Source organism: Doryrhamphus excisus, chromosome 15, assembly GCF_030265055.1.
Source record: "Doryrhamphus excisus isolate RoL2022-K1 chromosome 15, RoL_Dexc_1.0, whole genome shotgun sequence".
Classification (NCBI taxonomy): Eukaryota; Metazoa; Chordata; class Actinopteri; order Syngnathiformes; family Syngnathidae; genus Doryrhamphus; species Doryrhamphus excisus.
Window position 1 is genome coordinate 1,298,636 of NC_080480.1, and position 470,569 is coordinate 1,769,204.

The 470,569-nt window shown below is 42.5% G+C and overlaps 40 protein-coding genes, 1 long non-coding RNA gene and 2 other non-coding genes across 89 annotated transcripts; 26 read left to right on the forward strand and 17 right to left on the reverse strand.

Moving 5' to 3' along the window:
* The first annotated feature begins 413 nt into the window (after positions 1-413).
* LOC131103692 (aconitate hydratase, mitochondrial-like) lies at positions 414-9,352 on the forward strand. Its single transcript, XM_058050158.1, has 18 exons — positions 414-493; positions 1,439-1,581; positions 1,666-1,924; positions 2,830-2,922; positions 3,013-3,171; positions 3,247-3,397; positions 3,474-3,578; positions 3,660-3,751; positions 3,986-4,091; positions 4,393-4,550; positions 4,631-4,704; positions 4,789-4,900; positions 6,324-6,506; positions 6,616-6,711; positions 6,821-7,012; positions 7,101-7,233; positions 7,365-7,486; positions 7,770-9,352. The coding sequence occupies exons 1-18, from the start codon at positions 458-460 to the stop codon at positions 7,899-7,901; spliced, it is 2,346 nt and encodes a 781-aa protein (XP_057906141.1). The 5' UTR covers positions 414-457; the 3' UTR covers positions 7,902-9,352.
* A 501-nt stretch (positions 9,353-9,853) lies between these two features.
* On the forward strand, positions 9,854-14,052 carry polr3h (polymerase (RNA) III (DNA directed) polypeptide H). 2 transcript variants are annotated; one of them, XR_009119576.1, is made up of 7 exons: positions 9,854-10,167; positions 10,284-10,380; positions 10,532-10,618; positions 10,770-10,833; positions 10,906-11,143; positions 11,277-11,992; positions 13,914-14,052. XR_009119576.1 is itself a non-coding variant. In XM_058049323.1 (6 exons), exons 1-6 carry the CDS (start codon positions 10,057-10,059, stop codon positions 11,325-11,327), a joined length of 648 nt encoding a protein of 215 aa, XP_057905306.1. In that variant the 5' UTR covers positions 9,854-10,056; the 3' UTR covers positions 11,328-12,387. The 2 variants fall into 2 exon arrangements, 1 of the variants encoding a protein (XP_057905306.1); XM_058049323.1 differs by lacking the exon at positions 13,914-14,052 and having other exon boundaries at positions 11,277-12,387.
* On the forward strand, positions 12,739-17,255 carry csdc2b (cold shock domain containing C2, RNA binding b). Of its 2 annotated transcripts, none has more exons than XM_058049324.1 (4): positions 12,739-12,903; positions 13,914-14,231; positions 14,851-14,973; positions 15,583-17,254. In XM_058049324.1, the coding sequence occupies exons 2-4, from the start codon at positions 14,050-14,052 to the stop codon at positions 15,743-15,745; spliced, it is 468 nt and encodes a 155-aa protein (XP_057905307.1). In that variant the 5' UTR covers positions 12,739-12,903; positions 13,914-14,049; the 3' UTR covers positions 15,746-17,254. The 2 variants fall into 2 exon arrangements, with proteins under 2 accessions (XP_057905307.1, XP_057905308.1); XM_058049325.1 differs by having other exon boundaries at positions 12,747-12,903; positions 13,931-14,231; positions 15,583-17,255.
* Positions 17,256-17,294: 39 nt separating this feature from the next.
* On the reverse strand, positions 17,295-23,919 carry LOC131103221 (phosphomannomutase 1). Of its 2 annotated transcripts, none has more exons than XM_058049321.1 (8): positions 23,554-23,919; positions 22,438-22,555; positions 22,162-22,208; positions 21,323-21,414; positions 21,023-21,122; positions 20,657-20,732; positions 19,130-19,245; positions 17,295-18,693 (listed from the first exon to the last, which is right to left on the reverse strand). In XM_058049321.1, the coding sequence occupies exons 1-8, from the start codon at positions 23,629-23,631 to the stop codon at positions 18,571-18,573; spliced, it is 750 nt and encodes a 249-aa protein (XP_057905304.1). In that variant the 5' UTR covers positions 23,632-23,919; the 3' UTR covers positions 17,295-18,570. The 2 variants fall into 2 exon arrangements, with proteins under 2 accessions (XP_057905304.1, XP_057905303.1); XM_058049320.1 differs by having other exon boundaries at positions 17,297-18,693; positions 22,162-22,238; positions 23,554-23,917.
* On the forward strand, positions 18,294-38,631 carry gucy2ca (guanylate cyclase 2Ca). 4 transcript variants are annotated; one of them, XM_058049318.1, is made up of 29 exons: positions 18,294-18,712; positions 21,618-21,743; positions 29,297-29,412; positions 29,970-30,082; positions 30,813-30,880; positions 30,952-31,173; positions 31,258-31,376; positions 32,431-32,530; positions 32,620-32,731; positions 32,805-32,958; positions 33,364-33,449; positions 33,591-33,708; positions 33,835-33,916; positions 33,999-34,092; positions 34,175-34,237; positions 34,304-34,375; positions 34,524-34,628; positions 35,020-35,106; positions 35,531-35,663; positions 35,744-35,881; positions 35,955-36,043; positions 36,117-36,208; positions 36,301-36,459; positions 36,526-36,718; positions 36,779-36,953; positions 37,077-37,175; positions 37,253-37,347; positions 37,439-37,515; positions 37,783-38,631. In XM_058049318.1, exons 3-29 carry the CDS (start codon positions 29,304-29,306, stop codon positions 37,988-37,990), a joined length of 3,162 nt encoding a protein of 1,053 aa, XP_057905301.1. In that variant the 5' UTR covers positions 18,294-18,712; positions 21,618-21,743; positions 29,297-29,303; the 3' UTR covers positions 37,991-38,631. The 4 variants fall into 4 exon arrangements, with proteins under 4 accessions (XP_057905301.1, XP_057905299.1, XP_057905300.1 ...); XM_058049316.1 differs by lacking the exon at positions 18,294-18,712 and having other exon boundaries at positions 21,322-21,743; XM_058049317.1 differs by lacking the exons at positions 18,294-18,712; positions 21,618-21,743 and having other exon boundaries at positions 28,957-29,412.
* A 488-nt stretch (positions 38,632-39,119) lies between these two features.
* Positions 39,120-41,204, reverse strand: LOC131103216 (tumor necrosis factor receptor superfamily member 13C-like). The gene is made up of 3 exons (XM_058049306.1): positions 40,983-41,204; positions 40,735-40,911; positions 39,120-39,821 (listed from the first exon to the last, which is right to left on the reverse strand). Exons 1-3 carry the CDS (start codon positions 41,140-41,142, stop codon positions 39,544-39,546), a joined length of 615 nt encoding a protein of 204 aa, XP_057905289.1. The 5' UTR covers positions 41,143-41,204; the 3' UTR covers positions 39,120-39,543.
* A 164-nt stretch (positions 41,205-41,368) lies between these two features.
* On the reverse strand, positions 41,369-48,307 carry plbd1a (phospholipase B domain containing 1a). Its single transcript, XM_058049301.1, has 11 exons — positions 48,139-48,307; positions 46,602-46,824; positions 46,429-46,512; positions 46,208-46,349; positions 44,526-44,666; positions 44,207-44,351; positions 43,940-44,140; positions 43,298-43,438; positions 43,046-43,231; positions 42,863-42,969; positions 41,369-42,798 (listed from the first exon to the last, which is right to left on the reverse strand). Exons 1-11 carry the CDS (start codon positions 48,194-48,196, stop codon positions 42,622-42,624), a joined length of 1,605 nt encoding a protein of 534 aa, XP_057905284.1. The 5' UTR covers positions 48,197-48,307; the 3' UTR covers positions 41,369-42,621.
* Positions 47,314-55,012, forward strand: LOC131103217 (galectin-1-like). 4 transcript variants are annotated; one of them, XM_058049309.1, is made up of 6 exons: positions 47,314-47,472; positions 51,671-51,837; positions 53,421-53,451; positions 53,534-53,613; positions 53,681-53,852; positions 53,932-55,011. In XM_058049309.1, exons 3-6 carry the CDS (start codon positions 53,443-53,445, stop codon positions 54,076-54,078), a joined length of 408 nt encoding a protein of 135 aa, XP_057905292.1. In that variant the 5' UTR covers positions 47,314-47,472; positions 51,671-51,837; positions 53,421-53,442; the 3' UTR covers positions 54,079-55,011. The 4 variants fall into 4 exon arrangements, with proteins under 4 accessions (XP_057905292.1, XP_057905290.1, XP_057905291.1 ...); XM_058049307.1 differs by having other exon boundaries at positions 47,315-47,472; positions 53,395-53,451; positions 53,932-55,010; XM_058049308.1 differs by lacking the exon at positions 47,314-47,472 and having other exon boundaries at positions 51,453-51,837; positions 53,395-53,451; positions 53,932-55,010.
* On the reverse strand, positions 48,460-48,532 carry trnar-ccu (transfer RNA arginine (anticodon CCU)). The gene has a single exon. It is a non-coding gene; the product is annotated as a tRNA-Arg (tRNA).
* On the reverse strand, positions 48,639-52,914 carry pick1 (protein interacting with prkca 1). The gene is made up of 13 exons (XM_058049302.1): positions 52,743-52,914; positions 52,341-52,413; positions 52,147-52,258; positions 51,944-52,072; positions 51,420-51,486; positions 51,247-51,336; positions 51,120-51,173; positions 50,958-51,020; positions 50,738-50,871; positions 50,502-50,594; positions 50,372-50,422; positions 50,151-50,295; positions 48,639-49,781 (listed from the first exon to the last, which is right to left on the reverse strand). Exons 2-13 carry the CDS (start codon positions 52,379-52,381, stop codon positions 49,519-49,521), a joined length of 1,242 nt encoding a protein of 413 aa, XP_057905285.1. The 5' UTR covers positions 52,382-52,413; positions 52,743-52,914; the 3' UTR covers positions 48,639-49,518.
* On the reverse strand, positions 53,992-66,357 carry cdc42ep1b (CDC42 effector protein (Rho GTPase binding) 1b). Of its 2 annotated transcripts, none has more exons than XM_058049303.1 (5): positions 66,229-66,357; positions 62,720-62,842; positions 59,883-60,092; positions 58,857-59,406; positions 53,992-56,228 (listed from the first exon to the last, which is right to left on the reverse strand). In XM_058049303.1, the coding sequence occupies exons 4-5, from the start codon at positions 59,308-59,310 to the stop codon at positions 55,621-55,623; spliced, it is 1,062 nt and encodes a 353-aa protein (XP_057905286.1). In that variant the 5' UTR covers positions 59,311-59,406; positions 59,883-60,092; positions 62,720-62,842; positions 66,229-66,357; the 3' UTR covers positions 53,992-55,620. The 2 variants fall into 2 exon arrangements, with proteins under 2 accessions (XP_057905286.1, XP_057905287.1); XM_058049304.1 differs by having other exon boundaries at positions 62,720-62,839; positions 66,229-66,355.
* zmp:0000000896 (caspase recruitment domain-containing protein 10) lies at positions 57,498-81,219 on the forward strand. 5 transcript variants are annotated; one of them, XM_058049296.1, is made up of 25 exons: positions 57,498-57,693; positions 69,865-70,031; positions 71,621-71,863; positions 72,011-72,148; positions 72,227-72,413; positions 73,031-73,169; positions 73,460-73,675; positions 73,801-73,920; positions 73,996-74,121; positions 74,203-74,373; positions 74,568-74,672; positions 74,939-74,975; positions 75,075-75,112; positions 75,997-76,085; positions 76,153-76,199; positions 76,285-76,423; positions 77,053-77,230; positions 77,298-77,421; positions 77,494-77,734; positions 77,868-77,934; positions 78,014-78,116; positions 78,192-78,350; positions 78,961-79,073; positions 79,193-79,308; positions 80,110-81,219. In XM_058049296.1, the coding sequence occupies exons 2-25, from the start codon at positions 70,025-70,027 to the stop codon at positions 80,315-80,317; spliced, it is 3,111 nt and encodes a 1,036-aa protein (XP_057905279.1). In that variant the 5' UTR covers positions 57,498-57,693; positions 69,865-70,024; the 3' UTR covers positions 80,318-81,219. The 5 variants fall into 5 exon arrangements, with proteins under 5 accessions (XP_057905279.1, XP_057905281.1, XP_057905280.1 ...); XM_058049298.1 differs by having other exon boundaries at positions 69,963-70,031; XM_058049297.1 differs by having other exon boundaries at positions 57,498-57,688.
* A 294-nt stretch (positions 81,220-81,513) lies between these two features.
* LOC131103473 (trinucleotide repeat-containing gene 6B protein-like) lies at positions 81,514-95,244 on the forward strand. 2 transcript variants are annotated; one of them, XM_058049777.1, is made up of 21 exons: positions 81,515-81,850; positions 83,244-83,331; positions 83,460-83,481; positions 83,596-84,027; positions 84,110-86,788; positions 86,874-87,026; positions 87,371-87,555; positions 87,716-87,778; positions 88,026-88,184; positions 88,324-88,461; positions 88,681-88,860; positions 89,161-89,280; positions 89,569-89,761; positions 90,132-90,287; positions 90,505-90,579; positions 91,160-91,306; positions 91,693-91,785; positions 91,993-92,208; positions 92,287-92,357; positions 92,528-92,667; positions 93,277-95,243. In XM_058049777.1, exons 2-21 carry the CDS (start codon positions 83,275-83,277, stop codon positions 93,827-93,829), a joined length of 5,832 nt encoding a protein of 1,943 aa, XP_057905760.1. In that variant the 5' UTR covers positions 81,515-81,850; positions 83,244-83,274; the 3' UTR covers positions 93,830-95,243. The 2 variants fall into 2 exon arrangements, with proteins under 2 accessions (XP_057905761.1, XP_057905760.1); XM_058049778.1 differs by lacking the exon at positions 88,324-88,461 and having other exon boundaries at positions 81,514-81,850; positions 93,277-95,244.
* Positions 95,245-96,186: 942 nt separating this feature from the next.
* On the forward strand, positions 96,187-108,878 carry LOC131103429 (casein kinase I). Its single transcript, XM_058049717.1, has 11 exons — positions 96,187-96,468; positions 101,408-101,498; positions 101,589-101,699; positions 101,771-101,919; positions 103,357-103,585; positions 104,944-105,114; positions 105,207-105,355; positions 105,434-105,629; positions 105,715-105,854; positions 107,197-107,264; positions 107,345-108,878. Exons 2-10 carry the CDS (start codon positions 101,423-101,425, stop codon positions 107,227-107,229), a joined length of 1,254 nt encoding a protein of 417 aa, XP_057905700.1. The 5' UTR covers positions 96,187-96,468; positions 101,408-101,422; the 3' UTR covers positions 107,230-107,264; positions 107,345-108,878.
* A 200-nt stretch (positions 108,879-109,078) lies between these two features.
* On the forward strand, positions 109,079-117,442 carry LOC131103147 (transmembrane protein 184B-like). Of its 2 annotated transcripts, XM_058049159.1 has the most exons (10): positions 109,079-109,493; positions 110,699-110,929; positions 111,783-111,948; positions 113,483-113,573; positions 113,632-113,707; positions 113,790-113,881; positions 114,074-114,243; positions 114,321-114,515; positions 114,679-114,705; positions 115,482-117,442. In XM_058049159.1, exons 2-10 carry the CDS (start codon positions 110,699-110,701, stop codon positions 115,709-115,711), a joined length of 1,278 nt encoding a protein of 425 aa, XP_057905142.1. In that variant the 5' UTR covers positions 109,079-109,493; the 3' UTR covers positions 115,712-117,442. The 2 variants fall into 2 exon arrangements, with proteins under 2 accessions (XP_057905142.1, XP_057905143.1); XM_058049160.1 differs by lacking the exon at positions 114,679-114,705.
* Positions 117,443-118,053: 611 nt separating this feature from the next.
* On the forward strand, positions 118,054-125,666 carry LOC131103011 (probable ATP-dependent RNA helicase DDX17). The gene is made up of 13 exons (XM_058048832.1): positions 118,054-118,429; positions 118,514-118,673; positions 118,745-118,841; positions 118,917-119,050; positions 119,153-119,218; positions 119,780-119,921; positions 119,996-120,156; positions 120,226-120,398; positions 120,479-120,589; positions 120,665-120,726; positions 120,884-120,943; positions 124,104-124,337; positions 124,420-125,666. The coding sequence occupies exons 1-13, from the start codon at positions 118,380-118,382 to the stop codon at positions 124,905-124,907; spliced, it is 1,938 nt and encodes a 645-aa protein (XP_057904815.1). The 5' UTR covers positions 118,054-118,379; the 3' UTR covers positions 124,908-125,666.
* A 230-nt stretch (positions 125,667-125,896) lies between these two features.
* Positions 125,897-126,897, forward strand: LOC131103012 (leukocyte cell-derived chemotaxin-2-like). The gene is made up of 4 exons (XM_058048833.1): positions 125,897-126,114; positions 126,194-126,305; positions 126,390-126,541; positions 126,623-126,897. The coding sequence occupies exons 1-4, from the start codon at positions 126,069-126,071 to the stop codon at positions 126,787-126,789; spliced, it is 477 nt and encodes a 158-aa protein (XP_057904816.1). The 5' UTR covers positions 125,897-126,068; the 3' UTR covers positions 126,790-126,897.
* A 2,181-nt stretch (positions 126,898-129,078) lies between these two features.
* Positions 129,079-137,529, reverse strand: LOC131103010 (ADP-ribosylation factor-binding protein GGA1-like). Of its 2 annotated transcripts, none has more exons than XM_058048830.1 (17): positions 137,205-137,529; positions 136,463-136,547; positions 136,282-136,357; positions 135,195-135,293; positions 134,995-135,118; positions 134,614-134,714; positions 134,410-134,490; positions 133,666-133,803; positions 133,262-133,343; positions 133,064-133,180; positions 132,838-132,987; positions 132,265-132,338; positions 132,005-132,186; positions 131,426-131,655; positions 131,193-131,362; positions 130,988-131,098; positions 129,079-129,982 (listed from the first exon to the last, which is right to left on the reverse strand). In XM_058048830.1, exons 1-17 carry the CDS (start codon positions 137,245-137,247, stop codon positions 129,872-129,874), a joined length of 1,974 nt encoding a protein of 657 aa, XP_057904813.1. In that variant the 5' UTR covers positions 137,248-137,529; the 3' UTR covers positions 129,079-129,871. The 2 variants fall into 2 exon arrangements, with proteins under 2 accessions (XP_057904813.1, XP_057904812.1); XM_058048829.1 differs by having other exon boundaries at positions 132,838-132,990; positions 137,205-137,528.
* LOC131103013 (uncharacterized) lies at positions 129,715-136,077 on the forward strand. Its single transcript, XR_009119532.1, has 3 exons — positions 129,715-131,073; positions 131,158-131,350; positions 135,008-136,077. It is a non-coding gene; the product is annotated as an uncharacterized LOC131103013 (long non-coding RNA).
* LOC131103009 (MICAL-like protein 1) lies at positions 136,778-145,563 on the forward strand. Of its 2 annotated transcripts, XM_058048827.1 has the most exons (16): positions 136,781-138,365; positions 138,464-138,679; positions 138,936-138,984; positions 139,101-139,242; positions 140,675-140,721; positions 140,798-140,940; positions 141,036-141,499; positions 142,291-142,336; positions 142,475-142,847; positions 143,773-143,895; positions 143,969-144,095; positions 144,171-144,261; positions 144,649-144,722; positions 144,787-144,901; positions 144,981-145,027; positions 145,084-145,563. In XM_058048827.1, the coding sequence occupies exons 2-16, from the start codon at positions 138,510-138,512 to the stop codon at positions 145,206-145,208; spliced, it is 2,136 nt and encodes a 711-aa protein (XP_057904810.1). In that variant the 5' UTR covers positions 136,781-138,365; positions 138,464-138,509; the 3' UTR covers positions 145,209-145,563. The 2 variants fall into 2 exon arrangements, with proteins under 2 accessions (XP_057904811.1, XP_057904810.1); XM_058048828.1 differs by having other exon boundaries at positions 136,778-138,679; positions 140,678-140,721.
* Positions 145,564-145,751: 188 nt separating this feature from the next.
* Positions 145,752-147,950, forward strand: polr2f (RNA polymerase II, I and III subunit F). The gene is made up of 5 exons (XM_058049144.1): positions 145,752-145,921; positions 146,090-146,159; positions 146,237-146,367; positions 146,522-146,593; positions 147,536-147,950. Exons 1-5 carry the CDS (start codon positions 145,902-145,904, stop codon positions 147,624-147,626), a joined length of 384 nt encoding a protein of 127 aa, XP_057905127.1. The 5' UTR covers positions 145,752-145,901; the 3' UTR covers positions 147,627-147,950.
* A 4,459-nt stretch (positions 147,951-152,409) lies between these two features.
* sox10 (SRY-box transcription factor 10) lies at positions 152,410-159,374 on the reverse strand. 4 transcript variants are annotated; one of them, XM_058049143.1, is made up of 4 exons: positions 159,267-159,374; positions 155,984-156,792; positions 155,689-155,849; positions 152,410-155,499 (listed from the first exon to the last, which is right to left on the reverse strand). In XM_058049143.1, the coding sequence occupies exons 2-4, from the start codon at positions 156,409-156,411 to the stop codon at positions 154,724-154,726; spliced, it is 1,365 nt and encodes a 454-aa protein (XP_057905126.1). In that variant the 5' UTR covers positions 156,412-156,792; positions 159,267-159,374; the 3' UTR covers positions 152,410-154,723. The 4 variants fall into 4 exon arrangements, with proteins under 4 accessions (XP_057905126.1, XP_057905123.1, XP_057905125.1 ...); XM_058049140.1 differs by having other exon boundaries at positions 155,587-155,849; XM_058049142.1 differs by having other exon boundaries at positions 152,410-155,235; positions 155,323-155,849.
* An 8,605-nt stretch (positions 159,375-167,979) lies between these two features.
* On the reverse strand, positions 167,980-174,415 carry kcnj4 (potassium inwardly rectifying channel subfamily J member 4). 2 transcript variants are annotated; one of them, XM_058049901.1, is made up of 3 exons: positions 174,115-174,415; positions 172,243-172,377; positions 167,980-171,297 (listed from the first exon to the last, which is right to left on the reverse strand). In XM_058049901.1, exons 2-3 carry the CDS (start codon positions 172,263-172,265, stop codon positions 169,689-169,691), a joined length of 1,632 nt encoding a protein of 543 aa, XP_057905884.1. In that variant the 5' UTR covers positions 172,266-172,377; positions 174,115-174,415; the 3' UTR covers positions 167,980-169,688. The 2 variants fall into 2 exon arrangements, with proteins under 2 accessions (XP_057905884.1, XP_057905883.1); XM_058049900.1 differs by having other exon boundaries at positions 167,982-171,297; positions 172,256-172,377.
* LOC131103556 (ER lumen protein-retaining receptor 3-like) lies at positions 168,734-184,629 on the forward strand. 8 transcript variants are annotated; one of them, XM_058049917.1, is made up of 10 exons: positions 168,734-169,455; positions 169,539-170,990; positions 171,058-171,271; positions 171,591-171,703; positions 173,275-173,341; positions 174,146-174,229; positions 177,720-177,820; positions 178,140-178,298; positions 178,908-179,160; positions 179,246-181,233. In XM_058049917.1, the coding sequence occupies exons 6-10, from the start codon at positions 174,211-174,213 to the stop codon at positions 179,287-179,289; spliced, it is 576 nt and encodes a 191-aa protein (XP_057905900.1). In that variant the 5' UTR covers positions 168,734-169,455; positions 169,539-170,990; positions 171,058-171,271; positions 171,591-171,703; positions 173,275-173,341; positions 174,146-174,210; the 3' UTR covers positions 179,290-181,233. The 8 variants fall into 8 exon arrangements, 5 of the variants coding, with proteins under 5 accessions (XP_057905900.1, XP_057905899.1, XP_057905901.1 ...); XM_058049916.1 differs by having other exon boundaries at positions 169,539-171,271; XM_058049918.1 differs by lacking the exon at positions 173,275-173,341 and having other exon boundaries at positions 169,539-171,271.
* LOC131103555 (GTPase IMAP family member 7-like) lies at positions 179,565-183,371 on the reverse strand. Of its 3 annotated transcripts, none has more exons than XM_058049913.1 (2): positions 183,222-183,371; positions 179,565-182,041 (listed from the first exon to the last, which is right to left on the reverse strand). In XM_058049913.1, exon 2 carries the CDS (start codon positions 182,022-182,024, stop codon positions 181,068-181,070), a length of 957 nt encoding a protein of 318 aa, XP_057905896.1. In that variant the 5' UTR covers positions 182,025-182,041; positions 183,222-183,371; the 3' UTR covers positions 179,565-181,067. The 3 variants fall into 3 exon arrangements, with proteins under 3 accessions (XP_057905896.1, XP_057905895.1, XP_057905894.1); XM_058049912.1 differs by having other exon boundaries at positions 179,565-182,044; XM_058049911.1 differs by lacking the exon at positions 183,222-183,371 and adding an exon at positions 182,482-182,705 and having other exon boundaries at positions 179,565-182,044.
* On the reverse strand, positions 183,506-199,406 carry LOC131103551 (ankyrin repeat and fibronectin type-III domain-containing protein 1-like). Its single transcript, XM_058049896.1, has 19 exons — positions 199,241-199,406; positions 196,439-196,762; positions 196,025-196,301; positions 195,736-195,936; positions 194,282-194,395; positions 192,792-192,889; positions 192,505-192,595; positions 191,865-191,972; positions 190,773-190,872; positions 189,862-189,991; positions 188,487-188,606; positions 188,213-188,319; positions 187,686-187,800; positions 186,824-186,990; positions 186,560-186,737; positions 185,446-185,608; positions 185,023-185,189; positions 184,417-184,621; positions 183,506-184,313 (listed from the first exon to the last, which is right to left on the reverse strand). The coding sequence occupies exons 2-19, from the start codon at positions 196,598-196,600 to the stop codon at positions 183,613-183,615; spliced, it is 3,204 nt and encodes a 1,067-aa protein (XP_057905879.1). The 5' UTR covers positions 196,601-196,762; positions 199,241-199,406; the 3' UTR covers positions 183,506-183,612.
* Positions 184,749-222,863, forward strand: LOC131103552 (meiosis inhibitor protein 1-like). 3 transcript variants are annotated; one of them, XM_058049898.1, is made up of 28 exons: positions 184,749-184,808; positions 185,392-185,585; positions 187,680-187,824; positions 195,890-196,083; positions 196,162-196,632; positions 200,399-200,916; positions 201,107-201,276; positions 201,387-201,510; positions 202,217-202,267; positions 203,408-203,481; positions 204,640-204,745; positions 210,484-210,693; positions 211,245-211,411; positions 212,000-212,114; positions 212,222-212,341; positions 213,251-213,350; positions 214,064-214,198; positions 214,355-214,466; positions 214,964-215,064; positions 215,194-215,341; positions 215,579-215,690; positions 217,045-217,105; positions 218,392-218,489; positions 219,704-219,884; positions 221,318-221,468; positions 222,078-222,251; positions 222,330-222,460; positions 222,715-222,863. In XM_058049898.1, exons 7-27 carry the CDS (start codon positions 201,133-201,135, stop codon positions 222,450-222,452), a joined length of 2,607 nt encoding a protein of 868 aa, XP_057905881.1. In that variant the 5' UTR covers positions 184,749-184,808; positions 185,392-185,585; positions 187,680-187,824; positions 195,890-196,083; positions 196,162-196,632; positions 200,399-200,916; positions 201,107-201,132; the 3' UTR covers positions 222,453-222,460; positions 222,715-222,863. The 3 variants fall into 3 exon arrangements, 2 of the variants coding, with proteins under 2 accessions (XP_057905881.1, XP_057905882.1); XM_058049899.1 differs by lacking the exons at positions 221,318-221,468; positions 222,078-222,251; positions 222,330-222,460; positions 222,715-222,863 and adding an exon at positions 220,297-220,359; XR_009119623.1 differs by lacking the exons at positions 221,318-221,468; positions 222,078-222,251; positions 222,330-222,460; positions 222,715-222,863 and having other exon boundaries at positions 218,392-219,176; positions 219,704-219,773.
* Positions 222,853-247,339, forward strand: LOC131103554 (coiled-coil domain-containing protein 134-like). 7 transcript variants are annotated; one of them, XM_058049910.1, is made up of 14 exons: positions 228,835-228,884; positions 229,997-230,398; positions 232,684-232,854; positions 234,450-234,772; positions 235,434-235,506; positions 238,325-238,463; positions 238,546-238,667; positions 239,862-239,946; positions 240,034-240,215; positions 240,321-240,392; positions 241,650-241,846; positions 242,333-243,376; positions 243,465-243,530; positions 245,660-245,707. In XM_058049910.1, exons 6-11 carry the CDS (start codon positions 238,361-238,363, stop codon positions 241,773-241,775), a joined length of 690 nt encoding a protein of 229 aa, XP_057905893.1. In that variant the 5' UTR covers positions 228,835-228,884; positions 229,997-230,398; positions 232,684-232,854; positions 234,450-234,772; positions 235,434-235,506; positions 238,325-238,360; the 3' UTR covers positions 241,776-241,846; positions 242,333-243,376; positions 243,465-243,530; positions 245,660-245,707. The 7 variants fall into 7 exon arrangements, with proteins under 7 accessions (XP_057905891.1, XP_057905893.1, XP_057905892.1 ...); XM_058049909.1 differs by having other exon boundaries at positions 241,650-243,376; positions 245,660-245,702; XM_058049908.1 differs by lacking the exons at positions 238,325-238,463; positions 238,546-238,667; positions 239,862-239,946; ... (4 more) ...; positions 243,465-243,530; positions 245,660-245,707 and adding exons at positions 222,853-222,898; positions 223,261-224,807; positions 225,346-225,524; positions 225,786-225,870; positions 227,346-227,533 and having other exon boundaries at positions 228,803-228,884; positions 229,997-230,103; positions 230,267-230,398; positions 232,684-232,805; positions 233,212-234,772.
* A 490-nt stretch (positions 247,340-247,829) lies between these two features.
* On the forward strand, positions 247,830-263,370 carry srebf2 (sterol regulatory element binding transcription factor 2). The gene is made up of 19 exons (XM_058049895.1): positions 247,830-248,124; positions 251,151-251,491; positions 252,831-253,005; positions 253,083-253,243; positions 253,328-253,747; positions 253,827-253,941; positions 253,999-254,144; positions 254,315-254,519; positions 254,607-254,782; positions 255,574-255,823; positions 257,080-257,249; positions 257,330-257,504; positions 257,678-257,783; positions 257,875-257,984; positions 259,224-259,356; positions 259,604-259,775; positions 260,125-260,301; positions 261,643-261,754; positions 261,861-263,370. Exons 1-19 carry the CDS (start codon positions 248,031-248,033, stop codon positions 262,061-262,063), a joined length of 3,441 nt encoding a protein of 1,146 aa, XP_057905878.1. The 5' UTR covers positions 247,830-248,030; the 3' UTR covers positions 262,064-263,370.
* A 418-nt stretch (positions 263,371-263,788) lies between these two features.
* Positions 263,789-266,144, forward strand: nol12 (nucleolar protein 12). The gene is made up of 6 exons (XM_058049360.1): positions 263,789-263,973; positions 264,334-264,439; positions 264,521-264,569; positions 264,649-264,794; positions 264,918-265,009; positions 265,772-266,144. The coding sequence occupies exons 1-6, from the start codon at positions 263,864-263,866 to the stop codon at positions 265,971-265,973; spliced, it is 705 nt and encodes a 234-aa protein (XP_057905343.1). The 5' UTR covers positions 263,789-263,863; the 3' UTR covers positions 265,974-266,144.
* A 253-nt stretch (positions 266,145-266,397) lies between these two features.
* Positions 266,398-273,231, forward strand: LOC131103252 (serine/arginine repetitive matrix protein 2). The gene is made up of 7 exons (XM_058049359.1): positions 266,398-266,574; positions 267,997-268,270; positions 269,162-269,307; positions 270,395-270,558; positions 270,869-272,765; positions 272,854-272,974; positions 273,186-273,231. The coding sequence occupies exons 2-7, from the start codon at positions 268,046-268,048 to the stop codon at positions 273,207-273,209; spliced, it is 2,577 nt and encodes an 858-aa protein (XP_057905342.1). The 5' UTR covers positions 266,398-266,574; positions 267,997-268,045; the 3' UTR covers positions 273,210-273,231.
* A 1,592-nt stretch (positions 273,232-274,823) lies between these two features.
* triobpb (TRIO and F-actin binding protein b) lies at positions 274,824-282,813 on the forward strand. Of its 2 annotated transcripts, none has more exons than XM_058049465.1 (12): positions 274,824-275,192; positions 276,019-276,075; positions 277,056-277,124; positions 277,231-277,320; positions 277,418-277,527; positions 277,911-278,328; positions 278,629-278,872; positions 278,992-279,103; positions 279,472-279,631; positions 279,723-279,824; positions 281,186-281,272; positions 281,642-282,813. In XM_058049465.1, the coding sequence occupies exons 1-12, from the start codon at positions 275,187-275,189 to the stop codon at positions 281,801-281,803; spliced, it is 1,617 nt and encodes a 538-aa protein (XP_057905448.1). In that variant the 5' UTR covers positions 274,824-275,186; the 3' UTR covers positions 281,804-282,813. The 2 variants fall into 2 exon arrangements, with proteins under 2 accessions (XP_057905448.1, XP_057905449.1); XM_058049466.1 differs by having other exon boundaries at positions 274,825-275,192; positions 277,911-278,325.
* A 154-nt stretch (positions 282,814-282,967) lies between these two features.
* Positions 282,968-283,836, forward strand: ndufa6 (NADH:ubiquinone oxidoreductase subunit A6). The gene is made up of 3 exons (XM_058049469.1): positions 282,968-283,156; positions 283,473-283,588; positions 283,654-283,836. The coding sequence occupies exons 1-3, from the start codon at positions 283,018-283,020 to the stop codon at positions 283,783-283,785; spliced, it is 387 nt and encodes a 128-aa protein (XP_057905452.1). The 5' UTR covers positions 282,968-283,017; the 3' UTR covers positions 283,786-283,836.
* A 70-nt stretch (positions 283,837-283,906) lies between these two features.
* LOC131103316 (essential MCU regulator, mitochondrial-like) lies at positions 283,907-285,131 on the reverse strand. The gene is made up of 3 exons (XM_058049470.1): positions 284,925-285,131; positions 284,585-284,745; positions 283,907-284,449 (listed from the first exon to the last, which is right to left on the reverse strand). The coding sequence occupies exons 1-2, from the start codon at positions 285,066-285,068 to the stop codon at positions 284,608-284,610; spliced, it is 282 nt and encodes a 93-aa protein (XP_057905453.1). The 5' UTR covers positions 285,069-285,131; the 3' UTR covers positions 283,907-284,449; positions 284,585-284,607.
* Positions 285,132-285,336: 205 nt separating this feature from the next.
* On the reverse strand, positions 285,337-291,042 carry fam234b (family with sequence similarity 234 member B). Of its 2 annotated transcripts, XM_058049464.1 has the most exons (13): positions 290,569-291,041; positions 289,489-290,001; positions 289,310-289,423; positions 289,075-289,242; positions 288,866-288,981; positions 288,307-288,457; positions 288,080-288,221; positions 287,706-287,900; positions 287,558-287,636; positions 287,318-287,485; positions 286,265-286,385; positions 285,965-286,176; positions 285,337-285,872 (listed from the first exon to the last, which is right to left on the reverse strand). In XM_058049464.1, exons 1-13 carry the CDS (start codon positions 290,603-290,605, stop codon positions 285,870-285,872), a joined length of 2,019 nt encoding a protein of 672 aa, XP_057905447.1. In that variant the 5' UTR covers positions 290,606-291,041; the 3' UTR covers positions 285,337-285,869. The 2 variants fall into 2 exon arrangements, with proteins under 2 accessions (XP_057905447.1, XP_057905446.1); XM_058049463.1 differs by having other exon boundaries at positions 285,337-286,176; positions 290,569-291,042.
* On the reverse strand, positions 290,915-291,068 carry LOC131103877 (U12 minor spliceosomal RNA). Its single transcript, XR_009119713.1, has one exon. It is a non-coding gene; the product is annotated as a U12 minor spliceosomal RNA (small nuclear RNA).
* Positions 291,069-291,475: 407 nt separating this feature from the next.
* Positions 291,476-295,702, forward strand: poldip3 (polymerase (DNA-directed), delta interacting protein 3). Its single transcript, XM_058049468.1, has 10 exons — positions 291,476-291,603; positions 292,273-292,373; positions 292,447-292,868; positions 292,961-293,005; positions 293,113-293,190; positions 293,673-293,891; positions 294,057-294,134; positions 294,216-294,345; positions 294,454-294,520; positions 294,593-295,702. The coding sequence occupies exons 1-10, from the start codon at positions 291,509-291,511 to the stop codon at positions 294,804-294,806; spliced, it is 1,449 nt and encodes a 482-aa protein (XP_057905451.1). The 5' UTR covers positions 291,476-291,508; the 3' UTR covers positions 294,807-295,702.
* A 371-nt stretch (positions 295,703-296,073) lies between these two features.
* rrp7a (ribosomal RNA processing 7 homolog A) lies at positions 296,074-298,682 on the forward strand. Its single transcript, XM_058049390.1, has 7 exons — positions 296,074-296,203; positions 296,402-296,544; positions 296,703-296,825; positions 296,918-297,041; positions 297,120-297,217; positions 297,300-297,507; positions 298,366-298,682. The coding sequence occupies exons 1-7, from the start codon at positions 296,140-296,142 to the stop codon at positions 298,449-298,451; spliced, it is 846 nt and encodes a 281-aa protein (XP_057905373.1). The 5' UTR covers positions 296,074-296,139; the 3' UTR covers positions 298,452-298,682.
* Positions 298,683-298,719: 37 nt separating this feature from the next.
* Positions 298,720-303,497, reverse strand: LOC131103270 (zona pellucida sperm-binding protein 4-like). The gene is made up of 12 exons (XM_058049389.1): positions 303,180-303,497; positions 302,987-303,111; positions 302,764-302,881; positions 302,528-302,662; positions 302,288-302,460; positions 301,137-301,207; positions 300,935-301,068; positions 300,676-300,859; positions 300,470-300,608; positions 300,307-300,376; positions 299,039-299,170; positions 298,720-298,805 (listed from the first exon to the last, which is right to left on the reverse strand). The coding sequence occupies exons 1-12, from the start codon at positions 303,370-303,372 to the stop codon at positions 298,780-298,782; spliced, it is 1,500 nt and encodes a 499-aa protein (XP_057905372.1). The 5' UTR covers positions 303,373-303,497; the 3' UTR covers positions 298,720-298,779.
* A 331-nt stretch (positions 303,498-303,828) lies between these two features.
* On the forward strand, positions 303,829-307,866 carry wbp2nl (WBP2 N-terminal like). The gene is made up of 8 exons (XM_058050311.1): positions 303,829-303,985; positions 305,066-305,174; positions 305,251-305,389; positions 305,466-305,558; positions 305,643-305,840; positions 305,922-306,029; positions 306,710-306,792; positions 306,905-307,866. The coding sequence occupies exons 1-8, from the start codon at positions 303,927-303,929 to the stop codon at positions 306,959-306,961; spliced, it is 846 nt and encodes a 281-aa protein (XP_057906294.1). The 5' UTR covers positions 303,829-303,926; the 3' UTR covers positions 306,962-307,866.
* A 340-nt stretch (positions 307,867-308,206) lies between these two features.
* Positions 308,207-313,146, reverse strand: LOC131103781 (heme-binding protein 1-like). The gene is made up of 4 exons (XM_058050312.1): positions 312,852-313,146; positions 309,883-310,021; positions 309,533-309,713; positions 308,207-309,198 (listed from the first exon to the last, which is right to left on the reverse strand). Exons 1-4 carry the CDS (start codon positions 312,927-312,929, stop codon positions 309,021-309,023), a joined length of 576 nt encoding a protein of 191 aa, XP_057906295.1. The 5' UTR covers positions 312,930-313,146; the 3' UTR covers positions 308,207-309,020.
* A 1,995-nt stretch (positions 313,147-315,141) lies between these two features.
* LOC131103779 (glutamate receptor ionotropic, NMDA 2B-like) lies at positions 315,142-458,596 on the forward strand. Of its 6 annotated transcripts, XR_009119680.1 has the most exons (18): positions 319,436-320,209; positions 329,098-329,228; positions 332,421-332,528; positions 364,398-365,021; positions 400,170-400,313; positions 400,719-400,989; positions 405,240-405,432; positions 417,517-417,631; positions 422,698-422,906; positions 422,988-423,159; positions 429,121-429,274; positions 430,425-430,550; positions 434,837-435,066; positions 435,147-435,307; positions 436,888-437,075; positions 443,192-443,430; positions 449,182-457,117; positions 457,283-458,596. XR_009119680.1 is itself a non-coding variant. In XM_058050306.1 (17 exons), the coding sequence occupies exons 3-17, from the start codon at positions 332,502-332,504 to the stop codon at positions 451,429-451,431; spliced, it is 5,103 nt and encodes a 1,700-aa protein (XP_057906289.1). In that variant the 5' UTR covers positions 315,142-317,612; positions 329,098-329,228; positions 332,421-332,501; the 3' UTR covers positions 451,432-458,596. The 6 variants fall into 6 exon arrangements, 5 of the variants coding, with proteins under 5 accessions (XP_057906289.1, XP_057906293.1, XP_057906288.1 ...); XM_058050306.1 differs by lacking the exon at positions 319,436-320,209 and adding an exon at positions 315,142-317,612 and having other exon boundaries at positions 449,182-458,596; XM_058050305.1 differs by having other exon boundaries at positions 449,182-458,596.
* Positions 315,901-317,487, reverse strand: fmc1 (formation of mitochondrial complex V assembly factor 1 homolog). Its single transcript, XM_058050313.1, has 2 exons — positions 317,287-317,487; positions 315,901-316,370 (listed from the first exon to the last, which is right to left on the reverse strand). The coding sequence occupies exons 1-2, from the start codon at positions 317,416-317,418 to the stop codon at positions 316,167-316,169; spliced, it is 336 nt and encodes a 111-aa protein (XP_057906296.1). The 5' UTR covers positions 317,419-317,487; the 3' UTR covers positions 315,901-316,166.
* Positions 458,597-470,569: the final 11,973 nt, after the last annotated feature.

Genomic DNA, 470,569 nt, shown 5'->3' on the forward strand with positions numbered 1-470,569 from the left:
TTATTGCGCTGTAGTATCCAATCACAGCAGCCAACACGACATGCCTATTAATAGAGGATTGTGGGAAATGGTGTTCTTAAAAGAAATTAACGCTGTAGTCGTTGTAATAATGATTTTGTGACAGTTGTCGCATCTAATACCATATAAAAAGAAACTAAATAATGTATGCTTGGCAAAACTACACGATTTGTTTTGACCACTTCAAATTTGTGGCAATTTGTTTAGAATTTTTCATCTTGCATTATTGTATTGTGCGTGTGTATATATTATACATATATATTATATATATTTTTATACACAACAGCAACACTACTATGAATATCAGTAATTACAAATAATATAATGAAACGTAAATAATATAACAACGAAAGTAATATAAAACTTAAATCAACAACACTACTAGTAGAAATCCAATGACGTCATCTTATCGCGACACTCATCTTTGTCAGTGAACAAAATGGCGTCTTACTGTTTGACTGTCACCCGGTTACGGGTAAGAAACCGTTATTTTCTGTAAATAGAGAGTGGGCTGTCTTTCTAATGAGAATATATGTGACAATGAATGTGTTCTGCCGCGGGCTCCACTATTTGTAGCCCAAGGTTAAGTAATCGTGGATAAATACAGACGAGAGTGTGCGCCGAGACGTTGTCGGGCAGGTCACAGTAGCGTCCCTGGGTGACTCGAAGCTGTGACGCACATAACCGTTACAAGCCGAATATGACGTGGATTTAACGTTAGATTATGTCATTGTTTGTTCGCTGTCAGATGAGATCGACATATGCATTACATTGCCTACAATCAGTATGTTTGATTTGCAAGGTGACAGCAAGGTTAAAGTGTGTTATAAGCAATGATGCACATTCTCCCACGACTTTTTGCGTCACATGACAATCCTCGGTCTTTGCCACGCTATGAAATTTCTTAGAAATCTGGAAATCTCTCTAAGTAGAATATTTACCAAACATATGTTATCAGGAACTGAATTGCTCACTTTTAAAATAATATTTCTCTGATATAAGAACAAATTGAGGTTCAATATGATCATCATATTAATATGTTTTTCAATTTTTAATTAAAGTCTACTGATATTTATAAAAAAAATCTATTCAATATGTCATGTTTCTTACAAAACTTGCTACCTTGTTTTGTATTGCAACATCAACAAAGGTGACCTTTTTAAAGGGCAGAATCATTTAGTTCTATACTCTCACTGCTTTCATAGAGCAGACATTTGACACACATACATGTTTAAAATATAAAATGTTAAACAATAAGACATATTTTACTGCTCCATCACATGATTTGATTCTGTGCTCTCATTCATGTGTCATTTAACTGCCTCGCTTTCTTTTATTGCGTTACTGTGTAACTCCAAACTTTGCTCCCTTAAACTGAACAATAAAAGCCATGAAATCCTATTGTTTCCTCTTTGCTTAGCTGGCCCTTGGTACTGGTGCCAGGCGAATTCATGTGTCTGCAGCCCTCAGTGCCAAGGCCAAAGTGGCAATGAGCCGCTTTGAGCCTGGCTCCAGCATTAACTATGAACAAATGCACAAGAACATCAACATCGTGCGCAAGAGGTCAGTAAAAAAAAAATAAAAATCATATTTCATTGCACATGCTGTAAACTGCAACTTCCTAACATTTTGATCCCACCCCTTCAGGCTCAACAGACCACTCACTCTGTCTGAGAAGATCGTGTACGGTCATCTGGACGATCCGGCAGGGCAGGAGATTGAACGCGGTCGCACTTACCTGCGTCTGCGTCCGGACCGCGTGGCCATGCAGGATGCTACAGCGCAAATGGCCATGCTTCAGTTTATCAGCAGTGGTCTGCCCCAGGTAGCGGTGCCCTCCACCATCCACTGTGATCATCTGATTGAGGCCCAGATTGGAGGAGCTCAGGATCTGCAGAGAGCGAAGGTGAGGATAAATACAGGAATGTTTGACAATGAAAAGTTGGATGGAGGTAAGAAAAGCAAGAGAGCAACAGTATCATGTTTTCTTTTCATGGTTGGATTATTAAAAAATAAACAACATTTCCAGTGTAGTACCTTGTATGTTTTTGCGGCTGAGTTCACTTTAATGTACAGTAATACCACCTCCGTATACGCTCTATGGTTGTTTTGTTCCCTCAGAATTTCAGTGGGAACACAAGGCTCTTTTCTAGTCCAGCATGACTGTGTGCAAAATCAGGACCACAAAGGCATGTTTGTATTATTTTAGTGTGGATGAACGTTTATTTATGACACACCATATTTTATCCCTTGCAACATTGTGGTTTGAACACTTTATCCTATTTAAAAAAATGAATTCATTAATAAATGATCACAATTTTGTGGTTGAATACGACCTATTATTTGTCAAAACATATATGTTATGCATATGTTGAGTGCTAGTATGGCTAGCGGTGTGGAGAGCGTCAGAGACTGGTATGAGTTGTGGCTGACAGCAGCTCCTGTGTTAATGTTCACTGACCACTAGGTATCAGGAACGTTACATTGATGAGATAATAGCCGCCAAGTATGCTGCCAATGCTAACGTGCAAGTCCTATAATGTCATATTTATTGTTGTTTTTTTTCTGTTATTACTGTATGTTAACTATATCGGATAATACAGGTGTCTTATTTCATGTCTAGCGGGCTCTAATAATGGTAAAAACCATACTCTTAACTATAAAACTATTCCATTCATATAAATAAGGAATCCTACTTTGCGTGAATTCACTTATCACAGTCAGTACCGGAACCAATTAACCGCGATAAATGAGGGACGACTGTAATTCCTAAAGCAATGTACAATAACTCCTTACTATTTAAAAACACAGGAAGTGAACCAGGAAGTTTACAACTTCCTTGCAACCGCTGGAGCCAAATATGGAGTTGGCTTCTGGAAACCAGGCTCCGGGATCATCCATCAGGTAAAGTACACAGAAGCTGAATTAGGCCGGGAATGTCCTTTATTGTCACCTTCCTGTAACAGCACATGGGTCGTTGCTATCCTTGGACAGATCATCCTGGAGAACTACGCCTATCCGGGTGTGATGCTAATTGGTACAGATTCACACACTCCTAATGGCGGTGGTCTGGGGAGCATCTGTATCGGCGTGGGTGGAGCCGATGCTGTAGATGTCATGGCCGGAATCCCTTGGGAACTCAAGTGTCCCAAAGTGAGTTTCTACAATTATTTTGACGAGAAAAAGTGTGTCTTTCTCCGCTTTTGTTTACTTGTGTTTTTCTTTCAGGTGATTGGAGTGAAGCTGACGGGAACTTTGTCAGGCTGGACATCTCCAAAGGATGTCATCTTGAAGGTGGCTGGAATCCTCACTGTCAAGGGCGGCACGGGCGCCATTGTGGAGTATCACGGGCCTGGAGTTGACTCTATCAGTTGTACGGGTAAGGACAACATTCCCACCTTGTCTGCAACATTTGAGCTCATGAGTGCGTATTAAGTGATCGTTAAATTGTCCAGGAATGGCCACCATCTGCAACATGGGTGCGGAGATCGGAGCTACCACATCCATTTTCCCCTACAACCACCGTATGAAGACTTACCTTGACAAAACTGGTCGCGGTGGTGAGTTGCTAGCCAGCGCTTTGCTATGTTTGGTATTCTTTCCAGTACATGTCCCAAGCTTGTTTAACCCCCCCCCGATAGAGATTGCCGCTGTGGCTGATGAGTTCAAAGGTGACTTGGTCCCCGATGATGGCTGTGAATACGACCAGACCATTGAGATTAACCTGAGTGAGGTGGGATTTACCGTACACATTATTTTGTTTAAATAAATAGTTCTGCTGTTTAGGGAACTTTAAAGGGAAAATTATCAAATTTCATTCAGTTTATTTTTTCCCCAAAGTGTTTCCTAAATTCCGCTCAGTAGATTCCATTTTTATTGGCCATTTCCGTGATTCCATGCGGAAACCTTGGGCCCTACAGACATTCCCATTCTTCCATGATGATCCATTGTTTCACTCCGCTAACAGTTGAAGCCACACATCAACGGGCCTTTCACCCCCGACTTGGCCCACCCAGTGTCTGAAATTGGTGCCGTAGCTGCGAAGAGCGGGTGGCCTCTGGAGGTTAAAGTTGGTAAGCCTTTACGTATTACCTTACTTAGTTTTTTTTTTTGTTTATTTATAATGCTCTGCTCGGTGAAATGTGATATTTCTTTCTTTGTTGCCACTGGCCGTGTTATTGACCTGCTATGATCATATTACTGCTGAATCAGCGAGGCTCAAGCTTCTCTTTTCACCTCAGCAGAAAGAATATGGATGCAATAAAGGCTAGGGTTAGGGTTAGGGTTAGGGTTAGGGTTAGGGTTATTAATTCTCCATGACAGAATTAGTAATATTATAATGATGTAAACTTATCTTGAACGTGAATCCTTTAGGACTGATTGGGAGCTGCACCAACTCCAGCTACGAGGACATGGGAAGAGCCGCCTCTCTTGCCAAGCAGGCCTTGGATAAAGGCTTGAAGTGCAAAGCCCAGTTCACAGTCACTCCTGGATCCGAGCAGATCCGAGCCACCATCGAGAGGGACGGATACGTGAGTCAAAGCGTCACGCGGCATATTATTTCAAGGTCGAATCGGCGGAGTGAAGCAAATGAACGTCGACTCTCTTTCAGGCCAAGATCTTGAGTGACGTTGGGGGGGTCGTGCTCGCCAATGCTTGCGGCCCTTGTATTGGTCAGTGGGACAGGTATGCACCATGCCACCGAATTCAAAATCCAATCAAATCTTGTGTTCTCCATGCTAACATGCTGGGTTTGTTGACTGTCTGCAGGAGGGATGTGAAAAAAGGAGAGAAGAACACAATTGTCACTTCCTTTAACAGAAATTTCACCGCTAGAAACGATGCTAATCCAGCTACTCATGCTTTTGTCACCTCTCCTGAGGTAAGAATAACTTGGATAATCGATGTACCAAAAATGATACCTTGTAGAAGAGTATGTATTATAAATGGGGATGCAGATTTTTCAAATCGATATCAATATCTTTTTTACATGTTTTTTTAAATTTTATTTTTACTGTAGTTTGTGTACACCTGAAGGTAATAACGTCCTAAACACGGTTCTATTTGACTAACTACTTGTAGATTTGTCCTAACCAATTATAATGACATCACTACTATCAACAAAGCATTAAAACAGAAGCTCTTGGGCAGGGGTGGGCAAACTACGGCCCGGGGGCCACATCCGGCCCGCCAAGTGTTTGAATACGGCCCGCCCAATCTTTCCAAAGTATTTAATTTAAACTCAACATACAACCTGGCATCATGGCCTGAGCCGACCTTTTGATGGTTGTATCAATTTCGTTTTTTGACATGGTCGGTTGTTTACAAAGTGCTCCTGAAAAAAGGGACACAAGCACATAATAATAATAATAATTATTATTATTATTAGATTATTATAATTATTATTAGAACTATTATGATTATTATAATTATTATATTAATGCTAATTATTGTATTAATTATATATAATATTATTGCTATATTTGCATATTTTACATAATAATATAATAATTATTATTTTAATATTATTGTAATTATTATAATATTTTATTATTTTTAAAATATTTAAATATAAATAATAAATAATAATAGCAGATTGCATGACAACTTTACAGATACAATAATACCAGGTGGACTGTTACGTGTAAAATATATAGTCTGCCCCCCCCCCCCCCCCACCCCCCCCCCCCCCCCCCCCCGTAAATTTTGTCATATCAATGCGGCCCGCGAGTCAAAAAGTTTGCCCACCCCTGCTCTTGGGTCATATCTGGCAAACTGTTTGCACTTTTCAAACTCAGCGGCGATAGGAACAAGCCCTAGGCACATTAGCAAGGTGGCGTGTGTTGAAACTCTGTGTGTTTTTTTTTTTGTGGTGCATTTGGCCTAACTAGCACGGAAAATGTCATCCTCTGAAACAGTGAATGTTTGTTTACAAGTGAGCTCAAGGGGAGTTATGACAGGCCGCTAACGTCACAGGCAACAAAACAATCGTACTATTCACTCGTACTGCGTGACTGAGCCGCTGAACAGGACAGGTTCAAAAAAAAATAAAACAAACTAAATGTCACAGGCGGGGGAAGCGCTTGATTTGCTCATCAGCACAGTACGGGTAATCTCGCCTCCGGTTATCAGAACTATTTTTTAATGTCATTAGATTTGTCGGTATGATGTCACAATTGCTCATATCGGCCAGATAATTATCATGCACGCCTAATTATAAACACCTTTATGCCTTTGCGAACAATACATATATTCTTAGTTGTATTTTAGTGTTGTTTAAATGCTTCTTATGGAACTGAATGCAGATTGTCACAGCCTTGGCCCTCGCCGGGACGCTCGACTTCAACCCAGAAACGGACTACTTGACCGCCCCCAACGGAGAGAAGTTTAAGCTGAACCCCCCTTCGGGTGACGAGCTCCCCTCCAGAGACTTCGACCCGGGCCAGGACACGTACCAGCACCCCCCCGCTGAGAGCGGCTCCGTCAAGGTCAGAGCAGGATAGTAAAAGCGGGTTGTCACGGAGCCCTGGTAGGGAATGAGTGAGTGGAAAGTCGCTTTTAAGTTTACTAACTTCAGATGATTATCATGTTGTTAAGGTGGACGTAAACCCAGCCAGTAACCGTCTGCAGCTACTGGAGCCCTTTGACAAGTGGCATGGAAAAGACCTGGAAGACATGAAGGTCCTTATCAAGGTGAGATGAAGATCGTGCAGTTGACTTCATCTTAATTCATATAACGTGGAACCTGTTTATGTTGTTGCCCCCGGACTTTCGAATGTTCTGCTCCTGGTTGATGTTGTAGGTGAAGGGAAAGTGCACAACTGACCACATCAGTGCCGCTGGACCTTGGCTGAAGTTCCGTGGTCATCTCGACAACATCTCCAACAATCTGCTGATCGGGGCCGTGAACATCGAGAACGACGCCGTCAACAAAGTCAAAAACCAGCTGACCGGAGACTATGGCGGGGTGCCTGATGTGGCTCGCCACTACAAGGTACGCTTGATGGCGTTTGAAGTATTTCAAGTATTTCTCAGGTTCACCGTGGCTCTTCATCTGTTCGTTATTTCATTGTCTGATTTAGGCCAATGGAGTAAACTGGGTTGTTGTGGGCGATGAGAATTATGGTGAAGGCTCCAGCAGAGAGCATGCTGCCCTGGAACCTCGACACCTGGGGGGGCGTGCTATCATTGTCAAAAGCTTTGCAAGAATCCACGGTAAGGGTACTAAATTATATTATAGGAGTGTCCAAATAAGAACAGGACCATACCCAACCTCCAACTATGAAGTACAAAAAGAATAGTGATGTATATGAAATTTAGGTTGTGTGTTTTTGTATGCTTTACAGAGACTAACCTGAAGAAACAAGGCCTGCTGCCGCTGACTTTTGCTAACGCTAGTGACTACGACAAAATCCGTCCTGATGACCATATTTCAATCACCGGGCTTAAATCTTTTGCGCCCGGCAAGGTGAGCATTAACTTAGACTCAGTATTGTGTCGCAAAGACTATTTTTACATTCTGTCATTGTTAGCATTAGCCGATGTAACAGTGTGCTTAGCATGTGGTTGTTTACACTGAAACTGCTGCATCCTACTCATGCTAGTGTGTATTAGTAACCACTCTGAAGGTAATGCAGTGCAGTTCTGTGTGATTGCAAACTACAGCCACAATAATATTAAATAATAATAATAATTCCCTGATCCGTGTGACCGCAATCTGTGGTATTGATGCGATCCGTTTCCTCCTCCAGCCGCTGACGGCCGTGATCAAGCACAGTGATGGCAGCCAGGAGTCGGTCACCTTAAACCACACCTTCAACGACACACAGATCGGGTGGTTTAAAGCCGGCTCCGCCCTCAACAGAATGAAGGAGCTGCAGTAGTTGGTGGAAGGCAAGAAAGCGGCGGGGCTAGTAGTGGCCATCAAGGGACCTTGGCATGGGTGAAGAAGGGGGTGGCTGGGGGGGGTATTTTGTGCAAGACGTGAGCAGATTTGGTTGAGGCTTACCTGTAGTCATGCTCCTTTTAGGAAGGAAAACGCATTCAAACACACCAGGTCGCTGAACAGATGAAAAGCGCACATAGCCACATCGTGTACGTCCACAGACGGAATGAAGCATTAAACAAGATAATCACAGCCATCTTTGTGTGAGAAGCTTAGCGTAACATCCGTTTCTTGGCAGCACTCCCCTTAAAAGTCCATCATACTGTTTGCATGTCTTTCACCACCCTTCATTTCTTTTAAATCACAAATCATAAGTACGCTACTGTATTTCTGTGATATCACTCCGAGCTAAGCTGATTTAAAAGCAGGATGTGATTCAGACCGTTATCTTAAATGGTTATTGATCATTTGTGGTGTAATTATTGACTTAATTCAGCCATAGTCGGTGTTAATACTGCATACAAAACTCTTATTTCACTTGTTTATTTATTAATTACAAGAACATGGGCCTTCCGCTTTCTTGAATTCAGTCAGTTACATTTTACTGAGCACAATGAATATCTGTACTATGATCCATGTGGTCATCTCGCTTCCTGCAAACCAGATACATATTGCTGCTATTGGAAGCACGAGCCCTGCCGTTATGTCTCTTATGCTTGTGGACAAATGTATAAAGAAATGAGCGATGGTACGGTATGGGCGTCTGCAGTGACTTGTTTTTAGGTAAATAAGAGAAACATTTAACATACTCGTAACATACTGTTATCCAGACTTTCACCCATTGTGAGCATTTTCTTGCAGTACCTAATGCATAAAAAAAAGTGCAGGTGCCTGTGTGCTAGCATTTGTTTCTAAAAATACATTTATGTTGTGATTCTTTTGAAATGACATCAATCAGGAATCAATATCGCATTCATTATTCATACATGCACACTTTGCCATCCCATGTGTGCAGTAGAGTACGTGTGCATCACGATGCGGGTTTTGAACTCGACGTCATGACCTGCCATTCTATGTGCAGAATTAACACCACTTTTCATAATGATGAATGTCCAATAAATATGCTTTAAAAAGTCACAGTTTGGTGTATATTGTTTGCTAAATTTCGCTAAAATCCATTGATCCATGCTTCCCTTAGTGGTCTTTAGTTAAAAGTCTGATTCACCTCATTTGACTAATGCAGTATACTTGTTGCTGCCTTTGATAGTATACACAATTATATTTGGATTAGCTGTCATATTTTTATATTTCTTAATAATGTATCCAATCTGCTTTTGGACAAATGGTTACGCAATGTATGTTGGTTGTACTGTGAAGTAGGTGGGGTGCCACTTGACATACTTTACTGGTCTGTTACAGCAAATAAACACAAAAGTTACTTAAATTTAATTATACTCCATTCATCTTAACATTGGTGTCAAAAAGTGTTTGTCCCCTTCCTGATTTATTATTTTTTGTCACACTTAAATGTTTCAGCCTATAAGCATATTTAAATATTAGTCAATAACAACACAAAACACAGTTTTTAAATCAAACTTTTTATTATTAAAAAGTGTGTGGTTCTCTGGAGTCCCAAAGCTTTATGAATGGCTTGATGACCTTTTTCAGACTGATAGATGTCAATTAATCTCAGTTACGTAATGTTTACCACTCATCTGACCATACATGCACAGTAAAACTTAATATATCCAAAGATTTTGTCCACAAATCGCAACTTTTTTAACATTATGAAATCCATATCCGTTTATGGGCAATAAATATGATGCAGTAATAACTTATATTTCAAACCCAAAGTTGTACAGAACAATGTTTATGTGTTAAAAGCTCTGGAGTGTGACACCAGAAGCAAAATACGACACTGTACCTTTAAGTTGTCGTAAACTGGTCGTTTCTGCCGTAAAAATCACATGGCCGCCGTCAACAGCATGCTATTCTAACGACAGCTACGTTTTGTAGCTTTTCTTTGGTACACTAATGCCGGTGTCGATGTTAAGTAGCCGAATAAAGAAGAAGTAAACTCCTTCATGTAGCTGACACACTGCCACTGCCTTGTGTCTTAGCCTTTGTGGCTAGCGAGTGATAGAATCCGCACCATGTTTGTGTTGGTGGAGATGGTCGACACTGTCAGGATTTCTCCGTGGGACTTTCACAGGCAACTCTACGAGGCTGTGTCCGATGAGCTGAACAAAAAGTTGGCAAACAAGGTGAGTCTATATCTGTGAATGTTTAGTTTTGAGTTTGCAAATGTATTTACAATGAAAAAAAAACTAAAACTCACACGTATATCAGTATTCATGGTGACATTCTCTCATAATCTGAGGTGGTCTACAATGTCGGGCTCTGCATCTGCTTGTATGACATCACCAAACTGGAGGATTCCTACATATTCCCAGGGGATGGTGCCTCACACACCAAAGGTATGATCATGCTCATTTCATACATATTATTATATTTATTGGGTTTTTTTTTACCACAAAGCACTGTACAGACATAAATATAGACAGAAAAATACTTAAGCTGCATCTATAAATGTCTTAAAGTCACTTTATTGTTGGCCGTCTTCTTCAGTTCATTTCAGATATGTGGTTTTTCACCCATTTCTGGAGGAGATCCTGGTTGGCAAGATTAAATACTGCAGTCAGGAAGGAGTTCACGGTAATCGCACGTTTGTGTTACTTCCAGGCAGTTATTTATTCAAGATGTACATAGTAACAAATAATGTCATATTGGGCTGATAAAATGTCATCCGAAAAGTTTGACATGACCTTGTTCAGTGAACGCTGACCGTGACCTTTCCATTTTGCAGTGACCATGGGCTTCTTTGATGACATTCTCATCCCGCCAGAGTCTCTTCAGCAACCCACTAAATTGTATCCTCCTCTCAAAGATGTCATTTTTAAAGCAGTAGATTTGTTTTGAGTCTTCCTTGACCGCCGCTCAAGTGATGAAGCAGAGCAAGTGTGGCTGTGGGAGTACGAGACTGATGAGGGAGCGCACGACCTCTACATGGACCAGGGGGAGGAGATCCGTTTTCGAGTGTCAGATGAAATATTTGTCGATACGTCGCCGACCGGGCCGACTAAGGATGCGACACCCGCACTACCCGGGCAGTCGACGGCACCGCCGCCACCACCTGTGCAAGATAGCGGGGAGAAGAAAGAGGCACCGTACACGCTCATAGTAAGGTCATCTTCATTGCTGCAGCTGTGAACATTTGGATCTCATGACCTTGTGCAGATGCGCGAGTCCTTACTTGCGAGTTCTTGTCAAATGTAGAAGCACAGTAAGTAACCCGCTCCATGTCTCGTCTCAGGGGACCATTTGTGAGCCGGGCCTGGGGCTGCTGTCATGGTGGAACAATTAGCGGGAGGAAGAGGAGGTTATCTGGATGATGAGCAGTGAGAACTACTTGATGTCCTGTTTCTTCAGTACAGCGCAGGAGCAAAAAAACAATGGACATTTTCGGCACCAGAACAGACTGACGTGTCGTACTTATAGGAAGACTGAGGTGTACCAGCATCATGTTTATTACATCATACAAAATTATTATTATTATTGTAAATTCCCTTTTTAGTTGGTACAGTTTGCTTCCCTAATCACAGGAAAATATGATAAAATTATGTATGAGGATGCATAAAGGTAGTGAAACTGGGTTTGTGACCCTGATGGCAATAAGGTGAGCTTTGGTCACATTTTTAATTTGTGAAGTTCACACATTCAAGTTCAGCTGTTTGTCTTCATCAGCATGAACATTGCAAGTTATTTTGTGTAATTATAGGAAGTCACAAGGGATATGACATAAGCCTTTAAATCTTTCAGTTTGAATGACAGTCCCTGGCAATATAGCGGTTCCTTATATCCTTGCCTCACTACATTGCAGTATTTACTCTGGCCACTAGGCGGCAGTAGTGACACATTTGAGACATGATTGAAGTCATCAAGTCGACCATGGCGTGTTTGACATGATAAAGTGGGGAAAAAAAGTTATTCCAAATAAGGATAAGCGCTACAGAAATTGATGGATGGAAGGTAATTCTATTATGGGTGGAAGTGGTAAGTTTTTGGCGTAAGTTAACACGAACTAAATTCGAAGCTAACTAGTTAGCTAGCTAGCTTGTTAGCTTGCTCACATAAGAGGTGAATTTAAAGGTGACTATAGGCGTGATATTTCATGTCTACAGAACTTTAACAATGTTAAAATACGTACTGAGAAAGTCATAACCGGTTTTCTGTGCTCTTAACTATGAAAACGTCCCATCCTTTATCGAAATTAATTCATCACAATTGGGTCTTGGAACCAACTAAGCGCTGTAAAGGAGGGATTACTGAATGGTGTATATGTATACAGTCAATCATTTTCTATAAAAAAATAGATATACATCACAGTGTTACATGTAATGTCAGAGGATGCTTGTGTCTGACATGTACAAGGTTTGCAGTTGGAATTTATTTAGCTGAGTTTACCATCTAAAGACAGCTAAACCGCTCCAATATTCACCAATTGATATTTAACCGTTTTGGAACTTGTCAATGTAATGACAAAGTGCTATTTTTTTAAATAAAAGTCAATGCTCGGATGTTAGTATGACTAAAAACACATCGAAAGTTGTCTCTGAGCCATTTTTACGGATTGTTGAGGAAAAACAACCACCCAACATGACGAATCCGTATTAAAATAGTGCAATCGTGTCACGACATCCGCGTTTTCCGAGCCCGCCTCGAACACATCACATCCGCGAGAAGGGTGGAGGACACGCGCACGCGCACACCCGCATCACGCCATCGGAACCTCCGCCAGCTGCGCACGCTCACACGCAGTCACATCAAGCTTCTTTTTTTTTTATCCCGCTCTCCACTTATTTATTTCATTCATCCTTATATAATGCTACGCGTCGACTTAAAGCGCACACAGTGAAGACGGCGTCCATACATCAGCTGCTGTAAGTAACATTTGGACACATAATGCGTGGTGGACGTAGACGGCATGGAGGGCTTTGTTTTGGGATCGGGACAGGAAGTGAAAATGTATTTAAGGATGTGGATTTTAATAGCAGTTGTTGCCCTACATTTCTATATGGTGACTGGAAAAACGCTCATTTTTATCTTTATAAAGTGGCGTATTTGTATTTCTTACATACATAAACAGCTTTCACGCTCATGGCGAGTACTGTAATACCAGTGTCGGTGTAGTGTGTATTTAATGTGTGGGGACGCTGTATAAATAACGTGTTTACTGTATAGCACGGCCACTTGACAATGCTGACGTCACACGGTGGTGGCCTCCTGCAGCTGTTTTGACGTCACTGGTGCGATGCCAGCAGGAGCATGACACACAGGAGTGGGCGTGACACACACACACACACACACACACACACACTGCGGTATAGAGAATAACAATATTCTTTATATTTGTTTTCTATTCTATTGAGATTTTTCAGGTGTAATGAATGCTTTGGCTGTTATTGCTTACTCCAGTAAAATTTATTAATATATTGGATGCCTTCAAATGATTGTTATGGTTCACATAATCAATATACTAGAACTTTTTCCACTGGGGGCCGCATACAAAATAATCAAAGGATGGGATGGGCCATTTTTATTTACGCCATATGTATATTTGCATTTTTTGACTAATAATAGGCCGTATTCATACACAAAGCTGCAATAGATTACTGTAGTAAGATATTAGACCTTATGAGATGGCCAATTATGCAAATGATTCGATCAAGATGTCTGACTCAATACCACAGATAGATGGCGGTCTTGTGGGAAACGCTGCAATGAATAAGCAATCAGGTGAACACTCCGGATTAATATTCCCAATAGAAGCACGTTTCACTCCATATGCTGCGGCGGTATCCGGCTAAAACAAGCTCCTCTCAGCTCTTTTCTCCATCATCAGGTCTAAAACCGTGCGACAAGTCTCATCCTCTCCCTGTGCTCCTCACAGCATGTCCTCCCTGACAGACTTGAAGTGACAGTGCTGACCTGGATAAGTGCTGAGCCTGCGTCCAACACAGAGGGAGGCCTCACAAGAGACGGCTGGGTTTCGCAGCTTCCCGGCATTCTGCAGCATCTCACCAAGCATGGCGGACCCCGGCCTCACGTCACCCCCAGAGACTCCTCTCCGATCCCCGGACGCCCCGCTCACCGTGTCCTTTCCCTTCCTGAGGGAGGGGAGTCGGGTGTGGGAGGGAAGAGGGGAGCAGGCGCTGCCCAGGGAGCTCCCCAGCCCGCTGCCAACCAAACGCACTCGCACCTATTCAGCGTAAGTCGGAAAAAACAAAATGTCTTCAATATAAAGTGATCAGTGGATACTTTAAGGAGTCTCTGGAAGCGTGGTTGCTTGGATTTTCCAACAAATTAATCACCTGAAATAATGAAATAACGATCCAAGTAACATGTAACATTCTTAAGTGTCATACAGCTAACTTGTTGTTCTCTTATCACCCCTTTTTGAGGCTGATTCCTGATGACTCAATGAAGCTGATGTTATGAAAGACACTATTTGGAAGTTGTGCACATTAAGAACATGTCATCTTCCTCCTGGAAAATGTTGAGTGAATTGACTTGTGAGACAGCGCCCTCTGCTGGATTCATAGCTGCAGTACGCTTTCCCCCCTGCAGTTTGCACCATACAATACTAGCTACTGTATGTGATGCGTGCTTCCCAGTTTGCTGACTATGTTGTGACTATCATGAGTCATCGCTGACATTGAGGAAGAGCTGGTTAACTGAGATACTTTCATTTCCACTTTTCATCTTCTGTGGTTTGTTTATGTGATCGTACCACCAACCACGACTTGGTGTCTTTGCACAAAAATATGAACGATCAATAACATTTCAATTGCCCCCCCCCCCCCTCCTCTTTTTGTGTGTGAACGCAGCACGGTCCGAGCTCACTCAGGTCCGGTGTTCAAGGGCGTTTGTAAGAACTTCTCCAGGTCACAGGGACACGGGTTTATCCGGCCCAGCCACGGTGGCGAAGACATCTTTGTTCACATCTCAGAGTGAGTGGCGACACAGCATGAGGACGTTAGTCACACACACACGTGACGCTTACACAACCTGATCTGATACAAAACTTTTACCAATAGCTTATAAACCAAGTAGGAACTTATGACCTTCAGAAACGTTTTGGCTTTTGTTTGACAGGGGTTCAAAATGTAACTTTTATATTCTAGTTTTGGGACATTTATTGTGTTACCAGGTGGGAAATGACACATTGTCGGACTAGAGGCTTAAAATGTACGTATTTTGGGGAGGAAATGATCGCACATACCCAGTTGGATGTTGCTACCACCTGCTACAGTGAAATACCACAAACCATGTATAGTATATATTATAATGTAGTTTTACCTTGAAATAAACTTAGCAGCACTGTTGGGAAAAAAGCTGCCACTTGCAGAACTACGCCACCAGGTGGTTAGAAAGAGGCACAACATCAGGCACAGTGCAGTAGCCCTGAATGGATCAATATTAATAGTAATAATAGTATGCATTTTGGGATTTTTGGAATTATCGTACATTTACAATAATCATCCTACGTCTGGATGATGATTTCCTGCACACTCTGGTGACACAACAATGCCAGACTTGCCGTATTTCTTGTGTTTCAGCATCGACGGGGAGTATGTCCCAGTTGAAGGCGACGAGGTCACATACAAGGTGTGCAGAGTCCCTCCCAAGAACCTGAAGGTGCAAGCGGTGGAGGTGAAGATCATTCATCTGAACCCAGGCACAAAACACGAGACCTGGTCCGGCCAGATCATCAGTTCTTAGGTCGGAGCTCCGCCAGCTTGGACGCGGGCCACAGGTGATGGGGATGTCGTGGGACTGAAAACGTACATCATGCGCATGTTGTGTTCTTTTACGTTACAGTTTTACCCAGCCAGCATTGACGTCGCCACTTGACTTTGATGATACTGAGCATGAAAGTGTTAAGTGGCGAAGGAAGCAAGAGCAGTGCTTCCTTTCAGAAGATACTTAAGGTAGCAAATATGGCTCCAGGTGCCATTATGGTGGATTTCCTCATGTCCAAGGTACCACATGTTTTTTTTCCTGTTATTTGATGTACAGTGGAACCTCCAATGTCCAATAGTTCAACATGTCATGCACTCCACAGAAGGGCATGAGTGATAACGATAACCATAGAACCAGAAATGGATGATAACATGATATAGGAAATGGTTTAGCTGGATAGTACAACATTAGAAATGCAATTTCGGGTTGTTTGGTGGTTTGGGGTTTTCTCCAGGTACTCCGGCTTCATCCATGTTAGCTTCATTAGAGGCTCTAAATTGTCCATAGGTATGTGTGGAAGTGGTTATATACACATACTGTACACAAACTACACCAACGTGGAAGTCAAGCGGAAAACATTCTGTTGGACTTTGGAGGTTCCACCGTATACTCTCTTTCTCATACCTAAAGTAGCAAATAAGGTACTTGCAGTTTTCCTTTGCACTACAGTTTTACACCCCTCACATGGACTGTCCTTCTTATTCAAATTGTTGGTATTGAACTCTGTACTCCATTTTATAAGTGTCGGTGCAAATTTGAATGCAAAAAAAAAGTCAAAGAATGTTGAACATTGAAAGGTAAAAAGTAGGTGACATGAAACGGACTGCCGAGTTAAAAATAATCAGGGAAGGGAGAATCTTTTGTTTACAGAAGGAGGACATACACCATGCACTCGTGGAAGGTTTTACTCTTTAATGATGAAGCACTGCTAGTATTTTCTGGTATTCTCTGGTACGTGTTCGTTCCTTTTGATTATTTCACTACTGACGTGTCGTCACATCAAAAGCGAGGCAGCGCAGATGAAAGCCGCCCTCGCAAATGTTTGATAACATACAGTACTGTACGTGGAGCCACTGATTCAAATACTACTTGTGTGTGTTTTGTGTTTGTGTAATAGTAAAAAGGACACCACTTTATAGTTGCTTATTGTCACTGACCTGTTGTTAGTGCTGTAGGTTTCAGGTTCTAGATCATTGACATTGTCTTCTATCTAACTGTACCGCCGCCTCTTCTTAGCACTACTGTTTCACTGCCTGAAATGTCAATATGTCGGATTTTATTTCCGTCACCTGAAGGTATTATTTCCTTTAATGGTGGCTTCTAATGAGCCTTTAAACCATTAAACCGTTTGATGACTCAAGGTTTGTGTCTCTTGGTTAAATTGTGAGACGGCTATATCATATTTATGCATGAAAATATAGTCACAGACACACAAAACAGATCTTTATGCCCCATGTATGTAGCAATATGACGCAATGAAATCCCACCGTCACAAATTGAAGGAAAAGATGTAAGACTTTAATGTACATCGATCTTAGATTTAAATCAATTCATACTCTGGTCAACGTTTGAGTTAAAGTGATTTTTTATTTGGTGACTGTGTTGCAAATAAAAGGATACAATAAATGAAACACAGCAAATTTGACATTCGTAGGAGCAGAAAGAGGAAGTCCGTCAAGCACACTAAACTGACGTAAAATTCCCAAGACCAGGCAAGAGGAGACGCAACACTGCCCCCTAGTGACGACTGCACGTTAATACACCACTTATGCTGAAATATGGTGGAAACGGCGATTAAATATGATCAAACTTCCATAAACATTTACAAAAAACACTTAAATAGCCATCACGACTGGAAATCTGTTAAGATATTCATTTCAAATACTATTTTCATATTATTTTCCTTTCTAAAATGCTTAATTCCCCTTAAACAGAGCAAAGTTTACTTAAGAATGATGTGTATTGCTATGAAATTTAGCAATAAAATCTGGGATACGAATAATTTGACATATGCAGAAGCAAATATATCTGTTATGGTATTTTAATTAATTAATCACATGATGCTCCGTTTGTACAAACAATACATCTGAGCAATATGTGAAATATATACACTGATTTATGAGCTCATGCATTGTCAAAAATTCGTTTCAACCCATGATGGGTGGAAAAACATTAATTATTAATTAATCTTACAATTAGCAGTGTAGGCTACACACATCTTGTCGCTGACAAGTGAAATGTTCACAGTATTACACAGACACACAATAACATTTACTCTACGTCATTATTATAGCACATTATAGCATGCAGGACATGAAATGGCTTAATATACAAAGTTGTGAGTAAGTTTGCATAGTTCCATAGCTGAATGTGCTGCAATTTGAAATATAAATAAAGCGGACAAATGCTGCTTTAGTCGTTGCTCCAATTTTGCCGTACAAGTAAGCAAATTCCAGCATCTTTATAATATAAACGTGAAGTAACACCAATAAATAACATCCAGTTCTGAGACACTGGAATGTTTTTTACAATATTTGACTATGGACTCACATAACTAAATATAATAACTTCATTATTGTTTCAATTACAGTGAATAAAAACATCAGTGCAAAAAAAATGCGCTACTCTGGTGTACAGTAGTACTTGTACCTTTCATTCAAATATGAGTCCCGTATTTTCAATAATTCTATTAATACTATAGAGCGGAATCAGTAGTGGTGCATTCGAGGAGTTCGCAAACAACCAACCCCTTGTTGTCTTTCAGCAGGCATCATGACACAGTTCTCGGGAAAACAAACGCACCATCAGGACTCATGTGACGCATCGCTGAGGAAAAGTTCTCGACAAAGCCTGGCGGTATCTTCTGGAGAGTAAACGGTGAAGCCGATGGTCCGCGGGTCGTTGAAGATTTCATAATCGTTTCCACCCTGCGGAGTACAAACAAAGGTTAGGTTGTTTTTTGACTTAAAAAAAAAAAAAAAAAACATGCATATTTAAGCAAAATGTTCCATATTTGTGCCTAAATGAAGCATTTTAAAGCATGAAATTGGCAAAAATGAACTAAAATACAAATATAAACCATTCAGAAGAGGCTGTGATGTGGTGTAGTATTCGACACACAAGCACCAGACTTGATGGCCAGAACAACAGGCTTTTATTGCAGGTTTGAATGATCTCACAACCGGCATAATAATCCCTAAAACGGATACCTGTTGCGGTAGTAACGCACGCTGATCTAGTAAAACTCAACTTTGAAGCCCTGACGTCACTTCCTGTCTTTTCTTGTCGTGGTACATATAAGCTATCTAACTATTGCAACTGGACTTATTGGCTTATTGGTAGTTCCGGAACAAATAAACTTACATCAGACGTCTCATTGCCAAAGAAGTAAATGGCGTCCAGGCCTTCACTTTGGAGCAGATCTAGACATAGTCTCTTGTCCCAGCCTTCTGGAAACACATCAAAGCTGATGAGTCCACCTGAGGAGAACAGAAGGCGACTACGTTATGTCGGCATCGCACGCTCGCAAACACGGCCATGTTAAGACGACAAAAGCTCCCGAGTCAACGTGACAACGCATGACTATTAGCACCTTGCAATATGCTACTAAATGCACTCTTCTTTCTGCAAACAGCCCCCCCCCCCATCCCCCATTCCCCCCCGCTGTGTTCACCTTGGCAGAACAAATGTTATTTACCCCCAAAGCGGCAGCTGGGACTGATGGGGGCTCTTAACTTTTTATTCAGTAAACAGACCTGTTTTGTTTTCACACTTCAGCGAGTCTGTTGGCAGACCATCAAATCCTGCACCCTAACGACCGCGGGGGCCAAACACAACCACGGTCCTGGTTTGGAACCGCACACAGTGGTTGGTGGGAAAAAGGGTTCGCCCCCCCCCTTCCTGATTTCTTAGGTTTGTCACACTTAAATGTTTTAGAGCATAAAACTAATTTAAATATTAGTTAATGACACAAAATGCAGTTTTTAATTCCACTTTAGTATTAAGGGATTAAAAAATACACACACCTAGTACATGTAACGGTGTAAAAAAAGTCCTGGCCCCTGTTAAACATAGATTAACTGAGATTAACTGAGATCGATCAGGTGGAAAAGGTTATAAAGTCATTTCTAAAACTGGCCCAATTACGTAACTTGGGATTTTCTTCTCCCTTAATTACTAAAAACTTCATTAGTACTACACATACATCAGTTCAGTTGTGTTGCCATCCACTGATATTTCATTTGTTAGCTAGTTAGATATTTACTTCAAAAGTACGACCTCTCGAACCTAAATACTTTCTCCTTGCCTTGTTTCCCAGCTGGACGGTTTAAAGGTCCAGTGACAAAGGCACCGGCCAATCAGACGGCTGCTTTCCTCACCCCCCCCCCCCCCCCATCAAAAACATCTTCAAGCTGCGTTTAGCAGCTGCGACCGTGTTTCCTTGAGCAAGTATGATCTATACTATCGACCTCAGGTTACTACAGTAGTATGTGCCAGACCTGTGGACTCGAGCCAGACACTAAAGACCCCCAACCGGACTTGGGACTTTGGCATCTCTGAATGAAACGTAAACAACACATCCACAGCAAGTTAACGCCTCACATAAATCAACAACTAAGCTCTAAACATAAGACGTCCAAATGCCCGCAAGGCATGCTGGGTAGTCCAGCTGCAACAACAACATGAACTATGAGAAATAAAAGATTGGACATCAAGAGTATGTTAACTCCTCCAACCTAATCAATACATTCTGCAATCAACCCAGCATGCCTTGCGGCAGGAATATATGGGTGTGGTGACATATTGCGTTGTTTGGATGGCTGTTTAAGGCATGAAGATTATTATTATTATGTAATACACAGTGGCTACAAAAAGAACATTTAGTCCCACCTTTGGTGAACCTCAGTCCCTTCCCAGCAAATTCCTCTTTCAAAGCTGCAACAAATTTCTCCCGGATTTTTTCTTTCTGTCAAAAAAAAAAACAAAAAAAAAATGTGAGATATGAACAGATTTAAAAGCATGATGCATTTCAGTGTGAAATGATCTTGAGAAGAAACCTTGACTTTTGCACAACAGCCACCGCAATGCAATGATTGCTACATTGTACCTTTGCACAAAATACAATACTATCGCTTGTGCTATAATCCTACAAAAGGATCGCTCACAACCCGCAGAACATCTAATCTCATCAATGGCAAGTAGAACTCGACTGTTTTTACGTGACCTTTCTAATTATATTTAAACAGAGTACTCTACCTTATCAATCTCGGAGAATTCGATTCGCTCCTCCAAGGTGCAGCTCCGACCCACGGGGGAAATGTTGAGCATTCCATTCCTGAACTCAATAAAGGTCCCCCTGCAAGGATTCATTGGGAAAGAATGTTGCACAGGTGAAAAGTGCACACGGATATGTTCTTTCCTTATCCCATCTATTATTTCTGAGGCTTTATAAGAATGGAAGCATGTTCTTCAGTTGGTGCTTTAAGACATTTGTAGTGTTGTTTGCACACTAGGAATGCAGGTAAGTGTGTATGTGTGTGTGCTTCAGTGTCTCACCTTTTCCTTGGCAGTTTGATGAGCCCCATGTACCTCAGGCAGAAGTTGATCAGGTCCTGCAGCAGCTCCTCCCCAATGTGGTTCTGGATAGCCTGCCATGACACAAATTGCTTCCTGGTTGTCACACTTTAATGATTCGGATATCAAACATACGTAAATATTAATCACTGACAACAACAAAAAAGTCCCCCTAAAGCTAATAAGTGGTTTCCAACATGAAACGCCGATTTAAGCTCCTGCCACAGCATCTCAGTAGGACTTTGACTAAGTCTTCATTTTGGTTTTTGTTTTTCAGGTGGACTTGCTGGCGTGATTTGGATCATTGTCGGTCTCCTTCAGGACAGCAGAATTCCCGGTTCCATTTATCACAGCAAAGTCTGAAGCGGCCCAGACCATTACACTACCACCACCATATTTTACGGTATGGTAATCTTTTTCTAAAAAGTGGAATGGGACATACACTGTTTTTTCCCAAATGATCCTCGAGATGTTTTCTGGGAAATTTGATACGAGCCTTTTGTTCAGCGGTGGTTTTCTTATAGCAAGTCAGTTATTTGGTTGCGTAGTTTGGTGGGGTCTTTTGTGACCTCTTGAATGAGTAAATTTGGTAAGTGTATGGGGCATATTATTGGGATTAGAGTGTCAAAAACTGGCATTTTATAGGTGCGGTTGGCCCCAAAATCATTTCAATTTTCATTCATAATTATTTATTAATTTAATTGTCATAATTTTGGCCACCACGGGGCGAGGTTAGAGACCGTGTGGGACATTGGGACATACTGTACGCTACAGCGCGTGCCAGCTGCCCTTCAGGCATAACATGTCAAACATTCACTTACATGTTTTGAAAGGAGTTTTCCATCTTTGTACTGCACCGTGCCGTTCTCTGCAAACACGTAGTCAAACTTGCGTATGACTGCAAGAAAAGAAAGCTGAAATGTGGTCCAACACGTTTCTCCACTGACACAAGTAATTGGATTGCATTGGACTGCATTTAATCATCCATTGCTGTGCCCTGAGTATGAAGTCATCGTGAGTGAATGTTTTTGTTTGTTCAGTATGTTTGGAGGTTGTCAGCTTTGACTTTAAACATTTAAGATGTCTGTCACACTCACCATCGTCTCCTTCCCCGAGCTGCTCCGCTATCTTGGAATAGTCGGACCCTCCAACGATACCAATCTTGACTTTGCGTCGTAGACTTTGGAAGAAGTCATCCAGCCGTGGGTCTATTTTCTATGCATTGTACAGAAAATGCATTGCAACGTCTAAATAGGTTGTGGAGCAATGCATGCATGCATGCACAATTTCTCTGTGGCGACGTTCAACAAACAATGCATGTGGTAGCTCAATGCTAACGCTAACAATTAGTGACTTAGAATTTGTGACTTTACACGGTGATTTTCGACCACCTCCACATTTAACAATGAAACAGAGAACTAAGACCAGCTGATATAATAAGCATAAAAGAGGCAGGACTGTCACACTCTACTACCAAACGGTAAATAAAAGGCCAATATTGACCCAAAACATGTCTGTGTTCCACAAGAAAGCCGGCTGCGGGCCGCAAATGGGCCTTGTGAAAAAGAAAAAAACAACGGCCCCCAGGTTGCTGTTACAAAATCTCTATTTTTGGGGCCCTTGGAATTGTCCTAACTGCGCCCCCTCATAGTACCCCTGCATTCAACACAACAAAAAACACAAATATTTGCAATTGTAATCCCTCGTTTATCACGGTTGATTGGTTCCTTACACGACAGTGATAAGTGAATTTCAGCAAAGTAGGATATAAATGGAATATTTTCATAGAAAACCTGTTTTACGATCTTCTGCATATGGTTTTTAACATTATTAGCACCCTCTAGATATTAAATAAGATACTACTGTGTGTTACCAGAAACGTGGTCCTGAAAGAGAGGTGGACAGGAAGTGATGCTGGGGGTTTCAGAGTTGAGTTTCAGCTTTGCAGAGAAGTTTGTTTGTGTTTAAGAAAACAAACTCATAGCATACGTATGCTTAATATGCATATTTTTGACTAATAATACGGCATATTCGAGAACACAACAGCATGATTTATTAATTCATACATTTTTGAAAAAGAGTGAAACCGCAATGTGCGAATAAGGACCGTGTTATTAGCACATACATAGCATTATTACTGTTATTAGCATTCCAATGCTACTGTTATTACTGTAATTATTATTATTATTATTGTGCGTCCACAAGCAGCTCACCTCTCGGGGTGCTGTCAGAGTACCGTCCACGTCAAACAGGCACAGGGTGTTTCGGTCCACAGACACGACCTGCTGCATCTTCTTCTTTTCCTCTTCAGATGTCTTCTTCTTCTTCCAACTGCTGCACGTCCACCTTCATTCAATCTCACGTAGAAAAAAAACACACACATCCACGTAGGGATTCGTCCCCGTGTCTGCAGCTTGGTATAATAAAGCCGCCAATCAGCGAAGGCGCGAAATGCTCCGTTTTGACGCCGTTCTTCATGAGAAGATAATCCAACTTCTTCCCATCTTCGCGTCTGATGTTGAAATGTGGAAGTGGTGGAAAAAAGCGCTCTCACCTTTAAAAACACTACGTGAAGAACGTGTTGGGTTGCTTTTGCAACGCTCCAGCTCAGGCGACAGCCAATCACAGGCGAGCTGGTGACGTCACGGAGCAGGCGGGGTTTAGGATAGAATACTTGTCAACCCACCTCACCTTTGACCTCCGTGTTTAAATCAGGCGTGGAGGCAATGAAATGCAAAATAGGATTACAAACTATATATATGCTATATGTACTATAATATAATAAGGAATTAATGAGGAAAATGAGTAAAAATTGCATATACTGTGCATATATTATACTATATCATGGATATACTGCATATACAACAGCTAATGTACAGGATATACTGTATATATCAGTGCAAGTCAGAAATATCTGAAGTTTGTATTGAATTACATTTATTGTAATAATGTAATTAAAATATATAGTGTATGTATGATGGTATAATAATAAAAAAATAAAATCAAGTTATGATGGTACATGTGATTATAACGTGTAAAGAATAAATAGAAAGTGATTTGAATCTAAATTTTTAAGAATATATAACATATGATTTATATAGTGCATTATAATAGTCTAATATACAAATATAGTTTATATAAATATCCTCACGTTTAGGTTATTGAAATTTAAACAATATTTGAAACAGAATTTGGATGTATTGTCACGTGATATTGTCACGTGATATATTTAAATAGGTAAGCGTTTAAGTCCAAAATGATCAAATGAAAAAGCTGTTTTGTCTTCACTGCACCGTTTTGTCCACAAGAGGGCAGCATTACAGAGCGAACGTCATTCAAAAGGGCGGGCAACTCTCCAGCAAATCGGAAACTGGAGCAAATTGTGCGGAAGCTGAACGAACACACGCACGCGCATACCTATAATTTTCCACCTCTTGTCTATTTTTTTTTTCATTGCAAATGATGATGCAACATCATCTTGTCATCCACGCCACGCCATTGGCCACAATATTAGGTACACCAGCACATAAAAAAGAGCTGTACCAAAACAATGCATGACATTACATTTAGTGCATCCTGCATAGATGTGTTTTAATACTTATCTTGCAAAATATGTCAATCAAAATATTAGAAACATTGTCCAACGCTCCTGCTAAATAAACACCTCGCCCCAATCAAAACAGAGCCTTGCTATCTTTGTAAACATTGCTGTTTGTGAAACCGCTCTTGCGTCGGAACTCATTAGATTGTGCAAGTGGAACCATTCCAGCGTCTGCTGTGTATAAATCACTTGTGTGCGTTATCAGCCGTCATAAATCACCACTGAGTAAACGTATGATTGGAAGTAAGCGATGTGTGTGCGATGCGTGACCTTCTTGGTGCAGTCTCATAATGTAGCATCCTTTACATGTAACATCCCTGGCTGTATGTACAGTAATATAATATTGTGTATATAGTATAAAGTCTATGTGTTTGATAAATACTCTCACATGCAAGGCCGATTTCACCTCAGACAATCATTTGGGTGTCACAAAGTTCAGTCAGTTACTTATTTGCCTGATTTACTAATAGGCTGCCAATTGATATATCAAAAGGTATGAGGAGCCATAAAGGGTCTAATCATTAGCCTCTGAAATGATGATCGTGTCGGCTTATCTTTGTCTGACCTCAATATCGCCTCTTTCAGCTGCACAACTACAACCTTTCCTTAAAAAGATAACGGGATTTTATCCTTGGCTATTCCTAATAAATTGAACGAATCAATCCTGTCTGCACGGAACTATTTATTCATTCATTCATTCATTTTCTACCGCTTATCCTCATGAGGGTCGCGGGGGTGCTGGAGCCTATCCCAGCTGTCTTCGGGCGAGAGGCGGGGTACACCCTGGACTGGTCGCCAGCCAATCACAGGGCACATATAGACAAACAACCATTCACACTCACATTCATACCTATGGACAATTTGGAGTCGCTAATTAACCTAGCATGTTTTTGGAATGTGGGAGGAAACCGGAGTACCCGGAGAAAACCCACGCATGCACGGGGAGAACATGCAAACTCCACACAGAGATGGCCGAGGGTGGAATTGAACCCTGGTCTCCTAGCTGTGAGGTGTGCGCACTAACCACCGGAACTATTTAGTGGATGGAAAATGTCTCGTTTTGTTATTGCGCTCTGACGATGATTGACAGCAGATGGCATCGTGACTCTGCTTCTTAACACACCTCATACACACACCTGTTCTGCCAGAGAATAAGAAGACGTAGCAGGAGGGATCACTCTTCCCAATCTAGTGACAAATCCAGCAACTTTTTCTAGTCTTACTTTAACATGCAAGCATGTAAATATACCAACCGTGAAGCAGGATTCTTCATTTATAAACGGAATATTTTTGTAGTCAGAGCGTAAAAAACCTGCTTACGACCTCCTAAATATCAAAGTGGAAAAAGATTGAACAAGCCTGATTTACTAAATAAATGATATTGTGTATTTAAAGTCGTGTGTGTGTCACCATGCCCTGATCGCATCTGGTTACCACGACACAATAAAGCCGTCCCGTTCCTTTTACTGCGTCAGTGTTTCCTCTTCTTCTTGACAATGTGCCAGGAAGTGTTTGGGATGGAAGACCTCTTCACAAAAAAAGTAGCAATGGGTCTAAATGGCCGTTGGGGTCCTTGCCAACCCAAATATTCCCACGTCATGGGTGTTTGCTCAAGAGCTTTACGACACGTAAGGTGGCCGATAGACAGGAAGCTGAGGGGTTGATGTCGAAAAGCAGCAAAGCTTTCACTGGATATGTTGATGATTGACTGAACCGTGGTATGCGGACGATGTGATAATGTTGTTTTTGTGTTAATGGCGCAGTCGGATAAAGGAAGTTGGAAAGTCATTTAAGGGAACGTCAAAATGTGGCCTGGATTTGAATATCACTTCATGTAGACGCTTCTATCATGGGGTGATAAATGAGGGCTAGACATTTGACACATGGAAAACAATAATATAGAAATTTGGGATATCCGATATCAGCATGAAAACAGTCACACAAGTCCCCCCCTTTTCATAGCTGTCCAAGGCAATGCCCGTAACATTAAGTCACGACTTAACGACTTAAATTTACCACTCAAAATCTCTGATTATTTTAATACTCCATCACTGCGATGAAAAGGGGGGACTTTTGTGACCCTTGGACATGGGCAAATGTAATATTCCGACTTTTTTTCCCTACATTTCCAACTTTTACTTTTCATCTTGTAAATTCCTGCCTTTTTTTCCTTGAAATCTGAGATTATCTCAGATTATTGTTATTTTCTCAATGTGTCACTCATACTTTATCTGAATTTTTAGACAACAATGGTGGCTGTACACTGACTACTCTAAAGTACACGCATTTCTACCGTAATATACTGCATGTGTGCCAAATCATGCTAATGTCTCCCAAAGCCACAATTGATATTACAGTAAACCTTGGATATATCGGATTCAATTGTTCCCACTGGTTTTGTCCGGTATAAGCGAAATCCGTTATATGCGTATACCCGGAAAATGTCCGTTTTACGCATATATCGGATTTATATCCGGTATATGCGTAAATGGGATTTTATCCGTTATAAAAAGGCACTTCCTTGACTATGTTTCCAATGTATCTGGACGCGCAGGCAACGCTGCAAATGACGTCCTATAGCGGCCTGTCACGATTCGGCGAATCGGAGCGCCACGATGCGGCCATCCGATATATGCGAGGGAAATTTAATGGAAATGCATTGGAACGGGACTGGAGATTTTGTCCGAAATAGGCGAAATCCGTTATAAAAAATCCGATATATGCAATGAATTTTTATTGGAAATGCATTACAGAAAAATTGGTTCTTTTTTATCTGTCCGTTGTGAGCGAATTTCCGATATATCCGAGTCCGATATATCCGAGGTTTACTGTATTTATGGAATCATGGCCAAAAGAGGAAACGTACCATTTGGATTGTTTGTTTAAGTTATCACGGTATAGGTGTGTGTCCGTGTACTCGATCTAGGAAGACACTATCAAGGTGTATCATGTCTGCCGGTGAGAGGAGGAAAGCTGGAGTTGAAATAACGTATTTCCGTACACAATTTTTGCACATACAATATTTTTGTCGGTCAATAATCAAAGAACAGCTTTGATTTCCAAAGGGAGGCTGGGTGGGCCATTCGGGTATTTTTCACATACAGTGGAACCTCAGATAGCATCATTCAAGGTGCTAACACCAGCTTTGTGGTATTATTATTGTTATTATTACGTTGTTTTGCTATATTTTTACCCATTTTTTTAATGTCTGTTGAATTTATTCTACAAAGTGCGTCGGGCCAATAAAAACTTGCCACAAGCCGCACTTTGGCCAGGCCTGACGTAAGGATTGTTGGCCGTGACAGTTCTCTCATCATTCTATTCGTGTCATTGTGATACAATCCAGGATTAATTCCTTGATAAAAAATGAATACAAAAATCGACAAAATGACAACAAAAATCTACACCGAAATAAATATTTTTATTGGTAGGTTGCGGCTGTGTGATGGCTTTGCGGTTCGGGCATCTGCCTCACATACAGAAGACAAACGATATATAAAATAAATGTTTATGCGTTACGTGTTTATGTGGTACTGTAAGTCTTTTTAAAGTGGTGACGATGGTCCACAAGCAAGACTTTTACAGGCTTAATCCACCCTACTTTTATAGCATACGCTGTTTATCAGCTCCACACAAGCCCTCTCTTTTATAGCCTTCTGTCACCTTTGCCCCTCTCACCACCCGAGCTTGGAGGAAAAAGTCAAAACTGAAAAAAAAAATCAATCTCAAATCCCCTTATATGTTCACATTTTAGTCAAATATTATTTTGTGTTGTTCAAAAATAATATAACAAGGACAAAGCTGGGATTGATTGGCTTTTCTTTAAATTATTGATTATTATGATGATTATTCAGGCTTTTTTAGGCGAGAATAAATCAGTCCTGATCCCAGTGAGGTGAAACGTTGGTCCCATGTTAGAGTGGGAGTCTTCCTGCCTGCTTGGGCCTGCCTGCCTGCCTGCCTGCTGTTGTGACTGTCCAGTTGTTCATTAACACACAGGGAGCACTGATAGAGCAGCTTCACACCAAGCTGGAGGATTATTGCTCTCAGGCTTTCACTGGAGAAACAGCCTTCCGCATTGTCTTTACTGTAACTGTCAAGGCTACAAATCTTGGGGAAGGTCCAGCCTTTTTCACGTTTGGATGGTGAACGAAAGAATAAAGGTGGATTTGGACGGAATAAATCGGTGGAGATAGCTGGCCATCCATTTCTCGGGACATGTAGGAACGCCGGACAAGACGACAGTGACAAGGATCGAGGATGTGCGGCTGGAACAGTTTACCTTACCTCGGGGTGTTGGTGCTGGCGGTGTTGGGCAACAAGATGCTGGATGACTGTCTGTCCTCCAAACGCAGATACACCATGAATGTGGTGGTGCTGGAAGACAACACGTACGCGTGGAGTCGGCCCTTCGTGCAGACTGCGGTGGAGCAGGCCATAGAAGAGGACAGGAAGGAGAACATTAAGCATAGTATGGAATCGATCTTCATATGCTTTTCATTACACAAAAATATGACAACAGGTAGTTTTAGGAACTTGTAGTCATTTCCTTTGGCAATTAATATCTTATTTTGTTTTTGAAATTAGAGATTCTGTGAGTCGTAGAAAGCGTAACTCAGCCGGAGTCAGTAGTAGCTTCTGGAAAAGCCTCTAAAAGTAAATATAGTTTGTAAAAAATATATATTAAAATACTAGGGGGCTGCAATTAAAATTATTTTCTTAGTCGATTAATCAGAAGTGTGTTGTTTTGCTAAAAAAAAATTATGATGAATGGTATTTGGTTTACAAATGCATTATATCCACCCCAGATGACCAAACTGATGAGTCAAATAATATTAATAATTCAATATAACCTTTACTGCCATCACTTTGTTTTCAGGTATTGGTTTATTTTAGGTGTTTGAAATTCAGGAATTAAATAAAGACAGGAATTAAAGGCAAATAATGTCATGCTATCTGGGCTACCAAAAGACATAAATACATGTCATGCCTTCACATAACAATAACTGTTATCTTCCTTGATTCTAGATCTAACGTTCACTTTGACTGCCAATTTCCACGGCTTCAACACCACCGTCTACAACCGGCAGGGCTGCGGCAGCAGCACCTGTGAGGGCGTGGCCATACTTAAGATGCTGCATGTGAGTTTGGACGAAGAAATGTCTGTAAAAGCTTGTTTTCTAATTATTCTAGGTGCACTTTCTAGGTCCATTTTTAGTTAATATTGAAATATACGACGGACATCTCAAGTCATACCAAGACATTTTGCTATGTTTTTTTTGTGTGTATAATCGTGTCAGTCAAATGTCCCTTCAAGGCCACCGTACATAGCTAACCACCGTACCAAGCTAACCTAGCTTACATTTTTGACAGGCAGTGTAAAGAACAAATATACACGGTGAGTTATGTTTCGAATATAAATTATTATTATTATTATTACTATGTGGACATATAATTACAACTTAAAGTGTGTTAAGACGAGCTACATGAGTGCTAGCTAAGTAATGACTCAACTTCGAGAAGAACTTGGACATTGCGCTAGCTTAACAGCTAGCATTGTGTGATTTGTAGTATTATGTGGATTAAAATATATTGTCAGTTGAATTATATTGTATGAATGCATTATTTTTGTAGTTGTTGATTATATTGTTTAAGTATAGTGCATATTGCCCATTGAATTAATGTGCTTTCTTGTCAAATACAATAATATGTATGATTGTTATGTGCCAAAAGAGCACAGATTGGCTTTATTGAAGCTTTTTTAATGTGTAGTAGTTAGAAAAAGGTCAAAGTCAATAACCCATAAGAACTTTAAGGGTGTTTATTTGATAATCTGGTGTGCACCTTAACCCAACTCTGATCTTCCTTCAGACTAAAGATGAAGTAGGATGTGTCATGCTGGGGCCATCCTGCACATACGCCACCTTCCAGTTAGTGGAGTGAGTATGACGCCGTGCCACTTTACTAGTGACTCTCTTCTGACTCCACCATCCTCCATCCTGTGTTTCAGTGATGAAATCGGCCTGAGCCTGAGCATTCCCATCATCTCCGCCGGGAGCTTCGGCCTCTCTTGCGACTATAAGCCCAAACTCACTCGCATCTTGCCGCCGGCACGCAAGATCGCCGACATGTTTGCCAACTTTTCAGTGGAAGTGTTGCCATTCAAGGATGAGTGGAAGCATGTTTATGTCTATAAGAAGTCTGTCTATAATGCAACGGAGGACTGCTTTTGGTCAGTGACCCCGGCCTGCGGATTCACCTGCTCGATGCCATGAGTGACATCACAGTTTTGTTGCTCTTGCCTTTCGTCTCACAGGTACACCAATGCGCTGGAAGCACCTTCAGCCAACTTTGCCACAAAGATACGGAGAGAGATGCTACGTACGGAGGAGGAACTGAGGAAAGCCCTCGTTTCTGAGAAAAGACACAGTAACAGTGGGTGTCCTTTATCTCAATCTATTCATTCTTCTGCTGGGATTAGAAAAACCAAAATCATTTTATCAACATGAAAGGATTCCTGGCATGGAACAGATTGATACATAATGTTCAACGTATAAAAGAGAAAGATAATGTATTCACGGGGATAACTTACCAGGACTAGCAGAGAATGCCCATAAAAGTTAAAGATCTCCTCCAATTTCAGATCACACAGCTATGATGCGTTCAGGGACCCCTGAACAAGTGTGAAATCTCAGTGCTCAACAAAAAAAAAACAAAGACATAAATGTCAAAATTGCAGTCTTTCTAACGAAGTTACGTATATATGCTATATATTTTACATGTATTATCACCAGGAATGATATCGTTACCGCCCTGATATCAGCATAAAAATGTCATATTGGTTGATATTGGTATCAGATTTTTTTCCAGATCATGAAAACAATATTTAAAAATACTGTATAAAAACACATATGCAGTCATTCCACCACAGGAGATATTTCATGTTGCACATCGGTTTCGGTATCGGCTGATATTGATATCGGAAATTGAGAGTAGGACAATATCGCATATGGATTTTTTGGACATCCCTAATTATCATAAATGTATAAATTGTTACTGAATAAAGGTGAAGAAAATGGCCTATTTTTGGAGCAGAAATAAACTGAATATGTGGGGATGTATGAAAGGCATCTATTAAAATAATGAGTGTTTCTATTTTGTATACAACAGTTTTTCCCATGAGGAATGAATTGTTATCACGGGACAAGTTTGATCAAATATACTCACAAGCTGGGAAGTGGCGTGAGTGTGTCAAGAGGGGTTCTAAAATAAGCAAACACTAATTACAGCAAAAGGTGCCACAAACATCGGTAACTGATAACAAGTACGTTACACTTGACGAGAGAACGGAAAAAAAAGGCTTTGTTCACCTTTTTCACTGAAATGTCATGTTTTCTTGCTGTGTATTGTTTGTAGTTTCTTCAAAAACTGTAGTTTCCTGTGAAAAATGTTCCTTACTATGGCGGTGAAAGTGTTGTTTTCCTTCCAGTCTTCATCATTTGTGGCCGTCCCGACGACATTGTTTCAGTGAAGGCCAAAGTGGGTCTGATACACAGGGACATCATGTTCATACTTATTGACATTTACAAGTAAGATGGACAAAATTGTATACATTTTTTTCCACCGTGGAGCTCATCCGCAAATAGAATGAAGAAGAAAAGCCTTTTCTCTCCTCCAGCCCCGAGTACTACGTGAATGCCACGTCCAGTCAGGGCATGCAGAACGTCCTGGTGGTGACGCTCCCACAGAGGAACTACAGCTACGGATCCGGACCCCAGTATAACAACACGGTGAGCTTCCACTTCAGTGGATGTCGGCAAAGTGCTGTCATTTACGCTTTGTCTCCTCCGACGTCATGAACAGATCAACGATTATGTGGCTGGCTATCATGACGGCGCTCTGCTGTTTGGTAAGGTGCTCAGGGAAAGGATGCTCAGTCAGCAAAATAAGCATCATCACAGAGGCTCTGACGACATCCCGCTCAGCGACAACCCGTTTGGGAATGTCTCTTTCCACGGTAAGTCACCGACGTACACAGCCCCCTCGTGCGAGACCATAAACAGGGAGCAAAGTTACAGATCTGAGATCAGATATAGTTACTGTACGTTTGTAGATAAGCCAAATATGCTCTGCTTTGGTCGAAATATCTGCTGCTTACTTCAGCATGTCTTCATTTAACAACTACAATATAATGACGTTCTTTTTTCTTACACATGTTGCCATTCATTTGTATGTAATGTATGTAATGTATAATTCATTGCCTCAGCAAGAGCCTTTCCAATGAGTTAAATTTCTATGGTTATCATCACACATCACCAGTGCAGTTTTGCTGTTTGACTTTTGAGCTATTTTTTTCCCAAAATGTTGCACGATGTACTCATCCGCTGTGATGTCATCGACTAAGCGTGTTTGCGGCCTGCAGGTATGGCAGGACACTACGTGCTGGACGAGTATGGCGACCGAGACGTTAACTTCTCCATCATTTATACCTCCACGATAACCGGCAAGGTAAGATCAAATAAAAATTGCCATTATTATTTATTCATCTATTCTTTTGTATGTCTATCTTGCCTTGTTTAAGTGATTGACGTGATCTTGGAGATGAAGAACGTATCTCTGGTCAACTTATGTGTATTTGATGTCCTGCAGTATGAAACTCTGTTAGTGTTTGACACGTCAAAGAATAAAACCGTCGCGATGGCCCACAATCCTGCTCTGCCTTGGCAAGGAAACCGCCTTCCCAAAGATGTCCCGGAAGAGTTAGACGGTAATTTGACTACATTTTATTCAAATTTTAACCCGACGATGAATGAATCAGTTCATGACAATTGTGACAGTTCGTTTATTTACCCTTTAACTTGCATAACTAATCATAGAGCGTTTGTGCTTGCAGGCTTGAACATGCAGGACGTGATCGTGATCGTTCTGAGCCTCAGCGTGGTGGTGGTGACCGCCATCGCTCTCATCTTCTACAGGTAGGAAGCGGGCGCGTGTATGCGGGAGCTATCGCCACCTAACGGCCTCTTGAGCTCATTTTGTCGATCCGACTCACGATAGGCAGAACAGAAAAGAACGTCAAATGCAGAAGAAATGGTCTCACATCAATCCTCACCTGATTTGCCCGCTGGATGAGAAGGAGGTCTCCCTTAAGGTAAAAGTCCTCTTCATCTGAGATCGGAAGAGCATCGTGTCACCGAGCAATGTTGAGGTTGTTTCTTCGTTGCATGGAATAGATTGATGACGACAAGAGGAAGGACAGCACCTACTTCAGTCATCGAGGCCGCTATGACAAGAAGGTGCTGACAAAGCAAACATGACGTATGCAGCATAAACAATATAATCATATTTATTTGTGTCTTTAGCCTGTCATCTTAAAGGAGCTTAGACTCACTGATGGCGACTTCACAGAAGACCAGAAGATCGAGCTTAACACCGTAAGACTGTGGATAATCTCTGCGATCAAACATATTTATTTGTGCAGTAATGATTGACAATACATTATACATTAGATTGTACAGGTTATTGTGTATATACTTACAGTAATATATGATATTACTGAGGACTTTCTACTGTTTGTTTCAGCTGCTCCGTATCGATTACTACAACCTGACCAAGTTCTACGGCACAGTAAAGTTTGAGTACGGCGTGTTTGGCGTGTTCGAGCTGTGCCAGCGAGGCTCGCTCAGGGTGAGCGCATCGTTCCATACTTCCTGTATCCAACCGTCCATCTCCAGTATCGGGATCTCACTGGCTTTTCCAACTCCAGACCCAAACTGATCACTTGTTGCATGATTTCATTATTTATGACCGTCGTGCGGCCTCCTTTTTCGTATCACATGATCACTTTACTGTTCCTTTGATAAGTTATGCTCCACACACACAATAACACAGAAGGAGCGTTGTCAAGCTCTAACTGGGGGGAAATAATTCTAATCATTTCCTGGAGGCTAATGACGTCTGCTAGAATCATGCTAACCCAGTTGACCAAGTTGACCCAGTCACGCCTTTTTGGAGAATATTATATGCTCACTTCAGTTTCACGCTGATAATGACCTGGCTGTGTTATGATTTATTGCAGTACATCCTGAATGACAGAATCTCCTACCCAGATGAGACCTTCATGGACATGGAGTTTAAGATTTCGGTCATGTATGATATAGCAAAGGTATTGTATTATTCATATCAGCATTTTTTTTATTAATCTAAGTCACCAGATACAGTATTTTATATGTGTATCGTATTGATTTATTTTTAATTTAAAGCGTTTAAAGGAGACCTATTTTTGACCCTTTGTATTGATTGTGGTCTCCTATAGAGCAGCTACACACAATAACCTGATTTTGCAGAATCTGGATGTATCATTTCGTTCATATCGTTCATTTATTCCACCCACTGCGCTGTGATTGGCCACACGCCCACAGTGCTTCGCACCATATAAGGAAGTCCGCCCCTCTGTGACATCACAAAGGAACAGTTTTACAACGCCTTTTGAAACCCAGCGTTTTCAGTCATCCCAAACTTCTTTCAGGGCTCACTTCCAAATGCACAAACCTCATTATCTGAAACTATCTGGCACCCCCCCCCCACAGGGCATGTCATATCTCCACTCCAGCAACATTGAAGTCCACGGTCGCCTCAAGTCCACCAACTGTGTGGTTGACAACCGCATGGTGGTCAAGATCACGGACTTTGGCTGCCACACCATCCTGAAGCCAGGCAGAGGTGAGCCCCCAGTATCAGAGGACCATCATCGGATGCTGGCTGACAGCCCCCGTTTTTTTTTTGTTTTTTTTTACCGTCAGACGTATGGACGTCCCCCGAGCACCTGCGTCGAGATGGCGTATCTCAAAAAGGAGACGTCTACAGCTACGGCATCATCGCGCATGAAATAGTGCTGAGGCGGGTCCCGTTCTACACGCCATGTTGCTCCACCCGCGCAGGTACTGGAGGGGCCGGGTGTCTGTGGCCCCCCCAGGAAATGATGTCTGACCTTCACGTTGTCTAATCCGCCAGATAAGATCTACAGGGTGCAGTATCCCAACGGGATGGCCGTCTTTAGACCGGAACTGAACTTTGATGGCGTGTCCGAGAAAGACATGGAGGTAAGGGAAAGGAGAAAGATGAAGGCTGTCCAGAAGGGAGTCCCTTACGCTGTCCACGTGCGTGTTAATCCAGCTCTACATGCTGATAAAGAACTGTTGGGATGAAGATCCGGAACGAAGGCCAGACTTTAAGAAGATCGAGATGACTCTGGGTAAGCTTTTCAGGTACGTCACCGTTTGAATGTTCAGAAGAAGTCAAATACTGTATATCTTCACTTGTACTGTAACATGACACGGCGGTGTGTTTATGGACGCAGTAACTTGCATAATCAAGGCCCGGAGACGTACATGGACAACCTGATCCGTCGTCTCCAGATGTACTCCAAGACTTTGGAGCACCTGGTGAAGGCGAGAACCGCCCTGTACAAGGCTGAGAGGGACAGGGCGGACCGCCTCAACTTCATGCTTCTTCCTGGGTGCGTTTCATTTATTCCCCGGGTGGGAACCAAGAGTATTTGTGAGCCTTTTGTGTGCTTCCCCAGCCCAGTGGTGCGTTCACTGAAGGAGACGGGCAGAGTGGAGCCGGAGCTCTTCGAAGAGGTGACGGTGTATTTCAGCGACATTGTGGGGTTCACCACCCTGTGCCACTATAGCACCCCCATGGAGGTGGTGGACATGCTCAATGAGATCTACAAGAACTTTGACAGCATCCTGGACCACCATGATGTCTACAAGGTGCAGCCATGATCTTTCTCTTTCTTTGGGAATAAGGACTGATCACTCCCTTCTTTTCAGGTGGAGACCATCGGGGACGCCTACATGGTGGCATCGGGTTTGCCCAAACGCAACGGGGACAGGCACGCGGTGGACATCGCCCACATGGCCCTGGATATCTTGTCCTTTGTCGGGACGTTTGAGTTGCAGCATTTGCCCGGCATTCCTCTCTGGATACGGATTGGTGTCCACTCAGGTGAGCGTGACCAGGGATGTTTATGGGATGAACTCGTGAGATGTAGGCCCGCCCCCTTGGAGATGGAGATGCCGCCATCTTCCACACGCGTGGCACTAAGCGCCAGGCTTGTGGTGTGTTCAGGCCCCTGTGCGGCGGGAGTGGTGGGGAACAAGATGCCCCGCTACTGTCTTTTTGGAGATACGGTCAACACCGCGTCACGAATGGAGTCCACGGGCCTGCGTGAGGAACCGCACACACGCCGTCGTTGCCACGGATCAGATTGAAATGTTTTGATTGGTCTTTGTGTCCCTGTCCAGCTTTGAGGATCCACGTCAGCCAGTCCACCATTAAAATCCTGCAGAGGACAAACTGTCCGTTTGAGTACGAGCAGAGAGGAGAGACGTACCTGAAGGTGAGCGTTCATTTTCCTTCTGCTTCTTCTTCCTGACGGGAACACGCGGTATTCCCTCTTCTTTCACGGTGTCTTCTTGACTGGCCCGCAGGGTAAAGGCAAAGAGATGACGTACTGGCTAACTGGGGTAACTGGAGGCAAATACAACCTACCCACACCACCAACAGCGTGAGTAGTACTACTACTAGTAGTAGTAGTAGTAGTAGTCACCTCTCGCTTCAGTGCTGGAAGCTCCTTTCCTTCATAGGCCTGCAACATTACAATAATAATTCAACATTTTAACATTATTAGAGCCCTCTAGACATGAAATAACACCCCTACAGTCACCTTTACATTCATATTATCTGATATAGTAGACATAGCAACCAACGTGTATTTGAAACGAGTACTTCCTTTGTTCTTGGTTCGACGTTCCACACGAATCCCCTCCATCAGGGAGAACTTCCAGAGGTTGCAGCAAGACCTGGCAGAGATGATCGTGTCCAGCTTGGAGAAGCGAGGAGAAGGGAGAGAGGCCTTCGAGAAGAGGAAAACCTTGTCCGCCAAAATGCGACGGCGAGAAACCAACAGCAGCCTGCAAGGGGACGGCCCGCCAGAGTACTTCCACCTGGCTGTCGCCGATGACCCCAGCACTTATCTGTGAGGGAATGCTAGCTAGCAGCCGGAACACTGCTGGAATTCATTGGACGGAGCTGCAGCGACTCAGGCAGCCACTTGACACTTTGATGCGGCCAACGCAGTGAAAGACGAGCGCCCAGTAGAAACGGCATCGTTGAAAGAGTGCAAAGCTGGCTGCACTCGGGACTCTTAATGAGTCCGAAGAAAAGGAGGAAATTAAATGTCAACACAACACTAGCACTTGTTTTAACTATGTAGGCTTTTTTATTGTACTGTATTATATTATTATATATACTATATTAGGTCTGAAATGCAGCAGCAGCTTTTCACTTTTTACGGTACATTATTAACTACTTCATTTCAAGCAGTGCTGGTATTTGTTACCTGCTGTTGGTGTAATGCCGTCCAAATATTGCTCATGGGTATTTGGAGATTGCTATCATATGCTATGATGTATTAACCTATAGTATATTCCTCAATTCATTCATTTCTTCTGCATTTTGGGTTCAGTGAAAGTATTCCTTTTCTGGCCACTGAGTGTATATTGAAGTATATGAGGTGAGGAGTAAAATCAATAGTATCAGAGTATATTAAAAGCAGCTGTACATATAGTATAAGTGTACAATACAAAGGGCCTAAACGATGGTGCAACTGTCTCAGTTGGTCCTCTTAACCCGCTTTTTATATTAAAGTATTTTGCCGCTTATTATCTAATGCTGTGTTTCCCAACATTTATTGCGCCTAGCCACATATTTTATAGCAGGGAATCTCAGGACACTCCGCCTAATAAATACCACAGGTGGATAATGCACCTGTTAATTCAGGTTAATGGATAATGAGGTACCTTCTGCCATCTAGTGGAAGAACATTTAATTGTTCTGCCTTCGCAAAACCAACAAATTATTATTCACTACTGCTACACACCGGAAGCTAATAGCTAGTTAGTGAGAGTTGCGCTTCGCAAGTCACGAGCCCTCACTTTAAATCGTATATTAAAAAAATCGCTCAATGGAAAGCTCTTCGGAAAACACTGCTCCTAGCGGTTTGGCGAAGGATTGCATGAAACATCTCAACCGCCCCTTGACCCCAGTGAGGATAAGCCGCATAGAAGCTGGATGAATGGATGGATCTTTCAACCGCACAGACGCCACACAGCTAAGTCACAAGTTTTTTCCAATTTTTGTTGAAAAGTAACAAGTAACTAATTATTTGTATTTATTATAAACAGTAAAACTATTAGGAAACCCTGCCCACTAGCGTTGGAGTCGAGAATTGCAAGTCACAAGTCCTTTCTAATTTCGTGAAACATCTCATTTATTTATGTATTTATTTATGAAACAGTAACTTGGCCAACACTAGCCGGGACTAATTGAGTCCAGCTGACCTTAATAGCAACGTTGATTAATAATCAGCCCCAGCTGAGCTCATGTCGTCTCAATTAAAGTAAAATGGCCACTAACGCTACCAAAACAGGAAATAGAACATAGTAAATAAGAGTCCAAGGCAGAATACAGTTAGATACGGTTTGTGTGTGTTTCACCTCGGGACATTTTAATCCAGTCCAAGAGGTTGATCATTTTACACAGTTTTAGTTGTAACCAAGGCGGTGTCCCCCAGCTCGGTGGCCGGAAGTGGAAACCTGTGCTCTTCTACTTGTGTTCCCGTAACACTCGTTCCGCTTTGACATGTCAGGAGGCACGTGCAATGACTTAATCCATCGTCCCACTTTGAGATGGTGTGGGCCCCCTGGTGGTGGTAGTGGGTACAGCCAGAAGGTGCTGATACAGCTCCGGGCAGGAACGTTTCATTAAGGGGCTCTGTTTTCCGGGGAGGCTCCGCATCAGGCACATTTTCTTCTGTAATTAAAAAAAACACCTAAAGATGATGATATTCTTCCATCTCAATTCCGAATTCTATGCACCTTCTGAAAAAAAGCTATAGCTATACCTTCATTCATTCATTTTCTATACCACTTGATCGCCATTTTCGTCATTTTTACAGTCATTTTTTTCTGCAGTGACTTCCTGTTCGGTGCTTTTAATTTGTCGGTTTCCTGTTTGTATTGTATGCACTACCGTCACTCCGCTTAGAAAGAGCCGAGGAGCTCACTAGGGTTCTTTTATTTTATATTTATGACTTTTCTTGCTTGTTTACGGTTGCCAACTCCAACCTGAATTGTTAAATAATTAAATTTTAATTAATTTTTGACAAAATTAACAAAATAAAATAAATACCTGGGGATCAAACCTGGTCCTTAATGTTCATCTATTAGCACAAAGTCACATTTTAGTCACATTATTGTTATTCTGGTGGCTTCTAACATCATGTTAGGAACATTCTAGTCAGTTATATATTGGATATGCATTTGTTGAGAATGGGAAATGCCAAAAGCGCCATTATGCTGTGTCTTGTGTGGAAAAACAATGAAGCGTTTCAAGCTAACTGCTAATCTAATTTGTACATTCCGTCTTGGAGTAGAGACGGCTTTCTCCTACTGATAGGCAAGTGTCATTTTTATTTTGGAGGCCTCTTTTGGAGCATATTTTAAGGCGGTTTCTTTAAAATAAAAAAAAACTATAAATAAAATATGCAGAGACCTCATTTGACCTTCTGCCAAAACAGACCTGTCAGCTTAAAACCACAGCAGCAGCAGCAAAGAGGGGCGGACCCATGGGATTCCCGAGAGAAGAACCGAAACTGTTCAGTTTCTAGCGTCACCAACCTTTTGCACCTGCACCCCAACAGCCTGCGTTCGATGCCCACACTCACCCGAGCTTCTACGGCGCCTGCTCTGCCGTCTGCAAAGAAGACCCCAGACAGCCAAAGCCACCACTGACCCCGCTGTAGTCAACGCCACCACCGTCCACAGAACCGGACTCAGAGCCAATGCGGACTCGGAGCGGACGGCGGACGGTGTGCTTCTCTGGTAGAACACCGGGGTCAGCTCTATTGAGAAGGTACATAACCGTTTACTGAGAATACTACAGTAACTACGTATCGTTAGATATGATACTGACCTGTTGGAGGGTTGGATTGAGGTCTGGGTTCCGCCCTGCTGAGGATGCAGGCGTTGACAAGGTTGTCCCATTTGCTTCCGATGGGACACTTCTTCTTGCTCATGTCTGCAAGCAGCATCAGCATCAGCGATGAAATGTGACGCCTCCCGGATGGATGCATCCATTTATACGACTCCTCAGCCGCACTCCGACAGACGTTTCACTTCCTCCGTTTCACAGGAAGTGCATTACATAGCGGCGTCCTCTGGGAGAAACGGCTCACTCTGCTTCCGCTTCAACGCATCGCGGTTCCTGACCTCACGTTGTGGACTAAGTACCGCGTCTGGTTCAGGTTGGGTTGAGGATCTTCTTAGGATCTTCTCTCATTCATGACAGGACAGCACGAGTACCACCGTAAAAACTTTATTCGTAAAATGGAAGCCGGAAAGGAAACATAAGCTTGAGAGCCCTGAGAGTGACGGTCATGACAAACATGGCCGCTGCTTTCATCTTACATGCAGTAGAAACACACACACACAAAACAGTTGACTCATTTCACCCTGAGACACATGAATGCAAATGTTCGATCCCGCTAGCGTGTGAGACACCGTCATTAAAACAATCAAGTGGACGGGGGGGGGGCACAAAAACTGAAATCACGACCAATTTGCTTATCTCGAAGTCACGTGGACTACAGATCTGAGATACGTTAAAATATGTTGTTTTTTTTTGCTAGCATGCGTACAGCGGCATTGGTTAGCGTCATTCAGGCTGCAAGTCTCAAGTACAAACGTGGTTTTCTACAGCACATACTTGATCTACAAATACTAATACTTGTAGTATTAGTAGTAGGCGGCAGTAAGGACGTTAATGACACATTACCTTACATGACATTGGAAAAAAAACTGTTCCCCTCCCAGCCTGTGTGGAAGTGGTAAGCGGTAAGTAAGGAGTTTAGAAGAAAACAGCCTGTGATTGGCTGGCCGCCAGTCCAGGGTGCACCCCGCCTCTCGGGACAGCTGGGATAGGCTCCAGCACCTCCCGCGGCGACACTCGTGAGGATAAGCGGTAGAAAATGAACGAATGAATGGTTAGCTTGCTAACATGTTGGCTCACGAGCTAGTGGCCGTTCTCGAGAGCGACCATGTGGTGTAAGCATGGGATAATAGGAGTGTAAAGGTGACTATAGGGGTGCTATTTCTTGTATCCAGGGCTCTAATTATGGTTTAAAAACATATTTAGAAAGGAATAAACATATTGATGATTTATTAGCATTAGCGCTACAAACGAGGGATGACTGTATATTAATTTTCCCGAATGAACGTTCGATGCCTCCCAAACAGTCTGGCGCTAACTGAAATGTAAGCCACACCCCCTGGTTGTTTGTTCTCAAACCCGTTATTAATAATGTTAATAACCTGATGAATATGATGTTGTCATAATAACGGTCATCTGAGTTGAATACTTGGTATTGGGTACACGTTGTACTACACATACTCACTGCAAATATCAAGTATTTTCAAGTCATCAGGCTAAAGTCCGAGTCAAGTCCAGTCCAAAGTCCAAAGTCTAAAGTTTGGTAAAATCAATTAGCTAGGCTACGTTGTTGACGTCACCGGCGACCCCCCCCCCCCCCCCACTACCTTGCCTGCAGGAAGCGTTAAGGCCGGAAGAGGAGGGGCTCCATCCTGACGAAGGTGAAGTTGTAGTAGGCCGGCAGACCCTGATGGCTGACGTTGCTGAATTTCTCCCACACGAACGGCGGGAGTCCGCCCTGCGTGGTCGGCCCGTTCACGGCCTCCGTGCGGAACTCGGCCGCCATTTGGAAATCGGTCACCTGCTCACAATAATATATCGTATATAGCGTATTCGCTCAGGCGGAACCTTCCTGTGATACGTACCTTGGTGTCATAGCAACCGCCCGGAGATGGTTTTTCCGTCTTGAGGTCGTTACGGCAACAGATGGACTTGCAGGGGTCCCCTTTGGAGTATGGATCCTTCTTGTAGTCTGGGGGGGTGGGGGGGGCAATCATAAAACCATTCAAAGTGGACCCCAAAATGCAAGAACATGAAGCTCAACTCACCATTGAACCTCATGATGTGCTTCAAGGAGTCCAGGTCCTTGACGCCCCCCTGGTCACGGCGGAAGATCTTGGCTCTGGGGCAAAGGTCGTAGGAGAAGTCCTCTCCTAGTTCCTGCCACATCATCTCGTAGCCGCTCAGCTTGTAGATGTTCCGGTGGAAGGGGACGTTGTAGGACGGCCAGTAGCCTGCCGTGGGTCAAGTCAAAGCACCTTCCGGAATGAAGAGATCTTGGCGTGCGGGGCGGTTCTTACCGAGACGCAGCGCTTGGGTCTGGTCCGAGTACTCCACCAGTCCGGGGATCTGCTCCACGACAGTCAGAGCGCCGTCGCTAACGCTGTGGCCCAGCTTCACTTTGCTCCTGTCCAATACCATGTACTGATTGTTGTAGGTTCCTGCAGCGCATTCAGTATGACTGGGATTGTTTTATACACGCTGGGTGTATCACGGCATCAAACACTTCACACTTGTCCACTTGGACACCACGTCCAACGCCTTTTGGCCTAAGTTCAACTCAACTCATATGTTGGGGGAGACACACAAGCACCGGATTTGAACAGGATTTGATTACAAGTTGGAATGATCTCACATGGGCTACTGTTGCAGCTACATGCTAAGCTAAAACTCAACTCTGAACCCATGACATCATTTCCTGTCTGCTGCACCAGAGCACATTTTAGCATGAGTCTTGTTTATGTCTTAAATGGCCGATTTTTATCTCTTTATATTGGGGAAAACCAGTGTCAATGTGACTATAGGGGTGTTACTTCATGCCTGGAGGGCTCTAATAATGTTAAAATGCATTTAAATGATTTCACTGTGGAAATATTCCATTTATAAACATGCCAATGATCCCATGATAAACAAAGTATTACTGCATTCTCATATGTCCTCACCTGAGTTGTACTTTGAAAATATTTTGGCCCACTCCTCTCCGGTATGCGCCAGACTGTGAGCCAGTCGAACCCTCTGCCAGGCCAGCAGACTTTTGGGGGTGACGACGTCAAAAAGGGAGGAGTTGAAGACGTCGTTTGTGGTCTGGGTCATCATCAAACCGCTCCCTAGGAGGTAGAAGTCATCCAGGGACACCAGGAACCCTGAGGGAGGGAGGCATTCAGGACCCATCAGACCCGTACTGTACTCGAGGATTCCTGGTGCCTAACCTGGGTAGCTGCTGAAGGAGAGTTTCCCGGTGGCCGTGTGAGGTTCAGTGACGTGGAAATCCCAGTGTTTGTAGATACGCATGGTGGCGGCGTACGTGTACCAGCTGGAGTGGGCAAAGAGGAGGTTCTCAAAGCCTGGGAGCATCTGGGAAACAGGAAACACAACTTTGTCAAGTCTGAGGGAATGATGCGTCATTTAAGGTACATCAAACAGTTGAGGAGATACGGTACGCTTTGGGATTTGCATATCATGGAATACTAAATTTCATGGATCATAGATCAAATGTGGATGTGTTTCATTCCACTTGTGCCCTCTGACCTTTATGAGAGCAGAACAGTGTCCCATCCCTGGAAGTTTGGGGTGTTTAAGCGGCGTGGCAGAGCTTGGGACCAGAGCCGGGATGAGATCCAGCAGGTCTCCGACTGCGTTCAGGAACTGGACGGCAAACATGGACAGCGGCTGTGGGAGTGGCAGCACCGGTTAGCAACCAAAAGCGACCATCTGTTACCTTTTTGGTAGGACTACTAAATCGCTCGTAGCTGTTAAAGCACGCCAAGCGTTCGCCTCAAATTGATTTCTAAACTTACCACTTCCACACTGAACGGGAGGATAATTTTTTTCATTTGATCGTGTGGGAAGTGACACGGCCGCTAGCTAGCAAGCTAACAAGCTAACCAGTTCGCCTCAAATTGATTTCTTCTAAAGTTACCACTTCCACACAGAATGGGAGGAGAATTTGTTTTTACTTGATCAAGTGGGACGTGACATGGCCACTACCTAACAAGCTAACCAGTTCACCTCGAATTGATTTTTTCTAAATTTACCACTTCCACACTGAATAGGAAGAGACATTTTTTTCACTCGATCGTGTGGCCACTAGCTAGCAAGCTAACAAGCTAACCAGTTCACCTCAAATTGATTTCTTCTGAACTTACCACTTCCACACTGAATGGGAGGAGACATTTTTTTACTCGATCGTGTGGGAAGTGACACGGCCACTAGCTAGCAAGCTAACAAGCTAACCAGTTCACCTCGAATTGATTTCTTCTAAATTTACCACTTCCACACTGAATGGGAGGAGACATTTTTTTTTACTCGATCGTGTGGGAAGTGACACGGCCACTAGCTAGCAAGCAAGCTAACAAGCTAACCAGTTTGTCTTGAATTGATTTCTTCTAAACTTACCACTTCCACACTGAATGGGAGGAGATTTTTTTTTCACTCGATCGTATGGGATGTGACACGGCCACTAGCTAGCAAGCTAACAAGCTAACCAGTTTGTCTTGAATTGATTTCTTCTAAACTTACCACTTCCACACTGAATGGGAGGATAATTTTTTTCACTCAATTGTGTAGGATGTGACAAGCCACTAGCTAGCAAGCTAACAAGCTAACCAGTTTGCCTCAAATTGATTTCTTCTAAACTTACCACTTCCACACTGAATGGGAGGGGGAAAAAATTCACTTGATTGTGGGGGATATGCCATGCTGACGTCATGTAAGGTAATGTGTCATTACTGCCACCTAGTGACCAGAACACGTGTTGATTAATAATAGACCATAGTCGACCACAAAACTGAAACTTAATTTCTGAAAAACTGCGATATAGTGAGGGTGCTGACTTTTTCTATTTTGTTTAAAACAAAAAAAATATTTTTTTCTTTAATTTCAGCCGCAGGCCACACTTTGGGCCCATCTGGTCTCAAGGGTCTAAAACAGCAGACTAACACGTCTTCCAAAGCATTTTCACCAGCGCCCACACGGGGTCACCTAGTCCTGATTTTTTAACGTACAAAAGCAGTCGCTATACTTCCCACCTCCAACTGGAAGGCCACACTTTCACTTCAACAATTCTTGTTCCGGTAAACGATGGCTAACGGTTCCTCCTTCCAGAGAAGATCTGGTCATGTAAAACCTAAATCCAGTTACGTACTCGCTACAAGGCGCTGCTTGCTAGACAACGCCATTGTTGTCTCCTGTAACAATATAATGGCTACCACCTTTTTCCCTTGTCTCTTGGCCCATTCTGCAACTCCTGCTTGCAGGCCATCCATCTGGGCCACGATGAAGCCGGCGTGTTTCCACAGAGGATCAGAACTCTTGTTGTTTTTCACCTGCTCTCTGGTCCAAGAGTCCTGCTGCCTTGGAGAGCGAGAGTGGAAAAAGGTAAACAAGCACTGACTTGCCGTGCATTTATACAGGATGTGTGATGTAGACTGACTTCATGAAGGTCTGGAGCGGGCCCAGGATGGTGGGGTCACGGATGAGTTGAGGGTACATGTTGGTGTAGTGATCTATCATCTGGCTGCACAGGAACCATATTGATTGACAAGACACTGATGTCGTCACAGCCTGAACTCCACTGTGTCCAGGCGTCAGATAAGCAGCACTTACCGTGCAGTCAGAAAGCCTTCAAGGAAGCCCCCCAGGTAAAAAATGTCCTCATCCGACTCGGGGGTTTGTCCGTATCCGGCCCGGATCTCCAGGACACTCCATCCTGTCGTGGACAGGCTGTCGTTCAGGAAGCCGTACGCATCTCCGCCGACCTCCATTTGACCCTCCTTCAGCAGGACAGTCTTGTGTTGGGCATCCCAGTATACTGTGGCTGCTGTCAACTCTGGAAGGACAACCGGGTTTGGGACCGTTTATATTGGGAATACGCATATCGGGAATAAGCATTACGGGATGCATGCTCTTTCATATTTTAGATTTTGTACTCCACCTCGTAGATACCATATATGGATTTAAAAACACAGCCTGCACTGTGTCCGAGTGGTTAGGCCACACAGTTAGGAGACCCGGGTTCGATCCCCTGTTTTTACTCAACTCTATTTTTATTTATTTTTTCGGTTTTCTCTACTGTAAAGCATCTTTGAGTACTCGGAAAAGCGCTATACAAATAAAATATATTATTATTATTATTTATTATGTGCCCTGTGATTGGCTGTCCAGGCTTTGGACCCCGCCTCTCGCCCGAAGACAGCTGGGATAGGCTCCAGCATGCCCCCACCCTGGTGAGGATAAAGGTATAGAAAATGGATGAATGTCCTGCAACGATTATTGGATAATTGGAAGAATTATGCTTACGTCACCAACGTGCTTACGTCACCCACGCGGAGACGCGGGAAGATCGAAGCGGCTTGAAATGGTGGCGAATCAACGACAGACGAGGAGAAGTAAATGTGGCTAAACAGCAATTGGAACACTGTGACGTGGATCCGTTTTAACGCCGCTGCCGTTCGCTGGTGGATAAAACAACTCTGCGGTAAGACACACCTTTTTGGATTGCCACTCGTCGTATTTGAAGCCGTGTTGTGTGGAAAAGCGACGTGTTTGTTCATGTATTATTGCGTGACAACTTTTTGTTGTCTTACCTTCGCTTCGGCTATTTTCAAAATTTTTCAACTTTATTGATATTTTTTGTCATTTACAACATTTACATTTTCTTGAAGTTTGTGACTTTATTGCCATAATATTTGGACTTTATTCTCATAATATAACATGTTCCCAAGCTAATTTTCCCCAGAATTGCAACGTTATTATTTTAGTGTGTTTTATTTCACATAGTATGACGACTTTAGAAACATATTTTAAACTTCATGATATTTCAACTTAAAATGAATGCGATCCCATGCAAAATGTTCCATATGTTGAGTTTACCGTGTTTATTATTGTGGTCGTCACATGATACTGACAAATGGACTAAAAGATATATCTTACTATGTGTTTTTAGCTACCTAAAGTCACAATAACAATGTCAACAAACACCTTTCTGACAATATCAACCGAGTGTAATCAAGATGGCCAACAGTACGTGTCGTCCCATGAATTGTGTATTTGTTTATGAGTATAAAGAAAACAACAGCTGCCTTAAGTAGCAACATGTCTTGACCCAACTGTCACAGAGTAAGAGTTTGTATGACCTACTTACCGCCGGCTGTGGAGGCAGCATTGAATAACACAAAAACAAAGAAAGTTTTAAAAAGCATATTGTGACAAGACTTAGGAGGTGAGTCCAGTCACGCGCACACGGAAAATAAAAAAGCTAGGAAGTGAAGGGAAAGTCCAAGACCGCCGAGAGTGATTGTGGATCAAAGTGAGCCGCCTAGTGGTAAAGGCGGGAACAACATGTCGTTGATCCCGTGACCGTAAGGATGAGTCATGTGTTCACGAGACCCCGCGTGGAGGACGTCGATAGTCGGAAGACAATATAAGGGAATAAAAAGCATGCTAAAAACACAAAAATATATACCACCCCAGATGGGACTCGAACCCACAATCCCTGGCTTAGGAGGCCAGTGCCTTATCCATTAGGCCACTGGGGCTTGTGACATACCGCAATACGACTTATAAAATTTAAACCTACAACAATTCTGACGTCGTCATGACGACATAATGAATGTCTCAAATAAAAAAAAAAACATACACCAAATGCATCCCTTCGAATCCATTTATTTTGAAATAGCACACATGGACAAAATATACTTTCCTTTAAAAGACAAATGCCCAGTGAAGAACATGAAACCGCCTCGAAACAAAAACACAACAATGCATAAAATATTTCCAAAGAGATAGAACATAAATGACAAGACCTCAGTGACAGATAAATATATTTTAAGGAAGCAATTTTGGCAAGTGGAAATCAAGAATAAATAATAAAGTGGTATATTTTAAAATATTTAGCAGTATTTCCCTTTAGCTTTGTTATTTACAAGTAGTGTTTTCCTATATATTGTATTTCCTCACTCTAAATACTACCTGATGGCTGTATGCATAAAAAAACTAAACTAAAAATAAAGTTAGCACGAGATAGCAACTGATGGAATGACCTGGATTAAAGACTTTGGTTGTGAAGCTTTACCAGAGCTTCCTTGTCGTGCAGCGGAAAATGTATCAAGAAGAAAAACATTCCAAACTGAAAAAAGGAGAGGTGTAACAGATATGGCACCGCCTCTCGTTGGCCCAACTATTAGTAGCAAACTAAAAGATGCAACAATGTAAGAATCGCTGGTAAACGTCAGCGATCTGCAGTATGCCCACTGAACCACAGTCCCAACCCAACACGGCATAAAATGAGAAGAAGGCACAATGAATCACAAGAGCTTAGCCATACTTTCCAGCAGCAAAAAGCCTTTTCCTATTCTTTCATAGCGACTCCTCGTCAAACTGACCAATGGAGGAAAAAGCATGTTTAAAAAAAAAAAAGTACGCAACACAGAACACCAAAAGAGGTCTTAAAGCGCAACAGCAGCGTCTTTCAGTAGTCTTCACCGTCAAAGGTCCCTTCTGAAAATCTAAACCCCGACGGTCATCATTCGTCGTCGATCAGTTTCTCGCCGCCGTTCTCTGCCTGTACGCCTTCGCTGCTTTCTCCTTCCTTGGCTCCTCCCCCGCCGTCCTCGCCCTCTTCTTCATCGGTGTAGGTAAAGGACTGGCTGCTGTAGTTGATGGTGGTGCGGGAGAGGTCCACTTCGATGGGGAACACGTCCGCCTCCTTCAGCACGGCGTAGCACTCGTCGTAGTATCGGGACATGCCTGATACGAAGCGTTGGAGCTGGAAGACGATGTCCTGGACTAGAGGTTGGGGAAAAATAGACTATTTTACCGTAACTTCCAGATTATACTTTTATCACATGGATCTTAAACAATGCAGCTAATTTATGGATAAAGGTACTACACTTCCCATGATGCTTAAAGTGCCAAAACAGGAACTAGTGCATTTCTGCAATAGAAGCTAATACTGTGACTAATATTTTGAAGTAGCAATCATTTAATCTGACTTGGACTTCTTGGACTGTGGCAGCTGTTCAACTCCGATGATACCGGAGGGAACGAGTGACGCTGGGAACACGTATTGCAGGTAGGATTGCAAGGTTTACAGTCTGTGTTTAAAAAAAAAAAAATCAATTCGAAGTAATGGTGAATAAAAACACCCCAACAAACCATGTTTCTGATCCAGAAGCTCGATCTTCTCCAGAACGTCTTTCCTCATCTTAGCGAAGCGAGCACGAGCCTCCTGCCGACACCGCAGCACCAAGCGGTACTCGTAGTTTCCCGTGCACACCCGATACAGAGGTTCTCCCATGGCCTGTTGGAAGACATATTTAGTCGCATTGCTTCACGTATCGGACGACTCAAAACTCAAAAGTGGGTCAATCACTCACAATGCTGCTGTATTCTTCATCATCCATTTCCTTCACCTTTAAGCAGTAGGACTTAGGACAAAAAGAGAGAAATATGAAATGTGGGTACACAATATTAAACCATAATTTGCACAGAATGGCGCAAACCTACCAGATATTCAAACTTGACATCCAGGTACTTGCGGATAGTGAGCTTCGTGTCTGGTATGGCCTTGTGGAGGTAGGTGTTCAAATCGTGGAGCATCTGCACAGCACAAAACCACTGTTACATCGCTTAAGGCGGCTACTATTTTCACCGCTGACGGTTTTAAACGAAACCATGTGTCAAATGTCATCAGACCTGACTAATTCCAAGGACGATTAAAGATCAGCTTGACGTGTACTCACAGGCTTGATGGTCTTCAGCAACTGAATGCCGTATTTCTCAATGTTGCGATGGGCATCAGCAAACTTCACAAAGGCTTCACTAGCAGCAGCCTGGGGTTCTCGAACTCCGATGACAGAAAAAACATCTCCAAACGCTGCGAGTTGAATCAACATGTGAATTAGAGGCTGGAGGTGTTTTAAGGAAAAAGTAAACAAATGTCGGGCAACTGTGCTATTTCACCTCGGTGTGTTTGTGAGAGCTCAAAAAAGGCACGGAGCAGTCGCTTGGTGTGCTCCATCAGGCCTGGCAATATACGTTTAGTCACGTGATCAGCATTTTTAGAATCATACCTTGTAGATTTGTTATGGACTATAACTATAATTTATATTACAGATGTTCTACCTTTGTAAAGTTCTGCCGTTTTCTCCAACTCTTCCAGTCTTTTAACAAGTCCATCTGTACAATAAATGAATAATAAACTTCATTATATTTAGTTGCATTTAGTAAATCAATCATATGACAATCTCACCATTGCATAAAATAGCTCGACTGAGTCCAAGTGCATCCGCGGTGCCCGAGCTCATATTCTCCACCAGGCGATGTTTGACTTTTTTCAGCACTGAAATGCAAACATTGAATAAAATGTGTGATCATAGTTATACAGAGTGGAGTGGAGGAAAAAGCATCAGTTGGGGCTCAAACCTATGTCCAGGGACTTTCCCTGTTTTGGGTCTGCTTGCAATTTGTTGTATTGGATGACTGCTTCCGACTGAAAAATTAAATAATAATACAAAAATAGTTCAAATGGAAATGTAATTTGTTTACAAACAATGCTGTCATTCCGTCACGCAAGGATTTAATTCAACAAATAATTATAATACAGAATGGACCGTAACATGAAAAGCTAATCCTTTGATTCACATACTAAACCTCGCTTTTGTCATCCCGTGCAGGAAGTCATGACATTCCCTGGGCAATAACAATGGATGGCAAAAACAACACAGCCGCGCTGTGACCAATGCAATGACCTCCTGTGCTGAGCTGGTTTGCACCAGTCGAGCTCTTCTTCTCTTCAAGTCGTTTGGATTTGCTGGAACTGTTCTCATACTCCTCGCAAACTGTAAGTTCTGCTCATTTTATCCATTTGTGTTGCTTTTTTTGATATATTATTTATGTAAACATAAAAATATATAGGCACATTACTTCCCTTTATGGAAATATCGTACCTGTACAGCTTGAATCATCTTAGCCACTTCCACCTTTGTTTTTCCCTTGACCGGTTTGCCATTGACACCTGTGATTTCATCACCTGCAGCGAGCGTCCCATCCAAGGCTGCAGGCGTGTTGTCAAACACCTAAAAAGCAACAAGACATTTTTTATTAAAATAATTTTTATTAAAAAATGTCGATTAAATTGAACTGCACCGACCTGAACAATGTAGAGACAGGGACAGTACTGAGCCCCTCCACCAATGCTGATCCCAATAAGGTTATTAGCATCTTTTTTCAGACATACAGTCCCAGGTACTGTAGGTATCCCTCTGTAACGTAGTGTCACGTGTTGTGTCACATGTCATGTGATCCATTGTAATGTAGAAATAATAGGTAGACGGCATAACTCACAATTTATCCTCTTCCAATTCATACTCCATCTCTGTGAACATAGCAAGCAGCCTCACTTTGGTGTCCGGGAAACCTGTTAGTGATGATAACAATCAATAATTGTGTTTGGAAACTGTTAACCATTAATTGTCGCTGAATGGATAATCATTTTAAGACAGACAGTAGTACATTGTGTGCTTGAGAGCAAAACAAAGCTGCTTCGCTTCTACTTATCAGAATAGAATACCCCAATTAATTAATTGCAACTAATTACATTGCATATAAACTACCCGAGCTAGCCAAGTGTGTATAAATATACGTAGATTTCAGTCCAGTGACGTTGCCAAATTGCTAACCCCGCTAATTAGCTGCTAGCTAGCGCTCGTGCGGCAGGTGGAAACACACGTTTGTAAAACTACTTACTTTTACAGAAAATGACACCAGTTCCTTAAAAGCCAACCGATGTACCACCCCTGCTATACATACATCGCAAATGCGTCGTTTTCTATTGAGTTTAGGTGGAAATGGATAGAAATATGTTCCAATGACAGGAATACTGTTTACTTATTGACGTCATTTCCGGTGTGGAGCGGAAGTCTGGGGGAAGCCAGCGACGGTAATGCTGGATTTTAATGTGAAACACATTAAACTTTCGATAATGATGATTAATATTATGTAACAGGTATTAATATTAAACTTAATTATTAATAAAAATGAAAAATAATAATAGGGTAAGTTAGTTGTTACTATTGCAAGTACAGTAACTTGTTCATTGTAAACTTGTAACCGCTAGATGGCAGTATAGTGTGCTGAAGATGGGGCGCCACCAACAATTGATATGACATGATATGCATTAAATTAAAAAAAAACGAAACGTGTTGTCAGCTAGATTGTCTTTTTATACCTTTTTTTTTAAAAGTCCAACATACAAGGAACAGACTCACTGTAAACGGATTAAACCAGATTAGCTCCTCTTCATTAGTGTGACTGTGAGTTGATGTGATCAATGATCTTCTGACCCCAACAAAGATAGTCACTGATTGTGTTAATAATTACGGTGGTGTGTGCTTTTAAGTGCGACTTGACACATTTGTGCTGTAGAGGCGACGAGACAACATCCAAAATGAACATGGTGAGTTTCACACAGATTGGGTGTGTAATCTTGTCCACGTTCCAATTATTGTATAACTTTATCACTTTATATTTGCTGCCAGAAACTTGAAATGAGCAACGTCGGCCTAAAAGTTGGGGATCAGCTGAAGATAAAAGGAGAGATTCTGCCTGAAGCTGAGCGGTGAGCTGCACCGTGGACGCTAGAAACACTCAGACTGTTTGTGTTCATTGTACTTGAATCTTCCCAGATTCCAGATTGACCTTGGCTATGATGCAGAGGACCTGGCTCTGCACTTTAATCCCCGTTTCCATGATGACACGGACGGAGCCGTCGTGGTGTGCAACTCAAAGCTTGCCGGTGTGTGGGGGGATGAGAAAAGGGAAATGCACAACCCCCTGCAGAGAGGCACGCATGTTAGGGTGAGGCAACCACGGCAAAAACGTGCATTCTTTATAAAGGGAAGATTTAAAACCGAATACGGGAATGTTTTCCACTCAGATTGTGCTGAAGCTTGCCGGTGACATGTTCGAAGTGGAACTCCCTAATGGACATGAAATCCAGTTTCCCAACCGAGTCGATATGGACGTCATCAACTACTTCAGAATCACAGGAGACTTCAAACTTACCTGCTTAAAGATTTGCTAAGCTCCATCCAACCATAATGGCTGCATGTTGGTCCCAATTTACTTCCTAAATCTCAATGCAACATTTAAATACAATTCAAATATTCTGGTAATACCCCATTGACAATTATGTTTATTTCTCTGTAGTGCGCCTAAAACATGCAGTACAACTTAATACATTGTATGGCTCAGATTGGGGAGGGGGGGGGGGCACAATATACTGTTTGATTGACTGTTCTGGAAATGCATTAAATGTGAGAAACAGCCCAAAGCCGCTGACTGATTTTACTAGCTGCGTAAGTAAAATAATATAGCCTAATTAACAAACGAGCTAACGATGCAAGATATGCTAATAATTTATATATATAGCTGTATAAATAGAAATGATTATCCACACAATATCAGTATCAAAATGTGATATCGTTCAAGATTAATATCAGAATTTTTCCCGATCATGAAAATCGATATTTAAAAACAAAATGCAGTATACCGATACACATATCGGTATCGGAAATGGAGATTTGGGCAATGTCGGTGTATCGTTTTTCAGCATAAAAGCCAATATACCGTATTTTCCGGACTATAAGTCGCACTTTTTTTCATAGGTTGGCTGTTCCTGCGACTTATACTCCAGAGCGACTTATACATGAAAAAAGTGTTTATGTTATGTTATGTTTATTTTTTGTGTAGCTGAATAAGCATTGTGTTAGCATAGCTTACACCTATTCAGCCTGTTATATATTCGTTTATTATTGTTAGAACTTGCCTTCCAAGATGGTGTAATGTCTGTTTTGGTCAAGTAGTTGGTAAAATAAATTACCTGCAAAAAATGCGACTTGTATGTATGTTTTTTTTATACCTAATTATGCATTTTTGGCCTTGTGCGACTTATAGTCCAGAAAATACGGTATATAACTTGGTCTTTTTGTCCTTCATTTTTGCTGTTTTTTTCATTTACAATTTTGACTTTTTTCTTAAAGGGGACCTATTATGTTATTTCCACTTTTCTAAGTGGAATGTTGTTGTATTATTTTGTTAAACGACATTTCGGAAGCGAGCCCTGAAAGACGTTTGGGATGAACGCTTTTTTTCAGAGCATTTTTTTCCTATTACAACTCATATCTTACTTCCCGGGATAAATAACGGCCAAAACAATATTAGGGTGGGTATTAAATTAAACCATGTTCCATTATGAGAAAGTTTATTTAACCAGCCAACATGTTTAAAAACGTTCATGAATGTCCACGTTAATCTTATGATAGTATATCTACAGAATAGTTTTCCCATTTCAAATGATGTGTTCAGGCTCCACTTAACTGCAGAAGAAATCTGACTAACTCATGTACTGCATACTAACTCTATTCATGTATACTTTACTTGATTATGAGTACTGCACAATTCCAAGTGAGTATGTAGGATTAATGCAAAGTGATGTGCCTGCTGTGGTCTGCTTTAATTCCTTGACAATATTACAATATAATTATTATTACAATATCATCACATGACTTACATAATCTTAAATAAGGTGTACAAAATGGCGGCGGTAGATTTTCCTTGGCCTCGTCTACACTTTGATTTCTTCCTCCTCTTCCGAGAACGTGTACGACGTTTTGGAAAAACTCCGTGTGACCGAGCCCCCACCGTAATGCCGGGACAGCACATCAGCCGCCCTCTGGAAGCGCTCCGACTCCATGACGGCTTCCGCTCTGGGAGGAGACACGGGAGGAGATCGGGAAGGCGCCGCAGTCGACCTCCCGTCCTCTTCTGTCCAGCTGGTGCTGCAGGAATGCTCCTCACTGTTTGTGTTCCTTCTCCATGACCCGCTGCGCACCGAGGAGTTTGTGGAACTCACACCAGGGCTCACATAAGTCTCGGTTAGAGACCTGTCATCCTCCTCATCATCATCATCGGCATCCTCCTCCTCCTGCTCTTCCTGTTCCTCTTCCTTTGTGGTCTGGCTGGCCATCTGAAGGCCGCTACGGTTGTCAAACAAGCCCAGAACCTCAGTCATCAGAGAGGGGCCCAGGTCCAGGATGAAGGAGGTGAGGGAGTCGGAGCGGGTCCGAGGTTTGCTGTGGTTGTCTCGCATGGATCTTCTGTGGACGTCTTCATCGGGAAGCTGTCTGTCAAGGCGGGAGAAGCGCGGCAGAGTAACAAATCCAGACTGGAAACCTGCACGCACACAAAACACATTCGGGGTTACTCCATCAGCGAATGGCGAAGACCTGCGAGTCATTAAGCCACGCCCAGAAAAACATTGCATGACGCACGAATGGATGATGTAGCTAGCGCTTCCATCGGCAAAAACGTTTTTGCGTCAAGCTCAATGCTTTACGATATATATTATCGGATGAAATAGTCCTCTGGTGCTGGGGGAGCCGAGTAGGATGTCGGACAGGAAGTGATGTCTGGGGTTCAGAGTTGAGTTTCAGCTTGATGCGGGTTAGCAACAGTAGCCTGTTGTTCCGGTGGTCAATTCTGGTGCTTGTGTCTCACTGAATATTATTATTATTAGTAGTAGTATCTGAATATTACAGTAACATGACTGACACCTAGTGACCAGTGTTGAGTACTACATACACAGCGTCTTTGAATGCGTCTTCTGAATGCCTTAGATTGTATTTTATTTATTTAAGTAGCCTTTTCTATGCTTGAAAATGCTTACCGTAGGCATAAATATGTTGAAATATTCCATTTTTCATTCTTATATAGGCCACATTCAACAACAAAACAGCACGATTTATTAATTTATGTATTTTTGATGGAGTGTAGATGCAAAATTGTGATGAGGGATTACTGTAATGCCATTACTGTACGTTTTAATTTGACTCTTTCACCAGAAATTGGCAGAGTAATAATTTTTTCACAATTATCTGTACTTAGATAATTGTGAAAAAATTATCTACATTTTATCTAAATTATCTAAAATTATCTAAATTATCTAAATTATCTAAATTATCTAAATTATGTAATACTGGAGATAGCGATGTGAAATGTACTAGATAAACCAAGCATTTTAACGTCTGATTTTTCTTGGTAATGGCATTCCTGTTAGAAGGCTAAATGCTAGAAAAGTGAACCTTAAAAACCAATAAATAAATAAATAAAATAAAAAAGTGGACCTTAGATACTGTAAGTATTGTTGTAAAACCATATCATAACAAATGCATATAAAAAAGAGAAAAGAAAAGAACTCCAAAGTCCCCATGCCACATTCGTTAGCTTGCAAATTCCTTTGGAGTGGACCATTCTTCTTGAAAAAAAGGGGGATTTCCATTGGTGTATCTGCTACATGGAAATCTCTCAGGAGATAAAACACACACACACACATATGAATAAAGAGTGTCCTCCCCCAGCTGTGTGTGTTTCTAATTATCAACATAAGCGTCTGCAGGTGTTGCCCAGGTGATTTGAGACCCGTCACAAGAAGCTTGCCTGTTTGCCGGTTGTCCTGGAGGATTGTGGGAATGATGTTGAAAGAAGGCCAACAAAGTGCCCCACTGTGTGTGTGTGTGTGTGTGTGTACTGACATTTATTGTCCTGTTTTTTTTTGTTTTTTTTTGTCTGCAACCCTTCAAGCTGCGTGCACGGCTGCAGAGTGGCGAGCAGCAACCAATCCATCATGGCGTACTGTACGGTTAGGTTTCGATTTATTCTCATTCATTCATTCATTTAACACCGGAGCCTTAAGTGGGTCGGAGGTACTGACGAAAAAAATATGTCTTTCCAAATATAGTCATGTCCAAGATGATAACAACTGCATGTTTGTTATTGTGGTTGCAGTTTGAGTGGTTAGAACTGCACAGTGCAAAGAATAATGTATAATATTTGGACCAACAAAAATATACGTCAAAGTCAGGGGTCTCAAACACGCGGCCCGCGGGCCAAGTGTGGCCCGCAGGACACTACTTTGAGGCCCCCGCCTTGATATGAAAGTTTAATGTCAGTGCGGCCCCGCGCAAGTTTGATATGTATGCTGTATGGTATCACGTACCCAGATGTTCATGTTAAAGGTTAAATAACTGTTAATAGTTATCCTCTCTATCCGTGTGGAAGTGGTAAGTTTTTGACCTATTTAAGTTTTAAAGGAAATAACTTGAAGGCTACCGTTGAGGTGGCTAGCTCTCTAGTTTGCGAGTTAGCATGTGTCTCGAGACCCTGCAGTTGCGCAATATGTTGTAAATAAAAAAAAAGAGTATAAATGTGACTATAGTCGTGTTTTGTCATGTCTACAGGGCTCTAATAATGCTTTAATTTTAATCTGAAAAAAATAATTTGTCTACCCACCAACTATATGTGGTTTCTTAAGTTTTTATTATTTGCTGTTTTATTATTATTATTATTATTATATTTATTTATTACTGATTGATTGATTTTCTTTATTCTTGATTTGTTTATTTATTTTTCATCTTATTTTGTGTAGAAAAATAAAAAGTAAGATATTTGAGAACAGTGGAATGTTTTATCAGAGCTTTTATTGTAGAAAATCGAAACCAAAGCAAAGTTTATTAATTTTTCTGTTTTTAATAAATGCGTTTTTTTTTTTTTTGTAAAACCAGTCTCAACCAGACCCTAGCTCCAGTGGCCCCCCAAGTAAATTGAGTTTGAGACCCCTGCACTACACTATGGGTGTACATGTATGTCAAAAAAATCCCAACTATAATAATATAATAATTTATTGTGTTTATGACTTCCTTATGACTTATGAGTATTGAGAAAAGCTTTAGCCACGCCTATGATACCAAAACAGTACGGTTAGCAACCCCCCCCCCCCCCCCCCCCCCATCCCCATGGTCTCACCATACGTGCAGATGGAGCCATCTGTGGAGCTGATGGAGTTTGGGAGCACGGCTCTTTGCAGGCACCCGTTTGGGGAATCGATGTTGAGTTGAGGCAGAGAAATGGCGTTCTTGATGATGGGCGAGATGTCCGGCGGCGGCGGCGAGGAAAAGTCCCGGAGTTCACCCCGTGGTCCGGAATTCTTCCGTATGTGCCTGAAGGTGCGCGTGAAGAAGCCGGTTGACTTGGAGCTGTTGGCCGAGTCCGGGCTCCCTGGTTCCTTGGCTCCGCCTCCGTAGTTGCTGAGGAAGGAGGTGTCGCCAAACACGTCCCCGCCGCGCCCCACGTGCATGGTGTGGCGGAAGTCGCCCAGCGGCGGGCTGATCATGTCCACGGAGAGTTCACTCTTGAAGCGACGGCGGTCCTGAGAGCCGGACACGAGGGCTTTAATCCCGGGGAGTTTTCCTAGACTCATGGCAATGTCGGAATGTCGGAAGTTTATCTGACGTTTGAGTGGAAAATGTCCCAAGTCCGATTCGAAGATCCGTTCAATTCCAGCACTGTGACCCCACTGTGGAAAAAAGAGAGACCAAATATGACATCCATATATGTTGTGGTGGTTGCATAACAAAAGGTCTCGGAATGCTTGGAATGAGACGCTTCCTGTGGAATGAGACAATATTTGGGGGGGGGGGGGGGGGGGGGGGGTCAGGTTTTGGGGTGGGAATGTCAGGACAATGACATGCAAATTCTGAACATGGACGAAATAAGGGTTTGCATCCCTCCCCCAAAGACTGTCTCATTCCTTGGGAAGAAGTAAAGAAGTATTTTGGATTAAAGGTGAAACTCCAGTCCAGTCCAGTCCGAGTCAAGTCCAGTTGGCTCAAAGCCACCCTTTGGGATTACCGTGACGTGACCGTGAGTGAGAATCTCCACAGACATGTCTTAGCTTCTTTTCCAATTCTTTTAGTGTGGAACCGTTTTTGGTCTGTTTACCTTCTACAAGTGGTTATGAAAGCTACAAAGATAGAAAGAAGGAATTCTCACTGTCGCCAGATGTCACATGGCTCCCCGGCCGAGGTTCCTTTGTGTTGGAAGGATCTTGGCTTCCTGGGAGAATCTTGCGAGTCATTCAAAGTCCAGCAGAGTGGATCCGGCGTCACGCAACGTCTGCTACTGAAGAGGTTTATCCGTGTGTGGCATCACATCCTGTCACCATCTTGTTTTGCCGGAATTCTTTCACCCGAGAAGGCCACACTTTGGAGAAGACGTGAAAAGAAAAAAAAAAAAAGATGGTGGTGATACCGGGAAAAGGACAAAGCGGAAAAACGATGTAATCCAGTTCTGTCTGAGTCTCCCTGTCACAAAGATGAGGATTCTGTGGGACTGTCCGTGCTCTGGATTAGCTCTTAATCTCTTCTGTCTAACCCCCCCCCCCCACCTGTGACTTCCTCACTTGCTCTGTGCCTTCTTCAATCCCTTGACTTCTCTAGTTTCCAGGTCGGGGGGGCTGGTCTGTTTTCATTCAGCTCATTTAGGGACAACCAATAGAAAACAGACTCATATGTTATGCATATGGACGGGATCAATGCTGGGAAAGTTTTTGTCAGAGGATGCATCATGTCGGATCAAGTATTATTTTGTACCCCCCACCCCCCTCCCCTCCATGCGAAGTACTTTATTTTTGTCTCAATTTAAAACATACTGCATATATACACACACATTTTATGAAACAAGACTTTTATTTTGATAGGCTCCTTCTTGCTTGATATACTCGATACACGTATAAAAGTTTAGAACCCCACTTCCTGTCCACACCCCACTTAGCTCCCCTACCCCCGGAACACAAATTGTATGTTTTTTTTTTTGCCTACATTAATAATTTTAAGCATAAAAATGTCTAAATGTATTAAATATAACATATTTAAAGGACGTATTCAAAGGCAACGTGCTGATATGTAGTATTGTAATGTAATGTAATGGTGAGACACACAAGCACCAGACTTGATCGCCGCAACAACAGGCTTTAATTGCAGTTGCAGTTAATGATCCCTCAACAGGCACAATAATCCTAAACATGGGCTACCGTTGCGGCTGTATCCCACCCTAAGCCAAAACTCAACTCTGAACCTCTTACTCATGTCACTTCCTGACCCCCCCCCCAAAAAAAAAATCTCGATCACCAATCACCGCAACACAAATGAGCATGAGTCTTATTTTCACTTACTATGTCTTCTATATTGGGTAGTGCAAGTGTAAATGGGGGACTATAGGGGTGTTATGTCATGTCTATAGGGCTCTAATAATATTAATAATGTTCTCTACTCTCACTCACAAAATATTGATTTTCTAAATATGGAATCACAGTCGTGTCTAGTACCTAATAATAATAATAATAATAATAATAATAATAATAATAATTAATAATTAACATATACTTATGTTTATTGATGATGGCATAGGCCAGCGGTGTCCAACAGCTTGTTCCTGATTGGCCGCGACGCAAATGGAAAGTTGAAACGTTGGTCTTTCTGGGTACGCTATAAGAGTTGTAAGCTCCTGTCACGTGACCCCAACCCCCCAAGACCAGGAGTACGGGATTAATGCCACATAGAACTGAAGTCAGTGGCGATAAAGCTGCTGCAGTCCAAGCTGTGATTTAACACCTTGGGCAAGGTGCCACTCTTACTGGCCACTCGCTTGGCGCTTGGATTATCACCCTTAAATCTTTAAGTAATCCCAAATTCTGAAACAACTCCAAGCAAAAAGTGGAGCGACTATTAACTGTGACTGATATGAAGCAAGGGTAGGGATGTATGGAAATCCTAGCCTTTATCTGGATCTGCTCCAAAACGTAATAGTTTCTGGCAAAACGTCACCTGACATCAAAGTGACTAAAGAGCCTTTAAAATAAATACACACCTCAAAACAAACACGAGACTAAGCACCCTATTCCGCCTTTATGGTCTGTTTAACCTTTGTCATCATTCACTCATTTTGCAAACGTTTCTTTTCTCTGACGCTGCACGTCTGTCAACAGAAGTGAGGAGAAGCGAGGCCAAGCCACGGCCAACTGCAAACATCTCACAGCTTTTGAATAGCGCCGCGCGACAAAGAGCGCCTGAGGAAATGCCTACCTAGCAAACATAAACAGAGAGGAGCAGTTCATGAACGCTCAGGGGGCCGGGCACAGGAATGCGTCTGTTTGAAACGTCCATGCCCCCGCCGACCAACCTTTTTGGATGCAATTAGGGAGGAATCGTTTGAATCACTGCTAGGTTTGCAGTAACGATGCCTCCAAAATGACTGTACTAGGATGTACTAGGACAGGGGTGGGCAAACTATGGCCCGGGGGCCACATCCGGCCCGCCAAGTGTTTGAATACGGCCCGTCCGTTCTTTCCAAAGTATATTTTAAAATATTTAAATATAAAATATTTAAATATAAAATATTTAAATAAAAATATTTAAATATAAAATATTTAAATAAAAATATTTACATATAAAATATTTAAATAAAAATATAAAATAATAAATAATAATAGCAGATTGCATGACACTTTTACAGATACAATAATACCAGGTGGACTGTTACGTGTAAAATATATAGTCTGCCCCCCCCCCCCCCCCTTTTTTTGTTAAATCAATGCGGCCTGCAAGTCAAAAAGTTTGCCCACCCCTGTACTAGGATGTACTAGGATGTACTAGGATGTACTAGGATGTGTCTTTTTTTGTTGCATCCTGCAGAATTCATTCCTAGATAGTTTAGCTCACACTTGCATGCCAACTCGCATACATTGTGAGTACATTGCAAACAGAAATAAAAAAAAAAAAAACATCCAGTTAAGTAGTATAACAGGAAGTAGTCTCGCATGCATTGCTTACCTTAAGATACTGTAAAGTATAAGCATCCTCCACCCAAAGCATACTTTTTCTTCAGTTTGTGGTCTTTATTCCCGCGAGGACAGGAAGTTTGCATGAGTGCAGTGCAGCGGCACGCTGGCTCTGCTGGTGGCAAGTGGAATGGGGGGGATGGAAGTGGAAGAGTGGGAGGAGTAAGACAATGAGGGGAGGGATGAAATGATCAATTTTAAGATGAAAAAAAATCAGATACAATTGGTAGAGGGCTAAGCTATACGGCTAATGTGTTTCTCTACAAAGATTCTTCTTGACAAGTATGGTCTAATGCGGGAGTGTACATGGCCACCTTGATAGTTTGTTTACATATGCTAAAAGCTAGCAAGAAAAATAGCTTTTACAAATATATTTCCAATTTTAATAAATTTTATTTATTTTTTAAAGATATTTTTAGAATGTGCTGTCGGGTCCTCAATGGACCCTGGGCAGTAAGGACTTCGGATGCCTGAATAAAAATATTGTTAGACAAATACTTCTCTCACAGTAAGTTGTCCTCCCATTCTGTGTGGAAGTGGTAAAATTAAATTCAAGGTTAGCTTGCAAGCTGGTCAGCCCGACTCGAGTCCCTGCTGCATCAGAGTTGCGCAATGAGTTATAAAAAATGAATAATGGGCGTGTCAAGGTGACTATAGGTGTGCTATTCCATGTCTACAGGGCTCTAACTATGTTAAAAATCAAATTTAGAAAGTCATAAACAGGTTTTCTATGCTCTAAATGCAAAAATATTCCATTTACTAACTGTATTGATATTTTGAGGAATACTTGAGGAATACTTGACTTGACTTCACGACTGGAATAACATTTGTTGCGATTCTGGGAGGGCATTTAGTGGTTGCAACATCAGCCAGCATCTGCGAAGACCAGTCAATGTGCAGGAAGGGTGAAGACCACCAGATGAGAGGAGTGATAGGGATAGGGAGAGAGGGTGAAAAGTTGGCATCGACCTTGACAGTTGAGTGTTTCCTACGTTTTTGACTCCCATTTGGAAGGCAGCGACCATCCAACACTGATAAAAATGCCAGAAACTGAAGCTCAAGGAGGACATTAAGGGAGGCGGATGAAGAAGATGAGAGCTTTTCTTTACAGGAAAAGCATGAACTCTTCACCGACACCCAAAGTCATTTCGACAGCGCAGGAGGACTGATGAAGTTTACATTCATGTTCTCTTGAACTCCAGATGTCAATCTTCGGGACCACTATTCACAAAGTGAAACAGATCAGCGGTACGATGTGACCGCTTTTATTATGGCGGGGGGGGGGGGGGGTTGCTCTTCATGGAAGCTGAGAGTTGGCCCGGAGACAATTGAGCATTGTGGTGTTGGACCACAACGCTTTCTGGGTCACAGCAAAGCAATTAGAAATACTCAAACGCTTCATGCCGATGCTTGTTTGTTTGGATGCACAAATGAGGTGGGAAGTCAGGGTTGTTTTCTAAACACACCACCGGTATTCACATGCCTGGCTCGTTTGTAGTATTCGTAATGTAGTATTATATAATGTAGTATTCATTTCTCTTCATTGCAAACGTTTAAAAGAGTTTGGTAGAGTGCGTTGGTGATTACGCACACGATTATGAGATTGTTTGCTGAACCGTAATGTAAACCAGGGGTGGGCAAACTACGGCCCGGGGGCCACATGCGGCCCACCAAGCGTTTGAATCCGGCCCGCCAGATGGCTTTGAAGTGAAAAAAGGGACATGAGAAAAAAATAAAACTAATACAATAAATATAGAGGGCGGTCGAGTGGTTAGTGCGTAGACCTCACAGCTAGGAGACCAGGGTTCAATTCCACCCTCGGCCATCCCTGTGTGGAGTTTGCATGTTCTCCCCGTGCATGCGTGGGTTTTCTCCGGGTATTCCGGTTTCCTCCCACATTTCAAAAACATGCTAGGTTAATTGGCCACTCCAAATTGTCCATAGGTATGAGCTCTGACAAAGTGTGTCCGACAATGAGTGCTCCTCGCCGGCCACCAGTCCAGTTGCCTGAAGACAGCTGGGATAGGCTCCAGCACCCCTGCAACCCTCGTGAGGATAAGCGGTAGAAAATGAATGAATGAATGAAAATAAATATCAATTAAAAAACTACAATTAGACAAAGAATTCAAGGAAAATTCTAAGCATAAAATAGTTTGTGTTCTGGTCCCCCCATAATTTTGTTAACTCAATGCGGCCCACGAGTCAAAATATTTGCCCACCCCTGATGTAAACACACTACACTTGTTCTGCTTGTTTGTTACAGGAAAACAGAAATGCCCCAACTGATAAACTACACTCAATGACAGGCAGGTGAAGTGTATAATGGAGATTTTATTATCATTTTATGATCACATATTTATGTTACTGACTTACTAAGATGTATTATTTTGGAAAAGAATGGACTGACATACAGAAATATAACAAATATACTATTTTTTTTGTTTTTCAATTTTGCTAACAGCCTTGGTGGAGGTCAACAACAAATATAAGTACTGTATGAACAATTGTAGGAGTCTTTATTGTCATTTTTTGATGAATTTACATTTAAATTTCAAAATTTGTCTTGGTAAACAAGTACAAAAAAATTGAAATACATGTCAGAAAAAGAATGTAACAAATTGGAATAATCCCACATAACACGTCTGGTAGAGATTAAAGCAGTTGTTTATATTGTTTATTTTTTTAATATTGTACTGAGGGACTAATAAAGGCATATCTTATCTTATTTTATCTTATCTTATCAAGTATAGATTATCAATCCTCATTTGTTAACATTTATCCAGTGTGGCGTCCCACAGGGCTCATTCCTCTTGCCTGTTTTATTGTAAACTGTACATCATTCAAGCCATTTTTAAGCCATTTTTTCCCCATAAAAAATTAGCATAATTAAATCACTATGAATCCTACATGTAAATATCGTTTAAATGTATCGCATACAAGCAGTGTTCCATTTATTTACTCTGCGTAGCTAGCTCTGTTTCTGTTTGGGACCACTTTAAGCACATGGTTTGCATTTTTAAACTGTTTTTGTGTCTGGAAATGTATCTGCAGCGGTTGGTCTGCCGTTCTAACGTGTGGTGGAGTTCACATTTAGACAGCTCCACCCTGTAATTCCAACTTCATTTCAAACCCGGCTGTTGGGGCAGACCGGGGGAGAAAGGAAAGGCAGCACGGCGACGTGAATTCATATGAATGTAGTTATGATAATACGGGCAAAACAAAAGAGATGATACACTGTTTATGTTTGGTTTTATTGGTGCTTTGGTTGTTTGTTTGCATCGTATGTTGTTGAAATGACAATACATCTTTTTTTTATATTTGTCTGTCTGCCTGTCTTATTATTGTTCCATGCTTTCTTCCAGGAATAACAACTTTGCTCCATCCTGCAATGCTGCTAACATTTTCATCACTGTAACACTGCACACAGTCAAGTCAAGGCAAGACGTTTATCAGCATGACAACCCAATCGGAGAATGCAAATATCACGTATTAATGTCTTACTTCAAATTGCACAAAGTTCCAATTCCACCAGTCGGGCCAACAATGAACGCTCCTGTCTTCGAAAGAATCCTAAATCATGCGTCCATGTTTAAATCTGTCCCAATTACTCACGTCCCCATCCCTCTGTTGTCCAAAAGAAAGTCAAAAAAGACACTCATCGGGCGCACAAAGGGCCGATTATGTGCAGCCGGCGGGTTTGAGTCATAGATGGAACCGTGGGGGGTCAGCTGTGTGACGAGCTGGTTCGCAAGGCAGCGAACATAGAAATAAAACCAACAGATGCTTTTGAATTGTGAATAATAACATGCAAGGATATATTGCAGGATATTAACATCATTCATCGTTCATTCTTGTATTTGGTTGAAGAGTACATGCATGATGGTTGCTGGTTCCATCCCTTGTTAGTGAATGTACATATTTGGTCATAGTGTGGTCAACTCCCAGCCTGATGGTTGCTGGTTCCATCCTCTGTTAGTGAACATATTTGGTCATAGTGTGGTCATCTCTCAGCTTGATGGTTGCTGGTTCCATCCCTTGTTAGTGAATATATTTGGTGATAGCGTGGTCAACTCCCAGCATGATGATTGCTGGTTCCATCCTCTGTTCGTGAATGCATGTGGTCATAGTGTGGTCAACTCCCAGCCTGATGGTTGCTGGTTCCATCCCTTGTTAGTGAATGTATTTGTTCATAACGTGGTTGTATCCCAGCATGATGGTTGCTGGTTCCATCCCTTCTTAGTGAATATATTTGGTCATAGCATGGTTGTATCCCAGCATGATGGTTGCTGGTTCCATCCCTTGTTAGTGAATGTACATATTTGGTCATAGTGTGGTCAACTCCCAGCCTCATGGTTGCTGGTTCCATCCTCTGTTAGTGAATATATTTAGTCATAGCAGGGTAATCTCCCAGCATGATGGTTGCTGGTTCCATCCCTTGTTGTTGAATATATTTGATCATAGTGTGATCAACTCCCAGCCTGATGGTTGCTGGTTCCATCCTCTGTTAGTGAATATATTTGGTCATAGCAGGGTAATCTCCCAGCATGATGGTTGCTGGTTCCATCCCTTGTTAGTGAATGTACATATTTGGTCATAGTGTGGTCAGCTCCCAGCCTGATGGTTGCTGGTTCCATCTGCTAGTGAATGTATTTGGTCATAGTGTGGTCAACTCCCAGCCTGATGGTTGCTGGTTCCATCCTCTGTTAGTAAACCTATTTGGTCACAGCAGGGTCATCTCCCAGCATGATGGTTGCTGGTTCCATCCCTTGTTAGTGAATGCATTTGGTCATAGGGTGGTCATCTCCCAGCCTGATGGTTGCTGGTTCCATCCTCTGTTAGTAAATATATTTGGTCACAGGGTGGTCATCTCCCAGCCTGATGGTTGCTGGTTCCATCCCTTGTTAGTGACTATATTTGGTCATAGTGGGGTCGACTCCCAGCATGATGGTTGCTGGTTCTATCCCTTGTTAGTGAATATATTTGGTCATAGGGTGGTTATCTCCCAGTTTGGTGATTGCTGGTTCGATCCTCTGTTAGTGAATATATTTGTTTAATGCAGGGTCAGCTCCCATCCTGGTGATTGCTGGTTCGATCCTCTGTCAATGAATATATTTCAACACATTTTTGCAATATTTCTGCATTTTAACTTCAGCATTCCCAACTGAAATTGCTTCATCTGATTTAATAAGTGATCTATTTGGTCATGACACATTCTTTATTCTTTTCTTTCCCTGCGATAAGATTAAATAACCTCTGCTTCACCTTTTCAGGCATGTTGACTTGCGCAAGTGTGACCAGTCATGTTGTATTATTATATTGTCATTTTCTCAAGCATGTTCAAAATAAGCTAAACCATGACCATTACACTTGTGTGTTTAGGCCGTTTGTTTAAACTTGAGCAAAGATCGATAAAAGCTATACACAAACTTGAGGAATTCTGCTGGATTTATTTCTGTGTGAGTGAGTTGTTCACATTCCAGCTTGAACGGACTGTGGGGTCCAGAGCCGCTGTCAATAGTGCCTCTGTGTGTCTGTCACCTCAGAGACAACAGGAATGCTCAACCAATGCGGCCCTCCCTCCTCGCATCCAGCCATCAAAGGATGGACGAGTCTGAGGAAAGCGCCAAAAGCAAATGACGCTGGAAAATACTATAAAGTGGATTTAATCCAGATAAAGGAAGCATACATTTACCTTAGATTTGAATCTCAAACGCCATCTCCTGAGACTATATTGCAACAACATGGCCTGAACACATCTGTAAACCTTTTACCACTTTAGAAATGCTACATCAGCTCAATTGAAGATTTAATCCAACGCTGCTCTGATAATTATTATTATTATTATTATCTTGGATGCACAATAAAGAAACTGAGATCTGTTTTTGCAAATCAACTCCTCATTTATCCCCGCACAAACAACTCCCCGTGGATTCATCTTCAAGGCAGCTCGAGTGTCAATGTGGGTTTATAAGTACGGTGTCTCAGCGTCAGCACCAAGACCACAAACACTCACTGTTAAAAAAAAAAAAAAAAAATCAAGGGCAGCCTGACATTTTCTGTTCTTTTGCCAAGCATGAGAGAGACTCTTCACCCAGGAAGCCCCTTGGAGGCTTTTCCTCCACGCTTCTAACCACCCGTGTCATCCCACACTCCTAAATCACACCCGCTAGATATGACAGTCGTTTGTCATATCTAGCTGAATATGCAAATACACAAAGCAGAAAACGTTTGCACTATTTTGTGCAGGGGTGTCTAACGGAGTTTGTGGGGGTCGATTAGTTTTCTTGAAAGTAGCATAGCTGCAGGTATAAAGTTCAGGTAACTTGTGTTCTTCTTCAAATTGGTGCTGTAGTCATCCCTCGTTTATTGTTGTTCCATCAGTGAATTTCCTTAAAGTAGATTTTCATATTAATAAATTGAATATTTTCATAGTTAGAGCATAAAAAAACATGTTGATGACTTTCTAAATACAAGTTTTAACATTATTAGAGCTCTGCAGACATGAAATAACATCCCTTTTACACTCCTAGTACGCTTTGTTTACGTTTACGCAACCTACCAAGATAACTACCTCGTTAGTCTCTCCAATTAACTTATTCTAAACCAAGAGATTGTTTCAAACGGAGTGAAGAAAAAGGACCACTTCAACACTAAATGAGAGGAGAGCTTTTTTCCACTTTATATCAGCCCATAGCATGTCGGCTAATATTTTTTAGACTAATAATAGGCCATAGCCGACCACGATTATTTTAATAAAACGCATTATATTGGAATTGTAGATGAAACTGTGTGTCATTGTGATGATTAAGAGGAAAGTGTATGGCGGCTCCTTGAGGAACATAAAACCCCGTCTCAGCTAAGGGTGTCACATTATGGGTCACCTCGTGGGTGAGTCACTCTGACTCACTCCTTAAAGTGATATACACTCGTTTCTATGGCAACCTTTCCTTACAGAATTCCCATTAGCAAGATACTTGTTTTAATGACATTTGTGCTTGTGTACAGTTTTATTTATTGGCGGGAAGTTGATGGAAAGTGTTGTTCGGGTCAACGTTAACAAACAGCGTCATCTAGTGGGTCTGCATGCCAAAACAATCTTTCACATGAGTGGGTTTTTTTTTTCTTCTTTTCAACCAGAAGCTTTCCACGCGTGACTCATGAGGATTAATGACACACACACACACAGACACAGACAGGCCGACATGTGTGTTGTTTCTCTCCTGACTCACCTCCAGACTTCATCTTGATGTTGAGGAACTGAACGCGATCCGGACTTCAAAACAAAGAGGTCGCAGACATGAGCGGTAAGTCCACTTTTAGGATTTTAGGGCTGTTGTTTCACTTTGAACTGCGTTGTTAGCATTTACTTGCTAGTAAGGGATGATATTTACAACAACATTGTGGACACTCGAATTAAAAGGACATTGGAGAGTGTTTAAAGTATGTTGAGTATCCTTGTTATGATTTGATTCATTTTTGGATTGGAAATGTGTCTACGTTATGGCGGCTTCTTTTTGACAAATGAAGAAGTGATACTTTAGCCATGTGAAATGATGATGATGATCTTCGTGTTCCACGGTAACCTGATTTACAATCAATAATTTGTCAAGTAACTTTATTCCATGTTGTATCTTCAGCAATAACAGAAAACACTTCCGGTTTCAGTGTGTGTATTTTCAGTGGATTCCGTAAAATAAAATTCAAAAAAAATTCCAGCCATATAGATGCAGTCTAAATAGATATTTTGACTTTGTGTGGCGCCCATTAAACCAGGACAGGTTCACCGGTAGTGAGAAGAGATTCCACAGAATGCAGACAAGCCTCAGCCGGCCCGAAGTGTTGTCTGGCACAGATCACCTGAACACAACATTTCACCCTCCTTTTTCCCCCAATGAGTCACAACAGGCAGGCCCGTCAATGGACTTATTTTGATGGTTGAACTACCCCATAACCTGAGGGTCAGTCTGCATTTATATAACACATTTAACACGGTTATTTAACACATTTAGATATGCTAAGAAGTTACAGTGCTGGGCGATATATCCATATTTATTTGAAGCACAATATCAAAAACAAGGATATATTTCCTATCGATATAGACTGGATTCAATGAGGTTTCAAGATGGCGGCGCCCGAGTGCAAGCTAGTTAAGGTAGCTCAGTATCTTCTAAGGCGTTTTTAGTGTTTAATTGTGTGTTTTTTTTTTTTACTTTATTCTTGTTTTTGTTGCCATACCGACTCCTTAAGCAAGTGTTCAGCTATGTTCTTCAGTTTATTGATCCATTTTTATGCCTGGTGCAAATAAAGGTACAATTGTTTGGACAGATATAACGATGATAAATAAGTAAAATATTCAACTCCTATGAGCTATTTTTGTTGTCATCGATGTATTTATCCAAAAAAAGGTACCTTTCGTTGTGCCAGGCGTTAAAATGAACAAGAAACGGAAGAAACATGTTTGGTATAATCATTTTTTTAAATAAATGTAAGTGGGGAAAAAAGCATATTTGTATGAACTTTGCTTCCCCGTTTTGCTGTTGTTTTTGTTAACATAACATTAGAACTTGACCAAAAACAGCTGGGATAGGCTCCAGCACCCCCACGATTTAAACTTTGTTTTACTAAAGAAACATTATATTTCAATGTTATCTAATTATCTTAATATTTTGACTTTATTCTTGTAAAATTACTGCAAATTAACAATAACAACACAGCCTTGGGCCACAAATGGCCCCAGGGCTGCACTTTGGACACTCCTGTTTTAATGTATCTTATCGATAACTCATCTGTTTGTCTGTTTGGTTCGTATGAGTTCTATTCTAAGACTGCGAGAGGATCTTGTTTGATTGACAGTATCTTCAACTTCTGAAATGTCGTTTTTGGACTGATGCAGGCATCACAGTTTGGGCAGAGGATGGTGGCATGCCTCAGGAAGAGAGTAGACCCACCCCGTCCTGGTCAGAGGAACATTGTGAGGAGTTGTGGGATCGCGTGGAAGGAGTCCGACACAAGCTCACCCGCATCCTCAACCCGGCCAAGCTCACCCCGTATTTGCGGCAGTGCAAGGTCATTGATGAACAGGATGAAGACGAGGTGCTCAACTCCACTCAGTACCCTCTACGCATCAGTAAAGCCGGTGAGAAGAAGCAGACATTTTCATGGTTTCATTCTGTAGTGGCACAGCAATGTGCGAGGGCAGTGGTGCGTCATATCGACAGTGGGCGGTCAGGTCAGCCCCCACATTATTGCTGTTTTTCAGACTTTGTTATGCAATTTTATACAGGCCGTTTGCTGGACATTCTGCGTTGTCAGGGCCAACGAGGTCTTCAGGCTTTCATGGAGTCCCTGGAGTTTTACCATCCTGAGCAATACACACAGCTGACAGGAGAGCAGCCGACGCAGCGTTGCTCCCTCATACTGGGTAAAAAAAAAAAAACAACAACCACTGATGCACAGATTGCATTGCCTTCTCAAAATGCTAACCCCCTTTTGATCACAGACGAGGAAGGCCCAGAGGGTCTGACTCAGTTTCTGCTGCTGGAGGTCCGAAAATTAAGAGCGCAGCTTCGAAACAGCCGGATGTGCGAACGTCGTTTGTCTCAGCGCTGCCGGGTGGCTGAAGAGGAACGTGGCCGTGCCGAACGTAAAGCTCAGGAGTTGCGTCATGACAGATTGCAGCTCGAAAGGTTTGTCTCACTTCTTCTGAGTGCTTAGTGGAAAATATGCTACAAGCCTATTTGAGGTGTAGAGCACAGTCTACCACGAAACAGCGATCATTTATGAATTAATTAATCTCTATAACCGACCCGCAATATAAGATAAGATAAATTTGCATTGCACAGCAGCAAGTTTACAGAATCAGTTAAGCAGCACAAAATACACAATATAAAAAAATAAACAATATAAACAACCCAAGTATTAACAAAATCAACCAGAGTTATATACATTACAGTATGTAGATAATATGAAACGAGATGAGATATATGACCAGTCTATACACTGAGATCTTGCTAGTGAGTTAATATGAGGTATTATGGAAATACTGCACATAGAACTTAGTATATTGCATTTAGAGCCCTTAATATTGCACATGGAGGTTGATCAGATATTGCACAGTATAAAAGCAAGTATTACACAGATGTACATAGTGGTGTAGAAGTATAAATATACCAAGGATGCCTGTAGTACATGTACATACATAGCGCTAAATACTGGCCATGCCACCACAGCATAGCATTAGGAAAGGTGTCTTTGTTTTTTTTTTTTTGTGGTTGCAATTTTTTGTTCAATTTCTGATTTCCAGGCTTCGTCAAGACTGGGAGTCGGCCAGCCGAGAGCTGGGCAAACTGAAAGACAGACACCTGGAGCAGTCCCTGAAGTACTCCAGGACCCTGGAGGAGCAAAGCAAAGCCTCCATGCGAGAGAGAGAACTGCTCAAGCAGGTGAGTTGCCAACATGTTTTTTTTTTAAGTACGAAATACTGCAGCTCAGCAGGACGGCAAACTGTGAGTCCATATTATTTCGGAATGTACATTCTGTTAGTAAGTGTGTGTGGAAAATATCTCCATGTTAGATCCAGCAGAACATAATACATAATGAGGTGGGAAAACACAACCACAATAATAAAACATTTATATGCTAATAGATCAATAATATATCACTAATACATCACCACATTGCTCCAACCCAACAGCGTATGTTTCGATGACGCCTGTGCCGTGTCTCCATGAAGGTAGAGGAGCTGAAGTCCAGGTTGACGGAGGCAGAGACACACACCGTCAATGCTGAGGGAAGTTCGACTCCAAACAGAAAGAGCAGCTTGTTGTCCACTGGAGGCCATGGTTGTCCACCAGCTTTACCAGAAAAGCCGACGTATCGAATTCAGGATGCGAAAACGGAGAACACAGGAGCTCAGATGAAGGATCCAGTTCCCTCTTCTGGAGTTATAGTATGTTCACTGTGTTAGTTTTGTGACTATAATCAGTTCTCAATGAGCCTTTGTGACATTTAGGATATTTGGCAATGAACAGTTGGAGTTTTATGTAATAAAAATGTTGTTTATGTTTCCCGAAGGCACTGATGGATATCCTGCAGCAGGATCGCAGAGAGGCGACAGAGCAGAGACAGGAGCTGTGCAATATCATCACCAGACTGCAGGGGGAGATACAGAGCACCGAGGAGCACAGGGACAGGGTGACAATTGATTTGCTCTTTAATGCTGTTATTTAAACACGAAGGTGTTATCTTATGAATGAACTATGCTCGTAGCTCCAATCGCAGTGTGAGCAGCTCCAGCTGAAGGTGAGGACTCTCCAGCTGGACTGGGAGACAGAGCAGAAGAGGAGCATGTCCTACTTTAACCAGATGATGGAACTGGAAAAGGAGAGGGATCAGGTCAGTGATTCACGGTCCATTGCAAGTCTTCAGATAATTGGTGGATAATGGTGGTCTTGTGCTCCGTCTGTCTTCTTTCAGGCTCTGCGAAGTCGCGACAGCATGCAGCTGGAGTACACCGACTGTCTGCTGGACAAGAATCGTCTGCGTAAACGCATCGCAGAGCTGCAAGCCAACCTGGAGCAGCAACAGAGGGAGCTGGAGCGAGAGAGGGAAAAGCAAATAGAGCAGAGGAGTCCCTGTCTGCACTGTGTAAGTCAACCACTCCATGACATACAGTACATGTAGCTCAGCCTTGATAGTGTTAAACAGCAATCAAGAATTCCCCTATAGTGAAAAATAAAGCAAATCCATTCCAAATTATTATTATTATTATTATTGCAGCAAGTCCAGTCACAATAAGCATCAACATATAACATGATTATACTTCTTTGTATCTGCTCCAGTCCCACTTGTCTCTGTGCAGCGAAGACCAATGCTACGGCCCCTGCTGCTCCCTCGGTCTGGACCTGGGCCTCCCGGCTAATGGTACCCATCTTCAGTTACGGAAGGTCCAATTTTTCATATTAATATTATTATTATTATAGGAACTGTTTTTTACAGTTAAAATGTTATGTACCATAACAGACATCATGTTTTTTTGGAGGAGACATGTCGGGTTTGTAGATGTTATGTCTGGAATATAAATTTCAGTCTTCAGTGCCAACTCAGCCGATGATCCTAGACATTATATAATATTCTAATGCAACTCTTGGCATGCGAGTACATGAAGTCATTCTTTTGGTCGGAGCTCACACAGTTCTTCTCTGCGCCACAGGGGCCTCCCAGAAGCCAAGCCAACGACAACTCGGAGAGTAGGTTGTTTTCACTCACAAGCCTGAAGATGATGAGCAAGTTCGTGCAGGACAATTTGACTTAAATACTCCGTTTTCCGTCTGCTTGTTCCTTCTCAGATTCTCATTCCAACTCTGAGGAGAACCTGCTGTCATCAGTGCGTATCAAACCATGTATATATGCTAATAATCTATTTCAAGATAAAACTGCATCTCAGCTTGATATACTGGAGGTGAAAAAGCGTATAATAATAATATAATAATTATTATTATTATTGTTATAATTATTATTATGAATGCGACTTATACTCCAGTGCAACTTATGTATTTTTTTCTACCTAATTATGCATTTTTGGCCTTGTGCAGCTTATACTCCGGAGCGACTTATAGTCCAGAAAATACGGTATTTCTTCTAAAAATTTATTTATTTCTTCTAAAGTAAAGAAACAAAAATATTATTATTATTATGAGTGTGACTTATGTATGTTTTTTTTCTACCTAATTATGCATGTTTGGCCTTGTGCAACTTATACTCCGGAGTGACTTATAGTCCAGAAAATACGGTATTTCTTCTAAAAATTTATTTATTTCTTCTTAAGTAAAGAAACAAAAATATTATTATTATTATTATTATGAGTGTGACTTATGTATGTTTTTTTTCTACCTAATTATGCATGTTTGGCCTTGTGCAACTTATACTCCGGAGTGACTTATAGTCCAGAAAATACGGTATTTCTTCTAAAAATTTATTTATTTCTTCTAAAGTAAAGAAACAAAAATATTATTATTATTATTATTATGAGTGTGACTTATGTATGTTTTTTTTCTACCTAATTATGCATTTTTGGCCTTGTGCAACTTATACTCCGGAGCGACTTATAGTCCAGAAAATACGGTATTTCTTCTAAAAATTAATTTATTTCTTCTAAAATAAAAAAATTAAAATATATATATTATTATTGTTATATATTTCTTCCCCATTTTTCCCTCCAAATTTTCCAAATGTTTCAACAGGAGTGTCTATAATTTGTCTTTTTACCAGACAGAGGACAATGAGAAGGAAATCAATCGCCTGTCAACCTTCCCATTCCCTCCTTGCATGAACTCCATCAACAGAAGGTTCAACAACGAGTGAGTGTGATCAGCATCGGTTAACCCAACCATTGCAAGCCTTTTGTAACGTTCCCTTTTTATAAAGGTTCGACTTGGACTCTTGGGGTAGCGATGAGAACGACAACATTGCAAGTATGATTGATTCCGGCATGATTTGGACGCGACAAGCGGTGGAAGAACTTTAGAGAGCTTTAAGGTGATCTAAATTGTCTTTCAGGTGAACAAAGCGAACCTTCTCTCTGGGATTCCTGGAACTCCCTACACTCTCATCTCTTCCCGCCTGACCTGGTCAACCTGCCGGTGGTTCACTCACATGGACGCAGTCCCAGCAGTCCCGGCAGTCCCATCAGTCCCAGGTAGCTGCCACTGTCCAGGAAGCCAGTAAAGACCAAGCACTGCAGTCTCATAATGTAGGCGTGTTCAATGTGTGTCCCGGGTGCCGTTTTCAGACCACAACCTTTTTATTGGTCTTTGTATAGTACATAAAATTAACTATCAAGGTCCAAGTATCTCTTGATATTCTTCACAAGTGAGAGATAAGACTGGCGAATCAGCACAGCCTTTACTGTAATGTGGTCACTGTGCCGAACCGTGATGGCGAAGAGGCAGCTGAGGCTGGAAGGATCTTCGTTCCTACCCTAATGTATGGTCACAAGCTTTGGGTAGTGAACAAAAGAGCAAGATGGCGGATACAATTCGGAGCTCCGAGAAGGAAGGAACCAGTCGAGGTGGCCTCGATGCCCCCCTGGAACCCTCCTGAGTGAGATGTTCCGGCATGGCGAGCTGGAGACGCTGGAGGCATTATTTCACGCAGCTGCCTCCGTGTCCCTCTGGTGGAACTTGGATCAGGAAACCAGATCCCGGACCTGATTAGACTGTTTGATCTTTAACACAGAAACTGTATCAAAGTGGCCCCCACAAGCATGACCACATGGCCTAGCTGAGTGTACAAATTGAAATCATCCAAATGCATGATGTCTTTTAGGATGCCACTCGTCTCCCCAACCTCGAGTCCCCCCATCACGCCCAAGCACGGAAGAACCAGCCTGGCTGATGATATCACCATCATTGGTGGAAATCAAACCGGGATCTTTGTCAGCTATGTTAAAGCTGGCTCAGTAGCAGAACAATGTGGACTGAAGGAGGGGAGTGAGCTCCTTGAGGTATGGATCACCATTGTTGCCTTCCAGATACAGTAAATAGTACCTGATGTCATACTTCCACGTTTAGCTAGAGCGGGTTCTGTTTGGCGGTGGAAGCGTTGTATTCAGCCAGTGCACGGCCGAGGTGGCGCACTTTTCTCTCCAGTGGTGGACCGAACCTTCCACGCTCAAACACCACGGCAACCAAGCTGGTGAGTCCACACTGCGGTTCAAGCCGTATTTATGACTTTAGCTGAGGCTCTGCTGCTACTTCCTGTCGTCAGCGTACGCCAAGCTGTGCTCCCAGCTTTCCTTGCCGACTTTCACGGGCGCCGACTCCTTTTATGTTCGGGTCAATCTCAACATCGAGCCTCTTGGCGACCCGCCGTCTCTGGGTGTGTCATGTGACGACATTATACATGTCACGGACACGCGGTACAACGGGAAGTATCACTGGCGCTGCTCCCTGGTGGACGCTCGCACAGCCAGCCCGCTCCAGGCAGGAAACATGCCCAACTATAACAGGTGAGCCATGCACGTTTCATTCGTACACTGGAGTGGTACGGCTGTGGATGATGACCACTATGTATCCAACGGGGCACCCTCCCACTGTTTATGATATCAGCATTGTAATTTATAATATCATTACATTAATTAGGGCGCAGCAGCTCTTAATTGTCAAGTTACGGAAAATGTCCCTGAAGCAAAAGGACTTCAAAAAAAAGGTGAGCTTAGCATTTCTCATATTTCAAGAGTTTTAAGGATTGATATCCACTTATAATTTACTAATTTGTCTCCGTATAGTTCATGAAGAAATGCTCCGGTCGCGTTCGACTGGTAAAAGCCGTGGACCCCACCGGCCGTGGAATTGGGTCCACACAGCAGGTTCTTTACACACTAAACAAACGTAAGAACGCTAATTCTCTTTTTTTTTGTACATAATTTGTGCATTTTCTTCATTACGCTGCGTATGTTTTCCCAGGACACGAGGACCACCTGATCCCATACAGCTTAGTGCAGCCGGTGAAGGTTCACTCAAAGCGGCCTGTCATCTTCTCACCTTCTCTCCTCTCCCGCGGTCTCATTGAGAGACTTCTGCAGCCTGTAGAGTCTGGTTTGCAATACAACACCTGTGCGCCAGGTACGTGCCAAAGAGTCATACTGCACACAGTGGAACCTTGGTTGGCGTCATTGCTTTGTTCCAGAAGGTCCAGCTCCAACCAGAATGTACTCTATGGAGAAATAATGTCATACAAAACACGTTGTACATGCAGAGAACAATTCAAAGTGTATTTTGATATGCATGCAATATTAAAGGGGTAAATAAACATTTAGTTTACCTTAACTGAAGATGTGATTGTTGACAAAGTATACACACAAAGTAACACTTTGATTTGTTACTCACACGAAATTGGGTGATTTTGTATCATAATAGGCAATTTCTACCAAAAACATAAACTATCTATGTGAAAATGTACACTCAACAGCACCCCCGTGTTATCAGATTGGTACAATCTGGATAACAACGGCAAGGTTGATAGTCCAATCACAATATTCTAAGACACCCCTAACAGTGTTTCTCACATTCTGTATCAAAATGGCGGCACTTTCAACTGTCTGTTAATCCTCTGTTGGTTATTTTGCAAAATGTATGCAAAATTATCAATTAACTGCAAAACATGCCCCACTGCGCAGTACATTTTTACCTCGCGTACTGCAGTGTTCTCACTCCTCTCTAACACAAACTGTAGAGACGATACCCGCATCTGAGAAGAGAGACAAGAGAATATTTTTCTTGGACTCCTACGCTCAAGAGCCAGCGCTGGGTATACGGCTTCAATCCATCCAGGATGTCATCAGCCAGGTGATATAAAAAACACGCTCCCTCCATTTAGCGACATTTGGAATTAAAATGTAATTATATTAAATGTCACAGCTCATATAAAATGTGCATATATATATATATGTATATATCTGCTACAGGACAAACACTGTTTGCTAGAGTTGGGGCTTCCCTGTGTGGAGGGTTTGCTGAGACAAGGGATTTACCCCATCGTCATCCACATCCTCCCGAAGAGTAAAAAACACAAGAAGCTGAGGTAGGTGCAGTGAAATGACAAATACTCCTACCACTAAATATACACAGAATGTATATGCTGCATAACTGTAGTTAGTAACATACAGTAGTCTTATGTTTATCGTGTTTAATTGGTTCCAGATGAAAAATACAAACAGTGCCCATCTAAATTGACTCGAGCGTGGTCAGAGGCTTTTTGATGTACCCCCCAAGTACAGTAAACCTCGGATATATCGGACTCGGATATATCGGAAATTCGCTCACAACGGACAGATAAAAAAGAAACGATTTTTCTGTAATGCATTTCCAATAAAAAAATCATTGCATATATCGGATTTTTTATAACGGATTTCGCCTATTTCGGACAAAATCTCCAGTCCCGTTCCAATGCATTTCCATGAAATTTCCCTCGCATATATCGGATGGCCGCATCGTGGCGCTCCGATTCGCCGAATCGTGACAGGCCGCTATACGACGTCATTTGCAGCGTTTGCAGCGTTGCCTGCGCGTCCAGGTACATTGGAAACATAGTCAAGGAAGTGCCTTTTTATAACGGATAAAATCCCATTTACGCATATACCGGATATAAATCCGATATATGCGTAAAACGGACATTTTCCGGTATACGCATATAACGGATTTCGCTTATATCGGACAAAACCAGTGGGAACAATTGAATCCGATATATCCGAGGTTTACTGTAGTTGTGACCGAAACAACCACATAGAGAACTTATCGGGCGAGGAAACTATTCCATTTATGTACACCTCTACTATTATCTCCTATTCAACAATTTTCTCTCCGCTTTCCACCATGAAAACAGAAAGTTTTTCCCACGGTGTGGAGACGAATGTGCGATGGAGGAGATGTGCCAGACAGAGGAGTTGCAGCTGGAGACTCTGCCGCTGCTCTACTCCACCTTGGAGCCCAGCACCTGGAGCTGCACAGAAGAGCTGTTGGCGGCCATCCGCAATGTCATCAGCGGCCAGCAGATGTCAGTAGCATGGGTTGAACCGGACCGGCTGCAGTAGAGAGAGCAGAAGGAAAGTGTTATTTAACACAATGTGTCACAAAACCACAGCCAGAGTTGTACAATGCATTCCTGTTAAATTGACTTTTAATCCGCCTGGGTGTGACCAGCAATGCCAACATTCGGAATGGTTATGTGGTGCCAGAAGAATTTTTGGCACAAACATGGCTGGACTTGTTCTCTTATTCAAACGTGGCGGTGCTCGTATTTGACTTGTGAGAATACAGCAGCTCGTTTTCGGTGGATTTAAGATTCTTGTACTCAATGTTACCAGTATTACAACCAGCAAGGTGCACATTTCTAGTGGCTTAAGTCACTTGGTCATCAAGGGCGTACTCACACTAGGCCCCACTGTGCTGGACTTGGACACGGATCCCTGTCCCTCTCCTGGCCCCTGCTGGCTCTTGTCCCATCACTTCAATTCTGCTGGATTACAGCATTTTCTATGACATTGTGGGCTATTTCTAGTCTTATTACAAGTCGTTGTGATTATTAATTTTGCGTAAAGGTGGCAGCTGTCAGTCATTTGTAGTGAGAGAAGCCACCACATGAATGAAATGACAGATTTGTATTGTAGAGTAGTCATGAGTGAGCGGGCGTGCTGAGGCTTTCCCCTTGGTTTCTAATGCCAGTGTTGACTGGTATGGTTTTGGGTGTGATCTCGGCTCAGGCGCGGTACAATTGGTCGAGTGTGAGTACGCCCTTATATTTGCTGTGAGAGCACAAAGAGAGCATAGATTTTGGTGATCTGGTGTTCAAATAATTGACATATGAATATGTAGTTTTGATTAAGACATTGTCAAGTGTAGTGTTTTCATATCTGAATGTGCTGTTCTTACTGAATGTCAGCAGTGCTGCCTTTTTTTAACTGTATAATATGTTTATTTAAAAAAAATAAAATAATTTGTGCATAAATTTGCCTAGCTAATATTTATGAGCTACATAGAAAAGTAGAAAACATTCAGACATAAGTGTTGTTTGAATAATTATTGTCAGTTGTTGTATGATTTGAAAGAAAGACCATTTAGGTTAAATGTAAATAAAGTTGCACAAAATAGGCTTTATGAAACCTGTACATACTGTAAATACTGGCTGTACGCCGTAGCTACTTCCCCATGTTTTATTTAGACATCGCCCCTAGTGGACGGCGCCAGTACTGCACCGTGCTCCTCAAGCCCTGTGTGATCAACAAGCAGCCTAGTGAAATGTTACGCTGGTTGGCTAAACCGCCACACAGAAGCAAAATGGCCGATAGTAAACTAACAGATCACACAGCGTCTGTCAGTCACCTAGGGGTTGCCTGTGTCTTGTTTACAGCCTGAAAACCACAGTCGAGTGCAAAAGGATAGCAGGCTTTCAGCAATTCTCTTTACATTAACGTTTCGGCGATGTCATTTCTTATCCAACTTAGCCTTGAAAGCCTCGAAGAACAAGCTCGCTAAGCTAGCTACCTTGCTAGCCGAAGGTCTGCGAGCAGTTGTTTTTTTTTTTTTTTTTTGCACAGACGCACTTTATTTCCGATGTGATTCCCGAGGTAAGTCCATGTTTGCTTGAATATAATCGTAAGGTTCTAACGTTTTTGTGCTCTTTGTCGCGGGTACGCAAACAATTTGGCTTTGGCAGAATAGCTGCAACTGCGTTGCAACACCGGAGAGCGTCACATTAGTGTATGGTAAATATAGATAAGTTCTGAACATATGTGCGCATATATATGGCTTACATTTTCTTTGTAGTCGGTGTGCGTTTTGTGTATTCCACGTCTAAGTTCGGCAAAATGGGTGTGCTGCTTGTGAGTAACGGGTTTATGGACATGACGTGCGGGCTGGATCTGTCGAGTGCTGAACGGCAGGCACCTTGCTGTCTGACGGTCATGACCCCCTCAACACCCCCGGCTCTTCCGGTCATTGCATCCGAGCAGCAGACGCTCTTGGTCGGCTAGCCTCAGCTGTCGTGCTAGTGTCCTTAGCTTATTTTGATGGATGTTGGAATGGAATATGACTATATGACTGGTATATGACTGTAAAACGCGTATGGAAAACCAGAAGGCATGACAGCTGTTTTGCTAACGTTAGATGAGATACAGGTGTGGAAGTGGTAATGACACGTGACAGGTTACGTGAATACTGTATTCAAAACTACCCTTTATGTTTATAAACATGTACATTTACTGAATACCTGTTACATATTATTTTGAGGTATACGTTAGATCCTCACTGCTACGCATCACTCTGGCATTGTCCTTCGATTTCAGATCAACATTTGCAGTAAAACTGACTGTTATGCATTGATTGCGTCCGGACCTAATCTTTTTAATTGCTATTTCCACAAAGGAAGCTAAATACATAGATGTATAATCCCATTTTTTACATGCCTCACATTCTTATTAAAGGCATTTTAAATAATAAAATATATAAATACTCACCACTCGTGAATGATGATCATCAATAGGAGAACAGATTTACATTGTGGCTTTACTATCCGTGATAGTAACCTTGAAACATTTGTTTTATTAACATTTCAGTTTCTTTGCTTTTTGCTGTGTTTTTCATGTTTCATGTTTATTTAATTTCGACAATAAAAATGTCTGAGATGACATTTCTCCAAGGCTGCGACTACACAATCCACATTTCTCGCCTGTTGTTATTCCAGTAACGACTCACGATCATATATTAACTTGTGTTCACCTCGCTGTAAATTTACGTCTTACACTTCTTACACTTGTGTCTATAAATGAAACAGAGAAAAAGCACAAATGTGCATTTTTTCCACAAATAAGAAAAACAAAATGCACTAATTGCTGGGATAGGCTCCAGCATACCCTAGTGAGGGTAAGCGGCATCGAAAACGGATGGATGCATGGCACTAATTTGCTGGGATGGACTGAACATTGAGTCATTCAATTTGTCTGTGGTGTGCTTCCTTCACAGACAGGAGAATCAGGGAAGGGAACAGCAGTTAATGGAAGACAAAAAAAAGAAGAAAGACGATAAAAAGAAAAAGGAAACCTCTCAGAAGGTCAGCACAGACGTGGTACCGTGAACAGTAACACGTCTAATGCGCTAATTATTTACTGTTTGAGCCAAAAAGGTTTGATCATTTTGACAGCTGACCCATTTGCTTGCTGTTTTTTTTTTTTTTTTTAGGTGGCAGAGCAGAAAATCAACGGTAAATATAACCTTTTCCGAATGTATTTATCATTTTTCATTATTCCATGTCGTAATGTGGCGGATGCAAGTGTAAAAAATGACAATAAATAATTGACTCCTGTTAATTTTCCAGTGCCAGAATCAACCAAGCCGTCTGGTTCACAGCAACTCTCCACCCCAGCCTCAGCCTCCCCCAACCCTGGCCCTAGTGCCCCGTCCTCCCCCAGTCCCGGTGCCACTGGGCTTTCTGCACCTGTTCCTCCTGGTGGCGGGAACAATGCAAAGCAGCGGACTGCTGTGGCCAACGGACAGCCCTCCTCCCCGCCTGGAAACCAGAGCGCCCAGCAGCCGCGATACATGTCCAGAGAGGTTCCACCCAGATTTCGCTGCCAGCAGGACCATAAAGTGCTACTGAAGAGGGGGCAGCCGCCACTGTCCTCCATGCTGCTTGGCGGAGGCGGGGGAGACGATGGCACTGGTGGGGGCGGGGTCGGGGGTGGCTGGGGAGCCGCACCACCCTTTTCCGGCCAAGACACAGAAAACTCCAATGCAATCGCAGACGCGGGTACGTTCAAGTGCTAACATTAGCTTTGCTTGTACTGTAGCGCTAACATCTGCTAATCCACGTTATATTTGTCTTCGTTTAGAGTCAAACCTGGGTTCCTCCTCTCCTTCACCAACCGACACGTCATCCTCATGCGTGACCGGTCTCCTGTCGTCTTCATCTTCTACCACTTCAGCTTATGCAAATTCCACATGGGGGGCGGGATCTCTCAGCCTGCCCCCCTCTCAGGGTTGTGACAAGATCATCGTGGATGGGACTGATCTGGACAACTGGCCCAGCATCCGAGGCTCAGCCAAATTGAGTTCTGATGGATCCGAAGGCGGGACGCAGGAGCAAGACCACCCTGGTAACAAAAACAGTAGTGCCTCATGTAGTGAAAGAAACATCCAGCAGAGAGGAGGAGGAGCCGTCGGGGGGGCGGGGAAAGAGGACAGTCCCTCCCGACCGTGTTCTTCTCCTTCTTCCTCCTCTTCATCACAAAATGAATGTGTTCCGCCAGGAGGTGGCATATGGAGCTCTTCCACCACCTCTCAGGTGGAGGCAGGATTTGGGTCAGCAGCATTTTGTAATTCCAAAGTCTCCAGTCTGCTTCCCGGGCCTGAAGAGAGTCCCGCGGATAGCAGCAGCAGTCTCCCCGGTGCCATTTTAAACCCCAATGTGAACCCCTCCGCCTGGCCAGCGCTGGTACCGGGGGAGGCATCGACTTCGACAACTTGCAGCCGTCCTCCGCACTTGTCCTCGTTTCCCGTCGGCACCGCCTCACTCGCTCTTGAGCTCACAGAGACCGCAAAAGTCGCCGTGACCGGAGAACCGCAGGAGTCCTTGGAAAACCCAAGTTCAGGTGGAGGACCACAGGAAGCGGGACCAGGACCAAAAAAAGATGTCGACGAGAGGGATGCGGAGTCTAACATCAAAGGAGAAGGGAATGGGAATAACGCTGGCTCTTTGTCTTCCTCCGGTGCCTCTTCCTCATGGAGATCTTTACCTGCTGTGTCCTCTGCCCACAGAACAGGTGCCTCGGAGGAAGATCAGTGGGGAGGAGGAGAGACTCGAGCCCACGGGCAGGAAGGCAATCTGTGGGGCTTTGGTAACCAGGGTGACAATACAGGGTGCGGAAGAGGAAGAGGTGATGTTGGCTCCGACATCCAAACGGTATCTCAGGGAGTGTGGGAAGACAGGAGTTCGGAAACGGAGTGTGGCGACGTAGCCGAATGTGTAAGTTCAAGTAACTTAGCAATAGCAAGCGGACGAGGAGGAGGTGGCGGCGGCAACGGTGGCGGCAGTGGGGGTGGAGCCCGCGAAGGTGGCGGAGGCGGTGCTTTGCCGGACTCTGCTTCACCAAAGTTTGCAACTATGGAAAATGCTTGGGACAATCAGAAAGCGCTAGAAAGTGGCGACGGGGTAGAGCAACAAGAAGAAGGCCCTGGAGGCGAAGGACCTTCCTCCTCCAATGTAGATGGAGCTGAAAGTGGTGGCGAAGGGAGTGCTAGTGGGCGGGGCAAGACGGATGGAGTCCAGTCTGTGCTCCACCACTCGCAGCAGACCTCCAACGCTGAAGTGGCCTTACTCGGCATGCTCAATCGATCCGACCTGGATCCCAGGGTTCTGTCCAACACGGGATGGGGACAGACGCAGATTCGTCAGAATGTGGCCTGGGATCTGGCCACAGGAGCGGGAAACAGAAATGTAAAAAGTTCCTCTTCCGCGTTCTCATCAGGAACAATGAACACCGATAGTCGCAGTTCCGGGTACGTGTCCAATTCCAGGGCCGTTACTAATGACCAGTCTGCCAGCAGCCACACTGACAGCATGAGCTCTGGTCCTGCTTCGGGGAGGGACTCATGGGATGGCGGTTCTACACATGCCACTTGTAGTCCTCCCATGTCGGATGGCATGACACACAAGCCGGGAATGCCTGCTGTGGATGAGAGTAAAGGAAAGGCAGCTCGCGGTTGGGGTGATCTTCCACCTGACAATCAGGGCAAAGGATGGACTGAAGAACGCTGCTGGGGGGACCACAGGGGAGGGAACTGGAGGGATAATGTGGAACACAGCAGCGGGTGGACAGTCGGTCCGGAAGACAAAGGGACAGGTGGATGGAAGGGAGCCGAAAGAGGGACGGTCGGTGGTTGGGAAGGAGACTGGGTCCAGAATGATTGCAAACCCGGTGGTGGGTGGGGAGACGGGCGGAACAGACCTTCATGGGGTAACCTGGATGAAGGCGGATCTCAACGGGGAGGTTGGGGAGGCGGAGACTCATCCAAGTCCCACCAGGACTGGGGGAGTTCCAAGCACACAGCAGCGCAGACACCAAACAGCCAAGTGGCAACAATAAAAAACCCAAATCAGCAGCACCAATCACAGGGCCATCACCCGCCCGGGGGAAACGCCCAAGGAGGCTGGGAGAGCCGGTCTAATGTTGTAGGGGGTGGTCCACCATCCAAGACTCAAAACCAAAGTCCAGGCTGGATCTCTGGCCCGATTCCACAGATTTCTGGGGATGACTCCATAGAGCCCAGCGGCTGGGATGAGCCCACTACTCAGCCAATCGGTCGCAAAATGGAAATCGATGATGGAACTTCAGCCTGGGGAGATCCTACCCTTTACAGTGGCAAAAATGTCAACTTGTGGGACAAAAATAATGCTCCGCCCGGCGAAAGCCACAGTCCGCAGGCCCCGACGCTGTCCGTGCAGCAGCCGCCGCCGAGACGACAGCAGGCTTTCCAACACAGGGACGCCAACTCCGGAAGTGCAGCAGTTGGTAAGCATTAGTTGTTAGATTCCATTAAATACGCTTATGTTGAGCTGAATGACACCAGGTACCTTGTTAATTATGAAACCCGCAGGTCCGGGCATGTGGGGAGGGGCCACCCAATCTGTCGATAATGGCGCAGCTACTTGGAACCAAGCATCAGATCCAGCTGCAGGATGGGGAGACGCCGAGGACCCTGGCAAAAGATCCGGCTGGGGGAACCTGTCCCCCAGCCCTGGTAATCCAGGTAACTGTTGTGGCTTCTGATTATCCTTGCTGCGGTTACTTATCTTCATCTTTACAAAAACTGTTTATAGTTTTATAGCTTTTGGAGGAGTAACATCCACAAAATGTATTCATGGTGATGATGTTTTTTACGACACCACATTTGTAAACAAAAAACAATAACATTACTTCATGAAGATTTGTAAAACAAGATGTCACTTGTGTCTGCAATGTTTGGTTGATGACAACTTTACACATCTACTGCTAATATGAGGCACGGTAGTCTGTCCTGTTAATTATGCTAGTATTCTGCCAAGCAACTTTTTTTTTTTTTTTTTAACATTGTACCTGAACATTGTATCTAAGGCACCAAGTCGATGGAAACCTGGGGTGGAAAGGGAGAGGGCTCAATGGCAGCCTCCCGCCATCCCAGCTGGGAGGAGGAAGACGATAGTGGGCCCGGGGTCTGGAATAGCGCCGGCTCCCAAGGAAGTAGTTCCTCCTTCAACTCCGTGGGCTGGAGTCATGGAGGCAGGAGAGGCAACATCAAGGTCAGTCAAATTCCAACTTGTACAAAATAATAATAAATAAAACTGCACAATAATATAATTTTAATATAATTTTAGTAGTTTGTGGCCCTATTTTGTTTTGCAGGCATTGAAATGTTACTGACTATCACGCTGAAAGTAATGTTTACGTTTCTTCCCAAAGGGGGGAACTGGAGACAGCTGGATGAACCCGATGTCACGGCAGTTTTCAAACATGGGTCTTCTGGTAATGTTTTTATTGTTAAAAATCAGCAATCCATATATTTGAAGTAGATTTCATTTAATCTTCACCGGTGATTGATGCAGTTTACGCTCATAGCGAAGCATATTTGATGTTTATCTGATCTAATTGATGGCATTAAAACTGACACTATAAGTGATGCATGAACCAATATAGTAGTTTTATACGGTATTATAAAGTAGTCCCAATCTCAAGTAAATTTCTCCTCATTCTTGCTTTGCTTCATTTTTAGGGTGACGACCCGAGCTTAGATAAGAAGATGGACGGCGACAAGCGGGGGATGGCTGACTACAATGGGGAGATGAGGAGAGGCGGAAGAGGCGGAGGAGGTTACCGAATGCCTAATTCCAAAGACTTGAGTCCCGTTGACATGGGCGCCTATGGTGAAAAGGTGTGTTCCCCCATCCACGGTACCCGCTGCCGACCGCCAAATGGTCGTCATTCAGTGGAGACTTTACAACACAGAGATGCAAATCGGACCATAAAAGCCTAGCCATTGATGCGTGGTCTCCATTCTGCCTTGCCCTCAGATGGGTAGCCATGGAATGTATGTTGGCGGTGGTGGAGGGATGCCTCAGCCGCGAGGGATTCACCAGCCTAGCGTGCATCCTATGAACCCCTCTCAGGGGCTACGTGCTCAAGTGCCTCATCCATTCCTGTCTGCTCAGGTTCTACATGTTTAGTACTATATGTAGAGTATACTGTGTGTATAAACTATCTTATGGCCTGGCAGTTTACGGGTTTTTATATGAATTTCCTGTCTATTCTCTTTAGTTACGGCTTCTCAAATGAAGTCGGGAAGAGTATGCGGTATAAATGTTTCCCCATATTCAAGAGAAGCCACGTGATTCCTCAAACGCTCTTGTCTCTCTTGTTGTCACCTCCAGGTGCCGGGTCCAATGCTGAAGCAGATGCCGTCTCCTGGTGGCAGCATGGTTGGGGGAGTAGGAGGTCTCGCTTCTGTCGGGGGGGCCGGGGGTGTCGGCGGAGGAGTGTTCTCTCAGATTTCCCCGCAACAATTAGCGGTGCTCAGTAACCTCTACCCCCACGTGCAGCAGTTCCATCTGGTACGTGTCTAAATCTCAGATTTGGAAATGTTGTGACTCATTTATGAATCTAAATTTAGAAAACGGGGGCCTCATATGAGTCAGTCGGTTCACAGGCTGAATGCATAGACTCACAAATACAGTATACTGGTGCATTGATGGTAGATGTTGTCATGCACGGTGCTGACCAAACAAATCTTTCAATTACTTGGCACCCTCCCTCATGTTAAGCCATCTTGAATTCATTGCATCAATGTTTCCCGTACATAAAATATTTTTACCACAACCTATTTTTTTTTTTTGCCCCGTTTGCAAACACAGGCTTGTCAGCTCTTGCTACAACAACAACAGCAGCAACAGCAGCAGCAGCAGCAGCTACTGCAAAACCAGCGGAAGTTCCCCCAGCCACAGCCGCTACGACAACAGCCAGACCCACAGCAGGTAAGCATACCTCACTCTTATGTTTATAAAATCATAACCTGAAATCACCGTAGCAACACGGTCTCAGCCACAACACAATTATGATTGGCAAGGTTTACACACGATACTGTATTTTGAAATTGAAGTGCGAATGAGTTCCGTTCCTATGACCGCGCTGTAAGCTGGAACTGAGCAAGGGAGTAACGGGATTAATAATTACAGTATTAATAATAACCATTCGTAACATCAAGACTATTATTACTAAACATCCAATTCACGCTGATGGTGATTTCTCTGCTTGTTTCTTAGCTGGCAAGGATCGTGGCCATCCTGCAGCAGCAAAGACACCAACACGGTGGGGCAGCGGGAGGGACCTCAAAGTTGTCTCCCTCTCACCGTGGAGGAGGTCTGGCTAACCAGCCAATGGTTGACTCCTTTCCACATCCTGGAGTGGGTGGCCCCGTATCAGACCTTCATTCTAAAATGCAAGGGATGTACTCCGGTGAGTACAAAAATATTAGCTATTAAATGTATCATCTGTTTTTGTCTCTTTAATGAGGGCTGTCAAATGATCCAAGTCTTCAGTTTTCAAATTAATCTTGATTAATCACCTTTTCCACTGTGTGAGAAATGTGTAAATTTTTTATATTTATATATATTTTATGAAGAAAATGTATTTGCCTCACACTTGTCTCTTTAATAGCAGCACAATCACAGCCAGGAAGTGTTGCGTTCAAAGACACCACATGACTAATTTTTAATGATTATTAAGATGGCTTTAACATCGTTCCCCATCCCCAATAACAGAAGTACTCTGATATGCCAGTCCTCGTTGACCTGAACATTGGTGTTTGAATGGTCCGTCTTGTCAGGGTTAGCCCCAGGCGGTAACATGTCAGGGTTGGAACTCGGAGGTCCCATGATGGGGGGCATGAAGGACATGGGAGGACAGCAGTCCCGCTTCAAATGGATGATGGAGGGACATTCCCCGGCTCCATCTCCTCCCGACTCTAGCCTTCTCAAGAATGGTAGGTCAGCAGATGGTTTGTCACCGAATTTTGGTTTTTACCTGACCTTCGTGGACAGTGTATCGTAAAGAACCGGGTTTTGAATCACAGTCATATGAATGTACAGTATTTGCTATTATCTTTTGCTGACTGTTTCTAAGGTTTTGGTGCTGTAAAGGTGAGTGGAGGCTCCGGTTTGAGGTTCTGGGTTGTGATGTTTCGGTTTTTCTCTTTTTAGGCTCCACAGAAAACTGGCAGCGCACCCCCGGGAGTAAATTGGGGAACAAACCGTCCGCATCCAGCTGGCCGCCAGGTGATTGTTTCACAACTTCTAATCTCCATACAGTACAGATCAGAACCGGTGAAGGAGTGAAATGGGACCCATTTTAGCGTAGTTGCAATTAGAATGCGTGCATAGTCATTTCATTAACGAGATCTCTCCTTTTACAAGTCAATCCTGACAGCCAGCACTCAAAATAAGAGTGTAAATGATCCACAGAGTCAGAGAAATTGCAGTAATACGACACAGTACAAGGGATGGCACAATCAGGCCAGAGGAATCACGCTTGGAGTCCAACACAGCATGAATACGCCCTGAGACACCGTTTCAAATGCTGAGGAAGCGTTTGCAGTTAACGCGCTGATTCCGGTGAACGCCAGTAGTTTACAATATTGAACTTTTTCACAAAAGTACACACTTCCACTCATTTGTAAATGAACTACTGCAATAAATTATTAGTATGCAAAATATATAGATTTTTTTTTTTATTGGACACGATGCAGACTAGTTTACAGCATCACCTCTGTGGAAGCTAGTAGTTGTACCTTTTATAAAGTGATGTTTCTATTCATTTTTGTCAATGATATGTAATGTTTCTGTTCTTTGATGATAGAGTTCCAGCCGGGTGTGCCCTGGAACGGAATCCAGAATAGCGGCGATCCAGAATCTGACCCTTACATGACCCCCAGTGGTGTTCTCGGCTCCCCTGGACCTCCGACACTCACTGATTCCGACCATCAGTTATTACGAGACAACATAGGTACCGTATGTGACCGAGTACCTAGTAATTCTAAGAGCTCAGTAGGTCTTTGTTGCCAGGCATGCTAGATATATTCATGTTTTAATTCTGTAAAAAAGTAGATTAAAATGTCTTACATTTTTAATGCCATAAGTCACTAAAGCGTGGATGAAAGTCTTCACCTTTAATGGATGCTTTACACTAGAATCAGCCCTTCCCTACGATCAGTGAGGATTAGAGTTTTGTAAGAACTATATTTTCATCTTTCCCCTGCACACAATGGTGCCATTTATATCTTTGGAGAGGAATAAAATCAATTTCAGCCCCGCTATGTTGTTGTACTTTAACTTATCATGGAACGCCTGTAGATTTTATAATAACTATCCTCAAATCATTCCTTTAACCAGGGCCAAATCCTGCCCTCAACACCTCGCTGCCTTCACCCGGTGCCTGGCCCTACAGTGCCTCAGACAGCCCGCTCAGCAAAGCACACAGTACAGGTATCGCCTTCTGGCCTTCACAATATTAATATTGCTTCAGGGCCTTCATGTGTTTTTGGTCTGTAAAGTTATTATTGCTGTACAAGTTATGCGCTAAAAAGATGCCAAAGAATTGACTTTGGCTTCCTTTACTCGCACTTCTGTGGTTTGTTTATCAAAGCTTCATTTCCCCCCCGCTTTCCCCCCACCGACCCGTTTCCTCTCCAGGAAAGTACTCCGAATACAAGCCCAGTTGGCCCCCAGAGCCCATCGGACAAAACAAGTCGTGGAAGGCCAATCGCAACAGTTCACAGCTGCCACGCCCCCCTCCCGGCCTAACCAATCAGAAACAGGGCACACCTTCTCCTTGGGGAAGCGTAGGCCCGCGGATAGCCCGGGGATGGGGAGGGGGCGGAATGAATCAAGACTCCAGATTCGGGCCAGGTACTGTGTAATTTGACTCGGGGGCCCGTTTTTCGGTACCATGGAAGCCACTTGAACCGTGACATTCCGTCTTTGTAGGCACAGCTTGGAGCGATGGTATGGCATCAAGAGCCAGTTCCTGGTTGCTGCTAAGCAACCTGACACCTCAGGTAAGGAGAGAACACGCTTAGGGACCAAGTGACTGATAAGAGATGATACAATGGAACTGCTACCCAGACATATTAACCAGTACAAAGTCTTGTTTTTAGGTTCCAGATCATTTTTTTGGATTCTAATAACCCTTACTATGCGCTTGTATTCATTCTTCTCCCCCCTGCAGATTGATGGCTCTACACTTAAGACTATCTGCATGCAGCATGGTCCCCTGCTCACCTTCCACCTTGGCCTTACCCAGGGCAGCGCTCTGATTCGCTACAGTAGTCGTCACGAGGCAGCCAAGGCCCAGGGTGCACTGCACATGTATGTCAATCTACAACACCGACACAATCCCTGATCAATCCCTGATCCCTAAAAGATCTACGCTATTGCTTTGCCACTATGCACTTCCAATTTTAGTATGTATTTTAAAATATCGTGCTGTTTCGTGGTTGAATACGGACTATTATTAGTTTAAAAAATTAAGCATATTTTCAAAAATGTTACATATTTTTGCCTAAATGAAGCATTTTCAAGCATAACTGTCTAAATGAACTAAAATAGAAATATAAAGCTTTCCGAAGAATCATTCAAAAACCCTGTCAGGGGTCACTAGGTGTCATTATTGTTACTGTAATTTCCGGTGAGACACACAAGCACCAGACTTGATCGCAGGGTTTGAATTATCCCAAAACAAGCACAATAATCCCGAACACGGGTTACTGTTGCGGTCATAACCCACACCGAGCTAAAATTCAACTCTTTGTGTCTGCCCCCCCCCCCCATCATCATCATCAGAGAATATTCAGGCAATACCTGTTAAAAGCAGGTGAAGCTGCTAAGATTAGGATTAATGCCTTGCCAATCATGAAGAACCATGGTCATTTATGGCGTAGCAACTGATTTTCCATGTGGCTTCTCCTTTCCTTGAAGGTGCGTGCTGGGCAACACCACCATCTTGGCCGAGTTCCTGAGTGAGGAGGAAGTGGCTCACTATTTTGCACATTGCCAGGCCGCGGGTGCCGACGGGACGGGCGCGGGAAAGGCGGCATCCGCCGGCTCCTCCGGAACGGTCCCCGCTATGACCCAAAGCGGGGCCAGCTCTCCAAGAGGCGAGGGGGCGGCAGTGAGCACAACCTCGGGTGGAGACGGCGGCGGCGGCGGCGTCGAAAGCGGGACAGGGGGTCAGAGCGGCGTGATGCCCCCGGGCTCCGGCTGGCAGAGCCTCGACGGTACAGGTAGCTGTTCGGAAGCCTCCTCGGCCCAAGGACCCGGGCTGGGGATTTTTTCCCAGTGGAGCACTAATGGAGCAGGAGGAGTAGGGGGGGCAGAACCCGGGAGGTCTGGACTTTGGGGCGGCATGTCGGCGGGATACCACGGCAGCAGCCTGTGGGGGGCGCCGCAAATGGAGGAAAGGCAACAAATGGACAGCCCCGCTGCTTTGTTGCCAGGCGATTTGCTGGGCGGGGGGGCCGATTCCATCTAAAAGAGCCTTCTCCTTTTTGCAGGTGTGGACACACTGATACTGCATACACTGGGATTACACCTTGTACTCACTATAGCACACCGACACATTGACATGATATGCATATATTAATGTTCCACACACATAGACATTGTTTGCATATCATTGTGCTCACGCGTAAAGAAGAAATGTGAGACGTGCTTACACACATTCTTGTGGCCAGACTTAAGCTATTATATAACTAAACGCAGGGACTGTTAGATGTATACAGCCTTTTTTTTTTTTTTTTTTCCACAGATGAAGATTTCAACTGCTTAGACTTGAAACCTGAATGAGAATGAAAAAGTCGGGCGGGTCTGAAAGACTCGACTAGACCGCGATGTGCTTAGTAAATAAGACTTTTGCACAGATTTACATTCACACACCAAAAGCGGACAAGCCTTTTGACAGACGGGCACTGTACACAGCATTACCTTCATTGTGTAAGAATACCTAAAACTACTACATGTGACAAGTGCAGTTTGTATTCACGCACCCGGGACGAGTTGCGGGTGGGGTGGGGGGTTGGGGGTGGTCTGGGGGCAGTGACATTAATCCAAACACATGCAATCAGCTCTGATTAACAGAACTGCATCTTACTTACTGTGTATGTCAAATTTGTTTATTTTTTTTCCAGTTTCTATGTAAGGCTTTAATTTTTGAAACAGTGAAAAATAATGAAAATGTAATTTTTTTTTTTGTTTTCAAAATGCTGACCTCCTACTGTTTTATCTCGCGCACTCTTTGTTATTATCTCTTAAATATGTTTGTTACTGTTGCAGTGCTAAATGTTCAATTGAGGCGTTGTTGCATTTCTCCATGTGTGGGTACTGTGTCCAGTATCATTCACACTATATGGACATGTGTATGAGTGGGACTGAGACCAAGTACGTGGATTCAACCACCACTGTGTGCGTGTGCATGTTACTACCTGTCAGAAATGCAGGCCAGGCTGCTTACTATACAGAAGGTCTATACAAATTGTTTTGTGTGTTCATTATACCTGCTGAATATGTTAAGAATATGGCACTAATGCTTTTTTTTCCTCTTACTAGAAGTTGTTTGTTTTTGTAGTGGAGTTATCTTTTTATTGTCCAACTTGCAATAATTAAAAAAAAAAAAACAAGAACATTTTAATGACACAAGCGGATAAAGGCATAAGCGTTGGAAAACCTGGAAATGCCAAAATCTTATCAAACTGTGTTGGAGCGGGTGGGAGGGGTGGGCTGGGTTGTTTACAACTGCAGAAAAAGAGTTACCATATGTTTTTAATGTTCTGGTGTTGTGTATTGTTTTAAATTAAGACAGGCTTTCACACTCCTGTTCAGTGTTTTTGTTTTGAAAATTTTACAAAGGAAAATTTTATTTAAATGAGAACAAGATTAATAAAGATGAAAGTATTGGCTTGTAAATGTGCGTTGTAGTCATTTTTGGACCCGACCTTCTGTCCAAACTTTTTCCAGTGATACATGAATAATGCTAAAACCGATCCAATGCAAAGATGTATATCACAGGTGGCAGAAAATGTATTTCTAGCATGTCCACAGGGCCACTAAAAAACAAACTGTGGGCCATTTTGGCCCTTGGGCCGCACTTTGGTCCCCCCTGTTGAAATGATGTGCGCTACATAAAGCATGTCATAAACCCGTGTGTTTATCATGCCGGCGACATCACAGTGCGGGAAAGCCTTTATGCGATGTTCATGGATGAAGCAATCTCGCTCCATCTGTCGCTAGCTGGTCGCTATCCGTCACTAGCTAGTCAAACCAATCCTATTTAGCGCCTGCGTCATCCGTGTGTAAGCCACTGCTTACTTTATGACAAGTATTCACCCCTCTAATCAGTACATGGGAAATGTCGGATATATTTTCATAAACATTTTTAGCTAAGAACCACATACTTCAGAATGTAATGTTGCTATACTGAAGCTAACCAATAATAAATAAAATACTTCTTACCATGAGTGGTCAGCACCATCTCCTTTGTCAATAGAAAATGTATGGATGGGTTAAAATGCATTAAAAAGATTTATATTTTGAATGTTATTTTGACTTTTTTTAATGTTTGACTTTAAAATGTCAGTGAAAAAACAAAACAAAATCAACACGTTTTATCATGTTTAGAAATGTCTGAGAGCCACCTCTGGCTCCGGAGCCGCAGTTTCCCTACCCTTTGTCCTAAGGGATGGAATTTATTGATTACAGATGGAAATAATTTTTTGCGACATTTACAAAGAAACACATGCAAAGCACACGTGTAGGTTCACGTCGACACGACTGCAATTACGCAAAGCACAATTGATGTGAGTTGGTGTGTAAAGGGGTAAAATGTGTGCGTTGTTCCTTAAATACCAGTGCATTGACATCCGGAGAATGACATCATCGACGCTTAAGTAACGAGAGGGGGAGACAGACTCGTGGAGGACGGCCGTCAGTGCCACCGGAGCTTCTCAGGGACTATCAACACGGAGCGCAGCCGACGACAGAGCTAAGAGCTGGGGGAATGAGCGCCGCGAGAATCCGCTCCCATCCTCCTCTACCAAGGCTCCTATCCGCCTGACAACCATCGGAACAGAATCTTCACAGAACCAGCTCTCATACGAGTCCAATATCGGCTGTGAGGTGGGTTTTGGAACCGGGGAAACCAGGGGGGAAAGGGACCCGATTTGGCCGATACAGAGTGTACTATTCACGGCTTAGCAACATAGGGGGAGGGGACGAGCAGATAGCCAGGTCTATCAACATGGAATAGTCGAGCATAAGAATGGGTGCGGTTTTATGTAGAAAAACACACAATGTGGATTTATTACTGAATGTTTCGAACCTAAATATTATTTTTAATGTGGGAAATCGTAAAATAGTTGGTGTTCGGGTTTCGGCTAATCCACTTCTAGTAACGTTAGCTCAGTGTTCATAGCTAACAATGTAACACCGAGACTTGGTTTTTAACACGAATTAGCATCTAAATGTGTTATTTCCACTTTGTGGCCACGCCAAGGAAGTGGAAGATTTGACAAAACGTCAGCTTTTACGCTTGGTTGTTTCAACCCTTGACGAGCACAGCCGAGTTGCTCCTCCTAAAAATCGCAAACGCTGCAAAGTACGGAAGAAAATCGTGGCTCCGGTTTTGGAACGTCGATATGTTTGACCATGAATCCGCTGTTGTTGAAGTGCTCCGGGCTGTTGTCGAGTTGGGAAGCAAGTTGACGGAATGACAGCTGTGTGAGAGGCGTTGCGGTGCTGTTTTTCATTCGTGATTGTGAAATCCCCTGGCTTTGGGGCTGTGACACTTGCTTTTTGTTTTTTTTTTTTAATAAATTGTGCCTGCTTACTTAAGGATGTAGGAATGGACATGAAGAACTCCAACCTGGTTTGGAGCATCATCTGATCAGCCAGCCCACACTGAGTAGTAACCCTAGCCATTGTCCTGGTGATGACTTCCATGATAGCACATGATGCAGTCAATGTTCCACCCTTTATGCCGTCTCATAATGCCCTTATACAAACCCCAGTCATGTTCAGCTTTTCCAAGTGTTCTGTTTTTGTTAGTTTTCCTTGCCCATACCCTTCAACTACTACATGCAGTACTTAGTATTATGCAGTGCAATTCCACATCATTGCAAATGGTAATAATAAGAGGTACCACATACTTCACTACTAGTTTTCCTGATAATTCTGTTCCAAAAGTACCAAAAATGAGCAATTTTCTCCAAGGAAATCATGTAAATCCAATTACAGCAAGCTGTAGTTTATCTTGGTTAATTGCTATAATATTGATATTAGTATATTTTCCTATTTGGATCATGGAAAACTCATTTAACAACCTTCTAAATCTGTTTTTTAACATTAGAGCTCTGTAGATATGAAATAACACCCCTATAGTCACATTTACAAACCTGTTAACAACCTTCTAAATCTGTTTTTTTTAACATTAGAGCAAAGCAGATATGAAATAACACCCCTATAGTCACCTTTACACTTGCATTACCCAATATAGTGGACATAATAAGAAAAAGTAAGACATAATATAGACATAATGCGGTGGCTACTGTCTTCAGTGGAACTATACTGACCACTATAGAGTACTACGTATCATCTTTGAATGCATCTTCTGAATGCCTTACATTTATGTTTTATATCATTTTGACATTTTCATGCTTGAATACTTCATTTGGGCTTAAAATGTGTACATTTTTCTTACACGGCTATGGTTTATTAGCATATTTTGGAAAAGCAGTGATGGATTGAAACGGAACTTATTGAGGGGGTCATGTAATCTGTTCCAAGCACCAAAAAAAAAAACATTTTATAAAGATTAATTGAAGTTAATGAACATTTATTATTGGCAAAGACGATGAGGGCGGAGGCGAGGGAAGTGATGGACGGCGTCCAAACCAGCAACAACTTCTCAGTATCTTGGATCATTTCCCCTTTTTTTGCAATGTTAGCTTGCTAGCTTTGTCTTTTTTTTTCCACCAGGACGAAGCTTGTTGTTGTTTGAGTTAGAAACATGAATGTGTTGTGTTGTGTAAACTAAGTATGTGACGTTTATGGATAGGTGTGTGATCTAAGATGGCTGAACAATATTTTAAAATGCAACAATTTACTATGTGTAATTTTGTACGAGGACCGAGGCAAAATTTTGGTGTGATTTTTTTTTTTTTTTTTTTGCTGCAAACCGAGGTTTAGCGTCCTGCTGCTTGGTTATTATTGTTGTAGCATCATTACACAGGCATCATTTAGACTATATTGTGCTTGGCCAAGTGAGAGCCAAATTCAAATGAAAACCAGATGGATTTGATCTCAACCAGGCTGTCACTGATCCTGTACCAAGTAATTGGATTACGCCACTTATTGTGTCACTTGGTGAAAAATGTTCTTGCTAAATCAGATCCGTCGCTGCAGACCACGAAGACACCCTTTTGGTGTAATGAAACCTAACCTTTTATGAACCCTAATCTATCACCTCCACAAAGGCAGGTTGTTTTCCCTTTAGCAAGACAGGTGGGGGATGGGGGGGGGGGGGGATTGTGATTGTGGCTTCACTTTTTAAACATGTTGGGTCATCTGGTGTTTTTTTGGACCCTTTGTAATGTCAGATTTGGGCTTGAATGGTTTTTAATAAGGCACACGTGATTATATGAGTGGGTGTCACGAGACAAGATTGGAGATTCTAGCTTTACTTTTAATTTAAAAAAAATATGACAATATATTGCAGTCTAATATAATTTTCTACTATGTTACGCTTCTGCTCTCTGTGTGTATGGTACCGGTCCCGCCTCCACCCACTGAAACAAAGCGACTGTATGGCTGACAAAAAAGACTCACTCTGTCTCCGTTTTGCTTAACGATGATATATGCCCTTCCATAATGCGATACCCAATTAAGACGGTTTGCATTCATATGTAATGTGATATTATGACGTGTATTTAAATATCTAAAATCATACATCAATTGTACCGTTAGGGTTGTTACTGTACATGCATTACTCATGTGATCGTTTCGGTAGAGGCGTATCCTTTTCCCCACACGGTACACATTAAAGTGAGGGACGGGGGAGTGTGCCTCCCCGCCCCGCCTCGCCTCGCCGGGCGTCTACTTGGTAAACAAATCCTGTTCAGTCCAGGTGATTAGCAGGAGTCATGGCCATTGATGGCGCCGAGGAGAAACCAGAGCCTTTGCCTTCCTGGTTTAATAGGTAACTGGACTAATAGAAGGGATAACAGAGGTTGGGCACACACTTGCTTTCATAAAAAGAAACGCTGTACACTAAAGTGTGCCCATTTTTGTCCCTCTGTATGTTATAAAATAATTATTAATGAGATTTATTACATGTGACCTGTAACACACAGTGGGAATGTTTATCACAGTTTACAAAGATCAGGTACCAGGCAATATTAAGGACTCTAAATGCAATGTACTAAGTTCTATGTGAAGTACAGTAAACCTCGGATATATCGGTAATTCGCTCACAACGGACAGATAAAAAAGAACCGATTTTTCTGTAATGCATTTCCAATAAAAATTCATTGCATATATCGGATTTTTTATAACGGATTTCGCCTATTTCGGACAAAATCTCCAGTCCCGTTCCAATGCATTTCCATGAAATTTCCCTCGCATATATCGGATGGCCGCATTGTGGCGCTCCGATTCGCCGAATCGTGACAGGCCGCTATACGACGTCATTTGCAGCGTTTGCAGCGTTGCCTGCGCGTCCAGGTACATTGGAAACATAGTCAAGGAAGTGCCTTTTTATAACGGATAAAATCCCATTTACGCATATACCGGATATAAATCCCATATATGCGTAAAACGGACATTTTCCGGTATACGCATATAACGGATTTCGCTTATATCGGACAAAACCAGTGGGAACAATTGAATCCGATATATCCGAGGTTTACTGTATTTCCATAATGCCTCATATTAACTCACTAGCAAGACCTCAGTGTATAGACTGGTCATATATCTCATCTCGTTTCATATTATCTACATACTGTATTGTATATAACTCTGGGGAAAAACTGTTGATTTTGTTAATACTTGGGTTGTTTATATTTATTTTTCTATATTGTGTATTTTGTACTGCTATTCTGTACTCTTGCTGCTGTGCAATGCAAATTGAATAAGAGCACGCTGCATAATGCATCACAGGGAAGGGGGTGAAGATTTCGAACAATGTCAATTTGACATAAAACGGCCTTGCGCTGTTGTCCCGAAGTGGTCCAAAAGCCCCCCGTGCCTGACTGGAAGTGTATTTTTGAAGGTGCAGCAGTGCCACATTTGGACCAAGTCAACACACCCTCCCGTTTCTATATAAGGCACAGTTAGTTTCAGTCATGCAAAGCGTGGGGGGCGAGGAAGCAAATCTCCTTGATAAAGTCACGCTGTGTGCAGATAGACGCTCCCCCCGGCAGGGCTCTGGAGTTCATTGCACAGAATCGTGTAAAGGCCTTGACACTGATTAAGCCACAGTGGCTGCTGCCGCCCCTCTCTCGTTGGTACGGCGCTTAGTCTTGCTTTCACAGTGGCTGAGAAATGTGGCGTGGTGGAGCGCTGTGAATAAATGATGATCCCGCTCCGGCATCGCATGCCGTTAACGGAACCCACCACATTTCTTCTTGCGCCAAGTCTCCACAGTCCTACTCTCTTTTTTTTTTTTTTTTTTTTTTTTTTCTCCCTCCCTCTCAACGTCTCTTCCAAATGGCAATGCTGAATTCTGCCGAGCCCACATTTCTTTCCCTTTCCCCTCCCCTCCGTGTTTTTGCTGATCTCACTGCAACTAGCTACCCCCGCCTAGCGACCCTACAAATCTATTTGTGCATGACTGGAGGCCAGACAGCTGTTTGCCGATCAGCTAGCCCGGCTCCTTTTCCCCACACTAACCAACTCCGCTCTGATCAATGCGTCTGTCATTGAACGGGATGGCGAGCATCTGACTGACGCGTCCGTCCGCTTCGCTCCGCCACTTAATTATAGGGGAGCCTCGCTGTACTGACAACAGAAAGTTGGCCCGTTTGTTATGCTAATGTGTGTGTGTTGTGTCTGTAAACGATAGTGACTGCCTGCGATCATGGAGCTGAGAGTGGGGAACAAGTATCGGCTCGGGCGGAAGATAGGAAGTGGTTCCTTCGGAGACATTTACCTTGGTAAGTTGAATATTGTTCCAATATTTCATTTCAAATTTTTGTTTTTTAAGCCTCCCGTGGATTTTAATATTTTTTTAAAATTCTCTCCAGGTGCTAACATTGCCACTGGTGAAGAGGTAGCCATCAAGCTTGAATGCGTGAAGACCAAACACCCACAGTTACACATTGAGAGCAAGTTCTACAAGATGATGCAAGGAGGAGGTACTAACGACATATTTTAACAATAACACCCAAGCATAATATCATACAAAATGTGTATTTCCTCCCTCCAGTGGGCATTCCATCGATAAAGTGGTGCGGTGCAGAAGGAGACTACAACGTCATGGTGATGGAGCTTCTGGGCCCCAGTCTGGAGGATCTTTTCAACTTCTGCTCACGCAAGTTCAGCCTCAAGACCGTGCTGCTCCTGGCCGACCAAATGGTACCCCTTTCAAAAGAATACGCAGTATTTATGATTTATGATGTCACTGAGTCGTGTGCACGACTAGGCAGGCTACTTTTCTTCAGTTTGAGATCAGGGGTCTCAAACTCAATTTACTTGGGGGCCACTGGAGCTAGGGTCTGGGCGAGACCGGGCCGCATCAGGTTTTCAAAAAAAAACAAAAACGCATTTATTAAAAACAGAAAAATGAATAAACTTTGCTTTGGTTTTGATTTTCTACAAGAAAAGCTAAAATAAGATGAAAAATAAATAAACAAATCAAGAATAAAGAAAATCAATCAATCAGTAATAAATATAATAATAATAATAATAATAATAATAAAACGGCAAATAATAAAAACTTAAGAAACCACATATAGTTGGTGGGTAGACAAATTATTTTTTCAGATTAAAATTAACAAAACATTATTAGAGCCCTGTAGACATGACAAAACACGACTATAGTCACATTTATACTCTTTTTATTTACAACATATTGCGCAACTGCAGGGTCTTGAGACACATGCTAACTCGCAAACGAGAGAGCTAGCGACCTAAACGGTAGCCTTCAAGTTATTTCCTTTAAACTTAAATAGCCAAAAACTTACCACTTCCACACGGATAGGGAGGATAACTATTAACAGTTATTTAACCTTTAACATGAACATTAATCAAACGTAATAATTTTTTCTGGGTACATGATACCATACAGCATCCATATCAAACTTGCGCGGGCCGCAAGAACGTTAAACTTTCATATCAAGGCGGGGGCCTCAAACTAGTGTCCTGCGGGCCACATTTGCCCCGCGGGCCGCATGTTTGAGATCCCTGCTTTAAACCAACCCGAACAATACCGTACCTCTGTGTTTGATTGTTCTCTATTTATATAACGCTGCAGTTTTCCTGGCTTTCTTTCCCAAATGTTTCCAGGAACGCACATTTGAATGCACCACTTCCACACGGATAGGGAGGATAACTATTAACAGTTATTTAACCTTTAACATGAACATTAATCAAACGTAATAATTTTTTCTGGGTACATGATACCATACAGCATCCATGTCCATACTAACATTAAACCTTCATATCAAGGCGCGGGCCTCAAACTAGTGTCCTGCGGGCCACATATTTGAGACCCCTGCTTTAGATTGTGTTGCCAAATGTCCTGTTGACCTCCATTGATTACCTTCTTTATCTGATCGGTCAAGAGGATCCGGTATTGTTCAGTTGTAACAAATTAATCACTAATTTAAAGCCACAAAAGGCCAAAGAAAAAGCAAAATGCAGATACTGCTGTCTAATGAGGTACACTGTGGTTTTGAGCAATGTACTGAGATCTGCTACTGTATTTCAGTATAAAGTGAAGGATTTTTGTGATCATATACTCGAGTCACTACTTTAAATGTATTCGATTCCTTTGTCTCCGTCTTTTCGTAGATAAGTCGTATTGAGTACATCCACTCCAAGAATTTCATCCACCGCGATGTGAAGCCAGACAACTTCTTGATGGGGCTCGGCAAGAAGGGCAACCTCGTCTACATCATCGACTTTGGGCTGGCCAAAAAGTACCGTGACGCCCGCACACACCAGCACATCCCCTACAGGGAGAACAAGAACCTGACGGGCACGGCGCGATATGCGTCCATCAACACGCATCTCGGAATTGGTAAGGAAGGAGCGCACGGTGCTTAGGCCCTAACCTGATTTGGGGGTCATTTGCCGAGGACATTGTTTACTGAGGCCTAGCAGCGTGTGCTGCATAACTGTTAAAATGGTGGACGCCTGTTCGCTCATTTTTACTTGGCAGGCATACAAGTAGATTGTCTGTCAGTCATGGAGGCTGGTGTGTACTAGTATATCCTCGGGCTGTACAATTACTACAATAGATGTAATGAAACAGGCATCGTCTCCAGCCTTCAGAATTCCACTCTGTAATAATTATTCAGTAAAACACACTTGAAGGTATGGATGCGTTGCAGCGCAACCTTGATTTATGGCTTTAATCGCAGTTTAATCGCCAGCCAACTCGGTCATATTGGCATGCAAAGGGTTAATAACAAGACTTTTTATGCCTCTAACCTTCAAACAAGAACTTCAGGAATTTCTAGCTGCTGCTACCTTTTCCTGGTTTGGTGTCCATGTGGTGATGAAGTGGTGCAGTTTGCCGATCAAGTCAACGTGGAAGGGGGGGGGGGGGTGGTCTCATTATGGTTCCTGGTTATGAATTAACCATAGCAGCCACCTTGCATCAATGGGGGGGAAAAATAGAAAGACTTTAAATAAATCCGCAAAGTCAAAGCGTAAGGTCACCGCATTTTCTCACTGGCACATGCTATAATTAATATAACCCCCCCACCCCCACCACCACCACGCCCCTGCAAGTTGCACAATAAAACAAACAAATAAGCCACAGTCAGGTCGAAGCAGTGCAGTGTGGGTGTGTTCTTAGTTTACACCTTTTAGGTCAAACGTAACTCAAAAGTTCAACAACCACAACACAACTGTGGCTCTGTGCGGGCATCCCAACCCCCCCCCCCCCCCCCCCCCCTCATGGAAATGAATCTGGCCCACGTGTTTCCACGCCGTGCTAAAAGCTAACTAAAAGGAGCAGTTTTTACAAGCCTTAAAAGGAATTACCCATGCCACCGGTCTGCTGATGCTGTTGCCGTTGTTACATCATATCCTCAAAAGTGTTTATTTCTTTAACTTCTTGTGGCACAGTTCCAACTGTACTTGACTTGTCCATCCTTTTATGAAAATGCTACTTCCTGCTAGAATTGTACACGCCTACCTTGCAGTCCCAACTACCTTTGATGTCCCCAGTCAAATCCGCTTACCAACTGCGACAGAAAACAAATAGCAGTCATAAAACCTGACTTGGGCCCCGTCATTTATAAATGGATGATATACTATGTGGACATGCTTTTTTTTATTTTTTCCAAAGTAGTCTTCCATTGACCAAAATGGCCGTCACGTAAAGAGTCCCTTTCTATTGCAGCGCTAACCAGTTCTAACTGTTTACAGAACAGTCCAGACGTGATGACCTGGAGTCCCTTGGCTACGTCCTCATGTACTTCAACCTCGGGTCCTTACCCTGGCAAGGCCTCAAGGCTGCTACTAAGAGACAGAAGTACGAACGAATCAGCGAGAAGAAAATGTCCACACCCATTGAAGTTCTTTGCAAAGGATACCCTTGTGAGTGATGCTATTTTTGGTCATTATATTGTTTTTTTTTTTTTAAAGCTGCCCACATGACCTTTTTTTTTTTTTTCTTCATTCTTTTTCAGCCGAGTTCTCCACATACCTGAACTTCTGCCGATCACTGAGATTTGATGACAAGCCAGATTACTCCTACCTGCGACAGCTCTTCAGAAATCTCTTCCACCGGCAGGGCTTCTCCTACGATTATGTCTTTGACTGGAATATGCTCAAGTTTGTAAGTTGATCAAGTCTTTCTAATTGAAGTTCTAATTGAAATAGAATACTATTACAACATGCTAATGTTGTGCCACAGGGGGCCACTCGGACAACTGAAGATGGGGACCGGGAAAGGAGGACTGGAGATGAGAGGGAAGATCGGATCGGTGTTGCGCCCAGGGGTTCTGCAGCACGGGGCCTCCCCCCTGGTCCCAACCCCGGCCCTGCCAGCAGAGTCCGAAATGGACCAGAACAGGCGGTCTCTAACCCTGCCTCACGGGTCCAGCAATCTGGTAAGTTGGTCACCGAATGACAAATCATATCCAAGGTTTTTACATGCTGATATATCTTAATATATATCTTAATACGTGATTCCAGGAAACACATCACCTCGTGCCATCTCTCGTGCAGAGAGGGAGAGGAAGGTGAGCATGCGGCTCCACCGCGGGGCTCCCGCTAACGTCTCGTCCTCTGATCTCACAGCCCGTCACGACCAATCCAGGATTTCTACGTCACAGGTGGGAAAACGCTCACTATCACTTTGGCTTGCCAGGTCCCTTGCACCACCACGTACTTCGGAGGGAAATATAGTACTGTAACATAAGTACACCGCTGCTAGGTTTACTGTCCCCTAAAAATAACTCTTTACGCACCAGTTGAAGTCAAATAGCTGGCAACACCGGTGCCGACACTTGACAGTAAACTTGTCCAAATTGCAGCCGTAGTGTCAATATTTGGTGTGAGCACCGTTATTACATCACAGCACTAGGTCATGGAATTCATTGGAGTTGGCTTCCACTCCTCCATCGTATCACCGAGCTGCTGAAAGTACCGCTACCTTTCACTTGAGGATGTCCCCACTGGGGCTCAATTGGGGTGGGTTCTGGAGATAAACCTGCTTGGCGACCCAATCACCTTCAGCTGTACTATAATACACGTTGGACATCAATAGCGCTGTGTTAAGTCATTTTTAGTGGAGAGTGAACTGATACTTCTATACAAGTGGTACACTGACTACTCTAAATGAGTGGGTACAGGGATAATAATGTAAATACCCAAACTCAATTAAGGTACATGGAAAAACTGCATGTAATAACATATTCCAAAAACACCTGTCAAAGATCCTCTATGACATGACATGAGCACTGTGCTGTTTTTAAGAACCATTCTGCAAAAACACTAGTCAAAGATCCTCTTTATGACAGGAGAGCTTGGCTGATTTTTAGGATTGTACTAAAAAAAAATGCGATACATAGATTGTCTATAGACAAGAATGCTCTGCTATTTTTAAGTCCGACTGCAGAAAGGCTAGTCAAAGATCCTCTATATGACAGGAGTGCCCTGCTGTTTTTATGGGCCGTACTGTAAAGAAAATGTTTCTCAAAGATCCTCTATACAACAAGAGCGCTCTGTTGTGTTTTTTTTTAGTCAAATATCCTATATTTGACATAAGCACTGCTGTTTTTAAGAAACATTCTGCAAAAAAAACTAGTCAAAGATCCTCTATATGATAGGAGTGCTTGTGAATGCACCTTTGCCTGTTTCTTGCATGCCTTGTTTCTTGTTCAGCTGGAGCAGGAGGGGAAGGAACACCGTCCGTCTGACACAGATTCAGATATCTGCTGGAGATGAGCGAGATGTTGTGTTGCAAACAATCCCTTTTTAAATAGAAAAAAAAAAAGTTTGATTTTAAAGATTTCTGAAATGTGGGTCATCGTCTTGTTGTTGTTTCAGAACATGTACTGTACTGCAAATGACACCATTGTAAGGTGTATGCTGACTTTAGCGAAGTACTATTTATAGAAGTGGACATAGTAAACATTTAAAGTAAGAGTAAATATCTACTCTCTTGTCTTTCAGGTCAGCGTGCCATTCGAGCACATGGGGAAGTAGAAGTCTTTGGCTCGGCATGCACATGAAATTGACAGGTGAGTTTCCCCGCTTAATTGACATACTAATTACATAAGCACGCCGCCTATTACTGACTCGTGATACCTTATTGTTGCAGGGCTTCAAGGTGTTTTTGTCGCTCCGGGTTTCATTTTTACTTTTGCTTATGAAAAGATTGATGCCAACGGACACATGGGAGAGAAGTACAGCAAATCCCAAACGCATCCAGAGATTTTTATCGTACCCAGCATCCAGTCTTTTTAGGGACCCTCTCTGTGAATCCCTGGATCATCACTACATCGATGCAAAAAGCAAACCTCGCCCCCTCCTCCTAAAATATTCCCCCGACAAGGAATTAGGGGAACTGCTGGGTCAAAGGATGTGAACGTTCAAACATCAACTCCCTTTTTAAGTGTCGTCTTAGTAGAAATGTAGCCTCTCATTTAAACACAAACCTTTTTGGTAAATAACGGGAGAGGGTAGTGATTTGAAAGACGGATAAAATGTTTTATTTTTGATTTTTTTTTTTTTCCCTGGTGATTTGCATCCAGCCCTTCATCCACCGTGTGATTTACTGTCCCTTAAATTCCAGCCACCAAAACCAACCAGTACACATACATAGCTTTGCCTGTTCTGACTTGTTTGTTTATGTATGTGAGTGCTCTATTTTCTGTAACACAAGTTGTTAAGGTAGTTGTGTCAACAACACACTCCCAGGTCCTAAGGTCCTAAGGCGAGGTCCTCAGGAAAAACCACCATTGTACTGGACCAGACACCATGACACCCCAGTTGGACTATCAAAGAATGGCGGCAGTTTTGCTTTTTTAAATCTTAATGTTAAATGTTACTTTAAAAAAAAAAAAATCATAGGGGGGGGTTGGCTGACTCCATTAGGGATGACTTTTATGGGGAGGGGGGTCCTTTGTTTCTTTTTTTAAACGTTTACATCACTGTAAATATTTTTTTATTTTTTTGATGTAAAGCCAAAATGTGTGTTTTTGTTTTGAAGATGTAAAGTAGGAAAACACAAACTAATGACTTAAATTTGGGAGGGGTTCTGAATTTTAAATAAATGAAAGTACTACATTTTGGACATCAATGTTGCTCTGCCAACTGGGTCATAAAAGAGAGTGTGGGTGTGTGTGTGTGTGTGTAAGGATTTGGAGTGTGAGTGTAATCCCTGATAAGAGTGCAAGGTTCATTTTGTGTGTTTGGAGACCTCTCTCTCTCTCAGCTATTTAAGTGAAACTACTTTGATCCTATTTGTTATTTACCTTCCTGTCAGTCACCAGATGTAACTTCACTTTCCTTCAAATCCTCTCAACACAGGGCTTTGTACATCCCCCCCCCTGCAGAAATATGTCTACCCTTGGTGTCCCTTTTTTTAATTTAGTTTTTAACCTCCTGTGACCTTAATGATGTCATTCAGATCAACCTAACCGACTCAATTGCAGGGATGTGTAAATAGCTTGGTACTGCGTGTAATTACCTTTGTACAGGCCACCATGACCCAGTGGCATTGTAACTGTTGTATATGTGCGAGTGTGTTTGGGGGGTGGGGGGGTATTATATAGGTTAAGGTGACAGAATTTCACTTCATGTATTGTGTACTGATATCTTGTACAGTTCTTTAACACTTTATTTACAACAGTATTTGTGTATATTTTATGAAGTAATAAAACCGGATCTCACAATCTTGCTTTATTTATATTTTTTTACCTGATCACGTGTGGTTTACTGCACAATACATGATTAAAAATATATATATATTTCCAGTATGAAGACAACAGCATCACCTGCTGTAGTGTAATACGTGGCCTGAGTAAAAGCCAATGCGCATGCGCCAACATCAGCACTGCTTGCAGCTACTGGTGGTCCAGTCAACTGGGATGTGGACGAATAACGGCATCTGGCGTGTCCTCTTTCGAAAGGAAATCGCAAGATATTTTTCGTTTTATTTGTGATTTTACGCTTATTTTCAGTACGGGGCCTGTCGTAACCTGACTTCTTTAAACGATTCTGACTTAAATCTGTAAAAGCATCAAGCTAGCACAACAGGACTGAAAAGGCAAGCTAACGCTAGCTAGCCGTAGTTAGCCTCCAGCTACCTTCACCAAGGAGGAAAATGTGTTGTTAAAGTGGCAATACAGAGATTGGACTATGTCATATTAGCTACTTCTCTTCAAAACGAGTGTAACCGCCTGGAAATGAGCTAAATTGATGTTTGGAACCAAAACTGTGCCGCAGACCAGACAACTGCAGAGGAGGTGAGTACAATTTGACAATATTTTTAATATCTGCTATATTCGAGTCAATGCCCGCGAAGCCGTGTTTGTCGTCGTTACCATATGATTGACAGGTCAACATATGCCTGCAGGCGAGGGGGGCGGGCATTACAGTGTATGTCATAAAGGCTACCGATGGCAGCCAAACATCAATAAATGAGTCCTTTCTGGTCAGTGCACAGTAGGAGGAACCATTGTATGAGGCAGGGACATAATGGGCCTTACATTATGTACATTTTCATTCATATGGAACTCTACTCTTTACATACAATACAAATAATCATTCAAATGTTGCCCAGGCCTCACTACACAGTTTGTTTTTGTTGTCGATTCTAAAAATGACAAATTTCCCAACACTCTATTTGCTGTTTAACCTTAAAGGTGTTTGCAATGTTCTTAATATAGAATAGTGACTATTGCAATATGTGCCATATGCAGCGTGAGTCATGCTCAAAAACATGAAGAGAGGAAGGAGAAAGGATATTTCTCAGTCAGCGATGATATCATTTCAATCCCGGAATTCACACAGCTGGTACTTCATTCATACTGTGTAATCTAATGATTTTGTATTCATTATAAAATGTCATCGCAGTACTATGTTGTTTCACTAGAAATTGTAGTGCTGCATAGAATTGTTAAGAAATCAAATAATATAATTTCCAAGAAATCATGTAAATCCTATTAATTTGTTCCACACGCCTGAAATATTAAGAAAAATAATATTTATACACAATAATTGTAGTTTTACATGACAGAAACCAATGTGAAATCATCATAAATTATGAATTGAACGTATAATTGGATTATTGAAGCTTGTTGAACTTGACAGTCAACACTCATTGAGACGTTTGGTCGGCAAACAGCAGAAAATTGTGTGTGTTCACAGAAAGTCACGGCAAATGAAATGCTGCTCTTTAATAGCCAAGCATTTCAAGGAATGCTGCAAATGTTTGACAGACAGTACGATTCCACAATTTTACGGAATGAAAGATGACCTATGAAAGGAAGTGCTGTATTGTTGATAATAATAATATTGTTTTGGGACAGTTTGTCATATTTTTTTTCGTTGTACTTTTTGTTCAAATGAATGTTTTTTCAGACGGCAGAGGTTTTCCGGCATATTCTCACGCCACGAGTGCCATAAATATTTTTAATTCAAAGGTATCTTCCCTTCTGTCCCCATCTAGATGAGTCAGCTTTGGCGGGACGTTCCCCTGTCAAAGAGGCTGGTTAATGATTCTCCAGCAGGCCTTGCACCCAGGGGCCCTGCCACCATGGCCCCCCGGGGGTCCAACTCCTCCTGGATACCGGAAGCCCCCGTGGTCACGCCGGATCAGCCTATTTTCCTCATGACCTCCACTGCCCAAACCATATCAGGGTTTTTTGTTTGGACGGCGCTGCTCATCACCTGTCACCAGGTAATAAGACGTCCATCTTGTCTTGTAAGAGTGCTCACGCACTGATTGTGTCATGGTGTCCTGCACGGTGGATAAAGCGGGCCGCTCTCATGGAACCAAAACCATGCCGGTTTGAACATTAATCTTGGGTGTGTGAATGAACAAAGAATCGTCTCATGTTGCGTGTCAGCCATATTAGCTACACATTTGGTGGCACGTCGGTTCAGTGACAGCGACGCCGTGCGGGATCTCGTGTTACGCAAATGTTAAGTAACATTAACTTGGTTGTTTGCTGCTTCAGCTCATGTAGAGAGGATCTTCTTTCACTCGGGCAGCAGCTGGTGACCATGTTGACTAAGTGTGCATCTCAGCTCCTCTATCGGTCTTACAAGGGTGGGGTTGAGGCGCCATCTTTTTTTTTTTTTTTTTTTAAACCAAAGGTGTGTGTCTGTTTACAATCCGGGAAAGGTGATAGGTGGAACATTGTACCCTTTGAAAGGAGCCGGACGGCACAGACAGAGCGGGCCCACCCTGCTGTCTGCTACTTTTCAATAGAAGTGATGAAAGCCAAGTATCAGTTACCCAAAACACGCCCCCACCACCCGCACACACGCACAACCCTTGCAGAGAGGCAACTACTCTCATTGATCATTATGGAGGTGCTAATTTTGTCATTTGTACCCTTTAATTGCTTGTGCAAATGAGTGTTCTTTATTACGCTTGTAATGTGAGCGTGTGTGTTGCCACAAATTTGTATTGCAAACAGAGAAAACTACAAATAGTATCCTTGTCTGTCAAGTCAAATCTCGAAGGTAAATTCGCCCTTGTTGCTTTCAGCTGATATCATAACTTGCACAATTGCCATCAATTCCAGATCTACATGCACCTACGTTACTACAGCTCTCCAAATGAGCAGCGCCACATAGTGAGGATTCTCTTCATAGTCCCCATCTACGCCTTCGACTCCTGGCTCAGCCTTCTCTTCTTCACCAATGAGGAGTACTACGTGTACTTTGACACAGTTCGAGACTGTTACGAAGGTGAGTGGCTCGAGAAGCGGCGTGCCTTCACATGATAAACGACTCTATTTTGCTTCCGGGCGGGATTAGTATACGATGCCAATGCTCGCCGGTACCGCCGTGCAGAGACGTGCGAGTGTTGCGTTTCTGAGTGCATGTTTTTAGCTCCCCGTAGACAAACGGTGTGAGAACGAAAGCATGGCAGTGCCAAATGGCCTTTCACTGTGTACAGTTCATACGCAAAGGTTTCAGCCTTATTATCATTTCTTTGCAACGTTTTGCAGATTGCAGTTGAGGGCTAACTTGTTTCCTAGCAACCGCGTGAAACTCAGCAAATCCACAGGAAGACTGAAGGGGCTTCAAATTGTAAGCCTGCCGGTCAATAGCGCGGCTACGTTCTCAGGATTTGCTTTGCATACTTGTAGAATTTGAGAATGACGAGAGTTACGTAACACGCCGCTTATGTCATTGTCCGTCCTTTTCAACGTTCTATCATCAATTTGGATGCGTTTGCATCGGAACTCAACGAACGGGATGGACGATCACTGCCCCGTAAAGAGGAAGTCACCAAAACGCCAACTGCGGGGTCATGATAGTTAAGCTGCACCTCCCACTACGTCATAACTCTCCTGCCCGTGGGATTTATTTGTGCATGTGTGGATTTCATAACGCTGCCTGCATTCATGCATCAGTGGGCTTATACATTAAAGAGGGCCCGATGATAAGAGTTTGGTTATTTGAATCATTTACATACATTTTAGTGGGGTGTTTTGACTTATATATATAATTTATGTCAGCTTTACACTGCAAATGTTGAAGAACCTTGCTAGTACTACTAGTACTACTACTGTTTCCCACAGGACCGCAATCTATCTGTGGGGAATTGTGGCGTTTAAAAGCACACATTTGGGCCAGTCATCCCCACGTAAACATGGGTTTTTTGTTCTAAAAAACTGAGCTTTTGGAAAATTGTATGGAAATTTTCATTGATATTCTTGGTTTGTGTCGTAGGAAGTGTGCGGAATGTCAACGTGTGTGTTTTTTGTGCAGTGGGAGACGATTTTTACGACCATCTTAATATAGTTTTAACATTATTAGAGCCCTCTAGGCATGAAATAACACCCCTATAGTCACAGTCACACATTACCCAGTATAGTAAACACAGTACCAGGAACTTGGACATTTAAGGTATTAATATTTTTGAAAAATCGTGATGAAATGAAGCCGCAAAATTGGCAGAGGATGACTGTACATCGATAAACGGATACATTGTCATGCATGATCGAGTTGGGGTTGCTTTTTCAGGCTTCTGATTGGACAGAATCCTGATGATAGCCAATGAATGTTCGTATGTGGCAAACAAGTAGCGCCAAAGCTGCTGCAGTCCAAATGTATGTATGGCCGGGTGCCACGTATACATTATAATATGATAATAAACGTATAGGAGACGCTGGTACTAGTGTGGTGCTACCAGATGAAACATTTTGAGCTAACGTTTTTCTTGCTATTTGAAGTACACACGCCAGTAGTATGAATACTTACTTGTTCTCCACAGCCTTCGTCATCTACAACTTCCTCAGCCTGTGCTATGAATATCTGGGAGGCGAGAGCGCCATCATGGCTGAAATCAGAGGCAAACCCATCGAGTAAGTCCTGCCCGTCGCCGGCGTCAACACTTGTGTGTAACGCTGCACTTCCCTTCAGGTCCAGCTGTGTGTACGGGACATGCTGTCTGTGGGGGAAGACCTACTCCATTGGCTTCCTCAGGTTCTGCAAACAGGTACGCGTGTCTTTATATGTCCTCTAATGTATACATTTGATCGGAATGCACAAATCTAATTGCCGTCTTGCGTTTTCCTCAGGCCACTCTGCAGTTCTGTGTGGTCAAACCGCTGATGGCCGTCATCACCGTCATTCTTCAAGCCTTTGGGAAATACAAAGACGGCGATTTCAAGTATGTTTACACCACAACTAAGTCAAAGTCCGTCAGAGCAGACTAAAGCAACAGAGCCGAGGTTTTATCTTGATGGAACCGATGAAACGTCTTCTAGCAGTCCAGATTTAATCCATGAAATGCCCCGGATCAATGAGGCGAGCCACAGTTTACCAACCTTATCTGCTTCCTGTACGTGTGCTTCTCTTCCAGCGTGGCCAGCGGCTACCTGTACGTGACCATCATCTACAACATCTCCGTCAGCCTGTCGCTCTACGCCCTTTTCCTCTTCTACTTTGCCACAAGAGAGCTCCTCGTGCCCTACAGTCCCGTGCTCAAGTTCTTCATGGTCAAGTCTGTCATCTTCTTGTCGTTCTGGCAAGGTATGAAGGCCACAGTAGTAGATATTCAGCACTTCCTGTTACCGTTCTTCAATCTCCACTCGGCTTCTTCGATGCAGGAATGCTCTTGGCCATCCTGGAGATGTGCGGCGCCATTCCGCAGATAAACTCTGCCGACATTTCAGTGGGCGAGGGGACCGTTGCCGCTGGTTACCAGAACTTCATCATCTGCATCGAGATGTTCTTTGCTGCTGTGGCTCTACGCCACGCCTTCACCTACAAGGTCTACATGGACAAAAGACTGGATTCCTACGGTTGGTCCCGTGTGCATGCAAAGCTTGATCAGTCCTCCTGTCGTCCGTCTGCTTTCCTCCTTTTTTTACTATTTTTCTATTTTCCTCTTTGGCCTGTCCTTCGCTTTTTGAATTCAATATTCCACTTTTGTCTTTTCTCTTCCTTGCTGTGCTGCATTGAAAGGCTCGTTTCCAATCTATGGACAGTACGGTAGGTCCAATCTCTGCTTTGTTTTGTCTCTGTGTATGCTCACTTCCTGTTAAAGGTCCCCTATTCTGGAAATATGGCTTTTAATTATCATTAAAATCATTTTAATGTACCATTTTATGTGGACAGGAATTTAATCATTCATTTAAAAACATGTTCAAGTCTGAAAATATGAAAATCTATGACACTCACGCTTCATTCTGGCACGGTTTTTCAAAATATATTAATATGTTTTATGTTTGAATATGGACTATTATTAGTCTAAAAATATGCACATTTAAGCTAATTTGGCTAAATTAAGCCTAAATTAAGCATTATCAAGCATACGAATGGCTTTGATGATATGTAGTATTCTACACTAGTCACTAGGTGTCAGTAATGTTACTGTATTGTCCGGTGAGACACACAAGCACCAGACCTGATTGCTTCAACAACAAGCCTTTATTGCATCTTTGAACCATCTCACATCAGGGCCGGTAATCCCTAATCCCCCCCTCTCAGCATTGTTTTATTACACGAGTATAAACGCGACTATAGGGGTGTTATCTCATGTACAGAGGGCTCTAATAATGTAAACAAAACATATTTTGAAGACTATAAACTGTTTTTTTATGGCCAAATTATGAAAATATTCCATTTATAAATAAGGAAGCCTACTTAGCGGAAATTCATTTATCACTGTCCAGAACCAATTTCGATCGATGAGGGATTAATCCGTTTGTAGCGTTCACAAACGCTGTCCGTCACGTTGAAATTGTCCCCTCCCACTTTGCCTCCAGGCCGCTGTGCCCCAATGAAAAGCATCTCCAGCAGCCTGAAGGAGACCATGAATCCAGGCGACATGGTCCAGGACGCCATCCATAACTTCTCCCCCGCCTACCAGCAGTACACCCAGCAGTCCACCCTGGAGAGAGGCGGGGGGCCACCGCTCTCCCGCAGCCACAGTAACCTCAGCACCAGGGGGGACAACGAGAAGACGCTGCTGCTCAGCTCTGACGACGAGTTCTGAAACGTGAACCCTTCGCTCCGGTAGCCCTTATTTGATCAGCCATGGCAGACAAGTCACACGCTAACGTTGTTTAGCTGAGATTCTTATGTGATGGTGAGAGGTCAAATATACGGCATCTCATAAAAGTGAGTACACTGACATTTCAGCAGCCATTTTTATTACAGTATATCATCTCAAGGGATGATACTACAATAAAGTACAATAAAGTATATATGATTTGTGCTAAAATCAAGTATATCCTTGTTCCATTGCTTTAGTCTCGTACCTTGAGAAGATATAATAAAATGGTTGCTGAATGGTGAGGGCTTCACTGGCTTTTTAGAGGGTAGTGTAGTTCAGGGACGAGCTGAGATGTTTATATAATACGCTCATTAGGCGGTACAGTTGTGACTCGTATTAACGTCCTAGAGGCCTATCCGTATTGACATATTGTGTCCGATCCGCTATATGGCTCACGTATAGCTCCGCATTGCTGCACTTTAAACCTTCTGAGATAAAGCTAGATGATAAGTATACGTAGAGCCGGAGCGTCAGTGCCATCATCTTTTGACTTTTGGTGGCTTTGTCGATTCTATATTTGAACTTGTGCCGAAAACCTTGCCAAATAGTTTAGACCAGATTCCGATTCAAGTGAGTCGCGGCTTTATTTTAATATAAAATTTATGGTAATTGTTATAGGCTATTGGAATTACGTTGGAATGCCGTTGATGGTATTCTCGGCCATGTTTTGCAGTTGCCTTGTATGCAATATCCAGAGAAATAATAGCGTGACTCAATGACGTCTGCGGAGCGCCAAAGGGAACCGATTTGGGAGAGATTTGAGTGTGCCAGTAAGATTGATAGAAGGACAACGCCCACACGGCTTACCGAAGCTGCACGGCTGCCCAGCTGTGGTGCGCTCCCAACTGTAATCCCACAATTAAGGTCATTGCATGCAACCCACATCCAGCCTGCCTTGGCCCCCCCGTTTGCTAAGGTAGCGCCGCCACGGTCAGAAAAAGACAAGAGGTGGGTTCAGACAGACAAATCAGCTTATGCGAGGCATGGCAGAGAGTAAAGATGACTGAAAAAAAATCTTCTGTTAACAAGGTGATGTTCAATTTGTGTTTTACAGCAGCCGGTGTAGATGTCGCTTGTGGTTGTAATCTTACATGTTGGATGGTGGGAACGCTGCAGTCTACGCACCCGACGTCGTCGCCTCCTAATGAGCGTTAGTGTTGTGGGGAATGCAAGCTGTAATGCAATTGTAAAGCAAAGTCCAGTCCATGTACAGCGAGTATTGAATGTAGACCAAAAAAAAAAAAAAAAACAGATACAGATTCAGAACCGATGTGGACCCCGTGGGTGCAAACGTTTATTCCAATTCTGATCACAAATCCAAAAAAACATTTTCAAACCACCACCTGCCCATAATTTGTTATTCAAGCTTTTATAGCCTCTTTAGTGCTCTTTAACCATCTTTAAAAACTTAAGAAGTTAGATTCAGGTGGAATTGGATTTTTTTTTTTTTTTAATTGAAGAGATTGTTGTAAATACAGTTTAAGCACTGAAAAATATTCAAGACGACGACTTCAAATGGCATTGCTGCATATCGTGCTTTGTTTTAATATTTTCATTTTTATATATCCCTGCTGTTGTATACATTCTTATTTGGATATTTCTCATGTTATGTAATATGTTTATGCAGTTGGGTTCTGTTAGTGTTGAAAATGAAATAAAAGTCAAAGTATGGACAAAGTATGTTTTTCATATATTTTGACATGTAAACTACACCATGAAGACCTGTAGGGAACAAATATAATCTCTTTTTACTGCTGTAAATGTTATTTATGGTATTATAGTTTTATTTTCCCAGCGTGTTGTTTGGCATGTGGCAGAGACAGTCTATATCCAGCAGGTGGTGCTGTGGTGCCATGCAGTGGTTTTGTATTGGTGCTGTTAGTGCGTCATGACTGATGCGATCATTCTTCGACAATTAAATATGAAAACCGGCAACATTTACAATGGTAATCGACCTCCAAATAATACAGCCAATATCTGTACTGTAGTCGTGTGTAATATAGTCATATAGGGGTGGGGAGTTATGATGAACACCAGACGTGCGCGCAGATTATTATATTTATGACATACACCAAAACATGTATTATTTTTTAATATAATGCATTACAAGGTGCTGTTACAACGTGTAAAGTGCCAGCCTGTCAATAAAGCATTTAAAAGGTTTTGTATTTGTAAAAAAAATACTGCCAGTTGTGCATTTTGAAGCAACTGAAATGATCTGCACTTCATTTCAATACCAAAGGTGTCAATCTTATTCGAAGGCGGGGCCAATCGGCGCCCAGCCAACCAAAGTGACTTCCGCTCCCAGCCCTCTCGCTAAGCTAACAACATAGCTAGCTACACTGATTGATGTCAGGTAAACAGGATCATATACTTGTATTATATATATATAAACACACACATATATTAGACACATGACAGTTAGAGGCTTCGTGAATAATATGCAATGAAGTTTACACTGCTAGCATTGCACATTTTAACCGAACTGTAAGGCGAATCGGATAACATTATCTACTATTAACTAGTCACCGGTGTAGCTTTTAAAAGGCCCGAAACAGAAAGCGAAAGTAAGCTCCAACATCTTCGTCCCTCATAAAAAGTCTTCAAAATGAGAGGCTCTCACGGAGACAGAGACAGAGACCGTGGTCGCGACAGGGGGTAAGAAAACAAAACATGGCCGCCTCCATGTTTTTTTTTGAGTAGTAGCGATGTTATTAAAATAGTATTGCCATTATTTTATAGCAGCCCTCGGTTTGGATCCAGCAGAGGCGGCCCTCCATCGGTTAAAAGGTTTGGAAATCCTGGGGACCGTTTACGAAAGAAAAGGTGGGATCTGAATGAACTTCCCAAATTCGAGAAGAACTTTTACACTGAGCACCCGGAAGTGCAACAAATGAGTCAGGTATGCATGTTAGTTAACCAGAGGATCCCTTTTTTTGTACTTTTCACACACCAATGTTTATTTTTTTTCAGTATGACATTGAGGAGTACAGAAGGAGGAGAGAAATAACAGTTCGGGGTTCCGGCTCCCCGAAGCCCATCATCAGCTTCCATCAGGCACAGTTTCCTCGTAAGCACCTGCAAAGCGACACCACAACACCAAGAAATACTTCTTCATCCTCATTCAGTTGTCTTTTCCATTTAGAGTACGTGATGGATGTGCTGATGCAGCAACATTTCAAGGAACCGACAGCCATTCAGGCTCAAGGATTCCCGCTAGCTCTCAGTGGGAGAGACATGGTGGGCATCGCTCAGACCGGCTCAGGAAAGACTCTTTCGGTGAGACCTAGTCTTTCTTTCTGTTGGTTCTAAAAATAACAGTGTTATGATGCTGCTCACAGGAGTTCAATTGGTGCCATTTTCCTTTTTGTCTTGGCACAGTATCTCCTGCCCGCCATTGTGCACATTAATCATCAGCCCTACTTGGAGCGTGGAGACGGACCCATTGTATGTATAAAAATACCAAATACACTCATACCTCGCCACATCATACTTCATTCATAAATAGTGCACATTTGTTGCCTAAATTATGATTTTTCTATTATAAAAATGGCTGAATGAAACCAAATGAGGCATTCAGAGAATGCATTGGAGAATGTGATGCTATGTAGTATTCTACACTGGCCACTAGGTGTCAGTATTGTTCCTGTAATGGATCACAATCAGGCATACAAGCATCAGATTTGATTATGAGGCTTTTATTATTATTATTATTATTTATTATTATTATTGTTTGAATTATCTCACCACAAGCATAGGCTAATGTTGTGGTTGTAATCCATATTTATTGCACCAGACGCCATCTTTATTGCTTATTTTCTTTCATTTTGTCTACCATATTTGGTAATAGGAGTGTAAAGGTGAATGGGATGTAGTAATATGAACATTTAATATCAATTATTGTATCCTGCTTTGTAGAAATTCACTTATCAGGGTCGGGAACCGTATAACCACGATAAACGAGGGATTATTGTAGATTGTAATGTATTTATTATTGATTTTTTATAGTGCTTGGTCCTGGCGCCCACAAGAGAACTGGCACAGCAGGTCCAGCAGGTGGCGTATGATTATGGAAAGTCATCTCGCATTAAAAGCACCTGCGTGTATGGGGGTGCTCCCAAAGGACCCCAGATTCGAGATCTGGAGAGAGGTGTGCACCACTAGCCATTGAGCAAGGATGAAAAGGGAATTGAAAAGAAAGCGTTCTTGTTTGTTCTTTTTCAGGTGTTGAAATCTGCATCGCCACGCCGGGCCGTCTGATCGACTTCCTGGAGGCGGGAAAGACCAACCTGCAGCGCTGCACATATTTAGTTCTGGATGAAGCCGACCGCATGCTGGACATGGGATTCGAACCCCAGATTCGCAAAATTGTGGACCAGATCAGGGTGGGATCTTTAATGTCGTCACAAACTGAGAAGGTTGGAGTTCGTTAATCCGTAACGGTGCGTATCCAGCCGGACAGACAGACGCTGATGTGGAGCGCCACGTGGCCCAAGGAGGTGCGGCAGCTGGCGGAGGACTTCCTGAAGGACTACGTGCAGATCAACGTCGGAGCCCTGGAGCTCAGCGCCAACCACAACATCCTTCAGATAGTCGACGTGTGCGCGGATAGCGAAAAGGACAACAAGTAAGAAAGCGAACATGTCCGCCGATGAGCGCTCGTTTGCACTCTTTCACCTGCCATCTTCTCTTTTTTTAAACCCTCAGGTTGATCCAGCTGATGGAGGAGATCATGGCCGAAAAAGAGAACAAGACCATCATCTTTGTGGAGACCAAGAAGCGATGTGACGACCTCACACGTCGGATGAGACGAGACGGGTGAGCCGGCGAAGGTGATGAACCAGGAAGTAACCTGAGCAGTCAGCTGACCTTTGTTGCTGCTTTGACTCGTAGGTGGCCGGCGATGTGCATTCACGGGGACAAAAGCCAGCCGGAGAGAGACTGGGTGTTGTCAGGTACAAGAAAAAAATACTCACCAGCCAGGATATGCAGTGCAGTACCACAATTTGCCACTATACCACAATTTGGACATCTTCTAGCTTTACTCAATACAGTTTATGATTTCAAATAATTCCCAGTTTATCGTCGTTAATCCCTTTTTTTGTGTTTTAGAGTTCCGCAGCGGCAAAGCTCCGATCCTTATCGCTACGGATGTGGCGTCCCGGGGTTTGGGTATGTGCTCAAATGTCACCCGCACTCCGCACAAAACATTTCGATAGCAAGAATACGCCAGGCTGAGCCGCTGCTGCTGCTTTTATTGTGGAAGCTGTTAGCTGTTAGCTGTTAGCTGTTAGCTAGTCTGGCACGGAGGTCTCCTCCCTCACCGACGTGTGATGCTTTGCTTCTCAGATCATTGTGTATCTCCGAAGCAAATCATGTCGATAGCGAAGCTAACGAAGAGCTTGAAAGATGAATTTAAGGTGAGGCTGGTGATGCAGATCGACCTTTGACCTAATTCTGTCTTCATTTGTTTTCTTTTCATTTTCTTTTGTTTGTTTCAAAGTCTCTCTTCTGCCAACTAGAAGTACACAGGCCCTCGGGAGCCTGCAGCCGGACCTAGGCATGACTAATCGAAAGCCGACTTTGGGGAGAGAGAGAGAGAGAGAGAGAGAGACGGCTTGATTTATCAGTCCCACACAGCCATCTCCGCCGCAGAGCCCACAGTGCCCGCCAAGCCCTCTCCCCCTTGCCGGGACCCCGACTGCCTGGCTGATTGGGGACGGGGGACGGGGGGGACGGAAAGAGGGGCAAAAAAAAATTTGATCCGAAAGTCGGGCTGTCAGGGGGGGCTCACCTCCGCCCTGCCGTCATCACCCAAGCAGTAGGACCTCAATTGGCGTTAGAGACGCTGTGGGGCGTCACCAGAAGAGCGACGCGTCCACCCGGAGCTGGGGGGGGGGGGGGCGGATTGCGGCCAAAGCCCCGCCGCCGTGGACGGACGGTGCTGCAGCCTGCCCTCTGACACCCCGCCATCACTGGCTGTGGCGGCTGGCCTCTCCCTCTGCGGACGTCATGTCTGGTCCTGGCTGGCAGGAGTCCTGGCCTGGAGGAGTCACCACTCTCTAAATGTTTCCTCCTCCTCCTTCTCCTCCTCCTCCTTGACTTCCTGTTGCACACGTCATCACTTTTCCGTCATCCTAAGTCCAACTCCTCGACCCGTCATTGTCTTTCTATGTTTCTTTAAACCGTCTCCTGACAGCTACCCGTAGTCCCGCCCCCTCCGCTGCAGCCCCGTAGACCCCCCAAAGCCGTTGTCCTCCATGCCCATCAAACCAGACCACTGCCAACAAGTCCTGCTTGCCAACAAGTCGCCTGCACCTGCAGGACTCCACTGACCGGGGCCGTTCTCGGCTCCGCCCACCAGGCATCCCCTTAGCGTCTGTTTCTTGTTACTCGGGTTCTACCATTATACACTCGGGGGGGGAGTCGGGACTTACAAATCAACCTCTCTGCAGAGGGAGGTGGGACTGCTTTTGTCCTCCTACGCCTGCAGATCCCCCCCACCCGTGAGTGGCGAAGGGGTCGGGGGGGGGACAGAGGGGTAACTTTTAGAGGTCGTCACTAGATCTCTGATACACGGTAAGTACCGTCACCCCTCTTCCCCTTTTTCTCCTCCTCCAGCCTTCATCGTGACGCTCCCTCCAATCGGTCTTCTCGGCCCCTCCCCAACGGTAATGAGAAACAGACCTCAAACCAGCAACCCCCCCACAATTAATCATTCCGGGGAAGTAGCCCTTTAATGACTTTAGGAAGGAGGCATCCAAATGACAAAAGTCATGTACAGAATCTCACAAAAGGGGGTCCGCCCCCAAATATTCAACACGTATTTCATATTGGGGGGGGCTCAACAATTTAATTCATCTCCACTAGTATTGATATATATTTATTATATTTTATTGGGAATTGGAAATATCCTCTGGTTTTAGCCTCTCAAATGGGATTTAAAAAATATATTTCTACCGCTTATCCTCACGAGGGTCGCTGGAGCCTATCCCAGGGTACACCCTGGACTGGTGGCCAGCCAATCACAGGGCACATATAGACAAACAACCATTCACACTCACATTCATACCTATGGACAATTTGGAGTGGCTAATTAACCTAGCATGTTTTTGGAATGTGGGAGGAAACCGGAGAAAACCCACGTGCGCACGGGTAGAACATGCAAACTCCACACAGAAATGGCTGACAGTGGAATTGAACTCCGGTCTCCTAGCTGTGAGACCTGCGTGCTAACCACTTGACCACCGTGCAGCCATTAAAACTATATAATATTTACCGTATTTTCTGGACTATAAGTCGCTCCGGAGTATAAGTCGCAAAAATGCATAATTAGGTAGAAAAAAAACATACATAAGTCGCATTTTTTGCAGGTAATTAATTTTACCAAACTACTTGACCAAAACAGACATTACGTCATCTTGGAAGGCAAATTCTAACAATAATAAAAGAATAGCAAACATGCTAATAAGTGTAAGATATGCTAACATATTATTATTATTCAGCTACACAAAACAAACATGAACACAAAAGGTATTTATGGAACATAAAGAGTTTTTTCATTTATAAGTCGCTCTGGAGTATAAGTCGCAGGAACAGCCAACCTATGAAAAAAAGTGCGACTTATAGTCCAGAAAATACAATATATATAAATATATAATATAAAATCAGATATAGATGATAGGCTTGGCCGGTGTAGACTGCATTTAGAGCAGATGGTGACGGAAACAAGACTAAGTGACATCAGCAACAACGTGCAGAGGACAGGTTCGATCTCCTAATTTGATTTTTTTTTTTTTTAAATAGCGTGGCTACACCAGAGGATGCTAACCACTCATTAGCAAGAAGAATAGGGTGGAATTTAGAGATGGAATTGAGCCTCAAAAATCAATCAAAATATACAATACATATTGTTGTACAAGTCGTACACTGACTACTCTTAAGTACATAAAGAATGAATGAAGAATTGAGCCTTGAGAGTAAAGTGGGGGGGGACTTTTGTGAGATGCTGTATCTCGCTTTATGGCGATCCAGATGATACCAGCGTGATTCCAATGCAAAGTATTGATGAAATATTGATATGTATATATATATGTATATAACGTGCTAAGTGTAGTGGTGTCCTATAGTACTATGTTGTATTAAAGGTTGGCAGGTAAGTGATGGTTTCAGATTGTTTTTGCCAAAAGCACACTTTCAATATTTAATGCAATTATGACTTTGTTCTGACTATTATTTCCGTTTTTCATCCTTCTCCAACTTCTCCCACCATACTTACCCCCCCCCCCCCCATTCCACCCATTTGCACCGCTCCCAATGTCTGTCCAAAAAGACGTGGAGGATGTAAAGTTTGTGATCAACTACGACTATCCCAACTCGTCCGAGGACTACATCCATCGTATCGGCCGCACGGCAAGGAGCACCAACAAAGGCACGGCGTACACGTTCTTTACCCCGGGGAACCTCCGCCAGGCCCGGGAGCTGATCCGGGTTCTGGAGGAGGCCAGGCAGGCCATCAATCCCAAACTGCTGCAGCTGGTGGACACCGGACGTGGAGGGGGTGGCGGTGAGGGGGCGTCCATGATGATCAGGTTCTGTAAGATCTCCCGATGCCGTAACTGAACACCGATATCTGGTCCTCGCTCCAGGTGGACGTCCACGTTTCCGAGGCGGCTCCACCTCCAACAATCCCAACTTGATGTACCAAGACGAGTGTGACCGGCGAATGCGCTCCGTCGGGGGCGGCGGCGGTGATGTCAAGGACAGCCGCAGCAGCAGCAGCAGCTACGCCCGCGATAGTCGAGGCGGGGGCAGCCGAGACGGGGACCGCCTCACCTCCTCCTCATCCTCTTCCTCCTCTTACAGGGATCGCAGCAGCCAGGATCGAGGACGCAGCTACAGCTCCAGCTCGTACCAGAACAGCCGGAACAGCAGCGGCCAGTACAGCGGCCCCAGGGGGGGCGGCTCTGCACCGGCGGCAGGGGCGGCAGGGGCGGCGGGGACGGTCCCGCCCCCCTCGTCAGGCCCCCAGCCTCTAATGGCCCAGCAGTTCAACCCCACCCAGCCCATGATGGGCCTGATGGTTCACTCTGCGTTCCAGTTTGCTGCACCGCCGCCCCCACCGGGACGAAAGTAAATGGCACCCCATGCTTTCTCTCCACGTAGCGGCCGCTTTATTAGGTACACTTACACACTTTACACTTTTTTAGATGTTTCTTTTTTGTACCCGGTAGATGGTAACGTGGTGGTATTTACTATTTGTAGAGCAAATATGGCGTTCTTACTACTTCTCTTCCAGTAGTCGTAATGAGTAATTTTGGACAATGTACATATGTTTTTCTCTGACATCGCAGCCAAGGTAGGTGGAACCCCAAAAGTAGGTTGGATTTGAAGATAGAATACAAAGATAGAAAAAGCACACAAAAAGAACACAAATTTACCGAGTAAATAAGATGACCTTTTTTTTTTAACTACCAAGGTCAAAAGTGCTTAATAGACCCGTTAACAAGTTCTTTCATAAGCCGATGTTTACTAATCTCCGAAAAGCGAAATGAATTGTTAGTACGGTGAAAGCGTGACGTTGTACTGTACTCTTTCATTTTCATACTCAATAAAAACTCTTTGTTGTGACACCGTGGATTCTAAATGGATGGATGGATGGATTACATGTATCCCATGTGCAAATTATAATTGGCGCTCGGTTCCGGGTGACCTCATTTCCCAGGAAAACCAGGAACTCCCTTATAGTGCTGAACTCCTCTGCAGTGATGACGATTGACTGCAGATGATATTATTTTATTTGTCGGAATATAATGAAAACGAGGAAAAAGAACAGCTCATTTTTTTAAGTTTGTTGTTCTGTGACCTGAACGGTGGCGTAAGCGTATCAGATGACGTAGTGTAACACCTCTGTCGGTTTTTCATGGTGACCAAAAGACACTTCAAAGACACGCGTTCCTTGACAAACACACAAAGGTCATAGTGTCGTCCGGAGAGGTTCCAGGTACACGACTGATAAACGGACGTATTTTTGTGATAAGACTTTCCAGTCTTGCTCAACAAGACGACACGGACACACACACACACATCAGTCGGTACAAACGTGTTTAGCCAAAGTCAGAAACCGAAGCCACGTTCACTTTTCTGTTGTTGACCGTGTGTTTGACATCAGTTGGTGACTTGGGGACAAACTCCTGCCAAGGGGACTTTAGCGGTGTTGCAAAAAGGGGGCCGGCTGTTGACATAACTGTTGCCGTGTTGTGTTTAAAAGCAGACGGGAGGACGACGAGACAGACTGATGAAGATGACGTGCAAGAACATTGCTCTGCTCGCGGCTTTGCTGGGTGAGAACTTTGACCTCTGCTTCACTGGACTTGAGTGCTTCAGTCTTGAGTGTTGCTAAGTGTGTGTTTGTGTGTGTAGCTGTGGTGTGTGTGTGTGAAGGTGTGACGTTTGGCCAGCTCTGCCAGGGGAACCCCAACAACATGCGTAGGACGTCAGACATTTGGGGTCAAGGTCACTACGGGGCCCCAAGGTGAGATGGTACCGCCTGACCGCTGGAAGCAGACGAAACAGCTAATGTGTGTGTGTGTGTGTGTGTGTGCGCTGTGTCTTTCAGGGGGTCCAGGCAGCACAAAGGTCTGGACATTGAATGTGAAGACGGCTCCGTTGTCTACGCTCCGTTTGACGTCTCTCTCAACGGGAAGGTCATCGTCTACACCGACCCCGCCAAGGCCGCCATCAACGACGGAATCAACCTGCAGACCGACGGTCAGCTCGCACGCTTGCACCTCCTCTCCTCTCCTCTTTTCTCCTCTTTTTGATGCTGACATCGTTCCTTCTGTCCTGCAGATCTGTGCTTCAAGCTCTTCTACGTCAGGCCGGATCAGACTTCCGGAACTGTCACCAAGGGCCAGCGTCTCGGCGTCATGCTGCCCATGCAGCAAGTCTACCCAGGGATCAAATCTCACGTTCACGTGCAGATGTGCGATAAGAGCGACCCCACCGTGTACTTCTGATGGGTTCCACTTTGCCACCTTAAGACATTTGGAATGAAACCATTTCATTTAGTCCGGGTTATTGTTGTACACACACAGGTGTCAATCATAAAGAAATGCATCATCTTGTGTGGTGCTGTCATTGTTGTCATTATCACACAGTATTTAGTACGGGGAATCATCAGAGCCGCCCCATGGATGGGACCTTGGAGAGGTTTTTATATGGCACCCCCCCCCCCCCCCCCACCCCTCCTGTCTTTAATTTGTCAATTTACACGGTGAACAAATTACAAATAACTACAAACAAATCAGAAATACAATATAAATACCCCCCAAAATAGTGACTAAATAATAATAATAAATTCTAAATAATCATACAATATAAATAACCACTAGGTTGAACACATAATAAGGTATATGATGCATAAGCTCAAAATCAATACAATTTAGTGTAGAGTCTAGCCACGTGACTCCTTCAATGGGGACAACATAAGTTTCCTTGTGATACGCATGCGCAGTATCGCCGGGTATCCCAGGTGCCAGGACATTAATAATATGATGTTTTATTTAACTTATTTGATATATACGAATTAAATCAAATGTGAAGATGAATAATAAAGGGTACGACACTATTTTTTAGGATTTAGTTTAGTCCGCGGAGCTGACCCGGAAGTAATTTAAGTGGCCTTGCACGTGCAGGTAAACCTATGTAGAAAAAAACAGGAGAAGGACCGGGAAAAGACGACACAAAATGGAAAAAGGTTGGAGACTTTTGTTGACCTAAATATATATTGTGTATTTATAATATATAAATATATGCAGTAGAGTTAGCCGGCACCAACTTAGAACAAGCGACGTGGCCGTCTATCGTTTGGACTTTTCGGCTTTAGCATTAGCATCTCGTTTCCACGCAACAGGAAAGATTAGTGTAGTCGACAAAGGTTTGAAGCTCGCTACTGCCATCTACAGCATTCAAGTGGAAACGCAACGAGGACTCAAATAAGGCGATTTTGTTACTCCACAAAAATAAAGCAAATGAAGCTTAGTTACATCAGTTACATCCAACATTACCAATAAGTATATCACACTTTACTCCTACTGCAGATCTTCTTATTTCTTCTTATTATTTTTCTTTTTTCTTCTTTCTCTTTGGGCTTTTCCCTTCAGGGGCCGCCACGGCAAATCAACCGCCTCCATCCAACCCTGTCTTCTGCTTCTGTCCTCCTTCACGACATCCATAAACCTCCTCAGTCTGGCCTAAAGGACTTTATCTCCGAGGCCTCTAACATATAATGTCCCTCTGATGTACTCCTTCCTGATCCTATCCATCCTGGTCACTCCCAAGGAGAACCTCAGCATCCTCATCTCCGCTACCTCCAGTTCTGCTTCCTGTCTTTAGACCAAACAACATGGCTGATCTCATCACAGTTTTGTTTACCTTTCCTTTCATTGTAGCTGAAACTCTTCTATCACGCCTGGAACCTCACTCTTCCATTTGGGTCCCTCTCATTCTCTGTACTTCTCTATTAACATTCTTAAAGGAAATACTGCATCTGTAGTATTTTTTTGGCATGAAACTATACTTCTTCTCCCTTAGTCTAGCTCAGGGGTGGGCAAACTTTTTGACTCGCGGGCCGCATTGATTTAACAAAATTGACAGGGGGCCAGACTATATATTTTACGCATATAATTCTAACAGTCCACCTGGAATGATTGTATCTGTAAGTGTCATGCAACCTGCTATGTATATGTGCTTGTGTCCTTTTTTCAGGAGCACTTTGTAAACAGCAGATCACATCAAATAAACAAATTGATAAAAAAAAAAAAAAACTACCTAAACCATCAAAAGGTTGGCTAAAGCCATGATGTCAGGTTGTATGTTAAGTTTGGAAAGAACGTGCGGGCCATATTTAAACACTTGGCGGGCCGGATGTGGCCCCCGGGCCGTAGTTTGCCCACCCCTGGTCTAGCTTCAACTACTCTTTCCCATGACTTCCTGGTATGGTTCATTAGCTTTAACCCTTCAGCCCTTGTTCTTAAAAATGGGCACCAACACGCTTCTCCTCCGTTCCTGGGGCATCTTCTCCTCACCCAAGATCTTCTTGAACCATCCAGTCAGGAACTCTGCTACCTCTCCCAGACACTTCCATCCCTCCATCAGGACCAAGTGCCTTCCCATTTCCTCTTGACCAATCTTTGCTACTTCCTGGTCCACAGCAGATATTTCTTCTACACGCTAGATATTGGAGTGAATAACACAAACTTGCAACACAGTACCTTCAAATTCATCCCCTAACCCCCCCCCCCCCCAGAAAAACCTTTATTGTCACTTCTGCATATTTAATGGTCGTTATGCTCTTGCACAAGTCAAATGTACATTGGTATTTACAAAGAATGGGTTAGTAGAGCGAGAGAAGGAAGTGAGGATGGAGTGCTCAGCATGATGACAAACTCAATGCGGTTCATGAGATTCTTTTATACTTCAACTTAGAAATGGCGTGAATGTAACAATGAAGCTAATATGAAGCAGCTTTCATGAATGAAATGACAGAAATCAACAATTCAAACGTGTTATTGGGAAAAGAAATGACAAGAGGCACATATGGCAGAAAATACACAATGTCACAGTACTTTTTTTTTTTCCTCTCCGTTACACAAAAAAGGAAAATCCCAGATTGACGAAAGACAAAAAAAAAAGATGATTCAGCAGTTTTGGTTTGATAAACTATATGACCAGGTCATGTGTGTGTTTTCTTTTGGCGTGTTGACTTGCATGCAGAGGGTGAAGGTAAAATTGTACACAATCGAGACGTGCGCTCAAGACCCCGAGAACTTGAAGCACACCAAGTGAGCAGATATGCACATACAGTAGTTGTCAGTTCTTCGTTGGTAGCACGGTCTTTAAAAGAACCTTTGGGGGGGGGGGGAGAGAAGCAGCCACATAGCAGAGACCGGGCAAAGCAAAGTCAGTAAAAGCGTGTACGCACACAGCGTGAAGCAGGAAGCAGGAAATCCTAGCAGGTACAGAGCAATCAAGAAGCAAAAAGGAGGAGACCACGTTTAATAATCCGGGGATGGTAGAGTTCTGTGGGTGGTTTTAACGCTATAGATGCCCCCACGTGTCTGGGGCGGGAAACTGTTGGAGACTTCCATTCTCACTGTGCTCCTGCTCTCCTATTGTGAAGCTTAATCTGTACTGCAGCTCAACTTTCTCCTAAAATGGAAACACAAACAGAAACAATGTAGATCAGGGGTGCTCACACTTTTTCAGCATGCGAGCTACTTTTAAAATGACCGAGTCAAAATGATCTACCCACTACAAAAATGCAAAACATCTATTTATTTTCAAATGTATTGAGGATTATTTGTACGTACAATGTATGTTGATGTACCTTACATAACCAAATGAGCCAATATTGCAAAACACACATAATTAACTATTAACATTTTTTGTAATTACCTGAGTTTACTTTGATGACTTGCACTGAATTGAACCAGCCAGGGATGCATAGTCCGGACAGTAGCTGCTGATAGCCAGCCTCAAGCACACTTCCAAATGTTTATCAGTCATGGATAATATCCGTATCATAATATCCGTATAATATTCCATATCCGTATGGAAGTGATATGTTTTTTGCCTTTTTACTTGGTCCAGCTCCTTCACTCATTTTAGTGACCATAAACTTTAGCGAGGGCTTTAAAATCTCGCAATTCGCCGACTAGCTTAGCACTTTGCATCGTTGTTTACGCATGAGCGGTGACCTAAAGGTCAAAATTCAGTTGTCATCTGACTGGTTGTCCTGTATGTCAATCAAGTAACGGGGGATGGATGATAGGCTGACATCGTAAGTTCTGCTGCACTTAGAGACGTTGTTTGATTTGATTGGTCGCCCGAAGGCTCAGTTGTCATCTGAATGGCTGCCCTGTATATCAATCAAGTGACGGCATTGATGCTGGGATGATATTTTTTTCATGTCACGCCGCGATCGACCAGTACCACCTCCGCGATCGACCGGTAGCTCGCGATCGACTTAATGAACACCCCTGATGTAGATGATCCAGACAGGCAACCATTTTCAATATGTGTATGTATGTAAGATGTCCCTCGTTTATCACAGTTAATTGGCTGCAGACCCAACCGCAATAAGTGAAATAAGTGAAATGTTGCAATGTTATGATACAACAGCATTCACCAAATGTGTTTCTAAAATGGCCGCACCTTGTTTGGGTTTGCCAGGAGCATGATCTGTGTGACGGCAGCAGGAGGAAGAATGGGATTGAACGCAGGAAGTTCCGTTCCCGAAGGTGCCTGCAGCTTCACCGCCACTGACTGCAAGCGGTAAATGAAAAAAAAAAAAAAAAATGAAAGATGTCATCTTATGTACACAGCGGAGTCCAAAACGAGACAAGACGCCCGCGCAGACCTTCTGCGGCGAAATTAGGAAGTTGATGTTGGTGACGGGCACGGGAGCGGACGACAGCATGGAGATGATCACCACCAGCACGTCGGGGCGAGATGGAGGTGAATCGCGTGCAACGTGGAGGAGAACGCGTAGATTGTGTCCGTCAAAGACCGTGACAGGTAACAGACTACCTGAAAGAGTAATCATGTGGCACAATACAGGTCGATTCCAAAAAACAAAACATGTGGACTTACTGGGCTTAATGGATTCCAGAGGTACAAAAACATCAGCCAGGGAGACCTCGGCAGACGGAGTCTCCGTATGAGCGGGGGTCATGTCCAGCAACGTGGGGCCAAGGCCGGGTTCTGAGTGGAGGAGTAGTCTGGGATGGTCTGAGACAAAGGCTGGGATGGGGTTGGGGGTAATGTTGGACCCCAACTTGCTCTGTAAATCTCGCAGAGTTGGTTTGGACTGCTGTTTGTCCCTACAAGCAGACACAATTACTACTTATCTCACGCTCGTGTCCAAGAGGGTCACTAGCAAAAGTGCATCTTCATGACGGAAATGGGAAGAACAGTCACATGACCGCAGTCCATGCTACTGCTTCGTCCCTTCTTTAAAAGCCTGTTCCACGTTGGACCGTTTTGCAGTCTTTCAAGATGTCTTATGGACATTCCTTTAGTGACCGCTCACGGAACATGCAATGAGGCAAACGGAAGTGCCTTGTAAAGAAAAGGGAAGTTTATTCCCGTTTATAGATGGGGAAAACCAGGACCACATGTAAACGTAGAAGAGGCTTTAGTAGAAGAATATCAAGCAGAGGAGTTTTCTACCATTTAACCTGCAGGCCCTCAGGAGGGAGGGACTGCTGCAAGAGCGTCTTTCCCAACAAGTCCAGCTCATCAAGGGCCGAACCTCTGGGGGCCGAGCCCGGGGAGATGGGATGGGAGGGTGCTTCTGGACTCAGGAGGAGACTGGGTGCTGCTGGGATGTCTGCATCGATGCTGTCGGATGACTGGAAGTGGAAATTTGCGATAAAAATGAGGATAATAGAAAAATTTGATAGTTTATTTCGGCAATGCCTGCTTCCCACCTGGAAAGAATCCCAGGCTGTGGAGTCTTCCGGCTGTGAGGTCGGATTAGAGGTGTGTGTTCCTTCACTTAGACCTGGAGGGGACAACACAATATAAAATAGACTTATAGTCAGATGTGACTTATATAAGACGCTTCTGTCTGCCATTTTTTTTCCTGATGCGACTTTCATTCATTCATTCATTTTCTACCGCTTTTTCCTCACGAGGGTCGCGGGGGGTGCTGGAGCCTATCCCAGCTGTCTTCGGGCGAGAGGCGGGGTACACCCTGGACTGGTCGCCAGCCAATCACAGGGCACATATAGACAAACAACCATTCACACTCGCATTCATACCTATGGACAATTTGGAGTGGCTAATTAACCTAGCATGTTTTTTTTGGAATGTGGGAGGAAACCGGAGTACCCGGAGAAAACCCACGCATGCACGGGGAGAACATGCAAACTCCACACAGAGATGGCCGAGGGCGGGGACCGAACCCTGGTCTCCTACTGATGCGACTTATACTCAGGAAATATTGTAATTGTAGTTTTAAATTTGCTTATTCTAATGAGTTCCAAAAGCGATGTGGTTACCGAGCGACATGAGCTCATCATCAAGTAAAGAGATGCCAGTCTCCTGTGAGGTTGCATTGAGGCTGTCGGTTGGAGTCGGGAATTCCGGGAAGGAGGGAGGCGACTGGGGTGATGTGTCCAAGCCAGACAGATCCAGCAGTGCTGTCCCCCCTGCTGGGTTGAACATCGAAATGAAAAGATTTACCGCATCAGTTCACGAGTCACGGCTGATCGGCGTCTCCCCCACCTGGTGGTTGTTTCTGGGCGTTTAACGCATTGTTGCCGTTGACGACCTCCCCCTTCACCTGCTGTTTGTACAGGTTGATGACATGAGTCAGGCTGTCGTTGGCCTGCAGGATCTCCGCTGTGGAATGTTTAGAACAAAGTAAAAGCACGCATTAGTCCAATGGTTCAAGATGGCGGAGATGCTTTTGGGGAAACTCACCGAGAGCTTCGTCGTTATCTTCCGTATCACTTGCCAGTCTGAACAGTGTGGGTCTCATTTTTTCACAGCGCTGGTAAAGGTCCTTTTTAAAAGAAGCAAACAATCAGTTCTAATGAACTTAGTCTGAGTGACCTTTACCTGGCCAAGTTCAAACGGGAACGCTGCTGACCAGACCAGAAAATGCCTCTCTGCTGACGCTGGCGTTGCCCCTACCCGTGAAAGTGATTTTGTAACGGGGGCGAGCAATTTGCCCCCGAGGGCGTCCCTGACTTCATGCAGTCTTTGGCGCAATAATGAAAATACTCTTGTGGATGCTCGGCGAACCGTACCCAAGTACTCTCTGTCCAGGCCAGAGTCCCGACCTAATCTGACGTCGCAACTAAAAGAGATCGTTAAAGGCTCACCTGTATGAGCTCCAAGTTGCTCTGACTCGTAGCGGTGCTGTCGTAATCCTGCAGGAGCTGGGTCAGCAGGCTGACGCTCTCATTCACCTCCTGAATGGCGCTGACCCGCTTGGACACCTTCTCTGCTCGCTTCTGATCCTACCATTAAAAAAAAAAAAAAAAAAGGCTTTTAGGGTTATAATTTAGTGCACATTAAAGGTAAAGATGACGGCCAAATGACCAAAAATACTGTTTATACAGTAAACCTCGGATATATCGGACTCGGATATATCGGAAATTCGCTCACAACGGACAGATAAAAAAGAACCAATTTTTCTGTAATGCATTTCCAATAAAAATTCATTGCATATATCAGATTTTTTATAACGGATTTCGCCTATTTCGGACAAAATCTCCAGTCCCGTTCCAATGCATTTCCATTAAATTTCCCTGGTATATATCGGATGGCCGCATCGTGGTGCTCCGATTCGCCGAATCGTGACAGGCCGCTATACGACGTCGTTTGCAGCGTTGCCTGCGCGTCCAGGTACATTGGAAACATAGTCAAGGAAGTGCCTTTTTATAACGGATAAAATCCGATTTACGCATATACCGGATATAAATCCGATATATGCGTAAAACTGACATTTTCCGGTATACGCATATAACGGATTTCGCTTATATCGGACAAAACCAGTGGGAACAATTGAATCCGATATATCCGAGGTTTACTGTATATTTTTTAAAGCGAAAAAGGAGTGTTACCTCTTGGACCATGTCCTTGATGAGTTTGTTGGCAGCTTTCAAGTCCTCAGGATGCGAGCTGTTCAGCAGGCGTGACAACATCTGGTAAAGCCAAAAGCAGGATTAAAAAGGAGGCAAAAAAAAAAACAAGCGCTCATGACTAAAAGCAGCCCGGAATCCCAACCAATTCAAGTGTTATACATATTAGTACGCCATGGTTCTTACTTTGGACTTCTCTTCGTCCTCAAAGATAGCATTTTTGGGTCTGGGAGGAGGAGGAGTAGGTTGTAAATCAGGGGGCAACTGGGGGTCTTGTTTGAGAATACCTGCAAACGATAAGACTACACTTTAGGTGGCTTCTAAAGGATTTCATACATACATAATATGTGTGTAAAACTAAAAAAAAGTGTTTTCTGTTAATATTTTAGGCTTTCTGGAACAGATTAATCGGATTTAAATAACTTATTATAATAAAAATGCATTCAGTTAGAGTACGTTTCAGTTACAGACCACATTAATGATGCTAACCAAGGTTCCACCGTATGTGTAAAATACAACGATGTCTGGAAATCGACTGTACATTGCATCCAACTGAAAGACCCCTACCTTGCTTCTTTAGCATCTGATAGGCATCCAAGATCTTGGCCTCATCAGGCAGACCTAAAGTCCAGCTGTAGATCAACTCCAAGACCTTCTTCTTCACTGCCTCTGGTGACCGGGAACCCAGGTACTGTGTGTAAAGAATCGAAGTGTTAAACGTGTCAAGAGAAAGCCAAGCCATGCAAAGCCACAGATGATAACTTTACCTTCGGAGAAACTACTTTGATAAGTTCATTGAGAAAGCGGAACTTGCCCACTTCATTGTGGAACCTTTTCCCGCAGTTTTTCATACAGGTCTCCAAAACCTGGTGACGAAAAGGACACAAATGCCTGGATAGCAGGAAATGTTTGGGACATACAGTAAACCTCGGATATATCGGACTCGGATATATCGGAAATTCGCTCACAACGGACAGATAAAAAAGAACCGATTTTTCTGTAATGCATTTCCAATAAAAATTCATTGCATATATCGGATTTTTTATAACGGATTTCGCCTATTTCGGACAAAATCTCCAGTCCCGTTCCAATGCATTTCCATTCAATTTCCCTCGCATATATCGGATGGCCGCATCGTGGCGCTCCGATTCGCCGAATCGTGACAGGCCGCTATACGACGTCATTTGCAGCGTTGCCTGCACGATTTATATTCAGATTTAGGACAAATAAAATCCGATTTACGCATATACTGGATATAAATCCGATATATGCGTAAAACTGACATTTTCCGGTATACGCATATAACGGATTTCGCTTATATCGGACAAAACCAGTGGGAACAATTGAATCCGATATATGCGAGGTTTACTGTATTATGAATTTGTGTCAGCTACCCCTTCTACTCCTCTACTGCAACACAAAAAGGAGAGAAAATGTGTCTTGCCTGTGCTATTATTTTTCTTGACAAATACATACGACCCCAAAGTTTGACCCCCATTAAGTTGACTTACTCTGCAAAATACCGACTGTGACTTGAACTCGAAATTCGGCACACACCTTTAGGGGATTGACATGTACATGTCTGTACAATTTGAGCAACGCTGGTTGAAAGACGTGTTAGCTGCCAGCAACCAATGCATCTTAGCAACTAACTGCCCATGCGTATTTCGTAGTACGCTAACATGTCTTCCAAAGCATTTAACACGTGTGAAAAAAAAAAAACGTTGACTTGACTGAACTCCTAAGTGCACTTTAGCGACACTCGACATACCTGCACGATCTAAACAAGCAATACAATAAGGTTCTTGTCCAAGTGTACATAATGTACATAATGTGCCAAGCATGTATGTTTACCAGTAGAGCCTGCATGGCCTCCCACTCCTGTGGAGATTGTATCTTGTGGGCTAACAGCCTGGTGGCCAGCTGAGGTCTGCAAAAGGAGACAAAAAACAAGACTCTAATACTAATGTGTGTTTTTTACGTCATTCAGTCACCAGGTAGCAAATATTATTATCTTTACATGCACCAATCTTACCCCTCCAAATCATTGTTGAGCTGTTCACAGAAAGCGTTGATGCTGCTCCAGTCTGTATCTCTATTCAGAGGGTTGGTTGCTCTGTCTGAAATGGTAAACAGTCAGGCAACAGCTAGCAACACTTCTCACATTACACCATTGAGGATCCAATGTAAACAAACAGCCTGCATCTCTTCTTTGTGATAATAGTAGTAGTAGATTTATTAGTATTCACAATAGTTTTAATTTCATCTCTTTTTGGCTACATTTACGCCTTCCCTTGTTATTTTAGTGGTGTTTTTTCGATTGTGAGAATATAGCAACCATACCAGCTAAAAATGTACACACCTGCCTTAGCGTTAAGGTTAGCTAGCTTGGCGGTGAACTCGTGACTGTGTCTCTTTGTAATCTACAACTTTGTTATCGGTTCACGGCTTTAAAAACAATCAAAGCAAACCGCTTTGTTGATTACACCAAAAGTCCCATACGGGTGCCATGGCATACCAAAAAAAAAAAGATAAGAACCATCGAGCCCCGAAGCTAAAAGGACGCCCATTGTTGCCGTGTTGACAGCTGCCAGGTACAGGTAGCTCCGTAGCTACGTTAGCATCCTGGATGTCACGGAACCATCTTCAGCCTTCCTTGCCCTCTCGAGGGGCGTTTCGGTCAATTGACACCACGCACATGTGACTCAGAAATCATATTTTGGAAGTTATGCAGCCTCATGGCAACATGGCGACTCGATTTATGATGAAATACTCACTGATACGTGACTCCAAACTCTCCGTTTCTGGCGGAGCAGCCATCACTGCGAGATTTATGTCGCTCTTGCGTCCGCCTCCCCGAGAGCCACGCAAGAGCACGTAGAAGCGGTGTCAACGTAGAACTACACTGAATAGATATAATATTTCCGCTAAAATACCTGTCTGTTGTAGCAGTCACTTCAGAAACAATATATTCATTGAGTCGGAGGGAAAATTAAAGCTACAAATACATTGTAGTTGTCATTAAATCGTACTTTTGGACTCAAATTAAATGCAACAGGGATTCTAATGTAGTACTTCTACGAGCGTGGAACATACGCCCTAATACCGGAAGTCCGTCACATTTCAAATTAAAAGCCAGGGTGAGTTTGCTACACTACAATATAAACATTGGACACACCTGTCTTATTGTTAACGTTAGCTAGCTTGTGTCCTAAATGTTTGTTCCAATCATTTAGCCCCTAAGATGTGTCATAATAGTGTTATTAGATATATACCAAAACCAAATGTGTGTTTTAATGATGACCGATTGGATTACAAATCCTCATGTGATTCCTATTATGTGTTGTTCTGTACAGCAGTCACGTTGCAATTGTAACTTCAGTATTGAATAGTACTGGGAATTACATTTGTTTCTTTTTGTAGTTTTTCTGAACTTCTATATTTAGCCACGAATCAAACTAAGACTTTTTAAACCACACATTTCCTGCATCGTGGATGGTGTAAAATTACACAAATGTTTTCTTTTAAGACATTACAAGCGAACAGTAGGTTTGGGGATATTGCAAATTTGGTATCGATCTCATATCTAGTAAATATAAGCACAGTATTGCCAGAAACGATACATTTTACTTGAAACTGTACCACTGAATCGATTATTCGGCATTTGCTTCCATACGCCCAGCAGGAGTAAACAGTGCATTGTCTCCCTCTAGCGGCAGCTATTATAAGGTGCAGCGATTGCGGGAACACAGCATGACGGACGACAGCCACGAACTGGATTGTTTAATTTTGATAAACACTTTGTGGGCCTTCGAGAAGTGCAGATGTTTGGATATTCTGTAGCATTTCCGCCACATTTACGAGCAGTGCTGTGATATGTCGTGAAAAATGACTACTGTGAGTGGATTTCTGACGTGCGATAGAAACTCGGGGCTAATGTGAGTCTTTTTCTTTTTTTTTTGTGAAAACCATTGACGACTTCAGAAAGTCAAGGCCTGTCCCGTCACTGAAAATAATGCAGATTGCCTCCACTTAGGGAAACATAGTTGTGCGTGGATGTCAACTGAGTCCTGCCTCATGTGATGAAGGCTACAATCACACATGACATGATGGCATCATCGCACACTTTGCTGCAATGGTGCAGACAAACATGCGGCACTTACCCAAATGTGGAAATAAAGAATTTATCAAGCTCATTCAGAGACGGACTTGCATTCTGCGCCATCATCAGCAAGCACCGCCCAGACCTGATGTGAGTATTCTTTTCTGTGTTTATGTCAAGTTAGGTGCAAACCTCCATTGGTTTCTACTGGCTAATCTGGACCTGACAGTGTGGTGGGACTAATCTCTTAGTAGTCCCTAATCGTCCCCAATCTCTGCCAACACCTTTTTTTACGCTTAAATTGGATTACTTGTGGCTTGCTTTGACATAAATGCACACATTTATAAATACTTTCTGTGTTCAATTATTAAGTATTGTCATTATGCTGCCTTTGTTTTCCCCTCAGAGATTTCAGCTCCCTCTCCAGGGCAAACATTTATGAAAATAACCAACTGGTGAGTCACGCCCACACACGTCACAGAGGAAGCATGCATGCTCACAAAAGAATACTGGTCATATTCAATATGTTCATATTAGGCTCCATTAAAATAAATAAATCTCTGTTTTTTAGGCCTTCGGGGTCGCAGAGACAAAACTCGGCATCCCTGCTTTTCTCATCCCAAAAGACATGGTGGCCACCCAGGTGCCGGACTACTTGAGCGTCATCACTTACCTCTCCCGGTACTACCACTACTTCAGCAGAGTATCCAACGGTCGGTGATGTATAATCATGTCTTTATCGACATTTAGTAGAAATACCAAAAACTTATTTTCACTTTGTTTGCACGTTCAACAAGCAAAGGCAATATTGACATTTTATTTTCACGGTACTGTGACTTTCACATTTTGGTATTATATAGTAATACTAGTAATACAGTAATACAGTGGGCTATTATTAATTGAATTATTATATTTAAGCAATTTTACATTTATCTTTTCCCCAATTTAAACATGTTCAAGCATAAAAATAGCTAAAAAAAAAAACTAAAATGCAAATATAAGGCATTGGAAGACGCATTCAAAGATGTTGTATTATTCTACGCTGGTCACTAGGTGTCAGTAATGTCACTATAATGTTTGTTGACATGCACTAGCACCAGACTTGACTGCCTATGTATTATGAATTATGTATTATTGCAGATGTAAATGGTCTCACGACAGACACAATAATCCCTGACCTGGGCTACGTCCAAGCTAAAACTCAACTCTGAAACTCCGACATTTACACAGACACACACAAGCATTACATAAGTCTTATTTCTGTCTTAAATGGCTTATTTTCGCTTATTTTGTCTCTTATATTGAGTGAGTATGTGAGTGGTGACCGGTCATTCTAAATACAGTAAACCTCGGATATATCGGATTCAATTGTTCCCACTGGTTTTGCCCGATATAAGCGAAAATGTCCGTTTTACGCATATATGGGATTTATATCCGGTATATGCGTAAATGGGATTTTATCCGTTATAAAAAGGCACTTCCTTGACTATGTTTCCAATGTACCTGGACGCGCAGGCAACGCTGCAAACGCTGCAAATGACGTCGTATAGCGGCCTGTCACGATTCGGCGAATCGGAGCGCCACGATGCGGCCATCCGATATATGCGAGGGAAATTTCATGGAAATGCATTGGAACGGGACTGGAGATTTTGTCCGAAATAGGCGAAATCCGTTATAAAAAATCCGATATATGCAATGAATTTTTATTGGAAATGCATTACAGAAAAATCGGTTCTTTTTTTTATCTGTCCGTTGTGAGCGAATTTCCGATATATCCGAGGTTTACTGTATAATGTTAAAAATTGTATTTAGAAGGTTTTCCATGCTCCGACAGTATTCCGTTTCTAAATAAGGAATCCTACTTTGCGGAAATTCACTTATGACAACACGGTCTGTAACTAAATAACTGCGATAAACGAGGGATTGCTGAATAACAATTACCGTATTGACCTTAAATATAACACTATTTTTTTCTTTAAGATAAATTTGTATAGACGGCCCCCTTAAGTGAAAAAGTCGGAGCTGGGCTCTTTGATAGGAATAATTTAGGTGTGAATTCCGGCGTGCGCCTAAAGACGCAGTCAAAGCAAAACAACATGTTATCTTCAGAAGTGATGATTTGCATTTCCTCTCTTGACTTTGCAGCAGGTTCTTCCACTTTGAGGTCGTCACTCATCGCCCCATCAAACAAGGTGATAAACAGGAAATCTCCTAAATGCTTTTTTTTTTTTTCTGTAATCTTCTGGTGTTGTTTTTGTGCGTTTTCAGAGCTCCTGTGCTCTGCCATCCGGTAGAGATGAACACCGTCCTGGTAGAAGAGCACACACCATGTGCCATTTTTGTACCAAACCTGTCCACCTTGTTGAGAGACATGTGATCCAAGGAAAGATCTACCACCGTAGCTGTTTCAGGTCAGTCAACGATGACGTAATCGATCATCTGTGCGTTGATCATATTGGTGTTACGGTGACAAGAACCGAACCGGAGATGTTTCCACCTCTTCCAGATGCAAAGTGTGCCGCAGCACCCTAGTGGCGGGCTTTCACACGCCGGGAGAAGATACCTGCTCTGTTATTTGTTCCGATCATCCAGAAAACGACGCAAAGAGTCATCGTGACGAGACGCTGGAGCTGTGGCAAGGGTGCTTGTCTCTCGGCGGCTTGACTCTCATCAGCGTCCCTCAGGAAACGCAGTCACATGACCGACTGGTTTATAAACCGGTGGAGCAAACAGCGCAGCGCGAGTCGTCATCCGCCTCATCCGGCAGCATGTCTTCTCCACAACTTCTCCCGCCGGAGGTTGACGACGCAAAGAAAGTGGACGAAGAAAGCGGACAAAATGAATCTCCAGCCGTTCTTGCGGAAAACTCCGACGAAGAACCGCAAAGCGAGGCAGACTCCGAGCTTTGTTCACCTTGTTTACCAGAAACTAACCAAAGTAACAATCTGGCGACTCAACCTTCCTGCACAGGTACTATTACTCTTACTCTTACTATTACATATGTTAAGGAATCTCTGACAGCTTTGTAGATACTCAGTAATACTCAATAAATACTGCAAAGATGGCACCCGGGTAGACATGCAGATTCACTATCGGTACCCAAATAGATCCGAGGTTCCCAAAGTGGCTTCCCTACATTTTCATGGGGGTATGTGTAAAAGAAAAATTTAAAAAATTAATATCACCTCGTACTTCAGTACGAGGTACATTATTTAAAATAACAAAAAAAGAAACAAAAACAAAAAAAAACTTAAATTGTATTATGGAAAGCAGGAAGTGAACAAATGTAACAGTTACTGATTGTAAAAGTACCAGATGGAGGGGTAGGATTTAATAAGCTTTGCTTCTTCCTACTCCTTTTGGACATGTGGAACCGGGAACTAATTATGGGATGCACTCAATTGTATGTATCAGAATTATGAAATGCGCTTGAACGCCTCATCACGTGAAAAGCGCCTTAGGTGTTATTTTGTGTGCTTTTTTTTTTTTTTTTTAAAGCGTGTAGAAGTAGCATGTAGAAGTACATGGCTTCAAGTCAAATGTCCCGCGGTGGACGGGACTGGGAACAGTTTGGGAACTACTCAAATAGATACAGCAGTCCCTCGTTTATTGCGGTTCAGACGGGACAGTGATGAGTGAATTTCTTCTAAGTAGGATTCCTTATTCATAAATGGAATATTTTCATAGTTAATAAGATAATTAGGAAGGACGACTGTACTTACTGTAAGGTCATTTTCTGTTATCTTTATTTTCCTGTGCAGGAACTTCCTCTGTTCAAAGTCAGTCGCCAGTCATTCCATCTCACGGGTAAGTTAAAAATAAACCAAAAATGTCCATAATTGCAGCATAAACCCTCCATAGCAATACAATATCATGTTGTTCTGTCTGTGGTAGAACATTTAAAGACATTTCCATCTTATTGACCGATTTATTTCCCTCCTCCAGCCCCAAAAATCCAGTGAAAACCAACCATCCATGGTTGGGAATCATCCATCCTGGACCTTGGACACAACTGCCCCCTGTTGAAAGCCCAGGACCCTTCAGACATTGCAAGGGGGGTTTGACTTGGTACAGACCAAGAGTCCCTCCTCCTAATCCTTTCGGTGAAGACCTGCATGAAGATCCCGAAGAGAAGCACGGTCTCAAAGACGTCAATCCGCTTCCTTCCTCAAATTTGGAGGGAATGGGGAACGTCATGAGCGGTGATCACAATCCCGTTTTGCCAAGAAGTATTTCCGTCCCGGCTGTCAAATCGACATCTGGGCCCAATGACATGACCCACGATGATGATGATCCGGACTCTTCCTCACAAAGCCAGGTGGGGAAGACCATAGTTTTGGGAATATCACCATTTTCTTCTCCTTAAAGGCGCAGACTCACAGAGCTGCTGGAGTAAAGATCCTTTAGGAATGCTAACGCTTTGTAAACACGTGGAATGAAGCAGGTTTTTAAGTCTACATCTGTGGGTAAATGGATCCCAGTGGGCGGCACTGGTTAGCTAGATGATGCTGGGTTCAAATCTCCGCTTGGAGTTTGCAAGGTCTCCCCCGTGACTGGAGGAATCCCTCGTTTATTGCTTTTAATTCCAGATAATTCAGTGATAAATGAATTTCCTTCCTTATTTTTAATTAAAGCGGCTGGCGACCAGTCCAGGGTGGACCCCGCCTCTCGCCCAAAGACAGCTGGGATAGGCTCCAGCACCCCCCGCGACCCTCGTGAGGAAAAGCGGTAGAAAATGAATGAATTTTTAATTAAAGTATTTTCCTAGTTAAGATTAGATTAGATTAGAGCCCTCTAGACATGAAATAACACCCCTATAGTCACCTTTACGCACTATAGTACACATAGGAATAATATTTTTATTATTTTTTACTTTACTACGTCTTATCATTGTAACATTACTGACACCTACTGTACGGTGTATGTGACCAGTGTAGAGTACTAAATACTACACATCATTACATCTTTGAATGTGTCGTCTGAATGCCTTATATTTCTATTTTAGCTCATTTAGCAATTTTTAAGCTTGAAAATACTTAATTTTGCCAGAAATATGTATTTTTTCTTCATATTCAACCATGAAACAATGATGATGTATTAATGGATACATTTTTGGAAAACCATAATGGGGGGGTGGGGGGCACAGAATTCAAAGCACAGTCTTAAACCATTGGAGGATGCCCGATTGGATACATTTTTGGGGACATTTTTGTAGTATAAAAATGACTATTTTTTTTTTGCAGGTTTGCAAAGGGAAAAATAATTTGGATACAAACACGGAGATGCCGAAATCCAAGACATGTCAGGCCCTGACATCCGGACGGTGTCCTGCTCCCGGACACGGCTTCCCGCTCATTAAAAGGAAGGTGTGCTGATTTAAAGCTTTGTGTTTGTTTATGTACATTTCTGAGAAACGCTTACATATTTGTTGATTGACAGGTGCAGGCGCACCAGGATGCTTCTGCTGCAGACCTGCAGGTGGAGACAAGACAACTGAATAAGCAGCTGGAGGCACTGGAAGAACGAGGCATCGACATGGAGAGGAATCTCAGACAGTGCAAGAATGGTCATCATAACGTGTTTATTATTTTAATGTGTTGAATATTGATATGGCAATTTCTATATTTCTTTTTCATTTTAGATAAAGAGGAAGAAGAACTGCTGATGAAGTGGCTTTCTCTTATCCAGGAGAGGGACTCTCTGATGCGACGAGATACTGAGCTGGTTTATCTGTAAGTACTGCAAGGGTGGAACAGTATATAATAATATATACTATAGTATCATTCATAAATTCATTGTGGTTGACTGTGATGTATTATTAAGCCATATTTTTTTATTATTATGCTTACTATATTGGCAATAGGGGTGCTATTTCATGTCTAGAGGGCTCTAATAATGCTAATAACTGCATTTAGAAGGTTTTACGCAGGTTTCTTTTCATATTTGCTTTTATCTTGTTGTTGTCTTTGTCCTCCATGATGGACAAAGACTGTGAAATAACCATGCAGTTAACTGTGCAATAAAACTGTGATTATTTACCCTTGTTGGACTTTTTTTGTGGGAGTTTTCCTTTTCCTGTGTCACAGAAAATGTGACTTTTTTGTGCTTTTTTGTGGCAGGATAAAGCAACAGAAGCTGGAAGAGAGGCAGGCCGACGTGGAGTACGAGCTGAGACGTCTCCTCAATAAGCCGGGTGAGTGTGTTTCTGGCGCCGTCGTTTGCCATTTCCTTCACGATGTTCTGTTCCTTCCATTCAGAGAACGTCTGGAGCAAAGACGATAAGAGTCGAGAGCAAAGCCTGATGGCTGAGCTTGTTGTCGTCATCGAGCAAAGGAACCAGATCGTCGGCATTTTAGACCAAGACCGACAGAGGTGCGTTTTAAAATGTACAATCCCGACATCCTAGATTACGTGGTGCAAAGTAGTAACGCAATTCCGTGTTCCCCATTAGGGAGCGAAAAGAGGACGTGCTTTGGGAAGTGATGACGAAGAACGAAGGTGAGGGAAAAACATGCTGTTTTTGTGTTCATCTTCTGTTCATCATCTCTTCTCAGAATTCGAGAAAGAAGGACTCAGAGAGCTCAAGAAGTCAAAAGGAAAGTTCAAGCCCTCAAAGGTTTTTAAAAAGCTCAACCAGAAAGTAGAACATTCCAAGGAATGCGCAGACAAAAAGTCCTGAAGACCTGTCAAGACCGCAGAAGATTAAAAGCAAAGATTCTCACACCACAAACTGATCTATTCTTGTAAGTGATAACGTGCGATGGTCCTGCTTCACTCTTTACTCTTTGTAATTGACAGCAAGTTCATGGTGAGGAGATGGGAGAAAATGTCTACATTTGTATGTGTAATTAATGCATGTTTTATTACAGATGTATTTCTGTTGGTAAATAAAAGATATGTGTACATACACAATGTAAAAGTGCCGGGAAATTGGAATACTCTACCCTCATTTAAACATGCACCACATGCTTGAACAGGAAACTTGCAGGTATTGTCGCTAGATGGCGCCAGAGCTTTTAAACTGTCGGAACGCATAATTATTTATGCTAAATTGAACACATTGTTTTTTTTCAGTGCGTTTCTCTGAAGCTCAATTTTAACCCACAACCATACACCATGTAAATGTTCAAAATAAAAATCACATTTTATAACACTTAATTCTCGGATTAACTTCCTGTTTCGAAGTTAACGACGACAAAAGCGGAACCAACATTTCCGTATCTTTTCGACCCGGAATGTTTTCTAGGGCACACAAACCGGACGTGGGGCTCACGCGGCCATCGTCTCCGTGTATGTTTACAACAAAACGAACTAAAAAGACATAAATATAATAATATTTCGCTGGAGGTATTCTCAAAACCAGTGGTAGAGAATGTCGGACAACGAAGACAAGTGAGTAGTATACAAAAGTAACTTTGAAGCGTTGTAATGTGATAGTTTCACAGATATTTACAGTCGCCATCTTGCTAGCGGTATAATCGATTGTAAATGGAGTATTGGCGGGAATGCTGTATTCTTTATTCCTTTTAAAAAATGCTAACTTTGCTGTCATAATTTTAGCTTCGACGACGGAGATTTTGATGATGCCGAAGAGGACGAGGGATTAGATGATCTGGAAAACCCGGAAGACGTAAGTTCTCGAATAGGCTATTCGTGATTGAGAACGGCGTATGTGTGCTGCTATAATATATATTTGTTATTGAACAGGAGGATCAGGAGAATGTACAAATCCTACCAGCAGGGGAGGGCCAGCAAGCTAACCAGAAGAGGATAACAACACAATACATGACAAAATACGAGAGAGCCAGAGTTCTGGGAACTAGAGCTCTCCAGATAGCGTAAGTGTTGTATTGTAATTGTATGTGTGATTGACTCCATCAATCACTAGTCTTGTCTTAAATATTTGCTTTCATAAGTTGTGATAGTCATGTACTGAAAATGACCAAAATGGCTGACAAAGATGCCTGATTATGTTGTGTTTCTTTCCAACAGGATGTGTGCGCCAGTCATGGTGGAACTGGAAGGAGAAACGGATCCTTTACAAATCGCTATGAAGGAACTCAAGTAAGTCATACTGTGCATTCCATACCACACCGCTTTCCAATTTAGTCCCCTAAACCTCACAAATAATTGTCATGTTCATATGTGGAATAATAATACGCCAAATATACCCGCGAGATCTAAAATATCAACAACCAAAACATTTAAAGGCTTCCAATTCTATTCACATGGAAAGCGTACTTGCACATTCTCCATGCTTAGGCCCGTTTGCTTGTCTCATCACTTCCTTTCTGTGGTATTACGGCAATTTCCCTGACTTGTACGTTGTTTCCAGACCGATTATGCAATTTTTTCAACCCTTTGTATTGAGTTGTCGTCTCCTGTAGAGCAGCTACACACAATAACTCGCACAGAAAACTTTTTAAATTTTGCAGACTATGCACCTCTTCCTTTGATTCCATTTCCTTTGATTTGTGGTTCCTGCCCAAAACGGTCTGTTTTAATTTATTCCACTCAAGGCCCGCCTCTGGGCATGCCCACTTTGCTGTGATAGGTCACATGCCCAAAGCGCTTCCTGACTATGAACCTCTGTGCCCCTCTGTGAGGTCACAAAGGGGCAGTTTTACCGCTCCTTTTGAAGCCGAGCATTTTGAGCCATCCCAAACTTCTCTCCATGCGCAAACCTCATCATCTGAAACTTTGTCAGGGTTTAACACGACAATACAACATTCTAACCGTATTTATAGGTTTGAAAAGTGGAAAAATCATAATAGGGCCCCTTTTAAATAGTGAATATCAACCACCTTTTAATTTAAATTGTAATAAAGCATTTATACCGGGAACCATCGTCAAGACCACAAGCTGGTTTTGTGACTTTGAGACAACGTAGGAGTTCCTACGTTCCTACGACTTGGGGACCTTCTCCAACAAACGGACCTGGCGCAACAAATGTTTGGACCACGGCTGAGCGCATTCACAAGCCTGGTTGCTTGTCTCCTCCACCAGGTGTGGGAAGATCCCCATCATCATCCGCAGGTACCTTCCGGACGGAAGCTATGAAGACTGGGGCTGCGACGAGCTCATCATAAGCGATTAAGTAAGACGTAAAGCCGCTGTTGCGCGGCCAATGTTGTACCGACACACACACACACACACACACACACACACACACACTGCGAAGAAAGGTGTAGTCTTCATTCTTCAAAATCTGAACATTGAATCGAAAACCAACTTCACCCTTCTGTTGAGATGTTGCGCAGCAGCCGCATTACAAGACAACGCCACAAGAGGGCGATGTAACGTTAAGTGACCCTTTAACAAAACAAGCCTGTGTTTTTCCATTTGTTGTTTTGCTGGAGACATGTGATTATTGTAAAAGAAATGTTTTATTGTTTTGAATAAACTTTTGGATTAAATACCACTTTTTGTGTAGCGTACTAACACTGGGGCCGTTTGTAAGGAAGTCATTTGGTTTATTAAGTATGTAAAATGAATTTTAATTTCATTAACTTCATTCTGATCGTGAAAGATGTTCGCTGTTTTTGGACAACAGAACTAAAAAGGTGTCAGCTGGTTTCCCCAAACCATCAATAGGGCTTAGAATTTATAGTCATCACAGCGTAAAATGCTGTTTATAAGTTCATATTCAAAAACAAGGCTAGCTTGCATTGCACAATTTGGGACTTCAGTACAGGCGGGCCTCAGGTTACTCTCAAGTTTCGTTCCCATATATACGTTGAGTTTTGGTGTGAGTCGGATATTACACCGCAATTAACTCCTGAAAATGCAATAACTTAATGAACCTTAATTCCATAACTCCTTGCAGTCTCTTGTCGAGTATTAGGGAGCTGGTCGTTGTGATTCCTGAGCGTCTTTGAACGTGTCATGTTTGTTTGACTGCGTGAGGATGAGGAAAGTTGACGTTTTTATTTTAGCTTTAGTTCCTCGTCATCTCCACGTCAACCTCACAATGGCCGAGCAGACTTTAAAATATGATCTTTATCCTTCATAATTATGGCCGCTACAGTCCAACTAGCAGTTTGACTGCGCGTGAGCCGCACATTGTGTATTCTTCCGCGGAGCCTGTAACTAGTTCTCTCATGTTTACCGCCAAAATCAAGTAATTAATTAATTGAAAGGATCGCTTATGTAACCACGAAACTTGGAACAACATCAACAACATCATATTTTGGAGTGACCTTTTATTATAGCACACCTGTAGTCGTCATGCTCTCCATGATGCTCGTGATTTAGCTAGGGAGCAAAGACCAAAATGTCTCCTTTGTTTTTAAACCGGAAAGAAGGGCAAAATACGGGAGTTTCCCAGGGAAAAAGGGAGAGTTGACAAGTATGGTAACAACACTTGTAGTCCAAATGAAGCCACTTTGTTATAAAACCAGTTTCAAGCATTTTAACATAATGTAAACAATAAGCCAGTATATTGAATTCAGATTTTCACAGCCTTTGCATCCATGGATGAAATGGCTGAATTTAAATATTTGCCCGGTGTGCTGAAAACTTACACTTGTTGATCACATTTGTTTCTCTATGGTTTACTCAGGCGGCCAATGAAGTCTTGATGCTTTCCTCTCCGTGCAAACACATGCACAAGCTAGCACAAGCTAGCACAAGCGAGCACAAAAGCAGGCAAACACTGTTTGTGTTGTTGGCAGAAAATATGTTGATGGCCGGGCACTAACGAGGCCAGTGCATGTTGGGAATTACCGTCAATGCTGATTGGCTGCTTTGTTGCTGCTGCTTGGTGAGTTGGAATCGGAGATACGGTGTGTATGGAAGCCGCACGTCGGCGATGCTAAGAGATGCTAGGAAACGTTTTCCCAAACGTCTTCCAAAGAATCCAGTTTCTGCTGGTTGTGATGATTTCATATGGAAGTCTTTTCATAAGAGAAGACGCTGCCTGGGGGCCCCCGCTGTCATGGGGTGGGGCGGGGTGGTGTGTGTGTGTGTGTGTGTGTGTGTACGGTCCATGTGACAATCAGCTGCAACAACCGCAGTGAGGACACCACCAGGTTGCCTGCAGCTGAAGACTCTGCTATCTTTCTTTTTGTCTCCCCACTGAACGCCATTCCATTGCTTTCTGGCCAAATTAGTTATTAGTCATTTTTCCGTTAGTCATTCAGTCACACATTTTTCCTTTATCTCCAAAACAGTGATCTTTAGAACAGCCATGACACTGTCCTTTTCTGTTTCATCCCCTTTAATTGAACAACCACAGTCACATGCGTTTTTATGTTGCTGCTTAGTACCTCAAAAATGATTGAAATATACTATGTGTACTTATGTATAAGGTACACAAAATGACAGTAGTTAATGAGGAACGAACCCACCTAACTCTACTCGTTAGTTCTTCATTAGTTGTACAATAAGTACTTGGTAATTCTTCATCGGTTCCTCAGTAACTACTCTAACTGTTTATGCTTTCGTTCCTCAGTAACCACTCTACTCATTAGTTCCTCTAACTATTCTACTCGTTATTTCCTCACTTGTTCTTCATTAGTTGTACAATAAGTACTTGTTAATTCTTCATTTGTTCCTCAGTAACCACTCTAAATGTATGTGCCTTCGTTCCTCAGTAACTACTCTACTCATCAGTTCCTCATCCGTTCCTCGCCAACCAATAATTAGTTCCTCAGTAACTACTCTAAGTGAATGTTGTAGTTCCTCAGTAACTGCTCTAAATGCACGCCTTAGTTCCTCGGTAACTGCTCTAAATGCACGTCTTAGTTCCTCGGTAACTACTCTAAATGCACGTCTTAGTTCCTCGGTAACTACTCTAAATGCACGTCTTAGTTCCTCAGTAACTGTTCCACTCATTAGTTCCCCAGTAACTACTCCACTCGTTACTTCCTCAGTAACTACTCTCCTCTTTAGTTCCTCATTAGTTCTTCATTAGTTCCCCAGTAACTGCTCCACTCATTAGTTCCTCAGTAACTACTCTAAATGTATGTGCCTTACTTCCTCAGTAACTACTCTACTTGTTAGTTGCTCAGTAACTACTCTCCTCATTAGTTCCTCAGTAACTACTCTAAATGTATGTGCCTTACTTCCTCAGTAACTACTCTACTTGTTAGTTGCTCAGTAACTACTCTCCTCATTAGTTCCTCAGTAACTACTCTAAATGTATGTGCCTTACTTCCTCAGTAACTACTCTACTCGTTAGTTGCCCAGTAACTACTTTCCTCTTTAGTTCCTCATTAGTTCTTCATTAGTTCCTCAGTAACTACTCCACTCATTAGTTCCTCTGTAACTACTCTAAATGTATGTGCCTTACTTCCTCAGTAACTACTCTACTCATGAGTTCCTCATTAACTCCTCATTAGTTCCAGGGGTGGGCGACCGCCGAATGAGTGGAGTCTGTCAGAAGTATAAAAGTCCATTTGGTAGAGCACTGCATCGTCCAAACGAAGTACACAGTGTACATAGTATACATTTAGTATACATTTTGAGCAGAGCGTAGCATCAGCAAAGCGGGTGAACGGAGCTCACGATGACTGGATGTCAATCTGCCGTGTGTGAGGGGGGGTCCGTGTGCAGGGTCGGGTCCAGTAAAACCACTCTGTTGTTGCTTTCATACAAGGAGCGTGACGGAGCCCATGAGCACAGATCATGTAACTTTGATTGCTCATGTCTCCCAGCAAAGTTCCTCAGCAGATGTTATCAGATGACTGTTGTTGCACTTGGCAGAACTTAAAACTACTGTACAGATCTTTGTGTGAGGGACACTGTCTTGTGGACTGGACTGTAGTATGTGACTGGATTGGCTCTTCCACCTCTGATTTGTCAGATTGACACTTTTAGCCCAAAGACGCTTATTTATGTCTAATATCTGTAAACACGTTACATGCAGGAATGGTATTCATCTCGTTAGGGTGGCAGAATTTCATCAATGGATGGGGCGAACGCGGCGGATGAGATGAGGGCACAAGCGTGTTCTGGGTGGGGGGAGGAGGAGGGGGGGGAGTATGAGAGTCTCTTTGTATCCTGATGAAGCTGCAGGCCAGGCAGCTTTGGGCAAGGCCCCCTCTCGTTGCCTTGTTTCCCTCCTGCCCCCCCCCCCCATTCAATGGCCCTCTTTGTCTTTACCCAGCCCCATTAAACACTTACACAAATAAGCATATAGGATGAAAATCCAACCTGTTGCTGGGTTAGTTGTCATAATGTACAGTGGAACAATTCATTCTCAAAGGTCCGACTCTTAAGTCAATCAAATTTTACCACATGAAATAATAATATAAATCCAAGAAATCTGTTTGAGAAAGCCAAAATTATGATTTAATAGTTTTCCAATTGCAGTCTTACATGCTAAAAGGAAAAAAAAACATTTAAGGTTACTAAAGACGTGATTGATCGACTCGGACACCACCTTTGTGTTTTGCCATGAGTTATTTCTTGAATTCAGTATTGTTTTCCACATCAAGGGTATTCTTTCCGTTTGATCACGGAAGCCAAAATGGAGCCATAGAAAGTTGCAACTGCCAGTGTTTTGATAAAGAAGGTCCCCAAATTATTATTAAATTCAAGAAATAACTCATGGCAAAACAGGAAGGTGGTGTCCAGGGTGTCTCGCTGCCAGATTGTGTCTTCAGTGAAATGTTCATTCATCATTTATATGCAATTAGAAGTGTTTTATGGATGGAAAAAATGTAATTGTGAAGCTTTAAAAAAGCTTTTGAGAGTTGTGATATAACTCCAGTCAACTCCTTGATGACATCATAGATGGGCGACGGGGCTAACTTCCAGTCTCCTTGTATTAGCAAGATGCTAACAAGTTTTCTGAAAAGAAAAATACTTTGGCCCAAGAAGTTGGATCCACTGTATTGCAAAAAGAAAGCCGAAAAGAAGTTGAATCTTGGTAAAGAAAAGCTTTATTTCAAGTGAGCACAAGTCATCATCAATTCACAAAAAAACGTTTAAAACAGTGCTTCGCCGACAACCATCAAACATGTGAAACAGTCCCATGCAAAGAAAAAGTCACCAGCATTACCAGTATAAATACAATACCAGTGATTTCAACAGATTCCAATTTAAATAGCGGGGGCTGCATGCAAGGGAATGTAAAATATGATTATATTATATGTATATAACGTATGTGAAACAAAGCAATACAATGTTTTTTTCCAGCATTTTTAATGTAGAATAAGCTAAAGTAAATATATGTTTGGTGAGCTGGGGAAAGAGTACATGTCTCCATAGTGAAAGTACCGATTTCATGTCCATTCAGGGAGTACTGAAAGATAATTGAATATCTATCTCTGTTTAATGAGTAATAAGCAAAATAAAAGGAACGCTTCATAATATCGCCATATGTGTCCAATATGTCATCCCTAAATATGCTATATATTTAACTGTTCAGTATATGGGAAAACCTTGGCACAATCTTAAAGGAAAACTGCACTTTTTGGGATTTTTGCCCGTTATCCGCGATCCTTACGTGAAACATGAGCACACGTCTTTCTGTTTTCTATGCTTTCTAAGGAGAGAAAAACAGTTAGCATGAGGATGCTAACAATGCACGTCATGGGACACAGCCCTATAAAACAACATGCGGTGACCATTCATGATAATATGTAATACTTACATTATTTTTGCCATTTCACATAGATAGGAACTAGCGCACAACACATGATATCACAATCCAGTTCATCCAGCAGAGTATGAAGGAAACAAGATTGTGGGATAATATTTTACTGATTGTTTATTAATTGTTTTTGTTTCCTAGCCGGTCCAGATTGGTGTCCTATCACATTATTTTGGGGTGGCAGTGGCGTGAGGCGCTGCGTCACTACGCCAGAAAAATAGTCCTTTGCTGTAGCCGTTATGTAAATTGAACATTGTTGACGTTTTTTAGGGATTTCTAGTCCAAATTAGGTGTGTCCTTTACGTGCATTGTTAGCTTCAGAACGTACAGAAAAGACAAAGCGTGGTCATGTTTCACATCGGGATTGCGAATGATGGGCAGAATTCCAAAAAAAAGATGAGACATTTCACAGTAAATGCTGCGCTAGACTTTCAGTGGAGATAACAAAAGCAGAACATAGTGAAGAATACACAAAACAATTATTATGTGTTGATATTATAAATAGTCTTCTTTTGCCCGTGAAGGTTCATCACGGGTGTGAAAATGCAACTAAAATCATTCAGTCTCCTCAGTGCCGGTGTAAATAAAATAAGACATGTAAAATAAGAGTCTTTTTGCCATGAGCACATTGGAAGTCGTTACAAAAAGCTAGGCTAGGCTAAGCTAAGTCTAATTCAGCTAATAATCTAAGGTAGCTTGGAATGTCACATTGGGAGAAACTGCCATGGTAGCGGTTTCTTAGTTACATATTTATATATACGTTTTGGTGTCAAGTAAGTTTTGGTCGTTTTACAAATGGAATTTCAAGTACATGACATCAACTAATCTTATCAGTCGTTGTGGATTATTAGCATATTTATTTAGCTTATCTGTCCAAACTGATAAAACACTCCTAATTCAGCACGTTTGCCATCTTGGCTAAGTCGCAGAAAGGGAGGGACTAACTCAAGTGGTTGCGATTCACAATGAAATATAACCGGTAAGTGCGCAGTGACAGTGCTAGCGTGATGATTTCCTGAAAGCATTCCAAGAGTAACATCTGCTCCATCCTGAGATGTGGATGGACCAGCAAGACTTTGGCGCTCCATTCTTGTTGTAAATCCAACATAATCAACTTTAATATCATTAATTCTAGATTTAACATGTGATTATTCGTAGTGGAACCATGACAGCCTGATTCTGCTTCTTTCTTCAAGGGGGGGTTGGACTTTATTGTTCTTCTTCTATGTCTGGAATCGCCAACCGGAGAGGAACGTGATCCTTTTGGGTTGTTCGGAGCGTTCGGTAGACATTTGCTGCAAATCAAACCAGGACTGTTACTGTTACTTGGCGCCACCGAAGTATTGAACGGACTCCGAGACGGCGGACATCAACGTGCTTCCGAAGCACCATTCTCCAAACTCTTCCTTCACCCGTGACAGCGTTTCTGCATCTGGACGAGAGCGGAGCAGGGTCTCTTCCCAGCCGACTCCCCCTTTGCCGGCCCAATCCCCTCGGCCCAGACCACTTTCACCCCCAACGCTGCTGCAGGTGCTGCTTCTCGGGTCGGGCGTGGGGGCGGGACCCGCACCAGTGCTCTCTGGTTTCGTTATCTGTCATGGCCGCGACAGTGTAGTGTAGACGGGCTGCTCCCAGTGTGTGGGGCTGTGCGACTGAGGCACACCGGGTGGGTCGGCGATGGCGGTGTACAGGGGCCTCTGAGCGGGGCCCATGTATGAGAAGGCAGAGTATAACCCCGTTGCCTGGCTGGAGTGAGCGTAGTAGGACCCTGATGCTTGTTGGTCGGCGTAGTCGGCAAACTGAGCCCGTGCGGCCAGCGAGGGGAAGGCCGAGCTGTAGTGAGGAAGGCTCAGTGGGGTGTAGGTGACATGGGAACCGGCCGAAGTCGCCTCTGAAAAGTGAGCGCCCGCCCCTCCGGCCTCGCTCTTGATCTGGGCCTTGGAGGAGTCTGAGCTCGGAGGGGAGCTGTGATGTTGCGCCTGTTGCTTGGACATCCAGGCTGCAGAGTGTCCGCTGGCCGCTGCCAGAGCTGACGAGATTCCGTACGTGTATTGGGATGCGGTGGTCGCAGGCGTGGCCGCTCCCGACCCTGCAATCTGTCCGACTCCTGGGTGGCCATTGGGGGGAAGGTACTGGTCAAACTCGTTGACATCAAAAGGCTCCATTGTGGCCATCACATCGCTGCTCATCTCACCTATGTCCACATTGCCAAAGTCAATATGAGGCTTCCCACCTGAGCTACCTTCTGCTCCTACTGGGCCACGGGAGATCACCCCATTGCCAAAGGCCTCCCTCTTTCCGTCCGCGGCCTTCCCAGGCTGGGGCTCTGTCTTGGGTGTGGTTGGCGGTGTAGGAGGACTGTGGCTCTGACCTGAAGAACCAGAAGAAGAGGCTATGATTCGATGTTGTGATGAAAACAGCACACAAGTCGGGTGGGGTGAGGGAGCCGGTAGCCCACCTGCAGCATGCGTGCGGTGCCTATCTGCCGGAGGGGACCCGGCTCCCCCAGTGTGGGCCACATCCACATGGTGGCCATCATAGATGGATTGCTTGATCTCACCCTCCGAATGGCCGTCGGCATCACTTCCTGACCCGGAACCAAGCTTTCCGTTCTTGCGGCGTCGTGGTTGATATTTGTAGTCGGGATAGTCCTTCTTGTGCTGTTTTCTTAGCCTCTCCGCTTCCTCGATGAAGGGTCGTTTGTCGCTCTCATTGAGAAGCCTTGAACGACAAAGAAACGATTGTGGGAGTGGGCTCGGTCACTCATACTGTGTGTGCAATTATTGATATTATTTTCCTAGAGTGGGTTAGGTAATCTGCCCTTGCGCCCTTCAACGATCAAGACACCTTCTTACCTCCAAAGCTTCCCCAGGGTCTTGCTGAGCTCCGCGTTGTGCAAGTGCGGGTGCTGGTCGGCCAGTTTTCGGCGCGCCGCCTGCGCCCACACCATGAAGGCGTTCATGGGTCTCTTCACGTGCGGCTTGCTCTTGCTCCCGCTGTTGACACGCACGGGCATGGGCACCAGTGTCCAGTCGTAGCAGTTGAGCACCTGACTCACGGCCTCGCGGATACCCGCCGGGAAGCGCTCGTCCTCGTCGTCGGATTTACCGCCGCAATTCCCCGCTGCTCCGTCATCCAGACCCACCAGCAGCTGCTGCCTGTGCAGAGGCGACTCGTCCCCGCCGGTCGCTCCGGAAGAACGACCGGGTGATCGGGAACGGCTGTCGTCCGACACTCCCGGGCTGAGCTCAACATCTGACAAGCTGTGCTCCTCTCTGGACATCTTGACGCTCCCACAAGTGGTCCTAGACCTGTTCCTCCTGAAACCCTACTCTCGGATGCCTGCTGTTTGTGCCGACTGTGATGCGGTGTTGGGCTGACGGCTGTCGGTGTGTCTGATCTGTACGCTGGACCTCTGGTCAATTATAATATAAACTGCCAATCTGTCTCTACTCTCAGCCTCCTTTGCAAAACTCTATGAGGGTTGAACATCAAAGTTCTTTCCATCCGTGTGGTTGGTATCATAGGCGGCTCAGTGCGCACCTTGGACCCCAGTTTACCTGCTAAAGCACCGCTATGTGCACCAAACGCGCCCGCTTGTCTGAAGCCCGCCCCGTGTCTCTTTCCTCTGAGGGTCCCGCGATGCAAAATCGACTCGTCAGACCTGAAACAGCAAGAAATGCCTCTTAATTGTCGAGCTCTACTTCAAACAGTACTGCCTTTACAGCTCATTGGTAGTAATTAATGGCTAATTAATCAATCACACACTTTCCTTAGTGGATTTAGTCATTCCGGTTCATGGTGCCACCCCTAGTTTGCTATTCAAATAGTCATGTGGGCGCGGCTAGCATATACTAGTATTTATTCTGCCTAGCGACTAGCAGCTATGATTAGCCACATTGCTATCATTAGCTACCATGCAGTTCCTAACCATAACGGACAGCACCTTGGTGCCTATATCACTTTATACAAGCCGCTCCATGAAGTTGGGTCCATTTCCATGCATTAGTTTATGTGGCAGATCTGCCACATCCAATATGGCAGCCAACCCGCTCATGAGGCGCCCATGTATGCACGTCTCAGATCGGCATTATGTGTTCCTTTTGAAAGAATACACACACTCTGACTTGTTGGACTCTCAATTGAGAGGGATGGGGGCCACTAGGAGTCAAAAGGTCTGGAAAGTTGGCCCCCGACTCTCCAGGTCTGTGGATTAGAGGGCACCAGTATTTGTACCTCAAACAATAACGGGGAGGAATGTAATGGTTACCGTGTCCAGTAAATTCGCCAGAATGTACTCTCACTGTATCCCAGTTTTGTATTTCAAGGGGGGGGGTGACAGTTTAGTGGTCTGACCACCATTCCCAGCCACCCTGAGCTTATCCGGGTGCAACAAATAGTTTTTTAGTTGCAATGGACACTCGGTGACCAAACGTCTATAGTTGTCCCAGATGTTCAGTTTTAGGAAGTTAATTCCTTTTCAAACTAATAATGTAGATATTCTTTGTTTGTTAAAATAAAGTCATGATGTTTAGATTCCGGGCTGCACGGTGGAGTAGTGGTCCACATGGTGGCCCCATAGTTGGCCTTCTGGAAGTTCTCTATTTGCTTTTGAGTGTGAATGCTTGTTGATGGGCTCCATCGTACCCGAGTAAGAACAAGCGGTAATGAATCTGAGTCTTTACGTCATTACTCGGAAAGTTTGTGAGGAAAATATTTCATAATTTTTTTTCCAGTAAGACTATTTCTCACATTTTTGGAATACATAAAAGACATAATTTTTGTCAGTATTACATGCCAGGGATTAAAAGTTAGTTTTGCACCATTGAAACTCACCAACGAGGCAATAAAAGGTGTTGAGTTACCTCTGAGAAGCCCATAGAATAGAATATGGGGTAATATTTTGTAATATAACTATTGTATATCCATGTAGAGTAAAGTGGAATCTGTCATATGGTCATCACAACATTAGACTACAGGTAGTATACTGTGTACAATTAGTGTAGAAGTTACTTCCTGCATACAGACCCTCGCATCCCCACCCCACCCCAAGTCAATAAGCTAGTGCTGTTAAAGATTTGCCAGTTATTCCAAGCTCCCAGGAGAGAAGGTGTCGGAATGATGCGAGACCGCAGGAGCACAGACCTGGGATTTACACTCTTACTTCTTGGATAAACACGGCCGGGCTGTGGAAATATAAACCTCTCAATTCCACACGGTGCGCTTGTTGCACAGGCCCGCGTCTATTAGCGCCCGCAAAATGCGTCCTTGTTTTTGTCCGTTGAGTCAACACCCTGCCCCGACTTTACACACGCTAATGTGCCGTGAATCGGCAACACACAACCCAACGGTTTGTTTGCCAACCTCGGCCGGCTAAACGTTTTCGCTCTCGCCCAAGTGTGCTGACATTATGAAAGAGATTGGCAATTTGGTTCATGGTTTGAACGCATTCGCCCCACCCTTTAGTACTCAATTTCTACCTTACTAACCTTTCTGCATTGTGGTAATTGGTCACCAAATTTTGGTACCTTAGTATCTAACCTCGATCCACTGGTGGTATTTGGAACGTGAAAGTATGGCCATCCCTCCCAAATCCATTAAGAGTGACTTGTAATTGTAATCTGAATGCTTTCTTACACCTCTATTGTTGTTTGTTTACATTGTTATGAACTCCGGTAATGGGAACTCATTCATTCCGCTTGATGTGCCAATCATTTGCCCTTATTTTCCCCCTCCCTCCCCCCCATTTACAAGAATTCATATTTAATTGGATGCCACTCTCAGGCAGTCACAAGGTCAAATAACTTTAAGGGGGAAACTATTCAATTCACGTTCAAGTCACTCCCAAGAGTCTTGGGATTTCATAAAAGTTGTGAATTCAGCAGGCGTCACATTAAAAATCAAAGAAATCTTAAAATTTTTAGATAATAAGTCCTAAATCAAAAACCGAGCACCTTAAAGTTGTAACATTTCTGAAAAACGACATCAAGAATCTCGGAAAGCAATCATTTAGCACCGATAAGCTAAAATAAATACGGGCTACAAGTTCCGTTCAACTTCTAAATTCCACCAACAATCAACCGAAGCACGAGCAGGTACGGTATCGGCATTAGAGACAGGAAATTCAGAGCATCTTACTTCAGCAGGGAGCACACGTTTGGTGGTGGCTTGAGCAGGAGAAATCCTCCAGTTCCTTTCCACAGTGACACTGCAGGCTTCCCCAGCCCCCTCGCTCGCTGTGCCAGGCTATGAATGCTCGCTCTGTGTGGATGCAGCGGGCCTTAAAGGGCTCCTTGTATGAGGCCCACTCGGGGAAAAAAACAGAAAAGTCATACAGGGAGGTCAAATCTTAAAGGAACAGCAAACTCGGAGATGATTGGCTGCAGCAAAATAAGTTAGTGAAAAGTACTCCAACCAGGTACATATTCCCTATAAGCAATAATGCATATCTAATCAATGTTTTCTGTAACAATGTTTAAAAAAAACACATTTTTATCGACAAGTTGGCTTCTTTCGGAAAACGACGACATCACCGACCCATGACCAGAACTCAGCTTTTACGAGGAACCAACATAATATGGGAATATTTCGACTAGCATGACTCACTATTCGACATTTTCCTGATATTTTCTTGTCTCAAACTCCCAACGTTGACTCCCTGAAGTAATTCCACTTCATCTGCAGTCTAGACGGGCCTTAGAAAGCGAAATACGACGGACTTGTACACATGCGTTCTTTCTTGTTCTGTATTTTGGTCCGTCACTCGGGTCCGTTTGTGTCTGTTCCCAGCCTTGTGGATCCCATCGTCTTCACCCAGTGATCCGTTCCCATCCAAACTGTGATTGGAAAACTTTTGGCGTAACTGTGTTAGTTAGCAAAGATCTACACAGTCGACCACTGATGACGTCATAACTGATTTCCGGTTCCTGTTTCCGTGCAAGCTCATGGTACGCAAACATGTACATTGTGTGATAAGAACACAGTTGGACTCAAACAGTGTTTTCATACATATTGCATGCTAATTGGAAAATGTAATTTTTTTACGTTAAAGGAAAAACACTAACCGGGGCATACATTAACCAAGGTTCCACTGCATTAGCTTAGTGTTATAGGTGACAAAGTAAAGCCATGACTTTATTCATAATAAAGTCATGAATTAATGTTTCACTATGCCAAGATTAAATAAAAAAAATTCTATAAAATAACGATGCCGCTAATAATGATTTATCACAACTGCATGCAGTACTTGATGTCGCGTTTTGAGGACAATCAGGAAGGTGTTTGCTTCCACGTTCGCCAATACAACACGACCAATCAACACTGTCGTCTGTACTGGTATTGTACATGTTTTCTCTGATGCATCGTTAGCGTCTTTGGGCACGCGTGTTTAAGTAAACAGTGAGAGTGGAGAAAAAGGGAGAGGCGACATTTGGACACAAACACAAGCCCTGTTCTTGCCAACAATGCCCCCCCGTGTCCCCATGCCATTCCCTGAACTCAAAGACTCAAACGTTTTTAAAAAATCCTGGATTGTTGACTTTGATAATGAAATCCAAACCAAGAATCACGGTTTTGTTTTTCTTTAATTGTACCTGATCGCAGGTGAATTGTGGTCATGCGGTGCTTTAGATAACATTAGATAACATTCAGCATCGGAGGTGGAAAGCGGCTGGTTAGAAAGCAGTTTTTGCAAAGCCTCTACTTTTATAAAGTGATGCTAATTTGAAACATCACCATACTTCTAACATTTAAACAGGACTGTATATGTAAGAGCAATATAGCATTTTTATGGTGCGGTGTGAAGCTCAATCGAGCCTTGACCAAATGCACGTTGACCAAAGACAATTCCAACAGTAACATGACACATTTGAAGGAAAACACTCGGCTCTTCCTTCCTGCAAAGTCACGGCCAATGATGGTTTATTGCAGCATATGTCTTACATTGCTGTGTATACGTATGTCTTACATTGCTGTGTATACGTATGTCTTACATTGCTGTGTATACGTATGTCTTACATTGCTGTGTATATGTCTTACATTGCTGTGTATATGTCTTACATTGCTGTGTATATGTCTTACATTGCTGTGTATACGTATGTCTTACATTGCTGTGTATACGTATGTCTTACATTGCTGTGTATATGCATGCGGGATGTTACGAAAAAGCGACCGCTATTGTGTATTGTGGCCCGTTCGTTCATGAATCAACCTTTTTGTCACTTTTCTAGGTCAGACAAAACACTCTCAGGGTAATTCACGATGACTCACCAGAAGCGGAATGATCCTCTGATGTGGGAGTTTGGATTCGTCAAGGGTTTGAACAGACATGAAAACATAGGCGCACGAGATTTGACAAACAAACCCCCCCCCACCCCCACAAACCCCTCACCGCATTTTTATTTTTATACTGTTTTCCAACAGTCTGTCTACAAGTGTTCTTCTTCTGTGGAAGGACACAAAGTCGGGAGTTAGGTTTTCAAGTCTGGTGCTTGTGTGTCTCAGCAAACGTTATAGTAACATCACTGACACCAAGTGGCCAGAGGAGCATACTACATATCATATCATATCATATATCATCTTTGGATGCGCCTACTGCAGGGGTGGGCAAATATTTTAAACTGCATTGGGTCAACAAAATTGTCCGGGGGGGCCAGAACATATATTTAACACACACACACACACACACTAGTTTATGCTTATAATTTTCCTCAAATTATTTGTCTATTTTCAAACATCAGACCACAATTTTTTTATTTTTTTTTATTTTTATTTTTTTTTTTACTAAAGATGACATCCGACTTGAAAAGTTGAAATACTTAATAAGCAACTGGCGGGCCAGATTCAAACACTTGGTGTACCGCATGTGGCCCCCGGGCCGTAGTTTGCCCACCCCTGGTCTACTGAATATGGGATATGTACATTTTAATTAACGCATTTTCCCTCAGAAGTTTGGTTGAATTCCAAAGTGTAGCACTTTTGGGGGGGCGGCCGATCTTTTTGGGTGGGGGTGCTTTATAGGAGCCAGTGATGCCAGTGAGGCTGAGTGTGTGTGTATGTGTGTGTATGTGTGTGTATGTGTGTGTGTGTGTGTGTGTGTGTGTGTGTTGGTGCATCAATGAATAGCTCATTGTGCGTCCCGCTTCATATCTCCTCCGGCCCGCCGAAGGACAGAATCTAGTTACTTCAATTGTGCGAGGCGTAACATCTAAAGGAAATTGATACATGGGGGTCGAGATTGGGGCGTGGGGGGGGGGGGGGTGTGGCGTTGCTCGGCGATGGGGCTTATTGGGCAATCTTAAATTGTAGTCTGCGATCGGCCAGCCTCATGTTTCCTGTTGTTCACTCCGAGAGGGCAATGGAGTGGAGACAAATACGTGCAATGTTGCTTTGCAGTGCATCTATTAGGGTTACGTACGTATAAGTGGGAGTGGATTCCAGGTACAGTAGAAGCATATCCACAGTTTGGCGGGAATCCACCCTGCTGCCTGCTAGCTAGCAGTGACATTTCTGCAGCCGACTCATGCAACCTCGTGCTTTTCTTCCAACAAACACGGTGACAATAAGACTGAGCTCATCCTTTTTGTATACGTGCGTCCTCGGCTGGAGTCGTCGTTGTGTGAAGTGTCGCTCTTTGTTTTCCACAGATTGTTGTTATGGATGACTTAATTGCTTTTAGGTAACACCGTGTGAAGCTGACTCAAGGCGAAAAAAATGGCAACATAAACCCCCGAAACACGTTCAGTACATGAAAGAAGTACTGCAAGTTCGTGGAAGAAAACGGAAGTTAGCCAGGCTGCCAGGGGGCGCCGGACCCGAGATATATTTATCATACACAGTCAGGACTCATGTCACGTTCACAGACACTTGGAAATCACAAAACTCTTTACAAAAGCTTTATTGTCAAATTCCGGCAGCAGCTCTGTTACATCAGAATCCAAGTATTGGAATGAGGAGGATAACGAAACACAAAGCGGTCGTTTATTGGCCAATTTGCATATTTCATTAAATGTTACGGATTTATTGCTGAAATAATCATGAAAATGGCTGCATGAACTCAAAAACATATTCAGAAGACGCATTCTATGCTGCCATAACATGTAGTATTCTACACTGGTCACTAGGTGTCACTAATTATAGCATAGCCATGCTAGGAAGTACTGTCCATATTCATCCATTTTCTACCGCTTATCCTCATGAGGGGTGCTGGAGCCTATCCCAGCTGTCACTTTTCACATATCAAAAGTAAAAAAATGAACTCTCCTAATGCTGACGTGTGACTCTATATGATGTCTTATTTATATATTATATGTTTACTTCAGCACGGTGGTCAAGCGGTTAGCGCGTTGGCCCCACAGGTAGGAAACCCGAGTTCAAATCCACCAAATGTGTGGAGTTTGCATGTTCTCTCCGTGCATGCGTGGGTTTTCTCCGGGTACTCCGGTTTCCTCCCACATTCCAAAAACATGCTAGGTTAATTAGCGACTCCAAATTGTCCATAGGTATGAATGTGAGTGTGAATGGTTGTTTGTCTATATGTGCCCTGTGATTGGCTGGGACAGCTGGGATAGGCTCCAGCAAAATGAATGACTGTTTGCTTCAAGTACTACAAGTGTAAAGGTGACTATAGGGGTGTTATTTCATGTCTGGAGGGCTCTAATGTAAAAAAAAAAAAAAGTTTTTCAATGCTGGAGCGACAAAAATACTCAATTACGAGTACAGGGAAATTCACTCGGTCTCTAGCCAATCAACCACGCCTAACCAGGGGTTCCTGTATGCACAAAAGGAGGACAAGAACGTTGTCAAGGTGCCGCAGGTTGAAAACTCCTTTCCCATCCTCTGCTACTGCCCATTCTCTGATTCGGTCAGCGGATGTGAGACATGAATGAGTCCATGCCGCGGTTATCATAGTTGATACAAAGATGAGGACAGATGACCATTCAGCACGGCTTGCTTTCAGTGGCAATCATCTGGCGTTGATTACGTTTTGATGAATGCTTCATTAGCATGAAGACAGAGAAAAGCCTCAAACTATTTGGCATCACAGTTGCTGCTGTTCTGCAGCTGCAACAAGAAGCCGAGGAAGCGCGGGATGAATAAAAGATGCGTTCAGTGGCGCCTTGTCTATCGCTGGCAACGCCCCCATGCACTTCCCATAATTCTTATACGTCTGTCGCTTTGCATGTATGTGTATGTATACCCGTTGAAATGTGCACACGTGTGCGTCCAGAGCGGGCTCTTTTAAGGGTCCCGCCCACAATGGGTCATTGGGCGGAAGGACGCGGGGATTGAGTCGTTTTGCATGGACATGCAGAAAATGATGTGCAAGAATTTAGCTGGAAACAAGGACGTCCTTTGTCGGGACGTTTCTGCATCGTGTCTGACCCGTTGCTGTTTTGGACATCAGTATCACACACACACACACGCACACACACACACACACACACACACACACACGTTACATGATCGTGATGTCATGGAAACCGAATTTTGCATCCGGCTGCACGTCTTTGTGTCTGAGTGTGATGTGCGGTTCGGTTGGTTTAAGAGGAAAAAGACTTGAATTAGAAGAACCAATCAGGCATCCTGTTTTTACTGTGTTTTTTTTTTGGGGGGGGGTGATGCTTTCAAGGTGAAACATTTTAGCCAGAACAGGAAGACAACCATCCATGTTGGGACAAGCGATGAAAAAGAATTCCTATTAAAAAAAAAAAGTCACTTTCTAATCATGAGTTTTTCACAGAACATTGAATTAACCAGCCATGAAAGGGTGGGGGGGCCTCGGGGGGTCTGGGGGCGGCTGGCCGCAAAGATGCCTGAATGAAAGAGTTTGTTGTTGGATACTGGGAGAGGGAGATGAAAGCAGAGAAGGAGATGGTGAATTTGTCGGGCGATGCTCCCCTCTCCCATCGCCTTCTCAGCCTGCGGGCCGCCCCCCCGCCCCCCACCCGCCCCCCTTTGCCCATGTGAGCCAGAGTTCAAATGCAGGGCCCACAGCTGCTTGCCCAGACTGACATCAGCGCACACACACACACACACACACTGGTATTGTGAAGAAACCCCCTCGCCTTAATCCCAAACTCCTATTCTTACCTGGAAATAATAATTATTATTATTATTAAATAATAATAATTATTATTAATTATTATTATTAAATAATAATAATTATTATTAATTATTATTATTAAATAATAATAATAATTATTATTAAATAATAATAATTATTATTATTTAATAGTAATAAATTAAAATAATAATAATGATGGCATAAAGTAATTGAGCGCCACTGGGGTTGGGTTAAACTTGACTTGATGAGAGCATTATTATTATTATTATTATTATTAAATAATAATAATTAAATAAAAAAATATTGTTATATATTGTTTTTAATTTTAATTAATTTTTAATATTTTTTATTAATTAATACAATAATAACAATAATAATTATAATAATTAGTTTTAATTATTATCATCTAATAATAATAATAATCATCATCATCATAAACTGAAAACAAAGTGTTAATCCCCAAACTGCTCTCATCAAGTCAAGTTTAACCCAACCCTAGTGGCGCTCGATTATTTTATGCCAGCCCCCCCCCCCCCCCCTTGGGGGACAGACATTCACACCCCCTCCCCCGTTTTAAATAGTATCGATTTATTAATCTGTATTAATAAATGTTCAAGCATGAAAAAGAAACCTTACATAATTGGGTGGAAATATTACACCATACCTCTTCTCCTCTTAAACGTATTGGTTTCGGGCCTGGAATATTTTGGGAATCTGTAACGGGACACCCCTAATCCCGGTGAACAAGAAGCCCTGCTCCCAATGCAAAGGAGCGCTATTTCCTATCCAAGGCTTAATGATTGTGATGGAGGCTGTGAATTTCCCTTCTCTGTGGATCAATGAGGAATTGATCTTGCGGTGAAAGCGAAACGGATCCAATCATGGAAGAACAGGAAGCAGCTGATAATGAAACGTGACAGATGAAAAAGCACATAGATTGTGAATTAAGGGGGGGGGGGGTGGAAACCACAAGCCTGGAAGTACTTTGTCTTCCGACATAAACAAAGATGATTCCGCTTCACAATTGGCTGATGACAAAGAAGCGATAGAGGAAGAGGAATTGGAGGAGCGGAGGTCCCAGAGGAGAGATGGGGGGCATCTTGGAACACCTCCTCCTGTTTTACACACACACATCCCATAATTAGCATGCTAACAGGCAGTTAAATGTCCCACACAAAGACTCACTCTGTTGCTCGCTTCAGACAATGCACAATGGGGGGGGGGGGCCCTAATTCACCCTAACTGTCATGACCCAGTATGGCTTCTCCTGTTTGACCATTCCACCCAGTGCTCCCATTCACTCGTGACCCGCTAATGGACGCCCGTAGCCTGCAGGCCGCTTCCTGCACGGCTCGCCTTGCTCGCTCCTTTCGTTTGTCACCGGCAGACATGCACTTCCTGTCCTCCTGACGCTCGAGCGTCCATCTTGGCGATGGAACGGCATCATTACTTTGACACGCAGTCAGAAATACATTTGTTTTTGGTTGAATGCCGGCTATTATTATTTTAAAAAATCATATTTAACCAAATAGTATGTGTTATTGTCTTATACAAATATAATTAATTCAGGAGATGCGTTCAAAGACACTGATGACATGCAGTATTCTCCACTGATCACAAGGCGTCGGTGAGAAAATAAGACATTTAAGACGTAAGATTTTCCCCCTTATTATGTCTTCTGTAGGCTGCACGGTGGTTAAGTGGTTAGCATGTTGGCCACACACACTCAGTGGATCTGAAATGTTCCAATCTAACTCTAACTGGTCTAACTGGTCCACACCAGGCCTTCCCAGCATACCCCCGCGTCCCTTGTTAACATAAGTGGCATAGAAAAAGAGTAGATGTTGACGGTATTGGGTAATACGAGTGTAAATGTGACTATAGGGGTGCTATTTCATGTCTAGAGGGCTCTATTCATGTTTTTATAAGCTTGTAAAGTCTTTTTATGCTATGCTTCTGTGTCTTCTATTGTTGTTTGCGATACCGACCCCTTATTTATTTGGTATGGCACATCCATCCTACCGTATTCCGACATCGTATCGGCATTCAGTCTGCCGGGGTACGATGCTGAAGTTGGCCCTGGAGCCGTTAAGCTTGTGGGCGGGTCACGAGAAAAGAGCCCAGCTGCACCCCCAGTCAGCTCCCCTTGGGGAAAAGGATCACAGCGATCTGTTGTGTGCGTGTGTGTGTGTGTGTGTGTGTGTGCATCTCCATGGCGTCCATCACTTCCATGTTTGTTAGCACCGTGTTGTTACCATATATCGGTCCGGATCGGGAATGTACACTTCCCACCCAAGGAATACAGCAGCATCCGCCACTCTCATCCAACTCTGAACTCCATCACTCTTCACGCCCTCCGGATAGCCGATGAGGGGATTCAGTCAGTTGACTGAAGGCCGTGATGGTACGCTTATGCACATTTAGATTTACAGATAAGCAGTGAATAAAAATAATAACAAGCACGATGGATCACATCTTCACCTTCTAATCTTAGGATCATCTAAATTCCTCCCGAGCCGGATACGGTTTGTCTGTCTAAATAAAGTTTCCATTGAAAGACACTCAGGCATTGAAACAGGTCTTGATGTTTGCTGCTTTGTTTTCTTGCAGCTGAAGCCTTTGTATGTTTATTTGTTGAGGCCATCACAAGACTGTGGATCCATCCACTTATAGTATCAATATATAATTGTCAATATATAATATCAGACCCCCAAATAGACAGTATCTAGCCCTTACTGTGCTCTTTGACATATATTTGTAGTCACCATTATTAGCATTATATTTGTCGCTCCTCCATTGAAGCTCCTGCGTTGGCAATGGATGCAGCGACATCTAATGGCGAAAAATGGAACAGCAAACATAAACATCACTATTGATTTCGGATTAATACAAATGTTTATTGATAACACCAAAAGGTAAACATGGTACATTAAAGTGCTTTTGTCAACTTAGTTGATTGATAGAAGATAATGCCAGTGTGCAGTTGGAAAACAAAGCAGGAAGACTTAAATACTTTCTTACATAAAATATCATTTTGCCTTCACCACTAAAATAAAATAAAAATACAAATCCAGAGTACTTGAGGGCTTTGCAAATACAATAGCGTGTACAGTAGATCTGTGGAGAAATGCCCATAAAAATATTTTTTTTTCCTATGTGTGTGACCTGTATTACCATGTACTGTATTACCAGTATTTCAACAGTATACCAACTTAGGGTGAATGGCGACTGTGGGTGGGTGTGTGTGGGGGGCGGGGGCTGTATACTGCAGTCATTTTGGTGTTTGCCTTTTTGCTTGCAAAGCTGCATTTGACTACAAGACTACAAAAATAGATGATGGTAGTTTTAAAGCCTACAAAATGTTTGGTGTCCACAAACTGACAAATGAAAGGGTCACGTTGCTAGTTTGTATAATATGCTAATAACTTCTTGATACAGGTGAAAAAGCGAGGATGGACGAGATTTTTATTTTTTATTTTTTTTTACATTTTCTTGTAAAATTCTATTTGAACAATGTGCCATGGCCCATATTAAAAAAAAACAAAAAAAAAAAAAACAGGCGTGGACTGCAATTGGTCCCGTAGCCACACTTTGGACACCCCTGTTTCAGCATCTCATCCACAGCGACATCACAGACCCAAACAAGTTCAACAAAAATAAAAGAACTAAAGATATACCGTATTTTCTGGACTATAAGTCGATCCCGAGTATAAGTCGCACAAGGCCAAAAATGCATAATTATATCCATAATTAATGTTTTGCGGGTAATTTATTTGACTACTTGACCAAAACACACATTACATCCTTTTGGAAGGCAAGTTCTAACAATAATAAAATAATAATAACAGGCTGAATAGGTGTAAGCTATGCTAACACAATGCTTATTCAGCTACACAAAAAATAAACATAAACAGAAAAGGTGTTTTTTCATTTTTTTCCAGTCGCTCTGGAGTATAAGTGGCAGGAACAGCCAACCTATGAAAAAAAAGTGTGACTTATTGTCCTGAAAATACGGTACTTTCACCTACACAAGTGAAATAACTCAACGAGACACCAAAACCGTTTTAAATAACAAAATCCACAATAATTATGATGACTTTATGACTTAATGACTTGACTTTATCCTCCTCAAGTAGAACCTTATTGCACTTCTCCAGAGACTTTACTCCAGCATCTTCCCTTTGATTCCTGTAACCTGGATCTCCACAGCTGGATGCTGCGATCCAATGGAGTTCAACCATAATTATATAATGGAAAAATATGGTAAGTAATAAGTAATAAAACCACCCAGAACATTGAAGGAAGCATTTTTTTTGCATTTTTCATAATAATTTCCTCTGACAAAGGTACTTCAGAATGGATTAGTCAACTTTGGAAGCTGTACACGACTCCCAGGACCGCCACAGACTCAACACCGACAAGGCAGAAGGGATTTCCGATATTAAAGCCAAAACCGCACAGCTTACGGAAAATCTTCCTCTTCCTCCCTCAGCTCCTTACATCTCCGGCTCGCTCTTGTAGGTGACCGGATCGAGAGGTATGGCGGTCTGCAGGATGTCAAACTCCATCTGGTTGTTGTCCATGTCCAGAACGCACATGACGTTGTGACTCCCAGACGTCATGGTGGACGTGTCCTTCAACATATTGTGGAAGTCCACAGAAGTCCGTCTCTCCTCGACTCTCTCCTTCCCGGCCAGCTGAGAGGAGTCAAAGATGTCCTCCTCCTCCTCCCCGCAGCTCAGCGCTACCTCGTTCTCGTAGCAGAAGGTGCTGACGGAGCGAGGGATCAGGCTTTTCGAGGACACGCACGGCGAAGCGGGGGAAACCACGCAGGAGTTCCGCCCCGCCGCCTCGTCCAGCTCTTTGGCGCTGAGTTCGGGCGTTGACGGCACCTCGTACGTCTTGTGGAAGCGGGCGTAGTCCACCTTGTAGCAGTTGCGGTCCTCATAAATGACGGGCTCGAACCTGTGGCCCCAGAAGATCTCCCTGGAAAGATAGGAGCTCCGGAATTGCGTGGTCATAGCCGTGGCCTCCACCATCCCTTCCAGGATGACAACAATCTCAAATTCATCGGTCTCCAGGTCGGCTCGGCTTAAAGCGTACAAGGGGCTGTCTTTGTCGATCTCGTGGACGATGACCAGCGGGGACACCAGGAACAACCGGTCCGTGCCCTCGTCGTAGCCCACGTTGAGGTCCATCTGCTCCAAGGGGATGAATTCACCTTCCACCGTCACGTAGGAACGGATGAGCTGCGCCCGCACGTGAGCTTCCACGATGTGGCTCCTCCGCAGGTTCCCCACCCTCCACATCAGGCACAGTTTGCCGTCGCGGAGCGAAACCACCGCATTCTTGGAGAACACCAGGGTCTGGTTCCTCTTCTTCGGTCGCGCCATCTTGGCCATTATGGTGCCGATCATGAACGAGTCGATGATGCAGCCCACGATGGATTGAGCCACGACGGTGATGACGGCCACGGGACACTCCTCGGTCACGCAGCGCCAGCCGTAACCGATGGTGGTTTGGGTCTCCATGGAGAACAGGAGGGCACCGACAAAGCCCTGCACGTGGAGGATGCAGGGCATCCGTTTGGTCTGGTGTCCGGAGGGGGGTGCATACAGCCCCCCTGCTGCTAGTCCGCCGTTCTTCACCAGGACGGGCTCCTGGAAGTCCCCATGTGACAGAGACACGCCGTAGAAGATGATGGCGAAGAAAAGCCAGGAGATGATGAAGCTGGTGCAGAACATGAAGAGCAGGTATCTCCAGCGGATGTCCACGCAGGTGGTAAAAATGTCTGCCAGGTAGCGCCGCCTCTTCTCCTCCATGTTGGTGAAGACCACGTTACATTGTCCGTTTTTCTTCACAAAGCGGCTCCGGACCTGGCTGGAGCCCCTCGTCAGAACCCTCCCGTTGGAGTTGGTCATACCTCCTCGTCCCCTCGTGCCGGGCGCAGCAGCGGAGGCGCCCGACCTCCTCCTCCTCTTCCTGTTCTCTGGTTCTGTGGCGCAGTGTAAGGGGACGATGGAGGACCTGCGACCGTTGTGGAGATCCAAGCTGCAGATCTTCAGGCGCTCCTCCTCCGGTAAGTTGTTTGAGACGATGCTGTACCTGGAAGCAAAACGAGGATCAAGGCATCGGGATTGTTCAGCTCGTCAGTTCATGCTAGGCACTGGAATATGACTAGATAGGACAGCTCTAGTCTAGACTTGATGACACCAAGATGACACCTAGTCTAGGGGACAATGCTGTCCTTGGTTTCAGGCGTCCATGATCATCCTCACATCTGGAGGTCATCCTGCATCCTCAGACCAAGGCTGTCCTATCTAGTAACATTGGTGCACTTTGTATTATTATTTTGCCGTCCTGGCAAAAAGAATAAATAAATAATTCTAACTCCCCAGGGGGGGGTTATGCCGGAGCCTATCCCAGCCGACTTCAGGCGAGAGGCGGGGAACACCGTCATCGAGCATTCCGATTTCTCCAAACCAGTTTAAGTGGATTACCATTTGGGAAGGTGAGTTGAGTTTATCTGGATGAGAAGGACAGCTGTCATGGCAGATTAGCAGATTATTATTCTGAGTCAGTGACTCAGCCCATTTTGAGCTGGACCAGTATATCATATACAATAAATATTGTATGTATATATAATATACCATAAATAGTAACTATGCTGGATTTTGGGATTTTTGTGGGAACACTTAGGGAATGCCCTTTTCCGTGTCAGGCAGGCGTGGATGAGTTTGGGAATTTTGGGACTCGGACCTTTCGGTGTAGCGATGAAGCGTCCGTATGGTGCTAAGTAGTGTTATTCATCCATGAATCAGGAAGTGCCATATCTTCCAAGGAATGAGCCCACTTTGGTGGTCCTAAGAAGTCTGTGTAGGCCGGTACAGGATGGCCTTGGCCTTTGTCAGGATCTCAGGATCTGCTTGCTGCAAATATCCTTGAGCTGAACCTGACCCCCCTGGCCCCGCCCCCCATGGCTGAGGTGCCAGAGATGCCATTTGTCGGTGTCAACCCGTTTGTACTTTGTATCGATAGTCCCACCCTCACCTGTTGGACTTACTTGTTCCCATGGCAACAGTAATCCCTCATTTGAGGCTAGGGTGGGAGGCCAGACTCCGATCGCTGCCAAATCAGAATCAGGCGTCCACCTTGAGGGCAATATTTGGTCCTTTGAGAGCAACACTGCAAGGAAACACAAGGAAATGTTTGTGGTTTGTCCCGTTTGTGGTACTCGATTCCGACTAAACACGCTTGGGTCACCAGGAAGAATCACATCAGTCAAGATGTTTTAATTTCCTCATTAATCCTAATCTGATTTTGCACACGTTGTTTCGGTGCGCTAAAAAAATGTGGACTTGGACTTAATCCTGATTTGATTGTGTCATGTCTTACGACCAGCTGAGACGGGATTATCTCGTCACAGGGAGCGCTGCCCCCTCAAACAGATTGTGGAATTCTACCGTCTTCTTTAAACGGGACAGAAATCCCATAATGAAATCATCCATCATATGCTGGAGTAGTCCTTATTCATAAAGCAAAACATTTCATAGTTAGCATCTCTGAGGGGGTTCTCCCATTTTTTCCCACATTCCAAAAATATGCATGTTCGCATAATTAGGGACTCTTAAATTGATCATAGGTATGAATAGGGTGCTGGAGCCTATCCCAGCTGTTTTAGGTTCGAGAGGCGGGGTCCACTCTGGGGGTCCCATAACTATGGACAATTTGGAGTCGCTAATGAACCTAGCATGTTTTTGGAATGTGGCAGGAAACCGGAGTACCCGGGAAAAAAACCCACGCATGCACGGGGAGAACATGCAAACTCCACACAGAGATGGCCGTGGTTGGAATCGAACTCGGGTCTCCCAGCTGTGTGGCCTGTGTGATAACCACTCGTCCACAGTGCAGTAATTTTGATTATAATCTTTATAATGACTATAATATTATAATTGTAATGGTGGCATGGCTCATATAGTCAAATATTATTTGTGTTTGTTTTATACTGAGCTTATGAAAAAAGGCCTGTTATGACACATGACAGTCATTTGCCAATTTGTATATATGTTGTCTGAATCACAGGCCACCTCATTAGGCACACCTACACGCTCCAATGAGTCCAACTGGTACGAGTGCTCTTGTTGTTGCAGTGAGTGGCAACACACACACACACACACACATCACACACACACACCTACACCTCTCAGCTACAACCACAATAATAAACATATTGTTTCATCATTATGATTTTCAGCTTTAAGCGGCTATATTCATTCAGGCGTGGCAGTGCAAAAATAAGCCATTTGATAAGAATTATTTCAAAATACTCCAAAAAAAAATGATGTAATGGTTGAGAACGGGATGTCATTTTAGGAGAATTATGTTGTGATTTTATGAGGAGAAATAATGTGATTTTATCAGCATAAAGTTGAAATATTTAAGAAAAAATGTTAATCTTAGGAAGTTGTAATATTAAGAAAAGAAAAATGGGTTAGGTCAAAAATATAGAATAAAGTTGGAATAGTTGGGAAATTCCAAAAACAGAATAAAGTCAAAATATTAAGAGAAAAAAAGTCGGAAAAAAATGAAACTAATGAAATAAAATAATGTTATTTTAGAGGCATGTAGTTGAAATATTTGAAAAAAATATATATTTGTTTAATATTTCATTAAAAAAATAAAATAATATAAAAATTAATTAAAATAATATGTATGTATATATATTTTCTAAATTAAGAGAAACAAACAAAACATTTTTTTTGAATATTTGGTTGGGGAAAAAGCTATAATATTATGAGAATAAAATCTAAATATTATTGGAATAAAGTCATAATTTTCCCAAATTGTAAAATAATTGTGTCCCTCGCTGTTAAACCTTATGACACGCCCGTATTAATTAGTATTAATTAATGGGGTACTCACCCTTGTGTGCTTTTCTCTGTTTCAATTTCAGTTCCTTGTGACTCAGAACTTCACTTCTGAAAATCCCTCCGCCGGCGTCGGCAGCAGCATTCCGCCATGTTTCTAGACCTCTGCGGTGTGTGAGCTCGCCTTCCCTTCTTTCTCTGTTTTACTTTCATTTAGTGCTTTGCTCCTCATCACTCTTTCATCGTTCCTTCCTTTTAATCCTTCATTGTCCTCCTTTGCCGATAATGTAATCCCGGCCCGTGTTTGTGTGCTCTCCTGTGCGCATGCAGCCCAGGCTGAAACTGCTGTGTCAATATCCGCCTTGTGTGCGGCATGGGATGGGAATGGGGGGGGGATGTGAACTCCGAGAAAAGGAGCGTGTGTAGGTGTTGAAAATGACCTGATTCATGTGAATAGAATCAGGCTCTTGCTGCTACAGGTGGGTGACGGGCCAAATATGAGAGCGCTTTATTTTTTTATTTTTTTCAACATGTGCATTAGAAAAATGTTTTTTTTTTTCTTCCCTTTTTTTGAAGTTTTCAAGCGGTGCGGCGTGAGTTTTTCTGCGGCTTTTGTGCCGCTTTGGGCTCCCACTCACATTCGTGATTAGTCCACAATGGATGTCATGAAGGGGCCACATAATAGCACTTTGGCGTGAACATCATTAGCGGACTGTGAAGAGGTGATGTAATGGTTACACACAATACAGCACATGGGGGGGGGGTGAAAATAACATTACGGGTGCTCTTACACGTGCAAATGTAATCAACATGCAATACGTTATTTAGTGTAGTAATACTAGTGGCTGGTTTAACTCTATCAGGGTTTTTCAAAAATATACTAATAAATCATGCATGCCAGTTTGGGGTTGAATATGGCTTATTGTTAGTCAAAACATACATACAGTTTGCTTAAATGTGTATTTCTTTGCCATAATTAATCATTTTCAAGCATAAAAATGGCGAAATGTGGTCAAATCCAAATATAAGGCATTCAGAAGACTGATTCAATATGTAGTATTCGACTACACGTGTCAGTAATGTTGATGTTCAGCGAGACACACAAGCACCAGACCTGATCGCCGAAACAACAAGCTTTTATTGCGGGTTTGAATGATCTCAAACAGGCACAATAATCCATTTATACCAAAAGACAGGCTTATTTTCTCTTATTATGTCTACTATATTGGATAATTAAAATGTAAAGGTGACTATAGGGGTGTTATTTCAGGTCTGGAGCGTTCTAATAATGTTGGAAAGTAAATGATTTTTCTGTGCTTTAACTGCAAAAATATTTGATACTACTTTGTGAAAATACTGTTTGGGTATCAGATGCGTATCGCTAATACCAACCTGAATTTGACTCAGATCGGAAAGAAAATCAACAAAGTGGCACATCACTTGTTTTTTTGTCTTTTTAGTCAGAATGTATATAATAATTTATATAATTATGTACATTTAGACTAAGACTAAGATATGTGTTATTAGTTATTTGCATCAATATTTCACCTTCTCTTTACATAAAAAACATACAAAAAGAAACATATGGGGATTGCAAATGGTACACGGGCCACACTTTGGCCACCCCTGGTATCACCCAAAGCCCTTCTCAGTCTTCCCTCTTCCATTCCGTGTAGATTAGAATATTTGTCCTTTTTTACAAAACGCCTCCTCTGAGTGGAGATGGAGGTGGAAATCTGCCTCTTTGCCAAATTCTAAGAGGCGGAAGAAGAAGAAGGGGGGGGGGGTGGCAGGAGATGCAGGCCGCAAATAGCATCAACAGCGTGGTGAACAGTAAATAAACACGGCGATACAACACAACATGAATAGCCGTTTACATGACACTCGTACATCATATGAAGAATAGGAGCAGGATGGCGGGGGGGACACCCACCAGGTCTGGGTGTATATTAATAGAAGTTAATCAGGTCTGGGTGTCAGATTAATTCCCATAACCTTTAGCTTAGTCTTTGGGTCAGCTCGGTCCACACAAAGTCCTGTACAGTCAGTACATATGTGTATTTATTTTTTAGATCAATGAACCACATTAGCATGGCTAACATTTTACACTATGGTACACAAGATGACCTCCCGATGGAGCTGGAGGAGGGGGCCGGGGACCCCGGGGGGAGGCTGGGTTTCCCCATCCAGACTGCTGCAAAAACGAAAGACAGTTGAGTGGAACCATAAATGAATAAACTGTAAATTCAATAAGTCAAATGATAGTTGAGAAAACTATATAAAACTTTACCGGCTTTCTTCTCGATTGATATAACAGAACATCATCAGTACACAACAAAGTTCCTGTGTTGAGATGTACCTTCAAAATAAAACTACAACTCACTTTAAACAGAGCTGAAATGAACCACGCGGCCTTTTACGTTGACATCCGAACCGGAAACGCTATGTTTGCTAGCACGTGATAACACTCGATCGCGTGGCTGTGTTGTTGGCGCTGTCAGCCACGTCACCTCTTTTTTGACAACTTTCTTTTTAAAAAAAAAAACATTTAACTGCGCTTTGTGAGTACCCGTTTATTTTTTTAACATTTTAATGCAGTCAAGTTGTCTCCGTAGCATCCATTTTTCAATCATTCCCCCCCCCCACGTCAGCACTGCCGAAGAAGAAAGTGAAGAAGTGCGTTTCCTGCTCTTGTCGCCTCCATTAATTTAATTAACCGTGTCACCCATTGACCCGTCCAAGCGTCTGCTTTGAACGGAAACACAAACAACATGAACGCGTTTCGTCTGGGGGGCGACATGTCGCATCTGGTGGCTCTGCTCATCCTGCTATCAAAGATATGGAGGTCCAAGTCCTGTGCAGGTAGGCTTTCACTTGTGTTTGGACTTTGTTAGTTGTTAATAGTTGTTAAGATGGGTGACAGCCACAAAGTTTTGGACCCTAAGAAAAAATAGTTTATTTAACAAAAGGTGTCCAACATGTGGAAAAAGGCGAAAAACAAAAGACAAGTCCAACTGAGGAAACCTTGGACCGAGGTCGGCATCAGGAAGTGAGCCCTCTAAGAAGTTTGGATTGGCTCAAAATGCTCAGTTTCAGACAGCCTTGTAAAATCTTTCTTTTGTGATGTCACAGAGGGTGTTCTTCCTTATATGGGCGTGTAAGGAAGCCCGTCCTTCTGTGACATCACAAATGTACAGTGTGCCAAGACCCTCTGAAACCGAGCGTTTTGAACCATCCCAAACTTCTTAAAGGGCTCATTTCCAAATACTTAAAAGCTCATTATCTGAACTTTTAACTCCATTTATAGGTCAGAAAAGTGGAAAAAGCATCATTTAATTTTTTTAATTACACTAATTGTGTTGAAATACTTGAAATGTTAAATCCCACACTAATTTAAATGACGTTGTGCTAAAATGTGAGTGTCCCTATACTGTCATATCTAAAACTATATTATGCTAACTCTATTGTTACATGTCACTTGACTCATGAAACGTCACTAAAAGCATTTTTAATGCGACAGGACGTAGGAGTGGAAGCTGCAATGGTTGAATAACTCATGAATGAACGTCAACACGTCAACTTTGAATACAAAACTTGGCTCTTAAAAGAAAATGTCTGCTTCCACTTGACCTTGAAACAATTGTTTATTTTTTTTTGTAGGCATTTCCGGAAAGTCTCAGCTGCTGTTTGCACTTGTCTTCACCACCAGATATCTGGACTTATTCATCGTATTTATTTCTTATTACAACACAATCATGAAGGTAAGACACTAATATTTGCATTTTCCTGATTTCGGAGTTCGGTAGTATTTCAAATTGGGTGGGGCGCTTAAACATTTTGTCATCATATAAGAAGCTATCATATTTATTTATGTCTTAAACTACTTTTAATTGATGTTTCCATCAACTAAAAGCAAGCCCGACTCCAGAATTCTTCCATATTTGGGGGTTTGTATCTGACCCTAAAATAAACCCAATCTAGTCATGTTCCATGCGTCTTGGACAAACGTATGTTTCTTTTATGTTTTATGTATGTATTAATAAAACATGAGCTGTCTGTAACTTCCACCCTTTTGCTCAGGTGGTGTTTTTGGGTCTGTCATACGCCACCGTGTACCTGATCTACATTCGCTTCAGGAACTCTTACGACTCTGAGAACGACTCCTTCCGTGTGGACTTCCTGTTGGTGCCCGTCACCGCTCTGACCTTTTTGGAGAGTTATGAAATCACCCCAACGGAGGTAAACCGGCTTCAACGTTTAATCTATAGTCCAATCAGTGTAGATGGAGATATAGATGTAGTAAAAAAAAAGTGGATTTACTTACTGAAAGTACAAAATATACTAGAAAGACGAGTGAAGATGATTGTTTTTTGGCAAGATCGGAAGTGACGCTGCGATCAAAAACCGCCCTTTAGCCGCCTAGTTCACGCTTCAGGCCAAGCCAGATAGGAATTAGCACTGCATTAGCGGTCAGCAACATGGCATATCAGCAGAAGAAACGTACACTGACTTCCTGCCACCGTGCCACGGTCCAAACTTGTGGTTTTTGACATTTTATTGTGTGGGGCATTGGTCTTATGAAGTTTGCCGACAAAGGAACATGTTTACTTCCTTGTCCTTGGGCGTTCCAGCAAAGGCCTCCAACACAACGAGCGGGAATTACATAAACAAAATAAACAAGAGGAGGAGGAGCATGCATCAGAGAACGCATTGTTGTGATGCAGAAGGTCCGGGTAGCACGGTTCAGATCTTCACATCTGTTCAGAAGAAGCCACACATCTAACATATATACGTGTTATTTTACACGGCAAATAAAAAAATAAAATATGTGCACTTTGTCCTCCCCAGGTCCTTTGGACCTTCTCCATTTTCCTGGAGGCGGTGGCCATCATGCCGCAGCTCTTCATGATCACCAAGACGGGCAAGGCCGAGTCCATCACCACCCACTACTTGTTCTTCCTCGGCTTATACCGAGCCCTCTACATCGGGAACTGGGTGTGGCGCTACTACACGGAGTACACCTTGGACAAGGTGGCTGTGGTGTCTGGCGTGGTGCAGACCATTTTCTACTGTGACTTCTTCTACCTTTACGTAACAAACGGTGAGCTTCTGGAAGGGTCACAGTCGGGCCAATAAAAAAAAAAAGTATTTTGTATGAGACAATGTGTCTCTCTGTCTCTCTGCAGTGCTGCAAGGAAACGAGAAGATGAGCCTGCCGATACCCGTCTAGCAGCCGACAACTCCCACGTTTATTTGGCCTTACCCCGGGAGGTACATTACATTTAATCCGCCAAATGTAATTTCCTGTTGGTTGCTACGTCATATATTAATAATCATAATAATGCGCTGTTTTAACAACTTGAAGGCTTTCTTCCATGAACCAATATTGTACGTTTGCACTCTGGAATCTGCCACAAAGTGCCTCCTTCGGTGGTGGTGGTTCGTTTTATCGCGGTTAATTGGTTCCAGACCCGACGGTGACAAGGCAATTCCCGGGAAAGAGGATTCAAAATTTATAAATTTAATATTTTTATACTTGGAGCATAGATAGATAGATAGACTTTATTGTCATTGCACAATAACACAGCAGTGAAATTGCCAACGAAATGTCGTTGCCTGGCTCCTGTATAATAATAAATAATAATATGGAGAATAAATATATGACATCAAATATGAACAATGTACAGCGTAAACAGTAATTTGTACAAATAATTTAGAATAAATAATAATTATTTAAAGTCATATATTAATAGATCATAATAAAAAACTTATTATAATTATTAGAGCTCTACAGACATGAAATAACACCCCTACAGTCACCTATACACTCCTATTATTCTTTCCTACACCACATTGCCCAACTCTTATGCACAGGCTACGGTCACCGCTTTAGCATAGCATTCTAAGGAGCTAACTAGTTAGCTTCCAATTTATTTATTCTTAACCTACGAAAGGGTTTTTAAAAGGATTAGGGAAGAACAACATGACCTCTTCCACTCGGAGTGGGAAACTAACACTACATGCAGTGTTAAGGTAATGTAAGGTAATGTCTCATCTATGTATATACTACATATGAAATGTTTTTATGTATTTTTTTTTTACTAATAGGTCGTAGTAAACCGGGAAACAACAATAATTTTTAAATATTTGCCAAAGCGATGTTGGAACTGAAACGTAGCGAAAGTCTGTTATTGCTTTTGTATATTTACTTTTTCCTTTTGGGTGTAAAAGGGATAAATATTTTTCCATGAGCAGAAATAAAGCCAAAAATGAAAAATCTACTTCCATCAAGTCGCTGTATCGGGAACAGAAAAAGTTTTTTTCCATTTTAATAGCATACCAGTGATATGAGTGCATCAGCTGGATTCCACTAAAGAAATCCCTCGTTTATCACGGTTAATTGGTTCCAGACCCGTGAATTTATATTCCTTATTTAGAAATGGAATGTTCTCGTAATTAAATGTTTCTGAACTTTATTACAGCCCTCGAGACATTAAAAGAACACTCCTCGTCACCTTTATACTCTAGACATCGTAGACATTGTAAACGTAAATCGTTAACGTGTTCCCGCGGCGTGGACGGAGGCCAAGGTTCAGGATTATTGTTCCTGTTGTGACATAATCCGAAAATGTAATTAAAAAAAAAAAATTCTTCCGGAGGTAAAATCTGGTTCTTGTGTTTCACCAAACATTACAGTCACATCACTGACACCTATTGACCAGCGTAGAGTATTACATATTACCTAGTCCTTGAATGAGTCTTCAGAATGCCTTATAGTTGACTTCATTTAGCCATGTTCATGCATGGAATGTTATTATGTGGGCTGTCAAATATTAATTATGTTAAAATTCTTAGAATCGATTATGCATCACGGCTAGCCACATCTGGCGTCCGCAGACGGGCGCGGTAAAATGGATGACTAAAATAGCAATAGCATTGTACGAGCTTTTCTCTTCACTTCTGTGGATGTAGACTTCTCATCCTAACCACTCGGCAATCCGGCGTCTCCTAGTGTAGGAATGTTTTCCGGTGTTTGTAGAGCACCTTACTTCCTTCTCTCACAGCTCCTCCCACCGCTTTTGCCGCCGAGCTGATGGAGAAAGGCGAGGTGACGAGAGCCGCCGCCGCCTTCTCCACCACCTTCACCTTCTTGACGGCTTTCCCTTTTCCCTTGTCCGTGCCAGTGATCCCCGCCCCTTCCGCTGCCCCCTTTCCCAGCGCCGTCACCAGCTCGCACCAGAAGAGCCTCTCCGCTCTCCTCCTGGCGTCCTCCTCCTCCATCCTCGTTAACTCCCCCTCGTGGCGCTCCTTCTCATGCTCCATGTGGAACCACCTGTGTGCCCCACCTTCTAAGATCCTCTCTTGAGCATCTCTGATGGCATCCACGGCCTCCTGGAGCATGTCGCCGCTATAGCAACCGCCTCCGTTGTCTGCCACGATCTTGTCTATCTTCATCAGGAGATGTTCCACCTGTGGCGAGCTCGCTGTGGTCGTGCTGTTGTCCAAAACGTGAAATCCTCCACGGCAGCTGCCGAGGTACGCCGACAGCTCGTCATTCTCGGCCAGACAGTCTTCCACACGTTTGCCTCGTAGCTGATCTCCCCAAGTGAACAGCACCATCGTGAACGTCGCGGCTCCGGGTCCGAATGTTGCCTTGATCCACTCCAGACCGTCCTTCTCCTCCTGGGTGAACCTGCCAGGCTGCAGCGTCACCAGGATTACATGGGGGCCCGGCGGGGACAGGGCGACGCATCGCCCCACCTCTGTTACCACCTCCTGGGCGGACAGGTGCGTGTGGAAGAACCCTGGAGTGTCAATCACTGAGACGCGCCTTCCGGACACTGTCCCGGTCTGCTCCACGCACCGTGTGGTGACCGAGCAGGGGGAGACCTCCACTCTGAAGGCCGACCTACCCAGGATGGTGTTGCCTGAGGAGCTTCTCCCTGATCCCGTCCTTCCGACCATGACGATCCTCAGCTCGGCTTCTGAAGTGGGAAGAGATGCATTGGAAAAACACGGTAAAAGGCGCATGTTCAAACATTATGAATATAAAATACTACCAAGAAACATGGTACTAGATGACCACAACGTATTATATGTAAGTTATTAAGCACTGCCACTACAAAATATCAATACTTATGATGTAGGTGAAACGTTTACACATGAAACCAAATGGCAAGTCTAAAGAGTGAGTTGTGGGAAACACTGCCCCCTAGCGTTCAGGTTTACAACTGAAAGTCAGGAGCTCTCAGCTATCTTTATTTAACATGGTTGAAGGTTTTTCCCTGGTAAAGGAGTAGTCGCGTTACACAAGTTGAAGTATCACATTATTTTGTGCATATTTTAAGATCGTTTTCCGTACAATGATGGAATATGCCGCTCTAAACCGTCTAGAGACATAGACGATTCATGGATACTGTACCTTGTGGTGACGCAGCATTTTCGGATGACGACATGGTGACAGTGGCAGACATACTGCTTCCTGGATCATCCGTCATATTGACTAAAATGTTCTTTAAAATGAGGACGTCCTTCACTGTGCAGCGGTTATATGTGAAATGTGGTTTGCCTGCAGTGACTTACTAAGGCCACAAGGTGGGAGTATACAAATACCGTACAGCTTATATTGGGTTTATTGTTGTTGTTTATGAAATTAATATGAGTTCATAAAGTGGAAAATGGAAGAAAATTATATCGAGCTGGTCGTCTTATGCTATTATTATATTTCCCAATTGTTTGGCAAGACTTTAACATTTTTTTCAGGTTTTGTGAATTTACAATTGTTGGTCTTGGTTTCCGTTTTATTCTGGTGTTCGGATTTCTGTTTCCGTTTTCCGGTAAAGGTAGAGCCACCTGAGCCAGCTCTTTCTACTGTTTAATTTGTAGCATCCAGAACGACGGCGTCTGAGTATTTTCAGTATTTCCTAATGTATTAATTTTTTTAAATTATTTTTATTATTTTTTATTCTTCTCTATTCGTCTTTGCAGTGTACCATTAGCTCCCCGTTGCTAGCTTGTTGCCGCGTGTCTCAGGTAAGCTTTTTTCATTTATTAGCTTTGTAAACGGTTATTGCAATTACCCAATTAGTGATAAATGAATCTAAATACTTTTTATAACATTAATAGAGCCATCTAGACATGAAACAACGCCCATATACTCACCTTTACATCCTTATTAGCAAATATTGTCATCAGGGGAGCAGGACAGATGGCGGACAGGAAGTGGCGTTGGAGGTTCAGATTTGGGTTTTAGCTGTAGCCACAATGTACTTGTGGAGTCCTGGTGGTCCTATTTTTGTTCTTACATTGATTTATTTTTTTTGTTTTTTGGATATTTTTACTTTTATTAAACATTTGCTTCTTCCAGAGACTTCCACGTCTACCTCTGCTATTGAGGCTCAACCACTAACCAACCGTAATAACAATATGAAAATGAATCCGTGAAGTACAATATATGTATCATAGCACAAGTTTTATTGACTACAAACCCATTTGAATTCATAGTTTCTACATTGGAGTCGTTATGAGCTGTCCTGCAGCTGAACCATCAGGATCAGGATGAGCTGTTAAGTGATCTGTCCCACTCGGCCTGGTTCCTCACTGGAAGACACTGTCCCCCGTTGGGAACCTGCGGAGATGCATCCTTCGGAGCGTGTTCCATCTTGGAGTGTGAAGCAGACATGTCTTGTTCTACTGGAACTCTAATGTCCGTGTCTTTGTCGTTGTAGTTTGTCTGGATGGTGCTGCCAGTTCCATGCACCAAGTGTGTTTGCTCCGAGTCAAAGAAGCTGTCCTTTTCCCCGATACCAAGTCCAAAGCTTTGGAGCATATCCATCACCGACGGTGCTGAAGGATCACTGGGGGTCTCCTCTTCAATAAGACTGAGTGTGGGCAAAATATGCACCAACTCTGCCATCTCCATTGGCCGGATGACCTCGGTGATGCTCGAGGGGAAGTCCTGCGGCCCGCTATCAGACTCCGGTGCAGCCAACGCTGGGAAGCCCGCTTCCAACTGTGCAACAGCAGCAGGTTCGAGTCCAGACTCTATTAATAAAGTGCTCGCACATCCTAGTTCTGATTGTGCAATGCTTGTCAAATCCATAGTTGATTGGGTGCTGATGTCTACAGGGTACCCGCCCTTTGCAACGCCTTCCATTAATACCAGTGTGGCTTCCTCGGCAACGGCTACGCTTCCTGCTGGAGAGGACACCTCCGCTGTGACGACGTTAGCCGGAGGCATTCCAACTGAGCTGTCTGAAAATGAAGAAATATGAATGAAGCTTGGGGCGTCCACCCGAGACTCTAAATTGTCCACAGGTCCGCCACCAGTGACCCTGATCAGAGTGACGGTATTTACCTGTGGTGGTCCTCAGCGACTGCAGTCGATGGGGCCATGTCAGTCTGGCTGTCAAACTTTCTTCCTCTTCCTCCCCCTCGGGGCGGGGCGGCGGGTCTCCACCCATCACCAAGCCCAGAGGCACTGCCCCCACCCACTGCCTGGACCTAACGCACTGCAGACAGTCCATAATCCAGCGGGCATCCCTCCACACCACATCCAGACGCTGATGGAAAAAATGCAAGTATTGGTGATGACTGAGTCAGGAACCTTTCGGGAGGGGGGGGGGTTCTCAAATGGTCTCAACCCTTATTAACTTGTGACCCATTTTTATTTGTCTTTTTTTTTTACAGCCTGGCATGCCATACCCGACATGAGTGGAAAAAAATTCTCCTCCCTCCTGTGTGGAAGTGGTAAGTTTTTTTTTTTTTTTTAAGTTTACAAGAAATAAACTAAAGGTTGACTGACTGGTTAGCTCGCTACCCTCAGTTGCAATGTGGTGTAAACAATAATAGGAGTGTAAAGGTCGCTAGGGGTGCCATTCATGTCGACAGAAACATTTGTGTATAAATACTAGGCCCAAATACATTTAGCTATAGCATGCTGTACTTAAAGACCAAATCTTACATGAGAAAGATCAGTGACACGGTTCAGACGCTCGCGGGCCGCTTGCACTTCCTTTGCGTCCAGCGCCTCCCGCAGAGCCTGCTGGGCCAGGTGAGTATCCAGCTCCTGCCTCACCCAGGCCTGGCAGTACAGGGACAGGAAGTCCCGTTCGTACGTCCAGAGGTGAACTAAACGTGATGACAGTTGAAAGGAAATTGAAACGACCACAATAGAGGAGCCTCAGAAGTCATTAGCAGACTTAGGATCAAGGAGAAGTTAAGAGAAGTTAAAAGGAGGATTCATTTTATATTCAAATGAAGGTCAGAAGAAAAAGTGAGCTTTTGTGCTAATTGCACCATATTTCATCACTTTTCATTTGTTATATTTTAGGACTCGAAGATGCTGCATGGACTAAAGAGAGACAACGGCTACTTTCAAACCCACCCAGCTCGAAGATCTGCAGGGGCATGGTGAGGCCAGGCTCCTTGGTTCCTACCAGAGGCCAGTAGCTGGAGCTGAAGTCTTCACTGGGAGGAAGCAGCAGCAGCATGGACACTTTCTCTCCCAACTGCAGAAGCTCCCTGGTATACACCCCGTACTGATAGGCCTGTCAGGGAGACGTCACGGGACGGCTTATTAGGAATAGTCGTCATGACAACATTCATCAGTTCATGATTGACCAGCTGCTGCCTTTAGTAGAGCCCTCTAGACATGAACTAACACCCCTATATTCACCTTTATTATTATTATATTATTTATTTATATAACTTATATTAATATATTATAATATATTAATATTATTATAATATTATATATTATAATTATTGTAAAATTATTATATTTATTTATTATTAATTTATTATTTAAACTGTAGTAGACATAAGATAATTTACTTTTTACCTTTATTAGAGTATTTAATTTACCTTTACTAGAGCCCTCTAGACATTAACTAACACCCCTATATTTACCTTTATTATTATATTATTTATTTATATTACTTATAATAAAATTATTAATATTATATTATAATATATATTATAATTATTGTAAAATTAAATTATTTATTATTAATAATTTATTATTATCTAAACTGTAGTAGACATAAGATAATAAGTAATAATATAGACTCATGTGTTATCATTGGGCAAGTTTTTTTTTTTTTTTACTTTCAGTTCTTTGCAGTACTTTATTATCTCATGAAGGGAACATTACTGACATGTAGTGACCAGTATACAATACTACATGTCATCACAATGACTTTGAATTGATCTTCTGAATGCCTTATATTTCTATTTTAGTACATTTAGCCATTTGATGCTTGAAAATTCTTGAGGTCAAAAATATTAAATATAAAAAATATTTTTAAGATATATAAAAACTATTTCAACCACAAAACTGCAATAATTAGTTGTAGTACTCGAAAACATGCATTTAACTCAACTCAGGATCATTGTGCCTGGAACTCGTGGCTCCGCCCCTGTTTGTTATTATTTTTATCTTTATCACTGAGATGAAACCCGGTGAGACGTCTCCTTTCAAGGTGTCAAACTGTGTTTACCCTGTAGAGGGGGATGTTGAGCTTTGTCAGGAGATGTGAGACCGCCGCTCTGAGAGACCTGATAAACTCCACCAAGCTGCTATTTTCCATCAAGTAGTCATCCTTGCTGCTCAGGAAGTTCGGAACGGTGTCTCCGGATGTGGCATAGACGTTACTCTGGAGCCACGCCCACTCTTCTCTAGCACAAAATGACAACGCAATAAAACACCAAAAGAGCAGCGATTTTAAAAAGGAATATGTCAGCCGTGCTTTCATCCGTGTTACCTGCTGACGTGGGCATTATGTCTGACCCGTGTGTGGCAGAGTAGATTGGGCAGCCGTCGAGGCACCAGAACCCTTATCTGTTCCACCGAGCTCCATAACTTCAGGATGCCCACGTACAGACCCGGCTGGGCCCACTGATTGCTGTGTCTGTGGTAGGCCAGCTTCTCCTGCCGAGGAACGGGAGATTACATTCAAGGGGTGTCTCGCTCATTTGGGTTGGACCTTCTATCACTTCAAGACGGAAAAACATGGCTTGCTATTCCAATCAGCTCTATGGGTCAGAACAGTCTGTATAGCAGTAAAATGGGAGGAAATTCTATTTAAAATGTATACAGTCGTCCCTCGCTACTTTGTGCTTCACTTTATTGCAGTTTTTCAAAATATATTCATCAATTATGGCTGCCTTGTGGTTGACTACAGTATACTTTCAGTCCAAAAAGGCATATTTAAGCATATTTTACATGTTTTTGGCATAAATGGAAACTGTTCAAATGGCTAAATGAAGTAAAATACAAATGTAAGGCATTCAGAAAACACTGATATGTAGTATTCAACACTGGTCACTAGGTGTCAGTAATGTTACATTACTTACATTGATGAGGACCTGGAAAAACAAGACATTTTCCCCATGTTATACAAGTCTAAATGTGACTATAGGGGTGCTATTTTTAATGTCTAGAGGGCTCTTATAATAAAACCTGTTTATACAAGGCTTTCTATGCTCTAACTACAAAAATAATACATTCATAAATGGGGAATTCTATACTTTGTGACAATTTTAGTTATGGTTGGAAGCAATGAACTGTGATTACTGTACAAGAATATCATTTAATATTTTGATTTCAATCCAAATTAGGCTGACCCTGAGCTGTTCGTAGAGCATGTCCATGGCGGTGGGTTCAGGCAGCAGAGGAATTCTACTGCGGTTCTTCTCCAGGCGGGCCAAAGGCATCCACTGTAGAGGAGGCTCCGGGTGGCTTGGGGGCACAAAGGATGAAAACGTAAGCACACGGGAACAGACACTCATTCACACGATGCAAGAACGTTAGCATCTTCCATGCATGCTGTTGACCTTCTCATAGGTTTGTGTGTTTTTCGGTTAAAAACTTATTTCATGCCAAATTTTGCCTCGTTTTGCCTAAATTTTCCGGTTAGCATACAATGTGTCTCCCAAGTGGCGGCGCACTAAAGAAAAAGAAAGCAATCGCCATGGAAACCGTAGACTGTCACCACCATCATTAAGGATAAAGATGGTTGAATGCCATTGACTTCTAGAGGGGTCATGGAGTCTTAGCACTGTTACAAGGAGATTATCCTTGCAGATATTTTAAGGCGGTACAAATGCCTGCAAGACCACTAACATAAAGTAACAATGGAGTTTTTCCTCACTTGGGAAGGTCTGGGAACTCCTTCAGCGTCACGAGTAAAATGTTCCCCTGTCGGTCTTTGAGCGGCTCATAGTGAACCTGGCCGAGGTCCATTGTCCCCAACGATGACTGTAAACAAGAGCATGGATAAATATGGCTACCAGGGGTCCTGGGTGTGCATTTGCGTATCCCGATGTAGGCGGCACTTGGAGGTAACGTATTAATAAGCAATTAAAATAGCAATTAACCTCGGTTATTGCTTCCTGTGATGCGGCGTTAGCCGCTTAACGTCCTACCTGCAGCTGGGAGACGGCTCTTAAAATATTGTGTCTGTTCTGGAGGAGCGACGAGGGAGATGAATGAGCAGAGGCGAGCGCTTGCTGGAGCCGGGGCACTTCCTGCCACGCACAGGACAACTGTTGGGAAGTAGATAAAGCGCATTTGACACAGGGAATTACGTGCTGAATCATTGATGTACGTCCCGTGGAGGTTCTTAATGGCCGCCTTCCAGTGGACGCACGCTAAATTGTGGCCACTTATGCAATCTAATGAGATCCGGTACAAGAAAGCTCACTTTTTTTTTTAATTGACGGTCAACGTTCCATTAATATGGAGGCCCATTTATGAGTTCTATCTATGCAGTACAGTTCTACAGCACTGCAAACCACTATCACAATAAGAAGTTTGACAGCGTCAATCACATTTCAGTCTTAAAATGCAAATTTTATCAAACTATAAAATGTGTATATAGTCCCTAGTTAATAACGGTTAATAAGTCAGAATGCTATGAGAACCAAAACGCCATTTTTTGACATATGGATCAGGGTTCCTACGTAAAGGTTCCACAATGTCGAGCTTTGGGACCCGAAAACACTAAAGGCGTAGTACAACAATCAGTGTTAACTTGCTCATTGACACGGTCAGCAATTTTCTGCCAGCACCCCCCCCCCACACCTCCCTCCCTTTCCCTGACTCTATTGGCAGTGACCGGTGTTGTTTTTGGCAATGCTAATCTTTTAGAAGTCCTCATAACGCTCTATAATAATGACTTGCTCCTATTGTGGGATTTAAACCAGCGTCACAGTACCGTTTTACTCGGTTTGGGGAGATGCATCTCGAGCACAGAGTATTTAGAGCCACTTTCGCAGTACGTGGCTCTTGATGGTGCTACTCTTTTTTTTTTTGTGTGTGTGTTCTGTTGGTAAATCCAAACCCTTGTCGTTCAATCTTAGTTTTTCCCTTTTTTATGAGTTTTTCTTGTCACCTCCGGTCAAGAGACGAGATCGATATGAATTGAATGCAAGAACTTGTTTAGCATAGCATCTTGTCAAGTGAATACTATCAATACAAAATGGCTGTTTTTTTTTCTGGGTGGAATATTTAAGATGGCAGCAGCGTAGAACTCATTCATAATGAATTGATTTTATTGGCTGAGGGGCCGAAAACGGCCTCAGGCCACACTTGCGCCGTCTTGACATCCAGTATCGTTGTATAGCGGGGGGGGGGCAAATGTGTTTTATTGATGTTTCTCCACCTTGGTGAAGGTCTGTGCTCTACTACCTCCCAGCCTCACTATCTCCATCATGGCGGCTGTTGTTGTTGTACTCGGTCTCATTAGATCGTGCCATCGGTATATCAAAATGTTGCGGACATTTGATGTACGAGATTCACCTTTGCAAACCAAACAAAGTTGTGGATGAGCGAGGTTGAGCAGCACTGGATCTCCACCAGTGGGAGTTGATCTTCGGCCGTCACCAGGATGATTTCCTTGTGGTAGAAGACAGTTGCCAAGTACACGCCCCTGATGGCATTCATAGGAGAGCGAAAGGAAGATCAACTGGAGTTAAATCTAACTTTGCTGTGCCAAAAATAGCCAAAAATAGCCGACACAGTTCAAAAGGACTTTCATCACAAACAAAAAACATCCCATGGTTCCATCCAGAAAGAACTACAGTAATCTTGTTTATCTCCAGTGGATACGTGAATGTCCGCAAAGCAGGATTCCTTATGTAGAAATTGAATTTTTTTGTATTTAGAGCATATAAAAGATGTTTACAACCTTCTAAATATAGTCATAGAGCCCTCTAGACATGAAATAGCACCCCTATAGTCACCTTTACACTCATTACCTGATATAGTAGACATAATAAGCCACATAAATAAGACTTGTTTGTGTTGCTCTAAGTATGTTCTTGTGCCAGGGGAGGGAACTGAATGAGGGGCGGACAGGAAGTGACGTCGTGGGGTTCAGAGTTGAGTTTCAGCTCGCCGTGGGTTACAGCTGCAACATTAGCCATCTCATGTTTGGGATTATTGTCATGTTGTAAGATAATTTAAACCTGCAACAAAAGCCTGTTGTTTTGGCGATCAAATACGACGCTCGTATATTATTATAATCCCAGTCCACAGTCAATGACTTCCAGCAGTAAATGTTGCTGAAAGGAACTCCTCCCTAATCGCCACCGCCATCACCACGACCGCTTCTTCCAACAAAACAGCTAAGCCGCGCTTTACCGCCGTAATCACGTCACATGAAAAAGTGCCATCAGGCGGCTAACACGCTAACACAGACGGGGGCGTACCTCTGTAGGAGACGAACAAACTTGGTAGCAGACTGGAACAGATGTTTGATGCCCCGAGACACAGACAGACGCTTGCTGGGGGTCTGGGCTTTGGGGCGCTCTGCGGAGCAACACAGGGGCGATATCAGGCACATGTCACCACATGCTAAAAAGGGGCTGGCTTCTCCTCGTGCCGACAGATAAATAAATGGCTTTAATTGGCATTCTAAACTATTTCCACCGGGGGCCGCATGACTGGGAAATGAAAGGATGCAAGGGCCGCTAGACCAGTAAGATGCTTTGTGACAAATCGTATTATTAGTATGAATTTCCCACTTCTCCCATTTTTATACTTTTAATTGAAAGTTTCCTCCTCTTAAGTAATCTTTGTAAATACACTTCTTATATTTCAACTTTATTCCTGTAATATAACACATTTGGACCAAAAAATACAACAATGGCGTGCTGCAAATGGCCCCCGGGCCGCACTTTGCACACCCCTGTTCTACAGTGTCGAGGTCCACCCTTACTGTACCAGAATAGACGTGTTACTACTAGACTACTGTCTACTACTAGCAATGTTCCCATGTTGCAGTAACATTTAAAGTACTCTCATATTAGTACTTTTTCCACAACCTCATTTTCTATTTGTTGTTTTTATTTATTTATAAATATTCATTAGAAATAATTTCCCTCATAATATTATGAGTTTATTCTTGTAAAATTGCGGGTTTTATTCCATTTCTGTTGTTTTTTCTTTATTTTTCAGACTATTTCAACATCTTGTTGAAAACTCATAATCATGACTTTATTGTCATAATATTTTGACTTTATTTTCGTAATATTATAACATTTTCCGCAACCACATTTTCCACAAATATTTGTTATTTTTTAATGTATTTTTTATTATTTATTTTATATTTTATTTGGTAGTGCCAAAAGCATTTGTGGTGGCTCAAACTGAATAATTCATTATTATTATTATTATTACTATTATTTTTTTTTTTAATTATTATTATTACCAGCTAATTTCTAGACTTAGTGGACACTTTAGTGGACCCGTGTTCTACAGCGTGGAGGCCCACCCTCACTGTACCAGAATAGACGCGTTACCTCGACAGTATCCTCCTCGATGTGTCTCTCCGCCGTCCTCCAGGAGCTTCCTGACTAAAGCCTCGTGATTTCTGTATTGCGACTTGACACCGCTGCACTCCCTCCAGCCTGGGGATGGGAATCATTGAATAAAGGTCATTGGCGCTCAAATCGATTGAATGTGGGAATCATTGAATAAAGGTCATTGGCAGTCAAATCAATTGAATGTTCCACATCCATGACGGCATCAAACCAATTGGTCCCATTTAACTCATACGGCAACAAAGAGAAGGTGAATGATCTTTTCTTTTTGCCGTAATAATTGAATTCTTTCGGCCATCTTGCACGTCTTCAATGGTTTAGCCGCGGAGGGGGGGGGGGGGCGTTACGTGAAGGAATGAGCGGAGATGAAGCGCATGCATGAACGATTCCATCTTAATTCAAGCTCACAGCAAAACTGGCGCAAAGCCGGCTGAGTCACGGCGACATCTTTAAAACCTCCATATTTGAATCATTTGCCACTCATGTACCCGCTATGAGTGGATCCTGACACTTCCACATGCGGGCAGGAGCAGGTGTGAAAAACAAACATAACAAAAAAATAGAGGACATTAGCACCCTTTGAGAAAAAGCGTCCCCGAGGGTTTATGGTTGTACTTACTGGAGGGGGCGGCGCTGGCGGGAGTCGAGCATTGCGGCGGGCCCCATCCTTTCACGTTGTAGGCGCTCACCCTGACGTAGTAATGCTCTCCCTGCGTTCAAAAAAGGCCACAAATGATCATATAGTTGAGACGTGACGTACGTCTTATATTATATTACAGTCCTTGGTGATGGCAGAGGGATCTGCCATCACAATGGGGTGTGTGTCACCCATGTGTAGGTGTGTGTCACCCATGTGTAGGTGTGTGTCACCCATGTGTAGGTGTGTGTAGGTGCTACGTGTCTTACAGCTGTGAGTCCCCTGATGCTATAGGAAGGATTCTTGGTCTCTGCGACTTGAGCTGAGCCAAGGATGCGCTTGAAGCTAGCTGAGGTGCTCCATTCCACTGTGAAGGCACAACAATCTCACTGATGGATTATTCTCTTTCTGAGCTGCGACTTTCAAAGCCCTGGGTACATACGCTATACTCCGCTTGCATGTGGCGGCGTGGGGGGGTGGGGGGGATAGGGGGTGGGGGGCAGTCAGGCAACACCAGAGACAAGTTGCATAAGACGCATTCACTGGTAGCGGAGGAATGCACCCTGGGTTTGCTACTAGATGGCCGACCCGATCGTCATCATCAAAAATTAATTCAGTGGTTATTAATCATTTTCCCGCACGCCTCCCCTCGCCCCCTTTACAGGCATATTTAAAAGCCAAATCACGTGTTGACTACTAGTATTATTAGTATGAACTTCCCACTTTTTATTGAAAGTTTCCTCCTCTTAAGTAATATTTGGAAATACACTTCTTATATTTCAACTTTATTCCGGTAATATAACACATTTGTAGCAAAAAAATACAACAAAAGCGCGCTGCAAATGGCCCCCGGGCTGCACTTTGGACACCCCCGTTCTACAGCGTCGAGGCCCACCCTTGCTGTACCAGAATAGACGTGTTACTACTAGACTACTGTCTACTACTAGCAATGTTCCCATGCTGGCAGGTCTGCAGTAACATTGAAAGTACTCTCATATTAGTACTTTTTCCACAACCAAATTTTCTATTTGTTGTTTTTATTTATTTATAAATATACATTAGAAATAATTTTCCTCATATTATTGTGAGTTTATTCTCGTAAAATTGTGTGTTTTTTTCTTTATTTTTCAGACTATTTCAACATATTGTTGAAAACCTTCTTCTCATAATTATGACTTTATTGTCATAATATTTTTACTTTATTCTTGTAATATTATAACATTTTTTGCAACCAAATTTTCCACAAATGATAACTATATTTGTAATTTTTTCATGCATTTTTAATTATTTAAATGACTTTATTGTCATAATATTTTGACTTTATTTTTGTAATATTATAACATTTTTCGCAACCAAATTCTCGACAAATGATAACTATATTTCATGTATTTTTAATTATTTATTTTATTTTTTATTTGGTAGTGCCAAAAGCATTTGTGGTGGCTCAAACTGAATAATTCATGATTAATAAACCATTATTATTATTAGCTAATTTCCATAATCTTTCCACATTTAGTGGCCACTTTTGGAGACCTTGTTGAAGTCAGCTGTAATGTAAAAAATAATAACCGTATTGGCTCGGATCCTGCAAGCAGGGTGCCTGACCTCAACTTCCTTTTCAGTTAGTACGAAGCCGTGTTCAGAATTAGCATCAAACCTGATTGTTATTGTTGCAACCATGACAGCTCCGCTCCTAGACGTGCTAACCACACCGCCATGCTGCAAAGCATCAGGGTCGGGGTCGGTTAGCGTTACCTACCTTTGTAGCAGGTGATGAGTCCTCCACAGTCGCCGTCTGGCTCTTTGATTGCCACCAGGAGGGAAGACGTGCTGGTCACCAGTATGGATACGTGGCAGGGACATCCTGGCAGTTCTGGATTAAACGTACACAAAAGTCAATCGGGAGACTTAGAACTTGTTATTCGTGAGGCTTTTGGCCTACAGTGAAACTCCATTATTAATATGGCAACCTCAACCCCGCCGTAGAAAAGACTCAATTCTTGCCTTTCTTGCCTTTTTCCACACCTTGTTTGACCCACAGTGGGGCGATTAAAGAGGAGCTCTCAGACAAAGAAACATGGTGGCTTTTTCAATTTGTTCCTCAGGCTAGGGAATCTTCTATCAGGGCTGAGCTTGGTTTTACTGCATTCAAAAGGCTGAGCTGACATTTTCACCCTGACAATAACGACACGGCCGTAAAGTGTCAGCTAATTGCTTGTAAGAGGAAAGAAAGGAGGGCCGCATGCAGTAAAAGGCGTCCGTACAGAGCAGGGGTGTCCAAAGTGCGGCCCGGGGGCTGTTTGTGGCCATTTGTCATTATCCGCGGTACATTTTTAAATCCAAACTTTCATAAGAAAAATCAAAAAAGAAAAAAGTTAAAATATTAAGAGAAAAAAATTGTCATTTAAGGAGGAAAATGTCTTAATTTTACTAGAATAATATTGTAATATTATGAGGAAAAATACTGTCATTTAAGGAGAAAAAGTAATAATTTTATTAGAATAACATTGTAATATTATGAGGATAAATACTGTTATTTAAGGAGAAAAAGTCATAATTTTATTAGAATAACATTGTAATATTATGAGGATAAATACTGTTATTTAAGGAGAAAAAGTCATAATTTTATTAGAATAATATTGTAATATTATGATGAAAAATATTGTTATTTAAGGAGAAAAAGTCATAATTTTATTAGAATAACATTGTAATATTATGAGGAAAAATACTTTCATTTTAGTAGCATAAAGTTGAAATATTACAGGAAAAAAGACTTAAGTCATAATATGATTTTTTAAAATTTGGTTGTGGAGAAAGTCATGACAATAAAGTCAAAATATTACAATGAGTAAAATTGATAAGAAATAATTATATACTGTAGAAATACAAATACTATAATTGGAAAATTGTAGTTGAAAAAGTAAAAAATAAAAAAAAGTAGATGGAATGTTACCAGAATAAAAATGAGAATAATAGATAAATAAGAATAATAAATAATGTAATTTTTTGTATACAAATATGGTAATAAGGTACAAAAGTATTATGGAAATTAAGTGATAATACAAGAAAAGATTTTTGAAGATTATTTCTGAAGACCCACGTTCATACCTATAAAGGTTTGGACACTGACACCGAGCAAGAACCTCCTTCTTGAAGGACAAGATCATAAAAGTGTTCAATATTCTTGCCCGAAGGCCATCCCTGACCCCTGACCTGTTTTGTGGAAGTTCTCCTTCATCCGGCAGTACAGTTGCAGCCTGAGACTCCAAAGCCGGATCTGCCTTTGAACGTCAGCCTGCGCGTGAGACCCGGCCCCGGCCTTCCTCGGTAACTCCTGTTTCCTCTCCTCCACCCTTTTCTTCGCCAGCGCCACCAGATCGTCGAGCTTCAGCGCCCAGTCTGCCGGTCTGCACACTAACAGGAAGTCCACGCCATCAACCGCCACAGCCAATCACTGATCAGCTGATATCTTTGTCATGATATGCGTTCTTCCAAGACTCACAAACGGGGTTATGTCTGGCTCCCGCCTTTGTCAGCACGTGGAGCAGAGGGGAATTGTGGGTGAGTGCAGCCACATCCAGCGGGACCAGACCCTGCTCGCTCACCCTGTTAACCCCCTTCTCCCTTTCTTTCTCCCAGTCTCTGTCCTTCTTTTCTCCTCTCTCCCACAGGCCGCCACCTCCTCCACCTCCTCCTCTGCAGTTCTTGTGGTCTCTGGACAGCAGAGTTTGAACAGCCAGCGTGTCTTCATTCTCCACCGCGTCCCACAAGGTCTTGTACTAATAGGGTTACAAGAAGGTTGTCAGGTTGGGTCAGGGGAGTCCAAGGCAGGAGTTACATCATCATGGAAAGACACAAGCAATCCGCATGTGAGCATCAGCGTGACAGAGATGTAGCGTCGTGTGAAATATCTTACAGCATCTGCAGACTTGCCGAGGTGTTTGGGTGCGCCTGCTCCCCTGCCGACAGACGACTCCCCTCCCCTTAGCCGGCACGACAGATTTCTATAGATCCGCTTGGGCGAGACGGGACCCAAGGAGCGCCGGCGATGGGGTGGGTTCCTCGTGGATACGGACATGACAAAGCAGGACAGGAGAGAAGGAGCAGAAGGTGAGCAGAAGGAGCACAAAGAGAGAAGAGGGAGGTCGTTTTTAGCCCATAGGTGGAGGGATTAGGAGTCTGGCTTAAGAATGAGGAAGGGTACGTGAGAAAGCGGAGAAAAGACGAGTCATCAGAAGATCTAGTGTAAAAGTAAAAAGTGTGAAAGGAAAAGTAGAAATTGAAAGACAAATAATAGAATTAGAGTCAGATTTGTATTGAACATTTTAAATCAACTTATTCCTTAATCAATTTCACTTCAATAGTTCCCAAAATGATTACAGTGGAAGGCCAGTTAGACACCATACACTGCGTGAGTGCAAATTGAGTTTTTATGACAAAACGTCCTTGTTAGCCGCTTGCTAACACAATGAAACAGGAACCGGAAGTCGGCTTCTACGATGTCATCAGAGTCTGACCAACACAGTTACGCCAGACGTCTCACAAATGTTAACACACCGATTGATAGTTTTGCAGTTATAGATTTATTTTGTATAAAACAACAATTATCATTGAAGACGCCTTCACCTGCAGCTTATACAGAAATGCGGCTAATTTATGGCCGTGGTATCATGACTTCAGAACTACTACTCATCATTAAATGTTGTGTCGAGGGAAAAAGGGAGCTCTTTAACGTTTTCCCATAATATCATAATTTGTCCAAGCAAAGCATTTCATTGGGTTATGCATGCCGGGGTGCTGCAATGACGTCAGCCTCCCTCTGGGCTCCTCTTGTGGACAAAACGATGCATTATGGGAAAATGTTAAAACCATTATTTATTTATTTTTTTTTACTTGTATCAGTACTTGTGTATTTCTTAGCGACCGATTGCGTGTTAGTTTGCTGTGTGATGATCTTGGCGTTCTTTGTAAGAGCACACCGTGAGTCATGCTGTTAAATTGAGTAAGTAATTGAGTAATTGAGTAATCACCTGCTGTGATTTCCAAAGGGTTGATAAATTGGGAATCACTGGACTAGAATGTACTGATTCTGCGTAGGTGGATAAATGGATAGAAGTTCCAATACATGAAAAATGCCTTAAAGGGTGTTCTGTATTTTTTTTTTTTGTATGACAAATATTCTTTAAACGTAGTGAGCATGTGTGATTTGTAATAGTGTTGGTGATGTTTAACCGTCTTTCATTATTTCCTCCATTATTTCAACCCAATTTGCCAAGCAGCCAGTCATCCAGCAAGTCATACGTTATATTTGTCACCAGTTTCCGGCTTTCTAGCCTCCCTTTTCACAGACTTTAATTTGGAGTGATTTTCACATCGGTTCATCTTACCCTAATTTTCTCACAGAAAAAGAGGTCTTTTGTTTGCTCCTAAGTAGTCTACTGTCCTTTTGTAAAAGGATATATCCCCCGTTGGACGTAATATGAAGGTTTTAGCCCCCCGTGACGCCAACGCTGTCATTGATACACAACACTTGTGACCTCCCTGGCTTGGAGACTAGACCCGCACCTGCCAGGATGCGGGCATTTGGTACCGCGTAGGGGTGATAACAACCCCTGTTATTGGTTCAATTCTCTTCCGTTTGTTTATTATGTATTACGGCAGCTTTAAAGTGCTGAAGAGACAAGTGGGAGCGGGGATTAGCTCTTGAGGCATGGCAAAATAAGCACAGGCATAACATCTGGGAGAAGGACAAAAACAATATGCAAATGGTGTTTGTGTAATGATATATTAAAAGGGCCTACACGCTCAAGACTAGGACAAGTCCTGAGGTTTTTGTGGGTTTTACATGTGAAATTCCGCTACGTGTGCGCTTCAGTTCTCAGCTGCATGCGGCGGACTGCTGATGAAGCTGCACGGCCTGTCAAAATTGCACTTTGCTTTTAGCAATGACATGATAATGAAACTGTCCTCAAAGCTCCTCTAAATTAGCGCTTCATTAACGGGTTTCGATGAAGAGTGGCAACATCGAAATGTGGAAATGTTTCAACTCACGCTTCTCGTTATTTCAACGTGAGCTGCCGCGGTGAGACGCTATCTCTCGCTTTTTACGGCGTGCTCTTTTCCAGCAGATATCCGCAGCTGTGTCGCGATGTCCTTCCTCCCCCGCTCAAGTTTGAGAATAATAGCCATAAACACGCCACGCGCCTTGTGGCGGCGTAGCAAACAAATAGCAATGGCAAAAATCCGAGGTGCATTCACAGACATGGGGTCACTACATTCTTTTTTTGTTGCCCTGGCAAAAAAAAAAAGCCCACTTTTGAATTGCAACCCACCAGTTGAGAATCACTGCTTTAGACACAGTACCGTAACTATAGTAGTATTAGCTATACTGTATATTATCTATAGTGTATAATTTTTTACTTTTTTTTTTTTTCTTGGTTGCGTGTCATTTCTACTGTGTGTCCAGGCCAATTAAAAACAAGCAGCGGGCCGTAGTACGTTCGACCCCCCCTGACCTCCAGTTAATACACATTCCGTCCTTTTAACAGGCACTATAACAACATAAGACCACATATTATCCTACTACAAGGAGTATAGTGTTACATCGTAATGTAAGGTAACAGGAATTACAGTACTACTGTACTTTTTGGTCACTGGACTGTTAGACTGCAGGGATGTCAATTGAGTATATAATGAGATATTTTGCTGATATTCTTACCTTTGGATGACGATTTCTAGATTCTGAATCTTTGTTTCACTAGGGTCCGTTTTTGTGAAATAATCTTCATTTTAGATTAGATGTAATCCATTGGAACGACTTGAGAACTTTCCCCCTCTGTGGGTGAGTTGCACCTGAACACATTTTCAGTGAGGAGAGCACACCCTTATTCATCCTCCTCCTCCTCCTCCTCTATGGGCCCTCCTCCCGTGTAGTGAGGTCAACACAGCATCTCTAACAAGACGGCTTGAATTGTGTCGTCACATCCAACTTCCAAAAGATTAGTGTACAACAGAAAGTGTTAAAACTCTTAACCAAGTAGTGAAAACACACAACTTATTGACTTGCCATCAATAAGTATCAGTTTGCTAACGGGACTACCTGAGATGACTGGAAACTCACACGAATGCTGTTTTGTTTGCACACAGGAAGTGGCTCACACCAGGCAAACAAAAGCCATAGAAAAGCAAAGCCATTTGTTTGCATGCGTCCCCGTTTTATGTTTGGCCTCCAGCACAATCCATATGTCTCCATGCTTTGTCTCTTTCAGCGTGGCCGGTCCTGCACAAGCACTAATAATATCGTTTTTACAAATACGGACACCTTTTTTTTTTTTTTTTAATCTCTTGCTCGTCTTAGTCATCTAAACCAGCCTGTGGCCACGTACTTCCTGCACAGTAGCGTCTATTTGCTTGCATTTCTTCCACTGGAGGAGGGAGGTCACATATATTGTCAGATTAGATTTGCACTCTCCAATCCTCTGCACACAAGACTACTGTATGTGTTGTGCGTTTTTTTTTTATTATTGGGTTTGTTGTCAAGGAAATGGCACAATTGGGACCCTTAGAATAAAGCACATGCAAGTTTCTACTGTATGTCTTTGGAGTGTAACATCGGATATCGTTTTTAGTCTAAACTGTGATAACTTTATTTACTTTAGCAATTTCCAAATTGTAAAAAAGTGCTAATAAATATTGTGTGTGTTAAAGACAATGTGACACGGTATTTACTATGGCAGAGAAGTTGAAGCAATCTGGCCATTTTGTAATGATAAAGTACGTTCTTATAGTATTGCTTCTGGTACAGAAGTAATTTGTTATACTTAATGAGTGTCTGGGGGAGAAAGACTTGTAATTTGTTTCTTTTGTATCCCTTTAGGCTGCACACTTCATGTTATTGATCCGGCAAACAACATCCAAACCACTTGTTTTTATTTTTTTCCCTCCCTTAAACTATTCATTAAATGTACGGCTAAAGACAGAAAATCATTATAGTGCTGGGTATTTTTTGTGATATTTTCCCCTTATACAGTATATGCCATCGGATACTCATCCATTTGTTTTTTTTTTTTTAAATGTTGATATCAATAAAGTTTTCAGCTTCTAAATTGAGTTTGTTAGCTGTGGTGAGCGATAGTGCAAATTAGTATCAAATTGATACACTCCACGCTATAATCAGAGTAATACAGGACACTTACTTTAATAGCACTCTTATAGCGCTAGTATCATCCTATACCGATGCTACCCTCGGTATCAATGCTGTGGATATTTGGATCGTTTCTTTCGTCTCTAAAGTTGTAGCTGTTAGCTAGTTAGCTAGCAAATGAAAAAAAAAAGTTACCTAGCAATTGTTTCCAGACGTAGCTGTTCCTTAAAGGCCACCTAACTGCTGAAACGGTAATTTAATTTAGTACTCCGTCATTTTGAAAGAAAAAATGTTGTATATTAAGAACCAATGAACTCCTTTTCCAGAGAAGATACTTCGCTAGTTATCTATCCTAGCTCTCTCGGCGCCATTACAGCTAATTGATGTAGCACTATCCCATTTATTTAGATAATGGCCTCCTGAATTAGTTTTTTTTTGTAGTTTAGAATGTAACTTCACCAAAAAAAATGACAAGCGAGGAGATTATATACGACAAGATTCACTTCAGACACGACCCACGATGGAGTGGGCGTCTGGGCCCCGCAGAGGGAGGGGGCCTTCAGCTCTGCGTGGCTTGCGTGATTGAAATGTTGGAGAGTGATGACGTTTCGGTGAGTAACATTTCACCCTTTTACTGTCATTGAGCCTCAGGTACTGTAAATTTATTAGGTAAAAGCTTTCGGGTAATTGTCTTGCGCATTTATCTCTTTGTGTTCCACAGTCGGTCAGGAAGGCTTATGCCTTGTCGGCTGTCAGCGGGGTCCTCAAGTGTTCTCCAGGGGCCCTGCGGGACCTGCTCCAACAGGACCACCAAGTCTCCATGCAGTTTATAACTTCTCTACTGGGTATGAAACGTCACAGTTTTGACATGGAGCTTTAAATTGCTTGTTTTGATATTAATAAGAAATGTTAAGTGTTTTCTTATATGGACATAAACAATAACAATAATACCTGTCACCAATTGTGTTATGTTCAGCAATGGTTTTCTTGAGTGTAACCCCACCATGCGGAGACATGGCGGCAGGTTGAATCAATACAAACAATAAGGTCACTAAGCGTGGCGAAGAGTGCAAGTCTTTTAGGGGAAAAAATGAGTCAAAGGGGAAGAACAAACGACCGGGGAAGGGGTTTGAGGCAGACAGCAAGTGACTGCAGGAAAGCAGTTGAAAGTGGAGGGTAGTAATAATAAAAAAAAAAAAAGAATAGAAGCCCGGCCGCAGGAAATGGCAGCAGAAGGTGCAGTGGAGTGCACAGAAAGCTCAGCAATCCTCACGACACAAGCACAGTACAAACAATAATACCCCTGCAGCACCGTAAATAGCACCATAATTACAGATAACCACCAGGTGCGCCCCCCCCCCCCCAGCTCCCTCTAACAGGAGTCGAGGGGTGGAACTTGACACAACAGGATTGGAGCTAACAAAATAAAAGCACAAAACAGGATAAAAAATTAAAAATCAACTGAACTAAAGACATACCCTATCATGTTGGTTTATAAAGGACGCCATTTTTGTTCCCTTTTTAAATCCAGCCTGTCATTATCGTCTGCAGGGATGCTTCATCCTGCAGTGGATTCAGCCACTTTGGAAAAGGTGGACCAAGGTAAGGACATCTTCCAGCTCCCTCCATCCCAGTCGCTACTATTGTGTCCTTGTGCACATTATCACTAAAAGCTTTCTTATTTTCAAAATAATATTTAACACATCAGCGATGCTACCAGTGGTCAGGTTAGCGGAGTTTCAGGCGCCCTGCCCCAGCTTTTGATGCCCTCACTACTGAATTAAAGATATTCTTCAGGGCTTTCTCGCTGTGCAGCCCAAGCTTCTTTAAAGTCCTGCAAGTGACGAGTGGGAAAATCCTTGACAGCCAACCTCACTGGGATAGCATCCAGCCTCCGAGCCATTGCTATTGCCTTCACCTGCAAGCTCCTCGCACTTGGTCCATTATGCTTGCAGAAACATAAACAGAGCTTCTTGACCTGTAACACTAATTGAAACATCGTAGATGATTCGTGATTCCATTTTGTAACCTTAATATTCCCCCGGTGTGCTCTGAGGCTTATATCTCTTTGTCTCTTAATGATTAAATTAGGCTGCTGTGTGCAGCTTTATCTTTATCCTTCCTAAATGCTGACCCCTTGGTGAACTGGCAATTTTTAATGCTGAGCCAGAAGTTTGAATGCAAATGACAGAAAGATATTATGGCTGCCGTCTTGGAAGGCCTCAGGGGACCACTTTGCTGTAATACGCGGTGTACCGCATGCACTTAAAAGTCTGGCTCCTCGCCTCGGACTAAGAACGCACTGAGCTTTTGACACTCACCTGATTGTGGACCAGAAAAATAGCTACTTTATCTTTGTGTATTTTGCAAGATAAAGAAGAATGTATCCAGTTGTGCCTTTTAACTGCATCAGTCATGCACAGCTATTCTTCAAAGTTGATTAAATACATGGTTGTCAATCAATCAGGAAGTTCTAGAAACAAAGTACAGTGCAAAAACACTGCATCTAGCAAGATATAATTGGCATTTTATGGCATATTTTTCTGTCCTGTTGGCAGGTTATTTTGCTTCGTAAATAATATAGCTCTTTAGTACTTAATTTGCATTAAAATAAGTAAAATGGTCCAATATAGTGACCAATTAAAAACAACTTTGATTCAGATAATTTAGTCTGATGATTTTTCATTCAGTGTATCACATGTTTGATGAAAGCCTCTCTTTTGTGTGTGGATGTCTTGTCAGTCCTGGTTCTACTGCTTTTAGAGCTTCAGAGCGAGCTGCCGTTACTCTTTGTGTTGGATCAAATTGACAAAAAGGTAAGAAACCCCATGATGGGATAATGTGTTCATCTCCGCACGGATCACATGATCAGCACTCTAAAGCCCAACTCTCCAACTGGCAGCCCACCGGCCGAATCAAATTCAACATTAATGCAAATCTTTGGAGCAACTCACATTTTTTGCTGCAGATTCCTAAAACCAACAGAGAACTCCCGTCACGGAGAGGATCTTTGCCCGGTGGTTTTGCTTCACGGCGTTACACAAAGCACAACAAAGCATAACAAAGACTTGCTTATTACAGGAAGTTCTTAAAGACAACATAGCGCTCCTGGACAATGGAGCATCTCGGACTTGTTTTTATTCATGACTTTATGACTGTAGTGGCCATTTTGGTGAGGTATAGCAAAGCTTTGCGTTGACATCATATACAATATAAGCTAGTCGTAGATGAAGGGAAGAAGTCAAGCTTGTCGAGGGGTGGTCGGGCTTGCCTACGGAGGTCATGGTACTCTCTGACTTCTTCCTGGGGTTTCACCTGGGGACCTGATGTCCGTAGCTCTTTGCGAATTATTTATATCGAATGCAGGAAGTGAACAAACTAAGATTGAATAAGCTCTGCTTTGAGACATGTTGAATCGTGGAACTGTAAATAAAATATTTACTCTCACGCAACCTTGAAATAAACTAGACGAGAAAGGTAACCCCCTCCCCCCACCCAAAACCCCAGATGGAACGAGTTGAATCGTCCCGCTGCAAAGCATGCAGCAGCGCTTTCACCACCAACAACACATCCTCATCCTAGTTGTTTGGTAAACACGCATGCATGTCTCCCCCCTTGCTGCTGTTGTGTAACCTATGGGGGAGGCGATGGCGGTAAAAACGGCAACAGCCGAGACTGCAGGTGGAAAATAGTAAAGCTGATGACAGCCATAGAACAGCAGGTAGAGGTGCAGACAGATTACATTTACTGTATCAGCAAAGAGCAGGAAAAGAAGCGTGTAGAATGCATGGCCCTGGGAAAGGAGACACGGGTGTTTTCTGTTCTGTACAAATTATTATTATTAGAATTTAAAAAAAGCCCATTAGAATCATTTTGATGAACCTGCCTTTGTATTAGTTATGTTGCTCATTGCTGCTTACGGTCGATTTGTAACCTGAAATCCCCTTGGTCCTGGTTGTTCATGTGTCCTCCAGGTGATTGACCAGCTCAATGTGAAGGATTTCTTGCCAACATTCAACTTCCTAGGGAGTCTGGTGGAAGCCGTGCCCAGTGTGGCCCTTAGCCTGGTGACCCAGTATGGTAAGACCATGCCAGTAGATACTTTAAGACACCAGACCAAAAGGGCTGGTTTCCATGATTCTACTACTTCAGAGTTACTGGGTTTTTATTATTTGTTGTGTTGTTTAGGGATGTTTATTTTTCCCTTGTGAAAGCCGAATCGTCGTCGAGCACCCGTGAGTCAGGGAAACTTGTCTCCGTAAAGTACCCATGAGTCAGTGAAACTCGCGGCCTCTTTAAACATTTGTGAGTCAATGGAAATGGCGTCTTCGTCCCATACCTGTGAGTCAGTGAAAGTCAAGTCTTTGTCGAGTACCCGTGAGTCAGTGAAAGTCAAGTCTTTGTCGAGTGCTTGCGAGTCAGTGAAAGTCAAGTCTTTGTCGAGTACCCGTGAGTCAGTGAAAGTCAAGTCTTTGTCGAGTACCCGTGAGTCAGTGAAAGTCAAGTCTTTGTCGAGTGCCTGTGAGTCGGTGAAAGTCAAGTCTTTGTCGAGTACCCGTGAGTCAGTGAAAGTCAAGTCTTTGTCGAGTGCTCGCGAGTCAGTGAAAGTCAAGTCTTTGTCGAGTACCCGTGAGTCAGTGAAAGTCAGGTCTTTGTCGAGTACCCGTGAGTCAGTGAAAGTCAAGTCTTTGTCGAATGCCTGTGAGTCGGTGAAAGTCAAGTCTTTGTCTCATACCTGTGAGTCGGTGAAAGTCAAGTCTTTGTCGAGTGCTCGCGAGTCAGTGAAAGTCAAGTCTTTGTCGCGTACCCGTGAGTCAGTGAAAGTCAAGTCTTTGTCGAGTGCCCGTGAGTCAATGAAAGTCAAGTCTTTGTCTCATACCTGTGAGTCAGTGAAAGTCAAGTCTTTGTTGAGTACCCGTGAATCTGTGAAACTCAAGTCTTTGTCTATACCTGTGCGTCAGTGAAAGTCAAGTCTTTGTCGAGCACCTGTTTGTCATTGAAACGTGAGTCTGCGTTGAGCACCCGAGAGTAACTGAAACTCGAGTCTTTGTCTAGTATCCCGTGAGTCAGTTAACTTGAGTTGTGTCGAGTACCCGTGAATCCGTAAAAAACTCATGTTTTTATGAAATGCATGTGAGTCAGTGAAAGTCAAGTCTTTGTCTCATACCCGTGAGTCAGTGAAAGTCACCCTTGAGCACCTGGTTGTCATTGAAACGCGAGTCTGCGTTGAGCACCAGTGAGTCAGTCAACCCCGAGTCTTCGCCATGAACCATTGAATCAGTGAAACGGCTCCGTCAGGACGGGGAATGGAAAGGTGATCCGAGGCAATGAACCAGATCTGTTGCCTTTTTCCAGCAGAGGAGAGGAAGTGAAGGAGATAAGTGAGACCGAGACGAGCTTTTCACTGACTTTGCTTCAAATGCAAGTGAAAAAGGAGTTGCTGAGGTTTGATCTCGGGCTGCTCATCATGCTGCATTGCTCACAAAAACCGTGCAGTTCACTTTTTGGAACATGGAAGAAATATTTGTAAGGATATTTCTCCCCACTTGAAATGTCTCCTCACTCCCCATTTTTATGTTTTTATTTATCTTTTCAAAGTAACTCCCATTCCTTTCTCTCTGCACCTCAGCAATACGGGCAAAATATATTTCTCACGTCTTTTTCTTCCTGTGACTTCTATCAGTTCAATCTCCCCAACTGACCTTTTCAATTATGCTCCAGCTGCTCTGAGACAACCTTGTTGTGTCCACACTCCAAAACCTGCATTGTCAAACGCATGGCTGCGCTCGCCAAGACCGCAGAAGACCAGTCAAATTAAGTTAGAAATAAAACCTGGGAATATTGAATCCCAAAACACTTCCAAAAAAAACCAAATGCAACGTGGGAAAAAACAAAAAACGTTCTTTCTTTGCCACCTTGACGGGCATGTACACGAGCCTCGCAAGCTCCACCGGGCATCAGGTGGTAGTGATGCAATATGCAGGCTACCATTATTGACTGTGTGTATCTGTCTGCAGCCTGTCAATCAACACGTCTCTGTTGTGACTAACAACAGCCCCGCACTGACAGCACCGACGCCGAGTATACGCCACATTTCCGTCACTCGCTCACTTGCTGTCTGCCTTTCCTTGTCGCACATCTTTGCTCTTACGTGCCTGAATAATCCTTAATACCGCCATGAAGACGGGGAATAAGCGTACCATAAAAGGTAGAACCCAGACCAAAGTGCCACTAAGGGCTTGAAGGTGATGATGTGCAAGTCTCAACATAACTTTATTGCTGACCGTAATACACCAACGGTAGCGTTCAATTCCAACACTGCACACACGTTTCGCCGTAGCGCGGTCCACGACAACAAAACACTTCCTCGTTGATCATCAATGCATTCGCAGCCGAATGTCATATTATTGGTGAATTTGTGACTTAGTTATTCTAATAAAAACTTTGCCTTTGGTGATACAACTTGTTTATAATAATAATAATACATTTTATTTGTATAGCGCTTTTCAAAACACTCAAAGACACTTTGCAGAAGAATGGAGTTGAATAAAAGCAAGTAAACGGAGAAAAAGATAAATATTAAAATACAACATTCATTCGTTAATACACAGTTAAAACATGAGAAAAAGCGGGGCGGGGCACAGCAGTCAGGTATAATGAATTTAATGAAGACGTATTTATAATGGACTTTTTTGTGTCTAAAACGAAAATGTAGTTCATGGGGCAAAAAAACGAACGAGTTGAGAATTGGTACCCAAGTGTCCTTGAGTCTTCCCCATCCCTGACTCTTGCTCATCCAATCACCAGTCAGAATTCAGACAAGAGTCCTTCACAGACTTACACTTTCGTTCAGATATTTTTTATTCATTTAAAAAATGCGCATTTTCTCCACTTGGGTATTTGTGGTCTGCAAAGGGAACCATAACAAGGAGGCTAAGAACTACAAGCAAGAACTGGGCCCTTTTTATGAACCCTCCAAAGAGGCCATATGGGGCATAATACTAAAGACGGTTCTCATAATTTAGCCTGCATTTTGGGACAATAATTCCATATAATTCCATTTCCTTCTCCGTTCCACGTCATGACCGTTCCACAGTCATCATTCTGCTTTCTTACTCCGACTACCTTAGTCTCCTTTGTCCTATTTTGTGTGCTCCACGCATTTCCAACTTCTGTCTGTCTCTTATGTCTTATCAGCCTCCTCCCCTCGCTCCTCTTTCCCCCCCATCTTACTCTGCCTCGTCTTGGCCGCCTCGTATACTTTGGCTTAATCATCTGCGTCTGGAAGCCCTGCGTGGCTTTTGATGTGCTTCACAGAGCAGCTGGGCTGAAGCTTGACTCGCCGACATTGTCGACGCTTCCTGTCTCTCTTTTTCTCGCTCTCTCTCTCTCTCTCTCTCCACCCAATCTCTGCTCCTGAATCTCTCTTCAGCACCTGCAGCACTGCCCTGGACTTTAAACACCGTTTAGCCTCCTGTGCTCAGAATAAGTCCTTCAGATGTTTCCTTCCTTCACTCTCACTCACCGCCGCCGAAGCAGCCGATGGCTGTTGACGGTTGAAATGGTCAGACTTGACCTTTAAGGCTGGACAAGCTGCTTTTATCTGCTTAATTCTGCCTCCAACACAACTTGCATGTAATGTCACTTGGTTCCGCATTAACTCAACTACGCCATCTTATGATTAATCTTAGTGTTAAGTGTACTCTCCACTGAAGCCTTAATGAACTCAATAAAACTTCAATCGTTGATATCTTAAAAAAAGAAAAGCAGCCCTAAACGCAGCACTAAAGAAAGGGAAAAATTTTGTATCTTTTGGATTAAATGGGTGGGGGGGGTGTTATGTAATAGCCCAAAAACTTCTATTAATATCTCAAAAAAGAAAGCCGCACAAAGATTAATTTTAACTGCACAAAACAGCACAAGCGCAGCACTAAAGAAAGAGAAATTTTTTGTATCTTTTGGAGTAAACGGGGTGGTAGGGGGGGAAGGGGGGGGGGTTGATTATGTAATAGCCCAAAAACTTCAATTAATATCTCAAAAAAGAAAGCCGCATAAACATTAATTTGAACTGCACAAAACAGCACAAACGCAGCACCTAAAGAATGAGACTATTTTGGTTTCATTTGGAGCAAATGGGGCGGGGGGTGGGGGGGGGGTCTGGGTTGAACTTTGGTTGACTGCTAAAAGAAACTGTAATAACTCAAAAACGAAAGCAGCGCAAACATTCATTTTAACTGCACGAACCGGCACAAATGCGGCATAAACAAATAAGTTGGGGGGGGGGGGGCAACTTCACTCAGGTAAATGTGTGCTATGACTCTTTGTTAAACAGCCTGATTTCCACATGGACTCCAAGCCAAACCTAAATCTCATTATTCTAGAGATTTCCAAGAAGATGCTTCCTCGTATGTTTCTATTTCATTTTTCTATTCATCTCGTTCTCCAGCCGTCTCTCTCTTCTCTTCCAGCCAAGCGATGTGACAATCTACACAACACCCCCCCCCCTCCCCTGCATCTGTCTTATTCAGCCTTTGGCGATCTGCCTTTTTGCATTTTTCTCTTGAGCGCCACCCCTTTGCAATTCACACTGACACAATTTCTTGTCACACAGCTTCCCCGAGAAACTTAATCCTCAACTTATATCCTCCTCCAATGTATATATTCTTTCTTCCGCATGCTATTTTGTTGCCCTCTCCCCCAGTAAGCACAGCTGCTGCTGTTGTCTTAATGGCGGAATCAACCTGCTTTGTCCCTCATCTAACGTGGGTCACAGCCGGAGGGGCTCGTTCAAGTGGACCTGAACAGCAGTTCTCTGCCACTGACACACAGTCATAGCCTTTATTTCAATGTTATGGGTGGGAACACTTGGTTAAATACAACACTTAAGGTGCTGTGACCCCTTGGCTGCACCTTTCCCACCCAAAAAAATGTAAGAAATCCAATAGTGGATTCAGAGAATAGATTGTACAAAAGAAAATATGTTATTTGTTGCTGTGGCGTTAATGGCTGTGACTGCAGCCCACACTGTTTCTTAGTTTAAGGTAGAGCTTCACAATTCCTGCTTACAATTGAGATGGCGGTGATTTAGGGTGATTTTTTTTCATGCATGCACACACACACTACACTATTTAAATGAAATTACATTTTTTTATATTATCATTATCAGACTCCACAGCTAGGAGACCTGAGTTCAATTCCACCCTCGGCCATCTCTGTGTGGAGTTTGCATGTTCTCCCCGTGCATGCGTGGGTTTTCTCCGGGTACTCCGGTTTCCTCCCACATTCCAAAAACATGCTAGGTTAATTTGCAACTCCAAATTGTCCATATGTATGAATGTGAGTGTGAATGGTTGTTTGTCTATGTATGTGCCCTGTGATTGGCTGGCCACCAGTCCAGGGTGTACCCGAAGACAGCTGGGATAGGCTCCAGCACCCCCCTCGTGAGGATAAGCAATAGAAAATGAATGAATGAATGATTTATCAGACTCAACTTCCTGCCGTTGTTCAGTTGACAGCAGCAGTTTTTTATAGAAATGAATAAAAAGACTGAAAATAATCTATTAAATCAAAAACATGGTATGTATGTTTATGCCAAAAGAAGAGTCAATGAATGAATGCCATCCCGGATGAGTGATAACCAGCGAGCCCTGCTGGCCAGGGCAGCGGAGTCAGCGCTTCCTGGCCGGCGAAGCTTGCTGGAGGAGAAGTAAGTGTCTGTCGTCAACAACAAGAGTTTTTCATTTTTGTGCAACCCAACTATTTGATGTACATAATGCATCCTTTATCATAACGTCCTTACGCCCGTCCTTGTCCTCCAGTTCCCTTGCTCGACCGTCTGTGCTCGGTCTTCTTGTACCCGGATGAAGGGCTGAAGGCATCGGTGGTCTACGTGTGGCTCAAGATGTTGGGGGGCGCCGGGGGCTCGGCAGCCCACTCCCTGCCCATCACCCTCAGGGACAGGGTGTGCGTCCTGTTGGTACAGACCTTTGCCAATGCCAGCTCCGCCCAGCTTATCAACAATTGCATCGGTGAGAAAATGCTGTTGAATGTTCAAACTTGACATGAAAGCATGTTTTATGTAGGTATATATAAAAAATATGACTACCATAATACCAATAACTGTTATAACAAGCTCTCCCATGCTATTCTGCTTAGGTTATTAAAAATAGAAGCCTTTGGAGCAAGTTTTCTTTTCTTTTGTTATTAGAAATGTAGAATCAGGTTGGCATTTTTCTCTTGAGATGAGAGCATGTTTCTTATAATTAGGCTAGCCAAGTTATACGTCCCGAAAAAGTTGGGAAAAGTATGAAATTGGTCATTAAACTTAAGTTTACCGGGTTTTCATTTGGGGTATCGGAGTCATTTTCAAGGTTGATATAATCAACTTTGGAAGAGTTGAAAAAAATTGCATTATTCAACATTTTTTTAATGTTGTCGTCCTCTGTAAATATTGCTGTGGTGCCAAAACCGGAATATGATTCCAATAAAATTCAGCCTCACAGGGTCAGTGTACTACTTTTAATGTCCTGTATAATGTGTGTCATTGTCCTTCATTAACACCGTATCTTCCATCTCCCAGCTCTGTTGTGGCTCCTGGTGCAGTGGGGAGAGGCGGTGTCAGTTCTTATGAGTAACGCCGATGTTCACTTCATGAGCAGCCAGAAAGAGAACAGCCACATCAACAACAGCCAGCACCAAGAGCAACAGACTCCTGACCACTGCCATCTGCCTCTCATCCTCAAAAAGGTCTCTGTCCAAACATCCTGAGTTTGGCTACGGACAAGCTCTGATCCGGGATTAATGCGTCTTTACAACTCTGGAAAAATATTTTTGCTTCATGTCTGGGAAATCAATGAGTGGATGACGTCTGGTTAGATTAGCTCAGTGATGGGTCGCATGGCGGAACGGCCCGTGACATTAGTATCCTTTTGGAGACCGCAATTGTGTATTCACACAAGCAGATCTGAACATCCGCCATTCGTCTCATCTAATAGACCCAAAAAAGACGAAGCGACAGAGAAAGAAGTTGTAAGATTGAAAATGAAACTATTTTCTATTGGCAGTATTGAACCTCATCTGGTGCTGAGATGAGAAAGGTAGCCCAGTAAACATTCCTAATAAAGTCTTAATAAAGATAGCGGGCAAAATAAATGTCAGGCAGAAGAAATTCTCTTTCAGTTTTAACCCCAATGTTAAAAAATGAAGTTACTGTATAGTTCTGGACTATTCATGTCTTAGCACGGGATGGATTCACCGTATGACGACATGAAGGAGTGTTTCAGGGTGTCAGATGATGGACGACTTCTATACCAAAGCCATCCTTTGTCTTCCCAGTTGCTGCTGAGCGGCGACGAGGCCTTGCACGTGACCAGCGCAAAGTGCATGGCATCTATTCTGGTTCATTCTCCCAGTCTCTACAGCGCTCCTTTCATCAAAGCTGACGTACCAGGTGACATACACGTATCGTTTCCACTGCTCTCATTAATATCACTCTGGATCTTTATACTTCATCCCATCCGGACGCCTCCTTTTGTCTCAATTCATCTCTCCTTTTAGAGTTTCTATTTGACCGTCTGGCGAGTACAAGCAGTGAGGTGCTGCTGTGGGCCATCTACAGCTGCTTGGTGTTACTGGTTGAAGACCAACTGTTTTTCTCCCAGTGTCACTCAGTGTACGGTAAAGGAGCACTGCCTCAGCAGGTTTGCTTTTTTTTCTGTTTGCAGTTTTGCTGGAGGTAAATGCATTGACGGTAAACAAATATGTATCAATCACGCCGTCTCGTGGTTGTACACCGTCTATTATTAGACATAAATGAGCACATTTAAGCAAATGTTACATTTTTTTTTACCCAAATTGAGCATTTTCTAGTGTAAAAATGGCAAAATTAACTGAAATATAAAGAAATATAAGGTATTCAGCCATGTGAAAATATGGTCAGTAGGTGTCAGTATTGTTACTATAATGTTCACTGAGACACACAAGCACCAGACTTGATCGCCGGAACAGCAGGCGTTTATTGCAAGTTTGAATCCCTTGCCCTGGAGCACATTTAAAGCAAGTCGTATTTATGCGTTATTTTTTGTTATTATGCCTACGATATTGGCTAGGTGACTGTAGGTGTGTTACTTTCTGTGCAGAGGGCTCTAATAATTCAAAAAGATGATGATAAATTAATAATGTCCTAAACAGGTTTTTTGTGCTCTAACTACAGAAACAATTAATTAGCAAATAAGGAATTACTACTTTGTACAAATTCACTTATAGCGGTCGTGCCTGGAACCAATTAACCACATTGAACGAGGGATTAGTTTATACAGTATGTCCGTGGCATGGGCACATACAAAAGCAGTCACATGGAAGCTAAATAGCTAACAACAAACATAACTAGTGAGCGGTGTGTGTTACGTACTAGCTTACGTACCCACAGCAGGAAGAGGCGGGATTTAATGTTTGCATTACGTTGGCATGTCGGCGCCCTCCCTTCAAATTGGAAGCAGTCGGTGTGTCCTATCAAATTGATGTTGGAGGGAGGGGTACTGTCATGCATAGTCGTTGTGTGACACAGAATCTGCACATGTGTATTAGGTATAGAATCCCTGGTGCGCAGTCTGAAACAGGCCCTGCAGCTGGCCAACGTGGACGTGCTGAAACAAGGGCTTTTGCTCCTTACCGAGATCTTGGAAAGGTGAGACTGCGACCTACGACTGCTGGTTTTTCTTAAACGATGTATTGTACCTAAAAGCACCACATCCAACACCGTTACGGATGTCATCTCCCGATGTCGGTACATGTACTGAGCATCATGTTTAGCTTCAGCCCAAGCCAGCCAGATGAAGAACAGCCCTCTTGTAAAACGCTGATATACGGTGTGCTGGGAAGTTTAATTAGATTTGAATGAACTCGCCGCTGGCTCACGGGTGGTTGCATATCAGCAGCCAGTAAAACACTGTCAAGACTTTGGAACGTTGACATCATTTTAATTGGATGTTCCTCCCCGCCACAAATAGACAGATGTATCGGGAAGCTTTGTCCTTTACACTGTGTGGCACGGTGCAACGCAGCTTCCAAAATGCTGAACAAGCAAAATATGTAAGTGGAATAGGATCAAAGGACCTGCAGTCAGTGTGTGCTCGCACATAAATTGTCGCATAGGGAAGGAGTTATCACAGTTTTGGGGCTGTGTAACTAACTCCTGTGTATGCACTTCCATGTAGTAAAAGGTAGCCAGGCTGGAGATTTATTGCTACATCTTGGACCAGTGATAAAACACCTACCATATTTGTAATGTCAGAAGTTATTTGTTTATAGTGTGTGTGTGCACTCAAAGACAAATTACAGATGCTGTAGATGAACCGGTTTTGCCACTATTACCCTTTTTCTCTCCCCCCCCCCCCCCAGGCAGCCCCCAAATGTGCGTTTATTCCTCAGTCCACAGGCGTTTATGGCTGTATCACAGACCGTGGTCGCTGGACTGTCCTGCTCCTGCCTGCGAGTGGCCACACAGGCTGCAAACGCCGCCTCCGCCCTCTTTAGGTACAAACAAGTATGACAGATCCACACTGGATCGTGTGTGTACAGTCCCGTCTATCAACTGCACAGAATCTGAGACACAAGCCAAGTCGACTTTATTATATTTCCACCTGTAAATATTTAGTACATATGTTTCTGTCCATGTTAAAACCTGACCAGACTTCACCACCAATCCAGACCTGTCCAGTACCAGGAGTTACAAGAACTGGTAGGAGCCATCACTACCAGATTCAACGAGCTTCCCTTGTACTCTGGTCAACGTCGACGTATTGTGAGTTTCCTTTTTTTTCCGTTTTATTCCCAGGTTTAAGATATATGATATAACCAGTATGATGCCATTAATGTTTATGTAGCTCAACTAGCTGTGACATAGTCTACATGGAGGCCATAGTCGGGATACAGAACATGGACAATAAAATAAAACACAGTAACGACATGGATGGAGATCTTGTTCCTCTGAAGCCATTGTTCCAGACGCCTTCTGAAGGCTGAATGGCCAATATGTTAAAATATCTTACCATATGATTTTAATAGGACAGTTTCAAGGCAATTCAGAGTATGTCTTTAATACTGTATAGTAGGTATTTATCACTGATGAGCGTTAATAATAAAACCATCCTGATATGATTTAAATGCACAACCTAGGTGCTTTTTAAATAAGGTTCGAGAGACAAACCTGATGATTTTTTTCCCTTCTTACTTCACCTCCAGTCTACCTCACTCACCCTGCTTGAAGTATTTATTTTCCATCTTGTTCGATGTCTTCAGGGCAGTCAGAGGAAGTCAGACCACAGCAGCCTGGCCTCCAGGTCAGAAGGATTTCATCTGCAGTCCCTGCTCTGTTTTCAGACTGCTTGCAGGTCAGCCCGGCAAGTCGCATCTTTGTGGAGTCAAATGATTGCTCAGGCTTTGTGGTCTGTGCTTTTATTTATAGTCAGTACCCACGATCTCGAACATTTTTGTAAAGATCCAGCCTATACTAAGCGTGTCTGTGTTAGATTGGCTGAGGACTGTGCATCGGATCCTGTTCTGAAGGAGAACACGTTCACGGCTCCATCAACGCACAGCCGTGACCAGGACTCGCTGGAGTCTCTGTGCCAATGCCTGCTGCGCTGCTGTGACTCCGTCTGGATACCCGGCGTTGTTGTGAGCGCCGGCATACTCGCATAATGCACACATCTGTTTAATCACACTTTCATCGAAACCTCGCTGTCACAAACGCTTAGAGCAAAACACTTGTGAAAATAATACTTTCCCGCATCGTAGCTCGGCTCACTGGGTCTTGATAGGAAATTAATGACCACAGCCGCACATCTTTCCTGTCAACTTAATTATATTCCAGTGTTTACCGTTTTCATTTGGGGTATTTTCCTATTTATACAGAAGATGTGTGAATGTGCACCAAATCCTCAGATATTGCAGACCTTCTACTCAATCCTGTGCTCCCAGTTCACTCTCCTGCCATCTCTCATGCCGGTCTTTGCTACCAAGATGGGTAAGTGGTATTTTTCAGATAATATTCTTAAAGGGGAGAGGGCACTTTTGGGGGATTTTGCCCACCGTTCACAATCCTAAACGTGAAAATTGAAATAAATATGTGTTCATGGTTCACATAAAGATTGGGAATGATGGGCAAAATTCCAAATAATGTGTATTTAGGTCTATTTGTGAATACAAAAATTAAAATACAGCTGTTTGATATGTTTCTACACACCGATATGCGCCCAGGCGTCATGTCACAAATTAAAAGTGGCCTTTTTGGGAACATTGTAACATTTATTCAGCAGGTAAGCTTCATGGTATTTTATTTAAGAAATGACTATTTCAGGGCGGCACGGTGGTCTAGGGGTTAGCGCGCAGACCTCACAGCTAGGAGACCAGGGTTCAATCCCACCCTCGGGCATCTCTGTGTGGAGTTTGCATGTTCTCCCCAGGGTTCAATCCCACCCTCGGGCATCTCTGTGTGGAGTTTGCATGTTCTCCCCGTTCATGCGTGGGTTTTCTCCGGGTACTCCGGTTTCCTCCCACATTCCAAAAACATGCTAGGTTAATTGGCGACTCCAAATTGTCCATAGGTATGAATGTGAGTGTGAATGGTTGTTTGTCTATATGTGCCCTGTGATTGGCTGGCGACCAGTCCAGGGTGTACCCCGCCTTACGCCCGAAGACAGCTGGGATAGGCTCCAGCACCCCCGCGACCCTCGTGAGGAAAAGCGGTAGAAAATGAATGAATGAATGACTATTTCAGCCGCCATAGCTTTAATTTATCTCCTTGTTGGTTGAAACATTGCCTCCTCCTTCTGGCTTCCTCGTCTTCGCTTGTGTTTAGGAGCAGCACCATGGCTCTCCTTTAAAATAAAAAAAAAAAAAGATGATAGCTTGATCATAAATACCAGTAAATGCGACGCGTGCTCCTTGGAGTTTAGATGTTGTCAAATGACAATACAGGAAGGAACACACAACATATGTTCCGTGAAAAACACAAAGATTGTTTGGAGGCAGAATCATCTGGTTTCAGCCGGCATATGCGTTCCTGCTTCTGTTCTCCAACTTTCTTCATTTTACAAAGTACTTTTCTAAACAAACGACTTGTTCAACAGCGGCGACAGCTTTTATGCGCTCTTTTATTATTCATCAGATGTTAGCTGATTTAACATTCAAGACTGAAAAGACGCCGCTATTTTGTCTTAAGCGCGCCCCTCCACGTCTGTGACGGCAATTTGTTTTCTCATTCTGCAATTGGCTTGGGAAAGTATAATATAAATAGCAATGCCTTGCTCATCGTCACCCGTTCATTACTTGCTGCCTCGGGCCTTTTTAATTCTGTTCTTCATCTTTTTTCCTTCCAGCCTCTTCTGGTTTCTACAGGCTGGCTTTGGAACACAAAGGGGTTTTCTGCGTCGGAAGCAGGTACACAGTAACCGGATAACCTGAGGACATGAACATTTACGGAACAGTGGGCTGTCAAAATCTGTGTGTGTGTGATTGTGCTTTCTTTGCCCGTGTGTTATATCGTGGTGTCCTCAGAAAGTCGAGTTGTCCCTTTCCTTCTCTACACGGTGACATAACATTAAGACATAACGCATCTGTGGCTGTGTCTGTTAGCATCGTTCTTCTCAGCAGTGTGTCTGGGGCTGCCGGTTTAGAGCCGTGTGGGTCTGTATTGCAGGGTTTCTGTGGTCTTAAATGCAGTTGCTTTAAACCAGGGGTCTCAAACTCAATTTACTTGGGGGCCACTGGAGCTCGGGTCTGGGTGAGACTTAAAAAAATAAAAAAACGCATTTATTAAAAACAAAAAAATAAAAAAAAACTTCGCTTTGGTTCCAATTTTCTACAAGAAAAGCTCTGATAAAACATTCCACTGTTCTCAAATATCTTACTTTTTATTTTTCTACACAAAATAAGATGAAAAATAAATAAACAAATCAAGAATAAAGAAAACCAATCAATCAGTAATAAATAAATAAATATAATAATAATAATAAAACGGCAAATAATAAAAACTTAAGAAACCACATATAGTTGGTGGGTAGACAAATTATTTTTTTCAGATTATAATTAACAAAGCAATATTAGAGCCCTTGTAGACATGACAAAACACGACTATAGTCACATTTATACTCTTTTTATTTACAACATATTGCGCAACTGCAGGGTCTTGAGACACATGCTAACTCGCAAACTATAGAGCTAGCGACCTAAACGGCAGCCTTCATGTTATTTCCTTTAAACTTAAATAGCCAAAAACTTACCACTTCCACACGGATAGGGAGGATAACTATTAACAGTTATTTAACCTTTAACATAAACATGAATCAAACGTAATAATTTTTTTCTGGGTACATGATACCATACAGCATCCATATCAAACCCAAAAACTGACCACTTCCACACGGATAGGGAGGATAACTATTAACAGTTATTTAACCTTTAACATGAACATTAATCCATTTTTTTTCTGGGTACATGATACCATACAGCATCCATATCAAACTTGTGCGGGCCGCACTAACATTAAACTTTCATATGGCGCGGGCCTCAAACTAGTGCCCTGCGGGCCACATTTGGCCCGCGGGCCGCATGTTTGAGATCCCTGCTTTACACCAACCCGAACGATACCGTACCTCTGTGTTTGGTTGTTCTCTATTTATATAACCCCGCAGTTTTCCTGGCTTCCTTTCCCAAATGTTTTCCAGGAACGCACATTTGAATGCAGCTTGCTGTGATTTCCTCCTCAAAGTCAGCACGTGTCTGCTCTCCCAGTCAAGTCCCGTTTCTGATGCCTGCCAGCAGGGTATGCAGATGCGAGTACACGGTCGCAGCACACACGATGCTAAACGCGCCTCGCCAGAGATGTTATGATCAGTCGGGAGAATCTGTTCTTTGGAGAGCTGTCGCTATAAATCAGAGACTGGAGTTGTCCTTTATTTTGAAGGCCAAAATATATTCATCAATGTCTTAGCTCGTTGACAGTTATTTGATGAAAAGTTGCATCATAACTCCTCGGTTGTTTGCTCTGGCCGTGTTTACAATTCAGTACTGCAAGCATTCCATCCCGCCCTCTTCCTGCATTTTTTAATTTGCCTTTATTAGTCTTGCTTTAAAAACGGTTGGCTCGTGGCCTGGGCTTGTAAAGATTATTTCCCTTACCGCTTGTCTGTTGATTTTATTTGCGTCTTTATTTCTCAAGATCTTATCTTCGTTGAAATATCAACGTGATGTTACCGTCATCGCAGCCTAACATTTGTTGTTTACCCTCATTTGCATAGTAGGTGTCTTTATTGTGATGCTCGCGTCGTCCTCCCACCGAGTCGCTATTCTATTTTTACTACACGCCTCTTCCTGACTCTCACCTTAATGCATTTGGGCGATGGGTGAAAACGCTCAATCATCCGCAGTGAGCTGGTCATCAGACCGTCGCCGGTATGCTTCTGCCGTGCCACAAGCGGGAAGCTAAGGGAAGGGGATGAGGTGACGGAAGGTCAGCGGCAGCCATATTACCCAATTACTCATTATTTATTACTCCTGATCCACTAAGAACCCATTTCATTTTTAATAATCATAATTAATTGGATTCATGTCACGCCTTTCAAGATCCCCACAGCGCTTTACAGTTGTGGTTTTCAGTTCTCGATTCTTCCGGCTGCTTTGAAGATCCTGTAGCAATGAATAATGTACCTTATCATTGTTTGTAATCCCCTCGTGTATTAATGAGGGGTTTAATTACATTATTGAATTTCCCTTATTGTGTGCTATTTTTTACGTTTCTCCTCTGTCATGTCGCACATCATGTAGCTTTCTCACTACCCAAAAACCGAGGCAGCATCCGTCGAGGTTTCGGACATTACGGTTTTACATTAATTACATTTTACATTCCCTGCTAAATTCACAAAGATATGGGTGGGTCTCTCCCCCGGGTGCCGTGTTTGATTTATTTGCCTTGATCAGGAGCAGCATGTTGATTAGTCGCGTTCTTTGCATCTGCCTCTGTTGTAATTCAACCCCCAGATGCGGAGGAAGCGGAGAATCTCCTGCAGTGCAATCTCCCGTCTCTGTGCTGCGGCATCTCGGACTGGCCCGCTCTGCTGTGCCAGTCTCCCGGGCCCCTACTGTGTGATTATAAAGGACCAAGAGCCACGCAGTACTGCCTGGTCATAATACTGCACCTCGCCCTGCAGCAAGGAGACAGGTACATCCACTATATGGAGGGGCAAAGTACACATTATGAATAATGATAAATGCTAATAGTTCAGTACGCTATGATGTATATGTTTATTGAAATAAGCAATTTTTATAACCTTGTCTATCAAAGTGGCAAATCAGCAAGAAAGTCTATAAGCAGTTGAATAATTTCTTGGCTTTGAACTTGAAATTCCCTCGCAGAATAGCCTCAAGCAACGTGAGTGTAAATACAGAATGAATAGAACACGTTGTCCTGGCTTGGTATTTTTATAGGGAAAGAATTTATTATTGCATATTTCAGCAAGGTCTGAAATGTGGTTGGCAACCCCCACCCCCCCACCCCCGCCTCACAGAGTTTTGGAGTGCGAATCTCAGCCGAGACCTCTCTGGTGTTTGAATGTTTTTCTCCTCCTCGCCAGTTTCCTCCCACCAGTGACCGGCGGTGAGGTGCATGGCTGATTTCACACGTACGCCCCCTTCAGGTGTGGCAGGAGTATCACCTTATGACTGAGTTTGGACTAATGACACACACTTACAATAAAGACATTACCAAGCCACTGAAACTGGTTCTCAACCGGTTTGGCCCTCGCGTACTGGCCACAATGTAGAGGTGCGGTGCGCCTGGTTTTGAACATTTCCTGCCGGTAGCTTGTTATTTGTTCTTTGTAATGAGATTATTATTATTATTTGTCACCTATAAAGCAAAGCTTATGTAGCGTATAGTATAATATACTGACCTGCATTGGTATGGTTTTTGCATCTTTAATGTACACACGTTTTATTCGAGAGTTGTATTCATTGGAGGATCACCTTCCGGTAGATTGGAATTTGATTTTTATGCTTCATTTGAAATATCATAACAATCAATCATCCATAATAATAAAAAATAAATAGATTATTTGTGGAGAAAAATACCAAGGTACTGATCGGACCATACTGTAGGTGACCTGAACCGTTGCCCGCCAGTACTGTTATGTACTGCAGAATTATTTTTCCGTCAAGGACAAGAGGTTGATGTGCAGATACTCTTCATGTCACCCATAGCAACATGCAGTTGTCCTTGTAGAATGTCTTCTAATTGTACTGCAACCACGTTTAGTTGTACACAACAATTGACCCCAAGATACCTGAATTATCCTACCAGGGACAGCCATTCACTCCCAAGTTGTCTGTCTTAAAAGCTTAGCTACTGGCTGCAAAACACCCCGATACCCCGATGCTTATTTCATCACAACCTCAGCCAAGAATGGAGAAAAATCTGTTGTACCAATGATGCATGGAGTTTGTATTGTACGAAGGGATTTCACCTAGCCAAGGCTTTACTGTGGCACACAGTACAGCATTTCTCTTACTTTAGAAGTACAATCCAAGAATTACATTCATTTAGATGTTTCTGTGTGTGTGTATTGTGTGTGTGTATTGTGTGTGTGTGTGAACCAGGCTCCTCCCAGACCAGACGGTGTTTTCCAGTGTGGTGTGGCTTTTGCGTTCCGTGCAGGAGGATGGCAGCTCCACCATCCCGACCTGTGTTCTGCGGTCTGCCCTTTACCTGCTGTCGGTGACACAGGACAAGAGCGTCGCACTTGAGGGGGTAACTCGTTTGGCGTAACACACTAAAAACGTATCAAGTTATGGTCACTGTGCTTTAAAAACCGAGCCTTTTAAATTCAGCTTTACATCTTTGACTGAGTGCAGGGATTTTCGAACTGGGGTCCGTAAGATCGGTTCGGAGTTCTTGCAGTAAATTAAGTAATCAAGCTCTAATTGTGCAACCCACTTCATCAATGGATGCAAAGACCACAGCGGCTAAGTTATGCAATATGAGGACCGCTACAGTATATGGAATTTGGCCAAAATGTGTCTTCGGGTTCTTTCAGGTGCTTGACATCATTTTAACATTTGTAACAACATTGTTCTTGTGTTAAATTTGAGCCAATGAAATACGCTTTAAACTGCCGGTTCCAGTCCTTGGTCCCAAGACGTTTGAAAACCCCTGCTGAGCATCCGCCATTTTCTCTTTATAAATCTAGTTTGTATATCTACGTATATAACAGTTTCTTAGACTAAAAATGTCATTTCCCTTGAGGAATATAATGACTATACTACAAGAATGTCTTATGTTGGGAAGATTTCGAACCAGAAAGGTTTTAATGAAAGCCCACTCCTGTGTTTTTTTTTTTTTTTTGTCGACCTGTTCAAGGCTCCTTTGAAGTGCATCAGCACAGCACTCTCCTGTCAAAGCTTCTCATCCCTCTACATTCACCATCCCGCCTTCCTCCACTTCATTTCTTGCCATCCGCTGCTTGAAAAGAAATTTGGAGCCCCGACCTTGGAACTTTGGTTGACCAAACGGGCGCAGTCGACGCATCTGACCGTGGTGACAAAATGTTTTGTTTCGCTATAAAAACATTTACTGTTTTTATTTACTGTCATGTTTTTACGTCACAGACAGGCAGACACGCTAAGGACAAAAGACAAAGATGTGACGAGCAAGAGCAAGAACAAGAGCAAGAGCCAGACACAGAAATTGCGGAGCTCCTGTCTGTGGTGGAGAAGTACCCAGCTGTCGTCCTGACCCTCCTGGTGAGATAAAATACACTGGAACTCCTGAAATATGCAAAGCCATGCGTTGAACACAGAAATACGGCGGGTGATATTTCAAAGCAACAAAGAGCGTTTGCTTCACATCTCGGCAAACATGATGCGGTCAGGCTCGCCGCGCCGTGCCGCGCCGCAGCGTCTTAAGCACGGTCTGGAGACAGATGGAATTCTCACCGTTATTAGCTCCGACTGATCAAAGTTCAGGACATTCAACGTGATGAAGTTGTGTTCCGCAGGACGTGGTTTGCAGCGGGGAGGCTGCCCTCGCGGAGCGAGCACTGTCAGTTCTGACGCTTCTCTTGGATGGTCGCAGTGAATTTGAGGCGGACTTGTGTACCAGTTTGAAACCCGCCCTACTTCAGGCCCTGCAGAGACTCAGTGTGGAGAGGATGGGCCGTGGACTGAATCGCACTGAAGAAGGTAAAGAAGCAGAGGGTCATAACTTGGTGTTTGCTCATCAAAGCCTTATGGCTGACCAACAAAAAGTGTTAATTATTAATTATTGATACTATTAAATAACACCAATAAATACATTTACTTAGACCCATTTGCAAATTATATTGCTGGGATGTTTTTATGGGCTTCACTCCCTCTTATGTTGTATTTGTGATACAATTTTATGAAGAAAATGACAGATGTAGATCTTTTGAAGTACAAATGACTGGCAAAGAACATGAATGAGAACAATACAGTGTAATATTCATACAGTAATTATGCTGCACATTTCCTGGTAGCAACCATGAACAGTATCTGTTTTTTTTTTTGACCGCTTGCTTTTGCAGTGCATTCGCTCCCTCTGGTGCTGAGGCTGCTTTGCGTAACTCAGACCAGCAACCCGCCTTCCCCCCGCTGCAGCAAGATGGACGGAGTACACTTCAAGCTGCTCTACCACGGTAAGGTGGAAACGGCTCTGCTCCTCTCCTCTCCTCTCCTCAGCTCATCATTCAGTGTACACAATAACGATGACAAACACAACTTCTTTAACACCGAACAAAGTCATTTTATCTGAGTAAGCACACGCTGCATTCACCTGTATTCCCACCGGAGTGGAAATCTTGCGTCTCTTCAGTCGTGAACATAGAAGCTCCGACTGCTTGATGATGAAATATACTAAACCTTTACCTTTAGCGTCTTGATGTTGAAATCCCATCATCCCTCTGTGACTCATTATTGCCGTACTTGGATCTGGACCGTGTGCGTGCATTAGTGGAGCCTTATCCCTTTTCCAGCTTGTCAATTGTTGACATTAATTAATTCAGTCTTTACCATCCAGAGTACGACATGAGTTAGGCACATCACGCCATATACGTATAGACTGCAAATTGTGGATCGAGCCACAAAAACAATATTGTACTATGAAATACTTGGAAAATATTTGTGTAGTGACTCTTTTTTTCCCCACCACAGTGAGGGGGCGGCCCAGCGGGGGGCGCCATGTTGGCCACAAGTGTCTATGTTGTAACATGGTATATTAAACAATCTTTATAGAAAAATAGCCACTGAAAACTTTTTAAAATAAATATAGAAAAAGTTGAATATAATGTTGAATGCTACACTCAAGCTAGCCGGGTTAGCGCCGTTAGCACTTCCGTCTCACGTTCCTCATGACGACAGACGGTAAACATGATTGATGCCGTCTTTATCCAGCAACCTTTATACCGTGTTTTTCACGGGTTCACTCTCATTATGCAGCCTCTCCACCTCCTGAATGTAAACAGTTGAGCAAGCGGCACGCTACAAACGTAACAGGATGAACATCGCATTGCTTAAGGGGTCGGTGTGGCACAAAAACAATAAGGAAGTAATAAATAAAGTACTATTAAACACTAAAAACACCACAGGATACTCGGAGCTGCTACATCAAATCGAAATCGATATGCTTATTTTTGATATCGTGCTTAAAAGAAATATTGCCCAGCCCTAAATGATGCAGTCATCTAAATTTGCATAATCGTTTCTATGGCGACCAGTCAAGGGTGTACCCCGACACTCCCCTGAAGACAGCTGGGGCAGTGGAAAACATGGACGGCTTCTTTTTGTTGTTGTTTTTTTAATGTCACAAACAAGATGGAGTCTTCTGCGAATGTTTAGAGATGCGGTGAAGGGACACTTTCATTTTTACATGCTAATGTCTTAAGTTTGGCACCACAAAATGTCGTAGATCATAACCGCCAGGCCTGATTTTCCCAACGTGTGTGTGTGTGTGTGTGTGTGTGAGTGAGTAATATTACAGGCAGGCTGAGCCCATCCAACACGGAGAGTCTGCTGCCCGCCCTCGGCTACCTGTACTGCTGCCTGAGCCTCTCTCCTCCAGACTGCAACGACAGAGGTTTGACGCGCTCTCGCCCTCGGTGTGTGTGTGTGTGTGTGTGTGTGTGTGTGTGTGTACTTTCCAACACCGTTCAATATCTCATTGTGTGCCTCTCCATTTCAACCTCTTAACTGCGCTCTGTTTGCATTGCTTTGACTTTGTGACACGGTGGGTCTGACCAAGGGAGAACATGGATTATTGAGACTGAAAGGAAATAATAATCATACTATTTGACACTTCAATATTTAAACAGAGTGGACATCACTTGATATGTTGACTCTTGGGGCTACTTAGTCGGTTCTGTCAAACTACCGATGTCTATTCTAGGGCGTGCCTGGAATACAAAGCCAAAGAATTCGGATCACAACATATTCATTCATTTTTTGGTGAGAAATTTCTAAGTCAGTGATTTGTTGGGTTTTAGCACCCCCGCACAGGCCAACATGGAGGTGTGTTTTTTGGTGACGCTCTATGAAGTCACACACAAAGTGATAACACTGTGTTTGATCCACGCTCTTACTTGCTGACACGTGATCCAGCGCCTTCTCCTCCCCAGCTGTCTCCATGCTGCTCTCTAACTGTGGACTGATGGAGCAGCTTCAGACGGTTCTGTCCCCCCCGCCCCACGCCGGGCCGCGTGTCTCCTCTTCAGCTGCTCCTTCCTCCTCCTTGCTGTGTGTCAGTCATCTTCTCTCGTCCTCGCTCATCACTTTGCAGCATTTGCACGGCACTCAGGTAGACTCTTCACTCGTCGCCATTTTCTAGCCTTCAACTACGAAGGCCACGACACAAAGAACAAGGAAGTGCGACAATTGTAAAGGAAAAAAAAAAACATCATGTGAGGCTGCAGTCTTTAAAAATACACCTTCATCTTAGCTCTCAGCTTCCACTGCCGGGGATAATACAATATTACCAACAATAAGCATTTGGTCCAAAGCTCCTCTGATTCACCCCGCATTCTATTGTTTCCTTTCCGCTGTCTCTCCATTCTTTAAGGTTCACAAAAGCCTCAGCTGGAGCCTGGACGCAACTGTGCAGCGAATCCTTCTTCAGAAAAGGAACACAGACAATCTCTTGCTCGGTAACAAAGCCAATATTATGTATGACATTTACTGTTCAGAGGCAGACATAAATAATTAACATAGCAAGTGCCGGTTCTAGTAAGTCGATGCAATCATGACCCAAATTATTATTGTTATTACGCCAACTGTCCTGCTTTCATTTCTATTGCACTCGTTTCATTTGCAGGAAGTAAAAATTAAGTTTGTACTTTATTGATTGATTGTGGATTTTTAGAGCAGAGTTACTATTGATAAAGTGGGAGTGCTCGTTAGTGTTGGTGGGTTCACCTTGCTCATTAATAATTGTGCTAATTTCTACGTTACCTTGCATTCCTTCCTCACGAGGCTCCGCTTATTGGAAGTGTGTATGCTAGAGGCCCAACGACCCCCCCACAGAAGCAAAGCAACTGTAGTTCTGACAAGAGGTCTCACTCTGTTTGCTTGTGAAATGATCGAGTTGGTTTTCATTTATCGTGTGATTAATTCAGAGGTAGGGAACCTATGGCTCGGGAGCCAGGTAGGGCTCTTTTGATGACTGTATCTGGCTCTCAGGCATTTCTTACCACAATAAAAATGTATTTTTGCTAACATTTTAAAGTAAACCATCACAGAAATGACTGTTAAAAATAATATTCAAAATCAACAACTTTCTTATGCATTTTAATTCGTCCATCTATATTCTGCTGCAATACGGCCAACCATATCTATCTTTCCTGATGATATTTTCCAGGTCAAACACCAAAACTTGATTATTACTGGGTAATGCTGTAGTCTACCTCGGTCATTGAGATGTCAAAAAAACATGTAAATGTAAACTTTCCTCCTTTAGTCAAATAGTCAAAGCTGCAGAACCAAGCCTTCTGGTGAAGATGGCCAAAAGAATGAAATACGTGTACTGAATACGGTTCAAAACCATGCAGCAGCAGAAGTTGCATTAATGGCAGCAAGTATTTGATTTATTATTAGACACTGCGCTGCTCACGAAAGTGTGCTGGCCACACCCCATTGGCGTGGGGTAGTGTGCCTGGTCTACATAATTAGAGCCCATTATATCTAAAACTGTTGGTCTTACATAAAAATGCACACATTTTATTGCATTCAAAATGTATATGGCTCTCACAGATACACATTTTAAAATATCTGGCCTTCATGGCTCTCTTAGCCAAAAAGGTTCCCGACCCCTGGATTAATTTATTATCATATTTCATAGAAATATTGTCACATTTTAAATCTCACGAGATCTCCTGACACATCTATGCACCCTACATCAACTTAGCGTATCCTGGGCTGAATTGGGGATATTTTCATGACATGAAGTGTTCCTGCTGGTTATGTGTGTGGTATGTCAAGTTGACTGCGATCTGTCACTTCCCTCCTGCTGTCACGCCATCTCTCTCTGTTCTCGCCGTCTCCATTTTCACTCAATTTTCATCTTCCGTTTAGCCCAATTAATCCCGTTCCTATGAACTTTGTTGCCTTTTTTGCCTCTTCCCAGTCAGTTACCTGAGATTGCTGGAGGCCTTACTCAACGTTGACCTCACCTCGGCAGTGATGAGCGTGACCAGCGGTCCTGGCTTGGTTGGACCAACAACACCCTTGGAGGTTGAAGACGGGGAATTGTTCCCGCTCGGCTCCAGAGGGGCTCAGTGCCTCTCCATCGCTCTCAGTGGACTTATTTTACAGGTTGTTTGACCTTGGTGGAGAATCCAATATAAAAAAAAAACCCGTATACATTACCGTTTACTGGAACATTAACAATTTTAGCCCATAGTCTCATTGCGAATCAGGTTGCCGTGAGGCTGTGATAATTTTACCGGGCGAGAAGAAGGCTACACTCTGCAGTCGTAACGCTTCTTACCACAGTAGTGAAAAAAGCCAGTAGTGGAAAAATAAATATCTTGCTGGAGACACAGACACGACACCCCACTATGTGTTTGGCCACAGGCTCATTTCGAAGTAAATTGAATGCAAAGGTGGTGTTGTGGTGAATAAACCATGAATTCCCCTCATGTCCCGCTTAGCACCGGCGCTAAAAACATCTTTTCTTGTAATCTCTTGTTTTGTCCAGAGTGTCGTAAAGAGTAGTGATAACCTGAATGCACGACCGACCAGAGATGCATTATTAGTTTTTATATTTGATAACACAGTATTTAGAACATACTGTACTAATTTATCAGTCATTAATCCTCACATACAAAACCACATTGAACCGACATAACAAAACGATGTCTGTTATCCTTCAATAAAGTCAGATTTAGATTAGCGTACAGCTTTTAGCTTCCTCAGATTATTTTTCCTTGTAGTCGTTGAACAGTCAATTTCATAATGTCATCTGTTAATTAGCATATAATCCCATTGGGAAAATGTCCATAAGTAAAAGTTATGTTTTCTAGTGACATCTTATTCTCTATAGACGCTTAACATTCTTACTTCAACTAAATAGAATTAGCTTTTGGAGCTACAGAAATAGAACGCTGACATCATCTGCCCAGACCTTGGCCCCCACACTCGTAGGTCATCCCTTACAAATTCCCTTTTTTGTCTCTGTGTCTTGTCTTGATGCATCATCTCCGCTTTCATTAGTCCTATGTTCTACCTTTACCCTCTTCACCTCACCAATGCGCTTCCCCTCCCGCTCTTGCTCCCGACTACTTTCTTGTCTTCTCCGCTTGAAGATTAGAGTAGAAGTCAACTGTCTTTGATATATGCGCCTGGCCTACTTCAGGATTTGGGCTGAGAACCGCTACAACACGAAAGACATGCACGATTAAATCCTCATTACGGTCTGGTTGCATCCTTGCCCTCCACGTCACAGTCATGCTTTCTGACGCTTTAGTATATCGTGTGTACTTTTTGAGCAAGTCACGTCACCTGACATTTTAACTAATCTACAATAGTTTGGTTATTTTTACTTTGTATTATACTGACTTAGGCTCTTGTATTTCTTTTTAGAAGCATGAACTACTACTGAGAGCCTCAGTCAACTGCCTGAGTGCCTTGCTTGGCTTCCTGCAGAGGAAGAGTCCCAAGACAGGTAACATTTTTAGTCACGATATATGTCATGTCAGTTCTGCCCTTGTCGGGTTTTAAACTAGCCTGTTGGAAGTAAGAGCTTAAAAAAGTAGTTATCGTTATTTATGTCATTCATTACTCTTGCAGCACTGTTGCCATGCACCGATATTTAATACCGTTTATCCGTTGGCCGGCGCTCAGCCAGTGCACGGGACTGCAGCTGATGTCCTATTTTGATGGGGGGGGGGGGGGCCTAAACGTTGAGTACAATGCCAGTACAGTAACGCAATCCCTGGTAACTAATTACTAGGGGTGCAACGGTACAGGGAAATTACCGAGTATTTATTCATTCATTCATTTTCTACCGCTTTTTCCTCACAAGGGTTGCGGGGGGGTGCTGGAGCCTATCCCAGCTGTCTTTGGGCGAGAGGCGGGGTACACCCTGGACAGGTCGCCAGCCAATCACAGGGCACATATTTATTTAGTATTTATTCAATACAAAAAATGCAATGCCTTTTATAAATTCTATTTTATTGAACTCATCAACAAACTTGTATAAAAATGTATCATTTTTAACTGTACCGTTTTCCTCCCGGCCGTTGGGAATTCCGAGACATCCCAAGTGTATGCCACCAAGGTGAAGGGGGGTCACTGTACGCAGTCTTCCGCCTGTTGTAGGTCTAAAAAGAAACTAAGCTGACAACAGCAACAAGGGACAAAAAAAATGGCCGAAAACGCTAAAAGCTATACAGCATCAAAACTGACAAGACTTTTGACAAAGAGTGAAAGCAATTTCCGAGCCTGACAACGTTGACCGGTCGCTCCCATTAACCAGGAAGTGCCGACAGAGAATGTATTTCCGCCTTTGGAAAGCCAGCTGTCAGCGACTTTCATCACAAGCGATAGCTCCAGATGTTCACGTCGAGATCGTGTGTCTCGAGCCGCTTCCTCCAGGCCACCCGTGTGATTTACCTGTCACGGGGAAGCTTGCTCCCATGTGGGGGGGCTGTCAGTCAGACCGCCCTGATACCCTGACCGCCATTTTTTTGTGTAGCATGTTACTGATTATAACAACTTAGGTTGCAAATACATTAACTTGATCTTATTTGTCTTTGCTTGTGTGTTCTTTCTCAGCCACGTATGTAGTTTGTCAACCGTGGAGTCGATTCCTCCTCTTCTGCCTGCACAGCTCGGGAGAGAACTGCCTGCTGCACCCCGCCATTCTCAGAGTTATCACACTTGTGAGACGTGATGCGCCGCACACTTTCAAATGAAGCATCATTCATAGAGAAATCATAGAAATCATGTGTGATTAAAAGCACGGAAGGACTTGGATTATGTTGCGTAAGAAGAAGGGGATTTGGGAGTACCGCTGTGTGTGTGTTTGTGTGTGTTCTTTCCCAGCTGGTGCGGCACGGCAACATGGCGGTGCTGTGGGAGCCTGACCTGCTCCAGGTGATGGATGCGGTAGAGAGGAAAGGGGTAAAGACTCTCAGCCAGGAAGCATCACAAGCCCTCAGGCTACTTCTCATACAGGTACACAAGCCGTGCGGTGAGCGTGTATTTTTGTCTCGGTAGGAATAAAGACTCGCAACCACAGGTGACATTGAATGCTTCCTTGAGGAGCTTTCCTTCTCATGTCTGTCGAGGCAGGTGTTAGCAAAAAAAAAGTCAAAGAAAAAGCAAAACACGTTGGATAGGTAGATACAGATCGGAGAAATGTCGGAGAAAGCTTGACATGAAACATTCATCAAGACATTCATTCATTCATTCATTTTCTACCGCTTTTTCCTCACGAGGGTCGCAGGGGTGCTGGAGCCCATCCCAGCTGTCTTCGGGCGTAAGGCAGGGTACACCCTAGACTGGTCGCCAGCCAATCACAGGGCACATATAGACAAACAACCATTCACACTCACATTCATACCTATGGACAATTTGGAGTGGCTAATTAACCTAGCATGTTTTTGGAATGTGGGAGGAAACCGGAGTACCCACGCATGCACGAACATGCAAACTCCACACAGAGATGCCCGAGGGTGGGATTGAACCCTGGTCTCCTAGCTGTGAGGTCTGCGAGCTAACCCCTAGACCACCGTGCCGCCCTCATCAAGACATTAAAAAAAGAAATCTGTGGAATGTTTCAGGAAAGCAGCCTTGACTTTGGGGGGGGGGGCACCTTTACCGACCCCCCCCCCTTTTGTTACCTTTGCAAGCCACACAGCATACGAACATTATCATTGCCGTTCTTTATGAATTATTGAATATCACTAAGGATGGCTGCGGAGATTACACATACCAGTACTCTTTTATCAAAAATGCGAGAAATATTTTTCCATTTGTGCTGAATAATTGATGAAAGCCAGTGTTTAACTGTGATGTTAGCGCCGCTCAGTAGTGATTTACGGACCAAAACAAATCAAAGCTTCTCATTGTTTGGTTCCCAATGATTCACTCCGTTGCCGTGTTGTTTATTTACGTCTCTTATCTGGCGTCAAAATGGGTTTGCTTCCTGTCAAAGACAGATTCCCAGTGAACTCTTAATGATCATTGTCATTTGCTGCAGTGGTCGGCATCACATCAACCATGTCCGATACACCAATGCGTACTTAGTATGCGGAGAGTAGCTCAGAACCAGAGGAGCGGCAGAATGATGGCCCTGCCGGTGGAGTTGATGTCGGGGAATCATGAACTACGCCAACACAAGCGCCTGCCTGTGTTTGCATGAGAAAGCGAGACGAGACGAGACGAGACGAGACGGGCTTCGGTGTGACACGCACACTTGATACGACTCGTGTTCCGTCATCTCGTTGGCTTCCATTCACACACGCAGACGCGCGTGCAGATGTTGTTGTTATGAGTGTGTTCGAAAGCCACATCTCATTTTGTGAGGAAATCAGTACACTCGTCAGTGAACTGGTGTCAAATAGAAATGTTTGGAGAGCGAACTTGATTTATTTTATTATTTGTTTATTTATAATTTATAATGTTATTTATAATATTTATAATATTATATTATTATATTAATATTATATCTGAGGAGTGAGGATAAGCGGTAGAAAATGAATGAGAAATGTTTTGCCTCATGTCCTTGGAGAGCAAACTTGATTTATTATATTATTTGTTTATTTATAATATTATTTATAATATTTATATTTATAATATTTATAATATGTATATAATATTATTATATTTATATTAATTATTATATTATTATTATATGAATATTATATTTGAGAGGATAAGTGGTAGAAAATGAATGAATATTTATATTTACAATATTATTTATTATATTATTATATATGAGTGAGGATAAGCAAACTTTATTTATTATTTGTTTATAATATTATTTATAATATTTATAATATGTATATAATATTATTTATAATATTTATATTATTATATTATTATATTAATATTATATTTGAGAGGATAAGTGGTAGAAAATGAATGAATATTTATATTTACAATATTTATTATATTATTATATATGAGTGAGAATAAGCGGTAGAAAATGAACGAATGTCGTAATTTTTTTTAATTGTACTTTTATTGTACTTGTACTTGTACTTTTATTGTACAAAAGTCCATTTTCTTCACGTTCTTGTGGACCCCATCTTGCACATCGTCTCGTCTCGTGAACTGATTAATCAGGTAATCGATTCGATCGTTGCAGCTCAGCCTGTCCATCATAATTCAAATACGTGCCTTTTCATGTTTGGTTCCTTTCTGTAATTGTATTTTTGCCTTGTTGACTCCATCAGCTCTTTTGGTTTTCTGTTCAGTGAAACAACTGAAGTGCCACTTTTCTTTCTCTCACTCAGATCCAAAGTGCCGTCTTGCAGCCTCCGCCCACAGAGGAACACAAGCAGCGAGTGAGGCGTGTGATGGAGTCCCTGGTCTCGGCGCCCCCCACGGAGAGCCTCGCTTTGCCCAGCAACATCCTGTATCCCAAACCTTGAATGAAACTCCACTCCAATCCAAAGAAAAACCAAGTAAATACACAAACTATGGCTCGCATCCTGCAACAGTACGGAATATATATCGGTCAGGGTCTCGCTTGTGTTGCTGCCCACACTCGTACTCCACTTCAAACAGCAGCGGTCCACTCCTATTGATTTCCTCTGACTGGTACTGATGTAGTTTTTACTCCAGTGCTGTACAGCACACTTGTTACCATTTTCTAGTCGGGTCAGTGATGTACTGTACTTAACGGGCCCTTTTATTACACACACACACACACACCTACAAACAGGAAATGGTAGAGTGGATTAGTCAGTACAATATGCTTGCTAAAAGCAGCAACATTTGACGTTTTATTTTTGGCTTTTTTCCTTAAATCTTTTCTTCAGACGTGTTCCTGGCGTGTCCATATGTCTGTCTGACTTTGCCGTGATCATAGACTGACGGAAAGTATTCAGTCGAATACTCGAATGTTCTTTATGTTCCACAAAGCAGTGTTTACCAAGAGGTGGAAACAACAACACTTTTTGTTCACTGAAAGCATCGTTTCGACACCTCGTTCCATCCATCACTTTGTATCAACAGTAGATTTATTACTTCGAACATTTAAAAAAGATTTTTTTTTTTTTTACTAAACTATTACTTCCATTTGTAAGACAGCCAAGACCTTCTACGTCCTATCAGGCTTCAAGGATATGAAATGTTTTGTGTGGTTTAGATATTTGGATTCTACCTCAGATAATAACTGTTTTACATTTCGGAGTTTCCAAGGTCAAATCCATTACTTGTGCATGCATTAATTACATTATAGTCATTTTTTTCACATTCTGCTAAATTAAATGGATGCTTTCTTACCGTCACAAGGAATGTGACTTTACAAAAGAACACATCGCTTAAATGGATGCATCATGGCTGAGGTTACTGCGCACGACCTTCACTTTGTAACCAGGCAGCGGTTCGCCACACGATGCGGGCCTGTTTAATTATGTTGACACGTGCGACGAATGTCGGGGGAGCCAATACTCTCATGTGGAAAACAAAATAGCCATTTAAATGTATCTTGAGCCCGACTTCTGCTTCTCATGCAGCTCTGATTGTGCTATGTGAGTGTGTGCCCTCGGATGCTTAGACTTACAATATTAATATTAATATCTAACATATGATATTGTAGAAAAGTAATAAGCTTGTTAGCCACTTCAGAGTGCAGGTTGGAATTCATAGAACCACATCTCCCCCCATGCCGGCAGCACTCATGCACACCCAGACATTGACACTACCGCCAACACGCTTGACTCATTACTGTATATATTTAACAAATGACAATAGTTTCAGTGGACAATATATCTATACTGCAATACAAGCTGTACAACTACTACTCTAAAGTGTATTCAAATATCAATGCCATAGCAATGTCTCTTAAGATAATACAATAGTTTGGGACATGAATGTTAAAAATATTGGGCGACATCTTGATTTTAAATTGGACATTCCAACGTATTAAGTTACCAATACAGTTGACTATACACATTAGCAAATTACAAACGATAAACTGTAAAAAAAAAACTGTAACTTAACATAAAAAAATAATTACTTCCTCAAATAGCTGCGCATCTTTTTTTTTCATTAGCGGAAACGGAACGTACCCCCGGTTAGTGTCTCCCTCTAAACGCTCCGTGTGGAAACCACCCCCCCTCGAGCCGAGCGGCCGCTCGCTGTCATTCGTCGGAGGGAAGGGAAGCCTACCGGTGCCATCGTGGTCGTGGCGCTGGCGGAGTGGAGCAGCGAGAGCCGCATGTCAGCGAACCACTGCACCGCCGTGTGCGTTTGTGTCACCTGAGGATTTCCACCAGGATATAAAAAAAAAACAAAAAAAACTCGTCGGCGTGCCGAGATCGAAGATTCCAGTGCTGGAAGTGAGAGGTTAAACAAGACTACTTTGACTTGAACACGGTGAGTAGTTTCATTTCATAACGATGTTGTCGCCTTTTGAAATATTCCTTCCTGCGATTCCACGTGTTCAAACGCATTACATGAAATATTGCGTGGAATAAGTCAAGAAACTGACGACGGAGCTGGATGAAGGTCAGTATTGAATACGTCTACACTTGGTGGTCCCCCCCTTTTGCTAGCCTCTCTGTGATCAGCCTTGGAACGGTGACCGTGTTGCACATCCACGCGGGGAAAGAAGTGATTTTTCAGTTCCCGGAGATGAAACTTTTCCTCAGAAGGCTTCCAGAATCCCTGGGGGACTGTCTTCGCTCCTTGTCCGGTTGTCTGATGAGCATTGGCGCTTGTCCCACGATGAGATGCTCACACCTCCAGGCTTAGTTGTGTCTCTTTAAATGGATGTGGAGTGTTTGGCTTCTCCAAGCTGCATCCCACTCTTCTTTTTTTTTTATACCAAAGGGATTAGAGCGGTTGCAGATAGTGAGTGGTAGGCATCTTTGTATACTCTGCATGTTTTCATATCGCAAGGATTTCAAACAGAATACGGAAACAAGTGTTAATTTCACTCTACGCTGTTTGGACACGGAAGTTTTATTTTTATAACAAGGCTGGAAATCCTAAATCCTTGGCACATGACATCAAACTTTAATCTTCTGCACCACAGGAGATTGTCATCGCCTGTCAAGACTTGGAGCTGAACACGTCGGATTGGAGAAGCTGAGGACAAATCCATCTAGGTAAGGATTTAGGTCTGGGCTCTGGTTGGGTGATTTGTTGTTACAGAAATTTGCTTAGCCTTTATGGAGGAATTTTTGTGAAACAGAATTAGAGCAATTAAATCCTGCAGCAATTAGCACAGCAGCTAAATAATATGATTTTATAAGGCGGTATGTTTCCAATTAGGAAGAATCCTTTTTTTGGACCGTCCCGGAGCGCACCTACGTAAGCGCGGAGAACATGTAAATTGCCACGGAAAGGCTTGAGTCATGACAGATGCGAAATGGCGTGTACGTGCGAACTGCGAGTATTGACACATTTTCCAGGTTCAAACGTATAATCCCACACGTCTAAACCTCGTGGCTTCACACTCGGGCTCTTAAACGTAAGCATCTTTTTTACAGATGCAATGATTGCCTTAAATGGTGCCCGGTGGCGCTAACCCTCGTGCCCATAACCATCTGTCGTATTGCTGCATGATCCTTCTGCTTGGAGTTACCCAGGAACATCAAATAATGCAGCCAGCTGCTGTATCCTGGATAGAGATAGCCCCCCCCCCCCCCCCCCCCCCCCCCCCCCCCCACGGCCACCCACCCCGGCAGTTATATGGTAATACTCATGCTCTGAAGCACCACTTGGGGATATTTAGTGCAGTATGTGTCAGAAAGCTTGAGGACGGGAGCCAACTGATGAAGTCACGTTGTCGAATGTCGTTTGGTCTGCTTCGCCGTCGCTGATGCGTTTTCAATTCAGTACAGAACCCTGAAAAGAACCGACAGTGGAGTCTACACAAATATTAACGGTAACACTGAATCCATACAAGTACAATGCAAGACGTCTAACCTGCAATGAAAGCCTGTTTTGGCAACCAAGTCTGGTGCTTGTGTGTCATAATGGCACATTACTGACACCTACTGACCAGTGTATGATACTAGATATTGCAGTTTTGTATTCATTCATTCATTCATTTTCTACTGCTTTTCCTCACGGGGGTGCTGGAGCCTATCCCAGCTGTCTTCGGGCGAGAGGCGGGGTACATCCTGGACTGGTGGCCAGCCAATCACAGGGCACATATAGACAAACAACCATTCACACTCACATTCATACCTATGGACAATTTGGAGTCGCCAATTAACCTAGCATGTTTTTGGAAACCGGAGTAGCCGTAGAAAACCCACGCATGCACGGGGAGAACATGCAAACTCCACACAGAGATGCCCGAGGGTGGAATTGAACCCTGGTCTCCTAGCTGTGAGGTCTGCGCGCTAACCACTAGACCGCCGTGCCGCTGCAGTTTTGTATATTTTGCCATTTTTCATGTTATTGTAGGCAAAAAAAAACACCTTTTAGAATTTGCACTATTTAATCCTACTTTGTAGAAATTCACTTATCGAGTTCGAGTCTGGAACCACTTCACCACAATAAGCGAGGGACTCTAGTAGCTTCGACGGCTATGATGACTCGCTAAATATAGACCAGCTGCGTTAATAATAATAATAATAATAATACATTTTATTTGTCGCGTTTTTCAGAGTACTCAAATACGCTTTACCGTGAAGAAAAAAGTAATAAAAAAATAGAGTTGAGTAAAAAAAAACAGTAAAAGATGTATTAAAATACAACATCCATACATTCATTCAGAGCTAAAAACAAGGCTAAAAGCGGGGCGGGGCGTTAAAGTGTTTCTCAGCAAGTACAAACCGGTATCTCCAAATTTATCTGTAGCGGTCCAATTTTATTTGTGGCGGTCCACAAATTTTGTGGGATATTTTCATCAGAGTTGTAACGGTGCTGCAACAAGACAACATTTCAGTGTAAACTGCGCACAGGTGAGCAGTGTTTTCCGCGGCGCCCTACACTCGACTTGAGTCGCCATCAATATTCAAGATGAGACGCACTTCCTGGAATATCCCGATGCCGTTTTCCCATGCGCTTCGGCATGTTACGTCTCATCTGGTTTGCTCATCTTGCTTAGTTTTCATGGAATAAGCGTGATCCCTTTTCCTCAAGGCCCGATCCACGTTACCTTAATCCTCTCCTCCCCGATCACCCTGGCGCACCTCCCTCTCACCTCCTCATAAGACGGCGCCCTCGTTACATAATGCATGTTTTAGGTGAATTATTGTCCCGCCTCTTCCTCTCCTCCACGTTGTTCTCTATTCTGCTCTTGTTTTCTTCTGGATTTGGCCTTCATAAAATCTTGATTTGATGAGGCTCTATTTTTAGTTATTTATCTCCATGCCCCCCCTTGCAGAAAGCCTTTGAGGGAGAGAAGGTAGCAGCCGAACATAAAAATCAACTGCTGAGGAAGGCGAGACAATGGGACGAGGAGAGAGAGAGAGAGAGAAGCGAGGGCAGGAGGAGGGAAGGAGTGCGGTACTTAAAAAATCTTCTCCGGGGATTAGGCAAGTGCCAGGCATCAGATGTTGCCATTAAGAGCGACATAAGGAGCCCTCCTTGTAATGCAGGCTCCCCTCTAGTGTTCCACAGACCGACCACCTTTTCCACTGCACGTCTCTCTGCTTCTCACGTTCCGGGAGTGCCACACATGGAGGGAACTCATTTGAAAACGATGAAAAAGCCTTCATTGATAGCTGATTGTTTGTTACTGAGCAATATTACACAGAATTTACATTCACACTTTGTTTTTTTGGTGCAGATTCAAGTGTTTTTCCCGACTTTTTCCAAGTATTTTCCCACTAATTTATTCCTCGATACATAATGCATGAGGCTTAACATATGCAGGTCCAATTTGGTTAATTGATACAAATTAGGATACTTTGACTGCCATTCTACAGTACAAAAACCGGTGGCTGTGCTTTCTGTTCTTTCATTCAGTTCGGCTGAGCAGATCTCTGCCACCCCCTAGCGGCCATGTGGAGTTTGTGCATGGTGGTGCTGGCGCTTGCCCCAGCCGTCCTCGGCTCGGGAGACGGCGACACCCTGCGGCCGAGACAAGACTCAAACCTGGAGATATGTATCCTTTCCTTTCTTGGTGTGTGTGTGTGTGTGTGTGTGCGCGTGCGTGTGCTGTTGTCGTCCTGATGTCCCGGCACCAGATAAGCGTCTGTTTGAGACCAAGAGGAAAGACCAGCTCAATGCGCTCAAAAACCTGGTGGAACTCAACGACATCAACCAGCAGTATAAGATAATAGACATCATGCTCAAAGGCCTCTTCAAGGTAGTGTGTGTGTGTGTGTGTGTGTGTGTGTGTGTGTGTATTTGAGTATAATAACAATTATACAATTGACACATTTCCATAAAAAACGAGTTATGAGCACACTCCTAGAAATTATAAGCTTAATTTTTGTCTGTAAATCTGAAGAACTAGTTACGGCGACGAATACGAACCACGTGTTACGTCTCTCAAGTGGCTGTGCGCCATAGAAAAGGAAAGCTGTCACCGTGGAAGTGAAAATGAGCATCATTAAAAGTTCATAGAGAAGACAAGCCCACCATTGGCTGCTATTGTGGTCTCTGCTGGACAGTCCCGACCATCATGAAGGATATTTAGGAGTGGTCATGGATTCTGTGCGCTGTTACCGGGAGATCTGGAAGGAGACGAGGAGGTTCTCCTTTAGACTAAGAAGTTCCTCTTTAATTTCATTGTCGTATTTACTCCTGGACGATTGGGGTTCATTTAGGTCCAAGTTCCGGCTTGCACTAAAACCTTATATACATCAGTCTTCCGAACCTGAGGACCACCTGTAGAAGATAGTTATCTGAAGACGCCTCACACTGTTCCTCTCAGATGAGATGAAATCGATTCCCAAGGAACGTCCATGGCTGCCACAAACTTGTTTACTCGGATTATTGTTTCCAAACTGGCAGGGATAAGTAAATTTCCGCAAAGTATGATTCTTTTTTTAGAAATATATTCATAAATACAGCACAGAAAACCTATTTTTTCATTTTATTAGAGCCCTCTGGGTATGAAATAGCACCCCTATAGTCACCTTTACACTTGCATTACCCAATATAGTTGAATAATAAGAGAATATACGCCATTTAAGACATAAATAAGGCTATTTCTGGTTTTCCGGTGCTTGGCGTGGTGGGGTTCGGGGTGTGGACAGCCAGTGACACCGAGGGCTCAGGGTTGAGCTCCAGCTTGTGGCTTACACTCTGCAACATATTAATGTTAATGAGAAAAACGACATGTAAAATAAATATGTTGAGATAATTAAAACCTGCAATAAAAGCCTGGTGCTTGTCTGTCTCACTGAAGACTGACACCTAGTGGCCAGTGTGGAAAACTGCAGATCCTCACAACGTCTTGGATGCGTCATTTACACATTTGTACGTTTTAGAATGCGACTTTGGTTGTCAGATCTGTAGCTTTAATGTGTAATCTGTTCTGATGTTCCTTCTCAAGGTCTTGGAGGACTCCAGACAGATCCTGGTTTCAGCCAACATGCAGCCCAATGACCCATTCCCTCTGGATGATAAAATCAAAGAAGGTCCAACCTGCATTCCGAGACTGTGTCTGTATTTCAGAGACCGGTGTCATTTCTTCCGTTTGATCCCCATCCAATAAATCTCCACAGCTTATTCCCACGTGGTGGAAAACACCGCCTTTTTTGGCGATGTGGCGTTGCGCTTCCCACGGATTGTCCACCACTACTACGACAGGAACGCCGACTGGGGAGGTCTGCTGCGCTGGGGGCTGAATTTTTGCAACCAGACCGGAGTGTTCACGGGAGGAGCCCACCAACATGTCCTCACGCTGGTAAGACCCCCGCATCACAACAATCGGTGTCCATTGGTGTCCATCATATTCTTGCCACTAATGCACCCATTCCCCCTTTCGTCGTCTGATCCCGTCATGGAGAAGATGTCACAAGAGTTGGGAATCACGGCCAAATCTGCAGACTTCATCAACCCTTACCGGACAGAACGGGATGATGTAAGTACGTTCAAATACGCTTGATGTGGCCTCGCCAAACAGGCAGCCGCTCTGGAGTCCGCACAGACCAGCCGACCCCAGTAGGGTGTCCCACTTGGGCCCAGTAAGGAGTTGCTTTGGGGCGGACATGCTACATTTTAATGATGTACTAAGAACTAATGTACCGTACATTCCGCAGTATTGAGCGCACCTGAATGTAGGCCACACCCACCAAGTTTCAAAATAAAAACTGCTTTATACATATGTAATAGGATATTTACACATTATAATCCGTATAAACCTTGCAATCCTACCGATGCCGTGTGTTTCCCAGCATCATTCGTCAAATGAGTTCAATGGCCGACAAGCAGAAAATGCAGTAACTCTACACTTGATCAAACTTACTTCAGATTTGTCAGATCAAAATCGCTTCATCAGCTTTCAAACGTTCGACATTAGCGTCTATTATGGAAATGCACAACTTATGTTACCATGGTAATGAATTAGCCACATTGCCTTTAAGATGCAGGGTGGAATCCATTCCAGACACATAAAAAATGAACAAAAAAATAAATTTTCTAGAGAATACGAATATTTTTAGATGTAGAAAACGATGTGTTTACATGTAGGAAGCAAGTGTTTGTCATCTTATCCATTTCCTGGCACTGGCAACCTGGCGCCATGGCAGGTATGGAGCCGTCACTCAATCAAAAATGCAGACAGTGAGTCGGCGACATGGTTTGTCACGTGAAATATGGAAAAATTGCGGTCTTTTTTTTTTTTTAAGAATTGATCTGAAACCTGTGGCGTACAAAAACTATGGTTTGACCGTACCTATGTACTGTAACCCCTCGTTTATCACTGTTAATTGGTTCCGGATCCGACCGCGTTAATTGAATTCCCACAAAAGAGGACCCAATATTAAAAAATTTAATATTTTTGTAGTTATGGCATAGAAAAATATCTTCTAGATATGCTATTTTACATTATTTAAACCCTGAAGACATGAAATAACACCCATATACACACAATATAGTAGGCATACCCATATAGACACAATATGGTAGATATATAAATATTTAAAATAATAGGCAAAAAATAATAATACATTAAAATTATTTAAATTGATTTATTTATTAAATTATTTATTTTGATAATTATTTATTTAATTTAAATTATTAAAATTAAAAAAGGGCTGCATTCAACCACGAAACGGCGATAATTTATGAATTGATGAAAAAGCGCTTCATCACAGTCGTCTCTTTCCTCCTCCCTCAGGTGCTCCACACAGCCGAGGCCTTCCAGAAGATCCTGAGGGAGGAGGAGAAGAGGAGGAGGAAGGAGGAGAAGCGGAAAGAAATCAGGAAAGGCCCTCGCATCTCTCGCTCCCGCAGCGAGCTATAGCAGCACACCTCCACGACGCCGGCGGGAATGGGGAAGGAAGAGAAGGAAGAGGAGGAAGCGGATCCGCCAAGGTTTGCCTTGTAGACTCTGATGACAAAGCGGGAAATGAAGGCGGTCGTGGCTTTGTCCTCGCAAACACTGGTGCTTTGTGGGAAATCCAAACAGAACATCTTTAAGATGCTTAAAAAAAACTAAAAAAGTAGTGAATGTTTGTGTTTGTGACAAAAGGTCAGACTTGCTGTTCTTCCGGCAATCATTAGGGGAAAATAAAGGGAAACGGCAAGTTGAAATAACTATATTTTGGAATTAGGTTTATTTATGTACAAATATATAATATTACTTTCCAAAGGAGTTTGGTGAGGTGCAGATCATTTTTATTGGTTTTGGCAAATTCTAAAAATAGAATCAATTGATTATAAAGGGGATGAATTCTTTGAAATGACTCATTTTTGCTTTGTCATCTATAACACGAAGCTAGGATGTTTTCTTCTAGCTTTGCATATCCTGTTTTGGCCTACATTGGATTGGGTGGAGCTTATTTCATGTCCAAAATGCAGTTTGGACTCACCTGATCTTGGAAGACAGGCTACGGGTTGCACCAAGTACTGATGAGGTGAGCTCAGAGGGTCAATATCGAGGTAGGGGATTTGAACTTTTAACTTTCGTTTCTGGTCCACCTTGAGTGTTTGCCAAGAAATACTTGTCTCTTGTACCCTTGTCTCTTTGTTCTGCGTGTGTCGTCGTTGGTTGAAATCTTGTTTCAAATGGACTCAGCAACCACAACGTTGCTTACAATTGCAGCGTCTTACTTATGCTGTCTTGGCAGGAATTTTAGCTCTTCAACGCCCCCTGTCTGTGGGAACCAAAACTACAGAACGACCTTCCTGTGTGATGCAATGCAGGTTTTTATCACCGCTATTATTCTCACAGGAACGTCTTTTGGCAGTGTTTATTTTCTTTCCTTATTGTTGACCTCCATCACAATATAATAGTGAAGCTCATGCTGAGATCACAAAATTAATTTGGTAAGAAACGAGATGAAATAAAAGGGGCCTGATGGGTAGAAAGACAAAAACTTGTGTGTGTGTGTGTGTGTAAATATATCTTCTGGACATGTCCCAAACATCTCAGTCTGGCCTAAAGGACTTAATCTCCAAGGCCTCTAACATGTAATGTCCCTCTGATGTACTTCTTCCTGATCCTATCCATCCTGGTCACTCCCAAGGAGAACCTCAGCATCCTCATCTCCGCTATGTCCAGTTCTGCTTCCTGTCTCTAGACAAAAACAACATGGCTGGTGTCACCCCAGCCTTTCCTTTCATTGTAGCTGAAACTCTTCTACCACGCCCGACGCTTTTCTCCACCCGTTCCAACCTGCCTGCACACGCTTCTTCACCTCCTTTTCACACGCTTCTTCACCTCCTTTTCGCAATCTTTTGACCCCGTCGACACAAGATGTAGTCCACCTGTGTACTTCTACCTCCACTCTTATAGGTCAGCCTATGTTCCTCTCCGATCTGGAAGAAATTCACTCCAGCCATCTCCATCCTTTTGGCAAAGTCAACCAGCATTTATTGACACGTCACGTTACAAGGCAGGAAGTAAGTTCATAATAACCTTATTGAGGCTGTGGCTACATCTCCTGGTCATATTTGGTATTGCAGTGTAACTCTTTACTTGTGTATCAAGACGGGGTTCCGCCTGGCTGATCTCAGAGCCCCCAAAATATTCACGTCAACCTGGAAATGAAGTACGGTGTGTTAAATGTCTTGCTTACTTGATTTCTGCGTTCTAGCGTAGTGATACATGTTTTATTCGCTTTGATTATAGCTACGAATATTGTACTACAATACTAAAAATAGTTCCTCACAAAAAAACAAGAAATGATATGTATACTGGTTGGCATGGGTACATAAAGGAGAGAGATGTTAACTTTTACTTTCGTTTTACCGAAAACAATCATTCAAATGAAACGAAGAAATATTTATACTGGTTGGCATGGGTACATAAAGGAGAGCGATGTTAACTTTTACTTTCGTTTCATGGAAAACAATCATTAACACATTATATCGACAATATCGATAACCGAATCATCCAGCCTGGTAATGGTACAGGTATGTGGACCAGCCAGGTCCTGGATGAAGTTGATTTTTTTTTAAGCATTTCAAACACTGATCCTGACTTCCTGGTGGGATTTTGACTCGTTAGCATCACAATTCCCATGCTAGTATTGCTAGTATCCCATTGCTAAAGGACCCAAATATGGAGCCAAACGACCAACTAAAGAGAACACTATAGTTTTGAGTTTGTCAAGTTCTTTTGGACTTGATCCTCCCTGAACCGGAAAAGGCCGAGAAGACGGATGACTTGAATTAAAAAGGCAAAACGAGCCACTTTGTTATCTTGATTAATGTTCTCCTTCACTTCTTTAATTGCGTCCAGCAGTCACTGTCAAACTGAAAGTGAAACTACTCTCAAACAAGACAAGAAAAACAAGGCCTGTCATGATAACACATTTTTCTGCATGACAATTGTCCTTGCCGACAAATGATATTGTTGTCAACATTGTTTAAAAATATTACCAAGCTAGCATCTAACTTGTTAGCCTCCTATTATATATTGACTGGATTCTAAACTTCAGAAAACCTTTAAAGCAGAGTGGGGAAGCAGCAAAAAATGACCACTTCCACATGGAATGTGAGTATATGATATATAATAATCATATCGTCATGCTAATATATGACCAAGTTTAGTTTGCGTCAAACACATGGGAATGTGCCAGTGAAGCTCATGTTTTAGAATAAAGTTCAACATTGTTTACAAATATTAGCAAGCTAGCAATCTTAAGTAGTTAGCCACCTGTTATTTATTGACAGGATTCTAAACTTCAGAAAGGGTTTAAAGCGGAGTGGGGAAGCAGCAAAAAATGACCACTTCCACATGGAATGTGAGTATATGATATATAATAATCATGTCGTCATGCTAATATATGACCAAGTTTAGTTTCATAAAACACATGGGAATGTGCCAGTGAAGCTCATGTTGTAGAATAAAGTTATTTTCTTTGGAAATGGAATTCAATAAATGGAAGACAAATTATTGTATTTGAGTGTAAATATCAATATAAAAGCAATATAAAGTATACAAATAAGAGAATTGGAAAATCTATCATTGTGATATCGATAAAAATCGACGGTTGAATCCCCCCCTCCCGCTTGTTTGTACTCGCTAAGAGCGGAGACACGCAAGGAGCTGGAACACAAGCAACTCGGTGGCGGTACAGGTAAGTGGACCACCCCGGACGTGGGCACCGTGGGTTTAAAACCCTCGAAGGGACATTCGTTAATGGCGCTGCCCAGCAGCAGCATCGATGAAGATGCTTTGACTTCCTTTCAGTTGCTGTTGTTGTTCCGGTTTTATATGCGTTCGAGAAAAGGACTCTTTACGAAGATAATGCTCGGTTTCTATCGATAACCGGGAGTTAAAAAAAATAATGCTCGGTTTTTATCGATAACCGTGAGTTTAAGGGTAATGCTCGTTTTTTATTGATAATTGGGAGTTTAAAGATAATGCTCGGTTTTTATCGATAACCGGGAGTTTAGTTAGGGTCAGGCAGGATAAAATCAAATAAAGTATAATGTATATTATTTGAAAGTCTTAAGGTACTGTATAGTAATGTACAGTGTTTGTTGGATGGACTCCAGAGGTGTTTTATGATCTTTAATCATGTAACCTTTGACCCATGCTCTCCAGTGGTAAATAAACGACTTATAATGAGGAAGTCTTTAAATAAAAAAGCCGCAAACCCTGCCTTGTACCCCTACTTCCATCTACCGTGTTTGTGTTTATTCGCTGTAATCCCAACCAGAAATTGTGTGTTGCAGACGTCATCCATCCATCACTGAGTCCGAGTCCAACAGTCCGAGTCCAACATGACCAAGAGGAACAAAGAAACCACCATGCCTGAAGAACTCAGACTGGTCCTGGTGGGAAATACCGGATCGGGCAAGAGTGCGTCCGGCAACACCATCCTGGGCGGCAAACACTTCCTGTCAAGGACCAGCTGCTCCTCGGTGACGCGCACGTGTGAGCAGCAAAGCACTGAGCTGGTACTGGATGGTGGGCGGAGACGACTGAGAGTGGGCGTGTCTGACCTACCAGGCTTTGGGGACACTCACCTCCCTGAGAAGATGATTCTTACAGAGATAGCTAAATGTGTGGCGTCGTCTGCCCCGGGCCCCCACGCGTTCCTCTTGGTGGTGCCCATCGGGTCCCGTTACACAGACGAGCAGCACCAGGCTGGGTGCCATTTGGCCAGGATATTCGGAGAGAAAGCAGTGAAACATCACACAATCATTCTCTTCACCAGAGGCGATGACCTTGAGGGAACGAGCGTCCAAGAGTACCTGAGGGACGCGCCAGCTAAGCTTAGAGCTCTGATCGCCGAGTGCGGCAACAGATACCATGTGTTCAACAACAAAGACCGCGGCAATGTGGCGCAGGTTGAAGACCTCATGATGAAAGTGATGGAGATGGTGAAGCAGACTGAAAGCGGCTTTTATAGCAACGCTATGTTTGAAGAGGCGGAGGCAATCCTTCGGGAGGAGGAGAGGAAGATGAAGCAGAAGGAGGGCGACGTGACCAATGGCAGATCTCCGTCTCCGTCTCCGTCCTCGGCCAGGAAAAGAGCTCTGTTGTCTCCTGAATTGATGGAAAGGATTAAAATATGTGTGATTTCCGGCTCTGTGGGCGCGGCATTGGGCGTGGCGTTTGGCCTGGCTGTGCCCTTAGCAGCCGCAGGCACGGCGTACCTCATGGGGTCAGCCGCCATCGCCGCGGCCGCAACAGGAGCGACTGCGTTAACCGTCGGGGGGGTGATAGGCGGATTTGTGGGTGGCGCTATGGGAGGCGTTTGCGGCTGCGATGCCGCCAGCCCGATGGAGGGCGCTAAGGAGGCCGCGCAACAGGTTAGCAAAGTGGGATGCGTGGCTGTAGCAGCTGGCGCGTACGTGGGGGCTGCCTTGGGGGTGGGGGCGGCAATACATGGCGCTCTTCAGGTTCCGGCAGCTACCACAAACGCAGCAGTTGCGTCGGGAGGTGTGTCCAGTGCTCCCGTCGCTCAAACGGGTGTGGTACCGGTAGTCCAGCGTGTGGCGGGGCTAGCTGCGGCCGGGGCGGTGGGGGCGGCCTTGAGTTGTAAACTGGTGGTGAAAGTGAAAAAAGAAAAAACAAAAGACTCGGAAAAAACTGATTTTGAGATGCATTGGGAAAAAAACAAATAATGAGATGCAGAGCCAATCATGCCTTAAATTACATATTTTACATATTACATATTTTACCTACAGATAATCAATTGTTTGATTATTATTTTCAATGTAAACTGTCACATGCAGATCATGTGAAAATGTTTAATTGATGTTTGAATACCTTTCAATATTATTTTGAAAGAGAACATTATTACATTTTCATTTATAAATTGACTGTATGTTGCACAAAATTATATTGTTTCTACCTGGCACAAACTTTTTTTTTATGAATTATGCATTTCCATCAAATGGAATATAAGCACCAAATAAATCATTCTTAAGACTTTTGGTTTTGTGTTCAGTATCGTAACCGTGAAGGCACCACTTCATGTTTACTACAAAATACCGGAAACCACAATGGGCAGCACCGTGATGATGACCACTTCAGGGGCAAACTGATATTCCAGTGTTCAGACAAAAAAAGCGAAAAAAAGCAACGAAATGAACAAATGTTTATATTAGTTAGCATTGGTACATTCCAATAAACCACAGAAGTTTTGTGAGATGAAGATTAATATTTTCAGTCATCGGGTGTTACATTTGTGTACTGCGTTTTACAGTACACTAATTGTCGCCGACACTGGGGGCGCGGTTTATTCAAATGACTGGAGCTTCTGATGGATGACGTACTATCAGGCCACGAAGAATACGGCTTTTTCATTGGTCAGTGACAACTGGTCTGCTGACAACAACACATCGCTTTGGACCAATCAGACGGCGCTTTACACCACCGAATCTGTTTGGCAATGACGTAACTACCGTGAAACAATATGGCGTCCTCAGAATGAAACATGATTGCAAATGAGTTTAAGTGGATGGACCGCTGCCTCTTTTGAGGCACTGGTGTTGTCCGACGCAACGTTTTCGGTAGAAAAGGTAAATGTTGTAGGCGTTGCCGAGCAAGGACGTTTGGTTTAGCCCAGCGGCGAAGTCGGCGACGGCGGTCAAGATGGACAGTGGCGAGTACATCTCCCCGATGGAGAACGTGGAGCCGACTTTAGCCGAGTTAGTAGGAGATGAATTCACCATAGGGGACATCGATGGTGAGTTCACTGTCACTGCCGTCTGTGGCAAGTTTATTTATAGAACTAAATTCGTACAACGGCTAATTCAAAGTGCTTTGGTGAAAAGAAGGGTACAATCACGTCATAGAATCATTCTATAAAACATAAAAGCGTTCTAAAACTATTGCATAACTGTGCTAAAATTTGTCATAGCTGTTCTGTTGTGCCTGAGTTTGACAAATAAACATTTGCATCCACACACTGACCTGTCAATCAGCAGTCAGTGACACATTGATCTGATCTGAGTGTCTTCACATTTGGAGTAGGACACATGACAGGTTGTTTAGCTGGCTTTAAGGACGCATGTACAGATTGAACAATAAGGGTCCCAGGATTGACCCCTGGGGATCCCCAAAACGATTAAAGTTGGAATTTTCAGAAATTACATTGCGGGAAAAGTTTAAATATTACGAGAATAAAGTCACAATTTACAAGAAGCAAGTTGAAAGGCTTTTTGGGGGAAAAAAATGTCAAGAAATTGAAAATATAGCTGAAATTTAGCGAGAATATTTTTCATTATTTGCCGCAGTTGTGCTTTCATGAGGGAGTCCATCCACCCATCCCATCCTGAGGCCACACCGAGTCGTCTAATCCCACTTAATCATCTTGTCAAAGAGAGGAATGTACCGACTGTGAGACAGACTTGTGATGGATGATTGGGCTGCGGGGGAAAAAAAAAATCCACGCTAACAATCACATTTCGGAAAAAAAAAATAGTCCCAGAGAATTCCAATATGAATTCCAAGCAACAGAAGCGTAATTGACTGCTTGATGCACGAGTTGCAGCATGGACAACCATTACATACTTCATACTTCATAATGAGTGTTTGCCTGGCCGGCGACTCATGGAATATATCGTTTTCCAGTTACCTGTGGAAAAATGTATCCCGTATAGACACCATGAGGTCAACATACTGTACTCCTTTCAGCCGGGGTATGGAATGTTGACGCTTCCTGTTAAATAAACCACATTTAAACATTTATTATATTCATGCAAGCTTTAAATCACTCTCTTTGCGACTGTACAGTAGTTACATCATCATTTGTCTTTTCTTTGAGAATGCGCCATTGTGTCAAAGGGGAGGGGGGTCCGAGCTGCTTTGTCCGGTCTGTTTGTTTAACAGTCTGAGACATTCCATGTGAATAATTTCCAGGAATGGCGGAACGTGTTGAAGAGCAGCTCTGTGAACTGGCATCGACATGCCTTTTAATACTTTTTAATACGCCCTCCACCGTCATTGCTTTATTTGTTGATAAAAACTTAATTTTGGAGATTATTACTAAACTCTTTCTACATGGAAATTGCTGTTTTATTAAACTTTTTCAATATGGAAATAGTTCTAAAGTAATGAAAATGCCTTTGAGTGTTTGTATTGCTGTTGACGTTTTGTTTAAAAATATATAAAAATAAATAAAAATAAAGTATAAAAAAAAAAAGAAAATGCCTTTGAGGTCATCTACACAACAGTGCCATATTTTCTTAAAAGGTGGTTGAATCCATCGCCAGGTTTTTCGTGTATGAAATAAATGGCAACAGTCACAGCTGGACTACCCAGCATGACTTGTGGGCACTTTTGTAAATGTGTTAGACGAGTCGTCGTTCCCCGCATAGAATGCTAGTTCATCGCTGTTGTGTGTTAACTAAAGAATAAAAAATAACTAAAGAACTATCCAACTATACTGAAAAATATTCTAGCTAAATTCCAGCTATGTTTTCAATTTCTGACATTTTTTTCCCCCAAAAGCCTTTCAACTTGCTTCTTGTAAATTGTGACTTTATTCTCGTAATATTTAAACTTTTCCCGCAATGTAATTTCTGAAAATTCCCAACTTTATTCATTTTGGCTATAACCAGTGGGGATCCCCAGGGGTCAATCCTGGGACCCTTATTGTTCAATCTGTACATGCGTCCTTAAAGCCACCTTAACAACCTGTCATGTGTCCTACTCCAAATGTGAAGACACTCAGATCAGATCTATGTGTCATTGACGGCTGATTGACAGGTTGACAGGCAAATGTTTATTTAGTTCATCGCTGTTGTGTGTTTTGTGTGTACTGAAGTCGAGCAATGTGAAAGTAAAACTTGCCTTCTTCTATTTTCGGTAGTGTATGTTGTGTAGTTATGTTGTGAGTCACTCACGTTCAAGTCCATGAGTTGCAACAACGTCAAGTTCCTCAGATGTCATCTATTTCATTATTTATAAAACATGTTTATTCAACAGTCCTTTAATTGCCCCCCCATTACCGCCAAAATATACATCAGTCCGTCATCATAAAGATTCCACTTGCCATTGTTGCTATTTTGTTTGTGATAAATGATGCAGGTTGCTTTGGTTCTTTCAAGTTCAAGCTACAAAATATCCAAAAATATCAATCTGGTTTCAAATTTACCAACGTTTGAAATTACAGTTTTACAACCCTTTCTTGTCAGTCGGTAAAAAAATGAGCACATGAATTTTTCAAGGCCACAAACCCAGACGCTGTCTTAAGTTTATGTTCTACTTCAAGGCCAGTATGCTAAACTTGCTGGGGTTTCTTGGCTTATCTTCGGTCGTAAAAGAGCCTCCGTGCTCCTCGGTTATATCGAAAGGGACACACTTACCTCCTCCTGATTGGTCAGAGATTTTCCCTTTTATTCAAGGACGTTGAGTAATTGCTGATTTTGAGCGTCATTGCGGGCGTTTGCCAAGTTTTAGGCCTTCCAGGAACAGCGTTATTTTTAGCCGTCAATAATTAAACATGTAAACAGAGCTAAAAATATTTTTGGTTGTGTTGTTGCCGTATTATTTTAATTGTTCGGTGTTGGAGTGGGATTGGTGGGCAAAGTTAGAGCCCACAGAGCAAACCCAGATATGATCCCAAACCAAAAACACCAGACAACACATGGAAATCTTTATTAAAGTTATCCCTTTTCCCATGAAAAAGTTTTTATATTCACATTGGAATGAATATTACATTTTTATTACGACACAAAAACTCCTTTCCGTCTCCCCCCGTTCCCTCAGAGATGCTCCAGTACGTCACCAACCAGGCGGGAGACTTCCCAGACCTCTTCGAGGAGCAGATGACCTCCACGGGCTCTCTCATCAACGCCCCTCGACCCGCCAATCAAACTCCCCAGACCCTCCAAACATCAACCCCCGTTGCCCCCCATTACCCCAACGTCGACCTCTCTGGGAGACGGTCTGCGCCCCTCCCACCTTCTCTCTCTCCTGCTCAGACCCCCTCCCCGACCGCAGCGTCCACGGGGCAGCAACAGGTGACCCGCAGCCCCCCGCCGCTCCAGCCGCGACCTCAAGTGGTCCAACCCATCCAACCACAACCGATGGCCCAGCCCACCATTCAGGTTTGACTATTTTTTAAATAAATACTAATTAATAAATTACACAGTTTAGTCTATTATTAGTCACATTTTATGTATTTTTTGGGTTAATTGGAAAAATGAAATATAAGGCATTGATAAGGCTCATTCAAAGACATTATGATGACATGTAGTATGGGGCACTGGTCACTAGGGGTCAGTAATCTGCCTGTGCAGTCTTGGCATCTTCAGTGAAGACACACAAGCACCAGACTTTATTGCGGGAACAACAGGCTTTTATTGCAGTGTTTGAATGATCACAACACAACAGGCACAATAATGCCTAGCACGAGCTAAAGCTAACATTACATGCGTGGGTTTTCTCCGGGTACTCCGGTTTCCTCCCACATTCCAAAAACATGCTAGGTTAATTAGCGACTCCAAATTGTCCATAGGTATGAATGTGAGTGTGAATCGCCCGAAGAAGACAGCTGGGATAGGCTCCAGCACCCCCCGCAACCCTCGTGAGGACAAGCGGTAGAAAATGAATGAATGAATGAGTTCTCCTCCCATTTTGTGTGGAAGTGGTAACTTTTTGGCTTCTAATTTTGTCTTTCCCCACCCTCGGTCATTTCTGTATGGAGTTTGCATGTTCTCCCCGTGCATGCGTGGGTTTTCTCCGGGTACTCCGGTTTTCTCCCACATTCCAAAAACATGCTAGGTTAGTTAGCGACTCCAAATTGTCCATAGGTATGAATGTGAGTGTGAATGGTTGTTTGTCTATATGTGCCCTGTGATTGGCTGGCCACCAGTCCAGGGTGGACCCCGCCTCTCGCCCGAAGAAGACAGCTGGGATAGGCTCCAGCACCCCCCGCAACCCTCGTGAGGATAAGCGGTAGAAAATGAATGAATGAGTTCTCCTCCTATTTTGTGTGGAAGTGGTAACTTTTTGGCTTCTAATTTTGTCTTTCCCCACCCTCGATCATTTCTGTATGGAGTTTGCATGTTTTCCCCGGGTACTCTGGTTTCCTCCCACATTCCAAAAACATGCTAGGTTAATTAGCGACTCCAAATTGTCCATAGGTATGAATGTGAGTGTGAATGGTTGTTTGTCTATATGTGCCCTGTGATTGGCTGGCCACCAGTCCAGGGTGTACCCAGGGTGTCGCCCGAAGAAGACAGCTGGGATAGGCTCCAGCACCCCCCCGTGACCCTCGTGAGGATAAGCGGTAGAAAATGAATGAATGAATGAGTTCTCCTCCTATTTTGTGTGGAAGTGGTAACTTTTTGGCTTCTAATTTTGTCTTTCCCCACCCTCGATCATTTCTGTATGGAGTTTGCATGTTTTCCCTGGGTACTCCGATTATTGTTCCTGTTCATGCAGATGCAGACCCAGGGCATCCCAATGCAGACCCAGCGATTCCCAGTTCACACGCTGGTTCCGACACCCATCCCGACACAGGGGACCCAAACTGTGATGATTGCGTCCAACAACGGGCAGTCCCGTTTTCTCCAAAACCCGGTCATCTGCCACCAGAGTCCGGCTCCCGGTTTCCCAGGTCTCAACAGAAGTGGAATTTTCTTTTGTTCAGATCTTCACTCCTCGTTTGTCTTTCCTCCTTCTCCTCCTTCCCAGTGCTGCAACCGCAGGTACCGAGCATCATGACGTCGTCGCAGCTCCAACCGGTGACAATTCAGCACCAGCGCCTTCTGACGCCGAGCGGTCAAACCATCCAGACGTTCTCCACGGCGCCCACGACGGTCCACGCTGTGCCTCAGCAGGTGCAGCAAGTCCCCGTGAGTCTCCAACGTTCCTGTTGATGTTTGGGTTTTGATATCACAGCAGATCATTGACCTCCGTTCGGGTGCTTCCTTTGCCAGGTTTTGGTTCCGCAGCCTCAGATCCTGAAGACCGATTCCCTGGTTGTGACCACACTTAAACCAGAATGTACCCAGGTTCTCACAACCATGCAGAACGCGGCGGGGATCACCACCCTGACCACGCCCCTCCAGAACACCACCCTGCAAGTCCCGTTGTACGGCTACCAGTACCCTCAAAAGACCACCATTCCTTTCGTGGTGGGCGGTGGAGATAAGCTCACCATCAAGCAGCTTCAGTCGGGCTCTCCCCAAAACGCGAATGCCAACAGATCCAGCGGCGAGCAGAGCCCGGGGACCGGCGGCGTGGTGAAGGAGGGCGAGAGGAGAACCACGCACAACATAGTTGAAAAACGGTACCGCTCATCCATCAACGACAAGATCGTGGAGCTCAAAGACTTGGTCATGGGCAGCGACGTCAAGGTCGGTGCTTTTGGATTTAGCGAACCATAGCGAGCGCCGATTCGCCTGCTTTTTTCACGTAGCGTCCGTTTACGTTCAGATGCACAAGTCGGGAGTCTTGAGCAAAGCCATCGACTGCATCAAGTACCTGAAGCAGGTCAACCACAAACTCCGACAGGAGAACTTGACCCTCAGGATGGCCAACCAGAGGAACAGTAAGTGTGATCTTTATTAAAGCTAATTGGTTTCATCAGCAACCGTCGTTATCTCAGAACCTGAGATCCTGTCTGAGGACATGGAACCCAAAGAGGACATGGGAATGATATCGCCGCCCGCCTCCGACTCGGGTTCCCCGCGCCAATACTCTCCATACAGTCTGGACTCGGAGCCTGGCAGCCCCTTGCTCGACCACGATCTGGTTAGTTATCTTCTCAATGTAGCATCTACTTACGTTAAATCATCATAATGACTCCTAATAATATATATAATTAACAAATCGTACGTTGGGTAATGTTACAGCTGCAGGAAGTACTGTCCATAACAGGAAGTGCCATTGTATTATTCCCTAATTACGTTGTGTTCTTTCAGATGAAGTGCGAACCGGACTCTCCTTCCTCTGTCGGCGTGATGGATCGTTCCCGTCTGCTCCTCTGCGCGCTGACCTTCTTCTGCCTGTCTCTGAATCCGCTCCCCTCCCTGCTGGGCGCCGAGTCTTCATCCAGCCAAAGTGTCCCCACGGGTCACGGTCCTTCGAGAACACTCGTCTGGCTCCCGAGTCCCACACAGGACTTTGGTGAGTAAAGCTTTGGAATTCTGATTGGCCGCTGCTAAAGAGTCTTAAGTTATTATTATTATTTTTTTTTTTAATCCGTAACTGCAGCGACGTGGCTGCGCTGTCTGTTGCCGTGGGTGATGGTTTGGGTCGTCAGTGGCCTGGGGGCGGTGTGGGGTTGTGTTCGGGTGCTGTACCTTTGGGAACCCGTCACGCCCCTTCACTCGCCGAAGTCGGTGTCCTTCTGGAGGCACCGCAAGCAAGCTGATGTGCACCTGAAGAGCGTGAGTACACTTCAATATCCTGTTGTTATTCACAAATAACAATAAAAATGAGTTTCTTGATTAGTAATTTTTGAATATAATTGTTAATGATATAGCTAGGAGGACCAGGGTTCGATTCCACCCTCGGCCATCTCTGTGTGGAGTTTGCATGTTCTCCCCGTGCATGCGTGGGTTTTCTCCGGGTACTCCGGTTTCCTCCCACATTCCAAAAACATGCTAGGTTAATTGGCCACTCCAAATTGTCCATAGGTATGAATGTGAGTGTGAATGGTTGTTTGTCTATATGTGCCCTGTGATTGGCTGGCGACCAGTCTAGGGTGTACCCCGCCTTACGCCCGAAGACAGCTGGGATAGGCTCCAGCGCCCCCCGCGACCCTCGTGGGGAAAAGCGGTAGAAAATGAATGAATGAATGAATGTTAATGATATATTTTTATATATTTATTTCCGGACTGTTAAGTCACTCTGAAGTTGCATCAGACATAAAATGAACATATATGAGATGCTAAATAGGCTAAATTACTACAAAAAGACTGCAAGTCCAATAATTAAGTGTACAGTAAGTAAATTCACCGAGCTCCCGATCTCTCAATTCCTCATCCTTTGTGATGCTGGCGTAGAACGCCCACCCTCGGATGTCGACATTGCAGTTTTCTCTCCTCGGTTCATGTCAGTCAGTATGAATGAACACTTAAAGCCATGCTAAATTATATCTATTATGAAATATGAGTGACAGGACCAGGTCACATGCTGGACCAGTCATGCTGGACTCTTTTCCTTCCTTCTCTCACAGGGGGATTATGCAGCGGCCTTGACCCGTTTGGAGACCTGCCTGTCCATCTTGACCAGAGCGCTGCCCTCCACCAAACTGGATCTGGTCTGCTCCTTGTCCTGGAATGTGATTCGCTATTGTTTGCATCGCCCAACCCCGCTCGGATGGCTGGTTCACCAAGTCGGGGGGAAACACGAGGGGGACGAGGCTAGGACAAGCGCGAAGGACGCGGCTCTGGTTTACCATCGTCTGAGTCAGCTGCAACTCACCGGTACGCCGTGGGAGATGATGCGGGAATTGAGTGTTAGTCCGCCCCAAAGTCTTGGAATTCTTTGGTTGTGTCAATGGGATGGGCACAGTAACTAACTCATTCATTCATTTTCTACCGCTTTTCCAGCCAATCACAGGGCACATATAGACAAACAACCATTCACACTCACATTCATACCTATGGACAATTTGGAGTCGCTAATTAACCTAGCATGTTTTTGGAATGTGGGAGGAAACCGGAGTACCCGGAGAAAACTCACACATGCACGGGGAGAACATGCAAACTCCACACAGAGATGGCAGAGGGTGGGGAAAGACAAAATAAGAAGCCAAAAAGTTACCACTTCCACACAAAATAGGAGGACAACTCATTCATTAATTCATTTTCTACCGCTTATCCTCACGAGGGTCGCGGGGGTGCTGGAGCCTATCCCAGCTGTCTTCCAGCGAGAGGCCAGGGTACACCCTGGACTGGTGGCTGAGCCAATCACAGGGCACATATAGACAAACAACCATTCACACTCACATTCATACCTATGGACAATTTGGAGTCGCTAATTAACCTAGCATGTTTTTTTTTGGAATGTGGGAGGAAACCGGAGTACCTGGAGAAAACCCACGCATGCGCGGGGAGAACATGCAAACTCCACACAGAGATGACCGAGGGTGGGGAAAGACAAAATAAGAAGCCAAAAAGTTACCACTTCCACACAAAATAGGAGGACAACTCATTCATTCATTCATTTTCTACCGCTTATCCTCACGAGGGTTGCGGGGGGGGGGTGCTGGAGCCTATCCCAGCTGTCTTCTTCGGGCGAGAAGCGGGGTACACCCTGGACTGGTGGCTGAGCCAATCACAGGGCACATATAGACAAACAACCATTCACACTCACATTCATACCTATGGACAATTTGGAGTCGTTAATTAACCTAGCATGTTTTTGGAATGTGGGAGGAAACCGGAGTACCCGGAGAAAACCCACGCATGCACGGGGAGAACATGCAAACTCCACACAGAGATGGCCGAGGGTGGAATTGAACCCTGGTCTCCTAGCTGTGAGGTCTGCTAGGTAACCACTCGTCCACCGTACCGCCTGAAAAAAACTAATTAAAAAATTTAAAAAAACACGGCAAAAATGGGACCAAAAGTGGAGATGCATTTTTTTCTTCTCTTGAAATATATCTAAGTTTCTTAGCATGTGTTGGTTGACAACTGACCCTAAAATAAAGTCCATATTTTGTGTATTTTCCCTTCAGGAAATCTTCCCGAGCGTAGTGGCTTGTGGGCCCTGTCTCTCTCTCTGAGCGCCGTGAACCTCAGCGAGAGCGCCCAAGGAAAGATGGCTCCGGCCCAGCTCACCCAGATCTACGTGACTGCCGCCGCCGCCCTGCGTACTGTACTGGGGCTGCACGTCTCCTTCCTGCCCGTACGTGTCCTACATCCTTACGTTATCCACGGAATAACGACACGTGGGAGTGTGCCACCATTTGTCTTTGTGTCTCCCAGGGTTACCTACTGAGCCGTGCTGAGAGCATCGCCGGTCAATCGGACGCAAAGCAGATCCCACAATGCCTGCGATGGCTTTTCACGCCATTGGGAAGGCGGTTCTTCCTGAGCTGTGATTGGTCGTTGAAGTCAGGAAGCGGTGATGTGGTGTTTACGTCGCAGAGAGAAGACCCAGGTGACCCAAATTTAAAAAAAGATAGTGATGGCGTCTTGCCAGAAAACGTACTACAGTATATATATATATATATATATATATATATATATATATATATATATATATATATATATATATATATATATGTATGTACATTGTGTAACCGCTACTTTGTTTACTATGGATTTCTCCAGCTGACCCGATCGCCCAGTTGCACCGCTGTTTCTGCAGAAAGCTTCTGGAGAGAGCCGTACACGCCCTCATCCAGCCGCAGAGCGACTCCGAAGCAGGCAAACGCGGGTGAGGCGGAGTCACTGCTTCATCGGAGGGTTCGGCGTCTTTCAATCAACGTCACCCAACTTGTACATTTCCTGTTTCCTTCTTCTTCTAGGGAGTTTTCCAGCGCCCTGGACTTCCTGGAGCAGCTGAATAGCTGTACGGATGACTCCGCCTCCTCTTTCCCTCCATTCTCTGCCCCGCCCAGTCACACCATCACGCCAGGTATGACGGAACAGGAAATCAAACCTTCAACAGATCTTAGTCATGTAGTCAAACACTTGTTGCCACGCGTAACGAAGACCTGCATAATAACTACACGGCATTTCCTGGTTGCATTTTTTTTTCCCCTTTTCGGAACTTCACAGAGAGGCTGCACGGCGGTCGTGTGGTTAGCGCGCAGACCTCACAGCTAGGGGACTCGGGTTCAATTCCACCCTTGGCCATCTCTGTGTGGAGTTTCCTCCCACATTCCAAAAACAGAAGGAAAGACGTGTAATTGGACAAATAATAATTATTAAGTTAGTTAGTCATTCATTGAGGAATATGTTTATTATTGTAGTTTACAGTGGTGTAGAACTGCATATAATACTACGTAAATTAAATTAAATAGTAAAAAAAAAAAAATCCAAACATTGTTACAACTATAATGATGGAAATGGTAATATTAATGATGATTATAATACTGGTGATAATAATAACAGTAATAATGGTAATAATGATAAAGATTATAACCTATCTCCTCCTATTTTGTGTGGAAGTGGTCACTTTTTGGCTTCTTATTTTGTCTTTTCCCCACCCTCGATCATTTCTGTGTGGAGTTTGCATGTTCTCCGGTTTCCTCCCACATTCCATAAACATGCTAGGTTAATTAGCGACTGTAATTAGCGATGTGAATGTGAATGGTTGTTTGTCTATATGTGCCCTGTGATTGGCTGGCCACCAGTCCAGGGTGTACCCCGCCTCTCGCCTGAAGAAGACAGCTGGGATAGGCTCCAGCACCCCCCCTTCGACCCTTGTGAGGATAAGCAGTAGAAAATGAATGAATGAATGAGTTCTCCTCCTATTTTGTGTGGAAGTGGTCACTTTTTGACTTCTTATTTTGTCTTTCCCCACCCTCGGCTATCTCTGTGTGGAGTTTTCTCCGGGTACTCCGGTTTCCTCCCACATTCCAAAAACATGCTAGGTTAATTAGCGACTCCAAATTGTCCATAGGTATGAATGTGAGTGTGAATGGTTGTTTGTCTATATGTGCCCTGTGATTGGCTGGCCACCAGTCCGGGGTGTTCCCCGCCTCTCGCCTGAAGAAGACAGCTGGGATAGGCTCCAGCACCCCCCTCGACCCTCGTGAGGATAAGCGGTAGAAAATGAATGAATGAATGAACTTCAGAGACAAACGTGATGAAAAAAACCACCACTGCTTTTTTCCTCCAAGTGTCTTATTTCCACATCTTTGTTTGCCAGTGAGAGATCCGGTGAGCCGTTGGTGGGCGTTGGTGCTAAAGGCCGCCGTCAACTGGCTCCAGGGAGAAGACGCCACCGTGAGGTCACTGCTGGCAGATGCAGAGAGAATGCCCAGGGCTCTGCAGACGCAGGAGTAAGTGCCATGTCTGCTCGTCATCGAGTCATAAAATGGCCCCCTCGGGAGTGTGCAGTGTGTCGCAAATGTGACCTTTCACCTTTTCAGCAAACATTAGCATCTTTTAATGCAGAGAGGTTTCACCCGTTTATCTTAGATATCATCAATATCGATGATGCAACCGCGCTGCACCTCGCTGCGGGGTTCACTCCAAGCACGGCCGTAATCGCTTTCACATCCTATAATATCCTCTTTTCTGTTCCAGACACCCTCTGCCCAACGCCGTGCTGCTGTTGTGCAAGGCAGTTCAGAAGAGCCTATCGCCTCTGAAGGGAGACAACACGCTAGCCTGCCTGTCCCGGTGCGACCAAGCCAGCAACTTCCTGCGCTCCAGCATCTCTCTGCACCTCGGCCAGCCTGGGAATTGCCTGCATAAGGTAGAAATCAAACAATTTGTCCTTAAACCCGAGCTTGTGTTGGGTTTATAGTCGGGCTGTACTAAGATTCATGATGGCCCACACTTCCTTGTCACTCCCCCCCCCCCTCGTTCCTTGGTGCGCCCTGGCCGGCGAGGCACACTTACTGTTCTTACACTTCCAGGAGGCGGCTGTGGTGCATTGTAGTTGCATTGCATGATCTTCCAGCCCACTGCAATGTTTCTGCAGTGCATTACAGAGGTCTCCTAAAGCTGCTCCAGAGAAGAAAAAAAAATCCTAACTACACTTAAATTATCTCTAATATTCTGCAAATCTTATTTTGTAAATTTTTTTTATTTTACTTCCCAAGGCGATGGAGCTGCTGGTTTGTGACCTGCTCCTGACCTTGAGGACCAGCTTATGGCAGCGTGGAAGCAGCACCAATGGAGTACCTGGTCCGGCACCCGCGTCCCAATTGGCCGGTTTTCAGAAGGACCTGAGTGCACTGAGAAAGCTCACACAGTGCTCCAGACAGACGCAACATAAGGTAAACGCGGGACAACACCTCAGATTGTTGACATATAGCAGGGGTCAGCAACCTGCGGCTCCGCAAGGGCCGCATGTGGCTCTTTAGCCTCTTTTGTTGTGGTTCCCTTTGCAATGCTTGAATATTTTTAACACCCAAGTTGGGGAAAATGCATGTCTTTGTAATGAGTTTTAAAAAATCCAACTTTTGTGTGAGATCATGAATGCATCCTGAGTTCTGACTGGTGATTGGATGAGCAGACAGGATGATAAACATGAAGGAAAATAAGTCATACTTTCCCAGAGATATTTAACAATTCTAAAAAATAAATTAGAGCTCATTTAAAAACAGCGCGCAGACCTCACAGCTAGGAGACCAGCGTTCAATTCCCCCCTCGGCCATCTCTGTGTGGAGTTTGCATGTTCTCCCCGTGCATGCGTGGCTTTTCTCCGGGTACTCCGGTTTCCTCCCACATTCCAAAAACATGCTAGGTTAATTAGCAACTCCAAATTGTCCATAGGTATGAATGTGAGTGTGAATGGTTGTTTGTCTATATGTGCCCTGTGATTGGCTGGCCACCGGTCCAGGGTGGACCCCGCCTCTCGCCCCGAAGAAGACAGCTGGCATAGGCTCCAGCACCCCCGCGACCCTCGTGTGGATAAGCGGTAGAAAATGAATGAATGAATGAGTTCTCCTCCTATTTTGTGTGGAAGTGGTAACTTTTTGGCTTCTTATTTTGTCTTTCCCCACCCTCGGCCATCTCTGTGTGGAGTTTGCATGTTCTCCCCGTGCATGCGTGGGTTTTCTCCGGGTACTCCGGTTTCCTCCCACATTCCAAAAAAACATGCTAGGTTAATTAGCAACTCCAAATTGTCCATAGGTATAAATGTGAGTGTGAATGGTTGTTTGTCTATATGTGCCCTGTGATTGGCTGGCCACCGGTCCAGGGTGGACCCCGCCTCTCGCCCCGAAGAAGACAGCTGGGATAGGCTCCAGCACCCCCCGCGACCCTCGTGAGGATAAACGGTAGAAAATGAATTAATGAATGAGTTATCCTCCTATTTTGTGTGGAAGTGGTAACTTTTTGGCTTCTTATTTTGTCTTTCCCCACCCTATCCAATACTAGCAAGAGTACTCCAACTCGTCTTTTCTTATCTGAACTACTTTGATACCCCCAAATTCCCTCCAATGTTTTAAACATACCATGTTTTGTGGCTCCAAGCTAATTTTTTTTAGTGTGCGAGGGGGTAAAATGGCTCTTTTTATAGTAAAGGTTGCCGACCCCTGACCTATAGTCTCAACGTTATATGTATATTCTCCATCATATTGAGCTGAGGCTCACTTGCATGTGTTCCTCTGTAGGTGTTCCTCCACGAGACCACAGTGAGGCTGATGGCAGGAGCCTGTCCCACCAGGACGCATCAGCTGCTGGATCACAACCTGCGACGTCGGACCCACGGCTCCTACACCGCAGGTAAAGAATGCAATACACCCCCGCTTCACTTTACACATGGTGGCCACGCAGCCGTAAAAATTATCCAGTCAACACTTTTCCCGTTTCCCTTCCTGTTTGTCGCCAGAGGGCGAGAGGGAGCGGGCGCACGCCATCCTGCTGGCCTGCCGCCACCTGCCCATGCCCCTGCTAACCACGCCCGGGCACCGTGCCCACCTGGTGGCTGAAGCCAAACGCATCCTGGAGCGCGTGGGCGATCGGCGATCCCTGCAGGATTGTCAGCAGATCCTGTTGCGGCTCAGCGGGGGCACGGCCATCGCTGCGTCCTGAACACACATACACACACACACATGTACACACACAAGCTGCTGTTGATGAAACTCATTAACTTGCAGTATCTAAATGACAAATCATGTGCACCCATCTCCATTTGCGCTTCTATTACTCTGCTCTACCACAATTTCACCACCTTTTGGCCATTCATGGTACAGAATCAACTGACTGCATCATTTTTAATAATATATAATAAAGAATATGAGGTGAAATAGATGATTTCCTAAGGAAAAAAGGGATACGATTCGCTATTGATAGGAAGCTGCACAGTCATCAGTTAGCAAGCTTTCCTTTGTAAGGGCTGCACAGCGCTCAGACACAAAGACACACTCTTTTACCTAAGTAGTGTCGCCTCCTATCTACCTCACATGCAGTACAAAAATACTCAAAATACCGTGGGGCAAAATCACATTTTGAAGAAAATCACACTTAATCACACTTAAAAGATGGCTGGATTGTTAACTAATGCCTACTTAACACATACACGCATACAGGACATGTACAATTTACTGAATGTTTATAGTCCAACTGTATATAGCTTGTAAATGCCACCATGCTATCTTTTCACGTAGGGGGACCCGCATTAAGCATCCAAGTTGATCCAGCGTCCCAAAAATTCTCATTCAAACGCCCGACAAAAATAAAAACGTGTCATAAAAGGTCTATGATCGCTTATAAATAATAATAAAAAATATTTCTTACCCCCATTAAACCTCAAACTGGTTAATAATTGAAAGATTTTCAATGTGGGAACCCAACTTTTTTATTGTAATATAAAATGTTTCACATTCGATGTACGTTTTTGAAGCAAAATACCCAGAATTTGAAACAAAAAATATTTTATGCTGTTTTTATTTTTTTTTTTTCCTCACCCATCACATGGCACTTGTATCATTCCTGTTTTGGTGTTCTTATTGAATGTGTTTTATGGATAAAGTATAGTGATGAGAAGGAGAAGACGTCTTATATGTTGAAGGCTTTTCGCACACATTTTAAAACAATTACAATGGTAGGTTAGGGTTGCCTTTTCTTTTGGAGACTGCACATTATTACATCTCTTTTTTTTTTTTAGAATAGAAAACAGGTCAAACCATGTCGAGCGTTGGATTTCTTGATTTTTGACAAAGAAATAAGCGAGCAATGCTCTGTTAGCCACAGATAGGCCGGTTTATTATCATTCTTCTGTTGTAACAACTTTTTAAACGTTTGTCCTTTCTACTTTTAAGTGGTTTACTTTCTGTGTTTATTTTGATGGTGTTTTTTAATGTGTATATACAGTATAATAAAAAAACGTGCTGGTGGGAGATCTTGGTCTTTCTACAATAAAATATGTTTGCTGAATATATAGATTCAAGAAGTTTAGGTGCCTTAATGACTAATGAATGTCTTGTGGGATCATAAAGCACATATAATCCTGTCTAAACAGCCCTGTTCAGAACAGCTACACTTATATATTATACATATGTCACATTTAAATAATAATTTTAAGACATTTAAACGTAATTAGCGTAAAATAAAGGTATATGTGTCTTCAGTTTTTTTTATCGAACAACGGGGCTTAGCTGGTTTACGGCAAAACTGTGAAATATGAGACAAATGGGCTGTATTATCTTTTTAAACTTTAAATGTTTCGTTAAATAATTAAAAACCATTAGTCATCGTCAGTGTTCTTTATACCACTCCATTGAAATTTGGATAAGCGGAACCAAACAGGCTGTCCGTTCCCAGTCGAGCCCATTTAGCTAACGTGCATTCCGGAAGTAGAGCGACAACTCACGTGCAGCGTTGCATAGAGCAATGAAAAACAGAAAAAAGAACAATAATGTCTCCAACAATGCCAAATTTAAACCTGGATCCAAAAAGAGAGAAAACAAATGCGTCGTCATGTTTGACGACAAAGAGAGACAGTAAGTGTACCTTTTAAATTATATTATACTTTTTATTACTAGTTCGTAACTATGGACCGCATAGCCGGCTGAAGATTAGCCCATGATTAGTTTCAAACATTTGTCTGTGTATTATAAGTTTAGACACATTTACTCATGTTGTTGAATGAGAACGTTTATCCAAACTCTTCATTCTCCCAGCTGGGTGATCTTATTTCTCTGGCAGGCCAGGTGTCAACAAGCAGGGTTACACACACGGTCCCATTATAATGTGTTTATGAATGAGAGTAACCAGATAGTACCATATCTATTTGTGGGGGCCCAAATGAATGTAATAATAGTCACTTGTAACCAAACTAGTCATTTTGTACTTGTCATCAGGGAGTATCTCACTGGTTTCCATAAGAGGAAAGTTGAACGGAGGAAAGTGGCAATAGCAGAAATCCGCAAAAAGATCAAGGATGAGCAGAACAGAGTTCGGGAAGAGGTACGTCAGTGCTTGGAAAATAGATGCAAACACAAAACTACACAAAACTACACAAACTTGGTTTGTGTTTTTGTTTTTCAGAGGCATAAAGAATACATGAAATTGCTAAAGGAGCGCCAAGAAGCGCTCGGTGAGTGTCGGCTTAAGGCTTTCGTTTTTTCCCCTGAACTCACTCTGGGAACGTTATGCTAGTTTGATCTTCTCTCCAGATGAAAGTGAGGACAATCTGGAGGACGTCATCACCAGTACGACGGAGTCCGTTCAGGTGGATCACCCAAATCACACGGTCACCGTGACGACCATCAGCGATCTGGACCTCACCTCCAATCATCTACTTGAACGAGTAACGAATAAGGTGAAGACGTGAACTTTTCATCACTTCTCCTCATCCTGCTTTCCTTGACCACAACAGTAAAGTCATCCAAGACCTGCTGTTTATTGTATTATATAACACTTTGCCCATTTCTCTGCCTTCCAGGTGAGCAGGGAGACTGAAGAGGAGGAAAACAGCGAGGATAAGGAGATGACGACAATGCCCAGAAAAGCTGGAGATCCGATCATAAACAAAAAGTAAGCTTTTACGATGCAGATTGCTATTTATTGTGTACTATTAGTACTATTAAGTGTATCATTGGATGTGTTTCTTAAGCTGCTGCAAATTTAAACTTTGAATAATACATCTTAAAGCTGGTACCGCAGAACTTTTATAGCCCAAAAATAATAATTCTGATATGCTGGCAGACTTTTTGAAACCAATTTTTTAAGAAATACACATGGACGGTCCATGTGTTTATCGCTGTTATTTGGTTCAAGACCCAACTGTGATAAATGAATTTGTGCCAGGTAGTATCCCTTATTTATCAATGGAATATTTTTGTGGTTAGACAATAGAAAACCTGTTTACGACATTCTAAATACAGTTTTTTTTAACATTATTAGAGACCTCCAGACATGAAATAACACCCCTATAGTCACATTTACATTTGTTTGACCTAATATAATGTACATAAGATTAAATAAGACTTGTGCTTGAGTGTGTGTTGATGTGAATTCAAACCTGCAATGAAATCCTGTTGTTCTGCGATCAAATCTGACATCTAGTGACCAGTGTGGAATACTGCATATCATCACAGTGTTTTTCAATGCATCTTCTGAATGCCTTATATTTGTATTTTAGTTCATTTAATTGATTTTGATGCTTGAAAATGATTAATTTTAGCATTCAAAACATTAGCATTGCAGCAATTATGCTTGTGTTATGACAGCCTGACTTCAGATCCGGGTTCGACCCCCGCACGGCTTCACATCTGTTCACATCCCTTTACTGTGCAGGATCCGCTCGCTAACGGCGTCGCTCGGCGCTTACACCAGCAAAGGGAAGAAGAAGAGGAAAGGGAAGCAGGAAGGCCGAGGAGGACGAGGCCGGCAAACGGACAAGAAGGCCGTAGTTGGCGAGAGTAAAATCAGCGCCAGGAAGACCAGCAAGTCGCAGAGACGGCGAATGACGGGGAAGAAGCAGCATCAGGAAGACTGAAGGATGACCTTTTGTGGAACGTTTAAGCTATTTTGGGACGGACCACATTCGGAGCATCCAGTACGGAATTTGGACCGCGGTTCCGCACCGTCGGGGACGTAGTGATTGGACACTGAGGTGTTTGTGTAGGGTCCATCACCGCTTCAATAATTGTGATTATGTAGTGTTTTTCTATAGTAAATGTATACATTAAACTTTATTCTTACCCTAAGTCACATGATGCTACCCGATGTGCTAACGGTGTTCCCAGCTTTACCGTACCGAGACGTCAACATGGAAACAGGTACATGAGTCGTTTTAATGTACACGTAGCCCCCTCCTCACTTGTGTTTATTTATTTACGCTAACCCGAGCCAGCGTGTGCCATCTGCCTCCACAGCAAGCGTTTGATTTCGCTTTCTAAAGCCGTGATATACAATACAAGGAAGGGGCTTGCAGGCTAGCGCCGGCATTGGACCCTGAGTGTTTGCAGTGGATGCTTCTGTTTCACTCATTGTCTCCTCAGCCAATAGGACGCAAGGGTGGAGGTACGGCCGGGGAGGACGCCGCCGCATGAGGAAGGTCCATGCTCCTGCTGGGGGTCGAAGCTTTTTTTTGTAAGGTAATACGCTTCATCGTTTTTAAAGATATTATCTGCTATTTCTACTTCCTGGATTCTTGTTTGATTTGCGTGACGTGAAGGACTTGTGTTTGCTTCTACTCCTACTTTGTGTGGTCTTCTGACTGGATTGTGTTTCACTTTTGCTCGTGTGCAGTCGTCAACCGACAGGTCAGTTTGGAACAATTTATCGACTTTTAGGGGGGCAGATACGCCCGGGAAAATGTTTGTTTTCAGCACACGTCTCGCTACTACCCTTACATACCACTTTGATTTCTGATCAACATTTGCAATAAGCGTGACTGTTGTAATTATTCTAAAAACATTCAGTTCCAGAACCTTCTTCCCCTTGTCTCGTCAATTGCCATTGTTCACCATCGATAATATGCTAAATTCTAAATACACAATCTAGGATTAATGTCACACTTACTAAATGTGTTTGAATCAAAAGGTACTCATCAATAATGACTCTCACAGCATCCGTGGTGCGTTCAAGGACTGCCAAAATACAAGATGTCAAGGCTTGATGAAAAAACGTGTTCATTCATTCATTTTTTACCGCTTTTTCCTCATGAGGGTCGCGGGGGGTGCTGGAGCCTATCCCAGCTGTCTTCGGGCGAGAGGCGGGGTACACCCTGGACTGGTGGCCAGCCAATCACAGGGCACATATAGACAAACAACCATTCACACTCACATTCATACCTATGGACAATTTGGAGTCGCTAATTAACCTAGCATGTTTTTGGAATGTGGGAGGAAACCGGAGTACCCGGAGAAAACCCACGCATGCACGGGGAGAACATGCAAACTCCACACAGAGATGGCCGAGGGTGGGGAAAGACAAAATAAGAAGCCAAAAAGTTACCACTTCCACACAAAATAGGAGGAGAACTCATTCATTCATTCATTTTCTACCGCTTATCCTCACGAGGGTCACGGGGGGTGCTGGAGCCTATCCCAGCTGTCTTCGGGCGAGAGGCGGGGTACACCCTGGACTGGTGGCTGAGCCAATCACAGGGCACATATAGACAAACAACCATTCACACTCACATTCATACCTATGGACAATTTGGAGTCGCTAATTAACCTAGCATGTTTTTGGAATGTGGGAGGAAACCGGAGTACCCGGGGGAGAACATGCAAACTCCACACAGATGGCCGAGGGTGGAATTGAACCCTGGTCTCCTAGCTGTGAGGTCTGCGCGCTAACCACTTGACCACCGTGCCGCCAAAACGTGATCAATGCCATAATATAATCATAAAAACTGTGTATTATGTACATTTTACGTGTATTATCATGTAGTTTTACCTACTTATAGTGAAAGAAGTATTTATTATTATTTAAATAATTTATGATTTTGTCTTTGTCTCATCCTTAAACGTTTTTAACTCCCCTCCTCACCAGCCTGCTCGTCTGTTTGCCAGCGTTCTTTAAGTGTATGATGCCACCGTCCGTCGGGCCTTCACAGCCGTCATGCCGCTCCCTGACGATGAGCCCGCGTGCCCCCAGTTCCAGCCCAACATCTTTGACCCCTCCCGCTGCCACGACTGCCTGCGCCAGAGACGCCTCCATGACGGGGCAGGGGACCGTACGGAGGCGAAAGCCACCCCAAAGGCCATCGGCGGGGCTAAAATGGGGACGGGAATGCTGACGCCGATCCCGTCCCAGGCGGAGGACAGAGACACCAGCAGCAGCAAGGTGAGGAAGATGAGAGGGGCGGACAGGAAGTAGATGAAGACCATGTGATGAGTGATGGGATTAGGTGGATTGGTGAGGTTTGTGTATAATCTGTACTACATGAGCAGAGTACAGATTGATTATGAAGAATAATAGCGATATCATGCGATACGGGTTATAGACAGCAACTCATATCATGTTATGCAATTGTGCATAATTGTGCAAAATAGCACAAATACTGCAATATGTAATACAAGTTCCACAATACAACATTATGTATTATTACACCTCTACTGTAGATTTAGTCTTAATAGCTTAATAGCTTCCTGACACACACTCACATAGCACAATAAAAGTTGTTTAACACGTATGTACATACGACGGGTAACGACCAGGGGACACGTATACAAACTTAACCTCTGACTGGGGGCGGGGGGCATGGCAATTGCTGTATATACATGTGTAATTTTTATTATTTTAGTTTTATTTACTTTTTTTTTTTTTTACTTCCTGGTGATGATGAGTCAATTTTATAATAATCACCTAAGTCACATCAAAGTATCTCGCTGGGCCAGGACTATTAAAGAAGAGCAGTTTATGGTAAGAAAAACGTAAATAATTCACGCCGTAGGCCGTCCCCCCCGGCTCAGGTTACCCTCGCTGTAACCCTAATCGAACGGCAGACTGCACATGTGAGTGTCGGAGGTGAGAGACCGTTGACGGATATGCCGCGTGGCGCGTTTTTTATTTTATTATGCGCGTGCATTCCATTATCGAATAACGCTGTCATTTAATCCAGGCTACACCTTTTGAATGCCCCCCCCTCCTCATTTGAATTTCCCGTTCGAGCTCTTTGCCGCCATCTCTGCGGCTGCGAGGTCCTGACTGGTGCTTGTGGATCATCCCCCATAGGAGGATTGGGAGCGTCTGTCTGTGGGGAGCAGCTACTGTGATGTCAGCGGGGGCTGGCCGGGTCACGAGGAGAGGGCTCTGTGCATCCTCAGCCCAGACTGTGAGCTCTACGTTTGTGACGGCGACGACGACAACAGCACCGACAGGTAGGGAAGCTAACGGGATGACCAAAGCGTTGACTAAAACTGGAACCATGACTCTTAATAATTAGTATTATCATCGTTAGAAGTAATAGTCATAATCCTCATCATAATCAGTAGTGTTTTTTTGGTGTTACCAATAAATTAACAGTAAATAATTAATCTACTAATTAGGATGCTAGACTTGGTAATGGTTTAATTTCATTTGAACATGCATCAGATTCCAATTGAATGCATCCCATAATAAGTTCCCAGTTCCACATGTCCAAAAGGAGTAGGAAGAAGCAAAGCTTATTAAATCCTACCCCTCCATCTGGTACTTTTACAATCAGTAATTGTTACATTTGTTCACTTCCTGCTTTCCTAATATTATTTTATTTTATTTTTTTAATTATTTTTTTTCATTAAAAAAAAAAATTAAAATTTTTTAAATAGTTTTATTTAATTTGAACATGCATCAGATTACAATTGAATGCATCCCATAATCAGTTCCCAGTTCCACATGTCCAAAAGGAGTAGGAAGAAGCAAAGCTTATTAAATCCTACCCCTCCGTCTGGTACTTTTACAGTCAGTAACTGTTACATTTGTTCACTTCCTGCCTTTCTAATATAATTTTATTTTATTTTTTTAATTTAAAAAATGTGTTTTTAATTAAAAAAATTTTTTTTTAATTTTTAAATGGTTTTATTTCATTTGAACATGCATCAGATTACAATTGAATGCACCACATAATCAGTTCCCAGTTCCACATGTCCAAAAAGAGTAGGAAGAAGCAAAGCTTATTAAATCCTACCCCTCCATCTGGTACTTTTACAATCAGTAACTGTTACATTTGTTCACTTCCTGCTTTCCTAATATGTTTTTTTTTTTTTAAAGTTTTTTTTGTCACGTATCGAAGTACGAGGTGATATACAATGACATAATGGGTAGACTTACGTACATTGAAGTAGTTTTGGGATGAATTTAATTAAGTCAGTGAATCTCCCATTCATTTAATTCTTGTCAATCTTCATAATTCCCACGGAATGATGTTGAAGTTCCTAAAAGTGAGTCCTCCTTTCCTGCGTCTTTCATCGTTATTGTTGCAAGTAGCTGTCTGGACCAGAGTGACTACCGAGATCCAAGCGGCTCCGGGAGTGCAGAGGATGAATCCCTACCACTGAGAATGACTCGACTTGACCCGGCCCCTCGCCGACCCACCCGTCACGCCTGGATGGACGAGCCGCGGAGCAGAAACGACTCGAGCAGACGCTCAGGTGCTTGTTTTGTTGATTTTTGTTCATACTGTCAAGTACTGGGAGGTTCAGAGTACGAGTCCCATACATCCGAGCCCCTTCTGTGAAGCCGTGACTTAGTGCCCTTTGCCTTTCTACGGTGGATCCAGTTACAGCCAAGGGTGTTCTTTACCTGGCAGTACTTGCGATGCTAGCACCTGAGGCGTCCCCTAGCAATCACGAGTAACGTAATATACCGTCGCTCGGTTCGTGTGTGGAAACGTGTTTTTTTTTTGTCTTCGTGTTACTCGTCGATTCTATTTTGGTCGTTTTGACTCCTCTTTTCTTCCAGGCTTGAAAGAAGACAAAGAGAAGCGTGAAAGTGGCTACTTCTCCCTGGGGAGGGCGGCTGGCAGCCATTCCCTCCGTGATAACAAGCCGCCCGAACCGTTCCGCCATTTTGAGAGAGGGCACCCGGTGTTTAGTAGCAAAACCATCGAGCCTAAAGATACCATCCCTTTCAGAAATCCGAATCTCGGTGTGGCGTCCGAGAGGCAAGTACCGGAGCTTTTGGATAAGGATCTACCCGTGGAGATCCCTCCTCCTGATCCCTACGACATCGCTGTTGAGGTGGAAGCACAGGTCGGTCCTCGTTCGCCGAGCCCGACTCCATTTAAGATAGCCGAGTCGCTAGCCTCGACCGGTCGGAAGAGTTTTATCAGTTCTTACGACAGAGGAAACGCTTCCCATCAACAGCTCGGGCGATTTGGTTCGCTACCGTCTCGCTCCTCTTCGCCCGCCCGCGGAAACTCTCCACTGAGGGGTGGGGACGTTTTTTCCCGTACCTTTGATGGTACAGATTCGGGATCACGAGGCTCCTTACAACGGATACAATCTGGGACTCTGCCCAGAAACTTTCAGTCGTTGGCTGGTTCGGTCAAATCCCAATCCAGGACAGTCGCTGATTTTAGGAGTGCCTTACGGAAAACAGACTTAAATGGTCGAGGTCGCGAAAGCCGAAGTTCTTCTCCTGGCAGAACGTCGCTCCGCAAAACTGAAACCGGCAGCGGTTCTTTACTAAGACTCGACAGTCGTGCGAGCTCCCCGTCTCGGAGAACTTATGAAAGTCGTTATGACTCTCGTGGTTCTTCGCCGCCAAGAAGAGCTTATAGTTCATTCAGCCAATCTGTTCTTCGGAAATCGGAATCGGTGACGTCACTGGATGGACGAAGTCATCATGGACGCTGCGGGTCCCCGATAAGAGAAGGTTACGATATTGAGAGTCAGGCTGTACTTCGAAACCTCGCAGCAGGAAATGCACTTCACGGTCAAGACGACGAAAACTCGACTTGTTCTCCAACCAGACATCAATCGAGATTTCAGAAGACTGAATTCAATACAGCCGGTCGCTGTCAAGAAGGTCCTGAACGAAGGTCCTTCAAAACTACTTCCGAGTATCCGCTCAGAAAAAACGATAGCAGTGCTTCGTTTAACGGTCGTCAAAGTCGAAACGCATCTCCTTCAAGGAGAAGTTATGAACCTCCCACTCAGTCTATACTGCGCAGATCCGAAGCGAGCGTTCGTGGCGGCCATGACTCCTTATCGAGCAAGCAACGCTACGGCGCTCCTCGCCAAACCGCATTCGGTAAAAGCGAACTTAGCGACTCTCCAAAGAGAAGAAACGCTTCCCCGTCTGGAAACGCCACCAGTGACCCCCCGGGGTACTCCATCCTCAGACGTGCCACCAATGGAGAGGCCGGTCGTTTAATGCACAGAAAAAACTTTGACTCAAAATCGGACCTCAACCACTCGCCACGCTCATGGCGCCAATCGGCACCTTCTCCACGTAGCTCATCCTTATCTCGTTCTGCTTCTCCTGTCGGGAAGAACAACCCGACAGGCATCAACTTCCAACCTCAGAGAAGCCCTGGGAGTACTCGATCCCGCGTCAGGAGACGCAGTCTTGAAAACCGATCCCCCGTTGACGCAGGACTTTGTCATCGTGCTCGAAGCCCTTCGCCTTCACGTCAGATCAAAGTGCAAAGTCATACCTTCTCACAGAGCTCCGTGGATTCCTCAGAGTCAGGCCGGCTCTCGGGGGGGTCCACGGGTAGAAACAAGGAAGAATACGCCACCATTGCCGACCTGCCGAAAGTAAAAATGATCCATCAGAGGGAGGACCAGAAGCGTATGGAGACGCCTCACAATCGCCAGCGTTCCCGGAGACAGGAACTCTTCAAACCAGCCAGGTTAGACTTGATGGGACTTAAGTAGCACAGTGATGGAGAACATGCTATCGGACGATGGCTACATTTCACTTCATCTACGTATCTCCAGCCACTCCCTGAGCAAGCATCCCTTCAGAGCGTGGGAGGACAACGGGGAGACCGACAAGGACCGCTGGTACGATGGCGGCAGCGGGTATCTGTCGCGGGCTCACTCCTCGACCTCATTGCAGGTACGAAGGGATTATTATTATTATTATTATCTTATTGATTATTTTATTCAATGTCATCTCAGTGGTTGAGAAAATTTGATTTTTTTTGTCATGTAAAAACCTGCTTTTCTCTGAAGCGTTCATATACTCAACAATTTACGTCAACACAAATTCAACATCTCGATTCTTGAGAAAATTCCGCCGTTCAGATGAAGTTTGTTCTGTTTCAGAGGTCTTGCAGTCCCACCGCGGATGAGGGCGGTTTTTGGAAAGACCAGCATCATCACAAATCGACACCAATGCAGGTAAAGCCGCTTTGCTTCCATGACGCGTGTCTATGCACAACACAACAACTCATGCTCCTTCTGGTGCCGCAACGTTAATATTGATTAATTAAATCAACAGCGGGTGAGCTAATTTAAGCTAATTTTGCATATTTGTACTTACATTGAGCGTTCTCAAGCATAAAAATTGCTAAATTAACTAAAAATACAAATATAAGGCATTGAGAAGACGTATTCAAAGTTGTTGTGATGATATGATGGCGTGACATGTCCACACTGGTCACTAGGGGTCAGTATTGTTACATTCATGAGAAAATAACCACTGTTTTGAGTCAAGATTATGTCTTATTTTCAATTATTATTTATACTATATTGGATAATATGAGTGTAAAGGGTAACTATAGGGGTGTTATTTCATGTCCAGAGGGCTCTAGTATTCTTAATCCTATTTAGAAGGTTGTAAAAAATGTTTTCTAACCATGAAATTATTCTATTTCTAAGTACTTTGCTGAAATGCATGTATCACAGTTGGGCCTGAAATCAAAGAACTGTGATAAAAGAAGTATTACTGTACTGTACTGTACTGTACTGTACTGTGAGTATTTAGTTATTCAAGGGAGACAGAAAAGGTCAGGAACCTGAAATGACTTTTAAACTCCAAAACATTTCAGCACCGGCGGGCTAGTGGTTAGCGCACAGGGGACACAGCTTGGAGACCCGAGTTCGATTCCACCCTCTGTGTGGAGTTTGCATGTTCTCCCCGGTTTCCTCCCATATTCCAAAAACATGCTAGGTTAATTAGCGACTCCAAATTGTCCATAGGTATGAATGTGAGTGTGAATGGTTGTTTGTCTATATGTGCCCTGTGATTGGCTGGCCAGGGTGGACCCCTGCCTCTCGTCCCCGAAGACAGCTGGGATAGGCTCCAGCAACCCCTGTGACCCTCTTGAGGATAAGCGGTAGAAAATGAATAATGATACATTGACGCCGTTGTATGTACGAGTGCTCCGTAGCAAGAAAGTGTACTCGTGTACAGTAATAAACATTATCTTTCTGTAATACATTTGCCAGGCGTAATGACGGGTGTTTATGATCCAACTTTTATGGACGCTGCACCTCAACCTGCTGGCAGGGCCGCTTTTTGTGTGAAACTCTTTCCCTGCAGGCATTTGTTCAGACTGAGCTTTGTCGCTTGTGGTGTGCTTGGGCATGTGTGGAAATTCCTGGGCCGCACCAAGTGAAACCAACAGTTACTAAGCCCAGTGACCCGGATGTAGGTGGCGGGAGACGGGAGAGGTGGGCGATACTATAAATGTTGATATCGATCCGAAAGATACAGAGTTGGTAGTCGTATGATTTTTGACATTAACGATCTTTGAATGAGTTTGTGATTCCTGACTAAATCATGAGTTTAATTAAAATAATAATACATTTTATGAATGATTTATAAATTATTTGTAAAACACATTAGTGGAAATACACTACAAAACATTTCAAAATATCGATCTCACCGCACCTGCATCGATCCAATACCGATATTTTCCTGATATCGCTATTCGAATCGACCCGCCCACCTCCAGCAGACAGAGCAGCTCCAGTCCGGGTTGTGTTTTGTTTAAGATCTGAGCGGAGCCGCCCAGGAAGTGGAGCACAAGACGGGACAGGATAGATGCGATGCCCCCCCACCTAAGACACCATTTACGTAGAAAACATCAGCCTTGAGCGGAGACCATTCACTTCCTGTTGCGAATGTTGACGCTTCGCCTGATGGGAGTGTGAATGGCGGGGTTTTATCGCATGTCGCCTCGCTTCGGTGTCGTACAGGAAAGTGGTATTGACGGATAAAATTGAATAATTAATCCCGGTAGAGATAGACTTGTTGTTTTTCATGACGTGACGGTACTTTTCGCTTTCCTTTTTTTCTTTAAATCTAACCGGATCCTGTTATCATGACGGTAAGTAGTTCTCAAAGCTTTGGCTTCTTCCTGTATCAAAGATAAATATGTTTTTAATATGTATATGTGGCACAATTAATCAATTAACTCATCTCGGTAATGGTAATTATTTGTGTATTTTATGTTAGCATTTACATGACGACGGGACGTATGCTACACTTCAACTTGATAGCTTCATGCTATTCGAGCTTTGAACATTCAAAACTGAGCAAACTTGTTGTTTTCTTCCTCTAAAACTGCGATATTCCGTATTTTTGTATTATTATAATCAAAACTTTTCTGTCTACTGTGGTTTGTTTACTGTACAAGAAGATTAGCCGAGTTGGTTTTTGTGTGCGTCAGTTATGAGTTCGGTGACATAAGCTCGCTGTTAGCAAGCAACCATAATCATAACCATAATCATAACCATAATCCAAAATAATCACCACCCACATACGTTGGCTAGTCTCCACCGTGGTTAAGACTGTAGGGACAGAAATAACTGAATAATCAATAGAAAATGACATTTACCAAACTATTTATCGTTCAACTATACGATGTTAGCAAGCTTTTTGAAACTCTGTGGTAAAATAGTACAGCGTTTTCTCTCTTAGTTTTTTTTATCCATACTACTTTACTAGAATACTTCATTTATATGATCTGAACTGAATATGGATTACCGTAATGCAAAGACACAACAATCTCCATTAGCAATGAATGACAAAATACAGAGACTGAGAGACCAAAAGCATCCTTCCTCTCCTCCCTTCTTTGTATTTGTATCATTTGTGTCTATTCTGTACAATATAATCGACATTAACATTGTGATCCATTCTCTGCCCCACAGCCTGACCTCCTAAACTTCAAGAAGGGATGGATGTCAAAACTCGACGAAAGTGGCGAGGTAACGTACCACAGAAAGCGAATTAAACCCAAAAAAAAAGAGGAAGCTAACACGGTACAGTGCTACGTTGACATCTGTAAACATGAGATGGACGGTTTTTGGTGCCTGACTATTGTGTAACATTCGCACAACGCCACCACGTCTTAACCAGGATGTTGTATTCTATTTTGAAATGGTTACTCGGAGGTCAAATGGAAAATTCTTGATTGTAATTGTCAAATTATTGCAGTATACTGTTTATAAAAAGAATCTAGGTCTTTTCCTGATTACGGAAGGGACACCGATTATATTAACTGTACTGTAATGGCATCCTGGATATGTATTTGTAGTGGATATGATTATTGAAGTGTTGTTTGCAAAGTACACACATTTTCTACCGCGCAGATAACATTGACCAGGTACAGGAAGTCTGGAAATCCAATAACAGTCATTACTTTTCGTGTCTGCCGCCATCGTGTTGATCAATTAGCTTGGGAAGCGCCTTGAAGGCCTTCTGTGTCGCTTCTAATACACACCAGCTGCAAAGCAAGAAGCTAGGCTATAGTTTTGTATTGATATCTAAAAATCATGTGGCGTCCAATCATCATGAATGTTATTATTTTGTGCAGTGCAACGTTTGAGTGCACTTATCACTCCCCTGTCAGGTATTTAGTCAGCAGATGGGGAGAACATGTTATGTAATTTTTTTTTTTAATGGTTTGTTTTAGAGCTGCAATCTATTAGGTAGTTAATCGACTATTAATATTGGTATTTGATTTGTTTATTTATGTAAAAATGTAAATACCCTAATGTCAGTCTCTTAGTCATCCATGAAAGCAGTCCTATCTTTGTGTTTATGATTACTCGATTAATCCAAACTATTAATTTTTTTGGTGTTTCTGCTGCATTTTTCAACCAATCAGGCTTCATTGTCAGATGATGTTGCTGTTTCCAATGTTAATTGCATTGTTTGACATTTCTTATCTTCATCACAAATTCAGTGGAAGAAGCACTGGTTTGTTTTGACCGACGCGGGACTGAAGTACTACAGAGACTCCAGCGCAGAAGAGGTATGTTTTGTTTTTGTCGTATTTTGTATGTGTTCTGAACAAATACGCTTCTCCCAAAAAACTAAGTGTGATATTAACTAAAAATATGTTTGGATTTTCTGTACAGAAAGATGACCTGGATGGTGAAATTGATTTAAAATCTTGCGTGAAGGTGTCAGAGTATGATGTGGAGAAGAACTATGGGTTTCAGATACAGGCCAGTATTTCTGTCATATTGTTTTACATCTTTGTAATACTTTTTTCCTAAAGGCGTATAATTAAAGATTTGTCTGATTCTCCTCTTACTTATCCAGACGAGGGATTCCTCGTTTACGCTTTCTGCCATGACTGCAGGAATCAGGAGGAACTGGATTGAAGTTTTAAAGAAGTGCATCCGGCCCAGCAGCACGCCAGACCTCACACAGTAATTACACACGCAGATTTATCAAGCAATAGTGGGAGTAGATGAGGGTCTTTTATCGGGTCTTGTCAGGTGGGACCTGGGACACGATGACACTGACCTTGGTCCTGATCAGCATCCTCCATAAGAACATTTCTTGCTACAGTTGTGATGCAAGGATGTGGCATCATATTGAAAGACTGCATAAGCTACATGAGTATTAATCAATGGATGTGAATGCTAATGCACATGTGATTTATTAGTATTTTTTTAACTACTTGTCAAACTTTTTCATATTTTTATGCAGTATTGTGTGTAGAGGTTAGCTTGCGTTTATGACACGGCTTTGCTTTCGCTTACTTTTGCTATAAAACCACAAATTTTGTTTCTTCTCAAATAATCCTCAGGCTGCCCGATAGCGGAAGTGACAAAGAAAACTCCCACACGCACATTCAGCTGACTTCCCGGCGCCTGCCATTGCATCACGCCGATGTTCCGTCGGAAGCTCCTCCTACACAACGCCGCTTTGACTACGTTGAGCTGTCGCCCGTTCCATCCTCCTCCGGCCTTCTGTCAGCCAATCAGAGACAGACTGGGGAGGGCCAGCGCAGGGAGGCGAGGACCCCGGACGCCACGAGTAGCCAGTGGGAGGCCGTGCTGTCTCGGAAAGGCACCGGCGGAGGAGGGAATCAGAGGCTACGCATGGAGGACGAGATAGAGAAGAAGTGGGCGGAGTTTGAACGCATGCCTTTGAAGGAGAACCCGACGACGGCGGCGTCGCGGCATTCCGGCCAGTCGGCCAATGAGGCGCTGCAGAGGGAGGTAGTGCGTGGAGTTGATTTTCTAATTTGCAAACAAAATGAAGATGCAAATTAATCCTTCATCTCTTTTAGATGAAGTTTTCACTTTCTGCTTTTTAACACAACGTATCGCCATCCTCCTCCCGGCCTGCTTTTGCTTTAGCGGTCTTCCCCAAGACCTTCAATTCTCTATCAGTCAATTGGGAAACATCAGGAATAGGAATTGGGGAAGACTGTTACACTTCCTGTTTGTTTAAGTTTCTGAAGTGCTTCTTTGGATGCTCCGCTTCCACGCGGCTTTACCTCCGACTCTGTCTCCCCTCAGGTGGCGTCACTGAGGCAGCAGCTCGAGCAACTGCGACAGGGAGGAGGAGGAGGAGGGGGAGGGGGGAAAGGGATGCGGGGCGGCTGCGGCCCCGACGGCCCCTGCAGCCGCAGCCTAGCCGCCATGGACCGCGCTCATCGGCAGGCCATGGAGGAGCTGCAGAGGCAGCACGACCGCCGGGTGGCAGACTTGGAGGCGGAGAAGAAAATGCTGTTGCTGGAGGAAATTCAGGATACCGCACGAGGTAAACCTGATCCAGTGCTCGAAGTGCGTGAAAACGCGATGTCTTATGAAACATAAGGTTGTCGTAAACGGTCACAGACGGCACTAAAACAAGAATATCACATGGCTGTTCTGTTTTAGTGATGGAGGCACTGAAGAAGAAACACAAAGAGGAGCTGGAGAGTGAGGCGGAAAAGGTCAAGAGACTAAGCAGCGGATCCGTCGACCCACAGACTTTACGAGACCAACAACAGTAAGATACTACATTGTTGCCCCGGTCATACAATATTCTTTAAAACCATGTCTGTTTTGATTGTGTTGTATTGCGGGATCGAGCGCTCAAACAAAGCATCCCACATGTGAGTGCATTTTTGATTGCGTGCGACTGCTAAATAACCTGCCATGGGGCCAAAGAAAGTTACAATTGTCAGGAATTTGATACCAAAGGGGAGGAACAGGAGGTTTTGAAGCACATGGTATGACCACAGTTACCAGAAGGAATTTGGCTGCGGTTGCTTCGGGAGGCGTCATTTTCTTCCGTTGGACTTCTTCTGAAGCTTAGTTTGCAAAAAAGCAAACCACAAGATGGCGAGCACGGTGCCATGTGCTTTGTCTCCGCAGGGCAGAGAGTGCGGCCTTGCAGAGGGAGCTGGCGGGACTGTCGGAGCGCTACTCTCAGAAGTGTCTGGAGCTAAACCGGGCTGAGGAGTGTCGCGCTGAAAGAGAGCGGGAACGCGGCCAGAAGGAGCGAGAGCTGGAGCAACTCAGGAAAGAGAACCAAGTGAGAGAGAGTCATTCCTGAATAAACCAAAGTCTTATCCATAAACGGTTAGTGCCGTATTTATCTCCTTGACGTGAAATATTCCCTTCAGAACTTAAAGGAGCGTTTGGCAGACGAGATCTGCCGCATGCGATACAGCAACGCAGATCTGGGGTCAAAGGACAACAGAGATGTGACATCCTGTGAATTGGAGGTAAGGATGCCGTGGTCTGGTACACAACGGTATCCGGTCCTACCTCAACCACACCGGATACTACATCAGCCCACCCATTCTGTAATAATAATATAGTAAATTTAAAACAAAAAACAGAAACATATACAAACTTTTTCAGTGCTTTGGTTCCGATTTTCTACAATAAAAGCTCTGATAAAACATTCCACTGTTCTCAAATATCTTAATTTTTATTTTTCTGCACAAAATAAGATGAAAAATAAATAAACAAATCAAGAATAAAGAAAATCAATCAATCAGTAATAAATAAATATAATAATAATAATAATAATAAAACAGCAAATAATAAAAACTTAAGAAACCACATATAGTTGGTGGGTAGACAAATTATTTTTTTCCGATTAAAATGAACAAAGCATTATTAGAGCCCTGTAGACATGACAAAACACGACTATAGTCACATTTATACTCTTTTTATTTACAACATATTGCGCAACTGCAGGGTCTTGCTAACACATGCTAACTCGCAAACTAGAGCGCTAGCCACCTAAACGGTAGCCTTCAAGTTATTTCCTTAAAACTTAAATAGCCAAAAACTTACCACTTCCACACGGATAGGGAGGATAACTATTAAGAGTTATTTAACCTTTAACATGAACATGAATCAAACGTAATAATTTTTTCCGGGTACATGATACCATACAGCATCCATATCAAACCTGCGCGGGGCCGCACTAACATTAAACTTTTATATCAAGGCGGGGGCCTCAAACTAGTGTCCTGCGGGCCACATTTGGCCCGCGGGCCGCATGTTTGAGACCCCTGGTTTAACGGAATCCACAGTCTGTGGCGCTCTCAGATGGTCGGGAAGAGCATTCCACAGACTGGGAGCAGCCGAGCAGAAGGCTTGAGGAGGTCTGGGGGAGGAGGAGTTCCTTTGGGTAGGCTGGAGCGTCACCGTGTACACACTGGTGGGTGAGGAAGTGAATCCTCAGTTCCACAGGGAGCCAGTGCAGTGATTCCGGGATGGGGGGTGATACGATCATATTTCCGCACCCTCATCAGGATCCTAGCAGGCCTGTTCTGGATGTATCGGAGCTTGTGTAGGCTCTTGCTAGGGATCCCGATGAGGAGCGCATTACAATAATCCAGCCCGGAGGAGACAAAGGCGTGTACCAGTTTTTCAGTGTAATGGAAAAAGTCGTTATTGTCGATGACCTCAAAGCTGCTGCACCTCCTTCTCACCCTGACTCGCCCGCTGCTGCAATATCCCTCGCACTTCTGCAAAATATGCGCGCCCTGTGTGTGTGTGTGTGTGTGTGTGTGTGTGTGTCACGACTTTCTGTCAGGAAATGAAAACCACACTGTCGTTTGTCTTGCAGGTACTTGTCAGGGTGAAAGAGAACGAGATCGAGTACTTGTACAAGGAGATCAGCTGTCTACGGAATGAACTGCAGTTCCTGAACACGGTACTGCGTGCGTCGTGACGTGTGAATCCTCGTACCGTTTTGACACTCTTAACACGAACCAAATGGAGGTCATCAAAACAAAATGTCTCTCTCGCTCACTGTGCATTTGTAAAGCAACATAAGTGGGACATATGATGTAAATACTCCACAAATAAACACCCACACTCTACTATACATGCCAAAAAAATACTACTTTATACTAATGTATAACCCACAAGGCATGCTAGGTAAGTGTTTTGGCTTCCCAGCATGCCTTGCAGGTTACAAATGAATCTAAAACTTTGTGTGTTGTTGTATAGCGAGGCTGTAAACGTCAAGCGGCTTCACTCAACTTCATGTCCTTAAATAAACACCCGTATTTGATTCCAGGAGAAGCGTCTGGCCAGCGTGCGATACGCAGAAGTCAACGAGGAACTGAGCGGGATTAAAGGTCGGAGCGAGAGGGAGATCCAGAGTCTAAAGGAGCACTTGAGGCTGGCCATGGCCGCCCTGCAGGAGGGCCAGAGGCTGGGGAACAGCATGGACCACTGAGAGAGGTCTACTGATGCTTCTGAGGTTCGTGTTTACGCCATCAAAGGTTAGGACTGATGCTGGGGAGACACTCAAGTCAACAGCAAGATGGTTAGGAATTGAACCGTGCACATGAAAATGTGCGTCCGCTCTCAAGTGACTGAATGGAAGAAAGCGATACAGGAAAAGTACGGTCATACTTGCATTCTTCGGGACCGTACGCGTGAAAGTGCCTTTCGTTTCAACGCTCGTGCCAATCATCAGCGTGGACAAGCTGTAAAGCGGCTTCATTACACTGGACAACATGTGATGCATCAACTCAACTTTCCCTTCCTTATTCATGCTTCTGGCTCTCGTCAGCGCACGCAAGTATGAGTGTAGTGTGCCTTTTTGTTTTTTTACTGGAATATTTGTCAAATGTGTTGTTTGTAGTTTAAAGCATTTCAGGTTATTTTCAAACGACTTTTACCAGTCAGCCGAGATTCTTCTGTGTCTTTTAGCACCTTTTAGGCTTCAGAATGACACACAGCTGATGTCATCCCAGTTTTTGTTGTTTTTTTTTGTTCTTTGAAAATGACATTCTTACCATTTTTCTTGTTTTTCTTTTAACCCGGATGGTTAGCATAGTTGCCTCACAGCCAAGCAGCTCAGCTCTGTGTAGTTTTACAGTAATAGCTTTTCTCTGGGTACTCCGGTTACCTCCTTTAAAGAACATGCACGTCTGAATTAATGCTTATTTGTCCGTATGTGCTCTGTAGTTGGAGACCAGTCCAGCATGTACTGCACCTCAGTTAAAAATGAATGTTTTTTTAACCGGGACTTTTTTCCCCCCCTTCTTATTGCTGGCATAATTGTGCTGTCAGTTCAACATTTGACAGGTGTTGCATAAATGAGCCAATTTGTTATTGATAAAGTGGTAACATCACTTACCTACCTGCCTTTTGAAAAAGAATTAATATACTGTATTTTCCTGTATAATGTAAATTATACACATTTTTGCTATCAATAAAGTTTTAACTGAAGCACCTATATTTAACTGCGTTTATCTAAATTAATAAAGTATTAATTTATATCAATCTAAATACACATGAAGAAATTTGCTATAAATAATAGCCTTGAAGCGGAAGTGGGTGACCTAAACGCTTCTGTCCTCTAGATGGCGTCACGCGGGTTGTCAACATAAAAATAAATTTCGAAGAAGAAACACCGGAAACGGCGGGATAACAGCAGCAGTCATGGCGTCCACAGCGGCGGCTCGAGCTGCGACTGGAGCATCGAAAGTCGTCAAGCCCATTTTTAGCCGGGATTTTGACGAAGCTAAACGCAGGGTCCGTGAGCTCTACCGGGCCTGGTACCGAGAAGTCCCGAACGCAGGTATAGCGGTTATAACCTTGTTTGTTTTTAAGGCAGAAGCTGTCAAGGTCGTATCTTTTTAGCTTATCGACAAGCTAGCAGTTAGCAATGTTGGACTATCCAAATACGCTACAACCGTTCTTAAAACAGATAAATGTGGTTTTATTATGTATGTAAACAGTTTGGAGTCATTCTGTGGTCATGATAGGCAATATATTCAATGATAGCTAGTAGCTAAACTTTGCCAAATCGGCATCATTAGCTGCTAGCAAACATAACTAATGTGCCTGTGTATGATGTGACACGGTTTTGTCATTGTTCATCTTCATCTCCACAGTGGCAATGTTCCAGCTGGATATCACGGTACAACAAGGGCGAGACAAAGTGAGGGAAATGTTCAACAAAAACAAACATGTCACCGACCCCCGTCTCATGGACATGTTGGTCATCAAGGTACCTTTTTTAATATACACCACGCATTTAGCGGGTTGCACATTTAAACATTTTCTGTCCTGCAGGGGAAAATGGAGCTCCAGGAGACGATCCACGTGTGGAAACAGAAGACGCACATTATGCGATATTTCTCCGAGTCCGAGGAACCGCGTGCTGCTGATTTCCTGTCTAAATTCTACCGAGGTCATGAACCCTGAACCCTGATGTTCCCTTTGACTGTAAATACACATATAACATTTACACACTCATTTTTGCCTCTGTTATTAACAGTCAAACAGGCTTTATTGGGTTATTATTATTATTACTTGAAATTGAATTAGAAATAAATTTAGTATTGTAATTGAAGTCAATCAGGTCACACTTCCATAAATGACATAGTGTCGACCTAATTAACTAAACTAAAAGTTAGTTTTGACCAAAGTGTTTGGTATGTAAAAGTACATAATTAAGTAATCCTAAGTACTTTAAGGAAGGACGTCTTCGCTCCTCCTGCTCTCCCGATGGCAGTGTGGCAAAGAAAAGGAAAGCTACTCAACACTCCAACTCTGCAACCACCCTTGATGGTATCCTTGAACATGTTAAAGGATCTGCTCAGTGACAGCTTGATTTTTTTTTAATGACAGTTTAATTTATTTCTATTGTGTGTCCGTCATGTGATCTGTTTACAGTGTGAGTGACTTCGGTGTTCATTCCACGCAAGGTGTGGTAGGACTTCCTATGTATGGACCGCTTGCTTTTAGTACCGCATGCAAATTCACAATAATACAAGCTGCATCGAAGACAGTGAAAGTCCTTAATCTTGTCCAAACGGGGGCAAAGGAAGTCCGGCGAAGAATTCACCAGATTTGTCAACAAAACAATCTGTGAAGGAAACAATGAAGATATAAATATATACACATATATGGCATTACTAATGTAAACTTATTTGGTAAGCCTTGAATGTGAAGACATGGATATTTCCCAGCTACCATTGAACGCAGCGTCGGCATATAGTACCTGTTGTCACGGGCGATGGTCCCTCAGTCGTCGTCGTCGTCGTCCACAGGGACGAAGATGTCGTGTTCCTCCAGGAGAGCAGCAAAGTTCTTGCTGATCTGAGTCCCCACATACAAGAAGGGAACCACTACCACCGCAATCCGCAAAAGGCCGAAGGTGGTCTGCTCCCCGGCGTCCCACGCCCCGCCATAGAAACAACTCGGTTAGTTCATGTCGGGAAAATAAGGAAACTAAGTGGAAAAACTCGTTCCTTCCTGTCATGTCGTCTTTGGGGGAAATCTTCAGTACGGCAGTTGGGGGGGGGGGGGTGCTTCCGCAGCTGCCGTAAATGAGCACTCACCTTCTTGGGTTTGGGCAGAATAGCCCCGGAGGAGGAGCCCACAGCAGTCCTGCACGCTGTCACGGTCTTGGAGGGGGTCAGCCGAGAGGAGAGGACCTTTGTGAACGCCGAAACCCGGTGAAGACGACCGACCGCCGACGCCATGACGGCAGCGTTTGATGCGGCGTGACAGCAATGCGGAACAACCAGGAATAGACCGGGAAACAGCGACACCCAGCGGCGACAAAGTAATAAGGTCGGTACATGCTTCAACAGCTTTGGGGCGTGGGCGGAAGTGAAGACACCTAATTATGTACACATTTACAGTTTTATGAAAAATACTCATTTATATTTATTTTTTTGTTTTTTTATTTTTATTTTTGACATTTACAGTATATATTATAAAAAAAGAAAATACTTTAGAGTTTGAGAATATTGTCTGCCTAGTTTATTTATTTATATTAACTTACTCCCCGGGCCTCTGCAAAATGTGATTATTTACAACAAAAACAATCCATACTGTAGAAATAATATAGTGTGACGTCTGTGGCAGATAAAGTTGCCCTATACTGTACTTGAGTGCGGCCATGTGAGGAAAAAAATAAGATACGACGTACATCCAATCAATAAATACTGTACAACAACGGATATTTACAGATGACACTCGTCAGTGGCTCCTAATCATGTGACCTGACCACACGGGCCATGGAAGCATTCTATGAGCCAAGTAAACTCATTTCCAACAAAGTGCTGCCAGCATGTCCAGGCTGTCGTTAAACATTCAATAACATCTTAAAACGTCACTTAAATAAATACAAATATTGGTCAAATTAATATAAATAACGTCACAATATTAAAAAAAATCCCAGATAAGCGGTGTTTAAATACTGATTCATTCCACTAATGAGATGTAAACATCTTCAGTGCAGCGCAGTCCGTCGTAGCTCCTGTGCTTGGGAGAGCATCTTACTAAAAAAAACAAAAACAAAACAGTTTTTTGTACACACTGTAGACCCGGAATCCGTGTCGAGCTTCTTCGGACCGCTTTATGTGCCCCCCACCTGATGCTTGAAGAACAAGCGTCTGAAGAACGTGTTGATCTCAAGCGCCGTCCCGCTCCTGCTCTCCTCCCCGAGTGTGACCGTTTGTCCTTTAGCGATGGCGGCGCGCAGGCTCATGCTCTTCACCATCCGAGCGGCGGGCTCAGAGTCTGGCGTCGGCCGTGAGGATACGCTGATGTAGGACGCGTCTTTCAGACGGCCCTCGTAACTCACTGTGCGGAGAGGATATGCAGCATTTAGATATTTCTAGATATTTCTATTCCTTCCTCGTGCGGCGCCGTGTAGATTCAGACGCGTTACCTGCTGCGGCGACCACGGTGTCGGTGGTGCTGGAGAGCTCCAGCAGGATTCTGGGATGTGTCGGGTGCAGGAGGAAGAGCTTTCTGATCACGGGCTCCGCCGCGGTAACACCAGGAGCCATCTACAGTATGTGATTGATGTTGACAGTTAAAAACAATTACACAAAAATATGCTCCAAAAGTTAGCAGAGACAGTCAGAGAGCCCTCTGGATAAAAACTAACAGCCCTATAGTCACCTTTTAGATGTGTTAGCCGTGTTAGACCCACTTTGGACACCCCAGACAGGGAGCTTTATGTATATTGTTACATGATATTGTTACATGATGTAACAGACATGATATTGTTTTGTGATATTGTTACATGATGTAACAGACATGATTAACAGACATGATATTGTTACATTATATTTTTACACGATGTAACAGACATGACATTGTTACATGATGTAACAGACATGGTGTAAAAAACATGATGTAACAGGCATGATATTGTTACATGATGTAACAGGCATGATATTGTTACATGATGCAACAGACATGATGTAACAGACATTGTTACATGATGTAACAGACATGATACTGTTACATGATGTAACAGACATGATACTGTTACATGATGTAACAGACATGATATTGTTACATATTGTAACATGATGTAACAGACATGATATTGTTACATGATGTAACAGACATGATGTAACAGCCATGATATTGTTACATGATGTAACAGACATGATATTGTTACATGAAGTAACAGCCATGATGTAACAGACATGATACTGTTACATGATGTAACAGACATGATATTGTTACATATTGTAACATGATGTAACAGACATGATATTGTTGCATGATGTAGTAGACATGATATCGTTGCATGATGTAATAGATATGATATTGTTGCATGATGTAACACACATGATATTGTCGCATGATGTAACAGACATGATATTGCAACATGATATTGTTACATGATGTAACAGAGATGATAATGTTACATGATGTAAAGGCTCCTGAGATGGTGTAGGTGTGCGAGTAGAGTCGGCAGACTCACAGTTGCCTTGGTGATATTCTTCTGTGCTCCGATTGGCTCGCTGGCCCAGAAGACAAAAGCGGATAGGCCGGTCGTCGTGGAGACCGCTGCCGCTTCCAGAACGAGACGAGGGCACACAAACTGCGCCGTCCAGAGAGGGCGCCCGTTTGCGCCGTCAATAACCAGCGCCTAAGCGAGTAGATAAGATGACGTGGAGTCCACCATGAAGACGCACGAGAGAGGAGATGGCGTTTGCATTACCGTCATGGTTCCATTTGCCGAGTGCTGAATGAAAACATCAAGGATTCCGTCCTCGTTAAAGTGTCCCGGTGTTGGTTGGCTGTCAGACATTAAAAGAAGACATCTTAAACGTCGGACTGTAAATCTGTCAATTTTGACAGCTCGCTACCTGTGGATGGGGGCGGAGTTAAAGGTCCACTGTTTTCGAACATCCCTCTGTCTGAGCATGGAGATTTTGCTGAAGCCGTACACCAACAGCCAGTCGCTCTTGCTGGCGTTCCGGTTGGAAACCGTGTCCAGGTTGTTGGAGCAGGTGCCGAAACCGGCCACAAGGGGGAGCATGAAGTCCACACGCTCGGATCCCCTTGATAGACAAAGACAGCAGGTTTGGGCTGGCTTTGTTTTTCATTTGATAGCATTGTGACATTAAATATGTTAAATTGTTCCTTTATCATATAATTGATCATGATCAATACTAAGACATCTTACCCCAATATACCGATGCTATCTACAAAACTACACGTGTTTATTTGCGTGACCTACCTGAAAATGTGTACGAAGGAAGAGGAGTTTGTTTTCTTGAGCCCCTCCCACCCCGGATCCTTCCGTCTAAGTGTCTGAGCCATTGGTAACTTGCTGGTTGCACGGATGTAGAGATCCCGCAGCGAGATGGCCACAACATTCCCTAAGGAAGCAGACCAGACATAGCGTTCCTGTTCAACCAGTGGAATTCATCATCAGGAGCGGCTTGAACGTCTCCATCTTTTTACCCAGGCCGAACAGCACGTACGCCGCCCTTTGTTGCGTCTCGTGCAGAAGCGGTCCGATTAGTTTTCCTTGTCCGGTGAGGTTAAAAGACACGGATTGTCCCAGCGTCGCTCCGGTCAACCCCGAGATTAAAGTCAGGGAGAGATCCAGAGTCTGGAAGGGAACACCAGGAGAGATTGTTGACGTGAATTAGACCATCCATTGGAACGGGGGGGCCACTAACCCAAACACTCACCTCACTCATGGTGCAATAATAAACAATAATAATAAACAATAAGAAGATTATCACATATGGAAGACGCCGTCCAACCTGATTTGTGCACCACAACCAAATCAAAATAGACAGTGACGCACTAACATGCATGCAAAATGACACCTTCTGCAAACCGCAATGCATGCTGGGTAACCTGCTGTACACGCTCCCAACACGATGCACAATATTTAGCAATTAATCACAAACTAGCATGAAATTTAGCAATGTAATAATGGTGGGTGAAGGTTTTTTTATGATATTATGATATAATTATTATTATGATATAATAATGTATGATACCGATGCACCTCATCTGCAGGCAGGGTGGCTATGAGCAGGTCCGGGATCGAGTCTCCTTGGAGGTCTGGGAGTAACACCGCCTGGGATTCGATGTTCTTCAGGAGTGCAGACCACAGGTTCTTCCCTTATTTTGTACATAAGCGTGGAACAAATATGAAGATATGGAGTTCTTATGGAATGTTTTTTTTTTTTTTTTTTTTTTTTTTAGTCTTTGAACCTGTGGTGCCGTTTACGGCCATGACGATGGACTTCCCAATGAGGAGACACACAGGCGACGGCTGGGCGCTGAGCTGCAGGCCGCACTGGATGTACATGACCGACTCCCAGGTGATTTTCCTCCACAGCACCTGGCCGGTGGCGCCGGACAGGACCACGGCACTGTGAACTGGTACGATGACATCACGGGTCATTGAGAAGAAGACACGGGTCAAAAGTATCAGGATTCGGCCTACTTTTGTTTCCTTGAGTGAGATGCGTGTCATTGGTGCACTCGGTGACACTGAGCAACACGTCGTCCACTGAGTCACCATCGACATCCCATAATGCCAGAGCAGGTGGAGTCACGCCTAAATGGAAACATGACCGACATAGTAACATATGCAGTAGAAATACTCACAAAGTATTTTCTTACCTGCTGCATCTCCTGTTGCTCTCTCCCATTGCGGCCTCTTTGCTAGCGCCCCCTTCTGACAGGGAATGAGGAAAGCACAGAGCAGCACCAGCATCATGGCGCACACCAGAGGCACCAGGAAAAAGGAAGCCCGCACCGCATTCTTCCTCCTCCTCCTCTTCACTTCCTCGTCCGTGCCATGCACTCTCAGTCCGGATCCTCCCGGTTGGCCTCTGTCCTCCCTGGACGGGCTCCAGTACTGCCCGCCCTTCACATCGCCTCTATCCTGTTGGGATTTGCTGGGGAGCCGCTCTCTCCATTCGTCCTCTTCCTCCTGCGCCTCATCTTCGGCCGCCACGAGTCGCCCGGAGCGTCCTCCGCGCAGCTTCGTGGAGCCGCCGCCGCCGCCGAGGTGTGTGTCCCGGCCCAGACCGTTACGGGGGTAATTGAGGACGAGGTCGTCCTCTTCGCTGTCGTCCTCGCTGTCGGCTTGGGTGAGCGGGTCATACTCGCCCAGCTCGGAGCCTTTCTTCCCTGCACACACACATGGAGCATGAAGTAGCTTGAATTACTGCTCTGTCATCATCAGCTCTCTGACACATTTTCACAACTCACAATTTCAACATTTTTTTTGTTTTAAAATGTATTTCTATTCAAAAATATTCAAGAATTCTTCACTTTGTAAATAAATCCCCCTAGATTCAATGTTTACATAAGTCAGTCCCAACGATTGCTTTATTCCAGATTGACACTGCTAGGTCTGTCAGAGATGCTATATTTAAAATGATGCTCACTCCTGCTAGTAGAGGGGGTGCATTAGCTAGCAGCCTGCTAGCAGGCAGCAGACACGTTTACAATGAGACACATTAGCGAGCGTTTCCACGCAGATATAAAATACGTTTCTCTGTCTTTAATACGTCGCCTCATTTCTGACAAACAATGCTAACACATCCACAATGCGCATCTACGAACGATCCATCAAAAAGGCTTCATAAGCATGTATTAATATGAGATGCGACAGTTTGGTCACATTGTCCTGAATTATCATCATCACTGCGTCTTTTTCACTGAATCACTGAATTATTTCGTGTGGAATTTTACCTGGTAGTTTGAGGGCGCGGGACAAGGCTGCTGCCATTTCTCTTGTAAACGACGATGCAAGGCAGCGGTGATGTGCTTGCTCTAGTCCGGTACCGACCCTGCTTGGGTCTGAGTATGACGTGGTGCATTATGGGAGTTGTGGTTCCTTGCGTACATGTGTGGTGGTGGCCATTCTCCGACAGATTTTGTGTGAAGAGATGCTGCTGCCCTCTGCTGGTGGAATATCATAATACATCCTTGGTGGTAATTCACTGCACGAACCGGTGACAATGTTCTTTGAATCGGTTTTCGTGGTCATTAGACTTTAGGAGGACATTTTGAATTGATTTGAACAAATCAAGGGGTCAGGGAAGATCCTATTCCTGCGAAGCATCTCGCAAAGTAGGCGAGTCACTCCAGCGGGCGGACCTATCCCCTTTCAAAAATTCATCTCGTAATTTGAACGAGGACACGGGCGTCACCCCGAGTCGTTATTTTCCTTACTCATCAGTTTAAGGCATACCTTGCTGAGCGTCGAGCGCGGATATCACAATAGCGAGTGTACCACCTCGGTCAGGGGTGGAAAATGTGACAATCACGACACACCGCAACAACATATTGAGGAAATGTGTTTTTAACAAAACAGAGTTTAATCACCCATAATACTTTATAAATTGTGTTTTATCACTACGTGAATGACGTGAATTATTCGTGAATTACTGATACTACGCGCAAAGGCTCATGGGTAGCAGGACATCGAAACGATTCAAGAACAACAGATTATAATTTGCTTATGTGTTAACCTTGTTTGCTTTGAGCTAATTTGAACAACGTTTAATATGTAGGCGATTAATATTTATTAACCGGGACACAATTATTAATATCATAGAAAGCGACCAGAACATCTTAATCGACCTTCTTATTTGACCCAACAGGGCGTCCGTAGTAAAGTCAAACACGCATGCGCAGTCAGGGAGCGACAGAGAAAATGGCAGACGTCTCTTTGGATGAAGTGATACGGCAACGCGGAATTAACGTTAAGGTGCCTGCGAAAAGGTAATAAGATGGCTACATTACGATACAAGTAATTGTTCCACAGTTGTAGACATACATATTGTAGTAAAATATTAATGGAATAAAGAGGCGATGTTGAGCGCTTACTGGTTAATATGAGCTTTTTGGAGCCTGCACTACAAACTTACTAGCATTAGCTTAATGTTAGGCCTTCACGTTCGTATGTTGTTCAGGCTAGTTCCGAATATAATTCGTTTACTTTTCCAGTAAAACACGATATACCTTAGAAGTTACAATTATTTTAACTACGACAAATATACATTGTTTGGAAGTGTTAACCTGTAGGTTGCAAGTTTTGTCGTGCGTCGGAATGGCTAATTTTAGCATCTAGCTCTCACAGAACTTCGCCTTGTTTTATGTGCGCAGTCGGATTCGAATTGAATGAAATGATGCCGTAATTTACTTAAGATATTACCAAAGTAGACTACACAATAAGATGAATTTAAGAACGTCGACAAAGTTTGTACAGTTAGCTCGGCACATACCCGGCTAACTTTTCTTTATTAATTCATGTTTATGCTGCTAGAATGTAAACACCACTGCCGCCATTTGTTAACATTTAACCGTCTGTATGCTTTTGTTGTATTTTGGACATTACTTTATTTACTTATTCCTTTCGCCTTCCTTGTAACTATTCTGACTTAACCTCAGAACCATGTTTGGACGGGGTGCGGGGGGAATTGGCAAGACTTTCGATGCTCGTCAAAGGATTGGCAACAATGATGTCCGACAGCGACTTGGCGGAGGAACAGGTAAGAATATCCAGGTTATTGTACCCATACGACGTTTTCATTCATTCAGGCTGACATTACTGTCTTCTTTCAGGTTTTCCAGTGAAAGATGCCAGAGAAATGCTGGCTCAGAAAGATGCTCGCTTTAAAATCCGCGGCAGGGGCGGCGCCGGAGGCGTCCAGGACGCCCGTCAGATGATCAACTCGCGTAAACAAGGCCAGAGCGTGTTTACGGTCCCTTTACAGACGGCTCAAAAGACCGCAGTCACCCACCAACTCCAGAGCCACACACTTGTGCCGCAGATCAAGATTCAGGCTAACAACAACTTTGCAGGTGTGAACGCAAGGCTGTTTGCGTCGAACATACAAGGACTGAGCGGGAGAAATGGCGCAATGGGCCATCTTAACAACAGAGTGACAGACGCTCGCGATAGGCTGAGCCTGAAGAGGAGCATTGGTGGGACCCAAGCCCCGCCGACGGCTATGTTGCCTCTTAAAATAACCAAGACTATCCAGGTGAGAAGCGAATACGACAAACACCAAATTAATATGTTTTTTAAAGTAACCATGTTAAATGAAAGAACTAAAAATATATATATTTTTTGCAGCAAACTCCGGGTGGAGTTCTTGGTAGAATGCGTCTCCCCTCACAGGTTGATGGATTTTCCTCTGTTCTAATTCTTTCATTTTATTTACTGATGCAATTTTCCATATTTCATTGGGTGTATTGTATCCAAAAGTTATTTTTTGTCTCTCACAGCCTGTCCCAAATGATCAGGATTGCCCCCCCAGTAAACAACTCAAACTGACTACTTCTAACAATATGCTACAATCACGGGTAAGGCTTGCAGAGCGAGTTCAGAAACTCACCTTGTCGTTCAATCGCGGTGCATTTTTTTTCCACTTGTACTTGGCACTAATTAACTTGCAGTTAATTAGTTCCAGACCTGACCATAAGCGATTTTCTGCGAAGTAGGATTCCTTATTTATAAATGGAATATTTTTGTAGTTAAAGCTTAGAATACATGTTTAGGATGTTCTCGGTGCAATTTTCTTTTTACATTATTAGAGCCCTCTGGACATGATATAGCACCCCTATAGTCACATATATACTCTTGTTACCTAATAGTGAAAACATCATAACAAAAAATAACCACTGAAGATAAGTGCTCATGTTAGCTGTAAATGTGTTCCAGTGCGAGGGAAGCTGAGTGCGGGGCGGACAGGAAGTGGCCACAAAACATTAAAACAAACATGTTTTCTCATTTTGTCTCGCATCCATTTAAATAAACTTGGTTTTCCATGTTGTTTGTTTTACAGGATGGTACAACAGTTCCACCGTTTTCCATGTCGGGCCCGATAACCAAGGTGGTTAAAAACGATGCCTACTCGGCCCCTCGCCCGCCCGTCCCGGTTGCTCCCACCCGGCCCACCACTGGCTCAGCCGCCCCTCGGCCCTCCGCCGGAGCCCTGAGGCCTGTCTCTCGGGCTCTCCAGCAAAGCTCAGCCGAGCCCAGCGCCGCACCTGCAGCCCCTCAGGTAAAACGTCGCTGTCCCGGCATCACACGTGGGAGAATTTGGCTAATATTGACGTAAAAATTATATTGGTATCACATTTTTTTTTGCCCAAAGCTTTACATGTTCTACTGCAGTTTTTATATATAAACATAAGCCTTACTAATTACACACATTGTATATTTCTAGCCTGTTTTCAGCCCTTTGGAGGGAACAAAAATAACCGTGAACAACCTGCATCCCCGCGTGACCGAGGAAGACATCGTGGTGAGTAGCCCACGCTAATCCTCGTGTTTGATATCGGGGCGGTCCTCTGTTGGACATGCGCTGACTCACTTGTCGTCTCAGGAGCTGTTCTGTGTGTGCGGTGCCTTGAAGCGAGCGCGCCTGGTGAAGGTGGGCGTCGCCGAAGTGGTGTTTGTCCGCAAAGAGGACGCCGTGAGCGCGTACAGGAAGTATAACAACCGCTGCTTGGATGGTGAGTGTTTGTGACAAGCGTGTGGTTTTATTAAGGGGAACCGTTTTGGGTGGCTTTCTCGGGCTATGATCCCATTGTTGCGTTTGTGTGTCTTGTCCACACACGCAGGTCAGCCCATGAAGTGTAACCTCCATATTCAGGGAAACGTCATCACTTCGGATCAGCCCATTCTCTTGTAAGTCAGCACAGTGAACGTCATTCTTTAAATGGCTGATATTACTCACGTGATATGCCCTCGTGCTTCCAGGCGGCTCAGTGACACCCCGGGCGCAGGCAGCGGGGCGAAGAAGGACGGCCTCCCGCCCTCCTTGTCCCGCTCCGCCAGTCAGCGAACGTCTCAGCCAACTCCTGAAGTCGATCCTCAGACCATCCTCAAAGCCCTGTTCAAGTCCACGGCGCAGTCCACCTCCACCACCGAGCCCGCCAGCTCGCAGGCCACCGCCTTCCGCATCAAAATCTAAGCCGCGTCTCGTACCAGTCAGTTGTGCTTAACTGTAATACTGCATCCTCCGTGGTTTTCATCTCAACTGTGCTTGCGGCATACGCTCATAGTGAAATGATTTGACATATTCAACGTTTATACTCTGAGAGTGCGAATGCGTGGATATGCCATATCCTGTTTTGGTTGTCGTGCTGTCATTCATTCAATGTTAGTTTGCAAACTGGACCAGTAGAAACCAACTCAAAATGTTTTTTGCCGCTATTTTTCCGCAAGCCGTCTAATTTGGTTGTATTGAGTGTTTTTAATACGATAGATTGGCAGGCGTGTCTCTACCGTCTGTGACTCGATAAAAGCGATGCGGAGGTCATAGAGTGTACACAATAATCCAAACTATTTCATTATTACAAGAAATGTAGGATTCGCCTTCCTAACTCTAAACCCGACGGGGATTCTTTCAAGATAAATGAAGTCAGCCCAGGGACGGTCTGAATCCTACGTGTACTGTTGACGTGAAGCAGTTACCAGGCAGTCATGATGTTATTTTAATCCTTGATTGTGTGGCATTCATTATCTTCATTGTGGCTTCAATTAGTTCTCCATCTTTGTCATACGTTACTCAACTTTTGTTTTATACTGTAAATTACTTTTTGTTCCTTTTGATTAGTCGGAACAGACTAGAGAGGTCAGATCTGTCCTTCAAAATGTCATCATTAAAATTGAGCTTTGTAGAAGTTGTCTAAAGCTTATTTTTCCCTGGAAATTACAGTATATACAACTTATTAAAGAGTACATCAGTAGATGGAAACGATAATCGCTCTGATTAAACAAACCAGCGTTATGAGTAAAAATAGCAGGGCTGTCAAATGAATGCATTTTTACAATGAATTAATTGTGATTAATCACAACTTGAAATTATATGTGAAATATGCCAATTTTTACTGTATCTTATGAAGAGAAATATCCATGACAGGACATGAAGACATATATGAACGCCTCCAAATAAACTGAACATTTAAATCTGAAAGACCTTTGGTTATGAGCAATATGGGGTTGCATTCAAAGACACCACGTAATTTAAGTCAACCTTCCCGGACGTTTTCACAAAGTGGCAGGAATGAATGAGTCCCGTAAGTCTTATATTAATGTACCAATATCGGAACTCTTAAGTAGACAATGCAGATACAGAATCTTTAATGTAAGCTGCTGGAAAAAAATATGATGATATAATGATGTTCATGTTACATTTATAATCGAAAACTAATTGTATTTTGCTACTATACTAAAGACGGTAGACATTTACTTCCGCACTCGGTTTTTGAGTTTACTTCCGGTGTGAAAGGTCACAAAGCAAGATGGCGCCGACCAAGTCTCGCCGTGCTAACAGCAAGGCGTGTGTTATTCCAGAAGGTTTCACAGGTATTTTCACACTGAAATTCGTCATTATCTTATGATTTATGTACATTGTCAACTTAAATTGATCTCCATATCCTGTATGGCCTACATTTGTAAATATTTAATCTTTTACCGAGCGAGTCCACCACTCGGACTCGGAACCTACGCCACTAATGCTTTGACTGTGGATTTTAAATGTGTCTCGAATTGTTATTGTTGCAGTGTTGCCCTTGAAATTTTACTCTGACACGAAAGCCCAACACAGCTTGTACGTGAAAGAGCACAAAGTTCGGGTAGAGAAAAGTTCCCACAGACCGCTGGACAAGACGTTGTTTGTCCTCAACATCCCCCCGTACTGCTCCGAGGTACATTTTATACCCATTATGTGTTTTTATCTTTAAATTGCTTCAACCACGTCGCTTACCGAGATTCTTTACAATGTTTTTTTAATTTAATGTGAATATATTTTGCATAAATAACAGTTGCTGATTTGTAAATTAAAGTAGTTCATTATGTCTTCCAGGATGTGGTCAAGCAGCTCTTCTCCCAGTTTGGTCCTGTGAAGTCTGTGGAGTTGGGCGAGCACCCTGGCGCGTTCCACTCTGGTCCCAAACTGTCCAAACACTTCACCCCAGCCCAGAAGCAGGTAGAACGTCATTCTACTGTGTATTGTGAACTTTACTTGTAAACGACTTCTCATTCTTCCTTTCCGTTCCGTTTTTTTTTTTGTCTTTTCAGTGTTTCAAAGTTGGTTACATCGTGTTCCTTAACAGCTCCAGCATCGCTGCAGCTAAATGTCACCCCAGTAACGTGCCTTTGGTTGTCTGCTCGACACAACACACCGTGAAGACCGGAGTCCACAGTGAGTCGACTGATTACTACCTCGTATTTTGGCTATCTCATATTTTCTTTTTTAATTGACATTTTTCTGACACGGCAGAATGGATTCAGCAGTTCAAGGACTCCTTCGTTCAGCCAGACAAGCTACAGCAAATAGTCGATGACTTCATGAAGAGCTTTGACAAAAGCAAAGCAAGAGTAAGTAAATTTCCTCGTTATTATAAAGCCTTTATTAGTGCTCCACTGCTTGGCCTCATTGTGTTCTCTTCATCTCTACCAGGAAGAGGAGCGACAGAGAAAAGAGTTGGAGCAACAAAAAGAGGACGAGGACGGCTGGGTGAAAGTCACCAGGGGTCCCAAGGGCAACAAGGCCCGCCCCCATAGCGAGGCCGCTAACAGTCGGACGCTACGGAAGGAGATGAGGAAGAAGAAGAGGAAGGAGCTCCTGAACTTTTATTCTTGGCAGCATAAGAACACCCAGAAAGAACGTAAGTTGGCTTTTGGGAATATTGTTTACAGTACATCCCTGGTATGAATACCATAAATGGGTACACTAACATACATATACAAACATACGACAATACGAGACGGTATGTGTAAGCAAATTATTCATTGTATAGGAACAGATTAATTCGTAGTAACAGTCCAGTTTTAGGCCTGGTCATCAGGTTAGCTCTACATTCGTGCTTCTGTCTCCCGTGGCGCCATCGCCCAGTTGGTCCTCCATGGTCCAGATAATCCACACTGCTTGCCTCTTGTAATTCCATTCAGGATGGATTATTGATTTTATATCGTTTACTGTGCTGCAAGTTTTGTTGAAGGCTAGTGCTGCTAGCCTCACGGGGTTCCGCCCTCTTAAGGCTTTATGCTTCAGCGTTGCTAGTGGCCAGCTCCTCCCCCTTCAAAAACTTCTGGCATAGCTTGATGTGCACTCCAAAAAATGTCTAACCTTATTTTAACAGCAATTAAGAGAAAAAAAAAACATAATTTCCAGCTTCTCCCTCCAGCAGAAGCACAATTTTAATCTGCCAAAAATAAATAACGGAGCAAATTGAGGAGCATCTTAGCTAAGAAATTCACAAATAAGAGCACTTGCATGATTCCTCACCCCATGACAAGGGTTGCCAGATGTGAGAAATAACCAAAAATATAGTACTAAGTCACGTGCTCATCCCCCTCTGAAATGATTGTACAACAGAGTTAACGATGCAGCCAAGATGGCCGTCATAGTGACTAATGCTGGAGCGTAAAGCCTTTACACCTACGTCTAGTCGTTGGTTATACATTCTTTAATATCATAATTATGTATCTGTCTTCTGACTTACTGTTCAATCTTCCTATTTCAGATATTGCGGAGCTGAGGAAAAAGTTTGAGGAGGACAAACAGAGAATAGCGCTCCTGAGGGCCCAAAGAAAATTCAGACCTTATTAAGATCATCGTCTGGATTCTCGTGCTCATTCTGGTCACATGACAGGACAGAATCTTGCAATGAGTTTGTCATCTGCTCTGCAAGGCTTCATGCTGCATTCAGGACTGCTGGGAAGTATTCCACTTGGAATTCCAAGTTCTTGTCGCTAAAGCATTCCAGTGGAAAGTACGCCATCATAGCATCATATGTACTCTATCAGTTGATGTTACAGAGAAAAATATAAAAGTGTGGATTTTTACATTGGTACTGGTGTATTTGTGTATTGTTCTGGTATTGTTGTGCTTATTCAAGGTTGATTCCGAACGATCCCTTAGCCCGTAGCTCAGCGTGCTAAGACTCGAACCCTAAACCAAAACCTGCATGAAGTGAAATATTTATTAGGATATTGCATCTTCATCTCGTGCATTACAATGACGTGCTGCGTCTGGCTTGTGGCACTTCCTGTTCCTCAGACACATCAGCAGCATCACCATCATCAGAGCAGCAGCAGCCACGGTGCCAGACAGGATAAACGTCACCTGAAACACTTAAAAAAAAAAAAAAAAAAAAATCCCACAGTGGACTGAATTATGGCTTCAGCGAGACTTACCGCTCTTCTGAATCCGTGGATTCTCCTCAGGTGCTGTGTTATTCTGACCCAGCAGCAGTGGACCTATGGAGGTCAGCTGGAAGGCTTGTGATTTAAATAAAGCCTCTCTTCTTCGTCTCCCCCCTTCCTGTGCTGGGGGGTACATTATCTGTTAGTACGGACGACCGCAACTTGTAGCTTTTACAGTCCAAAAACATGTTATATAGTATTTAAAAAAAAGGAGTAGTCAAGGACTAATACCACCCGCAAGCTCGTCGATTGGCTGCAGTGTCTTGCTAACGTGATTGACAGCGGCGACAACCAATCAGTGAGCGCCTATAGTGTTGCGTTTCCTGAGATGGACTTAGTTCGGCTTTTTCAATAATCAATCTTCAATAATTGTTAATATTTTCACAGGCTATCGATCGTAATAACTGTGTGTATTTATAATTAGCATTAGTATTACTCAATAGGCATGTACTAAGCATTCATTTATTCATTTTCTACCGCTTTTTCCTCACGAGGGTCGCATTGTCAAACTTAAAAAGGTAAGCTAGTAATATGTAGTATTATACACCGGTCGCTAGGTGGCGGTAATGTTCCATTGATGACTTAATTCGACTTTTTCAATAATCAATCTTCAATAATTGTTAATATTTTCACAGGCTATCGATCGTAATAACTGTGTGTAATTATAATTGGTATTAGTATTACTCAATAGCCCTGTACTAAGCATTCATTTATTAATTTTCTACCGCTTTTTCCTCACGAGGGTCGCATTGTCAAACTTAAAAAGTTAAGCTAGTAATATGTAGTATTATACACCGGTCGCTAGGTGGCGGTAATGTTCCATTGAATACTTAGTTCGACTTTTTCAATAATTGTTAATATTTTCACAGGCAATCGATTGTAAGAACTGTCTGTAATTATAATTAGTATTAGTATTACTCAATAGGCATGTACTAAGCATTCATTTATTAATTTTCTACCGCTTTTTCCTCACGAGGGTCGCATTGTCAAACTTAAAAAGGTAAGCTAGTAATATGTAGTATTATAAACCAGTCACTAGGTGGCGGTAATGTTCCATTTGTGAGCTAATAGGCACCACTGATAATGCGATTCTCCCAATGATAATAAATCTCAGTCATTTTCTATAAATATACGTCTTACATATTGGGCAATACAAGTGTCAAAGGTGACAATAGGTGTCATTTTCATGATTTAGAAGGTTAAGTTTTAAAGTATTAAATTTACAGCGATAAACGAGGGCTTTGATGTACAGTACTCACAAGTGATGGCACACGGTTGTGCACAGTCAACCTCTTCTGTGCAGATTTCCACCCAGCAATAGAAATATACCTGAGAAGTTACACCATGAACGCATCAGAGATATCAAAAATAAATTTTTAATCGTGTCACCCCCCCCCCCCAATATTTGAAGCAGCAGCTTACTTCCTCCACACTTGGCTCCCCTTGCTCCAAGAAGGCGAAGGTCTTGACATCAAATCTCCTGACTTGGGAGCGGGATTGTGTTTTTCCTTGCTTGTCCACAGGAACAGAACTTCTGGAGTCATCCAACGGGTTGGGGCATCTATCCAGGAAGAAGTCAAGACGCCGGCTCCGGTGCACCAAATCATCCCCAAACCTCACGGCCTTACCCGTTGTAGAGAAGCGTCCACACGGAATGTCGGGATGCTGGGTAAGCGAAGCAGTCGCGTACGTGCAGGGAAAGCGTGGGGTCCGGGGACGGCTGGGCGATGGAGACCTCCACATATGCGGCCTTACGCAGTGGCATCATGAGTGGCAGCTGGTCCTCAGGAAAGAAAAACTTAAAAGACGCATCTAGGAGGAGCAAATGATCCCAAATATAGTCTCAGGGTTTTTAACTGACCAGCAGATCTCACTACGTTTTATTACCGGTGGCCATTCTCATCTGCACTCTGATGGATCCCAGAGCAACCACGGGCGGCGGGTTGGTCACCGTGTGCCGGGAGGGGAAATTGACAGCACGTCTCACGTTGGAAGCTTTGGATTCACACTCGATCTGGACACTAGAAAACGAATCCAATTGGTCACGAGGTCGTATTCAGCAGAAAGCGAAGAACGCAACGTCAATTACCGAAATGGAGTGCGGTTGTTGTCTGCACGGTCCTCCATCTCCAACTCGTAGATGACGACATCTCCGTCCACCTAAGAGGCAAAATGGGGAGTCATGTGATATCAAACACAAGCATTCATTCCTGTGGGAATTATACTACGACAAGGAATATCGGACCCAACAGAGGTGTTCCTGTTTCAGTGGGATTAGCTTCCAAGCTAATTAATACACCCATGATAATGTCTGGATACTTTTTTTTTATGTGTATGTGTGGATGTAAACACACAATGTTTACCATCATGTCAATAATAAAATATATATTACAGTATATGATCTAGGGCTGCACGGTGGTCGAGTGGTTCGTGCGTATACCTCACAGCTAGGAGACCCGAGTATATGAGAGTCAAGACTGTGTCTTATTTTCAATTATTATTTATACTATATTGGATAATATGAGTGTAAAAGGTAACTATAGGGGTGCTATTTCATGTCTAGAGGGCTCTAATAATGCTAATCCTATTTAGAAGTTTAGTACTGTTTGTCAATAAACGTTTTTTTTATTTAGGAACCTGAAATGACTTTTAAACTTCAAAATGTTTCAGCACCGGCGGGCTGTGGTTAGCAGCTAGGAGGACCACAGTTCGATTCCACCCTCGGCAATCTCTGTGTGGAGTTTGCGTGGGTTTTCTCCGGGTACTCCGGTTTCCTCCCACATTCCAAAAACATGCTAGGTTAATTAGCGACTCCAAATTGTCCATAGGTATGAATGTGAGTGTGAATGGTTGTTTGTTTATATATGTTTGACCCCGCCTCTCGCCCTGAAGACAGCTGGGATAGGCTCCAGCACCCCTGCGACACTAGAAAATGAATGCGTACATGATCTATGATAGACATAGCGGAGCTTCAAATCCTCCTTGCTAGCTTCATGTTCTCTGGCAATTTCAGATCAGCATTTGCAATAATACAGACTGTTGTAATTATCGTAATTCAGCTCCCGTCTTGGTATTAAAAAGATTATGGAATTAGGGTCTTACTGCCGTTTCCCTTTCATGGCAACATATCAGCGTATCAGCGACTGTGCATGGGCGTCCACCATAATGGACGTTCCGACTCTTAATGCAATTGAACGCCATGACAGATTTACGGAATGAGAGTCAGCGTGTGTGCACGACCTTTGCTGTAACCCCGCAGTCCGTGACGGGAATCTTAAAGACGGCGATGTCCGCGGTGGCCATGGCAGGGATGCACCGTGGATGATCCTTGACGACGAGGCTTCTCGGGTCCGTGGGGGGGTCTGCGTCTGTTGCTTTCACCGAGAACACCAAGTGTCCATCCAGGGAGCAGGCTGGACACAGAACATCAACCAATGAAGGTGACGTCTTTTGACATAAATTTCCACTTAGGAATCTTACCGTGGAGTTTGTAGAAGCAGGTTGAGTCGTTTGGATCGAAACAGCAACCCAGATTGGCGCAAGAATCCCTCGACGTTCTGCGTTGGCCACATTTCACCCGAAGTTCTTGGCGCACCGCGCAGTTTCCAGGAGATGCTAGAAGAAGATGGTTTTAGTTCTCCAGTCCACATGCGACTGTCAATCAAAGGAACGGCTTCATGCGAAACTGATTCATGACCCAAATGGCCCGCACTCACGTGGAGGTGCGAGGCGTGTCCTCTGCCGGGATGACCTTAGAGGACAGCTGATATTTATCCCGAACCATCCATCTTCTCCTGTCAGCTGCACTTGCAGAGGGACGACCACTTTGCTTCCCTGGAGGTTAAAAAAAAACAAAAAAAAAAACACAATTTCTGAAATAACCATAGTGGTGTAATGCTACAGCTGCTACCTTTAAGAAATACAATCTTAGTGCTTTACCTTGACTTGAGCGTAGCAGCTGTCATATCGGCTGAAGAACACCAGGCTCTGGTTGTTCCGTCGACCCGCCTGGACTCCGCAGGAGCCCTCAGACCGAGGAACCGCGAATGCGGACCCGGCCACGTCTGCCGTGACAGCAACAAACACATCATTTCCGTGTACAGAAATCGAACCTGTTGACCTTTAGTCGCACCTTTGACTCTGGGATTACTTTTGACCCTGGACCTGAACACGGCTTTCATTCCTCGGTGAGAGCAGGTGACTCTCGGCAGGACCAGTTTTTGCCTCCGGGACGGTGGCGAGATCTTCTTTGAACACGGACAGTGTGGAACGTTCAGTATCAAAATAAGAGAAATTAAAGAAAATTGAGCAAAATTGCAATTCATCTCCTTGTAGATTGGATGTTTTTACTCTGTCGACTCACGACGGGGCCTTCAAGTTGAAGCAGGCGGGTGTCACGTGACAGATTAATTAGCGTTAATTGGTTGGAAGCCTGCTGCAGACCACTTAGGATTAACACTGGCGCTCAGAGGCCATAGTTTTACAAATGAAGTTGGCCTAAAAGTGGCCTAGTGTGACTACGCCTTTAATTGGGTGGAAATGAGTAAAAGGATACACGTTTAGAACTTACTTAGACGTAAACACTAGCAAACAAATCACTTTTAAATTTCCACAAATGCTTTATAGCAGTCATTTCATTTGTTTTCAGCCTTGCGGCTCATATATAAAAAAACGCTAAATCATATGTGGCATTTTCACTTCTTGGAATAATGGAAATGTCAATCAAAACGACGTTTTATGTAAGTTGTTTACAGCTTTTATTTTGTACAGGAAGTGACGAGGCAGCCCAGCTGCTGCCGTGACGTCACGCTTGTGACGCCCCGGAGCGTTCCTGTCAGTTGCGCACGAGCAGAGCCCAACGCAGGACGCTTCCGGAGCCATGGCGTTTAACAGAAATCACTCTCACAACGGCGGGGTTCTGATTAACAACGGAGAAAGGTAGGTGGCTGGTACTTGGAGCGGAATCGAACAAATCCGCGGACCGTTGCCTCGCCCGTCGGGCTTTGTGTACTTTCCAGTGCCATGTCAACAGGCTTGCTAGCTTAGTGGCCTACTTTAGCGTTAGCTTGGCAAACGCCACTGTGCCGCGGGCAGTGTTCATGTGATTCCGTTCTAAATGCTTCTTACCGAACTGGTGACCAAATTGAGCCGATTACAATGACCGACTCTGTTCCTTCTCCTGTAAATGCCCTTTTTACAGGTTGGTGGCTGCTAAGCTAACTTTCCAAACAGGAAGTAACTAGCTTGGCTGGATGTTGACATCGTCATCGACATGTCAACATGCTACGTCGTATACTTGTTAGAAGCTCATTAAAGTAACTCGTAGGATTAATAACGTAAAGCTTGCAACTAATAAATGTAATAAATGATTACTAACACTAACTCTAAAATTAAATGACGTAATGAAAGGATGCAAGGGCCACTTTGATATTTTCTCAGGGATGGTAGCAGTTAAAACGGCTATTATTAATATGAAGTCTTTGTTTGTGTTTTTATAGTTGTAATTTTTGGATAGTTAAGTTGGGAAAATTAACATTTTTTTGTGAATAAAGTCATAATATACTTTATTTATAAAATATGTAATTTTTTTCAATTATCCAAAAATGTGCTTGTTGCTCATAATGTTCTGACTCCTCATATTATTTTTGTAAAATTGCAACTGCATGTAAGAATACGCCCTTTCCTCTTAATATTTCGACTTTATTATTATTAAGTACAGCTATTTTTTCCATTCCATTCCAGTACAGAATATTTATTCCCAGGATATTATGACTTTATTATCATATAAACTTTACAGTAACTTTTTCAAAAATGACAACTTTATTTATTCTTTTGTTTGTGTCATAAAAAAACACTTTCAAATTTCAGCTTTATGCAACTAAAATTATTATGATCTGATATCATTCTAGTCGGACTGACAGCTGTGTTTATTATATACAAATAGCAACTGACTGCTAAGCTATGCTATGCTTATGCTATGCGTGATGTGAATGATTCCCATTTGTTTTTCCTTCTCAGTATTTTAAGGGAATGTAAGAACGTGGAGCTGTCATTCAGTGATGTCACCTGTAAGACGGACCTACTGAAGGGGACCAAGAAGGGCACCGTGTACCTGACGGCATACAGGGTACGGCCCACCATGTATCCTACAAATGTAACAATTGTACCTGGTTTCATGTCCTCTTTTTTTGGTGCTGGTTTAGATGGTGTTTGTGTCCAGTAGTACAAAGGATTGCCTGGGTTCTGCCATGTTCCCCTATTATCTGATGAAGGGCTGCAGCATTGAGCAGCCGGTCTTTGCTGCCAACTACATTAAAGGGACGGTGTCAGCCGAGCCGGGCGGTAGGTGGCCTGATTTCACGTTCACGACATAACGCAGCGAGCGATACGTTGGACCAACTTCTTCTTCTGTCATCAGGTGGCTGGGAGGGTCAGGCACACTTCAAGTTGTCGTTCCTGAACGGAGGAGCCATCGAGCTGGGCCAGCATCTCTTCAAACTGGCAACCAACGGTTTCGTATTTAGTTTCCGTTATTGCAGTGTTGGGTTTTGGCACAATTGATTGCAAAACGCGTCTTGCCTCACTTGGGTTGCAGCTTCGCGTGCGACGCCCACCCACAACGGCGCTTCTTCACATCACGGCTACCCTTCACCCGGAATGATGAACGGCTACGCTCCGCCTGCTCCGCAAGGCTATCCGTACGCGCCCCTCCCTCAGCAAAATGGGTACTACCCGCCCCCTCCGCCCCCTGCCGCCGGCAACATGGGCTACCCTTATCCAACAGCCGCCACAGGTACACAACGCAGTACTTTGTACAGTACCTCTTCCTGTCAATCACAACAAACTCAATACATTTTTTTTTTTAATTTTCCAGGAATGTACCCGTTAGGATATGACTACATGGCTCCCCCTCCCCCGTATCCCGGACCTCCCCAAAACTGGGCTCCACCCCCTCAGAACTGGACAGCTCCAGCACCTCCAGGTCTGCCCCCCTCTGCCTCTCGTTAGTTTTCCCTCATCCGTGTCTGCGTCACTGCACCCGTCAGATGTGATCCGTCTGTCCCAAAGTGAATCACTTTAAATCACGCCACCTAAAAAAAGAAGGAAAAAAAAAAAAGAGTGGCGCTTATGATTTCTCATATGCTGTAATAATTTGACTGTGCTGTATCAGTCGCTAGGCGTCTCTATTTTAGTGTTCATCCTAGGGCTGTGACAGATGGTGTTTACTTGGGGGGGGGGGTGGTATTGGAAGCGTTTGCCACAGGACTGTTATCTATTTGTGGCAATGGTGGGTGGAGTGACATCATAGCCTAATTAGCATAACCATTCCATGTGAAGTGGTATGTTTTTGCCTTTTTTTTTGCGTCGTCTCTTATGCCGTTGAAGTGATCCTGTAGCCTTCATGTTAGTGTTGCGCAATGTGAATGTTAACAGAGAATAATAGGAGTCTGAAGGTTACTATAGGGGTGTTATTTCATGTCTACAGGGCTCTAATAATGGTAAAAACTGCTCTAACTCCGAAAATGGAAAGGAATCCTTCACCTACTAAGCTCTTAACCGTGATAAACAACAGCCAGACCTGTTGATGAACATAATGTCATGTGTCATGTGATGGATGGCTGCGGACTGTTAATGGCTGCTCTGTATTCTATTTGACCGCAGGGCCGGGTAACGCCAAAGCAGCCGAGGCGGCAAACAGCGCGTACTACAATCCCAGCAACCCGCACAACGTGTACATGCCCACGGTAAGCCCACGGCACCTTCTTATTTGTTCCAAGCGTGTGGAAGTGTCATGTGACTTTGTCCCTTATTGCTGCCTAAATCACACGTTGTATCGTTTGTTTCATTCCCTCAAAGGAGCGGCCTCCTCCGTACGCACCTTATCCAAATTCTCCCGACAAGAAAGACAACTAAGGCTCAAAACACCGTGACACTTCCCCTCTGATCTTCTAAAGATGGTTACCTGATAGCAAAGTATAAGTATTATATATGCCATATATAAGGATTTCTTACCAAGCAGTCATATTGCTTCAGAAAATTTCCATTTTATGAAATGGCGTCTTGCAACTACATCCTGGAAGAAAAAAAAAAAACCCAAAAGTCCTCGGTGGCATAATTTGCTGGTCAGGGACGCTGTTTGGAACCGAAAGACGAGGGGGTGGGGAGGAATGTATTTTTTATGGCAGATATTTATCACTAAACACTTTAATGATTGAAGTTACAGTAGCTATTAATAACCCCGAATATGACCAATGTATTTTTGCAGTGTCATTTCAAGAACTGTACTGTTTCCTATACCGTTTCTGAGTGTGTGAGTGTGTGTGTGTGTATGAAAACTAGAGTGGTTTGAATTTTGGGATTCCCAATTCTTCTACTTTGGCGATTTAAAGCATTTAAAGCAACATTTGTGTGACCGAGACGATCCTGCTCTCATCACATTTTCCATTGCATCCATTACAATCGTCGTCACGTGTGCAATATTCCCATTTCATATTGGTTGTAGTGGAACAGCAGGGACGATCCCAGTGACCCCCGTGCTCTTAACCTTCTATTGTATTCATGTATGCAAAGGCAAGCTGAAACCAGAACACTCCTCTCCCTGTAATTAGGCCAGTGTGCAGTTACCGGGCTTTGTCATTTAGAAAACGGCCTCCTGTTAAAAAAAAGCTGAGCATTTATTTCCAATTAGCACCTATTTACACTTTTAGTTGGGAGTTATCTTTTGCTTCCATCGTCGAACGTCTGTGGATTCATAATACTTGGATGAATTTTGTTTCTTTACTGAAATCTAATAAATTTGACATTTATTGAATATAGTACTACCTGAGTTTTTGCAGTGATTTATTTAATTTTTGCATGCAACAAACGGCGGCGTGTTTTTGTTTTACGTGGTTTTCCGTGGCGCTCATCTGGCGAGATGATGTCATTGTCTAACTTGCATCATTGGCTGTGATTCATCTGGAATTTGTATAGATGCCGGGAGACAAAAAGTGAGCAAAAAAACATGAAAAGCAAAACAGAATACTACAGTCAGGGGTGTAAATACTACAGTCAGGGGTGTAAATACTACAGTCATGGGTGTATTTAGTCATTTGGTGATTGTTAGGGTCCTCCACATCCTTGTACTGGACTGACACGAGTTTTATAACTAAGGCATGGACGGAGTTGGAGCGACAAGCTACATTTGCAGACAGTCCCGTTATTATGTGTTTATTTACGAGGGTGACGATGTAGCGGCAAATTTTGAATGTTTAGGAACCATAAAGACATCATTCCATCACACATTTGGTACAAAGAAGTGAACACATTTAATGTTACTGTCCTATTTGACAACACGAGCAAAACATTTATTCTTTTATTTTGTGAAAGACGAGCCATTAAAGTACTCGGTCTTAGCACACAGTCACACTGTACACACGTATCACATACGAAGAAATAAAACTACATATGCACAAAAACAGACTTCACCACATGAAACGGTTACACTTTAACGTAGAATCACTAAGTGACATTTTTCAAATTCACGATACAAAGCGCTTGACAGCAAACTTCCTGTTGCAGCCGTTCCATTCTACTTTATGGCTTTTATTTGCAGTTCCTATTAGAACAAGAGCAGCTGTGCTATTTTTAGTACTTTAGGTGTCACATTGTCTACCTGTGTGTGTTGCTGAAACCTGAAATATATGCAAAACATTAATTAATCTAAATTAATTAATCTAACTCTAAGGGGAGTTAGCGTCTTTTCTACTCCACACCATGTTATATTTTTCACCTATCACTGGTCCCTTGGCCTAAGCCTACCACAGTAATATTTTTATTAGACTCACAAACATATTTAATACTACACTTGCCTTGTGCTTCAGCAATATGAGGAATTATGTTCCATTACCAAGAAAAAGCAGGAAGTGGCAGTACGGTCCCTTTCTCTCCAATCAAATCGAGCTGCGGGGAGTCAGAAGGAGCAAAACGGGTGCTACGGCTCGTCCTGTATAAACCACACCTCGTTGCGGCGTCCGTAAGGCTTGATTGGCGAGTCGTAGCTGCAGCAGAAGTACTGCTTGCGCTGGAAGGGGGCCGTCTCGCCGAGGGTGCGCGTCAAACGCAAGGCCTCTGCTCGGTACTCGCTCTCGCCCGCAAAGCCTCCGAACTGCCTAAAAAAGGTAGAAGAATACGGTCAGTCTAGCATGGATGCTAATATTTCAGACCGTGTAATAATTATACATATCTATTTCATCGCACGGATTACGACAGGAGACGGAAGGCTTGTCCGTAACCCCCGTTAAAAAGTCTTTTGTTAGCCCCCCTGCAGTGACTGCTAGTGACGGTGAGAAAGCTGTACATCAGGCATCCCAAACTCTCACAATTAAACACAACACAACTACTATAGCAGGCTTCCCAGCATGCTTTGTGGCACTTGTTGCCATGTGATTCCCGACTAAAACACTTCATCCACTACATCCAACGGTGTGAGACGCTGACACCTACAGGGTGTACACGGTCATGCCGGGCCGGTCGTCGATCTTGATGGCACTGTCTGTGGGCGTCGGGGGGCTTTGCTGGTAGACTGACGGGATACGGATGGCGACCACCAGACGGCGGGACAGAACGCCGTCGTTGCGAGGGTACACGGTGATGATGATGGGTGCCGCCGTGCCCATGGCTTCGCCTTGTTGACAGAAATGGAGGTGTCAGAAGGTCAGGGATTGCCTCCAACAGCATTATGTTAATAATAACAAGAAATATTAAACATCTCTAATACAATACTTATGATCAAACGCCCTAAAGCGGGTCCAAAACCCAAATAAATAGCACGATTGTGATCCACTATTCCTTACCTTGTTCATTGCTTCCGCCAATGTACATGAGCAGCTTCCTCACCAGCTCCCCCGTCGCCTGGTCAAACGTGCGTCCCTCAGAGGACACGACGGCGTATTTGGCAGCGTCATAGCGCCGTACCTCAAAGCCGACTCCATCCTGGGTGGGGCGGGAGCAAAACGGTCAAAATGGAAGTTTTGGGCATCGGTGAGCGGTTAACTGGCTTGTTGCGGGGGTCGTGCGTGCGCTTCAAGGTCTTCAGAGAGAGTGTGTTTGTCGGATATTTCGGTCTTCCGCACAATTGCGCACACATGGGTGTGTGTGAAAGGAGCGTGGCCCGGATCAAAAGGTTGAGATGAAAACATTTTTTTTTTTTTTTTTTTTAGCACTAATGTGATTTCATGTCTCCTCCTCCTGAGTTCAGTCAGGCTAACACATTATAATAGGCCGCAGATACACAACCTTACATAACGCAAGCTAACGCAACGCGCGACCCCCGGCTCACCATGTTGTCGTGATGCAACACGTGTGGAGTCGCAGCTACGCTACTGTGTGAGATGACCTTAATAGGTTTTGAGAGAATCTGGTCAGAAATGGTTAAGGCATGTCTTCACTGTGTGTGTTTACACGCTTACGGTACACAGTGACTCACTCTGTCTTTCTACAAGGTCGCCGGCGTCACATTTAAAGGTCAATCATTCTACTCCAGTGTCATCTCTACGTTGTCCTAGTATAAGGGAACCTTGGTTAGTGTCATTCATTTGTTCCAGCAGGACTCTAACCGAAACAGACACCAACTGAATCCATTTTTGCCATAAGAAATCATGTAAATCCAATTAGTCTGTTCCAGAATGTTAACACCAAAACATTTATATAGTTTTACAGGAATAAAACTATTCAAAATACATATAAATAAATGATGAATGGACATTTACCTTCATCAAAGACGTAATTGTTGCTATAAACACGACACGGACACCACCTTCCTGTTTTGCCATGAGTTATTTCTTGAATTCAGTCATGTTTCTCATCTGAAGTCTCTGCTTTTTTTTTTTTTTTATCACGGCTGCAAAACAACCGAAAACCGAGCCAAAGAAAGTTGATATTTTGATAAAGACGCCCAAGAAACACGACGAAATCCAATAAATAACTCATGGAAAAAACGGAATGTTGATCTATCTGCCACATCGTGTCTTTGGCAACTAAAGTATAGCTCAAATTATGTACCAAAATGCTGAAACTTTCAACTTTCTTTGGCTCCATTTGGGGTTATGTTGAGACTTAATGTGAGAAAACTATTGAATTCAAGTTATAACTCATGGCAAAACAAGAAGGTGGTTTCAGATTTTTCCCGATCATCTGAAAACATTGAATTACTTTTCACATTTGCCCGTGTGTGTGTGTGTGTGTGTGTGTGTGTGTGTGCGCACCGCCAGGTCGCTCTGTATTCCGTGTCAGTTTTAATTAAGAGTGTACCGTGTCAAGAGTCAGGTGGGGGCCCAGAGCATCGGGTGACAATCTCTGATTTCAGTGGCCACTGCAAGTCCGCTTTAGAGATTTGACGATCCCCCCCGCCTCCAGCTTTTGACTTTTCAACAGTCTTTAATGAGGATCACCCTAACGGACACGGCGCTGGCCTTGGAAACGTCTGCGGCTCGTCCCCGACCAGCGTACGTGCTGACAGAGGGAAGTTATCACATATTGTACGTCCGTTTCAGCACAGACGCTCACGGTCTAATTAAAGATTCAACACGCGTGCTGTGTTGTTGTGGCTGCGTCCCGCATGGAACAAAATCATGTAAAAAAAAACGGTCAGTATGGTACAGTGCAGCTATCGGTTTTGTATATGGAATTGCAATGAGTGCTTCCGGCTTCCCAGCATGCTTTGCCGCACTTGTTTTGATGGAGTTAGTTTAGTAGTATTTTCCCTGTGTGTGGTTACTTGCTCTCATTTTTGTGCGGGCAGCGTGGGCTTTCTTTCCTGCAGCTGTCAGACTCCATAACAAAAACGGATTAAAAAAAAAATCCTGTGCAATAAACCGTGCAATAAACTGTGTCTTGACCAACTTGTACATAGCTGTAAATAGTGTATAGAACCACTTGATTGGTATATTGGTATTACCTTGATTTGACACTTTTGCTACCGTAAACCTGGCCACAAAATATGGTCCTGCAATTTTGTGACCGCCCCCCCAACCCCCCCCCCTTACTTGATCACCGCCAAATGGAAAATGTCCTCCTGTTTTGTGTTTATTCCATCGTGTTTATCGATTTTCAATGGACGCTGCGCTACAGGGCGGTTACCACCAGTCACCGGCCAGCCAAGCGACGAGCGAAATGATTAATTACGTGGATTAATTATGTGGATTAATTACATAATTTACGTGGATATTCCGGTACTAGCCGGTACTAGCAAGAATACTTAACCAACACGGGCCAATTAAAACCGTATGTGACTTGTAGTTGGCTCTGGTTGTGAGCGCGTTGTTCATGGGGTTGCCGATGCGTTGGCGATGAGTTTCGCCAAATACGGTTGTTTTATTTATCGCTCCCCATTATTCTTGTTCTTATTGGACACTTTTGGAGACTGTGTGTAAATGTGACAGCCTGTGTCGTCTAGATGATGTCCACCAATAAACACAACCCCCCCCCCACAAATGCCTCCAATGCGTATTAGCAGCAATGCATTGTGGGTCAAAGGGGCAAATGTTGAGAAGCACATAGCTGGGGGGCATAGCTCGACTGGCTTCACTGCACTCTCTACAACGTATAAGACAGGAAACATAATAAGGAGTGGAGGAAAGGTCGTGCCCCCCTACCCCCCCAAGTGACGTCACTGCCCTCATCGGCATAAGGGTTGACCACAAGCACGTCTGACCCTAAGCTCAGGTAGCTCTCAGGGAACAAAATCCAGCCAAAGCGTTTTTTTTTAATGCTAGCGTCATTTGCGTATTAAAGTTAATTAAACACGTCCACATGATTGACGTACCTTGGTCTCCGTGCTCAGCAACTTATATTCCGTCTCCTCGGTGTTCCCGAAGAGCGAATTCTTGATCATGCCAAACATGTCGCTCTCTCTCTCTCTCTTCGCTTCTTTCCCCTTTTTGGAGTCTTATCGCCTCGGTCGCTACTCGCTCGGTCCTTCGGCTCTTCGGCTCTTCGGTCCTTCGGCTCTCACCCAAGAGTGGATGTGATGGCTGCTCCTCATCAACATATTGTACGGGCACAACTTGGGAGATGCTCACCACTCTCCTCCTCCTCCTCCTCCAAGTGAGGGAGGGAGGGAGGGACACGATGGATGCTGTGACTCCGCCTTCCTCTTCTTCCTTCGCCCTTGAACGGCACATAGTAGCGGTACTTGTAAAAGTACTACTTCAGAGCTTTGGGCCGGGCGATATCGATCTTTTTTTTTTTTTTAAGGAAGCCCGTTCCCGCCATTGAAAGAACAAAAATTAGAAGATAAAAGGTCGAAACTATGAGAGACAATTATGAGATAAGAGAGTCGTAATTATGAGGCTAAAAGGGCGAAATTACGAGATAAAAAAGTCATAATTACGAGATAAAGTCCAAATGATGAGATACGAACTGCGCATGTGCAGCCTGCCTCGCTGTCGCCTTCAGTCATATAGCAGTCGGCACATGCGCAGTTTGTATCTCACATTTCGACTTTAGCTCATAACTACTACAATTATGAAGTATATTTTGCTAATGCCGACACTGACAGCAATTATTTTGTACTCATTGAAGGAGTTTGTGATTAATAAACAAAACAACACAGGACAATTTTTTTTGGAATAAAAAAAAATATTTAAAAATCTTATTTGCCTCTTAGTTCAAGTTAAAGTTACTGTTCAGCATTTTCGAATAACCTGAAATACTCTTACTACTAATATATAGTATAGTAGTATAGTATTGTTAACATGTTTATATAGTCATCACATGACAATAATAATGAAAATTTTATTTAATTATTATGAATACAGTTCCAATTGAATGTAGACAATTAAAAAAAAATAATAATAAATGTAGACAATTTTATACTTACTGTATTATACATTTTGTATATTAATATGTATAAAATTAATTAAATCATTATTTACATAAAATGTATGTTCTAATTGTATTGCTAAAAACTCTTCCGACTGACTGAGGCAATATTTGGGAGGACAGACATTAGGACATGGTTCGAAGCCATCACTCCCCCAAATATTGCCTCATTCACGGCGAAGAGTGTCCACCGACAAGATTTTGAGGACGGTCGTTCACCAGCCGTGCATTTGAATCCAAATCTATGGAGGTAAACTCTTGCATAACCTGTTATATGATCATACGCCCGTGGTCCTGTTCGCCCCGTCGTCATGTTGGGAGTCTGCGCCTCCTTTAGTGTGCTATGACCGTGCTCCAGGAGGCGCACGCAACGTGGATGCTCGTGAATGGCGTTCTACCCTCCGCTTATTGTGCATTATTAATTGTGACACAAGCCTTTGGTTTGTCAGAATGCACTGGAAGGTTCCGTGTGTGTGTGTGTGTGTGTGTGTGTGTGTGTGTGAATGTGTGTGTGTGTGTGTGTGTGTGTGTGTGGAGAATGGGGCGACGCATGGGTGCTTGCTTGCCTTACTCCCGGTGTCACTGTGAGTTGCTTGGCTTTGGGGTTATTCTATTTAAATTCACACTGAGAGCAATGTTAGTCATCAGTGGGATGCAGGAGGCGGAGGAGGACGTGGAGGGGAAAAAGGGAGGGGAGATTTATGGAAAACATTGGGCTCCAAGACTGATGTAACTGTGGGCAAAGTGAGAAAGCAATGAATGCAGGAGAAATAAAAGGCGGTGCTGTTTTTCTTTTCCACAAGTCGGTCTGCTGTGGCTTGCAGGGACATCTTGACTGATTCATTTTTTTTTTTAAAGTACCGATGACTTGTGACTTCTTATAAAAATGTGTCTGAAATGTGATTTTCTCACACGTAGCATATCTTGCAGATGTCCTTCACAGCTTTAGTTACATTTCAGTGGAACACACACGAGCACCAACTGAACTAACCATTTGGTGTTTACTTGTGATTTGCATTTGACTACATTTCTTCATCTATGGCCATAAAATGACTGCTGTGATAAGCTAAGTTTTACTTAGCTTATCACAGCAGTCATTTTATTTCATTCTATAATCTTACTACAAAGATATTTAATCTTAAAGATTAAATATCTTTGTATAGAAAACCCGTTTTGGCCTTCCAAATATCGTATTTAACTATAGTCACCTCTATAGTCAAGTTTACAACTTTCTAAATAGTTTTAACATTATTAGAGCCCTCTAGACATGAAATAACACCCCTATAGTCACCGTGACACTCGTATTACTTCCACATAGTAGGATTCCCTATTTATAAATCAAATACTTTCATAGTTAGAGCATACAAAACATAATTTACAACTTTCTAAATACAGGTTTAACATTATTAGAGCCCTCCAGACATGAAATAACACCCCTATAGTCACCGTCACACTCGTATTACTTCCACATAGTAGGATTCCTTATTTATAAATCAAATACTTTCATAGTTAGAGTATACAAAATGTAGTTTACAACTTTCTAAATAAGGTTTTAACATTATTAGAGCCCTCTAGACATGAAATAACACCCCTATAGTCAGTCACACTCATATTACTCAATATAGTAGACCAATAAATAAACCATTTAAGACGTAATGTCAATGTGTTCCCTAGGGCAGCAGGGTGAGTGGCGAACAGGAAGTGGTTCTGGTTCGTGTGTGTCTCACCAAACATCACTGACACCTCGTGACCAGCGTAAAATACCAAATGTCACAGCATCCTTGAATGCATCTTCTGAATGCCTTATAAAAGGTATTCAGTTTATTTAGCCATTTTAGCCACTTAAAATGCTTAATTAGCCCTAAAAATATGCTAAATGTGCGTATGTTTTATTAATAAGTGACTTATTTCAAGTTAGAATTCTTAAAGATGAATTAAATCAGCATTTCTATGTTTTTCATTGAACTTTAAGAATGAAAACCATACACGATTCATTGTTTAATAGAGAATCGAATCAAACCCAAACAGTTCTTGTGAATGTCTGCTCCGGCTTTTCAACATATTCCAACATTTGCAGGACAAGAACAAAATGAGATATTTATAAACCGTGACGTAAATATATTTATCATGTATTTCTCCGTACATATATGTCTTCCGTGGGGGATAGCAGGTACAGTCCACAGCCGTTACTCTTTCACTCATCCCTTTGCTCAAAGTTCCCGAGGCATCCTTATCCCGTCGTCACGCCCCACAGAGGTCACTTCTCCCAGCCTTTGCCTCCAGGCTGAGTGGGCAACCTGAGCCCCACCAGGCCGGCCACCTCCTCCGGGCTGCGCTCTCCCTTCCCGTGGTAGAGGTCGTGCAGGGCCTGGTGGTTCCTTGTGGATGTCAGCAGACACAGGTACGTTTGGGAAGCATGGAGCGCCTCCTGCTGGGCACGGCAGTACCTCTCTCCTGTCACCTGTGCAGGAGGACAATTTATTATTTTTTTGGGGAAAAAATACAATTATAAATGTGTAATATTTCCAAGGTTTTCTGAGTCAACATTATTTTTCCATCCGATGTTGTCATTAAGAGATGGCCTATAGAGGCTCACATTTACATTATAATGTCCTCGGGTCTTTTCCGAGCTCGGACAAATCCACACTGACAGGCAAGAGTCCTCCGCTAGCTGTTTTGCATCAGTGCACATTCATCCAGCCAGCGTGGGGAACCTTGCTCTCTCAAGCGTTAACAATGGAGGCTTTAAGCATTATATGCTTAACAGTACAAATGCCGCTTTTCAACAGGCAGGAGGAAATAATGTCAAATCAATCATGCTTTGTCATACTTGTTATGCTAAATACTACAATGCTTTCTAAAAGGACTGTACGGCTGGCTGGAGGGCGTTAACTTTGGAAGCATTACACTCCGCCCTCTTCCTGTTTTGAGTAAGTAAGCCACGCCCACAGTTGCACGCGCATTACTTGCATGGAATATTTTTCACCCCCCTCACGTTTCCAAAGAACGGTTGTTATTAATTGATAAAAGTTTAATTGTTAAACGTTATTAATATTTGACAAAAATATAGCAACATTAAGCTGGTGTGTCTCATAAAGTGTCCAGTAAGTCTAACATGCTGCTGACTGTTAGCATGCCCGTCCGATTCCAAAGTCAAATGGCGTTGAGCTGAGTTTATAAATAACATCACATATCCACGTCATCGTGGACGCTTACAAACACCGCTTTTCAAATATTATTGAGCTATAAAACATTTGTACACATCTAGCAATGCCCCGTAAGAATAGCAAAGTATGTCCGCACATGTATCGATACAGTGAGTGTTTAGCTAATTTAGCTAGCGGAAGCAGAAAGGCAAAAAACTACGACATTATTACCTTATTTTTACGAAACTGGTCCTTGACATAAGAGTACGCCAGCGACTGCTTGTAATTGCGTCCTTGCATGGACCGCAGTTCTTTAAGTATTGCGCTGTAAACACGCAATGAAGACGACGACGACGCTGCCATCTTTGACAACAAGTCTTTCACCAAACCAGACCGACTCAATCGGTCTTCGCATCATCGATCAATCATCTCCGCCACATGGTGGCAATGTGTCACCTGTGTTAAATCACCTTCCTCCAGACGCTGGACGACGTTTCTTCTTTGTAAAAATGTTTAAACATGCCCACGGTCAAAGAAGCTCCATTTCTTCCTCTCTTGTGAGTATTATCGATGCATTTCACTCTTTTATAACAACAAACAGTTGATATTTGAACACTTTAGGAAGTTCATTTACGTTCATGTGACTTTTCGATGGCGTTTTGTGGCCTTGGCCAAGCTGAAATGTTTCGAGGCGTTATTAAAACACCAGCTTGCGATTTTATTTGCTGTCGAAAACTATATCACGAAGCCCCAAAAACTTGTAGGATTTCAACAAAACCAAATATGCTTTGTTTGCGGGAGAAAGTGAAAGTTGTAATGCGTCGTTGTGATGAAAGTACGTCGGTGTTCCTATGAAGAAAAGACTACAATCATGTCGGCTTTCAGATGAGGAAAAAAAATCTGTATTGTAATAGAAATGCATGTATTCCTATTAACGTTGCGTTCAATACATTCACTATATAGTAAATATTTGCTTCAATATATTCATTATAACGTAAATGAACTAAAATACAAATATAAGGCATTCAGAAGATGCATTCAAAGACTGATTCTATGGAGTATTCGGTGAGACACACATTTACAGTAACACACACTTATTATAAAATCTTATTTGTCTTAAATTGCTTATTTTCTTCTTAGGTCTACTATATTGGGTAATACGAGTGTGACTGTGACTATAGGGGTGTTATTTCATGTCTAGAGGGCTCTCATAATGTTAAAACTGTATTTCGAAAGTTGTAAATTAAGTTTTGTATGCCATAACTATGAAAATATTTGATTTATGAATAAGGAATCCTACTATGTGGAAGTAATACGAGTGTAACGGTGACTATGGGGGTGTTATTTCATGTCTAGAGGGCTCTAACACTGTTTAAACTGTATTTAGAAAGTTGTAAATTACGTTTTGTAGGCTGTAACTACGAAAGTATTTGATTTATGAATAAGGAATCCTACTATGTGGAAGTAATACGAGTGTGACGGTGACTATAGGGGTGTTATTCATATCTAGAGGGCTCTAATAATGTTAAAACTGTATTTAGAAAGTTGTAAACGGTTTTATATGTTCTAACTATGAAAGTATTTGATTTATAAATAAGGAATCCTACTATGTGGAAGTAATACGAGTGTGACGGTGACTATGGGGGTGTTATTTCATGTCTAGAGGGCTCTAATAATGTTAAAACTTTATTTAGAAAGTTATAAATTATGTTTTGTATGCTCTAACTATGAATGTATTTGATTTATAAATAAGGAATCCTACTTTGTGGAAATTGACTTATCTGGAACTGTGATAAATGAGCCTATACTGTATACGTATTTAGCTATACTTCCTGTCCATAAAAGTCCTCTTGGATTAAACCAAGCAAATGGATAGAAATGTGTGACGACATGTCATGTTTTTAAACCTTATTCACCAACGCAATTTCAGGTTATTGACTTAAATGTGTTGGTTTCATTTAAAAAAAACAAACATTTATGATGTGTCCTGTACTGATTTTAAACAAAGTACTCCATATTGTACATGGAATATCTCATTATACTGTAGGGTCAAGAGAAGTTGCAGCCGGAGTACCCAGCATGCCTTGTGGGCACCTTTAAAAGACCAGTTATGAATGGTATAGTCCGTTGTTGTCCCCTATTTGACTATTTGTTTGGTTGCTAGTTATTTCCGCTAGAGGGCGCCATTCCCTCATTTAGAAACAGCGCTGAGGTTCCTAGACATTTGTAGTGGCCCCCCTCCTCTCCTCGCCCCCCCCATCTCCGGCGTTCTCTCACACTCTTTCAATGAATACTAATGCAGCGAGTGGGCCCACCTCCCTTCCTCCCTCCCTTCCATCCGGGCGGGAGGGGAGGGGGGGGGGTGAGAGACGGAGCAATTCCAGCTTCATATCTTTCCCACACGAGGCAGGCAGTGCTTCACCAGCGGCGGCCCGGCCACCCCCTTCCCTGCCCACCCCCGCCGCAACAATGTCTTACCTGTGCGAGTGGCGCCACGCGTCCGAGCGGAGTTGAGAGCCGAGGGGAGGCGGAGAGGACGCGTGTTCCTGTTCCTGCTTCCGCTTCTCCTGGATGGGAAGGTTCTTTCGGGGCGCGAGAGAGCAGAGAGCAGCAGCAGCAGCAGAAGGCAGCCGGGGAAGGGGAACAACTGGCGCCAGCCGACCCCCCCTCCCGCATATAAACTGGAGACGACGGAGGCCACTGGAGTATTTGCTTTTATCTTTCGTTTTCTCTTCTTTTTTTTTCTCATCGCGCTGCTGGGAGGTGCGTTTTCCTTTCATTTGCTGGCGCTGTCCGTCCTCTGTCTGCTCATCTATTTTGCCATTTACCTGCTCAACAATTTTTTCTATTTATGAGCCACGCCGGGGGGGAGAGTGCGGCGGGGAGACGCAGGAAGCCACGCGGAGGAAGTGGATTTTTTGGCCTTTTTTAGGAAGAAAAAAATTCATTCATTGCTTTCCTTCCTTGTGCGGCCCACGCTGCCCCCTCCCTTCACCGCCTCCCGCCACTCGCCACCCAACTTTTTGACTCCACCGTTACGTTCCCAATCATGGAGACATTTTAATCGACTCCTTTCACTTTTGCATCTTTCCCCGTTTTCCTCCTCCGCCCGTCCTATGCATCGTTTTTGGGCCCTTCTTAAATCTAAGCATAGGTAGGTCTATTTCCTGTTAAGTCTCGTTTCCTTTTTTTTGTGTGCCACGCGCACACCTTTTGACTCCCGTGGACTATGCCTCCCGTGATGATTCCGTTTTTTGTCGATGGCGGCGTGTCACGGAGCGACCACCTCCTCCTCCTCATCCTGGCGGCGGCGTCGTCAAACCGCATTTGACGGCTTTGTTGCTTTTTTGTGTTGCATCACATCACTCCAAAAAAAAAAAAAAAAAGTCTCATCTTGTTCTTCATTAAAAATGTGTCCCACCGTCCGCCTCCCGTGTTCTGCCATAACCAACCACCCCCCCCCTCACATCACCCCCACCACATATTAGTTGAGTAGAGCCGTCGAGGCGTCCATCGAAATCGGTTTCACGGTGTTGAAGGTCATAAAATTTGCATGTATGGTCGGAGTCGAGCACGTGTGTGTGTGATCACTTTGGTTGCAGTCTGTGTTTCTTCAGCCCCCCCCCCCCCCCCCATCTCAACCCCCCCATTTCATCCCATATCTCAACCGTCGCCTGTTCTCGCAGACAGACTGACACAAGCTTTGAAGGGGAACGGATTAGAGACGGGGGGGAAAAAAAAAGAGGATTGATGACTTTTACTCTTTTTGGTGACTTTACGATATCGTTTCCATCACGTCACCATCTTGCATTAATCTTAATTCATATTTGCATTCATTTCATTTTTTTTGCATCACGACTTTATCATATTGGATGTTCATGAACTTAATGATTGTTTGAATAATAAGGCTGCATTTCCTAATATGCAGTGTGTATGATTGTGTGTGTGTGTGTGTATGATTGTGTGTATGATTGTGTGTATGATTGTGTGTGTGTGTGTGTGTCAGAGTAAAAGATAGATGCATAGAAAAGTGAAGCAAGTCTCTCATTTTGTCGTCCACATTAAGTCCCCCCCTCGGAAAAATGGCGCTTTAATGGCTCCTGAGTTGAGTACATGAAGATAATGACAAGTGGGACAGCCGTCACCCTCGGGATGGCACTCTGGATCTAGCCGTTTTCCTGTGGAATTATCCTTTTTTTAAAAAAAAATTTGATTCCGAATGAAAAAAAAAATAACACCAACGCCAACTTTTTTTTGGTAAGGAACTTGAAGCGGCTTCCGAGTGTTTGGTTTTTCTCTGTGGGATTTTACGAACCATCGACCGGATGGACGACTGAAGCAGTTGTCTAGTCGCTAATGTTTGTTTTTTTACAATCGAATTGTACATGTTACGGTTTCATAGGTGAGTACGCTGCTGGGATTCCACACATGCCCCATTTTGTTGCATGTTTTGGAAGATTAATTGATCTTCAAGCAGATTTGTGTGTGTGTGTGGGGGGGTACTTACTACTTGCATTTTTAGATACATTTTCCTCATACAGAACCTTTATTTTAGCCACAAAGCTGACTAAAATCCACTATAGCGCTGAAACATAATGGATTAATCGATTGTCCGATTAATCAACAACTATTTTTGGTAGTCAATTGACTTTACAAAGCAATGATTCTACACAGCCCACTAACTTTATCTGTTTGGTTCCTATTGATTTGGTCAGCCAAGGGCAGATCATTAACCCATCACTTAAACAGCAAACGAAGCAACAAACTTCGGATTAATCGACTAAGGAAATAATCACGAGCTGGAGTCCTAATCCATTTTAGCGGTTCATATGAGATGTAAAACCACATGTTTCTCTCCTCCACGTTCACATTTAAAGTAGTTTGTGAGACCTTGAATAAAATAGGAGCCAAATACACAGCAGTGATTCTCAACCGGTGGGTGGTGACCCACTTTTGCCAACGCGGTCTCGGTGAGTCCTGGGTCTTAATCTTGTGCTTTTTGCAACGGGATGTCCTGTTATGCCATTTGAAGACCGATGTTGGTTAGTGGTCTACTGCCATGAAGATGTTGGTTAGTGGTCTACTGCCATGAAGACGTTGGTTAGTGGTCTACTGCCATGAAGACGTTGGTTAGTGGTCTACTGCCATGAAGATGTTGGTTAGTGGTCTACTGCCATGAAGATGTCGGTTAGTGGTCTACTGCCATGAAGACGTCGGTTAGTGGTCTACTGCCATGAAGACGTTGGTACACCAGTCCTGTCTCTTGTTGACCTGTTGAGCCCTAGGAAGTTTTTTCCGATTATTACTGTATTCCGGACGACGTAAATATGTGATATCAGCTTTTCTACCGCTAATGATATTATTGTGATGATGACACAGCAACAAGTTTGCTATCTCAGTTAGCTTGAGCTCAGTTGTCTATGATGTGGAATTATGTTTCACGTTAGGATGGTAGCCACGAGGTTACTAGCGTCAAAAACATCAAAAAATCGATGAAATTCCCAATGAAATTGCTGGTTACATGAAAAGGAGGTAAATTAGTTCTAATTTTTTTTAATGGCCGACTGAACAAACAATCTATTTAATTGAAATCATCATGTTAAATGATGATAACACAGCAACAAGTTTGCTATCTCAGTTAGCATGTCCGTAATGTGGAATTATGTTTCACTTAGGATGGTAGCCACAAGGTTACTAGCTTCAAAAACATCGAAAAATCGATGAAATTCCCAATGAAAGTGCTTGTTAGACAAAGACGAGGTCAATTAGTCCTGATTTTTTTAATGACCGACTGAACAAACTGAATCTATTTAATTGAAATCATCTTAAATGATAACACAGCAACAAGTTTGCTATCTCAGTTAGCATGTCCATGATGTGGAATTATGTTTCACGTTAGGATGGTAGCCACGAGGTTACTAGCTTCAAAAACATCGAAAAATCAATGAAATTGCCAATGATTTTTTTTAATGGCCGACTGAACAAACTGAATCTATTTAACTGAAATCATCATGTTAAATGATGATAACGCAGCAACAGGTTTGCTATCTCAGTTAGCATGTCCATGATGTGGAATTATTTCTTTCACTTTAGGATGGTAGCCACGAGGTTACTAGTTTTAAAAACATCGAAAAATCGATGAAATTCCCAATGATTTTTTTTAATGGCCGACTGAACAGACTGAATCTATTTAACTGAAATCATCACGTTAAATCGCGAGCGCATCTATGGGATTTTCCATGTAAATTAGCATCGAGCTAGCTCATTTGTTTCAATGCATTCCCTTCCTGTGACGTATCGGAGATACTAAATGCTAATTTGTAATCAAAGAAGGCAACAAAACGTACATTTAAAAAAAAAATGTTCCTACCTTTTTATCGTTATTTAGAATTCGAATCCGTTGTCGGGATCGGCTGTTGGCGTTTATAAAAACGTGGAAATTCGTCTTCGCTATGGAATGACGGTCGCCCCAGCAGTCGAGAACTACTGCTCTTAACGTGGACGAGGACTCCATGAAATAGTTGCGTTGTCAGTTTCACGCACCCACATCACAGACGTCCATCAGATTCGGGTTCAGCGGCGATTGACCCCGTTTCTTTGATCCCGTTTCTTTGATCCCGTTTCCTGCTGCCGACATCGGCGTGTGTGTGTTTTGGCGTGTGAGGACAAGGTGAGGACTCTACCTGTGAAACCCACCTGGGATCTGCTCTCATAACGCGGGATCATTACAGATGGCGCACATGTGACCCCCCCCCTGTAGCCCCCCGTCTGCAGATGGGCACTTCCAAGCCGAGAGCCTGTCAGCGGCTGTGCTTCAAAATGGACGTCTGGAGTGCAAACGGCCGCGTGACTCCGACACATGGCTCGAGTGTAATAACCAAGGTTCGAGTCCCACTTTGGCAAGGCCTAACGCTGCATGGAAGATGCGGGATGGAACATTTGGAGGTGTGGAGTTCCTGGATTGGTGTTCATTTGACCAGTTGTGTGCTCCGGATGGTACAGTCCGAGGCCGGTTGAGCGGCCTTGGGAATGATGGATTTACAGCGGATGAGCATCACTTTGGTGCAAATGGAGCGGAGATTGGTTTGTCGGAACGGGGGCGGGATGGATTGCTTCTTGTCCGGGATTGGGATTGAGTACTGTGGTCCCACAACAGAAATACAAGCATTTCATTAGCTTGGTCTTTTATTGTTTAAATCCTGTTGGAATGGTGGAAGATACCATTTTGGAATCTGGTACCGGTTTTGAAATGATTTTTCAAGATGAGCCTAGTAGATTAGCTTGGTTCTACTTCCTGATCCCGAGTTACCCAGGGGGTGCAAGACCTTTTCTCTGACTACTCCATCAAAACGGTTACAGAAGGGGGACCTCTAAGTCCGGGCCGAGAGGAACCCACCAAAGTTTTAACAGCCCCGCTGCATCCGGACCACAGTCCACCAGAGTGACCACTGGTTGGACACCCTCTTCCTCTCTGAACGGGATAGTTGCTCTCGGTGAAGACCTGGGCTACTTTAGGAACCGTGCTAGCAAAGGTTAGCGGAACAACCTCAACCTCGATGTTCTTCAATAAGTGGTCCCGGTCTCATTTGGTCTGAGGTCAGCCATTCGGAGATCCCGACACTGTTCTGTGCTAGAAGGCTAGGTCTAGAGAGACGTCATGGACTTGATGTTGGTAGCTCAGAAACGGCAAGAGAATGATCTTGCTTCCTGGTGCTCCTGGTGCTCCTCATGCTCCTCATGCGCCTCCTTCCTACGGGAAGCCTCTCCAGCTAACGTCCACTTTGCCCGTCTTTGATGTCTGCAGCACACGTCCGTTTTGGCTATCAGGTGATGGAAGCAACGACCTCGGATGAACTTATCAGCTGAAATGAATGATGACATGGAATGCTGGTGTGTGTGTGTGCGTGTGTACATTGTGTGTACATTGTGTGTACATTGTGTGTGTGTGAATCTTGTCCAGCAATGGGAGCCTATGTGGGACACGGCACAACTTAAAAAGTAAATGAGGGATTTATTGGCAGGCGGAATATAGGCCATGATCTGGTATAAAAAGGCTGCTCAATAATTCATCCCAGCTCATTCAAAGACTGGTCTCGTAGTCCGCATGGATACGAGACCAGGAGACCAGGAGTCCAGGAGACCAGGAGACCAGGAGAAATGCAACCTTTAACACTCCTTTTGGATTTTACTCAAGCCTAGTGCTCATGTGATGAGTGTGTACCCATGATGTGTGTGTGTGTGTGTGTGTGTGTGTGTACCCTTGATGAGTGTACAAGTGATTTGTGTACCCCTGACAAGTGTGTACCCGTGATGTGTGTACAAGTGATTTGTGTGTACCTGTGACGATTGTGTACATGTGATGAGTGTACAAGTGATTTGTGTACCCCTGACGAGTGTGTACCTGTGACGATTGTGTACCCCTGATGTGTGTACATGTGATGAGTGTGTACCCGTGATGAGTGTACAAGTGATTTGTGTACCCCTGATGTGTGTACCTGTGACGATTGTGTACCTCTGATGAGTGTGTACCCGTGATGAGTGTGTACCCGTGATATGTGTGTGTGTGTGTGTAGCCCTGATGAGTGTGTACCCATGATGAGTGTGTACCTGTGACGATTGTGTACCCGTGATGTGTACAAGTGATTTGTGTGTGTGTACCCGTGATGTGTGTACAAGTGATTTGTGTGTACCTGTGATGATTGTGTACATGTGATGAGTGTGTACCCGTGATATGTGTGTGTGTGTGTAGCCCTGATGAGTGTGTACTTGTGACGATTGTGTACCCATGATGAGTGTGTACCTGTGACGATTGTGTACCTGTGATGTGTACAAGTGATTTGTGTGTGTGTACCCCTGATGAGTGTACAAGTGATTTGTGTACCCATGATGAGTGTGTACTTGTGACGATTGTGTACCCCTGATGAGTGTGTACCCGTGATGTGTGTACTTGTGACGATTGTGTACCCATGATGAGCGTGTACCGGTGGAGTGTGTCCATGTGATGAGTGTGTCCATGTGACGATTGTGTACCCGTTAGTGTGCGGGCCATGGATCTATGAAATATGAAGAGAACAATCTGTTACCCTGCAGACACGTGTTTATTATTCATTGACTTATGTAAATTAATCATTTCCTCACCTAAAAAGTGTCCTGAACTCTCTAACGATATTATTCAGAGTGTGTCCGCTTTTAACGCTTATTTTTTATTCAATATTCTGCAACCAAATATTGTATTTATTTTCATGATATACAGTTTAAAAACGAGTTATCAATCAATTTATTGCATCATTCATTCTACCTAAGAAAAGGCAGTGACCATAATAACGTCCATCTTCTCCTGCTGTCTTTCTACTTGTGTGATTTTAGCAAATCATTTTTAATTTGCTGCCTCATTGTGGAGGATCAAAGAGAAAGGAAAAGATAAGAAAAGCAAGAAAAACGCTGACTGCCGAGAACGGCAAGGCAAGATAACCGATAGGGAGAAGCCGCCAACTTTCAGCCAAATAATAAGGAAGCCGCACACGACGGAGGCTCCGGCGGCCTTTGGTCAGAACCCGACTTTTAAAAAGTTGGCCATGAGGGAGAAAATCCATCCAATGATGTCAACCATTGTTGGGATTGGTGTTTGGGTTTATTAAAAGTACAGTAAACCTCGGATATATCGGAAATTCGCTCACAACGGACAGATAAAAAAGAACCGATTTTTCTGTAATGCATTTCCGATAAAAATTCATTGCATATATCCGATTTTTTATAACGGATTTCGCCTATTTCGGACAAAATCTCCAGTCCCGTTCCAATGCATTTCCATTAAATTTCCCTCGCATATATCGGATGGCCGCATCGTGGCGCTCCGATTCGCTGACTCGTGACAGGCCGCTATACGACGTCATTTGCAGCGTTGCCTGCGCGTCCAGGTACATTGGAAACATAGTCAAGGAAGTGCCTTTTTATAACGGATAAAATCCCATTTACGCATATACCGGATATAAATCCCATATATGCGTAAAACGGACATTTTCCGGTATACGCATATAACGGATTTCGCTTATATCGGACAAAACCAGTGGGAACAATTGAATCCGATATATCCGAGGTTTACTGTATATCACCGTCTTTGGTATTGAATGGGTTAATTAGATATTGCACTAATTTGGTAATGGTTTAATTCCATTTGAACATGCATCAGATTCCAATTGAGTGCATCCCATAATAAGTTCCCAGTTCCACATGTCCAAAAGGAGTAGGAAGAAGCAAAGCTTATTAAATCCTACCCCTCCATCTGGTACTTTTACAATCAGTAACTGTTGCATTTGTTCACTTCCTGCTTTCCTAATATAGTTTAAGTATTTTTTAAATGATTTATTTATTTATTTTATTTTATTTTTTGTATTTTATTTTTGTCACGTATCGAAGTAAGAGGTAATTTGCTTTGTCACCTGTAACACAAAGCTAAGATATTAATATTTTGATCCGTTAGCTTGACAGATATTGTTGAATTTAGCATATTTCATGCACAAACTATCAGTGTTTTTCTGTATAAAACGTTCGGACACAAACTAATTACTTGATTAATCGAAACAACAAGCTTCAGATTAATTGAAAATATTGAAAATAATTATTAAGAAAATAATAGTGCTTCCTTCTCTGTTTAAGTAGCATTGTTAGCAAGGAAGCTAACAAGTTAATAGCATTTACAGTTGACGCTTAAAACGCTGAAATGTTGATATGAACTAATAATAACACAAAGATTTGTCTTTAAGTACACTATGGATCACATATTTTAGACATTTTTCCAAAATAAGAAACATAAACAACCCAACGGCATCCATTTTCAAGGTTAGCATATCTTTGTTAGCCACGCAACGGTAGCAGATTCTTGCATCATCACGCGTCGGTACCCGCTTGATTTTTTACATTTGGACTTCACACCTGCTCCCGACAACAAATAGTATGATGGAGGGGTCTGGGGTCTGGGGGGGGTAGTAGAAGTAGACGTGCTGCGTTCAGGGCAACTTAGACTGTTGATAATCACTCAGGGATTGGTGTACTATATTAAAATTCCACGGCAATGATCTACACCAGGGATTCAGACAGCTTACGCCCCCAGCAGGCGGCCATGGAGGTGTTGTCGTTGTCATTGAAGGGGGGGGGGGGGCGATCATATAGTATCATGTCAATATTTGGTTTTGAGACAATACAAAGTTCCTTAAAGTGTTCTCCGTAGTCCATTTCCTGAAATCCCTTTTCCGGGGCGGTCACGCTTCCGTGTTGTCGGGCGCACGCTTGCACGGCTAAGAAAAGGGACTTGAATAATATCCCCCAGCCTTCGCAGTCGCCGGCGTTTAGTCACAAGCTGTTAGAAAGCGCTCCCCTCCGCATGGAAATGAGGAAGCGTCCCCCCTGGTGGACTTCCACAGACTCGTGGAATGGATGTCAAAGGGAGTTCAAGCTTTCTTGGCAGCTCTTCATAAGATATACGATGTTGTCCTTTCATTTGTCAGCCGTGCATATGAACTATGCATAAGCACATTTGATAGAAGCCATTTATTAGCGTGGGGGGGGGGGGGGGCACGGGGGGGTTGTCAGGGCGATGGAAGCTCACACAATTTAATGCTACTGTACATCTGGAGCAAATGTATTATTTACCCGATTGGGCTGATTTTCAACTCCTTGAGTCGGCTCAGCACTTTTATCCGCTGCAAATCTGCATACACACACACACACAAATACACGCACACACACACACACACACACACACACACGGTGTACTACAGGGAGTTATGAGATGCAGTTAAGCAGATTAAGGATGGAGATTGTCTTTTTTTTCCCTTATTGAATAGATGCGGCCTTCACTCTAGATTGGTTTTCAAGCAATAAAGTGTGAAGCTCCACCCCCTCCACCCCCCCCCCCAAAAAAAAAATAACCATATTGACTTCCGTACTCCAAAGTCTTCCTATGACTAAAAGCTCTCTTAAGCGCCTGTGACCCCCTTCTGACCCCCTGTCCCCCCCCCCCCCCCTTGTTGCCCTTTACAACAGCCGCCTGGCAGACGTCGGCGATCCAAGCGACGGCAAGCGTGTCTTCTACGGAGTCGAGAGGAGAACAGAAAAGCTGCTGCTCCTGAGGAGTACGATTCCCTCCAAGTTGCTGCTTTTCCAAGAAAACTGCTGTGAGTCATCCGAGTTTTGCAAGGAAACACAAAAAAAAGTACCCCTGATGAGTGTGTACCCCTGATGAGTGTGTACCCCTGATGAGTGTGTACCCCTGATGAGTGTGTACCCCTGATGAGTGTGTACCCCTGATGAGTGTGTACCCCTGATGAGTGTGTACCCCTGATGTGTGTGTACCCCTGATGAGTGTGTACCCCTGATGAGTGTGTACCCCTGATGAGTGTACAAGGGATTTGTGTACCCGTGACGATTGTGTACCCGTGACGATTGTGTACCCGTGATGTGTGTGTACCATGACGATTGTGTACAAGTGACGAGTGTGTGTACCCGTGACGATTGTGTACCCGTGACGATTGTGTACAAGTGACGAGTGTGTGTACCCGTGACGATTGTGTACCCGTGACGATTGTGTACCTGTGATGTGTGTGTACCCGCGATGAGTGTACAAGGGATTTGTGTACAAGTGATGTGTGTACAAGTGATGTGTGTACAAGTGATGTGTGTGTGTACCCGTGACGAGTGTGTGTACCCGTGGCGAGTGTGTGTGTGTGTGTGTGTACCCGTGGCGTGTGTGTGTGTGTGTACCCGTGGCGCGTGTGTGTGTGTACCCCTGATGAGTGTACAAGGGATTTGTGTACCTGTGATGTGTGTGTACCCGTGACGATTGTGTACCCATAATGCGTGGACTCGTAATGTGTGTACCCGTGACGAGTGTGTGTACCCGTGACGAGTGTGTGCGTCTTCGTCACCTTTCCGTTGACTTGAACGTTAAAGCCTACCTAGCTAACGAGGTAGGGAGGCGTGGCTTAATGACAGGTGAAATCACGTTGATGTGATGAAGTGCTGATGCTTGCGTCTCCTGAACTGGAATATGCTTGGAAAACATTCCATGTTATCCATCCATTCATTGACTGATGATGTTGACAGACGGAATCTGTCAAGTTTATGGGACTCGTCTCTCCATTGAAACAATCCCATCACATATTCATTCATTAGCGTTATAATGTTATTATCATCATAGCGCTTTTTTTTACTGATTAATTAGCAGTTCTAGTAATGACCTCCTCTAGTGTAATTACTCTTGAGTGGTTATTATTTCATATACGGAACAAAAAAACTGACATTTTTCAATAAATACATGTCAGAATCTTCTGGTCATGTGACGCCTGGGTGCATCCTGGTGGGTAGAAGCCTACTTTAATACCGAAAGTCGTATTTGTTAACAAAGTATAATCACGTCTTTAGGCGATCATATGTGACCACAAAAGGAGTCGTTCATTGTCTTCTGCTGCCTCATTCTCGTCAGAGCGCACGCTACGTATTGTGGAAATGCCAGGGATGCCGCCAGGAATTCCGGGACCCCATAGAAGAAAAAACACTTTGGGCTTAGCCTTAGCGATTAGCGATTTTCTGGGTGGGCTGCACGGCGGTCTAATGGTTAGCGTGCAGACCTCACAGCTAGGAGACCCAAGTTCAATTCCACCCTCGTTCCCGTGCATGCGTGGGTTTTCTCCGGGTACTCCGGTTTCCTCCCACATTCCAAAAAACATGCTAGGTTAATTAGCGACTCCAAATTTAACATAGGTATGAATGTGAGTGTGAATGGTTGTTTGTCTATATGTGCCCTGTGCCCTGTGTAGCAGCTGGGATAAGCTCCAGCACCCCCCTGCAACCCTCGTGAGGAAAAGCGGTAGAAAATGAATGAATGAATGAATGTCTACTATATAGGGTAATAGGAATATAAATGTGACCATAGGGGTGTTATATCATGTGTAGAGAGCTCTAATAATATTAAAGATTATTTAGAACACGTGTGGACAGGTTTTTTGAGGGTTTAACTCACATTGGGTTTAAAAAAATTTGGTGGATGTGCTGTCTTATATCGAAGTGATCGTCGAACGGAGCGACACAGTTAACGACAGTTAACGAAACGAACACGCGACGACGCATCCACAGCAAGTTAACGCGCCACTACAAAGTGGGGGGATAAACGACAACTAAGCACAACTTAAAAACGGTGATTTGGAAATGTCCGCAAGGCATGCTGGGTAGTCCAGCTGCAACAAAAATACGAACTATGAAGAATAAAACAAACAAGACAGCCGGGATGGGCTCTCATGAGGAAAAGCGGGAGAAAACGAATGAATGAATGTCTACTATATAGAGTAATAGGAATATAAATGTGACCATAGGGGTGTTATATCATGTGTAGAGAGCTCTAATAATATTAAAGATTATTTAGAACACGTGTGGACAGGTTTTTTGAGGGTTTAACTCACATTGGGTTAAAAAAAAATTGGTGGATGTGCTGTCTTATATCGAAGTGATCGTCGAACGGAGCGATACAGTTGCTCACGGTGCAACGAAACGAACACGCGACACATCCGCAGCAAGTTAACGCGCCACTACAAAGTGGGGGGATAAACGACAACTAAGCACAACTTAAAAACGGTGATTTGGAAATGTCCGCAAGGCATGCTGGGTAGTCCAGCTGCAACAAAAATATGAACTATGAAGAATAAAACAAACAAGACAGCCGGGATGGGCTCTCATGAGGAAAAGCGGGAGAAAATGAATGAATGAATGTCTACTATATAGGGTAATAGGAATATAAATGTGACCATAGGGGTGTTATATCATGTGTAGAGAGCTCTAATAATATTAAAGATTATTTAGAACATGTGTGGACAGGTTTTTTTGAGGGTTTAACCCACATTGGGTTAAAAAAAATTTGGTGGATGTGCTGTCTTATATCGAAGTGGTCGTCGAACGGAGCGACACGGTTGCTCACGGTGCAACGAGGCGAACACGCGACGACGCATCCACAGCAAGTTAACGCACCACTAGAAAGTGGGGGATAAACAACAACTAAGCACAACTTAAAAACGGTGATTTGGAAATGTCCGCAAGGCATGCTGGGTAGTCCAGCTGCAACAAAAATATGAACTATGAAGAATAAAACAAACAAGACAGCCGGGATAGAGGAAAAGCGGGAGAAAATGAATGAATGGATGTCTACTATATAGAGTAATAGGAATATAAATGTGACCATAGGGGTGTTATATCATGTGTAGAGAGCTCTGTCCAGGGTGTCTTTGTAAATTGCTGATTTTGTATCATAGAGATGTTTTAAAATTCTTTGTGTATTGTACGCGTGCACCTCCATGACGGTCTCCTCTTGTGTTTTGCAGTGCAGCCTCCCTCAGTCTGAGGCTATGAGAGGACGAGAGGAGGTCCAGGCTGCACCATCATGCTACTTCTGAGACGCGGGGATGAGAGTTTGGCCGACAGAACACAAGGTAGGACCAAAAGTCACGCATCGCGTCTTATCTCCTTTAAAGCGCTTGATGGAGGCTTTCAAACATCCCGGCATCCTGCTCTCGTTGTTAGCGTCGTACCGTTTTCCTCACGGGGTAGCATCAGGGGTTCAAGGTGGAGCCTCCAGACCGGCGGTTTAATCCCGGCTTTTTAGTTGGATCAATGCCGACGTGGACGTTCACCTATCGACCATCACCAACCTCATTTGCATGGCGTTGAAAGGATTTGTTGCGTGTGCGTTTGCCAGCCATTTGTCGCCCGTGTTTGCGGCGTGATTCGTTGGCGTGTGTGGAAAAAAAAAAAAAAGGAAACATGTTTTGTGTGAAAAGATAAAAGAGGACATAATTCTTTTGTGTCCGGGACCAAATTGTGCAGATTGTATTTGCCACGGGAGCTAAAAAAGGGCCATTATCGCATCAGCACTTTGCTTTCCTCACACATTAATCTCCTCGCTCTTTGTCGCTACAGGTTTCGAAAAAATTGCTTTATTTTTTTTAAGCCGCAGCTTCCACCCGTTCTCTCTTCATCAGCTCTAACGTACAAGACATCGAGTCTTTGCAGGGTTGCCAGAGTCACCTTTTGGTGTGCCATTACATACGTCCTCCTTTAGCTTAGCTGGTCTGCTCGGTCGGGCCCCCGGAACTCCGGGACCCCCGGGCTGCAGGACTACAATACGGCGTAGTAACGACGTGCCCCCGCCTCGGCCTTCTGTCGTTAGCTGAAAGTCACGCATCTCCATCGGCTGACGCTGCACCTCCCCTCCTAGCGCCTTACGTCATGAAACATTAGCATACAGTCCAATTCTCTTATCTCATCAGCAGCTCCTCTGAGGGGGAAAAAAAAAGTCATCACTAATTGTAGGATTTTTTCGACGATTGTAGGATTTTTGGTCCGCTAATTGGGAACCAAAGATCATTATTAGCGGGAATCTGCGGGCTGCCTTTGCACCTTTTGACAGGAAATTGGGAACATGAATGTTGCTGCACTTGAGTAGATCGGGACGGGGGGGCAGACTTTCCACCGACACATATATGCCAAGAACCAAATCCTTATTTATAAATGGAATATTTTCATATTTGGAGCAACACGTTTAATAAATCATAAATAGAACTTAAACAGAAGAGAGAATTTCAGACGATTAAGACCAGCCCGGACCGGATTCTGTTTGGAGGTCTCCAAAAGTGGATGCGTCCTCATAAATCCCCGCGTCTGGTCACCTCTCGGCAGGACCCTTTTTAGTTAATGAAACGTGCAGCAATGACTCAAAAGGAAGCCAACATTCCGCATAGTTACTCACCACCCGCTGCTGACCATGGAGGTCCATGCGGGTGGAGCACTTTGCCCGATAAAGCACTTGACCTTTTGACCCCTGAAGGTCACGAAACCGTGCCGACATGCAAACTATAAAGATCTCACCCGCCCGCCTGCCTGTTGTATGTACTATCTTGGGGATACTACTCATATTTCACGCTTTATTAGTAGTACACTAATCCCTCGTTCATCATGGTTAATTACCTCCAGACCCGACCGTGATGAGTACAAGTAGGATTGATTATTTTTTATGGAATATTTTTGTAGTTGGATCATAGAAAACATGTTTACTACTTTCTAAATAGTTTATTTTTTTTAACACTAGAGCTCTCTAGACATGAAATAACAACCCTATAGTCACCTTTACACTCGTATTAACCAATGTAGCAGACTTGCGTATGCTTCAATATGCATTTGTGATTAATAATAGGCCACTGTTAATCACGAAACGGCATGATTTTTAAAAATTAATATATATTTTGATAGTGAAGCCTCGATATTCGACGCGCAAAGTGGCGGGGGGTTACTGTAATATGACTTTTCATATTATATATTCATATTGAAAGGGCATTTTCTGCCGGGAAATTAAATTTTGTGTCATCATTCATGCTCTATATAGCTAAAAATGTCATATTTTTGTCAAAAATGTCAGAATGTTTATAGTTTTTTTTTAACATAGAGCCCTCCAGACATGAAATAACAACCCTATAGTCACCTTTACACTCATATTACTCAATATAGCAGACATAATAAGTGGAAGTAAGCCATTGAAGACAATTCATGTGATTAATAATAAGCCACTTAACTATGAAACAGCAGTATTTAAAAAAATCAATATATATTTTCATATAATAATAGTAATATGATTTTCCATATTATATATTCATATTGGAAGGGCATTTTCTGCCTGAAAATTTAATTTAGTGTGTGCATTTGTCAATTTTGTCAAAAATGTCATGTTTATAGTTTTTTTTTTTAACACTAGAGCCCTCCAGACATGAAATAACAACCCTATAGTCACCTTTACACAATATAGCAGACATAATAAGTGGAAGTAAGCCATTGAAGACAATTCATGTGATTAATAATAGGCCACTATTAACTATGAAACAGCAGTATTTTTTTAAATTAATATATATTTTCATATAATAATAATAATATGATTTTTCATATTATATATTCATATTGGAAGGGCATTTTCTGTCTGAAAATTAAATTTAGCGTGTGCCATATTTTTGTCAAAAATGTCATGTTTTTTTTTTACACTAGAACTCTCCAGACATGAAATAACAACCCTATAGTCACCTTTACACAATATAGCAGACATAATAAGTGGAAGTAAGCCATTGAAGACAATTCATGTGATTAATAATAGGCCACTATTAACTATGAAACAGCAGTATTTTTTAAAATTAATATATATTTTCATATAATAATAATAGTAATATGATTTTTCATATTGGAAGGGCATTTTCTGCCTGAAAATTAAATTTAGTGTGTGCATTTGTCAATTTTGTCAAAAATGTCATGTTTATAGTTTATTTTTTTTAACACTAGAGCCCTCCAGACATGAAATAACAACCCTATAGTCACCTTTACACTCGTATTACTCAATGTAGCAGACATAATAAGTGGAAGTAAACCATTGAAGACATAAATAAGATTTAAAAATAAATCAATTCAGTGTCCTATATAGATAATAAAGTAAAAATGTCATATTTTTGTATCCATTTCCATGTGTAATTTTGTACAGTAATGCTGAATGTGCATGTTTTGTAGTTTTGTAGATGTACGAGGATGCGAGGGGTGGGGGGGGTGAGAACGTCCCGTGTGCATATGTCCCGCCGCAGCTGTTTTGTGTCCATGCGGCGCTTGGCATATCTCCTGAAATCAATATCTCCTATTGGAAGAAAGTTTGAGTCCCAGCCACCCGAGCCTGGCACACTGCTCCGTAATGCTCTCCAATCATATTGTTCAATCTGGGCTCCGCTGATGTTCAATTATCTTCTAATTGAATGAGCGTGTAAGACGCGACGGCGCGATCACAGGCCGACTAAATCTCCGCCGCTTGTTTATCGCCGAGTGACGTTATCACTCCGTATGAATTGAATTTGGACGGTAGCATGACGCGTTTGATCGGGGGAGGGGGGGGGGGATCTTTGTGTGCGTCATTGATTGTGCAGCAAAGCGGCCGATCGATACTTTCGCTCATCCTTGTCGCCAGCGGATGAGCGGCAAACGTCACCGGCATGGAAAACGCCATGCAGATCCAATCTCCAACGTGCGCTTTGGTGGCATCTGGCGGTCTCTGCACGTGCTCAGATGCGGTGCAGGGAGGAGGATTCAGTTCATCACTTGATTGATCAATGGTTTCAAGAGATCCGGCGGTTATGTCAGCCATTTTTCCAATCCAACACAAAGAGCTTTACAGTCCGTTTGTCTTTGGTAGGATTCCAAGTCTACTCGGTAGGCCGGGAGGACTTATGGAGTCGGGCCATTTTTAAGTACAGCATACAAAGTTGTGTTTTTATTTTATTATTATTTTTTTTTTACAGTTTTAATCATCAATTTGTGTATTCACACGACAACATTTAGTTTGAACAATAAAGAATATTCTAGCCCAATAAAATTAAAATTATCGCAGAATAAAATGATAAATTTGTTGATTTTTTGATTAATTTTCAAATAAGAATATTTATTTATTTTTTAATATACAAAGTATAATGGACATATTAATTTTTGTATTATTTTTAAAATCAATTTTGTAATTTTTAAATGTACATAGAATGCATAGTATATATTTTGATATATCTGCATAAAAATTTCAATATTTTAAAAATATACACAAAATATAAAATGTTTTTTTACAATGTTAATATTATAAAAATATACAAAAAATAAAATTATGATGGAACATTTTATTTTTAGCTTTTTATTTATTTAATTTAATTTCAAAATAAATTTTTAATACAATGTTAATATTATTTATTTATTATTATTTATTTTATTATTATTATTATTATTTATTTATTTTATTATCTAAAAAATAAATAAAATAAAATGATGGGGGAACATATTTATTTATTTTTAGCTTTTTATTTATTTAATTTAAATTCAAAATAAATTTATAAATATTTCTAAATACACAAAGTATACATATATTTTTTTATACTGTTTTCATAATTAACATTTACTTTTAACTCTAAAGAAAAAAAAATATATCGATATTTAAAGATGCATTTTGATTAATTCGTAAAACATTTTTCTGTTTGCAATTTGTATCGTCATACTCGACGTTTATTTTTAAGAGTAACTAATATCATAGTGGCGGCGAGTTCACGATAAAAAGTGTAAAAGTGTAAATCCTGGCGGAATGGAAACATATCCTGGATAATTTATGAATCATTCTAGTACGAATAAATACATAGAAAGATATGATATATACGTGTGTATATATATGATGAAATATAATGATGACTATTATTAGCGTAATTGTCGGTGGTGTTATACGTCATAAAAATATAAATCTCCCGTGCTGAGATTTATTGCGTGATTGAGAACGGCCAAACAAGAACATATCGGATCCAAACCCCAACGAAGGCGATGGAAGTGCAGCCATTGTGCTCCTTGACAGCAAACCTTGTTTCCTTCCCTCCACCCCCCTACCTCCGGAGATTGTGTTGTTCAAGTCAGGGGGGGGGATGATTTGTTTGGGTGCATATGCCACAGGTCAGCATCTTCACTCGGCTTCTATCGACAGGGGGAAAAAAAAAACAAGCCTGTTTTAGCGCTTAGAGGGCTAAGCATGCAGAAAAGCTGAGAGCTTTGCCGTGTAGGAGAGAGACAGGAAGGATGATTGTTGTGCTTTTATTCTCTTAATGTGCAGCGAGGAGATGTCAGGGCTTTATAAAGGTAGTCATTATAAACCCGCGGATCAGGATGATCACACGCTCCAGCAGTCAAATGCACGCAATACCAGGATACTTCTAGTAGTTGAAAACCCAGCATGAAACAGGAAATGGATATTATCGGCCATGCTGTTCAGATGTGGCAGCTAATGTTTACCCGTGTTACTGTCCAAAATACTATCTTAGGCTGGAGTTGTATTTAGTCTTTCATACTACGGTCGGAAAACCACCGTGCAGCCCAGTTTCCCAAGGGACTGGATCACGCTCTGCTTTTCCAAGTGGCGGCGCATGTTGGAATTCATATTTCCGGACCACCACGGCTTGAGTGTCGGCACGAAACCTTATCTTGGTTCTACTCATCTCAATATGTTGCTGGTACTTTATGTCTAAACAAAGTTATTAGAATTGAATCACAATAATCCGAAAAAAAAAATATGATTTAATTCACTGAAATTCGGTTTCAATTTATAATTCCATGATAATAGAAGTCAAACGTTAGAAAACTCACAATTTTTGTTTACGTCTTTATGCTTTACTGATACACTTTGAGCTCTCACACTTAGTTTGGCAGTCCTTGAACGCACCATAGTTGTTTTTAGCCAGTCAATCGGCCCACAAAACCTGCAACAACGTGACGAATATATCATAAATTATGAATATAAGCTGTAAATTTGAAAAAAATACTACAAGCTGTACATCTTGTAATCTGAAATATTCAGTATTTATATTGTGTTATGAATCGACAAGGGCAATTGAAGAGAGAAGTGGAGATGAATTTAATGTAATAATAACTTTTATATTGATTTTTAATCAACCAAGCGGTTAGCATATGTTAGCTTATTCAACAATGATGTTTTGATCTGACAAATCTTAAGTACGTTTGATCGAGTTGAACCGTGGCAGCTCTGGATGTCGACAACGTCCCTCTCTGACGTCTCAGTCATCGGATGCCGTTATTTGACGCACAATAATATGTAATATGATTTTTCATATTATATATTCATATTGAGAGCGCATTTTCTGCCGGAAAATTAAATTTAATGCCATCATTCATGCCCTATAATAGTAATAATAATAAGGTAAAATGTCATATTTTTGTCAAAAATATCATGTTTATAGGTTTTTAACACTAGAGCTCTCTAGACATGAAATAACAACCCTATAGTCACCTTTAAATTTGTATTACTCAATATAGCAGACTTTTAATAACATCATGCCTCTGCGTGGTGGACGAGCGGTTAGCATGTTAGCTTATTCAACGATGATGTTTTGATCTGACAAATCTTAAGAATATTTGTGTTTTTTTTAAATATACAAAGCATAACAGACATATTTATTTTTTAAATTATTTTTAAAATCATTTTTGTAATTTTTAAATGTACAAAGCATGCATATATATTTTGAATTTGATTTGTATAAAATTTTCAATATGTTAAAAATATACACAAAATATAAAATGTTTTTTTTACAATGTTAATAATGTTATAAAAATATATAATTATAAAAATATAAAAATAAAATAAAATCATGATGGGTTAACATTTATTTATTTATTTTTTTAGCTTTTTATTTATTTAATTTAATTTCAAAATATTCATTTTTAAATAATATTTTTAAATATTTCTAAATACACAAAGTATACATACATTATGCTTGTGCATCATAAGCCGCCCCCCAGGGAAGAAGAGAAGGCCGTTCATGACGTGGCGGAGGTGAACCGGTCAGGCACGGCCACTGAGCGCTCGCTCTTGCGTAAGTCGATCTCGAGACGGAGCCGGACGTCATGCAACGTCTACCGGAATTGTCACGGCTAATGCTCACTTCGCTCGGGTGGCGAACGCCGCGGCCTCGGCGGCCTCCTCTACGCCCGCTCGCAGCCTCTCAGCCGAAGACGTCGCTGGGACTCGGCCAGTACGTAATCCAAAAGTTATTGATTGGATTGCGTTGAGGAAAAAATGTCCGCCAGGAGTTTAAGTGAAGAACTCCCAGTAGGATGCTAATGCCTCCCTGAGGGTCTTCATCCATAAACTGTCAAAACCTGTAATATGCGGTCTCCGTGCTGCGGAGCGAGACGCCATGAAACAGCAGGAAACGCAAAGTCAAGTACTTATTTTTTGTCACATGCATCTAAAACGCTACGGCGCCGTTGCGTACTCGCCGGGAGAAACACAACACATTTCTCAAGCGCAATTGAGGATGATGGCGCTCTGATTTGACCGTTCCGCCGTCTCCGTGGGTCCAATCCATTGTTCCTCTTTGCATCCCGTATCGATTCCTGCAAACCACAAGTCTCACAAGTTAGGAAAATGCCTTAAATGCCCGACGCTTCGATTTAGGAAAACTCATGACCAGCATTACTTTGAAGCAAAATGGATGTCTGGCGTCAATTTGAACACACGGTTGTTTGTGCCGCGGTTCGCAGTGACATCGATTGCGTGAACGCATTTGACGTCGTTCCTAACCTACCAGCAAACGGCCAAAAACCTACCTAGTTAATATACTCTTGATATCCAATGTTTTATTCTTCATGGTTCATATTTTTGTTACAGCTGGACTACCCAGCATGCCTTGCGGACATTTCCAAATAACAGTTTTAAGTTGTGCATAGTTGTCGTTTATCCCCCACTTTGTAGTGGTGCGTTAACTTGCTGTGGATGTGTTGTGCGTTCGTCTCGTTGCACCGTGAGCAACCGTGTCGCCATGTTTGACGACCACCTCGATATAGACGGCACATCCACCATTTTTTTTTTTTTTACCCAATGTGGGTTAAACCCTCAAAAAACCTGTCAACCCCTTCTTTAATATTATTAGAGCTCTCTACACATGATATAACACCCCTATAGTCACATTTACATTCCTATTACCCTATATAGTAGACATTCATTCATTCATTTTCTACCGCTTTTCCTCACGAGGGTCACAGGGGGGTGCTGGAGCCTATCCCAGCTGGTACACCCTGGACTGGTGGCCAGCCAATCACAGGGCACATATAGACAAACAACCATTCACATTCACATTCATACCTATGGACAATTTGGAGTGGCTAATTAACCTAGCATGTTTTTGGAATGTGGGAGGAAACCGGAGTACCCGGAGAACATGCAAACTCCACACAGAGATGGCCGAGGGTGGAATTGAACCCTGGTCTCCCATCTGTGAGGTCTGCGCGCTAACCACTCGACCGCCATGCAGCCCTAATCTTGATAGCCAATGTTTTATTCTTCATGGTTCATGCGGTTGTTGCAGCTGGACTACCCAGCATGCCTTGCGGACATTTGCAAATATCAGTTGTGCTTAGTTGTTGTTTATCCCCCTACTCTGTAGTGGTGCGTTAACTTGCTGTGGACGTGTTGTGTGTTCGTCTCGTTAGTCTCACCGTGAGCAACTGTGGCGCTCTGTTTGACGACCACCAATGTGGGTTAAACCCTTAAAAACCTGTCCATCCCCGTTCTAACTACAGTCTTTAATATTATTAGAGCTCTCTACACATGATATAACACCCCTATAGTCACAAAATATAAACAAACAAACAAAAAAATATAGACAAACAACCATTCATACTCTCATTCATACCTATTGACAATTTGGAGTGGCTAATTAACCTAGCATGTTTTTGGAATGTGGGAGTACCCGGAGAAAACCCACGCATGCACGGGGAGAGGGTGAGGGCCGAGGGTGGAATTGAACCCTGGTCTCCTAGCTGTGAGGTCTGCACGCTCACCACTCGACCGCCGTGCCGCCCCTATAGTAGACCGAATAAGCTAAAAATATGCTACTTTGACACACCCCTTCTCTCTTCGATTGCCATTGCTTAGTTGCGACACAATGCAGGTTTAAGACCTATGCTAAATATGCTTCACACGCTTATTAAAGTATGGAATAATAATGATGGATAATAATGTAATGGTTGAAGAACAGAATGAATTGGAGTCACGGTGTAGCTTAGCTTAGCTTAGTTTAGCTTGTATTATAATGTTATAATAATATATATCAGTACTATATCAGGAAAAAATCACCTGTTTTCATGGAGAAAAAAAATGAAAGCAGACTTTTTGGTGGATCCCGAATGTGGATCAGCGTCCCGATTTGACCTCCAGATGACTTTGCTTTCTTCTGGCGTAGCGGCGCTTTCAAATCCTGCCGCTGTAACATGATGAACATTCCGACTCCCCGCGCTTTGCCTGTGTTGGAACGTTGATTGAGGCAAAACAAGGAGCGCTAATTATGCTTTTTATCGTTATACATCGTATAACGATAAATACATCGTTAAAACAGGAGTATTTTCTAATTGGACCGCGAGATAACAAACACGGCATCGAGCGGGCCGGGATGCTCCATTAAACACGTTTTAATACAATCATAATAGCCAATGGAGGGAAGAGAGGCGCTCGGCATGGCTAGTTGCTCTGTTACGTGTCATCTGCGACGCGGGTTAATGCGCCTCGAGGAGCGCCGAAATCAATTTGTGGCGCAGTTATTGATATTATTGATAGTGATTGACGCTGGACGAGCACTAATTGTCCAAGGCGGGCCGAAGAAACCAATGAAGATGAAGGTATGCCGTAATCCCTTGTCGCTTTGCCGCTTCCCTTTTATTGCACGTTTGAATGACACGCAGTCACCATGGTCTCGAACACGGGGTATCGTGGTACTCCAAACCCCTACCACCCACTCAGCTCCCCTATCACCGGAACACATTTATTATTATTATTATTATTATTATGGCTACAATATTGCGTAATACAAGTGTACGGGTGACTATAGGGCTGCTATTTCAAGTCTAGAGGGCTCTAATAATATTTAAAAAACAGGTGTTTTACACAACATATTTGTTGAGGAAAAAAATTGTCACTTTTGATGAATTTTTAAATAATTGTGTTTTTTAGTAGTATAATCGACATATTTTTTAATTATTTATAAAATATATATAAATAAATTAAATTAAAAATATACACAAATTAAATGTTTTTTTTACAATGTTAATAATCTTACAAAATATATAAATTAAAATTAATGAATATAATTTAAATTTAATATAATAAAAAAAATAAAAAAAGAAAATTATGATGAGGGAACATATTTATTTATTTATTTTTTTTAGCTTTTTATTTATTTAATTCAATTTCAAAATACATTTTTAAATAATGCAACACGTGTTTTAAGCTCAGAAAATATTTTGTTTATAAATAAGGAACCCTACTTGGCAGAGGCGCTGTCCGCTACGCTACTCCAAGGCTGAGCGGTCTGTGATGTCGTGACCTCAGGTTCGATCCCCTTCTTTCCGTCCGGTGTGTAATATAAAAAATAAAATAAAAAAGACTCAGGTTGTAGTTTTCTGTGTGAAACTTTTATTTCAACATGCCCTTAAAGGACTCACGTTGCAAGACCAGGACAGCTTTTATATTTCATTTGAAGCGCACTTGAATTCTAATAGGCGTCGCCATGATGACCTCGGCCGATATCAGAGTGCCTGATATCGTTTGGGAAGTAGGAGAAGCTTCAACAGGGACGTTAAGATACGGTGTCCTTCCATTCCTACAGGCAGTGTTAGTTTCGTTTTTATGTGTGTGGTGAGTTCATGTGCTCGCCAGTTTTTACTCGTGTTTTCACACGGCAGACTGAGTCATGTGTTAACTTCACGCTGCTGACAGCGTGGCGAGGAAAACGCTACGGCCGTCTGGGAAGCTTTTTTAAATTCCGGCAATTGAACATTTACTATAAAAAGTGGCGTTCATAAAGCTTCCTGTTCAATGGGATGTTGGCAGACGGTCTTACCAGACGCTCGTTTTTTTTGGGGGGTTTGATTAATGCTTTTGTTCGTTAGCCATTACACTATTAGAGAGAAACACACTGTTTCTGAATGGATTAGAGCGGAACCTTGGTTAGCGTATGTTTGGTTAGTGTACATTTTGTACACTACCTGCGTTCGACTGTGTTTGTAACTAGGCATGCTCCGATCCATATCGGCCGAATTCTGCGGGAAAATCATGTAATTGGCATACGCGAAAGTCGATCACTTCTGGCGGGTACTGTCGCGACCCCTATGTATAACATCTGTAACATCTGTCCTTCAACATGCAGGCGCGCCGACGCCAAAACAAACATGTCTGCCATCTGGAAGCTACCTGTCATTTGTGATATTTGGAATTGTCCTAACTTTTATGACTTCATTACCCCTTTTATAAAACACCCCCGGCCAATAGTTTTTCACCATACGTACATTTCACCCTTGTTGTGTTATTTGTACACTACCTGCGTTCGACTGTGTTTGTAACCAGACATGCTCCGATCCATCGTCCGCCGATCAATATCGGCCGATTTCTGCGGAAAAATCATGTAATTGGCATACGCGAAATTCGATCACTGTTGGCGGGTACTGTCGCGATCCCTATGTGTAACATCTGTAACATTAGCTGTAACATCTGCCCTTCACCGTGCAGGCGTGCCGACGCCAAAACAAACATGTCTGCCATCTGGAAGCTAACTGTCATTTGTGATATTCGGAATTGTTCCCGCCAGAAGTCGATCACTTCTGGCGGGTACTGTCGCGATTCACCATGAATTAACTCAAATATTTACAGTTAATCCATGAGATCGGTATCTGTATTAACCGATTTCTCTCATGGATGACAGTTATCGGAATCGGCAGTATAAAACCCGAATGGAGTGACATACTTTTATGCATGTTAGCATGGAAACCGAAACCGGAGGTCATTATCCCCCCCCCCCCCCCCCCCCCCCCCCCCGCGCTGCATCGTCCATCGATGACGCCATCAGGGCTTGACTTTGTAGTTCTTTACGAAATAACAGCAAGAAAGTTTTAAAATGCGAGAAACACGATTGAATTCGCGTACGTACGTATAACTCATGGCAAAACAGGAAGGTGGCGGCCATCAGTCATTCCCTTTTTATGCATCCTTAAATATGATCGTTGTGTTTTCTATTGGGATGATGGGTGAAATCAATCAGTGAGCGTGATGGAGAACGGCAGAACACACACACACACACACGCACACACACACACACACACACACACACTGAAGCAGGACAAAGAAGCGGAACGCCGCAGTGAGCCATTTAGAGTAAATGCAGACATTAGCAAAGTACACAATTCTTTTACTTGCTCTTTTCGTTTGCAGCCCCTTGCTGCCATTTTCTTTTCCATTTCCTGTACTCTCTCTCTCACACACACACACACACACACACACACACACACACACACACACACACACACACACCTTAAGCGATGTCCATGTTTTAATTATGTGAGGATTCCGTAATGGGAGGAGGAGCAGACATGAAGGTAACATTACAGCAAATTCCATCAGCTTAAGATAAATGTGCAGCGTTGGCCGTTTTTTTAAAAGGTGTAATATTCCAAAGTCAATATCTATACTGTACCCCCCCCCCAACCCCCCTGCGTCCCCCGCCAGCTTTTTCCCAGTGTCACAGGTCAAAGCCAGGCATCATAAAATGTTACTACCCATGAAGATGAAGCTTTCTGAGCTTTCCAACGTTCCGGATTCCTACATATTTTAGTCAGCTCTTGCAGAACGTGGAGGCTATCGGGAATTTTTTAACCATTCCCACATTTTCCATAATGCCGTATTTTCTGTTGATAATTTTTTCACATTGATAATGAACGGGGAACTTCAACGTCGCTCCCTATTGGTGGGAATCCATAATACATTGAACCAGACATGTTAGAGTGGTCCTCTCCTGACCTGATGGTTGCTAGTTCAATTCTCAGTTGGCGAATTTCTGTTCAGTTTCAGCATTTTAGTGTACGTATAAAAGTATGCATTTTTAGGGTTAGGGTTAAAGTATATGCATGTAGCATCCGTGCTAAATCGATACCATAATATCGGCCATGATGGTTTTAGCCGTCATCGAACGCAGACGGACCCCCCCCCCCCACGTGTTCGCGTGCACACTCTTGACACGCTCACGCTGAGTTAGCCGCCCACATTAGCGGCCACCTCGCTGCGAAAAAGACGAGAGACACTTCCCTTCCCAGTGAACGCCGGGGCGCCTCCTGCTCTCACGCCCCCCGCCCCTCGCCCCCCCCGCCCCTCTTACCCTTCCCAATCTCTGTGGCGGATGAGAGCCCGCGGTCGGGTCTTCATAAATCAAGATGTTACCACTGGCGCTATAAGGCTACTTTTTAATTAAAACTGTGAATCAGGAGGCGTTGATTATGAATTGTCCTCCGCTGCCACTGAATAAAATATACACTCCTCCTTTCTTACACCCCCACGCCCCCCCCCTCGCTTCATCTGCTTCTTGTTCGCCTTCGCTCTTCAATTTTATTTTCCAGCAAAAACGGAGAATGTCCGCAGCAGGCCTCGGCCCTGCACAGCTGCCGACGGTTTGGCAGCGAGGTTGCGAAATAGCGGAGGAGCTTAGCGGTTGCATAAATATAATAACTCAATATGCAGAGTGCGCCGCCACTGGGGTCAACACCATTATATCACATAAAACAGCCGGGAGGAACCCAACGCCTCACCACGCGCTACCACTCCTTTAATTACCGCCGCTGATGCTCATGTGATGTTGCTAGCTTACATCAGGGGCGCGCAGACTTTTTACACACTGAAATATGAAAGTATATATTCTATTTTGTAAAGCAATACTAGCCGATATGATGAGGATTCATATTTCCGGAAAAAAGAGCATCTCAGCTTTGTTGGGTCACTGCCCCTTTTTCCCATTTTTGCTGTGGTTGTGTTTTTGAATTTTCCAAATATTTCCACTAATAATCTTTGTACATTTTCTTCTCGGAATATTATGACTTAATTCCCAAGATATTTTGACTTTATTCCCACAATATTTCAAACTTAGATTAGTTTTTCTCATTCGTTTTTCTTTTTTTTAATTAATATTTTGATATTGATATTTTATTGTAAAAATTATTTAATTAAAATATATGATATGTAATAATATAGAATATTTAAATATATATTTTTTAATTTATTTTTAATGTCTTTTAAAAAGTCAAATATTTAAACTTCTCATAAGGCATTTCTGCAACCCAATTTCCCAAAATTATAATTTTGTTTTTTTTGTTTGTTCAGAATATTATGACTTAATTCCCAAGATATTTTGACTTTATTCCCACAATATTAGAAACTTACATTAGTTTTTCTCATACGCTTTCTTTTTATCTTTTTTTAATATTTTGATATTGATATTTTCTTGTATTTTTTATTTAAATATTATATTTAATATATATTTAAATATTAATTTTTTTAATTTATTTTTAATTTCTTAAAATAGTCAAATATTTCAACTTTCTGCAACCCAATTTCCCAAAATTATAATTATTTGTTTTTTTGTTTGTTTTATACTAACACACCTGCGTGCCGCAAACGGCCCCCGGGCCGCACTCTGGACACCCCCGGTGTCATCAAGTCTAAACTGAGTGGGTCACAGCGATGATGTCTTTTTTTGTCAATGCAAACATTTCCTTTTCCATTTGATCCAAGATGGCGGCAAGGTCAGCCGAGGTAAAAGAAGCGGCAGCTTTGCTTTTCCATTTTTTTTCCCTGACTGGAGGCAGAAACTCCGGCAGCGCTCCGCTGTCACATGCCATGAATAAAAGCACAATCTATGAATATATTTATGTGACAAACGGTGCGTCTTAAAAGCTTGTCTCGGGAGTCGGGACGCACATCTCCTTCCGTTATTCCTAATTGATGGCCTTTGTATGTCTGGCTAGTACAGCTAGCGGCGTCCTGGTTCGCTCCTCTAAAAGGGCAGGAATGGGCCAATCCGAGGTGTACTTAGACATCCTGTTAGCTAGCATATGTGCGTATGTATGTATATGTTTAGGGGGCGGGGCTACCTATAATTCCGCTGCTAATTGAAGGAACCGAAGCGGTTGACTACGCCGGCTGTGCTGCTGCAAATGGAGTCCTCGGTGTTGTCATAGCGACAGGCATATAGAGCGAGCTCCGGAGGAGTTCTGACCTGAGTTGGAGTCAGACATCTTCTCCCCATGCCCCCCCCCCCTCCCCTCCCCTACAATTTGCATGTATGACTATTCATAAGGATTTTTTTTTTCCACTTGTGTTGCTGATGAGTTGCTTCAAAAGCAGTTTTTTTTTGCATTTCAAACGTCAAATACGAATGACGAGGATCTGATCACAGATCAGATTATCATTCAGCACAGGCGCACCACTGTGGCGCCGGCTGAATTGAGACGCTAATTGCGTACAAAACGGTAATTATTTCCACAATAATAGGTCATGGATCCATATTTAAAGATGTGAAAAGACATCTGAAGGTATTGTGTGTGTGTGTGTGGGGGGGGGGGGGGGGGGTGGTGATAATGAGAGCACCACTTTTTTTCACAATTTCATATTTTCTGGGACAAATTATTTGGCTCCCAACTAAAATCATTTGCCGTTTAACATTCAACCCACCCATACGCTTCTGGATCCGGACCCCCCCCCCCCCCCCCCCCCCCCTTCAGCTGAGAACCAATGGTTCAAGCCACATTGGGTCAGCAGTCGTAACTCTGAAGGCCCTGGGCAGATTACACCTCCATGGCAACACATAGAAGCTGAAAGCTGATTGGATGGTGTTGATTCAATGAAACGTTGACGACTTTGTGGACTAATTTTGGGATTTAGCTTCTTTTTTTCTGCGGAGGATGTTGCCTTAGCTGTCGCCCGAGGAGAAACACTAACTTTTGTGAAGTTTATCGGTATTCTTGTGCCGCCCACTTTGGTATTTGAGGCCGTTTATCGGCCGAGGCGTCCACTTCCGTACCACTCCTGCCTGACTAACCGGAAAACTTCGCCGTCGGTTCTTGTCTGGATATAAGCGTTTTTTTTTTTTTCTCGGAGGTGTACATGCCTCTCGGGGCTGAGCGTCGGCTGGGATTAAATGCGGGGGACATCCAGTTGAGACCCGCTTAGATGTCATTATCCCTTCGGGGAGTCTCATCATCATCCAACCGCTGAGAGACTCTTGATGGCGCCCGGGAGGACGGCCGGCAAAGACAGCTGTGGCATCCTGACGTCAGCGAGAAAATTGTGATGATTATGCTCAAAAAAAAAAAAAAAAAAAAAAAAGAGCGTCAGGGGAAAAAGAATGGCGGTGGGCGTCGCCCAAAGCCCTGACAGTGAAGTCCGACCCCCTGCAGCTTCTAATCATAGCCTCGCTCAAGAATACCTGGGATTAATTGAAATGTGTAAAATTAGCAGCAGAATTGATAGCCCAAAATGAAAGTCATCAGTCAACATTCAGCCACGGGGCCAACCAGCAGATAGATTTCCTCCCATGCCCCCCCCCCCCCCCCCCCCTCGCTTGCTGTGAATATATGAGCGGTTATACATCAAAACGGCGCTGATGTACATAACTTTGTATTTTTTTTGTTTTTTTTCAGGTTTACTGCAAACCGTTTAGCATAATATTGCAAGCGTACCTAATTGTAGTTCATTAAGGCCGGTCCAATAAACCCGTTGTTGATGATAATCCCTCGTTTATGGCCGTTAATTGGTTCCACACCGACCAGGAAGTAGGATTCCTTATTTATGAATTAAATATTTTTGAAGTTGGAACATACAAAACCTGTTTAGGACCTTCTCAATACAGTTTTTTTTAATGTTAGAGCCCCGTAGACATGGAATAACACCCCTATAGTCACTTTTACATTCATATTACCCAATGTAGTAGACATCATAACAGTACATTGAAGTAACATTTTAACCGTATTAGGGATTATTGCGTGATAATTCAAAGCTGCAATAAAAGCCTGTTGTTCCGGTGATCAAGTTTGGTGCTTGTGCGTCTCACCAAACATTACAGTGACCTCGTTTATGGCCGTTAATTGGTTCCAGACCGACCAGGAAGTAGGATTCCTTATTTAGGAATGGAATATTTTTGAAGTTAGACCATAGAAAACATGTTTAGGACCTTCTCAATACAGTTTTTTTTTATGTTAGAGCCCCGTAGACATGGAATAACACCCCTATAGTCACTTTTACATTCATATTACCGAATGTAGTAGACATCATAACGGTACATTTAAGTCACATTTTAACCGTATTAGGGATTATTGCGTGATAATTCAAAGCTGCAATAAAATCCTGTTGTTCCGGTGATCAAGTCTGGTGCTTGTGTGTCTTACCAAACATTACAGTGACCTCGTTTATGGCTGTTAATTGGTTCCAGACCGACCAGGAAGTAGTATTCCTTATTTAGGAATGGAATATTTTAACCGTATTAGGGATTATTGCGTGATAATTCAAAGCTGCAATAAAAGTCTGTTGTTCCGGTGATCAAGTTTGGTGCTTGTGTGTCTCACCAAACATTACAGTGACATGACTGACAGTTTAAATGCATCTTTTGAATGCCTTATATTTGATCTCTTTTAAATATTTCTATGTCTGAAAATACTATTTACTATTATACTAATACTATTATTTAGATACAAATGAGCGGTATATCAAATATGCTTAAATATGTATATTTTTGGACCAATAATAATTATTTATAATTTATTAAAGAATATATTTTTGAGGTCGCAAAATTCAAAGCGCAAAGTGTTGATGAGTTAGTTTTTGTGTGGGGGAGGGGGAACGGTATCGTCCCATAAAAAGCCATTTCCTGTCTTTGTGCGGCGCGTATTGTGCCGTCAGACGTGTAGACAGCGTCGTAGCGGATTAGGCCGTGTTCCGGCCCCGGCTTGTGTCGTATCCAATCATTCCCAAAGAGATGCTGACTCGGACTCGGAAGAGCTCCCATTCCGCTCTTGTTCTTAAAGAAAACCCGCTTGAGCAGAACGTCGTCGCCGACAAACAAAACAAAACCCCGGCAACATAATGGAATAAATACCTCGCTGCGCGGCGAAAACACTTAGAAACCTACTAATCCAAAAAGACGGGATGGGAGTGCCAAAAATAGCAACTGGGAATGAGATGGATGGATGGAGGATAGATTATTGTGGTTCTAATCTGTGAAAAGCTGACAATAAAACACATTTAAAGTGATTACAACGCTTTTATTGTCACGGGGGTCACTCCATGCGTCGCTCTCTCTATCGTTCTCTCGCTGTCCCGAGCGTTACCTGCTAGCACGCTGCACGACTCCACGTGTGCGAGGCTCTTACACAACCATGCACGGGATGGTAGACAAAAGTACACGAAGGTGAGCAGGGGTGAGAAGACGAGCGCCGAGAAAAGGATTTGGGTGCTAAAACCACAAATCATTGACAAGATTAAGCGCCTCTTCAGGAGGAGGTGTTAAATAGAAACACGTCCCACAACTTATCTTCCTCGGTGGTGTCAAAACATTCCTCCGTCGGAAAAACCGGAATATATTTCGGCTCGCCAGAGACTTGATACGCAGAAAGGAACGTTCTCCGGTAGATGGTATAGATGCTACACGCCTCCCGAGACCAGAACAAACTGTTTTGATTCTGTTCTGACCCCCCCTGGCTGGAGTGAGGTGCGCGGACCAGGAAGTTGATCACACGTTACGCTCTCGTCGGAATCCCTCAGATGCGGAGCCAGCGTGTCGCCAAACAGCTGCGGGGCGCTTTCATCTGTTCAGCAGCTGCCGCGTCGGAAGAAGGAGTGAGAAATTGCTCCACGTTACGACGCCGTTCGCGCGCTTAAACGAGCCGCGGGACTGCCCCCCCCCCCCGCCCGCGTCCTTTGGGGACGATGTTGGACTGCAGGGGCGGGTACGCCGGGCGCCGCTCGGAACAATCCTGGTTGTTGCTCAGCTGGTGGTACATTCCATATCAGACGTCTGGTCTTGTATCGGTTGTGCGGTGCGGTCTTCAAACAAACAACCTCGCTTTGGCGGTTCGTGATGGCGACTTGGCGCGCACCCTCTACTCGAGTCGCCGATGATGCTAGCGTGCATGATTTTGGAATGTGAACGCACGCAGATTATTGGAAATGTTGATCCAAAATGGTAATGGTTTAATTTCATTTGAACATATATCAGATTACAATTGAGTACATCCCATAATAAGTTAACAGTTCCACATGTCCAAAAGGAGTAGGAAGAAGCAAAGCTTATTAAATCCTACCCCTCCATCTGGTACTTTTACAATCCATAACTGTTATATTTGTTCACTTCCTGCTTTCCTAATATAATTTTAATTTATTTTAATTTTATTTAATTTTCAATTTTTTTCTTTAATTTTTTTTTCATTTTTATTTTTTAGATAACGACCATCCAATGACATAATGGGCACCATAGTGTCAATATAGTAATATATATATATATATATATATAGCACATCATAACTGGTATTTATATTTATATATTATATATATATTATATATTTTATTATATATTTATTATAATATTTTTATTTTATTATATTTTACTATATTTTACTATATTTATAAAAAATATGAATATTTTTTTTAAAAATTAAGGAAAAAAATTTAAATTAAATTAAAAAAAAATATATATATATATCATGATTGGTGCATTGTTTGAGGTCCTTACTCAATCCATCCCATAGTTTGATTCCACATACTGAAATGCTACGGCTTTTTAACGTAGTCCTAGCATAGAAGTGTTCCAAATGTACTTCTTCCCTGAGATTAAATTTATCAAGTATTTTTCAAGTATTGGATGACATTTTTAGCTAATTGGTTATTTTTAGCCTTATGCATTATTTTCGCTGTTTGAAGATGAACTATATCAGCAAGTTGAAGTATTTGTGATTTTAGAAATAAGGAGTTAGTATGTTCTCTGTAGGCGGCATTATGAATTATCCTTACTGGCCTTTTTTGCATTGCATTTAGCCAGTGAAGATTGCTTTTATAGTTCAAAATCTGATGAGAACCTGCAGCAGCTTGTCCAGGGAGAGGAGTGAGACGTTTTTTTAATCTACTTTAATACCGAAGTTATCTTATCAATCTTTAAAAATGTCAAAAGCAAAGCTACAAGTATTGAATTAAACCAAAAAAAAAAAATCCAAATCCATGCATTAAAAGAGATACTTTTAGCAGGACAGTAATCTTGGAGTATGTATTTGAAGAAGCGCTGTCCTTGGTACTGAAGAGTACGTTAAAGCCGAGTCGTGTAAAGTATTATCAGGGCGTCGGATAGTTTAAGAAGTGCTGCTTTTTTATCTCGGGAAGGTCACAGCGGTGTGGAGCGGAGGGCGGTTTGATAAAGAAAATAGATTTAGCCGAGTGAATTAGTGGAGCCACGGAGGGAATTGTGCAGGTGACCTGCCGCTTAAGCTGGGCGCTTTCAACAGCTGTGGGAGGAAGTGGGGAGCCCATTAGTCTCTTGTTAAATGGCGGCTTTGAAATACTTGGGTGTACACCACCAATCCCTGCGTTGCTTGGGGACCCCGGAGTGACTTCACGGTCCGGAAGCCACAGGAAGCAGATTTCGGTTTCTTTGAGTGATCTTTCAAGGTACGCGGAATATTGTGTACTGTGTCTTTAAGAGCAAAGAAAGATTAGACTCCTGTCTTTTGTCAGGAAAAAAAACAGTTTTTTACCCTTTTTAGTTCTTTACTAATCAGCAGTACAACATGGGGAAGTTTCAGGAAAATATCGGTTGCCAACTAAAAGGTGAAGAAATTAGATTTTTGTGAAGATACATTAAAGATACAAATATTTTGTTTTGTGACAGCTCAAATGTCGACACAAGTACACCACAACGTAAACAACCTCATAATAATTTATTGACAAATATGAAACCTTTCCGATTATAATAACTACAAAGGTTTGTTGACGCTCATAAGTGATATTGAGGGGGTTTCTCTGACGAAAGAGTCAAGGTTTTTATCACCGATCTCCAGAGTACTAGAGTCTACAGACCCCCCTGCCCTCAGGAGTGGAGGAATACAAGCTAACCTCGCTAATATGCAGTTTTTTGGGGAATCAAACGTATGAATTCCGACTCCACGTCGCCCACATGAAGACACTTTGGGAAGACGACTTCATGACATTTAACGATTCGTCAAAATTCGTCTGATGGACAGACTGGACTACGACAATTGTTAGCGGGCGACATCCTCGCTCAGGGGTGGGCAAACTACGGCCCGGGGGCCACATCCAATAATTATTATTATTATTATTAGATTGTTAGATTATTATAATTATTATTAGAACTATTATGATTATTATAATTATTATATTAATGCTAATTATTATATTAATTATATATAATATTGTTATATTTGCATATTTTACATAATAAGAATATAATAATTATTATTTTAATTTTATTGTAATTATTGTAATATTTTATTATTTTTAAAATATTTAAATATAAATATAAAATAATAAATAATAATAGCAGATTGCATGACAATTTTACAGATACAATAATACTAGGTGGACTGTTACGTGTAAAATATATAGTCTGCCCCCCCCCCCCCCAAAAAAAAAGTTTGCCCACCCCTGTCCTAGCTCATATCCATTCATTCTTTGCAACATCATATTTAATTTTGTAGCTGAATATATACGACTTCCTGTTCCGCCAACAACGCTTCAGCGTATTAATTAAGTCTGACACGAGTGCGGAGGCGTAATTCTAGACCCCATCCAGCCCCCCCGCTGCTGATATAAGTATATACCACTGATGTATAGCCTATATATTATACACCTTTTATGGAACAAATACTAGACTACTGTATACAGCCCACCTGCAATTGCCAGTGTTTTAGTACTCGCCGCTGCCACGTGTCATGGAGGTCGTCCAGGTAACGCTGCAAGGCCGTTCCTGTCGGTGTTTGCTCCTGGGTCGCGGTGCGGTGCTTTTGGGTTTGACCTTTAGCGGGAATCTGGCGGTACACAGTCTGGATAAACATATCGGCACATGTAGGCATTATTAATGACGTGTGGATCCATACTGGAATATCGACACTTTATGCCGGAACATACAAATCAAAATATCTGTACTCTGATACTTGGGTTATTTGAGGGGAATGAATATTATTAACAGGAACAGAGTGGAAAGTAACAAAACGTGGAATATTTATGCCAGAAATGTGTGTACACTTTATTGGTTATCATAGACTACGGCCCGCGTCCTGTCATGTTATGACCCAGAAGTCGATGCCCGCCATTCTGGACCTTCTGGAATGGATTAACGATGCAAACCGAGGTTCCGCTCTTCGAAAAAGTTCCATATCCCTCGCCGCTTTTGCTGCTTTGACTATATATTTTACACGTATCTTCAGGAGCACTCTGTAAACAGCAGACCACATCAAATAACCCAAATTTACAAAATGGCGTCTTAAACCATCAAAAGGTTTGATGGTTATATGCTAAGTTTAAATTAAAATACTTTTGAAAGAACCGGCGGGCCGTATTCAAACATTTGGCGGGCCGGATGTGGCCCCCGGGCCGTAGTTTGCCCACAACTGACCTACTTAGTCCGTGTGAGTTCATATCATGTCATTTTTAGTAGTTAATACGAGTGCAAATGTGACCATAGGGGTGTTATTTTCTGTGTGGAGGGCTCTAAGGATTACTGTATTTATTTATTATAAAGTGTTTCCATTATAATTCAGAAACTGGACCTCATTCTACAGGTTTTATCGTGATGCTAGGTACGCTAGTCATTCTTTATTTCCTTTAAAGGTCCTTTTGTTGCCACGTCTCAACATAAACATCGAGATGGCGGCCATTGATATCGCGCATACAACTTGCGTTGTATACAAAATAATTTTTTTTTTTTTTTGCAGCTTGTTGCTGCGTGGGGCACGATGTCATCACCCACACGGCGATATCGTTATCGGCATTGAAACGATATCTCATTTTATTCTAATAACATCGGTCAATTTTAATGGGCATGCCTGGGTGGAAGCAAAGACCGATCAATTCGATTCGTCCTTCCATTTCTAACAAAGTGACCAAGTCGCCCTAAGAAGGGAATCAAACGTGTTTGACAGGAACATATTTCTTCCCTCAGCGCTCCCGATGCGCGTCCGCTTTTTAGCGTGACATTCTCCCGCGAATGAAAGGAGACACGAAGGCCGCTTAAGATAATGTACATGCGGCGTGGAAGCTTTTGAGGTCCTCCTCGGAGATGTACGCCGAGATAGCAACGCCGTCTTCTCTCGCCGTCCTCCGGAATATCAAACATGGCCGTAAATGTGGGAAAAAAAGCTGCGTCCTTCAGTTTTTTATGCAAATACCACCACGGACAGACCCGCCACTTAGCACGTAATGAGGAGAGGGTGATGAAAGCGTGCGAGTGCAGGGGGGAGATAAGTGGGAGAATTGAGAGGAAGCGTTGTTGAAGAAGACAAAATGATAAAATAGAGAGAGAGAAAGAGAGAGAGAGAGAACGGACTAAATGGAATTAAAAGGAGCCAATTGGGGAAAAAAAAGGAAGAGCGCCACGGTCGCTCCGGTGTAGCCTCTTGTCGCTAGCAGACGCTGTAATGGCAGCAGATTGGCGCTGGAGACTCGGAGAAGGCTGGCTGGCTGGTCTGCTTCCGTGTGGGGGCTGCTTGAGTGGCTCCTTTAGAACACCGTGAACACTTTCCACCCCCACAGACCGGCTGCGTGAATATTTAGCGGAATGCTTGATGATGACTTGACAGACGACAGCAGCGTTTCCTTCATATTTCCTTCATAGTTCCGTGCAGGTCCAATAAACCCGTTGTTGATGATAATCCCTCCTTTATGGCCGTTAATTGGTTCCACACCGACCAGGAAGTAGGATTCCTTATTTAGGAATGGAATATTTTTGAAGTTAGAACATAGAATACAGTTTTTTTATGTTAGAGCCCTGTAGACATGGAATAACACCCCTATAGTCACCTTTACATTGGTATTGCCCAATGTAGTAGATAATTCAAAAGCTGCAATAAAAGCCTGTTGTTCCAGTGATCAAGTCTGGTGCTTGTGTGTCTCACCAAACATTACAGTGACCTTGTTTATGCCCGTTAATTGGTTCCAGACCAACCAGGAAGTAGGATTCCTTATTTAGGAATGGAATATTTTTGTAGTTAGAACATAGAAAACCTGTTTAGGACCTTCTCAATACAGTTTTTTTTAATGTTAGAGCCCCGTAGGCATGGAATAACACCCCTATAGTCACCGTTACATTGGTATTATCCAAAGTAGTAGACATCATAACAGTACATAAGACATGTAAGTAACATTTTAATCGTATTAGGGATTATTGTGTGATAATTCAAAGCTGCAATAAAAGCCTGTTGTTCCGGTGATCAAGTCTGGTGCTTGTGTGTCTCACCAAACATTACAGTGACCTCGTTTATGGCCGTTAATTGGTTCCAGACCGACCAGGAAGTAGGATTCCTTATTTAGGAATGGAATATTTTTGAATTTAGGACCTTCTCAATACAGTTTTTTTTTCATGTTAGAGCCCCATAGACATGGAATAACACCCCTATAGTCAGTCACCTTTACATTCGTATTACCCAATGTAGTAGATTGGTTCCAGACCGACCAGGAAGTAGGATTCCTTATTTAGGAATGGAATATTTTAACCGTATTAGGGATTATTGCGTCATAATTCAAAGCTGCAATAAAAGCCTGTTGTTCCGGTGATCAAGTTTGGTGCTTGTGTGTCTCACCAAACATTACAGTGACCTGGTTTATGGTCGTTAATTGGCTCCAGACCGACCAGGAAGTAGGATTCCTTATTTAGGAATGGAACATTTTAACCGTATTAGGGATTATTGCGTGATAATTCAAAGCTGCAATAAAAGCCTGTTGTTTTGGTGATCAAGTTTGGTGCTTGTGTGTCTCACCAAACATTACAGTGACCTTGTTTATGGCCGTTAATTGGTTCCAGACCGACCAGGAGGTAGGAATCCTTATTTAGGAATGGAATATTTTAACTGTATTAGGGATTATTGCGTGATAATTCAAAGCTGCAATAAAAGCCTGTTGTTCCGGGTGATCAAGTCTGGTGCTTGTGTGTCTCACCAAACATTACAGTGACCTGGTTTATGGCCGTTAATTGGTTCCAGACCGACCAGGAAGTAGGATTCCTTATTTAGGAATGGAACATTTTAACCGTATTAGGGATTATTGCGTCATAATTCAAAGCTGCAATAAAAGCCTATTGTTCCGGGTGATCAAGTCTGGTGCTTGTGTGTCTCGCCAAACATTACAGTGACCTCGTTTATGGCCGTTAATTGGTTCCACACCGACCAGGAAGTAGGATTCATTATTTAGGAATGTAATATTTTAACCGTATTAGGGATTATTGCGTGATAATTCAAAGCTGCAATAAAAACCTGTTGTTTTGGTGATCAAGTCTGGTGCTTGTGTGTCTCACCAAAACTTCCGTCATATTCCCGTAGTTCCGTGCAGGTCCGGCAGCGTCCTTCCTCATCACTATGCGGTGCGCCGACCCGCTCTGTGGCCCCCGGTCGCACCCCCGGGGCAAGCACAGGTTCGCCTTCTCGTGTGCTCCCGGCCCGTTTAATCAATTCTGCATCCGAAGCGTCTCATCGTGGGGCTCGGATAAAAGCTTCGCGTTCTTTTTCCGGCTTCCATCGGAACAACAAGAATAAATGTCAATTCTCCAAACGCATTAGGGAGCCGCTGCTGCACGACGCCGCTCGCAACCTTTCAAAGCAAATTCATCAAGCGCACGCTAACGCACGCTAACGCACATACATGCAGTCCGCGAGTGAACGCGCTTTTCCGCAGCTTGTCCTGCGTTGGATTTATTGCGGCGAGAGCGGCGCGTGTTGCTATAGGAACAGAGTGCCGGCGACTCTCATGGATTACATTACACGCCGTCACCTGCTTCTTCACCTGAGAGAACCCACTCACAGATGGTGGCGTCTTCTCGTGGAGTGCGGCGGCGTCGTCGTGTGATTTATGACTGACAAGGAATCGGAGTCTTAGAGGCGGAGCCTATCACAGAGCTGCGGCCTCACCTTTCCTTTGTCGCCTTCCCGCCGCCCAAATATGAGCCACGTTAGCGTTGACATTCATTAATGACTGGCTTCATTGTTCATCGGGGGCCCACTTAGGGACCGGGTTTTGTCTGAGTAACGACCCGAGACTTTGTGTTCCCGCCTAATTGGCCGATGCCTCGTTGGGTCTGTACGGTTATAAAAATGGTGGATGGACTTTTTCTACCTTTTTCTACTTTCAAGGCGCACAAAACGCTGTTACCGCATTTACATTTTGATGATCGGGACCAACTCCAGCGTCTTGCCCAAGGGTACTTCCCCATTGGTCACAGGGTATAGGAGGATCGAACCAGCAACTTTCAGTTTGGGAAAAGATCGCTCTACCACCTTAGCCGTGCTGCTAAGGCGACGGGACCGCAGTAATACTAAAGAGATACATTCTCTTTTCCACTTTGGGATAGGCTCCAGCATACCCCCACCACCCCAGTTATGATAAGCGGCATAGAAAATGGATGGATGGTCGAGTACACAAGCTGTACACTGACTACTTTACATAGTATCAAAGTCATTCCTGTTTATTATTATGAATGACTATTATGATGGGTTTCCGGGATGTACTCACTTTTGTGAGGTACTGCATGTACAGTACTTCAGTACTTTTTGTACAGTACCTTTTGAGGACTAACTTAGTGGAAAATACTGCAATAATTCTACCATCCCACAAAAAAAACACAATGTAATGATTTTTAAACTATTTGGAGATATTAGTTTGTGGTGCATAAATGTGCACAAAATACTCAAAATAATCAAAATAATCAAAATAAATATATCAAAATAATATCAAAATATTATAATATATTAATAATAAAATAATATATATAATATAATATTATAATATAACAATAACAATGATTATTATAAATATCAAATTTGATAAGATATGTATCTTAAGATTCCAATATGAGTGTGTTATAATAATATTAATTATGATGATGATGATGATTATAATAATATTAATTATGATGATGATTATTATATAATTTATTATTATTAATATTATAAAAAATGTTTAAAATATCAAAATAATTTGCTAAGATATGTATGTTAAGATTCCAATATGAGTGTGTTATAATAATAATATTAATTATGATGATGATTATTATAATAATATTAATTATGATGATGATTATTATATAATTATTATTATTAATATTATAAAAATTGTTTAAAATATCAAAATAATTTGCTAAGATATGTATGTTAAGATTCCAATATGAGTGTGTTATAATAATAATATTAATTATGATGATGATTATTATAATAATATTAATTATGATGATGATTATTATATAATTATTATTATTAATATTATAAAAATTGTTTAAAATATCAAAATAATTTGCTAAGATATGTATGTTAAGATTCCAATATGAGTGTGTTATAATAATAATATTAATTATGATGATGATTATAATATTAATTATGATGATGATGATGATTATTATATAATTATTATTATTATTATTAAAAATTATTAAAAATATCAAAATAATTTGCTAAGATATGTATGTTAAGTTTCCAATATGAGTGTGTTATAATAATAATATTAATTATGATGATGATTATAATATTAATTATGATGATGATGATTATTATATAATTATTATTAATATTATTAAAAAATATTAAAAATATCAAAATAATTTGCTAAGATATGTATGTTAAGATTCCAATATGAGTGTGTGTTTGTGTTGGGCCCCGTGGGGGCTATGTCGTCCACCCGTGTGTAAGCGACTGGCTGCCATGTGCGCTGGTGTGGCTAATGGAGCAAATGGTGGGTGAGATGGGGGTGGGGGTGGAGGGGACGGGCGGCTGAGGGGGAAATGGGGTCATTTAGTGTCGTAACCTCGCCACACGTTCCTTCACGAGACACGCTTTGACCGACTGAAGGGCCCCATCGTTGTGATTGAGCCGTAGATTTGCGTATAATCCCGTGTGAACACGTCGGGGGCTCGTGTGGGGTGGGCGCCCACAGGCTGCTGGAAGTGTGTGTGTGTGTGTGTGTGTGTGTGTGTGTGTGGAGGGAAAGTGAGCTGCTGATTTTGGGTTGTGGGTAAATATGCGTGAAGTGGAGTGTGTGTCCCGCGTGTGTGTGCATAGATAATTCTTTGCTAATCTGCATGAAGTACATCCACTGCAGGGGGGAGGCGGGGCTCATTGGAACTTGTTTTTGGAACCCTTTTAGTAGATGAGCTAGACAAGGTGCATCCTGTAGGTTGAAGTACAAATACAAATACTCATAGAAGAGTTAGCAGTGCTAAGGATTGGATGTATTCATAAAAAGACTAATAATATTAAATATGACAAATAAATAACAATACTAAAAAAATTAAATTAAATTAATGTAAAAAAATTAAATAAATTTAAATACATTAAATATTAATATTAAATTGGTTTTGGATATTTGTAATTGAAACAAATTTTATCTTTTATATAAAAAAAACAATATAAGGAAAAAAGTCATTTTTAAATGAATAAAGTCATACAATGACAAATAAAAATTGATGCAATACAAAAATGTAAATAAATGTAATCAATTTCAATAACATAAATCCAATTTAAATAAATAAAATACTATACCATATATAACATAAATCCATTTTAAATAAATAAAATACTATAACATATATAGCATAAATCCAATTTAAATAGAAGAATACTATAACATAATCCAATATAAATAAATAAAATACTACAACATATATAATAACATAAATCCAATTTAAATATAAAAATACTACAACATATATAATAACATGAATCCAATTTAATAAATAAAATACTATAACATATATAATAACATAAATCCAATTTAAATAAATAAAATACTATAACATATATAACATAAATCCAATTAAAATAAATAAAATACTATAACATATATAATAACATAAATCCAATTTAAATAAATAAAATACTGTAACATATATAATAACATAAATCCAATTTCAAATAAATAAAATACTGTAACATATATAATAACATAAATCCAATTAAAATAAATAAAATACTATAACATATATAACATAAATCCAATTTAAATAAATAAAATACTATAACATATATAACATAAATCCAATTTAAATAAAATACTATAACATATTTAATGTATGTTCATGTCTGATATCATTCAACCACTCCAAACTCCTGGTGAGAGTACATTGGCGTGTACCGTGTACTGTGTACCGTGTACCGTGTACTGTGTACCGTATGTACCCCTGCGGTGAGTGTGTACTGTATGCGCGTTGTGTATCTTGTTGTCCATCAACTGTTCCCGTCAGCGAGCGCACGTAGGCCTCTTTTAATGGTTGCCATGGAAACAGAGTGCTGCCAGAGAAGTCCAGATTCAAAGGGGGGGGGGCATCTCTAGCGCCTTTGCTCCCTCTCTCTCTCTCTCTCTTTTCTAGTCTGTCTTGAGTCCTTCTCTTTCCTTTTCTTTCTTTCTTCTCGTGGCGTCTTCTCCTGCTTACTTTCATCTTTCCCGTGTCTCACCAAGGTCCTCCTCCTCTTTACGCCGCCCGTCTTTCCTCCCACTGCGCCCCCCCCACCCCCCTCCCTCTCCTGTCTCTTATCATCCCTCCATAATTCCTTCCCTCCCACCTCTCCGTCCTTCCCGGGGAGGCGTGCGCAGTGGACGATTAACGCAGGGACCTGTAATTAGAGCTGACGAACCCTCAGTAATTAGTTTTCCCTAAAGAAGTTGTTCTGTCATTTGTGTGTAAGTCCCTTTATCTCCGTCTTTATCTCCGTCTTCATCTCCGTCACCATCTCCGCCTTGTTTTTTCATCCTTTCTGTCAATTCCCGTCTCATTAGCTGTCACACTTTTTTGCTTGATGATTGTTTTGTTTTGTTTTTTTGCTTCTTTGTTGCGACCATCTGCTTTCCTAAGCGCACGTACAAAAAAAACACGGAGTGCTCACAAATGCACCGCGTTTATCAGAGGCGGCTACACTACCACCACCACCACCACCACCACCACAACTGGCCTGGATGACGACTTTGGCGTGGAGGAACTTGGACCTCCCTGGACCGCCCCCCTACCTCAATGGAAACCAGCCAGGGAGCGTTCAGGGCCCTCTGATATACTCATGTTGCAAAAATCCTGACCGATAGTCAAGTACTCAATCAAAGATTAATTAAGGCAGGTTGGACTAAATACATTCACCAATTAAAGCCAATTTGGGAAGCTAGCACTGGACCCGGGATGTCCTAACGTTTTCCATGGGGGGGGCCGCATATTATGACAAAACGTAAGGATGCAAGAACCACTTTGACACAGGTAGATGTGCTTAAAAGTGAAATATTAGTAGTAGTAGTAGGAACTACTAGTAGTTTTCTACTTTATTCCTGTAAATAATGTAAATAAATTAATATTAATAAATACATTGTAAATTAATATTAATATTTGCATTTTATTTGTATTAGTAATAATTATCTATTTATTTATTATTAATTAATTTAAATATAAACATTAATATAAACATAAATATAATATATATTTGATATTTTGTAAGGCAACACAGGTAGATGTGCTTAAAAGTGAAATATTATTATTATTAGTAGGAACTTAGTAGTAGTTTTCTTTATTCCTGTAAATAATATTAATAAATTAATATTAATAAATAAATTGTAAATTAATATTTGCATTTTATTTGTATTAGTAATAATTATCTATATTAATACAATTTTAATATAAATATAAACATAAATATAAATATAATATATATGATATTTTGTTCCTGTACATATTAATAAAATAATATTTATAAGTACATTGTAAATTAATATTAATATTATTTGCATTTTATTTGTATTAGTAATAATTAATTATCTATTTATTATTAATTATTTTTCAATATAAATGTAAACACATTTAATATAAATTAAATATAAATTAAATATAATTATAAATATTAGTGTTTGTTTGTATTTATATTAAAAACTAGCATAATTATAATGAGCATATTCATAAAAATATGCATTGAGACTGATTTAAGAGTCTAGTCTTGAGAAGACTAGAAAGAAATCCAAAAGTTGAGTTATGAATACTCGCGTTTTGTATGTACTGTAGTGAAATAATGTTAATAATAATAATAATAAATATTCCAAAACTCAGTCAAGAACTCTTTCAAGAAAAAGCCTGACCCGAGACCCCGAGTCGTACGTTTAAACATTTCCACGTCATCTATGTGATCGTTATGATATGATATCGGATGATCTGACTCATCGTCAGGATCGTATCAGGAGCATAAAACCATCGTTTGAAACCCAGCGATTCCGACGTTTAATCAGACTGGCATCCTTTTTTTTTTATTTTGCCAGCTGTGTTGCTTCTATAGTTTTCCTTTTTCACTTTTCCTTCTCCGCCATCTGTGCCGACTTTGCGTCTCTCCGAGTCCCCGTTGGATGAGCCAGAGATGAACCGGCGTATGGGAAGGAGTCGGAATGATGGACAGCCAAGAACTGTGTGATAAACTAGGCCACAAGGTTGATGGCGGTACGGGTGGGAGGCGCGGGGCGGAGGGTGTGGGGGGGGGGGATCATATCTAAGCGGCTGCTATGCTGTCAATCACTTCATGTCAATTTTAGCATCAGTCACTTTGTCTGCGTCTCAGCTCGTCACTGATCTCTTCCCCGGAAGTTTGTCACTCGGATTTGGCAATCTTTTATTCCCGCCCCCCCACCCCCCAAATGTACCGATTCACACCTCTTATTCTCTCCTCAGGTATTTCTCCCCCCCTCCTCCACCATGCCTGTCAGCGGCTGCCCCTCGCCCCTTCTCATCCACGCCGGGGTCTGCTCCTACGCCCCCTCCGTCGTCCAGGAGCAAGGGAGGCGTGTCCGACACCTCCACCCTCCCCCGCCTCCATCGCCCCATCACCGCCACACCACCGTCTCCCTGGGCGCCCTTCTCTTGTTTCTCTGCCTCCTTCACCTGCCCCCCGCCTGCCACTCCCGGAGAGAGAAAGGAGGCGGCGGCGTCCACTACATGCCCATCCCGCCGCCCCCGCCCCACCACTTGGCGCTCCCAAACATCCTGCGCGGCCTTAGCATCGCCGTTGTCCTGGTGGGCAACTCCAGCGAGATGGCGCTGGGGGGGGCTCGCGAGAAGGAGGATTTCCTGCACATGGCGCCCAACGTGGAGATCCTGACCATGAACGAGACGGACCCCAAAAGCATCATCAAGAGCATCTGCGACCTGATGACCGAGCACTGGCTGCAGGGCGTGGTCTTTGGGGACGACACCGACCAGGAGGCCATCGCACAGATCCTGGACTTCATTTCAGCCCAGACCCACATCCCCATCCTTGGAGTCCGGGGGGGTTCGTCCATGATCATGGCTGCCAAGGTAGGACTGTGTTGATGTTTGTGGGAGTACTTGGTTTACGTCTGCGTGGGTTCCAAATCATCCTGGACCGCTTCTTGTACGCTTGCCTCCATTCGCACTTAAAGTCAGCTGGGATAGGCTCCAGCATACATCAGCATACACCCTAATAATAAGGATGAATTGCATACAACATGGATGGATCTTTTTCACATTTTTTCGCTACATTAAAAAAAAAATATTTCTAAATATCAATAATCTTTGGAAATAATTTTCTCGTAATATTATGTATTTTTTCCCATTTTTTTGTTAATTTTTTTCAAATATTTCTAAATAATCTATAATCTTTGGAAATAATTTTCTCGTAATATTGTCTTTTTCCCATTTTTTCGTTAAAATTATTTTTTCAAATATTTCTAAATAATCAATAATCTTTGGAAATAATTTTCTCGTAATATTATGTATTTTTTCCCATTTTTTTGTTAATTTTTTTCAAATATTTCTAAATAATCTATAATCTTTGGAAATAATTTTCTCGTAATATTGTCTTTTTCCCATTTTTTCGTTAAAATTATTTTTTCAAATATTTCTAAATAATCAATAATCTTTGGAAATAATTTTCTCGTAATATTATGTTTTTTTCCCATTTTTTTGTTAATTTTTTTTTCCAAATATTTCTAAATAATCAATAATCTTTGGAAATAATTTTCTCGTAATATTGTCTTTTTCCCATTTTTTCGTTAAAATTATTTTTTCAAATATTTCTAAATAATCAATAATCTTTGGAAATAATTTTCTCGTAATATTATGTCTTTTTTTCCCATTTTTTTGTTAATTTTTTTTCCAAATATTTCTAAATAATCAATAATCTTTGGAAATAATTTTCTTGTAATATAAATACTTTATTGTCATAATATTTTGACTTTCTACCCATAGTATAACTTTTCCCCCAAGCACACTTTAGACATTACTAGTCCATTTTGTTTAGTTTCCCACAGTATGACTTTAAAATAATGACGTATTTTATATCATTTTATATGATTCTATATTATTCTATAGTATGTGAAGTTTATGTCTTTTTACCTATTGTGCTTTTTTCCACTTTTCTGATCTATAAATGTAGTTAGAATGTTGTATTCTGGTGTTAAACTATGTCAAAGTGTCAGATGATGAAGTTTGGGATGGCTCGGTTTGAAAAGGCGTGGTAAAAACCGTTCCTTTGTGATGTCACAGAGGGACGGACTTCCTTATATGATTCATAGTTTGATCACATGCTAGTGGTGGGCAGAACCGTTCATTTCAGTGAACCGGATCGTTCCGGTTCATTCAGTAAAAAGATCCGTTCATTTCGGTCAGACCCGGTCAGTTAGTTCACTCATGTTTACGTTTCTTCCGACTCAACTGTCGATCATGAATGAATGGCTGACAAGTGTCAGTCAATCTGTCGGTCTTTCAGTCAGCTAACCCCACCCACCCACAGAACGAGGCGCGACGATAGGATAAGACGCTGATAGTCCGGCCCTGCAAAAGGAACGGTGAACTGACTCTCCAGCCAATCAAAAAGAAAAAGCATTTGCAACTGAACGGGTATTTTAGGGGCGGTGACCTCATTCAATCTGTTCATTAGTTTTTTTTGACCCGTTCGTTCATGACTGACACACCACTATCACACGCCCTAAGTGCTTCCTATCACAGTGGAGTGTGTGTAGCGGGTTATTGTGTGTAGCTGCTCTATAGGAGACCACAACTCGATATAAAGGGTCCAAAAATCAGCATACTAGGTTCCCTTTCAAATGTTACTTTTGCAATATTATGACATCATTCTTGTAAAATTGTTCCTTTTTTGACTTCATCTTTGCGTGAATCTACAAGAAAACGGAACCCAACAATGTGCTAGACGCTCTTGGATTTGTACTTCCCGTTCATTCATCATTCCTCCCGTTTGTGTGCTGACCCTCGTGGTGCCACGGGGTCATCGTACCAGCACGGATGTGAGCTGTGGTGACAACGGCGGGTCGGAGGCTGCCTCCGAAGCTCTTCTTTCTGCTCCTTTTCATTAGCAAGTTATGGCCAGAAATGGCACGGCGCAGTCCGCTTTCATTCATCCGCAGGAAGGAAGGAAGGAAGGAAGGAAGGAAGGAAGGAAGGAAGGAAGGAGATTTCCCCAACGAGCATCAGACTCCACCCCTCATGAGGGTTTTTCCTCCTTGTGTTACCAAGACTCAGCAGAGTGAGGACATTAAGACTCCATCTCCAAAACGGATTTGTGTCCGACTATCTAATGGCCTGAGACACAATGCTGGGGGGTAATTACCATAAAAGAAGATTGACAGAAGGGGGGGGGGGGTGGCGTGGAATGCTGGAATTTAGAGAGTAAGGATGAGAAATAATGGAAGTGGTCATGCGGTGGCTTGAATGGAGACACAGGAAGACACTGACACTGGTTAGACTGGGATGCTCGGAATTGGATTGGAAGTGCAATGCGATCAAAGGAATACTTTGCTATGGAAATGAAACTTTTTATTACTAAGGAAGGGAAAAATCCAAACTTCCATGGTCCTGTGTTAAAACCCTGGTTGGGCCCCCCTTAGCAACAACTGCAATCAAGCGTTTTCTGTAACTTGCAATGAGTCTCTTGGAGGAAGTGCTGCTCTCATCTTTGCACAATTGTTGCCATTCAGACAATATTCCACAAGCGTTCCGGATTCAGTCAGGACTTGGACTAGTTCACTCCAAAGACTGGAGTGAACTGGACTTGCTGGTGGATCATAGTCCTGCTGCAGAACCCAAGTTGGTCTCAGCACGAGGTCTCCTTCGGGACTGTTTGGTAGATCACAGCAAGTCTTCCAGGTCCTGAAGCAGTAAAAGAGCCCCAGACCGTCACACTACCACCACCGTATTTTACCGTTGGTACCGTTTAGTTTTTTTTGCGGAAGATGTAGTTAGACACACAACTTCCAAAAGTTAAACTTTTCCCAAAGGTCTTGGGGGTCATCAAGATGTTTTGTGGCCAAGTTGAGACCAGCCGTCATGTTCATGTTGTTCAGTAAGTGGTCTTGGACTTGGGACTTGGGCTGTTTTCGCCCTTTGTCTTTCTTATGGTGGAGTCATGAACTCTGACCTTAACTGAGGCAAGTCCGGTCAGCAGTTCTTTGGATGGATGTTGTTGTGGGGTCTTTTGTGACCTCTTGGATGAGTCGCCGCTACACCCTTGGGGTCATGTTAGTTGGCCGGGCCACTGCTTGGAAGGTTAACTACAGTTCCATCCATCCATCCATCCATCCATTTTCCTCCGCTTATCCGGGTCCGGGTCACGGGGGCAGCAGTCTTGGTAGGGAAGTCCAGACTTCCCGGTCCCCGGCCACCTCCTCCAGCTCCACCGGGAGGACACCAATGCGTTCCTCGGTGAGACATAATCCCTCCAGTGTGTCCTAGGTCTACCCCCGGGGCCTTTTTCCCGGCTGGGCATGCCCAGAACACCTCACCAGGGAGACGTCCGGGAGGCATCCGGACTAGATGCCCGAGCCACCTCAACTGACTCCTCTTGATGTGAAGGAGAACTTCAGTTCCATGTTTTCACCATTTAGTAATAATGTCTCTCTCTGTGGTTTGCTGGGGTCCCAAAGCTTTAGAAATGCCTTTGTAACTTTTTCCAGACTGACGAATCTCAATGAATTCTATTTCTATTTATGTTTTAATCACTTTTTCACACATGGTTTTACTTAAAAACTGTATTTTGTGTTCAGTTGTGTTGTCATTGACAAATATTTCAATTTGTTTGATGATCGGAAACAAAAAAAAGAGAATAAGAGTGTGCTGCATTCTCCCAGGGAGAAACAAAATGAAGGGCAGACCTCGCCGAAGCTATTCTTTCTGCTCCTTTTCATTAGCAAGTTATGGCCAGAAATCCAAGTTGTTGTTCAGTAAGGGAAGGAAGGAAGGAAGGATCCACCAGCAAGTTGTTGTTCAGTAAGGGAAGGAATGAAGGAAGGAAGGATCCACCAGCAAGTTGTTGTTCAGTAAGGGGAGGAAGGAAGGATCCACCAGCAAGTTGTTGTTCAGGGAGGGAGGGAGGGAGGGAGGGAGGGAGGCAGGGAGGAAGGAAGGAAGGAAGGAAGGAAGGAAGGAAGGAAGGAAGGAAGGAAGGAAGGAAGGAAGGAAGGAAGGAAGGAAGGAAGGAAGGAAGGAAGGAAGGAAGGAAGGAAGGAAGGATCCACCAGCAAGTTGTTGTTCAGTAAGGGAAGGAAGGAAGGATCCACCAGCAAGTTGTTGTTCAGTAAGGGAAGGAAGGAAGGAAGGATCCACCAGCAAGTTGTTGTTCAGTAAGGGAAGGAAGGAAGGAAGGAAGGATCCACCAGCAAGTTGTTGTTCAGTAAGGGAAGGAAGGAAGGAAGGAAGGAAGGAAGGATCCACCAGCAAGTTGTTGTTCAGTAAGGGAAGGAAGGAAGGAAGGAAGGAACGAAGGAAGGAAGGAAGGAGCGAAGGAAGGAGCGAAGGTTCAGGGAAATACTTTTGGCTTCGGTTCGGTTTTGACGTCAAGCGACGGCGAACTCGAGGAGGAACGATGGCTAATCATCAGATCCGACACCGTAAAGGAGGAGTCCGAGAGCGGGAAGCGATCCAACATTTGAAGCGCTTGTGTGTCCTTGTGCGTTTATTGCTAATTGTGCGTTACCTTGCCAACATGGCTCCAGCTGTGCCAGCCTTTTTCCAGCAAACCCGTCGGCGTGTTGTTTCTCTCGAACGGCGTCCAGTGCAGATGCAGATATGGCGTCAATAACCATCGGCGTGGAAAAGCTTCTGGCGAATGATCGTATCATCCAGACATTTCCCCGTGCTTGTTGTACAACGTATGGCTTTGTAGCGCTACAAAACGGCCGTAGTTTGTCGCTGATCACCCCCGGGGCCGCTACATCGTATGAAGAGCCGGCTCGTCTACGAGACGCCGTTGCTGGAGGAGAGCGATAACATCCGCCCCTTCATACGCTTTCAACGCTAGATTGGCAGCAATTAAGGAAAAAGAGATAACGCAGCCAACCTTGATGACCTGGAGGAAATTGTAATGTAATATGAATAATAACAAACGTAGGCATGCTAATATATGCAAGCAGACATGAGATCAGCACTGGCACACACACAGACACACACACACACACACACACACACTCACACACGCATCCCATGAATATACAGTAAAGCATGTGTTAGCAGGCTAATTAATGTATGAATTTGAATTGACTGGCTTGATAATGGAAGGCAGGAAACACGAATTACACTCGCCTTTTTTTTTTTTTTACTCCAGGCCTCATCGCAAATCAAACACGCACATTTGCATCTTTTGTGCATCTTTTTGTGCATCGGAGGGAACAACACGGCAGGATGGGATCAATTAACTTTTGCCCGAATATCGTTTGTTTTTCTGTAAGTGCAACATTTGGGAAGTTTGTGAATGACTGATGGAGAATTTAAACCCGCAAATAATATTCAATAATACCTCTTTTATTGCGGGGATTTTCCACAAAGTATGATTCCTGATTGATAAATTAAATATTTGTATATATTAGAATATAATTATAATTGGATATTTAAATATTTAGAGCATTCTAAACCTGTTTTGAACCTTCTAAATATGTTTTTCAACACTATTAGAGCCCTCTCGACATGGAATAGCACCCCTATAATCACTTCTACATGCGTATTACACAATATAGTGGACATAATAAGAGAAAATAATTATATATATTTATGTATATTATAAATATATATCAAATAAATATAATATGTATAATAAATATGATATATATAATATATACAAATAAATATATATTAAATATATATATATATATATATATATATATATATATATATATATATATATATATTATAAATATATATCAAATAAATATAATATGTATAATAAATATGATATATATAATATATACAAATAAATATATATTAAATATAAATATAAATAAATAAATAAATACATATATATATATATATATATATATATTTAATACATAAAAAAGACTCTGGTGCTTGTGTTTCACCGAACATTTCAGAAACATTGCTGACACCTAGTGATGATTCTAGAATACTACATACCGTCCTAACGTCTTTTAATACGTCTTCTGAATGCCTTATATTTCTATTTTAGTCAATGTAGTCGTTGTTATGCTTCCTTTATGCAAAAAATATGTAAAATTTGGTTCAATATGCATATATATATATTTTTTTTTGTACTTATAATAGACCATATTAATTTTTTTTTTAATCAGGCGAGAAAGTGGCCATAGTGATAAATCACTGCTTTTACTTTGAAAAGAAGAGCGAATCAACTGGTAATATATCCTGCTTGACACCGATGTTTGGACTGATCTTCTCCCGGTGACATCACGTCACGTCGTGTTGCATCCTGGGTAATTTGAGTGTGAATAGTAAGCGTCCTGGAACTTCTCGTATACTCAAAAATGGCGTACTGCCAGTGTACTCAAAGACGATGTCGTATGAGTACGAGTATGAGTAATAGATAAGTACGCGGTTTCGAACACGCCCATACTCACCTGGGCTGCCACCCCTTTTCAAAGCTACGTAGTCTCTCAAAATTAGTGCTGATTTACTGCCCACAGGCCACACTTTGGACACCCGTGCTGTAACCCTATTTGTTTGTTTACTCTCTCCAACGGCGTCCATTACAGTTGCATGCTCGTCCATCACGGCCATCATCACGGCCATCACGTCACGGAGTGAGTTGTGGTGACTTTCAGGCCAGAGTAATGTCCCCTTGAAGAACAAACGTCCCTCCGTCTTATCGTCCTGGTTTAGAAACCACGCCAGCCCCACTCGGTGCGTTCCCCTTTCCTGGGAGAGAAAGAGTGAGCAAGTCAGAGTCCTAAATATACGTGGCCTATTTTCTAACCCCGTTGGTCTCAATTTACTCCGCTCCTTTCCAACGTGGCCATTTTGTAACTCGCCCCATAACTTTTTTTTTTTTTTTTTTTTTTATCCCCGCTTTTCACTCAACGCCACCGCTTTCATCTTTTGTTCCTCTCTTATCTCTTTTATGTTGGAGAGAGGGATTGCGTCCGTTTGCGGTTGGACGCCGGCTGATGTGTTCTTTGGGAGATTAAAGCATGGGACAAAAAGGGACTAATGTACGGACATTTTTCCTCGGAACAAACGAGGCGCTTTACCCAATACCGGATCGTTCCGTGTTGGTAGCTCGCTGTCCGAAATAACTCTTACATACATAACCCTCCATGGGGCCAAGAAGGTGCCAGCAACGTGATAATGAAGAACCGTGATAGGTCAATTTCCCTTCATTATGGATTGAATATTTTTATAGTTCATTATTAGAGCCCTCCATACATGAAATAACACCCCTAAAGTCACCTTTAAACTGTTATCACCCAATATAGTAGCCAGTTTTCATACTTATGTGCCTGACTATAAATGTGTCCAGAGTTGGTGTGGGCTACAAATGCAACAGGATTACTGTACTGACGACATTTCACACGGTCTTTGAATGCATCTTCTGAACGCCTTATATTTGTGTTTAAAGTTCATGTAGCTGTTTTATGCTAGGAAATGCTCAATTCATGCATCAGTATGTGGAATTAGCTTCAATATGCATTTTTGTAGTTAAAGACCTTCATTATTAGAGACCTCCATACATGAAATAACACCCCTAGAGTCACCTTTAGACTGTTATCACCCAATATAGTAGCCAGTTAAGACATAAATTAGTCTCATATTTATGTGCGGGACTATACGCACACGGCTACGGCTGCATTTCACATGGTCTTTGAATGCATCTTTTTGAGGGCCTTATATTTGTGTTGTAGTTCATGTAGCTATTTTATGCTAGGAAATGCTTAATTTATGCATCAGTATGTAGAATTAGCTTCAATATGCATTTTTGTAGTTAAAGACCGTCATTTTTAGAGACCTCCATACATGAAATAACACCCCTAGAGTCACCTTTAGACTGTTATCACCCAATATAGTAGCCAGTTAAGACATAAATAAGTCTCATACTTATGTGCGTGACTATACGCACACGGCTACGGCTACGGCTACAACAGGATTACTGTGCCTACGACATTTCCCACGGTCTTTGAATGCATCTTCTGAGCGCCTTATATTTGTGTTGTAGTTCATGTACCTATTTTATGCTAGGAAATGCTCAATTCATGCATCAGTACGTAGAATTAGCTTCAATATGCATTTTTGTAGTTAAAGACCTTCATTATTAGAGACCTCCATACATGAAATAACACCCCTAGAGTCACCTTTAGACTGTTATCACCCAATATAGTAGCCAGTTAGGACATAAATAAGTCTCATATTTATGTGCGTGACGATATGCACACGGCTATGGCTGCATTTCACATGGTCTTTGAATGCATCTTCTGAGCGCCTTATATTTGTGTTTCAAGTTCATGTAGCTGTTTTATGCTAGGAAATGCTCAATTCATGCATCAGTACGTGGAATTAGCTTCAATATGCATTTTTGTAGTTAAAGACCTTCATTATTAGAGACCTCCATACATGAAATAACACCCCTAGAGTCACCTTTAGACTGTTATCACCCAATATAGTCGCCAGTTAAGACATAAATTAGTCTCATATTTATGTGCGTGACTATACGCACAAGGCTACGGCTACGGCTGCAATAGAATTACTGTGCCGATGACATTTCACACGGTCTTTGAATGCATCTTCTGAGCGCCTTGTATTTGTGTTTAAAGTTCATGAAGCTATTTTATGCTCGGAAATGCTTAATTCATGCATCAGTACGTAGAATTAGCTTCAATATGCATTTTTGTAGTTAAAGACCTTCATTATTAGAGACCTCCATACATGAAATAACACCCCTACAGTCACCTTTTAGACTGTTATCACCCAATATAGTCGCCAGTTAAGACATAAATAAGTATCATACTTATGTACGTGACTATAAATGTGTCCAGAGTTGGTGTGGGCTACAAATGTAACAGGATTACTGTGGCGACGACATTTCACACGGTCTTTGAATGCATCTTCTGAGCGCCTTGTATTTGTGTTGTAGTTCATGTAGCTGTTTTATGCTAGGAAATGCTCAATTCATGCATCAGTACGTGGAATTAGCTTCAATATGCATTTTTGTAGTTAAAGACCTTCATTATTAGAGACCTCCATACTTGAAATAACACCCCTACAGTCACCTTTTAGACTGTTATCACCCAATATAGTAGCCAGTTAAGACATAAATAAGTCTCATACTTATGTACGTGACTATACGCACACGGCTACGGCTACGGCTGCAACAGGATTACTGTGCCGACGACATTTCACACAGTCTTTGAATGCATCTTCTGAGCGCCCTATATTTGTGTTTAAAGTTCATGTAGCTGTTTTATGCTAGGAAATGCTTAATTCATGCATCAGTACGTGGAATTAGCTTCAATGTGCATATTTTCTGGGAATGGTAGTCCGTAATTGAAGCATGAAACAGCTTGGTTTATTAATGAATATATTTTTTGAGAAACCGTAAGAGCGAAGCCGCAAAAGTCAAAGTGGGTAATTGCAAGGGCGGCCCGTGTATTAATAAAATAAAGCCTTAAATTATTGGTACTGGCATCATTTTGTTCAGCTGTAGTATATTTGTGGGTGTGTACTTTTTACTTTTTTCAGGTACTTTCTTTTTTCATCTGTCATATTTTCATCGCAATTTCCAGAGTGGAACCTTTCCTTTGGGAAAAAGATCTACTTCCTGTCTTGGCAGCTCACAGAAGGGAGGCAGGACAAGTTCCAGCAGATGTGTTAATTCACTGTATTGCATTGCCATGGACAATAAAGTATAGTAGTAGTGGTAGTAGTACTAAATATATTTAGTTGGGAGTCTATTTTTCCCCCAAACAACAAACAAATCCTTCCCATCATTTTGCATCGCCTCCCTCGTCTTTTACTTCCATCATTCTTTCCCTCCATTCCCCTGGTAGCGGAGAAGCTGCACCCCCCCCCCCCCCCCCCCTCCACTCGTGTCCGCTCCGTCCCTTAAGACATGCACTTCCACCCCACTCCCCCCCCCAACACCCCCTTTTTCACCACATGAAAAGGTCACTCTGCTCACTCCTCCACCTCCACTTATCCCTCAAGAGGCCAATATATCTGTCGCTGCCTTTCCCACCTCCGTCTGCATCTGCTGCACTGCCCCCCCCCCCCCCCCCCCCCCCCCCGAACCCCCCCACTCACACACACAAAACCAACAGCGGCCATATCTACAAGCAGATTCTCTCCACTTTTTTTTCCTCCTTGAGGACCTGACACCACCAGCCTTTGCCAGGACCCTTATTAGCCTTATCGCTACCTGGTGTGTGCCCTGAGGCGGGGAGGGAGGGGGTAGGGGGGGGTGGGGGGGTAGACCTGTATCTGGAGGCGGAGTCTGTGCTGTACGATACACGGACAAGAAGCACGGGCTCACCGCTGCAACTTTTTCTATCGCGCTTCATCGGGAGTCGCGCTCTGGCTGAGGGGCGTTCAATGCCCACACGGGCAGGATGGCAACTTCATCCGTGGACAAATTTGGTACTCTAAGTAGCCCCCCCCCATCCCACCCAGTAGCCCCCCCCCATATCATTCTTCAAACCTCACTAATCGTCATAACAGGACGGACCATGAAGTCTTAGAAACCCTTGTTCGCAATTCGGAATTGCTCGCTCGTAGAATCGTAGAATGTGGGGTCGGGGGTGGGGGGGGTGGGGGGGCGGTCTGCCTCAAAATTGTAAACGTTAACTCTCCTCTGTGGTTCAGTTTATAATCTGCTATAATTGTTATAATCGGAACTTGTAGTAATCCCTTTTAAATGAGTAAAATGATTAATTAGTAAACCCCTAATTATTGCGATTAATTATCTCCGCAAAGTAGAAGTATTTATTAATAATTCCAATATTTTGTAGTTAGAGCATAGAAAACGAAAATGTTTACAACCTTCTAAATATGTGTTTTTAATATTATTAGAGCCCTCCAAGACATAAAATAACACCCCTATAATTATCTTTACACTCCTATTACCCAATAGAATCGATATAATTAGACAAAATACGCCAATTTAAGGCATTAATAAGACTCATTCTCATGTGTGGACAGGAAGTGACAGTGATGTTCTGGCAATCAAGTCTGGTGCTTGTGTCTCACCAAATATTTTTGTAACATTACTGACACCTAGTGACCAGTATAGAATACTACATTTTATCGCCATTTATACTACAATAGTAGTATAATGACACGCCTACCGTTCTGGTTTGGCGGTAAGACTCAATAGAGGATGGTAGAACCTCATCATGTGTGCAATAAAAACGTCTCTTCTTCCCTCCAAATGGACCTAACTCTCATTTATCTGCGAGTCGGGTGACAAAATGAGGAATGTTTTTACTTTATGAACCCGGTTTATGTTTTTATTAAGTCATCACCACAAAAAGTATTCCTGGTGAAAAAGCAGCCCAAAACAAACAACACAGAAAATAACTTTTGGCTCAACCCCATTCTGTCTCTCTACATCTCTCTTTTTTTTTTCTCTCTTTCCCCCTTTTTCTTCACATCATGTGAGTTGAGGCGAGGTGAGCTCCTGTGATGAATCTAAATGTTGTCCCTCCCATCACTTGTTCTCCTAATAAGCACAAACACCTCCTCCTCCTCTTCCTCCTCCTCGTCACTCCCTCTGTCTGTCTGCATTTGCCCACCACTCTGCACTCGACTAGTGGGCCTGCAGCTTCCGTGCAAAGCCATTTAGAGAAACACTCCACGTACGTATGAGTATGAATATGACTCAGACATAATGAAGAGGCTATTACGGCATGTGAGACCACAACCAGACCCCCGGCATGTTTGACGCCGCAGTTGTTGCCACAAAGGCCAGGACTGCTGAAATATTCTGCATATTTACAACATTATGTTAGTTTCATATCCATACCCAGAAATCCCTCCCTTTATTGTGATTAATTGTTTCCATAACCGACTGTGATTAGTGATTTTATGCCACAAATGGAATATGCATAGAAAACCATTATTAGAGCCCTCTAGACATGAGCTAACACCCCTATAGTCACATTTACACGCATATTACCCAATGAAGTAGACGTAAGCCATTTAATGCCAAGCTATTTTAACTTCACCTAATAATAAATTTTGTCCCCTCCGTCCACCAGAGGGAGCCACAGGGAGGCTGACGTCATTGCAGCACTCTGGCGGCAGTAACCAATGAAATTATTTATGGAATGAAGTTAAAATTTCTAATATTGCCTGGAATATTTGTCACATAGCGTTTGAGTATTAAGCTCCTGTGTGATGATTTTAGCGTTGTTTGTAAGAGTAATCACCTTACAAACCCTAATAGTCACATTTACACGCATATCACCCAATGAAGTAGACGTAAGCCATTTAATGCCAAGCTATTTTAACTTCACCTAATAATACATTTTATCCCCTCCGTCCACCAGAGGGAGCCACGGGGAGGCTGACGTCATTGCAGCACCCCGGCGGCAGTAACCAATGAAATTATTTATGGAATGAAGTTAAAATAGCTGTTGTTTTTAAATATTGCCTTGAATATTTGTCACATAGCGTTTGAGTATTAATCTCCTGTGTGATGATTTTAGCGTTCTTTGTAAGAGTAATTACCTTACAAACCCTAATAGTCACATTTACACGCATATTACCCAATGAAGTAGACGTAAGCCATTTAATGCCAAGCTATTTTAACTTCACCTAATAATAAATTTTCTCCCCTCCGTCCACCAGAGGGAGCCACGGGGAGGCTGACGTCATTGCAGCACCCCGGCAGCAGTAACCAATGAAATTATTTATGGAATGAAGTCAAAATAGCTGTTGTTTTTAAATATTGCCTTGAATATTTGTCACATAGCGTTTGGGTATTAAGCTCCTGTGTGATGATTTTAGCGTTCTTTGTAAGAGTAATCACCTTACAAACCCTAATAGTCACATTTACACGCATATTACCCGATGAAGTAGACGTAAGCCATTTAATGCCAAGCTATTTTAACTTCACCGAATAATAAATTTTCTCCCCTCCGTCCACCAGAGGGAGCCACGGGGAGGCTGACGTCATTGCAGCACCCCGGCAGCAGTAACCAATGAAATTATTTATGGAATGAAGTTAAAATAGCTGTTGTTTTTAAATATTGCCTTGAATATTTGTCACATAGCGTTTGAGTATTAAGCTCCTGTGTGATGATTTCAGCGTTCTTTGTAAGAGTACTCACCTTACAAACCCTAATAGTCACATTTACACGCATATTACCCAATGAAGTAGACGTAAGCCATTAAATGCCAAGCTATTTTAACTTCACCTAATAATAAATCTTCTCCCCTCCGTCCACCAGAGGGAGCCAGGGGGAGGCTGACGTCATTGCAGCACCCCGGCGGCAGTAACCAATGAAATTATTTATGGAATGAAGTTAAAATTTCCAATATTGCCTTGAATATTTGTCACATAGCGTTTGAGTATTAAGCTCCTGTGTGATGATTTTAGCGTTCTTTGTAAGAGTAATCACCTTACAAACCCTAATAGTCACATTTACACGCATATCACCCAATGAAGTAGACGTAAGCCATTTAATGCCAAGCTATTTTAACTTCATCTAATAATACATTTTCTCCCCTCCGTCCACCAGAGGGAGCCACAGGGAGGCTGACGTCATTGCAGCACCCCGGCGGCAGTAACCAATGAAATTATTTATGCAATGAAGTTAAAATTTCTAATATTGCCTGGAATATTTGTCACATAGCGTTTGAGTATTAAGCTCCTGTGTGATGATTTTAGCGTTCTTTGTAAGAGTAATCCCCTTACAAACCCTAATAGTCACATTTACGTGGGTGTGTGTTGCTATAAATGTGTTCCCCAGGATAGTTGAGTGGTGGGCTGCCAGACAGGAAGTGATGTCGATGGTTCAGAGTTGAGTTCACGACCGCAACAGAAGCTCAGGTTTTGATCTGGGAATATTGTGTGATGTAATTCCAACCTGCAATATAGGCCTGTTTTTGTGGCGATCGAGACTGGTGCTTGTGTGTCTCACTAAACGTTACAGTAACTTTACTGACACCTAGTGGCCAGTGTAGAATACTACATTTCAGTGTGTCTTTGAATGTGTCTTTTGAAGGCCTAATATTAGTATTTGACTTAATTTTGCTGTTTTTATGCTTGAAAACTCCTCATGTGTGTGTGTGTGTTGTATAGGAATACATTGTATCTATGCTTTTATTCATCCCTGATTTATTATTATTATGATTATTATTGTAGTGTAACCTTGTGGAACAATTGGGGGCTAGCAACTGCATGTTGGGCTAGAAAGTAATCACTTGCTTTGGATTCTGTGAGAGTCCAAGGTTATGAACAAAGTCTGTTTGGCTATCGGGCCCCGCAGTGGAAAACTGGGTTATTGTCGCTGATGCCCTCGAGCAAAGCAGCGAGCAAGCAACATGCCTGCTGCCTACAGTAATACCAACATGCTGTCTAGTATTCGGCCTTGGAGAGAGTACGCCTGCACATTACACAGATCATATTACAGTACTGCAAGTACTTCTCGAAGGTTTTCCAAACAGTAACTTACCTTTAAGTTCCAACTACCCAATATATAGTAGCTGTGCATTTGAATGCGTCTTCCGTATGCCTCATATTTTGTTTATTTTGATATTTTTATGCTAAAATTAGGCCAGAAATATGTGAGTTTTTTTTATATTACTTGGATTTATAGAAAATTGCTTTGGTTTTTGTCCATTTCTGACCTTTTGGAACAAATCAAGCCTGCTTTGGCACGCAGACAATCATTCATTTTCTACCGCTTATCCTCACAAGGGTCACAGGGGGGCGGTGCTGGAGCCTATCCCAGCAGTTAAGAAGCATCAATACATGACTTAAACATATCATCATGTTGTTTTTTGGGGCATGACATTGTTGAACAGTGTACACCAACTGGTGGGTGGGGACCCAAAAGTGGGTCACGGGCGGGATTTTTGGATCCCAGCTGTCTTCGGGCAAGCGGCGCGGGGTACACCCTGGACTGGTGGCCAGCCAATCACAGGGCACATATAGACAAACAACCATTCACACTCACATTCATACCTATAGACAATTTGGAGTCGCTAATTAGCCTAGCATGTTTTTGGAATGTGGGAGGAAACCGGAGTACCCGGAGAAAACCCACGCATGCACGGGGAGAACATGCAAACTCCACACAGAGATGGCCGAGGGTGGGGCAAGACAAAATAAGAAGCCAAAAAGTTACCACTTCCACATAAAATAGGAGGAGAACTCATTCATTCATTCATTTTCTACCACTTATCCTCATGAGGGTCATGCTGGAGCCTATCCCAGCTGTCTTCGGGCGAGAGGCGCGGGGTACACCCTGGACTGGTGGCCAGCCAATCACTGGGCACATATAGACAAACAACCATTCACACTCACATTCATACCTATGGACAATTTGGAGTCGCTAATTAACCTAGCATGTTTTTGGAATGTTTTGGAGGAAACCGGAGTACCCGGAGAAAACCCACGCATGCACGGGGAGAACATGCAAACTCCACACAGAGATGGCCGAGGGTGGAATTGAACTCTGGTTTCCTAGCTGTGAGGCCTGCGTGCTAACCACTCGTCCACTGTGCAGACATAATGTTGACAAATAAAGACTAGTTAGGTTCCTCCTGCTGTGGTTCCCACTCCCCTTACAGATGATGCAATAAGATTTTTCCCGTCTAGTACCCGTACGTGATCTTGCGCCATTGACTGTATCAACATGGAGACTCCTGTTTGTGCGAGGTCAGCAGAGACGTGCATCAAAGTGTCAAGCGTGTTGCCCGCTAGCACCTCCAGTCGTCGCTCCGTACGTGAAAGCAGTGAAAACAGCAGCAGGAGAACATTGAGGTTCTCCATACTTGTGTTGTATTCTACATTGCTGCTGATGTTTTGTGTCTCTATGAGCCGCACGTTGTGGAAGTGGAGCATCCTGTGCACCGAGTGCAATTTGATCACGCTGGAAATGTAGCAAATGCAAATGCGGGTGGCGGCTGTGTTTGTTTTCCATCTGCGTGCGTGCTTCATCCAAATGGCGAGTGGCATTCTCTTTTTTTTTTGTTCCCCACTAATGGCATCCTCAGCAGGGCTATTACCATTGAAACCACGTTGCCACGGAAACACAGCTTGTCCCTGTGAATTAGAAGTATTTCACTCCCTCTCTTATCCGCGTTCACCCTCGCTGGCGCTTTCTGTCAGTCTCCGAGCGTTCGCCGCTATCTCCGTATTCGCAATTCCTCTCTCGTTCTTTTCTTTTCCCTCTCTGTGTCAGCGCTCCACCTGTCCACAGCGGAACATGACAGGCTGGCAGCCGAGGACACCAAACGGCAGGAGCAACAGTAGAACATTTTGTGACGGGCGTCTAAAAGAGGGATGGATACAGTTGTCGAGGGGAATGCGGAGAATTTAAGGAGCTCATCGTGAGCTAAGAAAAAACAAGATCACAACTGATTACTCTTACAAAGAACACTAAAATCATCACACAGCAGCTTAATACTCAAACGCTATGTGACAAATATTCAAGGCAATATTATAAACAACAGCTATTGTAACTTCGTTCCATAGGTCCAGGTTGGAATTACGTCACACAATATTCCATTGATCAAAACCTGAGCTGCTGTTGCGGTCGTAAACTCAACTCTGAACCCTCGACATCACTTCCTGTCAGCCCGCCACGCAACTCTCCCGGGGAACACATTTATAGCGACACACATACACCCACGTAAATGTGACTATTAGGGTTTGTAAGGTGATTACTCTTACAAAGAACGCTAAAATCATCACACAGGAGCTTAACACTCAAACGCAATGTGACAAATATTCAAGGCAATATTTAAAAACAACAGCGATTGTAACTTCGTTCCATAGGTCCAGGTTGGAATTAGATCACACAATATTCCCTGAGCTTTTGTTGCGGTCGTAAACGCAACTCTGAACCCTCGACATCACTTCCTGTCAGCCCGCCACTCAACTCTCCTGGGGAACACACTTATAGCGACACACACACACCCACGTAAATGTGACTATTAGGGTTTGTAAGGTGATTACTCTTACAAAGAACGCTAAAATCATCACACAGGAGCTTAACACTCAAACGCTAAGTGACAAATATTCAAGGCAATATTTAAAAACAACAGCTATTTTGACTTCATTCCATAAATAATTTCATTGGTTACTGCTGCCGGGGTGCTGCAATGACGTCAGCCTCCCTCTGGCTCCCTCTGGTGGACGAAGGGGACAAAATTCATTATCAGGTGAAGTTAAAAATAGCTTGGCATTAAATGGCTTACGTCTACTTCATCGGGTAATATGCGTGTAAATGTGACTATAGGGGTGTTAGCTCATGTCTAGAGGGCTCTGACAATGGTTTTCTATGCATATTCCATTTGTGGCTGAAATTCACTTATCACAGTCGTTATGGAAACAATTCATCACGATAAAGGAGGGATTTAATACAACATAATCTTGTAAATATGCAGAATATTTTAGCAGTTCTGGCCTTTGTGGCAACAATAGCGGCATCAAACATGCTAATAAATAAAAAATAATTATTGGGAGAAGCTAAAATAGCTTTTTTTATTTTAAATTGGTATTGATACTTAGAGAGGTAAAAAAACGGATGGAATCAAGGAAGGGGGGGGGGTGGCAAGTTTTTCTTGCATCGTCACAAATGTCTTCCAGTGAAGTCTCAAGAATCCGATACTACTTGCCCCCCCCCCCCCCCCCCTCTCCAAACAAACCCCTGATTGTGCACATTATTGTCGTCCAATCAACACCAACCGCCATCAGACCGGAGCGCCGAGACGTTTGCAAGTGAGGAGCGAGGATAACGTATTCGCACGAGAAAAGGCTTGATTAGAGCAGAGTGACGAGATGGGGAATTAAAAGCGGCGAGAGTTCGAGTCCCGCTCCTCCATATTGATGGAATATAAAATAGGGTGAGAAAACAGAGAGAACGGCGAGGAGCTGAAAAAAGGGAGAGAGAAGGCGAGGGGAAGATTGATTATGTTCTCCTAAGTGCTTTCGGCATTATTGGAACCGTACTGTCCTCCCAAGCAGGCAATTTGAATTAACATTGCAGGGAGACTGATTGAGGAGGGGGGGGCGGGGGGGCACGGAGAAGCAGGACAGGAGGGTTAAGAGTGTGAAGGCTAGAGGGAAGGAGGCTGGGATTCGGCCACGGAGGGGCGGGTTGGCAGGCAGACAGAGAAGGAGAGTGAGGGTCTGGGGGCGGGGGGAGGACAGAGATAGAATAACCGGGTTCAAAAGTAGGACAGGGCGAGCGATAGCGAGAGACAAAGGCGGAGCGCCGGAGAAAGACTATTAAATGTTTTGAGAAAAAGGCCGAGACGAGCCAAATTGAAAAGATCAGCGCGCTAAACTCCGCTCCACTTTTATGAATCGGAGCCGTGCATAATAATCCATTTCAACCATATTAAGTTTGAAAATTCCACTTTCCGTATTCGCTCGGAATGCTGAGTCTTTAGAAGACAAATCCATCTGGGGGGGTGTTGGCGGGTTGGCGCTAATCCAATCAGGAACAGGAACCCGGTGAGACGCACGGTTGGGAGTCAAAGACAATTGACAGATGGATTTGGATCGGGTTCTGGTGAAGTCGGTGCGCCACAAACAAATGAGACGGACGGGACAGAAGAACCCTGAGGTTCTCGTCCATTGCGGTCATCGTGTATCATCGTCAAAACCTGTCCAACCAATACCGGACCAGGGATTGTACACTCCTGGTCAAATGTTCAAGACCAGTTGAAGAATTTGCAAGAATTTGGATCTCAAGTTGGATCTTAAGGAGCTTCCAAAACCCGGAACCCTCTGCTCCATTCTTGTTAATCACCTCCAAATGATTTTGGGCATGCTTGATGCCAGTTTTGGATCCAGGAGGATCCACATTCCAAAAACATGCTAGGCTAATTAGCGACTCCAAATTGTCCATAGGTATGAATGTGAGTGTGAATGGTTGTTTGTCTATATGTGCCCTGTGATTGGCTGGCCACCAGTCCAGGGTGTACCCCGCCTCTCGCACTGAAGACAGCTGGGATAGGCTCCAGCATGACCCTTGTGAGGATAAGCGGTAGAAAATGAATGAAAGAATGAGTTCTCCTATTTTGTGTGGAAGTGGTAACTTTCTGGCTTCTTATTTTGTCTTTCCCCACCCTCGGTCATCTCTGTGTGGAGTTTGCATGTTCTCCCCGTGCATGCGTGGGTTTTCTCCGGGTACTTTGGTTTCCTCCCACATTCCAAAAACATGCTAGGTTAATTAGCGACTCCAAATTGTCCATAGGTATGAATGTGAGTGTGAATGGTTGTTTGTCTATATGTGCCCTGTTGTGATTGGCTGGCCACCAGTCCAGGGTGTACCCCGCCTCTCGCCCGAAGAAGACAGCTGGGATAGGCTCCAGCACCCCCTGCGACCCTTGTGAGGATAAGCGGTAGAAAATGAATGAATGAATGAGTTCTCCTATTTTGTGTGGAAGTGGTAACTTTTTGGCTTCTTATTTTGTCTTTACCCACCCTCGGCCATCTCTGTGTGGAGTTTGCGTGTTCTTTTCTCGGGTACTCCGGTTTCCTCCCACATTCCAAAAAACATGCTAGGTTAATTAGCGACTCCAAATTGTCCATAGGTATGAATGTGAGTGTGAATGGTTGTTTGTCTATATGTGCCCTGTTGTGATTGGCTGGCCACCGGTCCAGGGTGTACCCCGCCTCTCGCCCGAAGAAGACAGCTGGGATAGGCTCCAGCACCCCCTGCGACCCTTGTGAGGATAAGCGGTAGAAAATGAATGAATGAATGAGTTCTCCTCCTATTTTGTGTGGAAGTGGTAACTTTTTTACTTCTTATTTTGTCTTTCCCCACCCTCGGCCATCTCTGTGTGGAGTTTGCGTGTTCTTTTCTCGGGTACTCCGGTTTCCTCCCACATTCCAAAAAACATGCTAGGCTAATTAGCGACTCCAAATTGTCCATAGGTATGAATGTGAGTGTGAAAGGTTGTTTGTCTATATGTGCCCTGTGATTGGCTGGCCACCGGTCCAGGGTGTACCCCGCCTCTCGCACCGAAGACAGCTGGGATAGGCTCCAGCATGACCCTTGTGAGGATAAGCGGTAGAAAATGAATGAATGAATGAGTTCTCCTCCTATTTTGTGTGGAAGTGGTAACTTTCTGGCTTCTTATTTTGTCTTTCCCCACCCTCGGTCATCTCTGTGTGGAGTTTGCATGTTCTCCCCGTGCATGCGTGGGTTTCCTCCCACATTCCAAAAACATGCTAGGCTAATTAGCGACTCCAAATAGTCCATAGGTATGAATGTGAGTGTGAGTGTCTCTGTCCTACTTAGTCGACTTTCAGCCAGACCGAACAAAGTGACCAAAAAAAAAAAAAAATGAAAGTAAATCTGCGATGAGAAGAAAGTGTCACATGACCCGACCTCCTCACCCGCTTCTCTGACTCGCTTCTCACGCCCCTTCTCCTCGTCTCCCACCTTGCGCCTGATTGAGGAGGAAGGTCCCCGGCCCCGCACGGGCCCACACAAAGCAAACATGGAGTCATGCTTCACGACGCATGTGGAGCACATTAGTCCGAAGAGGACGACGGCTTTGGAAATGAAATGGCGGTGATGGAGGACTCGCCTCTTTTAGTCTAATGAGAATCCTGAGCAGGTGATCATTTATCGTTGAGGAGAGCGTGTCAAGATGTTTCACATCAGGACCGCTTTTACCGTCATTTTCACCCCAGAGTCCCGGTGATTGCTAGATAATAGTCTTTTAACGCAAATGACATTTATTTATCATTTATTGATCAATGAAACCTTTATAAATAAATAGTATTTACAATGAATACTACGTATGTTTACATTAAAACCGTGTTCAGTGCCGGCTTTGTGGTGCGTGCGTCCATCAGGTCCCATCTGGTTTATTTCATTAAAAGCTGTAAATAGCGTGTGGTTTTTTTCCACCATTGCACCTGCAGCGTGGACACAGATGTGTTAGGCTCTTTGGAGCGCCGTGGTGCGCTTTGAAAAAAATCACAAATCAAAGCTTATATATATAGTCCTTAAAAAAAATGGCCTCAGATGCTAACTTAATTTACATCTTTATTACTGTTGTGGCTTTTGTTATGCTAGCTATTGTTTGTTTTTATTAATATCGTATATTAGACCATAGTTTTCTGCAATATAATTTGTAGATATGCAACATAAATGCATGTAATGATGTAGTAGGAATATACAATGGTGATGTTTGCCGAGACACACAAGCACCAGATTTGATTGCCAGGCTCTTATTGCCGTTTTATTGCAGGTTGTGATCGTGATCGTGATCTCACAACAGGACCCCGATGATCCTTAACACGGGCGACTTTAGCTAAAACGCAACTCTGAACCCTCACTTCCTGTCTGCGGCACCGGAACACACTCACAACAATTCACACGAGCCTCATTCCAGTCTTCAGTGTCTTAATTTCCTCTTATTATGTCTACTATATTGGGTAATAGGAGTGTAAAGGTGACTATAGGGGTGTTAGTTTTTGTGTGGAGGACTCTAATAATGTGACAGACTTATTTAGGCAATCATAAATGGGTTTAAGTCCAAATATTTGACTTATGAATAAAGAATCCTACCTTGCGGAACGGTCAAGTCTGGAACCAATTAACCATAATAAACGAGGGATTACTGTAGAGCTCATTTTAGTGCCACCAAATAGTACTATGAGTAGTACTATTCCATGATACATCTTTTATCTTCAAAGGCTTATTTTCTCTTATTATGTCTACTATATTGGGTAATAGGAGTGTAAAGGTGACTATAGGGGTGTTAGTTTCTGTCTGGAGGACTCTAATAATGTGACAGAAGATCATAAACGGGTTTAAGTCCAAATATTTGACTTATAAATAAGGAATCCTGCCTTGTGGAACGGTCAAGTCTGGAACCAATTAACCGTAATAAACGAGGGATTACTGTAGAGCTCATTTTAGTGCCACCAAATAGTACTATGAGTAGTACTATTCCATGATACATCTTTTATCTTTAATGGCTTATTTTCTCTTATTATGTCTACTATGTTGGGTAATAGGAGTGTAAAGGTGACTATAGGGGTGTTAGTTTATGTCTGGAGGACTCTAATAATGTGATAGACTTATTTAGGCAATCATAAAGGGTTCAAGTGCAAATATTTGACTTAAAAATGACGAATCTGACCTTGTGGAACGGTCAAGTCTGGAACCAATTAACCGTAATAAACGAGGGATTACTGTAGAGCTCATTTTAGTGCCACCCAATATATAGTACTATGAGTAGTACTATTCCATGATACATCTTTTATCTTCAATGGCTTATTTTCCTCTTATTATGTCTACTATGTTGGGTAATAGGAGTGTACAGGTGACTATAGGGGTGTTAGTTTATGTCTGGAGGACTCTAATAATGTGAAAGAAGATCATAAACGGGTTTAAGTCCAAATATTTGACTTATAAATAAGGAATCCTGCATTGTGGAACGGTCAAGTCTGGGACCAATTAACCGTAATAAACGAGGGATTACTGTAGAGCTCATTTTAGTTCCACCAAATACATAGTACTATAAGTAGTACTATTCCATTATACATATTTTATCTTTAATGGCTTATTTTCCTCTTATTATGTCTACTATATTGGGTAATAGGAGTGTAAAGGTGACTATAGGGGTGTTACTTTATGTCTGGAGGACTCTAATAATGTGACAGAAGTTCATAAACGGGTTTATGTCCAAATATTTGATTACTGTAGAGCTCATTTTAGTGCCACCAAATAGTACTATGAGTAGTACTATTCCATGATACCCATCTTTTATCTTGTTCCTCCTCTATCAAGAAAGTCCATCATCAATATTTGTAAAAGAAACACACGCATTATGTTTATGTTTATGTCTTGTATGTATGAAATGGTACATCGGAGCGACCCGATTTGCTGACGTGAGGGCTAGCGCACCCGCTCAGTGAATACGTCTGCTCCACCAGGCCCCGGCTATCGATTGTGGCTGCTGCCAGAGCTCATATCCTCAAATCGCTCTCAGAGGCGAAGTAGTAACTCATCACGCAAAGGCGCTGTAATTCAACGCACACACGCCTTCCAATGCAGCGGCGTAGCGCCATTACCTGCTGTAGCCGCCTGCCGCCTCCCATCTAAATCATGTGCTCGGGAAGGCGCCGCCGGGGGTTTACACTTTACATGTGTCCTTACTCCGGTGGAGGTTTGTGTGAAGTCGACGGGTTCACGCTTAAGTTGAGAAACAATGCGCCACTTATCGCCGGAACTCAACTTTTTTTTTTTTTTTTCACCCGCAAAGAATGCATTTTTTATACTTTTTATATTTGCTTGCGTTTCAAAAGCAGTTAGCACTTTTTTTTTTGGTAGTTATTTTTAGAATCCTTTCAAAACGAAGCCATTTTAATTAAGAATTCAGAGTCTTTGCCGTGATGAGACGTGAGAGAGATCAGAGCTATTGCATCTTCGCTAACGGGAGGAAGAAGAAGAAGAAGAGGAGGAGGAGGAAGTAGGAAGTAGGAAACCAGGGATGGCGACTTAAAAAGGGAGACCACGAACCCAAAAGGGTAGCAAAGGGAATACGGTCGACATGCTTGGGACGGCTTTATCGGGAAAACTGCCCGTTAACGGGGCCGATAATAATTGGAAATGACATTCAGGTTGCACACGTGTGTGTGTGTGTGTGTGTGTGTGTGTGTGTGTGTGTGTGTGTGTGTGGCCGCTTAGGATGCAGGATTTGGCTTCTGTCGGTTGACACGTTGTGCAGGGAGGTGAAGGGAGTGCGGATATGACTGCCAAAAGCTGGCATTAGTGTGACAGCTGTTGTTTTGTGTGTGTGTGTGTGTGTGTGTGTGTGTGTGTGTGTGTGTGTACACCCGCAACCGTTGTATGCTTGTGTAGTCCTGAACCCTTCGTTAATGCGTGTTTGCTCATGCAGGTGCATCGGGGGGGACGATAAAGGGGAAGCAAAGCAGGCTGACAAGGTGCGAAGCCATCAGCGCTTTTTTAGCTAATCATTATTATTAATACAAAGTTAATTACACTCAAAGGGTTAACGGCCAGGCAGGAGAAACTGGGATGCTTGGAAGGAGAAGGACTTCCGATATTTACTGTCATTTTGGAGTTTCTGTGCCAAAATGGATGGAGCTTTTTATTTGGCGACCCCCTCCTGACATGAAACTTACTGTAATACTGCTTATTTGCCAACTGCTGGTTGCTGGTTCCATCATCAAGCCAATGTAATTGGTCAACTTATTTCGTTTAGTCGGCATTTTTACTTTCCGACATCTCAAATTCCGACATTTTTATTCTGCGAAACAACCGATAGACAACTTAACTGTTGCTGGTTCGATCCACTTGAAGACAAAACTTGCATTGTTTTATTAGTACCGTCAAGCTACGTGAATGATGTTTTGTTCTGCGTTTTCAAATTCTGACATTTTTAGTCTGCTAGAAAACCGATGGACAACTCAACGTTGCTGGTTCGATCCCCTTGAAGACAAAACTCACATTGATTAGTACTGTCAAGCTAGGTGAATTATGCTTTGTTCTACGTTTTTACTTTCCGACATTTCAGAATCCGACATTTTTATTCTGCGAAACATCCGATAGACAACTTAACAGTTGCTGGTTCGATCCCCTTGAAGACAAAACTCACATTGTTTGATTGGCGCTGTCAAGCTAGGTGAATTATGTTTAGTCGGCATTTTTACTTTCCGACATCTCAAATTCCGACATTTTTATTCTGCGAAACAACCGATAGACAACTTAACTGTTGCTGGTTCAATCCCCTTGAAGACAAAACTCACATGGTTTGATTGGTACTGTCAAGCTACGTGAATGATGTTTTGTTCTGCATGTTTACTTTCCGAAATTTCAAATTCTGACATTTTTAGTCTGCTAGAAAACCGATGGACAACTCAACGGTTGCTGGTTCGATCCCCTTGAAGACAAAACTCACATTGATTAGTACTGTCAAGCTAGGTGAATTATGCTTTGTTCTACGTTTTTACTCTCCGACATTTCAGAATCCGACATTTTTATTCTGCGAAACATCCAATAGACAACTTAACAGTTGCTGGTTCGATCCCCTTGAAGACAAAACTCACATTGTTTGATTGGCGCTGTCAAGCTAGGTGAATTATGTTTTGTTCTGTATTTTTACTTTCTGACATTCCAAAATCCGACATTTTTATTCTGCTAAACAACCGATGGACAACTCAATGGTTGCTGGTTCTATCCCCTTCTTCTCCCTTGAAGACAAAACTCCTATTGTTTGATTAGTGTTGTCAAGCTAGGTGAATGATGTTTTGTTCTGCGTTTTTACTTGCCGACATTTCAAATGCCAACATTTTTAGTCTGCTAAACAACCGATGGACAACTCAACGGTTGCTGGTTCGATCCTTTTATTCTCTTTTCCCCTCTATTTCTGGAAAATACTCCATGTGTAATGTGCTGTACAGTATGGAGTGTCCTACACCGGTCAGTAGGGGTCAGTAATGTTACATAATGTTACGTTGATGAGACCGTAGCCACCGCAGGAAGGAACAAGGAACTCTCCCAATACTAACTGGCAATATTATGTCTTATTCTTTTGTTGTTTTTTGTTTACTATATTTGATAATAATAATAATAATGACTCTAGGGGTGTTACTTCATGCTTTGAGGGCTCTAATGATGCTAAAACCCGTATTTAGAAGGTTGTAAACATGTTTTTATTATGTACAGAAATATACATTTATAAATAAGGAATTCACTTATCACGGTCAGGTGTGTAGCCAATTCACAGTGATAAACGAGGGACGACTGTATTCTTATATTTTCTCAACACCCAAAGTACCGTAACCCGCTCTTGATGTAAAACACAATCATTAAACTCATGGTCATGGGAGTGCTGATCCCATGATGATGCGTTCAAGCGCACTGCGTAATGTAAATAACACGGTTAATATCAGGGCTGTTAGCACATCCAATAATGTGGCCTGTCATTTATATTTTTGATAATAAAATACAGTATCAGATGTAGTTACAAATGGTGATTAATCCTGATTAATTCATTTGAAAACTGCGTCGCTTATATCTGTTTCTCCATCACGTTCACCTTTGGGTTTTAACTCATCTGCTGCTCCTTCCGATCGCCCTCTGCTCCTTTTCATCTGGCCTCGATAAACGTTGCACTCTGGTGTGAAATCTGTCAATCGATGGCGACACCGACGCCGTAAGAGGTAAGCGTCGTGCGACCGTAGAGGTAAGCGGAGCAACAAGGTTACGAGTTTGTCCACATGACCGCGTGCACGTGCGGAAGAAGAGCCGAGCGGTCGGAACGGAAGGGATGAAACGGCGGCAATATAATAATGGATGTGTGGGCGTGTTGCTGTCAAGCGCATGACTGAAGGTTGCTTGTTGCCTGATGACTCGGATGGGCCGCTGTGTGCCATTTTCATATTGTTGGCTTTGAAAAGCTCAGGCAGCCACAGAGGCTGTCTGTCACGGCAGCACGCCACGTGGGGGTGGGGGGGTGGGTGGGATGCATCCTCGTCTCACTCCATGTGGAAGTGTAGCAGATAGAATAAGCTGGATGAGAGGAGGTGAGGTGAAAGAGGAAGACGGTAGTTTTTGGTCATCTTTCATCAAAATCTATTCTATTGTTTGCTAAATACAAGGATGAACCAGTCATGATGTGCTATATATATATCACTATATTGACAGTTACTATGGTACCCATTATGTCATTGGATGCTCATATCACCTCCTACTTCGATATGTGACCAAAAAAATTTAATAAAAAAATAATACAATAAAGTTAAAACAAAATAAAAAAAAACTAAAATTATATTAGGAAAGCAAGAAGACTCAGCTTTAACGTACTCTTCAGTACCAAGGACAGCACTTCTTCCAATCCACATTCTAAGATTACTGTCCTGCTAAAAGTATCTCTTTTAATGGATGGATTTGGATTTTTTTTTGGTTTAATTCAATACTCGTAGCTTTTGTCATTTTTAAAGATATTACTATTACTAGTACTATTACTTGGTTAACTTAGTTAACTTACTTAATTACTATTACTTACTATGGTACACATTATGGCATTGGATGCTTGGATGCTCATATCACCTCGTACTTTGGTACGGGACAAAAAACAAAAAAAATGTAAAAAATTTTAAAAACTAAAAAAAAATTAATAAAAATTAATAAAATAAATAAATAAATAAAATAAATTTGCTAAATACAAGAATGAAGAGTCTTGAACCAGTCATGATGTGCTATATATATATATCACTATATTGACACTTACTATGGTACACATTATGTCATTGGATGCTCATATCACCTCATACTTCGGTATATGACAAAAAATTACAAAATTTTAAAATTAAAAAAAAAAAAAAAAAAAACTGTATTATGGAAAGCAGGAAGTGAACAAATGTAACAGTTACTGATTGTAAAAGTACCAGATGGAGGGGTAGGATTTATAAGCTTTGCTTCTTCCTACTCCTTTTTGACATGTGGAACTGGGAACTTATTATGGGATGCACTCAATTGTAATCTGATGCATGTTCAAATGAAATAAAACCATTACCATTACCATTACCATTACCATTACCATTTCTTCCCAGTGAATGGAAGGAGGCCCCAGCGGGAAGGGACTGTATATGTATACAAGGTGGTCTGCACTTAGTACTTAAGCCCTCTTAGGTTTTCTCCCCTCCGTATAAAATACGCGGTAATTTATTTTCCGCATAATTCCTGTGAAAACATGAGTTTTATCTGTGGCGGTCCCGCTAGCGCCGTACGCCAGGTGTTGGGGATCAGAGGCTTTTTCCGCGCTTCCACTCGTCACCGAAGCAGCAAAACGCATAACATTTGAAATGTAGATGCGAAGAGCGTAGATATGGAGAGGCTCATCCGTGCCGTGGATGGGATGGAACGGGAGCGGCGAGGAGGAAGCCGGATAGGGTGGTCTGTCCGCTGACAGTGACGGAGAGCCTTTTATGGCGCTGGCGGGAAAAAAGCTCACACAAAGCGAGCTCTTCACTCCATTTCCCTTTTCCTCTCTCGCGGGATCGCTTGGGTCCACGCTTCGCCTTTTCCCAGGCCCTGCCGACTGTTGGGAGGTTAAACGACTGTCCAATAATTACCATTTTTAGTCAGATTAATTTATGTGATTGGCAGATGAATTAATTAATCACCATTTTCAAATTAATCAATCATGATTCATTGTAGGAGTAGTATAGCAAATATTTCTCTGTAGTTAAAAAAAAGTTCTCCTCACGTTGCGTGTGGAAGTGGTAACTATGTGACTTCTTACTGTGTCCTTCTTCCCCAGTCAGTTGCAAACCCTTTCTTAAGTTTAGAATAAATACTGTAAATTGGAGGCTAACTCCTTAGCTTGCTAGCTTGCTAAGTTTAAAAGGCGGCCGTCGAGTTTTTTTTTTTTTTTCATGTTACCGACTCACATTGTGTTTGAGGTACAACAACAAGGAACTCGCCCAATGCTAACATGTGAGTTATTATGTTATGTCTTCTATGTTGGGTAATACAAGTGTAACGGTGACTATAGGGTTGTTATTTCATGGCTACAGGGCTCTTATAATGTTAAAAGGTCATTAACCGTTTTTTTTGTGCTACAAAAACTTTAAAAAAAGTACAAAAATATTCAATTTATTAATATTGAATCCTACTTGATGGAAATTAGACTTATCACGGTCGGTTCTGGAACCAATTAATCACGATAAATATTACATTTAATAATATACATCATCAATAATTAATTTATTGTAGTATTTTTAGAGTAAGCAATGACCAATTAAAAAAAAAAACAAGCTGCAGGATGGAAACGGCGGCCATTGTACTTCGCTGGGACACTTAAACGATGGAGGAGGGTCTCTTATCGGAACTCGCACTCGGGTCTTTCACCCTGAAATGAACGCCTTGGCTTTTAGGCACACTCCCTGGGCTTGTGAGATGTCAGATGTGCACTTCCTGTCCCTGCGAAACCCTCTCTAATCGACAAATGTACACACATGTACACAACGAAACAAAGCGGGGGGTCCACCTGGAGCGTAATTAGGACCCCCTGCTACTCTTTTTGCGGAACATGTAAGAAGTTACCAAATGAGACGTAGTGTAAAAAGTAGGCGAGGATGGAGGGTTTTCTCTTGGGGGAGCGGAGGACGCGTCTCGGCCCCGTCACTTCACTTCGCCGAGCAATACATTTCCTGAAAAAGCCTCTCTCTCTGTGTGGCGTAACTGTACGACACACACACACACAATACACACACAATACACACAATACACACACAACTATTAGCATTGAACAAGAAGCAGGGGACAAACAGAAGGAAAAGCATCAGACTGCAGAGGCCCCTCGGTGGCTCATCTGCTAAACTTAGAGCAGAAATGGGCCATAGAGAAACAACTGTGTGTGTGTGTGTGCGTGCGTGTGCACGTGCACGTGCGCCGCCATACATTCCATTTAGACCCGACATATTTCCTTCTTCACGCCGCAATCTTGTCCCGTTACAATAGAAACCCATCATTTAAGGTCATCATTTAAATGACAGCCTGTGAGCCTGAAATGAGGGTTAAAAAAAAAAGTGCGTAAAATAGGGTCAGTGTTAATTAGTAGACGGCGTGATAAATGTGGCGGCTAATTAAGGCTGTGTGTGTTTGATTAAAGATAGGGAGGTTTTCCGTGATAAGAAGGAGGCGCCAGTGAGGTGCAAGGAGCGGGAAAAACGGCGAAGAACGAGGTGCCCCCCCCCCCGTCGGTCATCAATACGTAATTTTAAGCGAACACGTACACTTGAAAATCCAACGCGGCTCTGTAGAGTTCATATGCGAGTACGAGCGCGCCATAGCCCTTGGCAAGTCTCTATCTCCTGCTTACTGTCTTTTAAATTGACTATATTCAAGCCAAGGCCAGATGCCCCCCCCCCCCCCCCGCGCCCCCCCCGTACCAGCTTCTCCCACTTTTTTGCCTCCCACTCGGCTCGCTTTTTTTTTTTTTCCATCCAAGCCCTCCAACCAACCTCTCTCATTCTGTCTTCCTTCTCTCCCACTCGCCTTCTCCGACCGACTTCTCTTCCTCCATCAGACGGCGTCGATACCGACGCCACCACCAGCTCGCCAGCCCCCCCCAAACCCCCACCCACTTCAAGTTCAAAGGAGCCTTTATGGGTAGCACAGAAATATGCATCGCCAAAAAGCTCCCAGCAACAGACGCCATCATCTCGCCGACTTTGCCTCCACCCTTTTCCGGCTCGCGTTCTTCTGTCTTTCGCTTTCGCTTGCATATTTTTAAAGATATTACTATTACTCAGTTAACTTAATTAGTTAACTTAGTTAACTTAGTTACTATTACTTATTATGGTACACATTATGGCATTGGATGCTTGGATGCTCATATCACCTCGTACTTTGGTACGGGACAAAAAACAAAAAAATTGTAAAAAATTTTAAAAACTAAAAAAAAATTAATAGAAATTAATAAAATAAATAAATAAATAAAATAAATTTGCTAAATACAAGAATGAAGTAATAATGTGCTATATATATCACTATATGGATGACTCTAATAATGTTAAAACCTGGATTTAGGGACATTTACATTAGAAATAAACTTGCTGGTGGGCGGCATGGCGGACTAGTGGTTAGCGCGCAGACCTCACAGCTAGGAGACCAGGGTTCAATTCCACCCTCGGGCATCTCTGTGTGGAGTTTGCATGTTCTCCCCGTGCATGCGTGGGTTTTCTCCGGGTACTCCGGTTTCCTCCCACATTCCAAAAACATGCTAGGTTAATTAGCCACTCCAAATTGTCCATAGGTATGAATGTGAGTGTGAATGGTTGTTTGTCTATATGTGCCCTGTGATTGGCTGGCCACCAGTCCGGGGTGTACCCCGCCTCTCGCCCAAAAAGACAGCTGGGATAGGCTCCAGCATGCCCCCACCCTAGAGGGTGTCAAGTCATGTTAAGTCATGTGTTGACGCTTCTTAGCTAACCTTTAACACCTACGTATTTTTGATGATTTTTCACTGGGCTTTGTTTATATGTGCCCTGTGATTGGCTGGTCACCAGTCCGGGGTGGACCCCGCCTCTCGCCTGAAGACAGCTGGGATAGGCTCCAGCATTCCCCCACCCTAGAGGGTGTCAAGACATGTTAAGTCATGTGTTGACGCTTCTTAGCTAACCTTTAACACCTACGTATTTTTGATGATTTTTCACTGGGCTTTGTTTATATGTGCCCTGTGATTGGCTGGTCACCAGTCCGGGGTGTACCCCGCCTCTCGCCTGAAGACAGCTGGGATAGGCTCCAGCACCCCCTAAGCGGTTATCCACCGATAAGCCATACGCCACCGTGATAAATGAATTTCCGCTAAGTAGGATTCCTTATTTATAAACTGAATATTTTTGGAGTTAGAACCTTCTAAATTTGTGTTTTTTAACATTATTAGAACCCTCTAGACGTGATATAACACCCGTGTAGTCGCTTTTACACAAGTTCGGAACACTCTTGGTCGGGTCAACCACTGATGACATCATAAACGGACGATGGCGCCGACTTCCTGGTTCCCGTTTCCATGTATTAGCGTCCTAAACTGTGATAAAAAAAATATATGGTGCATTAATAACGTGATAAATGTATGCTATATTGTATGCTAATGTGAAAACGGATGCAAACCGAAGAGTACAATGCAGTTTTTGCTGGATGCCCTGATAGAAACCGTCCTCGGTGGATGGAACCGTTGTGTCTCGACTGACTCCTTACTAAACGCCTGGCTGAGACACACACACAGACACACACACACACACACACACACACACACACACACAGACCGACTACTGACCGCCGCCCCCCCAGCGCTCCATCCCGCCATGCTGGATCACAGCCGAGTGCCTGCTTGGCCTCCTCCTTTGTGTTTCCTCCATTGTCACATTGTCCTCCGCCTCCGTCCCTCCAGGGGGGGCGTCACACCTCATCTACCTCGGACCACCCTCCCCGGTTTTTGCTACAACTCCATCATCTTTCCTTGGCGCTTCTTTTAATTCCTTTCCTTTTTATCTCTTTTATCTCCTCTCGCATCTGTTTCCTCTTTTTCTACGCCGGCGTCTCCAGCGGCCATTCATCCCGCCATTGTGGCCGCCATTGTTTCCTTGCGCACGGCAGCCAGCGCCGACGTCACACGTTGGACGGCGAGCGGCTCGGGAAGCCAATTGGAGGCCTCCAAATTGGCCTGTTTCCCGAATCCGGCTGAGTGACTTGCCGGCCCCCCCCGCTCCCCCCTCCGGGAATTTTAATACTCGCTAATCGATCACGTTGTGCCAAGTGGAGGCGCTAATGTAGCCAGACTCTAATTATTGTTGCCGTAAATGAAGAGCGAGGTGTTTTGCGGCACTTCATTTTCCTCAAGGTTCCTTATCGCGGCAACATTCCGACATCAGCAATTTTTTTCCTGTTTTTCTTTGCCGCTTTTCTCACGCTCCGCCTTTCTGGGCTCCAGTATCTTTCCTAATGATGTATTTTTTTTAAAGGCTAATGGAAACTTGGCGTTGGACGGTACATTAATACCGCTCTTAAGAATAGTCCGATGGCGAGCGGAAGCCAGAGGAAACGGGAGGAATCCGGAGTGTGTATGTCTGGAAATTCAATTAAAACCGCGGCCTGGCAGCTATTCCGCTGGTATGAATGGGATAGGCCGGGAAAGCCACGGATTTATAAATGGACGCTAAAGAACGAGTTGGGTAGAAAGTTCAGGATTCCGGTTAGATTCCGGACGCAACACGAGCGTGCGCGTGATTATTATTTCATGATGGCGCCGCTTTGGCGATTGACACGACACAAGATAATGACGTGTTTGCTAGCACGTGTGCAACACACGGCATTGTTTGGCAACCGCGCCGCACTCCAGCGCCTCCCGCCTCGGCCCCGTCGTCCTGATCTCATTAATGCAGAAACAAGGTAGCGGATCAAGCCCGAGAGCGTCCCCGGGGAAAGGGGGGGGGGGGGGGGGGGCAGGTTAGCGTTTGATGTTGACTGAAGCGCTAAGACAGTCTTGAGAAGCCGCAGAGATCTCTAAAGCCCGTCTGCCTGCTTGTTACTCGCACCAAAGCGCCGCTTCGGCGCGGTGACCAGATTAGCGCTTTTCCCCCCCCGACATGGCCGCTTTTTCTTTTCAAATGTTTGATCACATGACTACAGGTGCACAAAAATGATTTTATTTTTAATATAATCCCAAAATGAGATACCTTATGCAGTGATGAAAGAAAACGAGAATAAATAAAAAATAAATAAGACATACAGAAAATAACAAAATCAATTAAAAACAAAAATAGGTCAATGAATAAATACACAGAATAAAAATAAATATGTCTAAAAAATCAATTCAGTAAATGATCAATCAAAAAAAAATCGAAATAATTTATATTTAAAAGTGAATAAGGGAGAAATAAAACTGAATTCATAAATTATTATTATTATTATAAATTGAGCATCATTCCAGGGAGATTATAGCATCATTACCTCGGTCTTATATAATATTTTTCCCGTATTTTCCGGACTATAATTCACACTTTTTTTCATAGGTTGGCCGTTCCTGCGACTTATACTCCAGAGCGACTTATAAATGAAAAAAACTGTTTATATTACATAAACACTGGACACCTTTTCTGTTTCTGTTTATTTTTTGTGTAGCTGAATATAAATACGGTGAATATATAAGTATATAACATAGATATAGAAGATATGCACCTTACTTATTCATTTTTTTGTTTTTTTTAAACATTTAATTCAACAATTTTTTTCCTCTTTTATTTCTCATTTTTATATATATATAATATATTGTTTATAAATAAACATAATAAATAACAATAAATACATAATAAAAATAATGTAATTTAATAATAATAAAAAATATTGAAAAATATAATTGTATATATATAAATATACTATATATATAATTATATTTTTTAATACAATATTAATAATATAATAATAATATATTAATAATAATTATTAATATTAATTATAATAATATTAATATTATTAATAATAAAATATAGAAAAATATAATTATATATATAATATATTCATATATATACAATTATATTTTTCAATATTTTATTATTATTAAATTACATAATAATAATAATAATAATAATGTAATAAATTACATTATTATATAATATATTATATATATACAATTATATTTTTCAATATTTTATTATTATTAAATTACATTATTTTTTCGATTTCCTTACACAGCATCCCTTCCTTCATTGTACACAACAAGTGACCAAAATATGAATGTTATCAAGCCCGATATTGTAGGTGTCTACATGTAAGCGATATGAATGAATTATTAGACACATAGTACATAGATATATATGTATATATACATACAGGTTACTGTGTCTATATGGTACATTGAATGTAAGACGGTGATGTTCCTTGGTGTACCTTGTACTAAATCCAACCATGTACTAGTACATGTACCTTGTACTAGAATCCTAGAGACTAAGAATCATTTACACCTAGTCTCCAATGACCTTAATGTGCATGTACTGTACTGTACTCTAATGTACTGTACCCCCCCCCCCCCCCCCCCTCCGCCTTCTGCAAACAAACGTGTGGTTGTCATTGCCTTGTTGTACCTGAGACGTGTTACCTCGTCCGGCGTCTGCGTTTATCCTCGCCGATTCTATGGCGCTATTCCAAATATAGCGCCGATATCCAAACAGCGGTTCCCCCCCACGGAGGTGTCATGGCATAAACTGTTGAGAATGATTGATGGGATTAGGTGCAGGCGATTAAAGCGGTCAGAATAAGGTTTAGACAGGCCGCGTACAAACTCATTAAAGGAGCCATAAAGGCAGCTAATGAAACTCACGAGCGCTATCGCTACGAGCCGCCAGTGTCCTCTGCCAGCAGGAGAAGAAAGGCGGCGCTTTTACTCTTGGCGCCGGCAACGCTACACGATATGCCTGATATGTTTCCGTGTAAAGTCAAGTCAATGAAAGCCGAGGTCGGGAATTGCACCGTCACCTCTTACAGCGATTCTTTTTGTCATTTGCAGGACGACAACTCCATGTTCTTTCAGTTTGGCCCCTCCATCGAGCAGCAGGCGTCCGTCATGCTCAACATCATGGAGGAATACGACTGGTACATCTTCTCCATCGTCACCACATACTACCCCGGGTACCAGGACTTTGTTACCAAGGTAACGATGCAAACGAGAGCTAGGTTCGTTTATGCAAATGGCCGTTCCCGCAATCAGCAGCCTGGCTCCGACGAGAATAAGGCGGTATGTTTTGGCCGCTAACCACACGACCGCCGTGCCACCACATTTCCTGTCATTTTATATTAGGAGATGATGCATGATGCAGGAGGCACATGGGGGTTGCTGGTTCGATCCCCGTTTTGAAACGAATCGACGGTTTCGATGGCGCCCCCTATTGAACATTCAATTTAAGGTTCTGCTTATTTTGTGCGCGGTGGCATGGCTCGGATCGTCGAGTTGCTTGTTCGATCCTCTCTCCGTGAATTGATCAGTTCATTCAACGGTTGGTAGTTGAATCCTGATCCATAACAAGCTGCTTCTTATTATTTTTCTGCCCCCGTCCAGATCCGCAGCACGATCGAGAACAGCTTCGTGGGCTGGGAACTGGAGGAAGTCCTGCTTCTGGACATGTCGGTCGACGACGGGGATTCCAAGATTCAGAACCAGCTGAAGAAGCTTCAGAGTCCCGTCATTCTTCTGTACTGCACCAAAGAGGAGGCCAACACCATCTTTGAGGTGGCCCATTCTGTCGGGATTACCGGTTATGGCTACACGTGGATCGTGCCCTCGCTCATCGCCGGAGACACCGACGTCGTGCCTGCAGAGTTCCCCACAGGTAGGCGCTATACGGGGACTCGATGTTTGCTTGCTTCCGGCTTCTCTGTTACGGAACGCCGTTGGTTCATCTTCCTACTTGGAAATTCATCAATTTAGATTTAGTCTCACGACAACAATACTTTGTAAAATGAGGTTTTGGTAATGCTAATGGTAATCGTAATTACCATTAGATTTTTTTTGTAAAAATGCTAATGCTAATGCTAATGCTAATGATAATGCTAATGGTAATCGTAATTACCATTAGATTTTTTTTGTAAAAATGCTAATGCTAATGCTAATGCTAATGATAATGCTAATGGTAATCGTAATTACCATTAGATTTTTTTTGTAAAAATGCTAATGCTAATGCTAATGCTAATGCTAATGCTAATGGTAATCGTAATTACCATTAGATTTTTTTTGTAAAAATGCTAATGGTATTGCTAATGGTAATGCTAATGCTAATGCTAATGGTAGTAGTAGTAGGCTAGTATTAGCCTGCTTATTGGCTTGCTTATTAGCCTCCTTTTGCCCTATTATATGAAATTTGGAAAAAAAACCAAAAATCAAAAAAAATATAAAAATCATTAAAAATATCAAATTATTTAGGGGTTGCTTAAGAACATTTAAGGGGGGCTGAAGTCCCCCTAAAATAGTCCGAAAGACGCCACTGGTGGTGATGGCGTTGACTGAGGGTAATTTACCCAATGCTGCACACTGTTAGGACCGTGTCGAGTGCCGCATCCATCCGGGTCGGTACCGACGCTCCCAAGTATGTCAAGTTCATTTTTCCCAAGTGTTTTTTTTTGTTGTAATGTTTGTTCCAGTAGTCAATAAAAGGCCAAAGCAAAGCTAGCACAGTGCTTCTCGTGCGGGGCTTAACGGTAACACTTGACACGCGTGTGTTATGACATATAAACACGCCCCGAGAGATATATATATAAATGATACGCACAGAGCTCCGTTTCCCAGATGCAGACACGGAATACACCACGCGGTTACATGCGTCAAACACTCAAACATGCTCGCTTTTCATTTCATGAAAAATACAAAGGAAGTCGTGGAGAGCGAGCGGGAGCGGATGTGTCAACGTCGTGGGGGGGGCTGTCAGTGCTGAGGTCCCACGAGGCAGGCGGTGTGCCGGGACGCCTGTCTTATTTCTGACCGTTGACATGCTAGTGAACCGGCTGACATGTTGGTCATACACTGTCACATGGATGCACACGATCTGATGGAGACGGACACGGATAGCCTGGTAAATTGTTTCGAAGGCCATGTGGTCATGTGACCTTGATCCAAAGGTGACTGGACAGGGACCCCCGAGTAAAAATGATCACTTAGTTTGCTGTTGGCTCCAAAGCGGATATTCATTCATTCATTCATTCATTTTCTACCGCTTTTTCCTCACGAGGGTCGCGGGGGGTGCTGGAGCCTATCCCAGCTGTCTTCGGGCGAGAGGCGGGGTACACCCTGGACTGGTCGCCAGCCAATCACAGGGCACATATAGACAAACAACCATTCACACTCGCATTCATACCTATGGACAATTTGGAGTGGCTAATTAACCTAGCATGTTTTTGGAATGTGGGAGGAAACCGGAGTACCCGGAGAAAACCCACGCATGCACGGGGAGAACATGCAAACTCCACACAGAGATGGCCGAGGGTGGGGAAAGACAAAATAAGAAGCCAAAAAGTTACCACTTCCACACAAAATAGGAGGAGAACTCATTCATTCATTCATTTTCTACCGCTTATGCTCACAAGGGTTGTGGGGGGTGCTGGAGCCTATCCCAACTGTCTTCGGGCGAGAGAGAGGCGGGGTACACCATGGACTGGTCGCCAGCCAATCACAGGGCACATATAGACAAACAACCATTCACACTCACATTCATACCTATGGACAATTTGGAGTCGCTAATTAACCTAGCATGTTTTTGGAATGTGGGAGGAAACCGGAGTACCCGGAGAAAACCCACGCATGCACGGGGAGAACATGCAAACTCCACACAGAGATGGCCGAGGGCGGGGACCGAACCCTGGTCTCCTAGCTGTGAGGTCTGCGCGCTAACCACCAGACCGCCGTGCCGCCCAAAACGGATATTCTTTAATAATAATAATAATAACACAAAATAGTTAGCTCTCGTCTACTTCCGCACGTAAAATTGTGTGCTGCGGTGAAACAAGCCAGTTATGCAAATTTGAGGATTGCATCATCACACCACACCAATGGGAAACACCGCAGACAAAACAAGGAAGCCAAAGACAAAGCAAAACACACATAGTGTTCTCACTTAGCTTAAGTCTCGCTAAATTTGTCGTTGTCCCGTGAGATTTCACAGTATCACGGTAAAAACTTCAAGGTCGAAGGTGGCGTTCAACTTTATAAATAAAGTTTTCTCATAAAAGAGTTGTCACTCGGACATGATAAATACCGAAGTGAAGCCGTTGTGTGTCGTCAATTAATGGCGACTATTTGTCACGAGTTAATCATCACGAGGTCAATAACGGCAGATTTCATCAATGGAGCTCATTATCAAAATGTCAAGTCCGTTCTAATTGATGGGGCTCGTTTTCAAAGCTAAATCAACTCGACACTTTGTGTGTTATTTTTCGCTTGTCGCCGATGACTGAACCAACACAAATAAACCACATCAAGCATATTTGGGTGGGAAGTGCTTGTTAATGCTAAAGCAGAAATATCGAATGAATATTGAAATCTGTTCACCGTCGAGGGATCGAATCAGGAACCATCCGATTGGGAGACGATACTCATATTTTCCATTGTTACGAACATAACGTATTTGATAAGCTGGGATAGGCTCCAGCACCCCCACAACCCTCGTGAGGATAAGCGGTAGAAAATGAATGAATGAGTACTCCTCCTATTTTGTGTGGAAGTGGTAACTTTTTGGCTTCTTATTTTGTCTTTCCCCACCCTCAGCCATCTCTGTGTGGAGTTTGCATGTTCTCCCCGTGCATGCGTTGGGTTTTCTCCGGGTACTCCGGTTTCCTCCCACATTCCAAAAAAAACATGCTAGGTTAATTAGCGACTCCAAATTGTCCATAGGTATGAATGTGAGTGTGAATGGTTGTTTGTCTATATGTGCCCTGTGATTGGCTGACCACCAGTCCGGGGTGGACCCCGCCTCTCTCTCGCCTGAAGACAGCTGGGATAGGCTCCAGCACCACCCTTGTGAGGATAAGCGGTAGAAAATGAATGAATGAGTACTCCTCCTATTTTGTGTGGAAGTGGTAACTTTTTGGCTTCTTATTTTGTCTTTCCCCACCCTCGGCCATCTCTGTGTGGAGTTTGCATGTTCTCCCCGTGCATGCGTGGGTTTTCTCCGGGTACTCCGGTTTCCTCCCACATTCCAAAAAAAACATGCTAGGTTAATTAGCGACTCCAAAGGTATGAATGTGAGTGTGAATGGTTGTTTGTCTATATGTGCCCTGTGATTGGCTGGCCACCGGTCCAGGGGTGGACCCCGCCTCTTGCTCCAATACAGCTGGGATAGACTCCAGCACCCCCGTGACCCTTGTAAGGAAAAAGCAGTAGAAAATGAATGAATGAATGAGGATCGAACCAGCAAACTTTGGGTTGCGGAACTACCTCCTGAATCACGTTGGAACAAGCAGAATATCCCAGTCATGGAAAATGGCGGATTTTCCAACAATAGGAGCTTCCAAATTAACTCATCATTTAATTAGTCTTTAACGTAGTTTTTGCACAAAGAGGTGATGATGTAACTCCACAATAAGAAGCGACATAAAATATAAAATGACAATAAATTTGCGTTTCAATGGAAACACCTTTAATGTATGATTTGTCGGCCATTTTAAGCAAAGGTCTGCAAATGAGTGTTTCCAAAGCAACAGCTTGTGCGGAGAGAACAGCATTCGGGATCAACGGGATAAACAAGCGCACAGACAACGCAAACGCTAACAAACGCTTCAGACTGACAGATGGACAAACAGAGCAAGGTGATTGGACGCTCTGCACGCCGTCTCTCTTGGAAGGTGCTCAAATCATGTCCTTTCCGATGATCAACAACCGTCTTCCCGCTCTGACTTCCTCCATCTGCGTCTCTTCCCTCTCCTTCCCTGGATGATCCGCGTCACCTCTCGGTATCATCTGGCTCTGTTTACCTTCCAGATTCCGACTTTTCCCTTAACTTTGTCTTGTTTATTCAAATCCTTCTGCCGCCGTCTGGATCTCTCCAGACGTCTCGCACGTTGGTGTCCTCTGATTGGTCCGTCCTCCGTCCAGGGCTGCTGTCGGTGTCGTACGACGAGTGGGACTACGGCCTGGAGGCCCGTGTTCGTGATGGCGTGGCTATCATCACCATGGCGACCTCCACCATGATGATGGACAGAGGACCTCACACCTTGCTCAAGTCTGAGTGCCACGGAGCCCCGGACAAGAAGACCCCCGTCTCAGGCAACCCTAATGAAGTACTCAGGTCAGTGATGGTGGGAATATCAATAGCAATACTATGTGTACTAAGTATGGGTATGTTATGTTATATATCATATATATATATATATATGTTATGCTATATTGATAGTGACGTGCTATCAAATGCTATATGGATAGTGACACGCTATCAAATGCTATATGGACAGTAACGTGCTATCAAATGCTATATGGACGGTGACGCGCTATCAAATGCTATATGGATAGTGACGTGCTATCAAATGCTATATGGATAGTGACGCGCTATCAAATGCTATATGGATAGTGAGGCGCTATCAAATGCCGTATGGATAGTGACGCGCTATCAAATGCTGTATGGATAGTGACGCGCTATCAAATGCTATATGGATAGTGACACGCTATCAAATGCTATATGGATAGTGAGGCGCTATCAAATGCTATATGGATAGTGAGGCGCTATCAAATGCTATGTGGATAGTGACGTGCTATCAAATGCTATATGGATAGTGACGCGCTATCAAATGCGAATTGGATAGTGACGTGCTATCAAATGCTATGTGGATAGTGACGCGCTATCAAATGCTATATGGATGGTGAGGCGCTATCAAATGCTCTATGGACAGTGACGTGCTATCAAATACTATTTGGATAGTGACACGCTATCAAATGCTGTATGGGCGCTATCAAATGCTATATGGATAGTGACACGCTATCAAATGCCATATGGATAGTGACACGCTATCAAATGCTGTATGGATAGTGACACGCTGTCAAATGCTGTATGGATAGTGAGGCGCTATCAAATGCTATATGGATAGTGAGGCGCTATCAAATGCTATATGGATAGTGAGGCGCTATCAAATGCTATATGGATAGTGATGTGCTATGAAATGCTATATGGATAGTGACGCGCTATCAAATGCTATATGGATGGTGACGTGCTATCAAATGCTGTATGGATAGAGACGTGCTATCAAATGCTGTATGGATAGAGACGTGCTATCAAATGCTATATGGATAGTGACACGCTATCAAATGCTATATGGATAGTGACACGCTATCAAATGCTATGTGGTTAGTGACGCGCTATCAAATGCTATATGGATGGTGATGCCCTATCAAATGCTATATGGATAGTGACGCGCTATCAAATGGCATATGGTTAGTGACGTGCTATCAAATGCTGTATGGACGCTGTCAAATGCTTTATGGATAGTGACACGCTATGAAATGCTTTATGGATAGTAACACGCTATCAAATACTGTATGGATAGTGACACGCTATCAAATACTGTATGGATAGTGACGCGCTATCAAATGCTATATGGATAGTGACGTGCTATCAAATGCTATGTGGATAGTGACGCGCTATCAAATGCTATATGAACACTATCAAATGCTATATGGATGGTGACGCGCTATCAAATGCTATATGGATAGTGACGTGCTATCAAATGCTATATGGTTAGTGACACGCTATCAAATGCTTTATGGATGGTGACACGCTATCAAATGCTGTATGGACACTATCAAATGCCGTATGGCTAGTGACGTGCTATCAAATGCCGTATGGCTAGTGACGTGCTATCAAATGCCGTATGGCTAGTGACGTGCTATCAAATGCCGTATGGCTAGTGACGTGCTATCAAATGGCGTATGGCTAGTGACGTGCTATCAAATGCCGTATGGCTAGTGACGTGCTATCAAATGCTGTATGGACGCTATCAAATGCTGTATGGCTAGTGACGTGCTATCAAATGCCGTATGGCTAGTGACGTGCTATCAAATGGCGTATGGCTAGTGACGTGCTATCAAATGCCGTATGGCTAGTGACGTGCTATCAAATGCTGTATGGACGCTATCAAATGCTGTATGGCTAGTGACGTGCTATCAAATGCTGTTGGATGGTACCAAGACCGCCAAGAACAAAGTGTTATCTACAACAGATGCCGGTGCACACACCTTCGTCCTGCCATGTAATAATGCCCCGCCCCCACACACAAAAACACGCCTTCTTACGCTCCTTGCTGAGAAAAAAATCCGCCCCCGCCCTTTCACCCGTCCGTCTCAGCGGCAGGCCTTTTGAACTGGCGGCGAAGCGCAGCACACGGCGCCACTTTACTCTGCACGCATCCTAATTGGTCCCAATGGCGTTTCAGTGGGCGGACGCCAACCCCTGTCATGCTGCGCCGCTCCAGAGCTCGGCACGGAATTATATTCAGCTGGGCAGGATCACCCCCCCAACCCCGATCCCCCACCCAGACCCTCGGTCATGTGTGTGTTTTCATTCTTGAAGGTCAGATGTGTATTTGTTGACAGTAGCGCTACGCTATGTGTGGCTACATGGGGGCAGATACCACATTACAGTCAATAAACACAACAGATACTTGCTCACGGTGCAACAAAGCGAAAACACGATACGTCCACAGCAAGTTTGGGCTACAATCACTACACATTGAACCCGCAAGGCATGCTGGGTAGTCCAGCAGCTACAACAATATAAACTATGAACAATTCAACATTGGGTATGAAGAGTCCTCCTTGACGACCTCCTCAACCAAGGACAAACACGGCAAAATGTTGTATCGCAAGCTACCCAGCATGCCTTGCGGCAGGAATATTTGGGTGTTTTTTTTAGCATGGGTGTTGTTTCGTAGGTGTGTATTTGTACGGCCACACGTGTGAGTTGACGTGTTGTGTCGTTTGGATGGCTTTTGGGCATCGGCTACAGATTATATCTGACTATTTTGGTGACACCGTGGGTGTCCAAAGTGTGGCACAGGGGCCATTTTCAGCCCACAGGTAGTTTTTTGTTGTTTTTTATGAAATATATTTTCCTATTGTTTGTCTTTTGGTGGTATGCACGGCGGTCGAGTGGTTAGCGCGCAGACCTCACAGCTAGGAGACCAGGGTTCAATTCCACCCTCGGTTTGCATGTTCTCCCCGTGCATGCGTGGGTTTTCTCCGGGTACTCCGGATTCCTCCCACATTCCACAAACATGCTAGGTTAATTAGCGACTCCAAATTGTCCATAGGTATGAATGTGAGTGTGAATGGTTGTTTGTCTATATGTGCCCTGTGATTGGCTGGCCACCAGTCCAGGGTGTACCCCTCCTCTCGCCCGAAGACAGCTGGGATAGGCTCCAGCACCCCCGCGACCCTCGTGAGGATAAGCGGTAGAAAATGAATGAATGAATGAATGGCTTCTCCTCCTATTTTGTGTGGAAGTGGTAACTTTTTGGCTTCTTATTTTGTCTTTCCCCACCCTTGGTCATTTCTGAGTGTGAATGGTTGTTTGTCTATATGTGCCCTGTGATTGGCTGGCCACCGGTCCAGGGTGGACCCCGCCTCTCGCCATGAAGTGTACATAAAGCCAAACCAAAAACTGAAGCTGGTCTAACAAGGTGAGCATTAAAAATCCCAATAATAAACATATTGCTCGTAATGAAGTGTCCAGAGAAGAGCTCTTCCCCCGTCTCCTTCTCCATCCTCTCCACGGCTCCGCACCGTCACCCCAGCCACTGTCTACGCTTTTCTAATCAACTTAGCCGTGTTGCTGATTAGATCAGCCGCGAGCACCGCCGAGATCTCTCGCCCCTCGCCGCCTTAACTAAATTTGTGCAGCGATAACCTTTGTCTTGGAGTGTTCAATCACGACATCATCAATCGGATAGAGTCTATGAAGTCCGAACTGAATGGCCGCTTTTCCTGCGTGGATGCCACGACGCCCCGTATGACGCTTCCAAGTGTGAGTTGATGGATAAAGGCGGCATGAGACGAGGAACAAGTCGGTGAAAGACGGGGTGTCGGCGTCCGCTGAACCTGAATACCACAGAGAGGAAATAAATGAGCGCAGACGCATAAAAATGGTTGAGTGCAGCACGGGAGGGTCGCTGAATGGCTTGATGAGCTCCAAGAAGATGTGAGTCATATGCTGGCCTTTTCAATCACCCCCTTTCAGCATAATTGAACGCTTCTGCAGGTTCTTGTATCGCTACTGACATCTTTACGCCACCGAATGGAGAGCCGTGGGGATCCGGATGACTGCTGTTTTTAGGTCAGGGCTCTGAAGTATTTTTCACTAAAAAAATGAATGGATGCAAGGTCCATATTTGGTAAAGAAACATATATGTACTGTAGATATGCTAAGAAGGCTTTTTCCCCCAACTACAGTAACTTTCATCTAGTAACTTCTCATAATATTATGACTTTATTCCCATAGTAGTTTGAATTTATTCCCATAATATTTTGACTTTATTGCTCTAATATTTTTCTTAAACTTTTTCTTGACTTAATTTTTCCAAAAAATACAACTCTAGTTTTTGTTTGTTTGTCATGAAATTGCCCCTTTTTTCTAAATATTTTGACTTTATTCTCATTAAATTACCGCTGTTTTTATACATTTCTGCTGACTTTTTTCCAACTACACTTACTTTTTTTGAGTAAATTTACTTACTACTAATATTATGACTTTATTCACATAATAGTTTGAATTTATTCACATAATATTTTGACTTTATCTCTATATTATTATCACTTTTTCTTGAACTAATTTTCAAAAAATTACACATTTAGTTTATTTCACGTTTTTTTTTTCTTTGTAAAATATGACTGTTTTATTAATATTTCGTATTTTATTCTCATAAATTACCACCACTTTAAATTTTCATCTTGTAATATTATGACTTTATTCCCATAATAGTTTGAATTTTTCCCATAATATTTAGACTTTATTTCTATAATATTATCACTTTTTCTTGACATAATTTTCAAAAAATTACACATTGATTTAGTTTATTTGTTTATCATTTAAATGTCTTTCTCTGTAAAATACTCTTTAGACTCTTTTATTAATATTTCATATTTTATTCTCATAAATTACCACCACTTTAAATTTTCATCTCGTAATATTATGACTTTATTCCCATAAAATTTTGACTTTATATCCAGAATATTACATAATTTTTTAAATGACCCCTTTATATTGTTTGTTTCTCATGCCAACATTTTGATCTGATTTTTCCCCCTCATATTATGTAATTCCCATGAAACATACAACTTTTTTTCCCTTAATATTTTGACTTTTGTCATGTGATTATTCATTTTTTCTTTGATAGTGATATTATAGAATCTGGCAATTAAAACAAAAAACACAGCCCCGTGCTGCAAATAGCCCCCGGGCCACCCTTTGGACTCCCCCGGTTTAGGTCCTCCTCCTAACTTTGTCTGGTCTTTTCCATGCGTATCTCCAGCAGACCACATGTATTAATACATCAGATAGTCATGACTAATTCTTCATTCTCCCAAAGTGTGCAAGAAATAAGTCTTGAAAGCGGGCGTGGAGAATTGATTGAGCCCAGCAGCTGAAAGGAAGACTAATCGGCAAACTATGGGAATTGGATTAGAAATTGTTCTGACTCTCAAAAACTAATTAGGAGTAGTTATTAATCTGTACGAATGGAATGAGCCTGATTTAAAAAAAAAAAAAAAAAGAAAAAAAAGCGGCCCGTCTATTTCCTGTTTTCTGTTTATTCCGAGCAGCCTGGTCTCATCCAAATTACCGTCCCCGTGCGATAAAAGCGCCTGCTCCGTCTACAGCTGAGCCAGGAAATGACATCACGTGGCGTTCTCTCATCACAAGGGAGCGTTGTGCAGGTCAACAAAATCTGTTCAATCGAGTTTTCAAGCTGGGACTCGGGTCTTTGAAGTGGCTTCTTTCACAATTGCAATTAAAGCTTTGCTGTTGGGACTCGTTTGTGTTCACCGTCAATTCAGATTTGGCTTTTTGGGTCCCGTTTAGCTTCGATTTGGAAGGAAGTACAGTTAAAAACATCAAAAATGGGCGTTAAAGGTTAGCTAAGAAACGTCAACACATGACTTAAAAATGATGTCATGTTGTTTTAGGGGCGTTGGATTGTCGGACGGTGTACACCACCTGTGGGTGGGGACCCAAAAGTATATATAATATAATATAATATAATATAATATAATATAATATAATATAATATAATATAATATAATATAATATAATATAATATAATATAATATTATATTATATTATATTATATTATATTATATTATATTATATTATATTATATTATATTATATTATATTATATTTTGGTGACTCAAGCCTTCCTTCTACAGTGCTGTAAATAATGAAGGTCACAGTACAGAACACGGGGGCAAACTGGTAAGTGAAGATACCAGAAAGAATGGTGGGGTGTGGGGGGGGGGGGGGGGGGGTAACAACAGAGTGAGGATCTTGGGTTTGACTTTAGGGCCTTTGACCTTGCTCGCCGTGGACAGGTTGTTAAATATCGTTTTTTATAATCGGGGGGGGGGGGGGTCAGATACCGATATCAACCGATAATTATTGGTACTGATTATCGGACATTACTGCTGCCTCGTGACCAGAATACTACATATTAATATAATAGTCTAATAGTAATGGTATATTTATTGATTTCTCAAATATGCGATATAGCGAGGGAGCGCTAATGGAACCGCCATACTGGGAGGGACGACTCCATCTTGGGTTAAAGCCTCGAATGTATTGTATTGTACCACTTCCACACAAAAGGGGATAACGTTGGACATGGCTGACTTCATGCGTTAAGGTAATGTCATGTAAGGTCATGTCTCATCAGTTTTTTGTGTCGTTACCAGGGATGGCCGATATTAGCTTTTTGGCCGATATTGTCCGATTTCTGATACCGATATCAGCCGATACCGACGGAATGAACACATATGTGTTGTATACAGCATTTTTAAAATATCGTTTTTTATAATCGGGTGAAAAAAATCAGATATCGATATCAACCGATAATTATTGGTACCGATTATCGGACATTACTGCCGCCTACATATTAATGTAATAGTCTAATAGCAATAGTAATAGTCTATTTATTGATTTCTCAAATATGCGATATAGCGAGGGAGCGCTAATGGAACCGCCATACTGGGAGGGACGACTCCATTTTGGGGTTAAAGCCTCGAATGTATTGTATTGTACCACTTCCACACAAAAGGGGATAACGTTGGACATGGCTGACTTCATGTGTTAAGGTAATGTCATGTAAGGTCATGTCTCATCAGTTTTTTGTGTCGTTACCAGGGATGGCCGATATTAGCTTTTTGGCCGATATTGTCCGATTTCTGATACCGATATCAGCCGATACCGACGGAATGAACACATATGTGTTGTATACAGAATTTTAAAAATATCGTTTTTTATAATCAGGGGGGAAAAAATCAGATACCGATATCAACCGATTATTGGTACCTATTATCGGACATGACTGCCGCCTACATATTAATGTAATAGTCTAATAGCAATAGTAATAGTCTATTTATTGATTTCTGAAATATGCGATATAGCGAGGGAGCGCTAATGGAACCGCCATACTGGGAGGGACGACTCCATCTTGGGTTAATGGCCCCCCGATGAAAGCTTCAATACGTTACCTATTCTCTCCAAAGAGCATTTAGTCACATGCTAGCATTTCCAGCTAATCCTATTAAAGGCTTGTTTTAATTAGGTCATGTCTAGCTTTTGTGACAAATTCAAGCGAAGCCACGTCGCGTATTTAGGGATGATTTTCGATGTCATCTCTCCTCTCCCGGTCTGCCTCGTCGTCGTCGCCACTAACGCAATATATTCCAGCGTTGGCACATTCGGCAGCCGGTGTCCAAATACACGCACACGTACCACAAATTGACACCTTTCCACAGTCACGCTGCATAACGTAAGTGTGCCTGCATCAAAGGTACAGTATGTTAGTGTTTTGATAATTGGGCCACATTATGATTTGGCGTATCGATGCCAATGGAAGGAGTACATTGCGCCCCAGTAATTGCTAAGGAGTGTAATGCATGACTAATTCATGTCAGGGTTCATTTATTAAAACGGACTTATCAATATTTCACACGCCTCCTCTATTATTCACATGAGAACATGCGCTGAAACGTATCTGTGTCAGGCCATGACGCTGGCGTGGCGAGGGGCTGTTTGTGTGTGTGTGTGTGTGTGTGTGTGTGTGCGTATGTGTTGTTGTTGTTTACCATTGGAAGTACAAATGTGTTGTTTTCCTCCTGTCGTTATGGGATGGTGTTCCACAGGTGACGCTGTTATGTTTGTTGTTATTATTATTATTATTATTATTATTATTGTTAGTAGTAGTAGTAGTAGTAGTAATATTAGTATTATTATGATTATTATTATTAGTAGTAGTGTTATTATTATTGTTAGTGTTATTAGTATTGCTATAATTGTATTATATTATTATTATTATTATTAGTAGTAGTAGTAGAGTAGTAGTAATATTAGTATTATTATTATTAGTAGTAGTAGTGTTATTATTATTGTTAGTGTTATTAGTATTGCTATTATTTTATTATATTATGAGTAGTATTATTATTGTTAGTATTATTTGTATTGCTGTTATTATTATATTATTTCTATAGTTATTATTGTTATTATTAGTAGTATTGATATTATTGTTGTTGTTATTGTTGTTAGTATTAATTGTATTGCTATTATTATTATATTATTATATTATTTTTATAGTTATTATTATTGTTATTATTAGTAGCCATGTTATTATTGTTGTTATTATTATTGTTAGTATTATTTGTATTGCTATTATTATGATATTGTTTTTATAGTTATTATTATTATTAGTAGTAGTAATAGTTATTATTATTATTATGTTATTTTTATAGTTATTATTATTATTAGTAGTAGTTGTAGTAATAGTTTTTATTATGTTATTTTTATAGTTATTATTGTTATTATTAGCAGTATTATTATTGTTGTTGTTATTATTGTTAGTATTATTTGTATTGCTATTGTTTTTATATTATTATATTATTTTTATAGTTATTATTAGTAGTAGTAGTATTGTTATTATTATTATGTTATTTTTATACTAAGAAAATATTTAGTTTATAAATAAGGAACTCTAACGTGATATGCACTCACCGGCCACAACAATTGGTACAAATACACATTCTCATAGCTTAGTGGCGTCAGTCACAAACGAGCATCTGAAAAAGCGGCGAAGAAGGACGCTGCCGACGCGGCGACGCCATGCAAGAGCAACAACAATTTGGAAAAGCGACGGAAGAAGACAATTGACTCCTGTAGCAACCCCCGTCCCCGTTCCTCCTCTTCTGTCTTTGAATCCCATCACACTCCCTCTGTCTCGTTGCCGCCCACCCTCCGAGAGATTACCGTTGCCATAGTGACGCAGCAGATTGGCTCGGAAGTCACAGTGGTTGTGGCTGCCATGGCAACGCTCGTATACTTATGTCTCACTCCCTTACCGCTGTCAGGGAGGTGTCGGGATGGCAGGCACGTATAAGAGCGCACAATGGCCCCCGCATCACGCCGTGTGTGTGTGTGTATGTGTGTGTTTTGTGTGTGTGTGTGTGTGTGTGTGTGTGCGGCGATGGCCGGATCCGCCAAGATGAAAGGTTGCCACGGCGTCAAGTCATTTTGTAAATGGCTTATGATTTATGCAGCACATTCTGCGCACTTTGCGTCGGTGCCAAAAGCGCCGTGGGACGGGGGGCGGGGGGGGGGGGGGGGGGGGGCGTTTGTGGGACACGTGGAGCCTGCTCGAGAGGGCCTCGTCGTCGCCCGTCGCAGTCTGTTGAAAATCCCGATATTTAAATACAGGAAATCGAATAAAGACGCTGGCGTTGGCGTGACTGGAGGGAGATATGTTCTCCCTTTTGTACATATGTTTCATCTCCATATCGATACAGTGTATATCTACTGTATATATATATATATATTTATATGGTAGCCATGGTTATGAAGTAGAATGTTGCCATGGAAACAGTCACAGAGAGGAGGGGATGGCTGGTTGAGAGATGGAGAGTAAAGAGTGAGGAGTGAAAGAATCAAGAAAGAGCTTCTATGTGTGTGTGTGTGTGTGTGTGTGTGTGTGTGTGGTACATGTTTATAACTCTCTGTGGACCACTTGGCGTTTGCGACCCGCCACTTGAGGACATTTTTGGTCATTTCTCATGTAAAGACTTGCCTTCAAATGACGTTTAGGACTTGAACTTGAGTGTAGGTGAGGCCAAGGGAAGGAACCCGATTGGGTCGGACACCAAGGTTGAAGTCACCGAGCGCCCTGGTGAGGATGGCGAGAGTGTGTGTGTGTGTGTGTGTGTGTGTGTGTGTGTGTGTGTGAGCGAGCGAGAGTGTGTGTGTGTGGGGGATGTGAAGTGATTTGAGTTCACCTGACATAAATATTCCCATGCACACACTCTTACACACTCCCACGCATGTTCACTATAATCGGCGTATGAGAGAAGTGTTTAAAGTGTGTGTGTGTGTGGGGAGGGGGGGGGCTGAAAAGAGGTGAAATGATTCCACCTGACAGCAACAATGCTGCTTTTTTTTTTTTTTGCTTTGTGTTGAGAAGCAGACACGAAGAAGCAATCACTGTAATTCATTCAGCATAAAGAGCATATTACTGTATGAAGAATGCCTAAATCAGGGGTCTCAAACACGCGGCCCGCGGGCCTTTCGGCAAGTTTGATACGGATGCTGTATGGTATCATGTACCCGGAAAAAATTATTACGTTTGATTAATGTTCATGTTAAAGGTTAAATAACTGTCAATAGTTATCCTCCCTATCTGTGTGGAAGTGGTAAGTTTTTGGGTTTGATATGGATGCTGTATGGTATCATGTACCCAGAAAAAAATTATTACGTTTGATTAATGTTCATGTTAAAGGTTAAATAACTGTTAATAGTTATCCTCCCTATCCGTGTGGAAGTGGTAAGTTTTTAAGCTATAGGTAAGCAAGTTCACCAAGCTCTCGATCTCCTTGGCCCATGCACACGCTGCATTAAAAACACTTAAAACATGTTTATTTACAGCAGGGGTCTCAAACACGCGGCCCGCGGGCCAAATGTGGTCCGCAGGACACGAGTTTGAGGCCCCCGCCTTGATATGAAAGTTTAATGTCAGTGCGGCCCCGCGCAAGTTTGATATGGATGCTGTATGGTATCATGTACCCGGAAAAAATTATTACGTTTGATTAATGTTCATGTTAAAGGTTAAATAACTCTTAATAGTTATCCTCCCTATCCGTGTGGAAGTGGTAAGTTTTTGGCCTATTTAAGTTTAAAGGAAATAACTTGAAGGCTACCGTTTAGGTCGCTAGCTCTCTAAGTTTGCGAGTTAGCATGTGTCTCAAGACCCTGCAGTTGCGCAATATGTTGTAAATAAAAAAAAAGTTTCATGTTTTGTCATGTCTACAGGGCTCTAATAATGCTTTGTTCATTTTAATCTGAAAAAAAATAATTTGTCTACCCACCAACTATATGTGGTTTCTTAAGTTTTTATTATTTGCCGTTTTTTTTTTTTATTATTATATATAGTCACATTTATACTTTTTTTAATTTACAACATATTGCGCAACTGCAGGGTCTTGAGACACACGCTAACTCGCAAACTGGAGAGCTAGCGACCTAAACGGTAGCCTTCAAGTTATTTCCTTTAAACTTAAATAGGCCAAAAACTTACCACTTCCACACGGATAGGGAGGATAACTATTAAGAGTTATTTAACCTTTAACATGAACATTAATCAAACGTAATATTTTTTTCTGGGTACATGATACCATACAGCATCCATATCAAACATTAAACTTTCATATCAAGGCGGGGGCCTCAAACTAGTGTCCTGCGGGCCACATTTGGCCCGCGGGCCGCATGTTTGAGACCCCTGTTTTAGTCCTATTTTATGCTCTTAGTGTTTAGCTTTTAACTCCAGTGTTTCCTCGGGGGGGGGGGGGGTCCTCTACACTGGGGGCTGTGTCAGGTCTGCTGAGGGGGTGCCATTCTTGGGTCCCTTCGACCCGGCCGGCTGGGGGATCCTCCCTTTGATGTGGGGGTCTGTTGGAGTCGGGGGGGCCCGGGTGCTGGTCCCCCCGATGGTGGGTGTAGGTGGGTGTGTCTAGTATGGAGGGTGGGTGGGGGAGGGGCTTTGTTTGTAATTGTTTTTCTTTTTAATTGTGGTTAATTGTTTTTAATTCTGTAAAGCATAAAGTGTTGTACAAATAAAGTTTGATTTGATTTGATTCAGGTACCTGATGAATGTGACGTTCGAGGGCCGTAATCTGTCGTTCAGCGAGGACGGCTACCAGATGCACCCCAAGCTGGTCATCATCCTGCTCAACAAAGACCGCCAGTGGGACCGGGTGAGTGTCCAACTTCCCGATTTCACCAAACGCCTCTTCTTAAGTCGCCGTCGCTTGTCGTCTTTGAAGGTTGTCACCGTATTCGGCGAGTTTGTTGCTTTGAGCCGCCCGATGGGGACGGCGATATGGTTTTGATATTTTCGGTTTTTAAGCCTTTTAAAGCCAACACTTTACAGACGCAGCTCTGATGAGATAGGATCAGATTGGGGAAGGTGCCTTTGAGCAGCGTGCTGCGGCACGGGCTCTGTAGTCGTGCTTCTGAGGGAACGTTTGCCAAAGCTGCTAATTATCACAAAGCAGCCATCAAAATGTTGGCAAGCCTATCAGGGTTTTTTTTTTTAATTATTAAATCAGGACATTTTTTTATTAAACATAAATATGCATGCTTAAGCATAAATTGTCATAATGGCTAAATGAAGTAAAATAGAAGATGCATTCAAAGACAGTGTGTAGTATTCTCCACTGGTCACTAATGTTACTGTAATGTTCCATGAGACACACAAGCACCAGAACCAGATTTGATCACCAAAACAACAGCTTTTTATTGCAGGTTTGAATAATCTCACACCAAGCATAATAATCTCTAACACAAGCTACTGTTTTGGCTGTATCCCACGCTAACGTTAATTACCCTTCAGTCCGCCTTCCCAATCGGCTCCTTTAGCACCGGAACTGGAACCGGAGCGACACGTGTGTCTATTTATGTCTTATTTTATTTTACTAAGTCAAAAATATTGGGTAATATGACTGTAAAGGTGACTATAGGGGTGTTATTTCATGTCTAGAGATCTCTAATAACATGAAAAACTGTGCTTTGAAGGTTGTAGGCAGGTTTTAGGTCACACAAAACATAAATATGCACACTTAATCAAAAATTGTAAAATAATAACAATGACTAAATGAAGTAAAATAGAAAAAGATGCATTCAAAGATGATGTGTAGTATTCTCCACTGGTCAGTAGGTGGCACTAATGTTACTGTAATGTTCCATGAGACACACAAGCACCAGATTTGATCACCAAAACAACAGCTTTTTATTGCAGGTTTGAATAATCTCACAACAAGCATAATCAGCTATAACACGGGCTACTGTTAACGGCCGTATCCCACGCTAATGTTAATTCCCACGCTAACGTTAGCACCGGAACTCATTCACAGCGACACATGGGTCTATTTATGTCTTATTTTATTTTATTAAGTCGACAATATTGGGTAATATGACTGTAAAGGTGACTATAGGGGTGCTATATTTCATGTCTAGAGATCTCTAATAACATGAAAAACAGTGCTTTGAAGGTTGTAAGCAGGTTTTAGGTCTATGCTCTAACTATGAAAATGGCTGGCCACAATATTAAGCACAATCTGAGTTAGGTGTCGCTAATGTTACTGTAATCTTTCATGAGACACACAAGCACCAGACTTGATCACCGAAACAACAGCTTTTTATTGCAGGTTTGATTAATCTCACACCAAGCATAATAATCTCTAACACGGGCTACTGTTAACGGCCGTATCCCACGCTAACGTTAATTACCCTTCAGTCCGCCTTCCCAATCGGCTCCTTCAGCACCGGAACTGGAACCGGAGCGACACGTGGGTCTATTTACGTCTTATTTTATTTTACTAAGTCGAAAATATTGGGTAATATGACTGTAAACGTGACTATAGGGGTGCTATTTCATGTCTAGAGATCTCTAATAACATGAAAAACTGTGCTTTGAAGGTTGTAAGCAGGTTTTAGGTCACACAAAACATAAATATGCACGCTTAATCAAAAATTGTAAAATAATAATGTCTAAATGAAGTAAAATAGAAAAAGATGCATTCAAAGATGATGTGTAGTATTCTCCACTGGTCAGTAGGTGGCACTAATGTTACTGTAATGTTCCATGAGACACACAAGCACCGGATTTGATCACCAAAACAACAGCTTTTTATTGCAGGTTTGAATAATCTCACACCAAGCACAATCATCTCTAACACTACTGTTAACGGCTGTATCCCACGCTAACGTTAATTCCCACGCTAACGTTAATCGGCTCCTTTAGCACCGGAACTCATTCACAGCGACACATGGGTTTATTTATGTCTTATTTTATTTTATTAAGTGGACAATATTGGGTAATATGACTGTAAATGTGACTATAGGGGTGCTATTTTATGTCTAGAGATCTCTAATAACATGAAAAACAGTGTTTTGAAGGTTGTAAGCAGGTTTTAGGTCTATGCTCTAACTAGGAAATGGCTGGCCACAATATTAAGCACAATCTGATGGGGGGGGGGTTAAGTGTGGGGGGGGGTCTACTTTGCCATGATGGCACGTTTTAGCAAACCCTCCAGTTGGAGAAGTTTCAAGGAGGACGGTGCCCCCTTTTTTTTTTTTTTTTTAAATTGAAGGCACCCCCCCCCCCCCAAACGTGGAACTTTTCCATTCCTGATTTTTCCCGAATCAACACGTCCTGAGCAAAGGGAGTCGTACAAACAACCCCACAAAGTCCAGATGTGAGAGGTCGGAGGTTAATAATCCATGAGCCACGTTGTCACGTCCCAAAATGAACGCCAAAAACACGCCGCCACCTGTAAAGCCACCTGCGTGACCCCCCCCCCCCCCCCCCCGCTGACTTCCGTGACTCTGCCTCTTTGCTCTTCTTTGTATATCTCCTTCTTCTCCCTCTCTAATCTATATTCTGTCCTCTGATCAGAGAACAAGGTGAGCGTCTCCCCTTCTGTCTCTCTGCCCCCCCCCACCCCCATTCTCCTTCTCACCCCACTCCCCCCCACCCCCTTGCTCCTGCTTTCACACTCATGTTTAATTCTCAGCTTGACTTCCATCTGAACCACTTTCCCTGGATCCTAATGAGGTCCGTCTCTTCCAAGCGTCCTTCCCGGCACCTTTTCAAGGAGTGTGAAGACTCTGGAGTGGAGTCCAGCCGTGTCGGTCTCGCCTTCCAGCCCCCCCCCCCCCCCCCCCCTTCCATGCCCCCATTCCTCCTTTCTCGCCAGCGGTGTCTCTATTACACCAGCTCGTGCGTGCTCAGAGAAGCGGACTGCGTGGTGCCCCCCCCCCCAGGGATACACGGCCTGAACTTGTCTACTCCGGGCAGCCTTGCCAAGATCCCTGCAGTGTGTGTGTGTGTGTGTGTGTGTGTGTGTGTGTGTACATATGCATATTTAACCATCTTGACTCGACACACTCAAGCCACCGCTCTGTCTCCGATTCCTACGTGCGTCCTCTCATCTGAGGATCCATCCCCATCCCACCCCCCGTAAGTGTCCTGAGTGGGCCGGCCACTCGAAGGGAAAGGGCGGTCTCCGCCGGTCTCCAAACGATGTCACGTGACCGGCGACCGGGGGAAAATTGACTAATTGATGACTCTCGCTTGGAGGAGAGCCACAAGGGCCGGCGAGTCCTCCAGACGTACGGCCGGACCGAGGAGGCGGGCGGCACTCTGCATCTGAATGAGCCCCGCATCGCCAGCTGGTCATGTGACTCTTCCTCCGCATTCCACCGTCCGCTTCTCGTCTCGTCTCCGCGGCGTTTATGCAATCCGTCTCTTTCCTCCTTATCGGCATTCTCCTCCTTTCTCTTTGTCAGACTCGTCCTCTAAGTTAACCTTCCTCTCCATGTGGCGTTCAGGGTCATTGAGTTTCTACCAACTCTTACTGGTTGTACAAGATGGATTCCGAAAGTACTACCTTAGCGGCCGACAAAGTAATGTCTTATATTTGTTGTTTAGCAACGCTACAAGTACAAATAAATCGTTTTTTGTCGTCCGTACATTCCAAAAGAACTTGAAGAAACCCACTAAACATTATTCTTATAGCCCCCGATGATTGGGTGGACGATTTTTGTGGGATTCGAACACATTGTTCGGTGGATTCTTTAGCCGTACAATAACCAAGACATATTTTTGGCAACAATTTCCCGCATCCTACGAAACGAATGCCTCACAGTTGAGTACAGACTTCGACCAAAAATATTAGTTGGTCCATCCGTCCGTGGGTTTTCATGGAGGCCTTCATCCGGATGTTCCCCAAACGCCCCCCCTTTCTACAGATTTCATGGAAAAGCCTGTTTGGATTTGTGTGTCATCCGGCTAACCGGATCTTTCCGGTTAGAAAACCGTTAGTAAACCTCGGTTTTTGTCGTCCGTACATTCCAAAAGAACTTGAAGAAACCCACTAAACATTATTCTTATAGCCCCCGATGATTGGGTGGACGATTTTTGTGGGATTCGAACAGATTGTTCGGTGATTCTTTAGCCGTACAATAATCAAGACATATTTTTGGCAACAATTTCCCGCATCCTACGAAACGAATGCCTCACAGTACAGACTTCGACCAAAAATATTAGTTGGTCCATCCGTCCGTGGGTTTTCAGGGAGGCCTTCATCCGGATGTTCCCCAAACGCCCCCCCCCCCCTTTCTACAGATTTCATGGAAAAGCCTGTTTGGATTTGTGTGTGATCCTGCTAACCGGATCTTTCCGGTTAAAAAAACGTTAGTAAACCTCGTTTTTTGTCGTCCGTACATTCCAAAAGAACTTGAAGAAACCCACTAAACATTATTCTTATAGCCCCCGATGATTGGGTGGACGATTTTTGTGGGATTCGAACAGATTGTTCGGTGGATTCATTAGCCGTACAATAACCAAGACATATTTTTGGCAACAATTTCCCGCATCCTACGAAACGAATGCCTCACAGTTGAGTACAGACTTCGACCAAAAATATTAGTTGGTCCATCCGTCCGTGGGTTTTCATGGAGGCCTTCATCCGGATGTTCCCCAAACGCCCCCCCTTTCTACAGATTTCATGGAAAAGCCTGTTTGGATTTGTGTGTCATCCGGCTAACCGGATCTTTCCGGTTAGAAAACCGTTACATGAACAAGACAAGAGGGTAATACGTTCTTTTCTGTTGACTCGTTCAAAACGGATCCTGTTCATTCTGGACTGGCAGACTAAATTAAACTAAAATAAAATAAAACTTCAATCCGAGTGATTGTTTGGGAACGGGGCTTTAGCTTTTCGGTTTTAACGCCATCCCTCTCTTCATCGTTCTCCAGGTGGGCAAATGGGAGAACGGGTCCCTCTCCATGAAGTACCACGTGTGGCCTCGGGACGAGCTTTACGGCGGGGCGGCCTCCAGGGAGGACGACCACCTGTCCATCGTGACGCTGGAGGAGGCTCCTTTCGTCATCGTGGAAGACGTGGACCCCCTCAGCGGGACCTGCATGAGGAACACCGTGCCCTGTCGCAAACAGATCAAAACCCTGTGAGACTCAAAGCTCGAGGTTGGCTAGCTAGCTGGGTTCAAGAGACCGTACTCTGAACTTCCTGTGTCCATATTACGCAGGAACCAGACCAAGGAGCCTGGGATCTACATCAAGCGTTGCTGTAAAGGTTTCTGCATCGACATCCTCAAGAAGATCGCCAAGTCGGTCAAGTTCACGTACGACTTGTACCTGGTTACCAATGGCAAACATGGCAAGAAGATCAACGGGACCTGGAATGGCATGGTGGGGGAGGTGAGGACCTTCTTCTTTCTTGGGGTTCCTACAAGCTAAAGCAGGCGGTTTTATGGTTTTATGGTTTTTATGTTATCCGGTCGCCTGGGGTGCTGGAGCCTATCCCAGCTGACTTCATACCTATGGACAATTTGGAGTCGCCAATTAACCTAGCATGTTTTTTTAATGGGGGGATAGACGTTAAAGGTTAGCTAAGAAGCGTCAACACTTGACATGTTGTTTTGGGGACATAAGATTGTTGAACAGTGTCCACCAACTGGTGGGTGGGGACCCAAAAGTGGGTCACGGGCTGGATTTTTGCAGATTAGAGGTAAATACCAGCAAGTTTATTTCAAAAGTAAATGTACTTATAGTGATGCAGCTGCCCTTTAGCCACCCTCGAGGGTGGGGGCATGCTGGAGCCTATCCCAGCTGTCTTCTGGGAGGCGGGGTACACCCTACAGCCCAGTGAAGATCATCAAAAATAGGCGTTAAAGGTTAGCTAAGAAGCGTCAACACTTGACTTAAACATAATGTCATGTTGTTTTGGGGGCATGAGATTGTTGAACAGTGTCCACCAACCGGTGGGTGGGGACCCAAAAGTGGGTCACGGGTGGAATTTTTGCAGATTAGAGGTAAATACCAGCAAGAGAAAACCCACGCATGCACGGGGAGAACATGCAAACTCCACACAGAGATGGCCGAGGGTGGGGAAAGACAAAATAAGAAGCCAAAAAGTTACCACTTCCACACAAAATAAGAGGAGGACTCATTCATTCATTCATTTTCTACCGCTTATCCTTACGAGGGTCGCGGGGGGTGCTGGAGCCTATCCCAGCTGTCTTCTTCAGGCGAGAGGCGGGGTACACCCTGGACTGGTGGCCAGCCAATCACAGGGCACATATAGACAAACAACCATTCACACTCACATTCATACCTATGGACAATTTGGAGTCGCTAATTAACCTAGCATGTTTTTGGAATGTGGGAGGAAACCCATGCATGCACGGGGAGAAACCCCCCACCGAGGGTGGAATCGAACCCGGGTCTCCTAGCTGTGAGGCCTGCGTGCTAACCACTCAATCACCGTGCAGCCGATGTTTTTTTTTTTTTGTATGAGAAAATTAAGGGGGTGTTTTATTTTGTAAAAATAAATAATGCGTTGCTCACTTCGGCTAGCTTAATTTTTGCCGAATTTTGGTCCGAACGAAATTGTACGCGGTTGGTATTTGGGCAAATAAATGGCACACTTGGGATCTCGCCTGATTTTAAAAAAATAATAAAATAAAATAAAAAATAAAAAAAAAATCTCAATAAAGTTTTGTATTTAAAGTTTAGAAAGTGAAATCGGCTTCAGCCTGTCGATTTTGGCTCATGTCTGAGTGTTGGTAGTATGAGCATGGAAGTATGTCGTACTTAGTATGCGGTTTCGAACACTGCGGTTTTGAGAAATCAGTCCAAATCAAACTCCAAAATGGCCGCTACTGAGACTAGGTTAATTTAACACGGCTAAATTATGCAAAAGGATGCTGGAGTTTGAAAGCCCGTGGTGTGAAGATGCTATATGGGTACCGCCAAGGTGCGGTTGAAGGTGAAAAAATATTTTAGCCCGTCCATCCGTCCCCCCCCCCCTTTCCCCGGGCCGTATGAACAGAGCTATATTTAGCCTCAGTGGAGGTGGCCCAAGGGTACATTTCCACGTTGAAATTTGCTTTCATGGCCTCATGATGAGCTTTTGTAGCCTTCCACGGCTCGGCTAGTGGACATTCTCTAATAGACGCAAGCCCGTTGTCACTTTTCATACGTCAACCTGCTTGCTGCCTGCTTGCTGCCTGCCTGCTGCTTTGCTAATGGAGTCAAAGGTAAGCCGATCGATAGCGGCCTCAAAGGGCACGGCTTGGAAACACGGCTCCGTCCATCTCTGGGAAGAGTCGGAATAACCTTCACCGCTTCGTGGGCGCCATGACGACATGCCCCCCCCCCCCTCTTTACTATTGGCTATTCATATTAAACGAAGCAATTTAATCTATTATATAAAGCAGTCGAAGTCACCCTGCAGGGCCAGCCGGGGCGCTGGAAGTGTGGTCACCTGTAATAAAGTCCATCACCGTCCCTGAAAGCGCCATAATGTGCCGTCTCGTCCTCCTCGCCGCCATCGATGAATCGCCATTGTCAAACTCGATCTTTTTCCACATACATATATGCATATGAAGCGAAGAAAGAATTATTATTAAAGATTTTTTTTTTTGGTCAAACTCGATCTTTTTCCACATACATATATGCATATGAACCGAAGAAAGAATTATTATTAAAGTTTTTTTTTTCGTCAAACTCGATCTTTTTCCACATACATATATGCATATGAAGCGAAGAAAGAATTATTATTAAAGATTTTTTTTTTTGGTCAAACTCGATCTTTTTCCATATACATATATGCATATGAACCGAAGAAAGAATTATTATTAAAGATTTTTTTTTCGTAAAACTCGATCTTTTTCCACATACATATATGCATATGAACCGAAGAAATGATTATTATTAAGGATTTTTTTTTTGTCAAACTCGATCTTTTTCCACATACATATATGCATATGAACCGAAGAAATTATTATTATTAAAGATTTTTTTTTTGTCAAACTCGATCTTTTTCCACATACATATATGCATATGAACCGAAGAAATTATTATTATTAAGGATTTTTTTTGGTCAAACTTGATCTTTTTCCACATACATATATGCATATGAACCAAAGAAAGAATTATTATTAAAGATTTTTTTTTTGTCAAACTCGATCTTTTTCCACATACATATATGCATATGAACCGAAGAAAGAATTATTATTAAAGATTTTTGTTTTTTTTTATCAAACTCGATCTTTTTCCACATACATATATGCATATGAACCGAAGAAAGAATTATTAAAGATTTTTTTTTGTCAAACTCGATCTTTTTCCACATACATATATGCATATGAACCGAAGAAATAATTATTATTAAAGATTTTTTTTTTTTGTCAAACTCGATCTTTTTCCACATACATATATGCATATGAACCAAAGAAAGAATTATTATTAAAGATTTTTGGTTTTTTTTGTCAAACTCGATCTTTTTCCACATACATATATGCATATGAACCGAAGAAAGAATTATTATTAAAGATTTTTTTTTGTCAAACTCGATCTTTTTCCACATACATATATGCATATGAAGCGAAGAAGGAATTATTATTAAAGATTTTTTTTTTTGGTCAAACTCGATCTTTTTCCACATACATATATGCATATGAACCGAAGAAAGAATTATTATTAATTTTTTTTTTTTTTTTGCACCAAAGTCAATCTCACACACACACACACACACACACACAGTTGTGTTATAGCCATCCTCGTGTGATGGAGACGAGCCGTGTCCTTCTCCACTTGGACAACATCCAAAATGGCAGTATATCTCAAACTCTTAATGGACTCAAATCTGGACTGATGCTGACACACACACACACACACACACATACACACCCACATACACACATGCACTCACAGTGGGGACGTGCCTCTGCACACTTTGGAACATTTTCCGTGATGACTTTAAGGCCGTTTTACACAATTCGAAAGATAGCGGCGACGGTTTGTTAAGTGTTTTCAACGATTCGATTGCCATTCATATTGTAATAATAACATTTACAGTTATGGTGCAGTACACTCACACACACACACACACACACACACACTCTCAGATCCTTGCCCAGTCATTCTCAATAACACCCACACGGGTCACTTTCATAACACGCAGAGAACATGTCGTAGGAGGGAGATGGATACAGCAAATGGAGAGAGCGAGAGAGAGGAAGTGAGTACACTGCTGCACGGTCTCGCCCCCCCCCCCCCCCCCAAAAAAAAAAAACCGTCCCCCGGAGGGATGGGGGGATGTTCACACATTTAGGCACTAACATGCACAGGTGGAACAAATAAGACGAATCCACTCCGGCGTAGTTTCGGGACGCGTGAGCGATGCCTGAAAACGTCCAACTTCACGGGTAGAGAACAAAGGTTCCGCTACTTCTTTTTATGACTCACTCGTCCCGACACACACAAACACACACACACACACACACACACATGATGGAGCTTTGACTCATGCACACTTTATTAACTCAACACTCTTAGCCTACTTTTGCCCCCAAAATTGGGGGCTAAATATAGTACACCCAGTGCAGGGGTACTGAGGATTGGAAGCGGAGCAGGTATTCGAACCGTGACCCACCGCGGTAACCTATTTTCCTCTCTCTCCGGTGTCCGGTCCATGAATGTATAATACCCTAAGAGTCGTGTCTCGGATCTAAACATAAATCATTATTCATCCAACGACAGCGAATGCGTCCGCGTGGTACCGTTTGGTACGATCCACAGTGGGGGAGAATTTTCCTTTTTATTTCAAAGCGACCCGTTATTGGTTACAGAGTGTTCCGCTGCTCGCTTTGACCTCTCGGCAAAAATATCGCCGCAAAGTGATGTCTAGACACTTTATTACGCTGCCATGGCGATGCTCCACGCTGAAGACCAATATTTACACATGATATACACAAAATATTGCAGTACGTTTTAGTTTTTTTTTTTCAGTATGGACTATTCGCTACGATGCGGCGGCCTACCGAGTTCCCACACGGTACACATTAAGTGATGGACAGGAAGTAGAATTGCCCTCCATGAACAAAAACAGTCTACTGTGAAGCTCACCTAGCATTAGCGCCAAGGAGAAGCCAGAGCTTGAAAACCCTCTCCCATCATTAAAGGACCTATTATGCTCATTTTGGAGCCTTTGTATTGAGTTGTGGTCTCCTGTAGAGCAGCTACACACAATAACCCGAAAAATATAACGTTTAGATTTTCCAGAATCTGCACCTAATCTGCACATTGTCTGTAAATGTGCAAAGACCTTTAATGATGGACAGGAAGTAGAATTACCCTTAACCGTGCATCTGCGTCATTAGCAAAAACAGTCTAGCATCCGGCTACTGGAGGCTCACCTAGCACTTAGCACTTAGCACTTAGCGCCAAGGAGAAACCAGAGCTTGAAAACCCTCTTCCATCATTAAAGGACCTATTATGCTAATTTTGGAGCCTTTGTATTGAGTTGTGGTCTCCTGTAGAGCAGCTACACACAATAACCCGAAAAATATAACGTTTAGATTTTCCAGAATCTGCACCTAATCTGCACATTGTCTGTAAATGTGCAAAGACCTTTAATGATGGACAGGAAGTAGAATTTCCCTTAGCCGTGTGTCTGCGTCATTAACAAAAACAGTCTAGCATCCGGCTACTGGAGGCTCACCTAGCACTTAGCACTTAGCGCCAAGGAGAAGCCAGAGCTTGAAAACCCTTTTGGAGCCTTTGTATTGAGTTGTGGTCTCCTGTAGAGCAGCTACACACAATAACCCGCTCATATAATATACAAAAAATATTAACAAAAACAGTCTAGCATCCGGCTACTTGGGAGGCTCACCTAGCATTAGCGCCAAGGAGAAACCAGAGCTTGAAAACCCTTTTGGAGCCTTTGTATTGAGTTGTGGTCTCCTGTAGAGCAGCTACACACAATAACCCGCTCATATAATATACAAAAAATATTAACATATTAACAAAAACAGTCTAGCATCCGGCTACTGGGAGGCTCACCTAGCATTAGCGCCAAGGAGAAACCAGAGCTTGAAAACCCTCTTCCATCATTCATCATTAAAGGACCTATTATGCTCATTTTGGAGCCTTTGTATTGAGTTGTGGTCTCCTGTAGAGCAGCTACACACAATAACCCGAAAAAAAATAACTTTTAGATTTTCCAGAATCTGCACCTAATCTGCACATTGTCGGTAAAGCAGCCTCGGTCAATGAACCCTCTGGACAAGGACACGCCTACTTCCTGGTTAATAAAATAGATCTAATAGAGCTAATTGTATGCAAGTGGCTAACGTATTAGCATTTCTCGTCCAGGTGGTGTTAAAAAAAGCCCACATGGCCGTCGGCTCCTTGACTATCAACGAGGAACGGTCGGAGGTCATCGACTTTTCCGTGCCCTTCATCGAGACCGGCATCAGCGTCATGGTGTCCCGCAGCAACGGCACCGTTTCTCCTTCAGCCTTCTTAGGTGAGCCACCCGGAATGATGTCAAAGTGTGTGGGGGGGGCACTTTGACGCATCTTGTACACTTAGATACTAAACTGGGGATGGATGTCCAAAGTGTGGCCCCGGGGACACTTTGTGGCACAAGGATGCTTTTTTTTTATTGGCCCATGGCACATTCCAAAATACAATTTAAAAAGAAAATTAAAATAAAATTAGAAAAAACAGCAAAAATTGATCATTCTACAGGAATAAAGTCAAAATATAAGGACAAAAAATATGACGAATAAAATTTTATTATGGGTGAAAATTATGTATTTTTCCTATCATAATACTATGACAAACAAGTTGTCATTTTTTGAAAATGGTGTTGCGGAAAAAGTTATAATAATAATACAAAAGTTGCAATAATGAAATAAAGTCATAATTATGAGAGGAAAATTTTAAAAAATTAAAAAAAACAACACAAATGGTAAAAAACAGCTGTAATTTTACAAGAATAAAGGCAAAATATTACAAGAAGAAAGTCTGGGTTGAGAAAAAGTTATAATATGGGAATAAGGTCATAATATTATACAAATAATATACAAATAATATACAAATAATATACAAAAAATATACAATATTTAAATACAATATTAAATATACAATATGCAATATGCAAAAATATGCAATATACAAAAAAATAAATATTATATATTTGTTTGCTAGGATCAATCCAGTGTATGTGAAGCTATCTAATCATATTAGCTTTGGGTCATAACCGAAATCAATGTAAAATCTAATAATAATCCTAATAATATCGAATAAATCCTAATAAACAGATGAGCTGCGGCCCAAAAATGGCCCCCGGGCCGCACTTTGGACAGTCAAAATGACTGGTTTTCATTTCTTCACCGTAAGTGAGAAGGAAAGATGATGAATTCCTGACAGAACACTTCCAGTCTTCTCCGTTCTATTCAAGAGTTTATTAATAGTTTGTCTATTTGCCCTTTGCTTCCCACTTAACTCCTTTCCTCTTCCTTTCTTTTTTTTTTGCGGCGCTCTCTTTATCACTCTATTCTTCACTTTTCCCCTCCCTTTGTCGCTCTTCTCGATGTTCCGCTTCCCTGCTCCCCTACCCCCGCCCCCCCCCTCGCTCCTCTCCCTCGTCTCTCTGCTGCCTTGCCCTCCAGAGCCCTTCAGTGCGGATGTGTGGGTGATGATGTTCGTGATGCTGCTGCTGGTGTCAGCAGTTGCCGTGTTCATTTTCGAGTACTTCAGCCCCGTGGGCTACAACCGCTGTCTGGCTGACGGCAAAGGTGAGTGGGGGGGGGGGGGTTGAGCGACACACTACACAAATGTACAAACAGGTAACACGGGTGGGGGGGGGGGGGGGGGGCTGACTAGGCAGCTGACAACAGCTTCTTGAGACAATGTGTGACGACTCGGAGGCCATGAAGGGCAGACTCGCATGCCCGTCACCCAAGGATACTTTAGACATACATTAAGGTGTATCTTATGTTAGTGCATAATCATAACTAATAAGAGTAACATCAAAAGGAAGAATGGACACGGATATTTCCTAAGTGCAATAACAATCCATATTTTCAGTGATAGTTGAAGATATAATTGGGATTTAGCAAGATATGAAGAGCTGTATATCAGCGATAGATGAAGATATAATAGTGACAGAAGATATAATAGCGATAGAAGATATGCAGTGCTATATATCAGTGATAGATGAAGCTATAACAGTGATAGAAGATATGAAGTGCTATATATATCAGTGATAGATGAAGATATAATAGCGATTGAAGATATGAAGTGCTATACATCAGTGATAGATGAAGATATAATAATGAAAGAAGATATAATGTGCAGTGATAGATGAATATATAATAGTGATAGAAGATATGAAGTGCTTTATATCAGTGATAGATGAAGCTATAACAGTGATAGAAGATATGCAGTGCTATATATCAGTGATAGATGAAGATATAATAGTGACAGAATATATAAAGTGCAGTGATAGATGAAGATATAACAGCGATAGAAGATATGAAGTGCTATATATCAGTGATAGATGAAGCTATAACAGTGATAGAAGATATGAAATGCTATATATCAGTGATAGATGAAGCTATAACAGTGATAGAAGATATACAGTGCTATATATATCAGTGATAGATGAAGATATAATAGTGACAGAAGATATAAAGTGCAGTGATAGATGAAGATATAACAGCGGTAGAAGATATGAAGTGCTATGTATCAGTGATAGATGAAGCTATAATCGTGGTAGAAGATATGAAGTGCTATGTATCAGTGATAGATGAAGCTATAATCGTGATAGAAGATATGAAGTGCTATATATCAGTGATAGATGAAGCTATAGCAGTGATAGAAGATATGAAGTGCTATATATCAGTGATAGATGAAGCTATAACAGTGATAGAAGATATGAAGTGCTATATATCAGTGATAGATGAAGCTATAGCAGTGATAGAAGATATGAAGTGCTATATATCAGTGATAGATGAAGCTATAACAGTGATAGAAGATATGAAGTGCTATATATCAGTGATAGATGAAGCTATAACAGTGATAGAAGATATGCAGTGCTATATATATCAGTGATAGATGAAGCTATAACAGTGATAGAAGATATGCAGTGCTATATATCAGTGATAGATGAAGCTATAACAGTGATAAAAGATATGCAGTGCTATATATATCAGTGATAGATGAAGCTATAACAGTGATAAAAGATATGCAGTGCTATATATATCAGTGATAGATGAAGCTATAGCAGTGATAGAAGATATGAAGTGCTATATATCAGTGATAGATGAAGCCATAGCAGTGATAGAAGATATGAAGTGCTATATATATCAGTGATAGATGAAGCTATAACAGTGATATAAGATATGCAGTGCTATTCACAGCTCTATGCATTCTTATATTCCGTTACGAATGAACACACAGCATGAAAAAACTTCTCCAATGAGGCTAGTGGATTCTATGCTTTGCATGAAGCAGCACAGCCGAGCGCGCACACTGTGGCCCGCCTCCACATATAGACCAGCCGTCCCGGCCGACTTCCTCCCCCATGCGATCCTTTTTCATGGTTCACAGGTGTGCTGCTTTTACTTCCCCTCCAACTTATTAGCATACATTTCCATATTGCCTCAAATCAGGTTGGCTCTGACAGGGAGGGCAGAGTTGTGTTCGATTTCCCGAGCCACAAGTCCATCGCTAATGTGGCTACTATATATAGACAATGTGTGACGTTCATCGTTTTCCAGCATCAGCATGCCGGGGAAAGGGTGTATACTCTCCATTAAGTGCCCCCGCCCTCTTTTTTTTTTTTTTTTTAGGCTTTATGCTCATGTTGGGGGGTGGGAATTTGGTATCACAAGTGCAGACACGACACTGTACCGTATCAATGGTGCCGCAGAATTCCCTCGCTTCATTCATGGGCTCTTGTGCTAACTTCACAAAGGAGAACATTTGGCTGGGTAATCACAATGCTAAGCCGCATGGAGGCCACGGGTACTGTCTGTCTCTCTGTCGCCTTCACACACACACACACACTCACACACACACACACTCACACGGACATCACTGTACAATCCAACTGCTACATCACAGGCGCCAGGAAGAGAAGGAGCCGTGACTCAGATGGATGGAGTGGTTCATTAAATTGTTGATTACATAACATAACGGTATGTCATGCTAATCGACGTGTACTTCAGACCAAAGTTAGTCATGCCTCCTCCAAATATTTTGTGTTTTTGTGAGGGTGGATCTTTTAGGTTGGAAAAATGACAGGAGAGAAAAAAATGGTTCTCAAAATGAATCATACCCTCTTTCCATACAGGTTGTTCAAAATGTAAAGTTGATTCAAATAATAATAATAATAATAATAATCTCATTATTATTAGTGATTGCTCTATCACTATATAGAGCATAGAAAAATCACTATGATTTCCTAAATGCGATTTTTAACATTATTAGAGCCCTCAAGACATGAAATAGCACCCCTATAATCACCATTACACACATATTCCTCAATGTAGTAGGTATATTCAGAGAAAATAAGCCATTTAAGACAAATATAAAGTTGATTCCAATAATAATGATGATAATAATAATAATAATAATAATAATAATAATAATAATAATCCCTTGTTTATCATGGTTAATTGGCTCCAGACCCCACCACGATAAACAAATTTCATAATTAGAGCATAGAAAAATCATTCACTTTCTAAATGTGATTTTTAACATTATTAGAGCCTTCAAGACATGAAATAGCACCCCTATAATCACCATTACACCCATATTCCCCAATATAGTTGGTATATTCAGATAAAATAAGCCATTTAAGACAAATATAAAGTTGATTCCAATAATAATGTTAATAATAATCCCTTGTTTATCGTGTCTAATTGGCTCCAGACCCGACCACAATAAACAAATGTCATAATTATAGCATAGAAAAATCATTCACTTTCTAAATGTGATTTTTAACTTTATTAGAGCCCTCAAGACATGAAATAGCACCCCTATAATCACCATTACACCCATATTCCCCGATATAGTTGGTATATTCCAAGAAAATAAGCCATGTAAGACAAATATAAAGTTGATTCCAATAATAATAATAATAATCCCTCGTTTATTGTGGTTAATTGGCTCCAGACCCGACCATCATAAGCGAATTTCATAATTAGAGCATAGAAAAATCATTATGACTTTCTTAATGCGATTTTTAACATTATTAGAGCCCTCCAGACATGAAATAGCACCCCTATAATCACCATTACACCCATATTCCCCGATATAGTTGGTATATTCCGAGAAAATAAGCCATTTAAGACAAATATATAGTTGATTCCAATAATAATGATAATAATAATAATCCCTCGTTTATCGTGGTTAATTGGCTCCAGACCCGACCACGATAAGCGAATTTCATAATAAGAGCATAGAAAAATCACTATGACTTTCTAAATGTGATTTTTAACATTATTAGAGTCCTCAAGACATGAAATAGCACCCCTATAATCACCATTACACCCATATTCCCCGATATAGTTGGCATATTCAGAGAAAATAAGCCATTTAAGACAAATGTAAAGTTGATTTCAATAATAATAATAATAATAATAATAATAATCCCTCGTTTATCGTGGTTAATTGGCTCCAGACCTGACCACGATAAGCGAATTTCATAATAAGAGCATAGAAAAATCATTATGACTTTCTAAATGCGATTTTTAACATTATTAGAGCCCTCCAGACATGAAATAGCACCCCTATAATCACCATTACACCCATATTCCCCGATATAGTTGGTATATTCCGAGAAAATAAGCCATTTAACACAAAAAGTATCGTATTAGTTCATTTTCAATGTTTGTATACTTAAAAATGTTTAATTTAGGCCAAGAATCAATCACGTAAATTAATGAATGAATGAAAAAAATGACCAAAAAAATGCGTTCAGGTCATGTGATCCGTGCATCAGATGCCTCGGGCTAAAAATCTAGAGTGGGTGTCTCCATGAGATAATCCTGAATCTTGGCCGTCTTTCCTCCAGAGCCACATGGTCCATCCTTCACCATCGGCAAGGCCATCTGGTTATTGTGGGGTCTGGTCTTCAACAACTCGGTGCCGGTGCAGAACCCCAAAGGTACCACCAGCAAGATCATGGTGTCCGTGTGGGCCTTCTTTGCCGTCATCTTCCTGGCCTCCTACACCGCCAACTTGGCCGCCTTCATGATCCAGGAGGAGTACGTGGACCAGGTATCTGGACTCTCTGACAAAAAGGTCAGTTGGACAACGTTTGTCACGGGCTCGCTTAAGGAGACAGCTTTGACCGACGAGACTTCTCTCGCTTCCTTCCTTAGTTCCAGAGCCCCAACGACTTCTCGCCTCCGTTTCGGTTCGGCACGGTCCCGAACGGGAGCACGGAAAGAAACATCAGGAACAACTACCCAGAGATGCACTCCTACATGACCAAGTTTCATCAGAGGAACGTCAACGAGGCCTTGCAAAGTCTTAAAGCCGGGTGAGGAACCACGATAAGCGAATTTCATAGAAAAATCATTATGACTTTCTAAATGGGATTTTTAACATTATTAGAGCCCTCTAGGCATGAAATAGCACCCCTATAATCACCATTACACCCATATTCCCCAATATAGTTGGTATATTCCGAGAAAATAAGCCATTTAAGACAAATATAAAGTTGATTCCAATAATAATAATAATAATATTAATAATAATAATAATAATAATAGTAATAATAATCCCTCGTTTATTGTGGTTAATTGGCTCCAGACTCGACCACGATAAGCGAATTTCATAATTAGAACATAAAAAAAATCACTATGACTTTCTAAATGCGATTTTTAACATTATTAGAGCCCTCTGGACATGAAATAACACCCCTATAATCACCATTACACCCATATTCCCCAATATAGTAGGTATATTCCGAGAAAATAAGCCATTTAAGACAAATGTAAAGTTGATTCCAATAATTATAATAATAATAATCCCTCGTTTATCGTGGTTAACTGGCTCCATACCCGACCATGATAAGCGAATTTCATAATTAGAACATAAAAAAATCATTCTGACTTTCTAAATGCGATTTTTAACATTATTAGAGCCCTCTGGACATGAAATAGCACCCCTATAATCCCCATTACACCCATATTCCCCAATATAGTAGATATATTCCGAGAAAATAAGACATTTAAGACAAATATAAAGTTGATTCCAATAATAATAATAATAATAATAATAACAATAATAATAATCCCTCGTTTATTGTGGTTAATTGGCTCCAGACTCGACCACAATAAGTGAATTTCATAATTAGAACATTAAAAAATTCACTGACTTTCTAAATGCGATTTTTAACATTATTAGAGCCCTCTAGACATGAAATAGCACCCCTATAATCACCATTACACCCATATTCCCCAATATAGTAGGTATATTCGGAGAAAATTAGCCATTTAAGACAAATGTAAAGTTGATTCCAATAATAATAATAATAATAATAATAATAATAATAATAATAATAATAATAATAATCCCTCGTTTGTTGTGGTTAATTGGCTCCAGATTCGACCACGATAAGCAAATTTCATAATTACAACATAAAAAAATCATTATGACTTTCTAAATGCAATTTTTAACATTATTAGAGCCCCCTAGACATGAAATAGCACCCCTATAATCACCTTTACACCCATATTCCCCAATATAGTAGGCATTTTCCTAGAAAATAACCAATTTAAGACATAAATAAGACTCATGCCGGTGTGTGTTTCAGTAAGTGTCTTCCAGACGAGCGTACAGGAAGTGTCATATACCACGGTGCGCCCATATTAGTCTGTTATTTGCCGTCATATGTTTGTACATGTAAACATATTGTTACCCAAGTCCCCCGTCTGTGTTTTTTCACCCCACCGTGTGCCAGCTCCAGCCTTGGCAAAGCCGCCTGCAAGTCTATTCCACTTCTGGGCGGCTTAGTGCTATTTAGCAGGTTAATTGGAATGTTGTAGCTGTGATGTGTTGCTGCTAAGTGCTAATTAAGTGTAACCTATCTCCCTCCCGCTCCTTCTTTTTCATTAGCAAACTAGACGCTTTCATTTACGACGCGGCCGTGCTCAATTACATGGCTGGCAGGGACGAGGGCTGTAAGCTGGTGACCATCGGCAGCGGCTACATCTTCGCCACCACCGGCTACGGCATCGCCATCCAGAAGGAGTCGCTCTGGAAGAGACACGTGGACTTGGCCATCCTGCAGCTCTTTGGAGACGGTGAGATGGCTTCCTGTTCTTCTTCCTGTTCTTCTTCCTGTTCTTCTTCCTGTTCTTCTTCCTGTTCTTCTTCCTGTTCTTCTTCCTGTTCTTCTTCCTGTTCTTCTTCCTGTTCTTCTTCCTGTTCTTCAATTAAGTCAAAATGGATCTATTCCATGAAATAGAAGATGGATAGAGATAAAGAGGACATCGAGAGGAGTGATTGATACATATAAAGAGGATAGCGAGATGAATGAAAGTTAGAGGGAAAGAAGATAGAAACAAGTGATTTTTTACGGATAAAGAGGACAGCGAGACGAGGGATAATGATGCATAAAAAGAATAGTGAGATGAATGAAAGTTAGAGGTAAAGAAGATAGAAACCAGTCATCTATAAGGATATAGAGGACAGCGAGATGAGGGATAAACACAAATAAAGAGGATAGCAAGACGAATGAAAGTTAGAGGGAAAGAAGCTAGAAACCAATGATTTTTTACGGATAAAGAGGACAGCGAGACGATGGATAAACACAAATAAAGAGGATAGTGAGATGAAGGAAAGTTAGAGGGAAAAAAGCTCGAAACCAGTGATATATATGGATAAAGAGGACAGCGAGATGAGGGATAAATATGGATAAAAAGGACAGTGAGATGAATGAAAGTTTAGAGGGAAAGAAAATGGAAACCAGTGATCGATGGACATTGAGGACAGCGAGACAAGTGACAGTTATCGGTAAAGAAGATAGAAACCAGTGATAGATATGGATAAAGAAGACAGCGAGACCAGGGATAAACACAAATAAAAAGGATAGTGAGATGAAGGAAAGTTAGTGGTAAAGAAAATAGAAACCAGTTGTAGATCCAGATTGAGGACAGCGAGACAAGTGAAGGTTATCGGTAAAGAAGATAGAAACCAGTGATAGATATGGATAAAGAAGACAGCGAGACCAGGGATAAACACAAATAAAAAGGATAGTGAGATGAAGGAAAGTTAGTGGTAAAGAAAATAGAAACCAGTTGTAGATCCAGATTGAGGACAGCGAGACAAGTGAAGATTATGGGTAAAGAAGATAGAAACAACTGATAGATGCGGATAAAGAGGACAGCGAGACGAGGGATAAACACAAATAAAAAGGATAGCAAGATGAAGGAAAGTTAGCGGTAAAGAAGATGGAAACCAGCGATAGATCCAGATTAAGGACAGCGAGACGAGTGAAGGTTATGGGTAAAGAAGATAGAAACAACCGATAGATGCGGATAAAGAGGACAGCGAGACGAGGGATAAACACAAATAAAAAGGATAGTGAAAGTTAGTGGTAAAGAAGATGGAAACCAGCGATAGATCCAGATTAAGGACAGCGAGTTAAGGAATTAAGGACAGTTATGGGTAAAGAAGATAGAAACAAACGATAGATGCGGATAAAGAGGACAGCGAAAGGAGTGAAAGTCACAGGCAAAGAAGAGATATGTTTGCTAATCCTGCCCTCCCTTTGCTAGTGATTGTTAGCCACGGAAAGAAAAATAAACATGTGTGAATAATGTTGTTGATCCAATGGCTAAGATTTATATTTCAATCAGAAATAAGTCATAACAACACAAATATTCTGCTTATGTTTTGGTGTGCGTTTAAAGCGAATAATGCAGCAATAACACGCGTGTGTCGGCACAGGTGTATGTTTGCATGGTACCGCGTGTGCTTTGGCTAATTAATTTGGGCAAAGACCATCGTGTTCATGCTGGATCCCGAACCAACCACCCTCTGGGGTCTGCGATCGTGCGTCCCAGTTAGGGTTGCCAGCTTCGCTCCTGGTGTATTTTCATAGTGTGTGTGTATGTGTGTGTGGTCTATATGGGTCATCCCTTTTGAACATGAGGGGAGTTTTTAGATTTATCACCCCCGAAAAAAGTGACACGATGTGGGGGGGGGGGGGGGGGGGTCTTGCAAGAATGTATTCAGATAAACGTGTTAGAAGCGCTATTTTTGTCTGATTCACATTCATTATGTCTGACGCTTTGTTTTCAACTGCTTCATGTATTTATGCAACACACCATGCACACTCATACAAATCATAATTACATAAAATTGCCTAATTACTCGCATTAATTTGGCTCTAGGACACATAGTTGCCAAAAATTAATCTTTTCCGATGCTTTTTTTGGCCTTTTCTGCCACCTGAATGTGATGGGTAAAATAAATGATTGACATCATTTTATGTTTTAAAACTTTATTTAACAACAGAACACAACAAGTTATTCAATTACAGGTTAATGCATGTGTTATGCAACAGAAGAAGAGAGGAAGGAAGACGGCAGAAATATTGTCTGTTTGTTCAAACTCTCACTAATCACTTCATCTTAACGCCGCCAAACGTGTACGGTGAAGCCCAAAACGACATGTAGTACTACGTGTACTACATGTACTACATGCCCTGCATTCATATATTCATAAATATACTCACATAATTGAGTTCATCAAGTTTCCAAGCCAGATTTTTACACATAAGTTTCACTTTTGGGTCGCACAGCAACTACGGTGTGTTCAAAGACCGCCATGAGTAAAATAAATGATTGACATTATTTTATGTTTTTAAACTTTATTTAACAACAGAACACAACAAGTTATTCAATTACAGGTTAATGCATGTGTTATGTACATGAAATATTCCACTATTATATGTATGAACACGGCTTTAAATTAGGGGATTTTTGGGGGATTTTCCAGGCTTCTGATTGGATGTACAGCCTAATTTTTATTTTTTTATTTTTTTTATTTTATTTTTTTTCCAATTTCACATAGCCGTAGTTTATGTACGGGTATGTTTTTTGGGTCACAGGTGAGACAAAAAAACTGTCTCACCCCCGCCTTCTCAGGACTGCAATGTGACATTGACGTTCTTGCCCCCCCCCCCAACACCCCCCCCCCCCCCCCCCCCCCCTTCGGTTGGCCTAGAAAGTGGTCAGACTCACGTGGACTGGTCCTATTTTCATCCTGGTGGTTTAACATCAAAATGACATCATTGTTATGGATCGGTTTTTCGTTCGTCTTAGAATAGAAAAAATGCTAAAAATGTGTTGAAATAGCTTAGCATTTATTATCAGTACTGTATAGTAATTGAGTGTACTAGTACCATGATACCATGCTAGTACCGAACAATGTTTCTTTATTTATATTATTATAAAAGCTATCTACATCGTAGTGGTAATCATTGTGTCAATCAAAATTAAGCATTATTATCTTTGTGCTATTTTGACACCCAACCCCAGGGGTGGGCAAACTTTTTGACTCACGGGCCGTATTGATATAACAAAATTTACAGGGGGGGGGGGCAGACTATATATTTTACACGTAACAGTCCACCTGGTATTATTGTATCTGTAAAATTGTCATGCAATCTGCTATTATTATTTATTATTTTATATTTATATTTAAATATTTTAAAAATAATAAAATATTATAATAATTACAATAAAATTAAAATAATAATAATTATATTATTATTATGTAAAATATGCAAATATAATACAATATTATAATAATTAAAATCAAATTAAAATAATAATTATTATTTAAAATATGTAAAATATTATGTAAAATGTGCAAATATAACAATATTGTTATATGTAATTAATATAATAATTAGCATTAATATAATAAATATAATATCATAATAGTTATAATAATAATAATATAATAATTATTATTTTAATTTTTATTATTATTATATGCTTGTCTCTTTTTTCAGGAGCACTTTGTAAACAACAGACCATGTCAAACAACGAAATTGATAAAACCATCAAAAGGTTGGCTCAGGCCATGATGCCAGGTTGTATGTTGAGTTTAAATGAAATACTTTGGAAAGATTGGGCGGGCCGTATTCAAACACTTGGCGGGCCGGATGTGGCCCCCGGGCCGTAGTTTGCCCACCCCTGCCCAACCAACCCCAACCCGACCTAATGTAGTGTACCCGGACTGATATTTGAGATAGGAGCCCATACACACCCCCCCCCCACCCATACATTGTGATCAGACCCCGACCCTCATTGACCTGCTTTAATGACTGTGACATATAAAACTATTAGTCACTTTTTACAGCGTGGGTGCTTCCCCAGCAGCCTTGGAGCGTAAATCACCGCTCGTATTCTCGCTCTTTAATTGACATCAAAAGAATGTCATGAACCAAAACGCACGGCCAAAACGAGTGCCTTTTTCCTCTCCCAAAACCGACAACCGGAAGCACTCGTGCCTCTCGGCTCGTGTCGTATAGACACAAGCGTGCAACAGCGCCGGGAAGTCAAAACGGATTACAAATTGCAGGCACTCAACACAGTCAACCTCCCAGCAGGGGGGGAAAAAAAAAAAAAAAAAAGAAAAGGCCGCTACCTGACGGCGAGGCTTTTGTGCACGGACAATGAAGTGTGCTCGTGTGCAGCAGAGCATCTCGTTACCGGCGAGTCGCCGTGACATGCGGCGAGGACGGCGGAATGTGTGATGAATTAAACGACACTGGCCCCCCTGCGACTGTCGGCTTTGATGGAGAGCAACGCAGGAGGGGAATCGGACGTGACCAAACAACTCCAAGACGCACAGTTTGAAATCCGTATTCCGATACTGTCTGTGCACCGTATGGACAAAAGTATAAGGACAGCACTGAAAATTACATTTTTTTTTATCTCATATTTCTGTTTTCCTTCTTCCAAAATGTGTTTGATGCATTCAGGTCAGTTTTTTTAAATTCATCCAAAGAGACATTTGCGGACTTTGTGGAAGGGACAGTAGAAAAGTCCCTTCCCTAACTGGGGAAAAAAATAAAATAAATAATAAATAAATAAAAATAAAGAAAGAAATTAAAAAAAAAATGAATTAATAATAAATAATGACAAATATTTTTGATGCATTCAGGTCAGTTTTTTAAATTCATCCAAAGAGACATTTGTGGACTTCGTGGAAGGGACAGTAGAAAAGTCCCTTCCCCTAACTAGGAAAAAATAAATAAAATAAATAAAAAATAAATAAAAATTAAGAAAGAAATTAAAAAAAAAAAATTAATAATAAATAATGAAAAATATGTTTGATGCATTCAGGTCAGTTTTTTTTTCATTCATCCAAAGAGACATTTGTGGACTTTGTGGAAGGGACAGTAGAAAAGTCCCTTCCCCTAACTGGGAATAAATAAATAAATAAAAAATAAAGAAAGAAATTACAAAAAAAAAAAGAAAATTATTAATAATGAATAATGAAAAATATGTTTGATGCATTCAGGTCAGTTTTTAAAATTCATCCAAAGAGACATTTGTGGACTTTGTGGAAGGGACAGTAGAAATGTCCCTCCCCCTAACTGGGAAAAAAAAATAAAAATAAAGAAAAATAAAGAAAGAAATTAAAAAAAAAAAATTAATAATAAATAATATTTCATTATAGTTAATTGTATTCAAATATTGCTAAGTGTCTATAAAGTCTTTGATTATGTTGTCACTGCTACGCTTAAGTCCAAAAAATGTTAAAATAAAATATTAATATGCGTTAATACTGGTCAAATGTACTACCATTTTTACATATTTATGTCTTTATGCTTCATCGCTTATGCTTTTTTCACCTAGCGTTGAGATTTCCCACTTTCTATGTCGGTCTTTGAACACACCGTAGTTGCTGTGAGACCCAAAAGTGAAACTTATGTATACAAAACTGGCTTGGAAACTTGATGAACTCAATTATATGAGTATATTTATGAATATATGAATGCAGGGCATGTAGTACATGTAGTACACGTAGTACTACATGTCGTTTTGGGCTTCACCGTACACGTTTGGCGGCGTTAAGATGAAGTGATTAGTGAGAGTTTGAACAAACAGACAATATTTCTGCCGTCTTCCTTCCTCTCTTCTTCTGTTGCATCATTCTTTCCATCGCTGATGTTCTCCAACACGCATCACGTTATTGCATCATATCCTTTCTGCTTGCCGCATGTTTTTTTTTTACCTTTTTTTTAATATACTTCCTTATGAATTATAAAAGACTTCACTTGTTGTCACTATGGCCCAAAATGGTGGTTTGGTCTTTTCCTCATCGGCCTCTCGTTCCTCCTCTGGTTCCTACATTTCCGTGAACATTCCTGTGTCATTCCTTCTCCAACATCCAGGTGAGATGGAGGAGCTGGAGTCCCTGTGGCTGACGGGAATCTGCCACCACGAGAAGAACGAGGTGATGTCCAGCCAGCTGGATGTGGACAACATGGCGGGGGTGTTCTACATGCTGGGGGCCGCCATGGCCCTGTCGCTCATCACTTTTATTTGCGAGCACTGGTTCTACTGGCAGCTCCGCTTCTGCTTCATGGGCGTCTGCTCGGGGCGCCCTGGCTTCGTCTTCAGCATCAGCAGGGTAAGACCCAAGAATGTTTTGGTTTTTGCTTTTCATTTCAAGTATTCAAGGATTGTGACCCACTATGGAAAACCAGATACTTTTAAGTCAAACATGTCCCTTCGCTGTTTTGTGGACAAAACACACATTTAGAATAGAATAATAGAATAAAATAGAAGAATAATTAATCATATCATTTGTAATATTTAGTATTTTTTCAGGACAAGCAAGATAGAAAATGAATGGATGGATTATTATATTTTATTTGTGCATTTGTTGCTACTGTGGTGTAGCATTTTTCATTATTTATTATTAATTTTAATGAATGTATCAAACATATTTTTCATTATTTATTAATTTCTTTCTTTATTTTTCTTTATTTTTTTATTTATTTTATTTTTTTCCCCAGTTAGGGGAAGGGACTTTTCTACTGTCCCTTCCACAAAGTCCACAAATGTCTCTTTGGATGAATTTAAAAAACTGACCTGAATGCATCAAACATATTTTTCATTATTTATTAATTTCTTTCTTTATTTTTATTAATTAATTTATTTTTCCAATTAGTGGAAGGGACTTTTCTACTGTCCCTTCCACAAAGTCCACAAATGTCTATTTGGATGAATTTAAAAAAGTGACCTGAATGCATCAAACATATTTTTCATTATTTATTATTAATTATTTTTTTTATGTCTTTCTTTATTTTTCTTTATTTTTTTATTTATTTTATTTTTTTCCCAGTTAGGGGAAGGGACTTTTCTACTGTCCCTTCCACAAAGTCCACAAATGTCTCTTTGGATGAATTTAAAAAACTGACCTGAATGCATCAAACATATTTTTCATTATTTATTAATTTCTTTCTTTATTTTTATTAATTAATTTATTTTTCCAATTAGTGGAAGGGACTTTTCTACTGTCCCTTCCACAAAGTCCACAAATGTCTCATTGGATGAATTTAAAAAAGTGACCTGAATGCATCAAACATATTTTTCATTATTTATTATTAATTATTTTTTTTTATGTCTTTCTTTATTTTTCTTTATTTTTAATTTATTTTATTTTTTTCCCCAGTTAGGGGAAGGGACTTTTCTACTGTCCCTTCCACAAAGTCCACAAATGTCTCTTTGGATGAATTTAAAAAACTGACCTGAATGCATCAAACATATTTTTCATTATTTATTATTAATAAATTTTTTTTTATGTCTTTCTTTATTTTTCTTTATTTTTAATTTATTTATTTTTTTCCCCAGTTAGGGGAAGGGACTTTTCTACTGTCCCTTCCACAAAGTCCACAAATGTCTCATTGGATGAATTTAAAAAAGTGACATGAATGCATCAAACATATTTTGGAAGAAGGAAAACAGAAATATGAGATTTTAAAAAAAATGTAATTTTCAGTGCTGTCCTTATACTTTTGCCCATACGGTGCACAGACAGTATCGGAATACGGATTTCAAACTGTGCGTCTTGGAGTTGTTTGGTCACGTCCGATTCCCCTCCTGCGTACAATCCGAGTAGGAATGCTAGCTGCTTTTTCCACGAGTTGAAGCGTTGCGTTCGCTGTCCGTTTTTCTCTCCTTCTGCTTTTTTTTAATTTCACAGCATAATCCGATAAATTTTTATTGTTATTGCCGCAATTAACATTTGAGCTCGGGAGCGTTAAAAATGACTCATCTGTCACGGTTGGTTAGCGTTCCCTCTTTCGGTCGGGACTCAATCGCTTTCTCACGGCCGACCCCGCTCCTGCGGCTCCCACCTGCAAATTAATTACAAATATGGATTTAAAGGTCCCTAATGAACAATAAATATATTAAGGGTATAATTGCTCTTTTTTTTTTTTTTGCTCCCCATTGTGTGGTCGCCTTCATTTGCATGTGGTATTACACAAGTCCGACCAAGTTATGATCTCTACCGCTTGCAGGCCCTTCACGGCCACTTGTACACCGGGAGCAGATAGTTATTGGTTGGTTTCCTGCCTCTTTGTAGCGCCGTAATCACTTATGGATTTTAGAAGAAAACCTCCGAGGACACAGTTGTTGTTGGGACTCCCGAATAAGCGGCTACTGTAACTCGGCACGGCAGCAAAGCGACCAGCTGCTGCTTATTATCACGCCTGGGAATTCTACCGTTTGATTTGCACAGTATGGACTTTACAGTCGGCGGCCATGTTTGACGTGGCCGAGTGTGGTGTGTTATGGGGGCGCTCGCAATGGGCCGGTTCTAGCATAGCATCCCCACCCCCTGCATATGGAAGCCTTCAGTCGGGCTTCAACAGGTTATTTTGTTTTTAACGAGGTGGTGGTTATCATGGCATCCTGTAATCAATAACCGGGGAGTGGGGGGGGGGGGGGTGATCGCACTAATCATGTGACGCCCCGGCCCACGTCTTAGATAGACTTTCTTTATTGTCGTTGCACAATAACACAGCAGTAAAATTGCCAACCAAATGTCGTTACCTGGCTCCCATATAATAATAAATTATTATTAAAAAAATATTTAAATAAATTAAATAATTTATTTAATTAATTAATAATTATTAATAATTATTAAGTTATTTATTATTTATTTATTTATATTAAATACATTTATATTTAATTTTTATTTAAAAATTGATCTATTAAAAATTTACTTATATTACTTATAATTAATAATTATTAATAATTATTAATACTTATTAATTATGGATAATTATTAAATTAAATAATTTATTTACATTATTATTTTAAATCAATTAAATTAATTATTATTTATAATAATAAATAATAAATAAATAAATAATAATGTGGTGAATAAATAGATGACATCAAATATGAACAACAATGTACAGCGTAAACAGTAAATTGCACAAATAATTTTGAATAAATAATAATAATAATACTGCGGTGGTGCCAGGGGAATGTACCGTGCTTTACACTTTATCACCTTGTACTTTGGTACGAGGTACACTATTTTAAAAAAAACAACAACAAAAAAAAACCTTAAACTGTATTATGGAAAGCAGGAAGTGAACAAATGCAACAGTTACTGATTGTAAAAGTACCAGATGGAGGGGTAGGATTTAATAAGCTTTGCTTCTTCCTACTCCTTTTGGACATGTGGAACTGGGAACTGGGAACTGATTATGGGATGTACTCAATTGTAATCTGTCAATGATAATATTTGCATATTATTTATATATTCCAACCAAACTGCCATTAAAAGTGTGACTGTACTTTTCACACTGACGCCGGGAATCGACGGGAATTGACGGGAATTGTCATTACACCACAGGACAACCCACATGTTTGATAATACAGTAAACCTCGGATATATCGGATTCAATTGTTCCCACTGGTTTTGTCCGATATAAGCGAAATCCGTTATATGCGTATACCGGAAAATGTCCGTTTTACGCATACATCGGATTTATATCCGGTATATGCGTAAATGGGATTTTATCCGTTATAAAAAGGCACTTCCTTGACTATGTTTCCAATGTACCTGGACGCGCAGGCAACGCTGCAAATGACGTCGTATAGCGGCCTGTCACGATTCGGCGAATCGGAGCGCCACGATGCGGCCATCCGATATATGCGAGGGAAATTTAATGGAAATGCATTGGAACGGGACTGGAGATTTTGTCCGAAATAGGCGAAATCCGTTATAAAAAATCAGATATATGCAATGAATTTTTATTGGAAATGCATTACAGAAAAATCGGTTCTTTTTTATCTGTCCGTTGTGAGCGAATTTCCGATATATCCGAGTCCGATATATCCGAGGTTTACTGTAATACCATAATACCATATCATAATAAGAGCGTGAAAGTTGCAGTAATTCAGCAAAGCAGAAGTGATGGAACCAGCAAACGATGGTAGCGACATACTGGGTTGCTGAGGACAGCAAATTGGGAGAATCCTTAAAACGGGAACGAGGATGGAAGTCCTTTTTTTGCTGCATTGCAGCCCCTGTCCACATTGCTAATTAACCAGCAGAAACCGATAGCTAGCGAAAGGAGCGCAATGAGGAGAGTCAATGAGTCATAGAAGTGGATGGAACGGGGGTGGGGGGGGTCGGTGTAGCGTAACAGCAGCAGAGGAGATGGAGCATACGACAACCAGCTGACCTTTAACCTCTCGGCTGAGTTGCGACGGAAGGTCAGCCGATCTTTAATCTTTCCCAGAAGACGGAGCATCCCGTTATCCGTCGTTTTATTTACGGCCGTCCGAAAAAAACTAAGTCAAATCATTGTCGCCCGATTGATCCGCGCCTTTACCGTCCCATCCGTCATGGCTGCTTTGCTCCGCTATACATTCACTTTTATCGGAATACTGTATCGTACATCACCCGATGCAAATGGAGCACTTTATCTTGTTGTCACGGTAACGCTACACGAGCCGCGTTTACATGAGGAGTTTTTTTTTCTCTTTCCGAATGGAATCTTTACAAATGACCTTTCCCAAAACAATGGTATACATGGAAAGGAATATTCCAATCTCTGGTTTTCATCAAGAATCACAAATACTTCAACTTGCTGATATAGTTAATTTTAAAACGGCTAAAATAATGCTTAAGGCTAAAAATAACCAATTAGCATATAAATATATATATAAATAAATATAAATACCAGTCATAATGTGCTATATATATCACTATATTGACAGTTACTATGGTACCCATTATGTCATTGGATGCTCATATCGCCCCGTACTTCGGTATGTGACAAAAATAAAAATAAATAAATACAAATTAATAAAATTAAATAAATTAAATAAAAAAATAATTAAATTAAAAAATAATTAAATAAAAATATTTTACTATTTACTTAAATTTAATTAACTTAATTTATTTAAAAATTTACTGATTGTAAAAGTACCAGATGGTGGGGTAGGATTTAATTAGCTTTGCTTCTTCCTACTCCTTTTTGATATGTGGAACTGGGAACTGATTTGACAAAAATAAAAAAAATAAAAAAAACCTTAGGAAAGCAGGAAGTGAACAAATGCAACAGTTACTGATTGTAAAAGTACCAGATGGAGGGGTAGGATTTAATAAGCTTTGCTTCTTCCTACTCCGTTTGGACATGTGGAACTGGGAACTGATTTGACAAAAAATAAAAAAATAAAAAAAAAACCTTAAACTATATTAGGAAAGCAGGAAGTGAACAAATGTAACAGTTACTGGTTGTAAAAGTACCAGATGGAGGGGTAGCATTTAATAAGTTTTGCTTCTTCCTACTCCTTTTCGACATGTGGAACTGGGAACTGATTTGACAAAAATAATTTTTTTAAAAAAAAAACCTTTAAACTATATTAGGAAAGCAGGAAGTGAACAAATGTAACAGTTACTGGAGCTAGGACTACGCTTTGCTTCGTCCTACTCCTTTTGGACATGTGGAACTGGGAACTGATTTGACAAAAATAAAAAAATAAAAACCTTAAACGATATTAGGAAAGCAGGAAGTGAACAAATGTAACAGTTACTGATTGTAAAAGTACCAGAAACGGGTGGAATATTCCACCCCCGTGAATCCGATTATATATTCATCCGGATTGGCACTTTTCTTTCGGAATGAGGCGTATGCTAAGGTTCGATTCTTTCCGTTTGAGCAAATAAACCGAATGCAATTGGAATATTTGGGTCCATGTATACGTGGTTATTGTCTCCTTGGCTTGGCCTTTCTCCGTTTGGAGCCCGCTGAAGTATTTAATAATTGCCGAATGGATCGGTGACCGAGTTTTCCGACACGTCGTTTGAACGCTGAACTGAAACGGCGCTTCTCTTGTCCCCGCACAGGGCATCTACAGCTGCATCCACGGCGTCCAGATTGAGGAGAAAAGCAGTTCGGCGTTGAACTCGCCGTCGGGTACCATGAACAACACTCATTCCAACATCTTGCGCCTGTTGCGCACCGCCAAGAACATGGCCTCGCTGTCCGGCGTGAACGGCTCCCCCCACAGCGCCCTGGACTTCATCCGACGCGAATCTTCGGTTTACGACATCTCGGAACACCGACGCAGCCTGGCGGGCCACTCGGACTGCAAGCCGCCGTACTTAGCGGAAGATAACATGTTCAGCGACTACATCAGCGAGGTGGAGAGGACGTTTGGCAACATGCACATGAAGGACAGTAACCTGTACCAGGACCACTACCTGCACCATCACGGTTCCACACTTGGGCTCAGTGGACCGCCCGCCAACCGGCCCCATAGTTTGGGCAGCGCCAGTTCTCTGGAGGGCGGCATGTTTGACTGCGACAGCCTCGGAGGCGGCGTGGCCCCCATTTTCACCACCCAGCCGTGCTCGGCGTTGACCCACAGGAACATGAGCAAGTTCGACCTGCTGTCCGGACAGACTCCGCCCTCGGGGCAGGGCTTTAAAGGCGGCCTGCCCGACTTGTACGGGAAGTTTTCTTTCAAGGGAGGTGCGTCCAGTTCCAACTACATCCCCGGTCACGGTTACTGCGGCGGGAGAGGGGACGACGATGGGAATATACGATCGGATGTCTCGGATATCTCCACACACACGGTCACCTACGGGAACCTGGAAGGGAACGCCAAGAAACGCAAACAGTATCGCGATAGCCTAAAAAAGAGGCCGGCCTCTGCCAAGTCCAGACGGGAGCTGGATGAAATCGAGCTGGGCTACCGGAGGAAACCGTACCACATCAGCCACCACCACTACCACAACCATCGCTCTGCCTCGCCGCCGCTTTTGCCCTCCGACCGTAAGCGAGGAGGCGGCGGGGGAAACAATGACCCAAACTATCTCTTCAGAGAAAAGGAGAGCGTGAGGGACTTTTATTTGGACCAGTTCCGCCCCAAGGAGGGTGTCCCTCAGTGGGAACATGTGGATCTGACTGAGGGCCCCGGGAGTCGAGACGGAGGGGTACCGACCTGCACCTCGCTGGTTCCAGTGGAAGACTTTCTGAAGAGCAAACCCAAGAAGTCAGATTCAAAGAGCGGCGGAGGATCCGGGTTGGCAGGGGGAGAATGGGAGTGCAGGAACTGTCGGTCGGGTGCCGGCGTGAAGCAGATGTCGGTGCACGGAGGAGGCGGCTACGGCGGCATGAGCTGTGGGTCCTCGGTGGGCGGCGTGAGCAGCCGTCCCAGCTCTGCGAGCTGTTTGCGCTGCGAGAGCTGTAAAAAGACGGGGAACCTCTACGACATCAGCGAGGACAACAACCACCTCTTGGAACAGATTGGGGGAGGTAAAGGCGGGGGCGGGGGCGGCGGCGGCGGAGGAGGAGCCGTCCCCCAGTCGCAGTCTCAGGCCCAGCAGCGCAGGAAAGGGGGCGGATTTGGCAAGCCGCTCAGGCGGCAGCATTCGTACGACGCGTTCGTGGACCTCCAGAAGGAGGAATCGGGCGGCATGGGGAGCTTGATGGGAGGGATTGGCGGCGTTGGAGGGATGAGCGGTGCGGGTATGGGCGGGATGCTGCCGCCCCCCAGAAGTGTTAGCTTGAAGGAGAAGGAGCGCTACATGGAGGGCACTAGCCCCTTTGCGCACATATTTGAGCGCCACGGGGGTTCCGAGAGGGAACGGGAACGAGACAGGGACCCTTCGTTTTATGGAGGCGAAGGCCGCTTTGGGGGCCTGTTCCGAGGGGGCGACGGCCTCCATCGGCGCTCCATCGGAGAGCGAGACATAAGAGACAGGGATCGCTCTTTAATGGAAGGCGGCGGCGGGGCGGCGTTCTCTTTATCCAAATCCCTTTACCCAGACCGGGTAAACCAGAACCCCTTTATACCCACGTTCGATGACGACCAGTGTCTGATGCACGGCGCCAAACAATATTACCTGAAAAAACAACAGCAGCAGCAGGTTGCCAAAAACAGTCGAGGCGACTTCAGGAGTCAGATGAGCACCACGTCGTATCTGCCGACGTCCGCCACGTCCAACGTGTCCCCGCGGTTCCCGAAAGAGCTCAGCTTGGGCGGTCTGAACCACCACGGCTCCATGCTCGGTGTCGGCCCCCCTCGGCCCTTCAACGGAAGCAACGGCCATGTCTACGAGAAACTATCCAGTATCGAGTCGGACGTGTGAGCTGGGAACACCGACTCCGGAGTTGGATAGCGTTTAGCGTTAGGAGATCAGGGATGTTTTTAAAGACTCCAATCCAGTCCAATCACTGCAACCATGACTGAGGCCAAGAACCGGAGACGGCGTCGCAAGTTCGAATCCTGATCCTTTATTTTCCGAGCAAATCTTGGTTAAGCTAAAAAACAAAAAAATCAGGACACCTTGCTGAGGTGGGGATGTGACCCCCTTGTCTCTCACGGAACGGCCAAAGCTACTCTACTTTTAAGTCCCCCCCCCCCCCCCCCCCCATCCGCTGACTCGGCCGTTATCGCTCATTTTGGCGGTCGAGGAACGACTGAACGATCGGAGCAAACGGAGTTAGCGGATCCATCTGGATCGCCTTAGAACGAAGACATTGACGCAGGACTTGTTTCTTCTGTTCCCACCCGAATCCCGCCCCCCCTTCCCGACTCACCGCCGGGCTGGATTTCATCTCGCCGCATCCCGAACTGCCCCCCCCCCCCCCCTGTTTTCCGTCCGCCAAAAGATATGTGATCTTGTTTGCTATGAGAAATACAATCATGATTGACATATAAGGTATTCTTCTAGAAAAAAAAACAGGGTATAAAAACAATAATATTTACCAATAATAACGTTGTGAATAACTACTGATTGTGATAAAACTGCTTAGGTTTTTATTATCGCTCTGTGTTACAAGGTGTGATATTCCATATCGCCGTTTTTTTTTTTTCCTACGTTTTTTTTTTTCGCCGCCCTCGTCGGCAACAGGAAAGGTTGTTCAACCTACAAAGCCAGAAAGACTGAACTCTTTTTCTTCTTCTGTAGAATATTTTGACGTCATACTCGTTTCTTTTCTTCTCCGTCTTTTTCGAAAAAAAAAAAAAAAAAAAACGGGCTACGGTCGACTGAATGCACGTTTTTTTTGGGGGGGGGGGGTTTTTGCGACATTTCAAGTCGCCGGCTGAGAGAAAAAGGACGTGCCTTAAAAGGGTCTCCGGTGGAAGCTCCGCTCGGTGCGTTTGTGCGCCCCCGAAAGCGCAAGTAAAAGAAAATTTCTTGGGTGGAGTTTTATAACTTGGTAAAAATTAAAAATAAAAAAAAAAAAAAAAAAAAAACAATTTTCTGATCAGTACGGCAGTTGTGGGCGTGGCCTACTTCGCAGCACGGCGGCCTTCTACTTAGCTTCTTTTCAAATTCAGGTGACACGATTTAAAGTCTCTCACTGGTTTTTGCATATGACAACACGGTTTGGATTCGGGGGGGGGGGGGGGGCGGTGAAGCCGACATCGTTGCCCCGCCCACAAGGAGGATGTCTATTTGAGGACTCAGCTTTGACTTGATGTAGATATTTTATTTTTTTGTTTATTTTTTTTTTTTAAAAAAAGCTGGCAACGCCTCATTTTATTGCACAGGACCTTTACCTGGTGTAGGTTCAGGCGCTCAGTAGACATGCCTTATCATGACATCACCATCACCCCCCCCTCTTCTTCTTCTTTCTTGCTAACGACTCATTATGTAAGTGTACATAATTTTTTTTTTTTTTTTAAAAGGTTTGATCTCCAATTAGCGGGGCGCTGTGAGAAGTTCAAGGGCTGTAGGAGCGATTGGAGATGCCGGGGAAGTTTATCTTATACCCTCGTTATCGGTGTGCGTGTGTGTGTGTGTGTGTGTGTGGATGCAAGTCACGATTTTAACGATTTCATAAACGCTTCATAAACGATAACGTGAGCTTGATAGAGTTAGCCTTAAACCGAAAACACCTCCCATCCAAACATGACTCCGGAAGCTCTGGAATTTGTTTTTTTTTTTTTTTTATACGTGCATATTTTCAGATGCGGCGCTTAAACTCCGCCCCCCACGAACATTCCCCCTCACCGCGGGGGGAGGAGCCCGCAAAAAGAAAGACTTTTGTTATCGGTTGGTGTTGCTGACTTGTAAATAGTACACCCAAAAAAACCTCTTGTCATTTTGTACAGCGGACAGACAGACAGGATGTAACTTTACACACCTTTTACAGCGATTTAAGACATAAATAAAACCCATAAAAATGTGCAGAATATCATATTATAAGACTCAAATATTACTCATCTGAAGTGATGTGATTGATACTTTTTTTTTTTTAATAGATTACCGATCGGTATATATGATTCTGTTAAGGATGATATATTTTTTTTTTTTGTGTGTTTTGGCGGAGTTGCTGCCTTGCCCGTAGGCGTTAGATGTGTGCTCATATGAATTAATAAAACGAGCGTTTAGTTTTAGGGTTGTGTTAGATTCTCTCTTCATGCTTTTTTCCAGCTGGATTCAAGTATCTACACGTTTATGTCATACCGTATTTACATGTATGATATTTCGCATATCGTGAGCTTTGGTTTTTAGGCAGCTGAACGTGTACCGGATTGTTGTGTTTTTTGGGGTTTTTGGTTTTTTTTGGGTTTTTTTTTTTCTCGCCCGCTTTTCTTGTTTTGGCTGGGCTTTAATGGTGATTGCACACAGAATAAAGAGCCATCCCGCGCCCGGCCGATCCTGTTCCCGCTTTGTAGAATAGGATTGGGATAGACATCACTGTGGTAAAGAGAGACGTGTGTGTGTGTGTGTGTGTGTGTGTGTGTGGATATGCACATAATCCGACGCTATACACACACGCTGTTAATCATAGCTGAGCGTTTCAGCACAATAATAATAATAATAATAATAATAATGTGGGAAATATCTTTTTAAGAGGTAAAGCTCAAATGCATATTGGTGCAACCCCTGACAAACCAGTAAAGCATTTATTCCTATTTAATTTAATTTTATTTAATTTTATTTTATTTTATTTTATTTTATTTTATTTTATTTTATTTTATTTTATTTTATTTTATTTTATTTTATTTTATTTTATTTTTATTTATTTTATTTTATTTTATTTTATTTTTATTTTTATTTTTATTTTTTAATTTTTTTTAGCTCAGGTTAGCATACGAACGCCGCCACTCACGGGCGTTTATTTCATTTCATGCATGTCGGCATTGTTTGTTTTCTAAGTGAAAATGACGACTACAGTATAAGTTGGTACTATTTCCTGGAAGCCTCCATGTTTAAATATGCTTGGGGGGGGTTAAATATGATTATGACGTTTTTGAATGATGAATGAAATATTTGTATATGAGGTAAAGTTCTTACTAGGTCATGTACTGCATCTTCTGTATCACCTGAGAAGGTCATTTTTTTTTTGTCCAAATAAGCACTTTTGACCTTGATGGGTGTGCTCGGTCGGACATTTTTGACCCCCCCCAAATTGTGTTTACAGTTTAAAATGTGATGGGTGTCAGTCAACAGGGTCTTCTAAAACACTTGACGTCAATGCAGGCAGGCAGCAGGGCTTTTTTTTCCACTTTCGACTGGAATGGAACTACGGTCCCCCTTTTCCTCGTCCCCCAAGGTCGTGATATTCATGTAAGGTCATGTTGTCAACTTGAACATTGACGGTTTCTCTTTCCCGGCCCTTTTTCTACGTTTTAGTCCCGAGGCTGGACTCAAACACGAAGACACCATTACATTACCTTGTTGTACTTACAGTACTGTGCAGAAGAAGTACTACTTTTAGCAATACTAAAAAATTAGATTATGTAAGAAATGTTTCTATTTCGTCAAGGCAAAGTCTGATTTTAGGAATCGGGGATATTTTTCCAGTTTTCCGGATTATTTAAATTATTTTAAAAATTGTGTGTATTAAATATACAGTCGAATCAACGTGCAGGACACTTTGCATATTTTTTAAAAAATTATTTTACAGTTAATTTTGTTGCATTTTATTTCCTGAGGTCGCAAATGGCACCGATTTTGCCATATGATAAGTGTGAACGTATGATTTTTTTTCTGCAAAATTTTTTTGCTTGAATTCCACATTTTTCCGTATTTCAGGTGCTCAACTTTGGAGGTTTGACTCCGGAAGCCCGTTTCTGCCACTCAATGAAAAATGACCCTTAATGGTAAGTCATAATTATCAGATAAAAAGTCCAAAATATGAAATAAAAGGTAGAAGTTATGAGATATAAAAGTCGAAAATATGACAAACCGTGTGAAGAAGGCGACACGTACCGTTTGTATCTCATCATTTCAACTTTTAGCTTCATTATTTTGACTTTTTATCTTAAAATTGACTTTCTTATCTCCTAATTTTGCCTTTTTAACACCGAAAGAAAAAATATATCCTTATGCTAAGTCATAATTATGAGATAAAAAGTCCAAAATATGAAATAAAAAGTGGAAGTTATGAGATATAAAAGTCGAAAATATGACAAACCGTGTGTATCTCATCATTTCAACTTTTAGTTTCATTATTTTGACTTTTTTATATTAAAATTGACTTTATCTCCTAATTTTAGCTTTTTAGCACCGAAAGAAAAATATATCCTTATACTAAGTAATAATTATGAGATTAAAAAAGTCCAAAATATTCAATAAAAGTAAAAAATCATGAGATTAAAAATTGAAAAATTAAGTGTTAAAATAAAAAAAACTATTATTAAAACTATACATTAAAATAAAATAAGTGAAAAGTGACTTTTTCTCTTATAATTAGGACTTTTAATGTCATACTTTCATCACTTCATTTAGACTTTTTACCTCATAATTAACTTTCATATGTCATAATTACGCCTTAGCATCACAGTAGCACAAACGGGCTTCCATATTTGACTGATGCGTTTAAGGACTGCTGTAAAAAAAACATGATTCCAACCACCAATGAAGCGTTGGCCTTTTGCACAGTACTGTATATTCTATTTGCAGGATGTTCCAACCCATCAGTCCCCCACGTTGTTTACCTTAGATGGGAAGATCGGGAAAGATCACAGTTATTGTTTGGGGAAGTCAAGGTGCATGAAGACCATACACACATAAATACACACATAAATACACACACACGGTATCATTGAGCTCTGCAGCCAACGAGTGCCAGTTGTCCAGTGAGTAAGCAGCCTCGTCACAAGTCTTTGTTCCCCTGCAGGCCAAATTGGTCCAGGCTTGGCTTCTCTGCACACTAGCACACTAGCACACTAGCATGCCACAACGCATTTGTTTAGACGCGTCATGTTGACAAAAACACTGTGTCACTTTTTTTTTTTTTTAACAACACAAGGTTGAAGTTAGGTTGGTGTTACTGGAACATCCTGGACCCGGAGGATGTAAATATCACCCCAGCTGACATGCGGGACCAAGATTGCTGTTTTTTTTGTTTTTTGTTGTTTTTTTTTTTACAGTTTTTGTTTTGTTTTGTTTTTTTACAGTTTTTTTTTTTTACAGTTTTTTTTATTTAACAACACAAGGTTGAAGTTAGGTTGGTGTTACTGGAACATCCTGGACCCGCAGGATGTAAATATCACCCCAGCTGACATGCAGGACCAAGATTGCTGTTTTTTTTGTTTTTTGTTGTTTTTTTTTACAGTATTTTTTTGTTTTGTTTTGTTTTTTTACAGTTTTTTTTTGTTAGTTTTTTTTAATTTAACAACACAAGGTTGAAGTTAGGTTAGTGTTACTGGAACATCCTGGACCCGGAGGATGTAAATATCACCCCAGCTGACATGCGGGACCGAGATTGCTGTTTTTTTTTGTTTTTTGTTGTTTTTTTTTACAGTTTTTTTTTGTTTTGTTTTGTTTTTTTACAGTTTTTTTTTTTACAGTATTTTTTATTTAACAACACAAGGTTGAAGTTAGGTTGGTGTTACTGGAACATCCTGGACCCGGAGGATGTAAATATCTCCCCAGCTGACATGCGCGACTAAGATTGCTGTTTTTTTATTTTTATTTTTATTTTTTTTACTGTTTTTTTTTTTTTTTTACTCTTTTTTTTTTAATTTAACAACACAAGGTTGAAGTTAGGTTGGTGTTACTGGAACATCCTGGACCCGGAGGATGTAAATATCACCCCAGCTGACATGCGGGACCAAGATTGCTGTTTTTTTTTTTGTTTGTTTGGTATTTTTTTTACATTTTTTAATTTTTTTTTTTTATTTAACAACACAAGGTTGAAGTTAGGTTGGTGTTACTGGAACATCCTGGACCCGCAGGATGTAAATATCACCCCAGCTGACATGCGGGACCGAGATTGCGGTTTTTTAGGTTTTTTGTTTGTTTTTTTTGTGTTTTTTTTTTTGTTTTGTGTTTTTTTTACAGTTTTTTTTAAATTTAACAACACAAGGTTGAAGTTAGGTTGGTGTTACTGGAACATCCTGGACCCGGAGGATGTAAATATCACCCCAGCTGACATGCGGGACCAAGATTGCTGTTTTTTTTTTGGTTTTGTTTTTTTTTTACAGGTTTTTTTTTTGTTTGTTTTTTTTGTTTTTTTTACAGTTTTTTTTATTTAACAACACAAGGTTGAAGTTAGGTTGGTGTTACTGGAACATCCTGGACCCAGAGGATGTAAATATCACCCCAGCTGACATGCGGGACCAAGTTTGCTGTTTTTTTTTTTGTTTGTTTTTTTTTTTACAGTTTTTTTTTTTTTACAGTTTTTTTTAATTTATTTAACAACACAAGGTTGAAGTTAGGTTGGTGTTACTGGAACATCCTAGACCCGGAGGATGTAAATATCACCCCAGCTGACATGCAGGACCAAGATTGCTGTTTTTTTGTTTTTTTTTTTTTTTACATGTTTTTTTTTAATTTATTTAACAACACAAGGTTGAAGTTAGGTTGGTGTTACTGGAACATCCTAGACCCGGAGGATGTAAATATCACTTCAGCTGACATGCAGGACCAAATAACATCATGACAAGGTGATTGATTGCTGTTTTTTTTTTTTTAATTTTTTTTATTAAATTTTTTTTTGTTTTGTTTTTTTTTTTTACCAGTGAGTTTCATCACATGCAGCCAGGAAGACTTAAACTGTGATACACGACCGTCCTAATAACGTCATCGCCGGTATGACCTCCAGTATGTACAGCGGTGTTTCTACCTATAATTTAGTACCACGACTCGGGTGGGGGGGTCGGGGGGTTGCTTACTAAATGTATTTCACATGCGGAGTGTCGGGTTTACAAAGGCACTACTTTCCACCTAAAAACACCACCTGATTCAATTTACTGTGGCTCAACCAATTGTAAGATAGGAGTACTATCGCTTTGCTCTCGGGCCGCTCTTTTTCCTCTTTTGCGGCCATTTTTCTTTTTTTTTTTTCAAACTATACCAAAATGTTTACATCATCAAATGACGAAAAAGACATTTCTTGTACAAGTTGTGTAAATACCGGCCGTGAGGGAAGACATTGACTTTTTTTTTTTTTTTTTTTTCTATGGAGTCCATCCAAGTCATCTCAGTAACCGAATGAACAGTCATCGTCATGGCAACGTTTGCAGAATCACTAAGGTACTTCTATAAGGATAAATAGCGACCATTATAAGTGCTTCATGGAATAAGACTATTCTTTCTCTTTGTACATGATGAACAAAATCAAGTGTTGAGTATTAATAATAAAATGCTATAAGTTTCATGCAACCGGTGCCGAGTCTTTCCGCTTTTTTGTCAGCCTTTTTCCACTACAGGGGTGTCCAAAGTGTGGCCCGGGGCCGTCGGCGTAGTCTGGAAATGCTAGAAAGTGATATCGCGGAAATTAAAATGGAAAAATAAGCAGTGACTTTACAAGAAAAAAAGTCAAAATAAAAAAACAAAAGTTGTAATTACCAGGAAAAAAGCAGAATTGTTAGCAAAAAAAATTATATATTAAATTAAAAATATTTTTAAGTCTGATATTGGCTTTTTTTTTTTTTTGCCAAAAAACGATATCAGTCGATACCAATATGTGTAACATGACATATTTATGCAGCATTTTTTAATATCGGTTTTCATGATCGGGAAAAAAATCTGATAATTATGAAATAAAATTAAATTATTATTAAAATTGTCAGATAATTATTGGTTATTCTTGTCATAATATTATGAGAAAAAAAAAACCAAAATGTATTTTTATCAGAAATTTGGTTGTTGAAAATGTATACTATGGGAATAATGTGAAAATATGGTAATAAAATAATATTAGAAGATAATTTAGCGACATTAAGCTGAAATATTTGGAAAATAAAAACAGCAGAAATTGTTAAAAAAAAAAACATCACAAAATAAGAGGAAAAAATGCACATTTTTGCAACAACAAATTATATAATTTTGTGTCATATAGAGTTGAAATATTATGGGATTAAAATTAATAATTATGAAAAAATAAATTTGTACTTAAGTATGGGAATAAAGTCTAAATATTATGAGGAAAAATGTACTAATTATTTAAAATAAAGGGTTTTTACATGTTTTTATATATTTAAAAAAATCAACAGAATTTCCTACAATAAATATTATATTGTTAAATATTTATATATTATTATATATATTATTATATTATATATTACATATTTTTCACCAATATCACAAACCTGAGATGCAGTTTTTTTATATATACATATGAACATACAGTATATATAAAATATAATATACTGTCATTTTATATTTGCTGTGTAAATTTGAACAAGAAATGTATTTATTTATACGTATACTTTTATATTTACCATTATTATAACAATGCTTCTTCTGCAGGGTGACATGGCTCAGGGAGGGAGGAGTGGTTGCTGGTTCAATCCTCGACTTCATCATCAATCGTTCTCCATTTTTCTATTCCAATTTAGGACTTTGCTTTAAAAAAAATAATCATAATTTAGGATTTCCTGTTGGTGAATATCCATGTAACTTTTCCCTTCCATGGAACGTTTGGCTTCTTCTGTGGCGTGCCCTTGCTCGTAGCGCCTCCCGACCTGACGCCTGCTGGTTCGATCCTCAGTAGGTGAATAGATTTTTAGCACATTTCTATCCAATTTCTACATTTATTCCACATTTCAGGTCAGGAAATTGCTTCATGGTTTTGTTGTATTGCTCCACCAGCAGGAGAGCGGAGGAGAAACGAGGACCATATGGTGACTATGGTGGGCCGGGTGGGCTGGGTGGGTCGGGTCTATCCCTTCTTCCATTCACACTGCTGCCGGCTCTCTCCAAAAGCTTTGTGTGATGCCATCCAAGGCCCCCTCAGGGGGTGCCGCCATGCTGCTCCTCCATGAAAACTCCACGATAGAGAAGGTCTGCCGCCATTTTTGGACGGAAGACGTCTCGCTAGATGAAGCCATGCTTGGTCCTAATCTCAGGTCGCCGACAATAAGACGTCTCGTGAAGCTGACCTTGAGGAGCGTGCGGAGGCCCCTGAAGGCTCCTCTCAGGCGTCCTGTCGTGTCTTCAACTTGCGGCGAGCGGGTCGCTTGTGCAAACAGGATGCGAGGAAATCAAAGCTGAAGTCCTCCAACCGGCGCTCCGACCTGGCTGCGTTTTTTCACGCCGTCTCGTCGTACTCGCACAAAAACGCCAGATGTTCATTAGTCATGTCGGAGGCTTGGCGAAAGAACGAGAACGTGTGAGTAATTAGCCGTTTTCGTGATGCCGGCTTTGACCCCTCGCCATTTGAAATGCACCTCCAGTCAAAAGCCCAAATCACGCAGCAGATCAGGCTGCACGTTTTTTTAACGTGTCGGCCATTCGCCGCTTTGACGGAGAGCGGCGATGCACACTGTGCGTGCCGGAATAATTGCCCTTCGTCCTGCTTTGCATGCTACGCTCGCTACTTCCTGTCCCAGATTTGGAAATATGACCACCCTTAAAGTTCATTTTGGGAGGTCAAGGTGAATTTGATGATACTTTTCCATAAAGTTTGTCATATTTGTACATCTGGATGGGATGCAATACGTTGTCGGGTGTGTTTTGTCGCTTAGGTGTGTCGTTATCGAATCAATAATTAGTACTTAATATTTCATATTGGGTGGGGGTAGGTTTTGCCTTGAAACATCACAACCTGAGACCTGTCTAAGAGTGGAAAGCCTACTATATTGGGTAATACAAGTGTAAAGGTGCGATATAGGGGTGTTATGTCATTTCTAGAGGGCTCTAATCATTCATTTTCTACCACTTTCTCCTCACGAGAGGGTTGCTGGAGCCTATCCCAGCTGTCTTCAGGCGAGAGGCGGGGTCCACACCCTGGACTGGTGGCCAGCCAATCACAGGGCACATATAGACAAACAACCATTCACACTCACATTCATACCTATGGACAATTTGGAGTGGCTAATTAACCTAGCATGTTTTTGGAATGTGGGAGGAAACCGGAGTACCCGGTAAAAACCCACACATGCACGGGGAGAACATGCAAACTCAGAGAGTGGAATTGAACCCTGGTCTCCTAGCTGTGAGGTCTGCGTGCTAACCACTCGACCACTGTGTCACCCGGCTCTAATAATGTTAAACTGTATTTAGGACCCACCCTCATTTGCATGTTCTCCCCGTGTATGCATACCCCGCCTCTTGCCCGAAGACAGCTGGGATAGGCTCCAGCACCCCCTGCGACCCTCGTGAGGATAAGCGGTAGAAAACAAATGAATGAATGAGTTCTCCTATTTTGTGTGGAAGTGGTAACTTTTTTTTCCTCCCACATTCCAAAAACATGCTAGGTTAATTAGCGACTCCAAATTGTCCATAGGTATGAATGTGAGTGTGAATGGTTGTTTGTCTATATGTGCCCTGTGATTGGCTGGCCACCAGTCCAGGGTGTACCCCGCCTCTCGCCCTAAGAAGACAGCTGGGATAGGCTCCAGCACCCCACGTGACCCTCGTGAGGATAAGCGGTAGAAAACGAATGAATGAATGAGTTCTCCTCCTATTTTGTGTGGAAGTGGTAACTTTTTGGCTTCTTATTTTGTCTTTCCCCACCCTCGGCCATCTCTGTGTGGAGTTTGCATGTTCTCCCCGTGCATGCGTGGGTTTTCTCCGGGTACTCCGGTTTTTTCCTCCCACATTCCAAAAAAAAACATGCTAGGTTAATTAGCGACTCCAAATTGTCTATAGGTATGAATGTGAGTGTGAATGGTTGTTTGTCTATATGTGCCCTGTGATTGGCTGGCCACCAGTCCAGGGTGTACCCCACCTCTTGAAGACAGCTGGGATAGGCTCCAGCACCCCATGTGACCCTCGTGAGGAAAAGCGGTAGAAAATGAATGAATGTATTTAGGACAGGAATAGAGATAGGTTCATAATTAATAAATGAATTGTGCTTTTGGGAAATTCACTTATCACGATAGGGTGTGGAACCAATCAACAGTGATAAACGAGGGATTATTGTACTGTATTTTTTTTTCTCCTCCTGCCTCTAAACTTTGAATCTTTGAGTTGTTTTCACATTTAGTCTTGTTTCCTACAGTTTTTCCAGGTTTTAATCTCACTCTTATCTGGAGGGCTCATCCGAACTAGGTCCCTCGATGAGCTGAGCTGAGCCCCCGAACCCCCGAGCAGTTGTTGGGCCACGAGGTACCTGGTGAGCTCCCAGATCCTGGAGCTGGAGGCGAACCCTCAGCAGGTTTTGGAAATGAGACAGCTTTCTTGAAAATGTGTTGGAAGTTGAAGTCTAGCACAGAATAACATTTAGTTCCTTTTAGCCATCAATTCTCTTAAAGGGGGGGTTCAGTGGGGGGGGGGGGTCGTATATACTGTAGTTAATGGCATTGCATGGACGCTGGCTCAGAAATAGAAAGAAATTCACGCGTGCCTGCTATCATTTATTGATTTCTTCAGGTCGCAATTAAAGCCCCGCGGTGCTAATTGGACACAGTCTGGCATGGCCGCGGGTCGGCGTCCTCCAAACGTCCTCTACACGCTTCCGAAGGCATCCTTCACCTGAAATGATCGCAAGAACTCCACTGCAGGCGACGGACGCCCACTTTCAGGTGACATTTAAAAGCAGCCAGCAGCTTGTTGGCGTAGCTTAGCGCTATAAGACTGCTAACAGTACTTCAAATAAAATACTCCTTTTATTGGCTTTTATGGCTCCGGTTATGAGATTCTATTGGACCGAGCCAAGAAATAGTCTTACATAAAATGTCCTGTAAAAGAGGTTTCATATTTTAATTGGGGGAGCTGCGTGGTATCAAAGTTAGGCGATTTTTCCGTTTGATTCTAACAGTTTAACTTTGTGGTCCATCTGTTTGAATATACTTATGAATATATATGGTATAGAGTATGAATAAAGTTGTCTGATTGAGTGGCGGACACCTCGTGACGATGGTCCAAAAAGGCTTGACTGGTATTCTTCCAACAGGACTATTTTTTCATTTTTTTTGCATGGGATCCCAATATTGGTTTATATTTATATATATTTATATATTTATATTGAATTTATTATTATTTATTATAATTATTATAATATTATTTATATAATGTAGAATTTTTCCCATCATTCCCAGTCCTTGTGTGAAACATGAACACATTTCTTTCCCTTTTCTGTGCATTATTAAGACAAGAAAACAAGTTAATATAAGCTAGCTAACAATGCACATCATTTTTCACATGTGATCCCAATATTGATTTATATTTATATTGTTTATATATTTATATTTAGTTCATATATTTATATAATATAGAATTTTGCCCATCATTCCCAATCCTTGTGTGAAACAGGAACACGTTTCTTTCCCTTTTCTGTGCATTTTAAGACAAGAAAACAAGTTAATATAAGCTAGCTAACAATGCACATCATTTTTTGCATGGGATCCCAATACTGATTTATATTTATATTGTTTATATATTTATATTTAGTTCATATATTTATATAATATAGAATTTTGCCCATCATTCCCAATCCTTGTGTGAAACAGGAACACATTTCTTTCCCTTTTCTGTGCATTTTAAGACAAGAAAACAAGTTAATATAAGCTAGCTAACAATGCACATCATTTTTTGCATGGGATCCCAATATTGATTTATATTTATATTGTTTATATATTTATATTTAGTTCATATATTTATATAATATAGAATTTTGCCCATCATTCCCAATCCTTGTGTGAAACATGAACACATTTCTTTCCCTTTTCTGTGCATTATTAAGACAAGAAAACAAGTTAATATAAGCTAGCTAACAATGCACATCATTTTTTGCATGGGATCCCAATATTGATTTATATTTATATTGTTTATATATTTATATTTAGTTTATATATTTATATAATATAGAATTTTGCCCATCATTCCCAATCCTTGTGTGAAACATGAACACATTTCTTTCCCTTTTCTGTGCATTATAAGACAAAAAAACAAGTTAATATAAGCTAGCTAACAATGCACATCATTTTTTTGCATGGGATCCCAATATTGATTTATATTTATATTGTTTATATATTGATATTTACTTTATATATTTATATAATATAGAATTTTGCCCATCATTCCCAATCCTTGTATGAAACATGAACACATTTATTTCCCTTTTCTGTGCATTATAAGACAAGAAAACACGTTAATATAAGCTAGCTAACAATGCACATCATTTTTTGCATGGGATCCCAACATTGATTTATATTTATATTGTTTATATATTTATATTTAGTTCATATATTTATATAATATAGAATTTTGCCCATCATTCCCAATCCTTGTATGAAACATGAACACATTTCTTTCCCTTTTCTGTGCATTTTAAGACAAGAAAACAAGTTAATATAAGCTAGCTAACAATGCACATCATTTTTTGCATGGGATCCCAATACTGATTTATATTTATATTGTTTATATATTTATATTTAGTTCATATATTTATATAATATAGAATTTTGCCCATCATTCCCAATCCTTGTGTGAAACAGGAACACATTTCTTTCCCTTTTCTGTGCATTTTAAGACAAGAAAACAAGTTAATATAAGCTAGCTAACAATGCACATCATTTTTTGCATGGGATCCCAATATTGATTTATATTGTTTATGTATTTATATTTAGTTCATATATTTATATAATATAGAATTTTGCCCATCATTCCCAATCCTTGTGTGAAACATGAACACATTTATTTCCCTTTTCTGTGCATTTTAAGACAAGAAAACAAGTTAATATAAGCTAGCTAACAATGCACATCATTGGGATACGCTTATTTTGACAATGAAGATTATGATTAATGATTATTTTCAAAGCGCACTGATACGTATTTATGCTAACTCTGTCAATAGCAACAGTATAGATCCTCTCCTTCGGATGGCTGTATCTTCCAGCACGTGCGCTTCTTCAGTAAAAAAAAAAAAATGCTGACGGTAAGCCAGCATCTTGTTGAGTGTTTGTCGCGAGCTAGGTGGCCACTCTTGCATCTGTGAATGACGCGTCGTGTTAGTCCGTCATGTTAATGCTAATTTTATTTGGGAAAAAAATTACGTTTTTTCCCCTCATAAGTTGTCATTTTACTATTTTTATTTTTATTTTTATTTTTATTTTTATTTTTATTTTTATTTTTATTTTTATTTTTATTTTTATTTTTATTTTTATTTTTATTTTTATTTTTATTTTTATTTTTATTTTTATTTTTATTTATTTTTTTATTTTTATTAATATTTATTTTCCATTTTCACCGTATGATTCCAGTACTTAATGATACCACTGGAAGTCAAACAGTCCAAAAAAAGAGTCATTTTGATTTTCAAAACTTTATTTCCTCCCAAGTTAACATTTGACTCTTTCTTTTGCATTTTTACCGCTGAATCTCTGTGTAACAGGTGTCTTGCTGCGCCCCATGCGCCCCATGCGCCCCGTGCGCCCCATGCGCCCGCCACCAGCCCACAAACTTCCACCCGAGTCCGTTGTGTAGCTTTTGTGTAATCCTGCCACCAAGCAAACGGGCGATCAAAACAATACCTCCCGCCCTCGCACTTTCACGCTCGGCGGAGGTGAAAAACGACCTCAAACGTTTTGTCAGCGCTGTTTCTTTACCATCATTTATTTCCTGTCACGCTCGCATCCTCAACAACAACAACAACAACAACAACACCTCCACCGAAAAAAAAAAACAATGACTTCCTGATACTTAACACCGTCCGGCACAACTTGTCGCTGTTCTCTCAACAGGAATGAGTCAGCGTTAACTCAACGCACGTGTGCAGACAAAATGGCAGGTGCGAGCACGGACATGAGGGAGGAATAATGGATCGTTAAGATCACAACAGAGGGATGCACGGCCCGGGAAGAGACGGGGGGGGGGGGGGGGGGGCAGATGGAGTGAGAGGACATCAGCAAAGTGTGAGATGTGAGATGCTGGTGGAGGACGGAAAGTGAAAGGGATGTGTTGAGGAAAGAAAAGAAAAGGGTTAAGGAAGAGACGGGAGAGAGAAATGGTTGCCCCGACAACAGCAGCAAGCCTTTTTTCTTATCTGTCCATCTTGGACACTTCACATAAAGATTCGTGCTCATTTATCATTAATCATCAAATTAGTGGTGAACAGGTTTTTGCGATGTACATACGACGGTTCGTCACACTTAAAGGTTTCAGATCATCAAAATGCGACGACGCAACTCGACGCAAAATTCAGTTTTTAAATAACATGGCCGACATTGAAATAGTGGTTGCCCACTAATAAATGGTCAGACTCCCTTTGCAGTAACAACTGCAATCAAGCGTCTCTTAAAGCGCAAATTTCTGTCTTTTCCAGCTTTTTCAAGGTCACGCCACGGCGTCTCGACGGCGCTCGGGTCGGGACTTCCTGCTGTGTTTTAGATGATTGCTTTCAGCTTGAGGTCACCAAGTGATGGACACATCAGAATTCATGTTTTCATTTATCGCAGAAAGTCTTCCGGGTCCTGAATCAGCAAAACAGCCCCAGACCGTCATACTACCTCCACTGTATTTTACCGGTGGTGTGATGTTCTTTTTCTGGAATGCGAAATTACTTTTACGGATACACATAACTCATGAGTATTAGGGACCATCGAGATGTTTTCGAACCTTAATGTTGTTTTTGTTAAACGGGGGGGTCCTGAACTCTGATCTCAACTGAGGCAAGTGAGGCCTGCAGTTCTTTGGGCGGTGTCGTGGGGTCTTTTGCGACCTCTTAAATGAGTCGTCACTTATGGATAATGGCTCTCGCTGTGTTTCACTAGAGTCCTAAAGGTTTAGAAATTTACATTATAAGCTTTCTCAGACTTGATAGATCTTTATTACAGTAAACCTCGGATATATCGGATTCAATTGTTCCCACTGGTTTTGTCCGATATAAGCGAAATCCGTTATATGCGTGTACCCGGAAAATGTCCGTTTTACGCATATATCGGATTTATATCCGGTATATGCGTAAATCGGATTTTATTTGTCCTAAATCTGAATAATAAACGTGAATATAAATTGTGCAGGCAACGCTGCAAATGACGTCGTATAGCGGCCTGTCACGATTCGGCGAATCGGAGCGCCACGATGCGGCCATCCGATATATGCGAGGGAAATTTCATGGAAATGCATTGGAACGGGACTTGTCCGAAATAGGCGAAATCCGTTATAAAAAAATAATTTTTTGTCAAACAAAATCTATAAAAAATTATTATTACTACTACTATAGTATAAAATTAAAGTCAGGTAATGTGAATATTTATTTTTAGTCCTATTCTTGCCCTATTATATATAATTATATTTTTATAATATATATTTATAATTTATAATAATTATAATTATATATAATTTGTCAGATTTTTTGTAAAAAAAAAAAAAAAGTTTTGTCAAAAAAATCTATAAAAAATATCAAATTATTTATAGTAATAAATAATAATAATAATAATATTAGTGACGTCACAATTTCAATCTAAGTTGTATCGGAGCCTTACCAATCTGTCAATCTTCACATTTCTCCCAATATGATATCTGACCAGCAGAGGGCGCGCTGTCCTCATTTTTCCCACTGCACGTGAACATATCCCCAATGCTGTGTAGAAACCGTTCGTCATCGTCACTGACCAGCAGGGGGAGCTGTCCGTTATTAAAAAAAATCCGATATATGCAATGAATTTTTATCGGAAATGCATTACAGAAAAATCGGTTCTTTTTTATCTGTCCGTTGTGAGCGAATTTCCGATATATCCGAGTCCGATATATCCGAGGTTTACTGTACTTCCATTTAACAACTGCGTTTTGCGTTATCATTGACTAATATTTCAATTAGTTTGATTTATTTCAAACATTTAAGTGTGACAAACAAAAAAAACAAGAACCCCTGAAGGGGGCGAAGCACTGTATACTATATTCTATTTACGTGTGTGTGTGTGTGTGTGTGTCGTGAGTGGCCGTCAGCTGTCAGTCCTTTTGTGCATCCACCTGACGTTGATGGCCGCTCAGTGTTCCTGACTAAATCCTGTCACGCGTGTATCACTGTTACTTATCCCCACATGACACCCACCACGGGGGGAGAGGGAGGAGATCCAGTATGTAAGGTCAGTGCTGCATCACGTGAGGGCCGTGTGCTGTATCCGAGTGTGTGTGTGTGTGTGTGTGTGTGTGTGTGGGTGTGAATGAATGCAGACCCGATCTGCAGGACGGAGGACCTGACTGGAGCTACATTTAATTGAAATAAGACAAACTAGTTTTTAACGAGGTTAGCGTGTTTTCCACAGCTTGAAATTCCGATTTAATATGTCCCTTCCAGCCTTGGCTTCATAAATGATGCCTCCCACCTCATCCAGCGCTTTCACGGCTACCTGGTACTCATCTTTTCAGGTTTGCTGCATTGGATGCTGGTACCTCACCAGCCTCTCCTCCTCCTCTTCTTTCACACTCTCCCACCCTCCCTCCTTCCCTCCTTCCCTCCCGGTATCCGTAGTGATTGGAGGCAGGGTTCTGTGGTTGCTAGGATACGACGAGTGTGGCAGCCAGCCCTCGGTGAGATGAGAAAGCAAAGAGACATGAGGAGACAGCTCCCCCTGCTGGTCAGTGACGATGACGAACGGTTTCTACACAGCATTGGGGATATGTTCACGTGCAGTGGGAAAAATGAGGACAGCGCGCCCTCTGCTGGTCAGATATCATATTGGGAGAAATGTGAATATTGACAGATTGATACAAGGCTCCGATACAACTTAGATTTAAATTGTGACGTCGTTATGAGGCCTAATTTAGGGGGGGCTTTAGTCCCCCTAATAATTTAATAATATTAATAATAATATTAAAATATTATAACTAATAATTTAATAATTTGATATTTTTTATAGATTTTTTTGACAAAACATTTTTTTGATTTTTTTTAACAAAAAAAATATCTGACAAATGATATATAATTATAATTATTATAAATTATAAATATATAATATATATTATAAAAATATAATTATATATAATAGGGCAAGAATAGGACTAAAAATAAATATTCACATTACCTGACTTTAATTTATACTATAGTAGTAGTAATAATAATTTTTTATAGATTTTTTTGACAAAAAAATATCTGACAAATGATATATAATTATAATTATTATAAATTATAAATATATAATATATATTATAAAAATATAATTATATATAATAGGGCAAGAATAGGACTAAAAATAAATATTCACATTACCTGACTCTAATTTATACTATAGTAGTAGTAATAATCAGAAGAATAATGATGATAGTAATAATAATAGGCTAATTAATAATATAATAATGATTATATATATATATATATAAAACCTGGTTCTTGTTTGTTATTTGGATTTCCTAATGTTTACTACATTCATTCATATCTTCAAATCCTGCGCATGTACTTTTAGATGCTTTTGATACTAGCTTGGTTATAATGTAAATCAGCCGATATTTCAATGAATAATTAATGATGAATAATAATAATGAATAAGCTAATATACTATCTTGTATTCTCAATGCTATGACATGACACACAACTTTAAGTGTCGGTATATCGCAGTATGGCTGACACCAGCCTGAATTGTACTCCGTATCGGACCGGAAACGAAATGGAGTGGTATCGCACATCACTATCAGTTGGATGACGGTGACTCCATGTTGTTGTCAAGGAAACTGCGTATCACATCTGTTGGATGCAAGCGATGTCGTTCCTCTCATAAGAATATGAGCATAACATTTTTCATTGGGGTTTCTACCTATGTATATGATATGATGAATATATGAAAAATTATACAATTATACAAGGCTGCACCGCGGTCTAGTGGTTAGCGCGCAGACCTCACAGCTAGGAGACCAGGGTTCAATTCCACCCTCGGCCATCTCTGTGTGGCGTTTGCATGTTCTCCCCGTGCATGCATGGGTTTTCTCCGGGTACTCC

Coding starts and splice junctions, on each gene's coding strand:
- plbd1a (XM_058049301.1), bottom strand. CDS start 48,196: ATGCTTTTTAAAACTTTCTTTGTTTTTGTGTTATTCAATGCTGCCTCC. Junction 46,825..48,138: donor TGCTGCCTCCACAGCCGGCG/GTAAGTAGGTCA, acceptor TTGTCCTTCCAG/AGTTGACAGCAGCCACAGTA. Junction 42,799..42,862: donor GCGGTTGCTATGACACCAAG/GTACGTATCACA, acceptor TATTGTGAGCAG/GTGACCGATTTCCAAATGGC.
- pick1 (XM_058049302.1), bottom strand. CDS start 52,381: ATGTTCACAGAGATGGAGTATGAATTGGAAGAGGATAAATT. Junction 51,021..51,119: donor AACGGCAGAACTTTACAAAG/GTAGAACATCTG, acceptor GTATATTGCCAG/GCCTGATGGAGCACACCAAG. Junction 50,423..50,501: donor ATGTCAAGTTTGAATATCTG/GTAGGTTTGCGC, acceptor TTTTGTCCTAAG/TCCTACTGCTTAAAGGTGAA.
- LOC131103316 (XM_058049470.1), bottom strand. CDS start 285,068: ATGGCGTCGGCGGTCGGTCGTCTTCACCGGGTTTCGGCGTTCACAAAG. Junction 284,746..284,924: donor TTCTGCCCAAACCCAAGAAG/GTGAGTGCTCAT, acceptor GCCGGGGAGCAG/ACCACCTTCGGCCTTTTGCG.
- gucy2ca (XM_058049316.1), top strand. CDS start 21,538: ATGAAACGCCGATTTAAGCTCCTGCCACAGCATCTCAGTAGGACTTTG. Junction 34,093..34,174: donor AGAAGGAGGTCTCCCTTAAG/GTAAAAGTCCTC, acceptor TGCATGGAATAG/ATTGATGACGACAAGAGGAA. Junction 37,348..37,438: donor GAGGAGAGACGTACCTGAAG/GTGAGCGTTCAT, acceptor ACTGGCCCGCAG/GGTAAAGGCAAAGAGATGAC.
- fmc1 (XM_058050313.1), bottom strand. CDS start 317,418: ATGGCAGCGTCGTCGTCGTCTTCATTGCGTGTTTACAGCGCAATACTT. Junction 316,371..317,286: donor ACCAGTTTCGTAAAAATAAG/GTAATAATGTCG, acceptor CCTCCTGCACAG/GTGACAGGAGAGAGGTACTG.
- LOC131103009 (XM_058048827.1), top strand. CDS start 138,510: ATGAAGGCTACAATCACACATGACATGATGGCATCATCGCACACTTTG. Junction 141,500..142,290: donor GACTCAACCTTCCTGCACAG/GTACTATTACTC, acceptor TTTCCTGTGCAG/GAACTTCCTCTGTTCAAAGT. Junction 144,262..144,648: donor GATACTGAGCTGGTTTATCT/GTAAGTACTGCA, acceptor TTTTTGTGGCAG/GATAAAGCAACAGAAGCTGG.
- LOC131103556 (XM_058049914.1), top strand. CDS start 176,831: ATGAACGCGTTTCGTCTGGGGGGCGACATGTCGCATCTGGTGGCTCTG. Junction 176,922..177,719: donor GAGGTCCAAGTCCTGTGCAG/GTAGGCTTTCAC, acceptor TTTTTTTTGTAG/GCATTTCCGGAAAGTCTCAG. Junction 178,299..178,907: donor ATGAAATCACCCCAACGGAG/GTAAACCGGCTT, acceptor TGTCCTCCCCAG/GTCCTTTGGACCTTCTCCAT.
- nol12 (XM_058049360.1), top strand. CDS start 263,864: ATGAAAAACAGAAAAAAGAACAATAATGTCTCCAACAATGCCAAATTT. Junction 264,440..264,520: donor AGAACAGAGTTCGGGAAGAG/GTACGTCAGTGC, acceptor TTTGTTTTTCAG/AGGCATAAAGAATACATGAA. Junction 265,010..265,771: donor GATCCGATCATAAACAAAAA/GTAAGCTTTTAC, acceptor TTTACTGTGCAG/GATCCGCTCGCTAACGGCGT.
- LOC131103011 (XM_058048832.1), top strand. CDS start 118,380: ATGAGAGGCTCTCACGGAGACAGAGACAGAGACCGTGGTCGCGACAGG. Junction 119,922..119,995: donor GATTCGAGATCTGGAGAGAG/GTGTGCACCACT, acceptor GTTCTTTTTCAG/GTGTTGAAATCTGCATCGCC. Junction 120,157..120,225: donor AAATTGTGGACCAGATCAGG/GTGGGATCTTTA, acceptor GTGCGTATCCAG/CCGGACAGACAGACGCTGAT.
- LOC131103221 (XM_058049320.1), bottom strand. CDS start 23,631: ATGCAGCAGGTCGTGTCTGTGGACCGAAACACCCTGTGCCTGTTTGAC. Junction 22,556..23,553: donor CTCTGACAGCACCCCGAGAG/GTGAGCTGCTTG, acceptor TACAATGCATAG/AAAATAGACCCACGGCTGGA. Junction 21,123..21,322: donor ATCAAACTGCCAAGGAAAAG/GTGAGACACTGA, acceptor GAATCCTTGCAG/GGGGACCTTTATTGAGTTCA.
- wbp2nl (XM_058050311.1), top strand. CDS start 303,927: ATGGCGTTTAACAGAAATCACTCTCACAACGGCGGGGTTCTGATTAAC. Junction 303,986..305,065: donor CTGATTAACAACGGAGAAAG/GTAGGTGGCTGG, acceptor TTTCCTTCTCAG/TATTTTAAGGGAATGTAAGA. Junction 305,390..305,465: donor GGTGTCAGCCGAGCCGGGCG/GTAGGTGGCCTG, acceptor TTCTGTCATCAG/GTGGCTGGGAGGGTCAGGCA.
- sox10 (XM_058049139.1), bottom strand. CDS start 156,411: ATGTCCAGAGAGGAGCACAGCTTGTCAGATGTTGAGCTCAGCCCGGGA. Junction 155,850..155,983: donor ACCCTGGGGAAGCTTTGGAG/GTAAGAAGGTGT, acceptor TTGTCGTTCAAG/GCTTCTCAATGAGAGCGACA.
- LOC131103216 (XM_058049306.1), bottom strand. CDS start 41,142: ATGCATCCATCCGGGAGGCGTCACATTTCATCGCTGATGCTGATGCTG. Junction 40,912..40,982: donor TCAATCCAACCCTCCAACAG/GTCAGTATCATA, acceptor CCTTCTCAATAG/AGCTGACCCCGGTGTTCTAC. Junction 39,822..40,734: donor CAGGCGCCGTAGAAGCTCGG/GTGAGTGTGGGC, acceptor TTTTAATTACAG/AAGAAAATGTGCCTGATGCG.
- triobpb (XM_058049465.1), top strand. Junction 277,125..277,230: donor GAGACTCCAGCGCAGAAGAG/GTATGTTTTGTT, acceptor TTTTCTGTACAG/AAAGATGACCTGGATGGTGA. Junction 278,873..278,991: donor AATTCAGGATACCGCACGAG/GTAAACCTGATC, acceptor GTTCTGTTTTAG/TGATGGAGGCACTGAAGAAG.
- LOC131103551 (XM_058049896.1), bottom strand. CDS start 196,600: ATGTCCGTATCCACGAGGAACCCACCCCATCGCCGGCGCTCCTTGGGT. Junction 189,992..190,772: donor TTTGTTCGTCTCCTACAGAG/GTACGCCCCCGT, acceptor GAATGCCATCAG/GGGCGTGTACTTGGCAACTG. Junction 186,991..187,685: donor TGCTCTACGAACAGCTCAGG/GTCAGCCTAATT, acceptor GTTCCTCGGCAG/GAGAAGCTGGCCTACCACAG.
- poldip3 (XM_058049468.1), top strand. CDS start 291,509: ATGCGCAGTCAGGGAGCGACAGAGAAAATGGCAGACGTCTCTTTGGAT. Junction 291,604..292,272: donor GTTAAGGTGCCTGCGAAAAG/GTAATAAGATGG, acceptor ACTTAACCTCAG/AACCATGTTTGGACGGGGTG. Junction 294,135..294,215: donor TGACCGAGGAAGACATCGTG/GTGAGTAGCCCA, acceptor TTGTCGTCTCAG/GAGCTGTTCTGTGTGTGCGG.
- LOC131103252 (XM_058049359.1), top strand. CDS start 268,046: ATGCCGCTCCCTGACGATGAGCCCGCGTGCCCCCAGTTCCAGCCCAAC. Junction 268,271..269,161: donor GAGACACCAGCAGCAGCAAG/GTGAGGAAGATG, acceptor CATCCCCCATAG/GAGGATTGGGAGCGTCTGTC. Junction 269,308..270,394: donor GACGACAACAGCACCGACAG/GTAGGGAAGCTA, acceptor TGTTGCAAGTAG/CTGTCTGGACCAGAGTGACT.
- LOC131103012 (XM_058048833.1), top strand. CDS start 126,069: ATGAAGATGACGTGCAAGAACATTGCTCTGCTCGCGGCTTTGCTGG. Junction 126,115..126,193: donor TCTGCTCGCGGCTTTGCTGG/GTGAGAACTTTG, acceptor TTGTGTGTGTAG/CTGTGGTGTGTGTGTGTGAA. Junction 126,306..126,389: donor GGTCACTACGGGGCCCCAAG/GTGAGATGGTAC, acceptor TGTGTCTTTCAG/GGGGTCCAGGCAGCACAAAG.
- LOC131103554 (XM_058049904.1), top strand. CDS start 245,708: ATGACCAAGAGGAACAAAGAAACCACCATGCCTGAAGAACTCAGACTG.
- LOC131103010 (XM_058048829.1), bottom strand. CDS start 137,247: ATGGCTGCTCCGCCAGAAACGGAGAGTTTGGAGTCACGTATCA. Junction 133,181..133,261: donor AGATAACGACGAAGCTCTCG/GTGAGTTTCCCC, acceptor AACATTCCACAG/CGGAGATCCTGCAGGCCAAC. Junction 132,991..133,063: donor CGCCCAGAAACAACCACCAG/GTGGGGGAGACG, acceptor TGTTCAACCCAG/CAGGGGGGACAGCACTGCTG.
- csdc2b (XM_058049324.1), top strand. CDS start 14,050: ATGGCGGACCCCGGCCTCACGTCACCCCCAGAGACTCCTCTCCGATCC. Junction 14,232..14,850: donor CGCACTCGCACCTATTCAGC/GTAAGTCGGAAA, acceptor GTGTGAACGCAG/CACGGTCCGAGCTCACTCAG. Junction 14,974..15,582: donor ATCTTTGTTCACATCTCAGA/GTGAGTGGCGAC, acceptor CTTGTGTTTCAG/CATCGACGGGGAGTATGTCC.
- kcnj4 (XM_058049900.1), bottom strand. CDS start 172,284: ATGAGGGATTACTGTTGCCATGGGAACAA. Junction 171,298..172,255: donor TACTGTTGCCATGGGAACAA/GTAAGTCCAACA, acceptor TTTTGCTTCCAG/GTACAGCATCGTCTCAAACA.
- srebf2 (XM_058049895.1), top strand. CDS start 248,031: ATGGACAGTGGCGAGTACATCTCCCCGATGGAGAACGTGGAGCCGACT. Junction 253,244..253,327: donor AGCAGGTGCAGCAAGTCCCC/GTGAGTCTCCAA, acceptor TTCCTTTGCCAG/GTTTTGGTTCCGCAGCCTCA. Junction 254,145..254,314: donor CCTTGCTCGACCACGATCTG/GTTAGTTATCTT, acceptor GTGTTCTTTCAG/ATGAAGTGCGAACCGGACTC.
- zmp:0000000896 (XM_058049296.1), top strand. Junction 71,864..72,010: donor TCTACGCATCAGTAAAGCCG/GTGAGAAGAAGC, acceptor AATTTTATACAG/GCCGTTTGCTGGACATTCTG. Junction 77,231..77,297: donor AGGGGAGTGAGCTCCTTGAG/GTATGGATCACC, acceptor TTCCACGTTTAG/CTAGAGCGGGTTCTGTTTGG.
- LOC131103781 (XM_058050312.1), bottom strand. CDS start 312,929: ATGTTTGGCATGATCAAGAATTCGCTCTTCGGGAACACCGAGGAGACG. Junction 310,022..312,851: donor TGCTGAGCACGGAGACCAAG/GTACGTCAATCA, acceptor CGCCCCACCCAG/GATGGAGTCGGCTTTGAGGT. Junction 309,199..309,532: donor GGCATGACCGTGTACACCCT/GTAGGTGTCAGC, acceptor TACCTTTTTTAG/GCAGTTCGGAGGCTTTGCGG.
- LOC131103473 (XM_058049777.1), top strand. CDS start 83,275: ATGGAAGACAAAAAAAAGAAGAAAGACGATAAAAAGAAAAAGGAAACC. Junction 90,580..91,159: donor CGCATCCAGCTGGCCGCCAG/GTGATTGTTTCA, acceptor CTTTGATGATAG/AGTTCCAGCCGGGTGTGCCC. Junction 92,358..92,527: donor TAAGCAACCTGACACCTCAG/GTAAGGAGAGAA, acceptor TCCCCCCTGCAG/ATTGATGGCTCTACACTTAA.
- LOC131103779 (XM_058050306.1), top strand. CDS start 332,502: ATGAGAGTTTGGCCGACAGAACACAAG. Junction 365,022..400,169: donor CCATGATCATGGCTGCCAAG/GTAGGACTGTGT, acceptor TGTCATTTGCAG/GACGACAACTCCATGTTCTT. Junction 443,431..449,181: donor TCGTCTTCAGCATCAGCAGG/GTAAGACCCAAG, acceptor GTCCCCGCACAG/GGCATCTACAGCTGCATCCA.
- LOC131103692 (XM_058050158.1), top strand. CDS start 458: ATGGCGTCTTACTGTTTGACTGTCACCCGGTTACGG. Junction 4,551..4,630: donor CCATCGAGAGGGACGGATAC/GTGAGTCAAAGC, acceptor ACTCTCTTTCAG/GCCAAGATCTTGAGTGACGT. Junction 7,234..7,364: donor AAGCTTTGCAAGAATCCACG/GTAAGGGTACTA, acceptor TATGCTTTACAG/AGACTAACCTGAAGAAACAA.
- ndufa6 (XM_058049469.1), top strand. CDS start 283,018: ATGGCGTCCACAGCGGCGGCTCGAGCTGCGACTGGAGCATCGAAAGTC. Junction 283,157..283,472: donor CCGAGAAGTCCCGAACGCAG/GTATAGCGGTTA, acceptor TCATCTCCACAG/TGGCAATGTTCCAGCTGGAT. Junction 283,589..283,653: donor TGGACATGTTGGTCATCAAG/GTACCTTTTTTA, acceptor TCTGTCCTGCAG/GGGAAAATGGAGCTCCAGGA.
- LOC131103147 (XM_058049159.1), top strand. CDS start 110,699: ATGAGTCAGCTTTGGCGGGACGTTCCCCTGTCAAAGAGGCTGGTTAAT. Junction 110,930..111,782: donor TGCTCATCACCTGTCACCAG/GTAATAAGACGT, acceptor CATCAATTCCAG/ATCTACATGCACCTACGTTA. Junction 114,516..114,678: donor CAAAAGACTGGATTCCTACG/GTTGGTCCCGTG, acceptor CTGCATTGAAAG/GCTCGTTTCCAATCTATGGA.
- polr3h (XM_058049323.1), top strand. CDS start 10,057: ATGTTTGTGTTGGTGGAGATGGTCGACACTGTCAGGATTTCTCCGTGG. Junction 10,168..10,283: donor ACAAAAAGTTGGCAAACAAG/GTGAGTCTATAT, acceptor TCATAATCTGAG/GTGGTCTACAATGTCGGGCT. Junction 10,381..10,531: donor TGGTGCCTCACACACCAAAG/GTATGATCATGC, acceptor CGTCTTCTTCAG/TTCATTTCAGATATGTGGTT.
- polr2f (XM_058049144.1), top strand. CDS start 145,902: ATGTCGGACAACGAAGACAA. Junction 145,922..146,089: donor ATGTCGGACAACGAAGACAA/GTGAGTAGTATA, acceptor TCATAATTTTAG/CTTCGACGACGGAGATTTTG. Junction 146,594..147,535: donor ATCGCTATGAAGGAACTCAA/GTAAGTCATACT, acceptor CTCCTCCACCAG/GTGTGGGAAGATCCCCATCA.
- LOC131103552 (XM_058049898.1), top strand. CDS start 201,133: ATGACAAGCGAGGAGATTATATACGACAAGATTCACTTCAGACACGAC. Junction 203,482..204,639: donor TGGATCAAATTGACAAAAAG/GTAAGAAACCCC, acceptor TGTGTCCTCCAG/GTGATTGACCAGCTCAATGT. Junction 218,490..219,703: donor TTCTGATGCCTGCCAGCAGG/GTATGCAGATGC, acceptor TTCAACCCCCAG/ATGCGGAGGAAGCGGAGAAT.
- rrp7a (XM_058049390.1), top strand. CDS start 296,140: ATGGCGCCGACCAAGTCTCGCCGTGCTAACAGCAAGGCGTGTGTTATT. Junction 296,545..296,702: donor TCCCCCCGTACTGCTCCGAG/GTACATTTTATA, acceptor TATGTCTTCCAG/GATGTGGTCAAGCAGCTCTT. Junction 297,508..298,365: donor TAAGAACACCCAGAAAGAAC/GTAAGTTGGCTT, acceptor TTCCTATTTCAG/ATATTGCGGAGCTGAGGAAA.
- LOC131103429 (XM_058049717.1), top strand. CDS start 101,423: ATGGAGCTGAGAGTGGGGAACAAGTATCGGCTCGGGCGGAAGATAGGA. Junction 105,115..105,206: donor TCTTTGCAAAGGATACCCTT/GTGAGTGATGCT, acceptor ATTCTTTTTCAG/CCGAGTTCTCCACATACCTG. Junction 105,630..105,714: donor CTCACGGGTCCAGCAATCTG/GTAAGTTGGTCA, acceptor ACGTGATTCCAG/GAAACACATCACCTCGTGCC.
- LOC131103217 (XM_058049309.1), top strand. Junction 53,614..53,680: donor ATTCTGCCTGAAGCTGAGCG/GTGAGCTGCACC, acceptor GAATCTTCCCAG/ATTCCAGATTGACCTTGGCT. Junction 53,853..53,931: donor AGAGAGGCACGCATGTTAGG/GTGAGGCAACCA, acceptor TTTTCCACTCAG/ATTGTGCTGAAGCTTGCCGG.
- LOC131103270 (XM_058049389.1), bottom strand. CDS start 303,372: ATGAATTGCAATTTTGCTCAATTTTCTTTAATTTCTCTTATTTTGATA. Junction 302,461..302,527: donor CTGCTTCTACAAACTCCACG/GTAAGATTCCTA, acceptor TTCTGTGTCCAG/CCTGCTCCCTGGATGGACAC. Junction 300,609..300,675: donor TGGACGCTTCTCTACAACGG/GTAAGGCCGTGA, acceptor CTTCCTGGATAG/ATGCCCCAACCCGTTGGATG.
- LOC131103555 (XM_058049911.1), bottom strand. CDS start 182,557: ATGACGGATGATCCAGGAAGCAGTATGTCTGCCACTGTCACCATGTCG. Junction 182,045..182,481: donor AAATGCTGCGTCACCACAAG/GTACAGTATCCA, acceptor TTCCCACTTCAG/AAGCCGAGCTGAGGATCGTC.
- fam234b (XM_058049463.1), bottom strand. CDS start 290,605: ATGGCAGCAGCCTTGTCCCGCGCCCTCAAACTACCAG. Junction 287,637..287,705: donor AACTCCGCCCCCATCCACAG/GTAGCGAGCTGT, acceptor AATGTCTGACAG/CCAACCAACACCGGGACACT. Junction 286,177..286,264: donor CACCGTGGTCGCCGCAGCAG/GTAACGCGTCTG, acceptor CTCTCCGCACAG/TGAGTTACGAGGGCCGTCTG.
- cdc42ep1b (XM_058049303.1), bottom strand. CDS start 59,310: ATGAGTCTAGGAAAACTCCCCGGGATTAAAGCCCTCGTGTCCGGCTCT. Junction 56,229..58,856: donor TGGCTCCATCTGCACGTATG/GTGAGACCATGG, acceptor GTGTGCGTGCAG/GTTTCCAGTCTGGATTTGTT.